At 43.1% G+C, this 467352-nt stretch overlaps 4 protein-coding genes across 9 annotated transcripts; 3 read left to right on the forward strand and 1 right to left on the reverse strand.

Moving 5' to 3' along the window:
• Positions 1-82742: 82742 nt before the first annotated feature.
• On the forward strand, positions 82743-119407 carry gtpbp4 (GTP binding protein 4). 2 transcript variants are annotated; one of them, XM_078537349.1, is made up of 17 exons: positions 82743-83308; positions 88253-88423; positions 89525-89628; positions 90761-90897; positions 91013-91113; positions 92487-92579; positions 101249-101440; positions 102584-102649; positions 104647-104736; positions 106162-106272; positions 107889-107963; positions 108043-108094; positions 108757-108857; positions 110670-110870; positions 111489-111554; positions 113644-113787; positions 118225-119407. In XM_078537349.1, exons 1-17 carry the CDS (start codon positions 83261-83263, stop codon positions 118375-118377), a joined length of 1905 nt encoding a protein of 634 aa, XP_078393475.1. In that variant the 5' UTR covers positions 82743-83260; the 3' UTR covers positions 118378-119407. The 2 variants fall into 2 exon arrangements, with proteins under 2 accessions (XP_078393475.1, XP_078393476.1); XM_078537350.1 differs by lacking the exon at positions 82743-83308 and adding an exon at positions 86374-86498.
• A 4622-nt stretch (positions 119408-124029) lies between these two features.
• Positions 124030-133427, reverse strand: idi1 (isopentenyl-diphosphate delta isomerase 1). The gene is made up of 5 exons (XM_078537356.1): positions 132887-133427; positions 131648-131817; positions 129213-129305; positions 127149-127279; positions 124030-124645 (listed from the first exon to the last, which is right to left on the reverse strand). The coding sequence occupies exons 1-5, from the start codon at positions 132997-132999 to the stop codon at positions 124328-124330; spliced, it is 825 nt and encodes a 274-aa protein (XP_078393482.1). The 5' UTR covers positions 133000-133427; the 3' UTR covers positions 124030-124327.
• Positions 133428-156177: 22750 nt separating this feature from the next.
• On the forward strand, positions 156178-302055 carry LOC144672718 (uncharacterized). Of its 2 annotated transcripts, XM_078534664.1 has the most exons (10): positions 156396-156864; positions 181070-181141; positions 199721-199792; positions 230846-230917; positions 231005-231085; positions 258325-258396; positions 274487-274558; positions 278493-278567; positions 294892-295016; positions 300327-302055. In XM_078534664.1, the coding sequence occupies exons 1-10, from the start codon at positions 156464-156466 to the stop codon at positions 300854-300856; spliced, it is 1572 nt and encodes a 523-aa protein (XP_078390790.1). In that variant the 5' UTR covers positions 156396-156463; the 3' UTR covers positions 300857-302055. The 2 variants fall into 2 exon arrangements, with proteins under 2 accessions (XP_078390799.1, XP_078390790.1); XM_078534673.1 differs by lacking the exon at positions 199721-199792 and having other exon boundaries at positions 156178-156864.
• A 9275-nt stretch (positions 302056-311330) lies between these two features.
• wdr37 (WD repeat domain 37) lies at positions 311331-434892 on the forward strand. 4 transcript variants are annotated; one of them, XM_078537368.1, is made up of 16 exons: positions 311359-311415; positions 320401-320568; positions 322406-322456; positions 326719-326742; positions 344764-344860; positions 344966-345061; positions 348424-348488; positions 367196-367331; positions 377183-377254; positions 378104-378148; positions 381005-381081; positions 385010-385247; positions 388964-389105; positions 414344-414478; positions 430292-430406; positions 432848-434892. In XM_078537368.1, the coding sequence occupies exons 4-16, from the start codon at positions 326737-326739 to the stop codon at positions 432977-432979; spliced, it is 1356 nt and encodes a 451-aa protein (XP_078393494.1). In that variant the 5' UTR covers positions 311359-311415; positions 320401-320568; positions 322406-322456; positions 326719-326736; the 3' UTR covers positions 432980-434892. The 4 variants fall into 4 exon arrangements, with proteins under 4 accessions (XP_078393488.1, XP_078393489.1, XP_078393494.1 ...); XM_078537362.1 differs by lacking the exon at positions 326719-326742 and having other exon boundaries at positions 311331-311415; XM_078537375.1 differs by lacking the exon at positions 322406-322456 and having other exon boundaries at positions 311370-311415.
• Positions 434893-467352: the final 32460 nt, after the last annotated feature.

A 467352-nucleotide genomic window follows, 5' to 3' on the forward strand; every position in this document is an offset into this window, starting at 1 on the left:
TCACAACCCCTTGAGTGAAGTAATTTCTACTCATCTCAGTCCTAAATGATCAGCTCGTTAGCCTGAAACTGTATCCCCATGTTTTAGATTCCCCGGTCAACAGATACAATCTCTCAGAGTCTACACTATCAAGCCCCTTCAGAATCTTGTACATTTCAACTAGATATCCTCTCATTCTTCTAAACTCCAGAGAAAATTGACCCAATTTGCTCAGCCTCTCATCATAGGACAGCCCTTCATCCCAGGGACCAATTTAGTGAACCTTTGCTGTACAGCCTCCAATGCAAGTATATCTTTCTTTAAATATGGAAACCAAAACTGCACACAGTATCCAGATGTGGTCACCAAAACCTTGTCCAATGGAGGAAGATTTCTTTATTCTTCTCCTCCAATCCTCATGCAATAATGGCCATTATGCTACCTGCCTTCCTAATTCCTTGCTGTACTTATGTGTTAACTTTTTGTGTTCCTTGTACAAGCATACCCAAGTCTCTTTGAACATCAACATTTACAGGTTTCTCACCTTTTTAAAAAGATCAGTTTTTCTATTCTTTCAGCCAAAAGCCATAATTTTGCCTGTTCACTTAACCTATCTATATCTCTTTGCAGCCTCTTTGTCCTGTCCACAGCTTACCTTTCCACCTAGCTTTGCATCATCAGCAAACTTAGATGCATTACAAAAACAAAAATACCTTGAAAAACTCAGCAGGTCTGACAGCATCTGCGGAGAGGGACACAGTTAACGTTTTGAGTCCGTATGACTCTTCGGATTTCCAGCATCTGCAGTTTTTTGCTTTTATCTTACATGCATTACTCTCTGTCTCTGCATCCAAGTCATTAACATAGGTTGTAAATAGCTGAGGTCCTAGCACTAACCCTTGTTGTACTCCACTACCTGCCAACTTGAAAAAGTCCCATTTATGTCCACTTTCTGCTTCCTATCTATTAGCCAATGCTCTATCCATGCTAATATATTACCTCCAACTCCACGTGCACTTACTTTGTCTATTATCCTTTGTGTGGCACCATATCAAATGTGTTTTAGAGCATTATATATTTGGTGGTTCCCCTTTAGCTTACTAGTTACATGCCCAAAACCTCCAGTAAAATTGTCAAACAGGATTTCCCTTTTGTAAAACCATGTTGACTTGTTCTCATCATGCTAGAGTTTTCTAAATGTATTGTTAAGACTTCCTTTTTCATACATTCAGTATTTTTCCAACAGCTGATATTAGGCTATCTGGCCTGTCATTCACTGTTTTCCCTCTTCCTCCTTTCTTGAAAAATGGAGTATTATTTGCCAACTTCCAATCTGATGGACCGTTCTGGAATTCAATGAATTCTGGAAAATCACAGCCAGTGCATCCACTATCTCTGCAGCTATATCCTTTAGAACCAGGCCCCAGGGGTTTGTCATATTATAGTCCCTTAAGTTTTGCCAATACTTTTTCACTGTTGATATTAATTTCCTCACTTTTTAGCCCCTGCTCTATATGAAGATTAAAGTCACCTCCAATTATTACGTTTTCTTTTTACAAGCTGCAATGAACTTATAAACTAGTCCCATCAGTGCTATTTTTAATTTCTAGCCACACTGATTAAATTTCATGATCTTCTGAAGCCAGATCCTTTCTCACTAATGTCCTTATGTCATCCTTTACTATAAGGGCTACCCCTCCTCCTCTGCCATTTCATCTGTCTTTCCAAAATATCGTGTCCCCTGGAATATTTATTTCCCAACCTGGATCATCTTGTAACCATGTTTCTGTAATGGCAATTAGATCTAAATAATTTACCTCCATTTGTGCCTTTAGTTCATCTATCTTAATGCAGATGCTTCATGCATTCAGATAAAGAACTTCTAATTTCATTTTTTACTGCTATTCCCTGCAATGACCTTATTCATTGATGTACAATTTTTGTTAAACACTCTGACCCTTCCTGTCCCATTCTTCTTGTCCTTACCCACATTGTTACACTGTTCCGATGCCTTGACCTTTCTCTTTGGATTTCTAAATCTCCCTTCACCTGAACCCTTCCTCACCCCTTTTAGTTTAAAGCCTGCTCAACATCCCTAGTTAAATGATTGGCCAGGATGATTGTAAGGGGCCTGCAAGGTGATTACACTTGAGTGAGATGGAGGCCGAGTGAATAGTGAATTAGGCTCACATAGGAATTCAGTGCACAGGGAAAGAGGTGTACCGTACATAGGAATTATTCTAAATTACTTAAGAAGGTCATTAAATTAAGTTAACTAAATAACGTAAGTAACAATGGCAGGACAGGTGTAATGTTGCAGCTGTGGAATGTGGGTGCTGTTGGACCCCAAGGTGATCCATGACAAACACATTTTCGGGAAGTGTAAGCAGCTAGAGGAATTCCGGATCAGGATTATTCATCTGGAGGCTGAACTGCAGGCAATAACGTAGCGGGGAGAAACACCCGGATACTTTGTTCCAAAAGATGGTCTCACCCCTTAAAATAGGGTCATCTGTTTTGGTCAGCGGTGAGGGACAGGAGGATGTGACCATGAGTGAAATAGATAAAGGGGCTGAACAGACAGTAATGGAGGAGCCTCAGATGTGGCAACTGTCAAACAGGTTTGAAGTGCTCACAAACTGTGTTGACCAAAGCGAGGTCTTCAAGGTGGATGAGCAGGCTGGCCATAGCACCATGGAACACGAAGCTGTTCAACTGGGGCGGGGGGGGCCGGGGGGGAGGTGGCAAACAGAAATGTAGTGTAGTAGGTGACAGTATAATGAAGGGAATTGACACTGTTCTCGGCAGCAAAGAACGAGAGTCCAGAAAGCTTTGTTGCCTGCCCAGTGCCAGGGTTTGGGACATTTGCTCAAGGTTGGAGAGGAAATTGCAGTGGGAGGGGGAGGATCCAGTTGTTGTGGTCCATGTAGGTACCAATGACATGAGCAGGACAAGGAAAGAGGTTCTGCAGAATCAGTATGAGGAGCTAGGTGCCAAATTAAGAAGCAGAACCTCAAATCTCTGGAATATTATCTGAGCTGCATGCAAATTGGCATAGGGAAAATAAGATTAGAGAGATGAATGCGTGGCTGAAAGACTGGTGTGGGAGAATTGGGTTCCAGTTCGTGGGGTACTGGCATCAGTACTGGGGAAGTGGGGGCTGTACGATTGGAACAGTCTATACCTGAACTGTGCTGGGACCAGTGTTCTAGCGAGCCACATAACTGGGGAAGTAGAGAGGACTTTAAACTAAACAAGTGGGGGTGAGGGTTCAAGTTTGGGTAGCTGTAGTAAATCAAGATATAGACTCAAGGCAGGAGAGCAAAATAGTAATGAGGGTCAGAGTTTGGCAGGAAAGGACAAAGAGAAAAACGTAAGAATGCAGCAAAAGTCAAGACTAGATTTTGCAAAGTTAACAAAAATACAAAACTAAAGGCTCTGCACCTGAATGCGTGTAGCATTCATAATAAAATTATTATAAATAAATACGTAAATAAATTAATTGAAAGTGCACATTGAAGTAAATAAATATGGTCTGACAGCCATTATGGAGACATGGCTGCAGGACGACAAGGATTGGATCCTGGATATTGAGAGGTATATGACGTTTAAGAAGAATAGGAAGCTAGGTAAAGGTGGAGCGGTAGCGCTGTTGATCAACAATGGCATTGGTGCAATAGCTGGAGATGACCTTGATTCAGGACTTCAGGATGTAGAATCGGTCTGGGTGGAATAGTAGGGGAAAGAAATCACTAGTGTGAGTGGTCTATAGGTCCCCTAACAGTAACCACAATGCAGGGCAAAGTATACAAGACAAAATATTGGGTACTTGTGATAAAGGGACGGCAATAATCATGGGTGATATTAATCTACGTATAAACTGGAAAAACCAGATTGGCTGTAGTAGCCTAGATGAGGAGTTCATAGGATGCTTTTGAGATAGCTTCTTAGAGCAGCACATACTGGAACCAACCAGAGAGCAGGTTATATTATACTAGGTATTCTGTAACGTGACAAGATTAATTAATGACCTCAGAGTAAAGGCACCCCTCGGGAGCAGCAACCGCAATATGATTGAATTTTATATCCAGCTTGAAAGGGAGAAGAGTGGCTCTAAGACCAATACTTTAAACTTAAATAAGGTCAACTATGTGGGCATGAAAGCTGAGCTAGCTGAAGTGAACTGCGATACTAGGTTAGAGCAGAGATAAATAGAGAAGTAGTAGCAGAAATTTAAAGGGGTATTTTAAAATACTCTGAATAAGTATAATCCTACTATAAAGAAAAATTCTAAGGGGAGGACCCACCATCCATGGTTAACTAAAGAAGTGAAGGAAAGCGTCAAACTTAAGGAAAAAGCATATAACCGCATAAATGAGTGGCAGGTCAGATGATTTGTCAGAATATGAAGAACGGCAGAGAATTACTAAAAGGTTAATCGGGAGAAAGCAATTAGAGTGTGAGGGGAAGCTAGCTAGAAATGTAAAAATTAATGGCAAGAGTTTCTACAGGTATTTAAAAGGGAAGAGAGTAAGTAAAGTGAGTGTCGGTCCTCTAGAGAGTGACAGTGGTGAGTTAATAGTAGATAATAAGGAAATGGCAGGTGAAATTAACAAATATTTTGCTTCTGTCTTCACATAGGGGATACAAAAATATTCCGTAATAGCTGTATATCAGGAGTGGAAGGGAGGGAGGAACTTGGTGAAATTACAATCACTAGGGAAGCAGCACTGAGAAAACTAATGGAGCTGTGGGCTGACAAGTCTCCGGGTCCTGATGGACTTCATCCTAGGATCTTAAAAGAGGTTGCTAATGAGGTGGTAGATGTGTGGTATTAATTTTCCAAAATTCCCTAGATTTTAGAAAGGTTCCATCAGACTGGAAAGTAGCAAATATAATCCCTGTATTCAAGAAGGGAGGGAGGCAGAAAATAGGAAACTAGGCCAGTTAGCTTGACATCTGTCACCGGGAAGGTGTTAGAATCGATCATTAAGGAGATTATAACTGGGCAATTAGGAAAACTCAAGATAACCGGGAAGAGTCAACATGGTTTTGTGAAAGGGAAATAATGACTTGAAATTATGTTTAATTTATTGGAGTTCTTTGAATAAGTAACATGCACTGTGGATGAAGAGAGCCTGTGGACTAACTGTACTTGGATTTCCTGAAGGCATTTGATAAGGTGCCAAATAAATGGTTATTGTGGAAATACAAGCTCATGGTGTAGGGGGTAACATATTAGCCTGGATAGAAGATTGTTAGGCTGACAGAAAACAGAGAGGATGCATAAATGGGTCTTTTTCTGATTGGCAGGATGTGGCGAGTGGAGTCCCACAGGATTCTGTGCTGGGGCCTCAACTTTTTACAATTTATATCAATGCCTTAAATGAGGGGAGTGAAGGCATGATAGCTAAATTTGCAGATGACGCAAAAATAGGTAGGAAAGTATGTTGTGAAGAGAACATAAGGGGGTATGCAGACAGATATAGTTAGATTGAGTGAGTGGGCAAAAATCTGGCAGATGGAGTATAATGTGGGAAAATGTGAAGTTGTTCACTTTGGCAGGAAGAATAAAAAGCAGAGTATTACTTAAATGGAGAATGGCTGCATAATTTCGAGATTTAGGTTTTCTAGTGCATGAGTCGCAAAAGTTAGTATGCAGGTACAGCAACTAATTAAGAAGGCTAATTGAAGGATATCCTTTATTACGAAAGGAATTGAACATAAAAGTAAGGATGTTATGCTTCAGTTATACAAGGCGTTGGTGAGACCGCATCTCGAATAATGTGTGCAGTTTTGGTCTCCTTATTTAAGGAAGGATGTAAATGCCTTGGAGGCAGTTCAGAGGAGGTTTACTAGATTGATGCCTGGAAAGAGCGGGTTGTCTTGAGGAAAAGTTGGACAGACTAGTCTTGTTTCCACTGGAGTTAGAAGAGTGAGAGGTGACTTGATTAAGTATACAAGCTCCTGAACGGTTTCGACAAGATAGACGTAGAAAGGATGTTTCCTCTTGTGGATGAGTTCAGAACTCGACGGTTTTAAAATTAAAATTTAAAATTAGGGGTCGCCCTTTTAGGACAGAGACGAGGAGAATTTTTTTTTCTCAGAAGGAACTTTGAAACTTTCTACCTCAGGAGCCAATGAGGGCGAGGTCACCGAATATTTTTGAAGTGGAGGTAGATGTAGATTCTTGTTAGTCAAGAGAATCAAAGGTTATCGGGGGTGGATGGAAATGTGGAATTCAAAACACAAACACATATGCCATGATCTTATTGAATGGTGGAGAAGGGGCTGAATGGCCTGCTTCTGCTCCTATTTTGTATATTCATATGACACTGGGCCCAACCCGGTTTAAGTGTAGCCCAGCCCAACGGAATAACTAATTCTTCCTTGAGTACTGATGCCAGTGCCCCATGAATTGAAACCCCTTCTTCCCACACCACTCCTTGAGCCAAGCATTTATTTCTCTAATCTGCTTGACCCTATGCCAATTGGCACTTGGCTCAGGTAACAATCTAGAGATCATTACCTTTAATGTTCTGGAGCTGATGGTGTCGTGGTGTTTTCAGTGGACTAGTACTCCAGATACCCAGGCTAAAGCACTGGGGACTTGGGTTCCAATCCCACCACAGCAGGTGGTGAAATTTGAATTCAGTAAAAAAAATCTGGAACTAAAAATCTAACGGTGATCATGAAACCATTGCCGGTTGTCGTAAAAACCCATCTGGTTCACGAATGTCCTTTAGGGGAGGAAATCTGCTGTCCTTACCTGGTCTGGTCAACATGTGACTCCATACCCACAGCAATGTGGTTGACTCTTAAATGCCCTCTGAAATAGCCCAGCAAGCCACTCAGTTCAATGGGCAATTAGGATTGTGCAATAAATGCTGCCCCAGCCAGCAACACCCACATCCCATGAACGAATAATAAAAAAAATTGGACTTAACTTCTCAAATTCTCTTAGCAGAACATCATTCCAGGTTCTACCTATGTTGTTGGTTCCCACATGGACCACGACAACTGGATCCTCTCCCTTCTGCTCCAAGTTCTTATCCAGCAGCGAGGCGATGTCCTTAACCCTGGCACTGGGGTTAACCCTGGCACTGGGTTGTAAGGCTAGAGGTGAATACAGAAAAAGGGAGGGGCCAGGCTATGGAGAGATTTGAAAACAAAGATGGGAATTGTAAAACAAGGTGTTCTTAAGTGAGAACCAATGTTGATAATCAAAGCATAGAAGTGATGGATGAACCAGGATGTGGTGTGAATTGGAACACGGGCAGCAGATTTTGGTTGACCTCCAGCTTAGATAAGGAGGCATGGATGAAGATCTCAGCAGCAAATGAGCTGGGGAGGGAGGTGCAGAGTTGGTCGGTGGTACAGAGGTGGAAATAGGCAGTTGTAAAATGGCGTGGACATGTGGTAGGAAGCTCAGCTCGGTCAAATGCAGCACCAAGGTTGTGTAGTGTCTGGTTCAGTCTCAGACAGTTGCCAGTGTGAGGGATGGAGTGAGTGTAAGCAGGATGCCTGCCGGGCCAGATCATAAGTATGCCTGGCATGTGTGGATGGTTCTGTTGAAGGGTCATGAGGACTCGAAACATCAACTCTTTTCTTCTCCGCCGATGCTGCCAGACCTGCTGAGTTTTTCCAGGTAATTCTGTTTTTGTGAGGGATGGAGTTGTTGGCTGGGGGAACGGAGTTTGTCGTGGGGACCAAAGACAACGGCGTTGGTCTGCCCAATACTTAACTGAAGGAAATTCCTGCTTATCCAAAACTGAGCAGACCCTTGGTTCAATTGAGAAATGCATCTTTGTCCAGAAAACTAAGAGCAACTCACTTCTAAAAATAAATTTGTGTCTACTGTAATTTTTCACTAATCAGGGACCACTTCACCTGACAAAACTGTCTCAAAGTCCATCTGCATCATTTGTGTGAAAAATGATGGTGTTTAAGACATAGGGCTTCATTTCACAGCGTGCAGGTGAGCACACAATACTCTCGATATGCCATAAAAAAGAGCATGATGACATTGGGAGGGGATCCCAACATCTTCGCGCCACATCGCAATATTTCAGAAGCCAGGTGGGCCCAAAAGCAGCCCATGTCCAAATGCAGCAAGACCTGGACAATATTCAGGCTTGCACTGACAAGTGGCAAGTAACATTCACGCCACACAGGTGCGCCAGGCAATGACCATCTCCAACTAGAGAGAATCTAACCATCGCCCCTTGACAGTCAATGGCATTACCATCACTGAACCTCCCACTATCAACATCTTTGGGGGTTACAATTGACCAGAAACTAACCTGGACTAGCCATATAAACACTGGGGCAAGAGCAGGTTAGGAATCCTGCGACGGGTAACTCACCTCCTGACTCCCCAAATCCTGTCCACCATCTACAAAGCACAAGTCATGAATACTCTCCACTTGACCGGATGGGCGCAGATCCAACAACACTCAAGAAGCTTGACACCATCCAGGACAAAACAGCCCACTTGATTGGCATCACATCCATAAACATTCACTCTCTCCACTACCAATACACAGTGGCAGCAGTGTGTACTATCTATAAGATGCACTTCAGAAACTCACCAAGGCTCCTTAGACAGGATCTTCCAGACCCACGACCACTATCATCTAGAAAAACAAGGGCAGCAGGTACACGGGAATACCACCACCTGGAAGTTCCCCTCCAAGCCACTCATTATCCTGAATTGGAAATATATTGACGTTCCTTCACTGTCGCTGGGTCAAAATCATGGAACTCCCTCCCTAACAGCACTCTGGGTGTACCTACACTATATGGACTACAGCGGTTTAAGAAGGCAGCTCACCACCACCTTCTCAAGGGCCATTAGGGATGAGCAATAAATGCTGGCCTAGCCAGTGATGCCCACATCCCATAAATGAATTAAAAAAAGTTGACAGCCCGCCCAACGTCAATTAAAGGCACAATTAAACTAATTAAAGAGGCAATGCACTGCAATTTTAAGCCACCCATGCGGTTTAATGGTTGGCGCATGGGCTGCACTGGCAGGTGGGTCTTCACAACGAGCACTTCCTCCAACCACGGCAGGATGTAAGGCTGCAGAAGGAACAAAGTGTTTGAAGGTAGGAGTTTATATTCATTACCAAAGTTTTGACTTCTTGGAGTTTTGTCTCATTATTTTCAGGCCCATTTTGTTAAAATTCACACACAGGCCGTAACATCAGTCAGTCTACACCTCAGCAATCCAATTGCTTAAATATGAGGATTGTTCTGTCAGGTGGAGGCTCTTCCTCAGATGGAGAAGAAAGGAGAAGAGGTGAGAGGAAGCCAGCTGGCCGGGGACAGCATCAAAGCATCTGCCTGCAAGAGCAAGCAACCCTTGAAGAGGCTGAAGGCCAGTGAGGCTTGTGAAAGAGAAGGCAGAGTTAAAGGAGTAAGATCCAACTACCTGGACATGACAGAGGTGCAGTGCAGGAGAAGGATCTGCCTTTCAAGAGAGATAGAAACTTCCATCTGCAAAATGATAAGATGAGATAGCATCAAACTGTGCTGGGGGAAGCACCTCTGCCTTTTGTGACTATTACCCTAAATTTTCACGCATCAGATTAATTCCAGGGTCCTGTTTAGGTTCTCTGCAGTGTGTCACAGTCCACAGCATACCACTGCATAAAGCTTGTCGCAAACACACTCTTTAGGAAAGTGAACACCTGTATGAAGTTCACAACAGATGAAGAGAGCCTGGCAGAGTGTGCAAGCGGATTTGGGACAATTGCTGGCTTCCCAAAGATTCAAGGTGCCAATGACTGCACCCATGAGGCGATCAAAGCACCTGCAGGAGAGCCAGGGGCTTTGTGAATTGTAAAGAACTCCACTCAACATCCAGTAACATAGGACATAGGAGCAGGAGAAGGCCATTAGGCCCCTTGAGCCTGCTACACCATTCAATTAGATCATGAATAATCTTTTACCTCAACATTTTTCTGCACTATCCCATCTCCCTTGATGCCTTTACTATCCAGAAATCTGTCAGTCTCTGTCTTGAACATACTCAGTGACTGAGCCCCCTCAGCCCTCTGGGGTAGAGAATTCCAAAGATTCACCACCCTCTGAGTGAAGAAATTCCTCCTCATCTCAGTCCTAAATGGCCTCCCTCTTATTCTGGGACCGTTTTCTAGACCCCCTCAGCCAAGGGAAGCATCCTTCTTGCATCTACATTGTCAAACCCTGTAAGAATTTTGTATCTTTCAATGAGATTGCCTCTCATTCTTCTGAATCTAAACTCTAATGAATACGGGCCCTGTCTCCTCGATCTCTCCTTATAGGATAATCCCATCCTCCCAGAATCAGTCTGGTGAATCTTTGTTGCACTTCCTCCATGGCAAGTATATTCTTAGGTAAGGAGACCAGAACTGTGTGCAATACACTAGGTGCAGCCTCACCAAGACTCAATACAATTGCAGCAAGACATCTTTAGTCCTGTATCCAAACCCTCTTGTAATAAAGGCCAACATACCAGTTGCCTTCCTAATTTCTTGCTGCACCTGCATGTTAGCTTTCAGTGACTCATGAACCAGGATACCCTGGTCCCTTTGGACATCAACGCACCCCAATCTCTCACCATTTAAGAAATGCTCTGCATTTCTGTTTTTCCTACCAAAGTGGTAACTTCACATTTTTTCACATTATATTCCATTTGCCATGATCTTGCCCACTCTAAATCCCCCTGAAGTATCTTTGCATCCTCCTCACAATTCACATTCCTACCTAGTTTTGTGCCATTAGCAAACTTGGAAATATTACATTTGGTCCCCACATACAAATATAGATATAGATTATGAACAGCTGGGGCCCAAGCACTGATCCTTGCTGTACCGCACTAATCACAGCCTGCTAACCTGAGAATGACCCATTTAATCCAATCCCTGCTTTGTCTGTTCACCAATTCTCGATCCTTGCCAGTATTTCCCCCCTATCCCTTGTGCTGTAATTTTGCTTACTAACCTGTGTGGGACCTTATTGAAGACCTTCTGAAAACCCAAATACGTCACATCCACTGGTTCTCCCTTATCTATTCTGCTAGTAATATCCTCAAAAAACTCCAACAGATTTGTCAAACATGATTTCCCTTTCATAAATCCATGTTGACTCTGCCCAGTCCTACCATTATTTTTTAAATGTTCAGTTAGCGCATCCTTTTTAATAGAAATATTTAATAGAAAACAGGATCAGGAGTAGGCCATTCGGCCATTCAAGCCTGCTGCACCATTCATTATGATCATGGCTGATCATCCAACTCAATAGCCTGCTCCCACTATCTCCCCATATCCTTTGATCCCTTTCGCCCCAAGAGCTATATCTAACTCCTTCTTGAAAACATACAATGTTTTGGCCTCAACTACTTTCTGTGGTGGCGAATTTCACAGGCTCACCACTCTCTGGGTGAAAAAATTTCTCCTCATCTCAGTCCTAAACGGTCTACCCCATATCCTCAGACTGAACTCCCCCACCATTGGGAACATCCTTCCTACCCTGTCTCGTCCTGTTAGAATTTTATAGATTTCTATGAGATTCCCCCCATATTCTTCTGAACTCCAGCAAATATAATCCTAATCCTCAATCTCTCCTCATATGTCAGTCCTGCCATCCCAGGAATCAATCTGGTAAACCTTTGCTGCACTCCCTCTATAGCAAGAACATACTTCCTCAGATAAGGAGACCAAAACTGCACACAATATTCCAGGTGTGGTCTCATCAAGGTTCTAGCATTTTGCCTATGACTGATGTCAGGTTAACATTGCTGTAGTTCCCTGTTTTCTCCCCACCCCTTAAATAGTGGGGTTACATTTGCAACCTTCCAGTCTGCAGGAGCCATTCCAAAATCTGTAGAATTTTGGAACATGACCACCAAGGCATTCACTATCTCTACAGCCACTTCTTTTAACACTCTGAGATCAGGATCATCTGGTCCAGGGGATTTATCAACTTTCAGTCCCATAATTACTCTAGTACTACTTTTTTACTAATATTAATTTCTTTCAATTCTTCATTCTCATTAGTCCCTTGGTTCTCTATTTCTGGGAGGATTTTTTGTCTATCTCCCCTGTGAAGACCCAGATTTTCACTAAGTGCGATAGTGGGCATGAAAAACAACATTTTACGCACCAGTTGCAATGGTGGGTTTTCGCGTTGGATCATCTGCTTCCCATCTCATTATTATGCAGCCACAGGAAACACACCGTCTTGCTGGCGGGCGGCCTCTGAATCACCCATCACTCCATTGCCTCACCATTTCCTCACTCCGGGTGCCATATCTAAACTGCAGCCATGCATACAGTTCTCAATGCTTACAGCCCAGGACTGTTCTATTGAAAGCCAAGAAGAGTTCAGTGACCAGCCACTGGAATGCCTTTTGGAGGATCACTGTTGTGTCCCCCATCCCCGCTCTGGCCGCAGGACGTCCAGCAATCTCACCACTCTGGATTGGGAGGCGGTGGCAATGGTGGTCAGTGCCAATGCTGCACTGAAGAGGTTGGCCATCCAGTGGAGAAAGAGGGTGAAAATGAACCTCGAAGTCCCGAGTGATGTGCAGCTCGCCAGATGCGTCGCTTAAGTACAGTTGTGAAACACGTCAGCGTGGTACCCAGATGCTCCAGCGTGGTGGGATGATTCCGGCGAGCAGGGCTTATAATGAGATTCTAAAGTATTGAAACTAGGCTCCCGACGTGTGGCAGCAGGAAGCACAATCCGCCATTGACGAGTGGAGCGGACAATCGCAAACTGGTTTCACAACGGCGTGAAACCGATTTTTGGCCTTCTCGCTATATTGTCCATTCACACCTGCTATGACGCCCGCCGCCAACAGGACCGGACAATTCCACCCAAAGTATTTGTTTAGTTTCTCTGCCATTTCCTTATTCCCCATTATAAAATTTCCTGTCTCTATCTGTAATGGGCCAACATCTGTCTTGCCTTTGTTCACGCTCAGTTACTTGCTGCAGGTTGCAGGCATCCAATCTTCATAGCACAAGAACAACATGTAATGTTCAAGATCAGTTTAATAAGGTAATGTGGAACAACAAAACACAAGTTAAACAACTAAATATATCACCCGTGATTGCTCTCTGTGTTTGTAGTGATTTTTTAAAACCATTTACGAGTGCTTCGTCTTGGTGCTCCCCCATCACTGGCAGCCGCATTGGAGGCAGGCCGCTTACTTGGAGGCCTCGTTCGCCTGGAAGACTGGTGGTTGTCCTCTGGTTGCTGGATGCTGGGAGGGCCCTGACTGGGCGGGAGATTCCTGCACAGTAGCAGGACACTCCTCAATCATTGTGGAATCCTGAAGCGATACTGTCACTGGCAGAGGGGCGGAGGAGCCGCTATCACCGTCAGGGGCCCCCAGATGCAGACAGCTGCTGCTCATCCGCCAACATGAGACTTGCTTGTACTTCCCTGCTTATTATAGATGGACAAGAACCTAGCAGAGACACCAGATGCCTCACCCATCTCTCACACTGGTAATGCCCTGCTGAGGTCACTACCAGTGTGTGGGCTTGCAGGTCTGACCGCAACCCAGAAGCCCTTGATTAAGCAGTGGAGCTGGCTCTCCATGAGAATTGCCAATCTCTCATTGGAGGATGTTGTGCATTCAGAGGAGTGGATGACCGCAGTGCTCATGGCCCTCATGGACTCCTCCATTGTATGAACCAGGGTAAGCATGCCCTCTGGAAGATCTGCCAGACCTCCATGAAACTCCCGCTGGACATCCAGCATTTGCTGCTTGATGGATGAATCCAGAGGCTCGTCATCTGCCTGGGACTCAGCATCTTCCCAGTCTCCAACCCTTGTCCAACTGTCAGCATCCAGGGAAATGGTAGTGTCTGACAGCTGTTCAGGCGATTGTGATGTGCTGCATCCAGTCTGGACCGATGCGCCCAACCCCATCAAGGTGCCATTATCTGAGGTGACGTGAGGATGTGGCCGTGCAGCATCAATGGATGCTCCTCCTCCAATGTCAATGGTAGACCATCTGGATTATCATTCTCTCTGGACAATGAGCCACTTGATGGTGGAAAGTAGCAGTGGGTATACATGAGCATTAAAGAGGCAGATGAACTAGTTGCTATAGCATCGTACTTATGGGCATGGCACACTTCGCAAATATAATGATGCAGGATATCAAAAGACCAGTCACCATAATCTTGTATTCACTGCCCCTGAGCCCTTCATATCTCATGCCCACCCCCCTGTCGAAATTGTATTCCCTTCACTCTCACCGTCCTCAGAAGCCCCTGCCTCTCCTCGACCAGGACACCTTGCCCCCCCCCCGCTCGCATGCCAACTCTAGATTGTCCTCTGCCCTTGGCGTCAGTGCTGCCAGATTTGGGACTCCATCACCTGTATGGTTGTGTTCTTGCACATTGTGCTTCCCCTTCTCCTGTGAAGACAACAGCACATTCATGAGTCCCTATTCTAAATGGCTGAGATGTACATGCTCCTCCCCAACGTCGCAGGTCCATGTGCCCAATACATTGCAGTACCTTTCCTCTTTTTGGTGTGCTTGCCATCCTACCTAAACAGCCTTGCTGGCCACAAATTTCCTTTGCCACCAAGAGCTATCTGTGTACTGCCTTCCAGCCCCACCAAGTGCATACCCATCCATATACATTCATTCCAAATGCCAATTGGCTTCCTTAATCACCCTTGTAGAGTGGAGAAGGTCATTGACCCTTTTCCGACACTGCACGACCCCACAGCTGCTGACTGTCTCTGCCACCTCTGTCCAGGCTTTCTTGGTTGGATAGGGAGGCTTCCTTTTCCCACCGCTTGGCTCCCATCAATCACTGACTGCCTGCAGGTAGGAATGCAAACAGTCATCAGAGAACTGAGGAGCCGTGCCCATACGTCATTTGCATTCCCACTAGCTGGGCTTTGTCCTCTGGTCGCTACACCTCAGCTCCCTCACTGAGGTGGTCCTGCCTGTGCTGCTGGATAGAGTGAATGGCTGTCACTGCAGAGGGCCCTGCAATTACAGACAGTTCCACAATCGTTGTTTCCCCTCCCCCAGCATCATTGTACACTACTGGCGGCCCTTTTAAATGCCCCACCAGCAGCAAGCTCAATGGAAGAGCCCGCCCTGCTCCCCAGCACAGCTCTCAACAAACGCCTTTCCTGCTGGCCGGCTGTTAATTGGCCAGCCAGGACGTCACAAGACGTAAAGAGCGAGACTTCAGTGAGCAGAGCAGGGCCTAAATTTAAGGAAATGACCTTTCATTAAAAACAAACAAAAAGTATGGCAAGAGAGTTCAGTCCTGTGTGTGTATGTCCTGCAGCACGTGGGAATTCTCAGACACTTCTTGCAGTCTGGAAGACCACGTGCAGGAAATGCCACCGGGTTGACCAGCTTGAGCAACGAGTTTCGGAGCTTGAGTGTCAGCTGGAAACACAGCGGTGCATCCGCGAGGCTGAGGGTTACGTGGATAGCATGTTTTTAGGTGTGGTCACTCTGCAGCTTAAGGAAGTGCAGTCAGAGAGGGAATGGGTCTCCACCCGTCAGAATAAGGGAGGCAGACAGGTAGTCAGGAAAGCCCCAGAGTGCATCTCACTCAAGAACCATTTTTCTGTGTTGGAAAACGGTGAGGGTGAAGGTTCCTCTGGAGAGTGCAGACAGAGCCAAGTTCATGGCACTGCAGGTGGAAGAGCAATAGTGGTAGGAGACTCAATAGTGAGGGGTGCAGATAGGCGCTTCTGAGGCTGTAGACGTGACTCCAGGATGGTGTGTTGCCTCCCTGGTGCCAGGGTTAAGGATGTCACAGAACGGCTGGAGGACATTCTGAAGGGGGAGGGCAAACAGTCAGAGGTTCTGGTTCACATTGGGACCAACGATATAGGATGAAAGAGGGATGAGGTCCTGCAACAAGAATTTAGGGAGCTAGGTAGCAGATTAAAAAGCAGGACCTCAAAGGTTGTAATCTCTGAATTACTCCCTGTGCCATGTGCTAGAAAGTATAGGAATAGGAGGATAGAGAGAATGAATGCATGGCTGAAGAGATGCCGTAGGAGAGAGGGCTTTAGTTTCCTGGATCACTGGGTCTGTTTCTGGCGAAGGTGGGGTCTGTACAAATGTAACTGGTTGCACCTGAACTGGAACGGGACCAATATCCTTGCGGGGATGTTTGCTAGTGCTGTTGGGTGGGGTTTAAACTAATTTGGCAGAGGGATGGGATACAGAGTGGAAGTACAGTAGGGGGTGATGCACAGCCAAATATAGAAGAGAAACTAAGTCAGTCTGGAAGGCAGAGCAAATATAGACCTGTTAAGGCACAAGGGAATAACGCAAGGCTGGATTGCATCTATTTTAACACAAGGAATCTTACAAGTAAGACAGATGAATGGAGGGCGTTGATTAACACGTGGGAACACGTGGATATTGTTGCTATCACAGAGACATGGTTGAGGGAAGGGCAGGAATGGCAGCTCAATATTCCAGGGTATTAGAATCTTCAGGCGTGATTGGGGGTGGGGGTGGGGGGGGGTGGGGGTGGTGAAAAAGGAGGTGGCATTGCACTATTGATCAAGGAGCTAATTACTGCAGTAAGGAGGGATGGTATCTTAAAAGGTTCCTCAAATGAGGCCATATGGGTGGAACTTAAAAAACAAAAAGGGGGCAATCACTTTGCTGGGAGTGTATATAGGTCTCCAAACAGTCAGGAGGAGATGGAGGAGCAGATATGTAGGCCAATTTCAGAGAAATGTAAAAATAGTAGGGTAGTAATAGTAGGGGATTTCAATTTCCCCATATTAACGGGGATAGTCTTAGTGTGAAAGGCTTAGTGGGGGCGGAATTCTTAAAGTGCATCCAGGAGAGCTTTTTGAGCCAGCACTTAGAAAGTCCAATAAGAGAAGGGGCGGTACTGGACCTGATCTTAGGGAGTGAAGCCAGGCAAGTGGTAGAAGTGTCAGTGGGGGAGCATTTCGGGGATAGTGACCATAACTGTATAAAATTTAAGATAGTTATGGAAAAGGACAAAGATGGACCAGAAGTAAAGATTTTGAATTGGGGGAAGGCCGATTTCAATAAGATAAGACCAAAGTGGACTGGGAGCAGCTACTTTAAGGAAAGTCTACATCAGACCAGTGGGAGTCGTTCAAAAAGGAAATAGTGAGAGTTCAGGGCCAACATGTTCCCGTAAAGGTGAAGGATAGGACCAACAAGTCCAGGGAACCCTGGATGTCAAGGGATATAGAGGATTGGATAAGGAAAAATAAGGAGGTTTATGGCAGATGCAGAGGGCTGAAAACAGCGGAAGCCCTAGAGGAGTATAGAAAGTGTAGGGGGGGTGCTTAAAAAAGTAAGGAGAGCGAAGAGAGGGCATGACAATACACTGGCGGGCAAGATAAAGGAAAATCCCAAGGCATTTTATATATATATATATTAGGGGCAAGAGGATAACCAGGGAAAGAGTAGGGCCCATTAGAGACCAAAGTGGCAATCTGTTTGTGGAGCTGGAGGACATAGGTGAGGTTTTGAATGATTACTTTTCATCTGTGCTCACTGTGGAGAAGGACGATGTAGGTGTGGAAATCAGGGAGGGTGACTGCGATATACTTGAACAAATTAGCATTTTAAGGGAGGAGGTTTAAATGGTTTTAGTGGGCTTAAAAGTGAATAAATCCCCAGGCCCAGATGAGATGTATCCCAGGCTGCTCTGTGAGGCAAGGGAGGAGATTGCAGGGGCCCTGAGTCTAATTTTCATATCCTCTCTGGCCACAGGAAAGGTGCCAGAGGACTGGAGGACAGCGAATGCGGTACCAATATTCAAGAAAGGTAGTAGGGATAAACCAGGCAATTACAGGCCAGTGAGTCTAACATCAGTGGTAGGGAAACTATTGAAAAAAAATTCTGAGGGACAGGATTAATCTCCACTTGGAGAGGTAGGGATTAATCAGAGATAATCAGCATGGCTTTGTCAGGGAGAGATCATGTCCAACAAATTTGATTTAATTTTTCGAGGAGGTGACTAGTTGTGTAGATGAGGGTAGTGCAGTTGATGTGGTCTACATGGACTTCAGTAAGGCTTTTGACAAGGTCTTGCATGGGAGGTTGGCCAAGAAGGTAAGAGCCCATGGGATCCAGGGCAATTTGGCAAATTGGATCCAAAATTGGCCTAGTGTAAGGAGGCAGAGGATGATTGTCGAAGGTTATTTTTTGCAATTGGAAGCCTGTGACAAGTGGTGTACCACAGGGATCGGTGTTAGGACCCTTGCTGTTTGTAGTGTACATTAAGAACTCTGAAGAAGAGTCATACGGACTCGAAATGTTAAATCTGTTTTTCTCCCCACAGATGCTGTTAGACCTGCTGAGTTTCTCCAACATTTTCTGTTTTTGTTTAAGAAAGGATGCACTGTTGGACCTGGTTCTTGGAAATGAGGTGGGCCAAGTAGATCAAGTGTCAGTGGGGAAACCTTTAGGAGACAGTGATCATTGTATCATAAGGTTTAGGATAACGGTAGAAAAGGACAATGTGCAATCCAGAGTAAGAATAATTAACTGGGAGAGACCCAACTTCAATGGGACAAGAATGGAGCTGGGCCAGAACCAAAAGTTGGAGAGAAAAACTGTAGCCGAACAATGGGCTACCTACAAAGAAGAAATAGTTCGGGCACAGTTAAGGTATATTCCCTCAAAAGGGAAAGGTAGGGGATAGAAATTAAGGTAAAGAAGAAAAAGTGTGCTTATGGCAGGTGTCAGGTAGAAAATATAATTGAGAACCAAGCGGAATACAGAAGGTTCAGAGGGGAGGTGAAAAAGCAAAGAAGAGAAACAAAGAGGGATTATAGTAAAGGCTGGCAGCCAACATAAAGGGGAATCCCAGAGTCTTCTATCGACACAGAAATAGTAAGAAGGCAGTAAAAGGAGTAGGGCCGATTAGGGACCAGAAAGGGGATTTACACATGGAGGCAGGGGGGGCATTGCTGAGGTGTTAAATGAGTACTTTGCATCTGTCTTTACCAAGGAAACTGATGCTACGGAGGATACAGTGACAGAGGAGGAAACTCTGGGCAGAATATTTCGCACCTGCTGGCATCGGGCGTGCTCAGCGGTGTAAACGGACAATATGGCAAGAAGGCCAGAAATCGGTTTTACAACCTCATGAAGCCAGTTTCCAATAGTCTGCTCAGCCCACCGATGGTGGGCAGCGTTTCCCGCCTTCGGATGTTGGGAACCTCATTGTAATATGTCTGCATATCATTATAGGGGCAGCCCGCTGGACTCATTCCCCCACGCTGGATGGTCCGCCCACGTCGGCGTGTTTCACAACAGCATATATAAGGCGTGCACTTGGCGGGCTGCCGTTTGAGGGGAATTCAGAGGTGGGTGCACAGTAATGTTGTGCAGCAGTCACCCGGGTCGCCTGTTGGACTTCAAGGTCTAAGTGTTGCCGGGGGGGTGGGTAAGCAAGGGCTGCCCTGCGGTTGTGACTTGGGAGTGGGGGCAAAGGCTGCCATGTGGTTGAGGCAACCTGGGGGTTTGGGCAAAAGCTGTCCTGTGGTTGAGGCGACTTGGAGGTGGGGGAAAGGGCTGCCCTGCAGTTGAGGCGATTTAGGGTGGGGGTAAGGGCTTCCCTGTGGTTGAAGGTAGTGCACAAGCACATGCATGGTGGGGACGAGGGAAGCAGCTATGCATTACGGACACCTTGTATAAAGTGACTATTCCTTTGCAGCTGAGGCTGTTCAGACGCAGCCACGTTGACATGCTTGGAGTCGAGGGTCTAGCTTATCTGCCCACTCAAGCGACGCAGAGGCATGAAAGTGCCACCAAGTGCTCCAGGACACAGACTGCACACTAATGAGCGTTTTAGTGAACTGCAGAACAGTTGGATGATCGGGCGCATTTTGGAGCAGCTAGCTGTGGAGCAGTCACTTGTGTAGGCGCTCAAAGCCCCTTACAATGTCATCACCCCAGTTTGGACCAGTTTCCCCCATGGTTCAAGCTAACAGTGCAGCCTTGCAGTGCAGGCTAGGAGAATGCCTGTGCCAGAGCTGAGAGCACAGCATGCAGTCCAGTGGACAAAGCTGCCGCCAATCGGTCAGGTGGAGTGGGGCAGAGGTGGTTGGGGTCTCGGGCAGCCATGCCGCGCACTAAACTCTGGCCATCCAAGTGGTGACCAGTACTCTCTGGGATGCGTTAAGACTTAACTAAGAGATGTTCTTAGCATACCCAAGCTAACCCACACGTCTCTCTTTTCATCCTGCAGTGGGAGTATATCAGGAGTATGGAGCCTGGTGAACTAGCTGTACACCTCATGGCGTAAAGAGAGTGGAGACGATGGAGAAGAGAGCGACGGAGGTGCCTGGCTGTGCAGAGGGAGGAGCAGCAACCTCAGGAAGAAGGACCATCTGGAGCTCCCATACATGCTGCTGAAGAGCCACAGCAAGCTGTTGTTAGTTGCCGGCTAGTTAGACCCAGGGTCTATAGATGCCACCTTTCATTCCTGCAGATGACCAAGAACCAGTGTCGCCAATGACTGTGCATGTCTAGGGAACTGGCCAGTCACATCTGCCAGCTACTGCAGGATTTGGCCCCACAGGGACATGAAGGGCATCCACTGCCAGTGGCCGTGAAAGTGACTGCGGCGCTCAATTTTTATGCCAGTGGCTCCTTACAGGGCTCCACAGGTGACCTCTGAGTAAGCCTCCACCCACAAATGCATCCATGAGGTCACGGATGCCATCTTCGCAAGGGCACACACCTTTGTGCATTTCACCCGGGACCAAGAAAGCCAGGATGCAAGAGCGATTGGATTCACCCAGATCTCGGGTTTCCCACAAGTACAGGGTGTGATTGACTGCACTCATGTGGTGCTCAGATCTCCGTTGCAACAAAGGGTCAACTATATCAACCGTAAGGGCTTCCATTCACTCAATGTGCAGCAGGTGTGCGACCACCACAAATGTATCCTGCAGGTCTACGCACGGTTTCCAGGGAAAGTCCATGACTCCTACATTCTCAGTCAGTCACTGATCCCTGACATCTTCAAGGTCCACAGAGGCTGCAGGGTTGGTTCCTATGGGACAAGAGTTAGCTGCAGAGGACGTGGCTGATGACACCCGTGCAGCGGCCTCAGACTGCAGCAGAGCGAAGCTATAACAAGGCTTATGCTGCAACTCGCACCTTGGTGGAGCAAACGATTGGTATGCTGAAAATGAGGTTCCAGTGCCTGGACCGGTCTGGTGGAGCCCTGCAATACAGTCCACAGAGGGTGTCATGCATCGCTGTCACTTGCCGCATCTTTTACAACCTGGCGCTGCAACGGGGCAGGGAGCTGGCTGAGGAGGAGATGCAGGAGCTGAAGGTTCCTCCAATGAGGAGGACTTGAGGAGGATGATGAGGGTGAGGAGGTCCTCGAAGGCGAGACTGATGGCGATGAGGTCCTCGCACTGGCCAGACAAGGGAAGTGCCTTCGATGGACATCATAGCTGCTAAATTTGTGGAGGGTGATGAAGACATGCAGTGAGGACATTTCATAGATATTCACATAGACTCTGTGAATGTCTGACTCCTGTCTGGCCGAGGGCAGCTCGCTCATGCTCTGTGATCAGTATCATATCGTGAAGATGCAGCCATGAAACCTTTAAAAGCATCTGATCCTTTGTCCGCCCTCAGCACCTGACCCATCCAGGAGCACAGCGTCACGGGTCACAGATGCTGAAGAAATGGGGGCCAGACCCACCTTAAAGGTGCTGAGAGCACACAGAGAGAATGACGGACCTCTGTGATGCTGCCCATGGCATTCTGGCAGCAATGACAAGCACCGTTGAGGTGCAGGCATCACTAATATGTCCAATGAGTGTGAGGCCAGACCATCACTTTGGCCTGATGGTTACACAAAGCACAGGGAAGAGGCCCTGGACTGAGACACCTGCCTTTTATCTTCTGCAGAAAGATTTCACATCTGAATGACATGAACACTGCTCAATAGAACAAGGATCCATAAACAGGGAGACATTCTTGGGAGTTTATTTACAATAGTGAACATTATGTTCAAGTGATTAACACCCATGCCCAGGATGTACAACTACATCTTCTTAACCTTCCTAACCCTGCCACTACACCTAGGTGCTCCCTGGACTACCACGGCGGAGGTGGAGGCAGCCTGCTGACCATTACACCCTGTCTGTGATGACCTTGCTCAGGTTCTTTGCAGGGCTGATACCTGGAGGGCTCCAGCCTGCTTTCGGGGTCCTGCTGTGTGGCAATGGCACCCTCCTAGGCCTGTGGAACTGGAGCTGCTGAGGTCACAGGAAGAGGGGATTCAGATGGACCAGACACACCAAGAGTCACCTGGATGGATGGACCCAATGTGTGCATCTGCTGATCTTCCCCCCTATTGGTGCCCGGGGGCCCCAGGCTGACTCCTTGAGGAGAAGGGGAGGCTGCAGTGAGATCAAGCTGCCTCACACCCCTTTTATTTACACACTGCTGGAGGCCAACTATGGCGTCGGTGATGGAGTTGAGCCCACACAGCAGTGCAGGAGTGACGTCCTGGACCAAGGTCGCCATCCTACCAGTGTTGACCTCGGTGTGTTGGCATTCCGGCGCTATCACCTCAGACAGAAGGCTGACGTCTCCTCCATTGTGCCTTGCAATCTGAGGAGGGCAGCGGACATCCCTTCCTGATGTTCCCGAGCTTGCCTTTGCAGTTCCAGCAGCTGTGACATGACCGAGTCCAGAGGGTCAACATCTGACTAGGACTCAGCAACGTTCTGGCCTCCAGCAGCCCTCCGAGTGCCGGACACCAGGGAAGTCCCTGCTGCCACCTGCTGTGGATCAGACAGTGTGATGTGCTCACCAGATTGTGATCCTGAGGCTACTCTAATGCTAGGTCCCACCTATGCGTGTGTCTCTGCACTGGTGGAGGGTGTGGGTGAGCGCTGTGACGGGACGTCAAGGAAGGTGCCTTCAGATTTCTCTTCAGAGGTTTCTTCGGGGCTTGATTGGAGGCCCTGGGTCATGGACTCCATCGGCTGTTTGACAGATGTACCTGCAAAAGCAAGAAGAGATAATTAGTACATGGCAGTGGCCTGTGAAACAGGCCACATCACTCATAGCATGATAGTCTGATGGATGTTGCACTGCTGGACCCTCACTTGGTAGAGCACCGCCGAATCACCGTCAGCACAGGACCGGTCCAGATCCTCGCTGGCCAGCTGGATGGCTCTGTTTCCAAAGTCCGTGAGGACCTTGATTTCAGGCATTCCTCCACCAGCATGCGACCTCTCCCTCTTGTTGTGTGCCAGTTTGTCCTGCATGAATAGAGGCGGAGAGAGGACGCCTGCCAGGCCAGATAATAAGTATGTCTGTCCTGTGTGGGTGTTGAGTGGTCCCATGGACGGGATGAGGACAATGAAGGTTTGTGTGGGAGAGTGAATGGTGATGTCCCTTGAACCGGCAGTGAGTGAGGGCCCTGTGGATGTGCGATGGGATTGTGAGTGTAAGTTGAGAGTGATTAGAAGAGTGTCTTACCCTGGCAGAATGAAGGAGATCATTCACCCTCTTGCGGCACTGGGTGGCTGTCCTGTTTTGCAGGGCATTGGCACTGACTACAGCTGCCACCACCTCCCAAGCCGAATTAATGATGTTGTTGCCCATCGTTGCGGCCAAAGCGGGGGTAGAGGACATCATGGTGGGCCTCCATTGCATCCAAAAGGCACTCAAGGGACGCATCATTGAACCTGGGGTCTGCAGTCTTTTTGCCTTTCTTCTATGCAGCAGTCCTGGGCTGGAAGCACTGAGAGGTGTGCACGCGGCTACACTTTAAACATGATGCCCGGCGTGATGAAGTGGCGAGGTGATGGCGTGGCAGGCGAGTGAGACACTTCCCACCATGGAAATGGCGTGTTTTCCCGGGAATGCGTGATGACTGTGGTGAGTTTTGAACGATACAGCATGAGAAGCCGCCATTGCGGCCGGCAGGTAAAACATCGTTTTACCTACGCACTATCGCACTTAGTGCAAATCTGGGACATTCCACCCTCTGTCACTAGAAGGGTTCAAAATTGATAGGAAGTGTTGGATAAACTGTCAGTACTTATGGTTGACAAGGCACTAGGACTGGATGAGATGCACCCAAGGATGTTGAAGGAAGTAAGAGTGGAAATTGCAGTGGCACTGGCCATAATCTTTTAGTCTTCCCTAAACTCAGGGGAGGTGCCAGAGGACTGGAGAATTGCAAACATTTACACCCTTGTTCAAAAAAGGTTGGAAGGATAAGCCCAGCAATTACAGACCAGTCAGCTAAACTTCAGTAGTGGGGAAGCTACTAGAAACAATTATTCGGGATAGAATTAGTAGTCACATGGAACAATGTGGGTTATTAGGAAGAGCCAGCATGCGGCATGGATTTCTAAAGGGGAAATCATGTTTAACTAACTTGTTGGAGTTTTTTGAAGAGGTTAGATAGAGGGTTGATGAGGGTAATACTGTTGATGTGGTGTACATAGACTTTCAAAAGGTACTCAAAGCAGTACCACACAACTGACTTGTGAGAAAAATTATAGCTCATGGAATAAAAGGAACAGTGGCAACATGGATTCAAAATTGGCTGAAAAATAGGAAACAGAGGGTAATGGCCAATGGATGTTTTTTGGGCTGGAGGAAGGTTTCCCCAGGGATCAGTATTGGGACCCCTGCTTTTCCTGACATATATTAATGATTTATATCTTGGCGTGCAGGGTACAATTTCAAATTTTGCGGATAATACAAAACTGGGAAGCATTGTAAACTGTGAGGAGGCAGTACAGAACTTCAGAAGCACATAGACAAGTTGGTGGAGTGGGCAGGTAAGTGGCAGATGGAGTTCAATGCGGAGAAGTGTGAGGTGATGCATTTTGTGGGAAGAACATGGAAAGACAATATAAAATAAGCAGTACAATTCTTAAGGGGGTGCAGTAGCAGAGGGACCTGGGTGTTTATGTACATAGATCATTGAAGGTGGCAGGACAGGTGGAGAGAGCTGTTAATAAAACATACAGTATCCTGGGCTTTATTAATAGGGGCATAGAATACAAGAACAGGGAGGTTATGCTGAGCTTATATAAGGCACCAGTTAGACCTCAGCTGGAGTATTGTGTACAGTTCTGAGTGCAGAAGAGGTTTACAAGAATGGTTCCAGGGATGAAAAACTTCAGTTATGAAGATAGATCGGAGAGGTTGGAACTGTTCTGCTTGGAGAGGAGAAGGATAAGAGGAGATTTGATAGAGGTGTACAAAGTCATGAGAGGGCTGGACAGAATAGATAGGGAGAAATTGTTCCCGCTCGATTGAGAACTAGAGAGCACAAATTTAAGTAATTTGCAAAAGAAGCAAACACAATGTGAGGAAAAAGCTAAAAGCAAAATACTGTGGATGCTGGAAATCTAGAACAAAAACAAAAATACCTGGAAAAACTCAGCAGGTCTGACAGCATCTGTGGTGAGGGATACAGTTGACGTTTCGAGTCCGTATGACCCTTCATCAGAACTAAGACATAAAGAAATGAGATGAAATATAAGCTGGTAGAGGGGGGGTGGGTGGGACAGGCAGAGCTCGATAGAGGGCCAGTGATGGGTGGAGGCCAAGAAGAGACTGCCAAAGATGTCATAGACAAAAGGACAAAGGGGTGTTGACGGTGGTGATATTATCTAAAGGATGTGCTAATGGGGACATTAAGGGTAGAAAGCAGGACGAGCAAGTGGCAGATGGTCCTAGTGGGGGTGGGGCGGGGGGAAGGGATCGAAATGGGCTAAAAGGTGGAGATGAAACAATAGATCGAAATAAATTTAAAAATAGGAGGGAAAAGAAAAATATATTTGTTAAAAAATTATAAATTATTGGAAAAGGGAGGGACCGGAAAGGGGGTGGGGATGGAGGAGAGAGTTCTTGATCTGAAATTGTTGAACTCCATGTTAAGTCCGGAAGGCTGTAAAGTGTCTAATCAGAAGATGAGGTGCTGTTCCTCCAGTTTGCATTGAGCTTCACTGGAACAATGCAGGAGGCCAAGGACAGACATGTGGGCATGAGAGCAGGGTGGTGTGTTGAAATGGCAAGCGACAGGGAGGTCTGGGTCATGCTTGCAGACAGACCGAAGGTGTTCCGCAAAGCAGTCACTCAGTCTGCGTTTGGTCTCTCCAATGTAGAGGAGACCGCATTGGGAGCAGCGAATGCAGTAGACTAAATTGAGGGAAGTGCAACTGAAGTGCTGCTTCTCTTGAAAGGAGTGTTTGGACCCTTGGACGGTGAGGGGGGGTGAAGTAAAGGGGCAGGTGTTGCACCTTCTGCGGTTGCATGGGAAGGTGCCGTGGGAGGGGGTTGAGGTGTAGGGGGTGATGGAGCAGTGGACCAGGGTGTCCCGGAGGGAACGATCCCTGCGGAAAGCCGCCGGGGTGGGGGTGAAGGGAAGATGTGTTTGGTGGTGGCATCATGCTGGAGTAGGTGGAAATGGCAGAGGATGATCCTTTGAACGCGGAGGCTGGTGGGATGATGAGTGAGGACAAGGGGACCCTATCATGGTTCTGGGAGGGAGAGGAAGGTGTGAGGGCGGATGCGTGGGAGATGAGCCGGACACAGTTGAGGGACCTGTCGACCACTGTGGGTGGAAAACCTCGGTTAAGGAAGAAGAAAGACATGTCAGAGGAACTGTTTTGGAAAGTGGCATCATCAGAACAGATGTGACGGAGGCGAAGGAACTGAGAGAATGGGATGGAGTCCTTACAGGAAGCGGGGGTGAGGAGCTGTAGTCGAGGTAACTGTGGGAGTCGGTAGGCTTGGAATGAATATTGGTGGACAGTCTAACTGTTTCACACAGCGAATGGTTCGGGTCTGGGATACACGGCCTGGAAGTGTGGTGGAGGCAGGTTCAATCGAGGCATTCAAGAGCACATTAGATGATTATTTGAATAGAAACAATGTGCAAGGGTATGGGGAAAAGGCAGGAGAATGGTACTAAGTCATAATGCTCATTCAGAGAGCTGGTGCAGTCACGATGGGCCGAATGGCCTCCTTCTGCCCCGTAACAATTCTGTGATTCTGTTTTGTTTTGGGAGTTAGAACTACATTTCATTTAAAAGCACTCGGTGAGCCCTGGAACGTTACGTCATCATGGAGATGAATGGAGCTTAAGAAGGTTCTAGGGTTTCAATTTATCTGGGTGTTTGCTGGAGGAGTGAGTGTTCTGCAGCAGGGAAAAGGCCATATTGAAAAGGTGCTGTTGTTAGCAGGCTCCAGGCAGCAAAAGTGTTGCTGTTAGCTGGTTCTGTATAGTTGGGGCTCAGGAGAACTCCCAGCTCATATTACCCCTGAACGTTAGCACAACAGATAGATATTGTAAATTGTTTTATCTTTTCACCTTGTAAAGTTCATTTTTGTTTGTTCAAAACCTGTGAAATCTTATGGCATTATTCTCTTAGCAAGTGTCTTAAATCTTAAACTTTGTCTACTTTAAACAAAAAGTTTGAAAAACTCAGCAAGTTTTTGTTTCAAATTTCCAGCATCCGTAGTATTTTGCTTTTATATTATGCACAAAAAACTTCGTGGTCTGGTCTAGGATCACAATAGTCTTCCTGTGACTGAACAGGCCAATTCTCAACCTGCAGATCTCTGGGCACATGTGGCAAGATGTCCCCCGAGTTAGTGGGATTCGCTTTGTTTTCTTCCCTTCTCTGCCGCCACTCTGCCTCATCATTAAGGTGTTTGGACTCAAAGCAAAATGGAGCTTGATGGACAAATTGTTGCCAATTTGAATGGTTGATAGCAAGCTTCCCAAAGTCATTCATGTCAATGCTGCCATGCTTCAAGGAAAGCTCCAGAGAGTATTTGAAGTGTTTTCTTCATCCTCCCCGTACCACTGTCCATTCGAGAATTGAGAAAACATGACCTGGCTGGGGAGATGCTTTTCGGCCATTCAGACACAGTGGTCAGCCCATCATAGTTGATTTTGCAGGAGTTTTGCTGAATACTTGTGGAAGTGGCTTCAAGAAGGACACCAGTGTTCACTTGACGGTCCTCCCATTGAATCCGGAGGTTGCGACAGAAGCATTGCTGATGGAATTTCTCGAGTGCTCTTACATGTTGTTGATACACAGTCCAGGTCTCACTGCAGCACAGGAGTGTGGTGACAACAACTGCTCTATGCATGAGGACTTTTGTTGACTTGTGGAGGCCTTTGTTGTGAAATACCCGCTGCTGTAGTTTGTAGAAAGCTGATACACTGTTGAATCTCCTCACCAATGGTGAGCTCTTGAGAGGTGTGGCTGCCAAGGTATAGGAAGTGCTCAACACATTCCAGGATCTATCCTTCAACTTATATGGGAGGTGGGATATTTGACTTTCCAAGTGTGGGTTGACGACATCCAAGCAGAAGCCAAGTCTCTTGTATGTAGAATTTTAGAATTTGAGTGTGGTTTGAAAACCTGGGGGAAAGTGAGCAACAGCACTGCAGACATCTGCGAACTGTAGATCATGTGGTCAGTTTAGCTTTGGCACAGAGGCGATTAAGATAAAAGAGTTTTCCATCCAGGCGGCATATAACGCTCACACCAGAGGGCAGTTGATCTTTGATAAGATGAACAGCCATTGTGAGGTGGATTTTTTTGTTTTTTTTATTTATTCACGGGATGTGGACTTCGTTGGCTGGGCCAACATTTGTTGCCTATCCTTAGTTGCCCCTGAGAAGGTGGTTGTGAGCTGCCTTCTTAAACCGCTGCAGTCCATGTGATGTAGGCACACCCACAGTGCTGTTAGGGAGGGAGTTCCAGGATTTTGACCCAGCGACAGTGAAGGAACGACGATATATTTCCAAATCAGGATGGTGAGTGACTTGGAGGGGAACTTACAGGCGGTGGCGTTCCCATTTATCTGCTGCCCTTGTCCTTCTAGGTGGCAGTGGTTGTACGTTTGGAAGGTGCTGTCCAAGGAGCCTGGTGAATTCCTGCAGTGCATCTTGTAGATGGTACACACTGCTGCTACTGTGCATCAGTGGTGGAGGGAGTGAATGTTTGTGGACATGGTGCCAGTCAAGCGGACTGCTTTGTCCTGAACGGTGTCCAGCTTCTTCAGTGTTGTAGGAGTTGCACTCATCCAGGCAAGTGAAGAGTATTCCATCACATTCCTGACTTGTGCCTTGTAGATGGTGGACAGGCTTTGAGGAGTCAGGAGCTGAGTTACTCGTCGCATGATTCCTAGCCTCTGACCTGCTCTTGTAGCCACAGGATTTATATGGCTAGTCTAATTCAGTTTCTGGTCAATGGTAACCCCCAGGATGTTGATAGTGGGGGATTCAGTGATGGTAATGCCATTGAACATCAAGGGTCGATGGTTGGATTCTCTCCTGTTGGAGATGGTCATTGCCTGGCACTTGTGTGATGCGAATGTTACTTACCACCTGTCAGCCCAAGCCTGGCTATTGTCCAGGTCCTGCTGCATTTGGACATGGACTTCTTCAGTATCTGAGGAGTTCTGAATGATGCTGAACATTGTGCAATCATCAGTGAACATCCCCACTTCTGATCTTATGATGGAAAGAAGGTCATTGATGAAGCAGCTGAAGATGGTTGGGCCTAGGACACTACCCTGAGGAATTCCTGCAGTGATATCCTAGAGCTGAGATAACTGACCTCCAACAACCACAACCATCTTCCTTTGTGCTAGGTATGACTTCAACAAGTGGAGAGTTTGCCCCCTGATTCCCATTGACTCCAGTTTTGCTAGGGCTCCTTGATGTCATACTTGGTCAAATGCTGCCTTGATGTCAAGGGCAGTCACTCTCACCTCACCTCGGGAGTTCAGCTCTTTTCTCCATATTTGAACCAAGGCTGTCATGAGTTCAGGAGCTGAGTGGCCCTGGCAGAACCCAAACTGGGCATCAGTGAGCGGGTTATTGCTAAGCAAGTGCCGCTTGATAGCATTGTTGATGACCCTTTCCATTACTTTATTGATGATCGAGAATAGACTGGGGCAGTAATTGGTTGGGTTGGATTTGTCCTGCTTTTTGTGTGCAGGACATACCTGGGCAATTTTCTACATAGCCAGGTAGATGCCAGTATTGTAGCTTTACTGGAACAGCTTGGCTAGGAGCACGGCAAGTTCTGGAGCACGTCTTCAGTACTATTGCCGGAATATTGTCAGTGCCCATCATCTTTGCAGTATCCAGTGCCTTCAGCGATTTCTTGATATCACGTGGAGTGAATCAAATTGGCTGAAGATTGGCATCTGTGTTGCTGGGGACCTCCAGAGGAGGCCGAGATGGATCATCCACTCAGCACTTCTGGCTGAAGATTGTTACAAATGCTTCAGCCTTATCTTTTGCACTGCTGTGCTGGGCTCCTCCATCATTGAGGATGGGGATATTTGTCGAGCCTCCTACTCCAGTGAATTGTTTAATTGTCCACCACCATTGTAAATAGTATGGAGGCTATCACACAGCCTTGCTTGATCCTGGCTTGGATTTTGAAGGCATCTGTTTCAGATCTCCCACTCAAGACAGTTGGAACCACATCATCAAGATTCACAATTCACAGAGCCTCCTGATTTACAGAGTCAAATGCTTTGATCATGTCACTGAAAGCAATGAAGAGTCTTGTTCTTGACATTTTTCTTGGATTTGTCTGGCAACAAAGACCATGTCAGAGGCTCTTCTGGAAGGTCTAAAGTCACACTGAATCTCTGGAAGGATTTCCTCAGCCACATGAAGTAGGTGATTCAGGATATGTCAGGATTTTCCTGCTATGGGCAAGAGGGAAATACCTTGATAGTTTCCACAGTGTGATTGGCTTCCCTTCTTGAAGATAGTTACAATTGTCGCATTCCTAAAGCCAGGACATGGTGGGGGGTGGGGACGGTGGTGGGGGAGTTCTTTATCCTCCCAAATCCGTAGGATGAGTGCCGGAGTCTTGATGTGAGCAGAAGCCCAGCAGCTTTGAATACCTCAGCTGGAATGCCATCCGGGCCGCAGGCTTTGTTGTTTTTTTCATCGACGGTGGTTCACCCATGGATTCTACAAGGTACTGGGGGATAGCCTGGAGAGTATCAGCTGCTACTGTGAATTCATGCTTGAGGTGTTGTTGAAAATGTTCTTTCCAGCTTTGATGGGAGGGCACTGTCATCCTTAAGAAGAGAGACAGCATCCTGTGAGGAAAGAAGATTTTGTCCATTGACCTTGATCTATAGATAAAAGCAAAAAACTGCGGATGCTGGGAAATCCAAAACAAAAACAAAAATACCTGAAAAAACTCAGCAGGTCTGGCAGCATCTGCGGAGAGGAGCACAGTTAATGTTTCGAGTCCGAATGACCCTTCAACAGAATTAAGTAAAATTAGAAAAGAGGTGAAATATAAGCTGGTTTAAGAGTGGGGGGCTGTAGAGCTGGATAGAGGGCCAGTGATAGGTGGAAATAACCAAAAGATGTCACAGACAAAAGGTCAAAGAGCTGTTGAAGGTGGTGATATTATCTGAGGAATGTGCTAATTAAGGGTAGAAAGCAGGACAAGCAAGGTACAGATAGCCCTAGTGGGGGTGGGGTGGGGTGAAGGAATCGAAAAAGGCTAAAAGGTGGAGATAAAACAATGGATGGATATACATTTAAAAATAATGGAAATAGGTGGGAAAAGAAAAATCTATATAAATTATTGGACAAAAAAGGGGGGGGAAATCGGAAAGGGGGTGGGTATGGAGGAGAGAGTTCATAATCTAAAATTGTTGAACTCAATATTCAGTCTGGAAGGCTGTAAAGTGCCTAGTCGGAAGATGAGGTCCTGTTCCTCCAGCTTGCGTTGAGCTTCACCGGAACAATGCAGCAAGCCAAGGACGGACATGTGGGCATGAGAGCATGATAGAGTGTTGAAATGGCAAGCGACAGGGAGGTCTGGGTAATGCTTGCGGACAGACTGAAGGTGTTCTGCAAAGCAGTCACCCAGCCTCCGTTTGGTCTCTCCAATGTAGAAGAAACCGCATTGGGAGCAATGCATGCAGTAGACTAAATTGAGGGAAGTGCAAGTGAAATGCTGCTTCACTTGAAAGGAGTGTTTGGGCCCTTGGACGGTGAGGAGAGGGGAAGTAAAGGGGCAGGTGTTGCACCTTCTGCGGTTGCATGGGAAGGTGCCGTGGGAGGGGGTTGAGGTGTAAAGGGTGATGGAGGAGTGGACCAGGGTGCCCCGGAGGGAACGATCTCTGCGGAATGCCGACAGGGTGGGTGAAGGGAAGATGTGTTTGGTGGTGGCATCATGCTGGAGTTGGCGGAAATGGCAGAGGATGATCCTTTGAATGCGGAGGCTGGTGGGGTGATAAGTGAGGACAAGGGGGACCCTATCATCTTTCTGGGAGAGAGAAGAAGGTGTGAGGGCGGATGCGCAGGAGATGGGCCGGACACGGTTGAGGGCCCTGTCAACCACCGTGGGTGGAAAACCTCGGTTAAGGAAGAAGGAGGACATGTCAGAAAATACCTGGAAAAATTTATTAATTTTGCTTCCAATTTCCACCCCTCCATCATTTTCACATGGTCCATCTCTGACACTTCCCTTCCCTTCCTTGACCTCTCTGTCTCAATTTCTGGTGATAGACTGTCCACCAATATCCATTACAAGCCTACCGACTCCCACAGCTACCTCGACTACAGCTCCTCACACCCCGCTTCCTGTAAGGACTCCATCCCATTCTCTCAATTCCTTCGCCTCCGATGCATCTGTTCTGATGATGCCACTTTCAAAAACAGTTCCTCTGACATGTCCTCCTTCTTCCTTAATGAGGTTTTCCACCCACGGTGGTTGACAGGGCCCTTAACCGTGTCCGGCCCATCTCCTGCGCATCCGCCCTCACACCTTCTTCTCCCTCCCAGAAAGATGATAGGGTCCCCCCCGCCTTATCACCCCACCAGCCTCTGCATTCAAAGGATCATTCTCCGCCATTTCCGCCAACTCCAGCATGATGCCACCACCAAACACATCTTCCTTTCACCCCCACCGGCGGCATTCCGCAGGGATCGTTTCCTCCGGGACACCCTGGTCCACTCCTCCATCAGCCTCTACACCTCAACCCCCTCCCTCGGCACCTTCCTATGCAACCGCAGAAGGTGCAACACCTGCTCCTTTACTTCCCCTCTCCTCACCATCCAAGGGCCCAAACACTCCTTTCAAGTGAAGCAGCATTTCACTTGCACTTTCCTCAATTTAGTCTACTGCATTCGTTGCTCCCAATGTGGTTTCCTCTACATTGGAGAGACCAAACACAGACTGGGTGACCGCTTTGCAGAACACCTTCGGTCTGTCCGCAAGCATTACCCAGACCTCCCTGTCGCTTGCCATTTCAACACTCCACCCTGCTCTCATGCCCACATGTCCATCCTTGGCTTGCTGCATTGTTCCAGTGAAGCTCAACGCAAACTGGAGGAACAGGACCTCATCTTCCGACTAGACACTTTACAGCCTTCCAGACTGAATATTGAGTTCAACAATTTTAGATTATGAACTCTTTTCTCCATCCCCACCCCCTTTCTGATTTCCCCCCCACTTTTTTTTCCAATAATTTATAGATTTTTCTTTTCCCACCTATTTCCATTATTTTTAAATGTATTTCCATCCATTGTTTTATCTCTACCTTTTAGCCTTTTTCGATTCCTTCACCCCACCCCACCCCCACTAGGGCTATCTGTACCTTGCTTGTCCTGCTTTCTACCCTTAATTAGCACATTCCTCAGATAATACCACCACCTTCAACAGCTCTTTGACCTTTTGTCTGTGACATCTTATGGTTATCTCCACCTATCACTGGCCCTCTATCCAGCTCTACCCCGCCCCACCCTTAAACCAGCTTATATTTCACCTCTTTTCCATTTTTACTTAGTTCTGTTGAAGGGTCATTCGGACTTGAAACATTAACTGTGCTCCTCTCCGCAGATGTTGCCAGACCTGCTGAATTTTTCCAGGTATTTTTGTTTTTGACCTTGATCAAAAAAGTTTGATGTCATGATGGCCTGCACATTGTTGGATTTCTTGGGCTTCATCTTCCCACCACTTGACCTTTATCTTCTGCCTTTGCCTTTGGGTGTTAGACTAAGCTGTTGGAATGCTGTTTTCTTGACTTGTGACCTTGGGTTGTTCAGGCAATGAAGCCTGCTCGTTTTTGTTTCAGGAGGTCACATATTTCTGCATCATTTTCATTGAACCGGTCTCCATGACAACAGTGCTGAAACACAATGGTTTGGACACAAGAGTCATAAGAACATAAGAAATAGGAGCAGGAGTAGGCCATTCACCACCTCAAGCTTGCCCCGCCATTCAATAGGATCATGGCTGATCTGCCCCAAGCCTCAAATCCTCTTTCGTACCAACTCCTCATAGCCCTCAACTCCCCAATATTTCAAAAATCTATCGACCTCCTATAAGGCCATACCACATAGGAGCATAAATTAGGCCATTCAGCCTATCGAGTCTGCTCTGCCTTTCAATCATGGCTGATAAGTTTCTCAACCCCATTCTCCCGCCTTCTCCCCGTAACCTTTGATCCCCTTACCAATCAAGAACCTATCTATGTCCTCTTTAAATACTTTCAGTGTTCTAGCCTCCACAACTCTCTGGGGCAGAGAATTCCAGACATTCACTACCCTCTGAGAGAAGAAATTCCTTTGCATCTCAGTTTTATATGAGTGTCCCCTTATTCTGTACCTATGTCCCCTAGCTTGAGATTCCCCCACTAATGGGAACATCTTCTCAACAGCTACCCTGTCAAGCCCCTTCAGAATCTTGTACATTTCAATAAGATCACCCCTCATTCTTCTAAACTCTAGGGAATAAAGGCCTAACCTGTTTAGCCGTTCTTGATAAGTCAACCCCTTCATCCCATGAATCAGCCTAGTGAATCTTTTTTGAACTCCAATGCCAGTATATCCTTTCTTAAATACGGGGACCAAAACTGTGCACAGTACTCCAGGTGCGGCCTCACCAACACCCTGTACATTTGTAACAAGACTTCCCTAACTCGAACCCCATGGGCCAACATTCCATTTGCCTTCTTAATTACTTGCTGCACCTGCATGCTAACTTTTTGTGTTTCATGCACAAGAACACCCAGATCCCTCTGTGCTGGAGTGTTGGAGTGCTGTGTTGGAGTCTCTCTCCATTTCAATAATAGTCTGCTTTTTGATTCTTCCTACCAAAGTGCATGACTTCACACTTTCCTACATTAAACTCCATCTGCCAAGTTTTTGCCCACTCACTCAACCTATCCATATCCCCTTGCACATTCCTTATGTCTTCATCACAAAATGCCCTCCCATCTATTTTTGTCACATCAGCAAATTTCGATACATCACACTCTGCCTGCAGCATGTGATTAATATAGATAGTAAATAATTGAGGACCTAGGACTGATCCTTGTGGCACTCCACTAGTTACATCTTTCCAACCTGAAAATGACCCATTAATCCTGACTCTCTGAATTCCGTGTGTTAACCAATCATCAATCCATGGTAATACGTTACTCCCAATACTGTGAGCTCCTATCTTGTGCAATAACCTTTTATGTGGCACCTTATCGAATGCCTTCTGGAAATCTAAATACACTACATCTTTGTCAACTCTGTTTGTTATATCCTCAAAGAACTCTAGTAAATTTGTCAAACATGATTTCCCTTTCACAAAACCATGTTGACTCTTTGATTGTGTTAAGCTTTTCTAAATGTCGTGCTATTTCTTCCTTAAGAATAGACCCTAGCATTTTCCCAACAACAGATATTAGGCTGACTGGCCTATAGTTTCCTGTTTTTTGTCTTCGTCCCTTCTTGAACAGGGGCGTCACATTAGCAGTTTTCCAATCTGCTGGGACCCTCCCAGAATCCAATGAGTTCTGGAATATTTAATTCCTCTCTCGCCACAGGGGAGGTACCAGAGGACTGGAGAACAGCTAATGTGGTTCCACTATTTAAGAAGGGTTGTAGAGATAAGCCAGTGAACTACAGGCCAGTGAGTCTCATATCAGTGGTAGGGAAACTATTGGAGAAAATTCTGAAGGAGAGAATCTATCTCCACTTGGAGAGGCAAGGTTTGATCAGGGATAGTCAGAATGGCTTTGTCAGAGGGAGGTCATGCCCAACAAATTTGAACGAGTTTTTTGAGGAGGTGACCAGGTGTGTAAATGAGGGTAGTGCAGTTGATGTAGTTTATATGGATTTCAGCAAAGCCTTTGACAATGTCCCACATGGGAGACTTATAAAGAAGGTAAATGCACATGGGATACAGGGTAATTTGATAAGGTGGATTCAAAATTGGCTTAGTTGTAGGAAGCAGAGGGTGATGACAGAAGGATGCTTTAGTGACTGGAAGCCAGTGTCCAGTTGCGTACCACAGGGATCTGTGCTGGGTCCCCTATTATTCGTCATTTATATAAACGACATAGATGACTATGTGGGGGGTAGGATTAGTAAGTTTGCGGATGACACAAAGATTGGCCGGGTGGTTAAGAGTGAGGTTGAGTGTCTTGGGCTACAGGAAGATATAGACGGGATGGTCAAATGGGCAGATAAGTGGCAGATGGAATTTAACCCTGAAAAGTGTGAGGTGATACATTTTGGAAGGAGTAATTTGACAAGGAAGTATTCAATGTACGGCTTGACACTAGGAAGTTCTGAGGAACAAAGGGACCTTGGCGTGTGTGTCCATAGATCTCTGAAGGCGGAGGGGCACGTTAGTGGGGTGGTGAAAAAGGCATATGGGACACTTGCCTTTATCAATCGAGGCATAGATTACAAAAGTAGGAAGGTCGTGTTAGAGTTGTTTGGAACCTTGGTGAGGCCACAGCTGGACTATTGTGTGCAGTTCTGGTTGCCACATTATAGGAAGGATGTGATTGCCCTGGAGGGGGTGCAAAGGAGATTCACCAGGATGTTGTCTGGGATGAAACATTTAAGTTATGAAGAGAGGTTGGATAGACTTGGTTTGTTTTTGTTGGAGCAGAGAAGACTGAGGGGTGACCTGATCGAGGTGTACAAGATTATGAGGGGCATAGACAGGATGGATAGGGAGCCGCTGTTCCCCTTAGTTGAAGGGTCAGTCACAAGGGGACATAAGTTCAAGGTAATGGGGGGGAGGTTTAGGGGGGATGTGAGGAAAAACATTTTTACCCAGAGGGTGGTGACGGTCTGGAATGCACTGCCTGGGAGGGTGGTGGAGGCGGATTGCCGCACATCCTTTAAAAAGTACCTGGATGAGCACTTGGCACGTCATAACATTCAAGGCTATGGGCCAAGTGCTGGTAAATGGGATTAGGTAGGTCAGGTGTTTCTCACCCTGTGTTGGTGCAGACTGGATGGGCCGAAGGGCCTCTTCTGCACTGTGTGATTCTATGATTCTGTGATATTTCAACCAATGCCTCCCGCTATCTCTGCAGCCACTTCCTTTAAAACCCTTGGATGCAGGCCAACAGGTCCTGGCGACTTGTCTGCCTTTAGTCCCATTAGTTTGTCAAATACTTTGTCCCCGGTGATAGACACTGTTACAAGATCTTTCTTCTCATTAGCTGCTTGCTTATCTGATATCTTTGGGATGTTTATAGTGTCCTCCACCGTGAAGACCGATGCAAAATATTGATTTAAATTATCTGCCATTTCCCTGTTCCCCATTATCAATTCTCCAGTCGCATCCTCCAAGGGTCCCACGCTCACTTCAGTCATTCTCTTTTTATATACCCATAGAAGTTCTTGCTGTTTGTTTTTATATTTCTTGCCAATTTACTCTCATAATCAGTTTTCTCCCTCTTTATTGGCTTTTTATTCATCTGCTGCTGGTCCATAAAAAATTCCCAATCCTCTGGCCTACCACTAGTTTTTGCCACTTTGCATGCTTTAGTTTTTGATTGGATACTCTCCTTGACCACCTTTGTTACCACGGGTGGTTCATCCTTCTCATCGAGTCCTTCTTTTTGACTGGGATAAATTTTTACTGAGCGTGATGAAATATCTGCTTAAATGTCTGCCACTGCTCATCCACTGACCCTCCCCTTAGTCTATTTTCCCAGCCTGCTTTAGACAACTCTTTCTTCATACCTCTGCAATTGTCCTTATTTAAGCTGAGGACACTGGTTTGAGACCCGAGTTGCTCACCCTCATACTGAATTTGAAATTCTACCATGTTGTGTCTGCTACCCCCTAGAGAATCCTTAACTACAATATTGCTTATTAATCCCACCTCATTACACATTACTAGATCTAAAATAGCCTGTCCCTGGGTAGGTTCTGCCTTGTATTGCTCTAAGAAACAATCCCTCTACAAATTCGTCTTCCATATTACCCCTGCCAATCTGATTCACCCAGTCAATATGCAGATCAAAATCACCCATGACAATTATAGCGCCCTTCTTACATGCCTCCATTATCTTCTGATTTATACTTCGTCCTACGGTCAGGCAACTCTTTGGGGGCCTATAGACAACTCCCACCCATGACTTCTTCCCCTTGTTATTCCTCATTTCCACACAAACTGATTCCACGTCACAATCTATTGCACCTATATCACTACTCACCACTACACTGATACCTTCCTTTATTAACAAAGCTACCCGACCTCCTTTTCCTTTTTGCTTATTTTTCCGGAACGTTGAATACTGAGTTCCTAGTCTTGTTCACCCTGCAACCACGTCTCTGTACTAGCTATCAAGTCATATTCATTTATTTCTATTTGTGCCATCAACTCATATATCTTGTTACAAATGCTGTGTGCATTCAGATAAAGAGCCTTAAACTTTGACTTTTTACCATTATTACTCATTCTGGTTCTGATTCCTGCTGCACCCCTCATGCCTATATTTTCTGCTCCTTCCTGTCACACCTTGATTATTATTCGCCTCTTCACTACCCTGCGCTTCTGCTCTCTCGTTTCTTCTTGATTTTTTAAATCTCCCTTCAATTGAACCCTCCGCCCCACTAATTAGTTTAAAATCCTATCTGCAACCCTAGTTATACAATTCACCAGGACGCTGGTCCCAGCATGGTTCAAATGAAGCCCGTCCCAACACAGCAGCTCTCTCCTTCCCCAGTACTGGTGCCAGTGCCCCATGAATCGGAACCCATTTCTCCCACACCAATCTTTGAGCCACGCATTTACCTCTCTAATCTTATTTACCCAACGCCAATTTGCACATGGCTCAGGTAGTAATATGGAGATTATTACCTTTGTGGTTCTGCTTTTTAATTTAGCCCCGAGCTGCTCGTAGTCCCTTAGCAGAACTTCTTTCCTAGTCTAACCTATATCATTGGCACCTACGTGGACCACGACAACTGGATCCTTCCCCTCCCACCCCAAGTTCCTCTCCAGCCCAGAAGAGATGTCCTTAACCTTGGCACCAGGTAGGCAACACAGCCTTTAGGACTCTGACTTTGCTGCAGAGAACAGTAGCTATTTCCTAACTATGCTATCCCCTATTACTATTACATTTCTCTTTTCTGAATGGCGCCCTGTACCATGGTGCTGTGGTCAGTTCGCTCATCCACACCAGGAGCAAGAACCTCATACCTATTGGACAAGGGCACTGGCTGAGTGTCCTCCAAAGCTAAATTTTGAATCCCCATACCTGCCTCACTCACAGTCACATCCTCCTGTCCCTGACCACAGCTCAAATTTGATGTAATTGATCTAAGGGGTGTGACTGTATCCTGAAACAGTTCCAGGTAACTCTCCCCCTCCCTGATGTGTCAGTGTGTCCGCAGCTTGGACTCAAGCTCATCAACTCTGAGCCAAAGTTCCTTGAGCAGCCAACACTTGCTGCAGACATGGTCACCGTGGATCACACTGGTGTCCACCAGCACCCACATACCACAGCTGCAACACATCGCCTGCCCAGCCATTTCTATCCTATTTAATTAATTCATTTGGATGATAAATATTTTAAAAGTGAATTTCTTAAATGTACTCTTCAGCTGTACTAATGTCTCCTGATTTAACCACTTGACCAATCAAAAGAAACACGGAAGAGATATCCACCAATCACCTACCTGTTTACCTCTGATGTCACACTTCGGCTCTGACAGTTAGAAACAGATCCTCCTTTTTCACTCTCCTCTAGTGCTGCTGACCACCTGTCCCAGGGTCCTCCTCTCACACTTTCCCCTCGGTGATGCTGACTGCCTGGCTTGGGGTCCTCCTCTCACGCTCTCCTTTACATGCTGCTTACTGCCTGTCCCAGGATCCTCCTCTCGCACTCTCCTCTAGTACTGCTGACTTTATTTGATCCCATTGTTCTGGAATTGAGTCGGATGTGTGAAGATTTTCCAGATTGGTTGTGAGCTGCACTTGGAATTCCTCTCTTTGGTTGGGCTGCTTTATAGCTGCCTTTTCTCTCTCTTGGACTTTTGGGTTTTGGATGTCTTGGTGCTAGGTGGATGTTCATCACTGATTGAACAAGTCAATTATCTGTCCAGCACGCATCAGTCCCCAACATGGATCAAGTGATACAGATATTACTTAGATATTTAACTCCAACAATGACATAATCCAGAAGGTGTCAATGCTTTGATCTAGGATGTGGTTTTGTATTTGTACTTCTGGTGGAAATGGATATTTGTTATAATGAGGCCATACTAAGCACACTTTGTCAGCAGGAGAACATCATTTGCATTGGCTTTTCCCACTCTGTTTTCCCCAATGGTTCCTCATGTAGCAGAGCTAAGACCCCACACTATATTTTTATGAAATATAAATATGAACATGGCTACTTCCTAAAATTTTTAAAACAGGACAAAGATTTTAAAAAGGGTAAATCTATGTCTACCTGTAACCCTGAGCAAAAGGAACTTTCTGGCTATTACCTTCGAACAATAGGAGCTAAGCTAACAGCGTTGAAGAATTTTGTTACCTCTGAAAAGATGTTAACGACCCTGTGACTGCAGAGACCAAATTCAAAGGGAATTATACAAAGGCCATCTACATTTCATAAGCCAAGCCTGACCAACGGAGGCTACTAGTCAGCTAGGACAAAGGGCCCTGCATCTCTCCTTTCAAATTCTTAATGGTTGAGCATTAACAATCTCAAGAATCCAGACAAAGGAAGGTACATCCTTTCTCAATGCCAAAGTGTGCAGGTAGGAGTCATGTGAAATGACCCCTTAGCTGGAAGAATCAGTTACACTATCTTACTGTACTGCCAATCTGCCTGCCATTTCACATCTAACAAGTAGCAGCTCAGATAAAGGGCTCTGTCCAGGTGAATACCTGGCCCTATTGGAACTTCTGACCTTCTTTACCAGCGCCTACAAAACTAATTTATCTCTATGTGCCTGTCCAATCATGGAAGTCACCTCTACTGGAAAAGTGAATTATCCAGCATCAGTCTTCAACCTGCCGACCTCTGTGAAGGAATACACCACTGGACTTTCATTCTGGACCCTGGACTTACGTGAAACAATAATTCTTTATTCAGTGGTCTTTGTCCTGTAAATTTTCCTTTCTCTATACCTTTTCTTTTATTGTATAAGTGACAAAAGAGGCTACATTGCACCCCTCCTCTCATGTTTGAGTATGTGCGAATAAACTACTTCTTTGAGTTTACCATATCTCGTGTTGGCTCTGGGGTTATTCATAGAAATTGAATCACACCAAAACTGAGGAGTTTGGAAATATACCATTACTTCTAAAGGGGGAAATCAAAATCAAAACACCTTTCTGTTTACGGACGGGTGGTGAGAGGAGAAATCAGAGCTGTTTAAATTAAATCTCCTCCTGTCCATAACATTCTCCAGACATCAGAGGCCAACCCTGGCATTAAAGTCCCCCAGAAGCATGATCTTTTGGGATGGCAGTGAGGACCCCATCAAGGTCAGAATAGAACCTTTCCTTAACATCTTCATTGGAGTCAAGGGTCAGGGCATAAGTGCTGATGGTGGTGGCATATTGATTACGGTTGAGCTGTAGGTGAAGTGTCATGAGTCTTTCATTAATACAACTGGGGAGTTCTGGCAGTCATCCAAGATCCTATTCCAGTTGGCAAAACCAACTCCATGGACATGAGGGTCACTGTCAGCCTTTCCTTTCCAGCAGAAGGTGCATGCCCTGCTTGTTGCTTCAGCTGCTCCTTTCATAGATGTCAGTGGGCATCACTGAGGGCAGCAGTGTCAATTTGGAGTCTGACAGCTCACATGACACAATTGCAGTTCCTCTTTCCAGATTGTCTTGAGATTACCCATGAGTGTTGTAATATCAATATTTAAAGTTTTCTTTCTTTGACTGCAAAGGTGCTGATTATCCAGGAAGTTGATGTAACTGGTTTCTCCACCTAGGTGGTCATTCCACATGACTCCCACCTATCCACTTTGACTTTGACAAAGGATGAATCTTCCTTTGTCTGGTTCTTCAGATTGTTAATGTTCCCCAGCCAGGTGAAAATGGGACAGCCTATTTTTGGGGCAGCTTTTCTAACCCCTGTCGCATTTGGGGTGAGCAGAAGGTTTCCTAAAGAGCACTGCTCAGTCACAGATGCTGCTGCCCAAAAACATCACTGTCCCAGCACAGGTGTCCAACAACCTTCATGCATCTGTTGCCGCTGTGCAGATTCTTGACTAGGGGCTCTCAGGCTCATAGACCTGTCCCTGTTGCCAATTCTCCATCGCCACAGGCCTTGCAAACGGACCCTGAGTTGCACATGACTTTGTTTAACGTGGGGACCTTGGGACGCCATCATTGTCCACAGGATCTTAACCAGTTGGTAGTTGGATTTTGGTGACGTATCAAATGACCAGGATAAACCTCCTTCTGCCTTCGCTGCCAATGAGACACACAGTCTTTCTTCATCTGATGTGTCTTTGAGGACTTTTTGGACCGCACCTCCCCCCAACCTTGCCGCCGTGGGTGGTCCTACCAGAAGCAAGGACCTCCCAACTGCATCGCTCGAGGGAACATTGGAGCGCACATGCCTCTTCACCAGGTCAAGGTAGGGATCTACAGAGGGGCTTTCTTTACTAATACTTTATTGTTCTGCTTTTTATCTTTCTTTCTTTTAATCTACACAAGTCACAGCATCATCCAAAAACTAATCAAATATCTTCCCAAGCAATTGGTCACAGTACAAACTTATTGAAACCGTGAGAATTGGATATCTTTCCAAATGCAGGTAGAAGTTACTCTGTTAACATAACAAGGGCAAAGCATTAGTCATTTATACGTAATCTATTGTGTTGTTCAGAAAATGATTCAAATGGATCAGATGTAAAGCTGTTGTTTATGCCTCAGCATTAAAGTAACCAGCTGCAGAGGGGAACAATAATGAGAATAAGGGCAGAATTGTCCCAGATTTGCAATAAGTGCTCTAGCGGGCAGGAAAAAAGATGTTTTACTCATAGGCCGCAATGGCGGCTTTTCACGCAGTATTGTCCCAACCCCGTCTCATTAATCATGTATTTCCGGGAAACATGCCATTTTGCTGGCAGACAGCCTCCGATTCGCCTTCACCTTGCTGCTTCCTCATGCTGGGAACCATATTTAAAGTGCAGCCACGTACACACCTATCAGTGCTTCCAGCCCACGACTGCTGCACAGAAAACATGGCCCCAAAAGGCAAGAAGACTGCAGCCTCCCGATTCAGTGACACGTCCCTGGATCACCTTTGGATGCCACGGACTTCCGCCTTGATGTCCCCTACCTCCGCACTGGCCACAGGAGGGGCAGCAACATCAGCAATCCGGCTTGAGAGGTGGCAGCAGTGGTCAGTACCAATGCCCTGCAAAAGAGGACAGCTGCCCAGTGCCGAAAAAGCATGAATGATCTCTTTCGTTCCGCCAGGGTAAATCACTCTTCTCATCACTCTCAGCTCACACACTCACAAACCCATCGCACATCTGCAGGGCCCTCACTCACTGCTAGTTCAAGAGACATCACCATTCACTCGCTCACACTTACCATCTGGCTTGGCAGGCTTCCTGCTTACACTTTCTCCATCTGTATCCACGTAGTTCAAACTGGCACTCAGCAAAAGGGAATGGTTGCAGACTGGTGGAGGAATGCCGGAAATCAAGGTCCTCACGACTTTGAAAGTAGAGTGATCCAGCTGGCCAGCGAGGATCTGGACCAGTCCTGTGCTGACGGTGAGATCAGTGGTGCTCAACCAAGTGAGGATCCAGCAGTGCAACATTCATCAGTCAACCATCCTGTGAGTGATGTGACCTATTTCATAGGCCACTGCCGCGCACTAATTATGTCTCCTTGTTTCTGCAGGAAAAAGCCGAGGGAGTCCACAACCCAGGTCCTCAACTCAAGGCTCGAGGACACCTCTGAAGACGAATCTGCTGAAACCCTCATTGAAGACCCGTCACAGTGCTTACCCACACCCTCCACCAGCGCAGAGACACACACACCTCAGTGGAACCAAGCTTTAGAGTAGCCTCGGGATCACAATCTGGTGAGCAAATTGGGCTGTCTGACCCACAGCAGGTGGTGGCAGGGACTTCCCAGGTTTCCGGCACTCGGAGGACTGCTGGAGACCAGAAATCTACTGAGTCCGAGTCAGGGGATGAGCCTCTGGACTCAATCATACCTCAATTGCTGGAGCTGCAAAGGGCAGCTTGGGAACATCAGAAAGGGATGTTCGCTGCACTCCTCAGATTGCAAGGCATGATGGAGGAATACGTCCACCTTCAGTCTGAGGTGATAGCCAGCATACCAACGCACCAAGGTCAACACTGATGGGATGGTAGCTGCCATGGTATCTGCGCAGGCTGAACACCATCGATGACACCATAGTTGGCTTCCAACAGTGTCAACACGAGGAGGGTGCAGGGTAGCTCGATCTTTCCTTGATCCTTCCCTCTGCGCAGCCAGGCATCTCCTTCTCCTTCATCTCTGCTCTCTGTATGCCATGAGGAATACAGCTAGGTCATCAGGCTCCTGCTCCTGATGTACTCCTCCTGCAGAATGAAAGGGAGAGAGGTGTGGGTTAGCATGGGTGTACTAAGAACCCGACTTCATTAAGTCTGAAGGACCCTCAATGCATCCCAGAGAGTGCTGGCCACCACCTGGATGGCCAGAGTTTAGTGTGCTACATTGCCCCCGAAATCACACTCCGCCCCACTCCACCTGACCATATGGCAGCAGCTTCACCCACTGGACTGGATGCTGTGCTCTCAGCTCAGGCACAGGCATTCTCCTAACCCAGACTGCAAGGCTGCACTGTTAGCTTGAACCATGGGGGAGACTGGTCCAAACCTGAAAGATGATGTTGGAAGGGGCTGTGAGCGCCTCCACCAGTGGCTGCTCCATGGTCAGCTTTCGCAAGGAGAATGTACAACTTGCCCAGTCATCCAACTGTTCTGCATTCCACTAAAATGCTCATTGGTTTGCAGTCTGTGCCTGAGGGGTGAAAATCTCTGGAGCATTTGGTGGCACTTTCAGACCTCTGCGTTGCTTGAATGGGCAGATAAGCTAGAGGCCCGACTCCAATCATGTCACTATGGCTGAGCCTGAATGTCTCAGCTGCGGAGGAATGGTCACTTTATACAAGGTTTCCCCAACATGTGGCCACTTCCCTTTGCACACCCCCTGCATGTGCTTGTGCACTACCATCAACTGCTCTTGCCCCCCTCCCTTGCCAACTCGCCTCAACAGCAGTGCAGCCTTTGCCCCTCCCCCAACTCACTTCAGCTGCTGTGCAGCCCTTGCACCGGCACCGCACTGTCAGCCAGCTGGGAATGTGCGACTTGCCTGTGCCCCCACCTGAACGCGCAGCGCCTCAACATTAAGGCCCAACAGGCGACCCTCTCAAGCACTGCGCAACGTTACTGTGCACTCACCCTCCGAGTTCCCCTCAAAGTGCAGTTCGCCAGGTGCATACCTTACAAATACTGTTGTGAAACACGTCGGCGTGATCCAGCCTGGGGGGGATGATTCCGCCGAGCTGGGCTTATAATGATGTGCGGGTGTATTACAATGAAGTTGCCGATATGCGGCAATGGGATATGCGACCCGCCATTGATGAGTGGAGCGGAAGATTGCAAACTCGCCTTCACGATGTTGTGCAACTGATTTTTGACCTTCCCGCCGTTTTGTCTGCTCATGCCCACCATGATCCCTGATGCCAGCAGGCACGGAAAATTATGCCCTAAGTTTTAATGTGTGTAGGGAGTATGGGGCGGGAAAGCACCAATTTTAAGAGGCCAAGACTCACATTTGAACAGCATTGGAACAATGGGCAGCACTGTCCCAGATTTGCACTAAGTGTGGTAGAGGGCCGGATAAAGGACGTTTTACCCGTCGGCCACAATGGCAGCTTTTCACGCCGAATTGTCCACTTCCTGCCTCAATAATTATGCAGCCACAGGAAACATGCCAACTCCCTGGCGGGCGGTCTCTGAATCGCCCGCCATGCCATTACCTCACCGTTTCCTCACTCCGGGTGCCATATTTAAACTGCAGCCGTGTGCACAGTTCTCAATGCTTGCAGCCCAGGACAACCCCAGTGAAGCAATGGCCCTGAAAGCCAAGAAGAATTCAGTGAACCGTCACTGGAATGCCCTTTGGAGGCCCGCCATGATATCCTCCACCCCGCTCTGTCCACAGGAGATCCAGCAATCTCTGTACTCCGGCTTGGGAGGCGGTGGCAGTGGTGGTCAGTGCCAATGCTGTACAGAAGAGGTTGGCCATCCAGTGCAGAAAGGGGATGAATGATCTCATCTGTGCCACCAGGGTAAGGCAACCATCTCATCACCCTAAACACACACACTCACAAGCCCATTACACATTTACTGGCATCTCACTCACTGCCAGCTCAAGGGACATCACCACTCACTCTCTCTCACACACCTTCACATCTCCATTTGGCCTCATCTCCTTTGGAGACTGCCTCGTCAGCCCTCACCATCTTGAGGCCACTTGCACAGATCAACATGTGCCCCCACACACACCCTGGGATACCCCCCTTCCCCAGAACAACCCAAGCCCTGCAGCCTCTTCACCTGCCTGAGGCCTCTTCTCCCCTTCCCCAAGCAAGCCCTAGTCCTGCAGCCATTGAAAAGCCATCCCCGCTTTACGCCTGGTCTGGTAGAGACCTGCCCATGAGCCCCCCTAAAAGTGATATGGTTCTGCCTGTGAAGCCTGATGCTGATGATCACGAATGCTATCCGAAGCAAGGTAGGCAAACAAACCTCAAAGTCACAAGTGAAGTGCAGCTCACCAGGTGCACATTGCTTATGTACAGTTGCGAAACACGTCGGCATGATTCTGGATAATCCAGTGTGAGGGGATGATTCTTGTGGGCAGGGGTTATAATTATATGCAGGTGTATTGCAAAGATGTTCCCTACATCCGGCGGTAGGAAATGCAGCCCGCCATGGATGGGTGGAGCGGACGATCGCAAACTGGTTTCACGACATTGTGAAACTGATTTTTGGCCTTCTTGCTATATTGTCCGCTCACGCCTGCCATGATGCTCGGCGCCAACGGGGATGGAATATTCCGGCCTATGTCTGGCATGTTGCGTTTCCAGTGTTTCAACACTCTGACAGCCAACTTAAACAGGCGTTGAAACCTTTGCACATGTTAGTGAGAGGCCTAACGCCTGATTCGTGACTCATCTCTAAAATGCAAAAACACTGACATGCGGGTTCGTCTGCAGACTAACTAGCAAGCCATAAAATCACCAGCACAAAAGTAGGGCTGGAGCATATTGCAGATGTAGGGAAGACTGAGGCTGTGGAAAGCTTTGTAGTGAAGTACAGGATTGCATAAGGCATGGGGTGTCAGTCGTGTTTGGCAAGGGCAGAGGTAATAACAATCTTTTCACTTGGAAAAGTAGTTCATTGTGTGAAGAGCTTAGGACGTTTCAATGTGACACTTAAAATGCAAGGACAATTTATTTATTATAGATAAGAATCCAAAATGGTCTTAAGTATTATAAAAAGGTGAATGTAAATAGGAATAGAGCCAACTGCTTTGCAATTAGTTACAGATGATCTGATACCATTCACATGTTGCATATGCAACCCAGTGGAAAAAATGGTCAGTCCACAAATGTGATATGCTTTCAGCCTCTCTATTTAGTTTTCATACAGTCACACTGGAAGTTGCCTAGGCAAACTATTTACTAGTTCATCTTCCATGGTGTTGCTCATGTACAAAAATTAAAATGTGAGCGGAAGTCCCTTCCGACTTGTTTTCACTTTAATTCCATCTGGCTATTTCTTTTGTTTGCCTTTCATCCTTTTCTACCTTCATTATTTACCTTTCTGCCTCTAGAGCACTTTCTCTATCGTCTCTATGTGAACTAATTTACCTCCCTAGTTTCAGTGACCTGTTGAGGGGAAGGTTCAGAGAGGAATTTCACAGATTTTCCACCCCCACACCACCCCTCCAAATTTGCCCTGGGTTGTTCATCTGTGTTTTTTTTGCCTTTCCCTGGAAATTACATGATTATGGGTGGTTTAGAGAATGTATTTATCAAACTATGGGTCATGACCCCCAGTGGGGTGGCAGAGATATTATTTGGGGTCACAAGCTCCCACTCTTCCGAGGTAGCAATGGTAACTGTGGAAAGAAGAGTACCCGGTCCAGATGTTCTGGCTGGATAGCTCTGGACCACTGGATCAATGCCACCAAGGAGCAAGGGGCAGATGGTGAGCCCAAAAGTGCTCTTTAACTTTAGAAAACCCGTTTGGCAGTGAGTGCCAAATGGGCCCAGGATGTTTGTGCGCTGACTTGGCACAGCCAGAGGTAGGTAAGTGTAACTCAGTCACTGACTGACTGAGGTGTCCAGAGTGCGGTAAAAACTGGGAAGTCATGTGGCTAAGCCAGAAAGGTGAGTGGCAGCTTCAAACATTGCTGTGTTTCTGCTCCTGTCTGCCCATTGTACAAACTCCTTACCCCGACGACTTTGTTTCGCAGGCACTGGCAACCAGACCAAAAAGTGGGGAGAAGAGCTGATTACAGTGTGTGTGGGGGGGATGGGGGAGAGGGGATGATCTCAGTGAGTGGGGGGGTGGGGGAGAAAGGGGGCTTTCAAGAGGAGGTAAAGAGTCTACAAAGGGCTATAGATAGGCTAATTGAGTGGGCAAAAATTTGGCAGATGGAGTATAATGTGGGAAAATGTGAACTTGTCCACTTTGACAGGAAGAATACAAAAGCAGTAATTTTATTTAGATGGAGAGAGGTTGCAGAACCCTGTGTTTCAGGGGGATCTGGGTGTCCTGGTGCATGAATCACAAAATTTGGTATGCAGGTACACTAAGTAATTAGGAGGGCAACTGGCATGATGGCATTTATTGCAATGGAAATGGAATATAAAAGTCGGGAAGTTTTACTGCAGCTGTATAGGGCCTTGATGAGACCACATCTCACGGAATAGTGTGTGCAGTTTTGGTCTCTTTATTTGAAAAAGGATATAATTGCATTAGAAGCAATTCAGAGAGGTTCACTTGACTCATTCCTGGGATGAAGAGCTTATCTTATGAAGAAAGGTTGAACAGGTTGGGCCTATACCCATTGGAATTTAGAAGGCATTCGATAAGGTGCCACATAAAAGGTTAATGCACAAGATAGGAGCTCACCATATTGGGGGTAATGTATTAGCATGGACTGAGGATTGGTTAACACACAGAGACAGAGAGTTGGGATTAATGGGTCTTTTTCAGGTTGGAAAGATGTAACTAGCAGAATGCCACAAGGATCAGTCCTAGAGCCTCAATTATTTATTATCTATATTAATGACTTGGAGGAGGGGACAGAGTATAATGTATCCAAATTTGCTGCTGATAGAAAAATAAGTGGGAGAGTATGTTGTGATGAGGACATAAGGAATTTCAAGGGGATATAGATAGGTTGAGTGAGTGGGCAAAAACTTGGCAGATGGAGTTTAATGTAGGAAAGTGTGAGGTCATGCAATTTGGTAGGAAAAATCAAAAGGCAGACTATTATTTAAATGGAGAGAGACTCCAAAAAAAGTGCAGCACAGAGGGATCTGGGTGTTCTTGTGCATGAAACACAAAAAGTTAGCATGCAGGTGCAGCTAGTAACTAAGAAGGCAAATGGAATGTTGGCCTCTATTACTCGGGGGTTGGAGTTTAAAAATAGGGAAGCCTTGTTAAAGCTGTACAGGGTGTTGGTGAGGCCGCACCTGGAGTACTGTGTACCGTTTTGGTCCCCGTATTTAGGATAGGATAGACTGGCATTGGAGGCAGTTCAAAAGAGATTCACTAAGCTGATTCCTGGGATGAAGGGGTTGATTTATCAAGAATGGCTAAATAAGTTAGGCCTTTATTCATTAGAGTTTAGAAGAATGAGGGATGATCTTATTGAAACATACAAGGTTCTGAGGGGGCTTGACAGGGTAGATGTTGAGAAGATGTTTCCACTAGTAGGGGAATCTCGAACTATGGGACATAGTTACAGAATAAGGGGATACTCATTTACAACTGAGATGCAAAGGAATTTCTTCTCTCAGAGGGTAGTAAATGCCTGGAATTCTCTACCCCAGAGAGTTGTGGAGGCTAGACCACTGAAAGTATTTAAAGAGGAGGTAGATAGATTTTTAAAATATCAGGCTCCTGTTTCTTATGTTGTTATGAATGAGAAGTGGTCTTGCTGAAACATATAAGATCCTGAAGGGACTTGTTAGGGGGGATATCTGAGGGATGATTCATCTTCAGAGGAGACTAGATCTAGGGGACAGAGTTTAAGAATAAGTGGTCTCCCTTTTAAGGCAGAGACGAGGAAAACATTTTTCTCTCAGATGGTCATTAGTCTGTGGAATTCTCTTTCCCAAAAAGCAGTGGAGACTAGGTCATTGAATTTATTCAAGGCTGAGTTAGATAAACTTTTAATAGACAAAGGGAGCCAAGGGTTATGGGAGGCAAACAGGAAGCTGAAGTTGAAACCACAACCAGATCAGCTGTGACTGGGAATCATGCATGCATGAACCCCAGCCCGACTCCAGTCCCACCCCCATGGAGAACGGAAATACCGGCTTTGGGGCAGGTCTTAGAATTTTCGACCTGCTGGTGGAGCAGGTTTGAAGGGCCGAATTGCCTTCTCATGCTCCTAAGTCTAATGTTCCTATGAATACTGTGTGTGTGTGACGGGGGGGGGGGGGGGGGGGGGAGAAGGGATGATTACTGTGTGTGTGTTTTTGTGTTTGTTTGTGTGTGTGTTTGTGTTTGTGTGTGTGTGTGTGTGTTTGTGTTTGTGGAGAGCGGCTGATTACAATGTTGCGGGGGATAGAGGGAGTTTTCTGAGTCTTCTGTCATTGGGAAATATGAAATTTTAATCCTCAGTAGAAAATTAAAAGTTTATTTAATTTATCTCAGATTAAAATCAATGATGTCAAGATAGCCTCGGGAAACTTGGTGTAATGTTGCTAAAGATCAGTAATGCTGAAGGCAAATCTGATCATCAATAGAATGTTGTTTCTTAGCCAAGGTCTCAGGTGAAGTAATGCACTGGTGAGTCCATAAAATAATAACATCTTTACAAAGTGATTTAAAAACACATTGACATATTGATATGATGTTGAAGATGCAAACTGCAATAATTATGTTCTGAATGTTACTATGTTGCTTTATTGCTGTTTTATTTTGGTTGGTTATCTGGGGTCAGATTAATTTTCAGTTATCAAAATGTGATCACATTGAAAAATAGTTGGGGAAGCACTGGTATTTATTATGATCACAATTATGTGGACAGGCTGGATGGAGCAGAAGTTTGTACATATTATTTTTCTTGGTCTTTGAGCCTGAAATTGGATTTTGGGCAATAGCACTTAATAGGCTATAGCAAATTTGCTTCCTGTTTTACTCCTGTCTGAATTTTATTTTCCATTGACAACGGGCAACAGGGAGTCAATGCAAAGATGAATGTTTCTCCGTCATGCTGAAAATCCCGGAAATGGCCAGAAATTCTAAGACCTGCCCCCAAAGCCGGCATTTCCTATCTCCATGGGGTTGGGACTGGGTTCTGGCTGGGGTTCTTGCATGCATGGTTCACTGAGGCAGCTGGCCATTTAAATCACCAACTGCCTCCACTGAAGTGGGATTTTGGAAAAATAGGAGTGTGGAATCAGCAGTGTGCTGATTAGAATGGGTAAGAGGAGGTCTGAATTTGATGGATTCATTTGGATACCCCTTTGGAGAAGTAGGTACCCATTTTGGATAGGGCCCCAGGCCACGTTTGGGAGGTAAGGCACCCTTTGGGATTGTTAAAATTGAACATGATTATGCACTTTTTATGCAAAAACTCAAAGGGAACTGTCAAGGAACTATAAAAGAGCTGTCAAAGAACTGTAGAAGAGTTGTCCAGCTGTCACAGAACTATCAAGCTGTCAAAGAGCTGCCCAGCTGTCAAGGAACCTTAAAAGAGCTGTCCAGCTGTTACAGCTGTCAAACCTATCTAGGAAGTGTCAAAACTGTCCAGGAATTGTCAAAGATTTCAAGGAATTGTTCAAGGATACTAGGTGAGTTGACATGGAGGGGGAAAGGGCAAAGGGTGGAAGGTGGAAGGCATGGGTTGGCATAAGTTGGCACTAAGTTGGCATAGGGGATATGGAGGCAATGGGTGGGTAGAGGGGCATTAAGTTGGCATAGGGGTATGGGGGAAATGGGAGTGGATAGAGAGACACCAAATTGGCATGGGAACAATGGGAAGTGGGTAGAGGGTTGGCATAGGTTAGCATGGATGGGGCACACATAGTATGCGTGGGATTCCGGTGGAGGGGTATGGGCTAGAGGTATGTTTTTTGTTTTATTATTATATTTTATTTATTTAAACACAATGCTGGAGTACAGAGGGAGGCCTTGTGCCCAGCCTGCCTCTGCACCTGCAGCCTCCGTATTTGTTCCAGGTCACCCACCCCGACTTTTCTTTAGTCCACATCCCTCAACCAAAATTCTGATCGCTGGAAGGACATTTTTAAAGGCTGGGATTGCCGAGCCAAGAAATCTCCTGAATTGGCAGACCTGACCCAGGGATAAAAGATCTGGGAATAAGAAAGACGACAGTGAGACACCTCTACTGGGGAGAAGGTATTGTAAATGTGGATTGGAACAAAAACAATTTGTCTTTGGTTATATTTGGTCCAAGATGTTTTGCATTAAAAGCGGCATCAGCCTGCTGTTTTTCGAGGACGTGTTTAGGGCAGTGGTGTGGTGGTATTGTCACTGGACCGATAATCCAGAGACCCAGGGTAATGCCCTGGGGACCTGGGTTCGAATTCCACCATGGCAGATGGTGGAATTTGAACTCAATAAAATTCTGGAAGTAAAATGATATCCATGAAACATTTGGCGATTGTCATAAAAACCCATCTGGTTCACTGATGTCCTTTAGGGAATGAAATCTGCCCTCCTCACCTGATCTGGCCTACATGTGACTCCAGGTCCACAGTAATGTGGTTGACTCTCAACTGCCCTCTGAAATGGCCTAGCAAGCCACTCAGTTGTATCAAACCATTAAAAAGTCAATAAAAAGGAATGAAATCGGATGGACCACGCATTGACCTAGCCACCGGAAATGACAAGTGGAAAAACAGCGCTGTCAATTCTGCAAAGTCATCCTTACTATCAGGGGGCTTGTGCCAAAATTGGTAGAGCTGTCTCACAGACTGGTCAAGCAACAGTGGAATCATACCTTACAGATCATGTCCCAGACACAACCATCATCATCCCCGGGTATGTCCTATCCCACCGACAGGATAGACGCAGCAGAGGTGGTGACACAGTGGTATACAGTTGTGAGGGAGCTGCCCTGGGAGTCCTCAACATCGACTCCAGCCCCTATGAAGTCTCATGGCATCAGGTCAAACATGGGCAAGGAAACCTCCTGCTGATTACCACATACCGCACCCTCACCACCCAACTCAATTGATGAATCTGTGCTCCTCCATGTTGAATGCCACTTGGAGGAAGCACTGAGGATGGCAAGGGCACAGAATGTATTCTGAGTGGGGGAGTTCAATGTCCAGCACCAACAGTGGCTCGGAAGCACCACCACAGACCGAGCTGCCCGAGTCCTAAAGGACGTAGTTGCCAGACTGGGTCTGTGGCAAATAGTGAGGGAACAAACAAGAAGGAAAAATAAACTTGACTTCATCGTCACCTCCCTCCATCATGTTGTGTGGCACTCCCGCTGTGCTAAATGGGATAGATTTCGAACAGATCTAGCAACTCAAGACTGGGCATCCATGAGGCGCTGTGGGCCATCAACAGCAGCAGAATTGTACTAGAACACAATCTGCAACCTCATGGCCCAGCATATCCCCCCACTCTATCATTACCACCAAGCCAGAGGTTCAACCGTGGTTCAATGAAGAGTGCAGGAGGGCATGCCCGGAGCAGCACCAGACATACCGAAAAATGAGGTGTCAACCTGGTGAAGCTACAACACTGGACTACTTGCATGCCAGACAGCATAAGCAACAAGTGATAGACAGAGCTAAGCAATTCTACAACCAATGGATCAGATGCCACCATTTGACCATTAATGATCAACCATTACCAGTTGTGAATGATATGAACAATTAAGCAACTCAGTGGAGTAGGTGGCTGCACAAATATCAATGATGCAGGAGTCCAGCACAGCAGTGCAAAAGATAAGGCTGATGCATTCGCAACAATCTTCAGCCAGAAGTGCCAAGTGGATGATCCATCTCAGTGTCCTCCAGAGGTCCCCAGCATCACAGATGCCAGTCTTCAGCCAATTTGATTCACTCCACATGATATCAAGAAACAGCTGAAAGCACTGGATACTGCAAAGGCTATAGACTCTGACAATATTCCAGCAATAGTACTGAAGACTTGTACTCCAGAACTTGCTGCACCCCAAGCCAAGCTGCTCCAGTACAGCTACAACACTGGCATCTACCCAGCAATGTGGAAAATTGCCCAGGTATGTCCTGTACACAAAAGCAGGACAAATCCAAACTGTGCCAATTATCGCCCAATCAGTTTATTCTCAATCATCAGTAAAGTGATGGGGTCAACAACAGTAAAGTGAAGGGGTCAACAACAGCGCTATCAAGCAGCACTTGCTTAGCAATAGCCTGCTCACTGATGCTCAGTTTGGGTTCCACCTGGGTGATTCAGCTTCTGACCTCATTACAGCCTTGGTTCAAACATGGACAAAAGAATTGAACTCCAGAGGTGAGGTTTGAGTGACTGCCCTTGACATCAAGGCAGCATTTGACTGAGTGTGGCATCAAGGAGGCCTAGCTAAACTAGAGTCAATGGGAATCAGGGGGGAAACCCTACACTGGTTGGAGTCATACTTAGCACACAAGAAGGTGGTTGTGGTTGTTGGAGGTCAATCATCTCAGTTCCAGGACATCACTGCAGGAGTTCCTCAGGGGTAGTGTCCTAGGACCAACTATCTTCAGCTGTTTCACCAATGACCTTCCTTCCATCATAAGGTCAGAAGTGAGGATATTCGCTGATGATTGCACAATATTCAGCACCATTCATGACTCCTCAGATACTGAATCAGTCCATGTCCAAATGCAGCAAGACCTGGACAATATTGAGGCTTGGGCTGACAAGTGGCAATTAACATTCGCGTCACACAAGTGTCAGACAATGACCATCTCCAACAAGAGAGAATCTAACCATCGTCCCTTGACATTAAAAGGCATTACCATCACTGAATACACCACTATCAACATCCTGGGGGTTACCATTAACCAGGAACTGAACTGGACTAGTCATATAAATACTGTGATTATAAGAGCAGGTCAGAAGCTAGGAATCCAGCGGCGAGTAGCTCACCTCCTGATGCCCCAAAGCCTGTCCACCATCTACAAGGCACAACTCAGGAGAGTGATTGAATACTCTCCACTTGCTTGGATGAGTGCAGCTCCAACAACACTCAAGAAGCTTGATACCATCCAGGACTGAGCAGCCCACTTGATTGGTCCCCCTTCCACAAACATTCACCCCCTCCACCACCGACGCACAGCAGCAGCAGTGTGTACCACCTACAAGACGCACTGCAGAAGCTCACCAAGGCTCCTTATTCAGCACTTTCCAAACCCATGACTGATACCACCTGGAAGGAGAAGGGCAGCAGATACATGGAAACACCACCATCTGGAAGTTCCCCTCCAAGCCATTCACCATCCTGACTTAGAACTATATCGCCATCCCTTCACTGTCACTGGGTCAAAACCCTGGAATTCTCTCCCGAAGAACACTGTGGGTGTACCTACACCACAGGGACTGCAACGGTTTCAAGAAGGCAGCTCACCACCACCTTCTCAAGGGCAATTCGGGATGGGCAATAAATGCTGGCCTAGCCAGCGAGGCACACATCCTGTAAATGAATGAAAAAAAACCATTTATCTCGTTTCGTGGCAGGGTTACTTTTGGCCTATCCACGTAGCAAGCTGCAATACAAATAGTACTTATCACGCTCAGGTTAATTGAGAATACTTAGTGTCAAAAGTCCAACTGAATCACCTGATAGTTGAATGAATTAAGCTCTGATCTTGTCAATTTACAATGTATCTTTCTGGTGTTTCGCATTCTTGACTAGTTCCCTAAAATATAGGCCATAGCTTGTTACAATGGCAGCTTCTATAAGGCCATTATATGTGAACAGCAATGTAAAAACATAAGGTCAATCTTCACTCGATCTGCCCTGAGAAAACCGGACACGTGTCATGTTGAAGTTGCCGGCTCTTCCTTCAGGTTCTGATTACAACCTGCTCATTTGAGCAGCCGGAAAAAGTTCCAGGCACAATTGTTTTGATTCAAACTAGCCAGTGACGCACATCTCCCATAAATGAATAAAAAAAAAACAGGTCTTGTTCATCCATCACCCTTGTGGGCCCACCTTCGGACTGCTCGTTAACTGATCGGCAACAACAAGAACATTGACAAAGTGGCACTGGTGGGAGCGCGAGTGCTGTATTTTTGAGAGAGGTCAGCAGAGTTGTACACTGTGAAGCCACTGGCACTTCCCCAGGATGGCATCTCAGGAATCCAAGCAATTCATTGGATTGCTGGACTGCAGTAAGAACCTGCACTTCCCTATGAGCCCTGTATCTGGCAGCAGTCTGAGTCATGCATGGCTTGCATGACCTCAGTCTGAGCTTTCACTACAGTACAGAGGCACTGCATCACAGATATGCCTCCACGTACTCGCATGGAATTGGCCAACACTCCCACATTGGAAATGATGAGCTCCAATCTCTGCATGAAAACCCTGTGTCAAGTTGGAGACCGACTGCTCCATGCTCCTTGACAATGACAAGAGGCTCTGCAGCAGGTCTGCCAATGCAACAAGAAACTCTGCGCACAGCCATCAGCATTCTCTTTTATATACCATCTCACCAGAAATAGAGTGTAGCCTAGGGGCTAATAAGAGTAAGGAAATTAAGGTACTAAATATCAGCAGAGAAGAAGTACTGGAGAAACTCAAAGGGCTAAAATGCAACAAATTCCCTGGATCTGATGGCCTACATCCTACGGTTCTAAAAGAGATAGCTGCAGAAATAGTGAGGTGTGCTGGCCATGATTTTCCAAAATGGCCCCAGCGTCTAGGAAGTCAGCATACACAACACCGCTATTCAATAAAGGAGGGAGAGGGAAAGCAAGAAAGTTAGCCTGACATCAGTCATCAGGAAAACACTGGAATCTATTAAGAAAGACTTAACAATGCACTTAGAAATGCATAGTGTGACTAGAACAAGTCGAAATGTTTTTACAAAAGTGAAATCGGTATCTGACAAATTAGAGATTTTTGAGGATGTAACTAGTCGGGTAAATAAAGGGGAACCAGTAGATGTAGTATACCTAGATCTCCAAAAAGCGTTCGATAAGGTGCATACAACAGGTCAATAGGCAAGATAAGGGCTCATGGAGTTGAGGATGATATATTAGCATGGATAGGGGTCTGGCTAATGGACAGGAAGCAGAGAATAAGGATAAGTGGAGCATTTTCAAATTGGCAGGCTGTGACTCATGAGTGCCGCAAAGATCAGTGCAGTGGCTTCAGCTATTTACAATCTATATTAATTGCTTAAATGAAGAGACAGAATAATGTAACTAAGTTTTCTGATGATACAAAGCTAGGTGGGAATGCAAACTGTGAGGTGGACACAAAAATACTGAAGAGATATAGACACATTAAGTGAATAGGTAACAAGGTGTGGAGTATAATGTGGGCAAGTGTGAGGCCTTTGGTTGTAAGAGCAGAAAAGCAGAATATTTTTTATACAGAGTGATATTGATGTTCAGAGAGATTTGGCTGTTTTTTTAATTCTTTTTTTTATGGGATATGGGTGTTGCTGGCAAAGTCAGCATTTGTAGCCCTTCCATATTGCCCTTGAGCTGAGTGGCTTACTAGACCATTTTAGAGGGCAGTTAAGAGTCAGTCACGTTGCTGTGGGTCTGGAGTCACATGACAGCCAGACCAGATAAGGACAACAGATTTCCTTTCCTAGAGGGCAGGAAAACACTCCTGATGAGTTTTTTTGACAATTAACTTTATGGTCACTGTAACTGATACTAGTTTTCAATTCCAGATTTATTAATTAATTGAATCTAAATTCACTAGCTACCATGATGGGATTTGAACCCATGTCCCCAGAGCATTAGCCTGGGTTAAATGAATTACTAGCTTAGCAACGTTTCCACTACTCCACCATCTTCCCGAAAAGGTGTACGGGCCTTTATTGCAAGGGGATTGGTGTACAAGAATAAAGCAGTCTTTCTACAATTGTACAGGTCTCTAGTGAGACCACACCTGGAATACTGTGTGCAATTTTGGGCTCCATATTTAAAGAAGGATATACTCGCATTGGGGGCAGTACAGCGAAGGTCCACTAGATTGTTCTCTGTGATGAGAACGTTGTTCCTATGATGAGAGGATGAAATGTGGTCTATATTCTCTGGAGTTTAGAAGAATTAGGTGATCTCCCTGAAACATTCAGGTTCTGAAGGGGTTTGACAGGGTAGATACTGAAACATTGTTTCCCCTGGCTGAAGAACCTAGAACAAGGGGGCACAATTTCAGGATAAGGGGTTAATCATTTAGGACTGAGATGAGGAAATATCTTTTCACTCAAAGTGTTGTGTATTCTCTACCCTAGAGGATTGTGGATGTGGCATCATTGAATATATTTAAGGCTCAGATAGACATATTTTTGGCCTCTCAGGGAATCAAGGGACATGGGGAGTGGGCAGGAAAGTGAAGTTAAAGCCCAAGATCAGCCATGATCATATTAAATGGTGGAGCAGGCTTGATGGGCTATATGGTCTTCTCCCGCTCCTATTTCTTATGTTCTTATGTTTATGTGTGCCCTTTTGTCCTGCTAGATGAAGGGAAGAATGTCAGTGTGTTACAATGTATTAGCGTCATGTGCCTGCCTTAGATAACTAGCTGGAGGTATATGGAAGCAGTGAGAGATGGGTGTGAAGCTGGTAGCATTGATAAGTATGTGAGGGTAAGATGGAGTTCTTTGAATGTTCGACATGAGTCCTGACTGCTGCTAGGTGAATGATGGGTGTGTGGCACATTGAGCAGCATGAGAGATTGATTGTGCAATGGGTAGGAGAGGTCCTTTGAAGACGTATTCACTGACCCTAATCACTCATATGGCAATGCAGACAGGTCCTCAGAGCCAGATTTTGAAATTGACCTCCCTTGCCACATGCACCCATTCCTTATACAGGGTGAACTTTCAAGGACTCCTGGCCACTTGTGGAGACTTGGCCTCTCTCCTCCTATCAACCTTAATCACCAAGGCCTACGAGGCTGCATCTGGAAACCCGAGAGCCCTCCCCCTGGTTTTTTACTCTATTTGCTGTTCCCATCCTTCTTGCAACGTCTTCCAGGCTCAATTGCATTTGTTCTTGTAGCATGAGTGCAGCTTCGCTTTAAAAGGGGAAGGCAGCCTTTAAGAGGTGCTGGTTAGCTGTGTGTCATGTTAACCACACATGTACCTTGGCCCCTTGCTGAATGCTCAGCCAGTCAGCAGTGTGTTTTGGGTTGGGCTGCCTGGTGCAATCATGTTGATGAACAGGCATCACAACGTGCTTCAATGGGAGTGGGCCTAGGATAATCATGCAATGTTCCCACATCTGATATCAGTCCTAATCCAATTTTTTATCCCTTACCTTTTATTCTATGATTTACATTTAGGATTTTGATTAATGTGCAGAATAAAATGTCAAATGTCCGTGAGATTTAATTGCAGAACCGTCTCACTGGTGTGAGCCATTTTCCCTACGAACCATCAAGTGAACTTGTTCTTAAGCTAAGTATTTATTGGAACGTTAAATATGGTTAGGGAAAACCAGCTCCTATTATATGTCATTCAACAATGTCAGTCTGAAATGATTGTTCCAGTTAATCAATAATATTTCAATTGGTAAGGAATCTGACAGATTTAATTCCTGGGAAATATTTTGCACAGTGTCAAAGCCACTGATCTGCCAATGTTGTATGAACTCCATAAAATGTTCAGAATCACCAATATTAATCTAAATGTGCCCATTGATTGGCAAACCCTCTGCAGTGCATGAGAAGACAGTGCTAATGATCTTGTTTGAAAATAAGAGTACTTTTGCATGAAAGGATATTTTCATCAATTAAGGTAACTTGAAAAATTTATGTACCCGGATTATTGCTGCTAAATCTCTTGCCTGCTTGCCAGACTTCATCACTGTCACTGGAAATACATTAATGAGTTAAAGTGGAACAGAATTAAATTGTGATTCATGAGATAGATCAGGAACGACACAGCTGTTCCTGCATAACAAAATGTGACCAGCACTATGGGCTTCATTTATTCAGACAGCTAAAGAAAAAAAATAATTGTGTTTCAAAGGTTACTCCATTGCCTCATGTGTTGCTATGCTGAATCAAGGTCATTTATAACCATAGAATTGTAGAAATTACAGTACACAGGAGGCCATTCAGTCCATTGCACCAATGTCAGTGGTAGCTCTTCAACTGGACTTTCTTACTCGAATTACGTTTCTTTGCTGTTTCATATTTGTTATGATCCTCGTAGAGACTGATAACTTTTAAAAAGAAATTCAAACTTGCAGTAAATGGCTGAAAGGATCACACGACAAGATTTCAGCTTTAAAATCTTTACTGTCACACACAAACTAAAAGCAAAATTGACTAAACACGACATCAGTAGGCAACTCATACACTACACTACAAAAAAAGATCCCTCCATTTAACTTAAAATGATTGAAAATCTCCCCCTATGGTTATTCTTTATTCTGTCCCTTAAGTTGATACTTCATTTTCCAGGAACCAGCCCAAAGTGATTCTTAGCTCATTTTCTTTTCCCAGCCAGATAATTTCTAATTCCTGAACTGACTTTTACGGTGTGAGTTAACCCTGAAATTCCTTCCTCCAGCCAAAATTATGTGACTAACAGTCTATCCACTGTCAGCACAGCCACTCTGGTCATTGTCTAAAAGTGTGAATATCTTGACCCCTTTCAACCTCTAACAAGCAAACTGTTGTAAGATTGTTTGGTGTCTCACTAAGAGTCCTGGAGGCTTGTGTGGTTGAACATAAAGGTGCTATCTTCATGCTGAATTCTCTCAGACTCTCTCTGCACACAGTCTGCCATTATGTGACTCTCCACATTGTAATGTGTGTGGTACTGTTTTCCCAGTCCTACATTCACCTTTACTAACCTGAACATCCTTATCTGCACCTCCCCCCAAGTCCTTACCCAAATATATTTACAGTATAATATTTCCATGCTACCCCTTCTCCTCCCAAGTCTGTGACTTTAGAAATTCAGATGGTCTGGAGGCTTTATGATTTTTCCAGATCTCGTTCTCCTCCCATTCGGAGGACTGATAGTCTCAGTTGCTTCGGGCTGACGTTGGGCGGAATTTTCCATGCCCGTTGGGGGTAGGCATGATGGGTGCGATGGGCGGGCAATATCGCGCGATCAGTTTCACAACGGCGGGAAGACAGGCTGCTCAGCCCATCGACGGCGGGCTGCGTTTCCCGCCATCAGTCGGGAACCTCATTGTAATACATCAGCATATCGTTATCAGGCCATCCCGCCAGGCACTTGCACCCCTGTTGGATCATCTGTCCATGTCGGCGGGAAAGCACGCCGACGTGTTTCCCAACGTGCCATTGGCGGCCTGCACTGTGGGTGAACTGGAGGTGAGTGCACAGCAATGTTCTGCAGAGCTTGCCAGGGTCACCTGTTGCTTTGCAGGCTTCAGGGACGCCTGGGGTTGGGGGGCAGGGTGTCAAGGTTAACTGCCTCCCTGTCTCAAAGGCGACTTTTGAGGGTGAGGGGGAGCGGGGGGCAAGTGCCATCCTGCCATTGAGGCGACTTGTGAGGGGGTGCGAGTGCAGCCTTTGCTGTTGAGGCGATGGTGGTGGGGGGTGGCAAGGGCAGCCCTGCTGAGGAGGTAGGGTGGGTGGGTGAGGTAAGTGGCCATGCATTTGCGAAACCTGTAGAAAGTGACAATTCCTCTGCAACTGAAACAGTTCATTGATATGATTGGGGTCGGGCTCCTAGTTTATCTGCCCACTCAAGCAACGCAGAGGCATCAAAGTGCCACCATGCTCTCCGGAGCTCCCACGCGCACCCCTCCACATGCTGCCCCCCTCCCCGGCACAGACTGCAAATTTGTGTGCACTTTAGTGGACTGCAGAGCAGTTGGACTGCACACGTAGTACAATCTCCTCACTAAAGCTGACCGTGTAGCAGTCACTGGTGGAGGCACTCACAGTCCCTTGTAATATTAGCATCCCGATTTGGACCAATCTCCCCCACGGTTCAAGCTAATAGGGCAGCCATGCAGCACACTAATCTCTGGCCATCCAAATGGTGCCCAGCAGTCTCCAGGGAGTGTTAAGGGGCTTTCACACTTTCATCCATCAGGAGGAGTACATCAGGGTCATGGAGCCTGGTGTATGCCTGATGGCCTACAGAGTGCGAAAAAGACAGAGACGAGAGCAACTGAGGCTCCTGGCTATGCAGAGCAGCAACCTCAGGAAGAAGGAGCGGCTGGGGCTTCCGCACAAGCCGTCAAGAGCCACAGCGAGCTGTTGCAGGCTGGCGCCTAGCGACACCGCCTTTCATTCCTACAGATGACCGAGAATCAGTGTGTCACCGAAGACTGCGAATGTCTAGGGAAATAGTCGCTTACATCTATCAGTTACTGCAGGATTTGGTGGCACAGGGACATAAAGGGCATCCACTGCCAGTGGTTGTGAAAGTGACCATGGCACTCAATTTCTACGCCAGTGGCTACTTTCAGGGCTCCACAGGTGACCTCTGTGGGATCTCACAAGCCTCCACCCACAAATGCATCCATGAGATCACAGATGCCACCTTTGCGAGGGCACACAGCTTTGTGCATTTTATCCGGGACCAGGACAAACAGGATGTATGAGCGATTGGATTCGCCCAGATCTTGGGTTTCCCACAGGTGCAGGGTGCGATAGACTGCACTCATGTGGTGCTAAGATCTCCGTGGCAACACATGATGGACTACGTGAACCGCAAGGGCTTCCATTCGCTGAATGTGCAGCTGGTGCCAGACAGGAATCAGACATTCTCAGAGGCTGTGTGAAGTTCTATGGAGTGTCCTCAATGTATGCAATCGAGTGACTATTAGGGCCTCCACTGCCTTGCCTTGACAAGATCATTCTCACGGAGGGTATTCATGCTGCCACAAACCAGACTGGAGTCAAACGTTCACAAATACAATGTGAGGATCTACGGGGACACCAGAAACGCATCCTGCAGGTATGTGCAAGGTTCCCAGGGAGTGTGCACGACGCCTACATTCTCAGTCGGTCACAGATCCCTGGAGTCTTCCAGGGTCCACAGAAGTTGCAGGGATGGCTCCTTGGCTACCCACAAAGGCTATGGCTGATGACACTAGTGCGGTGGCCTCAGACAGCAGAATGACGGTACAGTGAGGCTCAGGCTGCAGCTCGCACCTTGGTGGAGCAGACCATCAGGATGCTGAAGATGAGGTTCCAGTGCCTGGACTGGTCAGATGGGACCCAGCAATCTGGTCCACAGAGGGTGCACACTTTACAATCAGGCACTCCAACGGGGAGACGAGCTGGCTGAGGAGGAGTTGGAGGAGGTGCACGTCTCCTCCGATGAGGTGGACGCCGAAGGGGATGAGGCTGAGGAGGTCCTTGGAGGCGATGATGACGAGGATGAAACCCTCGCACTGGCTAGACGAGGCAGGCGCACTCGGGAGGCCCTCATAGCTGCTAGATTTGTGGAGGATGATGATGACATGCAGTGAGGTGTCCCCATAGATCCTCACATTGTATTTGTGAACGTTTGACTCCAGTCTGGCTTGTGGCAGCATGAATACCCTCTGTGAGAATGATCTTGTCAAGGCAAGGCAGTGGAGGCCCTAAAAGTCGCTCGATTGCATACATTGAGGACACTCCATAGAACTTCACACAGCCTCTGAGAATGTCTGACTCCTGTCTGGCCGTGGGCAGCTCGCTTGCACTCTGTGATCAGGGTCATATCATAGAGATGTAGCCATGAAACTTTAGAAGCATCTGGTGCTTTGTCCGCCTTCAGCACCTCAGCCCTTCTGGAGCTGCTGCACAACGTCACTGGTCAGATGCTTATGAGATGGGGGCCAGCCCCTCCTTAAAGGTGCTGAGAGCACACAGAGAGAATGAGAGAACGCTGTGGCGTCTGCCCACTACATTCTGGCAGCAATGACAAGCACTGTTGAGGTGCAGGCATTAGTAATGTTTCCAGGGAGTGTGAGGCTGGACCATCACTGTGGTCTGAAGGCCACACAGAGCACAGGGAAGAGGCCCTGGACTGAGACACCTGCCTTTATCTTGTGCAGAAAGGTTTCACATCTGAGTGACAAGAACACTGCTCATCAGAACAAGGAGCCATAGGCAGGGAGACATTCTTAGAAGTTTATTGACAATAGTGAACAGTATATACAGGTGATTAAAACCCGTGCCCAGGCTGTGCAACTAGTTCTCCTTAACTGTCCTAATCCTGCCGCTATGTCTTGGTGCTCCCTGGACATTCACAGCGGAGGTGGAGGCAGCCTGCTAACTGCGATGCCCTGTCTGTGATGACTTTGGCGTGCGTCCTCTGGAGGGCCAAAACTTGGAGGGCCCCAGCCTGCTTTTGGGGTCATGCTGTGTGGCAGTGGCACCCTCCTCGGCCAGTAGAGCTGGAGCTGCGGAGGTCACAGGAAGTCAGATTGGCCGGACACTCTCAGAGTCACCTGGATGGATGGGCCCGGAGTGTGCACCTGCGGATCCTCCTCCCTATGGGCGCCCGAAGGCCCCAGGCTGACTTCTTGAGGAGCAGGGGTAGCTGGAGTGAGATTGAGCTGCCCGGCATCCCTCTTGCACACATACTGTTGGAGGCCAACTATGGCATCAGTGATGGAGTTCAGCCCACGCAGCAGTGCAGGAGCAAAGTTCTGGACCAAGGTCTCCATGGCCGCTGCCATCCTATCAGTGTTGGCCTCGGTGCGTTGCAATGCCAGCGCTATCACCTCAGCCTGAATGCGGACGGACTCCTCCATCGTGCTTTGCAATCTGAGGAGTGCAGCGGACATCCCTTCCTGATGTTCCTGAGCTTGCCTTTGCAGCTCCAGCAACTGTGGCATGACAAAGTCCAGAGGCTCATCATCTGACTCGGACTCAGCAAATTTCTAGCTTCCAGCAGTCCTCCTCGTGCTGAAAATCTGGGAGGTCCCTGCTGCCGCCTGCTGTGGATCAGACAGTGCGATGTGCTCACCAGATTGTGATCCTGGGGCTACTCTAAAGCTAGGTCCCACCGAGGTGTGTGCCTCTGCGCTGGTGGAGGTTGTGGGTGCGCGCTGTGACGGGACTGCAGGGAGGGTACCTCTTCAGAGGTTTCTTCGGGGCTTGACTGGACACCCTGGGTCACGGACTCTGTTGGTTGTTTGGCAGATGTGCCTGTGAAAGCAAGGGGAGATAATTAGTGTATGGCAGTGGCCTGTGAAACAGGACACATCACTCATGGCATTGTAGTCTGATGGATGTTGCACTGCTGGATCCTCACTTGGCAAAGCACCGCCGGCCTCACCATCAGCATAGGGACAGTCCAGATCCTCGCCGGCCAGCTAGATGGCTCTCTTTTCAAATTTCTTGATTTCGGGCATTCTGCCATTGGCCTGCGACCTCTCTCTCTTGTGTGCCAGCTTGTCCTGCATAGATAGAGATGGAGAAAGTGTAAGCAGAATGCCTGCTGGGCCAGATGGTAAATATGCCTGGCCTGTGTGGGTGGTGAGTGGTCACATGGACGGGATGAGGACAATGATAGTGAGTGTGAGGGAGTGAATGGTGATGCCCTTTGAACTGGCAGTGAGTGAGGGCACTGTGGATGTGTACTGGGTTTGTGAGTGTGTGTGTGTGTTGAGAGTGAGGAAAAAAGTGACTTACCCTGGAGGAGATCATTCATCCTCTTGAGGTACAGGGTGGCTGTCCTCCTCTGAAGGGCATTGGTGCTGACCACCGCTGCCACCGCCTCCCACGCCGGATTGGTCATATTGCTGCCCATCCTGCAGCCAGAGCAGGGGTACAGGACCTCCACGGTATCCAGCAGTCACTCGAGACCCGTCATTAAACCGGGGCGCTACAGTCTTCTTGCCTTTGAGGGCCATGTCTCTCAGGCAGCATTGGTGAGCTGGAGGCAATGAGCGCTGTGCTTAATGCTGGTCTTTAAACATGGTGCCCAGCGTGATGCAATGACAGGGTGATGGCAGGCGGGCAAGTGAGGAGCCCGCCTGTCATGGAAACACTGTGTTCCTCGGGAGTGCATAAGTAATGAGGCGGGCTCAGGATGATACGACATGAAACTCCGCCATCGCCGTCGGCGGGCAGCATGCCGTTCAACCCGCCCGCCAATGCACTTAGTGCAAATTTGGGAAAATTCTGCCCTTTGTTGGTTCAGAACTATGCTACTTGCTGTTTCAAATACTCGGATTTCAACATCTGGTTAATTTCTTGCGCGCATTAGTGTTATGTTTTTCTTTGTTGGCAATCCGTCCTTTTTGATTGAATGCCATTGGCTTATCCCATTCCTTCTGAAGGGAAGGTTCACTCTGTTCATTCATAGAGTGGACTCGGGCTTTCTTTTTCCATTGGGTCTGCCATTTTCTTCCTGGAAGTTGATGTTTCAAAAATGGAACCTTCATTCCTACGTGTTTCACAATTTCACCCAAACTTTTGTTTACCCTCTTATTTCCCAGTTCTTTTTCAAGCTGATTAATCTTTTCATTCAGCTCAGCAACTACTCTGGTGAGTTTAGTTGTCTTTGCTTCAGAGTTATCTGTGGAACCCTTCGACAAACTTAACATTTCACCTGGGCATTCAGTTCCTTTCGGAGTCTTTCTTCCATGGTCACTGACTGCTCCTTAGACTCTTTCAATTCACTCGTTAGATCCTCAATCTGTTGCTTAGAATTTTCCTTATCTGCTTTTAAAGTCTTGATTTGCTCCTCCATACTGCACATCTCATTTTTCATGTTCTTCAGATTGGACCAAGGTTCAAGAATTTCATTGCTCTTTTCATGATGAAGTTCCAACACTCCCTCAGTTTTGTTTGTTAATTCTGTATTCAACCAACTGTTCAGATTCATCAGCAATTCCTTTTCCTGTTCCAGGCATTTTTTTATGATACTTGAAGTTCATCAAGTTCTAATTTTCCATTAGCAAACTCATCTTCCGTATGTGCAAGTTGGTTCTCTACACTGAACAGATTTCCCTTAGCAGAGCTGAATTCTTCTGTGCTATTCTTCAAGCTCACATTTTAAAATTTTACTTCTGTTATTTGGTTCTGAGACTCTTCGTGCTCCTTTGTGAGAACTTCTACTTTCTCTTACAATTGTTCAACTTTTTCTTGACATTCTAGGTTCTTGATTTTCATTTCAGCCATGTCATTTTTAAGCAACTCAATGGTTCTCAGTAAGTTTGAGGCATCCAATACTTTTCCTTCTAGTTCCTTAATCTACAGCATTGCATTTACATTTTTGGATCTTATTTCTGTCTTTTCTTTCTCTGCCTGCAGCACAGCTTTGTCCTTGTCCTTCATTTTGGTTTCACTGTTGGCCAGGTCTGTCTCTGGTGTAGTCTTAACTTATTTCAGTTCTGTCATTGTGCTACTCATGGCTTCAGTATCCGCTCACAGCTTGTAAAGCTCTACAGCTTTTCCTTTCAATGCCACCTATTTTCTATGCAGCTGGTTCTTCAGCCTAACAATATCCATGTTCATCTTCTCTTTCATTTGGATATGCTGCAAATAGAGAACTCTTTTTCTGACTGTAAAATTGGGGCTGCAAGTTTTCTACATTTTGTTGCTCCTGTAAATAAGAATTCTTCATCTTTTCCTGTGCCCCCTGCAGTCTTTCACTTTGCATTAACAAACCTGTTTTCCATTTCTTCATATGTATCTTTGGAAATGTAATGATTTTCCAAGTTTTCTTACAAATGTCCAACTGTTTTCTTCAGCTCTGTCATCTCTTTCTTATCAACCCCTTGGCTTCCTCCTGGAATATTGAACGTCGTTGAGTTTTATCTGCCAACTGGTTCTTCAGTTCGTTCAGAGTGACATTAAACTCAGTCTATGTAATTTTACAGAGGAACAAACTGCAACCTGAGGGATCCTTGAAGCATGTGAAGGTCCTTCAACAGGTTTTCCTTATCTTTGTGAAGCTCAATTGCTTCATTTTGAGTTTTCTTGTAATTCAACAGAGTCTTCTCGATTTTTTCCTGCAGCTCCTCCATTCCGCTGTTCAAGGCAGTCTTCATTTCTTCATGCTGCTGAAGGATTGTGTACTCCTTTTGCATTTGATCTTGCTATGGCATGACTGATGGTAAATGGCAAGCTTCCCAAATCCTAGAGGGAAACTTGAACCAGCTACCAAAATAGTTTTTGCAATTTGTATGGTATGAGATGAGGTTCTGAAACCAGGAAATTATGTCCCCAACTACTTATTATGATTTTATAGTAAAGCAAACATTTACTAAAATAATAAAGGAAAAAAAAACACTTAAGCACAGAATGGCTTTACACAGTAAACAGTAAGTTAAAACAGTTCCACAAGATCTTAATTTAACTATCTCCAGAGCTGTGTTTACAGTCTTTGGTGAATACAGTGACAAAAGTGGATTCATATCCTATACCATGGTTGGAAGATTACATTGAGAAAGTGGGACAATCAAAATTTAACACAAGGATTGACTTGCTAAGAGGACATTGGCAAGTACCGTTATCAGAGAGAGCAAAGGAGACAGTAGCTTTTGTGATGCCAGATGGACTACATCAGTTTAAAGTCATGTCGTTGGTATGGTATGACAAATGCACCTGCAACATTTCAAAGGCTGACAAACAAAGTAATTGCAGGACTGAGAAATTGTCCTGTTTATATTGATGACTTGATAGTTTTCAGTCAAATGTGGGAGGAGCATTTACAACATCTGGAAGAATTATTTAGTTGACTACAAGGAGCTAATTTGGTGATGAACTTGGCTAAAGGTTAATTTGCAAAAGTGCAAGTTACATATCCAGGCCATGCCATTGGGCATGCTAAGCTGGCTCCGAGAGATGTGACATTCAAGCTATCATGGATTTCCCTGTGCCTACAATAAAACAAAAAGTTTTGAGATTTTTGGGCATGAGTGGGTTTTACCAGAAATTTGTACCAAATTTTAGCATTGCAGTTGCGCCATTGACTGAACTATTAAAAAAGAACAAGAAGTTTCAACGGACACTGGAGTGTCAGAAGTCATTCAATAGTTTGAAAGCTGTATTAACTATGACACCAGTTTTGGCCAAGCAATTTAAGTTGGTCGTTGACCCAAGCGATATAGGCATTGGGGCTGTACTGTTACAAGAAGATGAAACTGGAATTGAGAAACTGATAGGGTATTTTTCACGGAAGTTGAATGTACAACAGAGAAGATAGTCAATGAGCAAAAGGAGACTCTAGGTCTGGTGTTACCATTGCAGCATTTTGAGATTTACATTACAAAGAATTCGTCAGAAACAATTGTTCATACAAACCACAATCCTTTAAAGTTTCTGGACAAATTTCAAAACAGAAGTGCAAGGCTGTTCAGATGGAGTTTATTAGTGCAACCATTTAATCTAAAAGTTATACATGTGGCTGGACGAGAAAATCTAATTGCAGGTGCATTGTCAAGAGTTTCAAGCTTAAAGAGAAGATTGGACATTTAAAAACCTGGACACTGGACTGGAAAGATTTCTGCTAATACTAAGGATTTGTATATATATATTGTGTTAATGCATGCATCTGGTAATGTAATAGTGTGAGTTTATAGATAAGTATAGGAGGTAGTGTAAGATGGATTAAGACAATGAAGCAGTCTTTTTAAATTATGATGGTTCCTTTTCCTATAAGGAGGAGGGCGTCATAAAAATATAATAATTTTAATAATATTATTATGACTTATTGTAAAAGTGGGTTAATAGTGGTGTTTGGATAGTTTCTCTGTGTGTATGTATGTGCGCGATTTAATTGAATTGGAGACCGCTGGGTCTGGAGGCTTTGAGCCATTAAAAAGAAGCTAGGTTTGAAATGCTAAATACGTAAACATGGTTGAAGTTTTAGAATGTGAAGTATAATAAAAAATTGCATTTTTAAATAAATTAGGGTAGTTTGAATTTCAAAGAGATGGTAGGATGTTACACCTAGCCAGAGGAAGCTAAGTCAAACATTGTTTATTTTTCCCAAAGGTCACTGATAATATGAGCACTATAAGAAGATTTATATTATGACAATGGTAAAGTTCCAAAGACATATAGGAACAATGTAATTTGCATTAAAAAGGGAGAAACATGTATAAAGGAGATGAGGCTATGCATAAGAGAGGAAGGCATTCTAAGATCTGACATAAGTGTGAAAAGCCTCCATCCTCTGTGCATCAAGTTGCTGTCTACCTGAACCGAAGCTGAGAAAACTCACTGTGAATTCTACTGTCCAGGGTATCGTGTAACTTTGCCTAGATCTGTTTAAATCTATTTGTTTTTACTGTTGCCTTAATGGAGGTGTAACTGGGAGCTAGATTAATTTGGGGTTTTAGGAGTTATTTTGGTAGTAATTTGTAGACCTATGTATGGTGCTTGAAATCTTTTCTTTTGTTAATGAATGTTTAATTTAGTTCTCAAAAAACCCCTGAAGTTATGGTAATCTTATTACTTCTGAATTCAGGGCATGCATCGTGAAATAAAATACAAATTACAAAACAGTTGTGACTGTGGATTTGATCTACCTGGCACATATTATCACATTAGTGAACTAGAACCAGGTTTTTATGACAACTGACAATGGTTTCATGGCCATCGTTAGACTTTTAATTCCAGATTTTTATTGAATTCAAATTCCATCATCTGCCATGATGGGATTCAAACTCCGATTCTCAGAGCGTTCCCCTGGGTTTCTGGATTATTAGCCCAGTGACAGCACCACTACGCCACCACCTCCCCCAATTGTTTATTGTCTTTTTGACCTCTTGCCAACTTGTGCTGTGTTTCAGTGCATTGCTTTGTCGCTACTGATAGTTCCAATGCAGCTTTTTATGAAATAAATAGTATCTTTTTTAACTCCTCATGTTTTCCCAGGGCCAAGTATTGATTCTTCAAAGAGTCTTTCAGGGCAGTGATTGCTTTGAGTACTTTTTCTGCCTGCTGTTGTGCCTGGCTGTACCTCTGGTTCAGTTCTTCCAAATCAGGTTTTATATGAACATTTGCTTGTGGAATTGCTTCATTTTCATTTTGTTGCTTTTGGGTTACATCAATTCTATGTTTACACCTTTGAGCTGCTTCTCAGCCACTTCTTTCCTCTGCACTAAACTCTTCAGCTTATGCACTTCATTGTGTGGACACAGTCTGCGATCACTTTATGTTTTACTTGGGTATTGTCTCCCTCGACCTGGAGTCTCATTGCCCTTTTAGTGCTTTATTGTGGGTGTTCTATAATTTCTTTTAAGGTCTGCACCCTCCACAATTTAAAATGCTTGTCAAGGGCTCTCAATACCTCACCAAATGTGTTTGAGGATACATCTATACCTTGTCCTATGATTACCTTGTTGGCAAATTCACCAAATAAGTACAAGAATGTATTAACTCATACTTCCTGTACAAGATTTAAAAATCCTGTATTCCTGTGATTTAAAAAAATTATTTTCCAGAATAATCAATTTTGCATCTGGTTTGGCCCTTGCATTAGCTCAAATTAGTCTGATAATTTACTATCCAAGGTTGTCTTTCATGACAGGGGAGTACGGCTTAAAAATTTTTTTTAAGCTGGTGATGCAGTAACTTTTTTTCTCTCTCCTTCCCGTGCTTATCGGGTTTCAGCAGGCTCCCGTTGCAGTCTTGAAGCCATCTTTAAAACTTTGTGATTCTACAAGAAACCTAACAATTTTGGCCCATGATTTGCTTTCCTGGGCTTGGAAATCGATTTGAAGGTGATTTTTTTTTGTTCTGCCTTCTGTTTTAAAGATTTTCTTCTTTTGAGCTTAGCCGCCACATGGTATGGCACTGACTCCAGCCCCAGCTGCAGAGTTCTTTCAGCTGCACTAGTTAAACAATTGATCTTCTCTGCCTGATTTTTTTCCTGGGTTATTTTTAAAAAGTTAGCTCAGCCTTTTTCTGAATTTTGCTCACCCTTTTGTGATCTGGCTAGGTCCTTTAACTGTGCATTCGATCAGGTTTGGCAATGGACCTCCACGTGATCTGGTAGAGTCCTTCTAAGCTGCACAGTGGATTTTTCTTCTGCCTTTCAGCCTCCATGCCCGTGGAGCTTTTTTAAGTGATCTCCAATTGTGTCTTTGATTTAGGCACACTTCACTCAGTTCAGACTGCACTTTCTTTATTTTTTCATTCTCTAGGATTTCAGGGTCCTTCACCAGCTTGGGGATTTCTGAGTCCTTCACTTGCTGCCACCATGTTGTCAGGTTGTTTGGTGTCTCATAAGAGGTCGGGGGTCCTGTGTGGTTGAACATAAACCACTTATCGTTAACACACAACTATATACATATCTCCACAATAAAGCCCTAAATAGGTGCTAACTTCATGCTGACTTCTTTCAGACTTTCTACACTCAGACTACCATCATGTGACTCTCTACATCATAATATGGGCGGCACTGTTTCTCCAGTCCCACATTAATCCCAAACCACCCAAGTTTGTTGTCAGCAGAATTCAGAAAATGTCACATTCCCTTCATTCCTCCATTTTACCCTCAATTAAAAACACGGTCCCAAAACGTAGCTATCTTACAAAACCTCATATTTGTAACATATTATCCTTTTATCGTCTTTCTTTTCAAATATTTATTAATTCCCTTTTTTTAATTTTGACATATACAGCAATCATCATGCATGAATTGTGGGACACAACCACTTAACTTGTCATCTATTACTGCATGCAGATTAAAATCGCTGAGCCGATGTCACCCACAGGTAAAAACAACAGTCAGGGTGAGGAGAGAGTGGGGTTGACTTTTCCTACTTGCCTGTCATAAAGATATCGTTTGACCCTGTGTTTGTCCCTGTGGTAATTTGTGAGAGGCGGAGGACCCGATCTTCACAAGAGAGCTGGTCAGACTTCATGGGGGGAGGGTGGGGAGGGTGTTGGAGGGGCCAGATGATATCATGGGTCTGCAACAGCAGCAGATATAAGAGAGAATCTCTGGTGGGGTCTGTTAATGCCCCGAGAGGGATTGCACAGCCCCCTTCCAATAAATCCCGAAGGATTGCCTCCTCCCACCCATCAGCAAGTTGGAGATAACAGGTGGTCACTGCATCCAGTATTCAACTGAGGAAAACAGTAGGAAACATGTCTGACGTCCAATTTCCCTTCTTTACATTTTGCACATGGGCAGCGACGTTTTAGGCTGCCAAGCAAATGAAGCAGGAATTTTTTGCTTGCCTGTGCTGATATCCAGAGAAGGATTGGTTGCAGATGGGAAACCTAATGAGGGAGAAAGAAAGACCTGCATTTATAGAGCACCTTGCATGACCTCAGAGCACTGAAAGCACTTTATGACCAATTAAATACTTTTGAAATGTATTCAATGTTGTAATGTAGAAATCCAACAGCCAATTATGTGCGCAGCAATGTCCCACAAACAGCAATAAGGTAAGTGACTAAATAATCTGTTTTTTTAGTGATGGTGGTTGAGGGAAAAATATTGACCATGACACCAGGAAGAATTCCTCTGCTCATTTTTGTAGTAGTGCCATGGGATCATTTACATCCATCTGATGGGGCATGCGGAGACTTCATTTAACATTTCATGTAAAAGACAACACCTCCAATAGTGAGACACTCTCTCAGTATTGTATTAAACTTGTCAGTCTAGTTTAAGGGCTGATGTGGGACTTGAACCCAGAACATTCTAATCAGAAAGTAAATGTGCCACAATTGAACCACAAATAACTAGCTCATGTTGGCACCAGCAACGGCCTGAAATAGGCCAAGAGTTGGAACTTCACAGAACCTAAGCCTTAGGGTTCCAGGGTTGGGTTATAAGAAGGAATGACATGGAAAATATGGGGTGCACACTTCTTAAGAAAAGGAACATAAAATTTGCATTTGGATTTTTAACTCAGGAACTTAACATAAATAGACTCTTATCTCAGGCAAAATCAATTGTAACATCTGAACTTCTCCTGGGTACCTTCATCCAACTTGTAGAGCCAGAGAAAATTGGAAGAAAATATCTTGATATCAATATACTGGAATATCTTTAAATCTGTTTAAGGATAATAAATGAAATAACTTATCAAACATTCACTAGCTTTATGAATCCACTTAAAAGGTTAAAAAGCTTATCGAACAAGGCATATTTATTGAGGATCTGTGCCTTCCATTAACATAAATTTGAAGAAGAAGCTTCTTTTATTCTTCTGTGTTTTGGGGATTGCTTCATGCAGAATCATTCAAACAAAATTCCCCATGCACGAGTTTTAAGAACAAAAGTTCATGTTGTGTCAATAAGACCTAGATTTACAATTGCCAGCTTTGCTACTCTTAGTTTTGATTAAGGATGAGGTGTAGGAAAATCATTTAGAATCACAGATTGATACTGCACAGAAGGAAGCTATTTGCCCCATTATATCATCATAATACAGTAAAACAATCAAGTCAGAGAGAGTACAGCTGCAATAAGCTTCAAGGGAGTAAGGCAAGGCTGGATGGCCTCTACTTTAATGCCAGGAGTATTACAGGTAAAATGGATGAGTTAAGGGTGAGGATTGACACGTGGAATTGTGATATCGTAGCCATCACTGAGACGTGGTTGAGGGAAGGGCAGGATTGGCAGCTCAACATTCCGGGATATAAAATCTTCAGGTGAGATAGGGGAGGGGGTAAAAGAGGAGGAGGCGTTGCATTATTAGTTAAGGAGTCAGTTACTGCAGTAAGGAGAGATGATATCTTGGAGGGGGCATCGAATGAAGCTTTGTGGGTAGAGCTTAGGAATAAAAAAGGGGCAACCACATTATTAGCTGTTTATTATAGAACCCCAGATAGTCAGCGGGAAATTGAGGAGCAAATATGTGCACAATTTGTGGAGATGTGTAAAAACAATAACAATAGGGTAATTATATTAGGTGATTTCAACTTTCCCAACATTAATTGGGATAGACATAGTGTTAAGGGCTTGGATGGAGTGGATTTCTTGAAATGTGTACAGGAGAACTTTTTAGGTCAATATGTAGAGGGTCCAACAAGAGACGGTGCATTGCTGGACCTAATTCTGGGGAATGAAGCTGGACAGGTGGTGATGGGTGAGCATTTTAGCAATAGCGACCACAACATGGTACAGTTTAAGTTTGTTATGGACAAAGAATTCGACAAGTTGCAAAAAAAATTTTGGATTGGGGAGAGTGGATTTTAGTAAAATAAGGCAGGATCTGGCCAAGGTAGACTGGGAACAGTAACTTGTGGGGAAATCTTCAGAGGAGCAGTGGGGGGCGTTCAAAAAGGAAATGGGGAGGGTACAGGCTCAACATGTTCCCTCTAGGGTGATAGGAAGGAGTAACAAGCCCAAAGAACCATGGATGATCAGAGATATTCAGGTTACAATGAGAAGGGAAAGAGAGGCTTTTAGCAGGTACAAGGGAAGCAAATCAACAGTGGCATGAGTGGAGTACAGGCAGAGCAGGGTGGAGCTTAAGAAAGCAATTAGGAGAGCAAAGAGGGGATATGAGAAAGCTCTGGCTGGTAAAAGTAGGGAAAAGCCCAAGATATTCTATAAGTATATCAATGGGAAGAGGATAACCAGGGAAAGAGTAGGGCCCATAAGGGACCAAGGGGGTAATCTATGGGTGGAGCCAGAGGACATCGCTAGAGTGTTGAATGAATACTTCACGTCCGTCTTCACCCAAGAGAATGAAGATGAAGGTATAGAACTCGGGGAGCGAGACTGCGAGGTTCTTAAGCAAATTGATATAGGGAGTGACAAGGTATTGGAGGTGTTGGCAGGCTTAAAAGTGGACAAATTTCCAGGTCCAGATGATTTGTGTCCCAGACTGCTGAGGGAGGCAAGGGAGGAGATTGCAGGGGCTCTGACCCGAATTTTTAATTCCGCTCTGGCCACGGGGTAGGTGCCAGAGGACTGGAGAACAGCTAATGTGGTTCCGCTATTTAAGACGGGTTGTAGAGATAAGCCAGGGAACTACAGGCCAGTGAGTCTCATGTCAGTGGTAGGGAAACTATTGGAGAAAGTTCTGAAGGAGAGTATCTATCTCCACTTGGAGAGGCAAGGTTTGATCAGGGATAGTCAGCATGGCTTTGTCAGAGGGAGGTCATGCCTAACAAATTTGATTGAATTTTTTGAGGAGGTGACCAAGTGTGTAGATGAGGGTAGTGCAGTTGATGTAGTTTATATGGATTTCAGCAAAGCCTTTGACAAGGTCCCACATGAGTGACTTATAAAGAAGGCAAATGCACGTGGGATACAGTGTAATTTGATAAGGTGGATTCAAAATTGGCTTAGTTGTAGGAGGCAGAGGGTGATGACAGAAGGATGCTTTAGTGACTGGAAGCCAGTGTCCAGTGGCGTACCACAGGGATCTGTTGCTCGGTCCCCTATTATTTGTCATTTATATAAACAACATTTATATGTGGGGGGTAGGATTAAGTTTGCAAATGACACAAAGATTGGTCGGGTGGTTAACAGTGAGGTTGAGTGTCTTGGGCTACAGGAAGATATAGACGGGATGGTCAAATGGGCAGATAAGTGCCGTATGGAATTTAACCCTGAAAAGTATGAGGTGATACACTTTGGAAGGAATAATTTGACAAGGAAGTATTCAATGAATGGCATGGCCCTAGGAGGTTCTGAGGGTCAAAGGGACCTTGGCGTGTATGTCCATGGATCTCTGAAAGCAGAGGGGCACGTTAGTGGGGTGGTGAAAAAGGCATATGGGACACTTGCCTTTATCAATCAAGGCATAGATTACAAAAGTAGGGAGGTCATGTTGGAGTTGTATAGAACCTTGGTGAGGCCACAGCTGGAGTATTGTGTGCAGTTCTGGTTGCCACATTATAGGAAGGATGTGATTGCACTGGAGGGGCTGCAGAGGAGATTCACCAGGATGTTGCCTGGGATGAAACATTTAGGTTATGAAGAGAGGTTGGATAGACTTGGGTTGTTTTTGTTGGAGCAGAGAAGTCTGAGGGGCAACCTGATTGAGGTGTACAAGATTATGAGGGCGATGGACAGGGTGGATAGGGAGCAGCTGTTCCCCTTAGTTGAAAGGTCAGTCACAAGGGGGCATAAGTTCAAGTTGAGGGGCAGGAGGTTTAGGGAGGGATGTGAGGAAAAACTTTTTTACCCAGAGGGTGGTGACGGTCTGGAATGCACTGCCTGGGAGGGTGGTGGAGGCGGGTTGCCTCACATCCTTTAAAAAGTACCTGGATGAGCGCTTGGCACGTCATAACATTCAAGGCTATGGGCCAAGTGCTGGTAAATGGGTTTAGGTAGGTAGGTCAGGTGTTTCTCCCGTGTCGATGCAGACTCGATGGGCTGAAGGGCCTCTTCTGCACCGTGATACTGTGATTCTGTGATATCTGTGCTGGCTGTTTGAACGATCGAGTCAATTAGTCCCAGTCCCTTATGCTTTTCCAATAGCTCTGTATTTTTCCACTTCAAGTATTTATGCAATTCTCTTTTGAAAGTTACTATTGAATTGGTTTCCATCAATTGGAGGGCAATACATTCCAGATTAAAATGCATAGCGTAATTTTTCCCCTGACTTTGGGCTGGGTTTTCACTTCCAAAGCTCCTTTCAACTCCAGAAGGGGATGCGTGCGGGATGGAGTTAGGCCCGCTGCCCCTGGACGCAGATCAGAGGCGGCCACAGTGGCTACTGAGTAACAATGTGGACTGTTTAAAAGGTCCTCCTAGAGTCTCTGGGACTTCGTCCCCCTGTTTTGTTAAATATTAGGCCCTCTAGCCATCACCCTCACACCCCATCATCTCGCTACCCATTCCCCATGCCCCATCCATGACAACCTTTGCCCCCACAACCACCTCTATGGCCCTTTATAGCCCCTATGCCAACTTAACACCAACTCATGCTGACCCCAGTCCCCCCACTCACTACCCTTTGCATTTACACCCTCCATGTCTGCTCATCCAGTATCGACCATGGGCAGACTTCAGCAGCCATGTTGAAATGAAATAAAATAAAAATCTGAATATCTATTACAACTGTTGCTGTAATAAAGAAACACTTCCATTCATGAAAGTCCATTCAAAACTTTAAAAGCACCTCAAGTACTTAATCCCTTATCAAAACCAATAGACTTGCATTCATAACCCCACATCAAAGACAGCTAATGTGTCCTCCATAAATTCATGACTGCGGGATAAGCCAAGGCTGGGAGAGGAGGGTGCACATGGTGCAAAAAACAAGGCCCGCGCTCTAAGGGGGTCCACCCTGGACTCCCTTCTTCAAAGGGACACAATGAAGGCAACACTCATGTGCCTGATAACAAGGCAGCATTGCAACATGCTGCCGCCTGGCTGTGCACAGGCACGAACGATGTCGTTTCTGGCTGGGCAGTACAAGTCTGAGACATTTGTTAACTGGTTGGCTCAAAGCATTTGCCCATCTGTGAGTATTTTCATCCATTTCTCTGCCACTCCATCTAGCTCCAGCAGCTGCACTGCGCATGCTCCAGTCAGAGCCTGGCACTGCTCTAGAGCAAGGAACTCCTGCAAAGACACTGAGGCACATTCTGTCGATATTGTAAGGTCGATATTGTTGAAAGGAATGCTATGTTTTGTGATTGGATTACGATTTAAGCTGTAGTGTCAAGAGGAGACGGTGAGTGAAGGGGTGGGGATTATGGGATGGCAAAGACCATAGAAAAGCCACTAGAGTCTGTCAGTATGTTGTTGGGGAAAGGCTGAAAAGAAAACTGGGAAAATTATCCCTCAGCTCAGTCCAAAGGGATTCCATCTGGAATCCTTTTGTATTTAAATTACGTGCTTTAATGCTGCCATACTAGGGTTGACATCTATCCTAGTGACTTGTTCTGCTGATTTTACAACAGATAGGTATATATTGCTGGAAGCTGCCAGCACCCCTAGCACTCAGTGTCTATCTTGGGTGCTCATCACATCAAGGAAGGCAGAAGGAGCAGTTAGCAACTCTTTCCACTTATGGGGCTACCAGCAATAAATGTATTTTTTTATTGGCAGCCCTTAACTGGATTGCGTTCTTGTTGGGTTGAAGAATGGCAGTGAGGGATCCAGGCTAAGATACTTTGGAAAGCTGGGAGTTTGACTTACCTCCGTGCATTCAGCACACTAAGTGTCTACCAGATCCCAGGTCCAGGACGAGGAAACGCCCAGCCTCTGAGTCCCCTTCTCTCTGGCTATGCAAGTCTGCATAGCACAGATTTCCATGGGCTTGTTGTAATAAATGGATTCAAGGTATTTGGACATCCATAAGACCATAAGACATAGGAGCAGAAATTAGGCTATTCGGCCCATCAAGTGTGCTCCGCCATTCAATCATGGCTGATAAGTTTCTCAACCCCATTCTCCCGCCTTCTCCCCGTAACCTTTGATCCCCTTACCAATCAAGAACCTATCTATCTCGGTCTTAAATACACTCAATGACCTGGCCTCCACAGCCCTCTGTGGCAATGAATTCCATAGATTCACCACTCTCTGGCTAAAGAAGTTTCTCCTCATCTCTGTTCTAAAAGGTCTTCCCTTTACTCTGAGGCTGTGCCCTCGGGTCCTAGTCTCTCCTACTAATGGAAACATCTTCCCCACGTCCACCCTTTCCAGGCCTTTCGGTATACTGTAAGTTTCAATCAGATCCCCCCTCATCCTTCTAAACTCCATCAAGTATAGACCCAGATTCCTCAAACGTTCCTCATATGTTAAGCCTTTCATTCCTGGGATTGTTCTCGTGAACCTCCTCTGGATCCTCCCCAGGGCCAGCACATCCTTCCTGAGATACGGGGCCCAAAATTGCTCACAATATTCTAAATGTGGTCTGACCAGAGCCTTATAAAGCCTCAGCAGCACATCCCTGCTTTTATGTTCTAGTCCTCTCGAAATAAATGCCAACATTGCATTTGCCTTCCTAACTACCGACTCAACCTGCAAGTTAACCTTAAGAGAATCCTGGACTAGGACTCCCAAGTCCCTTTGCACTTCAGATTTCTGAATTCTCTCCCCATTTAGAAAATAGTCTATGCCTCTATTCTTCCTACCAAAGTGCATGACCTCACACTTCTCCATGTTGTATTCCATCTGCCACTTCTTTGCCCATTCTCCTAACCTGTCCAAATCCTTCTGCAGCCTCCCCACCTCCTCAATACTACCTATCCCTCCACCTATCTTTGTATAATCTGCAAACTTAGCCAGGATGCCCTCAGTTCCTTCATCTAGATCATTAATGTATAAAGTGAAAAGTTGTGGTCCCAACATTGACCCCTGCGGAACTCCACTAGTCACCAGCTGCCATCCTGAGAAGGACCCCCTTATCCCCACTCTCTGCCTCCTGCCAGACAGCCAATCTTCTATCCATGCTAGTACCTTGCCTCTAACACCATGGGCTCTTATCTTACTAAGCAGCCTCCTGTGCGGCACCTTATCAAAGGCCTTCTGGAAGTCCAAGTAGATAACATCCATTGGCTCTCCTTTGTCTAACCTACTCGTTACCTCAGTACTGCCCTCAGGGAGTGTAGCTCCCTCAGTAGTGCCCTCAGGGAGTGTCGTGCTCCCTCAGTACTCCCCTCAGGGAGTGTCGTGCTCCCTCATTACTGCCCTCAGGGAGTGTCGAGCTCCTTCAGTACTGCCCTCAGGGAGTGTCGTGCTCCCTCAGTACTGCCCTCAGGGAGTGTAGCGCTCCCTCAGTACTGCCCTCAGGGAGTGTATTGCTCCCTCATTACTGACCTTCAAACAACATAGCACTCCCTCAGTACCACCCTCAGGGAGTGTAGTGCTCCCTCAGTACTGCTCTCAGGAAGTGTAGCCCTCCCTCAGTACTGCCCTCAGGGAGTGTTGCGCTCCCTCAGTACTGCCCTGAGGGAGTGTAGCGTTACCTCAGTACTGCCCTCAGGGAGTGTAGCTCCCTCAGTAGTGCCCTCAGGGAGTGTCGTGCTCCCTCAGTACTCCCCTCAGGGAGTGTCGTGCTCCCTCATTACTGCCCTCAGGGAGTGTCGAGCTCCTTCAGTACTGCCCTCAGGGAGTGTCGTGCTCCCTCGGGACTGCCTTCAGGGAGTGTGGCACTCCCTCAGTACTGCCCTCAGGCAGTGTATTGCTCCCTCATTACTGACCTTCAAACAACATAGCACTCCCTCAGTACCACCCTCAGGGAGTGTAGTGCTCCCTCAGTACTGCTCTCAGGAAGTGTAGCCCTCCCTCAGTACTGCCCTCAGGGAGTGTTGCGCTCCCTCAGTACTGCCCTGAGGGAGTGTAGCGTTCCCTCAGTACTGCCCTCAGGGTCCAAACAGCTGGAAGCAGTATCAAGCTATTTCAGTGCTGAAATCTAGTTCAGGTCCTTCTATTCATTCAGCTACCATTATGGTTTTATTTTAACGTGACGTGGTATTTCCCTTGAGCCCTTAACCTTGAAGGCAACCAAAACAATGTCACAACATTTGTACTAAGTTAGGCCAAGGACCTGGTTTTCAATTAGCTAGTTTTTAAAACTATTATTATAACTGAATTAAAGGATAACCACCAAAGTGAAACTAGACAGAATAGTTAATATTTGCTACCGTTCCCCTTGTATGTTAACTCTTCCATCAGAACATCTAAGTGTACTTTGAAAAACCTTAATTTCAACCCCCCCGACTTAACCTGTTTGGACTCTCCACTCTTAAAGAAGTGCGATCTGTGTTTTCTTTCAATTTGCTTTTAGTTAATTATTTTATGTCCTCTAATTCTTGTTTCTTCGCATGCATCGCAATAACAATCTGTCCACACCTTATCTATAGTAATGAATATTTTATATACTTCAAGGAGGCATTATTCCCTTTAATCTTTTCTCTCCAGACTGTAAAGCATAAGCCTCTTTAATCTTTCCTCATAGCTTATGCGCTCAGATTTGGTCCATCAATGGGTGAGCACAGCCTTTGTGGACCAGTTATGATGAGTACAGTGGGCTTGCTTAAGAATTCTCACTCTGATGTCAGCTTTTCCCTTGTCAGCAATTTACTCCATGCAAAGATTGTTAAGAGTTAGTGTATGGTAAATAATTAAATATAAATATAATTTTACAAAGAAAGCGAGGTGATGGGTGGGAGCAGGTTGGGGAGGGTGTGCGGGTTTCCTCCTCAGGCTGCTGCAGTCACCATCACTGATAAACACTCCTCTGGCCATTGATGGATCCTAACCCACCCCACCCCCCAGGCCTCTGCGCCTGGGGAGGTTGGAGATTGAGAGAGGGTGTGACTGAATTTATCCCTGTGCGATCCACCAACCTTAATTAATGTGTTGGAAGCATCTGGAGCAAATGCACAGAGGCTTTCCCCTTTAAAAGTGACTTGTACGTTCGGGAAGGAGTAAGTGTTCGGCCCTGTTCCTCCTCACCGCTGGGAGGAGTGCGGCGCTGTTCCTCCTCGCCGCTGGGAGGAGTGCGGCGCTGTTCCTCCTCGCCGCTGGGAGGAGTGCGGCGCTGTTCCTCCTCGCCGCTGGGAGGAGTGCGGCGCTGTACCTCCTCGCCGCTGGGAGGACGGATTGAGCTGGGCCATCTTGCCGCCGCTGGGCCGTGGTGGCTCCTCCTCCCATCCCCCCCCCTCCTCCTCTCCCCGGGTGGATGGTGTGGAACTCCGAGCGGCCATGGCGCTTTACAACTTCAAGAAGATCACGGTGGTGCCGACCGCCAAGGTGGGTCTTTGCGGCTCAGGGCTGGGCGGTTGTTTGACACACTCGGCTGTGCGTTAGACACATTGAAGGGTCGGCTTGGCGGCTGGTCCGCGGGGAGTAACTGGGCTGAGGGCCGCGGACACGTGTCTCCCCCCTCAATACCCGAGCCGAGTGCGGCCCCAGGCTCCGGGGATCGGGGATTTTTGGGGGGTGGGGAGAGAGAGACCCGGAGAGGGGGGTGGGGCAATCATTGATCAGGTTATGGTTATTATTAATGCGTTCGAGTTTGAAACTCCCTTCCCCCAGGAAACAGTCTTTATAAACTGTTGATAGTTGTCATTGGGCGAACTGCGGGTTTTCATTTGGGATATTTGTTTAAAGTTTATACGTTTTTCATTTCCCGGTACTGTTGGTAGTGGAGACATTTTTCATGCTCAGAATAACTGCACTCTTTCCCCCCCCCCCCCCAGTTAATTTCCCTTCAGCTCCGTCCTCCGGTTAAAGGGACGCCCTCCAGTTGTTGGAAAAGCCATGAGGGCTGTCACAAGGCTCCTCCTCCTCCTCCTCCTCAGGCTGTTGAGGCAATCTTCAGCTCGCTGCCTTATGTTGGTTTTCACTGCCCAGCTGAATGACATTTTTTTTAAGTAGCTGCCAGTCCGTCATTTGCCAAAATGATATATTCCAGAAAGCAGATTTAATTTTGTTCTGCCTTTTCTTTTTCATTTTTCAAAAGAATACATTGGGGCTTGACACCGAGCAGCTGGGGAAGCTAGAGCACAGGGTCACAGTTTCAGGATAAGGGGACGATCCTTTAGGACTGAGATAAGAAACTACTTCACTCCAAGGATTGGAATGCTCTACCCCAGAGGGTTGTGGATGTCCCATCGCTGAATGTACTGAAGGCTGAGATAGATTTTTGCTATCTCAGAGAATTAAGCGATACGGGATGTAGGCGAGAAAGTGGAGTTGAAGCCGAAGATCAGCCATGATCGTATTGAATGGCGGAGAAGGCTCGATAGGCCATTAGGTCTACTGCTGCTCCCATTTGTTATGATCTTACATTTTCATTGTAGAAGTTGGATGAAAGAATATTGTGTATTTGGACTTAAAACATTTACTGCCCCAGGAGTAATGATTTTGATGACATCAAAGAGATGTCTAACTATTCCACTTTTGTAAAATGCAAAACGAACCTAGTGATCATAAGGCTAAGAAAATTATTGCAACCACAACTACCTTGTGGCTAACTAATTTTCAGGTGTATTTTTATATTTAAATGGAAAATGATTATAGTTATGTCATGGATGTCTGTACAGTTCTAGTGTAACAGATCAGCATTAGTTATGTTATGATGTTGATGAAATGTGAATTTTGAATCAGTAAAAACTTCCATGATCAGGCACAGCAGGTAGTTTGTAACTTAGCTTAAGGTTGTATCAGTGCTGTGTTTCAGGGATGCAAACCTGACTGGAGAGTCAAACATGGATTTTCAGGAACAGATGTGGGAAGTTAGGTCGTTGGCAGCTGGTAGGAATAGGGTCAAGGGACAGGAGGTGTAGGTCTTAGGACACGTTTAGATAGACTATGAGGGGCATCATGAGAAACTGGAGAAATACTCTCATTCTACACCCTCTGTAAACTTCAGCTCATCCAAAATTTTGATGACTGCCCTGTATGGTACCAAGGTTTGCACACTCATCACCTCAGTTTTTGCTGACCTATTAAGGCACTGTTCATAGCAGCTTAACTTTAAAATTCTCATCCTCATGTTTAAAACCACCTATCTCTGTAACCTCCAAAAAGGCTGTATTTATTGTACTGCAACACCAGGAGCACACTTCCTGTGCATGTGCAGATGCAGTGTCAGCATCAGGCCTTTTAAAGTGAGAGATGCTTTAAGTGCTTTCTGTCACTGAACTATACATTTTTGCAAGCTGGTGTCTTATAACTGTCACCTTTGCAACCATATCAGTTAATACTTAAGAGGGCAACCATTTTCACAGTTAGATTCTTAAAATGGCAGAAATTGATATTTTCTTTCCCCAGCAACCAATTAGTTTGGATGAGAACCAGCCTTGGAAATTAAAACTATCTTCTTTTAACTGTGGCGTATTACCATTGGTAAATTACCATTTGGGGGAGGCGGTGGCATAGTGGTATTGTCACTGGACTTTTATTCCAGAGACCCAGGTTTGAACCCTACCATGGCAGATGGTGAAATTTGAATTCAGTAAAAATCTGGAATTAAAAGTCTGATGATGACCACAAAACCATTGCCGATTGTTGTAAAAAACCCATCTGGTTCACTAATGTCCTTTAGGGAAGGAAATCTGCCGTCCTTACCTGGTTTGGCCTACATGTGACTCCAGGCCCACAGCCATATGGTTGAGTCTTAAATGCCCTCTGAACAAGGGCAATTGGGGATGGGCAATAAATGTTGGCCTAGCCAGCGATGCCCACATCCCATGAACGAATTTTTAAAAATCAATTAAAAAAAAAGTATTTTGAACAAAATACTTGAGAAAATTATTAGTCAATGTGGAGCTCAAAACCATAACCCTGGGATTAAGAGTCCCATTATCTATCAAGTGAGCTAACTGTGCTGTGTAGGAACTCCCTGCACAAAACCTTTCCAACTTGTTCCAATAAATCAGAAGGAAAAAAAATGTTTATTGGTTCAAGTTGTCATATTAAACTGGCCTGGGAATGAAATGGCACGCACCCGCAATCTTGCTGGGAGAATATGCGCATGAGTTGACAGCCGCAGTGTGGGTTGAGTTCACTTGTGCAACTGTTCCTTATACCTTTACAGTCAGTGACAGGAGTTACGGTGCTCTTAAAATCCACCCCCAAACGCTCCTTCCTCTGGCTTTGGCCTCTTTTTTGCTTTTGCACTCCCCCGAGCCTCCTCCAAAGTCCCACCATTAATAGCTGCGGTTTCAGCTCCCTAATTACCACTCATGGCAATGAATTCCCTAAATTCTGCTGCCTCTCCCCCTTAATATGTATCTTTAATTATGGTATTGATCGCCAACGTCTATTTTTTCCTCCTTTGATGTTCATTTTCTTTCTGATTTCACTTCTGAAAGACTTGGGGATGATTTGCTATATTAAATGCATTGAAAACAATATAAAGCTAGAACCATAGAACCAAACAAAAGTTACGGTACTGAAAGAGATCACTCAGCCTAGCCCAGCTGTGCAAAAGTTGGTAAGTGTGAGCATCCCTCTAATTTGTCGTATCACAGCCCTGGTTTCCCATGCTGTATTTCCAATTCCAGCTGAACTTGTTTCGGGTGATTTTCAACTCGCCCTAGAAAAGATTCCTAATACAAAATATACAGCATTGGCTGATACAAAATGCTGAAGGCACATTACTGCGCCTTACGCAGGCATCTACCCGGCAATATGGAAAATTGCCCAGGTATGTCCTTCCCACAAAAAGCAGGACAAATCCAACCCGGACAATTACCGTCCCATCAGTCTACTTTTGGCCATCAATAAAGTGATGGAAGGGGTCATCAACAGTGCTATCAAGCAGCACTTGCTTAGCAATAACCTGTTCACTGACGCTTCGTCTGGGTTCCGCAAGGATCACTCAGCTCCTGACCCCATTACAGCCTTGGTTCAAACATGGACAAAAGAGCTGAACTCGTGAGGTGAGAGTGACTGCCCTTGACATCAAGGCAGCGTTTGACCAAGTGTGGCATTAAGGAGAGCCCTAGCAAAACTGGAGTCAATGGGAATTGGGGAACACTCTCCAGATGTTGAAGTCATACCGGGCACAAAGGAAGGTAGTTGTGGCTGTTGGAGGTCAGTCATCTCCGCTCCAGGGCATCACTGCAGGAGTTCCTCAGGGTAGTGTCCTAGGCCCAACCTTCAGCTGCTTCATCAATGACCTTCCTTCCACCATAAGGTCAGAAGTGAGGATGTTTGCTGATGATTGCACAATGTTCAGCACCATTCGCGACTTGTCAGATACTGAAGCAGATGCAGCAAGACCTGGACAATGTCAAGGCTGGGGCTGACAAGTAGCAAGTAACATTTGCGCCACACAAGTGCCAGACAATGACCATCTCCAACAAGAGAGAATCTAACCATCATCCCTTGACTTCAATGGCATTACCATTGGTGAATCCCCCACTGCCAACATCCTGGGGGTTAACATTGACCTGAAACTGAACTGGACTAGCCATATAAACATGGTGACTACAAGATCAGGTCAGAGGCTAGGAATCCTGCGGCAAATAACTCACCTCCTGGCTCCCCAAAGCTTGTCCACTATCTACAAGGCACAAGTCAGGATTGTGATGGAATACTCTCCACTTCCCTGGCTGAGTGCAGCTCCAACAACACTCAAGAAGCTCAACACCATCCAGGACAAAGCAGCCTGTTTGATTGGCAAGGTGCATTGCAGGAACTTACCAAGCTTCCTTCAACAGCACCTTCCAAAGCCACAACCTCTATCACCTAGAAAGGCAAGGGCAGCAGGTGCATGGGAACACCACCACCTGGAAGCTCCCCTCCAAGCCACTCACTCTCCTGACTTGGAAATATATCGCCATTCCTTCACTGTCGCCTAGTCAAAATCATGGAACTCCCTCCCTAACAGCACTATGGGTATACCTGCACCACAGGACTGCAGCGGTTCAAGAAGGCAGCTCACCACCACCTTCTCAAAGGCAATTAGGGATGGTCAACAAATGCTGGCCTAACCAGCGACTCCCAGATCTCATGAATGAATTTTCAAAAACCTCATTTTAAAGGCTCAAGGCACCCTCTTCAGGTTGTTTTCATCTTGTTTAAGAAGTGAAGTTTGCATTGCAGTTAGAAATTGTATGTTGGCAGATTTCAAGATGCACTATGTCAGTAATTCCAAAAAATACTGAAATACTGTTAATGTGATAATTTTAAGGAATAACATACACATTGGACTGGTCAAAATATTCTGCCTTTTTCATTCAGGATTTCATTGACTTGACGTTGTCAAAAACCCAACGGAAGACACCAACTGTGATTCACAAAAACTATCAAATCAATCGAATTCGTCACTTCTATATGCGAAAGATTAAGTTTACTCAACAAAACTATCATGATCGCCTCAGCTTGATTCTGACTGATTTTCCAAAACTTGATGTAAGTTGTTGTTGTGTGGCAGCTTCAAAATAATGCTGAATGACACCTTATTTTACTTTAGATATAAATAATTTAAGTTACTTTTCTTTCAACATATCCAGCTAATACTTATGGAATTGATGTGTTGGCCATTCATAGCTTTTCATTCAGTGAAGGGAAGCTAAACTTCTGTATGTTAAATATTTGAGAACTCACTGATGGGTGTTCATGTTGATTTTTGATGTAAAATGGCTTATTTTTGGGAATCCTGGGTGTGAAATACTACTGCCAATATTTAATATTCTTCTGTTCCATATAGCCACAATACTTGGTGAAAGTACTTCAGATGTGATTGTGGTCATGGTTAACCTAGTGCCTGCACAGGTGTGATTGGCCAAAAGACATTCTGCTGTGCTGTAGCTTTCTATGAGTCTAATAAACAGTTTATTTTAATTCCATTGAATACACAGCTATTTCCTGCTTAAATTTTGTCCACTGTATTTACATATACATGCTTGATGATTTCCACCAGAACGCCACAGATTCCTGTGTATTATTTTATTTTAAACAAAGTAAATAAAGTTGCCTTGTCAGTTGCTGCACAGTCCAGACAGTATTGGCCTGACAATCCAGTCCACATGCAAAGCTGATCTCAAGCATATGTGTCGAAATTGGGTGCAGTCATGCACGTGTTAAATGCACAATGTCAATGTGCAGTGTGTTTGGGTGCAATACACGTGCATCTGTTGACAAGATTTTTAGCATGAAAGATTTTTGATTCTCATTAAAAATCATGAATGTGTAAGGTAAGTTTTTCATAATGCTTATTAAGTCTATAACCAGTGGGTGATATGACAGATGATGTCAGTGAATGGGATGGCATTCAATCCTGTAGTAATGCATTTTGCTTAGTTGTGATGATAAAATTGGAGAACTTCAACTTAAAAATCTCCAGTAAATTGGCTCAAACCTTACTCTGTACTGAAAATCTCCATTATTTCAAAACATAACTTGTCAGATAATACTAATTGAAATTTGATTTAAAATGATCTGTTTGAAAACATTGAAGTGTTGAAAATGAATTGCACTTTGAAGAATGGTCAAACCTTGTTTTTTTTGCAGGACATCCACCCTTTTTATGCTGATTTGATGAATGTTCTGTATGACAAAGATCACTACAAGCTGGCATTAGGGCAGATTAACATTGCAAAGAACCTCATTGACAAGTAAGATTTATATTCATTTCTGTTTGTTTAATGCTTGTTATCTAAAATGGTTGGATTGCTGTAATGACTACCAGAGACCTGGATGTGAAGGGTGCTGGGCTTCAATCTTGAGCATGCAGGTTTAATTCCTTGAGTCAAGTGATGCTTGAAATCTCTGTTCCAGAAAAATCCTTTGTTAAACTTTGCAGCTGTGTTCCATCTCAACAAAGAAAAAATAATCACCTCACATGACTGTTCAGGCGATGAAGCACAGCTTCAGTTTGCTTGCTGATGGTTGTGACAGTTTGTAATTCAGATAATCCGCAATTTATTATTTTAAAAGGAGAGCTAGAAGTAATAAGGAAGCAAAATCAAAGTAATTTTAAAACCTTAATACTTCCAGTACTTTAGATCAGATGTCCCATTCCATGTTTGTATGAAAACATGTCCAAAGTTTATTTGGTTGTATCTGTGATGCGGTTGTGCCCCGTTTTGTTTTACTCTGTCACTTGGCTTGCAACAGCCTTCCAAGTAAGCCAACTGAACCTGCCTTTTTGAAATTTGCACCTACCTCCACAGTGGACTATAGGAACCAGCAGGAAGAAGAAATAAGAATAGGCACTAGATGTTGAAGTTGGGCTATCTTGGGTTACGTAGAAAAAAAACCCATAAAAATAACACAGTAAATATGGGGGATGCCTCAGCAAGCAGAATTGACAAAATTGTTAAATAGTTATTTTAGCAGCTTATGTTGATAATTACTCAACTTTTGGATGAGTAGCTTTATGTCGCAGTACTGGGTTTTTGTGTTACTGTTGCAAAATCTGAAAAAAAATCCAGTGGGATGTTCATTTATCTAACCCAGGCTTGAGATTCTGTACATTTAACAAATTAAGTGCCTTAGGAAGTCCTATTACATTAAAGGTGTTATATGATACAAGTTGTTGCAAGCGATGGAGTAATGCAAATGTTTTTAAATGTGTCAATTTGTTGCCCCATGACTAAATGAATTGTATTTAGCGATGAACAGCTTAGATTAGATCTGTCAAAGATTGTTTTTGATCTATTCCTGATATTTTTCTTAAGAATTCCTTTCAGAATATTATATTCCTATGTTTGGTTGAAACTAACTGAAAATCTAATTTTTAACTAGTGTTGCTAAGGACTATGTGCGTCTGATGAAGTATGGCGATTCTCTGTACCGATGCAAACAGCTGAAGCGTGCGGCACTAGGGCGCATGTGTACTATTCTCAAACGACAGAAACAAAGTTTGGAGTATTTGGAACAAGGTAAGTGACAGACTTTCACGTACTCATTAATTAGGGGTCAAGAGAATTTTGTTTAGAGATTTTTGAGATGACTTTCAAAACCCATAGAATATGCATCTGAACACTTCTCTTTCAGTGCGGCAACATCTTTCTCGTCTGCCATCTATTGATCCCAACACGAGGACTTTGTTGCTATGTGGGTACCCTAATGTTGGAAAATCCAGCTTTATTAACAAGGTGAGTTTTTTTTAACTAAAATGGTGCATATAACTAACTTCCAATTTATTAAATAAGTAGCTTGTAGTAGTCATTCAGAAGCTGCTCTGGTTCTTTTGAGAAGTTTGTTCAGTGCAATAACAGTGTTATCTTAGGGATGGTTTAATGTCTATGGAGCTTGACATCAAGTTTGTAGCCATACTACATTTATGATCCAAAACTGGTAGCTGTAAAATAGTGTCATCAGGCTATAGTGCAAACGTACATTTGCTTGCCAGGCAGATTTACTTTAAGCTTTTTTTAAATTCATTCATGGGATGTGGACGTCACTGGCTAGGCCAGCATTTGTTATTTGCTGCCCATCTCTAATTGCCCTTGAGAAGGTGGTGGTGTGCTGCCCCCTTGAACCGCTGCAGTCCATGTGGTGTAGGTATACCTGCAGTGCTGCTCGGGAGGGAGTTCCAACATTTTGACCCAGCAACCGTGAAGGGACAGCGATATATTTCCAAGTCAGGGTGGTGAGTGGCTTGGAGGGGAACTTCCTTGTGGTGGTGTTTCACCTGTCTGCTGCCCTTGTCCTTCTAGATGGTAGTGGTTGTGGGTTTGGAAGATGCTGTCGAAGGAAGCTTGGTGAGTTCCTGCAGCGCATTTTGTAGATGGTACACATTGCTGCCAAGGTGCATCGATTGTGAAGGGAGTAAATTTTTGTGGATGGAGTGCCAATCAAGCGGGCTGCTTGATTGGCACCTCATCCACATGTTAAGTATCATTGAGTGGGAGCTTTCTTTTTCCTGTGTTATTATTGACTCCCATTGGTCTCATTCAGCCCTATCTCTGCATTCATCTCCAGGCCTATGACCCAGCATGCAAGCTTTTCCAATTTTGGTCTGTCAGTCATAAGTTTGGTTCAGTTAGTGGCATTTCAATCCAAGTCAAAAGGTTGCATGTTCATATTCCACTCCTGGACTTGAGCAGATTAATTTAGGTTGATAAGTCTTTAGTGCAGCATTGAGGGAGTATGAAATCATGAAGGTGTGTTGTTTTATGGATGGGTTGTTAAACCAAACTTCCACCGCCTCTTCAGGCGGACTTAAAAGGTCCCATGATGAAGAGCAGGGAGTTCTACCAAGTTGCTCCAGTGAACAAACCACCAGAAAAACAAACTGGACATTCACCTCATTTGCTGTTTGTGGGACAATAGCTGTCTAACTAAAAACTAATTACACTTCAAAAGTATTTAATCCTTATCAAGATCTCAGGGTGCCTCTAAGGCACTAAGCCAAATATGAGTTTTTTATTACCCCCACACCTTCATTTTGATATTTCAGATTCTTGTATTAAAATCTTGTATTTAAAAGGATGGATATATTAACTAATTCGATGTTTGCTTACAGATTACTCGGGCAGATGTTGAAGTACAACCCTATGCTTTTACCACAAAGTCATTGTTTGTGGGACATATGGATTACAAGTATCTGCGCTGGCAGGTTAGTATTTGCGAACTTATAAAATACGTAAAATATTTTACGCTATAAACAATCACATCTAGCATAAAATCCTAATATGTATATTGTACTTTAAAAGTGTACTGTGAAAGTTCATACATAAATGTGTGGTTGAATTCGTTAACTTTTCCTATAAATGTAAAGCATTAAGGTTACCAGTTTCCTGCTGTTTTTCTGACCTCAAGGAGGAGTCGGATGTAGAAAGCTGCCAATCTATAGAGAAACAATGATCCTCTAATTGACTTTAGGCTGTCGCTCTTTACAGCAAATAGAGGGACCTTGAAGGGACAGACATCTGTTTTAATTTCAGCATAAGTTAGTGGTCTAAACTTGGAAAATAACATCACAATAATACAAGAAAATTGCTAACAACATAAATATTTTAAGGTTGTAACATTTCCCAGGTTCATAAATGTATTGGAACAGTTACATCAAAGGACGGAGAACAATCAAATCTGAATATATTTAACTGGAGGAGGTCTAATTTCATGAATTGAAAGGGTATGTGGCCCAGGTGGTTTGGAATCAAAGAATGGCAGATAAAACAGTTAATATGCAATGGGGGGGACTGCAAGGGGAAGATATCTCAGGTATAGACAAATTCCCAAAAGGGGGAAAGGATTGACATCCAAAACTAGAACTCTCCGGACCACTAAAGCAATGGAGATTAAAATGAAACAGAAATAGGAGGCTTATGAGAAGCGAAACACAATACAGTAGGGAGCCAATGCTAAATACATAAAGTACAGAAGAGAATTGGAAAAGGAAATAAGTGGGAGACCGAGTGTGTATAAGAATAGTTTACTGGATAACATAAAAGGAAACCCAAAAATAATTTTTTAATAAATATATAAATAGTAAAAAGGTAGCCAAGGGAAGATGGGCTGATTAGGGACTAAAGAGATCATCTTGTGGGGACAGGAGGCATGGCTGAGTGCTAATGAAGAGGCTGCTTTTAAAAAAAATTCTTTCATGGGATGTGGGTGTTGCTGGTAAGGCCAACATTTGTTGTGCATCCCTAATTGCTCTTGAGTGTAGTTAAGAGTCAACCACATTGCTGTGGGTCTGTAGTCACATGTAGGCTAGACTAGGTAAGGACAGCCAAGGCCCTTAAGGGATGGGCTTTTGTGATAATAGTTCCATGGTCATCATTACTGAGACTAGCTCTCAATTACAGATTTTTTTAAAATTAATTAATTGAATTTAAATTCCACCAGCTACCAGTGGCGGAACATAAACCCTTGTCCCCAGAACATTAGCCTGGGCCTCTGGATTACTAGCCCAGTGACATTGCCACTATGCCACTGTCTTCCCAATCTCACTATATAAAGGTGGAGGTGGAAGATAAATTCAACAGGATAAAATTGGATATAGTTGAGGTACTTTAAAGGTTGAGAGCGCACTCAGTAGAAAGGTCACCTGGATACAGTTTGGAACACATCCTTGATTGCAGAGGGAAGTAAGGGTGAAGTAAGCAAATGCTCAGCCATAATGTTCCAATACCCTTCAATATGGGAGCAGTGCCAGAGGACTGGAAGATTGCAAATTTCATATCCCTGTTCAGAAAAGAGGGGAGATGGACATGAAGGCAGCTACAGGACAATCAGTCTAATGTTGGTGGTGAGGAAATTAGGGACAAAATCTGATACAAAGATTAATTATCACTTGGAAAAATGTGTTAAAAGTGACAGCCAGCACAGATTTGCTAAAGGTAAATCACATTTGTTTATTTAACTTGAGTTCTTTTGAAGTAGCGGAGAGAATTGATTTGTGCAGTTGATTGTGTGGGCTTTCAAAAGGCACTCGATAAAGTGCCACTTAATAGACATAGTCATTTGGTGTACAGAGCTTGAGTATTGCTGAAAGAAGACATGTTATTGAAGCTTTTCATCTTGCACATTCACAAAAATATCAAATATAAAGGGAACAAGAATTTATACTTCAAATTTATTAGAATTCTTTGAGGAGCTAACAAGCAGGATAGATAAAGGGGAACCAGCAGATGTGATGTATTTAGATTTCTGAAGGGCATTTGATAAGGCACCACACAAGGCTACTTAAGTTAAGAGCCCATGGATTTGGGGGTAGTAAATTAGCATGGATAGAGGATTGGCTAACTAATAGAAGACAGAGAGTTGGGATAAGGGAGGCATTTGCAGTATGGCATCCTGTAACTAGTGGCGTGCCACAGGAATCAGTGCTGGGGCCACAATTATTTACAATACATATTAATGACTTAGATGAGGGAAGTGAATGTACTGTCGCCAAGTTTGCGCATGACACAAAAAATAGGTGGGAAGGCAAGTGGTGAGGATGACATGAAGCATCTACAGAGTGATATAGACAGGTTAAGTGAGTGGGCAAAAATTTGACAGGTGGAATATCATTAGAGAAATGTGAGGTTATGCATTTTGTCAGGGAGAATAGAGGAGCTGAATATTACATGGAGAAAGACTGCAGAAAGCTACAGCACAGAGGGATTTGGGAGTCCTTGTGCATGAATCCCAAAAAGCTAACATACAAGTTCAGCAGGTAATGGGGATGGCAAATAGAATGTTGGCCTTTATTTCAAAGGGAATGGAGTATAAAAATAGGGAAGTCTTGCTAAAACTATACAAGACCACACCTAGAATACTGTGAACAGTTTTGGTCCCCTTATCTAAGGAAAGATATACTAGTATTGGAGGCAGTCCAGAGAAGATTCACTAGGTTGATCCCGGGTATGGGAGGATATTCTTATGAGGAGAGGTTGGGTAGGTTGGGCCTGTAATCATTGGAGTTTAGAAGAATGAGGGGCGATCTTATTGAAACATATAAGATTCTTAGAGGGCTTGTCAGGGTAGGTGCTGAGAGGTTGTTTCCCCTTGTGGGAGAGCCTAGGACCAGAGGGCATAATCTCAGAGTAAGGGGTCGCCCATTTAAGACAGAGATGAAGAGGAATTCCTCCTCTGAGGGTAGTGAATCTGTGGAATTCTTTACTGTAGAGGCTGGGTCGTTAAGTATATCCAAGGCTAAGATAGACATTTTTAATCAGTAAGGGAATCCAGGGTTATGAGGAAAAGGCAGGAAAGTGGAGTTGAAGGGTATCAGATCAGCCATGATCTCATTGAATGGCGGAGCAGACTCAATGGGCCGAATGGCCTACTTCTCATATGTTTTATGGCCTTATGAGAAGAGAGTGCTAGATTGGTTGGCATGTGGACTGTGGTAGAGGTGTTGCCATGGAGAATGAACAATAGATTTATTAGCAAAATTGAAGTCCATGGGATGGTTAAAAGGACAGTGGATATGATCATAAGATTGTGTGAAACCGACTAAGCAGAAAGTAGTGTAGAAGCAGAGAGTCGTGGAGAAAGGTTGTTTTCCAGGCTGACAGGAAGCGGGTAGAGATCACGTGAGCGGAGATATGATAAATTAAAGAGAAAAGACAAGATAATAGAGCAGGGTAGTGATAGGGGTAATGATAACCAGAGTGGCAGGAAGGGACAGGGAAGGGATCAAATGTATGGTAGCTAAATTTGCTGATGACACAAAGGTAGGTAGGAAAGTAAGTTGTCAAGAGGGCATAAACAGTTTACAAATGGATTTCGATAGGTTAACTGAGTGGGGAAAACGTTGGCAGGTGGAGTATAATTGGGAAAGTATGAACTTGTCCACTTTGGCAGGAAGAATGGAAAACCGTTTATTATTTAAATGGAGAGAGATTGCAGGTATAGAGTGAACTGGGTATTCTGGTACATGAATCGCAACATATTAGTATGCAGGTATAGCAAGTGAATAGGAAGACAAATGATTATTGCAATGGGAGTCGCATATAAAAGCAGAGAAGTGTTGCTACAGCTGTACAGGGCCTTAGTGAGATGGCATCTAGAGTACTGTGTACAGTTTTGGTCTCCTTATTTAAGAAAGGATGTAATTGCATTAGAGGCAGTTCAGAGAAGGGTGACTGATTCCTGGGATGAAGGGGTTATCTTATAGGGAAAGGTTCAGCAGGTTGGGGCTGTACCCATTGGAATTTAGGAGAATGAGAGGTGATCTTATTGAAACAGAAGATCCTGAGGGGATTTGACAGGGTGGATGCTAAAAGGTTGTTTCCCCTTTTTTGGGGAGTCCAGAACTAGGGGGGACGGTTTAAAAGTAAGGGTTCTCCTACTTAAGACAGTGAAGAAATTTTTTCTGAGGGTTGTTAATCTGTGGAATTCTCTTCCATAGAGAGCTGTGGGTCATTGAATATATTAAGGGTGAGTTGGACAGATTTTTGATCAAGGGAGTTGAGAGTTATGGGGGATAGACAGGAGGAGTAGAGTTCAGGCCACAATCATGGCAAAGCAGGTTCGAGGGGCCAAGTGGCCGCCTCTTCCTAATTCTTGTGATCTTGTATGCAGGATCGATATTGGGATCACTGCTTTTTTGGTATATATTAATATCCTGGATTTGGGTAAATATAGCATAATGTCAATGTTTCCTGATGTCACAAAACTTGGACATTGAGGAGGATAGTAATAGACTTCAGGAGGACATAGACTAGTGAATGAAGCAGACACATTGCAGATAAAACTAAATGTAGAGAAATGTGAAGTGGTGCATTCCTTGAGCCCTCTGGATGTCCAGGAGCATATAAGGTAAGATAGAACAAAAAAGGCAAGCTCATGTGAGATACTGAGAGCTGAACGCTACCGTAAGCTTAGAGGAATATAGAAAATATAGGGGTGAAATCAAAAAGCACTTAGGAAAGCCAAGAGAGGGCATGAAAAAATAGTGGCAAGTAAAATCCAGGAAAACCCAAAGATGTTTTAAACGTCTATGAGGAGCAAAAGGGTAACAAAGGAAAGAATACGGCTGATTATAGGCCAAAAGGGTAACCTGTGAGTGGAGGCAGAAAACGTATGAATATTTTGCCTCTGTCTTCACAAAAGGGGGACAAAGCGCACATTGTAGTTGAGGAGGTGTGTGAAATATGGGATGGGATAAACATAGTGGAAAAAGAAATATTAAGGGGATTAGCATATTTGAAAGAAGGTAATTTGTCAGGCAACGGTGAAGTGTATTCTGTTAAGAAAAGCGAGTGGAAATAACTGGAGGCTCTGACCATCATTTACCAATCTTCTGGGTACAGATGTGGCACTGGAGGACTGCCAACTTTTTACTGTTGTTTATGAAGGGAGAAAGGGGTAGACTTAAGTAATTACAGGCTGGTCAGTCTAACCTCCGGTGGGCAAATTATTGGAAAAAATGTGGAGGTACAATGTTAATTGACATTTGGAAAGGTACAGATTAATTAAGGACAGTCAACACAATTGTAAGGGAAGGTTGTGTCTGACTTTTGAATTTTTTGAGGAGATAATAAACAGAGTTGCTGATGATTGCATGTTTACTAGAATTTTAGCAAAGCTTTTGACAGATCGGTCAGAAAAGTAAAAGCCAATCAGGCCCAAAGACAAGTGGCAAGTTGGTTACAAAATTGGCTCAGTGGCAGGAAACAAGGGGTAAAGGTCAATGGCGTTTTTGTAATTGGAAGGCTGTCTCCAGTGGATTTCCGCAGGGCTCAGTACTAGTTCTTATTGCCATGCTTTTCATTCTGTATATCAATGATTTAGCCTTAATGTAAGGGGCAAAGTTCAGATGTTTGCAGATAGTACAAAAATTGACTATGTGGCTGATACTGAAGAAGAAAACTGCAAGCTGCAGAAAAAAACTGGAGACTGCAGAAAGTTATCAAGATCTGATCAGGTGGGCAGAAGAATGGTAAATGGATTTCAGTCTGGAGAAGTGTGATTAATGCATTTGGGGAGGGCAAACAAGCCATTGGAGGGATCTTGAATTGCATGTCCACAGATCCTGTAAGATAACAAGACAGGTAGATAAGGCAAATGGGATGCTTTCCTTTATGGGTTGAGGTACAGACTGAAGGCAGGAACTGTATAAAACAATAGGTGACAGCTAGAGCACTGTGTACAGTTCTGTTCACTACTGTGGGAATGGTGAAATTTAGCTATGAGGAAAGATTGAATAGGCTGGGGTTTTGTTCCTTGGAATAGGGATGATTTTGGCTCAGGGGGATTTAATTGAGTCTATATAGAATGGATAAGAAGGACTTATTTCCCTTAACAAAGAAGTCAATAACCAGGGGACATAGATTTAAAGCAACTAGTAAAAGAATTGGAGGGATGTTGAGAAATTTTTTCACCCAGTGTGGTGAGGTCTGGAACTCATCGCATGAAAGAAAGGTCCAGACAGAAGCCCTTATTGCATTTTAAAAATACTTGGATATGCACTTTAAGTAGTGCTGTGACCTACAAGGCTGTGGACCAAAGCAGGAAAGTGGCATTAGGCTAGATAGCTCTCTTTTTGGTTGTGTGCATATAATGGACAAATGGCCTCTTGTGCCAATTATTTCTAAGATTCTATGATTTTGGTAGGAAAATGAGAGGGGGCAATGTAAACTAAATGGTGCAATTTTAAAGAGGGTGCAAGAACAGGAAGGCCTGTGGGTGTATGTACACAAGTGTTTGAAGGTGACAGGACAAATTGAGGTGGCTATTAAAAAAAGCATACAGGTTCCTTGGTTTTATATCTAGGTAGAATACAAAAGCAAAAAGTTATACTAACCTTTAAACGACACTGATTAGGCCTCAGCTGGAGTATTGTGATAATTCTGGGCACCACATGTTAGGATGGATGTCATGGCCTTAGAGTGCAGGGGAGATTTACTAGAATAGTACTAGGAGCAAGGGACTTCAATTACATGGCAAACCAATAGAAGGTGGAATTCTCATCCTTAAAGCAGCAAATATTAAGAGAAGATTTAATAGTGGTGCTCAAAATCATGAAGGGCTTTGATATATCAAGTAAGGGGAAACTGTTTCCAGTGCAGAAGGATTCGTAACCAGAGGATGCAGATTTAAGGTAATGAGCAAAATAACCAGTGGCGAGGTAAGAACATTTTCACAATGTACGCAATTTACAGATTAAATTTAAATTTGAAATTGCAATTGTTATGACCTTAAATAGACACCTGAAAGAGCGCTGGAAGCAGATTCAATATAACTTTCAAAAGGGAGTTGGATAAAGACTTGGTTGGGGGGGTGGAATTTTGAAGGCTGTCAGTAAAATGCAAGGGAGTGGGACTGATTTTCTAGTCTATTCTCGGGCATGGTGGGCCAAATTTCTGCGCTGAAAGATTCTAATGATAGCTATTGCAGGTATGTTTTAAAATTAATTTTAGTTTCAGCAGGACTGTGTATGTGTTAAACATTAATTATGCCATGCTGCCCTGATGACTTAGTAGTGAAATCTACCTCTCAGCCATACAAACCAAGAAGACCCCAACATGGTTCACGGCCTGTGCTGAGTTAACAGATCCCCGTGGAATTGATGCAGAAGTGATGCAACTGATCAACTGATTTTGTTTGATTAAAGGGACACAGGTTCGAATAGCAAAAGGTAACTTTGGGTCTTATATTCAGAGAGTGAGCAACATTTGGAATGGATTCCTGGGCAGAATGGTGGAAGAAAAAGGTTTGGAATCAGTTAAGCAATAATTATATGCAGCATTGGGGACGAGGTGGGGAAATGTCAGGTTCTTTTCTATGGATGAATTAAGATGGGCAGCATGTCCTGCCTCGTCTGCTGGGATCTTGTGGATATTGTGTTCAGTTCTGGGCAGTTCACCTCATGAAGAGTGATACTATGAATGGATTTAACTATGTTGAGAGACTGAGTAAACAGGTTATAAGACTTGGAGCTAAGGAAATTGAAGTATTTAAAATAATGAAAGGAATTGATTGATTAACTGAGGAACAGCCCATTCATCCTGAGCAGGAAAATGCATTTTTCTCACATGAAGGATGGTGAGAAAGTGGAATGTACTGCTGAGAAATTGCAGAGGCCGAATAAATCAGGCTTTCAAAAGGAGATTGAAAGCAAGAGCAATAAGAAACAGAGAATTGGAGATAAAAAGTCAGAGCTTGCATGGCTGGCAAAATGGCAGTGAGCTCAGTAGGACAATGCAGGCCTCTCAAAATCATGTAAGCTGAATGGCCTACTCCTATTCCTAATTTTGGATTTGCAATCGTTCTAACACTGTCTTTTCATTAATCAAAATGTTCCATCCAGTGGGGATTAGACTCCTATTGCATTTGCTTGGAGTGAGATTTTGATGCGGTAATGAGGGGTTGTTACTGGGAAACTGTCCTGCATAACTGGAAATAATTTCTGGCTTCGGAGACCGTGTTACAAATTGATTAATATTTTTAACATAGCAGTTACTTAGCGACAATCTGTTTTTCCCCTCAGGATTTTTTCCTGTGTTTGGTTGCTCTAAGAAATTCTGCTTGTGCTGGTTCACAATGAGACATATTCATGCTTTGTATTAATCAGAGTGCTCTGTACAAATCGGTGTGAAGAGAATTTTTCATGGCGTCCTCTTTTATAAAATCCCAGAATCTCATTTTCTACTAAGCACAGTTTTTATACGTGTTTATTGAAATGGTTATAACTAGAGTACTATCAATGTGCTTTTATTTAGTGTCTAATATGATTGTTGTTTAATGGTAATGTGTTGACATGTTCAATGCTGTAGTCAATTTTCAAATGAAAAATAAAACATTGAGGAAAGGCTTGTACTAAAAATGATAGTTCTCCTGGATTAGGTAGTTGATACACCTGGTGTTTTGGATCATCCATTGGAGGAGCGGAATACCATTGAGATGCAGGCGATCACTGCACTGGCTCACCTCCGTGCTGCTGTGCTATATGTGATGGACGTGTCAGAACAGTGTGGTCACAGTGTGGAGGCACAGCTGGAGCTCTTCAAAAATATTCGGCCTCTCTTTGCCAATAAGGTAAAGTCCTCGTTTGAACATTTAATATTTAGTTTAAACTTTAAATTATTTCATTGACCATTTCATTGCTGTTTGGGGGAGCTTGCTGTATGCAAATTGGTTGCCATGTTTCCTACATTACAACAATGACCACACTTACAAAGTAATTCATTGGCTGTAAAGTGATCGAGACATTATGATGTGAAGGCACTATATAGTACAAGTTTGCCTTTCTTTTTAATCTAGTTGCTCTCACTTGACTTTTCACTTCATCTCATTACCTATGATGCAGATACATTTGGGTCAATTTTTGTTAGAGCAGAAATGCTTTGGTAGAGTTTAAAATTTTGCTGGTAAACAGTTCAGTGGTTGAAGGCACGTAATTATGATTAAATGAAAAGGATTTAGGACAGATAACCCATAGAGTTGAGGTTGTGGAATGCACTACCATAATTGGTGATTGTGTTAACTTTAGAATGGATTCTTTAGTGGTTGAAGGAAAGGGAATAAAGATATTTGCAGGAAAGTGGGGTTAAGACTACCACTCTAGAGGAGGATAAATATGGCCCCCACCACTTAAATCACCTTTAGGGTTGCAGTTGCATAGCGATTATGTTACTGAATTAGTGATCCAGAGCCAGAAGATCAAATTCCACCAAGGAGCTAGGTAACTTAAATTCAGTTAATATTTTAAATCTGGATTTAGAAAGGTAATAAAAGTAATGATGATTGTGAAAATACTGGACTGTTATAAAAACCCACCTAATTCACTAATATCTTTTAAGAGGAAGGAAGCCTGCCGTCCTTACCCAGCCTGGGCTATGTGTGACTCCCAAGCATCGGCAATATGGTTGACTCTTAACTGCTCTTTGAAGTGCCCTAGTGAGCCACTCAGTTCTACCAAGCCATTGTGACAAAGAATGCTAAGTACCACACCGCCTATAGTGGTTCAAGAAGGTGGCTTACCACCAGCTGCTGAAGGGCTGTTATGGATGGGTGATAAATGCCAGGGACACCCAGATCCTGTGGATGAATTTAAAAAAATATAAATAACTCATTCTGGGTTGTAAATCATTATAATTCTATATCTGACCTTTCAATCGATGTATCTGTTTGGAAGAAAGTTGGCTTGCTTCATTTTACTGATTTACTTTATTGTTTCAGCCCCTTATTATTGTTGCAAATAAATCTGATGTGAAGAAGATAGATGAACTTACCGAAGAACAGAAGGTCAGTACTGTTTTTGGGTGATGGTGCGGTGTTAAAACCAACATTTACTGCATATTTGCACCCCCTCTGGATAGTAACTGTTATACACCTAAGCTAAGTTCATTTTAATGAAGCATACCCGTAGGGTAATGGCCTTATCCTATCCTTAGCATATTACTGTAGGCCCATATTGTTTTTGAATTCATTCATGGGATATGGGCTTTGCTGGCTGGGCCTGCATTTATTGCCCATCCCTAGTTGCCCTTGAGAAGGTGGTGGCGAGCTGCCTTCTTGATTTGCTGCAGTCCATGTGGTGTAGGTACACCCACTGCTGTTAGGGAGGGAGTTCCAGGATTTTGACCCAGCAACAGTGAAATGGCGATATATTTCCAAGTCAGACTGGAGACTGACTTGGGGGGGGACGTCTCGGTGGTGGTGTTCCCATCTATCTGCTGCCCTTGTCCTTCTAGATGAGAGTGGTCGTGGGTTTGGAAGGTGCTATCGAAGGAGCCTTGTTGAATTCCTGCAGTGCATCTTGTAGATGGTATACACTGTTGCTACCAAGGGTTGGTGCTGGTGTGTGTGGATGTGGTGCCAATCAAGTGAGCTGCTTTGTTCTGGACGGTGTCAAGCTTCTTGAGTGTTGTGGGAGCTGCACTTATCCAGGCAAGTGGGGAGCATTCCATCACACTCCTGACTTGTGCCTTGTAAATGGTTGACAGGTTTTGGGGAGTCAGGAGGTGAGTTACTTGTTGCAGGATTCCTAGCGTCTGACCTGCTCTTGTAGCCACAGTATTTATATGGCAAGTCCAGTTCAGTTTCTGGTCAATGGTAACCCCCAAGATGTTGATATTGAGAGATTCAGTGATGGTAATGCCGTTGAACATCAAGGGGTGATGGTTGGATTCTCTCTAGTTGGAGATTGTCATTGCCTGACACTTGTGTAGCACAAATGTCACTTGCCACTTGTCAGCCCAAGCCTGGAAAATGTTCAGGTCCTGCTGCATTTGGACATGGACTGCTTCAGTGTCTGAAGAGTTGCAAATGGTGCTGAACATTGTGCAATCATCAGCGAACATCCCCACTTCTGACCTCATGATGGAAGGAAGGTCATTAATGAAGCAGCTGAAGATGGTTTGGCCGAGGACACTACCCTGAGGAACTCCTGCAGTGATGTCCTGGGGCTGAGATGACTGATCTCCAACAACCACAACCATCTTCCCTTGTGCTAGGTATGACTCCAACCAGCGGAGAGTTTTCCTCGTGATTCCCATTGACTCCAATTTTGCTAAGGCTCCTTGATGTCAAGGGTAGTCACTCTCACCTCACGTCAGGAGTTCAGCTCTTTCGTCCATGTTTGAACCATGGACAAAAGAGCTTTTATATTATTTCACCGTCTAATTTAAAAACAAAAGCATACAAACTTTTTATTTGGCATCTTGATTGAAAATATTTTCCTGCTAATTAAAGCGTTTTGTGCATACTTGCATGTCTGGTTTGGTCGTGTAGTGGTTATGTTATAGGGCTAATAATCCAAAGTGCTGGGCTCATAATCTAGAGAATGTGAGTTCAAGTCACACCATAGCAGTTTGAAAATTTAAATTCAGTTTTTTTAAAGCTGGAAATAAGTAGCTAGTATCAGTATAACTGACAATGAATTGTCATAAGAAACAACCTAGTTCATTAATGTTATTTAGGGAAGAAAACTTATCCTTATCCCTGTCTGGCCTATATGTGATGTCAGACCGCAACCAGTTTCTCCTCTGAGACAGTTTCTAAAAAGCCCTTGAAAATGTCTGGGGAGGTTTACTTGTCTGACTTTTTTTGTAGTGGCCTTTGGGATGTGCTCTCAGCATTTAAGAAGCTGTCATCCACATTTGTATCCAATTTCATCTTTAATCAAATGCTGCTTAAAGTTAACCATCTCTTGAAGGCTGTGTATTGATGAGTCATGGTGTATGATCTCATTGAACTACCATGGCTATTTAATTACAATTTTGCTTTTTCTGTTCTTGCAGAAAATCTTTGCAGATTTTGTGGCGGAAGGAATCACTGTAACAGAAACAAGTACTTTGACAGAAGAGGGGATCATTAAAGTTAAAACTGAGGTGTGTTTTTCCCTCTGAATTTCTCATTTTGGGTTATAACATTTACACAGTAACTAGCAGGGTCCCAATAGCAGAAAGAATAGCTTTACTGTTGAGTTTTTTTTGCTACAAGAATGATACAATAACAAAGTTGGGTGTAGTATTATTTGGAAAACTAACTTTTTATTGAAAGCAGAATGCTCTGAGTCATACGGACTCGAAACATTAACTCTGTTTCTCTCTCCACAAATGCTGCCAGACCTGAGTTTTTCCAGCATTTTTTGTTTTATAACTTTTTAACTGTACTGTGATGTTGGTGTGCTTATTGAAGCTCAGAGGATGCTTCAACTCAATTATAATTGAATACTCTTAGGTAACTTATCCATGGTGTAAAAGGCACCCCCTCCAATCCAGCAACTACCGCATAGGCCAGTTGAAGAGGAGAAGTTACAATCCCCGATCATACGGCGACCACAGAGACTCAGGCTTCCTTTAACTGTTTTTATTCAAGCATATGCAAGGGAGCCGCAATCATTCCTAAGAATGGAGACCCAGCTCCCAGATTGATTATATTTCATTACTTTTGTACTTTTTCTTATCATAATACATTTGAGTACATTTGAATACATCCAATCGGTAACCGACACACCGGTCTCATGTTAACTATCCTATTGAGTACATAAACATGTGATTTTGCTAACCAATTATTCTAAAGGAGGTATACATAATTATATTATCCAATCAAACTTTAAATGCATGAGCAAAGACCTTGGTTCTCACAGCTCAAGACTGTTTGTGTTTCATCAAAGCCCCCTCTTTGTCTCTTGTATGTCTTCCCATATCTAAGCTAAAGCCATCTGCCCCTTCCCTATGTGAGAGTGGAGTGCACTTAATCTGATTTATGTCCTGCTTGTGTCTCTGGCCTGACTCTCAAGGCTGTGCAATGTTCATCTGGTAATCTTCAACTCTTAATATGTTTAGCAGGCATGTCTGCCTGGAGATTTTAAGGGTTTTTCAGTAAATTCTTACTGTATTTTCTTTTAGCATTTTTAATTTCCCCCTAACCATGGGTATTACAATCCGAAGAAAGTGCTTGAGCTGGAGACTTGCTACCTCACTAGCTTTGCTGTGAGGAGGGTGAAGCGACCTGACCTGAGAGGGGAAGGGAGATAGAGCTGTTAAACTTATAAGCTGAGTGGCAGCAGGATTCCAAGTAGAATTGTAAGAGCAATTCAAGAGTTGCTGTTGTTATTTCCAGTTGACTTCTGGAAAATTGGAGTAAGCTGTGTCCAACTATCTGATCTACCAGGTTAATTTAAATTAGTAGTCTAAAGTCTTGCACCCTGCAGGATGGAGTTGTGTTTTTATTGTTCAAGGATTTGTTGTTTAAAGAAATGCAATCTTCAATTTGTTAAAACTGATCCACAATTTACATAATGTTATTAGGCATGTGATAGGCTACTTACTCATCGCGTTGATAGCAAAATGAAAGGCAAGAAGGTGAATGATTTACTGAACAGACTCCATCTAGCTGTTCCATCAAAGAGAGATCAGAAGGTGAGTTAAAAGTATTGCTCTTTTCTGTTATATCACATGCAGTAAAGATTTCTTAATCATGTGTTGTGCAACAGCCTTGCAATATCAATTTTTAAACGGGTGGCTTAATTTTATGGAGAAGTGAACTGCGATTGCAGTCATGATTCCTGCCCCTGTTTTCTTCCCACCACCAGTATTTGAGTTTGATATGTTTTACTTTTGGATAATGTAGCTTTTCCATTTAGTTTCCAAAAGTATGATTTTTGATTTTCATAATATAAGATACGCTGATGATGCCGTTCTTATTGCCAACTCTGAGGAGAAACTGCAAAAGGTTTTGGATAGAGTAGTGAGTGAAAGTGGGAAGAAAGGGTTGAGCATAACTTGTAAGGAAAGAAAATGTCTAGTTGTGTCAAAAAGAAAACCGTACGAGAATGCAAGATCACAGTGGAGAACGAAAAGATCAAACAGATAGACAAATTTTGCTACCCAGGAAATATGTTAATATCAGACAGAGCGAGCAAGAAATAAGATGAAGGATTGGAATGGCTAAAAATGCACTTTCAATAAATGATAAAGATTATGATCAACACAAAGTTAGCCATGAAAACAAAACTGAGGATCCTGGAGTGCTATATCACACCAATTTTGACATATGAAAGCAAGTGTTGGAGGATCAGCGAAGCAATGCAGGAAAGAATTGAGGCTGCAGAGTTGTGGTTTTTGAGGTGAATAATGAAGGTATCTTGGATGAGTCACACTGCCAATAAAAAGGTGCTAGTAAAATCTGAGACCAAAAGTACTCTGCTGACCAAGACCTGGAAGAGACAATTGGAATTTATTGAGCACGTAATAAGAACTTAGGATTTAGAAAGTCTGGTACTAATGGGAAAGATTGATGGTAAACGAGATTGGGTAGACAAAGGACGGCCTTTTTAAAGAGCCTCATGATCTTAATGAATGTATCACCAACGAAGATGATCCACGCCTCTAGAGTAAGGTTAACATGAAAGTCCATGGATGCCAATGCCCTCTTAGGGCATAGTACCTGGAGAGAGAGAGATTTTTGACACTATGTACATGTTCGAGAATGGTTTTACCATAGGATTCTCAGGTAATTCGTCCAAATGGCATTTCTTCCTATCTGGGCCTAGATATTTAATGGGCTGTCTTCGTGACAAAGTCATCATTTTGTCTCCATTTGGTGTTCACACTTAAGTATTTCCAAGCGGGATCACTGCAGAGCAAGCTGTAGGAGATATCTTTCTTTTCTTATGTTTTCATTATTTTTCTTTTTTTCTTGCTTGAAACTGGGTCCCCTAGGTCTCTGGATTATTAGTCTAGCAACAATACCACTACACCATTGCCTCCCCTTGGGAGGGGGCAATACCACTGCGCCATCGCTTCCCCCTGGCTGAAGTGCTACAAATGAGGATTGACCCAGGAGCTATCTTGTGCTAGGTGGCTTATACTGTACAATTGAGTACAATGATGCGCTATTGTTCCTGATTTTTCTTTTTTAATGCACAGTGACACTTTCCCAGATTATAGTGCATAACTTTGTGTTTTCAGACATCTCTGGTTAAACCTGTGTCAAAGAATATTATGTTCTGTTTTGTCTTGTCCATTTTTTTTAGGAGAGACCGCCCTGGATACCTGAAGGAGCTTCCAAACGCAGAAAAATGGAGGTTGATGTGCCAAAACGTAAATCGGTTAGTGAAGATTTAGGCTGTAAGCAATTGATCCAAATTTCTGTCATTGCTTTGTTACCTAAGATCCTATCTTTGACAGGAACGGGACTTGGAATTGGAGATGGGTGATGATTATGTCCTGGACCTCCAGAGTAAGTAATTTTCTGAAATATTCTGTTACCTAACTGGCACGTTCCAACAAATAAGATAATAGCTGTTAAAATTAAAATTGATGTTTTGCGCCTTTAAGCAACTTTATTCTCATTAAAATTTATGCATTGTGCTCTATTAAAGGATGGCCTCCAATAGGTGGATATAAGGTGACCAAAGCTTTAATGAGGGGCATATGCAAAAGATAATTTTCAACGTTGATTTTAGGAAGACATGTATGGTAATTTGTTAATAGGGGAATCACGAAGAAGAGTGTAAAGAAAGGCAACTTTTGTATGTTCTATGCAGATCTATAATTAATCACTTATGACTTGCAAGTACAACAAGACTGTAACTCCTGCTGCTGACCAGAAAGGTGTCAGGAAGAGCTGCGCATGTGCACTCGGCCCACACTGCGGCCACTGGCCCACTGCAATTCTTCCTGATGCCTTTCCGGTCAGCAGCCGGAGTTCAGAATATGGGGTTCCAGTGAGTTTGTTCTCCAATCCATTGGTAAAACTACTTCGCAGCAGAACACAAGAGTACCCAGGTGACTGGAGTTTGAATTCTGACCTGTCTCCTTGCTGATAGTACTGCTGCGGTCATACTGCTGCTGAGTTATCAAATCTTTACATTCAGTAAATAATATCTGTTCACTCTTTAGAATACTGGGATTTGGTGAATGAATCTGAGAAGCAAGATCTGGTCCCTGAAATATGGGAAGGTCATAACGTAGCTGATTACATTGATCCTGAAATTATGAAGGTGAGTTAGAATTGAATTCTACATTTTTATTTTAATTGGTTTGGTGTTTTGACAAGTAACTAGAACTTTACTGAGTGAGTAATTTCATGGACCATTTGAAAACATGAACACTGCAGTACTGTAAGTCCTCGCTTATCATTGCCTCATTTAACATTGTTTCACTTTAACATTGTGAATAAAGCACTGTCAGCATATCTGTTTAACATTGCCAGTTTTACTTAACCGTCGTTTGCCACAGACTTCCTCTTCTGTGGCCTGCCTGCTCACAAAACCTTACGCCCAGTGCTTCCATGTGCCCCTTTCCCACCCCCAGCCCCTACTCCTGGGCCTCACCTCCTGCCCCTGCTCCCGGTCCTCGAGTCTGTTCTTCTACTCGTGGTTGCTCATTCTGTTGCTTCCTCCACTCCTGGCTTCACCTCTGGCAGAAGCTGGTTAGTGCAAATAGTTCTGGGACTTCAGATGATAACTGCACCAGCCAGCTTCTGCCACCAGTCAGAGCCTGGTCAATCTAAAATTACTGTACAGCACAGGAAGCTGTATAGTGTGTGTATTTTTTTGGATATTGTATTGTGTTTATTTTATATTTAATGTATTTTATTTTGCAAATTTGTTCAGCTAGGAATGCACAGTGCTGCACATGTATGGTACAGTATTTCAACTTATACATCATTTTTCTGAGCAAGAAATGTCCAAAGGAACCTAGCTCTGGTTTTAACATTGATTCCTATGGGAAGCTATGACTCACTTAAAGTTGCAATTTTCAGGAATGCAACGACAACTTTCAAGTCAGATCTTAGTTTTTATTTTGCTATATATTGTGGCTTGGAGCTTTTTCCAGTCATCCGTACATGCTTTAAATTTTGTTAGTATTTTACACTCTGAATACATTCACAGTGATTTAATTTGGATTACTCTGAATTTTAATTAATGGGATTCAATCACAGTTGCACTGATCCCCTTTAGGTGAATATCCTGAAGATCTGATTGCGGAAGAAGAATTAAGTTCATAGCTCAATATTTATGTTTTACAGCAATGTCGTCACAACTAGAACTGGGCTTTGCCGCATGATGAAAGGAGAATGTGTAACTACTAATGACACCATTAATGATCTTTTGCCATTTAAAATTAAAATGAGCTCATGCATTTTGAGCAGTTTAAACACTTCTTAAAAATCAGTTTCTCTATAGTTCTCAACCTTGACACTTGTTTCCGTGGCATTAAGATTGTGGAGATAGACAATACATTTCAAACTTTCAACTCTCCCATGGCATCTCACTCAGAATAGGAAAAAACATAGAATAATAGAATCTTACAGTGACAAAGGAGGTCATTTGGCTCAGGAGGTGTCAGGAAGAGCTTTATAATCAGTCCTACTTTTTACTCTTTCCCTGTGGCCCTGCAAATGTTTCCCCTCTGAAGCATCTAATTTTGTTTTGAAAGTATGTATTGAATTTACGTCTACCATTTGTAGAAGTAGAGCAATTCAGATCATCATATCTTACTGTGTTTTTTAAAAAAAAAAGCCTTGATTTTCATTTGTTGAGCCTTCATGCTGCAGAGGGCTCTCTGTGCCTGATGAAACAAACCAACTGTTACTGTTTATTGAATTGTCCTTATATTGCTGGTGAATTAACCTAATGATTTTTGTGGTGCAAAATACACGGTTACAAATGCCTAGTGATGTCTAATGCTATACCTTTATTATCAAAAGTGCATTTTGGTGTAATTTTTTAATGCACGTCGGTTCTCGGTGTTAACCTATTTAGGAGTTGGGTGTCCAACTTTTTAAAAATGTAAATACCCCTTTTCAGAAACTCAAACAGCTGGAAAAAGAAGAAGAACTAAAACAAATAGCAGGTGAATACGATTCAGACTCTGAGAGCGAGGATGAAGAAATGAGGGACATCAGACAGTTGGCAGTTCAGATAAGAGAGAAGAAAAAGATGCGAATCTTGATGTCCAGAGAGAAGCAAACCAAAAAAGGTCCCAAAATGCCAAGAACTGCTAAAAAGGTAAGTACTTGTGTGTGTGTGTGTGTGTGTGTGTGCGTGTGTGTCTTGTTTTTTAAGTATGGGTTCTTGCATAACATGCGTCTTAAATTGAATTGTTCAAGTTCCTGTGTATGCCAGCATATCAGTGATCACTTTCAGTTTCCCCACCTTAAAATAATTCCTGTGATCATCTGAGTTTACAAGACAAATGGAATTGTCATTCCAAATTTCTAGCTTGGATTTGGATCCAGTACCATGTCCAGATGTGACCAAGAGTATTACCTCTACTGTTGTATTTGCAGTCTTTCTGAGTCAACTTGCCTATATGTAATAAATTCTACATGATTTTGAGCTGTAAATGTATACCTCTTGATAACAAATTGAGATAACCAATATAATGAATGGCCATTAAATGTGTTAGAGAGGAGACAGCCCAATTATTTTATTATGGATGGTTATTGAGTAATGAATTGGTTTGCAAAGGTCAGTGTCATGGCCTGCTGCACTACATGGTTCTTTGACCATTGTAACATTAACTTTCTAAAACGAAGGAAAATGCTGATGGACAAGTTGGGTGACAAGAAAGAGCATCCTTATGTAAAGTTGAAAATAAATCTCTAACTTTTTCTATTTTTACAGATCGAACGAAAAACTTTGGAAAAGGAGATGGGATCACTTGGTTTGGATATGGACAACAAAGATGAAGTAAACTTATTTTTTTAATAAATATTATTTATAATTGAATAGTTCATTTCAAAAAGAGAAAAACTATGACCGCTACAGTGAAGACCAAGACCAGTGTATATCTGTGTTTACATTGTGTTGTGGTTCTTGTAGAGATGCCCTGTGGAAAATGTGGTGCTTCCTTCCAAGAAGGCAGGAGAAATATGAAGAATCCTTTTCTTTCCCCTCCTTCCCCACTCCAGTTTAATCTCCAAAGACTTCTGAGCAGCTGGGCAAGTGATTGATGATTCACGTAGTTGCTTTGTCCCAGATATGAAGGAGGCATCACCCTTGGTTGGAGAATAGCTTGTGGCACCTGTCTGAAAGTTGCAACTAAAACTTACCTAAATTATGTCATAAATATGAAAAGCAGTGCAATATGACTGTTTGCTTTGAATTGACAAAATATAGTTAATATGGTTCTGTATACTAATGTCTTGTTCACAGGCATATTAGTTTCTAATTGCATTATCTCATTACTAGTGGAGCCGGGATATTTTGATGCAGATAGTGTCAGAGTAATTAATAATGCAGATCTGATAATGACTGGCAATTATGTGCGGGGCAGCAGGAATTGCAGATTTTGTCATTATGGCTGTCATTCTAAAGATTATCCCCTGAACAACAGAATTTGCCTCAGGACTTATTGATAAATATACTGCAAGCATTGAAAGAAAATTGTCAAGATGAGGCAATTTTATCTCATTTTGAAATGCAATAGTGAAGTTTGACGGTCACAGACTGTGCCCTTCATTGAAAGTAGTGGCGGTTTGGAAGTTGTCTTAACATGAGATTCCTTTGATTATATTACAATAATGTGCCATGTCGTTATCCTAGGCCAGACCCCCAAGTTCTTGATATGATCCGGTTAGGGACTAATAACTTTTTGTTTAAAGTAAACAAAGTTTGAGGTCCTAGACACTTGCTTAAAGAATAAAGCCACAAGCCACTGTTTTTGAACAAACCAAATAAACTTTACTGTACAAGGTCCGACATAAAACAATTTACAATACCTGTCTTATACTCTACATTCAAGATTAATTTGAGGTAAATGTGAATTACAGACAATTGTGGTCTAACACCCACACCACACATTAAATAGCGAATGCAACCAAGACAGATCCCATGGATTTCTCAGCAACCCACCCAGACATCAGTAAGCGCTGTGGGTTAGCCAATCTTGTTGAACCTTTTGTCTCTCTCATGAGGGATTCCAGTCTTCACCTTCGAAGATCTAACTATGGAATTCTTTGCAAAAGTCACTCTGACTTGGACTGTATCAATGAATACACACACTACAGGGTTTCAGTCTCGTCTCCCAAGAGCCCGTTCCCCTGGATTCTCGAGTCTGCGCTCCAACACCAACTCACAAGCACAACTTCAGGCCTTCGGCCGAGCCAAGCAAACATTACTGCTCCAAAGGGGTACTTTTGCCCCAACGGCCCACAGCATGGAATCACCAACCTTCTGCTGCCTCCTTTGATTTTCACGGCTTCTCCTGAACCCTCATTACTTAAAGTCTGCCAACTGCAGCCCTTTTACTACTGGAAGCCTTTTTCTTTGCTCCTCTCTTTCTTTCTGGGAGCTCTTCCTGGCCCCATTCCCTGTCTCCTGTCTGGGACTCCCTTTGGGACTTCTCGTTGACCAATCTGGGACTCTTCTCCGATGTGGTGCCCTACTGCTGGGTCACATGATCGGGGTTTTTGAACCGTTTTGTTTTTATGCAGACGCACTGGGCCCATCCTCGACCCTAAGAACTAGTGCAGCCTGCTCTTGTCCTGCGCATGCGTGGGAACCCTTGGGACCTGTCGGGACTCGTAGTTCCAGGCACCGCTCCCCACCCCCCTCTCCCCCTCCCCACACCCCAACCCTCACTCAACAAGAAGGTAAGCTGGATCTAGTAACACTGTAGAAAGTCCTTTAAAGTTACATATTTAAATTAGGTATCGCAAATATAATGAAAGTGATAACTTTAGTTTTTTAAATACATTCAATTATAATATTTTATAGGCTGTTTTAGTGCTCAAAAGCTGCTTAACTGTGAATTGTACTCTTCTCCCACACTGTTTAGACACACTATGCACAGCAAGCTCGACGATCTAGAAGTGTCACTAGAAAACGTAAACGTGAAGAATCTCAACCGCCAACATCTCAAGTTCGCAGCCGCAGCACTTCACGCACTCCGCGTGATCTTTCTGGTGTACGTGATGAAAAGGTTTGTTTCCAATTTGCAACTAAATTGCTGTCTTGAATAATAAATTGTAAAGAATCAAAATGCTACGGTTCATCTCAATTCCGCAGGAACAATAGCATTGAGTCACTTTGAGACAGTCACCAGTAATTTTGTGTACGTTTCTGCAAGAAAAGTTTGCTGAAAAGTGATCATACTTACAAAGCACTGGAAGACTGTGAGCCAATAGTGATTAGTTTCTTGGATGGAATTTGATCATTTTGTAATTGGGACTTTGTCTCTTTAATATTCCTTAACAGAACTTGAGGTGATTTAATTGTTTGCAGAAGACTGGCATTTTTATGTCTTGTATTTTCTTTGCAAGGAAAATGAAGGTTTAAAAAGCCTATCTGTATTGGCCAGAGTCAAGTCCATGGCACCACAGTTGGCTCAGCTGTACAAGGGGACACATAGAAGACTGGAAGAGCAATAGTGATGGAAATTCGATAGTTAGGGGGACAGACAGGTGTTTCTGTGGCCGCAGACGTGATTCCAGGATGGTGCGTTGCACCCCTGGTGCCGGGGTAAATGATGTCACTGAATGGCTGCAGAGCACCCCGAGGGAGGGTGAACAGCCAGCAGCCATGGTCCACATTAGTACCAACAAAAGATCCACTAGGAAACAGTGACCATAACATGATTGAATTTAGCATTCATTTTGAGAGTGAGAAACTTCAGATAGAAATAACTGTGCTAAACTTAAATAAGGGTAATTACAAAGGAATGAGGGTAGAGTTGGCTGGAGTGGACTGGGAAAGGAGTTTAGCAGAAAAGATAGTTGATGAACAATGGCAGACATTTAAGGAAATAGTTCAAGACTCACAACAAAGATATATCCCAGTAAGGAAGAAGGATTCTAGGAAGTCGATAAACCAACCATGGTTAACCAAGGAAGTTAAGGATAGTATCAGATTGAAAGAAAAAACACACAATGTGGCAAAGATTAGTGGTAAGCCAGAGGAGCCAACAAAAGATGACCAAAAAAAAAAATAAAGAGGGAGGAAATAAACTTTGAGGGTAAACTAGCAAGTAATATAAAAATGGACAGTAAGAGCTTCTTTAAATATATAAAAAGGAAGAGAGAGGCCACAGTGAACATAGGCTCCTTAGAGAACAAGGCTAGAGAAATAATAATGGGGAACCAGGAAATGGCAGAGGAGTTGAATAAATACTTTGCATCAGTCTGCGCGGTAGAAGACACTAATAGCATTCCAAAGATACTAAATATTCAAGGGGCAAAAAGTTGGGGCGGGTGGGGGAGGAAATAAATACAATAACTATCACTAGAGAAAAAGTACTAGGGAGATTAATGAGGCTAAAGGCCGATAAGTCCGCTGGACCTGATGGGTTGCATGCTAGGATATTAAAGGAAGTAGTTACACAGATAGTGGATCCACTGGTAGTTACCTTCCAAGAATCCTTAGATTCTGGAAAAATCCAAGATGATTGGAAAACTGCCACTGTAACGCCCTTATTCAAAAAGGGAGGGAGACAAAAACAGGGTAACTATAGGCCAGTTAGTTTAACACCCACCATTGGGAAAATGTTAGAGTCTATTATAAAGGATATGAACATAAGAAATAGGAACACGAGTAGACCACTCGACCCCTCAAGCCTGCTCCACCATTCAATAAGATCATGGCTGATGTTGTGTTTTGATTTCCACATTCCCATCCATCCCCGATAACCTTTGATTCTCATGCCTTAACAAGAATCTACCTACCTCTGCCTTAAAAATATTCAATGACCCACCACCTTCTGAGGCAGAGAATTCTGAAGTCATACAACCCTCTGAAAGAAAAAAATTTCTCCTCATCTCTGTCCTAAAAAGGCGACCCCTCATTTTAAAACAGTGCCCTGTTCTGGACTTACCCATGAGAGGAAACGTCCTTTCAACGTTCACCTTGTCAAGGTCGTTCAGGATCTTGTATACTTCAATCAAATCACCCCTGATTCTTCTAAACTCAAGTGAAAACAAGCCCAGTCTGTCTAACCTTTCCTCATAAGATGACCCACTCATTCCAGGTATCGATCTAGTAAACCTCATTTGAACCACCTACAATGTATTTACATCCTTCCTTAAATAAGGAGACCAAGACTGCACACAGTATTTGAGACGTGGTCTCACCAATGCCCTGTATAACTGAAGCATAACAACCTTACTTTCATGTTCAATTCCTCTCATAATAAAGGATGGCATTCCGTTAGCCTTATGTAATAGCAGAGCATTTAGAAATGCATAATATAATCAAGCAGAGTCAGCATGGCTTCATGAAGAGGAAATCATGCCCGACAAACTTATTAGAATTCTTTGAAGAGGTATAACAAGCAGGATAGATAAAGGGGAGCCAGTAGATGTAATATATTTGGATTTCCAAAAGGCGTTTGATAAGTTACCGCACATAAGGCTACTTAATAAGATAAGAGCCCATGGCATGGGTAGAGGATTGGCTAACTAATAGAAGACAGCAAGTTGGGATAAGGGGGGCATTTTCAGGATGGCAACCTGTAATTAGTGGAGTGCCACAGGAATCAGTGCTGGGGCCACAATTATTTACAATATATATTAATGACTTAGGTGAGGGAAGTGAATGTAGTATCGCCAAGTTTGCGGGCGACACAAAAATAGATGGGAAGACACGTGGTGAGGATGACAGTCTGCAGAGGGATATTGACAGGTTAAGTGAGTGGGCAAAAACTTGGCAGATGGAATATAATGTGGGAAAATGTGAGGTTATGCACTTTAGCAGGAAGAATAGAGGAGCTGAATATTATTTAAATGGAGAAAGCTGCAGCACAGAAGGATTCGGGAGTCCTCGTGCATGAATCCCAAAAAGCTAACATACAAGTTCAGTAGGTAATAGGGAAGGCAAAAGGAATGTTGGCCTGTATTTCAAAGGTAATGGAGTTTAAAAATAGGGAAGTCTTGCTAAAACTATACAAGCCACTAGTTAGACCACACCTAGAATACTGTAAACAGTTTTGGACCCCTGACCCAAGGAAAGATACACTGGCATTGGAGGCAGTCCAGAGAAGTTCACCAGATTGATCCTGGGTATGGAGGAATTTTACTATGAGGAGACGTTGAATAGGTTGGGCCTGTACTCATTGGAGTTTAGAAGAATGAGAAGCGACTTTATTGAAACATATAAGAGTCCTAGGGGACTTGACAGGGAAGACGCTGAGAGGTTGTTTCCCCTTGTGGGAGAGCCTAGGACCAGAGGGTATAATCTGAGTAAGGGGTTGCCCATTTAAGACAGACATAAGGAGGAATTTCTTCTCTGTGAGTAGTGAATCAGTGAATTCTTTACCTCAGAGGCTGGGTGATTAAGTATGTTCAAGGCTGAGATAGACAAATTTTTAATCAGTAAGGGAACCAAGGATTCTGGGGGAAAAAGCAGGAAAGTGGAGTTGAGGATTACCAGATCAGCCATGATCTCATTGAACAGTGGAGCAGACTCGAAGGGCCGAATCCAGCATTACGCCATCTGTGCTCATGTCTTTATTTTGGCCGCACTCACAAAGTATATTGACTAATTTTGGCATTGCCATTCATAGTGCACTAGAAATGGCACTGACTGCCTGAGCCACCTCTCTCCAATCCAGTCCATGGAGTTCCCATCTTCAATGTGAAGAGCCTATCTCCCCTTACCCAACATTACCTATATGGATGATTCTGAGATTTTGGGGGCTTTAGATTTGATTATTCTAGGTAACAGATACTTATAGAAATTAAAATCCTGGTCATTTTTTAATATATCCTGATAGCTTATACCTCTATTACTTGGCCATTTATATGACCAGTGCCAGGAACTTTTGACTATTCCAACACACTCCTGGCTAGCCCCTATGTTTTACCTTCGCTACATTTGAAATCATCCAAAACTCTGCTGCCGGGTCTTTACTGGCACCAAGTCTCATTCATCCATTTCCCCTGTGCTTGCTAACCAACATTGGCTCCCAATCAATCAACACCTTGATTTTTAAAATATTCATTCTTGTTTTCAAGTTCCTCCATGGCCTCACCCCTCCCTTTCTTTATAATCTCCACCAGACCCACTACCCACTGAGATATGTGATCATCCAATTTCGGTCTTTTGAACATCATTGATTTTAATTGCTCCACCATTGGTGGCTGTGCCTTCAGCTCCCTAGCCTAGCCCCTCAGCTCTGGAATTCCCTCCCTAAATTTTGCTGACTCTCATCCTCTCTTTCCTGCTTTGAGACACTTCTGAAAATCTCTTTGACCAAGCTGTTGTTGCCTTAATTTCTCTGGCTCTGTGTCTTAATTTTGCTTTAGTCTTCCTGTGAAACGCCTTGGGATATTTTATTATGTTGAAGATGCTAGAGAAATATAAGTTGCTAACAGGGTCTTCCTTTTTTTTTGTATTTTTTTGATTTAAACATTTTTGTTCTGCTTAGATGCTGAAGAAGGTTAAGAAGATGATGAAGAACTCCCAGCAGGACATGAATCGCATGGGCAGGAAAGGAGAAGCTGACCGACATGTCTTTGACCTTAAACCAAAGCATCTTTTTGCTGGCAAGCGAAAAATGGGTAGTACGGACCGTAGATAAACTAGACTCTAGGCTGCAGGACTGTTGTGTTCAATTGTAAACCGTCAGAAAAGGAGTTGATGCATCTTGAGTAACTTGTAATAAAAGGACAGAGTAATATCTCATTGAGACGAGATCTTGAACATACAAGATGCTTGTCAAGAATGTAATTGTGGCTTTTGTGATTTGAAAAGAAAATGAATTCAGATGTTAAATTCAAGAGTTTGATTGCTTATTAATGAACATGTGTTTTGTGACCTCCACTAAAAAAAATATGTATAAGAAACGTGTTTCAAAGCAAAATTACAATGTAATTTAGGAAGGTGTAATAGAATACTACTTTAAAAAGTCTCAAATGCTATCAAGTGTTCTCATTTGATGGCAGTTTGATATTCTGAATCGAATTCTAGTAACGTGAATTGTAAACAGAATCATCAGTCCTTGCATTGGTAACTATAAGATTTCTTTTTGTGTTCATTGAATGGACTTGACTTGGGTTTATTATTTGGTTTATAATTGCACGATACCATAGTCCAGACTGCCATCAGTATATAAGAGTCCAGAAAGACCAGGTATGCTTGGGCGTTCGTCGGTTTAAAATGTCTTTACCTTGCTGCCCTGTTTATTTATTTCAGGTCAGTTTTTGTATTGTTTGGATCATTTTTAGAGATCTTTGTCTTCTACAATACAGTATTTTGAGTTTTTTTAAATTGTAAGCACACCTAGCCTTATACCTTTTGGTGGAGGATAATTTTCCCACATTTTAAGAAAACTGTTTTCTTTGGTACTTGTGTCATTAAGTGATTGTTCCCTCAAGTATTTTTCCTTTTGTGATCTCTGCAACATGAAATGAGATTGCACCAAGCTGCTGAAGCCTTTCCTTTTTTAAAGGAGATGAAAAATAAATTATTTGATTTTTACTTGGTGCATTTTCAAAGGTCGAACTGGTTAATAAGTTAAGTATACATCCAATACATATTAAGATGTTTTAATCCTTAAAATACATTTCAGGTGTTGTTTCAGAAGGAACACTATTAAATCCTGTAAACGTCATGAATGGTATTGCTGTTATTCATTCAGAGCTTGCATTTATGTATTCTTTCAGTAGTGTTACAAGAAACCAGAATATTATTGCTCTGAGTTGACCTTTCCAACTCACTTTTGGCTCCGGTAGTGATATTCAACAAGTGCAGTCATTCCATCTCTTGTAGCTGAAGATGATGGTTTGGGTATTGTGTGGCCATAGTGGGTTTTTCTTTCCCTTCCCCTTTTTCAATCTTTCATGCACCATTCTGTTGCTCTCAAAAAGAAGTATTGCTCAAGTTTCAAATTTGCTGTTATATTGAGTTTCCCCCCACATTTTAATGCTTAAAATATATTTTGAGTTTCTGCTGTGGGATGTAGTGACCTTTTGTATAATATCTTGATACTTCATCCTGTGGAAAAACTGACCAGTGTAACTGACGAATGGAACAGAAAATAGAGGCTGTTTTAATGCTTAATTGGTTTCACATCTGCAACAGAAGTCTTAATGCCCAAAGCATTATATATATTAGCCATGAGGACATTAGATGATTATTTGAATAGAAACGATGTGCAGGGGTACATGAAAAAGGCAGGGCAGTGGCGTTAGGTCATAATGCTCATTTGGAGAGCTGGTGCAGACACATTGGGCCGAATGACCTCCTTCTGTGCTGTTAAAATTCTGTGACTCTCACCTGAGTTGGAAGGTTGTATTTTCGTGTCCCACAGCAGAAGCACAAAATCTATGCTGACAGAGAGAGGCGATAGCGTAGTGGTACTGTCACTGGACTAGGGTAATGCTCTGGGGACCAGGGTTTGAATCCTGCCACGGCAGCTGGTGGAATTTGAATTCAATAAAAATCTGGATTCAAAAGTTGAAACCATTGTCAATTGTTGTAAAAACCCATCTAATGTCCTTTAGGAAGGAAACCTGTTGTCCTTACCTGGTCTGGCCTATATCTGACTCCAGAGCCACAGCATTGTTGTTGATTCTTAATTGCCCTTGGAAATGGTCTAGCAAGCCACTCAGCTGTATCAAACCGCTACAAAGTCACAAAAGAATGAAACTGGATGGACCACCCAGCTTCGACCTAGGCACAGGAAATGACAACAACAATCTCAGCCCTGTCGACCCTGGGGGCTAATGCCAAAATTGGGAAAGCTGCCTCACAGATCAGTCAAGCAACAGCCAGATATAGGCATCCTCACGGTCATATCTTACTGATCATGTTCCAGACATCACCATCCTGGGACAGACCCAGCAGAGGCGGCAGCACACTATAGAGGCGGTAGGGAGTTGCCATGGGAATCATCAACATCGACTCCTGGACCTTATGGCATCAGGTCAAACATGGGTAAGGAAACCTGCTGATTACTATGTAACAGCCTCCCTCAGCTGTTGAATCCCTCCCTAACAGCACTGTGGGTGTACCTACACCACAGGACTGCAGCGGTTCAAGAAGGCAGCTCACCACCACCACCTCAAGGGCAACTAGGGATGGGCAGTAAATGTTGGCCCAGCCAGCAAAGCCCACATCAAAAAAAAGGTAAAGTTCCAAAGACATATGGGAACAATGGGATTTACATTAAAAGGGAGAAACATGTATAATGGAGAGGAGGCTGTGTGTCAGGCAAAGCATTAAGATTTACCAGAGGTGTGAAAAGCCTCCAGTATTTGCACAATAAGCTACTGTCCACAGATACGGTGGGAAAAGCCACTCAGAATTCTACCATCCAGGGTATTGTGTTGGCTTGCCTGGATCTGTTTAAATCTATTTTTACTGCTGCCTTAATGGGGGTGTAACTGGAAGCCAGGTTAATTAGGGGTTTTAGGAGTTATTATAGTAGAAACTTGTGGACCTATGTGTTTGAAATCTTTTCTTTTGTTAATAAATGTTTAATTTAGTTTTCTAAAAAAATACCTGTAGTCTTGTTAGACTTAATACTTCTGAATTCAAGGACAACACATCTTGAAATAAAATACAAATTTCAAAACCGTTGTGACCGCATGATCACGTTTCCCTCGTGGATTTGATCCGCCTGGAACACAGCATCTGCCACATCATAACAGTGCTCACATCCCAAGCTCCAATGATTTGATTGCTGCATAATTAATTTGTTTCAAGGGGTTTGAATTTCTCTGCCTTTCAGGGTAGTAATCTAGGCCAATGACTGGCTAGTGCAGGCCTCCTCTCAACAAAATGGTGTCTGAGATTTACCACTCTGATGACAACTGAAATGTGGCCTCTGGCTAGAAATAGAGAAATACCAAGTCATCTTAAGGTTTCTTGTTTAGCATTTTTTCCTCCCTTCTCTACCCTACCCCTCCCTGCCCATTAGCTTCCAGGGTTTTAAAGCAGTCCAGCAATACAAATCTATCCACAGTCAATAATTCCAATCAACAGGAATACTTGTGAGCAGCACTTCAGTCTTATGGCACAAACACATGTCTGACACTGAAAACAAATTGCTTCAACATAAACCTAAATTACTCTCAGCCAGCAACCATGCCAACAAATCTGCATATCGAGACAAGTACACAGAATCACAGTGCAGAAGAGGTCCTTTGACCCATCCAGTCTGCACTGACACGTGAAAAACACCTGACCTATCTACCTAATCCCATTTACCAGCACTTGGCCCATAGCCTTGAATGTTATGACATGCCAAATGCTCATCCAGGTACTTTTTAAAGGATGTGAGGCAACCCGCCTCCACCACCCTCCCAGGCAGTGCATTCCGGACCGTCATCACCCTCTGGTTAAAAAAGTTTTTCCTCACATCCCCCTAAACCTCCTGCCCCTCACCTTGAAATTAAGTCCCCTCGTGACTGACCCTTCAACTAAGGGGAACAGCTGCTCCCTATCCACCCTGTCCATGTCCCTCATAATCTTGTACACCTCAATCTTTTCTACTCCAAGGAAAACAACCCAAGTCTATCCAAACTCTCTTCATAACTTAAATGTTTCATCCCAGGCAACATCCTGGTGAATCTCCTCTGCACCCCTACAGTGCAATCACATCCTTCCAATAATGTGGCAACCAGAACTGCACACACACTACTCCAGCTGTGGCCTCACCATACAACTCCAACATGACCTCCCTACTTTTGTAATCTATGCCTCGATTGATAAAGATGTGTCCCATATGCCTTTTTCACCACCTCACTAACATGCCCCTCCACCTTCAGAGATCTATGGACACACACCAAGGTCCCTTTGTTCTTCAGAACTTCCTAGTGTCATGCCGTTCATTGAATACTTCCTTGTCAAATTACTCCTTCCAAAGTGTATCACCCTACACTTTTCAAGGTTAAATTCCATCTGCTACTTATCTGCCCATTTGACCATCCCGTTTATATCTTCCTGTAGCCCAAGACACTCAACCTCACTGTTAACCACCCGGCCAATCTTTGTGTCATCCGCAAACTTACTAATCCTACCCCCCACATAGTCATCTATGTCATTTATATAAATGACGAATAATAGGGGACCCAGCACAGATCCCTGTGGTATGCCATTGGACCCTGGCTTCCGGTCACTAAAGCATCCTTCTGTCATCACCCTCTGTCTCCTACAACTAAGCTAATTTTGAATCCACTTGATCAAATTACCCTGTATCCCATGTGCATTTGCCTTCTTTATAAGTCTCCCATGTGGGACCTCGTCAAAGACTTTGCTGAAATCCATATAAACTACATCAACTGCACTACCCTCATCTACACAACTGGTCACCTCCCCAAAAAATTCAATCAAATTTGTTAGGTAACAAAAATATACAATGGATTTACACAAATATGCTCAATTCTGCAGGAATTAAATATAGTTAGCTCATTAAAGGAAGTAACTTGGCACAATTCCATATCCTCCGAAAATGACATGGATTAGAGGCAAAGGATGAAAACCAACTCAGCTGGCTGCAAGGGTCCTGCATGAAATGCACTGGTCTCAACCCACTCTGGGTGAACTGGATGTGCAGTAAAAACTATCCTTAATTTTGTATTCTTAACGAGCACAATAATGGTGGCATGTGGAAGTATTTACTGGTGCAAGTAAAGGAAGTTGTATTGAACTTTACTTGGTAGTTGACTATACCATGCCTCACCTGGCAATGTTTACTTCTGGCATTAGGTGTTTGAACCAAAAAAATATTTTTTGCCCCATTTCCGTGGTTGCTTTGATATGCACAGTGGTAATTCATTAGTGCATCGACTTCATTGTACTCAGGTTTGATAACTGTTTCCATTCTATTATTAGGTACAATTTCATAGTTTATTTTAAACAGTATGAAAGTGTTTTTCTCAAGTGACAAGTGAGAAAATAATTCAAATGGTGATTCTTGATGTTCCATTACAGTTAATTGATAAATGTATATATTAAAACAAAATGAACTTCATGTAGAGATAATACCTAGCAAAAAAAATTGGACATCAAAATACAACCTTAGCGCAAGATTTGTCTATTTCTCCTGGTTGAAAAATAAATATTGGTCTGGAAGTAGAGAAAAAAAAAGGTCAGTTCTAAGTTGACTGCGCAGAATTACAAAGACTTAAATATATCAGCCTCCAGTCTCCAAACATGGCCTGTGAAATCACCCAATGGATAATGTTGTCATTGAGGGGAGGAACAGCAGAGTTAGTAAACTTCAAAATAATGTTTGCCTAAATGGCACTAGTTTAATGTTATTTACATTCAGATGGTTTCTAAACAGAAGTTTGAGAGAAAAAAAAATCAGTAATCACTATTTCACATGTAACATTGTACAAATAATAAAACAACCCCATTTTGAGAAGCATTTCCCCTTCTTCAGTTGGGCTGCTTACTGGAAATTTTTAACTCGAACATCCATTTTCTTGACATTACTTTGCAAATTGATTATAGTGAAAGCTTTAACTTATGCAAGGTTAGTTCTTTGTAAGACAGTTGCTCCACTCAAAATCAAAAGCATTCTACATTCGGTGAATTTTCTCATGATTTATGAACTGCTTCAGGTTATGTAGACTGTCCCACCACGTGAATAGAAACTTCTCAGCAATAAGTTTGAACCATGGTGTGATTTTCACTTCGTTGTTCTCTGCCTTTTCCAACAGGTTCTTGAGTTCGTCTTTAGTCACATAGCAGTGACTTTGTATCTCATTGGGGTCAGGTTTCAAAGTTACATCCTTCTGTATGAAAATTATGTAATCAATTTCATGTTCTCCCCAGATCCCATCAGACTGAGCCTTGTAGTGAATACGGGTCAGGTAGTTCATCTCTTCCAGAGGAACCTGGCATCAAAAAGAGTTAAATCAGCAGCAAATTCCCAAAACAGAAAATTAGATGGCTCACCATATATGGCTGCAAACTCCAGGCTCACTTCCAATTGGCCAATATATACTTAAGGTTCATTTTCATGCCCGACCACACCACAAGCCCACAGTGGTGATAGGTAGTTTGATCAGCCACTGGTGCCTTCCCCAGCTCTGTAAACACCTGCTACAGATAAGTAGCACTAAGCTGTATAAAGAACACAAGGTGAACCCTCAGTCAAACTAACAGTCAATGACACTGGTTAATTTTCAGCTTGTTACCCCATGAAATGAACAACTCCACTGACCTATTGCACAGCTTACCAGCAGGCAGAAGTGCACCCATTGCATGCCATGAGAAGAAACTGCTGCCAATTGTCATTAAAGATCGAGGGGTGGAGAGAGGTTGTAGTGGCTCCTCTCCAACATAAGCAGAGGTATAAAAAAGTGCACAATTTAATGAACTGTACACCTGGGTTTTTAATCGCATAATGAAATTGAAAAATTTCATGCTTCAAAGATGCTGATTTGGAAAACCCCTTGAAACTTCGGACATTTTAGGAGGGCCACAGACTCACAGCTGAGAATCCCTGGTATACTTCAAGGCAGTATATCTGTTTATTCCCTTTTCATGTGCTTGTCCTTTGAAAGCATCCAAACTTCGTCTGAACCACATTCTAACTTCTGAGTAACTTCTAACTTCACCCCATTTTCCTGTTGGATATCTGAACAATTCTTCTTTACGGCTCCTAGTTTTGGCTTCTCCCATAAGTGGAAACATTACCTCCATGTCTAGCCTGTACAGCCTATTGATAATTTAAAAGATCTGAAGAAATTTCCAAGTCTTCCCTTTTATAAAGGCACACAGACACAAACGCCACTTCAAAGATTAAGCAGTTTTTGAAGGCATCCTTATCATAGTATGACTGGTGAACTTACCTGCAGGATGTATACACTATACGTAGAGCTTATTACATTCAGTTTCCTGTAGGCTTATGTGATGTGATTGTGATTAGCTTGTGATTGTGGTGCGTCTTTTACCAACAGTTGGTGTCACACAGAGCAAGGTTGTAATGCCAAAACCAGATCAAATAAAAAAATTACACTCGGTGCTTATAATATAGAAAATCGTCCCAAGATGCTTTGATGACAGGTCATTTCACTATTACCCACTGATTTCAGTGAGTGAAGGGGCAGGTGAGATGACAGTCCTATCAACTGACAGGAGTCAATTCTGTGTAGTTTATGGGACAAGCAGTACAGATCTAACTGCTATGTGTGTCAAGTATTTAAAGCTATTAAATCAGTCAGTCAGGTAACTTACACTGAAACACCAATTAGTTTCAGAAACACTGCCATATTTAACAGTAAGCATTTACAAATCAGTTGTATTTAGTTTCCAATAGCAGAATCCATTTTATACAAGAAAAAAAATTACAATCTGCATAGGGGCTACAGGGTTAGCAGTCTTGCTTATTAGAACAGTGTCGCAAATGTTTAATTGCAGTATTATAGATTTTTAAGAACAACTTTTAAAAAGGTACATTTCAAACCTTTAAATGGAGGTTAAAGCCCTTTCCAAAATGGAAGTATGGACAGACATCCTGGCACCTTTGTGTTTGTTCAAACCTCATCATACTTTTATCTACAGAGCTGGTTGAGTAATTAAAATGCAAAGATTCCTTCAGGCATAGCCACCGAATCCTCTAAAATGTGTGAAAACCCCTTGGCTTCTGAGAAAACAGGAGGCAAGAAGGGACTTCAATGAATTAACACCTTTGTCTGGAGGAACAATGATTCATCCAAATTAACTTCACAGCCATTTTGTTTTGACTGTGAAAGCCATTTTGTGCAGAACTCACAGGAATAACTCAAGAGACAATACGAGAGGGTTCATGTCCAAGGGAGAACAAACAGAAATGTATCCAGAAATAAACTCTGGCTCTGCTGAAAAGAATCTAAACAATCTTCATGTGCTGTAACCACAGAACTAGTGAGGAACAAGAAACTTCTCTCCCCCAAAACTGAGTCCACCTGAAGAGACAAATACTGACTAATGCACTACAAAAGCCATCACAGCTGCTGAACAAAACGCTTCACTCCAGACAACCAACCCTTCAACTGCAAGCTACAGGCCTGCAACAATATCTTAAAAGGACTGTGCTGAATTTCATCTTTAAGAGTATCTTTTAACCTTCGTTGCATTTAAGCTTTGCATGTATTCAATTAATAAATTATTTTTACTTAAGTATCTGATGGTAATTTTGTAATAAACAAACCTTTATTTTGTCTAAGACTAAAGCTTTACTGCTGGTTAATTTTAAACTGAATCACTTGGAAATTAAAAGGGGGCTACATACAAATTCCTAGCTCATGGACCACTTTGAGGAAGTATCTTTTACGTGGCCATGACCATAGTCTTTAACATTTGAGACTTGACCCAATTAGTTCTGATGCTTACTTAATAACGAAGATTTCTCACCTGTTGAACAGGTATTCCAAACTCCTCTTTTAACCTGCGCTGGGCAGCTTGTCTGACACCAATAGCATCTTTCTCCTCTATTTCTGTTGCAGTGCTGAGAGGGTGACTACAGCAAGTGTTTGTAAAACAACCTAAAAAACACATCCTTTTAAAATAATGATACATTTGAATATATTGTTATGCCAAGATTGACATAAACACAAGTTTCTACTTCCATGGTGACTGGCTGACAGCCAGCCCCTCGACCTTCAATTACTCCAATTTAGCACAAACCACGTCCCCTATCCCCCCGACCCCATTTGCCTGTCAAGCGGAAGGGAGGGGGAAGAGACTTGCAGCTTTCATCCACTGTGGCTGAATAGAATGGGTCAATGGTCTGGAGAGAAACGCAGACCCTTCCAGAAGTGGCATCGTGCACTATTTACCAGTAAAAAAAGGGAGGGACACACTCAACAATCTTCACATAAAACGTTACATTAAATCTTTTGTACTGGTATTTATATCTGGAAAAAGAAATGAATGATTGCACAAAACCAAAAAAACGTTATAAATAAAATTTACATCAGCCTTGGTCAGTGGTAGCATTCATCCCTCATCAAGCCTCACTCAATCCAGGCAGAGATAGTGTACTGCTGAGGGAGGTCTAGTTTATCAGCACTGTGATACAGTTACATCAGCAAAAGATGTTAGCGTTCACACTGGTACACATCCGGATCCAGCAGGCATGTTAGGGAGGGATGGAAAGTGGAGAATGATTGATTCTGTCTTCCAGATTTACTGCACAGAATTGAAAGAGAGAATCAATCATCCTTAACCCTATTGCCAGTCAGAGTCCAGGCTGATTTCTCTATATTTCACCATCCAGACATGATACTTGGACAATCTCCAGAAAATAGAGAGAGGGGGACAGTCAGAATGGTGCAGCACAGGAAGAGGCTATCATGCCTATGCTGAGTCACATTCACCATAGGCCTACAAAATTTTCCCTTTCAATTATTTATCCAATTCACTTTTGAAAGTTATTACTGAATCGGCTTCCACTGCCTTTTCAGGTGGTGCTTTCCAGATCAATTTGCAGCGTAAAAAGTCACTTCATCTCATGCTTGTTCTTTTCTCAATTACCTTTTACCCCGAAACGCTTTGCAAGTTCCCCTCTTGTGTTCCACTCTCACCCAGTATTTTTAGTGTCTTTGTTTGCTGACAGAACACACCGTTTGCCAGTATAATGGGTGAAGGCTGCAGCATTGCTCCACTGCACCATCCCCAGGGATGATGGGAAGTTGAGGTAAATAGGCTATGATCTAGTTGAATAGCTTACTCCCATTCCTAACTTCCCATGCTTCATATTTCCCCACTTTCTTCATTCAATCACATCCAAGCATAGAACAGGTTTGAGGGGCTGAAAGGCCTATTCCTGTACATTTAAACATACAGACTTGCATCATTATGGTGCCTTTCGTAACCTCACAACTTGCCAAAGTGTTTTAAAGCTAAGATAAAAACTTTTGAAGTGTAGTCACTGTTGTAATGCAGGGACAGCTAATTTGCACACAGCAAGCTCCCACAACAAACATAATGACTAGATAATCTGTTTTTGTGATGTTGATTGATGGATAAATATTGATCAGGACACTAGGGATAACTCCCCAGTTCTCCTTTCAAAATTCTGCCTTAGGATCTTTTACATCCACCCGATAGGGTAGATGGGATGTTGGTTTAAAAACTCAAGCGAAAGACGGTATCTCTGGGCAGTACAGCACTTCATCAGTACTGCACCAGAGTGTCAGTTCTTCATTTTTTTTTGCTCATGTCCTAGAGTGGGACTTGAAACCAGAGCCTTCTGAATCGCGGCCGGGGAGGGGGGGGGCGACGATGCGGGGGAGAGCAAGAGTGCGACCAACTGAGCTATGGCTGACATTTGGATTAGAATAAACCAAAGCCCTAGAAATCCTTGTGATCGAAAGTAAAATAAACAAGGGTCAGGGATTTTCTTTGCCAATGAGCAGGGATCTTAGAGACAATAATTTTGTCTTGGTAAACACAGCAAAAGTAAATACTTTGTACCTGGGAACGTGATCTTTGCATCAGATCTCTGTTGCAGCAGAAGTTTCCCCTCATTATTGAAGATGAAGACACTGAAAGCTCTGTGCAGTAAGCCTGGAAAACCAAAGATTTGTTATCCTTAACCTTTTCACTTTAGTAGCTAGTTCCACCACAGCCGAAAGCATCACCATAACTTGTATTGACTTTTCCAGCAACTGCAGTTACAATCATTTAATATTACAAGGGAGTAGGTTTAAAGAAAATAGGAGTTTAAATAATTAATCCCAACAGTTAACTGTCTATCTTTAAATATTTGGGAAAAAGTGGGTGTACAAGATTTAATGCTTGGAGATAAATGTGCAGACTTAATATCCTATTATAAACTATTCTTCTGCTAATGAGCTGGGATCTTAAAGACAAAATAATTTTGTCCCACAATAATCCTTTTTGTTAATTACGATGGTCTGTGCAATTGTAAATTTTCTTCTCTTGTTCCTGTCAAGTTTCAAACACCCACACCATTGAAATCACGATTCATGATAGTCTCCCCTCCCCCTCATTGTTGCCAGGTCATCAGACTTCTTGGCACCAGCCAATCAACGTCTTCCTGAATGAGCTCATTTGTTCACTTGTTAACTTTAAGGAAACACGGTTCGATGCTCAGAAGGGTTATGAAGCTCTTTTCACCCAGTCATCAACAAAAGTTAGAGGGGAAAGATGGAGATGGATCCCAAAACTGTGTGTGTGGTGTGTGTGTGGTGAGAGAGGGGCCGCCGGAAACCTATCTAACAGACATAAGCACGTTCCAATCCTTTTCTGATCTTGAGTAAGCTGCAGCATGTGGGATCTGCTGGACACCAAGGTGATCCACAGTGAACACATCTGTCATAAGTGTTTGCACCTTGAGGAACTTCGGATCAGAGTTAAGGAGCTGGAGTCCGAGCTGCAGGGAGGGGGAAAGAGTTACTTAGGCACTTTGGTCCAGAAGGTGATCACACCCCTCAGATTAGGTAATTCTTTGGTTTGTGATCAGGGAGGAGGGTGTGACTGCTGGTGAGGCAGGTATGCGGACCCAGGGTGTATTGTTCGAGGAGCCTCAGCTCCTGCAATTGTACAATAGAGTGTCCAGAGTTAACAGGCTGTGCGGACGAGAGCAGGGACTGCAGGGAGGATGAGCGAAGTGACCACGACACCCGTGTTACAGGGAGCCATTCAAGTGGGGGGAGGAAATAGGAACATGGTAGTGGTAGGGTGCAGTATAATTAGGGGGACTGATATGTTCTCTACAGCCGTGAGCATGAGTCCTGAAGGCTGTGTTGTCTGCCTGGTGCCAGGGTTAAGGACATCTCCTCAGGCTGGAGGGGAACTCGCGAGTCGTTGGGGAGGGATCCAGTTGTCAACATCCACATTGGTACCAATGACATTGAGGAGGACTAGAAGGGAGGTTCTACTGAAAGAATTTGAACAGTTAGGAGCCAAATTAAAAAGCAGAACCTCCAAGGTAGCAATCTCAGGATTACTACCTGAGCCACGGGAAAATTGGCAAAAGGTAAATAAAGTCAAGGAGTTAAATGTGTGACTCAAGGACTGGTGTGGGAGGAATGGGTTTCAGTTCATGGGGCACTGGCACCAGTACTGGGGTAGAAGAGAGCTGCTCTGGTGGGACGGGCTTCACCTGAACCGTGCTGGGGCTAGTGTCCTGGCGAATCAAATATCTAGGGCTGTAGAGAGGGCTTTAAACTAAATAGATAGGTGTGTGGGGGAGGAGGGGGGTTGGTTCTGGAGAGGGATACGTAGGCAGAATTGCAGGGCAGCTATTTAGGCAATGAGACCCAGAGTGTGACAGGAAGGGACAGCGTATCCAAACAAAAAAAAAAGCAGTAAACAGGGTCGGTGGGGGAGTGGAGTGGGGGGGGGGGGGGGGGGGGGGGGTGGGGGGGGGGGGGGGGGGGGACTACTTGGAGCTCCATGGTGGATGTGCACCTACTGTAGAATTACGCTGAAAGATTATCAAACCTTCAAAATGATAACCGTTGTCAGCCAGATGTAAAAACACAGAATGGAATGATAAAAAAAAGACCATCAAAGCCAGCAAGTCTGTGTCAGTGCTTTTCCTCCACACAGTTTCCATCTAGTCTCCCATTCTCCAGAGAAGTCAATAAGAGATCCATTTTCTCTTATGGAAAAATAGCCTACTACTAAAATAGTGACTTAACAGTTATGATTATAAGAGCAAGATACCCAACACAATCTTCATGATAGAGAGGGCCTGGGTGGCAGGCATTTCATGAGCAAAATAGCTTCCAGGCTGCGCTAGCTGTTGCCCTTCCCTGGAGGTCCAGGAAATGGTAAGACATGGAGAGATTAACCATCATTTAGTAACCTTATTAAAATTTATGTTAAAACTGAAACCTGAGACCTGAAATACAAAATGGAACTAGAAATACTTCATTTACCTTTATTGATGTTCTGGTTAAGGTGGCAATTTTTCTTAGTGTCTGCCCCAATTCTTTTATCATTTTCATCAATCAGGATGCACATTTCAGCCAATAGCTGGACCTGCTTTTCATCCAGATTGTCCATGTTGATTTCTGGCATTGTTGCTATATTCCTACTTCCAATACACCTGATAATAGGGGAATAAATAAAGCTATGGAAGAAGTGTACTTCAAGTGTTACGTGACTCTAACAATTTCAACATGCATATATAAAACAATTGTTTCAAAATTTCACTGGAGGAATTAAGAATTTTCATGGTTTATATTAACATTAGATGAATTGAGATAATCAAAAATTAAGTTTAGTTTCTTCTGTAGCAAATTCACTTCATGACAATACTAGAGACTGCACAAACCACTCAGAGAGAGAGAGAAAGATTATAAAACGCTAAATGACTACTTAAAAAGTCACACTTATCCTCCTGGTAAGAGAACAACTTCTGGCTGGCCTAAAAGAGCAGCATACTCTGCCAGAAACTGCAGCCCACTGGTACACATTTATATTAGACATCAGGAGACTGATGCTCATGAGCTAGCTCCCTTTTCCTGGCAGTATAAATCACAGACCTCATTTTTCTACTGGGAAGAAACACATTTCCAATCTAATCAGACTTCAAAAGATACTAACTGCACAGTCACAAGCAGCAAATAATGGCAAGTGGAGGCCAATGCAGCTGGTTTGAAAGTCATAACTCCAGAATGCAAGGAAGTTAAAGCAGAAAATAGTCACCAATAAATCCAATAGGGAAGCCAGGAGAATCTTCCTTACAGAGAGAGTGTGGGGAGAAGATAGCACTCACTACCACAAGAATATTTAAATATTTCATGCATTTGAGATAAACAGCACAGATATACATAAGGAGAAAGCAAAATGAGGAATAAAGGAAGTGGTTGCTGATGAGGTTAGAGGAAGGATGAGTAGATGCCTATCTGATCTAGTTGGGCAGATTGGTCTGTATCTGTATAGTAAATATTTTGTATGAAACTACATACCAGGTATTCATTCAAATTACAGTCCATGCAAGTTAGTGAGTTTTGCCAATCCAGCCCACAAAAACAAGTAAAACCCCATAATTTACTCCTTTACTAGAAGTGAAGCAGCGGGGGGGGGAAATCAGAGGCTTAAAATAAACTTGAGTCTGATGATTATGCGTTACTGCCGAAGTGGTCAACATGGAAAGATATCATGACACTTACCCGGAATGCAAGTGCAATAACAGACGGCCGCTCTCACAGGCTGGTAACGCCGCTGATCGCCTTGACCACAGGCTCCCACCTTGCCGCGCATGCGCCAGCGCCGCCCGCAGCATCGTCCCAACCGACCTCAACCAACCGGCTTGTCGCCTTCAGCAATCTTTCGATGGGCCGGCCAATCAGCGGGAGGTGGTTCGAGAGTCTCCCGGGCGGCGCGCAGGCGCAGGCGCGAGACGGGAAGGGTTTTGCGTCGGTTTTCCCCCTCCCCGCCAGCTGGCGGACTTGCGCACTGAGGCACTGGCACGCGCGCTGGAATGTTCCCCGGTGAATCGAACCCGAGGACAGCTCCGTATCAAATCAACAAGGGGCGTGTTCTCAGCCTGTATCCAATTCGGCTCACGGCCCGAAACCACATCCTCCGCCGATCCTTTCCTTCGTCTACCTTCCGTGGGGCAGCGCAAACAGCTCTTACACCCTGTTCCTCTCTATCGCATTCCTTTAAGCCACCCTTCGCCTACGTACTGACGTTCCCCCGTTTTACTGTGTCCCACCCACTGTGGGAACGTGATCTTTACGCCTTGCTCTCATTTCTACCAGTTCCGTATTCCGCTTGCAATTATTTGAAGCAGCCCAAGAGTGCGGATGTTTAGCACTTTGCTTGGTGTGTTCCTACAGCTAACGTTCAGCCCAATGGCAATGCGTTTAGACAGTTATGTTTTCGAACAACAATTAAGCAAAAAGCAGGAACATTTGGAAATAGAAAAGACAAAGTTTCAGGACAACGAGCAGAATTGGCTTGTATGACCCCCCCCTCCCTCCCTCCCTCGAGCCTGTGCTGCCACCCCATAAGATCATGGCTGATCTGATCTTGGTCTCGGTTCCATTTTTTCCGCCTGTTCCCCATATCCCTACAGTTCGATAATCTGTCCACTCCAGCCTTGAATGCAACGCTGCAGCCTTCACTGCTCCCTCGAGTAGAGAACTCCAGCGATTAATGACTTTAAAGAGGAAAAATTACTCTGCCAGTAGGCTGTTTACTTTCAGATTGGCACATATGCAGGATCACAAATACCAATATCGTTGAGGTAAAAGCATCGAACTCTAATGCAGTCACCAAAATGATAGTACAATACAATGAGACGAGATGGCCCAGAGGCTCCCAGCCACCAGAGGGCGATAGGCGTGACCTCTAAATCTATGTTCCCTGCTTAAGGGCCCCTCAACCAAATGGAATAGGGCCTTCCTATCCCCTCAATTTTATACACCAATTGTGTCTCCCCCTCAGCATTCTCAGTTCCGAATAAAATAACTTTCACGTATAAGGACAGAAGTCTTCAACAGTGTTGACTGTCCTCTTTAGCTCTGAAGAAGAGTCATGTGGATTCGAACCATGAACTCTTTTTCTCTCTCCACAGATGTTGCCAGACCTGCTGAGTTTTACAAGCATTTTCGGTTTTTATTTCAGATTTCTAGCATATGCAGTATTTTGCCTTTAGTCTTCATCAGTGTGTCAGTGAGAGTCTTGATTGAATTGGTTAGAAATGGTAGCCTACAGTGCTTGCTCCATGGCAGTCACATGACTATGGCCAGCCATGTAGTTTACTGGTAGTATACTTCGTAAGATTGCAATTGCAAAATGTAAATATCCCCCATTTCATAGTCAACAAAAGATACAAACGTTTCCCTACTGGTGACATAGTAGTATTTTCACTGGACTGCTAACTCAGAGACCCAGGGTAATGCTCTGGGGATCCAGGTTTGAATCCCACCATGGTAGATGGTGGAATTTGAATTCAATAAAAATCTGGAATTAAAAGTCTAATGATGACCAAGAAATGATTGTCGTAAAAACCCATCTGGTTCACTAATGTCCATTAGGAAGGAAATCTGCTGTCCTCGTCTGGTCTGGCTTCCATGTGACTCCAGATCCACAGCAATGTGGTTGACTCTAAAATGTCCTCTGAAATGGCCTAGCAAGCCACTCAGTCGCATCAATCCGCTAAAAAGTCAATAACAGGGAACAAAACTGGACAGACCACCTGACATCGACCGAGTCACTGGAAACGACAATGGCAAACCCAGCCCTGCAAAGCCCTCCGGGAGCTTGTGCCAAAATTGGGAGAGCTGTATCACAGGCTAGTCAAGTAACAGCCTGACATAGTCAGACTCATGGAATCACACCTTACAGATCATGTCCCAGACACCACACAAATGACAGACAGAGCTAAGCGATTCCACAACATATGGATCAGACCTAAGCTCTGCAGTCCTACCACATCCAGCAGTGAATGGTGGTAGACAATTAAACAACTCACTGGAGAAGGAGGCTCCTCAAATATCCCCATCCTCAATGATGGGAGAGCCCAGCACGTCAGTGCAAGAGATAAGGCTGAAGCATTTGCTACAATCTTCAGCCAGAAATGTCAAGTGGATGAACCATCTCGGCCTCCTCCGGAGGTCCCTTGCATCACAGATGCCAAACTTCAGTCAATTCGATTCACTCCATGTGATATCAAGAAACGGCTAAAGGCACTAGATACTGCAAAGTATATGGGCCCCGACAATATTCCGGCAATAGTGCTGAAGACCTGTGCCCCAGAACTTGCTGCGCCCCTGAACTTGCCGCGCCCCTAGCCAAGCTGTTCCAGTACAGCTATAACACTGGCATCTACCCAGCAATGTGGAAAATTATCCAGGTATACCCTGGACACCAAAAGCATTACAGCCCCATCAGTCTACTCAGCTCCTGATCTCATTACAGCCTTGGTTCAATGAGCTGAACGCCAGAGGTGAGGTGAGAGTGACTGCCCTTTACATCAAAGCTGCATTTGACCCACTGTGGCATCAACCAGCCCTAGCAAAACTGGAGTCAATGGGGATAAAGGGGAAAACTCTCCACTGGTTGGAGTCATACCTAGCAATAAGGAAGATGGTTGTAATTGTTGGAGGCCAGTCATCTCAGGTCCAGGACATCACTGCAAGAATTCCTCAGGTTAGTGTCCTCGGCCCAACCATCTTCAGCTGCTTCGTTAATGACCTTCCTTCCATTATAAGGTCAGAAATGGGGATGTTCACTGATGATTGCATAATGTTCAGCACCATTCGCAACTCCTCAGATAATGAAGCAGTCCATGCCCAAATGCAGCAAGACCTGGACAACATCCAGGTTTCTGTCCATCTAGCTGATTCTGAGCATCCTCCAAATGGCAAGTAACCTCCTCGTCTTGCCCCATAGTGATATTATGGCTTGCGCTATGATTAGCAACCCTCAGTCAACAAGGATGCTACATGGAGAGAGAGGAAGAGAATCCGCATCATTGTTGTCATTATCACCATAGCCTTAGTGGGCCGTTGGCATTGTCTTGCTCCTTTTCTGGCTTCCTTCAAGCCTTCCTCAGTCCACGTCTCAATATTATCCATTCATCTAATTTTTCTTCTTCCTCTTCTTTTTACCCTCAATTTGTCCTTCAATTGTTGCCAGGGCAAGGCTATTGGGTTTTCATCCCCAGTGTCCACATTTGGCTATCAAACATACGAATTAGGGGCAGGAATAGGCCACTCAGCCCTTTGAGTCTGCTCCACCATTCAATTAGATCATGGCTGATCTGACTGTAACCTCAACTCCACATTCCTGCCTACCCTCATAACCTTTCATCCCTTTGCTTATCAAGAACCTATCTAGCTCTGCCTTAAAAATATTCAAAGTCTCTGCTACCACTGCCTTTTGAAGAAGAGTTCCAAAGACTCACAACTGTCTTAGAGAAAAAAAAATTCTTCTCATCTCTAAGTGGGCGACACATTATAAACAGTGGGCCCTACTTCCACAAGATTCTTCCACAAGAATCAACACCCTCTTCACATCGACCCTGTCAAGACCCCTCAGGATCTTTCTCTCTCTAACTGTACTTAGCAACACTTTTGATTCCCGAACTTCTACTTTTGATCTAACACACTCATCTGTCTTTCTGTCCATCTAGCTGATTCTGAACATCCTCCATCAAATCCACGTTTCAAAAGCTGTTATCCTCCTCGCACCCTTTCTTCAGACTCTACTCTCACATTCAGAGACTGCAACACTCCCCATTAGTGACTGTATTAGCAATTTTCTCAGCTTCATGTTGATGCTTTTGGACTTCCAGATGCTACTTAAATCATTGGTCATGCCCCTTGCTGTGGCTAATCTAATCTGGATTTCATTCTTGGATGTAATTTAGGTGTTTATCATCAAGCCAAGGTACTTGAATTTGTATCTACCTTGGTGCTTCTAATCTTGACGTTTCCATTGCTATTTAAAGCCATAGTGGCCTTTGCCTCATTTATGTTAAGTCCCAAAGACTCACTGTGTCTTTTGACTGCTGAAGTCTCGAGATCTTCCTTTGTTCCGGCAATGAATGCGGTATCGTCTGCATTCCACATAGACTACATCAAATGCACTACCCTCATTGACCCCTCCTTGTTACCTCCTCAAAAAAAAACAATCATGTTATAAGTGTGAATTGATTCAGTTTGGTAGATAGAATGGGAAAAGGGAATATAAAATAAAATGTGCAATTCTAAAATGGGTGACGAGCAGACGGACCTGGGGATTTGTGTACAAATCATTGAAGGCGACAGGGGTGGTTGAGAGTGGTTAACAAAGCATATGGGATCTTGGGCTTTATAATTAGAGGCATGGTACCTCAGAGGGGCATTATAAAACAAAATGTGATACTGAGCCACATATGGAGATGTTAGGTGAGATGACCAAAAGCTTGGTCAAAGAGGTAGGTTTTATTGCGTACCTTAAAGGAGGAAAGTGAGATAGATGGGAGAGTGCCGCAGGGAGGAAATTCCAGAATTTAGGGCCTAGGCAACTGAAGGTATGACCACCGATGATGGACTGATTAAAATTGATCATTCTCAAGAGATCTGAATTAGATGATCATAGATATCTTAAAGGAATGTGGATCTGGAGGAGATTACAGAGATAGGGAGCGGTGAAGCCATGAAACAATTTGAAAACAAGGGGATGAGAATTTTAAAATCAAGATGTTGCATGACTGGGATCCAATGTGGGTCAGTGAGCACAGGGTGATAAGGGGAATGGGATTTAGTGCAAGCTAAGACATGGGCATAATTTTGTATGGCCTCAAGTTTATGGATGGTAGAATGTGGGAGACCAGCCAGGAGTGTGTTGGAAAAGTCAAGTCAAAAGGTAACAAAAGCACAAATGGAGGTTTCAGCAGTAGATGAGTTGAGACAGGGGTGAAGTTGGGCAATATTGCGGAAGTAGAAATAGGCAGTCTTAGTGATGGTGCGAATATGTGGTCAGTAGCTCATCTTGGGGTCGAATATAATACCAAGGCTGCGAACAGACTGGTTTAATATCAGAGTGTTGCAGGGAGAGGGATGGAGTTGGTAGCTAGGGAAAGGGGTTTGGAGCAGGGGCTGAATTTTTTTTTCTGGGGTCTTGGGGGTTATTGTTCACAATAACACTTGCCATGCGATAATTAACTATCAGTGACAATATTCATGAGAAACAGTTAATAAGAATAACAAGCTCTTCTTTACAAGGTTAAAGAGAGAGTGGATTTGAAAAGAAACAGCAAAGCTTATTTTTTTACCCAGTGAAGATTAATGGGGCAATGCTATCCATTTCTCTGTATGTCTAATACACAAATATATCGGGCAGAATTTTGCCCTCTTTGGGTGGGCTCAGCGGGGGCAGGTGTCGAATCTGACTGCCGCCTGTGGTCGGGGCCCGACTGCGATTTCACGCTGGTGGGCCAATTAAGGTCTGCCCAGTATGAAATACAGCTCGTCACTGGCTGGGAAGGGCCAAGTCGGGGCAGGGGCCTGTTGGCCGCTGGGTCCAATGGCAACCCTGCAGCCTGTTTGAAAAAGACCCAGGCAGCCCCAGAAAGGCTACCAGGGAAGGACGTTGCAAGGGTGGAGTTGAGTGCAAACGCCAGGCAGGAGAGCAGGTTGGGTGAGCACTTGGCCCCCCCGTTTGTCTGACGAATGCCTCGCTGCCCTTCTGGAGGAGGTGGCTGCCAGAAGGGGCACCCTTGTCCCCAGAGATGGGAGAAGGAGGCCACCGCACCTCACCAAGAGGGCATAGGAGGAGGTGGCAGCCCAGGTGAGCAGCCACGACGTGGTGCGATGCATCTGGGTGCAGTGCCGGAAGCGCTTCAATGACCTGCTGCACTCAGGAAGGGTGAGTACTGTGTTGGCGTGGGTCAGTGAGTTGAATTGTTTTGGGCTGGCCATCCCTCCGTGCAGCTCAGCGGTGTTGGAGTCTGAGTGCCAGCTGTCAATGACACCGGCGCCGGCCAAGGGGCTGAGCCCTGGCTGCTTTGACTGAGTGCCTTGCAGCTCAAGGTCCACGACCTGGATGTGCCCTGCAAGGTGTTCCTCAGGTGGGGTTGGCCAGGCTGCAATGGTGCTGCAGGTAGAGAATGGACTAATCAATGCTCCTCTGTCCTTTCAGGAGAAGACATCCCATAACAATATTGAGAGGTCATCGGCTGGCGGAGGACCCCCACGCCTCCTCATCCTCTCCCAGTACAAGCAGGAAGCCTTGGAGCTTGAGAGGCGCCATGCACCTCGGTCAACCGGCCGCGGTGAGGCTGGGGCGTCAGACGAAGCTAAGAATGCAGTGCACTGAGGTGAGAATTACGGCTTGTGCAACCATTCTAGTGCAGTCTCTCCATTGATGGGAGCCTTGAACCTGGATTCCCCATTGATCATTGGAAGACGATGGCACCATGATCCAGATCTCCGTTGTCTCACCAGGGTGCCTGGCATGCACACTGTCAGTGTAATGACTTTAACTAATGACATGTCCTTCTTCTCCCTTTTAGGTTCGCCAGCATGCACTCGCTCTCTGGGTGGGAAGGGCCAAGTCGGGGCAGGGGCCTGTTGGCCACTGGGTCCAATGGCAACCCTGCAGCCTGTTTAAAAAAGACCCAGGCAGCCCCAGAAAGGCTGCCAGGGAAGGACGTCTGTCTGCCGTTGCAGGGGTGGAGTTGAGTGCAAACGCCAGGCCACCCCTGACACTGGGGAATCACCATGCTCCCCAAGCACCTGCGCCACACCCACTCTCTGAACCAAGCACCAGCACAGATACCAGTGCCTTGGCGGGCATTAGTTTGGCAGCTAGTATCTCGGTGCACATTGGTGAGGGCACTTCACATTCGCTTGAGGTGCAGGCAGAGGCAGAGGGTGCCCAGGCCGCTGGCAGTTGGAGGACTGCTGAAGACTAGGACGATGCTCAGTCGAAGGCTGATGATCAGCCTCTGGAGTCATCCATTAGGCAGCAGATACTGGATGTCCAGTGGGTGTAACATAGAAACATAGAGTGGGCCATTCAGCCCTTTGAGCCTGCTCTGCCATTCAATATGATCATGGCTGATCCTCTATCTCAACGCCATATACCAGCTTTCTCTCCATACCCCTTGCTGCCCCTAATATCCAAAAAATTATCAATTTCTTTCTTGGATATACTCAGTGAACTGGCCTCCATAGCCTTCTGTGGTAGAGAATTCCTCAGGTTGACCACCCTCTGAGTGAAGAAATTTTTCCTCATCTCAGTCCTAAATGGCCTACCCCGTATCCTGAGACTGTGGCCCTGGTTCTAGACTCCTCAACCAGGGGAAACATCCTCCCTGCATCTAGTCTGTCTAGCCCCGTTAGAATTTTATATGTTTCAATCAAATCCCTTCTCATTCTTCTAAACTCTAGTGAATACAGGCCCAGTCAAACCAATCTCTCCTCATATGACAGTCCTGCCATCCCTGATATCAGCCTAGTGAACATTCGCTGCATTCTATCTATGGCAAATATATCCTTTCTTAGGTAGGGAGATCAAAATTGCACGCAATATTCCATGTGCGGTCTCACCGAGGCCTTGTATAACTGCAGTAAGACATCCCTATTTCTGAAGTCAAATCCTCTTGCAATGAAGGCCAACATACCATTTGCCTTCCTAATTGCTTGCTGCACCTGCCTGTTTACTTTCATTGACTGGTGTACAAGGACACCCAGATCCCTTTGTACATCCACATTTCCCAATATATCACTATTTAAATAATACTCTGCCTTTCTCTTTTTCACACCGAAGCATAAAACTTAACATTTATCCACATTATACTGCAATTGCCATGTGTTTGTCCACATACACAACTTGTCTAAATCGCCCTGAAGCCTCCTTGCATCATCCTCACAACTCACAACCCTGCCCAGTTTTGTGTCGTCAGCAAACTTGGAAATACGGTATTTGGTTTCCTCATCCAAGTCATTTACATACATCGTGAATAGCTGGGGCTCAAGCACTGATCCCTGCAGTACACCACTAGTCACTGCCTGCCACCCGGAAAAGGACCCACTTATTCTCACTCTCTGTGTCCGATCTGTCAACCAATTCTCAATCCATGCCAGTAAATTACCCCTGATCCCATGTGCATTAAATTTTGCCCATTAGCCTCTTATGTGGGACCTTATCAAAAACCTTCTTGAAATCCAAATACACCACATCCACTGGTTCTCCCTTGTCTATTCTACTAGTGACAAGTTACATTCTGCTAGTTACATTCTACTAGTTACACTGTGTGGGAGGATCTGGTGGAGATCCAAGAGGGTATGCATGTTGTGGTCTCCGTTGTGGAGGAGTCGCTGCAGAGTGTGAGCACTGCATTGACCGTCATGTCCAAGCGCAATGCCTCCTCCATGGAGAGGTTGGCGACTCTCATGGAGAGGCTGCTCCAGGAACAGAACCAGGGGTTCCTGGGGCTGCACTCAGACCTGCAAGCCCTCACACAGGCAATGACCTCAACTGGTCAGTGCCCATGTGTGAGATGGATAGGGCACTTAGTACCCTAGCTAGGTGCTTGTCCATCAATGGCGAGCAGGGAGGTCCACAGTGACCTCACGTTGGCACATGAGTTGCCTATCATCTCTGTGGGCTCCTCTCAGGGTGCTCTGGATGACGGCAGCAGCTCCTGTGCTGCTCTGTCAGTGACTATGGCATCTGATGAGACTGACAACTGGTGACATGCCAGCCGTGGCACTGGCCGCTCCCTCCCAGGTGGGGCCAGCACGGGCTCCACTGGCTAGAGGACAACCGCCAAAGCCATCAAGGCCAACAAGACAGCGGAGTCAGCAGGCTGCCTCCAATGCCGGTGCCAATGAAGGAGGAGCACCTAGATGTAGCACCTGAAAATATAATTTTAAAGCACCTTAAGCACAAGAGAATCTGGTCACGGGTGATCTTTTGTTCCCCCATTTTGTTTCTCTTTTTTTAATGGTGTGACGATCAACACCAGTGTTTTTTCATTCAAGACTATGTGACTTCCAACATAAAATTATATTTGCATTTGTGTTATTGGCCTCAGTATGCTTCATTTATTTTGTAGGCTAGGGTATGCCAGTATGTAATGTTGGACGTGGGTGGCTTGAAACTTTATTGCACAAGCACTGAGTGTATCTTGGGGGCCAAGGAAAGGGTCATTTCTGTGATCCAAGATGGAGGCAGCAGTCCTGGCATGAAGTGGTAGTTCTTATTTGGCAGCCTAGCTGAAGGAGCGTTGGATCAAGGCGCCCCTGGTGTCCCTACCTCCCTGGAGGTTACTGAGGTTTGGCTCCATGCCCTCAGCGTTCTCCTCACCATACTCCTCTTCCGACTCACTACTGGATTCATCCTCTGTGGCCTGTGCAGGGCATCAAGATCCTCTTCCTTCAGTGGGTCCCCCTTTGCCAGTGTCAGATTGTGGACAGAGCAGCATGCAAGCACGATCAGTGACATCCGTTCTGGGCGGTATTTCCCCTGAACGGTCCAGGCATCAGTAGCTCATCTCGAGAAGATCTATGGTTCTTTCTACCACTGCCCATGTGGTGCCGTGGCTCCTGCTGCACCACTCCTCCACCTCTGTTCTTGGGTGGCAGAGAGGCATCATGAGCCACCTTGTCAAGGGATAGCCCTTGTCACCCAGAAGCCATCCATCCAGTCGGCTGGAGCACTGAAGAGCCTCCGCACCTGGGAGTATCTGAGTATGTAAGCATCATGGGAGGTGCCAGGGTACCTTGCACAGACTTGCAGAATTTGCATCCTGTGGTCACACACCATCTGCACGTTCATGGAGTGGAAGCCCTTCCTGTTGATGAAGGCATCTGGCTGACCCGCTGGCACCTTAATGGTCACGTGTGTGCAGGCGATGGCACCCTGAACGTGGGGGAACCCAGCAATCGTTGCAAAGCCTCTGGCTCGCTCAATTTGGCTGGCCTTGTCCATATGGAAATGAAGGAAAGTCAATACCCGCCTGAACAGAGCTTCCGTCACCAGCTTGACACAACTGTGGACAGCTGATTGGGAGACTCCACACAGATCCCCCACTGACCCCTGGAAGGAGCCTGAGGCATAGAAGTTGAGGGCCACTGTGACCTTCAGAGCCACTGGCATGGGGTGTCCACCCACACAGTCGGAGCTGATCTCAGGCCCGATCATCTGACAAATGGAGATCATGGTTTCCCTTGAGAGGCAAAGCCTCCTTCGGCATAGCACCTCGGACATGTTGAGGTAGCTGCATTTCCATTTGTAAACTCTGGCATTAGTGGCGTCTTCTGTGGCCCTATCCGCCTTGGACCTCCTGTTGGCCCTGCGCCCCTTGTGTCTGCACCTGTCCTCCCACAGGTCCCTCCCCTGCAAGCTGCATAGGGACACGTGGCCTCCTCTCCCTTCTGCCCCTCTGTTCCTTCTCACAGGAGGTGCCTCCAGTGGAGACCACAATCCCCATCGCCAGGGTGAGGGAAGGCTGTCTGATACCTGGAAGTGTCCACACAGTCCGAATCCTCAGGGGGCCTGGAAGACACCAATGAGTCCAGAAATGAAGCCTGGAAATGCTAAGAATAAGGCCCTGATCAGAGATTAAGCTGATAAGTAAGCTGATGAGCCACCAGCAGCACCTCCAAAACTCCTCACTGCTCACATTGACAACGCTGCTGACCCTCCTTATCCCGCCCGTGGGTGAGGTTTTGCAAATTGTGGCCTGCCCGCCCGCCCGTTTTGCCCGTGTGATGAGCGAAAAATTGCACAGGTAACGTTAAATCGCCATTAATTGGGTTGTCAAGGGCTTTAACTGGCCTGTTAATTAATGGCTGGCGAGGTTCTGACTCCTGCATGTGCCCGCCGTGTGAAATGTCGCATGAGTGCGTGATGACGTTGGGACACTCGCCTGACATCATCGCGCGTCATTTTACACTCGCGTGTCCTCCTGCTCAGCGAAAAATTCTGCCCATTGTGTTTATTTGGACTTAATTGATTCAATGAACAGAGAAACTGACAAACTTATATTTCGGTACGGGAATCAAACTACTTACAGCACAGACATCAGATGTTTTGTGCATTAATAGGTATAAAAATTGATAGGGAGAGAGGGGAGGAAGGGATGGGAGGGATCTTTTAAAGAGATCAATGGTAGGTTGGCTCTCATTTTCCTTGGACCACCTCCCTCACAAAGAAAGAAACAACTTGCCTTCATACAGCGCCTTTCATCATCTCAGTAAGTTCTAAAACAATTCACAGCCAATTGAATACTTTTAAAGTGTATTCACTATTGTTTATTACACAAATGCAACAGAAAATGGGCACGTGAGCAAAATCGTCAAACCAGAAATGAGATAAATGATCGATGCTCTGAACTAGTGGTATTGCTTGGGGGATAATTGTGGCTTGTTCTTCTTCAAATAGCGCCATTAGAATCTTTTATGTCCACCTTGATAGTTTGCTCAGTCAGCGGGGTGAGAGGCTGGGGGCCGAAAACTTGTTTAGTGGGTTAGAAGTCAGTCTGTGACAAAATCCGTCTCTGTTGGAGGAAGGTGAGGGACAAAAAAATTGTGATGGTCAGAATATTTTGGGTCTGGAGGTTTGGGGGTGAGGGAGGTGTTGGTATTGGGAGAGGAAGATTTTGAGAGGGATGATGCCACAAATCTTGTTCAGTGGCAGAGGGTAGGATTGTGGGTCAAAATCTTGTTCAAAGTGTTGGGGTGAATGATTTGTGGGTGCAGAGGCTGCTCAGTGGGTAGGGGGGGCAATAAGGTTGAAACCTATCAATGGGAAGGTTGACACCCAGAAACCAGCTCAGGAAGGGGAGGGAGCAGAGTTGGGAGTCATTTCTTCATTGGTGGTGAGGCAACTGAGCACAAAATGGAGAATGGTTTCAAAGTCAAAAACTTGATTGTTGACTGGGTGGAGTGGTGAGGGGCTAGGTGGTGCATGAGGTATTGTGATTGCAGCCTGTACACTTGAATATAGAGTTGGGAATTTGAGGGCTTATATTTGTTTGGGCAGGGTGTTGGGGCGATTGAGCTTGTAATGTTGTTTGGAAGGAGTTGAGGTGAAAGTCTTGCAGGATTTTTGGGGGAGTGCATGTAATCGATTGAGGACTGAAATCTTATTTATTAGTGGTGGTGGGTGGGTCAGAAAATGCTGTCCATAAAATTGGTGCATGGTGGACAGAGCAGGGCAGGGTGGGGCAGTGTAAAGAACGTTTTTTTTCTTGGACTATGACTTTAAGATTGGACTATGGCTTTAACAACTACCATGGCTGCAGTTTAAAAGAGATGTTCACTGGAGCAGGAAGAAGAAAATCTACAATGCTGCTATCTCCTGGAATAGTATGTGCCAGGTTTGGACAGAATGGTGCTGGAAAGGAGACCTGGTTTAAGAGGGAACTGCCTAGCGATGGCATTTTGATTGACTCCTGACCAAGTGGCCAGGTTTTGTGTGAAGATAGTGCTATAGATCAGCTCCCAGCCTGAAAAGAGGAAAGACATAAGAACATAAGAACTAAGAGCAGGAGTAAGCAATTCAGCCCCTCGATCATGGCTGATCTCATTCCGGCCTCAACTCCAATTTCCCGCCCTCTCCCCATAACCTTTCAACCCGTTACTAATTTAAAAAATCTGTCTATCTCCTCCTTAAATTTATTCAGCGTCTCGGCATCCACTGCGCTTTGAGGCAGTGAGTTCCACAGATTCAGGACCCTTTGAGAAAAGTAATTCCTCCTCATCTCTGATTTAAATCTACCACCCTTTAGCCTAAAACTATGGCCTCTCATTCTAGAATGCCCCATAAGGGGAAACATCCGCTCCACGTCTACTTTGTCTATCCCCTTTAGCATCTTATATACCTCAATTAGATCTCCTCTCATCCATCTAAACTCTAGTGAGTGTAGGCCTAAACTGCTCAATCTCTCCTCATAAGACAAGCCCCACATCTCTGGAATCAATCTAGTGAACCTCCTCTGAACTGCCTCCAATGCAATTACATCCTTCCTCAAGTAAGGGGACCAAAACTGTACACCGTACTCTAGGTGTGGTCTCACCAATGCCTTGTACAGTTGCAACAACACTTCCCTATTTTTATACTCTATTCCTTTAGCAATAAATGCCAAAATTCCATTTGCCTTCCTTATTACCTGCTGTACTTGAACACTAGCTTTCATGCAGGAGGACACCCAGATCTTTCTGCACTGAAGCATTCTGAAGTTTCTCTCCATTTAAATATTAAGTCACCTTTTTATTCTTCCGCCCAAAATGGATAACCTCACACTTATCCACATTAAATTCCATCTGCCAAATTTTGGCCCATTCAGCTAACCTGTCCATATCCATTTGTAAATTTCTTATTTCTTCATTGCAACTTACTTTCCCACCTATTTTGGTGTCATCTGCAAATTTAGATATAGTACCTTCTATCCCTGAATCCAAGTCATTAGTATAGATTATAGATAGTTGGGGCCCAAGGACCGAACCCTGTGGCACCCCACTAGTTACAGCTTGCCATCCAGAAAAAGACACATTTTTTCTGACTCTCTGCTTTCTGTTGGTTAGCCAATCCTCTATCCAAGCTAATACATTACCCCTAACTCCATGTGATCTTATCTTGCGTATTAATCTCTTGTGCGGCACCTTATCAAAGGCCTTCTGGAAGTCCAGATATACTACATCTACAGGATCCTTATTATCCACTTTGCTTGTCACATCTTCAAAGAACTCTAGCAAATTAGTCAAACACAGTTTACTCTTCATAAAACCATGCTGACTCTGATGGATTGCATTTTGACTTTCCAAATGCCCCAATACTACTTCCTTAATAATGGATTCCAACAATTTCCCAATGACAGATGTTAAACTAACTGGTCTATAGTTTCCTACTTTCTGCCTCCCCCACTTTTTGAATAAGGGCATTATATTAGCATTTTTCCAATCCACTGGAACCTTTCCAGAATCCAGGGAATTTTGGAATATTATAGCCAATGCATCCACTATCTCCGCTGCCACTTCCTTTAAGACCCTGGGATGTAGGCCATCAAGTCCTGGGGACTTGTCACCCTTTAACCCCAATAGTTTGCTCAGTACTTTTCTCTAGTGATGGTGATTGTTCTAAGTTCCTCCTTCTCTATACCCTCTGCACTACCTGTTACCATTGGGGTGGTACTAGTGTCCTCCACCGTGAAAACTGAGGCAAAATATTGATTAAGTGTCTCTGCCATTTCTGCGTTCCCCACTATTAACTCCCCAGTCTCATCCTCCAAGGGACCAACATTCACTTCAGCTACTCTCTTTCCTTTTATATACTTGTAGAAGCTTTTGCTATCAGTTTTTACATTTTGCGCTAGTTTTCTTTCATAATTTACCTTTGCTCTTTTCATTATTTTTTTAGTAACCCTTTGTTGATCTTTAAAAGTTCCCCAATCTTCCAGCCTGCCACTGACCTTTGCAATTTGGTATGCCTTAGTTTTTGCCTGTATGTTAACTTTAACTTCCTTGCTTAGCCATGGATGCTTTTTCCCCCTCTTACCATCTTTCTTCCTCTTTGGGATATATTTTACTTGGGAGGAATTTAATTTCTCCTTAAATGTCTGCCACTGTTCATTAACTGTCCTATCTTGTAGTCTTCCTGCCCAGTCCGCTAGGGCCAAATCTGCCCTAATGCCTATGTAGTTACTTTTGTTTAACTCCAGAACACTAGTTCTCACTCTCAAATTGAACTTGAAATTCTAGCATGCTATGATCACTCTTCCCTAGAGGATCTTTTACTATGAGATCATTAATTAATCCCATCTCATTACACAAAACCAAATCCAGAATAACGTGCTCCCTGGTTGGTTCCACAACATATTGCTCCAAGAAACAATCTCTAATACACTCTATGAACTCTCCCTCAAGGCTACCCTTGCCAATTTGATTAGTCCGATCTATATGCATATTAAAATCACCCATGATTATTGCCGTGCCTTTTTTACATGCTCCCAGTATTTCCTGGTTTATACTGTGCCCTATTGCTGAACTATAGATTACTCCCACCAGGGACTTCTTTCCCTCGCTATTTCTTATTTCTACCCAGACTGACTCTACATCTTGCTCTCCAGTGCCTATATCATTCCTCACTATGGAACTAATCTCTTCCTTTACTAACAAAGCTACACCATCTCCTTTTCCTTCCTGCCTATCCTTCCGAAACACTGAGTACCCCTGGATATTCAACTCCCAAACCTGTTCTCTCTGTAACCACGTCTCAGTAATCGCCACCAAATCATACCTATTTATCTCTATTTGCGCTGTTAACTCATTAGTTTTATTCCGAATGCTACACGCATTCAGATACAAAGCCTTTACGTTTGCCCTATTGTCAATTTTCCCTATTATATGATTCTTTGGTGCAATATGGCGTTCACGCAGTCTGTCCGTTCCTTTCACTTTTTGGTAACAATCAGCCTCGTCACTAACCTGCACTCTTACCCTCTCCTTAAACTTTGATTTTTTATATTTCCATGCAACTGAACCCTCCCCCCCAACTATTTAGTTTAAAGCCCTATCTACAACCCTCTTCCCAGACTGCTTTACAGCGAAGGTGACTGCAGAGGACACACTTCCCAGACCTGAAACCTCTCTCTCTCCTGTTTTTTTGCAAGACTCCAGTATTCTGACCATAGTAACTAACTGGCTATTTCTCACATCGCTGTATCCTATTTTCTTTGAGAAACCCCTGTCAGGAGGAAAAGGGAAAAAATCACCCGTAGAGACATTAAAAGCAAGTTTCAACCAGAGAACCACAGACTGTAAGTGCTGAGAAACCACCTCATGTCAGCCACAACAACCTGTAAGGAATTTGGAAGAAATCAATCAAAGATAACCCATCTAATCCTGAACTCGGGATTGGTGCTATTGAGCTGTTTAATCTCACCCTTAAAATCCATGTTTTGTGTGTCTTATGTGTCCGTGTGTTTGTGTATAGGAGTTTAAGAAGGGTTAGAGTTTGAGTTATAGAGTTAAAAGTTAGCAGTTCATATTTCTTTTGCCACTGGTTACAGACAATTTGTTTTATAAACAATTATTTACTTGTTAGTCTTACAGACCTGGTGCTCGTATTCTTTTAGCCTAAATTAAACAGAGGTAGAATTGGGGCAATCTGGTGGACTGATTAAACTTCTCACATTTGTCTCGGCTCTGGGAAGCAGTGAGGCTTGACACTATGGCGCACTATCCCCAAGGAGTCATCACAGGCAGGCTTTGAAAACTTGTTCAGTGGGTGGGGGTTTGGAAACTTTTCAGTTAGGAGCTGACTTGTACCACAAGATGTGACCCTTTTGTAATTCATCAGTCACATAACTTTGTCTAGAATCACCACCTACAGATAGAAACCCTTTGGAGCCTTGAGACCACTGAATATTTCCAATAATTAATAGATGGCAAGATGAGTAAACATTATTCATGTAATTTTTAATATAGGCTATAACTTTTACTGGTTACTGATAATTAAAGCTAGTCTCTAAATTAAATAATAATAAAATGGAAAAATAATTATCATATTAATAATTGGGAATAGCATATGAGGTACACTTTGTAGTATAAGGGTATCTGGCATATCAAGGGTTAATGTGAGACTGGGAAACAGTACTGCCCACAGTGTGATGTAAAGAGACAAATGACCTGAGACCAGGGGTCAGTTGTGGACTGGACAGAGACCTCTGTAAAAGCAAGTATGGGGTTAGCTCATGTGTATGTACATAGTTATGTGTTATCACTTAATGTTCAACCATACAAGATTAAGAACCTCTTTGTGAGACCTACTGAACATACAACATACAACACATTTGGCATCATGACATGAAGAACTGTTATAAGCGGTGTAAATGCTATTGAATAATGTTAAATTTTCAAGTGCTTGCCTTTCAATCACATTGGATGATTCTAAGGTGAGTGGAGAAAAATGATGTGGAGAAGAACCTGAGTTGTATAACAGAAATTAAGAAAGAAAGAACTTGCATTCATATAGCACTTTTCACAACCTCAGGAGATCCCAAAGTGCTTTACAGCTGTTGTGGTCACTTTGACAAACAGACCACAGGAGGCTCAGGTACAGGTCACGATCGTTTATTCGAGCAATTGCAAGGAGAGAACCATCTCAATGCAGCTTGAGACAGTACTCTGCTAAATTACAAGTGTTCAACATATTTATACATTATTGGTCACGTACAAGAACAGTTTCCAGATTCTGATCTCGTCAACATGTAGGTTTACATTAAACAGACATCTCTGGTAACAGGTACATGCATCGTATGTCCCTATTTTCACCCAGGCAGAGACCTTCCCTCCCATCTAAGCTGGGACCATCTATCCTTCCCCTATCTGTTGAAGAGCACACTTAATCTTGGTTGTTTTCCAACCTAAGTCTCCAGTCTAACTCCCAGGACCTTGCTAGTGATTGCAAACCCTGAGGGTGTACAAAGTTTGAGAGTGTATAAGGTTCATCTGGCTTAACTGTTTAATTGTTGATTTACTGGTCTGCGCTGGCCTGCCTATAGATTCTAATTTAAGTAATTCATTCCCTTATAATGAATTCTCCCTTACCATAAATTCTCATTTACTTTCTTCCCCCTAACACAGCCAATTAAACATGAATTAATTGAACTGTAGTCACTGCTGTAACCTAGGAAACAGAACAGCTAATTTTCACACAGCAAGACACCATAAACAGCAATGAGATGTTAACTAGGTAACCAATTTTAGTTACAGTGGTTGAGGGATAAATATTGGCCAGGATCCTGGGTTCCTTTCAAATCCTTCTGTGGGATCTTTGATGTTGATCTGAAAGAACAAACTGGGCTTTTATTTAACATCTCATCCAATAGCGCCTCTGAAAGAATGGCACTCTCACAGTACTGCACTGAAGGGTCAACCTAGATTATATGCTCAAATCCCTAGAATGGGATTCAAATCCACAGCTTTCTGACTCAGATAAAAATGCTACCACTGAGCCAAGATTGTCTTCTCAGCTTCAAAGGCTTGTGTACATACAATCCCAGTTCTTTATTCCTTCATTTTCTTTAAAATTGTACACTTTGGTTTATGTTGTCCCTTCTCATTCTTCCTCCTAAAATGAAGCACTTGCCACTATTCTGCATTAAATTTCATCTGTCAAGTTTCCGACAATTTCACCAGTCTTTGTATTTGCTTTTGAAGCTTGCTTCTATCCTCCTCATTGCTTACTACATTCCTTGCCCCTATAGCCAAGTCCTGGTCATTAGTGACCCGGATTTTGTGGTAGTAGTAAAGCTGTCAGCATTCACCGCCATTACTCATCTGAAATTGACAGCAACGCTGTAGTCCACACATGTGCAGTTAAAACATGGAAATCCAGAAGTTGCTTATACAGTTCTGCAGAGAGTGTGCTATTGATGATTCCCCCAAGACTGCAATCAATTGGAAATCGATGAACCGATAAGTTCTTCCACTCTTACACTCTTAGTATCGTTGTAAAAATCCTTGAGAAAGTTACACCTTGTTGAATGAGGAGCAGCTGAGTTTTTAACTGCATACTAAGTTCATAATTACTGCTTAACAACCTCACTGACCCTGAAAGGAGTAATTTTATATTTGCTGAATGTCAAATTCTATATGTTAAAGTTTAAAAAAAATTATGATAGCTTATGCTCTACCTTAATCCCATGTGTACATCTTAATAATTTATTTTGCTATCTGTAAAAATTTAAGATTAAAATGGAAGAGATTCAGGGTTTTTTAATTTCCTGATTTGCCGCCTGGGAGAGTACATCAATGTGATTGGCTGCTTACCCTGCTTGATGAAATCACTGCTGCTGGATGCATGGTGACTCCCTTCACTTGGTGCCAGAAACAAACTCATCAGGAAAGGGGAAGTCCATGCCACAGGGGTCGCTAGGTCTTTGTGGGTTGCTCTCTTTGAGGTCAGTGGTGAGCACCTTTGCTCTGTTTCTGACCACAAAATTCAATATGCATCAGAAAGAGTTGTGGTTCTAATATCCACCCCTGGGGACACTGCTGTACAGATTTCTCATGTCTGAACAGCCACGGTTCTCTTGTTTGTGTCCCTTAGCAAATTTTGTAATTAAAATGTTAAATCACTGTTCTGACCACTTAGCAGGCAATGAATGCACTTCCATTTTCAATTTCATAAGAAATTGATCTGCTTAAAATATATTTTCCATGAATTTTAATTATAATTGCCTGATCCAACACCCCTGACTTAATTTGAAGTAATATTCCCGAGTTTACCTGACCCGTAACATTAAATATTTCATACACCTTGATGTGTTTCCTTCTCTTGTCTTCTTTATAGACAACAGAATTTCAGTTACTCTATGTAGGGTGCCAGTTTACCAAATAAATGATTAATATTCAATGCTAACTTGGAACCATATCGCTGTTCCTTCACTGTTGCTGGGTCAAAATTCTGGAACTCCCTTCCTAGCAGCACCTTGGGTGTCCCTACACCACATGGACTGCAGGTTCAGGGAGGTGGCTCACCATCACCTTCTCACAGGCTATTACGGATGGGTAACATATGCTGGCCTAACCAGCTACACCCACATCCCTTGAAAAACAAATGATGCAAGGAGAGCATAGCATTCGATTTGGAGCACCATAAATATCTAACAATGTGCACAGAAACAGGAATGGATGCATTCATCCTGACATGTGGCACAGCTTTTTTTAAGATTTTAAAACTTCATTTTTGATTCTTTAAAATGTCAGATACCAGATGTATTTGTGAGCATTTCCTTTCATTTTCAGGTCAGACTTACCTACTTGTGCACCTGAATCCTTCAATAAAATTAAAGCCGAATTGTTACCCTCAACCTTCTGTTTTAATAAGTTTCTTGAAATGCTCAATCATTACAATATTGAGTTTCTCATTTTTAAATATTTTGCTCCTGAATTAAAATGAATATGTAACTGTGTTCCATTCCAACTATCATTCCGTTTACTTAAGTGTGATGCGTGCCTACCCATACGGCTTTCATTTATGGTGCAATATTGCAAATGAAACAGGAACCAGTTGTATGGGAGGAAAATGAGTATTGATATCAATGCGAGCCATCTTTCGCTTTATCTGGAGGTCGAGAATGGATCGTGTCTGCAGGGACGCAATGTACAAGCCTCTAGATAGGGGTGGAAAAATGTGCCCAAGATCACCCTTATCCTGATGGCCACCTTTGTGTGCGGTTGCATCAAGCTGTGCGTAGACCCTCGGTATGCAAACACCAAGTGCAGAATTTTGCCCTTGATGGGTGGGTGGCCCCCACTGGCTCGGCGGTGGGCAGTCAGCTGATCGCTGCCGCTGAAATGGGCCCCGCCACCATTTTGAGTGGGTGGACCAATTAAGGCCCGCCCAGTGGGCCACCCGACGGGAAGTGCTATGCGCTTCCTGTGCAGGGGGTGAGGGATTCCCCAACTGTCAAAGTGCGCTCTTTCGCACATGCGCGCGAAAGAGTGCACATCGCCCTGAGACTAAGTGCTATCTCAGGGAGAGCACTGAAAGTGTTATAAACTTAAAAAATAGAAAAATAAAAAAATTATTAACATGTCTCCCTCATATGACAATGTTATATGAGATAGGGCATGTTAATAAATATCACATAAAGTTTATTAAAGTTTTTTAAAACATACATGTGGATGAGGTTTCATGTTTTTTCAGAAGCCCGCTGGGGCTCCTGGCCTGCCCGTCAACCTTAAGATTGGATGGGCAGGGCCTTTAATTGGCTTAATTATCCTGTCAATGGCCTCAATTGGCCATTGACAGGTTGGCGGGCGGACAGCTGATTTCGCTGTCCGCCCGCCTTCCTGAATATTTAAATGGTGCGGGATGACATCGGGGGTTCCTCCCGACATCATCCCGTGTCATTTTCGTGTTGGCGAGCGGGCCCCGCCCCCAACTCGCTGACGGAAAAATTCTGGCCCAAGTATCAATACGTGCTGAGGTTCTACCTGTCCCCGGTGTTGCGAAGGATGGGTCTGGCCATGCTGCCGCGGAATGCTCCAAGCAGTTGGACCGTGCCGTACCACCTGTCTCTCGTGGAAAAATTTATGCAGAGCAACACCTTTGACCACAAGTCCATCAGGCAGTGGTCAGCACGTAACGTCTTAGAGGCCCTGTGGGAAAAGGGGAGGGTGGATCCTGTGGGATGGTTCCCTGAGCAGACTGTCAAAGTCATTTGGCAGAATGCCTCATCGCCAGAACTTTCCAACAAGCACCAAGATGTAGCTTGGCTAGTGGTGAGAAAGGCCCTCCCCGTCAGATCCTTCCAACATGCCAGGAATCTCACCCCCTCTGCACATTGCCCTCGAGGTAGCTGTGGTGGGGAAGAGACCGTTGTTCACCTCCTTGTGGATTGTGCCTTTGCAAAGAAGGTCTGGAGAGAGGTACAGTGGTTTCTGTCAAGGTTTATCCCGAGCAGCTCTGTGACACAGGACTCTGTGCTCTACGAGCTGTTCCCAAGGATACACACCAAGACAAACATCAACTGCAGCTGGAGGATCATCAACTTGGTGAAAGATGCTCTTTGGTCTGCCTGAAACTTGTTGGTCTTCCAGTGCAAAGAGTTGTTCACGACCGAGTGTTGCAGACTGGCACATTCCAAGGTCCAGGACTACGTGCTGAGGGATGCAGTAAAGCTTGGGGCAGCCGCCGCAAAGGCACAATGGGGAAAGGTCACTGTCTAAAACCTTTCTGCCATAGTGCACCAAGGGGCTGGGAAAGGTATAGACCCCTCGGGCTGTACAGCTCACAATAAATGTATGCATTGAATACTAATTCTATTGAAGCACCTCAGAGTGCAACATGATGTATGTTGATAACTCCAATACCACTGCACTGCCTGATTGTCTGTAATGACCATATTGAAATTATTGTAATATTCATTGATTGTATTGAAGCACCTCGTGATCCATGTGTAAAAGTTGAATCTGATTGCACTTTTTGTGATGACGATTTTGAAATGTTTTGTAATGTTCTTCCAGATATTTTATGAATAAAGTATATTTAAAACAAGAGTATTGATATTTAAGGGGCTATTCTATAGGCCGGCAACATCCAAGTTCATTCTCTATCCTCTGCTGAGGTAGCTATAATCCCAAATCAGAACAGTGGGTACTGTCAGAATTAGAATGTATGGGTCAGTGATTGGAATAAAAATCATCCAGATTCCCGACTAATATTCTCTATCCCATTGATTCCTACTGGAAGCGTATCTACTGTGGGGAGATGGGATCAATGGCATCTGTGATATCCCTAAGCGTTGAATAGGTCCCTGGCACTGACTGCCTTGGCTTGTACACATTTAAAACTGAGTCTGGCTGCAATTATGGTAGGGGGTTGGGCTGGAGTTTAACTGACACCTCTAACCGGGCGGGGGGGTGGGTGGGAGGGGGATGGATGCATAAAGTTGAGCATTTTAAATCAATTAAATGATATTGCGTTGCATGCAATCAGGGGAAAGACAAATTATCGATATAGATTTAAAATTAAGTCGGTAAATGGACAGAGATTAAGGTATCAGTTAAACTCCAGCCCAACCCCCTGACCCATACATTCTGATTCTGACAACGACCCCCTGTCCTGAATTGAGACATATCTGGAATATAGATTTGAGGTGATTAGTAAGAGAGCTAAAGGCGACATGAAGAAAATATTTCTTTTTGAATGCACTGTGTGGTGGAGGCGAATTCACCGGCGGCTTTGAAAAAGGAATTGAATAATTAGCTGAATGGAAAATAAAATGCAGGGTCTCTGGGGGAGGGGTATGGGCGAGAGAGGAAAAAGGCATGGTTGAGTTTTTTTGGAGTGAGCTAGCAGGGAGAGGAGGGGGCGAGTAGCCAGCTTCTCGTGCCGCTGGGACGCCATTCTCATTGGTTTGGAGGTGGGCGGGGCCAATCTCATTGTTGTGATGACGTAGAGCTCGTATCCAAGCGACGGGCCGCCCCAACAAAGGAGGCGCGCAGGCGCAGGAGGTGGAAGGAGCGAGCGACTCTCATTCACCATGGCAACGGCTGGTTTCCAGGCCAGAATCACTTTACTATGAAATATATCTCAATATAAAATCTACCCTTTTGCGGTCTGCTGGTGGCGGTGGTGGGTGGGGGGGAGGTGGAGGAACGTAAGGATATTATTAATAATAAAAAGAGAGAGAGGCAGCAGCTTGCCCCTCCCCCCCTCCCCCCTCACATAGGGGCTGGGCCCGTCACCCGGCAACCGGGAGCAAAGCGATGAGAAGAGACTGAAGGATGATACCGAGCAGCTCTGGCGTTTTGACCCTGGCTTCGTGCCTGTTGCTTTGGCGCTGCTCGGCAGCCAGGAAGACGATGGTGGTGCTGCACCACAACGGCTCGAGCGACATGCAGCCGACGCTCGAGGGGCCGCACGCCACATGCCCGGAGCGGTGCCGCTGCTACATCAACATCCTGTCCTGCCACCCGCCCATGCCGGTGGGCTCGCACAACCACGACTCGGCCACCGACCTGGGGGAGCCGGGCACGACCGAAGCCAGCAGCAGCAGCAGCAGCAAATCGCCGCACTCCAAAGACCTCAACACCACGGCGGGGGAGAGCATGGACCTCCTCACTGAAGTACCCCATGGGATCAGAGGCACCATGTCTGGCAATGTCCTGACACCATTCACTGTATTGTAGGTTTTAATATCCACTTACTTTTCGTAAACGTGTTGCTCATGAGCCATTAAAAGTTAGCATGCAGGTGAAACATCAATAAAAAAAGGCAAATGGTATCGCAAGGAGATTTGAGTACAGAAGTAAAGATACCTTGCTGCAATTGTACCGAACCTTGGTGAGATGGCACCAAGTATTGTATACAGTTTTCACCCCTTTATCTAAGGAATGATATACTTGCCATGGAGGCAGTGCAATCGAGGTTCACCAGACTAATCCCTGGGATAGCGGGATTGTCTTGAGAGATTGAGGGAATTGGGCCTGTATTCTCTAGAGTTTCCAAGAATGAGAGGTGATCTCATTGAAACTTACAAAATTCTTACAGTGTGTTACAGGGTAGGATGACAGGGTAGGAAGGATGCTTCCCCTGGCTGGTGAGAACCAGGGGGACATAGGTTCAGAATAAGAGGTAGGCCATTTAAGACAGATTTGAGAAGGATTTCTTCACTCAAAGGGTGGTGAATCTTTGGAATTTTCTACCCCAGAGGGCTGTGGAAGCCCAATCATTGAGCATGTTCAAGACAGAAATGGATAGATTTCTGGTAACTAATGACATCAAGGGATATGGAGATAGCGTGGGAAAGTGGCATTGAGGTAGATGATCATGGTAGATGACCATGATCTAATTGAATGATGTGGTAGGCTCGATGGGCTGAATGGCCTACTCCTGTCCCTATGTTCCTAAACTAGGGTTGACAAGTTGTTTCTTTTAGCATGATTTAAAAAAAATCTGGCTGTTTAGATGTGTTCTAACAGCTACTTCTATAATGCACATTTTGTGTGCATTGTAGGAAAAGATCATGCAACCCATCCAGTTTACTTCATTCTCATTGACTCTGTTTCATCCTATGATGTAACATAATTTCTGTGCCCAAATATGGTGAATTGGAAAACAACCTTAAATCATATTATCATTTATGTAGCCAGTTTTATGTTGATTAGAAGTAGTTTTGTGTAGTCCACAAAAGTAGCCATTTAACTCTGGAAATTATGGAGTGTTCTAAAGCCCTGAGGTGTGAATCCAGCATGAATACTTCCATTAAGTTAACTTTTATGGAACTGTGGTGCCTTATCACCTGGATATAGAGTTTTCAGGCGGGATAGATCGGGGAGTAAAAAAAATTGGGGGTGTAGCATTATTGGTGAAAGAATCAATTACAGCTGTGAGAAGGAATTGATATACTAAATGAACAGTGTGAAGGGCACAGAGGACACAAAATTCTTGAGCTGCTTTCGAGAGAACTTTTTTAGTCAGTACATAACTAGCCCAATGAGAGGGGCACAAGTGGATGAAGTAGCAGTGGGGTGTCATTTAGGAGATAGTGACCATAATAGATTTAGCTACATTTAGCATCATAATGGCAAAGCACAAAGATAGAACAGGAGTAAAAGTTCTAAATTGGGGAAAGATAAATTTTACAAAGCTGAGAGGTGAACTGGCAGTGTGGCTGCCTCTTTTTTAATTCTGAGCTCAACTCATAAGGCCTCATTTGGCGAAAGTGGGCTGGATACAGCTACTAGAAGGGAAAATAGTGTCAAATTAGTGGGAGACATTCAAAAGCGAGATTCTACAGGCACAGTGTAGACACGTTCCCACAAAGAAAAAGGATGGTGCTGCCAAATCTAGAGCCCCCTGATTTCCAGAAGAATACAGGGTAAGATGAAGCAGAAAAAGAAAGCTTATGACAGTCACAAAAAGCTTAATACTGTAGAAAGTCTAGAGGAATAAAGGGTTAAGTAAAAAAGGAAATTAGGAAAGCAAAGAGAAGATATGAAAAAATGTTGGCAGGTAAAATCAAAGAAAACCCAAAGATATTTTACTAGCATATTAACAGCAAGAGAATAACTAAGGAAAGGGTAGGGCCTATCAGAGAAGTATGTGGTAACTTATGCGTTGATGTTGAAAATGTGGACAGGGCCCTTGATGATTACTCTGTGTCTTCCTTCACTAAGGAGAATGATGATGCAGACATTCTTGTTAAAGAAGAGCAGTGTGAAATATTATATACAATAAGCATAATGAGAGAGGAAGTACTGGAGGGACTGACATCCTTGAAGATGGATAAATAACCAGGGCCAGATGGATTGTATTGCAGGCTGTTAAAAGAAGCCAGGGAGGAAATAGTGGATGCTCTGAAGATCATTTTCCAATCCTCACTGGATACAGGCGAGGTACCAAAGGTGTGGATGTCTGCGAATGTGTGCCATTATTTATAAAGGGTGCGAGGGATAGGCCAGAAAATTATAGGCCGGTCAGTCTGACTTTGGTGGTGGGCAAATTATTGGAAACAATTCTGAGAGATAGGGCAAACTGTCACGTAGGCACGGATTGATCAGAGATAATCAACAAGGTTTTGTTAGGGGAAGATCGTGTCTTACTTCCTCAAAAAATTCGATTAAGTTAGTAACAAGGAGGATTGATTAGGGTAGTGTAGTGGATGTTGTCTACATGGATTTTAGTAAGGCATTTGACAAAATCCCACGTGGCAGGCTGGCCAGAAAAGCGAGATCCTATGGGATACAGGGGAAGGTAGTGAGATGGACCCAAATTGGGCTCAGCGACAGGAAACAAAGGTTAATGGTTGATGGATGTTTTTGCGAATGGAAAACGATTTCCGGTGGCATTCCACAGCGCTCAGTGTTGGGGCCCTTACTGTCTGTTGTATATATTAATAATTTGGAGTTAAATGTGGGAGGCATGATCGGGAAATTTGCAGATGACACTAAAACCAGCCTTGTAGTTGATAGTGAAGAAGACATTGAGTTTAGTTCATATTTTATATAGTTTACTGTTGTTCGGTCCCTTATTTTCAAACAATCCCCTTACTCATTTCCATAGCTTGTTCAAACATCTTTCTCCCTGTACATACATTGTGCATCAAGATGCAAGGATGCCTTGTTGCCAGTTTCAAACCACTTGCTTCCAGATGAGATGAATCCACCAGACAAATCTCAGGCCAACTAATCATTCATTCTGCTACAAGCATCAGTTTGGACCAAATTGCTTAAGTATACGTTCTGAGATTGTATTTTAAGAAGTTAAACTGGGCAAGCTAAAAGATGATCCTGAACAATCGTTTTGATTCTATCTGCCAACTTATAATTTAGATCTATGTCACACGCTTATTACTTGGCTATGGCCATTGTTCATTGTTAGACCTGGGCAGTTGTGAATCTTTGGAATTCTCTACCCCAAAGATTTGTAGATGCTCCATAGTTCAATATATTTAAGGCTGGGACAGACAGATTTTTGGTGTCTTAGGGAATTGCAGGATATGGGGAGCGAGCAGGAAAATAGAGTTGAAGCCCAAGATCAACCATAATCGTATTGAATGGCGGGCTGATCAGGCTCCATGGACCATGTGATCTACTCCTGGTCCTATTTCTTATGTTCTTATGGGCAGAAAGGCAGGGAGTAAAAGACACAAGATAAATTTCATAACAGATCTGCTTAAGTAAAACTGTCAAGCATTTTACAAGAGAAAGGAGTTATAAAAGTAACCTTTTTCTGAATGTATAGTTAATGACTGGTAGAGAATTTTTCAGCTTCTCATGTCGCTGTTGCTTCCTTTGCTAATCACCTTGACCCAAATCTTCCAGTATTGGATTGTTGGAGATTTGATGCAAGCTGAGAGATGGGTGTCAGGACCCTACAGAAATCCTGACGATGCACGGAAATTGCCTGGGAAGTTTAAACATCAGATGGGCTGATTTCTGTTGCCTGATACCCTCCGCTAAAGTCTCCAACACTGAGTTCAGTGTCAGAGAGTTGGGCCTGTGTGTGGGACTTGTCTGCATACCTGGAAATGTTACGCTGGTTAAAAGCTGGTTTAACTCTGTGATTAGCCAGCGAAATTGAACTGAGCACCACACCTACCGGCCCCCCCACCCCCCACCAATCCGACCCGGCTACCACTTGACCACCCACTTACTCACTGAAAGCCCTTAAAGTACATACCTGAATATGGCTGCTACTGTTGTGAAAATGTTGTCTTCATTCGTCTTTTCTTGCACTTGATGGTCTTCCCTGTGGATGTCTGTGCTGACCCTTTGACGCTTCAGCTGGGATCGGAAGCCCAAGGTGAAAAATCATAAAAGGGTTTGGTGGCAGAAATCTTTGCGGGCATTGTCAGTGTGTGCAGTGTTGATGCTGGGCCTATAAAACAATGCCTTTTGGCTCTCTCTCGATCGTTCTGCCCAGAGGAACAGTTTCTTGCTATTGTCCGTCCAGACCCCTCATAATTTTGAAAACCCCTATCAAATCTCCCCTTAATTTTCTCTTTTCCAAGGGGAACAGCCCCAGCTTCTCCAATTAGTCCATGTGTCTGAAACTCCTCATCCCTGAAACTATTCTTGTGCGCCTTTTCTGCACCCCAGTAATGCCTTCACATTCTTCCTAAAGTATGGTGCTCAGAATTGGACACAATACTCCAGTTGAGGCCAAACCAGGGCTTTATACGTGTTTGAATTGATTTTTTTCTTCTTTACTACAATCTCAGAAGTATTTGAGATTTCCAGTTTTCTCAAATGAAGAGGAGTAGTTTGAAGAAAAGTCTTCCCATCTTTTCCTTACCAGAGTGCATAATCTCAGAGTAAGCGGGCGCCAATTTAAAACAGAAATGAGGAGGAATTTCTTCTCTCAGAGGGTAGTCAATCTGTGGAATTCTTTATCAGAGGGCTGTCGAGGCTGGGCCGTTAAGTACGTTCAAGGCTGAGATAGACAGATTTTTAATCAGTAAGGGAATCAAGGGCTATGGGGAAAAGGCAAGAAAGTGGAGTTGAGAGTTATCAGATCAGCCGTGATCTCATTGAATGGTGGAGCAGTCTCGATGGGCCGAATTGCCTACTTCTGCTCCTACTTCTTATGGTCTTATTCTCTTTTATTTATCACGTCTATTATTTCATAGCTGCACAAAACGCACACCCATTGGTCAAATACTGGTTTCCTTTTGGAGCTGAATTCTGATCAAGGATAATAAGGATAAGTTTGTTTCTTTTGCATCATTTGTATCATGAAAATGTATTATAAAAACTCTGAAACATCAATCTTAAATTCTTACTGACGGTTTTACTGTTTTCAGTCACAGCAAAGCTGTCACCTGATGTGGGGATTTTCCTGGAATAATATTGAACCCTAACTTTGCTTTATATTTAATGATTCAGTACTTTGTGAATCTTTATTGGTGTAGGTGAGATATTGATCATCCCAATATGGGAAGAAAAACAATAACTCACTCATGATAATTCACAGTTTATTTTTCAACATTACTTTCCTCGACTTTAGATCCCTTTCAGAATGCATATTGCTTGCAATAAGAGTGCAAAGATGACCTACTCCTGGGCTTTTATATGCAGTAGATATTTAGATCCCAAAGCATGAATTGAAGAATAATAGGGAATTCACCATGTATCCTAGTAAACAATCCTCCCTCAAACAACCGTATCAAAAATAGATGAATTACTTATACAAAACCAAAAATCTGCAGATGCTGGAAATCTGAATTAAAGCTAAAAATGCTGTAAATACAAAGCAGATCAGGCAGCATCTGTGGAGAGAAACGGAGGTAATATTTCAGGCTGATGATCTTTCATCAGAGCATCCTGTTCTGATAAAAAGTAATTGACCTGAAACGTTAACTCTATTTCTCACCTGACCTATAGATGAATTACTTACTTCATTTATGGTGTGTGGGACTTAAATGTGCACAATTTGCTTATAAATGTTTACTTTTTCTTGCTCCACTACAGAGGTCTAGATTGACTTGACTGTGGTATTAGGGTCTGGCACATATAGGGTTAATGTGGGACTGAGTACAGTACTGCCTGTATAGTGATGTAAACGAACACATGACCTGCACCTAGGAGTCAATCAAGTGTTGGACAGAACCGTGTGCACAAGCAAGCATGGAGACAGTTTCTAGTTTGAACCCTTTACTGGAGATGTGTACATAATTCTTGTAGTTAATAAATACATACAGTTAACCTATTTAAGACTTCATTAAGACCCACTGAATGGTATCCAACACCCTACAACCTAGTGGCAGTGAATGGGAAAACCCAAAACCTCTCAAAAAATGCAGAGAGAAACTAAAATCCTGAAAGATGAAAGCATTCCGACCCAAAACCTCTCAAAAAATGCAGAGCGAAACTAAAATCCTGAAAGATGAAAGCATTCCGACTTGAAGAAAAGTTCGAGAAGCAGATGTGCAGAGGAAAAATGCCAGGGAAAAGCTCTAAAGAAAGGCTTGAAAGCTGAAGGTAGAAGTTTGCGGTTCCTCACTGCAGCAAAAGACTCTGTGGGATTTCTAGGGGCTCCAACTTCAGTTCCCAGAGTGCAGGGTCGGCAGACCTAGCAAGGGTGAGCTAAAACTTTCAAATTCCAAAAAAGCAAGCCCTGAGAAACTTTAAATAGTTCAATGGTCAGAAATTGCTGTTTATAAACTCCACCAGAAACCCCAAATTCTCAAGCTGGCGCTTGAACACCCAAACTCACTCGTAAAGGGAAATTAATTAATTGATTGACTAATTAATTAATTTGGAAGAATCACGACTAAAGAATCAGCTTTAAAGGCCACCAAAGGCCAAGATTTGATGGTTTTGCAACCCTAAAACATAGCGCTGAAACTGAAAAGCCTGTAGCTAGTCAATCCAAACAGCTATTGTTTAAATTTTTTTCAGGGCTGAGTGTGAGCACCATTACAGCAGGATCCCAGCAGGGCTGGCAGGTCTGGGTGAACCCTTTGTCTTCAAATGAACAGCGGTGTCACCTTGAATATCAGCAACTTCTTAAGGCTGAATTAACCATGGATTAAAAATCCAATTTACCAGATCAGCTTGGACTTATCCAAGGCCCAGATCAATCACATAATTGAGGATTTTGAGAAAAAGATTCCTTAGATACATGGTTGTTTTAGGCCTCGATAAAAAGACAGCAGCTAAGCAAGTTAACACACTCTCTTTACTCAGTAGGTCTGATAGCGGATGACATTATTGCTAGACAAAGAATCAACAAATTATCTGCTAAATTGCAAGAGGTACTAAAATCATTCTTTGTTTAATTTAACCCAGAAGTAACAAAATCCTTGAAAGGTCTAAAATTAATAAACTTGTCCAGCATCTAGGAGAACCTGTTGACTCATTCATTAATGATCTGTGTAGGATGGCTGAAGGCTGCGAATACGAGACCTAAAATCTGAATTTATCAGGGATGGAGTAGTTGTAGGAGCAGCAGAAGACACACACTCAGACATGCAAGCAAAGGCGAATCTAACCCTCGAGAAAGTTATCCAAGTTGTTAAGCAGTCTGTACTCCATGTGCAGCACAGGTCCATTGTAAGAGCAGAAAGTAAACCGTGGTACAGTCCAGTTAGTTAAACAGCACAGAAACAGGGACATTCTAGGTCAAGGGAAGCAACACCCTAGCCGACTAGTAAAGCGACCATGCCAGCGCTGTGGAGCAAAGTGCCCCCAACAGGCGAGATTAATGTCCTGCAATTCCAGGCCAGTGCTTTCAATGTAAAAGAATTGGACACTTTGGCAAACTGTGCAACGCCAAAACATCTAAATGCGTGGAAGACCCAAAGATGATTCAAGAAGTTGAGACTGCACACCAAGAAGACACACAGCCATGCTCCTTGAGTGAGGCCAAAAGTTCTGGATTTTCATATTGGAGTTCGAAAAGTTCGGCTAATGGCCATCCCGCAAACTTGAAATTGAACACGGGAGCCAGTGTTACGGGCCTATTAGACAGAGAATCATGGCTAGTGACCCAAGGGCTGATGCCACCCATGACACAAAGGTACAAAGCTTCAGTGAAAGGCACCCTGCAGGTGACATTGAGGTACAAGGACAAAAGAATCTGAAACTATTCACGGTCCACAACCGGGATTGTTTGCTACCAAGCCACAAAGCCTGTGTCGAACTTAACCGTCAACGTAAAAATTGACGAGGTCAACCAACAAAGGCCTGGCTCCAAGTATAAAAGTGAATTCCTGAAGTTCTTTACAGGGCTGGGGCGATTGAAAAATACATACAAGATCAAACTAAGGAGGATGCTAAACCCGTGTGCCTGTTCACGCCATGAAAGATTCCCCACCCACTCATGAAACAAGCTGGGTGAGATGACAAACATGGGATTCGCTTTCCCAGTCACACGATGACCTGCCTGGTGTTCCGGGATGGTTCCAGTCCCAAAACCTAACTGGTCTATCCGTATTTGTGTCGACCTGGCACAGCCCAATAAAGCCATAGCCAGAGAAATGCATCCATGTCCTCAGTGGACGAAAGCCTGACTAAACTCTCGAAGAGCATGGTATTTTCAAATCTGGGAGCTAACAGAGGTTTTTGGCAACTTCTCCTTGATGAAGAGTCCAGACTGCTGACCACATTCGTTACCCAATGTGGCAGATTCTGCTTTAACCGTCTGCCATTTGGAATCAGTAGTGTGCCAGAAATATTTCGACATACGGTTTTGGCCATTTTGCAGGACATAAAAGGGCTCATTTACCACTTGGGCGATGCATTGGTTCATGGTACAATGGTGCAGGAACATGAGAAGAGACTTGCAGCAGTCTTAGAGTGCCTGCAGGAAGCCGGACTGATGCTGACTGAGAAATATGAGATCTCCAAACCATCATTTCGGTTCCTGGGCCATATCGTCAACAGTAAAGGTATCATGGTGGACCCACAGACTACTAAAGCTATTAGTGAGTTCCCAACCCATCCTTGATTTCAGACCTCCAGCGATTTCTTGGGTATGTTGAACCAGCTGGAAAAACTTTTACCAAATTTGGCACGTCACAGAACCTTTGAGGCATCTGCTTAGGAAACACCAGGCATAGTTTTGGGATTCGCATCAAGAGCATGAGCAAGAACTCACTTGCATCAAGGCGATGCTGTTCTACACTGACATTCTACGACCATCCCTGCCAACTACCATAGCAGTGGATGCTTCGTCACGTGCATGCGAGAAGTTTTCAGAGCATATCATTGGCCTCAAGGTCTCGATCAAAATAGACCAGAATGTCTAGTCTCATTATTGGATGAAAAGGAACAAGCAAAGATGCCTTCCAGAATCCAGAGATTCCACCTACATCTCATGAGGTTCGCCTACAAAACGGTATACATCCAAGCTAAAAACCAAGCATCAGCAGACACAATTTCCAGGGCCACATAGGCCTTCTGACAAAACAGGATGTCAATATCAGCGAAGAGCTGGAATCGCACTCCTAATTGACAAGGAGACATGTGCCAACAACCACAAGTAAACTCCAATAGACTCGCCAGGAACACATGCGTGATGAGGAGTGTGCCTGCATCTGTCGCTGCTGCCAACAAGGGTGGCCACAACAGAGACCAAGTGGTAGTGCCATGATAGCTTGGCTTGAATAAGAAGAACACTTTACAGCCATAGATGACCTCCTGGTCTACAATGAGCGGCTGGTAATCCCAGTTTCCCTTCGGCTGGAGACCCTTCAAAAAATCCACCAGGGCAACCTGGGTATCACCAAGTGCAGGGCAAGGGCCCAATCTACTGTCTGGTGGCCAGGCTTTTCCAGGGCGATTGAGAACATCATAGAAAGCTGTTAAGTGTGTGCACTGCACAGGCAGGACCAAAGAGAGTCCCTCATCCCCACACAGTTTCCTACCAGACCATGGGAGAGGCTGGGCATTGACCAATTTGTCTTCAACAGTAAATTATTCCTAATAGTGGCGGATTACTTTTCCAGATGGGTTGAGGCGAAGCAACTATATACGACTACCACAGAGGCAGTAATTAAGGCACTGAAAGAGATGTTCACAAGCCATGGCATCCCGGACGAGATCATTTCTCGAAGGGAACCTGGGATTACCAGGTCAGAGGCTAGGAATCGTGCGACGAGTAACTCACCTCCTGACTCCCCAAAGCCTGTCCACCATCTACAAGGCACAAGTCAGGAGTGTGATGGAATACTCCCCACTTGCCTGGATGAGTGCAGCTTCCACAACGTTCAAGAGGCTTGACACCGTCCAGGACAAAGCAGCCCGCTTGATTGGCACCACATCCACAAACCTTCACTCCCTCCACCACCGACGCGCAGTAGCAGCAGTGTATACCATCTACAAGATGTACGGTAGGAATTCACCAAGGCTCCTTTGATAGCACCTTCCAAACCCACGACCACTACCATCTAGAAAGACAAGGGCAGCAGATAGATGGGAACACCATCACCCGGAAGTTCCCCTCCAAGCCACTCACCATCCTGACTTGGAAATGTATCGCCGTTCCTTCAATGTCGCTGTATCAAAATCCTGGAACTTCCTTCCTAACAGCACCGTGGGTGTACCTACACCACATGGATTGCAGCTGTTCAAGAAGGCAGCTCACCACCACCTTCTCAAGGGCAACTAGGGCTGGCCCAGTCAGCAAAGCCCACATCCCGTGGATGAATAAAAAAGAAAATTTTGATAACGGCCCATAATTTTCAAATGAGTACTTTGCGCAGTTTGCCACCACATCCAGCATCCACCACCGTACCAGCTCCCCGAGATACCCTCAGTCAAACGAGAAGGCTGAAAGAGAGGTCTGCACTATAAAAGCCCTCCTAAAAGAAGAATGAGGACTTTTCCACAGCACTGCTAACCTACAGGTCCAGCCTGTTACAATGTAGCATGGCCCCATCTGAACTCCTGATGGGTAGGGTTTTTAACTAAGGCTACCAGGGTTGGTAACCAAGGATTACCAGGACATCCAAGCAAGAGAGCAGTCCTACAGGCAGAAGCAGGTGACTGCCTACAACAAAAGGTATCGCACCAGGCACTTAAAAGGATGACCAGATCTGGATTAAAGACCTCGAGAGAGAGAGAGTGTACAGGAGGAGCCTCCTCCTCATCCCTAGAATGTTCATTCCCACAGTATAGTGGAGAGACATCGAGGAAGATACCCAAATGCCAGGACATCCTCCAAATCAACAGAGTTTACCTGTAATGACAGAGCCTATCACCCCTCCCACAGAAATGTGAATGTGATATGGAAGGGTTATAAGTCCTCCAGACCTCCTGAACATATGAACTCAGAGGCTTGAAGGGGGAGATGTAAATACATGGGGTAAGCTAGAATAACTTGAAATACATTGAATAAAGACTTGCTGGAGGTGTAGTATCAGGGTCTGGCACATATAGGGTTAACATGGGACTGAGGACAGTACTGCCCACACAGTGGTGTAAGAGAACACATGACCCACACCTAGGGACCAGTCTGGTGTTGGACAGAGCTGTGTGCACAAGCAAGCATGGAGACAGCTCCTAGCTTGAACTCTTTACTGTATATACGTACATAGTTCTTGTAATTAATAAATATAAACAGTTAACCAACTTAAGACTGCAAAGGCTTCATTAAGACCTACTGAACGGTATCCAACACCTTACAACATTGACCTCCAACTTTTCTTCTCTCCCATGAGGGCCATGTTGTTAGTTTATGCCTTAACCAAGATGGCACAACAATATATGGGGAATTGCAGGCATTCACCTTTGTCCTTGCATACCACTGCCCCATCTCCAATCTGTCCATCTTAAGTCCTTAATCGTATGAACATATAAATAAGGAGCAGGAGTGGGCTATTCGACCCCTCGAGCCTGCTTCACCATTTAATAAGATCATGGCTGATCTCATAGTAACCTCAAACCTGCATCCCGCCTACCCCCAATAACCTATCAACCCTTACCAAGAATCTATTCACCTCTGCCTTAAAAATATTGAAAGACTTTGCTTCCACTGCCTTTTCAGGTGGAGAGTTCCAAAGACAAAACAGTGGTCCTAATGTCGACCCCAGAGGGGTTTTTACAACAATTCCTGAGACTAGCTTTATAATTCCAGACTTATTAACCAAATTTAAATTCCGCCATCTACCATAGTGGAATTTGAACCCGTGTCCCCATAGTATAAGCCTGGGCCTCTGGATTACTAGTCCTGTACATTATCATTATGCCACCACGCCCCCTCATGTTGTTACCTCCCACATCTGAGCCCTTCTTTCCCACAACTCCGTTTGAGTCTCTTCAATTAGATTTATGTCCCTCCCAGAGGTCATAAACAGCTCTAACCAGAATCAGAAAGGACATCCTCTAAGAATGTGACCAAGGTAAGTTATCCTACGTACAAACAGAAAATGTAGGAAATACCCCGTTCAGGTAGCATCTGTGAAGAGAGTTAATGTTTCAGGCCTTTGACCTTTTATTAAAACTGGCAAAAATTGGGGTGTCACTTTTTATGTTTGATCAGGTGAATGTTATTCCATAGATGCTGATTAATCTGCAGTTTTTCACTAGTGGGGACTATGTAGAGGAACTAATTTGCAAGGAAATTACAGAGAAGTGCAAGACTTATAGACTAGTTATAATGGTGGACATTACTACCATCCCCGTCTATATTCAAATAATGGCTGTAAAGGGCAGAGAGAGACAAGAGTTCCCAGAGTATGTTCAGGAGAATTTTCTACTGCATTAAGTTTCCAGTTCAATAAGAAAGATGGCATTGCTGGACCTGGTTCTCGGGAATGAGTTGGGCCAAGTTAATCGAGTGCCAGTAGGGGAACATTAAGGGGGCAGTGATTATAAAGTTTAGATTGGTTATGGAGAAGGATAAGACCCAATCCAGAGTATGAATAATTAATTAGGGGAGAGTCAACTTCAATGGGGTGAGAAAGAATCTGGTCCAGATAAATTGGAATCAAAGGTTGGCAGGCAAAACTGTAACGAAACAAGTCTGTGTTTATTGGTGCTGTAATACTGCAGGACCATATTTTGTCTGCCTCAAAGGTACACATCACAGATAAGACCTCCTGATATATCTGTTCTTGAATGCCTTTGCAATAGTCTGTTCACATAGGAAGTTGTGGTTGTTTACTCCAAAGCTACTTTAGTTGTATCATGCCTTGGCCAGACCGTGCAGGGGGTGGCTGAAGTGACTAGTATAATTGCATTTAAGAGGAAACTAGACCAGCATATGGGAGAGAAGGGAAATAGATGGTTACAATGATAGATTTAGATGAGAAAAGATGGAGGGAGGCTCAAGTGCACCAGAAGTACCAGCATGGACTTTTAAAAAATTCTTTCACAGGATGTGGGCTTTGCTGGCTAGGCAGCATTTATTGCCCATCCCTAGTTGCCTTTGAGAAGTTAGTGGTGAGCCACCTTCTTGAACTGCTGTAGTACATGTTGTGTAGGTACATCCACAGTGCTGTTATGAAGGGAGTTCCAGGATTTTGACCCAGTGACAGTGAAGGAACGGCGATATAGTTCCAAGTCAGGATCGTGTGTGGCTCAGAGGGGAAGTTGCAGGTGGCGGTGTTCTCATGCATCTGCTGCCCCTGTCTTTTTAGGTGGTAGAGGTCACAGGTTTTGAAGGTGCTGTTGAAGGAGCCTTGGTGAGCTCCTACAGAGCACCTTGTAGTTGGTACAGTGCTGCTACTGTGTGTTTGTGGTGGAGGGAGTGAATGTTTAAGGTGGGGGATGGGGTGCCAATCAAGAGGGCTGCTTAGTCCTAGATGATGTTGAGCTTTTTGAGTGTTGTTGGAGCTGCACTCATCGACAAGTGGGGAGTATTTCATCACACTCCTGGCTTGTGCCGTGTAAATTGTGGACAGGCTTTGGAGAGTCAGGAAGTGAGTTTCTTGCCGCAGGTATCCTAGCCTCTGACCTGCTATTGTAGGCACAGTTTTTATATGGCTGCTTCAAGTTGAGTTTCTGGTCAACGATAACCCCCAGGATATTGATAATGGGTGATCTTTCGAAGTGAAACAGAGTTAACGTTTCAGGACAAAGACCCAAGGGGTCATTGAGCTGAAAAGTTAATTCTGTTTTTCTCTTCACAGATGCTGCCAGACCTGCTGTTTATTTTCAGCATTTTATCTTTTCATTTTAGATTTCCAGCGTCCACAGTATTTTGCTTTTGTTTTATGCCAGTCCCTTCAAGCCATAGAACTATAAAATACAGTCATGTATCCTTCTCTGTTTCAAATATTTATTCGCTTTGCCTTGAAATGAAAGTAGTATGAATGTTCCCTGAATACTTAGAGGATATGCACTAAGTTACTGTGTAACATGCTCTGGGCAATTTACTCATAGAGCTATATAATGAGAAAAAGAAAGAACTTGTATTTATAAAGTGCTTTATTTTATAAGGATGTCCTAAAGTGCTTTACACGTGATGAACAATTTTTTAAGTGCAGAGACTATTATTGCTAGCAAACAATATAAGATATTAAGTGGTTTAGAAAACATTAATCCTGAATAATATTTCATGTTAAACAACTGCTAGACAAAGCAATATAGGTAGATTGGGAAAAGGAAGCCAGGAGACTGGAAGCACTTATTGACATAAAGAGTGACTGAAAGTGAAATGGTCTTTCAGATAGGTTAGTGGATGCAAAACAAATAATTTAAGTTGCAGTGGGTACTGTAGTGTGCTATGGAAAGATGGCATGGATGGGAAGTATTTATACAAAGGCATGTACAAGTGATGGACCCCAGTTATTGACCTTCAACAAGAATTATGCTCCTTACTCTCTGAAATATACTCACAGAAATGTTTACTTTTTATGCATAGGAAATACGAGTTCTATGTCTTTATAATGGATATAAAGTGGCTCAATTTTGTGATGTATCTATGGGAGGGAAGATAAGTCCTTAACCAGTGAGATGTGCAAAATCAAGGTTATGACATGCAAACATGCCTCAGCACTCCAAAAGGTTGGTCACTTCTGCCACCATGAACAGAATTCTTTTCAGTTTTCAAACAAATTTGGTGCCCTGGTAGCCTGGTAGATTAGTGAGTCAAATAGTGTGATAGTAAGTCATGCAAACCAAGAATAACCCAGATTTGAGCCTTGGTGTTTGCTAAAGTGGTGGTGGAGGGAACCACAACAACTTGTAATTACATGGCACCTTTATCATAAAAAATGCCCGAGGGCACTTCACAGAGGCATTATAAAACAAATATGACACCAAGCCCATTAGATATTAAAGCAGATAATCTAAAGCTTGTTTAAAGGTTTTAAAAAGGTTTCTCAATGGTGGAAAGCGAGGTAAAGAGGGTGAGAGATGTGGGAAGGGAATTCCAGAGCTTAGGGCCGAGGCAGCTGCAGGCATGGTCACCAATGGTGGAGAAGTTAAAGTTGGGGAGAGTCGAGAGGCTGGAATTCGAGGAGCACAGATATCTTGGAGGGTTGTAGTGCTGGAGAACATTACAGAGATGGCCAGGGACCAGGCCAGGAATAGAGTTGAAAACAAGGATGAGAATTTTAAAATTGAGGTGTTATTTAACCAGGAACCAGTGTGGGTCAGTGAGCATAGCGGTGATGGATGAACAGCACCTGGTGTGAGTTAGGATACGGGCAGTAGAGTTTTGGATGATTTCAAGTTTATGGAGGATAGAATGTGGGAGGCTGGTCAGAAGTGTTTTGGAAGGCTGGAGGTAACAAGTGCATGAACTTTCAGTAGCAGAAGAACTGAGATGGGCAGAGAGGGTGATGTTACTGAGGTGGAAATAGGCGGTCATGGTGATGGCATAGATATGTGGTTGTGAACTCCTCTTGCGGTCAAGTATGATACTGAAGTTGCAAACAGTCTCGCTCAGCATCAGTCAGGGAGAGGGATATGATTTTTGGCAAGAGAGGGCACTTTGGAGCAGGGGCCGAAAACGGCCGGAATTTTCCGAGCCCGCTGGCAGTGGACGTGATAGGTGGTGTGCGTGGAAAATATGGCGGGACCCACTTCACGATGGCGTGAAGGCAGGTTTTGATATTCCGCTCAGCCTGCCGATGGTGGGCGCGTTTCCTGTCATTGGTTGGCGGGAACCTAACTGTAATACATTAGCATATGATTAAAAGGCCATCCTACCAGGCTCTTGGAACCCCGCCGTATCGTCTGTCCACATCAGCGGGAAAGCACGCCGACGTGTTTCACAACAGCACACAGTGCACTTGGCGGCCTTCACTTTGGGGGAACTGAGGTGAGTGAGCAGCAGAGTTCCCCACAGCTCGCCCATTGCTTACAGGCCTCGGGTGCCGTGGAGTGGAGGAAACTGATGCCTGGCCCTGCAGGCGGCTGCTGAGGGGTGGAGAGTGTCTGGGGGCAAGTGCTGGCTGGCTTTGGGAGCGACTGCTGAGGGGGGGGGTGGGTCAAGTGCTGCCCTGGCTCTACATACCGTGCACAGGAAATCAAGATGGGGGTGCAGGGTAAGTGAGGGAAGTGGCCACGCATTAGGGACACCTGTATAAACTGACCATGCCTCTGCAACTAAGACAGATCAGGCGCAGCAACAGTGATATGATTGGGGTCAGGCTCCTAGTCTGCCCGTCCATGCAAGCAATGCAGAGGCACCAAGGGACCTCCAAGCGCTCCATACTTTAACCCACCCGCCCCCCAGCACAGACTTCGAGTCCGCCACCACTTTATTAGACCCCAGAGTAGTTGGACTGCACACGTTGTACAATCTCCTTGCTAACGCTGGCCATGTAGCAGTCACTGCTGCAGGTGCTCACAGCCCCTTACAATCTTAGCATCCTGGTTTGGATCAGTGTCCCCAGTGTCGCAGGTTGACAGGGCAGCCATGAAGCACAGTCATCTCTGGCCATCCAAGGGTGACCAGCACTCTCCGGGAAGCATTAAGAGACTGCCACACAGGGCCAGGAAAGGTGCTAAGTACTGCCATGATAGCCACGTCTCTCTCTCTCTTTCATGCTGTAGGAGGACCACATCAGGATCCTGGATCCTGGTGACCTAACTATATGCCTGCTGGCCTACAGATACCGTAGAAGATGGAGGAGAGAGCAACTGAGGCACCTGGCCGTGCAAAGGCAGGAGTAGCAACTCATGAAGAAGGGGCAGCAGGGGCTCCAGCACACGCTGCCTAGGAGCTACAGCGAGTTGTGGCTGGTCAGCGCCTAGCGACTCCCAGGGTCTATAGATGCTGCCTAACATTCCTGCAGATGACTGAGAACCAATGTTGTCAATGACTGCGCAGTCTAGAAAACTGGTGGCTCACATCTACCACTTACTGTAGGACTTGGCGCCAAGGGGACATGGACACTGCCAGTGGCTGTGAAAGTGACTGCGGCACTCAATTTCTATGCCCGTGGCTTCTTTCAGGGTTCCACAGGCGACCTCTGTGGGATTTCACAATCTGCCACCCACAAATGCATCCATGAGGTCATGGATGCCATCTTCTCCATGGCTCGCAACTTTGTGCAATTCGCCCAGGACCGGGACAGTCAGGTTGCAAGGACAATTGGATTCGCCCTGATCTCGGGATTCCCACAGGTGCAGGGTGCGATTGACTGCACTCATCTGGCGGTCAGGCCTCCGTCGCTACACTCAGTGGACTACATCAACCGCAAGGGCTTTCACTCGCCGCATGTGCAGATGGTATGCGACCTCCAGAAATGCATCCTGCAGGCATGCACATGGTTTCCAGGGAGTGTGCACGACGCCTACATCCTGAGTCGCTCGCAGATCCCTGCAGTCTTCCAGGGTCCACAGAGGCTGCAGTGTTGGCTCTCTGAGGACAAAGGCTACCCACAGAGGCCATGGCTGATGACACCCGTGCGGCGGCTTCAGTCTGCAGCAGAGCGACACTATAATGAAGCTCATGCAGCAGCTCGCAACTTGGTGGAGCAGACCGTTGGGATGCTGAAGATGCGGTTCCGGTGCCTGGACCAGTCTGGTGGGAGCCCAGCAATCCAGTCCACAGAGGGTGTCACGCATCATTGTCGTCTGCTGCCTGGTGCTGCAAAGGGGTGAGGAGCTGGCTGAGGAGGAGGTGGAGGAGCTGCAAGTCTCCTCCGATGAGGAGGATGCTGACAGGGATGAGGGTGAGGGCGTCCTCGGTGGCGATGACGATGGGGCTGAGGCTTTTGAACTAGCTAGATGAGGAAGGACACTTGGGAGGTCCTCATAGCTGCCAGATTTGTGGAGGATGTTGACAACACAGTGAGGTGTCCCTGTAGATCGTCACATCGCAGTTGTGAACGTTTGACTCCAGTCTGGCTTATCGCAGCGCCAATACCCTATCTGAGAATGCTCCTCTAATGGAGATGCAGTGGAGGCCCTAATAGTCACTCGATCGCAGGAGGATGATGACAATATGCAGTGAGGACACTCCATAGATCTTCACATAGCCTCTGAGAATGTCTGACTCCTGACTGGCCGAGGGCAACTCGCTCACGCTCCATGATCAGGGCCATCTCAGAGACGCAGCCATGAAACTTTTAGACGCATCTGATGCTGTGTCCACCTTCAACACCTCAACCCTTCAGGAGCTGGTGCATGACATCATTGGCTGCAGATGCTGGTGTGATGGGGTCCAGCCTCACCTTAAAGGTGCTGAGAGCACACAGAGTATGAGAGAGCTCTATGGTGCCTGCCCACTACATTTTGGCAGCAATGACCAGCACTGCCAAGTTGCAGGCATCAGTAATGTTTCCAGGGAGTGTGAGGCTGAACCATCACTGTGGTCTGAAGGCAGACAGAACACAGGGAAGAGGCCCTGGACTGAGACCACCTGCCTTTTATCTCGTGCAGAAATGTTTCACGTCTCAGTGACAAGAACACTGTTCATCAGAGCAAGGAGCCGTAGGCAGGGAGTTTAATGACAATAGTGAACATTATATACAAGTGATTAACACCCGTGCCCAGGCTGTGCAACTAATTCTCCTTAACTGTCCTAAACCTGCTGTTACATCTTGGCGCTCCCAGGACATCCACAGTGGAGGTGGAGGCAGCCTGCTGACTGTGACGCCCTGTCTGTGATGACTTTGGCGGTCATCCTCTGGAGGGCTGAGACTTGGAGGGCCCCGACCTGCTTTCGGTGTCCTGTTATGTGGCAGTGGCACCCTCCTTGGTCTGTGAAGCTGGATCTGTGGAGGTCACAGGGAGAGGAGAGACAGATGGGCTGGTCACTCCCAGAGTAACCTGGGCGGACGGCCCCAGAGTGTGCACCTGCTGATCCTCCTCCCTATAGGTGCCCGAGGGCCCCTGGCTGACTCCGTGAGTGGAAGGGGCAGCTGGAGTGAGATCGAGCTGCCCAGCACCCCTCTCGCGTACACACTGTTGGAGGCCAATCACCGATGGAATTAAGCCCGTGCAGCAGCGCAGGAGTGACACCCTGACCAAAGTCTCTATGGCGTTTGCCATCCTGCCAGTGCATCGTGCATTGCAATGCCGGCGCTGTCACCTCAACCTGAAGACGGATGGACTCCTCCATCGTGCCTTGCAATCTGAGGAGGGCAGCTGACGTCCCTTCCAGTTGTTCCCTAGCAGTTCCCTTTGCAGCTCCAGCAACTGTGACGTGACTGAGTCCAGAGGCTCGTCATCTGACTCGGACTCAGCAACGTTCTGGCCTCCAGCAGTTCTCCGAGTGCTGGGGACCAGAGAAGCCCCTGCCTCCGCCTGCTGTAGACCAGAAAATGCGATGTGCTTACCAGATTGTGATTCTGAGGCTACTCTATAGCTAGGTCCCACCGAGGTGTGTGTCTCTGCGCTGGTGGAGGGTATGGGTGAGCGCTGCAATGGGACTTCAGGGAGGGTGCCTTCAGATTCCTCTTCAGAGGTTTCTTCGGAGCTTGCTTGGAGGCTCTGGGTTGTGGACTCTGTCGGCTGCTTCCCAGATGTGCTTGCGAAAGCAAGGGGAGATAATTAGTGCATGGCAGTGGCCTGTGAATGAGGACACATCACACATGGCATGGTTGTCTGATGGATGCTGCACTGCTGGATCCTCACTTGGTAGACCAGCGCCAACCTCACCATCAGCACAGGACTGGTCCCGGTCATTGCCAGCCAGCTGGATGGCCCTGTTTTCGAATTCTGTCAGAACTTTGAATTTCGGCAACCCTCCATCTTTCTGCGACCTTTCCCTCCTGTTGTAAACCAGCTTGTCCTGCATGGATAGAGATGGGGAGAATGTATCAGGATGCCTGCCAGGCCAGATGATAAGTATGCCTGGCCTGTGTGGGTGGTGCGTGGTCCCATGGACGGGATGAGGACAAGAGTGAAAGAGTGAATGGTGATGTTCCTTGCACTGGCAGCGAGCGAGGGCCCTGTGGATGTGTGATGGGTTTGGGAGTGATGAAAAGAGTGACTTACCCTGGCAGAACAGAGGCAATCATTCATCCTTTTGCGGCACTGGGTGGCTGACTTCCTCTGCAGGGCGTTTGCGCTGACCACCGCTGCCACCGCCTCCCAAGCCGGGTTGGTGGCATTGCTACCCAGCCTGCAGCAAGAGCGGGGGTAGAGCTCATCCTGGCGGGCCTCCACAGCATCCAGCAGTCGCTTGAGGGACTCATCGTTGAAGCGGGGGGCTGCAGTCTTATTGCCTTTGCTGGCCATGTCTCCCAGGCCGTGGTGGTGAGCTGGTGACGATGAGTGCTTTGCTGGCGGCTGCCTTTTAAAGATGGCGGCCAGTGTGATGCTACAGAGGGGTGATGGTGAGTGGGCGAATGAGAGCCCACCCGCCATGGAAACGGTGTGTTTTGTGGGAGTGAATATATAATGAGGTGGGCTAGGGAAGATACGGCGTGAAAACCCGCCATTTTCATCGGTGGGTAGGACTCCATTTTACCTGCCCGCTACTGCACTTAGTACAATTCTGGGAAAATTCTGCCCAATGGCGTCCCAATATTTAATTGGAGGAAACCTCTGCTTACCCTCTATTGGATGTCGGATAAGCTATATAATATTTTAACAACGATGGAGGAGTCAAGAGAGGTAGTGGTGAGGTAGAGATGGGAGTCGTTGACCTACATGTGGGAACTGATGTCATTGTTTCGGATTCTGTCGCTGAGAAGAAGCATGTAGTTGAGGGACGTGGATAAGAAGCTTAGAAAAAAGGAAATTGACTTGGGTACTTGATCCTGATGACTATGCAATCACCCTTGCCGGAAAATGTACATATGTGAATGTTGGATGAATTGAGGATTAAGTTTGACAGTGATGCCTAATAATGAAATAGCTTGTGAATATTCAATTGGGGGAATTTTAACCTCAAAAACCAAGTGGGTTTGGATTGGTGGGGGTCTAGTTAAAAGTCTGAATCTTGACCTCCAACCCATCCACTAATGGTTTTAAACAGGGGTCAGTGTGCAACTACTGCGCTCCAAGGAGATGGGGTAATGCTTCAGATATTATATGAATATAAGAAATAGGAGCAGGAGTAGGCCATTTGGCCCTGCCATTCAATAAGATCGTGGCTGATCTGCCCCAGGCCTCAACTCCTCTTTCGTGCCAGCTCCTCTAGCCCTCCACTCCCCTACATTTCAAAAATCTATCTACCTCCTCTTTAAATACTTTCAGTGATCTAGCCTCCACAGCTCTGAGCTAGAGAATTCCAGACATTCACTACCCTCTGAGAGAATAAATTCCTTCACATCTCAGTTTTAAATGAGTGTCCCCTTGTTCTGTAACTATGCCCCATAGTTTGAGATTCCCCCACTAGTGGGAACATCTTCTCAATATCTACCCCGTCAGGCCGCTCAGAACCTTGTCTGTTTCAATAAGATCATTCTTCTAAACTCTAATAAATAAAAGCCTAACCTGTTTAGCCGTTCTTGATAAGTGTTAACCCCTTCATCCCATGAATCAGCCTAGTAAATCTCTTTTGAACTGCCTCCAATGCCAGAATATCCTTCCTTAAATACAGGGACCAAAACTGTACACAGTACTCCAGGTGTGGCCTCACCAACAATTGTAACATGACTTCCCTATTTTTAAACTCCAACCCTCTAGCAATACAGGCCAACATTCCATTTGCCTTCTTAGTTACCAGCTGCACCTGCATGCTAACTTTTTGTGTTTCATGCACAAGAACACCCAGATCTCTCTGTGCTGCACTTTTTTTTGGAGTCTCTCTCCATTTAAATAATAGTCTGCCTTTTGATTTTTCCTACCAAAGTGCATGACCTCACACTTTCCTACATTAAACTCCACCTGCCAAGTTTTTGCCCACTCACTCAACCTGTCTATATCCCCTTGCAGATTCCTTATGTCCTCATCACAACATGCTCTCCCACCTGTTTTTGTATTGTCAGCAAATTTGGTTACATTACACTCTGCCCCCTCCTCCAAGTCATTAATATAGATAGTAAATAATTGAGGCCCTAGGACTGATCCTTGTGGCACCCCACTAGTTACGTCTTTCCAACCTGGAAAAGACCCATTAATCCCAACTCTCTGTCTTCTGTGTGTTAACCAATCCTCAATCCATGGTAATACGTTACCCCCAATACCGTGAGTTCTTGTGCAATAACCTTTTATGTGGCACCTTATCGAATGCCTTCTGGAAATTCAAATACACTACATCTACCGGTTTGCCTTTATCAACCCTGCTTGTTATGTCCTCAAATAATTCTAGCAAATTTGTCAAACATGATTTCCCTTTCACAAAACCATGTTGACTCTGTTTGATTGCATTAAGCTTTTCTAAGTGGCCTGCTACTTCTTCCTTAAGAATGGTCTCTAGCATTTTCCCAACGACAGATGTTAGGCTGACTGGCCTATAGCTTCTTCTTTTTTGTCTCCCTCCCTTTTTGAACAGGGACGTCACATTAGTAGTTTTCCAATCTTCTGCCCAGAATCCAGTGAGTACTGGAATATTTCGACCAATGCCTCCACTGCAGCCACTTCCTTTAAACCCTTGGATGCAGGCCATCAGGCCCTGGTGACTTGTCTGCTTTTAGTCCCATTAGTTTGTCAAATACTTTGTCCCTCGTGATTGAGACTGTTACAAGATCTTTCCTCCCATTAGCTCCTTGCTTATCTGGTATCTTTGGAATGTTTATAATGTCCTCCACCGTGAAGACCAATGCAAAATATTGGTTTAAATTATCTGCCATTTCCCTGTTCCCCGTTATCAATTCTCCAGACCCATCCTCCAAGGGTCCCACACTCACTTTAGCTACTCTCTTTTTATATACCCATAGAAGCTCTTGCTTTTTGTTTTTATATTTCTTGCCAATTTATTTTCATAATCAATTTTCTCCCTCTTTATTAGCTTTTTAGTCATCCACTGCTGGTTCCTAAAAAAAGAATTCCCAATCCTCTTGCCTACCATCAATTTTCACCGCTTTGTATGCCTTAGTTTTTGACTGGATACTCTCCTTGACCACCTTTGTTAACCATGGGTGGTTCATCCTTCTCATCAAGTCCTTCTTTTTGACTGGGATAAATTTTTGCTGAGGGCTATGAAATATCTGCTTAAATGCCTGTCACTGCTCATCCACTGACTTTCCACTTAGTCTATTTTCCCAGCCTGCTTTAGACAATTCTTTCTTCATCCTCTGTAATTGCCCTTATTTAAGTTGAGGACACTGGTTTGAGATCCGAATTGCTCGCCCTCAAACTGAATTTGAAATTCTACTCATTATAATGAGACTGCATGCCCCATTTTAATTTTAATTCTGGCTAGCTGGATTTCCTGGGCCTCTGGAAACCCATCTGTTAAACTGAAACAAGCGATTGTTGGATCAGTAGGTAAGTGCCTTTCCCCTTACCTGCTGACCCAGCGTGCCTGCCTGACCAATCTTCCCTGTGACTAAACAGCCCTCTCCCACCACTGACCAACATTCGGCCTAAGATGTGCATGGATGCGCAGTAACCTGGCAGCAACAGGCTGTTTTTGTATTGTCACCTTTCAAGATATTGCATGTGTGGGATTTAAAGGTATTGTGCTTTGAAATAAACAGGCCACGCACAACGAAAAAAATTAGGAGGGGCAATGCTGCTGACTCTTCCAATCTTCCCCAAGATCCCTCCAATATTCCAGCCCCACCCCCACAACACAACCCTGTGCACTAAGACCTTGGACCCCTGAGGCTTGGCTGCTTGTGGGGATGTGCCTCAGGGCTTCCCTAGCAGACTGGAAGCCAAGCTTGTCAGTCAGAGCTGCTTCTCGGTGGAGAACCTAGCAGTGATGTCATGCACATACTGTGGAATTGCTCAAACCCGTGGAGTGCAGGGCAACCCAGTAAGGCATGTTTTATAAGGAATAAAATACCTTTTGTGATAAGATAATTTTGAGATTTGTGGCATTTGAGAAATGTAATAAATTAAGCTAGTAAACTCTTCAACTGCTTTTATTCAGTACTGATGTTTGGTCTGGGCTGTAATGTTTTATTGTATTTATTTTCACTTTAGGGATTTTCGAGATAACAACGTTTCATTTATATGGAAAGACAACTGGTCATTTTATCCGAGTGCAGAATATCTGTGAGTATACTTGTGAGTTGCATTAATAATAAAATTATTTAGCAGGTTATTTAGCACTATCCATAGATAACTAATGAAGTTAAAGATAGTATCAAATTAAAAGGAAGAACTTATAATTCTGCAAAGATGAGTAGCAGGTCAGAAGATTGGACAGAATCTGAAGAACAGCAAAGAATGGCTATAAGATTAATAAGGAGGGAGAAATTAGAGTACGAGAGAAAGCTAGCTAGAAATATCAAAACAGATAGTAAGAGTTTCTACAGGTATTTGAAAAGGAAACAATTAAGTAAAGTGAGCGTTGGCCCTCTAAACAGTGAGAATGGGGAACTAATAATGGAAATAAGGAAATGGTGAATGAATTGAACAGATATTTGTGCTTGTCTTCACTGCAGAGGATAAAAATAACATCCCAGAAGTAATTGGGAATTAGGAGGTGAAATCAAGGAAGGAACTTAAAACAATTATAATCACCAGGGAAAGGGTACTGAAAAAAATAATAGAATGACAGGCCCCCAGGCCCCGCTGGACTTCATCCTAGCATCTTTAAAGAAGTGACCGCTTTGATAGTGGATGCAATGGTTTTAATTTTCCAAAATTCCCTAGATTCTGGAAAGGTTCCATCAGATTGGAAAATAGCGAATGTGACTGCTCTGTTCAAGAAAGTGGCGGGGGATGGGAGTGGGGGAAGACTGAAAGCAGAAAACTACAGGGAAATTGCTGGAATCTATTATTAAGGAGGTTATAGTGGAGCAGTTAGAAAATCTCAATGTAGTCAAGTAGAGTTAACATGGTTTTGTCATAGGGAAATCATGTTTGACTAATTTATTGGAGTTCTTTGAGAAAGTAACAAGCAACATGGATAAAGGGGAACCTGTGGATGTGCTGTACTTAGATTTCTAGAAGGCATTTGACAAGATGCCACATCAAAGCTTACTATTCAAAATAAGAGCTCATGGTGAAGGGGGTAACATATTAGCTTGGATGGAGATTAGTTAGCTAACAAGAAACAGAGAGTAGGCATCAATGCATCATTTTCGGGTTGGCAGGATGTGATGAGTGGAATGCCACGGGGATCAGTGCTGGGGCCTCAACTATATACAATTTATATCAGCGATTTGAATGAAAGAACCAAATGTATGGTTGCTAAGTTTGCTGATGACACAAAGATAAATAGTGAAATAAGTTAAATAGTAAAATAAGTTGTGAAGAGGACATAAGTACTCTGCAAAGGGACACATAGCTTAGCGAGTGGGCAAAAATTAGCAAATGGAGGATAATGTGAGAAAATGTGAACTTGTCCACTTTGGCAGGAAGAATAGGAAAACAGCATATTATTTAAATGGAGAGAGATTGCAGAACACTGAGGTATAGAGGGATCTGGATACCCTGGTACATGAGTCACAAAAAGTTACTATGCAGGTACAGCAAGTGATTAGGAAGACTAATGGAATCTTATTGTTTATTGCAAGAGGAATGGAATATAAAAGTAGAGATGTTTTGCTACAGTTGTACAGGGTGTTGGTGAGACCACATTTGGAGTACAGTGTACAATTTTGGTCTCCTTATTTAAGAAAGGATATAGGACATATAAATGCATTAGAAACAGTACAGACAACGGTCACTCGGATGAAACCTGGGATGGGGGTTGGAGGGGTTATCTTATGAGAAAAGGTTAGACAGGCTGGACCTGTATCCATTGGAGTTTAGAAGAATGAGAGGTGATCTTATTGAAGCATATAAGATCCTGAAGGGACCTGACAGGATGGATGCTGAAAGGATGTTTTCTCCTTGTGGGAGAGACTAGAACTAGGGGACGCAATTTAAAAATTGGGGGTTTCCCATTTAAGATGGAAATGAGAAGAATATTTTTCTCTGAGGATCGCGAGTCTTTAGAACTCTCTTTTCCAGAGACCGGTGGAAGCAGGGTCATTGAACATTTTGAAGGCAGGGGTAGATATATTCTTGAACAGCAAGGGAGTCAAAGGTTATTTGGAGTAGGCAGAATGTGGAGTTGAGGCCACAGTCAGATCAGCCATGATCTCATTGAATGGCAGAGCAGGCTTGAGGGGCCGAATGGTCTACCTCTCCTAATTTGAATGTTTGTATGTAAGTTAACTTCTATTCTTTGTTCCCTAACTTTGCCCGATTGTCAGCTTAATAAATCAACACTATCTGTACGAGAGTTGGTGGTTAATAAAAAATCAAGATTAATATTTTTCAACACAGGGTTATTTGCATTGACTTTATTTTGTATCAATTGATTTAATTTCACCTGACACTGAGAAGCAGCTGCGGATATTGGATACAGAAAAAGTTTTGGGCTGTGACAACATTCTCGTCGTAGAGCTGAAGACCTAACCAGAATTATCACCTCCCCCAACCCCTCTCCCAAGCCCTAAGCTGAGCTGTCCTGGAACAGTTGCGATATTTCACATCCAACAAGGTAGAAAAACTTTCCAAGTATATCCTGGAAGTAACAAAGCCATTTCAAGGCTTCTAAGACGGGCAGACTGAGTTGGGTATGGAGGCAGGCAGTGTTACAAGGGTAGCAATACAGGGTCTTCGTGATGGAGAGAATGTGGAGTTGGAAGCTTAGCTCAGATTTGAATAGAATGCCGAGGCTTGAAACCATCTGATTTCATTTGAGAGTAAAACGCAGATTGGGATGAAGTTATAGAGTTTGTTGTGGAGTGGGTGGGGTGGTGGGGTGTGGGTGGGGCTTCAGTTTTCCCAAAAGTTTAAACTTAATTAGTATTAGAGGCAAGTGGGCAGAACACTATAGATGCTTCGGAGCACCATGCAGGAAGCCCTGAGTTCTCCAAACTTCATGATATGCAGTCACTGAAAATATGTCTCCCCCTTGCATCACTATGGAACAGTTTATCTGTATTATTTAGTGCAGTTTAACCATGAAATATTTGAACTTGCCTCATTTAACCTCTTTTTCATTCTTTGTCATTTTTTTTCTTTTTTTTGTTTTCACAGTCACTTGGTTGCTAACTCTACTATTATGTACCTTTTCTTAATGGCGAATTTTATTTATTTCTGTATCAAGAAACATTTTAGAGTTCTTAGTTCAGTGATCTGGTTGCTCTATTTGGCTTTCCAACAAAAGGCCACCATTTGGGTTCAAATAGTAATAGAAACCCATTTTAATTAAAAAAAGAACATTGCAAAGTGCTTTAATTGAGGGAAAAAGAAGAAAGTAAGTAGACAGAAGGAGTAAAAGAGTGGATGCTAAATCATAGTACGAGAATTTGTAGAGGCCACCAAAAATTTGTTTGACAAGGTGGACTTTGCGAGATTTTAAAGGAGGCCAAAGGGTAGGGAATAGGGTGGTGTGAGGATCTGGAAACTTTTTCAGATGAGCATTTTAACCTTAATGCAATGGGAGTCAAGGAGCTAGGAAAGCTCAGTGTGGGAAGGAAGGGTGGGTAGGAAAGCCAAACAGAGCAACCAGATCATTGAACTAAGAACTCTAAAATGTTTCTTGATACAGAAATAAATAAAATTCGCCATTTTTTAAAAAAGTACATAATAGTTGAAATGAACCATTTTAAAGTAGTTGAATTTTGGATAAGTTGAAATTTATAAAGGATGGGAGGTCAGCATGGAGACTATTGGTGAAATTGAATGTAGAGGTGACAAATACACATCGGCCTGAATTTGATTCTCAGGGTGCACCCGAAGTCGTCGCAGCTGGAAGCGGATGTAAAACCCGCTCCCGGCCAAGGTTGCACTGTGAACACGATCTTGTGCTGAGTGGCCAATTAAGGCCAGCTCAGCGTAAAACGCGACTGCCGGATGAATTTTCCGTGCATGGCGGCGGAAACGCATCCAGTACCGGGTCAGGGTATTCAGAAACGGAAGAGGAAGCTCCCTGAAGGCTGCCAGGAGTTGTGGGGGAGACTGAGGGAGCTGTCTGAAAGCTGTTCAAGAAGTGCAGTCATGGTCTCAGCACCTGGAGGTCATGGAAGGCGGGAGGGGAAGTTGGGCGGGCGCTCTGCCCCCTGTTTCTCAGATGAGTGACTGGGAGTGCTGTTCGAAGTGATCAGTGCCAGGCATCTTAATGCCCAGGGATGGCAAGAGGACGCCACCCCACCTGACCAGGAAGGCCTGGACAGATGTTGCCGCCCAGGTCAGTGGGCACGACATGGTACACCGCACGTGGATTCAGTGTTGCAAAAGACTCAATGATCTGCTGTGGTCAGCAAGGGTACGTGCAGAAATGGCATGAACCTGTGTGGAGAACTTTAGTCAGGTGTCTGTTTCTTGGAACGTTCATGGGTCTAAGGGTGTGTATGCCAACTGGCACTTAAACCTGCCCTGCCAAGGCTGGGATGTCAGCACAACTGGCCTCAGTGCATTGCAGAGTGAGATGTGCCATGGCCTGCCTAATGCCCAGGTGGGAGGGCGAGTGGGAACCAGGAAAGGACCTTTGGGGAGATGCAGCAATAATGAGGCTATTTTCCCTGTCAGGAGAAGCGGAGTCATAATGCCACAGAGCGACGCAGAACCGGTGGAGGAGTGCCAAATCCGTGCTTCTGCACTAAGTGTGGGAGCGATGCACTGGAGCTTGAATGCCACTGGCCAGCTCGCTCCTCCGGTCACAGTGAGGCGAGGGTCTCGGATGAAGGTAAGAGTGCAGGGGACAGATGCGCGTGCGGTTGGTACTGGAAGCATAACGGGCCCCTCTCATCAGAAACTGAACTGTTGTAGCCAGAGAGCCTATTGAAGCTCCAGTGCAGATGGCACCATGCAGCAGGTCTCCACTGTCTCCTCAGCCTTCCTAGCACGCATAGTGACTATGGTGATTGAATGTACTGATCTTTTGCCTTCCTCCTGCAGATGCGGCATCCGCGGGAGCCACCGATGACCCTGAGGACCCCCCATTGAGCTCTGAAGAAAACAGCATACCTGCACCAGCGTCACACACTCTCTCTGAACCAAGCACCAGTGCAGATACTCACACATCGGTGGGCATTAGGTATTCGGCTCCGCGGGTAATGCACAGCGGTGAGGGCACATCACACTCACATAAGGAGCTAGCAGAGGTGGAGAGGTCCCAGGGAGCTGACATTGGGAGCACAGCTGGAGACTCAGCCCATGCTGTGTCCGAGGCAGATGATGAGCCTCTGGAGTCGCCCATCAGGTGGCTTGCTGGGTGTCCAGCGGGATGCGTGGGGAGAACTGGAGGAGATCGATGAGGGTCTGCGTGCCATGGTCTCCGTCATGGAGGAGCCCATGCGGAGCATGAGTTCTGCATTGGCCCTTAACACCGGCCACACAGCCTCCTCCATTGAGAGACTCCCATGGAGAGGCAGTTTCAGGAGCAGACTCAGGGGTTCCTAGGATTGCATTCGGACCTGCAAGCCCTCACACAGGTAGTGACCTCGATGTCACTGCCATTGTGAGAGGTGGATGAGGCACCTAGCCTCCCTGCTAGGTCCCTGTCCATCAATGGTGAGCAGCGAGGTGCAAATGTACCTCACGCTGGCAGTGAGCTGCTTGTCGTCTCTATGGGCTTCTCTCAGGCTGCATTGGACAAGGGCACCAGCTCCACCCCTCTGCCAGTAGCCGCTCTATCTGATGATGCCGTGATGACTGAAGATGCCCAGCTATGGGGCTGGATGCACTCTCTCAGGCGGAACCTATTCAGGCTCCGGCCGTCAGAGGACAACCGCCAAGGTCATCAGGGCCACCAGGGTACCAGAGTCAGCAGGCTGCCTCTGACGCCACTGTCAGAGAGTCGGGGACACCAAGGCACAGCACCCGCAGACGCAAGTTGAAGGCACCTTGAGCGCAGCAGGGGCGTGTCACAGGGTGACATTTTTTGTGTTAATTATTTTGACTCTTGTGTTAGGGATGGAGACTTTGTTTATTCTTTGTTGTTTATGTTAAGTACCATAAACATTTATTTGACTTAAATAGGCTGTTAGCTATATGAACAGGTGCCAGATGCAGCACAGGCTTGTAAAAGCATGGTGTTGTGTGGTGCTAGCATACTGGGGTGGGTTCTCATTTATTGATTGTTAGCAAAGAAAACAGCATCATTGGCTTGACGAGGCGTCAATGCCTTGGATGCCTAGCAGAAGGTTCGCTGCATTAAAGTATCCCTGGTGTCCCTGCCTCCATGAGGGTTCCTGTCCTCACCCTGTGCCTCCTCAGGCTGTTCCTCTGAGCCATCACTTGAGTCATCCTCCATGGCCTGTGGAGCTGCCTCGCTATCCTCAGCTGCCAGTGGGTCCCCCCTTGCCAGAGTCAGGTTGTGCAGGGCGCAGCATGCGATGACAATGAGGGAGACACGCCCTGGAGGATACTGCAATGCTCCCCCTGACTGGTTCCAGTATCTGAAGCGCATCTTCAGCAGCCCGATGGTCCTCTTCACCACCGCCCTTGTGGAGGTATGAATCCTGTTGTATCTCTCCTCGGCCTCAGTTCTTGGGTGACGGAGTGGGGTCATCAGCCATTTCTTCAAGGGGTTGCCCTTTTCACCCAGGAGCCATCCGTCCACTCGTGCAGGAGCCATGAACAGCCTTGGTAACTGTGAGTGCCGTAAGATGTAAGCATCATGTGAGCTTCCAGGGTAATGGGCACAAACTTGGAGAATCTATGTCTTGTGGTCACAGACGATTTGAACATTCATTGACTGGGGACCCTTTCTGTTGACAAAAGCTCCAGGCTCACCTGCTGGTGCTTTGATGGCCTTGTGAGTGCAATCTATAACACCATGGATGCGGGGGAACCCAGCCATCATAGTGAAGCCTTGTGCTCTCTCCGCCTGATCCACCTCATCTGCCTGGAAGTGGATGAACGTGTGGACGTCTAAAGATAGCATCAGAGATAACATCAGTCATGAGCCTGACACAACTGTGTGCAACTGATTGGGAAACGCTGCACAGATCCCCCCACTGAGCCCTGAAAAGAACCGGAGGCATAGAAGTTGAGGGTCACTGTGATCTTCAAAGCCACCGGCATGACGTGTCCACTCACGAAGTTGGAGGCGATTGCCAGAGCTATCATGTGACATATGGCTTTCACTGTGTCCCTTGAAAGGCAGAGTCTCTTGTGACATTAGACCTCGGACATCTGGAGATAGTTGGAGCATTGCCTGAATACTCTAGACACTGCATAGTGGCGCCTTCGGCATGCCCTCCTGCCTTGACCTCCCTGCTGGCCCTGTGCCAACTGAGCCCTTGCCTCTCCTCTTAAAGGCCTGATTCTGGGATGCTGCCCACGCCCACCTGGACTCCATTCCCTCCTGCCTCCCTCTTCCTCTTCAGAGGAGGTTCCATTGGTGGAATACACTATTCCCATTAGATGGGATGCAGAGGAGCAGTGCCTTGAAAATGAAGGCTCACTGTGCTGCAATACTCAGGGGAACCTTCCAGGGAAGATGACCTGAGATGCTGAAAGGCAAGCTTGACTATCAAACGAGATGCCAAGAAACTCTGGGGCAACTCTGTACTCACACAGCAAAGGACTGGCAATAACCGAGAAAGTGCTGCAGCTCTGGGAGCCTTTTATCCCACGCGTGGATGAGGAAATGATAAAAATGTGAAATCTGCACACCCGTTTTGCCCGTGCGAAGAGCTAAAAATCACATGGGCAACGTAAAATCACAGTCAGTAGACCCTTTAATTGTCAGTGGGCACTGCCCTGACTCCCGTGCATGCCTGCCGAACTCCATATTGCACACATGCGTGATGATGTCTTTTCACGCGATCTTACGTGTGTTCACGGAACACAAAATTCATGCCATAAGGGTTTCAGCAGTAATATGGATGCGGAAAGGGCTGTGGTGGAAATTATTATGATGGAAGTAAGCCGTATCAGTGATGGACATTTATTTATTTATTCATTTACGAGTTGTGGGTGTCGCTGGTGAGGCCAGCAATTATTGCCCATCCCTAATTGCGCTTGAGAAGATAGTGGTGAACTGCCTTCTTGAACTGCTGCAATCCATGTGGTTTAGGTGCACCCACAGTGCTGTTAGGGAGGGAGTTTCAGGATTTTTACTCACTGATAGTGAAGGAACAGTGATATATTTCCAAGTCAGGATGGTGAGTGGCTTGGAGGGGAACTTGCAGGTGGTGGTGTTCCCATGTACCTGCTGCCCTTGTCCTTCTAGATGGTAGCAGTTGTGGGTTTGGAAGGTGCTGCCTAAGGAGCCTTGGTGAGTTTCTGCAGTGCATCTTGTAGATGGTACACACTGCTGCCACTGTTTGGTGGTGTAGTGAGTGGATATTTGGGGAAGGGTGCCAATCAAGCGAGCTGCATGATGGAGGGGTTAAGGGTCAGCTCAAGGTTGACTGATTTTGCATCTTCGTGTTCAGCCTGAGAATGTGAGCAGGGACAAAATTGGAGTCAGATTTCAACTTTCCCAATGTTCAGTTGAAGGAAATTTTGACTCACCAATATTTGACGTCGGACCAGCAGCCTAACAACACAAAGATTGTTTTAGAGTGAGGGAAGTGTTAATCAGCTAGAGCTGGTATCATCAGGACAAAATGTGAAAGCTGAGTTTGAAGTATTATAACTAACTTGTTCACTTTTAATTGTAAAGCTTTCTGCTTGTTGGATGTTAGGAGCAGCTTTATGGTCAATACTCAAGTGTTTTGTTCGGTGGCCTTCATTCCCACTTGTATACAAGTCCATTCATAATCTCCTCCAGTCAATTGCCCTGCCAAGTGGATTGTTAATTTAGTTCCTTTCCTTAGTCTTATTTTGTTAATTTCGTGACTTAAAATAGCAGACCTTCATATGTTCTGGAAATGTTATTGTTAAATTGCATTAGGTCTTTTTATAACTATTTGGGATATAGTCTAATTGTATGCCTGTAGGAATTTTTAAAATGGGCTTGTATTTTTGACAAGTATAAAAATGTATCATAATCAATTGAGCCTTTGTTTTCATTCTGGCTTTGTTTATTTTAGAAATTTGGTTGCTTTTATTGGCCTCCATAAACGTACACACATCTCCAAGCTTTTGCCAAAGGACTTTTTCATTTATTTTTGAATTCAAGATTTTCTGAAAGCATCATATTTGGAACTGATTGTTGCTAGCAGTGTTTTAGTCTATTATATGAACTAGAACAAGAAAGAAATTTGACTAGACGCACTAACAATCCTCCTAGGAGTCACTGTAGCCAGTCTATTACAGAAAATACTTTGTCCATAACTATAAAGCTTCTGGATGAACAAAAATATTTATCAGGATCTACTGTGTATACTTACTGTAAACAATACAATATAAACAATACAATTAGGAAAAAAGCTTGAAAAATTGGGCCTTTTTTATTAGTACACAAATTATACAATAATATGATGGAAGTGTTTAAGTTACAAAAAGATGGATGATTCAGGGTAGGAAGAAGCAGATTGTTTCCAGTGGTTGATAGGCTAGGAGTTAGGAGCCATAAATACAAGATCGAGTGTAAGGAAATGAAAATAGTCGTTTGGAAGTACAGAACTTGAGTGTTGCTGAAAAAAGAGACATGTTGAAGCTTTTGGCTTTGCACTCACTAGCACACTTTGCAAGAATGCCAATCTAAGGGGAAAACAACAATTTATACTGTATGTGAAGAGAGTACTGATTGGTTGGCAAGTGGACTCTGGTAGAGGCGTTGCCAGGGAGAATACACCAGTGATGGTAACTGACAGTTAACTGCCAAGCATTATTTGAAATTTAACCCAGGCGGCTTGACTCTGATTGGTCAAGGCATTGCCTTGAGGAATGAGTCAGTGAATGGCTGTCAATTATTTTGTTTAGGCGCATTGTGTGTACGTGTTCTTTCTGTCTGCAAAGAATAGGGGCCTGTGTATTAATATGTATAGCTTCCAGTACACGCAAATGCAGCACACTGCCAGCCCAACTGACAATCTTAATTTGGTTGTCAGCATAATTCTTAGCACTCTGAGGATTATTTAGCAAATGTTGCCCAATTGCGGAATCCCATCTAATGTTGGATACTGTGTTTTGAGTTTTATAGGCACGGGCTGGTTGAGTACGGTCTGTACCTTGCCCATTGCGAACAGCGGCTGGCACATGCTATTTGATATGATCCGCCATTCCTTGGGACATATGGCCTACATACCTAGCACACTGGCACTGAAACTCATACACCACATTACTCATTTGTGTGATAGACAGAACGTCTTTTTGGCTTGACGGCAGCATTCTGTTAGCGGCGAATACCACTCGTGTTGCTACTGCATAGTAGCAGTGTGAAACAACTAGCTTCACCTGATGCTCAAATTTTTGAGATACCATGCCCTTCTAGCGTAATCTAAGCTAGATTGGACACTTTTCAGGGTCGAAAGTGATGGTCTTTGGCCCGTTCATGAGTTTGCATGATATACAGCGCGAAATGATCTGATCAGCGTAGCCAATACCCTGCAGGGTGCCTTTATTGTCCTGTGTTTCGGCATTAAGCTTGCATGTGATTCCAGACCCACAGCAATATGGTTGACTCTTAAATGCCCTCTGAACTAGGGCAACTAGGGATGAGTAATAAATGCTGGCCTGGCCAGTGACACCCACATCCCATGAACGAATAAACAAAAAATGGTGAGCAAATGGCTCAGGCCCTAATCACAAGGTTTCTGATAAAACCAATCCTATAGAGTGCATAACTAAAAGAATCCCAATGTGTATATTGGCCAGTGAAGGTAGCAAACGTATTATCCACATATTGGAAATATGTGAGGGATAGGAGATTAGGTGTCATTCCATCGAAGACACGTTTCTCATGGAACCCAACTAGGATGTTTGCAAGAGCTGGGCCTAGAAGGGATCCCATGGCAACTTTTGGTTTGGGCATATATGGTATCACGAAAACTGAACTAAACTGCGCAAGTTGCCAAGTTCATAAGTTCAATGAATACTGATTCATGCAGTGGTGGCGGGTCTAGATTGCCATGATGTAGTCTGCAACATAAATATCTATGGCTTCCTTAAGTGGAACATTGGTGAATAGGCAGCAATGTCAAATGAGCACCTGGACACCACCACCTGAAAGTTCGCTCCAAGTCACTCACCATGCTGACTTGGAAATATATCGCCATTCCCTCACTGTCGCTGGGTCAAAACCCTGGAATTTCCTTCCTAACAGCAATGTGAGTCTACCTACGCCATGTAGACTGCAGCGGTTCAAGAAGGCAGCTCACCATCACCTTCTGAAGGGCAAGTAGGGATGGGCAATAAATGCTGGCCCAGCCAATGAAGCCCACATCCTGTGAATGAATGAATAAGAAAAAGCACAGCATTGCTATCAATATGCAAGTCCTGTACGACCTTTGCAAATGTGAAGGAGTCCTTCACCATGTATGTGGAAAACTTGGTCAAAACTGGTTGTAACAATTTGCCCAGCATTTGGCTAATTCATGTTGTGCAGAATTGGTCAGAGATAAGATAGTGCATAAAGGAACATCACTTTGGTGTGTTCTGGGCAGCCCGTACATACGCAGACATAGTGAACTGTGAGGATGAACCCTGTCGTATATCAATGCGTAGCTCATTGCTTTTACACAAGTCCAGCAAGTGTTTTTATTTTAGCTTACTTTTGTGCAAGACTGTCTGGTCATGTTGAGCAGCAGGTCCAATGGATACGAATTTGGATCTGCCATTAAGAATGGTGCGCATTTTGTTGATAGAGTCACGTTTGTTAAGGCTGACTATTCCTGTCCCTTTTGTCAGGTTTACTGGTCTGTATGTCCGGATTGGTCTTAAGGCCTCACAACACTGTAAGACATTCGTGTTGAATGTGAAAGTCAGATAGGTCGTTCGGAATCCCACATTATGCATGCGCTAGATCTGCTAGGCGCGCTTTCAAGGATTCAGTATCTTCAGTGGATGCTAGTTTGTGGTGGGATAGTTGGGAGTACAGGAGTTCGAACTCAACAAATGCCTCTCCCCGTTTGATTTGGGATGAAGGCACACCAAAATTGAAATCATGCGCAAGAACAACTCTGCTTTCTGAGAATATATGGTCAGAGAGATTTGTTATACGTTCAGTGGCATCATTAATTCCGCTTCCGCTTAAGACCAAGTGCATTGTAGGGCACAGTGTAAATTAGTAACTCTGTTACCAATCTATTCAGCCTCATCTCTAATTGATCATGGCACTGTGTCTCACTTTAGCATTATTGATTCGTTTGGAAATATTGTGGGATTCCGAACGATTGTCTAACTTTTCACATGCAACATGAACATTTTAGTGTGCGAGGCCTCAAGAACAACCTGGACATACACATCAGTAAACCTGACAAAGGGACGGTAATAGTCACCCTCAACAAGCATGACTATATCAACAAAATGCATGCCATTCCTAATGACATGACCAGTCAGGGTTAAACTGCCTGATTTAAATTTCAAACAGTGCTTGGCAGTTGACTGTCAGTCTCCATCACTGGTGCATCCTCCATGGCAACACCTCTGCCAGAGTCCACTTGCCAACCAATCAGCACTCTCTTCACACACAGTATAAATTGTTGTTTTCCCCTTATATTGATATTCTTACAAAGTATCCTGATGAGTGCAAGACGAAAAGCTTCGACATGTCTCTTTTTTTCAGCAGTACTGAAAATGAAAAGCAGGAGATCCTTGTTATAGAAAGAGTTGAGGCTGTGATATTCACTTCCAGTTAGTGCATGAAGCAGAAATTATGTTAAGATTCAAGATTGGATGGATGGATGGATGAAGGAAATGGGGTTGAAAGGATACTGGAACATGTTGGGTAAATGTGATTAGGACTATTAAATGGAGAGTAAACCAACATGGACTGCTTGGGCTGAATGGCTTGTTTGTACGTGTTGTAATTTCTATGTACTTCAAAACCAAATAAATCCTTTAATTTTTTTTAAATACAGAAAACGATGGCATACATCAAAAAGCAGTAAAGCATACTATTTTAATTGTTACAAGAGTTATCCAATGAGCTTAGTTGAAGTTGTTAATCTTGTGCTCCTATTGTTTGTTTGAGTATGCCTGTTTGATCCATCTGCTAGGATCCTACGTAAATTCTTTGTTTAAGCCATGCATGTGTTCTTGAAATTGTACATACATCTATAATAGTGATGTAAAAGCAAAAAGGAAGGAGGGAAGAACTGACCTTGCAGTAGGATAGTGTGCAATTTTGGGACTTGGATCAAATCTAGCCTGATTAATTGGTTGAAGATGTTGGGGTGGGATTTACCTCCTTATCCCCAGTGTAAACAGAATATGTCAGATCTAAAATCGACATGATTGATTAACATACTGCCTGTTCTGTCATTGTTTGTATTACAAAGCATTAATGGCACAGAAGCAGACCATTTGGGCAATAGGCCTATGCCAGTGTTTATGCTCCGCATGATCCTCTTCCCACCCCTCTTAACCCCATTACCATTAACACATCCTTGTTCTTTTCTCCCTCATGTGCTTATCTGGCTTCTGAAATGCATCTGTCCTGTTTGCCTCAACTACTACTTGTGGTAAATTGTTCCATATTCTAAACACTTTCTGGTTAAAGAAGTTTCTCATATTTAGGGGTAACTATCTTATATTTATGGCCCCTGGCTCTGGTCTCGCACAAAAGTGGAAACATCTTCTCTGACTATCAAACTGTTTCATAATCTTAAAAACCTTTTATCAGGTCACCCTTCAGTCTTCTCTGTTGTAGAGAAAACTGGTTGAGGAGCTTGTTCAACCTTTCCTGATAAGTATGACTTCCTTGGTTTGCTCTATTTGTTTTGAAGCTTTCTGCTAGGTGGCCCAGACTCCAGCGTAAATCAGGCCAGACCCTTGAGTCAATACAGTTTGGAGGTCTTCTGTATGTGGAATCTAGATGCAATTTTACTAGCTTACTGAGTTCCACAGTGTGTGCTGTAGAAATTCTGCTCATTTAAAAACCTGGTTGAAGGAGTAAGTGGACAAAAAGTCAAAGGTTAGAGTTATTTTTTAGGTCCAGGAGTGTTCCTGGAGCTGGACAGAATGTGGGCTACCACCCCCCACCGCCCCACAGCATTCCCATGAACACACCAATCCATGGACCTACTTTTGTGGTTTAATCAAAGCTTAATGCATGTTGCACATTACTTTTCAATTCTATCCTTCTAGAAATAAAACTCAGTGCTTGGTTTGCTTTTTTATGGCCTTTTTAACCTGTGGCGCAGCATTTAGTGATTGGTGTATTTGTACTCCAAGATCCCTATACCCAACCTAGACTTCCTTCCAAAATGTAGTACCTCACATTTATCTATGTTGAACTTCTTTTGCCAATTATTTGCCCATTCTGAAAGTTTATTAATGTCCTCCTGTAATTTGTTGCAGTCCTCCTCATTATTGACTATCCCATTAATGAAGCAGCTGAAGGAAGTTGGGCTTGGGACAATGCCCTGTGGAACTCCTGCAACAATGTCCTGGGGCTGAGATGATTGGTCTCTAGCAACCACAACCATCTTTTTTTGTGCCAGGTATGACTCCATTCTTGGAGAATTTTTCCCCAATCCCAGTTGACTTCAGTTTTAGCAGGGTGTCCCAGTTCTTCAAATGCTGCCTTGATGTCAAGGGTGGTGATTATTGCCTCACTTCTGGAATTTCCCTCTTATGTCCATGTTTAGACAAAGGCTGTAATAAGTTCTAGAGCTGATTGTCCATGGCGAATGCAAATTTAGGAGTGATGGGCAGCCTATTGTAAGTGTTGTTGTATAGCATTATTAATGGTTGCTTCCATCATTTTGCTAATAATTGGGAGTAGATTTATTGGGCAATAAATTAGCAAGTTTGAATTTATCCTGCATTGTGTGATAAGACATGCCTAGGTGATTTTTCACCTGGTTGGGCAGGTGTTCGTGTTGCAGCTATACTTGAACAGATTGGTTAGGGCCTAGAGCACAGATCTTCAGCACAGCCAGGATGTGTCAAGGTCAGTTGCTTTTGGTCCACCTCACTTGGCCTTTCTTGGAGCAAGCAAAATTAATCAAATTGGCTGAAAACTGGTGTTTGTGATGCAGACTTAGGCAGTGACAGAGACAGATTGGACACTGCACTTCTGGCGAAGGATGGTTGCAAATTCTTAAGCTTTATGTTTTACCCTTAAGTGCTAGGCAATACCATTGTTGATGATGGTGTTATTAATGGAGCAGCCTCCTCTTGTTGGTTGCTTGATAGACGGGCAGTCACATGTGGGCTTGATTTCTTGGTTGTGAGATTTTTTAGCTCTGTCTATGGCATGTTGATTTTGCTGTTTAGCTTACACATAGTTCTGTCTTGCAGCTTCACCAAGTTGGTACCTTCTTTTCTGGTATGGCTGCTGCTGTACCTGGCATACTCTTCCGCACTCTTCATTAAACCATGATTGGTTATCCGACTTGTTGGTGATGGAGGAGTGAGGGTTATACCATCCCAGGAGAGTTTACAGATTATGTGGTATTCAGTTCTGTTGCTGCTGATGGCCCAAGCACTTCATGGATGTCCAACTTTATGCTGTTTGATCTCAGACCATAAGACCATAAGACATAGGAGCAGAAATTAGGCCATTTGGCCCATCGAGTCTGCTCCGCCATTCAATCACGGCAGATAAGTTTCTCAACCCCATTCTTCCGCCTTCTCCCTGTAACCTTTGATCCCCTTACCAATCAAGAACCTATCTATCTCGGTCTTAAATACACTCAATGACCTGGCCTCCACAGCCTTCTGTGGCAATGAATTTCATAGATTCACCACTCTCTGGCTAAAGAAGTTTCTCCTCATCTCTGTTCTAAAAGGTCTTCTCTTTACTCTGAGGCTGTGCCCTCAGGTCCTAGTCTCTCCTACTAATGGAAACATCTTCCCCACGTCCACTCTATCCAGGCCTTTCAGTATTCTGTAAGTTTCAATCAGATCCCCCCTCATCCTTCTAAACTCCATCGAGTATAGACCCAGATTCCTCAAACGTTCCTCATATGTTAAGCCTGTCATTCCTGGGATCATTCTCGTGAACCTCCTCTGGACCCTCTCCAGGGCCAGCACATCCTTCCTGAGATCTGGGGCCCAAAATTGCTCACAATATTCTAAATGTGGTCTGACCAGAGCCTTATAAAGCCTCAGCAGCACATTCCTGCTTTTATATTCTAGTCCTCTCGAAATAAATGCCAACATTGCATTTACCTTCCTAACTACCACATCAACCTGCAAGTTAACCTTAAGAGAATCCTGGACTAGGACTCCCAAGTCCCTTTGCACTCCAGATTTCTGAATTCTCTCCCCATTTAGAAAATAGTCTATGCCTCTATTCTTCCTACCAAAGTGCATGACCTCACACTTCCCCACGTTGTATTCCATCTGCCACTTCTTTGCCCATTCTCCTAACTTGTCAAAATCGTTCTGCAGCCTCCCCGCCTCCTCAATACTACCTGTCCCTCCACCTATCTTTGTATAATCTGCAAACTTAGCCAGAATGCCGTCAGTTCCTTCATCTAGATCATTAATGTATAAAATGAAAAGTTGTGGCCCCAACACTGACCCCTGCAGAACTCCACTAGTCACCGGCCGCCATCCTGAGAAGGACCCCCTTATCCCCACTCTCTGCCTCCTGCCAGACAGCCAATCTTCTATCCATGCTAGTACCTTGCCTCTAACACCATGGGCTCTTATCTTACTGAGCAGCCTCCTGTGTGGCACCTTGTCAAAGGCCTTCTGGAAGTCCAAGTAGATAACATCCATTGGCTCTCCTTTGTCTAACCTACTCGTTACCTCCTCAAAGAATTCTAACAGATTTGTCAGGCATGACCTCCCCTTGATGAAACCATGCTGACTTTGCCCGATCTTACCATGCACTTCCAAGTATTCTGAAATCTCATCCTTAATAATGGACTCTAAAATCTTACCAACGACCGAGGTCAGGCTAATCGGCCTGTAATTTCCTGTCTTTTGCCTCACTCCCTTCTTAAACAGGGGGGTTTCATTAGCGTTTTCCCAGTCCTCTGGGACCCTCCCTGACTCCAGTGATTCCTGAAAGTTCACCACTAACGCCTCCAGTATCTCTTCAGCTATCTCCTTCAGAACTCTGGGGTGTAATCCATCTGGTCCAGGTGATTTATCCACCTTCAGACCTTTCAGTTTTCCTAGCACCTTCTCCTTGGTAATGGCCACCATACTCACCTCTGCCCCCCAACTCTCTTGAACTTTGGGGATGTTACTCATGTCTTCCACCGTGAAGACTGACGCAAAGTACCTATTCAGTTCCTCCGCCATTTCTTTGTTCCCCACTACTACTTCTCCAGCGTCATTTTCCAGTGGCCCAATGTCCACTTTTGCCTCTCTCTTACCCTTTATATATCTAAAAAAAACTCTTGCAATCTTCTTTTATATTACTGGCTAGTTTACCCTCATATTTAATCTTCTCCCTCCTTATTTCTTTTTTAGTTGTCCTCTGTTGGTCTTTGTAGGCTTCTCAATCCCCTGGTTTCCCACTGCTCTTCGCCGCATGTGAAACTGATAGCAAGTTCTATTGTCTGCTTATGTGCAGTTAACTGTGGAAATGCAGAAATTGCTGTTAGTGAGTCCCTGCTCTGTCACAGGGTACACCATTGAAGTCCCTGAAATCTGAGAAATCACTTGAATTCATGTGAACCTTTGAAAAAGTTATGCTTTGTTGAATGAGAATGTAACAGGTTTTTAATGGCATACTAAATTCATAATTATTGTTGAACAATCTCTCTGGTCCTGAAAAAACTTTTATATTTATCAAATTTCCATTATGATGAATTTTTAATTTTTAAAAATGTTTGCATATTTTACCTTTTACCTTAATTCCAGGTGTATGTCCAAAACTTTATTTCACACTCTGTAAAATGATTATAAAGAATCACCAGTGGTTTTTAACTCCTGGTCTGCCCCTCTGAGAATTTCTCAATGTGACTGGCTGCTTAGTCTGTTTGATGACTTCATTGTTGCTGGATACTAGAGATCATCTTGAGCTGATGCTGGACTAAAATTAACAACTGGAAAGGTGTAATGCACACCATCAAGACCCTTAGACTTTGTGAACAGCTTTCTTTGAGGTGAGCGGCAAGCACCATCGCTTTTCTGCTGAATGCAAAGTCTGAGCCATACTCTCGATAACTGCAGGAGTTTTATCTCTAAAGTATGAGGCAATTGACTATGTAAGGTATCTTGATTGCAGGCGTAATGTGTTTAAACTCTGTAATGATTCCAGTGCAAAGATCTGCGCAGAATTTCCTTGGTGCTCTCCCAATCAGCTAATTTAACTTTGGCAGAAGGTTGGCAGAACCCTATTTTCATGTGTATCTGGGGTAATGTGTATCTTTTGCTCAAGGAGTTCTCTTGAGTAAATTTCCAGTGTTGGTTTTTTCAGCTCCAGGAGTAAATGCCAGGATTTTAAAAAAAAATAGTAGTTGAAAAGCATTTTATAGTATTTGAATATTTCTCTCTATCACTCACCCTTTCAAGCTGCAAGCTTTGGCGATCAACTAGTTTTATAGAGCTAAAAGTTAATACAGTAACTCTGAATGCCACAGGTGAGTTTTGATACTTTTTAGCATGATTAAAAACCACCCTGTTAGCATGAAGCTCATTCTAAAATGTATTAACTTTCAGAAATTTAAAAGGGAATCGTATAACGGATCTGATTCCGGAAACTTTTGAAGGTCTCTCACATTTGAAATACTTGTAAGTTTCAAACTTTACTTACTGCTTTTGATGATTCATGAGCTTTAGTGATTTTTGGCTTTTGCTTCCCAACAAGATGAGGCTAGCTGTGTATCTTGCTTAAATCTGCTTGCTACGAGTAAGATTTTTTGCCCAAATAGCTAATTGTCACAGATTGTTGCATCTCTCAGGGAAAAGAATACTACATGTGCCATGTGAGTCTTGCTATTCTACAACTCCTGCCAGTTAATTATCAATTAGCATGAATAGTAATTGAGCAGTCATTGTCTGAGGTTGCCTTATTTCCTAGTTGAAAGAGATAACATAGAACTAAAATATTAAGTGAGTAATGAAAATGAAAATAAATTATAATACCTCTCTACAGAAGAATCTATGAACAATGGTGGTTTGATCGTGCAGAGTTTTCACCTCTGGGACCTGGTACAAATCCAGCACAGGCTTGTGGGTGACTAGAAAACTAATTGGTATTAAACTGAGTCTCACTCGAGCTCACAATGCTAGCTGAGGTGAGAAATAGAAAATTCATATTGCAGCAATAGGTATAAGATGCTGTGATTAAGGTACATCGTTGATGCAGTGTGTGGAAAATATTTGGCCATTCTTGATGCAAACAACGGCAGTTATACATTACAGAAGCCGTTCCTATCGCCATTACCTGAAATTCTTGTCATTGTACATGCAAAAATTTAAAAAATAAAATAATAAGAATGTATGAATAAAAAAGGCCAATTCTGTACATATCATTTTACTCATGTATATTCTTTCAACATTTTAAGAATAAAGGTAAATGTTTTGTAGCAGTATACTCAGATCTATGTAGTGAAATATAGCGTACTATAATATTACATAGATTACATAGAATGTACAGCACAGAAACAGGCCATTCTACCCAATTAGTTGGTGCTAGTGTTTGAGCTCCACGTGAGCCGCCTTCCCCCTCTTCAGCAAAACCTATCAGCATAACCTTCTATTTCTTTCTCCCTCATGTTTATCTAGCCTTCCCCTTAAGTGCATCCAATGCTCTTTGTCAGAACTGATCCTTGTGCGAAGGATAATATAGGAATCATTTTCATATGGACTGGGCAAACCAAATTTACAGTAATAGTGTGGAGGATGAGATCATAGCGTGGATTCAAGGTGGTTTTCTAGATCATTATGTCAAGGAATCAATTAGTAAAAAGGTTACTTTGGATTTAGTATTTTGCAATGAACCAGAGTTAATTAATAACCTTATAGTCAAGAAGCCTCTGGGGAAAAATGATCATAATAGGTTAGAATTTTAAATAGGGTTTGAGAGTGATTTAATTAAGTTCGAAACTGGGGTCTTAAACTGAACAAAGCAAATGATCTAGATATGAGGAGCGAGTTTGCTAAAGTAGATCGGGAAACTAGATTAAACTTGGATGTTAGATAAGCAATGGCAAATGTTTAAAGAATTAATTCATAATTCACAGCAATTATACATTCTCTTAAGGTAAAGCAGTCCAACTGTGGCTAACAAGAGAATTTCAAGCTAGTATTGGATGGAAGGACATAAGGATTATATGTAAAGGCTGGAGTACTAAATGTAAAGGATTATAATGTTGCCAAAAAGAGTAGCGACCAAGAGGATTAGAAGGATTTTAGAATTCAGCGAAGGATGACCAAGATATTGTCAACGAGGGAGAAAATAGCATTTGAGAGTAAACTAGGTAGAGACATAAAATTAGGTTGTAAAAGCTTCTATAGGTATGTATAAAGGAGTAGATCGGTGAGAGTAAACATAGGTTCCTTAGAGGCAGAGACAGGTGAAATGATAATGGATAATAAGAAAATGGCAGAGATACTAAACAAATACTCTTTGTCTATCTTCACAGTAGAAGACACAAAAGAAATTCCAGAAATAATAGGGAACCAATGGTCTAGTGAAAATGAGGTGCTTAAGGATATTATTGTTAGTAAAGGTTGGTACTGGCGAATTAATGGACTAAAAGCTGTCACATACCCTGGGCTTGAATCAACACTCATAGGTTTTAAAAGAAGTGGCTACAGAGATGTACAGGAATACATTGGTTTTGGTCTTCCAGAATTCCCTAGATTGTAGACCCTAGAGACCCTATGGATTAGAAGGTGACAAATGTAGGTCCCTTTTTGAGAATGGAGTGAGAAAGAAAATGGAGAATTACAGGCCAGTTAGCCTAACATCAGTGACCAAAATACTAGAATCTATTATTAGGAACGTGGTAACAGGGCACTTAGAAAATCATTAGATGAGGCAGAGTCGATTTGGATTTATGAATGAAAAATCATATTTGACAAATCACTAATAGGGTGAATAAGAGGGAAGCAGTGGATGTAGTGCATTTGAATTTTCAGAAGGCATTCAATAAGGTGTTGCACAAGAGCATAACAGACAAAATTAGGGTACATGGGAATGGGGGAAATGTATTAACATGGATTGAGGATTGGTTAATAGATAGAAAGCAGAGTAGGAATAAAGGGATCATTTTGGGTTGACAGGCAGTAACTAAAGGGCTACCGCAAGGATCAGTGCTTTTTTATTATTCTTTCATGGGATGTGAGTGTCACTGACAAGGTCAGCATTTATTGACCATCCCTATTTGAAGATGATTGGACCTAGAATACTCCTTGAAGAACTCCTACAACAATGTTTTGGGACTGAGATGATTGCCTCCAAAGACCACAACCTTTGTGCTAGGTATTTTGACTCCAACCAATGGAGAGTTTTCCCTGATTCCCATTGACTTCAATTTTGCTAGGGCTCCTTGATGCCACACTTGGTCAAATGCTGTCTTGATGTCAAATCACTCTCACCTCGCTTCTGGAATTCAGCTCTTCTATCCATGTTTGAGCCAAGGTTATAATGAGACCTGGAGTTCAGTGACCCCGGCAGGACTGAAACTGAGCATCAGTGAGCAATTTATTGTTGAGTAAGTGCTGCTCTTTAGCATTGTCAATGAGACCTTCCATCACTTTGTTGATGGTTGAGAGTAGATTGTTGGGGTGGTAATTGACCAAATTCGACATATCCTGCTTTTTCTAGGCAGGACATAGCTGGACAATTTTCCACATTCTAGGGTAGTTGCCAGCATTGTAACTGTACTGTAACAGCTTGGCAAGGGGCATAGCTGGTTTTGGAGCACAGATCTTTAATACTACAGCCAGTTTCCATTGCTTTCAGCCGTTTCTTGATATCACATGAAGTCAGTCAAATTGGCTGAGGAGTGGCATTGATGCTGGGAACGTCAGGAGGAGGCCAAGCTGGATCATCCACTCGGCACTCCGGGCTGAAAATGATTGCAATTGCATCAGCCTTGTCTTTCGCACTAACGTGCTTGACTCCACCATCATTGAGGATGATGACATTTGTGGAGTCTTAATCTTCTGCTATTTGTTTAATTATCCATGTTCATTCACAACTGGATATGGCAGGACTGCAGAGCTTTGACCTGATTCATTGGTTGTGGGATCTCTGAGCTCTGCCTATTGCATGCTTCTTCTGCTGTCGAGCACGCTTGTAATCTGGTGTAAATTCACCAGGTTGGCATTTCATTTTTAGATATGTCTGCTGTGGCTCCTGCATGCTTTCCTCCGCTCCTCATTGAACCAGGGTTGGTGCCCTGTCTTGATGGTAATGGTATAGTGAGAGATATGCCAGGCATGAGTTTTACAGATTATGATTGAATACAATTCTACTGCTGCAGATAGCCCACAGCGTCTCCTGGATGCCCAGTTGAACTGCTGTGTGGTGACCAATCCAACCAACGCTGTCATGGGCAGATGCGTCTACAACAGATAAATTGGTGAGGATGAGGTCATGTAGCTATTTCCCTATTTTGTTGGTTCTCTCACCACCTGCCACAAGCCCAGTTTGGTAGTTATGCCCTTCAGGGCTCAGTCAGCTTCCATTCTCTTGGGCCTAGCTATTTACATAAGAATATAACAATCAATCTGTATCAATGATTTGAGATGAGGAGACTAAGTGTAATGTCTCCAAGCATGCTGATAACACAAAGCTAGTTGGGGAGGAAGCCAAGAGGCTGTAAAACAATTTAGACAGGTTTAATGAGTAGGCAAGAATGAAGCAGATAGAATCTAATGTGGAGAAATGTGAGGTTGCTACTTTGGTAGGAAAAGTAGAGAAGCAGAGCATTTTTTTAAATGTTGAAGGACTGGGTGTCCTTTTGTACACAACTCACAGAAAGTTAATACAAAAGTATAGCAAGCATTCAGGACCACAAGTGGTATGTCAGCCTTGATTACAAAGGGTTTGGCATACAAGACTAAAGAAGTCTTGCTACAATTATACGGGGCTTTGGTAAATCTTCACCTGGAGTTTTGGTTTCCTTCCTAAAGACTGATATATTTGCTTTGGAAGGGAGTGCAGTGGAGGTTCGCCAGACTGATTCCTGGGATGAGGGAATTGTTCTGTGAGGAGAGATGGAGTAGACTTGGTCTTTATCCCTTAGAGTTTGGAAGAATTAGAAGTGATCTAATTGAAACATAAAATTCTGAAGGGGCTTTACAGGTCAAATGCTAGGAGGATGTTTTCCCCTGGCTGAGAAATCTAGAATTAGCAGTCAATGTCTCAGGATAAGTGGCCAGCTGTTTAGGTCTGAGATGAGGAGAACATTTTTCATTCAAATGGTTGTGAATATTTGGATTTCTGTCCCCAGAGAGCTGTGAATGCTCAGTTGTTAAGTATATTCAAGTCAGAAATCGCTAGATTTTTGGAAACCAAGGGGATAAGGGGAAAGTGCAGAAAGGTGTACTTTAGGAAGAAAATGAGTTTTGATCTTATTGAATGGTGGAGCAGATTCAAATGGCCTACCTCTACTCCGACATCCATGACTCTTCCAATGCCATCTGTCACTTCGACAGTTTCCAGTTTTCTGGCTCTAACTATCTCCTCTTCACTATGGATGTGCAATTTCATTACACCTGTATCCCCCACCAGGATTGTCTGAAAACTCTCCATTTCTTCCTTGAACATAGCCCAGCCAGTTTCCATCCACCACTACCCTCCTCCTCTTCCTGGCTGAAGTTGTTTTCGCAGTGTGCAACTTCTCCTTTAACTCCACTTGCTTCCTCCAAAGAAAAGGTATTGATTTTGGCACCCGCATGGGATCCAGCCACACCTGCCTTTTTGTGGGATATGTGGAACATTCCCTGTTCTAGTTCTACCTGGAGACCCTCCTGCATCACTTTATCCTGTACATTGATGACTCGTTTCCCTCTCTTGCGCTCTGCTTCCTATTTCCACCCTTCTGTCACCTTCACCTGGTCCATCTCTTCTTCCCTTCCTTGATTTTCTGTCCTCATTTCTGGGGATGGGCTATCAGCCAAAATTCACTATAAGTCCACTGACTCCCACAGCAACTTGACTACACTTCTTCACACCCTGATTCCTGTAAGGACTTCATTTGATTCTCCCAGTTTCTCTTTCTCTATTGCATCTGTTCTGATTATGCATCCTTGCATACCAGCACTTCCAATATATCTTCCTTTTTCCTCAACCGAGGATTCCACCCACCATGATTGGCAAAGCCTTTAATTATGTCTGTTCCACTTCTTGCACTTCTCTCACCCCTTCTTCTCCCTCCCAGAACAATGATAGGATTCTCCTTGTCCTCAGCTTATACCTCACCAGTCTCTGTATTAAATGGAACACCTCCATCATTTTTGCTGCCTCCAACATGAAGCCACCATGAAAACATCTTCCCTTCCCAGCCCTTTCAGTATTCTGAAGAGACTGTTCTCTCCATGAAACCCTGGTCCACTCATCAATCACCCCAACAACTCCTCTCCTTCCCATGACAACTTTTCATGCAAGCGCAGGAGTTGCAACATCTGTCCTTTTACCTCCTGTCTCCTCATCATCATCATCATCATCCAAGACTCCAAACACTTCTTCCAGGTGAAACAGAAATTTACATATATTGTTGAAAAAAAGAGACATGTCTAAGCTTTTCATCTTGCACTCGTGAAGACACTCGCAAGAATACCAATATAAGGGGGAAAACAACAATTTATTTTGTATATGAAGAGAGTGCTGATTGGCTGTCGAGTGACATTGCCATGGAGAATATACCACTGATGGTGACTGACAATTAACTGCCAAGTATTGTTTGAAATTTAAATCGGGCAGTTTGACCCTGATTGGTCAAGGCATTGCCCTGAGGAATGAATCAGCGAATGGTTGTCACTTATTTTGTTTAGCTAAAACAGGCGCAATATATGTACATGTTCTTTTGTCTGCAAAGAACAGGACCCTGTGTATTAAAATTTGTAGCTTCCAGTACATGCAAATGTGCCACATTGTGAGTCCGATCGACAATCTTAAATTAGTTGTCAGTGTAATTCTTAGCACATTGAGGATTATTTAGCAAATGTTGTCAATCACGGAATCACATCTAATGTTGGACACTGTGTTTTGAGTTTTGCAAGCATGGGCTGGTTGGGTATGGTTTGTACCCTGCCTGTTTTGAACAGCAGCTGGGACATGCTGTTTGATGCGATCTGCCAGTTTTTGGGACATATGGCCTACATACCTAGCATCACACTGGCACTGAAATTCAGATACCACATTACTCATTTGTGTGATACACAGAATGTCTTTTTGGCTTGACAGCAGCATCCTGTTAGTGGCGAATACCACTCGTGTTGCTACTGTATAGTAGCAGTGTGAAACAGCAAGCTTCACCTGTTGCTCAAATTTTTGAGATACCTTGTAATCTGAGGTAGACTGGGCACTTTTCACGGCTGAAAGTGATGGCCTTTGGCCCGTTCATGAGTTTGCATTATATACAGCGCGAAATGATCTGTTCATTATCCTGCAGGATGCCTTTGATGCATCCTATTTCAGCTCCAAGCTTGCATGGTGAGCAAATGGCTTGGGACCTATTTACAAGGTTGCCGATGTGACCAATCTTATAGCATGTGGAACTGTAAGAACCCCAACACGTATATTGACGTGAAGGTAGGCTTGCGATAGACCGTGGTAGAGAGCCCCCTGGCAGATTTCTGAGCTAGTACGTCAAGGAAGAGAGTTCAGTTGACTGCTCCATTTCATAGGTGAATTTGAGTGCAGGATGGAGCCCATTAAGACATGTAAGGAAATTGTTGGATGCAGCTGCGGATTTAAATATGGCACATCATCCACATATCGTAAATATGCAAGGGATAGGAGGTTAGGTGTCATTCCATCGAACACAGATTTCGCATGGAACTCAACAAAGATGTTTGTGAGAGTTGGGCCTAGAGGGGATCCATGGCAACACCATCTATTTGGGCATACATGGTGTCATTAAAACTGAACTCCACTGTGAAAGTTGTGGAGTTCATAAGTTCAGTGAATGCTGATTCACGCAATGTTGGTGGGTCTAGATCGCCATGATATAGTGCTGCAATGCAAATGTCTATGGCTTCCTTAAGTGGAACATTGGTGAATAGCCTAGCAATGTCAGTCACGCAACTGGACAGTGTTGCTATCAATATGCAAGTCCCATATGGCCTTCGCAAATGCGAAGGAGTCCTTCACCATGTATGTGCTCAAAACTGGTTGTAACAACTCACCCAACCATTTGACAAAGTCATGTTGTGCAGAACCAGTCATAGATAAGATGGAGCGTAGGAGGACATCACTTTTGTGTGTCTTGGGCAGCTCTTACCTATGCGGATGTAGCGAACCGTGAGGGCGAACCCTGTGATATATGTCACGTGGTAGCTCTTCGCTCTTACACAAGCCCAGCAAGCGATTTTTTAGCTTACTTCCCAGCAAGGCTGTCTGGTCGTGTTGAGCGGCAGGCCCAATGGATACAAATTTGGACCTGTCATTAAGAATGGAGTGCATTTTGTTGATATAGTTTAACTCCAAATATGGGTAAGTTCAAAATGTGAAAAGGGATGCATGGGTATTTTTGATTTTTTTTCTAAATTTGGGGGTGGAAGCTGCTATTTTTGAAGGAAGAGTAATGGGAGAGATGTTGTTAAAGGGAGGGTGGTTGGGAGAGACATGTTGCTGATGACAGCCTGCATTTCCATACTGCTTCTTGTATGTATGAAGACATCTTTGCATAGAGCAGAAAATCTGCACATTATCTCTGCATTCACAGCATTTTGAGAGAGAGAGAATTCCAGATTTTTGCTACCCTTTGTGTTGGGAAAATTGCTTCCTGATTTTTGTTTTGTCCCTGATTGGCCCAAGTCTCATTTTTAACTAATGTTCTCTTGTTCTTGGTTTTCTCCACCTGCAGAAATAGTCTTTCCAGATTTATCCTATCAAGTTCTTTCATCATTTTTTAAACTCTTCCATTCAATCATCCCTTAATCTTTTACACTCAAGGAAATATAAACCTTTAATTTAATTTGTTTAATCTCTTTCAAGATGGATGAAATATACGCCCAAGCACCTGGGGATATTATCTGATAAACTAACAATTTAGCCTAAAGCAAACTGCGTCCTTTATTAGTTGAGTAGAATAATATATAGCATGATGCTTATGATCTATTAAATTTATCAGTTTATGGAGGAAAAGTATGAATGTTGATGGCAAAATTCCATTTTCCTTTGCTTAGTTTGAATGTTTAATATCCAATTGTGTTGAAGCTGCTATGACAACAAAACTCTGCTATGCTTTGGTGATGATAAAGCTGTCAGTAATAATTACATAGGAATGGAAGTAGGCCATTCGGCCCCCAAGTCTGCTTCGGGTTAGATTTTGGCCTGTCTGAACCATAATTCCATCTACCTGCCTTGGTTCCATAATCCTTAATACCCTTGCCTAACAAAAATATGTCAATTTAATTTTAAAATTTTCAATTGGACCAGCTGAAACAGCTTTTTAGGGGAGGGAATTTTAGATTTCCACTGCCTTTTGTGTAAAGAAGTGCTCTCTGACATCATCCCTGAAGTTGTTTTAATTCTAATTTTAAGCCTCTGAAGAAGGGCCATACAGACTTGAAACGTTAAACATCTGTTTCCCTCTCCACAGATGCTGTCAGACCTGCTGAGTTTTTCCAGCATTTTCTGTTTTTATTTAAGGTTCTGCCCCTTCTTCTGACCACCCCCCTCTAACCCCCCCGGCTAGAGCAAATATATTTTCTGTACTTACCTTATCAGTTCCTTTGGCCATCTTAAGAACCTCAATTAGTTAAACACAATCATTTGAGATTCAAGCCTAATCTATGCAATCTGTCTCCAGAATTTAACCTTTTTAACTTCAGCTTCATTCTGGTAAATCTGCACCGCATCCCCTCCAAGGCCAATAAATCCTCTTGTAATTTTAACTTATTTCAGGTTAGCACTATCTTTTCCTTACTGTTTCATATGTATCTATATGTTGTTCCAATTCCATATTAGACTAAAACACTTCAGTTCCTCTTTTTAGGATTTACTTTTATCTCTATGAAGAAACTGCAAATTTAATCATTTGAGTTAAATTTAGCTCAATGCTTGAATTTTTTACATGCAACAAAGGTTCCCTTAGATATTTTGCTTGGGTTCAAGGCTAACTACTTACAAACATAAAGGCACATCAAGTCCATGGCAGCTCTCTGTAGAACAATCAAATCTGTCCCATTCCTCTACTTTATGTCTGTAGCCCTAGAAGTTTATTTCCTTCAAGTTACTGTGTAATTTGCTTTTGAAATCATTGATCATCTCTGTTTCTCCCACCCTCTTGGGCAAAGAGTTCCAGGTCATTATAACTTGCTGCACAAAGAAGTTCTTCCTCCCATCCCTGCATCTCAAATCTGTGTTCCCTAATCATAGTACCATCAGCTAATAGGGACATGTCTACTTTATCTAAACTGTCAAAATCTTGTACACCTTTATCTGATCTCCTATCAACCTCCTTTACTCCAAGGAGGACAATTCCAGCCCCTCCAACCTAGCTTTGTAGATAAATTCCCTCATCTCTGGAACCATTCCAGTAAATCTCCTCTGCACCTTCTTAAGATCTTTGCATTTTTCCTAGTGTGGTGACCAGGACTGGCCACAATGCTCTAGTTATGGCCTAGCCAGAGCTTTATAAAATTTAGCATAACTTCCCTGCTTTTGTACTCAATAGGTCTATTTATGAAGCCTAAGATCCCATATGTTTTGCAATACTACCTTTTCACTCTACAGCTCCTATTCATTTAGACAGGATGGAGCAAGAAGCATTTGTGAGTAAAGCAAGTCCTTATTGGACATTTTACGAATATTTATTTCTCAGTATAAAAACAAATGGAATGAAAGAAGATCTCTTTTTTTGGATGATCTGCAAAAGACCCCATTAAGTTGTGGAATGCTGTTTCCTGAAGTAATATTGTTGCTTTTATTATGTCTATTTCTGTACAGTATAGACACAATGACCACTGAGCTGCTTGCTTTAATAAATGGCCAATAAACTATTTCTAATGCAACTCAATTTAAAGCAGAGAGCTTTAATTAGTTAAGTTCTACAGAGGGAACTACAGTTTTTTTAGAAGTGGGCTATTGGTATAGAAAATTGTAAGACAACAAGTTGGGGTGTTTTCTATGGGAGAAAAAGGGATTAACTAAAACTGAAGTAATCACAAGTTGGGGAGTTTTCTATGGGAGTAAAAAGGATTAACTAAAACTGAAGTAATCACATAGAATAGGCAGAAAATCTCACTTTGTTCAGAAATTCTTGAAGTCTAGATAATGAATCTTGGCCAAGAAATCCGTGATCTGGAAAGTTAGGGAGCACAAGCCTATGGCTGACAGGACAAGACTGTCAAATCAATGTTGAATGATAACTATGTTAGGTAACAGTGAAACATGAACATTGTTATTATTAGTAAAAAGGGATTAAAAAGTGGGTATTCAAACAGATACTTTGGAATTCAATTATAGTTTGACCAACCTTGATGGTTATTACATTGCTTATTCAGCCAAACTCAAAGCAAGACCAGCTATTTAAGTAATTCAACATTTGTTGATGTTCAATTAGAGCACACAACAATCAATGGAACATATATGCTCCAAGAGGAAGCATATTGACTATTCTTCCATGGAATAGCAGCTCACTGTATTCCCCAGAAAAACCTATTACTGAATAGATTGTTGTGATCCTAGACTAGACCGCCATGTTTTTGATAAGATCTGGCTAAGCACCAATAATGTTATGTTTAATGTAGGCAAAGTTTAAGATTCAAGATATTTGCTAAGAGAATAAAGCCACTAGATTCTACTGGTTTTGAACAAACAAAAGTAAACTTTACTATACAAGTTCAAAAAGAAAACAATTTACAATATCTATCTTATACTCTAACATTCAGGGTTAATATGAGGTGAATTAACAGGCAAACTGTAGTTGCGCACATCACGCTACAATAAGTAGCAAATGTGACCTAGATAAAAGCCTGGATTTCTCAGCAACCCACTCAGATGTCAGTCAACCAAACTCATTGAAACTCTGTCTCCCTCACGAGGGACTCTAAACTTTTCACTTTTGAAGATCAAACCTCTGCATTCCTTCAAAACTGCTCCAACTCAGACTGCCTCAATGACTGCACCATCTCCCAGGGTTTCAGTCTCATCTCCCAAGACTCTAGCCTGGATTTCCAAGTCTGCACTCTAGCCTGTACTTATTGGCACAATTTTGGCTCTTGAATAGCCGGCGAGCTTCACTGAGCTGGCACTGCCCCTGGATTTCACCAAGCTCCAATCTCCCCAGCTACAACTATAAATGGCTCCCAGGGCTTCTTCTGATGCCTATCCCTTTCTAGCACAGAGCCAGTGACCTTCTGCCACCTTCTCAGCTCCCCAGGACCTCTTGTGAGCCCTAACTGCAGAGAGCTATTAAATGACTCCTGGGATTTCTCCTGAACCCCAACTACACAGAGCCAGCTAACAGAAACATTTTTGCTGCCTGGAGCTTGCTAACAACAGCTCCTTTTTGTTATGGCCTTTTCCCTGCTGCAGAACACTCATTCTCCCAGCAAACACGCAGATAAATTGAAAACCTTCTTAAGCTCCACTCGTCTCCATGATGATGTAGCCTTCCAGGGCTCCCTGAATACTTGTAAACTAATTGTCCTTTTAACTCCCAAAATAAATCTCTGGGCTGCATTTCTTTGCAAGCAGTGTAGACACCTTGTCTCCAATTATCCAGTCAAGTAAGCCCACCTGCTGTTTTATGATCTTGCCTTTCTCACTGTTAACCCCTTAAGTCAAGTCAATAGTTTTCAAGCTGCTTTAGTTCATTTATCCCGTTTTCTGCAGTTGAAACTTAATCATCTTAGAACTAAAAATTACCTCTAAAATATTACTATGAACCATGATCTACGTATTTATAACAGGATTATCTGTAATAAGTACAGCTCTGTTTATAATCCAAGGCTATGGGGTACACAGAGGTTTAAGCACTTTACATTGGATGTATTTTGCAGACAGGAACATTTCTTTTACATTTGAGGATGTGTGATAACAAAGTTTACTTTCAGAGAGCAGCAAATGTGCCAGGATCTAAACTTGATCCAATATCCATGTTAGGAAATAGAGACAATTTAAGTAAATTACATTGGTATTTGTAGGTGTTAGGAATGAGTTTTAGCTTTAAAGTTTAATTTTGATTTGTATCTCTGTATCTGTGTTGTAAGAAAGGTCAAATTGAGTTTTAGTTTCAGTTTAAAAGGGTGCTTGCATTTGTAATGAGTTTTATGACTCCAAAGGAGAAGTTAAACAAATATAACAGTAGAAAACTGGCTGTTGCCTCGCAACAGTGGGCCAGAGAGGCAAGTCCCTCCCACAGACACACACACCTGAAAAGGATAGATAGCCAGTCCCAAGCTAAAGAAAAACCCCAAAGTCCAGGGGAGTGGAAGAGGGGAAAGTCCAAAGCAGACCTCCTGGTCAAAGGAAGGACAGGGACCTGAGAAAAGTCCTGTTAATAAAGTTAACAGTGAGGGGCAGAGAGGCTCCAAGCTTCAAATTTAAAGAAGCAAAAGATGCAGAAAGCACATTTAAAGCGAGAACAGCTTACAAGAGGCAAGACGGTCCAAAGAGACAACTGAAGGTCTGTAACTCTTTGCTATGGGTTTGTGAAGCAGTGATACTGTTGACGGCTGAGTCGATGAGAGAGACTACATGGAAAACAGCTTGAAGGCATTTGGTGACCCAGGGAAGAGGAACATCAGAAAGAGAGTTCAAAACCCTGGCGGTGAACCCTTGTGGAAGGCGCCTGAGAGAAAGCATTGGTTTGGGAGAAGATTCCAAGGCAAGGTCCTTGGAGAGTGGAGATTGGAAACCCTGGTGTGAAAGATGGAGTGCAGTGAGACCAGTTGGCTCATGCTGTGACAAGTGTCTGGAGGGAGTTGAGGAGAGATCCATAGTATCTGGTTGCGGTGGCATCTATCACTTGGTATCAGAGTGTGGTGTGTCTGACCACAGGGTGCCATAGAGTTACATGGACTGTGTACTTACTGTGTGCATTAGAGTATAAAGTAGCTTTTATAACTTGTGTTATCCTTACAAATCTGTATATAACTGTAACAGTATAGTTGTGGGTGAAGGAGTACTATAATATAGTTAATCTTTTCCTGTTTAATAAATGTTTATTCTTTTGTTAAAAGTTCATCAACTGACTCCTGTGACTCTGTTCACTCTGCTACTCTTCATGTATTTAAACAAACAAATAAAAGTTAGGATCTACCAAGCTTCCACCCTGGGATCAGGCTTGTCCAGGGGTAATCTCAGCTGGGGATCATAAGAATTCAATAAAATTAACTAAACACTGAAAATAATTTTAAAGTTGATCAAGTATTTCTATGTTATGAACACAAAACACACTGGTCTAAAACTAGCACTTTCATGTAAACACTCTTCTTTCACAACAAGGAAAATTTAACAGAGCTGGCTAAATATGATGAGTCTACTTAAAACCACATACCCTGGTACAGACTGTGTTTTGTTACTCAGTAGTCTAATTTTCATCATTTATTCAACTGTAAAGACTAAATTATTTTTCATTCCTTAATCAATTCAATTCCCAGTGCTAGCTTCAAAAATACCATTTGTCACCGTGAAAACTTCTATCTCAATGATACACTAGGTCTCTGAAAGTTATAACAGCTTTTCACATGGTGACATTACTATGATGTACCAGGAACACTGATGCGTTTGTGCTGTTTTCCCCTTTCTCATTCATTTGAAAAATGCATTAGAACTTTAGAACTCCATAGGTGCAGGTAGCGAAGACCTCTCGATGGCACAGTAAAAAAAGGTTTCTTTTGTTTGGGGCAGAAATGAAACATAGAAATTTAGCCTCAGTCCATGGAAAAATGAACACAAAGCTTCACCCTCTAATGAAGTGAAAATCAGCATTTCCATAGCTTGTTCCCTCTGAGCCACGGTGTGCTTTTATAGACTCAATATATGGTAATGTAGAAAGCTTAAGTGTTGAACTAAAATCGTTACAACTATTTAGAATACAGGATATGTTATGCCCCATCCTCATAACCTAGTCTGGGTCAAACAAAACTATATCTGTGGTTTGGGCCATAAATTACTGATCAAATTTGTTAAAATCCTAATTAATATGCAAAAAAAACAGATTAAAGTACTTTACAGAACATATCAATTCCAAAATTAATATCAATGTAACCCATTTACAGTATTATAGGAGAGGAGGTAGCATCCTTTTGCAAAATCACTATATGAGATTGTTCACCTCTTTTGTACATTTTCAGCTTGCCTTTTTCTCGATGGCTTCAGAAGTGGCTACCTAGGAACACATTGTCTCATTTTTATCTTTCTTGGCCTTTTTAAATTTGATTAGGAACAAAGGAAATCAAAAATGTGCACCTCAATAAAAACTAGCATTTGGATATTTCAAGATACACAGGATATCTGCAGTTACGGGAACTACCCTGGGAGTGTCAGCACTGTTCATCTAATAGGGGTCAGACACAAGCCCGTTTGTCAGCTGATTGTAAATAATTTAGTCATAACAGATCATCTGCAGAATAAGGACAACTGGTGACAACTGAAATCACTTTGGAAATGACATTTATTGACATATTAGAAATCAATAGATATCATCCTCTTTTGCCTTTAAGATTGAATACAGTGGTGTAATAAGACATGAAGCTTCCAGATATTTCTCTCTTTTAATTTAACACAAAAGAAAAGTACTGTGGATGCTGGAGGTCTGAAATAAAAACAGGAAATACTCAGCAGGCATGGCAACATCTGTGGAGAGAGAACAATGGAGTTAACACTTCACATCAATGACCTTTCAACAGGGATGAGTCATTGACCTGAAGAACTTGGCAGGATTTTTGGATGGCGGGGCACTGAGAAAGTCGACAGGGAATGCATCCCCGACAATGCTGGCAGGCCTGCTGCTATTTAATGCTCCATGGAGATGGGATTTCCACCCTCATGGAGGAAAACCTGCTTTGGAGAGTTGCTGGCTAATTGGGTTGGTTGGCAGCTGTGTATCCCAGCAGCACTGGCGGGAGCAGTGGCCATTGCTGGGGCTACATCTGGTCCCTATGAGTCTAAGTGCTGGGACCCCCAGGTCACAGATAAATGCGGGTCTTGTGGCGAGGAACATAGAAGCATAAGAACAGATGGGCAAAGATAGCCTAGATGAGGAGCACATTGAATGTTTTCGGGATAGTTTCATAGAACAGCATGTTAGGAGCCAACCAGAGAGCAGGCTATACTAGACCTGGTGTTGTGTAACGAGATTGGATTAATCAATCTCATAGTGAAGGCACCACAATATGATTGAATTTTACATTCAGCTTGAGGGAGAGAGGAGTGTGTCTGAGGCTAAGTTTTTAAACTTAAATAAGGACAATTATAAGGGCATGGAAGCTGAGCTGGCTAAAGTGAATTGGCAAATTAGGTTAAGGGATAAGTCATTAGAGATGCAGTGGCTAATGTTTAAAGGTATATTTCAGAATGCACAGAATAGATACATCCCAATGAGTAAGTAAAAGTCCAAGGGATGGACACACCATCCGTGGTTAACTAAAAAGGTTAAAGATAGTATCAAACTTAAAGAAAAAGCATATAATTATGCAAAGACAGGTGGCAGGTCAGAAGATTGGACAGAATATAAAGAACAGCAAAGAATGGCTAAAAGATTAATAAGGAGGAAAAAATTTAAGTATGAGAGAAAGCTAGCCAGAAATATAAAAACAGATAGTAAGAGTTTTATAAATATTTTAAAAAGAAACAAGTTAACAAAGTGAGCGTTGCCCCTATAGAAAGTGAACCTGGAGAATTGATAATGGAAAACAAGGAGACGGCAGTTGAATTGAACAGGTATTTTGCTTAAGTCTTCACTATAGAGGATACAAGTAACATCCCAGAAGCAGCTATAAACCAGGAAATGGAAGGGAGGGAGGAACTCAGGAAAATCACAATCACTAGAGAAAGTAAGTGGTACTGAGTAAATTGTTGGAGCTGTGGGCTGATAAGAGCCCCGGGTCCTGATGGACTTCATCCTAGAGTCGTAAAAGAAGTGTCTGGTGAGATAGTTGATGCATTGGTTTTAATTTTCCAAAACTCCCTAGATTCGGGGATTGTCCCATTAGATTAGAAGATAGCAAATGTAACTCCATTATTCAGACATAAGGAGGCTACAAAAAGATTTAGACAGGTTAAGTGAGTGGGGCAAAGATCTGGCAAATGGCGTGTAATGTGGGAAAATGTGAAATTGTCCATTTTGGCAGGAAGAATAAAAGAGAAGCATATTATCTAAATATTGAGAGATTGCAGAGCTCTGAGGTGCAGAGGGATCTGGATATCCTAGTGCATAAATCACAAAAGGCTAGTATGCAGGTACAGCAAGTAAATAGGAAAGCTAATAGAATGTTATCATTTATTGCGAGGGGAACTGAATACAAAAGTAGGGAGGTTATGCTTCAGTTGTACAGGGCACTAATGAGACCACATTTGGAGTACTGTGTACAGTATTGGTCACATTTAAGGAAGGATGTAAATGCATTGGAAGCAGTTCAGAGAAGGTTTACTTGGAATGGGTGGGTTGTCTTATGAGGAAAGGTTGGACAGACTACCCACTGAAGTTTAGAAGAGTAAGAGGTTGACTTGATTGAAACATATAAGATTCTTAAGGGTCTTGACAGGGTGGCTGTGGAGAGAATGTTTCCTCTTGTGGGAGAATCCAGAACTAGGGGTCACTGTTTAAAAATAAGGAGTCACCTATTTAAAACAAAGATGAGGTGAAATTTTTTCACTCGGAGGGTTGTGAGTCTTTGGAACTCTCTTCCTGAAAATGTGGTGGAAACAGAGCCTTTGAATATTTTTAAGGCAGAGGTGTATAAATTCTTGGAAAGCAAGAATAAGTGGTGATAGGTTATCGGGGGTAGGTGGAATGTAGATTTCAGGTTACTGTCAGATCAACCATGATCTTAGTAATGGCGGAGAAGGCTTGAGAGGCTGAATGGCCTACTTGTTGTTCATATGTATGTTCGTATGTTCATATGTAATATGGGAAATAAGAGCAGGAGTAGGCCATTTCTCCTCGAGCTTGCTCCACCTTCATGTGGATCATGGCTGATCATCTACCTCAAGCTGCACTATCCCCATATCCCTTGATATCTTTTAATATCTAGAAATCTATCGATCCCTGTCTTGAATGTACTCAATAGCTGAGCCTCCACAATCCTCTGGAGCAGAGAATTCCAAAGATTCACCACCCTCTGAGTGAAGAAATTCCTCCTCATCTCAGTCCTAAATAGCCTCTTATTCTGAAACTGTGTTCCCTGGTACTAGACCTCTACAGCCAGGGGAAATATCCTGCACCTAGCCCTTTGAGCCCTGTAAAAATCTTGAATGCTTCAATGAGATCACCTCTCATTCTTCTAAACTTGAGAGAATATAGGTCCAGTGTCCTCATAGGACAGCACCGCCATCCTAGTGATCAATCTGGTGAACTATTGCTGCACTCTGTCTATGGTAAGTATATCCTTCCTTTGGTAAGGAGACCAAAACTCTGCATAGTTCTTCAAGTGCAGTCTCACCAAGGCTGTATGCAATTGCAGCAAGACACCTTTACTCCTGTATTCAAATCCTCTTGCAATGAAAGCCTTTCTATTGCTTGCTGGGTCTGCATGTCAGCTTCCAGTGACTTATTAACAAGGAAACCCAGGTAGGTCCCTTTGGACGTTAACACTTTCACCATTTAAGAAATACCCTGCATTTCTGTTTTTCCTACCAAAGTGCATAAATTCACTTTTTTCTCACATTATATTCCATCTCCATGTTCTTGCCCACTCACTTAGCCTGTCTAAATCCCCTTGAAGTCTCCTTGCATTGTCCTCACAACTCACAATGTGTCATCACAATGAATCTAACCATTGCCCCCTGACATTCAATGACATTACCATCGCTGAATCTCCCACTATCAACATCTGAAGGGTTAGCATTGACCAGAAACTGAACTGGACTAGCCATATAAATGCTGTGGCTACAAGAGCAGGTCAGAGGCTAGGAATCCAGCCACACGTAACTCACCTCCTGACTCCCCAAAGCCTGTCCATCATCTGAAAATCACAAGTCAGGAGTGTGATGGAATACTCTCCACTTGCCTGGATGAATGCAGCTCCAACAACACAAGAAGCTTGAACACAGGACAGCCTGCTTGATTGGCACTCCATCCACCACTAACACACAGGAGCAGCAGTGTGTGCCATCTACAATATGCACTGCAGGACCTCACGAAGGCTGGTTAGACAGCACCTTCCAAACCCACGACTGTCACCATCTAGAAGGACAAGGGCAGCAGACCTAGGGGAACACCACCACCTGGAAGTTCCCCTCCAAGCCACTCACCTGACTTGGAAATAGATCACCTTCCTTCACTGTCACTGGGTCAAAGTCCTGAAACTCCCTCCCTAACAGCACTGTGGGTATCCCTACACTCGATGGACTGCAGTGGTTTAAGAAGGCAGCTCCCACCACCTTCTCAGGGGCAATTAGGGGTTGGAAATAAATGCTGGCCTAGCCAGTGATGTCCACATCCCATGAATGAACAAAAAAAATTGGCAAACTTGGAAATATTACATTTGGTCCCCGCATCCAAATCATTAAAAAGACAGCTGGGGGCCAAGCATTGATCTTTGCAGTACTCAACTGGTCACAGCATGCCAACCTGAGAATTACCTATTTTTTCCTACTCTCTGTTTTCTGTCTGTTAACCAATTCTCAATCCATGCTAGTATATTACCTCTAATCCCATGTGCTCTAATTTTGCTTACTAACCTCCTGCGTGGGACCTTAGTGAAAGCCTCATGAAGATACAAATACATCACATTCACTGGATCCCCCTTATCTGTTCTGCTCATTACATACTCAAAAGACTTGTCAAACATGATTTCCTTTTCATAAATCCATGTTGATTAGAAGCATAGAAACATAGAAAATAGGAGCAGGCGTAGGCCATTCGGTCCTTCGAGCCTGCTCTGCCATTCATCATGATCATGGCTGATCATCCAACTCAATAGCCTGCTTCTGCTTTCTCCCCATATCCTTTGAGCTCTTTCGACCCAAGAGCTATATCTAACTCCTTCTTGACAACATACAATGTTTTGGCCTCAATTACTTTCTGTGGTAGCGAATTCCACAGGTTCACCATTCTCTGGGTGAAGAAATTTCCCCTCATCTCAGTCCTAAAGGTCTACCCCATATCCTCAGACTGTGACCCCTGGTTCTGGACTCTCCCACTATCAGGAACATCCTTCCTGCATCTACCCTGTCTAGTCCTGTTAGAATTTTATAGGTTTCTATGAGATCCCCCCTCATTCGTCTGAACTCCAGAGAATATAATCCTCACCAGCTCAATCTCTCCTCATACGTCAGTCCCGCCATTCCAGGAATCAGTCTGGTAAATCACAGAATCACACAGTGCAGAAGGATCCCTTCGGCCCATCGAGTCTGCACGGACACGTGAGAAACACCTGACCTACCTACCTAATCCCATTTACCAGCACTTGGCCCATAGCCTTGAATGTTATGACGTGCCAAGTGCTCATCCAGGTACTTCTTGAAGGATGTGAGGCAACCCGCCTCCACCACGCTCCCAGGCAGCGCATTCCAGACCGTCACCACCCTCTGGGTAAAAAGGTTTTTCCTCACACCCCGCCTAAACCTCCTGCCCCTCACCTTGAACTTGTGTCCCCTTGTGACTGACCCTTCAACTAAGGGGAACAGCTGCTCCCTATCCACCCTGCCCATGCCCCTCATAATCTTGTATACCTCGATCAGGTCACCCCTCAGTCTTCTCTGCTCCAACAAAAACAACCCAAGTCTATCCAACCTCTCTTCATAACTTAAATATTTCATCCCAGGCAACATCCTGGTGAATCTCCTCTGCACCCCCTCCAGTGCAATCACATCCTTCCTACAATGTGGCGACTAGAATTGCACACAGTACTCCAGCTGTGGCCTCACCAAGGTTCTATACAACTCCAGCATGACCTCCCTACTTTTGTAATCTATGCCTCGATTGATAAAGGCAAGTGTCCCATATGCCTTTTTCACCATCCCACTAACATGCCCCTCTGCCTTCAGAGATCTATGGACACACACACTAAGGTCTCTTTGTTCCTCAGAACTTCCTAGTGTCATTCTCTCTCCCTCTTTTCTTAAATAGTGGGGTTTCATCCAATCTGCAGGAACCACTCCAGAATCTATAGAATTTTGGAAGATGACCACAAACGCATTCACTATCTCTACAGCCACCTCTTTTAACACTATAGAATGTAGATCATTAGGTCTGGGAATTTATCAATTTCCAGTCCCATTAATTTCTCTAGTACTATTGTTTTATTAATACTAATTTCTTTCAGTTCCTCATTCTCACTAGTCCCTTAGCATTTCTGGGAGGTTTTACATATCTTCCTCTGTGAAGACAGACACAAAGTATTTGTTTCATTTCTGTGCCATTTCCTTATTCCCTATTATAAATTCCCCTGTAGGAACTCTGGTTTTGTGTCCAGCACTTCACTTGTAGTGAATTTTAAAACTTGGTCAGTTTTGTCTTGTTTATCAGCAGTTAACCCTGCATGAGTTTCACTGCTATTCCCCTTGCGATCTCTACAAGTATTGCCTGTTTTGGGTAGGTTCTCCTCTCTTCCTTTGGGAATGGGCATTCCCATAACTTGTTCCATGTTCCCTGGAACACGTCTTCCCACAAGTGGATGTTCAGCTCCTGTTGTACTCCCTTGTGGCTCTTCAACTGATTGGGCATTATTCTCACTCTTTCTTGGTCCATTTCGGAACTTCCCTGGTCTCCATTTAAATCTGCCATGAAGGTGCCTGCTAAACAGACCACTGGCTCCCTTCCTTCATCCTTTTTAATCTTTACAGACCCTTCATGGACCCCTTTTACCCCTGCTGAGCCTGGCTTTGGCCCTTTTAACTTCCCCAGTTTTTATTTTTACTCTTTTTATTGCTGCGGGCCTGGTTTGAACCCTTTTAAATTCAGATGGCTGTTCCTTAGCTACTGCAACTCCCACGGATTCTATCCTGACCTGTTTTACTTCTGCTGGTCTAGCCTTTTGAAGTTCTAATAGCGCTTCCTCTAACTCTCATGGGTTCCGCTGCCCCCTGTAGGATGTCCAAACCTGTACCTTACAGATGCCTAAAGGCTTTCTTCAGCCTTTTCAACCTCTCTAGACTGTCTCTGACCTTTTGGGAGCACAATTCTCCAGCCTGCCTTGTCTGCCTCTCTCTCCCTACACAGTTCATGTAGTCTTATTTCCCTTTCTTGCTGTCTTCTTTGGAATTCTCTCTCCTCCTTCAGTTCCTGCCTTTCTCTTTTTACCTTTTCTCAAATTCCAGTTCCAATTTTCACTGCTCCAATCGTAATTTCTCTACCGTTAATTTATCTGTTTCAATGTCCTCAACTTCCACCTCTACATGTTTCGCCACCCGTTCTAAATTTCGGTTTTTCTGGCTTTTGGTTAAATGCCCTTAACTTCTCGGCAGTTATCTCATCCTGTTCTATGAAAGCATTGACATTTTAGCACTTAGTATTACAGATCCAAGAAAACCTTTTGCAGTTTTTAAATCATTTTTGAAGGGACAATTTACTTTAATCGTCAGTCTGTGGAAACAAATTCCAATACAAGCTCTGGTTTTGTTATGACCAGGTGAAAGCCACCATAGTCCGAGAGGACCATAGGCTGCTCTCTCATTAGAGAGAGAGACGACTGGTGGTGAGTTTAACCTGAGGGTCACCATACCTGAGAATGAGAAGGCGTGGTCTTCTTGGATGACCTCAGCCCGTACAGGAATTGAACCCACACTGTTGGCATCACTCTGCATCACAAACCAGCTGTCCAGCCAACTGAGCTATGACTGGTGAGAAGGAGTGAACTGGCTCCCTTCCATTCTGCCTCCTCGGTTGGTCACAACAAAGGTTTAGTTTTCTTTTTCATGAGGATATGTCTTTTTCAAATCAGAATGTATTTAACTAGTTATGCAGTGAGCAATAAGGAGCCAATCAAAGAAAGTTTTCTTGAGTTAAAGAAAGAGAATCACTAAACCCAAGGGGAAAAAAGTAATAAAAACATGACGTCACATGCACATGGTATCAGAAATAAGGGAAGTTAGACTCCAGTAAAAAAAGTTAAAAGAATATATGTTTTTTATATTCATTCATGGGATGTGGGCTTTGCTGACTGGGCCAGCATTTATTGCCCATCTCTAGTTGCCCTTGAGAAGGTGGTGGTGAGCTGCCTGATTGAACCACTGCAGTCCATGTGGTGCACCCATAGTTCTGTTAGGAAGAGAGTTCCAGGATTTTGACCCAGCAATAGCGAAGGAACGGTGATATATTTCCAAGTCAGGATGGTGAGTGACTTGGAGGGGAACTTCTAGGTGGTGGTTTTCTCATCCAGCTGCTGCCCTTGTTCTGGTAGTGGTCGTGGGTTTGGAAGGTGCTGTCGAAGGAGCCTTGGTGAATTCCTGCAGTGCATCTTCTAGATGGTACACACTGCTGCTACTGTGTGTTGGTGCTGGAGGGAGTGAATGTTTGTGGATGTGCCAATCAAGTTGGATGGTGTCAAGATTCTTGAGTGTTGTGGGAGCTGCACTCATCCAGGCAAGTGGAGAATATTCCACCACACTCCTGACTTGTACCTTGTAGACGGTGGACAGGCTTTGGGGAGTCAGGTGGTGGGTTACTCGTCACGCTATTCCTAGCCTCTGACCTGCTCTTGTAGCCACAGTATTTATATGACTAGTTCAGTTCAGTTTCTGGTCAATGGTAAGCCCCCAGAATGTTGATAGTGGGGAATTCAATGATGGTAATGCCATTGAACATCAAGGGGCGATGGTTGGATTCTCTCTTGTTGGAGATGGTTAAGTGCCCTTTGATTTTCCTTGAGGTGTAGACTTTAAACGTTGCAGCTGATTTAGGTTAGCTGGTTTCTTTGATGCAGTCTGATGTAGGAGATGTTGAAATTATTGAGATCTCGGTTCGCTGGTAGGTTTCTGATTATTGGCTTCTTGAATCAGGTGACGTACTTTTTCCAAAAGAGAGAGAGAGAACAGCTTTTCAGCCTGTTCCTCGGCTGAAAACTTTCTTGACACTCCCTGTGTCACTTGCAATCTGTTTGCAGTAGCTGCAGCCTAATCTGTTATACTTTACCCATTGTCTATTTCCAGGGGGTTTTGGATGGGTCTGCCTGTGGCAGCCATTGTTTCAATATCCAGCACTTTGCATTTTAATGTCTTTTCCTTAGACCATGACATGGATCATCGATGGATCTTTGAATTATTGGAAATGACCCTCTCTTTACACTTCCCTGAGGATGTCTTTATACTTTTTCACTTTCACCTTGGAAGGTGGCCTTCCATTTTTAAGTAATTTGTTCTGTCTCGTTTCAAATTCCAAAATTTCCAGTCAGTTGAAAGTTGAAAAGTCATATTTTCAAAAATAAAGGACCTTGTGACACTTCGCGTTTTCCTTTGTTTAGATAATATAAAATTCCATCATAGTATGGTCACTCTTCCTTAGAGGCTCCTGCACAATGAGATTATTAATTAGCCCTTTCTCATTGCACAATACTAGATCTAAAATAATCTGTTCTGCAGTTGGCTCCTCAACATATTGTTCTAGAAAACCATCTCGTATACATTCCAGGGATTCATTCTCCTCAGCATTTGTGCTAATTAGGTTTACCCTGTCTATAACATAGGGAATAGGATGGGAGGTCCCAGGGTGCGAGGAAGGTCGGGTTGTCAGTTTGGAAAGGCCTGGGGATGGGGGAGCAGCTGATGGGTAGCAAGCCTTGGGGGGAGGTGGGGGAGAGGAGGAGAGGGGAGTGGGGGCCAATTTGGAAAGTAGGCCCATGAGGGAGGGCTTCCTCTTTCCTGGCTAAGGCCCAATCAGGCTTCCTGGCTTTCCCCGTCCCTGACCACCTCCCACTGACCTCGAAATTGCAATAGGGTAGAAAGCGACCTTTAAGTGACCACTAATTGGCTACTTTAAGGTCTAAATTGGGGCAGGGATAGGTGGGCTGCCCTAGGCCTCACCCATGCACCATAAAATTGCAGATGAGTTTGGGGCAGGTGGTTAGGTGACAGGAAGGTCACCCAGGGAATTTTTCAGGTCCCGCGCCTGCAAACCTGCCAGTGGGAAGGCCATCCAGTGAATTTTGCGGGTCCCCCCACCCCGCCTCCAAATCTGCCAGCGGGGTCAATAAAATTCTGCCAATTAACTCTGTTTTTCTCTCTCTCTCTCTCTCTCTTTTGGCTGCTGAGAGATGATTTCTGCCAGTGGGGAGTCTAAAACCCAGGGGCACAGGCTTAGGATAAGGGGCCAATTATTTAAGACTGAGATGTGGAGAAATTACTTATCTCAAAGGATTGTGAATCTTTGGAATTCTCTGCCCCAAAGGGTTTGGATTCTCCATAGTTGAATATATTTAAGGCTGGGATAGGCAGATTTTTGGGGTCTCAGGGAATTAAGGCATATGGGGAGTGGGCAGGAAAATGATCATACTGAGTGGCGGAGCAGGCTCGACGAGCCATATCGTCTACTCCTGCTCATATTTCTTGTGTCCCCTCCACAGATGCTGTCAAACCTGCTGAATTTTTCCAGTGTTTTTTGTTACTAGTTTTTTAAGCTAACTTAGCTAACTCTGAAAGAATAAAAATACACCATGGTCAAAATGTTCCAAAAGAGTTTTACGGAAGGCTGTGTGAGATCTGCTACTATATACATAACATCTTTTTTGTGTCTGATGTGTCTGTCACTTGAAAGTATTGCATATGCGAAGTCTGTCACACATACTCTTGATTGCTTTGTAAATATATTTACATTTATCTCACCAACAAATCATTAAAAAAATTAGCCCATAATTTCTTGATAGGTTATGTGACTTTGCTAATTTAGCCTCTCCAAGGGGGTTCACAGCAGCTAGATCCAGAGAAATTTTCCATAGCAACCTCGTTTTCTAATTGACCTGAAGGTGCACCCATCTGGAAGAATTTGTTTTCTTAAAGCAATAAGCTACACTATGGTATTATGGGAATTATTTTTGCCACATTGTTTTTTTTTTGCCAGAGCCTGCTGTGTGCAATGTGATAACGACCAGATAATCTGTTTTTAGTGATTTTTTAAAAACATTCTTCTATGGGATGTGGGCGTTGCTGGCAAGGCCAGCATTCGTTTCCCATCCCTAATTGCTCTTGAACAGAGTAGTTTGCTGGGTGATTTTAGAGGACAGTTAAGAGTCAACTGCATTGCTGTGGATCTGGAGTCACATATAGGTCAGACCAGATTTTCTTCCCTAAAAACATTAGTGAACCAGATGGGTTTTTAAACAACCAATGATAGCTGTCATGGTCATCATTTACTGAGACCAACTAGAGATTGGAAGACAGCTGTGGCTCAGTTAGTAACACCGTTGCCTCTGAGTCAGAAGGTTTTGGATTCCAGTCCTACTCCAGAGACTTAAGCATAAAAATTTAGGTTGACAATCCATGGAGTGCTGAAGAAGTGTTGCACTATCAGAGGTTTCCTGATTTGCTGACTGAAATCCTACCATGGCAGATTTGAACCCAAATCTCTAGAGCATGAACCTCGGTCTCTACCAGCCCAGTGACATTACCACTACGCCTCTGTCTTCCTCTGATTTGAGGGATAAATATTAGCCAGAAAATGAGATAACACCTCTGTCTTCAAAATAATGTCACAAGATCTTTTGCACCCACCTGAGAGCAGATAGGGGCTGCGGTTTCATATCTCATCTGAAAGATGACACCTCTGACAGTGCAACACTTCTTCAGCACTCCATGGAGTGTCAGCCTAAATTTTTATGCTGAAGTCTCTGGAGTAGGACTGGAATCCAAAACCTTCTGACTCAGAGGTAAAGGTGCTACTAACTGAGCCACAACTGTCTTCCAGTCTCTAGCAAATTTGAAAAATAATCTCTCACTGAACTTGCAGATACCACCATATTTGATTATATGCAGTGTCATTTTGTTGACCTCCTTTGGTATGTAAAGATGAGGGAATTCAGAAGATAGATGGATAAAATTATAGATTAGTTCTCCTCAGTAAGGGGTGCACGTTCAGGAGATTACACCTGAGTGAGATGGCGACCGAGTGAATAGCAAATTAGGCTCACGTGGGAATTCAGTGCATGGGGAAAGAGGTGCTTTAAGTAAGGTTTATTGCAACTTGTAAAGTGTGATAGGCAGTAGTCGGATTTACCAGTACCAGTAAAGATTATCAGTAGTTGTAAGGTTTATTAAGTTAAGGCCAAGTAAAATTAATATAGGTAAACCAAAGCAAAATAAAGTTAACATAAGTGAATTAAAGTTAAGAGATGGGAGGGCAGCTCAGTCGGATGGAATGCCTGTCCTGTAGTATGTGTGAAGTCGTGGATACTACTGGTGACCTAGATGACCACATGTGCAGGAAGTGTCACCAGCTGCAGAAACTTGAGCTCCAGGGCCTCAAATTTTCCCGTGTTGGGCAGGCTCGGTGGGAGTGGATGGGGGCAGTCGTGGAGCCGACCGCCATTTGCGATCGGCTCTGCACCGCCATTTTAAGTGGGCAGGCCAATTAAGGCCCGCCCAATGTAATACGCGAGCAGTAGCACTGTGTGCTACCTGTGCGAGCTGGGGGAGGAGGGAGAATCGGGGCCAGTGCTCTTTCATGCTTTAATCTCCCTGAGGCACAGAGCTGCCTCAGGGAGATTGAAGCGCTTTTGAAAAAAATAAATGAATGTCATAAAAATTTAATGAAACATGTCCACTCATGTGACTGTGTCACATGAGATGGGGCATGTTTTTATTTTTCAGAAAAACTTTTTATTTAATTCGTAAAAGCTATAGGAAACCTCATCCCGCTCTTGGATGAGGTTACCGAAAAAATGTAAAGGCCGCCTGGCCTTTTCGCCTGCCCGCCAACTGTAAGGTTGGATGGGCAGCGTAAACTTGAAATTAAATACTTTGTTAATGGCCTTAATAGGCCTATCAATTATCGGCGGGTGCGCAACCGACTCCGACACGCGCCCGCCGAACGAAACATCACGAGACAGTGTGATGACGCTGGGACACACGCCCATTTTATGCGCTGGTGTGTTGGGCCTGCCCCCGCACGCCGACCGAAAAATCCTGGCCCAGGTTTCAGAGCTCAAGTGGTGGCTGGAATCACTGTGGTGCATCTGCGAGGCTGAGAGCTACGTGGATAACACGTTCAGAGAGGTGGTCACACTGCAGGTTAGGAGCATGGTGGCAGAAAGGGAATGGTTGACCGCCAGGCAGTCCAAGAGATGGTGGTGGTGAGCTGCCTTCTTGAATCACTACAGCTCATGTGGTGCAGGTACACCCATAGTGCTGTTAGGGAGGGGTTTCCAGGATTTTGACCCAGCGACAGTGAAGGAACAGTGATATATTTCCAAGTCAGGACAGTGAGTGGCTTGGAGGGGATCTCCCAGGTGTTGTTGCTGTTGTTGGGAGGGTTTAAACTAGATTGGCAGGGGGATGGGAACTTGAGAGGGAGCTCAGATTTGAGGAAACAAAACTGGTAAAAGGAAGTAGAAAAGTAGAAAGCGAAAATGAAGAGAGACAGAGCATTGTCAAGCATCAAATAGGATCAGAATAGAGAATAATGTTAAAAAAGCAGTATTAAAGGCACTCTACCTGAATGCATGTAGTGTTCGCAAAAAAGTTGATGATTTGAATGCTGAAATTGAGATAAATGCTATGATTTAATTGCCATTACGGAGACATGGCTGCAGGGTGACCATGTAGGAAATGAATATCCAAGGATATTCGGCATTTTGGAGGGATAGGCAAAAATGAAAAGGAGGTAGGGCCGCACTCTTAATAAGGGATGTGATCAGTACATTCATAAGAGAGGATCTTAGATCGAAAGAGCTAAGAAACCGCCAGAAGCAGCAAACATTGTGGGAGTTGTTTAATAGGCAACCAAACTGTAGTGCTAATGTTGGACACGGTACAAATCAGGAAATTAGAGATGCATGTAACGTGGGTAATACAGTGATAATGGCGTGACTTCAATTTACACATAGACTGGGTTAACCAAATCAGCACTAATGTTCTGGAGGAGGAATTCCTGGAGTGTGTATGAGATGGGTTTCTGGAGCAGTACGTTGAGGAGCCTACTAGGGATTGGCTATTTTTGATTTAATATTGTGTAATGAGAATGGGCTAATTAATAACTTTGCTGTAAAGGAGCCTTTGGCAAATAGTGACCATAATATGATAGGATTTTGCATTAGGTTTGAATGCAATATAGTTGATTCTGACACTAGGGTATTAAATCTGAAGAAAGGAAATTATGAAGGTATGAGGGGAAAGTTGGCTATGGTGGATTGGGAAAATACACTAGAAGATTTGACGGTAGACAGGCACTGGCTACTTTTAAAGAAATACGTATGGTCTACAACAGACATACATTCCTCAAAGGCGTAAACACCCAAAGGGAAAGGTAAATCAACCGTGGTTAATGAAATAAGTTAAAGATTGTATTAGATCAAAGGAAGTGGCTTATAAGGATGCCAGAAAAAGTAAGGATTGGGAGCAATTTAGAACCCAGCAAAGGAGGACCAAGAAACTGACTAAGAAAGGGAAACGAGAATATCAGTGCAAACTGGGAAGGGACATATAGGCAGACTATAAAATCTTCTTTAAGTACGTGAAAAGGAAAAGATTATCTCGGACAAATGTGGGCCCATGGCGGAGAAACTAAGCAGTTATTTTGCAATTGTCTTTATGGAAGAAGATACAGATAATCTCCCAGAAATACTAGGTGCTCGAGGAACTTGTGAAACTGAGGAACTGATAAATTCCCTGGACCAGATGAGCTCCATCCCAGAGCGTTGAAGGAGGTGGCTAGAGAGATAGTGGATGCATCGGTGGTTATCTTTCAAAATTCTAAAGATTCTGGAAAGGTAGTAGGGAAAATGTTAGAATGATTATAAAGGATGTGATAACTGGACATTTAGAAAAGAATGGTAAACTTGGGCAGAGCCAAAATGGATTTATGAAAGGGAAATCATGTTTGACAAACTTGTTGGGGCTTTTTTGAGGATGTTACTTGTAGCAGAGATAAAGTATAACCAATGGATGTGGTATATTTGGATTTTCAGAAGGTTTTTGACGAGGTCCCACACAGGAGGTTAGTAAATAAAATTAGTGCACATGGGATTGGGAGAAACGTACTAGTATGGATTGAGAATTGGTTAACAGACAGAAAGCAGAGAGTAGGTATAAATGGATCATTCTCAGGAGGCAGGCTATTGCTAGTGGGATACCAGAAGGATCAGTGCTAGGTCCACAGCTATTTACAATCTTTTTAAATGATTTGGATGTGGGACCAATTGTAATATTTCCAGATTTTCTGATGACACCAAACTGGGCAGGAACGTAAATTGCGAGGAGAATGCAAGGAGGCTTCAAGAGGACTTGGACAGGCTATGTGAATGGGCTTGAACATTGCAGATGGAATATAATGTGAATAAGTGTGAAGTTATTCACTTTGATAGAAAAAAACAGAAAGACAGAATATTTCTTAAATGGTGAAAGGTTGGAAAGTGCGGATGTCTAAAGGCATCTGGGTATCCTTGTTCATGAGTGACTAAAAGTTAGCATGCAGGTGCAGCAAGCAATTAGGAAGACAAATGGTTCATCGCAAGGGGATTTGAGTACAGGAGTAAAGATGTCTTGCTGCAGTTGTTTAGAGTCTTGGTGAGATCTTACCTGGAGTATTGTGTACAGTTTTTGTCCCCTTATCTAAGGAGGGATATACTTTCCATAGAGGGAGTGCAACGGAGGTTCACCAGATTAATCCCTGGGATGGCCAGATTGTTTTATGAGGAGAGATTGGGGAGACTGGGTCTGTATTCTCTAGAGTTTTGAAGAATGAGGGATGACCTCACTGAAACTTACAAAATTCTTAGAGGGCATGACAGGTTGATGTAGATAACATATTTCCCCTGGCTGGTGAGTCTAAAACCAGGGGACATAATCTCAGGGCAAGGGGTAGGCCATTTAAGACTGAGGTGAGGAGGAATTTCTTCACTCAGAGGATGGTGAATCCTTGGAATTTTCTACTCTAGAGGACTGTGAAAGCTCAATCACTGAGCATGTTCAAAACAGAAATTGATAGATTTCTGGAGACTAATGACCTCAAGGGATATGGAGATAGTGCGGGAAAGTGATGTTGTGGTAGATGATCAGCCATGACCTAATTGAATGGCAGAGTAGGCTCAATGGGCTGAATGGCCTACTCCTGTCCAATGTTCTATGAAATCCCTTCTACGATTTCTGCTCCTCCTCCATATACAGCCCATACTAGCTGTAATATTTATATCTGAGCTCAGTATACACCTATGAATGTGTGTGTTGCATCTACTGGAAAAGAAATAGATATTGACCATTCATATTCTTCAAACTCCTGTGTGCGTTTGAAGTATTTAATTGCTAATCATGTTTTTGCTCTTGGTATTTGTGCAGTGGGCTAATGAGCCACCTGTTTTATGGAACTGTATATTCCTTCATGTTCTTCTTTTTTTATGCCACAGGTTTTTATCTTATAATCAGATTAGGTTTATTGCAGATTATATGTTCCAGCCTACTCCAGAAATTGAACTTATGTAAGTTTAATTAAAGAATAAAAAACAAATTAAACCATGCTTTGATACAAAAGACTACATATTAAAATGCATCCTTTCTTTCAAAAGTGATATCAGCAACAACCATTTGTATGCAGTACAAAGGAATCTCTTTAGGACAAAGCATGGATTACCTTTCCTGAAGGTCTTGTAAGTAATTTGTCTTTTTTCCAGTTTTTTTTTTCCCAAAAATATACTTAATTCATAAAATTTGTAAAAATACATTACAAAACATTTCAGCTTAAAAATTACAGAAAGTGCAATAAAATTCAGTTTGTCTTCCTACAGCATGCTCTACTCTTTGATGCCTCAATACAATTGTAATACTCTTGACATTTATAATGTACATTCCATGTCAGGCATACAGCCCGGGGCAGAACAATTCAATTGGAAAATTACAGAGAGTGCAATAGAATTCAACTTTCTGTATAAAGCATGTTTCATTCTGGTGTGCCTCAATACAATTTCAGTACTGTTAATATTCAGAATGTAGATTCACAGGCATATAGCCCGAGGGGTTTTATACAGATTCTAGTCCTTCAGTGTACTATGGCTGAAAGGCTTTAGACAGCGACCTTTTCCCATTGTGTCTCTGCGGCAGCTGCGCAAGCTTTAGTGCGTCCTTCAGCACGTAATCCTATGAAACTGAGTTAACCCTGCATGACAAGCTCAAGACAGGCTGGTCTCCAGTGCCTAGAGTATTGTTGATGACTGGCCAATAGAACCTGGAAAAATAACTACTCTACTCCTGCACGTAGGGTGGTCCTGGTTGGACAAGTAATGCAAACTTCTAGCTATTTTCCTGGTATGCTAAATGATTTTAACTAATTGAACTCCTGAACATATTTATGCACACAGCAGATTCCTAATTCATTGCTCTTGCTGGATGAGCAGAAATTTCCTCCAGATAAACATTGGGAACAATGAAATGTTATTTATGGTTCCTGCTACAAACGCTGTATCCTAGCTACCAATTCCATTCCTCTTCCTGGCAACTGTCTGAAGCTGAACCAGACTGTTTGTAACCTTGGTCCTGTATTTGACCCCAAGATGAGCTTCTGAACACAGATCCATGCTATCATCAAGACCACCTATCTCCATCTCCATAACATCATCCAACTCCACCCTGGCTATCACTCATCTGCTGCAGAAACCCTCGTCCATGCCTTTGTTACCTCTTGACTTACCAATTTCAACGCTCTCCTGGCCAGCTTTGCATGTTCCATTCTCCATAAAGTTAAATTCATCCAAAACTCTGCTGCTCGTATCCTAACTCGCCCCAAGTTCTGTTCACCCATCATCCCTGTGTTCACTGATTTACCTTGGCTTCTGGTTTGGGAACACTTCAATTTTAAAGTTCTCATTCATGTTTTCAAAGTCACACCATAGTGTCATGCTCCCTCACTTCCTCCAGCCCTACAATCCTCCGATATTACTGCACTCCTATAATTCCTATGCTTGAGCATCCCTTATTTTAATTGCTCCACTATTGGCAACCATGCTTTCAGTCGCCTTGGCCCTAATCTCATAATTCCCTCCTCAATCCTCTCTGCTTCTTTCTCCCTTTATGATGTCCCTTAAAACCTACCACTTTGACCAAGCTGAATATCTCCTTATGTGGTACAGTATCAAATTTTGTCCCTGTGAAGCACTTTGGGACATTTTACCATGTTATAAGCTCTATATAAATGCAAGTTCTTGTTGCCAATCTCTAGGTTTACTTTTCTTAAGAGGAAAATCTTGGCACTCAGAAACTTTGTCTGAGTGGATTTTTCAGCCACTTCTGGCTGAATTTTACTCTAGATTTCAGGACGTCAAGGTGAAAAGTGGGTTTCAAGCCCGTACTTGCTGGCAGCGGGACCTGCTGGGCACTTTACCATGGCAGCCATTGGCCACCTGTGGGCCTGCTGTTCAGGTAAGGTGGCGGACAGGTTCCTGATGCTGCTCAACCTGATGAGGCTACAACACAGGATGACTTGCATGCCAAACAGCAGAAACAGCATGCGATAGACAGAGCTAAGAAATCCAGCCACCAAACCTAAACTCTGCAGCTCTGCCACATTCAGTCGTGAATGGTGATGGACAATTAAACAACTAGTGGGAGGAGGAGGTTCCAAAAATATTCTCACCCTTAATGATGGAGCCCAACACATCAGTGCAAAAGAGAAGGCTGAAGCATTTGCAGCTATCTTCAGCCACAAGTGACAAGTGGATGATTCATCTCAGCCTCCTGCTGAGGTCCAAAGCATCACAGGTGCCAGTTTCAGACTGTTCAATTCACTGCATGTGATATCAGGAAACAGCTGAAAGCACAGGATACTGCAAAGACTATGAGCCCTGACAACATCCCGGTAACTGTACTGAAAACTTGTGCTGCAGAACTACCTGTGTCTTTAGCCAAGCTATTCTATATACCCACAACACTGGCATCAACCTGACAATGTGGAAAATTGCCTAGATGTGTCATGTCCACAAAAAACAGGACAATCCAATCCAGCCAAGTACCACCCCATCAACATACTCTTGATCATCGGCAAAGTGATGGAAGGTGTCATCAACAGTGCTAAAATGGCATTGGCACAGCAATAACCTGCTCACCAATACCCAGTTTGGGCTCCACCAGGGCCACTCAGCTCCTGACCTCATTACAGCCTTACTCCAAACATGAGCAAAAGAGCTTAACTCAAGAGGTGAAAGTGACTCCCCTTGACATGAAGGCAGCATTTGACCAGGTGTGGCATCAAGGAGCCCTAGCAGGATTGAAAATGATTTTTGGAGGCCAACCATCTCAGTTCCAAGACATCACTGCGGATGTTCCTCAGGGTAGTGTCCTTGGCCCAACCATCTTTAACTGTGTCATTAATGACCTTCCCTCCATCATAAGATCAGAAGTGGATAGTTTGCTGATGATCGCATATTGTTCGGTACCATTTGCAACTCCTCAGATACTGAAGCAATCTGCATCCATATGCAGCAAGACCAGGAAAACATTTAGGCTTGGGCTGATAAGCGGTAAGTTACATTCGTGCCACACAAGTGCCAGGTGTTGACCATCTCCAACAAGAGAGAATCTAACCAACTCCCTTGAAATTCAGTGGCGTTACCATTACTGAATCCCCATTATCAACATTCTTGGGGTTACCATTGACCAGTAACTGAACTAGAACAGCCATGTAAACACTGTGGTTACAAGAGCAGGTTAGAGGCTGGCAATTCTGTGGTGAGTACCTTGCTTTCTGACTCCCCATAGCCCGTCCATCATCTACAATGTACAATTCAGGAGTGTGATGAAATACACTCTCCACTTGCCTGGATGAGTGTGGCTCTAACAACGCTGAAGATGTTCAACACCATCCAGGACAAAGCAACCCACTTGATCAGCACCCCATCAACCACCTTAAACATTCTCTGCCTCCACCACTGATGCACAGTGGCAGCAGTGTGTGCCATTGGCGAGATGCATTGCAGCAACGATCACCCAGGCTCCTGCAACAGCACCTTCCAAATCCGTGACCCCTACCACATAGAAGGACAAGGGCAGCAGGCACATGGAAATACAGTTTCCTTCCAAGCCACACACGATCCTGACTTGGAACTATATCGTTGTTCCTTCACTGTTGGTGGATGAAAATCCTGGAACTCCTTTCCTAACAGCTTTGTGAGTGTACTTACACCAGATGGACTGCAGTGGTTCAAAAGGCAGCTCACCACCAACTTCTCGAGGACAATTAAGGATGAGCAACAAATGCTGGCCTTGACACTGATGCCCATATCCCATGAAAGGATTAAAAAAACATTGTGGTGGATTTTTTTTTTCAGATATCTAGCTGACCAAAAAAAAGTCTGCAGAGAGCCACTCTGAACAGCACCATTATGTCACATGAGTTCTCTCTTGCCACAAGAGAGAACTCATGTGACATAATGGTGCTGTTCAGAGTGCCCAATGCATTTGTAATTATCATTTAAAATGATCATTTAAATTATCATTTAAAATGAAATAATTAAATATGATTTTATTTCTGTTATCTTCCTTGTACCAGTGCATTCACTGAAATGGGCTTGTTCTAAAAATGGAAAAAACATTGTATCTTTAAAAATATCTTGTTACATTAGGACATTGCATCTATTATGTTTCAACATCAAACCTAAGTGTAAAGACATATATACATAGCGCACAACTTTTTTTTCTAGAAACATGACTTTAGGAACATTATGGGCCAGATTTTTACGATCGATGCTGGTGGTTTGTCAGGAAATGTCCTGATTTGCCGGACCCGCTTTGGTAAAAGTGCCCCGATATGCACAATTTTTGTTCTGGGAGCAGGGAGGAGGGGGGCGTGGATTGGAGTTGGGCCTGCTGACTTTGGAAGCAAAGCGTAGGCAGTCATGGGGCGGGGGGTGGGGGAGTACTGAGGCAAGCTGGTTAGGCCTCTTGTCCTCATCCTGCACACCCCCTCACCCACTATCTACCCCTTCAATGCCCCCTCATAGCCCCCATGCCAACTCAATGTGAGCTCATGCTTCTCACCCCCATAGCCCCCAAGCCGCCTCCATAGCCATCATCCAATATCCACCATGGGTAGACCTCAGAAGCCTTGTGGAGATGGAAAAGAAAATAAATTTCTAACAATCTAATACAGCCCTTATTCATGCACCATTGATCGTGGAAAATAATCTCCCATTATGAAATGCATTTAAAGCTTTTAAATCTCCTCAAGTGGTTAATCTCTTAAAAACAAACTTCTATTTATATCCCACATCAAAGGCAACTAATCATTTAATAGCCTCTTTAACTGTGAATCAAACTTTGAATTCAGACACCCCCCATCGCTGCTGAGATAATTAAAACTCAGCCAGGCATTCAGAATGACATAATAGCTCTTGGGAAAATGTCAATAAAAGTTCAATTGACCAGGTTCTATTTTTTTTCTAACTACACCAAATGGCATGTCAATCAAAGCAGTCCAGCAGAAGGTTTTTAAAATTCTCACTGAAGAGTGGGACATTTAAAAAAAAACTTCAGATCTTGACAATGAAACAGACCTTATCCACCCTTCAGGACTTTATATGTTTACTTCATCAATTTGCAACTCCCACACCATATTTTAAATGTGCTTATAACAGCCAAAATGGGGCTAAAACTCATCACTAAGTTCAAATGGCCCCAAAGCGTTTTCCTCCTGTGTGATTCCCATCCTTCTCCCTTACTCCTACTGGCAAAAATTAGATCTTCACATTCACTCCCTCTACCACTAATGCACAGTAGCAAGATGCAGCAACTCACCAAGGCTCCTTCAACAGCACCTTTCAAACCCGCAACCTCTACCATCAACAGATGCATGGGAACATCACCATCTGCAAATTCCGTACAAGCCACACATTATCCTGACTTGGAACTATACCGCTGTTCCTTCACTGTAGCTGGGTCAAAAATCCTGGAACTCCCTTGCTAACAGCATTGTGGGTGTACCTACACCACATGGCCTGCAGCGATTCAAGAAGGCAGCTCACCATCACCTTCTTAAGGGCAATTAGGAATGGGCAATAAATGCTGGTCTAGCCAGTGATGCCTACATGCCATGAATGAATAAATAAAAAAAACTTTATGCAATACCAAAAAAACTTGATTTGGTTTATAGTAAATCATCTTGAGCTAAATCCCTGTAAACGATTATCTATTGAATGATTTCAAATAAATTTATTGATGCTATGTTAATTATCATGTTTTAAAATAAACAGGATAACTATCTAAATAAGAAAGTTACAAATGTAGAGAAAAGCAAATGCTATGTCGATCTTGATGGTTCCCAAGAAAAAGTAACCATGAAACCATCAGACAAAAGAAAGTTCAATTATGTAGCATTTCCAGGGTATCATAATGTGCTTCACAACCAATGAATTACTTTTTGAAGCATGGTCACTGTTTTATAGACAAATGCAGCAAATTTGCATACAGCAAGGCCCCCCAAGCAGCAATGAAACAAATGACCAGTTAGTTTGTATCTTATGGTGTTAGGTGAGAAAGGAATGTGGGTCAGGATATTAAAAGAACTTCTTGCTCCTTTCAAAGTGCCATGGTATCATTTGCATCCACTGAAGAGGTAGGCAAGACCTCAGTTTAAAGTCTCACCCAAAAGACAAAACCTCTGAGAATGTAGCATTTCTTAGTCCTGCACTGAGGTGCCAACCTAGATTACGTGATGATGTTCTGGACTGGACCTTGAAGGCGGTGGTGTAGTGGTATTGTTGCTGGACCGGTAATCCAGAGACCCAGGGTAATTCTCCAGGGACCGGGGTTCAAATCCCACCACAGCAGATGGTGGAATTAAAAGTTGTCTTAATGCCCTTTAGGGAAGGAAACCTGCTGTCCTTAGAATTACCTGGAAAAACTCAGCAAGTCTGGCAGCATCGGCGGAGAAGAAATCAGTCAACGTTTCGAGCCTCCATGGCCCTTCGGCAGATGCTGCCAGACTTGCTGAGTTTTTCCAGGTAATTCTATTTTTGTTTTGTTTTGGATTTCCAGCATCCGCAGTAGCTTTTAGCTTTTTGTTTTTAACTTGCTGTCCTTACCTGGTCTGGCCTATATGTGACTCCAGACCCACAGCAATGTGGTTGACTCTTAAAATGCCTACTAAATTGACCTAGTGAGTTATTCAGCTCAAGGGCAATAAATGCTGGCCAAGCCCACATCCCACAAACAAATTTTTAAAAAGCGATACAGCACCACTTATCAACTTGTTCCTGCACCTGTTGGCTGTTGCCATTTCCCAATGGCGGATTGGCCAGATTACCTGTCTATTTCAGGTGAGACCACTTTAATCAAGTTCCTATGCCACTTGGAGAACCCTGATGCAATTTTGAGGTATCAGTGTGTGGAGCATGGACATTGCATTCTGTTCCCATTAATACTATGCTTTCAGTGTTTTAAAAGGGTTGCTGTAAACTGCTCACAAAACAGTCATAGATATTTTTAAAAATACTTTGATGTGGCAATGAAATACCCTTTCCTCCTACCTGACTAGCAGGTTGCTTAAGAACATAAGAAATTGGTGCAGGAATGGGTTATACAGCCCCTCAAGCCTGCTCAGCTATTCTGTAAGATCTTGGCTGAACTTCTACATGAACTGAACCAAGCTAACAGTTATTAATTCAAAGATAACTATTGGTTTAGGATTTATCATGTTGGATGTAATGTTTTATAGGTATTTTGGCATTTTGCTTTATGAACCTTAGAGTTGTAAGGAGGAGTTAGCTTTAATTTTACAGAGAAGAAGGGATGGGAGGGTTGTTTTTTCACTCCATAACTTTGGAAGAAAAGTTGCAGCAATTTTGGAAGACTTTTGGTAGAAATCCCATGGTGTGGGATATATAGGTTTCATTTGATGTGAACACTGCGACAGGGAGGAACTGCAGAGTTGGGATGGGCTTCATCTGAACCGGTCTGACAGCCAGCAGAAAGGATAAATAGGGCTGTCACAAGGTCTTTAAACTAGTAAATGGCAGGAGGTGGAAAAGGTAATATAAGTACTAATTCTAAATCAATTGAGAAGGAAGAGTGTAGAGTAGTAATTATAAATTGTGTATTAGACACTACTGACAAAAGAAAAATTAAATTATGTAAAACCATTAAACTACGAGAGGGAAGTAAGAAATGTGAGTAAAACATTAGAGCAGAAGAAAAACAGAATTACCTGGAAAAACTCAGCAGGTCTGGCAGCATCGGCGGAGAGGAAAAGAGTTGACGTTTCGAGTCCTCATGACCCTTCAACAGAGCAGAAGGACAGGTTAAGGTGTGTGGCCCAGAAAAACATTCTTTATGTAACTGCATGGAGAATAAGGACCAAATTGAACGAATTGCAGACGGAAATTCAAATTAGAGGGTATGACATGGTGACCATTAAGACAGTCCGGAAGACAGTCAGGACTGAGAACTGAATTTTCCAGGTTATAAGGTCTACAGGAATGGTAGGGGAAATGGTAGAGGGGAGAGAATAGCCTTAATGATTAAGGATAAAATAATTTCAATGGTAGATGATCTAATGAAAGGTAAGCAGCTAGTGGAGACTTTATGGTTAGACTTAAGGAGTAGAAAAGGATTTAAGATTGCATTGGGTGTTGGTTACAGACCCCCCACTCCCCCCCGCACCCAACCCCTACCATACCCCAAGTAACATTGGTGAAGTGGAAGAATTTATAAATGCCAATGTTAGACAAGCGTATAGTGGGAAAAAAGCAAATTATTGTAGATGCTGGAAATCTGAAATAAAAACAGAAAATGCTGGAAATACTCAGCAGGCCTGGCAGCATCTGTGGAGAGAGAAGCTGAGGTTAATGGCCAGGATTTTCCCCTTGGTGATTTGGGGGCGGGCCCCAGTCCCCGAGGGGAAAATGACACGGGATAACGTCGGGAGGAATCCCCAATGTCATCCCGGTCCCTTTAAATTTTAAGGAAGGCGGGCGGACAGCGAAATCAGCTGTCTGCCCGCCGACCTGTCAATGACCAATTGAGGCGATTGACAGGCTAATTAAAGTAATTAAAGACCTGCACCCCCAACCTTAAGGCTGGCGGGCAGGCCAGGAACCCCAGCGGGCTCCAGATTATTCATGAAACTTCATCCACTGGCGGGATGAAGTTTCATGTCCGTTTCGTAAAAAAGTAAGTAAGTTTATGTGTTTTTTATTAACATGTCCCATCTTGTGTGACATTGTCACATGAGGGGGACATGTTAATAATTTTTTAATGTTTCTATTTTTACACTTAACTTACCTGTCACGAATCTCCCTAAGGCAGCACTTTGCCTCAGGGAGAAGTGCGCTAGCGCACTTTGACAGATGGGGAACCCTCCCCCCCACCAGAACAGGAAGCTCGGGGATGCCGCTGGGCGGGCCTTAATTGGCCCGCCTACTTAAAATGGCGGCAGGCCACGTTTCAGTGGTGGGGGTAGGCTGGCTGCCCACCGCCAAGCCGGTTGGGCCCGCACGCCATCCGAGGGTAAAATTCTGCCCAATGTTTCAGACTAATGATCTTACATCAGAACTGGAGAAAGTTAGAGATATAACAACCTAATACATAATCAAGGTTAAGAGTTGATGAGAAGAAAAAGTGACTCAGCATTGCACTACTTACCAACTTGTTCCTGTTCCTGACAGGGCTGTTCCCAATTCCCAATGGCGGATTGGCCAGATTACCTGTCTGCTTCAGGTGAACGATCACTTTAACCAAGTGCTGGTTGTAGAACCCTGATGCAATTTTGAGGTATCAATGCATGGAGCATGAATATTGCATTCTGTTCCCATTAATACTATGCATTCAGTGTATTTAAAAGGGATACATACGAACATATGAATTACGAGCAGGAGTAGGGCATTTGACCCCTCGAGCCTGCTCCACAATTCAATAGGATCATGGCTGATCTGGTTGTGGCCTCGATTCCACATTGTAACTATCCCGATAGCCTTTCACTCCCTTGCTAGTCAAGAATCTATCTCCCTCTGCCTTAAAAATATTAATTGACTCTGCCTCTACAACCCTCTGGGGAAGAGAGTTCCAAAGACTCACGACCCTCTGAGAGAATTTTTTTTCTCATCTTTGTCTTAAATGGGAGACCTCTTATTTTTAAACTGTGTCCCCTAGTTCTAGTCTCTCCATCAAGGGGAAACATCCTTTCAGCATCCACGATCTCAAGTCTCCTCAGGATCTTATATGTTTCAATAAGATCACCTCTCATTCTTCTAAACTCCAATGGATACAGGCCCAGCCTGTCCAACGTTTCCTCATAAGATAACCCCTTCATCCCAGTTATCAGTTGAGTGAACCTTCTCTGAACCATTTCTATCACGTTTATATCCTCTCTTAAATAAGGAGACCAAAACTGTACACAGTACTCCAAATTTGGTCTCACCAACACCCTGTACAGCTGTAGCAAAACACCCCTACTTTTATAAAAGCAAAATACTGCGGATGCTGGAAATCTGAAACAAAAATAAAAATAGCTGGAAAAACTCAGCAGGTCTGACAGCATCTGCGGAGAGGAACACAGTTGACGTTTTGAGTCCGTAAGACTCTTCATCAGAACCTCTTCTGATGAAGAGTTATACGGACTCAAAACGTCAACTGTGTCCCTCTCCGCAGATGCTGTCAGACCTGCTGATTTTTTCCAGCTATTTTTATCTCTACTTTTATATTCTATTCGCCTTGCAATAAATGACAACATTCCATTTTCTTTCCTAATGGGGAGGTGGTGGCATCGTAGTATTGTCACTGGACTAATATTCCAGAGACCCAGGGTAGTGCTCTGGGGAGCAGGATTCGAATCCCACCACGGCAGATAGTGAAATCTGAATTCAATAAAAATCTGGAATTAAATGTCTAACTATGACCACAAAACCATTGCTGATTGTTGTAAAAATTCATCTGGTTCACTGATACCCTTTAGGGAAGGATGATGCCCTTTAGGGAAGGAAACCTGCTGTCCTTATCTGGTCTGATCTACATGTGACTCCAGACCCACCGTGATATGGTTGACCCTTAAACGCTCTCTGAACAAGGGCAATTAGGGGTGGGCAATAAATGCTGGTCTAGCCAGCGATGCTCACCTCCCATGAATGAATTTTTTAAAAAGTCATTTTCTGTGCCTGCATACTAACATTTTTGTGATTCATGTACCAGGACATCCAATGTTCTGCAACAAAAATAAAAATACCTGGAAAAACTCAGCAGATCTGGCTGCATCTGCGGAGAGGAACACAGTTAACATTTTGAGTCCGTATGCCTCTTCAACAGAACTAAGTAAAAATAGAAAAGAGGTGAAATAAGCTGGTTTAAAGTGGGGTGGGACAGGTAGAGCTGGATAGAGGGCCAGTGATAGGTGGAGATAGCCAAAAGATGTCATAGACAAAAGGACAAAGAGGTGTTGAAGTTGGTGATATTATCTAAGGAATGTGCTAATTTAGGGTAGAAAGCAGGACAAGCAAGGTACAGATAGCCCTAGTGGGGGTGGGGTGGGTGAAGGGAAGGGATCGAAATAGGCTAAAAGTTAGAGATAAAACAATGGATGGAAATACATTTAAAAATAATGGAAATAGGTGGGAGAAGAAAAATCTATATAAATTATTGGGGAAAAAAGGGGGGATTGGAAAGGGGGTGGGGATGGAGGAGAGAGTTCATGATCTAAAATTGTTGAACTCAATATTCAGTCCGGAAGGCTGTAAAGTGCCTAGTCGGAAGATGAGGTGCTGTTCCTCCAGTTTGCGTTGAGCTTCACTGGAACAATGCAGCAGGTCAAGGACGGACATGTGGGCATGAGAGCAGGGTGGAGTGTTGAAATGGCAAGCGACAGGGAGGTCTGGGTCATGCTTGCGGACAGACTGAAGGTGTTCTGCAAAGCGGTCACCCAATCTGCGTTTTCTCTCTCCAATGTAGAGGAAACTGCATTGGGAGCAATAAATGCAGTAGACTAAATTGAGGGAAGTGCAAGTAAAATGCTGCTTCACTTGAAAGGAGTGTTTGGGCCCTTGGAGGGAAGTAAAGTGGCAGGTGTTGCACCTTCTGTGGTTGCGTGGGAAGGTGCCGTGGGAGGGGATTGAGGTGTAGGGAGTGATGGAGGAGTGGACCAGAGTGTCCCGGAGGGAACAATCCCTGTGGAATGCCGCCGGGGGGGTGAAGGGAAGATGTGTTTGGTGGTGGCATCATGCTGGAGTTGGCGGAAATGGCGGAGGATGATCCTTTGAATGCGGAGACTGGTGGGGTGATAAGTGAGGACAAGGGGGTCCCTATCATGGTTCTGGGAGGGAGAGGAAGGTGTGAGGGCGGATGCGCGGGAGATGGGCCGGACACAGTTGAGGGCCCTGTCGACCACCAATGTTAAGGAAGAAGGAAGACATGTCAGAGGAACTGTTTTTGAAAGTGGCATCATCAGAACAGATGCGACGGAAGCGAAGGAATTGAGAAAATAGGATGGAGTCCTTACAGGAAGCGGGGTGTGAGGAGCTGTAGTCGAGGTAGCTGTGGGAGTCGGTAGGCTTGTAATGAACATTGGTGGACAGTCTATCACCAGAAATTGAGACAGAGAAGTCAAGGAAGGGAAGGGAAATGTCAGAGATGGACCATGTGAAAATGATGGAGGGGTGGAAATTGAAAGCAAAATTAATACATTTTTCCACGTCCAGATGAGAGCATGAAGCAGCACCGAAGCAATCATCGATGTACCGGAGGAAGAGTTGTGGGAGGGGGCCGGAATAGGACTGGAACAAGGAATGTTCCGCATACCCCATAAAGAGACAGGCATAACTGGGGCCCAAGCGGGTACCCATAGTCACACCTTTTATTTGGAGGAAGTGAGAGGAGTTTAAGGAGAAATTGTTCAGTGTGAGAACAAGTTCAGACAGATGGAGGAGAGTAGTGGTGGATGGGGATTTTTCGGGCCTCTGTTCGAGGAAGAAGCGGAGAGACATCAGACCATCCCGGTGGGGGATGTAGAGGAATTGGACGTCCATGGTGAAGAGGAGGCGGTTGGGCCAGGGAACTGGAAATTGTTGATATGATGTAGGGTATCAGAGGAATCACGGATGTAGGTGGGAAGGGACTGGACAAGGGGAGAGAGAATGGAATCAAGATAGCAAGAAATGAGTTCCGTGGGGCAGGAACAGGCTGACAAAATCGGTCTGCCGGGACAGTCCCGTTTGTGGATTTTGGGTAGGAGGTAGAAGCGGGCCGTCCGAGGTTGGGAGACTATGAGGTTGGAAGCTGTGGAAGGAAGATCTCCAGAGGAGATGAGGTCAGTAACAGTCCTGGAAACAATGGCTTGATGTTCAGTGGTGGGGTCATGGTCCAGGGGGAGGAAGAGGAAGTGTCTGCGAGTTGATGCTCAGCCTCTGCGAGGTAGAGGTCAGTGCGCCAGACCTCTATTTAAATAATAGGCTGCTCTTATATTCTTCCTGCCAAAGTGGACAAGTTCACATTTTCCCACATTACATTCCATCAGCCAATTTTTGCCCACTCACTTAACCTATCTGAGTCCCTTTGCAGACTCCTTATGTCCTCTTCACAACTTACTTTCCTATCTACCTTTGTGTCATCAGCAAACTTAGCAACCATACATTCAGTCCCTTCATCCAAGCCATTGATATAAATTGTAAATAGTTCAAGCCCCAGCAGTGATCCCTGTGGCATTCTACTCGTCACATCTTGCCAACCTGAAAATGACCCATTTATGCTTACTCTCTGTTTCTCGTTAGCTAACCAATCCTCTATCCTTGCTAGTATGCTACCCCCTACACAATGCTGTAAGCTTCTCACAAAACAGTGATAGATTTTTTAAAGTATTTTGGTGTGGCACTGAAATACCCTCAGCACATTGTTTAAGAACATAAGAAATAGGTGCAGGAGTAGACCATTCAGCCCCTCAAGCCTGCTCAGCCATTCTTGGCTGAGCTTTTATATCAACACCATTTTACTGCTCTATCCCCATATCCCTTGAGTCCTTTAGCCTGGGGTCACTGTGAGTTCTGGTCTGGTGCTTGACAGCATTAAGCAGCCGAGAACTTGTAGTTGCTTTGGCTTTCTTTTCCCACCCTCTTTTACCTAAAGGATGTCGATATTATTTGTCCTAAAGACACAAAGCAAAAAACCCATTGACCTCTGCATTAACTAAACTTAATGGCCTGAATCTTCTGGTCGGCGTGTGGGGTCCGGCCCCGCTCACTGACGCATGAAATAACACGCGGTGACAACGGGCATGTGTCCCGATGTCACCACGTGTCACTCCGATCTTCAGTTCGGTGGGCGCGTACCGGAGTCAGCTGCGCGCCCGCTGAACTGTCAAAGGCCTATTAAGGCCATTTAAAAACCAATCGAAATAATTAACAGGGCTGCCTGAGCCAGCTTTTGAAAACTTTGTTTATAGGTTCAGCCCCCTAAACATGTGGCTGTATATGTATGCATATTTGACAACTGTCCCCTACAATACGTGCAGATCTTCCAATAGCTCAAGCATTAATGGAGACTAGCAGGAATAGAAACAGGGGACCATGGGCAAGGATCTGAGAATTCAAAACCAGGGTGGGAAAAATCAAGCTCAACAAAGTAATTGTAAGAACAAAACAAAACAAAATTTGTCAATGGCAATCCAGGGGAAAAATGTCCATTTGCAGGAGTTATACCTAGAACGAAGAAAATTATTGTGGCTTTTGGAGGCCAATCACCTCAGCCCCAGGACAGCACTGCAGGAGCTCCTAAGTTCAGTGTCCTCGGCCTAACCATCTTCAGGCGCTTCAGCAATAATCTTGCCTCCATCATAAAGTCTAGAAATGGGGATGTTTACTGTTGATCGCACAGTGTTCAGTCCATTAGCAAATCCTCACATAATGAAGCAGTCCTTGCCTGCATAAGCAAGAACTGAAAAACATTTAGGTTTGGACTAATGAATGGCAAGTAACTTTCACACCCCACATTGCCAGGCAATGACCATCTCCAACCAGAGAGAATCTAACCACCTTCCCTTGAAATTCAATGACGTTACCATTGCAGAAACCCCCCCACAACATCCAGGAGGTTAGCATTGACCAGAAACATAACTGGATCAGCCAAATAAATACGGTGACTACAAAAGCTGGTCAGAGGCTTGGTATTCTGTGGCAAGGAGCTCACCTCCTGACTCCCAAGAGCCCTTAGTGCAGCACCAACAACATTCAAGAAACTCAACACCATGCTGGACAAAGCAGCCTGCTTCATTGGTATTCCCTCCATGACCGCCTTAAACATTCATTCCTTCCACCACTGGTGCACTGTGGCAGCAGTGTGGACCATCTAAAAAACACAGTACGACAACATACCACGAGTTCTTCGACAGCTCCTTCCAAACATTACCACCTAGAAGGACAAGGGCAGCAGGTGCATGGGCACATTGTCATCTGCAAGTTCTCCTGCAAGTAATGCACCATCTTGACTTGGAAATACATTGCTGCTCCTTCACTGTTATTCGGTCAAAAACCTGGAACTCCCTCCCTAACAGCACTCTGGATAGAACTACACCATATGGATTGCACCATTTCAAGATAGCAGTTCATTGCTACCTTCTGAAAGGCAATTTGTGATGAGCAATAAATGCGGGCCTTGTCAGTGATATTATCCCTATACCATGAATGAAAAAAATGTGGAACAATAATAGTTTTATCACTTTATGATATCTTAATGAGATTGTTTAGTTAAAATGTAATTTAGATCCACACATAGGTTTACGAAGTACTGGCTGCTGAACTTCTGAAAGATCCAACACTGGGAGGACATCCCAAAGAAATGGAGGGAGGGGAATGAGGTTTTCTGAGGTTATGTCACTTTGACTGGAGTAGAATGGGATGCTGGTCCCAGAATCTGCACAAAATTTCTCTGAACAACGATACACCAGAGAAGTATGGAGGAGTCTTGCGGGCTGTGAGCCAGTGTGATAAGCAGCTTGATTAGAGTACCAACCTGCCAAGTCAGTTTTGCCAAGGATGGCTGCATAATTAGTGTAACGTACTGTGATCATGTCTGTTCTTCCTGAATATTACCAGCTGCCTACTGGCATGAACATTGTTAATGATGAAGTGTACCCTCCATGTTGGGTTCAGGTGGCCAAAAGCCAATTTTTGTTCAAATGACTGATGTGCTGCTGGTGCATTGTCAGAAATCCACCTATGTATATGGTGTATTCTAGTGGAGATCCTATGTAAAGATTTTTTTCAGTATTCAGTAGTGCAGCATTTGCTTGTTTCCATGTGTCGTATGTGTTTAGCTGCTGATGTTAATTCCTTCTTATCCAAGGATTCAACATCCTCCTATCCCTCATTCATACCTTATTCCAAGGCAGGTTGGCTCAAGATGCACCAGATGAAGATGACTTACCTGTTGAAAAATAAACTAGAGGTTTCTATTAATGATTTAGACTGAACTAGAAACTCAAAAGGAGTGTGGCAGATGCTGCAGAGAGACAATGTAATTGTAATTCAAGTGTGGCTGAGGAATGCAGACATGGGACTTTATTTATTCAAATGAATAACTTTACAAACTGACATTAGCAAACAAATATAGATAGTGCTTTAAAGCTACCAGAATAGTGTTGGGGAATTGTTCTTTTTTAAATATGTATTTCACACTTTTCAGAAACGCAACATACTACCAATCTTGTAGTTATGGTTGTTTGGAGATTGTCATTCAGGTCATCTCGATGCTCTTTTCTATGTGGACTTGGAAGGCTTTTTTTGCCTTACGGATGTTTCGTTCATTGTATTCTATTTTCCTGCTTATCACCCAATTGAAATGTTTTATTTGCTTACATGAATCTTATACAGTTTGAGAAAATGTTAATACTTTATTGACTGCATGACTTCTACGCTTGATTTTGTTCTAAAGGAACAGGTGTTTTTATAAAATTCATCAAAATAAACAGTTGGATCTCTGTAGGAGATCATTAGTATCCCTCTTCATTCTGCTTGTTCATTACCACTAACAGTACATGATCCCACAAAATTTAGTAGCATTTGGCTAATGTCTCATTATTTGCCTTAAGGAACATTGGAAACTGGAGTAAGCCATTTAGTTCCTAGAGACTACAGCACCTTTCAGTTATATCATGGCAGATCTGTACCTCAACTCCATTTACCTGCCATTGCTCCATGTCCCTTGGTACCCTGACAAATAAAAATTGAGTAATTTCAATCTTGAAAGCTCTAATTGTCCCAGCATCCACAGCTTTTTGGGTAAAGAATTCCTGATCTCTTCTAAGATTTGTATGAAAAAGTGCTTCCTGATTATTTTTTATTTATTTGTTCATCGTATGTACGCGTTGCTGTCTGGGCCAGCGTTTATTGCCCATGCTAACTGCCCTTTAGAAGGTGATGGTGAGCTGCCTTTTTGAACCACTATAGTGCATGCGTTGTAAATACACCCACAATGCTGTTAGGAAGGGAGTTCCAGGATTTTGATCCAACAACAGTGGAATAACGGCAATATAGTTCCAAATCAGGATGGTGTGTGACTTCGAGGGGAAGTTGCAGGTGGTGGTGTTCCCATGCATCTGCTGCCCATTTTATGTACTTGCAACAGGTAGTAGACATCTGGTAGGGTTTGGTAGGTGCTGTGGAAGGAGACTTCGTGAGTTGCTGCAGTGTATTTTGCAGCTGGTACACAATGCTGCTACTGTGCTTCGATGGTGGAGGGAGTGATTGTTTAAGGTGGTGGATGGGGTGCCAAACAAATGGGCTGCTTGTCCTGTTTTCCCATCTAAATGACCTAGCTCTAATTTTTAGGTAATATCCTCTTGTTCTTAATTCCCCACTGAAATAAATGGTTTCTTTAGATCTACTCCATCAAATTCTTTTAACATTTTAAACAGCTCGATCAGATAAACTTCAATCTTCTGTGCTCAAGGGAATACAAGTTAAATTTATGCAATTTATCTTCATAATTTTACGCTGTAAATCCCTGCATCATTCTGTTGACTCTGTTCTGCACCACTTTCTGAGGAATGGTGCCCAAAGGAAATACAGTACTCCAAGCAGAGTCAGATCAAGGTTCTATACAATGGAAATAAATTTTTGACCCTTCTAGCCCCACTGAGGTAAAGGTCTACATTTCCATTAGCCTATTGATTTCTTTTTGAATCTGTTTGCTTTAAATGATTTGTGCACTTGCACTCCCAAATCTCATTGCTGCTCTGCAGGCCCTAATTTCTCACCATTTAGCAATACTCAGATTCATCTTTCTTAGATCAAAAGTGGATGACTACATACTTATCAACATTAAAGTCCATCTGCCATTGTTCTGCCAAATCTCTTAATCTGTCTGTGGCCTTCCCTTCTCCCATCGCCACTTCCTCCTAATTTTTAAAAATTATTTTATGGGATATGGGCATCACTGGCTAGGCCAGCGTTTTATTGCCCATGCCTAAATGTTCTTGAGAATGTGGTGGTGAGCTGCCTTCTTGAACCGCTGCAGTCCATGTGGTGTAGGTATACCCACAGTGTTGTTAGGGAGGGATTTCCAGGATTTTGGCCCAGCAATAGTGAAGGAACGGCGATATAGTTCCAAGTCAGGATGGTGTGTGGCTTGGAGGGGAACATGCAGGGGCGGTGGTGTTCTCATGCATCTGCTGGCCTTGTCCTTTTAGGTGGTAGTAATCTTTTCAAGCCAGTATGTAGAAGGTCCTACAAGAGAGGGACCGGTCCTGGACTTAATTTTAGGGAATGAGGCCAGGCAAGTAGTAGAGGTATCAGTGGGGGAGCATTTTGCAGATAGTGATCGTAACTCCATTAGATTCAAGGTTGTTATGCAAAAGAACAAGGATGGTCCAGAAACCAGAGTTCTAAATTGGGGGAGGTTGATTTTAATATGATTAGATTTGATTTAGCCAGAGTGGACTGGGAGCAGCTACTTTTAGGTAAATCTGCGTCAGAGCAGTGGGACTCATTCAAGAAGGAAATAGGGAGAGTACAGGGCCAACATATTCCAGTAAAGATAAAGGGTGGGACCAACAAATCCAGGGAACCAGGATTGGATAGAGAAAAAGAGAGGCTTATGGCAGGTACCGAGGGCTCAAAACAGCGGAGGCCCTAGAGGAGTATAGAATATGTAGGGGGGAACTTAAAAAGAAATTAGGAGAGCAAAAAGGGGGCATGAAAAAACATTGGCAGGTAAAATAAAGGAAAATCCAAAATTATTTTACAAGTACATTAAGAGTAAGAGGATAACTAGGGAAAAAATAGGGCCCATTAAGGACCTTAGTGGTAATTTGTGTGTGGAGCTGGAAGACGTCGGTAGGGTTCTAAATGAATACTTTGTGTCGGTGTTCATAGGTGAGTGGGACGACATGGGTATGGAAATCAGGCAGAAGGAGTGTGATATAATTAAAGAAATTAGCATAAAAAGGAAGGAGGTTCTAAGTGGTCTGGCTTAAAAGTAGATATATCTCCAGGCCTGGATGAAATGTATCCCAGGCTGTTGAGTGAGGCAAGGGAGGAGATAGCAGGGGCTCTGGCAATAATTTTCAATACCTCTCTGGCCAAAGGGGAGATGCCAGAGGACTGGAGGACAGCTAATGTGATACCATTATTCAAGAAGGGAGGAAGGGATAAACCAGGGCACTACAGGCCAGTCGGTCTAACCTCAGTGGTGGGGAAACTATTGGAAGCAATTCTGAGAGACAGAGTTAATCTACACTTGGAGAGGCAGAGATGAATCAAGGACAGTCAGCATGGTTTTGTTAAGGGGAGGTCATGTCTGACCAATTTGATTGAATTTTTTGAAGAGGTGACCAGGTGTGTAGATGAGGGCAATGCATTTGACGTAGTCTACTTGGACTTCAGCAAGGCTTTTGATAAGGTCCCACATGGGAGACTGATAATGAAGGTAAAAGCCCATGGGATCCAGAGCAATTTGGCAAATTGGATCCAGAATTGGCTTGAGTGGCAGGAAGCAGAGAGTGATGGTTGAGGAGTGTTTTTGTGACTGGATGCCTGTGTCCAGTGGGGTTCCACAGAGATCGGTCTTGGGTCCATTGCTGTTTGTGGTATATATAAACGATTTAGACTTGAATGTAGGAGGGTTGATCAGTAAGTTCGTGGATGACATGAAAATTGATGGGGTGGTAAATAGTGAGGATAGCCTTGGATTGCAGGAGGATATAGACGGGCTGGTCAGATGGGCTGATCAGTGGCAAATGGAATTTAATCCGGATAAGTGTGAGGTGATGCACTTGGGCAGGACAAACAAGGCACGGGAATACATGATGAATGGTGGGACCCTGGGAAGTACCGAGGATCAGAGGGGCCTTGGTGTGCATGTCCACCGGTCCCTTAAGCTAGTGGGACAGGTAGATAAGGTGGTTAAGAAGGCATATAGGATACTTGCCTTTATTAGCCGAGGCATAGAATATAAGAGCAGGGAGGTTATGCTGGAACTGTATAAAACACTGGTTAGGCCACAGCTAGAGTATTGCGTGCAGTTCTGGAATGCGCACTATAGGAAGGATGTGATTGCACTAGAGAAAGTGCAGAGGAGGTTTACCAGGATGTTGCCTGGGCTGGAGAGATTTAATTGTGAGGAGAGATCGGATAGACTGGGGTTATTTTCCCTGGAGCAGAGGAGATTGAGGGGGGACATGATTGAGGTGTATAAAATTCTGAGGGGCATAGATAGGGTAGACAGGAAGGAACTTTTCCCCTTGGTGGAGGGATCAATAACCAAGGGGCATAGATTTAAGGTAAGGGGCAAGGGGTTTAGAGGGGTGTGAGGAAGAATTTTTTCACCCAGAGGGTGGTGAGAATGTGGAACTCACTGCCTGAAAGGATGGTAGAGGCAGAAACCCTCATAACATTAAAGAAGTATTTGGATGTGCATTGCGATGCCATGGCATACAAAGCCATGGGCCTAGTGCTGGAAAATGGGATTAGAATAGTTAGGCACTTGTTTGACCGGCGCAGACTCGATGGGCTGAAGAGCCTTTTTCTGTGCTGTAGAGCTCCATGATTCTATGACTCATGGGTTTGGAAGGTGCTGTCAAAAGAGCCTTGGTGAGTTCCATCTTGTAGATGGTACACACTGCTGCCACTGTGCGTGGAGGGAGTGGATGATGAAAGTGGTCGATAGGGTGCCAGCCATTTGGGCTGCTTTGCCTTGGATGGTGTCAAGTTTCTTGAGTATTATTGGAGCTGCACTCATCCAGACAAGTGGAGAGTATTCCATCACACTCCTGACTTCTGCCTTGTAGATGGTGGAGAGGCTTTGGGGAGTCAGGAGGTGAGTTACTCTCTGCAGAATTCCAAGCCTCTGACCTGCTCTTGTAGCCACAGCATTTATATGGCTGGTCCAGTTCAGTTTCTAGTCAATGGTAACCCCCAGGATGTTGATAGTGGGAAATTCAGTGATGGTAATGTCATGGGGAGATGGTCATCGCCTAGCACTTGTGTGGCGCAAATGTTACTTGTCACTTAGCAGCCCAAGCCTGAATATTGTTCAGGTCTTACTGCATGTGGGCATGACACAGGTGCAGCAAGCAATTAGGAAGGCAAATGGAATGTTGGCCTTCATTGCAAGAGGATTTGAGTTCAGAAGTAGGGATGTCTTACTGCAGTTATACAGGGCCTTGGTGAGACCACACCTGGGGTATTGCGTGCAGTTTTGGTCTCCCTAACTAAGAAAGAATATACTTTCCATAGAGGGAGTTTAGCAAAGGTTCACTAGGCTGATACTGGGGATGGCAGGACTGTCGTATGAGGAGAAATTAGTTCGACTGGACCTGTATTCACTAGAGTTTAGAAGAATGAGAGGGGATCTAATTGAAATGTATAAAATTCTAACAGGACTGGACAGACTGGATGCAGGGAGGATGTTTCCCCTGGTTGGGGAGTCTAGACCAGGGGCCACAGTCTCAGGATACGGGGCAGGCCATTTAGGACTGAGATGAGGAAAAACTTCTTCGCTCAGAAGGTGGTCAACCTGTGGAATTCTCTACCACAGAAGGCTGTGGAGGCCGGGTCACTGAGTATATTCAAGAAATAAATTGATGAACCTTTGGATATTAGGGGCTTCAAGGGATATGGAGAGAAAGTAGGAATATGGCGTTGAGATAGAGGATCAGCCATGATCATATTGAATGGCGGAGCAGGCTTGATGGACCAAATGGCCTACTCCTGCTCCTAGTTTTTATGTTTCTATGACTGCTTCAGTATCTGACGAGTCGCGAATGGTGCTGAACATTGTGCAATCATCAGCGAACATCCCTGCTTCTGACCTTATGATGGAAGGAAGGTCATTGATGAAGCAGCTGAAGATGGCTGGGCCTAGGACACTACCCTGAGGAACTCCTGCAGTGATGTCCTGGAGCTGAGATGATTGACCTCAGTAACCACAACCATCTTCCTTTGTGCTAGGTATGACTCCAACCAGTGGAGAGTTTTCCCCCTTATTCCCATTGACTGTAGTTTTGCTAGGGCTCCTTGATGCCACACTCAGTTAAATGCTGCCTTGATGTCAAGGACAGTCACTCTCACCTCACGTCCTGAGTTTAAGGCTGTAATGACGTCAGGAGCTGAGTGGCCCTGGCGGAACCCAAACTGAGTGTCAGTGAGCAGGTTATTGCTGAGTAAATGCTGCTTGATAGCACTGCTGGAGAATTGGTTGGAGAACTTATTTTCCAGTCCCATACTTGGAAAGGGCAAACTCTCATTGGGTTATTTTTATCATGGACAGATTGGATGAGTGATCCGCCTGTGGCATTCTGCAATCCCTGGATGAACATATGCTCATTTCTCTATCCAGGCCTGTTTTCAATCCATGGGTGACATTCTATAAGAAATGATATTATAGCTATGCTGTATAGAAATATGTAGACATACACACACACACATGCATATATAATACACATATATGTCTTATATATAGTATATATTAAAATTACATATTCTTGGTTGGTATTCTGTGTTATGGTACAATGGATGGTAAATGCTGAGCTGCTCAAATCCCAGAGGGAAACTTGAACCAGCTGCCACAACTGTTTCACAATTTGTATTTTTATTTCGAGATGCGTGCCTTGAATTCAGTAGTAATAAGACCACCGAATCTTAGCTGTTTTCCTTACAAAGCTAAATTAAACATTTATTAATAAAATAAATGATTTTAAGCACATACATAGGTTTACAGATTACTACAATGATAACTCCTAGCTCCCCTAATTAATCTAGCTCCCAGTTACACCTCCATTAAGGCAACAGTAAAACAACATTGATTTCAATAGACCCAGGCGAAGCACACAGTATCCTGGACAGTGATATTTAAAATGAATTCTCTTAGCTTCAGTTCCTGGAGACAGCAGCTTGGTACATAGAGGCTAGAAGCTTTTCACACTTGTTAGATCTTACAATTCCTTTTTCTTATTCATAACCCAGCTTCTTTATACGGTCTCTCCCTTTTTATTGTAAATCCTATTGTTCCGATATGTCTTTACAACTTTATTTTTTCCATAATATAAATCTTCTATTGTATTCATATTATCAGTAATCTTTGGGAAAAATAAACACACTGGTTAGTTTAGCCTCTTATGGCTAGGTGTAACACCTTACCATCTCTTTGAAATTCACTACTCTAGCAAATGTTCTTCACACCTCAAATTGTAAAATTTAAGCCATTTTTATGTATATAGCATTTCAAACCTAGCTTCTCTTTTGATATCTCAACAGTCCCAGACTAGCTATCTGCAATTCAATTAGATCCCCCCCATACACATCCACACAGAGAAACTAATCCAAACCCCACTATTAAGCTACCTTTACAATAAATGACAATAATATTATGAAAATTATTATATTTTCATGACATCTGCTACATCTGCTATCCTTGCCTTTCTAGGTGGTAGAGGTCATGAGGCCGGGAAGTGCGGTTGAAGAAACCTTGGCAAGTTGCTGTAGTGCGTCTTGTAAATAGTACATTCTGCAGCCACAATGGCTCTGGTGGAGGGGATAAATGTTCAAAGTGGTGGATGAGGTGCCAATCAAGATTATTGCTTTGCCCTGGATGATAAAAGCAAAATACTATGGATGCTAGAAATCTGAAATAAAAACAGAAAGTTATGGAAAAGCTCAGTAGATCTGCCAGCATCTGTGGAGAGAGAAACAGAATTAATGTTTCAAGTCCAATGTGACTTCTTCGGAACTGAAGAGAGTTAGAAACACGATGGGTTTTATGTTGTTGAAAAAGGGGGGAGGGGGAGGTGGAGCAAATAGCAGCTCAGGGATAGGTTAGAGGGCAGGAATGATTAATGAGAGTGGTAATGATGGTACTAAAGACTAAAGCTTTGGTTCAGAGTAGGTGTTAATAGCAGACTAAAGGTCAGCACTTTCTGAAAGCAAAATAGCAGAATGTGTTAATAGCAGAAAAAGGGTCAGCACTGTCTGAAAGCAACAACATGAGAACAAAATACAGACAGGCACTTAGAGGGGAAAAAATTCAAACTGCAGGACAGAGTTCAAGGTCTGAGGTTGTTGAACTGAATGTTGAATCCAGAGCCTGTAAAGTGCCTAATCAGAAGATCGGGTGCTGTTCCTCCAGTTTGTGTTGGGTTCACTGGAACATTGCAGCAGGCCAAGGACGGACATGTGGGCATGAGAACAAGGTGGTGAATTGAAACGGCAAGCAACAGGAAGGTCGGGGTCAAGCTTGCAGACTGAGCCAAAGCTGTTCGGAAAGCAGTCACACAGTCTGCGTTTGGTTTCCCCAATGTAGGGGAGGCCACATTGTAAGCAGCAAATACAGTGGACTAAATTGAAAGACATACAAGTAAATTGGTGTTTCACCGGAAGGAGTGTTTGGGGCCTTGAGCAGGGAGGAGGTAAAGAGGCAGTTGTTACACCTCCTGCGATTGCATGGGAAGGTGCCGTGGGATGCGGTTGAGGTATTGGAGGTGATAGAAGAATGGACCAGGGTGTCATGGGGGGAATAGTCCATTCAGAGTACTGACAGGGGAGGTGAGGAGAGGATGTGTTTGGTGGTGGCATCATGCTAGAGTTGGCGGAAATGGTGGCGAATGATCCGTTGAATTTGGAGGCTGGCGGGGTGGAAAGTAAGGGCAAGGGGAACCCTATCTTGGTTCTGGGACAGAGGAAAATAGGAACATATGAACATAGGAGTTGGTCATTTGGCCCCTTGAGCCTGCTCCGCCATTTAACTCGATCATGGCTGATTTTCTACCTCAATGCCATCTTCCTGCACTATCTCTGTATCTCTTGATGTCATTGGTATCTAGAAACCTATTGACCTCTGCTTTGAATATACTCAGTGACTGAGCATCCACAGCCCTCAAATGAGGGGAAGGGGTGATGGCATAAGTGTGGGAAATGGATCGGATGTGATTGAGGGCCCTGTTAATCATAATGGGAGGAAATCCTTGGCTAAGGAAAAAGGAAGACATGTCAGAAGCGCCGTTGTGGAAGGTAGCATCATCAGAACAGATGGGACGGAGATGGAGAAATTGGGAGAACGGAATGGAGTCCTTACAGGAAGCAGGGTGTGAGGAGGTGTACTCGAGTTAGCTGTGGAAATCGGTGGCCTTGTAATCAATATTAGTAGACAGTCTATCACCAGAAATGGAGACAGAGAAGCCAAGGAAGGGAAGAGAAGTGTCGGAGATGGACCACGTGAAGGCGAGAGAGGGGTGGAAATTGGAAGATAAATTGATGAATTTTTCCAGATCCAGATGAGAGCACAAAGTGACACCAATACAGTCATTGATGTACTGGTAAAAGCGTTGTGGGAGCGGGCCTGAGTAGGACTTGAGTGATGTTGAGTTTCTTCAGTGTTTTTGGAGCTGCACTCATCCAGGTAAGTGAAGAGTATTCCATCACACTCTTGACTTGTGTCTTGTAGGTGGTCAAAAGGCTCTGTGGAGTTAGGAAGTGAGTCACCCGCTGCTGAGCACCCAGCCTCTGACTTGTTCTTGTAGCAACAGTATTTATGTAGCCAATGGTGACTTCCAGGATATTAATGGTAACTTTTTTTAATTCATTTATGGGATGTTGGGATCACTGGCTAGGCCAGCATTTATTACCCATTGAATGTCAAGGGTTGGATTTTGGGGGTGCGCAATTGTCTTTCTGGTTGGGGGTAATTGTTGCTTCATAAGTATGTTTCTGTGAGTATGACTATGTTGAGCTGATCCTTGACTAGTCTGTTGGTTGGAGAACTTATTTTCCACTTTGGCACGAGTCCCTTGATGTTAGTGAGGATGACTTTGCAGGGCCAACTGGGCAGGGTGTGCCTTTTGTCTTCTCTGAATCCAATGCCTAGGCTGAAGTTGGGTGGTCAATCGATTTTAGTTTTATTATACTTCTTTGTAGCGGTTTGATACAACTGATTGGCCTGTTAGGCCGCTGCAGAGGGCAACTTAGGGTCAAACACATTGTCACGGGTCCGGAGTCAAGTTTAGGCCAGACCAGGAAGGCAGATTTCGTTCCCTAAAGGACATTAAGTGAACCAGTTGGGTTTTTATGGCAAGTCGATAGCTTCATGGTCACCATTACTCATACAAAATGCCACGGTGGGATTTGAACTAATTTCTCTGAATTGTTCACCCAGACCTCCAGGTTCCTAATGCAATAACATAAATATTATACTACAGTACCCATGTTGTATTTATTTTATGATTTTATAATTATTTTACGTTCTGTAATTTGTTTGGTGACAGGACAAAATTGGTGGCTATAAGCTATTTCATTAAATATTTTCATGCAAATGTACATGCACCCCATGGGAAAGTGTTCCATAAATCTACAAAGTGCAAAAACAGGTCTTCATTAAAAAATAATGTGGTGCAGACGCATAGACTAAACACTTATTAGTCTGCTCATCTTGCTGATCTATGCCAGGGTATAGTAGAGGTTCTACAATTGGTCACAGCAGCCTCAGTTACTCGGGGGAAAATCAGTCAGGCTCCATGCTTTCGACTGCTAACCAGCAATACATGCTGAAAAATGGGCACGCATAGATGTTGGATAAGGACAAAATCGGCTTGACTCTGATTGCTCTGCTGTCAGATAGCTTCATATCACTCACCACTACGTTCGTGCAGAGAATGACCACATAGCTGAAATATGAAATCAGATTCTCATAGGAGCTGATGCCTTTTAGGAGTTGAAGAGAGAAAAATGACAAAGATAATACCAGCCAAAGTAAAAGAGAGTGCAGAATGTGTTGAGGCACTTCTTATTTTTGGTTTGTGCTACTGCAGAGAAAATAGCAGGTCTTAAATCTGCTGTCAATGATAACTTCTGCTTCTTGAGTGTATGTAAATATTATAGTCCTACATCCTGCATCATTGGCCTGTGGCACCTGTATGGGCCTTAGCTCTGTACATGTATTTGTTCCCTGTCTGAGCCATTGTTTACCATAGGTCTAAAATTATTATCTGGAAAGGCTGCACTGATCCAGGCTTTCATTTTAAATGTCTAACCTCAGGAATTACATGTTCCCACGCATGAACTACCCACATTTTCTTAGCACTAGGTGATGCTTCACATCTGAAATCCCTGTTTAGAAAGAACATACAGGATCTTAAATTGAAGAATGGGGACAACTAGCCTAAAGCTATATTTTTGTTATCCAACATATGTTGATGGGATGTATCAAAACACGAAGAAACAATAGAAATAAGGAAAGCATAAAATAATTGAAAACATATATTTATAAAAAGAGCATACAAAGGATAACTATTAATATTTAATATGTTACCAAGTTAATTTTTCACAAGTATTTGTTTGTCACTTATTACAGTCATTGGCTTTTTCTTCCATTATACATCTGAGAATGGGTTTGTGTGCATATTGTATGTACTGATTTCATATATTCTGTTTATGTTTCGCACCAGGGATCTGAGCAATAATAATATATTGGTTTTGGGTCCTGGCGCCTTTTCACAACTATCAAGCTTACACTTTTTGTAAGTATTTTCCTAATGGTTTTGTGCTGAAATTGTTAAAACATAATGATATAGACAAATCAAATGTAGCCACCATGCTTTGAAAATGTTGATAGCCATTGAGTGCCTTTTGAAATACTCAGTCCTCATATGTAAATTTATTAGCAAAATTATGTGCCTATACCTTTTTTTCCATTTCATTGAATTACATGATTTAAATAAATAATACAGGAGTATTATATACAAACATACGAATTAGGAGCAGGAGTAGGCCACTCGGCCCCTCGAACCTCCTCTGCCATTCAATAAGATCATGACTGATCTAAATGTAACCTTAAACCCGCATTCCTGCATGCCCCCGATAACCTTTCACCCCCTTATTAATCAAGAATCTATCTAGCTCTGCCTTAAAAATATTCAAAGACTCTGCTTCCACCGCCTTTTGAGGAAGAGAGTTCCAAAGACTCATGATCCTCTGAGAGAAAAAAATTCTCCTCATCTCTGTCTTAAATGAGTGACCTCTTATTTTTAAATAGTGACCCCGAGTTCTAGATTTTCCCACGAGAGGAAATATCCTCTCCACATCCACCCTGTTAAGATCCCTCAGGATCTCATGTGTTTCGATCAAGTTGTCTCTTACTCTTCTGAACTCCAGTAGACACAAACCTAACCTGTCCAACCTTTCCTCATAAGACAACCTGCCCATTCCTGGTATTAGTCTAGTAAACCTTCTCTGAACTGCTTCTAACACATTTACATCTTTCCTTAAAAAGGGAGACCAGTGTTGTACACAGTACTCCAGATGTGGTCTCACCAGTGCCCTGTACAACTGAAGCATAACTTTTGTAATCAATTCCCCTCACAATAAATGATAACATTCTATTAGCTTTCTTAATTACCTGCTGTACCTGCATTCTAGCCTTTTGTGATTCAGGCACTAGGACACCCAGATCCCTCTGAATCTCAGAGCTCTGCAATCTCTCACGATTTAGATAATAGACTTCTTTTTTATTCTTCCTGCCAAAATGGATGATGCTCAGTTAATAAGAATATCATTGGAAGAGTGCACGATAGTAGTTAGAAAGTTAGTTTTGATAACTGGCATAATAGCTTGAACTGTGTATTTAATTTGAGTTTCTGAAAGGTATGTACAACTCATTGTAACTTATTTCAACAGATGAAGAAACTCGCAATACTGTCTTTAACCTTATCTGTTTAAATAACTTACAAAATTTATTGGAAAGCATGATGAAAGATTAAGAACTTATTAATCTGAAAGAGTAGTATGTTATTGGTAATTAGGGTAAAATCAAATATTTAAAAATGGAAAACATAGGTATTTCATAGTCATGATGACACAGAAGGAGGCTATTCAACCTATCAACTCGATGTCAGCTCTCTATGCAGCAAGCCAGTCAGTTCAATTTCCCTGCTCTATCCCTGTAACCCTGCAAGTTTATTTTCCTCATGTGCCTATCCAACTCTTTTTGAGATTATTGGTTGTCTCAGCTTCCACCGCTCTCATAGACAGCAAGTTCCAGGTCATTACCCCCACTGCGTAAAAAAGTTCTTCCTCGCATTTTGTCTCACATATTGCCTAAAACCTTAAATCTGTGTACCCAGTCCTTATTACATCAGCTAATATTTTCTTTGTCTGCTTTATCTAATTTGTCATAATCTTGTACACTTCCATCAGCTCTCCCTTCAACCTCCTTTGCTCCATGGAGAACAACTCCAACTTCTCTAACCTCACCATGTAGCTAAATACTGCCAACCCTGGAACCATTTTGGTAAATCTACACTACACCCTCTCAAGGATCTTCACATCCTTTCTAAATTGTGGGGATCAGAACTGCGTTCAATACTCCAGTTGTGACTTAGAGCTTTATAAAGGTTCAGCATAGCTTCTCTGCTTCAATATCCCTATTTATGAAGCCCAAGATTCCCTATGCTTTGCTAACTACTCTCTCAATATGTCCTACCACCTTCAAAGATCGATGCACATGAGTTCCAGGTCCCTCTGCTTCTACACATTCTTTAGAACTGTTAAATCTATATTGCTACATTCAGCCTATATTACTTTTTCGTTTCGCTTCTGTCAAAATGCATCTTCTCACACATCTCTGTATTAAATTCTATTTGCCTGTCTGTCCATTCTGCTGCTATCTATCTCATGTTGCAGTCATTCTCACTGTCAGCCATACCTTTAAGTTTGGTATCATTGGCAAATTTCAAAATTTTACTCTCTATTTGTAACATCCAAGCTATTTATATACCTAAAAAAAAGCTCTGCACCTAGCATCGGGGGAGCACCATTTTCCTGCCTGAAAAACAACCATTTACATCACAACTCACTGTTTTCTGCCCTGAAGCCATTTTTGTAAATCCAAGCTGACATTAACTCTCCTATACCATGAGCCTCAATTTTGTTAACCAACCTTTTATGTGGTGTTTTGTTAAACACTTTCTTTAAATCCATTTAGACAATATCCATTGCTTTCCCTTCATCAACCATCACCATTACTTCATCCAAAAATTCAATTCGACCATAAGACCATAAAACGTAGGAGCAGAAGTAGGCCATTCGGCCCATCGAGTCTGCTCCACCATTCAATGAGATCATGACTGATCTGATAATCCTCAACTCCACTTTCCTGCGTTTTCCCCATAACCCTTGATTCCCTTACTGATTAAAAGTCTGTCTATCTCAGCCTTGAGTATACTTAACGACCCTGCCTCTACAGCCCTCTGTGGTAAAGAATTCCACAGATTCATTACCCTCTGAGAGAAGAAATTCCTCAACGATCTCTTAAATGGGCGACCCCTTACTCTGATCCTAGACTTTCCTATAATGGGAAACAACGGGTGGAATTTTCCATGCCCGCTGGTGGTGGGCATAATAGGTGGTGTGAGCAGACAATATGGCGCGATCGGTTTCACGATGGAGGGAAGGCATGTCACGATTGTCCGGTCAGCCAGCCGACGGTGGGCTGCATTTCCTGCCATCGGTCGTCAGGAACCTCATTGTAATACATCAGCATATCATTATTAGGCCATCCCGCCAGGCTCCTGCACCACCACTAGATCGTCTGTCCATGTCAGCAGGAAAGCACGCCGACGTGTTTCACAACAGCACAGAGGCGACGTGCACTTAGCGGCCTGCGCTTTGGGTGAACTGGAGGTGAATGCACAGTAGCAGAGCTCACCAGGTCGCCTGTTGCTTTGCAGGCTTCAGGGACGCCGGAGGGGTCGGGGTAAAGTGACTTTTGAGGGTGATGGGGAATGGGGGTCAAGTGCCGCCCTGCCTCGGAGGCGACTTTTGAGGGTGAGGGAATGAGGGGGGGTACGTGCAGCCTTGCTGTTGAGGTGACTTATCTGGGGGGGGCGGTGCAACTACAGCCTTGCTGTTGAGGCAACTGGTTGTGGGGGGGGGAAATGGTGGGTAAGGGCAGCCCTGCTCCTGAGGTGACAGGTGGCAGAGGGGGTGAGGGGCAAGAGCAGCCCTGTCGTTTAATATAATGCACAAGGATTCAGGGTGGGGGGGTGGGGGGGTGTGGGGGGTAGAGTGGGCGAGGAAAGTGGTCACGCATTTGGAAAACCTGTAGAAAGCGACCATTCCTCTGCAACTGAGACAGTTCAGACACAGCCACATTGATATGATTGGGGTTAGGCTGCTAGCTTATCTGCCCACTCAAGCAGAGGCATCAAAGTGCCACCAAGTTCTCCAGAGCTCCCCCCACCCCCAGCACAGACTGCAACTTCATGAGCACTTTAGTGACCAGTTGGACTGCACACGTTGTACAATCTCCTCGCTAAAGCCGACCAAGCAGCAGTCACTGCTGGAGGCACTCACAGCCCCTTGCAATGTCAGCATCCCGGTTTGGACCAGTCTCTCCCATGTTTCAAGCTAACGGGGCAGCCATGCAGTGCACTAATCTCTGGCCATTCAAGTGGTGGCCAGTACTCTCCGGGAAGTGTTATGGGGCTGTCACACTTAACCAGGATAGGTTCTTAGTACACCCATGCTAACTATGTGTCTCTCTCTTTCATCCTACAGGAGGAGGACATCAGGATCATGGAGCCTGGTGAACTAGCTGTATGCCTGATTGCCTACAGAGCGTGAAGAAGATGGAGGAGAGAGCGACTGAAGCTCCTGGCTGTGCAGGGGCAGGAGCAGCAACCTCAGGATGAAGGGGCGGCTGGAGCTTCTGCACACGCCGCCCAAGAGCCACAGCGAACCGTCACGGGCTGGCACCTAACAACACCCAGGGTCTATAGACACTGCCTTTCCTGCAGATGATCGAGAACCAGTGTCACTGAAGACTGTGCATGCCTAGGGAACTGGTCGCTCACATCTGCCAGTTGCTGCAGAATTTGGCACCAAGGGGACATGGAGGGCATCCACTGCCCGTGGCTGTGAAAGTGACTGCGGCGCTCAATTTCTACGCCAGTGGCTCCTTTCAGGGCACCATAGGTGACCTCTTTGGGATCTCTCAAGTCTCCACCCACAAATGCATCCATGAGGTCACAGATGCCACCTTTGCGAGGGCACACAACTTTGTTCATTTCACCTGGGACCAGGACAGCCAGGATGCAAGAGTGATTGGATTCGCCCAGATCTCAGGTTTTCCACAAGTGCAGAGCGCGATTGACTGCACTCATGTGGTGCTCAGATCTCTGTTGCAACACATGGTGGATTACATCAACCATAAGGGCTTCCATTCGCTGAATGTGCAGCTGGTGTGCGACCACCAGAAACGCATCCTGCAGGTGTGCGCATGGCTTCCAGGGAGTGTGCATAATGCCTACATTCTCAGTCGGTCACAGATCCCTGCAGTCTTTCAGGGTCCACAGAAGCTGCAGGGATAGCTCCTCGGGGACAAGGGCAACTCGCAGAAGCCATGGCTGATGACATCTGCGCAGTGGCCTCAGAGCAGCAGTGAGACTGTATAATGAGGCTCATGCTGCAGCTCGCACCTTGGTGGAGGAGACCATGAAGATAAGGTTCTGTTGCCTGGACGAACCTGGTGGACCCCTGCAGTACAGTCCACAGAGGGTGGCACGCATCATCGTCATTTGTTGCGCCCTTTACAACCTGGCACTCTAACTGGGAGACGAGCTGGCTGAGGAGGAGGTGGAGGAGCTGCACGTCTCCTCTGATAAAGAGGATGCCGACGGGGATGAGACTGAGTCCTCAGAGTTGACGATGATGAGGGTGAGGTCCTCGCACTGTCTAGACAAGGCAGGCTCGCTTGGGAGGCCTTCATAGCTGCTAGATTTGTGGAGAATGATGAACATGTAGTGAGATGACCCCATAGTTCCTCACATCGCATTTGTGAACGTTTGACTCCAGTCTGGCTTACGGCAGCATGAATATCCTCTGTAAGAATGCTCCTGTCATAGAGAGGCGGTGGAGGCCCTAATAGTCACTCGATTGCAGGAGGACGATGGCGACTTACATTGAGGACACTCCATAAAACTTCACACAGCCTCTGAGAATGTCTGACTTCTGTCTGGCTGAGGACAGCTCGTTTGTGCTCCGTGATCAGGGTCATACCGTAGAGACACAGCCATGAAACTTGGGAAACATCGATGCTTTGTCTGCCTACAGCACCTGAGCCCTTGAGGAGCTGGAGCACATTAGTGGTCACAGATGCTGAAGAGATGGGAGTCAGCCCCTCCTTAAAGGTGCTGAGAGCACACCAAGAGAAAGAGAGAACTCTGTGGCGCCTGCCCACTACATTCTGGCAGCATTGACAAGCACCGCTGAGGTGCAGGCATCAGTAATGTCTCCAGGGAGTGTGAGGCCAGACCATCACTTTGGTCTGAAGGCTGCACAGAGCACAGGGAAGAGGCCCTGGACTGAGACAGCTGCTTTTATTTTGTGCAGAAGGGTTTCACATCTGAGTGACAAGAACACTGCTCATCAGAACAAGGAGCCATAGGCAGGGTGACATTCTTGGGAGTTTATTGACAATAGTGGACAGTACGTACAAGTGATTAACACCCTTGCCCAGGCTGTGCAACTAATTCTTCTTAAATTTCCTAACCCTGCCGCTACGCCTTGGTGCTCCCCAGACATCCACAGCGGAGGTGGAGGCAGCCTGCTGACTGCGACGGCCTATCTGTGATGACTTTGGCAGGTGTCCTCTGGAGGGCTGAGACTTGGAGGGCCCTGGCCTGCTTTCAGGGTCCTGCTGTGTGGCAGTGGCACCCTCCTTGGCCTGTGGAGCTAGACCTGCTGAGGTCACAGGAAGAAGGGAGCTGGATGGACCGGACACTCTTGGAGTCACCTGGATGGATGGGTCCCCGGAGTGAGCACCTGTGGATCCTCCTCCCTATGAGTCCCCGGGGGCCCCAAGCTGACTCTGTGAGGAGCAGGGGTAGCTGGAGTGAGATCGAGCTGCCCGGCACCCCTCTCGTGTTCAGACTGTTGGAAGCATCAGCGATGGAGTTGAGCCCGTGCAGCAGTGCAGGAGCCAAGTCCTGGACCAAGGTCTCCATGGCGGCCACCATCCTACCAGTGTTGACCTTGGTGTGTTGACATGCCGGCGCTATCACCTCAGACTGAATGCGGATGGACTCCTCCATCGTGCCTTGCAATCTGAGGAGTGTAGTGGACATCCCTTCCTGTTGTTCCCGAGCTTGCCTTTGCAGCTCCAGCAACTGTGACATGACTGAGTCCAGAGGCTGGTCATCTAACTTGGTCTCAGCAAATTTATGGCCTCCAGAAGTCCTTCGAGTGCCAGACACCTGGGAAGTCCCTGCCGTTGCCTGCAGTGGATCAGACAGTGCGATGTGCTCACCAGATTGTGATCCTGGGGCTACTCTAAAGCTAGGTCCCACCATGGTGTGTGTCTCTGTGCTGGTGGAGGGTGTGGGTGAGCGCTGTGGCGGGACTTCAGAGAGCGTGCCTCCAGATTCCTCTTCAGAGGTTCCTTCGGGACTAGATTGGAGGCCCTGGGCCATGGACTCTGTTGGTTGTTTGGCAGATGTGCCTATGAAAGCAAGGAGAGATAATTAGTGCATGGAAGTGGCCTGTGAAAGGGGACACATCACTCAGAGCATCGTTGTCTGATGGATGTTGCACTGCTGGATCCTCACATGGTGGAGCAGCGCCAACCTCACCGTCAGCACAGGGCCGGTCCAGATCCTCGCCAGCCAGCTGGATGGCTCTGTTTTCAAAGTCTGTGAGGACCTTGATTTCGGGCATACTGCCACTGGTCTGCGACCTCTCTCTCTCTCGTTGTGTGCCAGCTTGTCCTGCATGGATAGAGATGGAGAAAATGTAAGCAGGATGCCTGCCGGGCCAGTTGATAAGTGTGTCTGGCCTGTGCGGGTGGTGAGTGGTCCCATGGACTGGATGAGGACAATGACGGTGAGTGTGAGAGAGTGAATGGTGATGTCCCTTGAACTGGCAGTGAGTGAGGGCCCTGTGGATGTGTACTGGGTTTGTGAGTGTGTGCGTTGAGAGTGATGAAAAGAGTGACTTACTCTGGTGGAACAGAGGAGATCATTCATCCTCGGTGTCTGTCCTCTTCTGAAGGGCGGTGGAGCTGCCACTACCTCCCAAACTAAATTGGTCATGTTGCTATCCATCCTCTGGCCAGAGATGGGGTACAGGACATCCGGGCGGTCCTCCATGGCATCCAGCAGTCGCTCAAGGGACCCGTCATTAAACCGGGGAGCTGCAGTCTCCTTGCCTTTGAGGGCCATAGCTCCCGGGCAGCAGTGGTGAGCTGGAAACAATGAGCGCTGTGCTGGCGGCTGACCTTTAAACATGATGCCCGGCGTGATGCAACTGCATGTTTCCCGTGAGTGCATAAATAATAGGCGGGCTCGGGACAATACGGTGTGAAAATCCACCATTGCCGTCGGTGGGCAGCATGCTGTTTTACCAGCCCGCTACCGCACTTAGTGAAAATTTGGGAAAATTCCACTCAGCCTCTCAGCATCTACCCTGTCAAGCCCCCTAAGAATCTTATATGTTTCAATAAGGTTGCCCCTCATTCTTCTGAATTCCAATGAGTACAGGCCCAACCTACTCAAACTCTCCTCATAAGAAAATACCTCCATACCCGGCATCAACCTAGTGAACTTCCTCTGGACTGCGTCCAATTCCAGTATATCTCTCCTTAGATAAGGGGACCAAAACTGTTCACAGTATTCTAGGTGTGGTCTAATTATAGTTTTAGCAAGACCTCCCCATTTTTATACTCCATTCCCTTTGAAATAAAGGTCAACATTCCAATTGCCTTCCCTGTTACCTGCTGAACTTGTATGCTAGCTTTTTGGGATTCATGCACGAGGACCCCCAAATCCCTCTGTGTTGCAGCTTTCTGCAGTCTTTCTCCATTTAAATAATATTCAGCTCGTCTATTCTTCCTGCCAAAGTGCATAACCTCACATTTTCCCACATTATATTCCATCTGCCAAGATTTTGCCCACTCGACCTGTCTATATCCCTCTGTAGACTCTTTGTGTCATCCAGACCACTTGCCTTCCCACCTATTTTTGTGTCATCCACAAACTTGGCATTCATTTCCCTCATCCTAGTCATTAATATATATTGTATATAATTGTGGCCCCAGCACTGATCCCTGTGGCACTCTACTAGTTACAGGTTGCCATCCTGAAAATGCTCCCCTTATCCCAATTCTCTGTCTCTTATTAGTTAGCCAATCCTCTATTCATGCTAATATACCACCCCCAAAACCGTGGTCTCTAATCTTATTAAGTAGCCTTATGTGTGGTACCTTATCAAACACCTTTTGGAAATCTAAATATATTACATCTACTGGTTCCCCTTTGTCTATCCTGCTTGTTACCTCCTCAAAGAATTGTAACAAATTTGTCAGGCATGATTTCCCCTTCATTAAGCCATACTGACTCTGTTTGACTATAATGCATTTCTAAATGCTTTGCTATTAAATCCTTTATAATAGACTCTTAACATTTTCACAATAATGGATGTTAAGCTAACAGGCCTATAGTTACCTGTTTTTTGTCTCCCTCCCTTTTTGAAAATGGGTGTTACATTAGCAGTTTTCCAATCCTCTGGAACTTTTTCAGAATCTAAGGATTCTTGGAAGATTACTACCAGTACATCTACTATCTCTGTAGCTACTTCCTTTAATATCCTAGAATGCAACCCATCAGGTCCAGGGGATGTATTGGCCTTTAGTCCCATTAGTTTCTCTAGTGATAGTTATTGTACTTATTTCCTCCCCCGTCTTACCCCTTGATTATTTATTTTTGCAATGCTATTAGTGTCTTCTACCGCGAAGATTGATGCAAAGTATTTATTTAACTCCTCTGCCATTTCCTGGTTCCCCAGTATTATTTCCCCAGCCTCATTCTCTAAGGGGCCTATGTTAACTTTGGCCTCTTTCTTCCTATTTATATATTTTAAAAAGCTCTTACTGTCCATTTTTATATTACTTTCTAGTTTACCCTCAAAGATTATTTTCTCCCTCTTTATTACTTTCTTGGTCATCTTTTGTTGGTTTTTAAAACTTTCCCAATCCTCTGGCTTACCACTAATCTTTGCCACATTGTATGTTTTTTCTTTCAATTTTATGCACTCCCTAACTTTCTTAGTTAACCATGGTTGGTTTCTTCCTAGAATACTTCTTCCTCACTGGGATATATCTTTGTTGTGAGTCACGAACTATTAAACGTCTGTCATTGTTCATCAACCGTCTTTTCTGCTAAGCTCCTTTCCCAGTCCACTCCAGCCAACTCTGCCCTCATTCCTTTGTAATTACCCTTATTTAAGTTTAGCATAGTTGTTTCTGACCCAAGTTTCTCACTCTCAAACTGAATGCTAAATTCAACCATGTTATGGTCACTGTTTCCTATGGGATCTTTTACTCTGAGATCATTTATTAAACCTACCTCATTACGCATTACCAGATCCATAAATGGCCTGATCCCTGGTTAGATCCACAACATATTATTCTAGGAAACTGTCCCAAATACACTCTATGAATTCTTGCTCGTGGCTGCCTCTGCCGATTAGATTTTCCCAATCTACATGAATATTAAAGTCACCCATGATTGATGTACTGCCTTTTTTACATGTCCTCATTATCTCCTGATTTATTCTCTGTCCTACGGTATTAGGATAATCAAACACAATCTGCTGTTTACAAATCCATGCTAGCTAACCCTAATTAACTCAACCTCTCTGTGTCTATTAATTTTTGTCCCTGGGCAACATTCCATTACCAGATCTTGTGCAGGTGAAGTCATAATTCTGGTTTTCGAGAGGCGAGGGCTTGCTCAGGTTGTTCTTTGACTCAGATCACAAGAGAAGTATCCAACGCTGAAAATTGAAAGATTCAGTAAGGGGTTTTCATCCTATTTGTGTCCCAACATTTCAGTCTTGGAAATCCATGAATCCCATAGTTGCGATGGGGATTACTAATTACCATTACAGGAAAACTGTTTTCAGAATCTCTCTTATTTCTCATATGCTCCTCATTTAATGTTTACAAGCTATTTGTCTCATTGTCAGACAGAAATGTGATGGAGCCAGTGCAATCTGTCAAATATTTAAATCAGCTGACCCAGTAACCTGATTTTTTTTTAAAACTGCAAATACTGAAATCTGAAACTGAAGCAGAAAAATGTGCAAAAACATAACAGGTCAGTCAACATCTGTGAAGGGAAAAAAGAGGTTAATGCTTTGAGGGTAGTCTTTAGCCAGAGTGTGAAACTGAAAGAAAGCTTAGAAAAAATAAAGAGGAGCAGGGGTGTTGAGAAATCATGGGAGGGGGAATATGACCTGCAAACTGCACTGCATTAATACACATCTGGCAAAACCAGCAGGAAATTTTATGCATGTTTAAACTACATCATATCCATTTCAACATTCTACTGTAATTAAGCTCCCAACAATTCCATCAAATTTATGTGCATCAAGCCCTCCACCAGAAATGCTGTGGAGTGCTTTATGATTATGAACAAATTAAATCTGCATATCATGAGCAATGTAACAAAATCTACAATTATATTTTGGCTGATGCCAGTGACATGAGACTCATAAGGACCATGTGGGGTAAGATTCCTTCCATTATCGACCCTGACTACACATGTCTGGATTGTAAAGGATATTCATATATTTACTGATGGAAATGGGCAATTTGAAGTCCAAGCATAAGAAACTTGAATGACTGTAACAAGCATGATGATTTGGATTTGGGGACCAATTGTAATATTTCCAAATTTGCTGATGACAACAAACTAGGTGGGAAAATAAGTTGTGAGGAGGATGCAAGGAGGCTTCAAGAGGACTTGGACAGGCTAAGTGAATGGGCTAGAATATGGCAGATGGAATATAACGTGAATAAGTGTGAAGTTATTCACTTTGGCAGAAGAATCAAGAAGGCAGAGTATTTCTTAAATGATGGGTGGTTGGGAAGTGCAGGTGTCTGAAGGGACCTGGGTGTCCTTTTAGAATTATAAGAACATGAAAACATAGGAGCTGGAGTATGCCATTTGGCCCTTCAAGCCCACTCTACCATTAAATAAGATTATGGCTGATCTGGCTGTGGTCTCAGCTCTACTTTTCTGGCTGCTCCCCATAACCTTTGACTCCCTTGCCTAACAAAAATCTGTCTAACCCAGCTAGCCTCCACTACTTTCTGGGGAAGAGAATTCCACACACCAACGTCCCTTTGGGAGAAAAAAATTCTCTTCATCTCTGTCTTAAAAGGGAGATATCTCATTTTTAAATTACGTCCCCTAGTTTTAGTCTCCCGGCAAGAGGAAACATCCTCCTGGTATCCAGCCTGTCAAATCTCAGGATCTTATGTCTCAACAAGATCACCTCTCATTCTTCTAAACTCCAATGGGTTTAGGCCTAACCTGTTCAACCCTTCTTCATAAGACAACCCTTCATCCCAGGAATGAGTATAGTGAACCTTCTCTGAACTGCTTCTAACATAATTATATCTCTTTTTAAATAAGGAGACCAAAACTGCACACAGTACTGCCAGGTGTGGTCTCACCAAGGCCCTGTACAGCTGTAGTAAAAATTTCCCTAACTTTATATTCCATTCCTTTTGCAATAAACACAACATTCCATTTGCCTTCTTAATCACTTGCTGTACCTGCATATTAACTTTATGGGGAGAATTTTCCTGTCAGCTTGTGGGGCGGGCCCCATACACCGAAGTGTAAAATGACGCGTGGTGATGTCGGGTGTGTGTCCCAACGTCATCATGCATCATTCTGACCTTTTGTTCGGCGGACGCGTGCCGGAGGTGGCTGCACACCCGCCAAATTGTCAAAGGCCCGTTAAGGCCATTAATCAACCAATTTAGGTACTTGACAGGGCTGCCCGTCCAACCTTAAGGTTGGCAGGTAGGCAAAGAGCCCAATCGGCCTTCGTGTTTTTCATGAAACCTCATCCACAGGTAGGATGAGGTTTCATGAAAGTTTTATTAAATTAATAAATATTTTTTAAACATTTCATAAACATGTCCCATGTTCATAAAAATGACACTGTCACATGGGGGAACAGGTGTAAATGAATTTTAACTTTCTTTATTTTAAACTTGAAAACTGAACTCAATCTCCCGAAGGCAGCTCCGTGCCTCAGGGAGATTTCTGCGCTCTTTCACGCACATGCGCAGGCCCCGACTCTCCTTCCTCCCCCCACCTGCACAGGTAGTGCTGAGTGCTTCCGGGAGCGGCCCGCCCGACAGGCAGAAGATTCTGCCCTATGTGATTCATGTACCAGGACACCTAGATACCTCTGTACCACTGAATTCTGCAATCTTCCTCCATTTAAATAGTATACTACTTATCTATTCTTCCTGCCAAAGTGAACAAGTTCATATTTAGCCAGGTTATACTCCATCTGCCAATTTTTTGCCCACTCACTTAACCCTGTCTATATCCCTTTGCAGACTCTCTACCTCCTCTTGACAACTTACTTTCCTACCTATCTTGATGTCATTGGGAAATTTAGCTACTATACATTCAATCCCTTCATCCAAATCACTGATATAGATTGAAAAGAGTTGAGGACCCAGCACTGATCCTTGTGGCACTCTACTAGTTACAGCTTGGCAATCTGAAAAAGACCCATTTATCCCTACTCTCTGCTTTCTGTTAGCCGACCAATCCTTTATGCATGCTAACATGTTACCCCCTACACCATGTGCTCTTACCTTGTGTAGTAACCTTTGATGTGTACCTTATCGAGGTATCTTACAGTACTCTGCACTCACATCGGACTTTTTCGATACAAGAGACTCAACTTTGGAGTAAATTTGGCAGCTGAGGTATTTCAGCACATGCTTCAGCCTGTACTCCAAATACTTGAATGCATATTGAACATCATTGATGATATTCTAATTTATGGTCGCACTGAAGGTGAACTTGAGACACATCTGCATGCACGCGTACAACATCTTAGAGAACGTAACCTCAACTTGAACAAAGGCAAGTGCTTGGTCAATGAAAGCAGAATCAAATTCTTCAGTCATGTGCTCAGTAATGAAGGAGTATCACCTGATCCATGGAAAGTTGAAGCAATTGCAAATGCTGAGGATCCCAGAAACGTGCAAGAAGTATGGAGTCTGCTAGGACTCATTATGTACTGTAGTTGCTTCATTCCTGACTTCACTACATTATCTGTTCCCCTATGCAATCTAACAAAAGAGACCAAGTGGGAGTGGACTACAGTTAAGTCCTCACTTAAAGTCGTTGTTATGTTCCTGAGAATCATGACTTTAAGTGAAACAACTTTAAGTGAAACATTGGTTCCCATAGAAATCAATGTTAAAAATGTAGTAAGCTTCTGTAGGACCTTCCTTATCAGAAAAAAAAATTAAAACATTTATACCCACTAAATTGCAATATCTTACATTGCTAATGTCCTAGATTGGTGAATGAAAAACCTTTTAAAATAAATTTAAAAATATCAAAAAGTAACTTTCTACTTAGAGTACCTCCTGCTCGCCATGTATCCTGCTTCCCGAACCTCTCGGTCCCTGATCATTCTGGCCGTTGCAGATCCTCCCCATCCCTGACCTATGAGTTAAGGCCTCTCCCCACCCCCAACCCACAGAATTAAGGCCTCTCCCCCTTTTCAACCCACAGAATTAAGGCCTCTCCCAATCCCCAACCTACAGAATTAAGGCCTCTTCCCCCCTCCTAACCCTCATAGTTGTGGCCTCCCCAATCCATACTACCGAACCTTCCATTCCCTGACTCCCTCCTCGCCATTTCCCTCAAGCTAGCATGTAGATGCAGGAAGCAATTAGGAAGTCAAATGGCATGTTGTCCTTCATTGCGAAGGAATTTGAGTACAAGAATAAGAATGTCTTGCTGCTGTTATATAGAGCCTTGGTAAGACCTCACCTGGAGTATTGGGCACAGTTTTTATCCCCTTATCTAAGGAGGCATATACTTGCCATAGAGGGAGTGCAACGGAGATTCACCATATTAATCCCTGGGATGTCGGGATTGTCTTATGAGGAGAGATTGAGGAGACTGGGTCTGCATTGCCCAGAGTTTTGAAGAATGAGGGGTGACCTCATGGAAACTTACAAAATTCTTATAGGGCGTGACAGGGTAGATGTAGATAAGATGCTTCCCCTGGCTGGTGAGTCTGAAACCAGGGGACATAATCTCAGGATAAGGGGTAGGCTATTTAAGATTGAGATGAGGAGGAATTTCTTCACTGAGAGGGTGGTGAATCTTCAGAATTCTCTACCCCAGAGGGGCATAGAAGCCCAATCATTGAGCATGTTCAAGACAGAACTCGATAGATTTCTGGAGATCAATGTCATCAATGGATGTGGACATAGTGTGGGAAAGTGGCATTGAGGTAGATGATCAGCCATGATCAATTTGAATGGCGGAGCAGGCTCAGCGAGCTGAATGGAGAGGCAAAAAGGTCTGGGGACAGAATTCCAGAGCTTAGGGCCTAAAAAGCTGAAGGCATGACTGCTAGGATTGCCAACTCTGATTCCTGGAGGTTTCATCACATGACTTTCCCCCATTCCAGCCATTAGTCAGTCAATACATCCATCCTAATGATGCATTGCCTTCCTATGCCAATTGGAAAGCAAAAAGACTCATTACCCAATTGGACAAACAGCCTTTTTTCTCATTTTCAATATTTCTATACATGGTAAAGAGAAATGTTTAAAAATGTTTGTAAAAACTATCTTTTTTAATGTTCCTATGACTTTTCTCCAGGGTTGCAGACACCAGTGTCCTGGAGATTGATTTTCAATCCCGGGAGACTCCAGGCAAATCCTGGAGGATTGTCATCTGTAATGACCACCAGTAGTGTAGTGATAGAAGTGGGGAATGCACAAGAGGACAGCTTTGGAGGAAGGGTTGTAGGAGGTTACAGAATAAGGGTGGGCTGAGGCCATAGATGAATTAGAACAGGAAGATGAGAATTTTAAAATTGCGACATTGGTGGACTGGGAGCCAATGTAGATCGGCAAGCAAGGGGTGATGGGTGAAAGGGACATCCCACTGTGTGCCCCCCACCCCCCCTTCCAGCCAGCTCACATTATCTTTCTTTCCTTCCCATCCTGTTAATGCTGACATCTTCTCCTTCTTTTCCTTTTGAACACTGGAATTATCTCCATTCCCATTCGTATTCTGGCTGTCTTCTTCCTTAAGTTTCTCAGTTCACACCAACACTCATACAATTTCCCCCCCGCCAGAATTCATGGAGGTACTCCTTGAGTTCCCCTCACCCTGAGTTTACACTGTTTTTGTTCTTCCCTGATGTTTTTCCTTCAGTCTTACCTAGAACACATTTGCAGTTTGCAAATTTGCAAAATTTAACTGTCAGAGCAGGATTCCAAATTTGTAAGTGACATATGCCAGAGACCAAGATGGTGTAGAATTCAATGCAAAACTACAAAATTGAAATGCATATAGGTGGTATGAACTGAGTAGTCATTTTAACCCATTTAAAAAAACTTCATTTATATTAAATCCATACCTTTAATAGATTATTTTTAAGTAAATATATTTTTAAAGAAAGTGCTATATAACTCTTGAATGGGGAGAATGTATTACACGAAGATAGAATCTTTTGAAATATTTTGCAATTTATGTTCTTTTTTAGGAATATAAGTGACAATTATTTAAGCCTAATAGGTAGAGGAGCTTTTGATCGTCTGTCTTCAATAATCTACTTGTAAGTATTTTTCTGATGTTATTACTAAAATTAAAATCAGATGTTAACTTTAAAAATATCTGCATTTCTACATATGTATTTGAATTACTTTTTAAAAGCTTTTATACTTTTTTAATTCACTACTACCCTGTTAACTGATAATTTCAGGTATTAAATTATTGTCTTGAATATTTAAATGTAAAGTTCTTCTGTGGTTCAGGAGATAAATGCATTGGTACTCAATGCTGTGGTACTGAAACATATAGGCTGGGATTTTCCGGTGGGTGGGCGGGCTTGGCGGCGGGGCCCGAGAGCGGTCGGGAAGTCCGACTGCTGCCCGCGATCGGGCTGTGACCACTGCAGCGCTCAGTGCTGCCATGGGGGGCAGGAGGAGCGCGAGCACTGAAGTTCGTGCATGCTTGCGTGCACGCAGTAAAAGCTCCCTGAGGCACAGAGCTGCCTTAGGGCGCTGAAGATTTTTAAAATTAAAAATTAAAAACTTAAGCAATGTTACTCTATCACATGAGCAGGGGCATGTTATGAATGAAATTTAAAAATTTTTACTTTGCTGCTGGAGACCCCATCCCACCCGTGGATGAGGTTTCCTAAAAGATCCAAAGGCCGCTTGGCCTTAAGGTTGATTGGCCCGCCCGCCAACCGTAAGGTTGGATGGGCAGCGAAAAATTTCGTTTAATTATTACTTTAATGGCCTTAATAGGCCTGTTAATTGTCGGCCGATGTGCTGGCGTCTCCTGCGCGTGACTGCCGACCGAAATATCGTGCAACGTCATTTTACACTCGTTCGGGTTGGGCACGCGCCAGCCTGGCGAGCAGAATATTCTGCCCATAGAGCAGAAATTTCCCATGTTTGATCATTGGCCTAGGCTGAGTTAGCTGATCATGTTTGAGACAGAAGTAGAAGAGGATACAGCTAGCCTCAACCTTCCTGGACTTGAAATACAAAATCAACCAAAATCTCTGCTATTCGTTATCAAGATTTTACCACTGGTAAAAAATATGGGAGTCTGGTGAGGGCTGAATAGATTTCAAGCATGATATTTCCCAAGGTTGGAATTGTCTGCTGATACTCACTATAAATGCTCACATAGGAATAATGGCTAATAACTCTAGCACTCAATAACCACACACCAGCGTGACTTAGGATAAGTAGGGACATTTTTGACTCCTAAAAAATATTCTTTAAGCTAGTTGGACATATCTATTTAGCCCCAACTATGTGTATAAGTAAGTAAGTATAAATCTGTAAAAATGCCTCCATACGTGAGCTCTCCATGTTTGGAGATGTGACCTACCCCACAGTGTTGTCCTCCATTATCAGTTATTTTATTTCTCTACCTCAAAGTGTTATTGAGATCCTTTCTAATTGATTATTGAGATTTTTTCAATTTACTTGAGTGACATTTTGCCATTTTTGCTTTTATTATTGAAATGTAAATTATTTTGAGTTAGTTGAAGAGCAACTCTCTGAGAAGAAAGTAGGAGGATAATTTTTACTTTTCCCATTTTACTCCATCACCAATGTCGATTCAGCTGCCCATTAACATCTCACTATTGAAGTCAGTGGAAGTAAAAATGGGGAGAGATATAACAGATGGCTTAATTATTATTGTCCATTTTATATTATCACTGAACTCAAAATTATGCTCACGTGTTTTAAAAACTTTGCCAATTCTGCAATGGAACCAGTGATGAATGGTGTGGTCAGGTTGATCTACCATTTAATCTTTCCTATCTCAACTTACACAAAATCCTACCCATTAGCATTTTATGTTGGAATAGGAAAACTGCCAAACAACAATCAATGCTTGAAAAGAACTTAATTATCTCCATAGTGAATTGCAAAAAGAGGAATGAGGTAGATTTACAATGCTATTCTTTAGTGTCTGGCACTAGTAAACTTTTTTTCAGGAGGGGATGGAAACAGGTTTCTGCATTTAGTAGTATGTGCATGTGCCACTTCACTTTAAAATTAAAATGACCCATTGTGATGGAAAGATCAATGCCAGATTCACACATTCACTAATTTTAGTCATGTTGCGTTGACAGACATCATACCAAAGGCAAAACAAAAACAGAATTACCTGGAAAAACTCAGCAGGTCTGGCAGCATCAGCAGAGAAGAAAAAAGTTGACGTTTCGAGTCCTCATGACCCTTCAACAGAACTGAGTAATATTAGGAGAGGGGTGAAATATAAGCTGGTTTAAGGTGGGGTGGGGTGGGTGGGGGGGTGGGGGGGGGGTGGAGAGAGAGAAGGGTGGGTGGTGTGGTTGTAGGGACAAGCAAGCAGTGATAGGAGCAGATAATCAAAAGATGTCACAGACAAAAGAACAAAGAGGTGTTGAAGGTGGTGATATTATCTAAACGAATGTGCCAATTAAGAATGGATGGCAGGACACACAAGGTACAGCTCTAGTGGGGGTGGAGTGGAAAGACTAACAGGGCATAAAAGGTATAGATTTAAAAATAATGGAAATAGGTGGGAAAAGAAAAATCTATATAAATTATTGGAAAAAACAAAAGGAAGGGAGAAGAAACGGAAAGGGGGTGGGGATGGAGGAGGGAGTTCAAGATCTAAAGTTGTTGAATTCAATATTCAGCCCGGAAGGCTGTAAAGTGCCTAGTCGGAAGATGAGGTGCTGTTCCTCCAGTTTGCGTTGGGCTTCACTGGAACAATGCAGCAAGCCAAGGACAGACATGTGGGCAAGAGAGCAGGGTGGAGTGTTAAAATGGCAAGCGACAGGGAGGTTTGGGTCTTTCTTGTGGACAGATCACAGGTGTTCTGCAAAGCGGTCACTCAATTTGCGTTTGGTCTCTCCAATGTAGAGGAGACCGGGAAAGACCCATAGGAGACCTGTAGAAAGACCCAAACCTCCCTGTCGCTTGCCATTTTAATACTCCACCCTGCTCTCTTGCCCACATGTCTGTCCTTGGCTTGCTGCATTGTTCCAGTGAAGCCCAACGCAAACTGGAGGAACAGCACCTCATCTTCTGACTAGGCACTTTACAGCCTTTTGGACTGAATATTGAATTCAACAACTTTAGATCTTGAACTCCCTCCTCCATCCCCACCCCCTTTCCGTTTCTTCTCCCTTCCTTTTGTTTTTTCCAATAATTTATATAGATTTTTCTTTTCCCACCTATTTCCAGTATTTTTAAATCTATACCTTTTATGCCCTGTTAGTCTTTCCACACCAACCCCACTAGAGCTGTACCTTGTGTGTCCTGCCATCCATTCTTAATTAGCACATTCGTTTAGATAATATCACCACCTTCAACACCGCTTTGTTCTTTTGTCTGTGACATCTTTTGATTATCTGCTCCTATCACTGCTTGCTTGTCCCCACAACCACACCCCCCCCTCTCTCTCTCTCTCTTCCCCCCCTCCCACCACCACCTTAAACCAGCTTATATTTCACCCCTCTCCTAATATTACTCAGTTCTGTTGAAGGGTCACGAGGACTCGAAACGTCAACTTTTTTCTTCTCCGCCGATGCTGCCAGACCTGCTGAGTTTTTCCAGGTAATTCTGTTTTTGTTTTGGATTTCCAGCATCCGCAGTTTTTTTTACTAAAGGCAAACACTTTCTTACAATGAGGGAAAGAAAAAATGTCAAGTGTAAGATGAGGGCAAATGAATCACCTCCTGGCACCCACTCAAAGTTTAGTTTGTGGAGGTCTTTGAGTAGGTTGCCAACCATCCTTCTTGGCTGTAGGTGCTACATTGTTTGAGAGACCTGAATAAGTGGAGAGAAATATAACGATTAGAACAAAGAGGGAATATGGAAGTATGTAACACATATACACATTCGCACATACATGCACACCTGCATTCAAAATTAAAATGAACAAATATAATAGATGTTTCTCAAACTACTTATATTCTATACAAAATTAGTCATATATTTGAAAGTATAATACCATTTATTCATTTTTAGGGACCTTCGTGCAACTTCCATTTCCCTTGATATTCTCAAAGGTATTTTAGAGAATACAATAAATATCGTCAACCTGTAAGTATACCTGTTATCAGTAATTATTACCAGTAATTATTTTTACTGTGTTCTGCTTTAATGTCAGATATTTACTTTATAGACATCTAAGTGTTTTTAACTTATCAATGTTTCATCATTAGTCTGTTGGGAGCTTTTGAGGCACTAAATATCTACTCATTTAAGATTAGTCCGCAGGCCAAGTGGTTTCATAAAAATGCAAAAAAATGTGTACTAGCAAAGATAAGTTGTAATTATCTTTATTATACTATATTTTCAGAATCAAGTTTTAACTTTATAATTTCTGAAAGTTAGAATCAATTCAAAATTTGAGACATACTTGTGTTCCCTGGTTGTTGGCACATACTAGTGAAAAATGTTGCTCATGAGGTCCTGAATTATAATTGGCCTGTTTACACCATGCAGTATAATTGCCGCTATCTGTATTTTTAGTACAGTTACTTTCTTCATCCCCCATTCTCTGTTCCTGATTTATTTCCTGCAGTAGCTAATTGAACATTCCATTGCCCTAGTTATATGGTTTACAATTTATATCCTATCATCCAGTGCCAGAAGACTGGAGAATTGCAAATGTTACACACTTGTTCAAAAAAAGCGTATAAAGTTAAGCCCACTAACCACAGGCCAGTCAGTTTGACATCAGTGGTGGGAAGCTTCTAAAAACAATGGGCTGAATTTTACGGGCCACGCACAGATTGACCGCCCCAACCCCTGCCCCCCGCCCCCCGACCGCCAACTCCTCCACAGAAGAAAAGTCGGCTGGAAACTGACTGACTTTAAAAAAGGCTACTCCCCAGCAATAATACACAGCGGGTGGCCTTAACAAGCTAAAGGTCAGACTTCCACGCCTCACTGGAAAGAATTCCTGCCATCAAGAGTTTCCCATTAATCTGATTGGTTGGCAGCTCATCCCAGCAGTGCCAGAAGAGAGTAGTGGGTGCTCCTGGGACCGCAAGGAGACCCCAGGAAGAAATGTCATGGATGACGGAGGCAGATAAGTCAGGCATTTTAGGGCGGGGAGGAAGTAGAACCTGAGGAAGGGGGGCAATGGGGGCAAGGGGCAGATTTCAGAGGCCAGGCTGGGATGCACATGATCATGCACACAAACTTGTACTCCACCTTCTGGCCTTTTCACCAACATGGGTGAAAAAATGGCCTTCCCACTCTCACCTGCCTTCCACTGGCCAGTATATAATGGCAGTGGTGAGGGATTGAGGGCCTTAAGTGGCCATTAATTAGCCACTTAAGGGCCTCAATATACATATGGGCGGGTGGGCTAGTGGGCGTCTTACCCATCCCCGTATTATGGAGACTGTGTCGGGAGCAGTTGGGAAGGCGGTGGGCTACCCACTGGGCATATTTTACATGTCCCCCCACCCCCAAAAACATGCTTGGCAAGGGGTCCATAAAATCCAACCTAATAATTCAAGACAAAATTAGTATCACTTGGGCAAATGCAATTTAATTAATGAAAGTCAGCATGGATTTGTTAAAGGCAAATCGTGTTTAACTAACTTCCTGGAGAGATAATGGAGAGGGTTAATGCTGTTGATTTGAAGTAAACGGACTTCCAAAGGCATTTGATAGAGTGATACACAACAGACTTGTGAGCAAAGCTATAGCTCATGGAATGAAAGGAACAGTAGCAACATGGATACGAAATTGGCTGAGTGACAGGAAACAAAGACTAGTGGTTAATAGCTGTTTTTGGACTGGAGGAAGGTTTGTAGTGGTGTTCCCAGGGGTCCGTATTTGGACCCTTGCTCTTCCTGATATTTATTAATGATCTAGACCTTGTGTACAAGGCACAAAATTTCAAAATTTGCAGATGATATGAAACTTGGAAACATTATGAACTGTGAGGAGGATTGTGTAGAACTTCAAAAGGATATAGACAAGTTGCTGGAATGGGCAGACAAGCAGCAGATGAAATTCAATGCAGAAAAGTAAAGAACATGGAGAGATAATAAAAAAAAGGGTACAGTTCTAAAGGAGATGCAGGAGCAGAGGGACCTGTGCATAAGTCATTGAAGGTGGCAGGATAGGTTGAGAGAGTGGTTAATAAAGCATACAGCATACTAGGCTTTATTAATAGGGGCACAGTGTACAAGAACAAGGAGTTTATATTAAACTTGTATAAAATACTGATTTGGCCTCAACTAGAGTTTGCATCCAATTCTGGGTGGCACACTTCAGGAAAGATGTGAAGGCATTGGAGAGAGTGCAGAAAAGATTCACAAGAATGGTCTCAGGGATGAGGAACTTCAGTTATATAGATAGATAGGAGAAGTTGGTTTGTTTTCCTTGGAGAAAAGAAGATTGAGAGGAGATTTGATAGAGGTATTCAAAATCATGAGAGGTCTGGACAGAGTAGATGGAGAAAAACTATTCTCACTGGTGGAAGGATTGAGAATGAGAGGGCACATAGTTACTGGCAAAAGAAGCAATGGAGACATGAGGAGAAAATATTTCACCTAGCAAGTGGTTAAGGTCTGGAATGCACTGCCTGTGAGTGCAGTGAAAGCACTCGAGGCATTTAAGAGGGAATTGGATTATTATCTGAAAAAGAAGAATGTGCAGGTATACGAGAAGGCAGAGAATGGCACTAGGTTAATTGCTCATTTGAGGAGCTGGTGCAGACACGACAGGCTGAATGGCATCCTTTTATGCTGTAACAATTCTGTGATGTAACTAATTCTTCTTTAGAATAGAAGACTGTGCTATATAAGGTCACTGACTTACATAAATGCCTTGTGAGCTTCTGGATTCAGCTGGATCAATTTCAGTAGTCTGTACTAATATAAAATTATATAATTATATAAAATCTCTAACAATTTCTCTGTACACTTGGGGGAGCAATTCAGTTTTGTTTTGCTCATTGTTTGGATGTAACATGAAAGATGAAGAACAACTTTTGGTTGTATGTTCGCACCCTATCTGCTCCTCATGTGACCTGGTTGCAATAGTGGAAGTAGGCACAAGCTTGAAATTAGTATTAGGCATTTTGCGTATGCATTAGGTTTGGAATGCTGATTGGAAAACCTCAATGTTACTGGCAGGCTCTGCCTAGCTGTACCAGGTTTTAAGCGTCCAATCAGTAATGCTGAATGGAACTGTTGGAGGCTGTTCAAGACATGAGCACAAGTTTACATTTATGTGCAGCTAGGAAGCATAGGAGTGATCTTCCTGGCTCCAAAAATTATGGCGTGGCACTGATGGACCAGGTTAGACTCTTTCCGTTTTGTCTCCTCCTCCAGGACCTAACTACAGGTTGGCTCAGCATCGGAGTCAATCAGAATTCATCAGGACCTGACCAGCATGCTGGACCTGGATGCCCGAATGCCATCCTCAGATCATCTGTTTCATTCAAATAAGATCCAATGCTGAATTTGGCTTGGGTTGACAGGGAGCAGTATAAGAAGCTGACTTGCCATTCATTTGGGTGCAAGTCTAATTTTACCGCCTACCTTCATTTTGGAGGATGCACTCCTAGCCTGTTTGCAGAGTAATTTGTTTTGCTGAAATTGTACCAAACCATCATGATCTGTTGATGCATCATCTTTCGCATAGTTTTAAAACAGCAATTTCATCACTTACCAACACGTTATTTTGGTTCTGGAGAATTATTGATTATGGAGAGTCCTTAACAAATTCCCTTTGTCAAAATTTCATAAAACATTAGGTGGTATATTTTCTGAGCCTTAATCATCACCTACATGTGTCAAAGTTACGGTTTATTGATATAGATTTTCCAATAACTGCCAGCAGTTACCTTGCCACTGGTGATGACTTGGAAAATCCACCCTTGAGAGTAAAACCATAGTGCGGAAGCCTCCACATTTGTTGCGTTAGGGCAATCCATTGGAAAATGGGAAAGTTGCAGGATATTATTTACATATATTCTTCAAATATAATTCCAGCTATACTCTCAGTCACACCTTGGCCAGATTTAATGTGGAGGTCATGGCTCCGTTCACTGGCTAGAAAATTGGGCGTGAGCCCACCTTTACTGGCCCTGGAAGCCACAAAGCTATTTTGAGTGGCTCAGGCAATTAGTTGCCCGAGCTCAATGCCTCTACCTCTGAGGCAGGACATCTGCCTCCAAGAGCTACCAGCCAATCAGAGGGTCAGCACTCATCAGTTCCAGAAGCACTATTGGGAGCAGTGGACTCTGCTGGAACTGCACATGGTCCTGATCTCAGCCAGAGTTCAGGTAAGTGGGGTGGGCTATCTCTCTCTCTCTCTCTTTGTCTCTATCTTTCTCTCTTTGTCTCTATCTCTCTCTCTTGTCTCTCTCTTTCTGTCTCTCTCTTTCTATCTCTCTGTCCTTGTCTCTGTCCCTCTCTCTCTTTCTCTCTTTTGGATGAGCATGTGCTGGAGGATCACTTATTGGCCTTCTGGCCTCAGAAGCCTATGATAGGATGGCAAGCCCCCTCTGGCCATTAATTGGCCAATCTTGTAAAAAATTGTAGTTGGGTGACTATTCCAGATACAGTATGCAGGGTTGGGACCCGCATTTGATCCCAACATCGGGGTTCCAACTCCAAATGGAAAGTCCAGTCCTATGTCTCTGTAAATTGAAACGATTCATCTCTATTCGTGCTGCTAGTTCATCTATCTTATAACAAATCCTTCACGTATTTGGATATAGAGCTTTTAATTTTTTCCTTTGCATGGACCTTATTCATTGATCCGGTCCCAATCTGCTTGTCTTTACCCAAATTGCTACAGTGCTGTATTGCCTTGACTTTTGTCTTAAAGTCTCCCTTCACCTGACCTTCCTCCTGTTTTAGTTTAAAGCCTTATCCATAGCCATAGTTATACGATATGTCGGGGCACTGATCCCAGCCAGGTTTAAGTGAAATATATCTTAGAATCACAGAATTGTTACAGTGCAGAAGGAGGCCATTTGGCCCAAAGTGTCTGCAGTGCCTTCTCCCGCCTTCTCCCCATAACCTTGCACATTCTTCCTTTTCAGATAACCATCTAATTCCCTTTTGAATGCTTCGATTGAACCTGTCTCCACCACACTCTCCGACAGTGTATTCCAGACCTTAACCACTTGCTGTGTGAAAAAGTTTTTTCACATATCGCTTTTACTTCTTTTGCTAATTACCTTAAATCTGTGGCCCTCTTGTTTTCAATTCTTCCACCAGTGAGAACAGTTTTTTCCCTATCTACTCTGTCCAGACCTTGCAAGATTTTGAATACCTCTATCAAATCTCTTCTCAACTTTCTCTCCTCCAAGGAAAACGGTCTCAACTTTTCCATTCTGTCTACATAATTGAAGTTCCTAATCCCTGAGACCATTCTCGTGAATCTTTTCTGCTCTTTCTCTAATGTCTTCACATCTTCCCTAATGTCTTATACCCAAAACTGGACACAGTTGAGGCTGAATCAGTGTTAGGTTGAATATAACTTCCTTGCTCTATACCCCTATTAATAAAGCCAAGGATACACTATGCTTTATTAACCCCTCTCTCAACTTGTGCTGCCACCTTCAATGACTAATGCATGTATACACCCAGGTCCCTCTGCTCCTCACACCCATTAGAATTGTACTCTTTATTTTTATTGTCAATTTTCTTCATACCAAAATGAATCACTTCACACTTCACTGCATTGAATTTTATCTGCTCCTTGTCCGCATTCCAACAACTTGTCTGTGTCTTTTTGAAGTTCTACACTGTGTTTATCTGCCATACAGTTCACAGTGCTTCCAAGTTTCATATAATCTGCAAATTTTGAAATTGTGTCCTGTACACCAAGGTCTAGGTCATTAATATATATCAGGAACGGCAAGGGTTCAAACACCAACCCCTGGGAACTCCAGTACAAACCTTCTGATAGTCTGAAAAACATCCATTAACCATTACTCTCTGATTTCTGTCACACAACCAATGTCGTATTCATGTTGCTACAGTCCCTTTTACTTCATGAGTTATAACTCTGCTCACAAGTCTGTTGTGTGGCACTGTATAAGATGCCTTTTGGAAGTCCATATACACCACATCAAAAGCATTGCCCTCATCAACCCTCTCTGTTACCTCATCAACAAACTCCAGCAAATTAGTTTGACACGAATTTCCCTTAAGAAATCCAAGCTGGCTTTCCTTAATTAACCCACTTGTCCATGTGACTGTTAATTTTGTCCTTGATTATTGTTTCTAGAGGTATGGGGGAGAGCGGGGTATGGCATTGAGATAGAGGATCAGTCATGATCATATTGAATGATGGAGCAGGCTTGAAGGGCCAAATGACCTACTCCTGCTCCTATTTTCTATGTTTCTATGTAAGTTTCCACACCACCGAAGTTAAAATGATTGGCCTGTAGTTGCTGGGTTTATCTTTACACCCTTCTTTGAATAAAGGTGTAACGTTTGCAATTCTCCAGTCCTCCGGCACCACCCCTCCTGAGCCTAAGGAAGACTTAAAAACTATGGCCAGTGCCTCTGCAATTTCCATTCTCACTTCTCTTAGTATCCTTGGATGCATCTGACACGAATTGGGAGCAGGAGTAGGCCACTCAGCCCCTCAAAATCTGCTCTGCCATTCAATAAGATCATGGCTGATCTAATTTTAACCTCAACTTCACATACCTGCCTACCTCCGATAACCTTTCACCCCCTTGCTTATCAAGAATCTGTCTACTTCTGCCTTAAAGATATTCAAAAACTCTGCCTCAACTACCTTTTGAGGGAGACTATAAGACCATAAGATGTAGGAGCAGAAGTAGGCCATTCGGCCCATTGAATCTGCTCTGCCATTCAATGAGATCATGGCTGATCTGACAATCCTCAACTACACTTTCCTGCCTTCTCCCCAAAACCCTTGATTCCCTTACTGATTAAATATACTTAAAGCCTCTACAACCCTCTGCAGTAAATAATTCCACAGATTCACTACCCTCTGAGAGAGGAAATTCCTCCTCATCTCTGTCTTAAAAGGGCGAACCCTCACTCTGGGAATATGCCCACTGGTCCTAGACTCTCCCACAAGGGGAAACAATCTATCAGCGTCTACCCTGTCAAGTGCCCTAAGAATCTTATATGTTTCAATAAGTTCGCCTCTCATTCTTCTGAACTCCAATGAGTACAGGCCCAACCTACTCAATCTTCTCTGGACTGCCTCCAATGCCAATATATCTTTCCTTAGATAAGGGGACCAAAACGGTTCACAGTATTCTAGGTGTGGTCTAACTAGTGCCCGTATAGTTTTAGCAAGACTTCCCTATTTTTATACTCCATTCTCTTTGAAATAAAGGCCAACATTCCATTTGCCTTCCCTATTACCTGCTGAACCTAGCTTTTTGGGATTTATGCACAAGGAATCCCAAATCCCCCGGTGCTGTAGCTTTCTGTAGTCTTTCTCCATGTAAATAATATTCAGTTCCTCTATTCTTCCTGCCAAAATGCATAACCTCACATTTTCCTACACTACATTCCATCCGCCAAGTTTTTGCACTCACTTAACCTGTCTATATCACTCTGTAGACTCTTTGTGTCATTCTCACCACTTGCCTTCCCACCTATTTTTGTGTCATCCGCAAACTTGGCAATAGTACATTCACTTCCCTCATCTAAGTCATTAATATATATTGTAAATAATTGTGGCCCCAGCACTGATCCCTGTGGCACTCCATTAGTTACAGGTTGCCATTCTGAAAATGCCCCCCTTATTCCAACTCTGTCTTCTATTAGTTAGCCAATCCTCTATCCATGCTAATATACAACCCCCAGCACCATGGGCTCTTATCAAGTAGCCTTATGTGTGGTACCTTATAGAATGCCTTTTGGAAATCCAAATATATTACAACTACTGGTTTCCCTTTATCTATCCTGCTTGTAACCTCCTCAAAGAATTCTAATAAATTTGTCAGGCATGATTTCTCCTTCATGAAGCCATGCTGACTCTGCTTGATTATGCTATGCATTTCTAAATGCTCTGCTATTACACCCTTTATAATAGACTCTAACATTAATTCCAATGTCTCACAACTCTCTGAGAGAAATTTTTTTAACTGTATAAAATGCTAGTTAGGCCACAGCTGGAGTACTGTGTGCAGTTCTAGTCGCCACACTATAGGAAGAATGTGATTCACTGGAGAGGGTGCAGAGGAGATTCACCAGGATGTTGCCTGGGCTGGAGCGTTTCAGCTATGGAGAGAGACAGGGTAGGCTAGGGTTGTTTTCCTTGGAGCAGAGAAGGCTGAGGGGGGACCTGATAGAGATATACAAAATTATGAGGGTACAGGTAGGGTAGGTAGGAAGAAATATTTCCCCTTACCGTTGGTGTCAATAACCAGGGGGCATATATTTAAGGTAAGGGGCAGGAGGTTTAGAGGTGATTTGAGGAAAATGTTTTCATTCAGAGAGTGGTTGGAATCTGGAACACGCTGTAGAGGCAGAAACCCTCACAACATTTAAGAAGTATTTAGATGGGCACTTGAAAGGCCATAGCATACAGGGCTACAGGCCAAGTACTGGAAAATGGGATTAGAATAGACAAGTACTTGATGGCCAGCATGGACACGATGGTCCGCAGGGCCTGTTTCTGTGCTGTATAACTCTATGACTCTTATAAGCTCTATTCTTCTTGTCTTGGCTTTGGACAGACACAGCATGTGGCAGACTCTATTTTTCTTTGCCTGATTCCAAGCTGAACTATCAAGGTTACTGTAGATTTTTTCCTCTAACTCCAAACTAGGTAAATCTTCCAGCCTCTTTTCCCTCATGAACTCTGTCTCCAAACTGAACTTGAGGTCCCACCCACATTCTGCATGATAAATGATAAAGTTAGTATTTTCTCTGCTTCAGATGCAGGCCTCAGTAATTTTTATCTCTTTTGTTCCCTCGACTCAGAGAGCTGCAACTGTCCCTGTCTGTTTCTAAACTGAACTGCTGACTGCTTGCTTCTGTAAGCAAGCACACACAAAGATACATTAAACCAAAGGTGCCTCCCTAACCCCTAAAGCCCATATCCATGGCAGTGTGGCGTACTTGGGATGTTCCAAACAGAAATGTAAATTAACTATCTCTGACCTTCAAAACAACTCCTTTGATTTGGTGACCCACATGACAAATTTATATCTCTAATGGATATAATTACCCTCTCTCCAGACTCCCTCGTCCCCCATATTTAGAAACAGTTGCTAGCCTCTTTTCATCTGGGAACTACATAAATAATCTAAGTCTTTTATTGAGATAAGGATAAACATGCTTCCTTTATCAAGTCTATAGCTTGGCCATTCATTGTTTACGTTTTCTCACTTTCAACTGTGACCTTGTAAGATAAACACAGGATAACTTTTAACCATAATTAACCGAGGCTTGTTTGATTTTCATTTACTTTAGGGTTTATCGAGTTCGCAATCAGGTTTTTCCATTTAACTTGCAGTTAACAGTTTACTCTCCAACCTAAAAGCTACATTCCAAAAACTGAAAGTTATACCTCTAAAAAACACATGAATTATAGAATCAGATATTCGCAACATACAAGTCTAATAACATGACCACTATGCCACCAGCTTCCATAGCTATTGTAGAAGTGCTATGTAAATGAGCCGCTTTGACCTTGCTTTGCATTGCCTCTGTTTTCCACACCTTAACTTGGCTAGTCAAGTTTTTGTTTCTGTACTCAACTGAGTCCTGTCACAGTGTGTGTTTTCTCCGCCTCCTGAGACATATTGCAGGGCTATTATTACAGGAAAAAGATTCTGTCAGATTTTTGGAGATGGTAAAGACCTGATCTGCAAAGAATAGTATCTGCCATAATCATTGTTTCTTTTCTGATCCAGGAAACACTACATTTGATTATCTACATTTTTGTTTTTAACATAAATTCTTTTGCATCCGAATAACACAAAACCGCCAACACCCTTTTTAAAGCACATTATCATATTTTTACAAATTGACATGGTACGAGGGTAATCACGAAGGATGTACAAGGCAGGTTTATAAAACATGATTCCTCATATAGTGAATTGCTAATCTCTGCTGAGTCATTGTGCGCACGTAATCCAGGTGCTGTGGGGACCATGTTCATAGCTGGTTTATGTACAAAGCAACATTAACAAAGGGCAGAAAGTTACACATCTGAGTTCTAAAATTGGGTGAATCACAGAAATTACTGTATCAAAGGTAAACAATCAGCTTAACATCCAACTTCCCTATGAACTATAAACCCATTCCTTCTACCCCATATGATTGTAACAATGGGAGAGTAAGAACGAGGAGACAAATATAAAATAAAAAAATAATGGAATTTAGATGATCTAAAATATCTTAATAGCTGCCACGTTACTCTGTGGTCCAAAAAGTGTTGAATGTAAATAAAAATCAGCCTACGAAATCTGAAATATTTGATACTAACTGATATGAAATTGGAATTGCCTGTTTTGCCAACCCAGTGTCTTTATCATTGTTTGGTTAATTCTCTGCTTCAGTTTAACACCTCTTTTGTTGGCGAATAAGAGAAAGCAAGAGGTGGGTTTATCAAAAACATGTTCAAGTCAAATGGCACTATTGACATTAGAATTTGGGGAAACATAATAACAATTACAGCATCTTCAGGGAAGCAGGATAAGGAGAAAAATAAATACAACTATGGAATAATTTCTCACTGCTGGTGAGGATGTCAGAAAATCATGTGTGGCTGCCTGTGATTTCCTTATATATGGTAGTGTTGTGTACTTGGAAAGTTGCTGTTATTGAATTATCAAATGTTCACTTTAATTTTGCAGCGGTGCAATCACAAACTGCATTTTCACTTACTCTTAGCATTGACCAGTGAGAGAAGGCATGGGTCCATATATGACAATCAGGCTGCTCATTAACCACTCATTACCAGCATGATTTTTATTAAGTAGAAATTGCTCATGTTAGTCAGTGATTTTATCATTGAAATGTGAATGACAATAAAGCAGTCCATTAAAATTACTTTAAAAGTCTACCTTAATTGACAGAGGTTTCCACCAACAAATTTAGTGTTACAGTCAGGGCCTACAATTTCTGCTGTAAGAGTGGCAATGATTTGTGATAGCTATTTAACTGAAAGCATTGCTTCTCAGCAGCCACATCAGTGGTGAAGGTATAGTGAACTCAGCTGAAGTAAGGGTATTTATCTCTGATCATTTATCAGGATCATTTTAAGCCCATTCAACTACTTACAGGATCACAGTCAAGCCAATTCTTTCATCTCCCAATGTCTGCACAGAGCACCTCCAGCAATAGCCCTGGATAGAAGTGAGAATGCTGATTGATTTTCCCTTCCCTAACTCATGGACACCATGTCCCTACCTCAACCCAGCCATGATAACTAACTCAGTGCAGACCAAGGATTTAGCTTGGATTTTTTTTAACTCCCGGTCATGCGTGCTGCTCATAAGGCATAAGAAATAGGAACAGCAGTAGATCATACAGCCCATCGAGCCTGCTCCTCCAATATATCACGGCTGATCTTCTGCCTCAACTCCACTTTCTCACCTACACCCCAATTCCCTTGATTTCCTGAGTGACCAAAAATCTGTCTATCTTAGCTAGAAATATATTTAGTAATGGAGAATCCACAACCCTCTGCTTACTAGAAAAACTTACTGAGCCAATGGACTTTGCCTAAATTTTTGGCAAAAAAATTAGCGAATCATGATTGAAATCTCACTTTAGGCATTGGCCACAATTCTAAAGAACATTAAAAAAAAACTAAGAATAATTTTTTAAATGACACTTCTGATTGCTGGGCCAAAATCTGAGCAATAAATAGAATATATATTTATGCCTAATTATATCTGAGAAGACAACGGTCCTGAAATTCTCAGGTACGTGCAGTGTCTCTGGAAGTGCAGTGAAGCAAGACTCCCAGCCAGCAACAGTGAATGCCATAGGCTCTGTTCCAAATTATGAGGAATTCGTTATTTCAGTAGTTGGAATGGGTGGTATACTCCTCTATGGGTCTTAACAGTTGCTGCTTCAATGTGGAGCCAGAGGCTGTTAAGAGACTGAAAAAGTTTGCAAAAGGTTTTCTTGCATTTTTCAAAGAAAAAGTCCAATCACTTAAAAGTAATGAATCCCATCTGAGATTGATACTTTTGGGATCTTTGGCAGGCCCAGACTGGGACCTATGTTGCAAGTCAGTTGACATTGGTTTGTTGAACCCATGGAAATTTGATGGGCAGACTTCTTGGGGTAGCGTGGAATGTTGCCCAGACATGCCCTCAATGTTGCCAATGGACTTGAAGAGGGTGGGTGAAAGACGTGGCTAGCCTTCCCCAACTGGAATTTGAGCTGCACGATGCAGAAGATAGAATCCCAGCATATCTGGATTCCACCCTAAATTATGCTCTCCCACCACATTGGAGTTTTTGGGACCAATAGAACCACACCTGATTGACCAATTTATAGCATGTTGGTTCTTTTTGAGCAGAGTTTTTGTCTGTTATAGCATATATGTACATAGCCACAATCTGAAAGAAACTGGATTATTCCAAGTTTTAAAAAGGGTTGAGGATTTCTGCAATCAATGCAGTGAAGAAACTTGTAAGTTTCAATGAGTGAAAGTTCCCTGTTTCTGGTGATTGTGAAAGTTTAAATACATGAACAGCATGCCCATTACTAAAGTCGAGTACACAATTTAAGACTGGTAAATGCTAGGGGTATGAGTGCCTGGCTTGGAATCATAGATTGGAGGCACTAGTCAAGAATAAATGTGTCACGGGACAATGGAGATCATTCAGAAACATAATGGTGGCAATTGTGCCTGTTTCTCATCTGAAGAGTTAGTTGTTGCCATTTTAAAATATTCTGGGAGGAGAGCACCTGAATTGTCCCAGTGACACCAAGGCCCACTGGATGCAATTTGCCTATAATGGGCGAGCAACAAACCGCTTGGTTTGCCTGGAAGACAGTTTACGTTTACAAGTTGGAGTCCTACACTGGCTGGAGATTTACAAGTAGCCGCCATTCTACAGAAACTAACCTCAGCCTAAGGTCTAAATTTCAACTTTTGTTGTACCTCTACTGACTACTTCTCAGTAATATCCTTGTAGTATACTTGGATTTCCAAAATGCATTTGATAAGGAGCCCCATAACAGGTTGATATGCAAGGGCCCGTGGAATTCTGAGGTAATAACATGGATAGAAGATTGGTTAACAAACAGGGAGCGAAGTGTAGGAATAAATGGGGCATTTTCAAGTTGGCAGGCTGTGACTAGTGCCACAAGGATCAGTGCTGGAGCAGAGAGACAAAGGGCAGAATTCTCTGGTCAGCGAGTGGGGATGGGGCCCGCTTGTCGGCGCGTAAAATGATGCACATTGGCGTCAGGCAGGCGCCCCAACGTCACTGCTTGTCATTTAGATTTTCAGTTCGGTGGCGCGCAGCTGATTCGGCTGCGCGCCTGCCAAACTGTCAAAGGCTTATTAAGGCCATTTAAATAGTAATTAATTCAATTAGCAGAGCTGCCCGTCCAACCTTAAGGTTGGCGGGCAGGCGAAGAGTCCAGGCGGCCTTTGAATTTTTTGTGAAACTTCGTCCACGGGCGGGATGAGGTTTCATGAAGTGTTTTAAAAGTCAATAAAAATTTTTAAAATAATTCTTTCACATGTCCCAGCTCATGTGACAGTGTCACAAGACGCGACATGTTTTAGAAGTTTTTATTTCCCTTTATTTAAATTTACACATGTCAAACCGATCTCCCTGAGGCACCTCTGTGCCTCAGGGAGATCTCTGTGCTCTTTTGTGTGCATGCGTGAACGAGTGCAGGGAACAACTCAAGGAATCCCGCCCCCCCCCGCCCATACAGGGAGCGCTCAGCGCTTCTGGGCGAGTGTCACGCTGGGCAGGCCTTAATTGGCCCGTTCACGTAAAATGGCAGCGCGTCCCCAAGCGGGGGCACTGATCAGGTTCGTGCCCGCCCCCACACAACCTCCCCGACATGGGGAAAATTCAGCCCAAAGAGTAATGTATCTAAGTTTGTTGACAATACAATGCAAGCTCTGAGGAAGGGGTTGCAAAGAAAATCAACAAGTTAAGTGAATGGGCAACAAGGTGATAGATGGAATATAATGTGGGGAAGTGTGAGATTTAGTAGTAAGAATAGAAAAGCATATTTTTTAAAAGGCATGTAACTTGTAAATGTTGATGTCTGGAGAGACATGGTTGTACTCATAAAAGGAATACAAAGTTAGCATGCAGGAACAGCAAGCAATTAGGAAGGCAAATGACATGTTGGCCTTTATTGCAAGAGGATTGGAGTACAAGAATAAGGAAGGCTTGCTATGATTGTACAAGGATTTGGCAAGATCACATGTGGAATATTGTGTGCAGTTTTGGTCTCCAAAGTTAAGGAAGGATATCCTTGCACTGGAGGCGGTGCAGCGAAGGTTCACTAGATTGATTCCTGGACTGAGAGGGTTCTGAGACTATGCCACTGTGTTCTAGATTCCCCAGCCAGGGTAAAAAACCTCTCAGTGTATACCCTGTCAAGCTCCTTCAAATTTTGTATGTTTCAATGAGTTCACCTCCCATTCTTCTAAATTCCAGAGAATATAGCCCAATTTACTCAGTCTATCATCAGAGGACAGCCCTCTCATCCTAGGAACCAATTGAGTGAATCTCCTCTGTATCACCTCTAATGCAAGTATATCCTTTCCTGTATATGGAGACCAAAACTGTGCACAGAACTCCAGGAATGGTCTCACCAAAGCCCTGTACAATTGTAGCAAGACTTCATTATTCTTGTACCCCAATATGTTTGGCAAAAAAGCCAACATGTCACCTTCCTAATTACTTACTGTGTCTGCATGCTAACTTTTTGTGTTCCTTCTATGAGTACACCTAAGTTCCTCTTAACATCAACATTTACAACTTTCACACCTCTAAAAAATATTCTGCTTTTCTATTCTTACTGCCGAAGTGAACAGCCTCACACTTCCCCACATTATTTTTCATCTGCCATCTTGTTGCCCACCTAACTCCTTGCAGGTTCTTTGTGTTCTCCACATAGCTTACATTCCAACATAGCTTTGTATTGTCAGAAAACTGATACACTACTCTCAGTCTCTTCATCTCTGCCATTAATTAAATAGCTGAGACCCAACACTGATCCTTGCAGCACTCCACTAGTTATACCCTACCAACTTGAAATACCTAATTTCTAACTAATCTTTGCTTCCTGTCTGTTAACTAATCCTCTATCCATGCTAATATACAACCTGCAACTCCATGAGCCTTTATCTTGTGTATTAACCTTTAGTGTGGCACCTTATTGAATGCTTTTGAAAAGTTAATCATTGGGTATATTCAACAATGAGATTGATAGATTTTTGGACACTAAGGCCTGGATTTTCACTGAGTCAATCACCCAGACCCTTTACAGTTTCAGTAGCTGTAACTGCAGGCACTTAAAACCTCTTAATTGTGTGTAAATATACATTGTGAAATTGACAGAAGAGATCAGAGAATCAGAGCTGTTAATCCAGCAATGTTTTCTCTAGGGCTCAGATGTTTCAGTGCTCTAATAGATGTCTGAGATCTCAGCCAAGAATACATGACACTTTTATTGGGCTGTAGTAGAAAGTTTTTTTTAAGAAAGTAGAAAGTTATCAATGAATTATTTTTTTAAAGCTTTTTTTTACACATCCTACCATCACCGTGGGGTTCATTGGTGGATAAAGTGTAAAATGGGTAAATGGGCATGGAAGTGCAATTGCTTGACATGGGGGCATGAAGGGCCATAGAGGCTTGGTGGGGGACATGAGGTGGCTAGGATGGGGCATGGGGAGTGTATTGAGCGTGAGGGCTGGAGGGCCTTTCTGTTTTTATTTTAACTGGGAACAAGTTCCACAACACTGAGGCGGATCATCTAAACAGCTCACCTTGACACCTGGCAGCCCCTGCGGCTGCCTCCAAAACTTTTGCCCGGGTTGGCTGGCCCGACTCCGGCCTGCACCCGTGCCACAATGAAAATCCCGCCTTTGCAGGCACTTTCTCCCGAGCAGGCCAGGCTGTGAATTTTCCGGACACCTGCTACCCGCCTCAAGGATGAAAATTCAGGCCTAAGTGTCCAAATCAAGGGATAATGGAATAAGACAGGGAAGTAGGGTTGAGGTTGAAGATCAACCATGATCTCATTGAATAATGGAACAGGCTCCGGGTACTCTGTGGCCTTCTCCTCTATTACTTCTTAGGTTTTCTTATATAAATTTTCTAGAAAATTATTGAAAAAAAGTTTTCTTCTGTTAGGAAGGACAAGATAGATTTAGCTACCGTTTCAAGAATTGTTTATTTTTATCATTATCACTAAGTTCTTAATTATGATTCATTCTTCAGGTATATATCTCATACATTGAAATGCTGCTTATGCAAGTATCCACATCTGGACAAGCTTATTCTGACAAGAAATGTGGAGATTAACTGCAAGAATATATTTTGCACCATATCACTGATGCAATGTTGTAAGTTGCTTATAACTGCTGTTAGTAATTATTTTAAACACTAGAATGAAAACAGAAAATGCTGGATATCATCAGGAAGTCAGACAGCGTCTGTGGGGAGGGAACCAGAGTTATTGTTTCAGGTCAATGACCTTTTGTCAGGTCAATGACCTTTTGTCAGAGCTAAGTAAATTTATGATGTAACAGGTTTTAAGTAAGTACAGAGGCAGGGGAAGAAAGGTGAGGAAAAACAAAAGGGAAAGTCTGTAATAGATTGGAGGGCAGGAGTGATTAAATGACAAAAGGGATGATGGTGCCAGGCAAAAGGAGACAAATAAAAAAAAAACACAAGATGTGTCCTGTGGAGGTGTAAACTAGAATAGTAAAACCATTACGAATAGCTGCAATCCAAAAAAAAAATGAGAGCAGAGGTTATGATTTGAAATTATTAATCTCCATATTAAATCCCATAAACTGTCAAGTGTGAAATTGAAAGATGAGATGCTATTCCTCCAGCTTGCATTGAACTTCTTTTGAACATTGTAGAGGTCGGAGTGGGAATGATGCGGAGAATTTGAATGAAAGTGTAGAGGTGACCGCATCGTGAGCAGCGAATACAGTATACAAAATTGGAAGAATAACAAGTGAATCACTGTTTCACCTGGAAGGAGTCTTTTGGGTCCTGGGTGGTGGGGAGGAAGAAAGTAAGAGGGCAGGTGTTACATCTTCTACGCTTGCACATGAAAGTGAAGGGGTCTTAGGGTGATTGAGCCATGGACCATGGGAGGAATCGTCCCTTCAGAATGCTGAAAAGGGAGGGGAAAGGAGAATGTAATTGATGGTGGCAGCATACTGGAGGTGATGGAAATGGTACCAGATAATTCCTTGAATGAGGAAGCTTGTTGTGTGGGTGATGAGGATAAGAGGAGCCCCATTGTATACAGTACTAGAATGCCCATGTCATGCAATTTAAACACTGATGTATCTATCAACTGCTTTATTAATTATTATTGCAAACATGAATGTATCTTTTGTATTCAACATTACCAGTCAATCTCCTGTGGTATTGCATGCAAGTGGAATGGAGTAGGATTTTTGGACCAGGGCACAGAGATGTAGTTCAGTGCCCAATTTAAAGTTGTACAGTTTTGTATAATACTTGAAGTAGATAGTATTTATTATTAAACAGCAAAATTATGACAAAAGGAGAGAGATAGAGTTGGTTGGACGATGGGAGTTTCTCTGCAGTCCAGGCCAAAAAGCTTGCAGATGCAAAACTAGAACACCACCACTGGTATAGGAGGGTATAATTACAGCATGACCAATTTACATAGGCAGTTCCCAATATAAGACATAAGAATCTTTAAGGGGAAAGAAAATTTAGGTTTCCCCATCCGCTAATTATGAGGCACATTCCGTGGCTTATCTCAAGGGATCATTCATTTGGTCCACACCAGCAGCCTCCTGCCATCTTATTCTGCTGTCATTGGCCAGCCAGCTGCCTCTCCCTGCCAGCATCGGCAGGAAACTAACAAGTAAATGCAAATTAGATCCGGGATATAACATTGGAAAGGCCTCACCCAGTTGGGATCAGGATAGTTAGCCACCTGCCTTAGCTCCTGCTTGCTCGATTCCTGCTCCGGATTAAAATCAGGATTGTAATATTTGTTAGTAGGAGTCTGACATTACTAAATGGTTCAGATAGTGAGATCATCATAAGGCCATCTACAGGCATTGTACCATTCAAAAGTAATTTTAACTTCAAGTGGACACTGAGGTGTGTGGCATGCACCTGTTATTGCTGTGACACTTGAGCCATTTTGAAGTCTGGACCTCATTTACATTACACTGTGGGCACAGCTCACGAGATGGGGAGGGCAGGAAATCAGCCAGCTCCCATTGCTGAGCTGGCTGTCTGTTAAAGCCTTGTGGAAGGCAAAATGATCCTGTGGTAGCCTTGCAAAGGCTGAAAGTTTTGGGGGGCCCGGGAGATGCACTCTGGTCCCAGAAGAATAAAAGATAAAACTTGGCTCATTTGTACTGAGCGGCAAAGGCATTCCTGGTTAGGCCACTCAATTGGTACAAATGACAAACGGCACACGCTCTGCCAATTTTTAAAAAATTATTTCTTGGGATATGAGCATCACTGGTAAGGCCAGCCTTTGTTGCTCATCCCTAAATGCCCTTGAGAAGGTGGTGGTGGTGATCTGCCTTCTTGAACCACTGCAGTCCATGTGTGTACACCCACAGTGCTGTTAGGGAGGGAGTTCCAGAATTTTGACCCAGTGATAGGAAGGAACAGCGATGTACTTCCAAGTCAGAATGGTCTGTGGCTTGGAGAGGAACTTGCAGGTGGTGGTGTTCCGATGCGTCTGCTGCCCTTGCCATTCTAAATGGTAGAGGTTGCAGGTCTGGAAGGTGCTGGCAAAGGAGGCTTGGGTGAGTTTCTGTAATGCATTTTGTGTATAGCTGCCACTGTGCATCGGTGGTGGAGAGAGTGAATGTTTGAGGTGGTAGATAGGTGCCGATCATGCAGGCTGCTTTGTTTGGATGGCGTCAAACTTCTTGAGTATTGTTGGAGCTGCACTCATTTCCATCACACTCCTGACTTGCACTTTGTATATGTTGGACAGGCGTTGGGGAGTCAGGAGACGAGTTACTTGCCACAGAATTCCCGGCCTCTGATCATGCTCTTGTAGCTATATTATTTATATAGCTATCCCAGTTCAGTTTTTGGTTAATAGTAATCCCCAGTACGTTGATGGTGGGGAAATTCAATGGTGGTAATGTCATCAAATGTCAAGGAAGATGGCTAGATTCTCCCTTGCTGGGGATGGTCACTTGCCTGGCACATGTATGGCATGAATGTTACTTGTCACTTATCAGCCCAAGCCTGAATAGTGTCCAGGTCTTGTTGCAAATGGACAAAAACTGCTTCAGTATCTGAGGAGTGGTGAATGGTACTGAGCACTGTGCAATCAGCAGCGAGCATCCCTGCTTCTGACCTTATGACAAGAGACGTTCAGTGATGAAGCAGCTAAAGATGGTTGGGCCTGGGATACTCTCTCAAAAACTCCAGCAGCTATGTCCTGGTGGCATGTGTTAGAGTCTGAAGAGTTTGGGCGATTTTACCTCCATCCTCCTCGTTCCCGCCGCTTGGTCACCAGCTGAAGATGGACATGCGCACGCCCATCCTGAAGGGCTTATTTCAACGACATTGCAGTAGGTACAATGTGCTATAGAGTGGATCTTTCGCAAAACCAAAAGTGATTGTAGATCATGACACTGGGATGCCTGGCACCATACTACAGGCTAGGAATAGGAACTAAAATGCTGAATCATGTGTTAAACATCTGTGAGAAGGATTGAACTTTTGACAATATTTATCTTGGTCTTCAAAAGCCACAATTTTCTTCCTTTGCGCTAAGTATGCTCCAGTTTTCCTCTTGATTCCCATTGACTTCAATTCTACTCAGCCTCTTTGATGCCATTCTAGGTCAAATGCTGCTTTTATGTCAAAGCCAGTCACTGCCACTTCATTTCTTGAGTTCAGCTCTTTTGTCTATCTTTGGACCAGAGCTGTAAGGCGGTCAAGAGCCGACTGGTTGTGCTGGAACCTAAACTGAGCATCAGTGAGGAGGCTATTGCTGTGTAAGTGCCACTTTATAGTACTATCAATGACATCTTCCATCACTTTGCTGATGATCAAGAGTAGCTTGGTGAGACAGTAATTGGCCAGATCGGATTTGTTCTGATTTTTGTATTATCAGAGCCCATAAACTTTGTGCCTGCAGCCATTTCTTGATGTTATGTAAAGTGAATTGAACTGGCTGAAGACTAACATCTGTTACTGCAGGGACCTCAGGAGGAGGCCAAGATGGATCTCCATCCACTCTGCACTTCTGACTGAAGATGATTGCAAATGGGATATTTGTGGAACCTCCTCTTCCAGTTTGTCGTTTAGTTGTCCAGCACCATTCATGATTGGATGCGGCAGGACTGCAGAGCTTTGATGTGATCCATTGGTTGTGATATTGCTTAGCTCTATCGCATGCTTCTTCCGCTTTTTAGCATGCATTTAGTCCTGTGTTGTAGCTTGACCAGGATGCCACCTCATTTTTAGATATGCCAAGTGCTGCTCCTGACATGCTCTCCTGCACTCCTCTTTGAACCTGGATTGATCCCCTGGCTTGATTGTAATAGTAGAGTAAGGGATATGCCAGGCCATATAGATTATGGTTAAATACAATTCTGCTGCTGCTAATGGCTCACAGTGCCTCATGGATGCCCAATTTTGAGCTGCTTGCCCTGAATCTGTTCCATTTAACGTGGTGGTAATACCACTCAACATGATGGACGGTAGCCTCAGTGTGAAGATGGGAATTCCTCAGTGTAAAGACCGGTTCCAAAGAAGAGTCATATTGGACTCAAAACATTAACTTTGTTTCTCTCTCCACAGATGCTGCCAGACCTGCTGAGCTTTTCCAGCATTTCTGTTTTTATTTCAGATTTCCAGCACCTGCAGTATTTTGCTTTTATCCTCTGAATTACTAGTCCAGTAACAGTACATTGTGCCACTGTGATCTGGAAATTGAAAATGGGCCCTATGTGCATAGCAGGACCCCATTTTGAATATTACAAGAAGCATCATGCTTGAAATAGGCAGGTGCTCTGCCTGTCCTTCTCAGGACTCTACTCATGATGGCAGTGACCGGAATGTAGTGTAACCTCTTCCGAAGTGACCTTATGCTATTTTTAGGCTGTAACCTCAATGTTTGCACCAGATAGAGGCACTTAAAATTGGCTCCACTATTTTCAATATAATACAACTTTATTATAGCTCTTGCATGAAATATTAATGATTATTTTAAATACTAGTTAACCTATTGCATGCAATAATCAATTATTTTATGATTTTGAACACTCGTACTTATTGTGTTCATTATTATTTCAGATATTATTGTTCATATTTCATGCAATATTAGTATTTATTTTAAACACTAATGCCTACTGCATTAATATATTTACCGGATGCATTAGTCATTATAACTACTAATGTACTTATTGAATGGAATTAATTATTTTAAAAGCAAATGCACCCAGTACATGCAAAATTAGTTATTCTAAACTTTAATACTATTGCATGTAACATTGGTTCCTAAATTTAAAAGAAATGTACCTAATACACATAATGTTAGTTATCATTTTAACCATGAATGTATCTATTAAATGCAATAATTATTTAGTTCTGCTTTTAAAATGTTTGCAGAATCTTTATTTTGGGGAATTTGACCTAGCTTATAGATATTAATGAATATTACCAACTTACAGATACAAAGGAAGTCAAAAAACAGAATATATTAAAAGATAAAGAAAGAATTATTCAAGAAATGGAGGCAGTCAAAGCTAGCGCCATAACATCATTATCAGGAGGGAGACATGATGGGACCCAAAAAGATTCAATCAAGTTGGAACGTTCTCGACACCCTGAACCTCGTATTTTGAATTCCGCTCATGCACAACCAGAATTAGGTCTCGAAATTCTGAATAAGGATTTACAATTAGGTGACAAACAGACAGAACTAAAAGAAGAGATGTTGAACAAAAACTTGGAAATAAGGAACAAAATAAAGAATGAGCAATCAACCAGGGGTGCAGAAAGAGAGAAACTGAAGCAATACAGTATAGCTAAATTATCTTCAGGTTCAGAACGACCAGAGCTGCCTGCTTTAGGAAGTGAAGAAAACACTTTGGGCAGACTGCATAAATTGAAGGAAGCTTTAAAGTCACTCTATCACTATGCTTCTCACCGAATTGCAAACAAAGATGATGATCAACTTACAGTTAAACTTGAGTCCTAAAGCAATTGAGTATTGCAATTTGAATAGGACAGAACAGGAACAGCAAACATTAAATTGTGATATAGTAATTATCACAATATGAATTAATTCATTTTTTGTGATTAAGAAGTAATCCAAAAATAAATTGGGGCCAACATTTAAGTAAAGGTAAATTGATTTTTTTATGCTTTATGGCTGCCAGCCCATACGTAACACATTTATCCACACTGCAACATTATTAAAGATTTTTCTCTATGACAAAAATATTGCTGTTTTATATTTAAATGAATTGTAGCATTTTTCTTTACCAAATGTATCAAAACATTTAGAAACTTGCAGACAGCTTCCAGTTTAGGCAACAAATTCATCAGTGCAATAAAGTAAAATGCTTGAAAATGTCTCACTGTTGTCATAGAAAATTTCTCAAGTTGATCCTGTTTCCATCAAGGAAATAAAGTTCAATTGGCAAAACCGAATGTGTACTCAAAAATATCAAAACAAAGAGACAAGGGAGAAACACAAAAACTGCCCAATGCAACAAGTAAGTGAGAGATGGTAACTGTGAAATCAAAGCAACATGAAGGAATGAAAAATTATGGAAAATGAGAGAAATAAATGAAAAAGACCTTTAGAATGCTACTTACATTCTTTATAATACAGAAGAGAATTACATTTGTCCATATAGATCAAGTGTGAATATAAGTACATTTTGTGCATACTAGATTTATTTAATTTAAAGTAAAAAGCAATAGAATATGCCATTTTATTTAGGGCTTAGGCATCTGAAATAATAAAAGGTGAAGAATACATTTCAAATAGATTTATCTCAAATCCGAAATATCTATATTTAAAAACTAAAGTTACAGATTTCCTAAAAGTAAATTTAGTCACCAACTAATGATCAAATTATATACTATCTGTTTGGGACATTTAATTGCTGAATTTGTATTAAGTGACAACTTCCATGTTAAAGTAAAATTATAGAAGGATTATGATAATCATCTCAAATTACACAGTTTAAAGATTTGTTTTTGTCCTCTGATGCGAATTGACATCAGATTTAGAGCTTCTCATGAAGCTGAGCATCATACCTAATCCTTGAAAAATATTGTTCACGGTTTATGCTTGATTGTACATGTATAGACTTTTTAGTCATACATTGTACACATCATTGTAAGTGGTGTTTGTGCTTTCAAACAGATTAATAAAGTTTAACAAACGGCAGCAAGTACATTGTGTTTTCAGTGATTAAGCATCTATTGATTAGAAGTTATTTTTCTATAACAATTTTTGAACAGCAACTCACATTTATAAAGCCCCTTTAATGTAATAAAGGTGCTTCACAGGAGCATTACAAAGCAAGATATAACACCAAGCTACGTAAGGAAATGATCAAAAGCTTGGTCAAGGCGGTGGGTTTTAAGGAGCATCTTAAAGGAGAAAAGAGTACCTGAGAGGCAGAGAGGTTTAGGGAGGGAATTCCAGAACTTACGACCCTAATAGATGAAGCTATGGCCACCAATGGTGAAGCAATTAAAATCTGGAATGCTTAAGAGATCGGAATTAGAGCACAGATACCTCAAGGGTTGTGGGCTGGAGGAGGTTACAGAGATAGGGAGAAAATTAAAATCGAGGATAAGAATTTTAAAATTGAGTCATTGTTTAACTGGGAGGCCACGTAGGTCAAAAAGAAGAGGGGTGGTGGGTGAACGGCACTCGGTGCAAGTAACAATACCCAGGGTAAGGCAGAGTTTTGGATAACCACAAGTCTTTGGAGGATAGAAGATGGGAGGCTGGCCAAGAATACTTCGGATTAGTCAAGTCTAGAGGTAACTAATGCATAGATTATGGTTTCAACAGCAGCCGAGCTGAGGCAGGGTGGACTTGGGGATGATGTTACCGAGGTGGAAATAGGTTGTGTTAGTAGTGGCGCAGATATGTGGTCAGAAGCTCATTTGGGGGTCAGGTATGACACCATGTTGCAAATAGTCTTTTCAGCCTCAGGAAGTTGCCAGGGAGCGGGATGGTGTTGGTGGCTAGGGAAAGGAGTTTCTGTTGAGGACTGAAGACAGTGGATTCAGTCTTCCCAATATTTAATTATAGGAAATTTCTGTTCATCCAGTTCTGGATATTGGACAAGCAGTCTGATAATTTAGAGATAATGGATAATTCGAGAGAAGATATGGTGAAGTAGATCTGGGTGTTGTCAGCAGACATGAAAATATTGATGCTTTTTTCTCAGATGATGTTGCAGAGAAGTATATATAGATTAAAAATAGGAAAGGGCCAAGGATAGATCCTTGGTTCACACCAGAGGTATTCATGCAGGAGCAGGAAGAGCAACCATTGAATGTGATTCACTGGCTAGGGTTAGATAGATAAGAATGGAACCAGATGAATGCAATCATGCAACTGGATGACATTGGAATATAATTGGAGGGGAATGGCATGGCCAACTACATCCAACGCTGCAGATACTCAAGAAGGATGAAGAGGAATTGTTTATCTTTGTCACAGTTACAAAGATGCCATTTGTGATTTTGATAAGGTCCGTTTCAGTAGTGTAGCAGGGATCAGAACATGATTGGAGGGAAGGGCACAGATTTCGGAGGCAACAACATGTTCAAGGGCTTTGGAGAGGAAAGGGAGGTTGGAGATGGGGTGGTAGTTTGCAAAGATGGTGGAGTCAAGGAATTATTTTTGAGAAGGTACTGATGATGGCAGATTTGAAGTAGAGGGACAGTATCTGAAGAGAGAGAACTGTTAATAATACCTGCTAACATGGGAACCAGGAAGGAAAGTTGTGTAAAAACAAAAAACTACTGCGGATGCTGGAAATCCAAAACAAAAACAGAATTACCTGGAAAAACTCAGCAGGTCTGGCAGCATCGGCGGAGAAGAAAAGAGTTGACGGTTCGAGTCCTCATGACCCTTCAGCAGAACTGAGTATAGTTAGGAGAGGGGTGGAATGTAAGCTGGTTTAAGGGAGGGTTGGGGGGGTTGGAGGGTGGGGGGAGAGAAGTTGGGGGTGGGGGGGGTGGTTGTAGGGACAAGCAAGCAGTGATAGGAGCAAATAATCAAAAGATGTCACAAAAGGAACAAAGAGGTGTTGAAGGTGGTGATATTATCCAAGAAAATGTGCTAATTAAGAATGGATGGCAGTACACTCAAGGTACAGCTCTAGTGGGGATGGGGTGGAAAGACTGACAAGGTATTACAGTTGTAGATTTAAAAATAATGGAAATAGGTGGGAAAAGAAAAATCTATATAAATTATTGAGAAAAACAAAAGGGAGGGGGAAGAAACGGGGTGGGGATGGTGGGAGGGAGTTTAAGATCTAAAGTTGTTGAATTCAATATTCAGCCCGGAAGGCTGTAAAGTGCCTAGTCGGAAGATGAGGTGCTGTTCCTCCAATTTGCGTTGGGCTTCACTGGAACAATGCAGCAAGCCAAGGACAGACATGTGGGCAAGAGAGCAGGGTGGAGTGTTAAAATGGCAAGCGACAGGGAGGTTTGGGTCTTTCTTGCGGACAGACCGCAGGTGTTCTGCAAAGCGGTCGCCCAGTTTGCGTTTGATCTCTCCAATGTAGAGGAGACCGCATTGGGAGCAACGAATGCAGTAGACTAAGTTACGGGAAATGCAAGTGAAATGCTGCTTCACTTGAAAGGAGTGTTTGGGCCCTTGGACGGTGAGGAGAGAGGAAGTGAAGGGGCAGGTGTTGCATCTTCTGCGTGGGCATGGGGAGGTGCCATAAGTGGGGGTTGAGGAGTAGGGGGTGATGGAGGAGTGGACCAGGGTGTCCCGGAGGGAACGATCCCTACGGAATACCGCAAGGGGGGGTGAAGGGAAGATGTGTTTGGTGGTGGCATCATGCTGGAGTTGGCAGAAATGGCGGAGGATGATCCTTTGAATGCGGAGGCTTGTGGGGTGATAAGTGAGGACAAGGGGGACCCTATCATGTTTCTGGGAGGGAGGAGAAGGCGTGAGGGCGGATGCGCGGGAGATGGGCCGGACACGGTTGAGGGCCCGTCAATGACCGTGGGTGGAAAACCTCGGTTAAGGAAGAAGGAGGACATGTCAGAGGAACTGTTTTTGAAGGTAGCGTCATCAGAACAGATGCGACGGAGGCGAAGGAACTGAGAGAATGGGATGGAGTCCTTACAGGAAGCGGGGTGTGAGGAGCTGTAGTCGAGGTAGCTGTGGGAGTCGGTAGGCTTGTAATGGATATTGGTGGACAGTCTATCATCAGAAATTGAGACAGAGAGGTCAAGGAAGGGAAGGGAAGTGTCAGAGATGGACCATGTGAAAATGATGGAGGGGTAGAGATTGGAAGCAAAATTAATAAATTTTTCCAGGTCCAGACGAGAGCATGAAGCCGCACCGAAGTAATCATCGATGTACCGGAGAAAGAGTTGTGGGAGGGGGCCGGAGTAGGACTGGAACAAGGAATGTTCCACATACCCCATAAAGAGACAGGCATAGCTGGGGCCCATGCGGCTACCCATAGCCACACCTTTTATTTGGAGGAAGTGAGAGGAGTTAAAGGAGAAATTGTTCAGTGTGAGAACAAGTTCAGCCAGACGGAGGAGAGTAGTGGTGGATGGGGATTGTTCGGGCCTCTGTTCAAGGAAGAAGCTAAGGGCCCTCAGACCATCCTGGTGGGGGATGGAGGTGTAGAAGGATTGGACGTCCATGGTGAAGAGGAAGCGGTTGGGGCCAGGGAACTGGAAATTGTTGGTGACGTAAGGTGTCAGAGGAATCACGGATGTAGATGGGAAGGGACTGGACAAGGGGAGAGAGAAGGGAGTCAAGATAACGAGAAATGAGTTCCGTAGGGCAGGAACAGGCTGACACGATCGGTCTGCTGGGACAGTTCTGTTTGTGGATTTTGGGTAGGAGGTAGAAGCGGGCTGTCCGAGGTTGGGCCACTATCAGGTTGGAAGCTGTGGGAGGAAGATCTCCAGAGGAGATGAGGTCAGTGACAGTCCTGGAAACAATGGCTTGATGTTCAGTGGTGGGGTCATGGTCCAGGGAGAGGTAGGAGGAAGTGTCTGCGAGTTGACGCTCAGCCTCCGTGAGGTAGAGGTCAGTGTGCCAGACAACAACAGCACCACCCTTGTCAGCGGTTTTGATGACAATGTTGGGGTTGGACCTGAGAGAACGGAGTGCAGTAAGTTCAGAGAGAGACAGATTAGAATGGGTGAGAGGAGCAGAGAAATTGAGACGGCTAATGTCACGCCGACAGTTCTCAATGAAAAGATCAAGAGAAGGTAAGAATCCAGAGGGAGGGGTCCAGGTGGAGGGAGAATATTGGAGGTGGGTAAAAAGATCCGTTGAACGGGGAGAGGACTCCTGCCCAAAGAAGCGAGCACGGAGACGAAGACGGCCACCCCGCCCCCAACTTCTCTCCCCCCACGCCCCACTCCCCTCCCCCCCACCTTAAACCAGCTTATATTTCACCCCTCTCCTAACTATACTCAGTTCTGCTGAAAGGTCATGAGGACTCAAAATGTCAACTCTTTTCTTCTCCGCCGATGCTGCCAGACCTGCTGAGTTTTTCCAAGGAAAGTTGTGTGGTCATCAGTTTAGTGAGAGAAGGAGGTGGGTCTCATGAACAAGATAAGCTCAGAGAGAGCATGAAGGAAGATAGGAGAGCAACTAAAGAATGATTCAAGTTTGAGAATTGGGCAGGGGAAAGCCTGAGAGGAAGTTTAGCCCACTGGCTAGTGGAAAGAAGGGAAATAGTAAAGGCAGCTGATCAAATGGTCTCAATCTTAGACATGTTCTACTACAGCTACAACACTGGCATCTACCTGACAATGTGGTAAATTGCCCAAGTATGTGCTGTCCACAAAGAGCAGAACAAATCTGATCTGGCCAATTACCGCCCCATCAATATTCCCTCAATTATCAGCAAAATGATGGAAGATGTCATCGACAGTTCTGTCAAGTGACACTTACTCACCAATAACCTGCTCACCGTTGCTCAGTTTGGGTTCTGCCTAGGCCACTCGGCTCCAGACTGCATTACAGCCTTGGTTCAAACATGGAGAAAAGAGCTGAATTCCAGAGCCAAGGTGAGAGTGGCTGCCCTTGACATCAAAGCAGCATTTGACTGCGTATGGCATCAAGGAGCCCTAGCAAAATTGAAGTCAATGGGAATCAGGGAGAAAACTCTCCACTGGTTGGAGTCAAAATACCTAGCACAAAGAAAGATGGTCAGTTCCCATCTGGAATATTAAATTTTGGGCACCACACCTCTGGAAGGATATATTGACCTTGAAAGGAGTGCAGTGTGGAATCACCATGATACAGTGGATTTGAGGTTCAGTAGGATACTAAGGTTGCAGACAGTCTGGTTCAACCTGAGATAGAGGCTGGGGAGGGGAATGGAAGCAATTCCTAGGGTCTGGAGTTGAAGGAAGGGGCTAAAATCAGTAGTTTCAATCTTTCCAATGATTAACTAGAGGAACATGTGACTCGCCCAAGACTCGATCGATGTTGGAAAAGCAGTTTGAAAACAGAGGCACGATAGGAGTCAAGACAAGTGGTAGGAGGTGGAGCTATGTGTTGTCCGCCTTTGCATGGAAAGTGACTCCGTATCTTCAGATGATGTCAGCAAAGAGCAGCATGTAGACAAGGAAGAGGAGCAAGTCAAGGATAAATCCTTCAAGTACTGTGATGGGTACAGTGTGGCTACAGCCAGAGAAGCCATTGCTGCAAATGTTCCAGCTGCAATTGGACAGGTAAGGGTGCAGATTGTAAGAATCCTGAAATGTGTGCCTTGCAGGCCACTCACAGTACTATCCCTATGGTGCAGGTGTGCTTTGGAAGAACTGGCAGAGATTTGTCCTTGACTTCATGCTGGCCTAGAGCTTGTAGAACCAATTCCTAATGGGTATTCGCAGGTGAGTTAAGTATGGTGCACTAGGTATGATTTCAGTGCACAGCATGGGAGAGGCGATGGTGTAGCGGTATTGTTGCTGGACTAGTAATCCAGAGACCCAGGGACTCTGCGGACCTGGGTTTGAATCCCGCCACAGCAGATGGTGGAATTTCAATTCAATAAAAATCTAGAACCCATGAAACCATTGTCGATTGTCGTAAAAACCAGGGCATACCGAGGGATGGTGATGGTGGTGGGACATTATCTGTAAGGTATGATTCCGTGAAGATGACTATGTCAGGCTGTTGCTTGACTAGTCTGTGAGACAGCTGGCCCAATTTTGGCACGAGCCCCCAGATGTTAGTAATGGTTCACCAATGTCCTTGAGGGAAGGAAAGCTGCCATCCTTATTTGGTCTGGCCTACATGTGACTCCAGACCCACAGCAATGTGGTTGACTCTTAAATGCCCTCTGAACTAGCCTAGCAAACGGTAACAGCAAACTCAGCCCTGTCGACCCTGCAAAGTCTTCCTTACTAACATCTGGGGACATGTGCCAAAGTTGGGAGAGTTGTTTCACAAACTAGTCAAGCAACAGCCTGAAATAGTCATCATCACGGAATCATACCTTACAGATAATGTCCCAGACACCACCATCACCATCCCTGGGTATGTCCTGTCCCTCTGGCATGACAGACCCAGCAGAGATGGCGGCACAGTGGTATACAGTATACAGTTGGGAGGGAGTTGCCCTGGGATTTCTCAACATTGACTCCAGACCCATGAGGTCTCATGGCATCAGGTCAAACAATGACAAGGAAAGCTCCTGCTGATTACCACTTACCGGCCTCAGCTGATGAATCAGTACTCCTCCATGTTGAACGCTACTTGGAGGAAGCATTGAGGGTGGCAAGGGTGCAGAATGTACTCTGGGTGTGGGACTTCAATGTCCATCACCAAGAGTTGCTTGGTAGCACCACTACTGACGGAACTGGCCGGGTCCTAAATGACTTACTGCTGGGCCGGGTCTGCGGCAGGTGGTGAGGGAACCAACAAGAGGGAAAAACATACTTGACCTCGCCTGCCACAGATGCATCTGTCTATGACAGTATCGGTAGGAGTGACGCCTTCACATTGAGGATACCTTCCATCGTGTTGTGTGGCACTACCACCATGCCAAATGGGATAGATTTCAAACAGATCTAGCAGCTAAAAACTGGGCATTCATGAGGTGTTGTGGGCCGTCAGCATAAGCAGAATTGTACTCCAGCACAATCTGTAACCTCATAGCCTGGCATATCCCCCACTCGACAATTACCATCAAGCCAGGGGATCAACCCTGGTTGAATGAAGAGTGTAGAGGGGCAAGCCAGGTGCAGCACCAGGCACACCTAAAAATGAGGTGTCAACCTGGTGAAGCTATAACATTGACTACTTGTGTGCCAAACAGCATAAGCAGGAAGTGATAGACAGAGTTATTTGAGCCCACAACCAACAGATCAGATCTAAGCACTACGGTCTTGCTACGTACAGTCATGAATGGTTGTGGACAATTAAACAACTCACTGGAAGAGGAGGCTCCACAAATATCCCCAGCCGAAATGATGGGGGAGCCCAGCATATCACCGCAAAAGACTGAAGTATTTGCTACAATCTTCAGCCAGAAGTGCCAAATGGATGATCCATCTTGGCCTCCTCCAGAGGTCCCCAGCATCACAGATGCCAGTTTTCAGCTAATTCAATTCACTCTACATGATACCAAGAAATTGCTGAAGGCACTAGATAAATCAAAGGCCTATGGGCTCTGATAATATTCCGACAACAGTACTGAAGACGTGCTCCAGTACTTGCCGAGCCCCTAGCCAAGCTGTTCCAGTACAGTACAACACTGGCATCTACCTGGCTAAGTGGAAAATTGCCCAGGTATGTTCTGTACACAAAAAGCAGGACAAATTCAACCTGGCCAATTGCCACCTCATCAGTCTACTCTTGATCATCAGTAAAGTAATGGGAAGAGTCATCAACAGTGCTATCAAGCGGCACTTGCTTAGCAATAACCCGCTTACTGATGCCCTGTTTGGGTTCTGCCAGGGCCACTCAGCTCCTGACCTAATTATAGCCTTGGTTCAAACATGGACAAAAAAGCTGAACTACCAAGGTGAGGTGATTGTAACTGCCCTTGACATCAAGACCGCATTTGATTGAGTGTGGCATCAAGGAGCCCTAGCAAAACTGGAGTCAGTGGGAATCAGGGAGAAAACTCTCCACTGGTTGGAGTCATAACGAGCACAAAGGAAGATAGTTGTGGTTGTTGGAGGTCAGTCATCTCAGCTCCAGCACATCACTGCAGGAGTTCCTCAGGGTAGTATCCTTGGCCCAGCCATCTTCAACTGCTTCATCAATGACCTTCCTTCCACCATAAAGTCAGAGGTGGGGATGTTCGCTGATGATTGCACAATGTTCAGCACCATTCGTCGCCCCTCAGATACAGAAGCAGTCCATGTCCAAATGCAGCAAGACCTGGACAATATCCAGGCTTGGGCTGACAAATGGCAAGTAACATTCGCACCACACAAATGCCAGGCTATGACCATCTCCAATAAGAGAAAATGTAACCATCGCTCCTTGACGTTCAATGGCATTACCATCACTGAATCTCCGATTATCAACATCCTGGGGGTTACCATTGACCAGAAACTGAACTGGACTAGCCATATAAATATTGTGGCTACAAAAGCAGGTCCGAGGCTAGGGATCCTGTGATGAGTAACTCACCTCCTGACTCCTCAAAGCCTGTCCACCATCTACAAGGCACATTCCCCACTTGCCTGGATGAGTGCAGCTCCCACAATGCTCAAGAAGCTTGACACCGTCCAGGAAAAAGCAACCGGCTTGATTGGCACCACATCCACAAACATTCACTCCCTCCACCACCGACACACAGTAGCAGCAGTGTGTGATATCTGCAAGATGCACTGCAGGAATTCACATAGGCTCCCTAGACCTTCCGAATCAACAACCACTACCATCTAGAAGGACAAAGGCAGCAGATACATGGGAACACCACCACCTTGAATTTCCCCTCCAAGCCACTCACCATCCTGATTTGGAAATATATCGCCATTCCTTCACTGTCGCTGAGTCAAAATTCTGGAACTCCCTCCCTAACAGTACTGTGGGTGTACCTACACCACATGGACTGCAGCGGTTCAAGAAGGCAGCTCACCACCACCTTCTCAAGGGCAACTAGGGATGGGCAATAAATGCTGGCCCAGCCAGCGAAGCCCGCATCCCGTGAATGCACAAAAAAAACTATTGCCATATGGTGTAACATTCAAGAAAAACCTTCTCAAGCACTCAAGTACCACCTTCTTAACAGCAACTACAGGTGAGCAATAAAAGCTAAGGGCACATCCCAATAATGCTCACAAAAAATAGCATGCAAACATTAAATGAAAAAAACACCAATGGTTGTGTACTGTAAGTGTGTATATAGACAGTGCATCATCATGTAGAAAGAGTCGGACTCTGCTGAGGGCACTGGAAAGGAGCATGCGCAGATATGCGGCTGCTTGGCCACTTTGGATTCCAGATCATGCGCATGCGCAGACCGGACCGGGATTCTTGGCTGACCTTTCACCTTTTCGCAGTGACAAGAGCCCGGATGAGTTTGCAGGATGTCCTTTTGAAAGGAGGTGAGTATTTTGAGAAAAATAATTGTAGAAGCGCCGGTGAATGGAAAGGGAGGGGGCTCTGGTGCATATTAAATGAGCCGCCAGTGAACGGAAGGGGCTCTGGGTCCCCGTAAAGCGGCCGGTTAACAGCTTCAATCAGCCTTAAAGAGCCCCCCTTGGGCGGCTGGTCCGAATGGAGAGGTTCAACAGCTCCATGAATTCCTGATCATCATCTGGGCTGTTGCTGGGTGCAGCTGGTACCTTGACAATTGTTGTTTGCATTTTGGGCACTCGATAGTTTGAGTGATTTTACATTTTCAAGTCTGATGCTTTTCAGACAGTTTGGACACCATTAATGTTTTTGGCTGTGAGGGAGGTTCATGCACCTGGAGCATCAGATTTGCCTATTCCTTTTTGGACCTTACTGTGTAGTTTCACTGTATCCTGCACTGATGATTCTGCCGAACGTGAGAGCCGAGCTCTCCCGCACATTAGACAAGTTGCTATTTTCTATTCAGCTCTTACCGCTTCAGATCAGCACCCTGATTCTCAGGAATGACATTGCTGTTGGCCAGCTCCTGCAATCAGCTGTGAGATGTTCCTGGCTGGTGATGGTAGCAGGATAGTGTAAAGATCATTTGATTCGCCCTCGTATCTCTTTTCCTGTTCATCCTGCCTTGCTTGCCATTCCAATTTGCGACACAGAAATGCTGGGTTGGCAATGTTGAATCATCCATGTAAATGACATGTCCTGAGCAGCATAGCTGTGCTCTTAACATGACTGCAATGTTTTGTGCATTTAAGGTTGCTAATTTGGCCTGCTAATAAATACACATACGAGAAAGCAAGATTAGCGAAGTGTATCCAGACAACACAATAGTTGCTTTTCACTTTTCTTCTAAAATTTCATTCCAGCTTCCAAGGGTAAATGCAACATTTTACCAACTATGACCCCAACTACAGTGATCTGCATTCCACAAACCAGTTATCTGTATTACCAACAGCAAATTATTTGTTGTTTCACATATATTTGATCATCTTTATCTTTATTCTTATTGTTGACAATCTCTGTCCATGCAGATTATCAAAAAGGTTATCTGGCAGAGCATCAAATATGAGGGAAGGTTGTTGTTAATTTTGTAATCATCTTCTGTGATTAGTTTTTTGATACTGTAATGTTTATATTATCAATGCCTTTCATGATTTTTTTAAAGATCTAAATTATGTCACCTCTCAACCTTTCTGCAATAAATTAGAAATTTCAATTTTTTGTATCAATGGTGCGCCACTGGTTGCAATTGTTCAGAAAGGAGATAAAAGAGAAAAACTGCACATCTTTGACAACTATCAGAACCCGATCCTTTCCCTGGTGCCAAGAAAGGATGTTGGAAGTGCAGGAAATGTGGGCTGCTTCCTGTTGTCCCCAGGAAGGACTGGTGTCAACTGTGGCAAGCTCTTCTGGTCTTTCTTGATCATATCTGTTAGGCTGTTTGTCAAGAATTGGAGATCTTATGGTGACCAGCTGTGTGGTTGTGTGAATAGGTTCATGAGATGTACAGAGCTGTACATAATATTAGGCAGGAAATTTTTTCTCATCAGTTTGTTAGTTTTACATTGCAGTCCCAGCTGAACCATCTGCCTGTTGGTACTGGTATCTTGCTCTGCTGTCCCTTTGATCTGCAGTGATATTGTGGGGACAGTCCAACCACCATCATTTTTTTTAGGCTTTTGATTAAGGGCTGTAATTAACAGTTGAGCAACATGAGTAATGGAACATAGCAATGTAGGAACAAGACTAGGGTATTCGGCCCCTTGAAGCGGTTTCACCTTCGATTAGATCATGGCTGATCTGCATTTCAACTCCCATCAACCCGCTTTGATTCTGTAGCCCTTATTATCCTTAACAAAAATCTGTCAGTCTCAGTTTTGAAATTTACGAATCACCTAACCTCAAATGTTTTTTGGGGAGGAAGAGAGTGCCAGATTTCTTCTACTTTTGTGTGAAGAAGGGCATCCTGACAGCAACCCTGAACTAGATTCTCTCTATCCTTCCTATTGAATCCTTTAATAATCTTAAGCACCTCAACTAGATTGCCCCTTTGCTTTCTTTTGTTTGTTGGTGGGAGTGATACTGAGACCAGTAACATAGCAGCTGAATGGAATAGACGACTGAGGCTTAGTGGGAGCAACTTTAAAAGTTTCATTTAATGAAGGCCTACGCATCCATGAAGGAGGATTTAAAACTCTCATAAGGTTCGAGGAAGAATCCCAACCTGACGCCAATTTGCATTTAATGTAGTAAAATGTCCCAAGGTACTCTACAGGAGCTTTATCAAACAAAATTCAACACCAAGCCACGTAAAGCGATAGTAGGACAGGTGACCAAAATCTTGGCCAAAGTAATAGGTTTTAAGACAAATCTTAAAGGCGGAGTGAGAGGGGGAGAGGTTTAGGGAGGGAATTCCAGAGCTTTAAGTCTGGTCAGTGGACGGCATGGCTGGCAGTGGTGGGCCGATGAAAACTGGGGATGCACAAGAAGCACAGAGATATCAGAGGGTTGGATGTCACAAATCTCATTTGATGGGAAGGTACTTTCTTCTGCGTTATAACTTCTGCAAAATCAAGCGCATACCTTGAAAAGCTTTACATTTCTTTGGATATCTCATGAGAGAAAAGCCTAGATTTGGGCTAATTCATTTAATACTCTGAATGAAACACTTTTGAACAGTGAATGCGTCACAAACTGCTTACTTAAGCTACAGTGTTCTTGACTGAAGCAAATTGCTAAAGGTAATCCCCTTAACAGAATTTGGGGCATGAGCTGCAAGTTATTGAAATATCTATTTGGAATTCAAGAGAATAATGAATGGTATTCATTTTCAATTTTGGCTTGGGTGGATTAGTGTGTTTTTGTGTCTGTCATTCATGTTGTGACTTGCTGTGAATTGACAAGCAAAGATTGAGGATAAGTTTATAACAGTGTGGTATTTGTACAGGGCATACTTTGCAAGAGCAAAGGGAGTATGTTGTTCCTGGCCATTAATAGCACCATATAATACATTTTGTTATTTCATGATCGGCCTTTCTCCAGAATCTTCAAACTCTATTTTTAAGGGATCTAAGTAACAAAATAAGGAACTAGAAATTACCCTCACTAAACATAAAGCCATCCAAAACTTTGCTGCCCGTGTCCTAGGTCGCACCGAGTCCTGCTCACTAAATTGGCCCTCAGTTAAGCAATGCCTCAGTTTTAAAAATTCTCATCATTTTCAATTCTCTCCATGGCCTTGCCCCTCCCTATCTGTGTAATCTCCTCCAATCCTAAACCCTCCAGGATATTAATGCTTCTCTAATCCTGGCCTCATGAGTTCACTGATTTTCATCACTCCACCACTGGTGATGGTATCTTCATTGTCATGGCTATTGGCTCTGGAATCCCTTCTCTAAACCTCTCCATTTCTCTATCTCTCTCTTTCCTCCTTTAAGACACTCCTTAAAATCTACTTTTTGGATCAACCTTTTGGTCATCTGTCCTAATATCCTCTCACGTGGTTCAATATCTCATAACACTCCTAGGAAGCACCTTTGTCCCTGAGCTACTTAATGCTTAGTTCTGTTAAAAGTAAAAGTATTTTTTATTTTACTAAAAGGTAGATTATACCTTGCACGTGAATGACCATATTTACAAGAGCAGATGTGTTAAAAATGTGGTGCTGGTTGATTCAATTGAAGCATCTGGAAAATTCTGCCACAGAATGAAATATACATGGTATGAATTACTTCTCTATTTTGTCTATAACTGAGCTTTAATTTTAATTTGTTAGGTATGTCTTTGATGTTCATGTGTCCCTAATATTGCACTACAAGTTAATTAACACACACAGCTTTGAAGATTCAGTTCAAAACAGGGGATATCGAAATCAGCATACCTTAATGTAACACTATCATTAAATCAGTAAGATTCAGGTCCGAACGCATCATGTGAAGCTCTCTCATTGCTCTGGTCATGCTTTATCATGCATATTGTGTTCAGTTCTAGTCTCCAAAACAGAAAGGGAACAACCAAGCCTTAGAAATGGTGCAAAGCAAAACTAAGGTAGATCCTCAATATTAAAAGCCTGAGTTCTGAGGAAAGGCTAGAAAGACATTGGCTCCTCAGCCTTTATAGGAGCCGAATAAGAGTGGACTTTATGAAAGGATTGGAAAGGTCGATCTGAGCACTGTTTCAGTTTAAATCACCACAGCAAGAGAATGAAGTATAGGTACAAACTGATAAAAGACAGCTTTAGGGTCTGAATTCAGGAAACACTATTTTTTGCCCAAAGAGTGATAATACGGGTAATGATCTCCCAGTTCCAGGTAAGATGATTCAAAGCAAAAACTCTGGGTCAATCAAGATGCAGTTAGATGTTAGCATGTAAGTAGCATAGACTTCAATGGGATAATAAGCTGGAAAGACTGAACGGTGTCCCTCATCTACACTTAACCTTGTCATTGGGAGACTAGACAATAGGGGTTTCTTTTGCTTCCAGAAAATAGTTTGCATGTTTCATATTTCTTAAGATTTTTAATATTGTGCCAAATACCTCTACGTGAAAATCTTGTTAATAAGCTAAGGTAGATAAGTTCAGGTGCATGGAGGGCCATAGTGGTAGTTATGATAGGAATTTGAGAATGTATATGAATGTTCAGTCATGAGAATGAATATTGGTGAATTAGCTAGGGCATTTCATATGATTCTGCTTGGTTAAAGCATATTTCTGGTTCACTGCTTTATTTGTGGTTTCTTGTTGATCTCAAGCAATTAAAAATGCCATTACATCTGTGTCAAATACAAGTTATAAATATTCTGCTTTGAAAGTGTGGGCTCTTTAAGATGTGGTGTTTGAATTCACCTGCTATGTGGTGTGCATTTACAGGGATACTAAAAATCTGAGGATTTTTTTTTGTATCTACAGGATTATTAGCAATCTAGGGATTTTGGTGATGCATATTGTGCCAAGCGTCTTATCAGCTTAAATGCTTATAATAGTTTATAACTCCCTGTTGGCATAGTTGGAACATATGTACCCTCTGTGTACATTCCAGCAATCAGCACCCAGACAGACTATGCTTGCTGACTGAGTCTGCTCTTACCATCTCTTGGTCAGGTTCTCCTCCTTTTTGTTCTCGCTTGAAGTTTCCTTTCAGCTGTATTTTGGTGCGCCCCTTGCCTTTTGAGGGTTTACCCCCGTATAGCTGATTGTTTTTGTCTTACTCTTTTGTCCTGTCTCATTTTTCTGTTCTGTCTGCCTGACAGGGATAGCCAAAATACTTCCTTCATTGTTGGGGTATCACCATTCAATACAATCATGGCTGATCATCAGCCTTAACTCCTCTTTCTTGCCCGGTTCCCAGATCCCTTGATTCCCTGAGATACCGAAAATCTAAGTCTGCCTTAAATATACTCAACAATGGAGAATCCACAATCCTCTAGGGCAGAGAATTCCAAAGATTCACAATCTTTTGAGTGAAGCTTTGAGTAGAGATAAGCCAGAGAATGACAGGCCAGTGAGTATCATGTCAGTGGGAGGGAAACTATTGGAGAAAATTCTGAAGGAGAGAATCTATCTCCACTTGGTGATGCAAGGTTTGATCGGGGATAGTCAGTATGGCTTTGTCAGAGGGAGGTCATTCCTAACAAATTTGATTGAATTTTTTGAGGAGGTGACCAGGTGTGTAGATGAGGGCAGTGTAGTTGATGTAGTTTATATGGATTTCAGCACAGCCTTTTGACAAGGCTCCATATGGGAGATTTATAAAGAAGGCAAATGCACATGGGATACAGGGTAATTTGATAAGGTGGATTCAAAATTGGCTTAGTTGTAGGAGACAGAGGGTGTTGACAGAAGGATGCTTAAGTGACTGGAAGCCAGTGTCCAGTGGCGTACCACAGGGATCTGTGCTGGGTCCCCTATTATTCGTCATTTATATAAACGACATACATCAGATGACAAAAATAAAAATACCTGGAAAAACTCAGCAGGTCTGACAGCATCTGCGGAGAGGAACACAGTTAACGTTTCGAGTCCGTATGACTCTTCAACAGAACTCATGCTCTATCCCAGCCAGGTGAAACAATATCTCAGTGTCTACCCTGTCAAGACCCTTCAGGATCCTGTATGTTTGAATGAGATCATCTCTCATTCTTCTAAACTCCAGAGGATATAGACCCAATGTACTCAGTCTCTCATCATGAGTCAAACCTCTTACCCCAGGTGAAAGCGAAATACTGTGGGTACTGGAGATCTGAAATAAAAACAAAGTGCTGGAAAAGCTCAATAGGTCTGGCAGCATCTGTGGACAGAGAAACAGAGTTAGCCCAGTTCTGAAGAAGAGTCATATTGACCTTGAAACGTTAACCCTGTTTCCCTCTCCACGGATGCTGCCAGACCTGCAGTGTTTTGATCTCATTCCATGTACTGGTTTAGTGAACCTTTGCTGCACCACATAATGCATGTCACTTGATTTATTTTTTGAAAAATTAATACTTTTTTGATGTATCCTCTGTATAGTGCTGCGAAGTTTGTGTGCAGAATGTTGCAGAAGCTCTTGAATGTTGAAGTCATTTTCAGTGAAGAAAATGCATCTTTTTAAAAAAAACCCTCAAATTTGGTCAAAGTGATGGTAAAAAGAAACGCTAGATCCTTTTATTCCCATTGCTGTTTTCTTGAGAATCTCAGATATAAATATGCTAATACTCTTTTAGTTTTTTTGCACTAAACATCAGATGTTGAAGTAAGTTAAAATAAAACCCGAGTGCAAAAATATTTTAAATCGTATTCTACCAGAGTAATGTTCTTTTGGAACAGAGAAAAGCTCCTTCCATATGACTATCTTATTCAAGTAACAAAAATGATATTGTATTGATAGGCTTTGCATAGAAATAAGTCATCAATTTTGTACTTTTGATGATGGAAAAAGATATATACATGGAGTATTTTTAACTTGAGTCGGGGGTGGAGGGGTGGGGGCGTTAGGGGAGGTGGGGGGGGTGAAATCAGCTGCTTTTGACTGCTAATCAATGACTCTTTAGATGTTGGGTGGTCAGAACCATTCTCAGCTGTAGTGTCCCTTCTCCTCCAAGAGCTGAAAATCCTGTCAAAGTTCACTGGGTTGGTTGGCATCCTTCCGTCTGCAAGAGATGTTGGGAATGCAACCTCTCAAGGTCAGATTAGATCACCTGCTGCACTTCTTTTGATGGCTGAACAAGCTGAATCTGAAAAGGCAAAGCCTGCCACAAGTGCCACACATGAAGTTGTTCCTTGACGGTGGTGCAGGATGATCTGTTGATGTCTTGTTTGCAGGGCTGGTGTCTGCTTTGGATTTTCTGAAACTACATGTCATCATGGTGCCAAAGTCCTGCCTGCAACTGGTGTTGCCATTAGCATTGACTGTCAGCTAGAGTTTCCCACTTGTCATGATTGATGCGAAGGGCTTTCATGTCTCTTTTGATACCATTTTTGAATTGGAGCTTAGGGCACCCTGCTGGTCTCTTGACACAGGCTACTTCCCTGTATAGCAGATCCTTTGGGATGTGGCTGTCATCCGTCCTGTGCACGTGCTTAAGTCGGTGAAGCCTTCTTCGCTTGATTAACGGTAGTATGCTTGCCATGTTTGCCCTAGAAAGGGCTGCTTCGTTGGTGACTTTGTCTTGCCATGTGATGCCAAGGATGCGTTATAGACACTGAAGGTGGAAGTTATTGAGCCTTTGTAGGTGTAAGTTGTCCATGCTTCACTGCCATACAGCAATGTGTTGAGGATACAGTCCTTGTAGATAACCATCTTAGTCCTGTGATTCAGTTTGTTATTTTTCCATGCCCGTTTTGTTAGTTGACCAAAGTTGGCCTTTCCAATACATGTGCTGAGCTCGTCGTCAAGAAACAGGTTCTCTGTTACCATTGATGCAAAGCAGCAGAATTTGCTGACTGCTTCTAGTGGTGTATTGTTGAGCCTGATCACACCACTGGAAGCAGCAAATTCAATGGGCTGATGGATTAAAAAATGGCTACTTTGTGATGTGCCAGAGGGGGTTGGTACCAATGGAACTCAGTAAGAATCAATTGTTTTGGGGGTTGGGAAATAAGAAAATGGCCATCATTTGAGGTAAGAAGAATAATATGTTAGTGTTAATTTAACTTTTAAAGCTTAGTGTAAATTGACTAAATTTGGCCCAACAAACTTGTTTTTTGAATTGCATACAGTAACATAGAGTTGAATGTGTTGCAAACTATTTTGGTGTGTATTAGTAAGTTCAACCTATATTTAGAACCTAGGTGTTAAATTGTGAGAAATTCTTGGATAAATGCAAACTCGTTCTGTTATTATGCAATTAATTCTTTTTTATTTCCTGTTCCTCAGCTTGTATGTTTTGTTAGTTAATTTTGTGTATATTTTATCACAGCAGATTCCCTCTATTCTTGAGTTTACCAGTTCCGAGTGCAAGGCTTGAATCCAGCCTTGCCTTGAGCAAGTAATCTAGATTGACATTTCAGTGCAGTTCTGATGACATGCTACAATGTTGGAGTTGCCATCTGTTGGAGAGACATTATACTAAGTCCCTGTTTGCCTTTTCGGGTGAACGTCAAAGATCCTATTTCAATTTTTTCTGAAGAGCAAGAATTTCCCAGTGTTCTGGCCAATATTCATCCCTTAGTGACCACCACTAAAACACATTAACACATTCATCTTCTTGCTGTTTGTGGTAGCTTTTTGTTTGCAACTTGACTATTTGCACACATTGCACTAATGACACTGCATAAAGTAATTCAGTGGCTGTGCAGCGCTTTGAGATATTGTGTTAAATATTGTGATTGAGTGATGGATGTTTAGAGTGAATTATGAAGTCTGGCTCAGGCACAATGGGCCGAATGGCTTTCATTGGTGTTGTCTCATTTTATAATTTGATGTGTGTGGTTAGTTTTGTCAAATTATGTCTATTTTAGTATACTTCATAAATCTTTGTAGGTGACCAGGTGAAGAGATCACCAGGAAGTGATGCCTATTGAAAGTGGAAGCAGTGCAGCTGCACGGCAGGTGAAACCGAAACGTAAACCTCACGCCATCTCTATTAGAAGGACAAACAGTTCTGAGCAGGAACGTGTCTCATCACAGCGTGACATGTTGGAAGGACAGGTATTGTAAACTAATATGGATTTTTGGTAACTTAGAGATTGTGATGCAATCAGTAGTACTGACTGTCTGATTTTAAACTCAGTTGCTCGTGTATTGATTCTGTTATTAGAAATACACTTATTAAAAAAAAACTAAAATTAATTTAGCTCCAAAGGAAGAATTAGTTCCTGGCTAAATTTGACTTTTGCCTGCACAGTCTGGTAATACACAGCAGATTTGTAACCATCTGAAGAAAGAGATTAAGATTTTGGTTTGCGATCCTTCACCCTAACCTAGAACATGACTAGTTTTTTTTTCTTTTTTCCTATCTTGAAACTGCTGTGTATTCCCGGGATTTTCTATTTTCATTCCTGACATAATTTTTGTTTGTGATGGATTTTAAATAAAGCATGTGCCGAAACTTTATGGAGTGACCTTGCACCAGATTTTTAATGTAATGCCTCCATTGGTATTTAAAGTCAGAAAGGTAAAAGCCATGATCTTGCTGTGATATGTGTTTGCTGTTAAGTGTTGAATAGGTTAAGTGCATTCTTCTCAAACTGCTGATGTATGAAAGGAAAAGCTGAGGTTGTATGAAATGAACATCAACCTAATGATGATATCAAACAAATTTGCAATAAATGAATGGAAATGCATATCCTATATCTCTAAAATGCAAATAATTTACTGTTTCTACACAGACAAAATATAATTATACAACAAACAATTACAATTTCCATCAAGTTATATATAAATTAAATGCACTGTATCAAAACTTAATCAATTTAACACAACATGTTAAACACAGCAATGTGAGAGTTTGCATAAAAATATACCTTTAATGTTAGATATTTGGGAGTGTCTTAATTAAGTCTCTTATTTTAACTAAGCTTTATAATATTTCATAATGTTTTAGAAATGGCGTATAATCCACTTAATCAGTTTATACGTTTCATGTATTTGTGTAAAATCCTGTTAAGTGTAGATTTAATGCGGGTGTTTTCAGCCAAAGCAACTTCTTGGTAAGGAAACTTGTAGTTGCATAAATTAAGAACAAGAATCCTACACAAATGATTGATCCCAATTGACAAATATAGAATTTAGGTTATTGTTTGATTGTTGAACATGGTTGTGCCAAGTCATTATGGCGGTTGGCCCTGTAGCTTACTCTGGGAGAGTGCACGCCCTTGCTCCAAGACCAGTCCCAATCTCCTCTCAATTCCAGACTTCCAATAACACTGACTTCTCTCCTATTCCCAGTCTTCTGCTCTCATTTCTCTTGCTTCTTACCATCTGCATAATAGTGGCAGCACGCATATCAGTCAGTGTGCATGAATGTCAAACTTCCTGCTTTTTAGTGGTTGATGAGTTTTCTTTCGCATAGATCATAACTTTATTTTTTAAAGGAGTGCCTATATGTGGGTCACCTTGTGTGTTGTGTCTAGGTGGCAGAATTATCATCGTTAATGATGAAAATGGAGGTAGAGATTGTGGAACTGAACACTTAAATTTACCTTTATATTGTGATAAAAGGTAGAGATCGTAATTTTAACTGAGAAAATACCAGACAATTAATCAGAGTAAATCATATCAGTGAGAATTTATAAGAAATATCCCATATTAAATAGTAATTTTCCATTCTCGTAACACAGCTTACTAAGTACATTTATGCTATTTGGAAAGTGACAAAGACCTGGATTTGAGTTGAGCCTAATTGAGGAATTTTGATATATTTAAACCAGTTTTATAAATCATCGCCCACTAATGGAATTTTAGTCTTTTCATTCCCTCCCAAACTTTTATATACATTTTTTAATAAATATAAAACTGTTGCCATCCATTTTCTTGCTATTTGTAGGGAGCGATGATGTCGGCTGTCTGTGAGGAAGTCTGTGTGCAGTCAGTGGAGGTTGGTGTGAACATACGGAATATGGCTAGGGAGCTGTGTTGGTGTGCACATTTTAATTTCCTTTTAATTCCAGAAAATTAATGGCAGATGCTTGTGAAGATCACAATATACAGATTTTCTTCCTGATGCCTAGCAACCTGGTTTTTGATGAGCATATGTATTTTTAGTTGCTTATTCTGGGAATGGGAAGAAGTCAAGAAGACAGATGGTGGGGGTGAAGTATTAAATTTGATTGATTTACAGTAATGTACAACAGTTTTGGATTGTTATTTTTGAAGTTGCTTTTGATCTGATCTGTTCATTGGGTAATATAGTAGATTTATTTCACAATTATGCAAATATAGATCATTTTGCTTGTTGTTTCAATACAATACAAAAAGGCTAGGTTACCACTGATCAAAATCTTGACCTGCATTTGTTACTAAGCAATAATCCTGTCAGGGAACATTAAGCAGTTAAGCTGCACAGCAGTAATAAACTCATTTGCACTAGAAATGTTCAGTGATAGCTTGCATGAAATTGATAACACTTTTCTTGCTCCACAAAATGGGATATCCTGCTCTTGTTTCTCAATCAGCAGCATCTCAGGTTGTTACAGTCACACCATATGTCCGTTAGATCTTTCATATAAAACTCCTTAAGTTTCCCTAAAATAGTTTATTTTCTCAGCTCAAAATAGTACACTGATTAGTCACCTGACTTGGCCTCTCCTCAGTTCATCTGCTGCTGAAATCCTCATTTATGCCTTTGTTATCTCTAGACTTGACTATTCTAATGCATTCCTGACTGCCCTTGTTTTGTTCTCCATAAACTTGCTCCCAAAATTCTGCTGCCTGTGTCCTAACTTGCACCAAGTCCTGTTCACCAAAACCCATTCTCGCTGAAATACATTGTCTCTCGATCGAGCAACGACTCGATTTTAAAATCCTCATTTTTGTTTTCAAATTTCTCCATGGCCTTCACCCTCCTTATTTCTGTAATTTCCTCCAGCCCCTATGAAATATCCTGTCTCCTGAGCAATCTCTCCACCATTGGTGGCTGTACCTTCATCTGCCTTTGTCCTAAGCTCTGGAATTGTGTCCCTAAATTCCTCCATGTCTCTATACCTCTTTTTCCTTTTTAAATTGCTTCTTAAAACTATCGCTTTGACCAAACTTTATCACCTTTTGTGGCTCAGTTGCAAATTGTACTTATATGATCCTGTGAAGTGCCTCAGGATGATTTATTACATTTGATGTGCTATATGAATGCAAGTTGTTGTTAAATTTGGTATCACCCTTGCCTCTGAGTCAGAAACCTGTGAACTCAAGCTGCACTCTAGGACCTACCAAACCCACAAGGACAAGGGCAGCAGACATATGGAAACACCGCTGGAGGTTCCCCTCCGAGCCACTCACCATCCTGACTTGGAAATGTATCGCCGTTCCTTCACTGTCGCTGGGTGAAAATCCTGGAACTCCCTCCCTAACAGCACTGTGGGTGTACTTGCACCACATGGACTGCAGCGGTTCAAGAAGTAGCTCACCACCACCTGCTCAAGGGCAATTAGGAACGGCCAGCAGCGTCCACATCCTGTGAATTAATTTAAGAAAAATGTAGTGTAGCCTTTAGGGAGTTTTACGTTATTAGACGTGCTGTCTTTTGTATAGGGCATTAAACCAAGGCCCTGCTTTCTTGTTTGTGGACTTTTCTTGAAGAGAGTTCTCTTGGTGTCCTGGCCAATATTCTACCTTGAACCAGCACCATCCAAAACTTATCAACTAATTGTTTGTCTCATTTGCTGGTCACATGAAAACTGAGTGCCATGTTTATTTGTGTAATAATAGTGATTTAATTTCAAAAATCAATTCATTGAGCGTGAAGTGCTTTGGGACGTCCTAAAGAATTGATAAGGTGGCATATAAATGTAGGTTCTTTTCTTTTAAAGTCTGTAATCAGATAATCTTATTACAGTGACTGAGCTGTTGTGTGCTCAAAGTGACTTGGAGAAGCTAAACGAATGAGCAAAATTTGTCGGATGGAATACAATGAGGAGAAATGTGAGGTTATCCACTTTGGTAGGAAAAACAGAGCTTCTTAAATGGTGAGAGGCTGGGAAGTATTGAACATCAAAGTAACATGGGTGTCCTTGTTCATACATCACTGAAAGCTGACATGGAGGTACAGCAAGCAGTTAAGAAGGAAAATGGTATGTTGGCCTTTATTGCAAGAGGATTTAAGCATAGGAGTAAAAGTGTCTTACTGCAATTATGTAGAGCCTTGGTGAGAGCACACTTGGAATACTGTGTGCAGTTTTGACCTCTTTACCGAAGGAAAGACATACTTGCCATAGAAGGAGTGCAACAAAGGTTCACTAAATTAATACCTGGGATGGAGAGATTGTCCTTGAGGAACGATTAAATAGACTGGGCCTTTATTCTCGAGTTCAGGAGAATGAGAGGTGACCTCATTCAAACATACAAAATTCTTAGAGGGCTCAATAGGGTAGGTACAGGAAGGATGTTTCCCCTGGCTGGGGGGTCTAGAACTAGGGAACAGTCTCGAGAATAAGGGGCAGGTCATTTAGGACTGAGATGAGAAGGAATATCTTCACTCAGAGGGTGTTGAATTTTTGGAATTCGCTGCCCCAGAGGGCTGTGGAGGCTTAGCCGTTGGCTATGTTCAAGACTGAGATTGATAGATTTCTACATATTAAAAACATCAAGGGATACAGGGATAGTGCAGGAAAATATTGTTGAAGTAGAAGATCAACCATGATTTCACTGAATGGTGGAATGGGCTAAAAGGGCTGAATGGCCTACTCCTGCTCATATTTCTTATGTTCTCTCTTCCATTTCAGTATGCATTCTTGTACCAAATTCCTCTCATCATTTTCTGTATGACCAAATTCGCCCAAGACTTGAATACTGCTCTGGAGAGGCCATTCAAGCACCTTTGTGGTGCTGTAACACATGACATAAGAAAATGCTAGTCTTGTACGTGATCCATCTCCCATCTCTCTCCATTGGCACTTGCCTTTATATTGACACCATTGTGCTCATTGATGCTCTGAACTTCCCTCTGTTATTCCTCCTGTTCCTACACAAGTCTTTCTGATTTTCTTTATCTTCGCTGTGCTAAAATTGAGACTCAGTTCACAGACTGTTACTCCTAACTCATTCTTTGTAAAAGAAACCTGAAAACTGAAAAAAACCCTTATTTCCTGCCAACGTCACTTCCTCTACAACCTTCAGTATATATGGCAACCTAGAAAACTAGAAAAAAGACTGATTAACAACTTTAAAAATGCTGGCTCATCCTTATGACCTCGCTCTCCCTTTCTCTGTAACTTCATCTAATGCTACAACCTTCTGATAACTGTTTCTCAAGCTCGTGCCTTTTGTATTTCTCAATCCCATTGCCAGCTGTGTCTTCAGGCATCTAGGCCCTTAGCTCTTTGGCTCCCCAATTCCCTTTCTTCCAATAAGATCAACGTTAAAAAACACCTGTGTGACCAAGCATTTAGTTACCCCGCCTAATATCTCCTTTATTTCACTCGGTGTCCATTTTGTCTTATTATAGCCCCGTGAAGTGACTTGGGATATTTTCTATATTAAAGGTGCTTTATAAATGCAAGTTTTTTTAAAATGAATTACTGGTATTTGTGAGATTTGATCTTGATTTACAAACCTACTTTATATTTAAATGGGTGAAATATTGTGACGATTTATATCTGTTTAAATGTGTACATAACCTTTTAAAAAGTCTTTCAAATATCATTTAAAAAGGTGCTTTTCTATCTTAATAGCACCAATTTAATTGGGAGGTTTTAGTTAATCTTAAATAAATAAATTCTCTTGTCTGCTACGGCAGTTTTGGTGTAAAATACCAACCTGTGCAAAGCCAGTGAGTGGTGTGCTCCTATTTCTATGCTGCTGAATGCTATCATTATTACTGGTTACTAAGGCGACTTTTACCTTCAACCACATGATTCAGCAGCTTAGAAAGAGAGCGTAGTGTTTGCTAATTGCTGTTTCCAATATGTGTTTACATATGGCGTTGACAGGATAGAGAATAGCTAGGTTTGACGTAGACACTTGTCCATTGACGGCTATCGTGTTGTCTGTAATGTTTGCTAAAGCTCACTGGGGAAAATTCTTTACTGTAAATTGAAACTTAGAGTTTTAATGCAAAGTTAGCAAATTGTTGGGGGTTTCCTTGTTAAATAATTTGAAGGAATATACCTGCTCATATATTTGTCTTGTCTGGTTAAATTCCTTTAGCTGTGACGTGGGATAAATATGGAGGTAAGAGAGAAATCTGTTTTTTTTTTGAAGGGGGGAATTAATGTTGTGTATGTTGGTGCCTTTCCTTTGTTTTAAATTTAAATTGGTTTTGATCTGAAATATTTACACATTTTCAAATAGGTACAGTTTTGAACTGACAAGTCTGGAAAAATGCTGAGTTTTGTAGCTAACCGAAAGAGTGATGCTTTCAGCTAGTAACTAAGACATGATGTGCTAGCATATTGCTGAACTTCATAAATTTAAGCTTGAGAACAGGAGAAGCTTTTTTTAACTGGTGGATTTTTGATATGGATGTTTGCTTATGGTACAAATATGTACTTATGTGAATTTGTAAAGATGTTAAATATTTGTTTTATTAAATAATCTTTTTAATGCATGACCTTAAGATGTACTTGTGCACAGCAGTAAAGCAGTCAAAATAGCTCCAACTAACAATGTCTAACTGAAATGTTTAACCTCCCCCCACACCATCCCATCCTAATTCTTCTGCGCTTGTGATGGGGGAGGTGGTGCTGTGCTAGATGATATTCTGCTTCTCTATACGCAAATACAGATTTCTCATCTCTAACACAACTGCTTGTGTATTTTTTGATTTATTGCTTTTCAGGTTGGTTTACCATGTCATTAGAAATTAAATATAATAATTCCATTCCTTGATACAGTATTTACTTATATCCTCCAATTTGAGAACTGGGAGTTTGAATGTTCCTGACATATTACCACCATGGTTCTTCTCAGACATATTTGGCTGGACCTATGAAAACAATGTCACTTCTCATTATACATGGCCAAATCCTCCTCCTCCTGCAGTATTATTTCAGTGGGTGAACACAATCCCAAACCCCTTTTAATGAAAAACTATTCATGCTCCAAAGAATCTCTTACCTGCATTTCTATCTGTGATTTAAAAACCCACTCTCCCACTGCTCCTGCCCTTGCTAACCTCCATTGGCTCCCCATTTCCAATGCATTGAATTCAAAATCTTGGCTTTGTTTGCAGATCCCTCAAAAACCTCACCATTAATTCCTTAAGCTGAATCTAACAACTCTCTCCGCCCCAAACTTTTAACAAGGTGATATGCTGATCTTCACTGGGAACAGTTCACAAGTAGTTAATTTATCTGCCCTCATTGTAAATGTATAATATGTCACACATGGAGCATATCAGCATACCAGAGGGAATATAAACAGTAGCTTTGAAATTCATTCAGTTTAAGATAAAAAGTTCCATCTATATTAAGAGCTGTAATTTTTTCACTTTTGCCATCTTTGTAATGGTATTAACGTTTTATAATGGCTATTGTTTGTGAACAAATATTTGAACCATTCATCACCTGATTTGGCTATACCAGTCAAAGCATTATTAGGCATTGCCTTCAATCAACAAAACTGCCCATTTTTCAAGATCATTCAGGAAGGCAAAGACCCAGCTTCTCCACCACTAACCATCTTCTTAAACCACCCTTTCCTGCCTCCCGCACCCCTTTGTCCAATAAGATGTGTGATGAGCTCGTGGATTTTTTTGTTACAAAGATCAGTAGCATGTGTTTAGCTGTCTTTGCTGCTTCCCTTCCTTCCCAGAGCCCACTAGGCTTAACTTCCTCTAAGGTTCCCCCTTGCTCTAACCCTGAATTCTCTTTTTCTAGTTTTTCTCTTATCTCCCCTCATACACTCTCCGAGTTCAGTTTGCCCATGAGACTCACCTATTACTCACTAGAATCTATTCCTACAAAACTTAACTTTCCTTCTTGGCTCCCATGTCAGCTGACGTCATTAATGATTCTCTGTCCTCAGGATGTGTCCTTTTTACTTCAAATCTGCCACTACCACCCCTCGTCTCAAAAATCCAAGTCTTACCCTCCTCCATCTTTGTGAACTAATGCCTCATCTCAAACCTCCCTTTCCTCTCCAAAGTTCTTAAACGTGTTGTCACCCCTAAATCCATACTCGTCCTTCTCAGAACTGTTTGAACCTCCCTCAACTTCGTATTGAAATGTTTCTTAATAAAGCCACAAATAACATCCGAATTGACTATGATAAAGGTAAACTAGCTTAACTCAGTCTTTCATCGTAGGACAACCCTCTCATCCCAGGAACTAATCTAGTGAATCTTTGTTGTACTACCTCCAATGCAAATATATCTTTCCTTAAATGCGTAGAACAAAACTGCGCACAGTACTCCTGGTGCGGTCTCGCAAAAAGCCCTGTAAAATTGTAGCAAGACTTCCTTATTCTTGTACTCCATCCTCCTGCAATAAAGGCCAACATGCCATTTGCTTTCCTAATTGCTTGTTGTACCTTCATGCTGACTTTACGTTCCTTGTATGAGCACACCTAACTTTCTTTGAACATCAACATTTACAAGTTGCACATCTTTGAAAAATATTATGCTTTTCTATTCTTACTCCCAAAGTGAATAATCTCACACTTCCCCACATTATACTCCATCTGCCACCTTGTTGCCCTCTCACTTAACGTGCCTATATCTTTTAGTAACCTTTTTACGTCCTTCTCACTCAGCTTCTATTCTCACTTAGCTTCATATCATCAGCAAACTTAGATGATATGTTAGTTTTGGTATCTTCATCAAAGAAATTAATATAGATTGTAAATAGCTGAGGCTCCTGAATTGATCCTTGTGCCACTCCACAGGTGACAGCCTGCCAACTTGAAAATTTCCTATTTATCCCCACTGTCTGCTTCCTGTCTGTTAATCACTTCTCTATCCATGCTAATACATTAACCTCAACTCCATGAGCCCTTATCTGGCCTATTGATTTTTTGTACAGGGTTTTGGTGAAACCACATCTGGAATACCATGTGCTGGTCTCCACATTTAAGGAAGGATGTACTTTCATTGGTGGCAGTACAGTGAGGTTTCGCTAAATTGGTCCCTGGGATGAAGAGGTTGTCCTATGATGAGAGGCTGAATAGATTGTGCTTATATTCTCTGGAGTTTAGAAGAATGAGAGACGATATAATTGAAACCGGAAAATTCTGAAGGGGCTTGATAAGGTGGATGCTGAGAGATTGTTTCCAATGGTTGAGGAACCTAAAACATGGGGGCACAGTCTCGGGGTAAGGGGCTGATCATTTAGGACTGATATGAGGAGAAATTTAGGGAATTAAGGGGTATGGGGAGCGGGCAGTAAAATGGAGTTGAAGCCCAAGATCAGCCGTAATCATATTGAATGGTGGAGCAGACTTGATGGGCCATGTCGTCCACTCCTGCTCCTATTTCTTATGTTCTTATGTTTTGAGTGGCACCTAATCAAATGCCTTTTGGAAATCCAAGTATATTACTTCTCTGTATATTACAGAATGTTAGCAGAATAGGGACACATCATAATACAGTAAAGCAATCAAGTCAGAGGGAGTGCAGCTGCATTAAGTTTCAAGGGAGTAAGGCAAGGCTGGATGGCCTCTACTTTAATGCCAGGAGTATTACAGGTAAAACGGATGAGTTAAGGGTGAGGATTGACACGTGGAATTGTGATATAGTAGCCATCACAGAGACGTGGTTGAGGGAGGGGCAGGATTGACAGCTGAACATTCCGGGTTATAGAATTTTCAGGCGAGACAGGGGAGGGGGTAAAAGAGGAGGAGGCATTGCATTATTAATTAAAGAGTCAGTTACTGCAGTAAGGAGAGATGATATCTTGGAGGGGGCATCAAATGAAGCTTTGTGGGTAGAGCTTAGGAATAAAAAATGGGGGGGGGCACATAGCTAGTGTTTATTATAGATCCCCAGATAGTTAGTGGGAAATTGAGGAGCAAATATGTGCACAATTTGTGGAGGTGTGTAAAAACAATAACAATAGGGTAATTATATTAGGTGATTTCAACTTTCCCAACATTAATTGGGATAGACATAGTGTTAAGGGCTTGGATGGAGTGGAATTATTGAAATGTGTACAGCAGAACTTTTTAGGTCAATATGTAGAGGGTCCAACAAGGGACGACGCAGTGCTGGACCTAATTCTGGGAAATGAAGCTGGACAGGTGGCTGAGGTGGTGGTGGGGGAGCATTTTAGTGATAGAGACCACAACATGGTACATTTTAAGCTTGTTATGGACAAAGAAATAGACAAGTTGCAAAAAAAGGTTTTGGATTGGGGAGAGTGGATTTTAATAAAATAAAGCAGGATCTGGCCGAGGTAGAACAGCTACTTGTGGGGAAATCTACAGAAGAACAATGGGGGGGGGAGCGTTCAAAAAGGAAATGGGGAGGGTACAGGCTCAACATGTTCCCTCTAGCGTGATAGGAAGGAGTAACAAGCCCAAAGGACCATGGATGACCAAAGATATTCAGGATATGATGAGGCTTTTAGCAGGTACAAATCAGCGGAGGCATTAGTGGAGTACAGAAAGTACAGGGTGGAGCTTAAGAAAGCAATTAGGAGAACAAAGAGGGGATGTGAGAAAGGTCTGGCTGGTAAAAGTAGGGAAAATCCCAAGATATTCTATAAGTATATCAATGAGAAGAGGATAACCAGGAAAAGAGTAGGGCCTGCTAGGGACCAAGGGGGCAATCTATGCGTGGAGCCAGAGGACATCGCTAGAGTGTTGAACGAATACTTCACATCCATCTTCACCCAAGAGAATGAGGATGAAGGTATGGAACTCGGGGAGACAGACTGCAAGGTTCTTGAGCAAATAGGGAGTGACAAGGTATTGGAGGTGTTGGCAGGCTCAAAGGTGGACAAATCTCCAGGTCCGGATGATTTGTGTCCCAGACTGCTGAGGGAGGCAAAGGAGGAGATCACAGGGGCTCTGACCCAAATTATTAATTCCTCTCTGGCCACAGGGAGATGCCAGAGGACTGGAGAACCGCTAATGTGGTTCCACTATTTAAGAAGGGTTGTAGAGATAAGCCAGGGAACTACAGACCAGTGAGTCTCACGTCAGTGGTAGGGAAAGCATTGGAGAAAATTCTGAAGGAGAGAATCTATCTCCACTTGGAGAGGCAAGGTTTGATCAGGGATAGTCAGCATGGCTTTTTCAGAGGGAGGTCATGCCTAACAAATTTGATTGAATTTTTTGAGGAGGTGACCAGGTGTGTAGATGAGGGTAATGCAGTTGATGTAGTTTATATGGATTTCAGCAAAGCCTTTGACAAGGTCCCACATGGGAGACTTATAAAGAAGGCAAATGCACATGGGATACAGGGTAATATGATGAGGTGGATTCAAAATTGGCTTAGTTGTAGGAGACAGAAGGTGATGACAGAAGGGTGCCTTAGTGGAAGCAGTGTCCAGTGGCGTACCACAGGGATCTGTGCTGGGTCCCCTATTGTTCGTCATTTATATAAATGACATAAATGACTACATGGGGGATAGGATTAGTAAGTTTGCAAATGACACAAAGATTGGTCGGGTGGTGAACAGTGAGGTCTTGGGTTACAGGAAGATATAGACGGGATGTCAAATGGGCAGATAAGTGGCAGATGGAATTTAACCCTGAAAAGTTGTATGTAATACACTTTGGAAGGAGTAATTTGACAAGGAAGTATTCAATGAACGGCATGACACTAGGAAGTTCTGGGGAATGAAGGAACCTTGGCATGTGTGTCCATAGATCTCTGAAGGCGGAGGGGCATGTTAGTGGGGTTGTGAAAAAGGCATATGGGACACTTGCCTTTATCAATCGAGGCATAGATTACAAAAGTAGGGAGGTCATGTTGGAGTTGTATAGAACCTTGGTGAGGCCACAGCTGGAGTACTGTGTGCAGTTCTGGTCACCATATTATAGGAAGGATGTGATTGCACTGGAGGGGGTGCAGAGGAGATTCACCAGGATGTTGCCTGGGATGAAATATTTAAGTTATGAAGAGAGGTTGGATAGACTTGGGTTGTTTTTGTTGGAGCAGAGAAGATTGAGGGGCGACCTGATCGAGGTGTACAAGATTATGAGGGGCATGGACAGGGTGGATAGGGAGCAGCTGTTCCCCTTAGTTGAAGGGTCAGCCACGAGGGGACATAAGATCAAGGTGAGGGGCAGGAGGTTTAGGGGGGATGTGAGGAAAAACACTTTTACCCAGAGGGTGGTGACAGTCTGGAATGTGCTGCCTGGGAAGGTGGTGGAGGCGGGTTGCCTCATACCCTTTGAAAAGTACCTGGATGAGCACTTGGCACGTCATAACATTCAAGGCTATGGGCCAAGTGCTGGTAAATGGGATTAGGTAGGTAGGTCAGGTGTTTCTCGTGTCGGTGCAGACTGGATGGGCCGAAGGGCCTCTTCTGCACTGTGAGATTCTGTGATTCTGTGATCTCTAGTTGGTTCCACAATGTATTGTTTCAGGAAACTTTCATGGAAACATTCTATAAATCTTCTTCCACACCACCTTTTGCCAATTTCATTTGTCTTGCCTATCCTTTTCTTAGGCAGCCCCTTGGGGTCGAGGATGATTTGCTTCCACACTAAAAATGAGCTCTTGGGTGACTGAAATGTCCAATGTGCGGCCTACAGTCTTGTCACAGGTGGGGCAGACAGTGATAGAGGAAACGGGTGGGTGGGGTGCCCAGGTTGCCACGCACTCCTGTTGACGCTTGGCTTCAGCTAGCTGTTAGCGATGAGACTCGAGGTGTTCAACTCCTTCCCGGATGCTTTCCCTGCACTTCTGGTGGTCTTGTCCAGGGATTCTCAGATGTCAGTGGGGATGTTGCACTTTGTCAAGGAGGCTTTGTGGGTGTCCTTGAAGCCTTTCCGCTGCCCTCCTGGGGCTCGTTTGCCGTGCTGAAGCTCTGAGTAGAACGCTTGTTTCAGGAGTCTTGTGTCAGGCATGCAGACTATGTGGCCCGCCCAGTGGGGCTGACCGAGCATAGTCAGTGCTTCAATGCTGGGGATGTTGGCCTGAGTGAGAACACTGACGTTGGTGTGCCTGTCCTGCCAATGGATTTGCAGAATCTTGTGGAGGCAGCGCTGGTGGTACTTCTCCAGAGTTTTGAGGTGTCTGCTGTACATAGCCCACATCTCTGAGCCATATAGGAGGGCGGGCATCACTACTGCTCTGTAGACCATGAGCTAGCCTATATGAAGATTAAAGCCCCCCACTATTATTACATTGCCTGTATTACAAGCTCCAATTATTTCTTGCTTAATGCCCTGTTCAACTATATAACTGCTGAGGGGCCTATAAACTACTGCCACCAGTGTTTTCTGATTCTCGCTATTCCTAATTTCCATCCTACACTGATTCAACTTTCTTACCTTCTGAGCCAAGATCCTTTCTTGCTATCATGGCTACTCCCCCTTTTCCATTTTGCCTATCTTTTCGAAATATTGTAAATTCAGGAATATTTATTTTTCAATCTTGAAATCATGTCTTTGTAATGGTGATTAGATCTAAACCATTTATCTTTCTTTGTGTCACTAGTTCATCTTTCTTATTGCGGATGCTTTGCACATTCCGATAAAGAGCTTTCATTTTTTTTATACCATCATTATTTGTGTGAACCTTATTCACTCATGCACTATTACTTTTAAACTATTCCTTCCTGTCCCCCTCTGCTTGTCTTTACAGGTTAGGCTAGGGCTAATTTTCTTTGGAAAAGGGGAGACCTAATTCAACTGTATAAAATTATGCAAGATCGAAGATAGGAAGACCCTATTCCCCTTGGTTTACGGTTCCATAACCAGGGGCATAGATTTAGGGTAAGTTGTAGGAGGTTTAGAGAGATTCGAGTGGAGATTTTTTTCATCCCAAGGGTGGTGGGCATCTAGAACTCACTGCCTGAAAAGGTAATAGAGACAGAAACCGACATAACATATACTTGGGTAAGCACCTGAAGTGTCATAACCTATAAGACTATAGACCAAGAGCTGAAAAATGGGATTAGGCTGGATGGCTACTTGCCAGCAATGGACCAAGTGGCCGCCTCCTGCGCTGTAAATTTCTGTGATTTCAATGAAAGCAGAGCATAATGTGAAAAAAGTCTGAGCTTGCATTAACTTTGAACATGTGACAAAATATTTTTTCAGCCTTCAGTGTTTGCAAAGTGCATGGTCGTTGGTCACAATGAAATTGAACAGTTAACCTTGGTGTTTTGATTATTTGTTCTGTTGATTGATTTGCTGATTTATTGCTCATGTTTTTTTGGGTTTTGTGCGGTCAGAAAAAGAACTTTACACAATATTTGAAGCAGATTTCTTACAACCTATTTTACTGAGTTCTGAGATACAGTTCATGACTTTTTCTAGTTCTTTATCTGTTCGCTGCTAAATTTTCTTCGTGCCAAACTTAAATTGCTTGGAATTTTGCTTGAGGACTTGAGAAAAGAGAATGTGACTACAATCTATAAATAAGGGTAAAGTGATAATGCAGGATACTACAGGCTGATCAGTTTGACATTTCTTGTATGGTCAAACTCAGTGGATATTAGTTAGCTTTCTGTAGTGCTTTTGATAAAGTGTTACCTAGGGGATTGGCCCACAAGGGTGGAAGACTGACGTAGGTGGAGTGCTTCTGAAGTATATCAAAGCTGGCAAAAATAGAGGAAAGAAAGGAATTCTGCTCTTGTAGAGGAAGGAAAAGGTTGTTGTAATTTAAGCTGCATCGACTCCGAAGGAGGTAACCACAATTCCTCAGAGACCCGTGCTAGAACTGTTGCTGGTTATGATGTTACAGAGATGATTTTTAAAAATCTGATTGAAACCAATCTCTCCCACGTTTCTGATCTGCCAAACGGGGAGGACTACAAAAATCAAGAAATGGGCTGATCAAGTATAGAAGGACTGGATATATCAGGGACGAAACTGCAAATGTTGGGAATACCCTGCTTATTTCTCCATAATCCCCGATATATCCAGTCCTTCTATACTCGATCAGACCATTTTCTTGTTTTTGTAGTCCTCCCAGTTTGGCAGATTTCGGGTCTATCACCTTTCATCAGAATAAAATAAATTCAGGTTAGTGCATGGCTATTTTCACTATACCAGTCACCACAGAACTGCAGCAAAATTATATTTCGGTCTGACATTAATTGTTTATATGAATTCCATTATTTTGTATGGATTCTGAACTGAATGACTGGGACCAATTCAGAGTCCTATCCCTTGAATGCGCAAAACGCAGGACCTGGGACTTACCGTAAATTAATTAATCAAGTGCAAAGACAAGCAAACTCCATTTTGAAGGAATATAAACAAAGTCATCTGTTTATGTTCCCCTTTGGAAGAGTGTTGTTCCATAGGTCGTTATGTTGGTTAGTACACAATCTGTTGATTCTGTTGTTAGAGTGAGACCAAGGAGGGAATTTTCCGAGCCCGCTGGTGGCGAGTGTGATAGGTGGCGTGTGCGGAAAATATGGCGGGACCCACCTCACGACGGCGTGAAGGCAGGCCACGATCTTCTGCTCAGCCCACCGACGACGGGCCGCGTTTCCCGCCATCGGTTGGCGGGGAGCTAATCGTAATACATTAGCATATAATTAAAAGGCCATCCCACCAGGCTCTTGGAACCCCTGTATCATCTGTCCATGTCAGCGGGAAAGCACGCCGACATATTTCACAACAGCATGCAGGCAATGTGCACTTGGCGACCTTCACTTTGGGGGAACTGAGGTGACTGAGCAGCAGCATTCTCCACGGCTTGCCTGTTGTTCATAGGCCTCAGGGGCACCAGGGACAGGGGCAATTGATGCCTGGCCCCACAGGTGACTGCTGAGGGGTGGGGGATGTCTGGGGCAAGTGCTGGCCAGCTTCGGAGGTGACTGCTGAAGGCTGGGTGGGGGGGGCGGGGGGCGGTCAAGTGATGCCCTGGTGCTGCACCCTGCACACAGGTTGGGGGGTAGGGTAAGCAAGGGAACTGGCCACGCTTGAGGAACACTTGTATAAACTGATCATACCTCCGCAACTGAGACAGATCAGGCACAGTCACAGTGACATGATTGGGGCCAGGCTCCTAGCCTGCCCACCCATGCAAGCAATGTGGAGACACCAAAGGGCCATCAAGCGCTCCATACCTCACCCCACCCCTTGGCAAAGACTTCAAGTTCGCTACCATTTTATTTGACCGTGGAGCAGTTGGTCTGCACACATTGTACAATCTCCTCACCAACGCTGGCCATGTAGCATTCGCTGCTGGATGAGTTCACAGCCCCTTGCAATCTCAGCATCCCGGTTTGGACAAGTGTCCCCAATGTCGCAGGTTGACAGGGCAGCCATGCAGCACATTCATCTCTGGCCATCCGAGAGGTGACCAACACTCTTCAGGAAGCATTAAGGGGCGGTCACATAGGGCCAGGAAAGGTGCTAAGTACAGCCATGATAACCACGGATAATCTCTCCGTGAGATAATATCTCTCTCTCTCTCTCTCTCTCTCTCTCTCTTTCATGCTGCAGGAGGACCAGGTCAGGATCATGGATCCTGGTGACCTAGCTGTATGCCTGATGGCCTACAGAGACCATAGAAGATGGAAGAGAGAGTGACTGAGGCACCTGGCCGCACAAAGTCAGGAGCAGCAACCTCATGAAGAAGGGGCTGCTGGGGCTCCCACACACGCTGCCCAGGAGTGACAGCGAGCCGTAGCTGGTCAGCGCCAAGCGACACCAGGATCTAGAGACACCGCCTGCCATTCCTCCAGATGACCGAGAACCAGTGTCGCCGACAGCTGCGCATGTCTAGGGACCTGGTGGCTCACATCTGCCACTTACTGCGGGACTTGGCGCCAAGGGGACTTGGAGGGCATCCACTGCCAGTGGCTGTGAAAGTGACCATGGCGCTCAATTTCTGTGCCAGTGGCTCCTTTCAGGGCTCCACAGGTGACCTCTGTGGGATTTCGCCACCCTCAAATGTATTCATGAGATCATGGATACCATCTTCTCCATGGCACACAACTTTGTGCACTTCGCCCGGGACTGGGACAGCCAGGATACAAGGGCCATTGGATTCGCCCTGATTTCGGGATTCCCACAGGTGCAGTTTGACTGCACTTATGTGGCGCTCAGGTCTCCATCGCTACACTCAATGGACTTCATCAACTGCAAGGGCTTCCACTCGCCGAACGTGCAGCTGGTATGCAACCACCAGAAATGCATCCTGCAGGTATGTGCACGGTTTCCAGGGAGTGTGCACGACGCCTACATCCTGAGTCACTCGCAGGTCCCTGCAGTCTTCCAGGGTTCACAGAGGCTGGTGCACAGCATCACTGGCCACAGATGCTGGTGTGATGGGGGCCAGCCCCCCATCTTAAAGGTGCTGAGAGCACACAGATAGTATGAGAGAACTCTGTGGCGCTTGACCACTACATTCTGGCAGTAGTGCCCAGCACTGCTGAGGTGCAGGCGTCAGTAATGTTTCCAGGGAGTCTGAGGCTGGACCATCACTGTGGCCTGAAGGCCGCGCAGAGCACAGGGAAGAGGCCCTGGACTGAGTTGCTTGTCTTTTATCTTGTGCAGAAAGGTTTTACATCGGAGTGACAAGAACGCTGCTCATCAGATCAAGGAGCTATGGGCAGGGAGACATTCTTGGGAGTTTATTGACAATAGTGAACATTATATACAAGTGATTAACACCTGTGCCCAGGCTGTGCAACTAATTCTCCTTAACTGTCCTAACCCTGCTGTTGCATCTTGGCAATGGAGACCCTGGTCCAGGACACCCACAGTGGAGGTGGAGGCAGCCTGCTGACTGCGATGCCCTATCTGTGATGACTTTGGTGGGCGTCCTCTGGAGGGCCTGAGACTCGGAGGGCCCTGTCCTTCTTTCAGGGTCCTGCTGTGTGGCAGTGGCACCCTCCTTGGCCTGTGAAGCTGGATCTGCGGATTTTACAGGAAGAGGGTATTTGGGTGGGCCGGTCACTCCCAGGGTCACCTGGGTGGATGGCCCCGGAGTGTGCACCTGCTGATCTTCCTCCCTATGGGTGCCCGAGCGACCCTGCCCGACTCCGGAAGGGGTAGCTGGAGTGAGATCAAACTGCCCAGCACCCCTCTCATGTACACACTGTTGGAGGCCAATTATGGCATCAGCGATGGAGTTTAGCCCACGCAGCAATATAGGAGTGACGTCCTGGACCAGGGTCTCCATGGCAGCCGCCATTCTGTCAGTGTTGACCTCGGTGCATTGTAATGCCAGCGCTATCACCTCAGCCTGAAGATGGACGGACTCCTCCATTGTGCCTTGTAATCTGAGGAGTGCAGCAGACATCCCTTCCTGTTGTCCCCTAGCTTGCCTTTGCAGCTGCAGCAACTGTGACATGACGGAGTCCAGAAGCTTGTCATCTGACTTGGACTCAGCAACGTTCTGGCCTCCAGCAGTCCTCTGAGTGCCAGGGACCTGGGAAGCCCCTGCCTCCATCTGCTGCGGATCGGAAAATGCGATGTGTTCACCAGATTGTGATCCCAAGGCCACTTTAAAGCTAGGTCCCACTGAGGTGTGTGTCTCTGCGCTGGTGGAGGGTGTGGGTGAGCGCTGTGACGGGACTTCAGGGAGGGTGCCTTCAGCTTCCTCTTCAGAGGTTTCTTCGGAGCTTGCTTGGAGGCTCTGGGTTGTGGACTCTGTTGGCTGCTTCCCAGATGTGCTTGGGAAAGCAAGGGGAGATAATTAGTGCATGGCAGTGGCCTGTGAAAGAGGACACATCACTCACGGCATGGTTGTCTGATGGATGTTGCACTGCTGGATCCTCACTTGGTAGGGCAGCACCGACCTCACATCAGCACAGTAGCAGTCCCTGTCATCGGTGGCTAGCTGGATGGCTCTGTTTTCAAATTCTGAAACAGCTTTGAATTCTGGCATCCCTCCATCTGTCTGCGACCTTTCCCTCCTGTTGTGAACCAATTTGTCCTGCATGGATAGAGGTGGGGAGAATGTATCAGGACGCTTGCCGGGCCAGCTGATAAGTATGCCTGGCCTGTGTGGGTGCTGCGTAGTCCTATGGATGGGCTGAGGACAATGACGGGTGGGTGTGAAAGAGTGAATGGTGATGTCCCTTGCACTGGAAGTGAGTGAGGGCCCTGTGGATGTGTGATGGATTTGAGAGTGAGTTGGGAGTGATAAAAAGAGTGACTTACCCTGGCGGAATGGAGGAGATCATTCATCCTTTTGTGGCACTGGATGGCTGTCCTCCTCTGCAAGGTGACACTGACCACTGCTGCTACCGCCTGGGTGGTGACATTGCTACCCATCCTGTGGCCAGAACAGAGGTAGAGCACATCCCGGCGGGCCTCCACGGCATCCAGCAGTCGCTCGAGGGACCCGTTGTTGAAGCGGCGGACTGTAGCCTTTTTTTCCTTTGCTGGCCATGTCTCCCGGGCAGAGGTGGTGAGCAGGTGACGATGAGTGCTTTGCTGGCGGCTGCCTTTTAAAGATGGCAGCCAGCGTGATGCAACAGTGAGGTAATGGCGAGCGGGCGAATGAGAGCCCGTGGTGTGTTTTGCGGGAGTGAATATATAATGAGGCGGACTTGGGAAGATATGGCATGAAAACCTGCCATTTTCATTAGTGGGTAGGACTCCATTTTACCCGCCTGCTACCGCACTTAGTGCAATTCTGGGAAAATTCAGCCCCAAGTTCCTTTAAGGTCACAAAAGTCTAATTGCTGTTGGTAAACACAGGGTGCAGTCAGTTTTGTTCATTGGTGAGTAAAGTTTGCAGCATCAAAGCTCCTTGCAAATTTTAGGCTGCAGTGAATAACTCGAGATGTTATGCCTAGATTTCTTTCTTTTTGGGTGTGATTGCTAAGTTGTGTTAGAGTCTACATACATTCTGATTCCTACGTCCGTAATGCTGCTGTTGCTCCTGAGTGTTTCCTTGTACATTGCAAATGATTGGCCTTCTGTATCTTTTAAAAACGTTTTTGAACACTGACACGGTAATGTATGAAAACAGTCTACTCTTCATAATTGAAAACTAGTTTTGTTTAAACAGCTATGAGCTAGCAGTGCAAATAAACCAAGTTTAATGAAACTGCACATCATACACTACATGAAGACTTATAAAAACTCATAAAGCATTAAAATAATTATTAAAATACTTGTGATCAAAACTCAAGCACCATACAACCTGTGCGCTGCAGCATACTTCAGCAAAATTAATAGTGAATGCAAAACACATCTCTGCTGGTAATCACAACAGAGAACTCCTGCAACATGGGTCAGCCCTCTGTGTAGAATCCTTAACTGTGTCAGATATAGATGCTGGCTTTGCTGGTAGTGTCAATTTGCAATGCAGTTAACAATCGATTCCGCTTTCAGCTCCTCTCAGAATGAATTATGTGCGATGCCTGCACACCTTCCAACTAAATTGCCACACCAGCGTCATGAGTGGTTATAAATTTGCGCCAAACGTTTCTTGCAGTGGTGTTTCAATGCATAAATCAAAAAAACATTCATTAGTTGCATTACAGACGTTGGGTTTCGCAGTAAAAGTATTAGCTCTGTTGTATTTAGATGCAGGCGCTTTAAATGAGTCCCACAATTGCCAATAATTGTAGGGCAATCCTTTGATCAAAGTAGTGCAGTCAATTCTCAAAAGGAGCACCAATTGATCATTCATGCCATTTTGTTACTCTTGTAGATTACTGATTATAGATTAAAAACGCAATGAAAACAGTGAAGGTTTCTGGAATTACCAATCGCCAACAGCTTTCTTTTTCTCACAGTAATGCCAGCACAAACTATGATGGTAATGCACTTTTTCATCATTAAACTCTAATATCCAACGTGTTTGGTACAGCCCGTTTTTAAAAAAAAGTCACAAAATCAACAACTTGTATTTATGTAGCGCCTTTAATCTAGTAAACTGTTCTAAGGTGCTTCACAGGCATATTACCAAACAAGATTTGACATCAAGCCACATGAGATATTAGCACAGATGATTAAAAGTTTAGTCAAAGTGGTAGGTTTTAAGAAGGGCCTCAAAGGATGAAGGAGAGGAAGAGAGGCAGAGAAGTTTAGGAAGGGAATTCCTGAGCTTAAGACTTCACAGCATTACTGCCAATGGTGGAACAATTAAAATTGGGGATATTCCAAAAACTTGAATTGGAGGACAGCAAATAACTTGGAGGGCTGCAGGACTGGAGGAGATTACGGAAATAGAAAGGGATGAGGTGATGGAGGGATTTGAAAGCAAGGATGAGGCATCGCTTAACCGGGAGCCAACAACAATTTGCATTTATATAGCGCTTTAAGGTAGAACAGTGCGTAAAGAAGGATGCTTTAGAAGGGAGTGGAAGATGCATAGGTGAAGGAATTTGTTGGGGGATAAATTGTATGGTAATGACAAGACTTAAACACAGGGATGAGAATTTTAAATTGGCTCCACGTCTTCCAACGTCTCCAATGGAGTATGGTAAGAATTGGGGCGATGGGTGAGCGTGACTTGATATGAGATAAAATACAGGCAACAAAATTTTGAATGAGCTGACATTTACAGAGGGTGAAGGATAGAACGCTGCCAAAAGAGCATTGGGATAGTTGAGTCTGGAGATGAAAAAGGCATGAGTGAGACTTTGAACAGACAAGTGATGTCCTAGAAGTGGCTAGGTAATCTTTGTGTTGGAGAGATTATGTGATTGGAAACTCGGCATGAAATGAAATAAAATATCCGAGAATGCAAACAGTATGGGTCTATGTGAAACAATTGCGATGGATTCAGTAGCAAGGAATTTGTGGCAGATGCTGAAGAGGCTGGAATCAGTTTTTTCAATGTCTAACTGGAAGAAATGGTTGCACATTCAATATTTTTGGACTTAATTTCATTGTTCCCGTAGATGTAGTTGTAAATTTCATGTGCCGCCATTACATTTTACTCTGATTCTGAGGGGGGTTGAAAGTAGCAGTGCAACAAACTTTTTCTCCAAATCCAACACGGCAGAATTACCAAGTCAGCAGAGAATAAGCAAGAAACTACACCAATTTCATGAGAGAGTCCCATTCAAAGCTTTAAAGATTTTTTTATAATGGAAATTTAGCTACTTGCATGACATCTTCACAGTGATACTGTTCGTGGTTGCTGACTCCATTCAGTAGCTTGTTGTGTGAGTTTCATTAAACTTCCGAGTTTCTGTTCTGATATCCTTCCCTCAGTGAAAACTCAGGCATTTTTTTACCCTGCTTTGGTAACCCTGCTCCTGTTTAACCAAGTTTTGAAGGAGGGTTAGTATCAGAACCTTATTCAGTATAAAGTCTGAATATTAGACAAATGTTTTGGCAACACTGAAGCAGTGGAAGAGTTGAGAGTGGTGCTAGAGAAATAGAGTTGAGTGTCAGCAGCAGATGTGGAAAATTATCTCATTTCTCAGGGTTGTTGTTCATCAGCACTAAGTATATCTTTGGGTTTATATTGAGATAAAACTTCATCTAGTTATTGATACTTTATTTGAGTGTGAAACTTGTCTGCCTGTATGTGGACCTAGGTTTGAAATGGTTGACTCATGATTCAGAAACAAAGTTGGTTCCAGATTCTTTGGCCAATTTCACTTGCCTTTTCTAATATACCTGAAGAACATTAGATGCTCTGCCTTGCTTTAACTAGCTCTCCAATCCTGATTCGATATTGGGACAGCTGAGGTGCACATCCTCTTGCTTTTGCTGCAAAAACGCTTTGGATAATTTGCAGTGATACTTTTCTAGCTATTTTGGTGAGAGAACAAGATTAATGGAAGGATTGTTAATTTTCTGTGTCATTCTTCGTTTCTCCAGCATGCTACATTCCAGAAAGCCAGTTGTTGAAAGATAGAACTGGAATCAACCTTTACACAGTTTGATATACATTTGTTTACAGAGTTACACATTTCGAGTATACACCTCCTAGCCCAACTACAGCTTGTGTCTGTGTCTGTTTATACTCTTTCGAGTTATCAACAGTCACAGATTGCAACTCTTTGAGTACAATCACAGTTCTTGGTTTTCCGGGAGTGGGACATGAACCCACAACCCTCTGATTCAAAGGCGAGGGTGCTATGAACTGAGCCACAGCTGACACCTCTGTGTATAGGCACAAGTGAATCCTGACTTAATACTCACCACCTGTTTATAATTAAACATAATTAAATTACAATTAACTCATTCTATATTAAATCATTTAATTTTGTTCATTAGTAAACGTCTTGTATTCCAGGCATGTTCTCAAACTGCTCTGTTTCCACCCTATGGCATATTGTTGGGAGAGGGCACCTAATGACGAGCATGCTTTGAATTCAAACAAAGTGCGATTTTCATTGGTTGAGCCCCAATTTTGGCAGCAATTCATACTAGAATTAGCTGTGCTTTTGAATTGTCAGAATGAATTCCAACAGTGAGTTTTCAATGCATTTTCATGGGAAGCATTTTTTGGCATAATTATGTTTTGAATTAGAAGGCATCTTTATTAAAGTGGCTTTGAATAAAGCAGAGCAGACAATTGAGAGGCATGATGAAACAAAAACCTTTTAGACTCATTGTAATATTTATGAGTGCCCAATTTCACAATTTGTGACCACTTTCAACAATTGGTTCAAGCATACAAATATTTTTATCAATTAAACTGACGAAGGAAAAATAGATGTTCTGTGTTCACTTTTTGGCGTTATCTATACCACAGAAAATATGTTAATGACCTCGTACATATTGCAGTGCTTTTATAAAAAAGATTGTTTAGTATAAAAGCCTCTCTACTAATGATCACATTGTATTAACATTTCCTTTGCGTTGTAATGCTTGGTTGGCTGACTTCTCTTGCACTTTTTACTTTTGAATATTTGCTGAATATTTCAGAACTAACCTAATAGTTAGTTGGTTGTAAGCCTCAATCATTCGTCTTTTCACTGTAAATGGCAACTTTAGAACATACAGTGCCTAAGAATTAATACATCAAAATATGGAACTTCCTTTTCACTGCACACATTTTCCTACTTGTAGGGGAAATACAATATTTTTCATCAGTATAGATATGCATACAGAACAAAAGATCATTGGCATTCTGAATAAAGTAGCGATGCTCCAGGAGCAACTAACGCCACTGATCTATAGTTGCATTGACTTTTTAAAAGTATTGCTCTAATTAATAACAAACAAGTGACTCTTTAAAATGTATTTTTTCCCTAGGATTCCAAATTGCCACCATCAATTCGGCAAACTTTGCTGGAACTATTTGGACAGATTGAGCGAGAATTTGAAAATTTGTACATTGAAAATTTGGAATGTGAGTATCATCTGTGTTCAGGCACTTGAATGACAATAGTCAAACCAATTTAGCCATTTGTTGTATGGGAAATAAGGAATCACTAAGTGTCTGCTTACCTTGCAGTGCGAAGAGAAATTGAAACTTTGAATGATCGACTGACAGCAGAAGGCCAAACAGTGGATGGGGGCGATTTAAGCAAAGGACAGTTGAAGGCAAAAGGTTAAGAAAATGAAGTTTTTAATTCTGTTCATATTCAGCATAAATATATTGACAATTTAAATATATAAAGCGGTGGAACTTACATCTACATACATTTACTATATTTGCAAGTTAATTTTTCGAGACCACAGCATGGTGGGCTGTGGTTTGAATGTTGCATGTAGTTTGGACAAGTCAATCTAGGAGCATGAAAAAGTCCAGTGTATAATAACTGGAATGATACCAGCGGTGGGAGAATATAATTATGATGAAAGAACAGTTTTAATTTTTGCAGTTTTTATTTTAAGGAATTTAAAAGGTGGTTCTAATATGTGTTTGAATTTCTGAGAGTATGAAAGGGTAACTTATTAAAAGGGGATATAAATTTAGGACTGATAGTGTAAGATCATAAGAAATAGGAGCAGGAATAGGCCATTTGGCCCATTGAACCTGCTCTGCCATTCAGTAAGATCATGGCTGATCTGATTGTGGCCTTAACTCCACTTTCCTGCCTGACCCCATAACCCTTGTAGATCAAAAATCTGTCTAATTCAGCCTTGAATGTATTCAATGACCCAGTCTCCGCTGCTCTCTGTGGAAGAGTATAAGTGCAAAGGGGAAGATTAAATAATGATTTTTTCACAAAGGATTATTAAACTATGGGATAAATTACAATATATAGCTATTGCAGTTGAGTCAATCATTAAGAGGAAAAACTAAGATATTGAGGATAAAGGTAACAAACTGGGGAATGAAATAGTGTCAGTATGAAACAGATGCTAGTGTAGCATGATGGACCAAAATGATAGCTTCTTGTGCTGAAATCGTGATACTATACTATTTGTTAGGCTGAATTTTATCTACTAAGTTGTGCACAAACATAAGTTGTTTGCCTTTGAGCGCTTACTCTCACATATAAGTATCATTCATAAATGGAACATATATCAAACATAATAAGTCGTTTGGCAGTACAGAACTTGAGTATTACCAAAAAAGAGACATGCTGTCTGAGCTTCTCATCTTGCACTCATCAGGATAGATTGCAAGATTACCAACAGTAAAGGGAACAACAAGTTATTCTGCAAAGAACAAGACCCTGCCTGTAAATATACGTAGCTTCTAGCATGCGTGAATGAGCCACGCTACGAACCTGATTGATAATCTTAAATTGGTTTTTACTGTACAATCAGGATTGTTTAGCAAGTGCTGTCCAATCACAGAATCACATCTAATGTTTGACACTTTGTTTTGAGTTTTGCAAGCATGGGCTGGCTGGGTATGGTCAGTACTTTGCCTGTTGCGAACAGGTAATACGTGCTATTTGATACAATCCCCCAGTCCACCTCAGTCTACCTCAGATTACCCTGGAAGGGTAAGATGTCTCAAAAATTTGAGGTGCAGGCGAAGCTAGCCATTTCATGCTGTTAGTATGCATTAGCAACATGAGTGGTATTCTCCACGAGCAGAATGCTGCCATCAAGCAAAAAAGACATTCTGCGCATGACACAAATGAGTAATGTGGTATATGAATATCATTTTCTATTTTTATCTCAGATTTCCAGCATCCACAGTGTTTTGCTTTTATTATATGAATTTCAGTGCCAGCTTGATGCTAGGTATGTAGGCTGTACTTCCCAGTGACTGACGGGTGGTATCAAATGGCACGCCCTTTGACAGTTGGCAACAGGCAAAGTACTGAGCGTGCTTACAAAACTCAAATCTAGTGTCCAATATTAGATGTGTAACCGCGATTGGACACCATTTGCTAAACAATCCTGAGGGTGCTAAGAATTACACTGAAAACCATTTTAAAACTATCAGTCTGGCTTGCAGCGTGGCTCACTTACGCCTGCTAGAAGCCACAGATATTCTAGCCAAAGATAGTCACACGGGGCCCTGTCCTTTGCAGACAGGAGGAGCATGTCCATGCATTGCGCCTTTTTCAACTAAACTAAAGCTTGGGGGACAGCCATTCCTTGGCTCACACCCCATGGCAATGTCTTGATCAGAGTCAACCTGCCTGATTTGAATTTCAACAAAAGCTTGGCAGTTGACTGTTCCCTGCTGCATTCTACATGGCAATGCCTCTACCAATCAGAGTCAATTGCCAACCAATCAGCACTCTCTTCATTCAGTATAAATTGTTGTTCCCTTTACTGTTGGTAATCTTGTAATCTGTCCTGATGAGTGCAAGATGAAAAGGTTAGATAGCATGTCTCTTTTTTTAAGCTATACTCAAACATAATTATAAAGTTCTCAAAGTTAATGTTTGAAAAGTAGGAGTTAAACCTGAAAACCTAGTGTTGATTCTCTTCTACTTACCTAAAGTTTACCTATTTATCCAATTGTTGGCATTTAATTTGACCTGTATTTTATATAACAAAGAGGGGAGATGGTGGGGTAGTGGTAATGTCACTGGACTAGTAACCCAGAGGCTCAGGCTAATGCTCTGGTGACATGAGTTCAAATCCCACCACAGCAGCTGGTGGAATTTAAATTCAGTTAATAAATCTGGAAGATAAAGTTAGTCGCATTGATGGTGACCATGACAACTATCATCGATTGTTTTAAAATCCCGCCTGGTTCACTAATGTCCTTTAAGAAAGGAAATCTGCCATCCTTACTCAGTCTGACCTTCATGTGTCTCTGGACACATGGCAGCTAAGAGTCATCTGTGGTTTGAGATAGTTGTTAAAGGCTGGGAGAGCGATGGAGAGGTTTAGGCTGAGTTCCAGAGAGTAGAGCCAAGATAGCTGAAAGTTTTTTGTTGTCAGTAATGGGATGAGACAATCAACAGAAAGCTACTGTTGAAAGAATGAAGAGCTTGGGACAGACAAGGCTGGAGGAGGCCACAGTGGTGGAATGAGGTGGGAATTAAATACTCTTTTTTTTACTGGTAGCTTGCATTTCATATCATGGATTAATAATGGGAAATGATACTGTTCTTCAGTCCCAGTTGCAAGTGGATTTTGTTAGATAAGTGAGTTTATTGTGACATTAAATTTCTACCTATTGTTCTCTGTTATGTGATATATTTCAACAAATAAATATTGCACATTTTCCACACTAGGTGCACTTGTGATCACCCCCAACTTTGTGATTTATCCCATGCCATGATCACTTTTTCTTTTAAGATTTATTCATCACAGTCCAAACAGTTGGCTAGTATATTTTAAAAAAATCATTGGTGATTGCTGGCAACATCATTTGCACCAAGTTTTGTCTCTGTGAATAGTTGCTTAAAGGAAAATAAGGTACTTAACTTTTTGTTTCTTTCCCTGAAACTTTTGATATGCATCTTAAGTCTGGTTAAGAATTGGTTCAATGTCTGTCTTGCACACAGCATTCATTGGTTGATAAAAATGTTGATTGTATTTGTGCAGCCAGCCACAGTACTAGCCAGTTATCTCAAAAACTGAAAACAACTTACAAGGCCTCTACTAGCAAGGTATGTGGTTGATATGTATTCAAAGCATGCCATCATAACTTATTGAAAAAAGATTGCAGCTGAATGCACTAATTTTAAGTGATTCACTTTATTACTCTGTTGACTTTTCAGTGGAAAAGAATCTTACAATTAAAAATGTATACATTAACAAATGGTTGGACTAAAATGTGATTTGTGATTTTTAAAAATATATATACTTTAAGTGTTAGCTGTGGCTTAGCTGGCAGCACTCTCACTTTTTAGTCACAAGGTTCCAGATTCAAGTCCCATTCCAGGGCTTAAATAGAAAAATCAAGGCTGACGCTCCAATGCATTACTGAGGGAGTGCTGCACAATTGAAACGTTATACTGAGACCCATTTGCCCTCTCGGGTAGGGTAGAAGATCCCACAGTACTATTCAAAGAAGAGCAGTGGAGGCATCACCAGTGTCCTAGCCCATGTTTGTCCCTCAATCGACATCAAAAAAACAGATAATCTGGCCATTGCCACATTGTTTGTGGGAGCTTGATGTGCGCAATTGGCTGCTGCATTTCCTGCATTGCAAAAGTGACTATACTTCAAAAGTACTTAATTGGCTGTGAAATGCTTTAAGAGACCTGGTATGAAGGGATTTACACTATCTTAAAACCCAGAGTAAGAAAATTCTTGTTGAGGAATAACATCTTGGCAAAAAGGATAATCACTAATTTAGAATGCAAACTAATGAGGTTTATTGGCCAATAAAGATTGCTACTTAACATTACACTAGTTGAGGCATGGCACAAGTTCATCCTGTGTTGGTGAGTCTTTCCCATGGATCTCGGGACTTCCGGGGGGGAGTCTTGGTTCCTTGAACCTGATCCCTTGACTCATGACCTCCTTTGAGATTTTAGCTTAGCCATCTTAACTCTAACATACATAGAAATCCCTTTGCAGCTTTAAGACTTCAACTCTAGTAGATCATTTTTCAACCCACAACTTCCCAGTCTAATTTAACTGCTGAAGCTCCCAATCCACCTTAACTGCTGAAGCTACACACTTCACAGCTAAGTGACTAAGATTGCACTTTACTACTGATTCTCCCAAGCTAGACTTTAGTTGACAGCTAAGTGGTTATATGTTTTCTATTCACCCAATCTTAAGGCAATTATTTTAGCCCTGGCAAACCTGTCTATACTGGATCCGCTGATCTCTCACTGGATTCTGATGGCAATCCTCAACCCTGTGACAATTTCTTTAGTCAATAGCTAAGCCTAATACTGGGTTCTTATGGTAACCGCTTGGCTTGTGACAAATACCCATTGACTGGCAATGTCCTACGCAAATGCTAACTTCCTAGTAAGTGCCTACTCCTAACTCCCAACAGATGCTCACAAGCAAGTGTCCTGTGACAAATGCTAACCCTTGGTAAGTGCAAAATCCTCAGTGGCGCACCCCCATTTTATACCCTTTTTGCAGGTAGCTTTGCAACATTTATCCCAAATAATGCGCACCTGAATCAACACAACTAACAACACCTAACCCGATATTTGCAACTCTTGACCAATGGGAAGAGCGCTCCTGGCTTCCCCACAACAACCTAACTTTAATTTGTACCTCTTACTGGGGGGGCTCTGGAACATTTAGTCCACAGACCATTCTTATAGCCAATCAACATTTTAGCTTTGCCTTCCATTTACTGGTAAGTTGGACTCACTAGAGCCCAAAGGTGCAAATGTGTCCTAGCCATAACTCCAGTTCACTCCACATATTATTTCTTAAAGCTGCATCACAGTATTTGCCAACTTTAAGATTTTCTTAACAACATATGCCAAAATTCACAAAGCATCCTAATAATACATCCAAATTAAGACTTTATCATTAAGCTTATGTACAATACAATTTGATAATGTAAACCTTATTAATTACACAAATGTGGCAGTGAGGTGAAGTCTAACCGATGGTTGTGAATGCAGGTAAATGCAAGTCTTTCTTTTCTTTCTGTCTTTAAACTAAAAACATTTGTTTGATGAATGTGCTGCAAACTGATCTGGAAATGGTATATTCTTGCACTGTGTTCTCAGTGAGCAACAAATCTCAGTCTTTTCTTCTGCTTATGATATAGCGGTCAAACTCTTTCCCAGGCAAAGCAGTTGGAGCACGCAACTTCTACATGGGAAGTTGGGAGTTGTGGGGTGGAGACTCATGGGTAATTTCTCTTCCAGTAAATCCATTTGCATGTTGCATCCAATTGGTAACAGTGATGAAATTGGTGCAGCCTAGCGGACTTCCAAATGTTTTTTGGAAAATATAACAATAAAATTGCTTTTGATGGAACGTAATACATTTTGAAACATCAGTAACATTGCGTATGTATGATATGTGATTAACAGCAGAGAATGTACATATATTTGTGTTTGAAATTAATTATGTCCTTTTATAACTTGAATGTAAAAACGGTAATAAAATATAAACTTACTAACAAGAAGTTGGGCATCAACTTTCATAAAGTGTTATTTTCTACGTTTTGGGATCAACAGGAGATTAAATGTGGTCTCCAATAACCTTTATAGCTGCAAGGGTTCTAGAGGAAGAAAGTTTTCTATAGGTGACTTCTGGCCCCATGCTAGAAATACTGAATATGCCAGTAAGTTTCCTGTGGCATTTCACATTCCAGATAAAAATAAAAGGAGAAAAGTTGGAAACAAATGTAGGTAGGATATTAAAATTCAGCAATGTTCAAAGGAGAATCTGCGGCAGGGAACGGAGGAGGTTCATAGCTTCCTATACTAACACCTAAGTTGTTGGGAGGCGGGTAGAGAAGTTGCTTCAGTGTCACATACTTCGGAGATCTAAATCATGATATATTATTGACAGTGGTATTGAAGGAATTCTCATTTTAAATGGCCACTTAACCACCATTATTCTAATAAAAAGTGCTCCAGTTTTTCCAATCTTCTCATAACTAAAATCTCTCATTTTTGGTATCAGCATAGTGTAGAATATCTCTACACCCATTCCATGGCCTTGATTTTCTTGCTAATGGACAAAATATTCCACGTGGCATGCCCAATGATTTAAATAGGCTTAGAAGTGCCTCTTTGCTGGGATTTCGTTTGTTTCTGTAACAGCTTTGACAGCTTGTCATCTCCCTTTCACAGATTTGTGTATTTGAATCCAAAAATGTCTCTTCCCACCATTCCTTTTAAAGTTTTACCATTTAGTGTATATATCCTGCCAAAGTGCATCACCCCACATTTCATCTGATGCCTATCTGCCCAATTTACTAGCTTGAGTATGACCTCGGGTGGCTTATAGCACCATTCACAGTTAACCAAGCTTCTTATTTTTGTGTCATTCTGTTGTTTAGGATGAGAAAAGCCTATTCGGTCCAAGCGCAGTCACCAGTTTGCTTTGCCCAAATGTTTTAATGGGGAATTGGTGATGTGTTTCATTACATCAACCAGTTGTAGATATGAACAACAAGAAGGCAAGTTTACATGTTGGTGGAAGCTTTCTCTGATTGGGAGTAGGACAAGTAGGCAGCGAGCAAGATTTAGAGGGACCATGCCACATGAAACTTCCCAGATATTCATCAGGAAAGGATGCAGGATGGAATATGAGCACAGTATACAACCTGCTTTTTCTATCAAAGGGCACTCAACTATAATGCTCAGTTGAAATTTATGACCTCTGTAATATGGTATGTTCAACGTAGAGGTTTGAAGTGGTCCTTATTATTTTGTTGCAGTTAAGGGTCACAGTTAGCCTTCTTACTTATTCTCGGTGTCCTTCGCCAGTCTTCCTTTGTTCATGGGTAGCACTGTTCTAGCTCCCAATAGTTAGACAGCATTGAGTAGAAGGTGATGAGGAGTCATTTACTTTGTGCTTAAGGTGAAAGATGGGGCTCTGGAACTGGTATTTGATCTATGGGTGGTTCAAGTGGTCCTGTTGTTGATGTGAAACTTGCAGGCAAGCTGCTGGAAGGACATAATATAGCCTTTGTGGAGTAGCTTCCGTATTTTGATAATGCTTTTTTCCTACCTTACACCTAACTTTCGGTGAATGCCTGTGGGAGATTATTATTGCAATATGACATTAACAGGACTGAGAGGCCGGCAAACATTTTCCATTAATGGAAGCTGCTTCCCAGGCCACTAGTGTTTTTTTGGATTCCTGCAAGTGTATTCTGGGCTTCGTGTTAGTTGGGGAGTGGGGTGCAAGGTGGCACTTATCTTCATGCTTGGCCAGAGATTCTGTGGGGAGAATGGATCCCAAGCAATGATTCCCTGGAACTATGGCTTCTTATTAGTAATGCTTGTAGTTCAGGAAACCTATCCTCCAAGTGCAGTGAGTTAAAGCTGACATGTTTGTACTGAGATTCACTATTTATGCTGAGGCTTTCAGTGACGATGTCTTAATCAGCTCGCCTTGAACTGCCATCAGAAGGTAATTTAAATAATTAATCAAACCACGTGTGTTCACACAGGACCACTGTACAGCTAAATGAAGGCCAGCTCTAACTTTTCCTTAGCAAAGGCATCAAAGAACCTTTCTCCCTAGTGCAAAAAGTCTGATATAAAGGTGAATTAGCTAAAACAATTTTATTTAACTTTGTATTCATACGATTCAGACTACTGCAAGTTTCAGTATAACTAGACTGATGCTTGTCATCTGTCAGCAGTATCTAAATCATCATAATTACAGGAAAAATATATGTGCATCATAGTATACTAGCTATAGCTGGGTTTTGCTTAGTAACAGTACGACAGTGCTGCATTCAATGCCCTTGATGTAGCATGAACTTGGCAAAGCTTTTTTATAGTTTATATTCAATGCAATATTGAATAGACTTCCATTGTTCTGTCCAACATTCCATCCAAACTCTCTTTTCATGTAGCAGGCTGCTGCGGCATCAGTCTATTATCTGGGATGTTCTGGCTTAATCTCTTGAATTGTCTACTTTACATCCTAGCTTTAGCTGATATTTCACATATAGACAAAAGGAGAACAAGAGAGAAAAATGGTCCATCAAACCTGTCCCAATCTAAAATGATGTAATTTAGATGCATCATCACTCCTAAATTTTCTTCTCTCCCATAGTCATACAATTTCTTGGGAGAGAAAGAAAAAAAAATAAAAAGCTTCAGGGCAATTTAGAAAAACAACAAATGATACTTCTCCAATTTCAAAAGATAATCAAGTGTCAGGAGACAGCAGGACTGTACCTTCCCTGCTGGTAGTTATACTGTGCCTTCTCTCTGTGCATAGTCCAGGGATTTGCCAGCTTAATGGACCACATTTTAATATTATGCCGACACTGAGGTCCAAATCATCTTTCATTAACTCTATTTGTGTGAGAATAAAAATGGAGTGTGCTCTGATTCCTGGGGTTTTGCCACTTCCTATCATTCTCTAGTTCAGACAGCTCTCGTTTATCTTTATCCTTTGTTTGCTGCCCATCAGCCAGCTTTATACTGATGCTGCTATAATTTTGTTGAAATCATATGCCTCCATTTTTATAATGAGCTTTCTATGAGGCATTTTCTGAAAAGCTGTCTACACTGCATATGCTGCATTCTGTTTATCCAATTGGTCATTACCTCAAAGAACTATGAAATTTGTCAAGCACAAATTACCTTTAACACAATCGTCTTTTCTGTACTTGATTATTTCATGCATTTCAAAGTGCATCACTTTATTAATTTTAGTCCATTTGCTGCATGAATGTCTTACCTTACTATTGGCGACTGTTTTAATTGTTTTTGGATGTCTTGCTGTATTAAGAAACACTGAGGCAGGAAGATACCTGTGAAATAAATAGGAAAAACCAAAAAGGGGAGAGACAAATGGAAGGGCAAAATGTGTTTGATTTATATTTAACTCCTGTTGATCCAATTTTGTTTCATTTTTATAGCTGCTATGTTTTCACTAAAAAAATCTGCCATCTACTTGACTCCTTTCTGCACTACCTATTGTTACCACACAGTGGTAGTGTTCTATTTGTGTTTTCCTGGCTTCATTCACGTTAACTCCTATTTATTGATGAAAGAAATTCTTAACAACTACCCTGTTTAATGTCGTGTATGGACCTCCAAAACTAGTATTTCATGATATTTGCAATAGTAAACAAAAATGACATTGTCGTCTAGGTGTTCAAGATCTTCCAGCTTTTGAGTGGTACAGTTTTTTTTGTTTTCTTTATTTTACAAACTTTTTCTGCAATTGGGTGGCTTTAGTAAATGATAAAGTAGACACACTTAAAACATGAATATTAGCAAATTAAAGCACTGAACAGATATTACTTTGCTTAGGCAATTCAAATGTGGAACTCTGCTAGATGGAGTAGTTGAGGCAAATAGTACAAATACATTTAAGGGGAAGCTCGACAAGTAAATGAGAGAGAAAGGAGTGGAAGGCTATCTTGATAGGATTATATGAAATAAGGTGGAAGGAGGCTCCTGTGGAACATTCATACTGGCATAGACCAGTTGGGCTGAATGGCCTGTTTCAATGCTGCAAGTTCTATGTAGATTGCTCTTGTAAAGTTGACACCACTAACGTGGCTGTGACTACCCAGAAGTTATCTCCTGCCATCTGTGTTACTGCATTTATTTTATAAATGTGAAAACGACCACATGCGTTTGAGGATAGTCCAATATACTTGTGAAGTAATCTCAGCTAAGTACAGTATTCAAAGTATACTTGTTTCATATATATTCAGAAATTCAATCAGTAGATTAGTTTTCAGCGCAGTAGTTTGCTCCTTGTGTTAATTTATTTTCATATTCACTACATACAGCCTTCTGTACTACAGAACATACTTACAATCAAACACTGTACTATTGAAATGTATATGTGATCGTGCCAAAATCACACACTGATAATTTTTTGACTAATTTGTAGCTTTTGGAGTATTACAGAGTGACTTTTGCATCCATTAAAAAAAGAAACAAATGCCCTGTCTTGCAGGAACTCAGTTCTGAAGAAGAGTCACATTTGACTCGAATGTTAACTCTGGTCCTCTCTCCACAGATGCTGCCAGACCTTCTGAGTTTATCCAGCACTTTCTGTTTTTATTTCAGATTTCCAGCATCTGCAGTGCTTTGCTTTTATTTTATAGAATTTAAAAAGCTGACCTTTCAGCTCCAGAACTTAAATTTTAATGTAACCTGGATGGAGGTCTTTTCCATTTGTGGTCTTGCTTTAGATACCAAAGAAACAGCTGGAGGAAATGAAAATATCACATTGATGCAGTAGCGGGTGTTCTTTTGAGGTGTTGCTGAGATAACAACAGCGTAAAGGGTATTCAATGCCACGCTAAAAGTTTTTGTCCCTCTCCTGGGGGTGTTTGACACTGACAAGCATAGAAATGGACTTCCAAAGTGCCACATAATAGACTTGCCAGCAAAGTTGAAGCCCATGGAATAAAAGGAATAGTGGCAGCATCAATATGGAGTTGGCTGAGTAACAGAAAACAGAGTAGTGGTGAACAGTTGTATTTCAGACCAGAGGAAGGTATGCAGAGGTCGGTACTAAGACCATTGTTTTTCTTGATGTTTATTAATGACTTAGACTTGAGTGTACAGGGCACAATTTCAAATTTAAAGATGACACAAAACTTAAATGTATAGTGATTTGTGAGGAGGTTACTGATGGACTTCAAGAGGATATAGACTGGTGGAAAGGGTCAACATGTGACAGGTGAGTTTTAATGCAGAAGTGTGAAGTGATACATTTTGGTAGGAACAAAGGGGTGAGAGAGAACTAAAGGGTACAGTTTTAAGGGGTCTGTAGAAATAGAGAGACCTGGGCTATATATGTGCACAAATTGTGGAAGGTGGCAAGGCAGGTTGAGAAAATAGTTAAAAAGACATACCGGATCCTGGGCATTGAGTACAAAAGCAGGGAACTTGAGGTCAAACTTTCCAAAAACTCTGGGTCAGCCTCAGTTGGAGTATTCTGTCCACTTCTGGGTGCCGCATTTTAGGATAAATGTGAAAACTTTGGAGAAGGTTCGGAAAAGATTTACAAGAGTGGCTCCAGGAATCAGGGACTTAAGTTACTTGGCTAGATTGCAGAATCTGGTATTCTCTTTGGAGATGAGAGATTGAGAAATTTGATAGAGGTTACAAAATCAAAAGGGATCCAGCAGATAGAGAGAAATTTTTCCCATTGGCAGAAGGATTGAAAACCAGAGGGTACACATTGGCAAAAAAAAAGGCAACATGTGAGAAAAGTTATTGCTCATGGAATAAAAGGGACAGTAGCAACATGTATCCAAAATTGGCTGAAAATTAGGAAGCAGAGAGTAATGGTCAATGGATATTTTTTGGGCTGGAGGAAGGTTTGTAGTGGAGTTTACCAGGGCTCAGTTTGGGACCCTTGCTTTTCCTGATATATATTAATGATCTAGATCTTGAGATGCAAGGGACAATTTCAAAGCTTGAGGATGATATGAAGCTTGGAAGTGTTGTGAGCTGCGAGGGGGCCGGTGTGGAACTTCAAGAAGACATAGACAAGTTGGTGGAGTGGGCAGATAGGTGGCAAATGAAGTTCAATGTGGAGAAGCATGAGGTGATGCATTTTGGTAGGAAGAACATGGACAAACAATGTAATATAAGGGGTGAAATTTTGAAGGCGGTGCAGGAGCAGAAAGACTTGGGTGTATATTTCCCTAGATCATTGAAGGTGGCAGGGCAGATGGAGAGAGCAGTTAATAAAGCATATAGTACCCTGGGTTTTATTAATAGGGGCATAGAGTGCAAGAGCAGGGAGTTTATGCTGAATTTGTATAAGACACTCATTAGACCTCAGTTGGGATATTGGGTACCCTTCTGGGCACCATATAATAGGAACGATGTGAACACATTGGAGAGAGTGCAGAAGAGGTTTACAAGAATGGTTCCAGGGATGAGAGGCTTCAGCTTTGAGGATAGATTGGAGAGGTTGGGACTGTGCTCCTTGGAGAGAAGAAGGCTGAGAGGAGATTTGATAGAGATGTTCAAAATCATGAGGGGGCTGGACGGAGTAGATAGGGAGAAGCTGTTCCCACTTGTAAATCAAGAATGAGAGGCCACAGATTTAAAGTGACTTGCAAAAGAAGCAAGTGTGACGTGAGAAAATCTTTTTCACACAAAGCATGGTTCAGGTCTGGAATGCAGTGCCTGGAAGTATGCAGGAGACAGGTTCAATCGAGGCATTCAAGAGGACATTAGATGATTATTTGAATAGAAACAATGTGCAGTGGTACGGGGAAAAGGCAGGGCAATGGCACTAGGTCAAATGCTCATTTGGAGAGCTGGTGCAGACATGATGGGTCAAACGGCCTCCTTCTGTGTTGTTAAGATTCTGTGAAAAACCTTTTTAGACAACGAGTGATTTGGATCTAGAATGCACCACCTGCGAGTGTGGTGGAGGCAGATTCAATAGTGGTTTGCAAAAGGGAATTGGATAAGCACCTGAAGAGAAAAAACAGTACAGGGCGAAGGGGAAAGGGTGGGAGAGTGGGATAAGATTGCCATTCCATGGTTCTGTTCTATGACATAGAACCGAAAATTTGTAAACATTCCATTTCCTGGCATTGACATCATCGTCTAAATTTTTTTCACTTTTTAAGAACAATTCCTTGAAAAGTGGGTGACACTGGGAAGTCAATATTTAATCACTGATCCCTTGTCCTGAGACCATTAAGGATCGATACATAGCATGAGCCAGGAGTTACTTGTAGGTCACATCAGGTAGGAGATAATAGGGTGTTAATGGACTAGTTGAGGTTCTTGACTATTTATCAGCTTTCATTGTCACTTTCTGATAACAGCAAATTACCAGGTTTATTGAATTTAGTTCCGTAATTTGGTATGCTGGGATTGAAACGCATGACCTTTAGATTAAGGTTGAATGTAGGAACCATGAGGCACCAAATTTATACTTCCTGTCTCCCAAAAGCCTTGTACAATTTAACTGCAGATCATGTTACTTGCTAACTTTATTGTCAGAGTTATTGGAGCATCTTTTTCCTAAATGTCAACCTTGGCTCAGTGGTAGTACTCGGGTGCTGCCTTGCTGGACCAAGCCTCCAACTGTTCTCTCAGCTGGATGTAAAAGATGTCATCATGCTATTTGAAGAGTAGTGGAGTTTTTAAAAATTCATTTACGGGATGTGGGCTTCGCTGGCTAGGCCAGTATTTATTGTCCATTCCTAATTGCCCTTGAGAAGGTGTTGGTGAACCACCTTGAACTGCTGCAGTCTCTGTGGTTTGGTTCACCCACAGTGCTGTTTGGAAGGGAGTTCCAGGATTTTGACCCAGCGACAGTTAAGGAACAGCGGCATATTTCCAAGTCAGGATGGTAAGTGGCTTGGAGGAGAACTTGCAGGTGGTGGTCTTCCCATATGTCTGCTGCCCTTGCCCTTCTAGATGGTAGATGGGTTTGGAAGATGCTGCCTAAGGAGCCTTGCTGAGTTTCTGCAGTGAATCTTGTAGATGGTACACATTGCTGCCAGTTTGTCGGTGGTGGAGGGAGTCAATATTTGTGGAAGGGGTGCCAATCAAACAGGCTGCTTTGTCCTGGCTTGTGTCAAGCTGCTTGAATGTTGAGGGAGCTGCACTTATCCAGGCAAGTGGAGAGTATTCCATTACACTCCTTACTTGTGCCTTGTAGTTGGTGGACAGGCTTTGGGGAGTTGGGAGGTGAATTACTCATCGCAGGATCCTTGTCTCTGACCTCTGTAGCCACAGTATTTATTTGGCTAGTCCAGTTCAGCTTCTGGCCAATGGTAACCTCCAGGATGTTGATAGGGGGATTCAGCGATGGTAATGCCATTGAATGTCAAGGGATGATAAATTATCTATTGTTGGAGATGGTAATTGCCCGGCACTTGTGTGGCGTGTATGTTACTTGCCACTTATCAGCCCAAGCCTGGATATTGCCCAGGTAATGCTGCATTTGGACATTTACTGTTTCAGTGTTTGAGGAGTCGCGAATGTTGCTGAACATTGTGCAATTATCAGCGAACCTCCCCACTTCTGACCTTATGATGGAAGGAAGGTCATTGATGAAGCAACTGAAGACGGTTGGACCTAGGACAGTACCCAGAGAAACTCCTGCAGTGATGTCCTGGAACTGAAATGGTTGACTTCCAACAACTGCAATCTTCTTCCTTTGTGCTGGGTATAACTCCAAACAGTAGAGAGTTTTCCCCCTGATCCCCATTGACTCCTGTTTTATGAGAACCCCTTGATGACACACTTGGTCAAATGCTGCCTTGATGTCAAGAGCAGTCACTTTCAGCTTACCTCTGGAGTTCAGCCCTTTTTTCTGTGTTTGAACCTAGGCTGTATTGAGGTCAGGAGCTGAGTGGTCCCAACTGGGCATCAGCGAGCAGGTTACTGCTAAGCAAGTGCTGCTTGAATGCATTGTTGATGACCCATTCCATCACTTTACTGATGATGGACAGTAGACTGATGGGGTGGTAATTGGCTGGGTTGGATTTATCCTGCTTTTTGTGTGTTCTGGCCAATATTTAATCATCATAATTTTTCCAAAAAATAACCAAAAATATTACCCTGGGACCCCACTTTAAAGCAGTCCATTGAAACAGTATATCAAGATCGTTTAATAGTTGAGACCGTGTTACAATGGGGCCCCAGGGTTTTTGGTGGAAAACACATCTGGCTGGATCTAAAGGTATGGGTATGCTCATATTTTTGTTTTCCTAAATCAAGCAGCCTTTCCTCCCAGGCTAGGAAGCACTCGTGGCTTTGTCTTTTGCTGGTGCCTAGCACTCAGGCCTATACAGCAGGAATTATTGGACAACCAGCAGCAGCACTAGCAGATTTACCTCTTTCCTAACATGGGTGGTGAGGTCAACTGAAATGCATTTACAGCTGCCTCAGCAGAGCTCATTTACTAAGTTGGAGGTTTTGCCGGACTTGTGTGGTTTAATATCACAATGGACAATCCTATTAAAATGAAAGTGTTGAAGTCCAAGACGGATCCACATACCAAGTTCCGAGTTATATTGGAGCCCCAGCGTAGTTGGTAATTTATTTCATTGCTGCTTTTGTGACCTTGCTTTCATACGGACATACGAATTAGGAGCCGGAGTAGGCCATTCGGTCCTTTGCGCCTACTCAGTTATTCGTTAAGATCATGGCTGATCTCATTGTGGCCTCAACTCCACTTTCCTTCCTACCCCCTCTCCCCTTTGACTCCCATGTCAATCAAGAATTTATCGTAACTCAGCCTTAAAGATATTCAATGACCCTGCCTCCACCACTCTCTGGGGAGAGAATTCCACAGACTCATGACCCTCCAAGAGAAACATTCTCCTCACCTCTATCTTAAATGGGAGACCCCTTATTTGTAAACCGTGTTCCCTAGTCCTCGTCTCTTCCACAAGGAGAAACATCCTTTCAGCATCTACCCTGTCAAGTCCCCTCAGGATCTTGTATGTTTTAATAAGATCGCCTGTCATTCTTTTAAGTTCCAGTGGATACAGGCCGAGCCTGTCCAAGGAGCTTGGCCGAGCCTGTCCAACCTTTCCTCATACGATAACCCACTCATCCCAGAAACCTGTCGAGTGAATCTTCTCTGAACTGCTTCTCATGCAGTTATGTCCTTTCTTAAATAAGGAGACCAAAACTGTACTTGGTACTCGATGTGGTCTCAATACCTTATACAACTATAACAAAACATCCCTACTTTATATTCCATTCCCCTTGCAATAAGCAACCTTCCATTTGCTATCCTAATCACTTGCTATACCCGGATACTAACTTTTTGTGATTCATGTACCAGGGCACCTAGATCCCTCTGTACCTCAGAGTTTTGCAATCTCTCCTCATTTCAATAATATGCTGCTTTTTTATTCTTACTGCCAAAGTGGACAAGTTCACATTCCCCACATTAAACCCCATCTGCCAATTTTTTGTCCACTCACTTAACCTGTCTATATCCCTTTGCAGACTCTTTCAGCCTTCTTCACAACTTACTTTTCTACCTATCCTTGTGTCATAAGCAAATTTAGCAACCATACATTCAGTCCCGTCATCTGAGTTATTAATGTAGATTGTAAATAGCTGAGGGCCCAACACTGATCCGTGTGGCACTCCGCTCGTTACGTCTTGCCAACCTGAAATTGACTCATTTATGCGTCCTCTCTATTTCCTGTTAACTAACCAGTCCTCTTTCCATGCTAGTATGTTACCCCTCACACTATGAGTTATTTCCTTACCTTTGATGTTGTACCTTATCAAATGCCTTCTGGAAATTTAAGTACAGCGCATCCTCAGGTTCCCCTTTACCCATGTTGCATTTTACTTCCTCAATTAACTCTAATAAATTAGTCAAACATGATTTCCCTTTCACAAAACCATGCTGACTCTGCATGTTTGCATTGAGATTTTCTAAGTGCCCCACTCTATGACCTCCTTAATAATAGATTCCAGCATTCTCCTTAAGACAGATGTTAAGCTAACTGGCCTGCAGTTTCCTGCTTTCTGTCTCCCCCTGTTGAACAGAGGAGTTACATTCGCTATTTTCCAAACTGCTGGGCATCTAGGGAATTTTGGAAAATTAAAACCAAGTTCTTCCCTTCCTTTCACCTCTTGATGCACACTTATTTCTGGGATGTTATTTGTATCCTTTACAGTGAGGGCAGTTACAAAATATATATTCAATTTATCCGCCATTTTGTTATTTTTTAATGTTAATTCCCGAGATTCATTCTGTTGAGGATCAACGTTCACTTTACTTACGTTTTTCCTTTTTAAATACTCTTACCATCTGTTTTTCTATTTAAAGCTAGCTTTCTGTTGTATTCTCGTTTCTCCCTTCTTAATTTTTTTTGGCCATTCTTTGCTTTCTTTTATATTTTGTCCAATCTTCTAAACTGCCAATCACCTTTGTGGAATTGTACGCTTTTTCCCTTAGTTAGCCATGGATGGTACATCCTTTCCCTAGAGTATTTCCTTCTCACTGGAATGTATCTTTGTTGAATGTTACAGATGTCTGACACTGCATCCCTACCGACTTATCCCGTAACCTAATTAACCAGTTCACTTTAGCCAGCTCTGTCTTCATATCCTCATAATTGCCTTTATTTAAGTTCAAAACACTAGTCTTGGACCCACCCTTCTCTCCCTCAAACTGAATATGAAATTCAGCCATGTTTTGATTACTGCTACCTGGGGTGCCTTTACTATGAGATCACTAATTAATCCTGTCTCGTTGCACATTACCAGATTTTGTGTAGCCTGCTCTCTGGTTGGCTCTAGCACATGCTGCTGTAAGAAATTGTTCCAAAAACACTCTATGAACTCACCCCCCTGGCTACCTTTGCCAATCTGATTTGCCCAGTCCATATATAGATTAAAATCACCCATGATTGTTGCTGTACCTTTCTCCCAAGTCCCATTATTTTTTCCTTTATACTCCACCCTTCAATATCGTTACTGTGTTAGGAGGCCTATAAACCACTCCCACAAGTGACTTCCTACCTTTACTATTTCTTATCTCTACCCAAACTGATTCTACATCTTAATCTTTAGAACTAAGGTAATCTCTCTCTCTATTGTTCTAAAGTCACCCTTAATTAACAGAGCTCCCCCTCCACCTTTTCCAAGCTTCCTGTCCCTCCGAAATGTCATGTACCCATGAATATTCAGCTCCCAGCCTTTGTCACCTTGCTGCCCTGTCTGTGTAATGGCCAGCAGATCATACGTTTTTATTCCTATTGGAGCTGTTGATTCGTCTGTTTTATTACAAATGTAGGGTGCATTCAGATACAAAGCCATTAATTCTATTTTCCATTTTTGAAATCTCTGGCCTTATCTGCTGGCACACTCTTAAGTTTGTACACTCTGTCCCTTCCTGCCACGCTCTGATGATCACTTCTGTTATTGCTACCTTGTTCTCTTGCCTTGTTTTCTCTCTTTAATTGACCACATCTTCCCACACTTGATCCTTTGCCCCCACTATTTACTGTCCTAGATGTACGACTCACCAAAACACTGATCCCAACATGGTTCAGGTGAAGACCGTTCCAGTGGTACAGCTTCCCTCAGTACTGATGCCAGTGTCTCATGAACAGAAACCCATTTCTCCCACACCAATCTCTGAGCCACACATTCAACTCCCTAATATTATTTACCCTACACCAATTTGCTTGTGGCTCAGATAATCCAGAGATTTTCTTTGAGGTTCTGCTTTTTAATTTAGCCCATAGCTGCTCATACTCCCTAAGCAGAACTGCTTCCCCAGTCCTACCTATGTTTTTGGTACTTGCATGGACCATGACCATTGGATCCTCCCCCTCCCTCTGCAAGTTTCTCATCAGCCCTAAGCAAATGTCCTGAACCCTGGCATTAGGCAGGCAGCACAGCCTTCTGGACTCTCAGCTGCAGAGAACTGTGTCTATCCCCCTCTCTATGCTGTCCCCAACTACTACCACATTGCTCTTTACTCCCCCTGCTTTATTGGCCTCCTGTACCATGGTGCCATGGGCAGTTCATTCATTCGCTCTCTAGGCCCCACTTCCATCCATACAGGTTGGGAGCTCCACAAACCTGTTGAATAGTTACAAAAGGCTGAGGCTCCTCCACTTCTGGGTCCAAATACTTGCCTCACTCACAGTCACACCCTCCTGTTCCTGACCATTGACCAAATCAGAAGACCCTGTCCTAAGGGGTGTGACTGCCTCCTGGAACAAAGTATTCCAGTAACTTTCCCCCTCCCTGATGTGTCACAATGACTTCAGCTTGGCCTCCAGCTCAATGACTCCGTGCCGAAGCTCCTCAAGCCACAGACACTTCTGCAGACCTGGGTCACACCGTTGTTCAGGAGATCCCACATTCTGCAGTCACAACACATCACTTGCCCTACCATCTTTATGCATTAATTAATTTATTTTTCTTAATTTATAATTAATAAATACTGCTATTCCCAATAACCTTTACTACTGCTACTGAACTGTATTACAACTAATAAAACCTTACGATTACTGATAAATTATGCGGGCTTTGAAGATAAACGAGCAGAATATTCGCCAACCAATCACTTATCTGTTTTCCTGTAATGTCACACTTTGATTTCTCTTTCACATTGGCGGCTGTATTTCCCTACATTACAATAATGACTCCAATTGAAAAGTACTTTTTGGCAGTGTAGTTTTTGGGATATGCTGAAGTTACATAATAATAAATGTTTCTTGTTTTGTATGTACACACAGGGTCCATAATACTTTTACAGAACTCAAAGTCCATTTTAATTAATTAATTCAGAGTAACCATCACCTTCAAGAGCTCGACCTAAGGTTTAGTATGTGTGCCAACAAAATTCAGTGTCGGAACACTATTTTTGATATTATCGGATGCTCTCATATCGAGCCACTGAGCATGCTACCCAAAAATGATACGCAGCATTAAACAGCATCTGAGTACTGATTATGGTTTGTGTGTTTTTCAGCTAGTTGTAATTAATTTATATCGTTAGGAGCAATGTATAACTTTAACTTTAATTCATATTTGTATTTGTCTGTTAAAAAAGGTGAAACATGGTTCTAGTTTCACTTAGAATTTTTATGTAGGCTGGGTGCTGGGAAGTCTGGGGTCCCTGTTTGTATATATGCATCCTTAATGAGATTTTACAAATCTTGAAGTGAAGAGAAAGGTTACAAAGGGGTTAGTAGTTTAGTGAATTTAGAAAACGAAACAAAGTAGAAAAAAACTGTGCTATTGTCTAGCAACAGGGTCCAGGGAGAGACAGAGATACAGGGAAAGACAAGGACAGTGCAGTCAATGTATGTCTACAAAGCGTGAAGGCAGAACTTCTAAGCTTTCTAGTAAGAAACCCTGTAAGACTGCTGGGGAGCTGAATTTAGAGAACTCATGTTTGCTCTGAAGTTAAAGTAATAGGAAGTTTAGATTGCAGTTTTTTTTGGGGGTGTCTTGGAGAGAGGTACCAATTGTGGGAAAAGCATCTAGTGAATGCTCAGAAATCCACTGAAAGAAAAATTTGCAACTGTGCAGGCCAAGCAAGAAGCTGTGGTGTTGAGATGGTCGTAAATCTTCACTGGGATTTTTTTGTCTGTAAAGGTATTGTAGGAATAAAAGGCATAGTTTGAGTTTGAATCACTTTCTGGTATTTGTATTGAAATCTTTGCAATCTTCTTGTCTAGTGCAGTATAATTAATTTTTCATGTTTAATAAACATTTCGTTCTTTGTGTTAAAAGTATACTGGCAGACTCTTGTGAATGTGTTCAGTAACTGACCTCCACGGTTCCTAAAAAGAAACAAAGTTAGGAGCTATCAAGCCAGGCTTCACTCTATGATCTGACTTGTCCAGTATTAACATTCGCTGGGATCCTAACAATATACAAACCTTTGAGATGGTTTATTGATTTCATTCTTTGTAATAATTGAACCATTCCATTTACTGGCTTTAATTATCAATCCTTTACTAACACTAAACCCAGAAACTACTGCATTTGTAAAATACTTTGTTGAATTCTGATAATGTGGAAATGCTTGGAGTTCTGCTTAAGCTTTTTGAAGATTTGGTCAAAGTTTTCATTGAATGCAATAATTACATGGCTCTTAGAGCATTTACCTTGTATTCTGCATAACAGCATAATTAAAGAACAGAGAGGAGCACTGAATGGATGCTTTTTCTGTTGCTATCTTATAAAATACCAGTATCTATAAAATGAGCTTGCATATCAGTAATATTTTCATACCCTTTCCAACAGTTTTCACATCCAAATGTTTTGAAATACTCATAGTTAAAATGCTGAAAAAAGTTGATAAACACCACAAGCAATAAAATAAAATAACCGAAAAGCAAATAATTTGTTAAGTAAAACTAGTGTAACAAAAGCAAATATCAAAAAACAGGATAAATGTTACATTGTACATAGTAATAAGCATATTGCAACAATAACTAACTTGTAACAACCTTGACCTGAATGGAGAGCAAGATCAAGCAATGTGTAAAACAGGCTGTGAATCCAAAAATTTCAACTAAATAAAAAGCATTGGAGGAAATCAGGACATTAACTGATTAAAAAAACAGAGAAATCATTCATATTTTAAGATGGAATATGAGGCATTAACATGTATTACCATCTTGTCTACACCTCATTTTCAGTTCAATAGCTCCATGTTGATCAGCTGCTGAAAAATTGACTGCTTTTGTAATTCTTTGGCTGAATGTAAATATTGTACAGCATATAGTTCAGAACTTGAAAAACTGCAGTGCCGGGATATCCTCATATGGTTGCTATATATGCAAGGTGAAGATTTATTCTTAATAACCACACCAAACACTTCTGAAAGGCCACACACATCCTTTGGCATTTCTCCCTGATGGCCTTTTTATAGCTGTGGCTGTTGAATTGATTAATTTCAAGTGCAGCTGCAGGGTGAGAGTATGTCTTGAACTTGTCAGAAGTTGTTAGAAAATTTTACTCCCCCAAAGTAACTCTTTGTCACATTTCAGACTCTGACTAAGTGTATTTTGCAGAACAGAATGTATGATAGGATAAATCTGTCTGAAACCATTTATTGAGTGGTGTGTAAATTAGCTGCAAGAAACTGAGGAGCGACTGACCTAGCAAGCGGTGCTTTTTGAACAGCATTTGATTTTAACATGAGATGGGGTTCAGTTTTGTGGCTCTTTCTATATTAAAAACATTTGCAAATATTTGTGCCATATATTAATGTCTGATCTTGCCTTTTTGTTATAAAGATTGTGTCAAGTTTCAAGACGACAACTTCTAGAGCAGTCTGTCAGCTGGTGAAAGAATACATAGGACATCGAGATGGGATTTGGGATGTCAGTGTTACACGCTTACAGCCTGTGGTGCTGGGCACAGCATCAGCTGGTAAAATTTCACTTTATTTCAAACTCTGTTTTTCAATTTTTTTTGTGACTATTTCTACTACAGATAAGTTTTTATTAACTGTGTTGTACCATCATGCAACAATACAGTTTCATCTGTTTCACCATTTGCATGTCTTCTTGAACGTTTTACTAAGTTATTTTATTAAGCTTGTTGTATGAACAAATGCTCAGTGGGACGCTACGGAATGCAGATTTTATTTCAGTTATTTACCTGTAAATTCCTTAATCATGGAATCATCTTTGTGTTCTTAGATCCTCTTTAAATGTAAGTGTTCATACTGTCAGCAAGTAAGCTGGTTATGAAGATCATTGAAATGAGGAAAAAATTATTTTGAGGATGTATAGTATACATTCATGAATAGATATTTTGTGGTGCACCTAGTATTGCATAGTGGAAGGTTCCCTCAGATGTTTCCTAGGCTCCTTATTCAGTTGCGTGGAAACTTGGCAAGTAAATTATTCAGTTCTTAGTTTAGCAACTCTGAATCTGTTGGACTTTTTTTTTGTACATAAGAGAATTTGTAAGCTTTGAATCATACATCTATGCAGTAGATGCAAACCAAAAAGTTGTTCTTATAAATACATTACGAGCAATAGAATAACTAAGGAAAGAATAGGGCTGATTAAACCAAAACATGTAGCTTGTATGTGGAGGCGGTATGCACGGGCATGGTTCATAATGAATACTTTGTGTTTGTCTTCACAAAGTAGTGTAATGATGCAGATATTGTGTTAAGGAGGAGGGGTGTGAAACATTGGATTGGATAAAAATAATGAGAGAAGAAATATTCGGGGGTTTAGCATCTTTGAAAGTGGATAACTCACCAGGCTCAATTGAAATGTATCCCAGACTGCTAAGAGAAGTGGGGGCTCTGACCATCATTTTGCAATCCTCTGTGGCTACAGATGTGGTGCTAGAGGACTACTAATATTGCACAGTTATTTTAAAAGGGAGGAAGGAATGTGTTATAATCCACAAAGACAGGTAATGAAGGATAGAACGGGAGCCAATCTTTACACATTGTTATAAGCATTTATTTACAGAGATGCTATTAGAAACATGTGGCTGTCCCTCAGTTCGAGAATGATGTTTACTCGAGGTCGTGAGCTTCTGTCATGGGTCTTCATGTGACTATTACGGCAGATTCTTGATCCACAGATCCACATGGGCAGGATGTCCCGCAAGTAGTGGGATTCAGAGTACATTATTTGTTTCCTTCTAAGCTGCGGAGGTCTCATCATTAAGGTGCCGGGACTGAAAGTGTGACGCAGCTTGGTGGGCAAGATGTTGCCATTTTGAATGATCGGTAGCAAGCTCCTCCCAGTCATCAATGTTACAGCTGCCACACTTCAAGGAGAGCTTCAGAGTGTCTTTAAAGCATTTTTTTATCCTCTCCTGGAATGTTGGCCATTTGAGAGTTGATGAAACAGGACTGGGAGGGGGGAAGTGGCAGGAATACTTTCTTTGGCCATCTGGGCATAGTGGCCAGTCCATTGAAATTGATTTTGCAAGAGTTTTCCTGAGTGCATATGGAGCTGATTTCAAGAAGGATACTAACGTTTGTTCATTGGCCCTCCCATTGAATCTGGAGGATGTGGCAGAGGCATTGCTGATGGAATTTCTCTAGTATTCTAATGTATCACTGATACACAGTCCAAGTACAGGCATGTGGTGATGACAGCTTCTCTGTCATCACTAGGATTTTTGGGGTCTTTGTTGTCAAATACTTGCTGCCTAGTTCATAAAAGGCCGAGCTGGCATGGCTGATTTGGTATTGGATCTCTTCATCATTCACCATTTTGAAATAGATGGCTGCCAAGGTATGGAAAATGCTCAACATATTCCAGACTTTCTCCTTCAACATATATGTGGAGTGGAATATTTGACTGACCAGGTGTGAGTTGATATGAGTTTTGTTTTGGCAACATTAGAGGACAGACTGAGTTTCTTGTATGCAGAATTGAAGAGATTGAGAGCAGCTTGCAACCTTGGTGCAGAGTAGGCAATGACGCTGCAATCACCTGCAACTGTAGATCATGTGTTATTATGGCGGTCAGTTTAGTTTTAGCACAGAGGTGACTGAGGTTAAAGAGTTTTCCATTATGTGGTATTTAATACTGAAACTAGAGGGTTGTTGAACTTTGATGAAGTGATTAGCCACTGTCAGGCAGATTGTGAATAGTATGGTGGCTATCACACTGCCTTGCTTGGCACTCGGTTCAAATTTTGAAGGTGGCTGTTTCAGATCTCCCATTCAAGACAGTTGCAGCCATATCATCATGAGGCAATTGTAGGATTGTGATGAAGTTTCTTGGATATCCAAATCTTTGGAGCACAATCCACAAAGCCTTGCAATTTACAAATCCTTTGATCAGGTCAGTGAGTGCAATGAAGAGTTCCTGGTGGTGTTCTCAATAATTTTCTCGGATTTGGCAAATTATTGCCCACTTAAGGCCCTCAATCCACCTCCACTACCATAATTTGCTGGGTAGAAGAAGGCAAAGACCATTTTTTTAAACAACTTTGGTGAAAAAAATGGGAAGGAAGGGGAGATCATCTTTCAGGGGGTGCCCTGTGTGCATTGGACACACCACACTCCCAGGATGTTCCCCCACACCCAATTTGTGCCTCTGCCTGACCTGCAAAACCTGCTACCACTGCCCCCCCCCCACCTCCTTGGGGTGCCTCATCCCTCCCCACCCAAAAAGACTGGGACTTACACGGGTTTGGTATCCATCTTCAATCTATGTGGACCTCCTTGCTGTCCCAGCAGCTCCCACTACTGAGTTCTGGCACTGCTGGAACTGTAAGACCTGTCAGCCAATCCGATTGTTGGCAGCTCTACAGTGCAGGACTTCCTTTCCAATGAGGGGCAGAAGTCCGACCCTCAGCTTGGACCCTCAGTTTGTTTAGGCCCCCCCAGAGCATGATATTACCTGAGCAGTCTTTTTTAAAGTCGGGCAGTTTTCTTCCTGGAAGACGGGGCGGGGAGGGGTGGTGAGGGCAACCAGTACACCCCCTGTAAAATTCAGAGGTTCCTCTGGAAGGTTTAAAGACGTACTGTGTCTCTGGGAGGATTTCCCCAGTCACAGGAATTTTCCCTGCTACGGACATGAGCAAAATGCCTCGATAGTTTCCACAGCATGATTTATCTCCCTTCTTGAAGGTAGTTACAATTGTCATATTGCTGAATGGGGGTAGTGGGCAGTGGGGGATGTGCAGGGCAGAGTTCTTTTTCCTTTCAATCCATAGGATGAGTGGGAGGAGCCTGGGCGTGAGCAAAAGCTCACCAGCTTTGAAGACTTCAACTGGAATATCATTGGGGAGCAGGTTTTGTTGTTTTTCATCTGTTTAATTGTATCTACAGCCCTCCCATCGTTCACCCATGGATTCTACCACAGGGTACTGGGGGGATAGCCTGGAGAGTATCAGCTACCACTGTGGATTCACGGTTAAGGAGTTGTTGAAAATGTTCTTTCCAGTGTTGACAGTTGGGTTGTTCTGCCAGGCAGTAAAGGCTGCTCGCTTTCATTCTATGAGTCGCATGTGTCAGCATCGTAGTATTTGAACCAGTCACGGTGACAACGATGCTCGAAACCAATAGTCTGGCCACAGGAGTCTAGTACTCAGGAATCTAGTATTCCACTCTTCTGGAATTGAGTTGGATGTGTGAAAATTTTCCAGATTGGTTGTGAGCTGCACTTGGAATTCCTCTCTTTGGTTGGGCTGCTTTAGGGCTGAGATGTTGATCTTCTCTGACTTGGACTTTGGGCCTTGCAATGCTTTGGTGCTAGGTGAATGCTCATCGCTGATCAAACAAGTCTATAATCTGTAGAGTATGCATCAGACCCTTGAGTGGATCGAATGATATACAAATTACTTATATCTTTGACCCAAACAATGACATAATCCAGGAGGTACCAATGCTTTGATCTGGGTGCCTCCATGTGGTTTTGTGTTTGAGGGCGTTGTTATAATGAGGCCATGCTGAACACACTTTGTCATCAGGAGGACACCATTTGCATTAGCTTTTCCCATGCCATTCTTGCCATGGTTCCTCACCAGACATGAAGGTTACAGCCAACCCTGTCATTAAAGACTCCAGAAGAATGATCTTTCTTCTTTGGGATGGCAGTAATGACTTCATCAAGGTCAGAATAAAACTTTTCCTTAAAATCTTCATCGGAGTCAAGGGTTGGGGCATAATTGCTGATGGCGCTGGCATGTTGGTTACGGCTGAGCTGTAGGTGGTGTCATGAGTCTTTTGTTATACATTTTGGGAGTTCTGGCAGCACATCCAAGATCCTATTCCAGATACAAAAACCAATACCATGAACACAAGGGTCACTATCAGCCTTTCCTTTCCACTAGAAGGTGTATCTTCCTGCTTGTTCCTTCAGTTGCCCCTCTCAGGAAGGCGGGTTCACTGAGGGCAGTGATGTCAACTTGGAGCCTTAGTAGCTCATGAGATATGATTGCAGTTTTTCTTTCTGGACAGTCGCTCTTGAGATTATCCAGGAGCATTCTAATACCCCACTTGCAAAATTTAAATTTTTCTTTCTTTGACCACAAAGATGGTGATCCTGCATGGTGTGGTTCCCCAGCCATGAGAAAGTGGGACCGCCTATTTTTAGGGCATTATTTCTAGCTGTCTCCCCATTTGGAGTCAACAGATGGTATCCTGAAGAGCATTGCTCAGTCATGGATGCTGCTGCCTAAAGACATCACTGTACCAACATAGGTGACCAAAGACCTTCATGCATCTGTCACCTGTGTCCTTTATGAGGGTCTCCTGGGTTCACAGCTCTGACCCTGTCACCAATTCTTCATCGCCACAGGACTTGGCAAATAGACCCTGGGGGAAGCCCGCACGTGACATTTTTTAACTTGGGGACTTCGGGGTGGCGTCATTGTCCGCACGATCCTGATGGGTTGGTAGTCAGATTTCAGTGATATGCAGCATTCTTCTGCCTTTGCAACCGTGAGACACACAGTCTCCCTTTGCCTGTTTTGCCATTGAGGAATTTTTGGACTGCACTTTGTCTGCTACCGCCCTTAACCTTGCCACCATGGATGGCCTTACCAGGAGCAGGGAGCTCCCGACAGCATTCTCAAGATACCGTCAGAGGGCACAAGCCACTCCGCCTAAGGTGGCAATCCACTTTTATAAGTATTTATTTGCAGAGATACTGTTGGAAACATGAACCTCCTCACCGAGAAACTGCAGTTTCCATCTGTTCCTTTTTATAGGGCCATCAGTTAATAGCACCACCTACCTACAATTAAATACAATTCATAAACAATTAACAGGATAGACTGCGTAATCAAAGGCCAGTCAACCTAATCTTGGTTGTGGGATAATTGTTGGAAAAAATTCTGAGGGACACTATATATCATCATTTAGAAATACATGGATTAATCAGGGTCAGTCAGTATGGATTATTAAGGGAAGGTCATGTCTGACTAACTTGATTGAATATTTTAAGGATGTAACAAGGAGGGTTGCTGTATTTGTTGCAGTCTACACGGATTTTTACAAAACTTTTCACAAGATCCCATATGGCAGACTGGTCAGAAAAATCAGAGCCCATGGGATCCAAGGTTAAATGTCAATTTGGATCAAAAATTGGCTCAGTGGAGAGAAGTGAAGTGTAATGGCCGACAGGTGTTTTTGCGACTGGCTGCTTAAGAAATTTGCAGATGATACAGCAATTGGCTGTGTGGTTGTTGGTGAGGAAGAAAGTTGTAGACTGCAGGAATATATCAATGAACTAGACAGGCGGGGAGAAAAGTGGCAAATGGAAATTAATCTGGAGAATTGTGAGGTAATGCATTTGAGGAGGGCAAACAAGGCAAGGGGATACGAAATAAATGGTAGGATACAGGTAAGTGTGAAGGAACAAAGGCACCTTAGAGTGCATGTCCACAAATCCACAAAGGTAGTAGGTTGGGTAGATAAGGTTTTTAAGAAGGCATATGGGATACTTTCCTTTATTAGCCGAGGTATCGGACCTAAGAGCTGGCTGATTATGCTGGGACATAAAACACTAGCTAGGCAACAGCTAGGGTGCTGCATGGAATTCTGGTTACTGCATTATTGGAAGAATGTGATCCTACCAGATTGGGTGCAGAGGGCGATGTTGCTATAAGAAAAATTGGGTAGGCTGGGGTTGCTTTCTTTGGAATAGAGGAGGCGGACGAGAAGTTTAATTGAGGTGTATAAAATTGAGGAGCCTAGACAGAGTTGATAGGAAGGACCTATTTCTCTTAGAAGAGCAGTCAACGACCAGGGATCATAGATTTAAAGTAATTGGCAGAAGGATTAGTGAGAAGTTGAGGACAGTGTTTTATTTGCCCAGAGGGTAGTAGGTGTCTGGAATTAACTACCTGAAAGGGTGGTCGAGGCAAAAACCCTCATCGAATTAAAAAAAAACTTCACAGGGCTTCTGATAAAGAGGTGGAAGGTGAGATTTATAAACATTTTTTTTTGGCTAGTGCAGACACTATGGACCAAATAGCCACCTGTGCTGTAAATTTTCTATTATTCTAAGTTCCTTGGTTACTGGCTCATTTGTATCTATTGAATTTCATTGGACTATCTCGAACAATATTCCCACTTAGCTGCATAGGCAGAGACAGCCTGGAAAGTACCACACAGGCCTTGCTCTGGGATAGATTCGTCATGTGTATGTCCACACAAAAAATTTAAAAGGACCGCACGCTGAGAAATTTGTCGTGCACAGCAGCTAAATATTGAAGAGAACACTGACCTCAGGCCTTGAGTTTCAGAGCTGGTGAAAATCCCTTTAGATAGTCTTAGCTCACTTTTTGAGGTTTGCCAGCTGTGTGGCAATCAGCATGGGATGTATGCCACAGCAATCAAGCTTTTCGTCCTGCACTCGTCAGGATACTTTGCAAGAAAACCAATATAAGGGGAAAACAACAATTTATACTGTATGTGAAGAGAGTGCTGATTGGTTGGCAAGTGGTGTTGCCATGGAGAATGCACCAGTGATGGTGACTGACAGTTAATTGCCAAGCATTGTTCGAAATTTAAACCGGACAGCTTGACCCTGATTGGTAAGGGCATTGACCTGAGAAACGAGTCAGCGAATGGCTGTCGCTTATTTTGTTTAGCTGAAACAGGCACAATGTGTGTACATGTTCTTTTCTGCCTGCAAAGAACAAGGCCCTGTGTATTAATATATGTGCCTTCCAGTACACGCAAATGTGCCACACTACAAGCCCGACTGACAATCTTAAATTGGTTTGTCAGCATAATTCTTAGCATACTGAGGATTATTTAGCAAATGTTGTCCAATCGCAGAATCACATCTAATGTTGGACACTGTGTTTTGAGTTTTGCAAGTACGGCTGGTTGGGTACGGTTTGTAGCCTGCCCGTTACGAACAGCGGCTGGGACATGCTACTTGATATGATCTGCTAGTCTTTGAGACATATGGCTTAGATATGTAGCATCACATTGGCACTGAAATACATAGAAACACAGAAAATAGAAGCAGGAGTAAGTCATTTGGCCCTTTGAGCCTGCTTTGCCATTCAGTATGATCATGGTTGATCCTCTACCTTAACGCCATATTCCTGCTCTCTCCCTAAACCCCTTGACACATTTAGAGTCTAGAAACTTATTTCCTTCTTAAATATACTTAATGACTTGGTTTCCACAGCCCTCTGTGGTAGAGAATTCCACAGGTTCACCACCCTCTCCTCATCTCAGTCCTAAATGTCCTACCCTGTATCCTGAGATTGTGATCCCTTGTTCTAGGCCCCCCAGCCAGAGGAAACATCATCCCTGCATCCAGTCTGCCCAGCCCTGTCAGAATTTTATATGTTTCGGTGAGATCCCATCTCATTCTTCTAAACTCTAGTGAATACAGGCCTAGTTGGCCCAATCTCTCCTCATACGATCCTGCCGTCCCAGGAATCAGTCTGGTGAATCTTCGCTACACTCCCTCTATGGCATGTATATCTTAGGTAAGGAGACCAAAACTGCACACAATACTCCAGGTGTGGCCTCACCAAGGCCCTGTATAGCTGCAGTATGGCATCCTTGCTCCTGTACCCAAACCCTCTTGCAATGAAGGCCAACATAACATTTGCCTTCTTAACTGCTTTCTGCACCTGCTTGCTTGCTTTCAGTGATTGGTGTACAAGGTCCCTTTGTACATCAACATTTCCCAATCTATCACCATTTAAATAATACACTGCCATTCTGTTTTTGCTACCAAAGTGGATAACTTCACACTTATCCATGTAATACTGCATCTACCATGTAGTTGCCCACTCACTCAACTTGGCTAAATTGCTTTGAAGCTTCTTAACATTCTCCTCACCACTTATGTTCCCACCTGGTTTTGTGTTGTTGGCAAACTTGGAAATATTACATTTGGTTCCCTCATCCAAATCATTGATATATATTCTGAATAGCTGGGGCCCAAGCACTGACCCCTGTGGTACCCCACTAGTCACCGCCTGCCACTCTGAAAAAGACCCATTTATTCCTACTCTCTGTTTCCATATAGCACAGTACTCATTTGTGTGATAGGCAGAACAACTTTTTGGCTTGACGGCAGCATCCTGTTAGTGGTGAATACCACTCGTATTGTTACTACGTTGTAGTAGCATGAAACAGCTAGTTTCATCTGTTGCTCACTTTTTTGAGATACCTTGCCCTTCCAAGGTAATCTGAGGCAGACTGGGCACTTTTCAGGGCTGAATGTGACGGCCTTAGGCCCATTCATGAGTTTGTGTGATATGCAGCACAAAATGGTCTGATCAGGGTGGACATTATCCTGCAGGATGCCTTTGATGGACCCTATTTCAGCATCAAACTTGCATGGTGAGCAAATGACTTGGGCCCTATTGAGAAAGTCACCGATAAGGCCAATATTATAGCGTGTGAAACTGTAAGAATCCCAAAGTGTATATGGACCAATGAAGATAGGCTTGCGGTAGACTGTGGTAGAGAACCCTCTGGCAGATTTCTGAACTAGTACTTCAAGGAAGGGGAGTTCATTTGGCTGCTCCATTTCAAAGGTGAATTTGAGTGCAGGATGGAGCCCATTAAGACATATAAGGAAATTGTTACATGCAGCTGCGGATTTAAATATAGCAAACGTATCATCCACAAATCGGAAATATGAGAGGGGTAGGCATGTCTCTCATGGAACCCAGCAGAAGTGTTTGCCAGAGCTGGGCCTAGTGGGGACCCCATGGGAACATCATCTATTTGGGCATACATGGTGTCATTAAAACTGAACTCAACTGTGCTAGTTGCCGAGTTCATGAGTAGTTATAATTCTGGTATGAATAAAAGAGAATAGTCTCATTTTGAAAAAAGTAAATCCTTTTGAAATTATACGTGATTGTGTATTCATAAACACCTCTGTTCTGATTTGTTATTGCATAGGTACCTTTGTGTTTTATTCGTTCACAGGATGTGGGCAATGCTGGCTAGGCCATGATTTATTGCCCACTCCTAATTGCCCTTGAAAAGGTGGCAGTGAGCCATCATTGGGTGTTTCCAAACACATTTTATTTTTAATCTATCACTTGTTGATTACTTCAGGCATTGTATGTTTGATCTGCCTTTGATTGAAACCCTTAATTTTTTTGCATATTTCAGTCAATAAATGTAACCGCTGCCTTTGATCACATTGATGCTCCCACTGTAATCTTTTTTAGCTTGTGTTTAAGAACAAAGGAATTATTTAGATGTACCTATAATCAATAAATGGCTGTCATCCAAAAGGAAACCTTGCTAATGTTCCCAATTAACTCTTGTCTAAGTCTGCTGCTTTTCTTTAAAGATCACAGTGCTATGTTGTGGAGCATTGAGACAGGAAAGTGCCTCTTGAAATACGTGGGTCATGCAGGGTCAGGTGAGGTTATCTTGATATTAAATTTAGTAAAACCATTTGCAATAGTATAGTTTTATAATGTATATGTGTGGATATGGAAGTTTACTATGCGAGCTTAAAAACAAGTATGTATTAATTTTAAAATGCTTTTGAGCTTAAAACTTAAGTGAATGGGTTGAAATTGGTCTTGGACATGGGCACAAAGTGGGCGATGGTGAATTGGCAGCCCATTTTTCTCCCTGCTTGACTTTAATTTTCTATCAACTTCAACAGAAAAAAAGAAATCAGATGCAGTATAAAGTAGGATGCTGATTCATTATTGCCCAGTTAGTGCTACGGCTCAATCTAATTTCATGACCAGTATCTATGTAAATGATTTATGATGGAAGTGGTGGCATTTCAACAACACTAAAACTAGGTTAGATTCAGAGTTTTCATGCAATTAAATGCTAAATGTCAAGGTTAAAAATTGGATGCATGGTTCATAAAACCAAGATTTGGACAGCAGAATGTGCTGTCAAGCCAGCATGCTTTGCTGTGGCATACTAGGTCTGGCTTTTATGCCTATGACATTGAGCTCCTGTACTTAGCTGTTAGAAGGCACGTCCCCACAGAGAAAATAAGGTCAAAAGGACAGTATTTTCTGAGCTGCTTTCAATATTTCTAAGTAAACAGGTTTAAACAATGGTAGAAGACTGAAAAATAGGTTGCCTACAGTTACATATTGTGCATGCTATGAGGAGACCAATCAGAAATGGGAGAAAACTTTCCCAGAAAGGCAGAGTGATCCCCTTATATAAAATGTTAACTACTGTATATTAGGAGCTTCAGATACGTTCATTGTCTTTTATTTCCTTTTTCTTCCTTTAGTGAATTCAGTCAAGTTCCATCCGTCAGAACAGGTAGCTCTCACAGGTACAGTATGCATAATTGTGTTTATAATGTTGTACAATATTAAATTTTACACATTTTGTAACGCTAAAAATAACTTATTGCACTATGAACCAGCAGATTACATTATTAGACATATCAGTATAACAATCTTAACTCTCGACTAAGTTGTCTGTATCAGATGAGATGAACTTTGGCTTCAGATAGTTGGCCTACATTGGTACATTACAGCTATGATGCCTACTTTCCTGGCTTGTGTGTGTAAATTGAAGGTATGAAACTTTCCCATCTTGCATAATTGGTGGTTCATTGGTAAAGAACTGTCTTACAAAAGCAACTCATGTAGCAAAAGCTGTGAATAACTTTTCAAGACCTATGCCCTGGTGCACTGCACTAATCATGTTTTAATAATAGCGCAGCTGAGATTAGAAGAGGTATGGAGTGAAGGTTGAGCATTGTTGGGATGCTGCCTGACAAACTAGATAAACATTTGCCTTTTATCGCAAATCCAGATAATATTGATGGGGTGTAAGTTTCTTTCTGCTGGATATTAGAATCTTGCGTGGCAGTTTGGGCGGTCAGTCAAGTTCCTGGTAGGTTTGGACTCGCACCATGAAATTGATGCACAATTGATAATCTCAGAAGGATGACTGGTATGGGAAATAGAAAGTGTCACACGCAAAGGGGTTTAATTCTGAGCAGTAAGGACTTTTAGAGGCAGCTCTATTTTTCATCCAACTGTGTAGATAATGCCAAAAGAAGGAGACATAACATAAAGAAGGAGAACCAGATTCAGAATGATTTAGATTTTTTTTGGCAGCTGTAATTCACTGTAGATAAGGATTATTACTAGAGGGAGGAACCAAGAGAGGGAGCTGTTGATCTTTGTGTAGAAATTTTTATTTTCAATTGGGGCTTTTTGTAAAACATGATGCAACAAAATGAAGTGCATTTTACTGATATTCCAACCACTTGTCAATTATTTCAAGTCGAACCTATATGGTGTAGTGGACTGGTTGTTATGGGGCACCGTGTCCCCTGTCCCCTTCTGACTAAAAAGTTGGTCAGGAGCCTGCTCATGGAAAAGTGGCTGCCCTGCAACCTTTTTATGCTTGGGGTGTTAATTGACTCAGGAACAGACTTGCACTCCTATCTGAGGAGGAGGACCCCCGTAAGAGAGCTGGCGGCCAATTGGGTTGGCTGGCAGCTCTGTAGTCCCAGCATTGTCATGTTAGAGCAGTGGCCACTGCAGGAACTACAGCCAGAACCCAAAGAAGAGGAGGTTATGGAGACAGCTTGAAGGTAAGACAGGAATATTGGTGGGGTCTGACTGGGTGACCCCACTGAAGGTGGGCTTGTGGGAGTTGTAGAGGGCCAGTTTTAAGAGGCCAGGGGAGGAGGGTAAAAGGGAGATATGACCTTGCAGTGGGAGTTGGGGTGGTGCTTCCGATAGGCACTGGGGACCCCCAAAGGAGGGCACTGGGCCCCCCAAAGGAGGGCCCAACACCAGCCCACACAGTAAAAGCTGCCGGGCTACCCACTTGGCATGAGCCTCCTTCACAGCAGGGGTGGGATGAGGCACTTCAGTTGCCACTTAAGGACCTCAGTAGGCCCAAGGGTGGGGGCGCCACTCAACGCATCCACTGTCCCCACTAAAATGAAGACAGGTCTGGAGCAGGTGAGAATTTGGAGGGAAGGCCATGTGCTGCATTTTACAAGCCCAGTCCGCCTTCAAACTGCTGGTGGGGGAGCGTAAATTTAGCTCATTATGTGCTGCAACAGTGCAGAGTCTGAAGAAATTGTCATTGGGACCATACGAGCTGATGAGTCTCAGCATGGGATGGATTGGGACCTGAACATTGAAGGGTATGTGACTTTTAGGAAGGATAGGAAGTTAGGAAAAGGTGGAGGAGTGGCTCTGTTAATTAAAGACAACATCAACACAATAGAGAGGGATGACCTGAGTTCAGGAAACCAGGATACAGAAGCGGCTGGTAGAGATGAGGAATGATAAAGGCAAGAAGTCACTTGTGGGAGTGATGTACAGGCCCCCTAACAGTAATCACAGGTTAGGACGGGGTATCAAGGAAGAAATAGTGGGAGCTTGTCAAAAAGGTACTGTGATTGTCATCGGGGATTTTAAACTACATATAGACCGGAACAGCCAGTTGGGCAAAGGTAGCATAGATGACAAATTCATATGTTTTCAGGATAATTTCTTAGCTCAGCATGTCCTAGAGCCAACTAGGGAGCAGGCTATACTAGACCTGGTATTGTGCAACGAGATAGGATTAATTAATGACCTCAAAATGAAAGCGCCCGAGATAGCGGTGATCATAATATGATTGAATTTTACATTCAGTTTGAGGAAGAGAGGACTGGGTCCTGTTCCTAATTCATATGTTGGTATGTAATTTCCAACATAGACTTTGGAAACAAATGGCACTCTTTGATGACTGACAGGTCAGTTGTGTGCAGTGCTAAATTTAGGTATTACTTCTGAAAGCCAGCTATTATTGGAGCATTATTTTGCCAGTAATTGTAACTTATTTTGAAAATAATGAGCATTTCACTCATTCTAAAAATTTGCTTCTTTAAAACTTTGAAGAATTTGCTTGCTGATTTTGAATTCCTTTTGATTTGCTGTTGAACCACTTTTATCTAACAAAATACTTTGAATTTGAAGGAACTGGAGATGCTGCATTGTACCCAAATCACTCCCGAGAAGTTGAAAGATTTATAAAGCCTAGTAATATGAAGGCTTTATATCTTTTTGTTATGTGAAATTACTATTTTACATTTTTTTTGTGGCTAGTTTAATATGACCAAAATTGTGCCATGTAGATGGATTTCTTAGATTATTTCTATTTGTACTTGAAGCATCTGGAGATCAGACAGCTCATATCTGGCGGTACATCGTTCAACTGCCCATCCCACAGCCTGTAATTGATTCAAACGTGAGTAACTGTTTAGCTTTTGAAGCTAAAACAAGTCTAATGTAAAACAAAAACAGAAAATGCTGGAAAAAACTCAGGTCATTCAGCATCTGTGGAGAGAGAAACTGAGTTAACGTTTCGAGTCCATATGACCCTTCTTCAGAGCTGTTTCTCTCTCTACAGATGCTGTTAGAGCTGCTGAGTTTTTCCAGCATTTTCTGTTTTTGTTTCAGACTTCTAACGTCTGCAGTATTTTGCTTTTATACTAGTCTAATGTATATATCTTTATAAGTTAGCACGCTCCTTTTATAATTCTGTCTTTCCCATTTATTGGTGATCCTAACAATTGAATGTAATGAACACTGCAACTTCACATCTTCTCAGGTAATCCCTGGGGACATTTATTAAAAGCCTTTATTAAAAAATATTGTCATGTAATAAATCCAGTCACCTTGTTTGGAATATAGTGAGCAAAATGTGTATAGTATGCAGAGAACACCTTGAAATATATTAATTGTTTTGTTTCACAGCGGTAGGTTCCAATGATTTAACTTAAACAACTTTTCAAAAAAATTCTTGACTTTGTAATACAGTAAATCCCTGTTTTAAGTTTCCCTTTTTAAAATTGTTCGGCTTTAACGTCATGGATATAATAGGGCTAGTTGTCCGGATTTCAGTTTTAGCATTGTTTTGTGCTTGGCCGATGTAGAATTGTGTGACCTGATCAATGCCATTTTGGAGTGGTGAATCCCGCTCCCTAACCTTCTACTCCCCCCACTCTTCCCGCTAGCCGCCCATCCTGCTCGACGAACTTCCCACTTTCCTCTCCTCCAGCTCCCCGACCTTCATGCTCTGCACCTCTCTCCTACTCCTTTCCCTCCTGCTTTCCATTTGCCTCGCTAATCATTCCACTTACAACTGCTCTTGCTCCCTCACTCTCTTCCTCCCTCTCACTGCCCCACTCCCAAAACCTCACCCACTGTGTGTGGGTTCGGGAGAGTCAAGTGGCAAATGAGAGGGAACAGGAGAGGGAAGCGGCTAGCGGGAAGATCGGGGAGTGGGAGGGTTAGGAGCAGGTGAGGCAGTAAGTGGTAGAGGCGGAGAGCAGGAACTAAGTGGCCTAAGTAGTTTGCCTATTTCTTTAATATTTTTGAATTTATTTCATTTTAAAAGTTTTTTCATTTACAAATATTGGAACTTAGGAATGTTTTTTTACTTAATTTTTTACTTAAGATGGGAAGGGTGCAGAGGAAGCCTTTGTGATATTGGGTTACAGATTTTCTTAAAATATCACTATCAGAGACAAGTTAATCTGCCATGGTCTGGGAGAGAGAGAATAGCTGAAGACCGAAAGACTCTGTGGTTCACCACATCGGAATGTGGATGGAAGCTTGTGCTCAGATTGAAGACCAAATTTGCGGAGAGTTAAAATGTGGATAGAAGACTTTCTTAATTGATTTGTTTGCAGGATGTGGCCGTCGCTGGCAAGGTCACAGTTTATTGCCTTAATTGCCCTTGAGAAGGTGGTGGTGAGCCACCTTCTTGAACCACTGCAGTCTCTGTGGTGTGGGTACATCCACAGTACTGTTAGGGAGGGAGCTCCAGGATTTTGACATAGCAACAATGAAGGAATGGTGATATAGTTCCAAGTCAGGATAGTGTGTGGCTTGGAGGGGAAATTGCAGGTGGTGGTGTTCGCTTGCATCTGCTGCCCTTGTCCTTCTAGATGGTAGAGGTCACAAATGTGGAAGGTGCTGTTGAAGGAGCCTTGATGAGTTGCTGCAGTGCAACTTGTACATGGCACACACGGCTGCCACTGTGCATCGGCTTTGGAAGGAGTGAATGTTGAAGGTGCTGGATGGGTGCTTTGTCTTGGACGGTGTCAAGCTTCTTGAGTGTTGTTGGAGCTGCACTCATCTGGGCAAGTGGAGCATATTCCATCACACTCCTAACTTGCACCTTGTAGGTGGTGGACAGGCTTTGGGGAGTCAGGAGGTAAGTTACTCGCCACAGGATTCCTAGCCTCTGACCTGCACTTGTAGCCACAGTATTTATATGGCTAGTCTGGTTCAGTTTCTGGTCAATGTTAACCCCCAGGATGTTGATAGTGGGAGATTCAATGATGGTAATGCTATTGAACATCAAGGGGTGATGGTTGGATTCTCTCTTGTTGGAGATGGTCATTGCCTGACATTTATGTGGCGTGAATGTTACTTGTAAGCAATTAGTCAAGTGAGACAACTGTGGGGAGAAAAAAAAACAAAGGATTAATTTTCCTGCTACATAGTACGGGACAAGAAACAAGATAACTTTTCTGAACTTCTGTTGACAGATTCTTGATCATAAGTGAACCAGATTGGTTTTTACAACAATTTACAATGGCTTCATGGCCACCATTACTAATACGAGCTTTTAATTCCAAATATATTAACTGAATTTAAATTTAAATTGCATCAGCTGCCATGGTGAGATTTGAACCTGTGTCCCCGAAGCATTAGCCTGGGCCTCTCGATGTCAGTCTAGTGTCATTATCACTATGCCACTGCCTCCCCAAGGTGAAAATGACTGCCCTTGACATCGAGCAGCATTTGACCAAGTGTGGCATCAAGGAGCCCTTGCAAAACTGGAGTTAATGGGAATCGGGGAAAACTCTGCTGGTTGGGTCATACCTAACACAAAGGAAAATTGTTGTGGTGTTTGGAGGTCAATCATCTCAGTCTCAGGACAGCAATGCAGGAGTTCCTCAGGGTAGTGTCCTATGCCCAGTCAGCTTCAGCTGCTTCATCGATGACTTTCCTTCCATCATTAGGTCAGAAGGAGGGATGTTCGTTGACGATTGCGCAATGTTCAGCACCATTCACAACTTCTCATATACTGAAGCAGTGCCCATATGCAGCAAGACCTGCACAGATTCAGGCTTGGACTCATAAGTGGCAAGTGACATTCGCACCACACAAGTGCCAGGCAATGACTTCTCCAACAAGAGAGGACCTAACCATCTTCACTTGATATTCAATGGCATTACCGTCACTAAATACCCCATTATCAACATCCTGGGAGTCAACATTGAGTGCAGGCCAGAGGCTGGGAATTCTGCAGAGTGTAATTGTTGGTGCCCTTGGTTTGTAGGGTTAAAAGATCTGGGTTGCACGCTTGTTTCAGGGCGACTGAATTGGTACAGAGACAGAGAACATCTGGAGATCGTTGTTAGAATAAACACATGCAGTTTATTTACAAACTAAACTCTACAGCCATACTTGTGCGCTCACTACATAAAATTCTGTCTTCATTCATCAGTGACTAATTCTGCACATAGAGATAGCCCGTACTACTCTGCTATTGGATATCAAGATCATGTGACCTTACATTACCATGATTGCCTTAAAGATATATTACATATCAGATTGCTACAGTAATTCACCTCCTGACTCCCCAAAGCCTGCCCACCATATTCAAGCAGCCTGCTTGATTGGCACCCTGCCCAAAAACATTCACTTCCTCCACCACCGACGCAGTGGCAGCAGTGTGCACCATCTACAAGGTGCACTGCAGGAACTCACCAAGCCTCCTTATAAGCACCTTCCAAACCCATGACCACTACCATCTAGAAGGACAAGGGCAGCAGACACGTGGGAACGCCACCACCTGGAAGTTCCCCTCCAAGCCACTGACCATCCTGAGTTGGAAATATATCGCTTTTCCTTCACTGTCGCTGGGTCAAAGTCCTGGAACTCTCTTCCCTAACAGCACTGTGGGTGTACCTACACCACACAGACTGCAGCTGTTCAAGAAGGCAGCACGTCACCACCTTCTCAAGGGCAATAAATGTTGGCCTAGCCAGCGATACCCACAGCCCATGAATGAGTTAGCAAAAACCTTCAGTGCTACTGATAATATGGTCTAGCATTCTATCTGCAGGTTGTATTTAATTCTCTTTATTTTGTCATAGCAAATGTCTGGGGAGGAAGAAGTTGATTTCTCAGACAAAGATGAAGCAGATGGAGATGTGGAATGCCCCAGTGAAAGTCCAACAATCCGAGTTCCATCAACTACACTCAAGAGTCATCAGGGTGTGGTCATAGCTGCTGACTGGTTAGTTGGAGGCAAACAGGTGGTCACAGCATCCTGGGATAGAACCGCAAACCTCTATGATGTGGAAACATCAGAGCTGGTTCACTCTCTGACAGGTATGGTTGAGATATAGGCAACTGTGATCTATTGTGTTACACTTCTAGTTGGAAATGCATTTTTGTGCTGAAAATGCAGAACTAAGCTTTGAGATGTTAAAGAAAAAAAGCTGCCTGGCAGAGTGATGTCTTTTTTGCCGTCAGTCAGAACTTGTAATGTGTGAAGGTTGTATGGTAGAACATTTATGAAATGCGCTGGAGTGTAACATAAAAAGGTTTCTGCACAAATTGTTCACATTACTGAAAAAGTGCATTTAGTTCAAAACTTTGTATGCAAGCTGCAATGTTTAATTTATGAGTCTGGCCTTGCACATTAGATTTAAAATGTTTCAGTACCATCTAGGCGTAGTGGTATTAGGTACCTGTGGCACAGTAACATCATAGGGAAGGGGAAAATGGACCATTGTGTTGATCACTTGTTTTTCTGTGCCTAAATGTTCCTCTCCCTGTGTATCTTTCTCTGTTGTTTTTCCTTCACCTTTGAAACTCACAAACCATATATTTTGTGCAGGAGAAAGCAGAACTAGCTGCTTTACAGGGCTTGTTCCCCTCTATTTCTGGATCTTATGCTATTGGTTAAGAACCAAACACCGTTTCTGAGCATTCCAACTCCCTTAACCATATTTATCAATATCTGATGTTCACTGCTAGATAACACTACCTCCCCCGCCCCCAAAATCCCTCCCACTGCAGCAGAACCCCCGCCAACTGTTCCATTTTGTTGTGCTTTGTGTTTTGAAACTGCTGGTCAGAGGTAGGTTGAGAGCTGACATTTTAAGAAGAATCTCCTGCACCATGTGACCCCATAAGCAAGGAGCACTATCCACAGTTCCCATTCATTAGATCAGAATAGAACTCCATGCCATATCTTGAAGGGGACATTCTTTACAAAGTGTCTGCTTTCAGGCAGTCTGTGGGTAGCAGTTGTAAAACATGAACCACAGTAGCAAGAAGCTGACTGCAAGAAACTGATCGGCATATCGATATTGCTTTTGTAACATTTAAAAATGTGAGACAATTTTGTCAAGTACACTTTGTGTCAAGTATTTTACATGATTTAACTTTTTTGAAAAAGTTGCAATTTATCTCCCTTGAAATCTATGTTGAGCTGAGGAATTCTTTAAGAACATAAGAAATAGGAACAGGAATAGACCAATCAGTCCCTCAAGTCTGCTCCACCATTCAATAAGATCATGGCTGATCTTCTTGTTTCGATTTCCACATTCCTATCTAACCCTGATAACCTTTGATTCCCTTGCCTAACAATAATCTATATACCTCTGCCTTAAGAATATTCAATGACCCCGCCTCTACCACCTTCTAAAGCAGAGAATTCCAAAGTCGCACAACCCTCTGAGAGAAAAAAATTCTCCTCATCTCTGTCCTAAAAGGGTGACCCCTAATTTTAAAACAGTACCCCGTAGTTCTGGTCTCACCCACAAGAGGAAACATCCTTTCGATGCCCACCTTGTCAAGGCCGTTCAGGATCTTATATACTTCAATCAAATCACCCCTCACTCTTCTAAACTCGAGTGGAAACAAGCCCAGTCTGTTCAACCTTTCCTCAGAGGACAACCCACTCGTTTCAGGTATCAGTCTATTAAACCTCCTTTGAACCGCCTCCAATGCATTTACATCGTTCCTTAAATAAGGAGACCAAAACTGCATACAGCATTCGAGATGCGGTCTCACCAATGCGCTATGTAACTGAAGCATAACATCCGTACTTTTATGTTCAGTCCGTCTTGTAATAAAGGATAGCATTTCATTAGCCTTCTTAATTACTTGCTGTACCTGCATACTAACTTTTTGTGACTCATGTACTAGAATACCTAGATCCCTCTGCACCTCAGAATTATGCAGCCATTCACCATTTAAGTAATACTCTGCTTTTTTTGTTGTTCCTGCCAAAGTGAACAACTTCACATTTTCCCACATTAAACTCCATTTGCCAGATCTTTGCCCACTCACTCAATCCATCTGTAACCTCTTCATGTCCTCTTCACAACATACTCTCCTATCTACCTTTGTGTCATCAGCAAATTTAGCTACCATGTCTTCACTCCCCTCATCTAAGTCACTGATGTAAATTGTAAAAAGCTGAGGCCCCAGCACAGACCCTTGTGGTACTCCACTCGTCATATCCTGCCAATCAGAAAAAGACCCATTTATACATACTCTCTGCCTTCTGCCAGCCAGCCAATCTTCTATCCATGCTAATATGTTACCCACTACACCATGTGCTTTTACTTTCCCTAATAACCTTTGATGTGACACCTTATCAGATGCCTTCTGGAAATCCAAGTACAGTACGTCTACAGGCTCCCCTTTATCCACTGTGCATGTTACTCCAATAAATTGGTTAAACATGGTTTTCCTTTCATAAAACCATGCTGACTCTTCCCAATTACCTTGAGCTCTTCTAAGTGCCCAGCTATAATCTCCTTAATGATCGATTCTAATAACCTCCCCACGACAAATGTCAAGCTAACTGTCCTATAATTTCCTGTTTTCTGCCTCCCTTCCTGAATAGAGGGGTTATATTTGCTACTTTCCAAGCTGATCGAACATTTCCAGAATCTAGCGAACTTTGGAACATTAACACCAGCGCATTGACTAGCAACTTCTTTTAAGACCCTAAGATGCAGTCCATCAGGACCCAGAGACTTGTCAGCCTGCAACTCCGTCAAATTGCTCAGTACCATTTCCCTAGTGATTTCAATTTCACCCCGTTCACCTGATTTACAACTATTACTGGAATGTTTTTGGTATCCTCTATAGTGAACACAGAAGCAAAATATTCATTTCTTCTGCCATTTCCTTATTATCTACTATTAACTCCCCACTGTCACCCTCTAGAAGACCAACACTCACTTTACTTACTCTTTGCCTTTTTAAATACCTGTCGAAACTCTTGCTGTCTGTTTTTACATTTCTAGTTAGCTTCCTCTCATATCCTGATTTCTTTCTTCCAATTAACCTTTTAGTCATTCTCTGCCGTTTTTCATATTCTGACCAATCACCTGACCTGCCACTCATCTTTGCAGAGTTGTATGCTTTTTCCTTAAGTTTGCTTTCCTTAACATCTTTAGTTAACCACAGATGTTGGGTCCTCCCCTTAGAATTTTTCTTAGAATGTACTTATTCTGAATACTCTGAAATATCTCCTTAAATGTCTGCCACTGCTTCTCTATTGATCTACCCTCTAGCCTAGTTTCCCAGTTCACTTCAGGTAGCTCAGTTTTCATCCCCACATAGTTGCCCTTTTTTAAGTTTAAGATACTAGTCTTAGACCCACTCTTCTCCCTTTCAAATTGGATGTAAAATTCAATCATATTGTGGTCACTGCTTCCAAGGGGTGCCTTTACTCTAAGGTTATTAATTTCAAAATATTTCTACAATGGTTATTGTTTCAGATTTTTTTCTGAATCCTATGTTCCTATCTGCTAAATGGTACTTCTCTTATGTAAATTATTTGATATTGCTGCTTGTGACTTCAGCCAGTAAGCAAGGATAATGTCAATTTGATAAGTTTGTTTCTGTATCTAAACCGACAGTCAAGAACACCCATTGGTGATTTCTGAAAGAAAATGGTATGAGAAGTAAACTTGGCTGTGGCTTGCTTGGAATTTTAAAAGAAAAACAAATGCAACTTTAATTTCATATTGTGAAAATAAATTGACCGCACAATTATTCTGCTTCTCCTTCTTTGTCAGGACATGACCAAGAGTTAACCCATTGTTGTACTCACTCTACTCAACGCCTTGTGGTAACATCATCACGTGACACCACCTTTCGTCTCTGGGATTTTCGAGACCCTTCAATACACTCAGTGAATGTCTTTCAGGGTCACACAGAGTGAGTGTCTTGAAATTTTTATTTTTTCTTGAACATGGGTGTTACATTTGCTACTTTGCAATCCTCCAAGCCTGGACATAGTGTGAGATATTTGTATTTGCTTTGGTTGAAGACTACATGGCAAAAATGCATCTTGAGACAACTTGAATACATCTTTTTGGGTTGCGTAAATTACATTAATTAAAGCCTTTTTTTGCAAGTTCTAAACCTTTTACCGTGTAGTCATAGAAGATGTTGATAAGTAACCTGCTTAATGTGAGAATATTACAATGTTTTGTTTATTCCATGACCTTGTCAACATCCACTTTGTAAAGTAATTCAGAATTCAAAATAATCTTGACCTTTTAAGTTGGGTCAGTGCTTTTGTTTTTCTGGTATGTCTTTTTCAAAGCTTGGGGGAGTCATTAATCAACACAAGCACTTATGTTGCTAAATAATGATCAAAGTTCATGCATCTTTTGGGAGATAACTTTCTATTAGGACGTGGCCTTGACTGAGAGATTTGTTTAGTTTGCTTCATTTTGGTGATAAGTAATTGTGTCCATTCATATAGTTGGTGGCATTTGTTTTCTTTTGGGGCTGCATGAGTTTTAGAAATGACCTGAACCACAGCCATTGATTTATAACACTAGCATTCCATAGGGACAGAAATTGGGAGGAAATTGTCAAGGTTAACACTGTTATTCACTGGTTAGAGCTGCAAAGTGGCTCAGTAACATGGAAAAACTGGTTCTATTTGGGTTATTATTGTGTCTGCAGAATAAATTCTACGTACATGCAGCATATATGCTGCCTGCGCTGTCTTGGACTACATATTGTATACACTTATCAATTAATATTCATAACTATTTTTATACTTCTGTCTTGTTGCCTTATTATGTATCCTTATAGAAATTGTACCAAAAGCAACCTATTTCTCATGCCACCACATTCATTCAAACAACAAAGTTTTAGTTTGAATGGCACTTCAGAGATTCAAAAAAGGCCTACATTTTCCTGGCTATTCTTTTGACTAACACTTCTCTTAAAAGTGACTCATCTGTAAAAAGCAACAGCTAAGATGAGTAGTATGGTTGGTAGGATTAAATTAATATCATTTTCACTGAGTTGCTTTTGGGAGTTTAGAAGAAATATTGTTTTATCATCTTGAACAGTGGCTGGTCGTGTCTCTCTCAGAACTGATTGGAACCAGAGTAGAAGATTATGGAACTGAAGTCCTGGACCTCATTCAACATTTTAAAATAAAAGTTGCTCTAATCCACCTTGTTTGAGGCAATGGGCATGAGCAGGACAGAAAGGAACCCCACTGTATAATAATCGCTACATCTGGTTTGTCTAATGTCCGGCCCACAAAACACCCCAATGTGGCTCCCGAAGATAATTTTCAAAATGCCGTTAAGTGCAGTGGAAGATTCTTAAAGAAACTGTTCATCCAATCACAGGCTGTTCCTCTCCCACGTTTCCTTTTGAATAATACTTCTCTCAAAAGCAACTCAAGTGTAAAAAGCAACAGCTCAGATGAGTAGTATGGTGAGCCTATCAGCAGCAAATGTGGGAGAGAAGCAGTCTGTGATTGGAGGAACAGCAACACTGGCGGAAGCGAGTGGGCTCGGAAACAGGTACTGGGGAGAGAGCAAGAGCAAGAGAGCAACTGCTGGGCTCGGGGGAGAGAGACTGCTGGGTGGGGGAAGGAGAGACTCGCTCTGGCCTGGGCCGAGTGGGGGAAGAAGAGACTTGCTGTATACAGGACTGGGCCAGGTGGAGAAAGGAGAGACTTGTTCCATGCTGAGCTAGACCGGGTGGTGGAAGAGAGACTTGTTTTGTGCTGGGCCAGGTGGGGGAAGGAGAGACTTGCTCTGGGCTGGGCCTGGTGAGGGAAGGAGAGACTCGCTTGGCTGGGCTGGGCTGCGCTGGGTGGGGGAAGGAGAGGCTCGCTTCATGTTGGGTCAGGCCAGGTGGAGGAGGGAGGGACTCGCAGCAGGCCGAAAGAGGCTGCATGTGATGGTGTGAGTGAGGTTGGGGTGATGGGTGCGTGTTGAGGATGAAACGACTCGCTGTCCATGGGTGTGGGGTGTGGGGTGGGGAGGAGAGAGAGAGAGAGAGATTGAGTGTGTGGGGGAGGGAGTGAGGGAGTATTGGTGAGGGAGTATGAGAAATGTGTGTGTTCATCTGACTCACTCGCAGTCTCAGGATTCCCACTCACCCTCACCTCCACACACCAACACACAATCACACCCACTCGCTCGTTGGCTGAGGGTAGGTGAGCACTGAGAGAGTGAGCCAGACAAACAGACTGTGTCCCTCTCACACTCTAATGGTGATCTTTATTAATTACTCTTTAAGTATCAATTTATTTCTTTTGACATTGCTTTATTTTTTGCTCAGCAAATTGCTTCTTTTCTTCACACCTCAACTTTATTTTGAAATTCACGTTTGATGTTGTGCAAAACCTTATCTCTCTGAAATTTGCTCATTGGCCTCTTGAGTGAGAAAAAAATGGAAATGTGCCCCCCCCCACCCCCCGCCAAGTTAAAAGGTTGGATAAGCCTGCACCACATAATTAAGATCAGCATTGAAAGTGATATGAGCAAAAACCAAACTAATAGATTGGAAAAGAGTGTATTATGAGGAAATGAGGTGGAACAAGATAAAGTAAACTGGGAGAAAATCTTTAAAAATAGAAAGACAGAAAAACAGTGAGAAATTTTTAAAGGGCAAACTAATACTGTTCAGGAGATAATGTATTCCACTTAAAGCCAATAGCAAGCAGTCTAATTATGATGAATTAGACCATGATGAATGAACTGAAGGGAAAATTGAATCTAAAAAAAAAGATATATAAGAAGTAATTGGACACAGAAGGAGATGAGGACAAAAAGGGGTTTGAGAAATTTAGGAGAGAAGTTTAAAGAAGTTTAAAACCATCAGGCAGGCAAAAGAAATTTGTCAAGGAATATAAGGTGTAGTGGTATTGTTGCTGACTAGTAATCCAGAGACCCAGAGTAATGCTCTGGGGACCTGGGTTTGAATCCCACCACGGTAGATGGTGGAATTTGAATTCAATGAAAATCTGGAATTAAAATTCTAACGAGTGTCAATTGTTGTAAAAACCCATCTGATTCACTAATGTTCTTTAGGGAAGGAAATCTGTCGTCCTTACCTGGTCTGGCCTACATGTGATAGCAAGCCACTCAATTGTAACAAACCGCTACAAAGTCACAAAAAAGGAATGAAAGCGGATGGGCCACCCGGCATCGACCTAGGCACCGGAAATGAGAACAGCAATGTCAGCCCTGTCGACCCTGCAAAGTTTTGGCTAGTGCCAAAATTGGGAGAACTGTCTCACAGACTAGTCATAGTCATCCTCACGGAATCATACCTTACAGATAATGCCCCAGACACCACCATCACCATTCCTGGGGTTCTGTCCCACTGGCAGGACAGGCCCAGCAGAGGTGGCGGCACAGTGGTATACAGTCAGGAGGGAGTTTCCCTGGGAGTCCTCAACATTGACTCTGGACCCCATGAAGTTGCATTGCATCAGGTCAAACATGGGCAAGGATACCTCCTGCTGATTACCACCTATCAACCTCCCTCAGCTGATGAATCAGTGCTGCTCCATGTTGAACACCACTTGGAAGAAGCACTGAGGGTAACAAGGGCACAGAATGTACTCTGGGTGGGGGACTTCAATGTCCATTACCAAGAGTGGCTCGGTAGCACCACTACCGACCGAGCTGGCCGAGTCCTAAATGACATAGCTGCAGGCGGTGAGGGAACCAACAAGAGGGAAAAACATACTTGACCTCATCCTCATCAACCTGCCGGCTGCAGATGCACCTGTCTGTGATAGCATCGGAAGGAGTGACCACTGCACAATCATTGTGGAGACGAAGTCCCGCCTCTTACATACCCTCCATCGTGTTGTGTGGCACTACCACCATGCTCAATGGGTTAGATTTCGAACAGATCTAGCAGCTCAAGACTGGGCATCCATCACATGAGGCACTATGGGCCATCAGCAGCAGCAGAATTGTACTCGGAACACAATCTGTAACCTCATGGCCCGGCATATCTACCATTACCATCAAGCCAGGGGATCAACCCTGGTTCAATGAAGAGTACAGGCGGGCAAACCAGGAGCAGCACCAGGCATACCTAAAAATGAGGTGTCAAACTGGTAAAGCTATAACACAGGGCTATTTGCGTGCCAAACAGCATAAGCAGCAAGTGATAGACAGGGTTAAGCGATCCCACAACCAACGGATCAGATCTAAGCTCTGCAGTCCTGCCACATCCAGTTGTGAATGGTGGTGGACAATTAACCAACTTGATGGAGGAGGAGGCTCCACAGATATCCCTATCCTCAATGATGGAGAGCCTAGCACATCAGTGTAAAAGATAAGGCTGCAGCATTTGCTACAATCTTCAGCCAGAAGTGCTGAGTGTTTGATCCATCTTGTCCTCCTCCGGAGTTCCCCAGCATCATAGATGCTAGTCTTCAGCCAATTAGATTCACTCCATGTGATATCAAGAAATGGCTGAAGGCATTGGATACTGCAAAGGCTATGGGCCCTGACAAAATTCCGATAATTGTACTGAAGACTTGTGCTCCAGAACTTGCCGCGCCCCTAGCCGAGCTGTTTCAGTACAGCTGCATCACTGGCGCCTACCCAGCTATATGGAAAATTGCCGAGGTATGTCCTGCACACAAAAAGCAGGATAAATCCAACCGGGCATTTACCGCTCCATTAGTCTACTCTCCATCAGTATAGTAATGGAAGGGGTCATCAACAGTGCTATCAAGCGGCACTTGCTTAGCAATAACCTGCTCACTGATGTCCATTTTGGGTTCCGCCAGGGCCACTCAGCTCCTGACCTCATTACAACCTTGGTTCAAACATGGACAAAAGAGCTGAACTTACGAGGTGAGGTGAGAGTGACTGCCCTTGACATCAAGGCCACGTTTGACAGAGTGTAGCATAAAGGAGCCCTAGCAAAACTGGAGTCAATGGGAGTCAGGGGGAAAACTCTCCACTGGTTGGAGTCAAACCTAGCACAAAAGAAGATGGTTGTTGGAGATCAGTGATCTCAGTTCCAGGACATCACTGCAGGAGTTCCTCAGTGTAGTGACCTTGGCCGAAACATCTACAGCTGCTTCATCAATGACCTTCTTTCCATCATAAGGTCAGAAGTGGGGATGTTTGCTGATGATTGCACGATGGTTAGCACCATTCGCGACTCCTCAGATACTGAGGCAGTCCATGTCCAAATGCAGCAAGACCTGGACAATATCCAGGCTTGGGCTGACAAGTGGCAAGTAACATTCGCGCCACACAAGTGTCAGGCAATGACCATCTCCAACAAGCAAGAATCCAACCATCGTCCCTTGATGTTCAACGGCATTACCATTACTGAATCCCCCACTATCAACATCCTGGGGGTTACCATTGACCAGAAACTGAACTGGACTGGCCATATAAATACTATGGATACAAGAGCAGTTCAGAGGCTAGGAATCCTGCGACGAGTAACTCACCTCCTGACTCCCCAAAGCCTGTCCACCATCTACAAGGCACAAGTCCGGAGTGTGATGGAATACTCCCCATTTGCCTGGATGAGTGCAGCTGCAACAACATTCAAGAAACTTGGCACTGTCTAGGACAAAGCAGCCCGCTTGATTGGCATCACATCCACAAACATTCACTCCCTCCACCACCGACACAACGTAGCAGCAGTGTGTGCCATCTACAAGATGCACTGCAGGAATTCACTTAGGCTCCCTAGACCTTCCCAACTGACCGCTACCATCTAGAAGGACAAGGGCAGCGGATAGATGGGAACACAACCACCTGGAAGTACCCCTCCAAATCACTCACCGTTCTGACTTGGAAATATATCACTGCTCCTTCACAGTCGCTGGGTCAAAATTCTGGAACTCCCTCGCTAACAGCACTGTGGATGTACCTACGCCACATGGACTGCAGCAGTTCAAGAAGGAAGCTCACCACCACCTTCTCAAGGGCAACTAGGGATGGACAATAAATACTGGCCCAGCCAGCGAAGCCCACGTCCTATGAATGAATAAAAAAAAAGAAATAAGATATTGTTTTATTGATGCAAAGTAACAAAAGGAAAACTAAAGGAAGGATGGGGCCACTAAAGAATGAGCAAGATAAACTCAGGGAGAGAAATGGCAGAAACATTGAATAAGTACTTCACCTTAGCTTTTGATAACAGTATAGATACTTCACTGGTGAAGGAGCTGAAGAAAGATCTTAATATAGTTGAGATAGAAGGCGAGAAAAATAATTGACTAATTAACAAAACTGAAAGAGGATAGAACGGCCAGGTGATGGTATACCCCCATGCATACTCAAGGAAATTAGGGAGGAGATAGCAGAGACACTAGTTTATGCATCAAGTTCCATAGAAGAGGGGAAAGTCCCAGAGGACTGGTGAACAACCAGTGTTCTTCCTATTTACGAAAGGGTAAGTAGAAAAAAACCTGAGAATTATAGACCAGTCAGTTTAGAAAGTCAGTTGGAAAGACTCTAGAAACTGTATTAAAAGAAGTAATAGACCATCTAGAGAAGGGTTGTTCAACCTATTCGTGAGAGTGGCCACATTCCAATTTTTTTCTCAGCCAAGGGGCCAATGAGCAAATTTCAGAAAGATAAAGTTTGGCACAACATTAAACACGAATTTCAAAATAAAATTGAGTTAGAAGAAAAGAAACAACTTGCTGAGCAAAAATACCTATCAAAGTAATAAATGAATGACTTATTGAGTATTTAATAAAAGATAACCATTAGGGAGAGTGTGCGTGTGTCCGGCTCACTCGCAGTCTCAGGGTACTCACTCACTGTCTGAGTGAGTGTTGGTGCGTGGGGGAGCTCACCCGCACTTTCTCTCTCTCTCTCTCTCTCCCTGATACACGCAAACAGATAAAAACACATACACACACACACATGCTCTACAACTCACTCACTCACTCACACTCGCTCTCTTACACTCATTCTCTCTTGCACTCTTACACTCACTCACTCATTCTCGCAATCTCTCTCACACTCTCCCTCTGACACTATCACACTCACTTTCTCACACACGCACTCGCTCACTTACTCTTTCACACACTCACTCTCACACATGCACTTATTCACTCACTTTCACTTACTTATTCACATTCACAGTCTTTCTCACATACACTCACTATCTCTCACCCTGGGTCATGGGGGGGAGATCCAGTTAGAGACAAATAATATTTTGTTTAAAGTAAATAAAGTTTAATGCTTACTAAGTGAATAAAGCCACATGATTCCACAAGTTTTGAACAAACAAAAAGAAAATTTACTACACAGGTTCAAAGATAAAGCAATTTACAATGATAAAAACAAAAAGCTAAAAGCTACTGCGGATGCTGGAAATACAAAACAAAAACAGAATTACCTGGAAAAACTCAGCAAGTCTGGCAGCATCGGCGGAGAAGAAATCAGTTAACGTTTCGAGCCTTCATGGCCCTTCGGCAGAACTGGAGCATAGTTAGAAGAAAGGAGAAATATAAATTGGTTTAAGGTGGGTGGGGGGGGGGAAGAGACACATTGAGGGTGTGGTGTGATGATTGTGGAGATGAGCAGATAATCAAAAGGTGTCACAGACAAAAGGGTCAAAGAGGTGTTGAAGATGGTGGTCTTTGTCTGAGAAAAGTGCTAATTAAGAATGGAAGACAGGATATTCAAAGTACAGCTCTAGTGGGGGTGGGGTGGAAAGACTAGAGGTTTTAGTTTTAGATTTAAAAATAATGGAAATAGGTGGGGAAAGAAGAATCTATATAAATTATTGAAAAAAAAAAGCGGGGGGGGGGGGGGCGAAAGAAACGGGGTGGGGATGGGGGGAGGGGGATTTTAAGATCTAAAGTTGTTGAATTCAATATTCAGCCCAGAGGGCTGTAAAGTGCCTAGTCGGAAGATGAGGTGCTGTTCCTCCAGTTTGCGTTGGGCTTCACTGGAACAATGCAGCAAGCCAAGGACAGACATGTTGGCCAGAGAACAGGGTGGAGTGTTAAAATGGCAAGCGACAGGGAGGTTTGGGTCTTTCTTGCGGACACCTGCGGTCTGTCCGCAAGAAAGACCCAAACCTCCCTGTCGCTTGCCATTTTAACACTCCACCCTGTTCTCTTGCCAACATGTCTGTCCTTGGCTTGCTGCATTGTTCCAGTGAAGCCCAACGCAAACTGGAGGAACAGCACCTCATCTTCCGACTAGGCACTTTACAGCCCTCTGGGCTGAATATTGAATTCAACAACTTTAGATCTTAAACTCCCCCTCCCCCCATCCCCACCCCGTTTCTTTACCCCCCCCCCCCACTTTTTTTTTTCAATAATTTATATAGATTCTTCTTTCCCCACCTATTTCCATTATTTTTAAATCTAAAACTAAAACCTCTAGTCTTTCCACCCCACCCCCACTAGAGCTGTACTTTGAATATCCTGTCTTCCATTCTTAATTAGCACTTTTCTCAGACAAAGACCACCACCTTCAACACCTCTTTGACCCTTTTGTCTGTGACATCTTTTGATTATCTGCTCATCTCCAAAATCATCACACCACACCCTCAATGTGTCTCTTCCCCCCCCCCCACCCACCTTAAACCAATTTATATTTCTCCTTTCTTCTAACTATGCTCCAGTTCTGCCGAAGGGCCATGAAGGCTCGAAACGTTAACTGATTTCTTCTCCGCCGATGCTGCCAGACTTGCTGAGTTTTTCCAGGTAATTCTGTTTTTGTTAAGCAATTTACAATGTCTATCTTACACTTACTCTGAATGTTAGAGTATGAAGTATATGTAAATTAACATCCGAACTGTGGTCAGACGCACCATACTACACAGTAAATGACATATGTGACCAAGACAGATTTCATTGATTTCTCAACAGCCACCCAGATGTTTGTCACATTGTAAGCCAACCAGTCTCACTGAAGCTTCGTCTTTCTCACAAGGGTTTCCAATTTCCACATTTGAAGATCTCGCCTTGGAATTCTCTCCAAACGCCGCTCCCACTCGGACGGCTTCAACAACAATCCACCTTGCAGAGTTTCAATCTTGCCTTCTAAGATTCCTTTCTCCCGGATGTCCAAATACATACAAGCTACACCTTCCAAGCACCATTTCAGATCTTTGGCCATGCCAAGTAGAACACCACTATCCCAAAGTAGTACCTTTGTCCAGTCACCAACCTTCGGCTGCCTTCGCGGATCTTTAGGGCTTCTGTCATGCCCACTTCGCTCAAAGTCTGCTCCTTGCTGCTCTTTCATTAGTTTGAAGCCTATTTCTCTGGTCCTTTCTTTTAACTTAGCTTAACCTGTCCCCTGTCTTTCATTCTTTACCTGGGGCTTCCTTTTGGGACCTCTCCCTGTCCCCCTCCTTTGTCCCTAGGACACTTACTTGACAATGGCGCTCTGTACGAGGTCCTCTGACTTCGGTTTTTGCACCGTTCTTTCTTTCTTTCTTCTGCACAGATGTGTAGGGCTGGTCCTTGGCCTGAAGAATGTGAAAAAGGTAATAGTGCGCATGTGCAGCCAGTTAGGGGCAGCGCATGTGCGAGAGTTCAGAGAATCATCAGGAATCAGAGTTCCTGCCTCTGAACTCAACAAGTCAAGTATAGGTTTCATCACTGACCCTCTTTCTCTCTCTCACATGCACACACTCACTATCACTGTCTCACACACTCGCACACTCCCTCATATCACTCTCACACACATTCATATATTCACTCATTCACACAATCATGCACTCATTCATTTGTACTTTTTCTTACACACACACGCACTCACTCACCCCTACTCTCACTCTCTCACACACGCACTCTCTCTTTCACATACACACGCACTCACTCTTTCACACCCACTCACTCACACACATTCACTCACTAATTCTCACACACTCACATACATTCCCTCTGTTTCTCACAAGCACACACTCTCACTATCACTCTCACACATTCATGCACTGTCTCACACTCAAACACACTCTCACATACACACGCGCGCTCACTCTTTCACACGTACACACACTCACTCACTCTCTCATACTCACTCACGTCTGCTGGGCCCAGGAGGTTTGAAGATTAATATCGCTGTGAAAGTACCAAGACTCTTTCTTCCCGCTCTGTCTGACACTCATGCTGTCACGGGTCCCATTGAAGCTGCAACCGTCGGTCTGTCAACTTGACCCCTGTAGGGGGGAGGGCCTTGTCTTTCCCCCCTTCCCCAGCAGACAGTTTATTTTCCCTTCTCCCTGAAGGCACATCTTTCTCCCCAGCAGACTCATTGTCGTCGTCAGCGTTCAGGCCTTAGGCCGAATGAAACCACTCACTTTCAAGCTGTTCGCTGCTGCTCCAGTCAGACAGTTTCTCTCCCGCATTTTCTGTCGATAGACTCACTGGTGATTGACAGAAGTAGAAAGGTGTATTCCACGAGGATCAGTGCTGGGACCACTGTTGTTCATAATTGACATTAATGACTTAGACTGGGGACAAGTGACTTTATCAAAATTTGCAGATGATACCAAACTGGAGTGGGCAGTGGGTTTCGGGTGGGGGTGGGGGGGCGTTGGTGGTATCCTAGTTAGCTAACAATCATGAAAAATATAACACAAGAAACATCCAAAACCTGCAGACCGGACAGTTCATCAACAAATGAACTTTAACTTAGATGAATGTGAGATAATACACTTTGGTAGGAAAACTAGAAACATCACCTACACCTAAGAAAGTAAGAAATTGAATGAGGTAGAAGAGAAGGGATATAATTGGTCAACAAAGCAATTAAAAGGCAAACAAAGCACTGAGATTTATACCTAGGAGTATAGATTTAAGAAGTTGTGAACTATGTTAAACTTGTCAACTGTGATCATGCCATACTTAAGTACTGTGCAAAGTTTCGGGAGTTGATTTCGAGGTGACTTCATCGAGGTCTTCAAAGTGGTGAATGGGTTGACAGGGTAGATGTGGAGCGAATAGCCTAAATGTTATCTCCCCAAAAACAGGATCATGACAGTTAAAAATGCAGAAAATCTGCAGTGGGAACCCAGTGTGCCTCAAACCTGCTCCCATCTAGTTTTAAATACAGATTAAAGAGTAGGTGACGAATCCAATCGTGGTACGTGTTTAGGCAATTTGAATATTATAATGAGAATTCTTTATTTTAGCAGCCATTCTATTTTTAACTCATATAGACCAAGTTTCCCAGTTCGCAGGAAACCTGGCTAGTGAAAAACAGGAAGGGCTTATGTACCAGGAGGAGCAGGTTTGTTTCCTCCAGACTCAACAAGCTACCCAGTACAACTCACTCCTCCCAGCCTATGATCTGTCCCCTGGCCACCATTGGACTGGACACTCCTTATGACTGACCATCATTTGATTCCTCTACCCCCACAATTATGCCTCTCACTTCTCCAATATACCCATCTGCTCCAGTAGGCTTTGGCCTTGTGAAGCAGGCCTCCAGCCTGTCAATCAGGCTCCCTGTGTGCAGGATCAAAATATGTGCTTAAAGGCTGAGACCAGGCAGATGGAACGGGAGCCGACTCGTGTGGGGTAGAAACCTCAGCACAGACCAGGGTGGATTGGACTGTTTCTGAGCTGTATGTTGCTTGCAATTCCATGTAAGCTATACACAAGGAAAATACTCAGTTTGAATTCTGCTGTCTGCCTTTAGCCTATCTCACCAAGGAAATGGTTCACCTAAAAGTCACACTGTAGGCATTTGTGTGGACTGTATTAATGCTATCTGAGGAGCAGTGCTGCCTTCCATTGCCTTTAGGAGAAGAGGGGTAAAGGGGAAAAAGATCCGTGGGAAAACTGAAAGATTAATTTATTATGAATAATTTACAACCTAGTTTATTAATCATGACTTTTTTAATATCCTGATTTATGAATTTGATTTTCTTTTCTGTTCTCAAAGGCATTGATGGGCACTTTCTTAGTGCTTTAGATAAGCGTTGCAATAACTTGTTCAGCTGAAAGAATTCCTTAGTTTGCACCATGTGAGTGGCATGCAGCCCCTTTAAAGTGTCTTCTCAGGTTGAATTCTGTTGTATAGTTCGAAGTCTTTTTCATGGCAAATTGGAGATGGTATAAATACTGATGCACATTTTGATACTATGTTTCAGAAACTGCTGTATATGTGTTTGTCTGCATAAATAGGCTATGAAGCATTGACGTTTGTGGAATGTATTTATATTCATACGTTCTGAGTAGCTCCTCGTTCTCTGTCATACTGCACCATTCCAGACTATTTCAAACTTGAAAGAAGATTATTACAGCAGTCTGTAATTTTTAGTAAAACAAGTAGGACCTTTTCATATTTTAAACTTTTTTAAATGAGTGAAGGCAATTTTAAGTAGGTAGCCAACTGTAAAAAATAAAATACCTATAATGGTTCAAATTTTGAATCTGAAATCCCTGATTAAGCAGTGTTGGAGAAGGACTAAAAGCATATCCAAGAGAAAAGAAAGTATGTTATTAAAACTTTCATATAGTATTTGTATTTATACTGACCCAACGCATAGAAAAAATGTTAAGTTGGTTATTCACTCAACCTGGAATAATCTAAATTTCAAACCAAGATGCAGTGTTGGCAAAGGTGGATGGGGGTTTAAATGAATTGGAAGGAGGAGGCAGTCAGTCTTCCTCACATGTAACTATCATGTTGATGCCAGCTCTTTAAGGAAGTAGGCAATTCTTTTGGCATTCTATAAGGTAATAATCTTAATTTACCTATGAAATTATGCTCTATAATTGCCTCTGGGGTTCTTTTCCAAATATCTGGTTGCATAGATTCTATCCAGTAGATGGAGCCAATATGCTAGTTATTTGTCTCTCACAAAAAATGCTTAAGGTCAAATTTGCAAATGGCTTTTACCATTCTGCAGTTATCAGTACATCTGTCAGCTTAAGTTTTTAAAAATGAATTGGGGAAATTATGATTTAGCTTATTCCAGCTTTCAAAATTTACATTATAAACATATTGAAAGAAATAGCCCCTTGTGGAATCATACAGCACAGAAGGAGGCCATTTAGCCCATCGTGCCTGTGTTGGTTCTTTTGAAAGAGAAAATTGGTCCCAATCACCTGCTCTTTCCCCAGAGCTTTTTCTCCATTTCAGCTATATATATATACAGTTCCCTTTTGAAAGTTACTGTTTAATCTGCTTCCACCAACCTTTCAAATCGTATACTCTAGATTGTCACAATTAACTGTGTAAAAAGCCCCCTCATTTCTCTCCTGGCTTTTATATAGAGCCTATTACACCCTCAGTTTTCCCCAAAGCACTTTACAGCCAATGAAGTACTTTTTGAAGTGAAGTCACTGTTCTGTTTAATGTCTCATCCAGAAGGTGGCACTTCCAACATTGCAGCAATTCCTCATTACTCTATTGAACTGTCATCTCCAATTATCTACTTCTGGAGTTGGACTTTGACCTTCTGCTATCAATGAACCAAAACTGATTGAATTGGTCAAACTAACCCATTCGATTGTTCCATGACAAGAATCCTCTGCACAAAATCATAACTTTAACATAGGCCAAGATACCTCATATAATCCAATGAAACTGGACCTCTTGAGTACTCAGTTTGGATTCATGCAACAAAATATCCACCAGCTATTCTGACGACAAGCGTATTAGCAGCTAGCAGTGCAGGTTTCAAAAATATTACCAACTAAATGTGCTGAAGTAACTTTAAAAAGAAGATAATTCAATTCCAGAGAAACAACTGGGCTAACTTCAGAGTTAGGTGCTTGACATGCCACTGTGAAAAATTGTTATTTCACACTACTCTTTTATGCAAGAGAAAGAAAAATAGAAGTGATGCTGACATTTTTTTTAGGATTACTTTGACAACCCATAATTCTATAATCAGTAGACCTGCTCTGTATTAATTTTCAATAGTCTGAATGACGGGGGACCCATAACAGACCCTTGTGTAATTTGACCAAGCATCATTACCAATCAAAAACTGAGTTAATTTTCATTTGTGACTGAGGTCTGATAATTCACAAGCCACAATACTTGGCATACTGTGACATCGACTGTCATTGCTTTGAGTTGGTTTTACTTAAGCACATTGTTTTTGTAAAATATAAATTTTGCTTACTAAATCAGTACAAGATAATAAGCCAATAATTCAGCATTGGGTAGCAGCTTAGCTTAGATTTGTTCCAATCCCCAGAGAGCTGTACTGAAAAATGGATATGGGATTAAAAATAGGGTAAACTGACCTGTCTTTGTCTGGTAATGATGTTTAGTGAAGTTCCACAAGGATCTGTTGTAGGTTGCTCATCATTCAGACTATTAATAAATAATCCAGAGCAGGTACTACTGATTAAAGAATTATGGAATTACAGTAGAAAAGGCTATTTGATGCATTATAACAATGCTGATATTAGCTCTTCAACTGGAGCTGTCGACTGTAGTTCTATTCCCCTGCCCTTTCCTTGTAGATCTGAATTGTTTTTGAACATTTTAATTCTGTTACAGCCTCTGCCTCAAAGCATTCTGTTGCAAAGTATTCCAGGTTGTAATAATGCTTTGTAAAGGAAAAAAATTGTAACCAATGCTGAAAACCAATCACATCACACAAAAAATGAGCAACCAAATTCAAATCCCTTCACTACTATTTTATTCTCTGTGACTGAAATGTCCAAAATAAAGCCCTTGACATAACACATTAAAATGTTACTATTTCACATTAGCAGAATTAAAGATGTTGTACGGCCCTTTTATAATCCAGACTGGAGGGCTTTATCGATGAGCGTAAGCATTTTCAGCTGAATGTCTTGAGGGCTGAATGCCATTGTTGGTCAGAAAGATAGGAGATGGGTGGGACTGAGTGTGGGAAAGAGAATTTTACAAGTTGGAATTTATGCAAGAAGAGTATTATACTCTTAAGTGTGGAAGTGACAAAAACATGCATAAAGTTTTCAATGTAGGGGAGACTATGTTTTAAGAGTTTTATTCTACCAGGGCTCAGTGTCATGCACCAACCAACCCTGTATTTAAACCTCTCATTCGCTCATAATCTGAAATATTCTCTAACCTGACATAAAAACAAAAGGTGCTGGAAATACTCAGGTCTGGCAGCATCGGTTGAGAGAAAAACAGAGTTAATGTTTCGAGTCCAATATGAATTCTTCAGTTCTGAAGAAGTCATATTGGACTTTAAACGTTAACTGTGTTTCTCTTTCCACAGATGCTGCCAAATCTGATAAGTATTCCAGCACTTTTTGTTTTCATTACAGATTTCCAGCATCCACAATACTTTGCTTTTACTTTTATGCTTTAACTTGCTCGATACCTAGGAAAACAACACTGAGACCCACGAGTTAGTACAGTGGCAAGTATTTCCTGTTCATGAGCTTGTTAGGAAGTACCATTTGCTTCCTGTAAATCTCTTTTTGGTAGGCAGATTTGAATATGCACTTAAATAGTCTGAGATGCAAGCTAGTAACCAACATGTAGCTTAGTTAATGAAGAACTGGTAAGTGAACAGTACTGAGTGAAATGCAGCATATTTACCAAGTTAGCTCTTCTTCACAATAAATCAAAACTAAAATTAACTTTCAACACACCTAGATCCCAGAAAACAGTTGTTCAATTCCTGTGTGGTAAATGCCCTCACGAAGTCCAACAAGTGGAGATCACATGTAAAGCATGCTATATTTTTTTACATTGAAGGCACCATATAAATACAAGTTGTTGCTTTTGTGATGAGGTATATTGTTCAGGGTCTCTGGAAGGAGTAGATTTGATGGAACAATTAAGCTCTTTTCATTCCATACTCTATTTGCTGTGCTATAACTGAAGGAGACCAGACTTGATTGACATTTTGGCATTCTGTCATTCAATAGATTGTATACTTGGGAAATTGAGGTTTTGGGTAGGGCACTAAGCTTTTTTTGTGTATAACTTAGAGCTTTGTACTCCCATTGACAGATGCACTTAATGAACTGACTGAACCAGATGAAGTGAAAATCTGGTCTATACTTGTGCAAAAAGTAAGTGTATCCTTATGGGCATTTTAGAGAACTGTTGGTGCATTCCCTCTTAAAGTAAAATGGATATGGTTGAAAAGAAACCAGTTTAAATTTTACTTTAAATACGTTATTTTTATTTGTGTTTCAAACAGCATAATATGTGGTGCTCTGTTAGCGCACAGTAAGAAAAATAATTTCTTCCAGAGCTTGTCAGTTCATTGGTGCTAACTTTATGAAAACCTGTACATGAGGATAAGCTGCTTTACAGTCAATGGCTTTATAAAAATTAAAATTCATCCATTTTACTCAGGTAAATTAATTTTAGTAGCGAATCTATTTTTCAATTGATTTTGAAATAAAATATTGATACAACTTATGACAATATTGTAATTGTTCAAGGTAATTATCAAACCAGAGTTAGTGTTTGAATCAGTAACCAGAACTGTTAGTGATTTTTACCTTTTAAAGAAGTAATCTTTTTCTAATTTTCTCCACTTCCTTCGTGAAGCCTTTGGCCTCAAGGGCCTCCCTTGGTTCAGCTGATTTAATTGCATCACCAATTGCCATCAAAGGTAGAAAAGTGACTTTTTAAAAAAAAAACTTCCCATGTGAAGGAAAGGAAGCAGCATGCCATCATAGACGTATTTATATGTGATTGTGATTGCAAAAATACTTCTGATTTTGCAAAACTTATAAGTTCATTCTACTCCAAAATAAATAAAATTCCACTTGTATTTTTATTGTTTTTTTAAAACATTTTTTCTTACTTTAGGTATGTCCTGTGACTGATTAGAAGAGCTAAACCTCAACTTGTTTCCCTAATATTTTTAAAAACTGATCAAATTTGTACAAAAGTCCAATACCAAAATGCAGTGGGCATAGCATTTCAATGAGGAGTTATTTCTGGATGTTTTGAAAATCTTAAATTACATTGTAACCATTTTATTGTATAAAGTTTTAACAGATTGATATGCAAACCAGTTTCTGGCCTTTTTAACTGTTGAGACAGCTGTTAGTTCTAATGAGGAGTGCTAGCATTACAGTATTTTCAGTGATTGAGACCCGCTCAGGGAGCAGAATGTTCCAGAACAGTCAGTGGTGTGTGAGGAGAAATTGCCGCACTGTCAGCTGGAAGTGTATGCTCCGTTGCTCTCTAGGACAAGATAAATGAGTTTTGCTGTGCTTTGGCAGAGACATCAGCTTTGCCTGGGAATAGCAGTATCATACTGCACCCCACTGGGATTCTGCTTTTAAATTTATGGGCTATGATTGATAAAGCAAATGAGGGATCTTATTGCTCTTCAGGTGTGACAAGAGGGATAGACCTCACAACATTACAGATTTACCTCTTCACTGAATTTAAATTATAAACCAACTGTTTCATGGAATTTCACAGTTTCACTTTTACAGTAAGAGAGCTGGCATATGACCTCTTGTTTTTTATCTTTATGGTTAATGGTTATTCTTGATGGAGTTTTGCAAAACTATCATTTTCAGTTAGCTGCTTTGGCAAATCGTGGCTACCATTAAATTTGAACTAATGGCTGTTTTTTTAAATCTGGATCTGTCTTTATCCTCAGACTCCACAATGCACCTGCTTTTATTCTTGAAGATTCTAGCCTGTATAGTGCTTTCCTACTGCTTTTGAAAATGTTCTTTAACTAGATTTGGCCTTGTGAACAAATATTCAATTTTCCTCTCATTCTCATTGAGGGGAACTTTTAGTTGTATGCGATGCTTAAGTGAAGACAGTTTTAGGGAATCACAGTGAGAATGGAGGTGGCTTAAAACGTATCTGTGAATAGATGATTGTTATCTTGGTGAGGAAAGTACAATTTGCTATTTGTCAGGCACTGTAGATTACTGTGATGTGGCTGCGGTAAATTGAATTAAAGAAGAGTCACACGGACTCGAAACGCTAACTCTGCTTTTCTCTCCACAGAAGCTGCCAGACCTGCTGAGTTTTTCCAGCATTTTCTGTTTTTATTTAAAATTTCCAGCATCTGCAGCATTTTGCTTTCATTTAAGATTTTTTCCCTCCCATATCAAATTTAAAGTCAAAATAAAGCATTGAAAATAAAATTCAATATTGGTATTGTGGTCATTTTTATTTAATAAGTATTTGACTTTATTAGCTAACTTTCCCACCACCACCCCCCCCTGCCACTTATGTTTGATTTGATTAAATAGGGCTTCTACCTGGGCTACGTAACCTGTTAACATGAAAACAGCCACCGATCTAGAAACTAATGATTTAAGCAGTATAAATAATAAAACTTTGACTGGTATTAAGCAGCTGCATGTCCATTCAAAAAAGACCGAAGTAGTGGTTGCTTTTATGGTCATAACCCTACAATGAACAGAAACTTGCTTTTTAAGTGCAAGTTTAGCTCCATTCCAATGAAGAATTGTTTGCACCATCTCACCCAGCAATTTACAGTGTTGTTGATTTGTTGCCCTTTATAACATAATTATCTTCAACAGCAAATTGCACTATATTCAAAACCCATTTCCACAAATGTTTTCCACTTCTGCTTTCTCTCTGTGTAGCTAATGGGGGAATCGCAGTGAGAATGGAGGTGGCTGAAAACGTATCTGTGAATAGATGATTGTCATCTAGGTGAGGAAAGTACAATTTGCCAGACACTGTAGATTACTGTGACGTGGCTGTGGTAAATTGAGTTGACATATGTATTTTGGTACAAGGTATGCTCAAAATCTCTTGACACAAAGTGGAGATGGATTGTACTTGAAGGTTATTTTTGTGAAATAATACTGTAGTTCCTGGAATATACCATGAGCTTCAATATCACTTTATTTTGCTTGAAGCCTACAATTCTGACCATAAACCTATTCACGTGATTGATTTTCTGGGTGTGCCCATAAAAATTGCAGGTGCAATTTGTATTGTACTAGTGCAATCAATACAACTATTTTCACAGTGAAATCAATTTTTTTTCAAAGCTTCTTGTTTATTATCCAGAACACAAATCATTACACCAAACTTTAATCTTTAATTCTGTAAAGCAAAAACATTGATGCCCATGTCTGGCTGCTTGACAAATTTGCGTGATCTCAGTGAGTGTGTGAACATTTACTGACGAATTAAAAATCAGCACAGATCAGACACATTGCCTCTCCTTTTTATTCCACCTACCTGCATCCCAACTCTGTTTTCCTACATGGGTCTTCTTCCACCCCTGTGTTCTGAACCCCTGTGGGTTCATCTTCCCATCAATGTCCTGCTCCTACAGAAGTTCCCTCCGCCCACATCCTGTGAAAGAATTTAAAAAAACCTTGTCTGAAAGGGTATTGGAAGCAGATTCAGTGGTAATTTACAAAAGGACATTCAGCAAATACTTGAAGAGCAAAAACATTGCAGGGCTATGGGGTAAAGGAGGGAAGTGAAACTAATTTTAAAGAGCTGAATGAGGCACAATGGGCTGAATAGCTTTCTTCTGTGCTGTCTCATTCTATACTTCTATGATCCTGTTAGAAATGGCACACAAGTATGCAGATCTTGTGCATTGCATTTCTCTGTAATGAACAGTCATGATTGCTTGAAATCATAAATAAATTATGATTTTGCAACTATCCAGATATAAATGTAATTATGAAGATATACAAAAATATACATAAATAGAAACTCGGTGAATCAAATCACTCAATATATTCTTTCAAAAAATATTTTCATCCAAATGTTTGCTTCTTTAGCCTGCTAATGAATCAAGTGGTTCTAGTGAAACCTAAACTCAGTATTGGTGAGCAGTTCATTGGTGAGCAAGTGCTGCCTGGTAACAACTCCTTCCATTACTTTGATGATTGTGAGTAGGTTGATGGAGTGATCATTGGTTGGGTTGGATTTGTTCTGCTTTTTGTGAACAGGCTGGCTTATTTTCTCCATGTTCAGGTAGATGTAGCTGTACAAGAACAGCTTAGCTAAGGGCACAGGTATTCAACAGCATATACCTTAAACACTACAGCCTAAATATTGCCAAGACCCATTGCTTAGCTGTGTTCCTAGTCTCTCGCCGTGTAGAAAATACTCTGGTTTGTCATTCTTGGATCCAAAGTGGGTGACCTCATGTTGCACATTTACTGCGGGCTCATCTTAAGTCCTCCCAATCTCACAGCCCTCATTGCCGACCATGCCGATAAAAAGGATGCACATTACAGCTAGATTCGAAGCGTTGGCCCAGTTAAATCTTCCAAGGACATTGTACGTAAAAGACTAACAATTAAAATAATTCATCGTGTAGCTTTAAAAGTAAAAATAATAAATTAATACAATTAGCTAGACAATTAAAAATAAATTTCACAGTGTCTAACAAATTGAAAATATACATTGAGTTCAGTAAAATTGATTCAGTACCTATTATTTTGAGGCTTAAAGCTGCTTCCTTTTTAGGAATGTTTCTCATCAGAAAGATAAAAAGGCCTACTCCCTGATTTATGTACTTAATTAGTCTGACTCAGAATAAATGGGAATTAATTATATATGGATAAAGATCAGGACATAATACTAGCAGGGAGTAGCAGAAGTGAGAACTCACTGATTTGCAGGCCACTGCTCGCCCAGAGAAATAGGTCTATTTCTCACAGAAACATGTACTGAAAGACTTTCCCTGAAGATCTTGGCTGCCAAGCTGGAAAGTTGGTTGTCACTTTAATTGTGGCTTGCAGGAATAATGAGACAGCAGGAATTAGGTCCTGCTGAATGCTGGAATGATTATCTTAGCCTTCACGATTTGGGTTGTCTTTGGAATTTGCAAGATCATTTATAAGGGAACATGTCAGCGTTAGTGTATCATGTACCAAGTCTGTAAAGTATCTCTCCGCCTCTAGATGATTTGTTCGCTTTTACTCTTTATTTTCCGCAGCACAACTGTTCAAGGATTTTGGCATATAACAAACTCTTGAGCAATCTGGACAAAACAAAGCAACTCCTTTGTCGGGATTGTGTCGTCAAGGCCAAATTATTGTTTTGTTTTTGGTTGACTTTTCAGAACTTTCGCATGTAGATATGAATTCAATTGTAGGCTGATTTGTTGAACCCCTTGTGAATGAAATGGCCAATGACTTAAACTGATAAAACCATGGGTTGAGGGTTGGAAATATCTTTTCAGAGTCAATTATTTAGGAAACAAATAGTCTTTTGGTAGTACAGAACTTGAGTATTGCTGAAAAAAGAGACATGTCGAAGCTTTTCATCTTGCACTCATCAGGACACTTCACAAGAGTACCAATGGAAGGGGAAAACAACATTAGACTATATGAGAGGAGAGTGCTGATTGGTTGGCAAATAGACTCTGATTCATAGAGGTGTTGCCATGGAGAATGCACCAGGGATGGTGACTGACAGTTAACTGCCAAGTATTGTTTGAAATTTAAACCAGACAGCTTTACCCTCATTGGTCAAGGCATTGTCCTGAGGAATGAGTCAGTGAATGGCTGTCACTTACTTTGTTTAGCTGAAACAGACTCAATGGCCTGAATTTTCAGCTCGGCGGGCGCGATCGGTGGGCCCGGGATCGGCCAGGAAACGGGCCCCTGACCGCAACTTCATGCTGGATGGCCAAGTAACAGCCAGCCAATGTGAAATGCACGCTGAAAAGCTCAGCACTGCTGGGTTGGGGGCGGGAAGAGAACTGGCGATGAAGTCAGTGTGGGCGTGGGCCAGCGCTGACAGAGAGCTCCCTGAAGGCAGTGAGCTGCCTCAGGGAGCTAAAGACCTGAAAAAGCAAAAATAAAGGTTTCGAAAACTGAAAACAATTGTCCATGCATCATAATCAATCACCTGAAAATTTAGCTAATGAAAATGCTGTCCACAGAAATTCATTCATATTCTTTTTTCATCACATAAATCTCATCCCACCCGTGGATGAGGTTTGATGAAAAATGCAAAGGCTGCCTGGCTGATTTGCCTGTCTGCCAACAATAAGGTTGGATGGGCAACGAAAAATCTGAGCCAATCATTACATTCCTTTAGTAAATATCTGGGTTTTTGGATTCATTAAAAAAAACGAAAAATGTTACTGGTCTCTATTGAGATCATAACACAATTTATTGTGTTAGTGTAGAGATTTTATTTTCTGTATGAATCATTATACAAGTTTGCAAACTTAGCTGTTTTGTGTGGAGATCTATGTCCCTTACAATCTGGCATCCAATTGCTCAAACTCCATTTATGTAGATTCCTATAGCAAAGAGTGCATTCAGTCTAATAGTTTGAACCAAATGCAAATCTAGGTCTAAGAGATCAAACATAGACTTGTCTAACTTATGTATTCTAAAATAAAAACTGAAAATACTGGTAATACAGAACAGGGTGTCAAAATATTTTTACTTTTTACTTACTATTGTTCTTTATTTTCATCAGTTAACTATGGGCACACTCTATTATCCAGGTTTGGCGATGGTTTTCTACCTAAACAGTTCACCCATCATCTCTTTTTCAAGAGGCTAATTGACCTGCTGTGACTTCCAACATTTTCCATCTTTAATTATGTCACTGGCATTTTCAGTTTTAAAAAATAATTGTAAATGTGTATATTATGTTTATAAATGCAGAGAACTGTGAGGTTAATGTGCCTCGTCTTATCCATCAGTTTCTGTTTTAAAAAATCTTGTACATCTTTAACGCTGAGGGTGCCACCCCATGCTAAAGTAGAATGCCTTAGCTTTAGGGTGGTATTAAATTAAAGAACTTTGCTCCATTTACACACAGTAGTTTAATCCTTATTAAGCCTTAATTTAATGTCAATTTGAATTAAGTGTGCCTGCATAAAAGGGCCTCTGGTGGCCTGGATGCTGTTAAATTCAATCAGCATCTAGATGTGAAGTCTGCATTCCTTGAGTAACACACAGACAGGAACAACTGCCATTGCAAGTGACAAAATATTAAATTTCATTAAATGTTCATACGTGATCTTGTTCTTTTTTTTAGGTCCATCAGTCCTAGTTGGAAGTTGGAGACCAGAAACACATTTAGAATTAATTTAAAGTAGCAGTGAGCACTGAGAAAAATATATGCATTACATTTAAAACAGAAATACTTAGAAAGAAAAAAAGGCTTCCATTTACATAACACCTTTCATGCCCACAGGATACCTCAAAGCGAGTTAGTCACTGTAATGTAGGAAACATGGCAGCCAAGTTGCATACAGCAAGGTCCCACAAACAGCAATGAGATAGTGATCAGATAATCTATCTGTTTGTAACGTTGCTTGTGTGATAAATATTCACCAGGACACTGGGGAGTACTCCCATGCCCTTCTTTGAATTAGCACCATGGAAACTCTTACATCATCTGAGAGAGTTTGATGGCTTATCCAAGAGATTTTTTGTATTGCTGAAAAAAGAGACATGTCGAAGCTTTTTGACTTGCACTCATCAGGACATTTCGCAAGAATACCAATATAAGGGGAAAACAACAATTTACACTGTAGGAGAAGAAAGTGCAGATTGGTTGGCAAGTGGACTCTGATTGGTAGAGACATTACCATGGAGAATGCACCAGTGATGGTGACTTACAGTTAACTGCCAAGCAGTTAATTTAAACCAGGCAGCTTGACCCTGATTGGTCAAGACATTGCCCTAAGGAATGAGTCAGCGCAAGGCTGTCACTTATTTTGTTTAGCTGAAACAGGCACAATGTGCAAGAACGTGTAAACACATTGCGCCTGTTTCAGCTAAACAAAATAAGTCACAGCCATTCACTGACCCATTCCTCAGAACAATGCCTTGACCAATCAGGGTCAAGCTGCCTGGTTTAAATTTCAACAAGGCTTGATAGATAAGAAGGAGGGGTTGCGGTAAATTATTCTTCTCCAGTTTTGGCACCATGCCCAATCTGTTATATATCTGAAGATACTGGACAAGTAGGCCTAAATTTTCCGGTCCTGCCCGCCGTGGAAATCATCGCGGGTGAGACAGAAAATTTAATAGACCAGCAAAAGGTCCATTAACTTTGGGAGCGGGACTGGAAAATCCCACCCATACATCATTAACTTGAAATTTGTACGAAATAGTTTGTCAAAGTTTAACAGCTTTTCATCTGTCTGATTCTTTGGACTGCCTGGGAAATCTAGTAGTAACCATGGCTTGTGGATTTTGATTTAGGCCCAATGATGCATCTAAAAATTACTGTTAATATTGAAAAGCAAACTTTTAATGTAGTAGTACAACACTGTGATCTTCTGTTTTTACATGGAGGCTTGAACCCAGCCTAGGAGGGTGGTGGAGGCGGGTTGCCTCACATCCTTTAAAAAGTACCTGGATGAGCACTTGGCACGTCATAACATTCAGGGCTATGGGCCAAGTGCTGGTAAATGGGATTAGGTAGGTAGGTCAGGTGTTTCTCACGTGTCGGTGCAGACTGGATGGGCTGAAGGGCCTCTTTTGCACTGTGTGATTCTGAGATTCTGTGAAAATAAACAGATACAAAACAGAGCCATCTCATATGATCGTATTAAACATTCATCAGCTGACTTCAACACCAGTAATTTCTAGGCTATATATCTTGAATGTTAGACTCTATCAGTAATACACTTGGTTATCTTGTTGTTTCAATAAACTTATTTGCACATACGTTAAACTTAACAATTTATGGAGACCCTTCGGATTTTTGAATATTCTTAATTCAACTGTATTTTTGATAGATTTGAAACAAGCTACACAGACATTTGTTACATGAGGTTTTGAGCTCAATCTTAACACCAGTGAGATTTCAGCTAGTGGTTCAGAAAATGTTGAGCATTATAAACCAGAATTGAATGTAAAAAAACATTAATTTGCAAATCAAAAAATTGCATCTGAACTGGGTAAAATGGAGACTTGTCATGTTTAAGTGCATGGTTAATATAAATTCCTGTTTCTCTATATATCTCTGTCTCTCTATAAACCACATTTGGGAACTGTTACCCAGAAAGGCCACATAGATGTGGGACATGCTAGTATAGTGAAAGCTGAGGCGAGGTTTAGTACATATTGGCAATAGAGGGAGTTTTACTCTGCTTATGACCCAAGATCTTAATACTCATGCTTGACAGTTCATCAGTGTACAAAAATTTCCAAGATGTATGGCGTATGTAAAAATAATAGGGAACCCAGGTAGCAACTAAATATATCAGCTAGAGACAACTCTCCAACGTGTTGGTAATAAATTATTTAATGGTTATCCACATGTTTTTATCTCTTTCAGTACTGTAACATCTGCTGTCTTTACTGTGGGAGATAATGTTGTATCTGGCAGTGATGACAGAACTGTAAAAGTCTGGGATCTAAAGAACATGCGATCTCCTATAGCAACAATTCGTACTGACTCAGCAGTCAACAGGTAAGTGATTTTAAATATATTTTTATGTGATAAACCTTAATTGGCCACTAAAGGAATAATTTATTCTCCCTTTCCGCAGTTTCTCATTCTTCATTCATTCCCTCATGCTCTTGTTTCAAAAAACAAACTACCTCAATCTTGTGCTTCTGGCACATTACAGAAAGGGAGCTTAATTGAAGAAAAAATGTGCTATTAATATTTTAATAGTAACTATTTCTTCTAGAAAGATTTTGTTATTTGATTTATGATCTGATAATTTTCAGAACTTTATTATAGAAGTGTTAAATCTCTTCTGGCCCCTCCCTATCTCTGTGACTGCCCTTCAGCCTGACAACCAACCAAGATATGTGCTCCTCCAATCCTGGCACCTTGTGCACCCCCAACGTTTAATCGCTCCGCCGTTGGCAATCATGCCTTCAGCTGCCTTTGCCTCATTCTCTGAAAATCCGTTCATAAACCTTTCCACCTCTCTACATCTCTCTCCTCCTTAAGACCCTCCTTAAAACCTACTGCTTTCACAAAGCTTTTGATCACCTGTCCTAATACCTCCTTATGTGGCCTGGTGTCAAACTTTGATAACGTTCCCATGAAGGGTCTTGCGATGTTTTACTACATTCAAGGTGCTATATGAATGTAAGTTGTTAATGAAATTTGGTTGTTGTCACGACCCCACCCATGCTGTCTAAATATTAAGGGTTCTAGCTGAAGTGCTGTGGTAAATCTTAGTGCTGGAGAAAGGTTGTATCCAATAATGATTGGAAATGGGTTTCCCTGTATGATTTTCTCATATGGTAAGTTTAAAATCTATTAACCCTATATTGAGGCTTTTTCTTCATCAAGAAAATGTAGCAGATAGAGTATAACTAGAGGGAAAAGAATAACTGCCTTCACATATTTAAATTTCATTAAGAGAGTATAGAATGCAGTTAATCTACTGACCCAGTAAATGTGGGAATGGTACATGGTGATAGGGTGAAAGCATAAAATGGAGGGTGGTAGATACAACACAAGAGAGGTTAGACATTTTGAGGATATTGTTGACATTATTAATATTCAGCTTTAAAGCTGTTGCGTTCAACCAATCTGGTCTGTGCACACCATGTTGTGGCTCAGTCTACTACTGTGATTAGTTTGTTGGAAGCATGTGACAATTAGCTTCTTGCAGTGTTTCTAAAAATGTGCTTTGCTTTATGTTAATCTAGTTATCCAGAGAACCAAGTGTCCCATATGTGTATGATAAAACATGTTAAAAGTGGCACCATATAAATCATATGATGATAAGCTAACTCAACTTTTTGCTAAATAACCTTTTATGACCAATGTTTGGTTTTCTGTAAAAATATGAGTGCGTATGATAGATTCAATGTAATTCTTATTAAATTGGGGGTTTCAGTTGTTAACATATATTTACTATATTTCCTTTCATTTGTTTTGAATTTAGTGCTTATCAAAAGATATTAGGATACACTCTGTCCATTTTAGGACATATTGAGTGGGGTTTTCTGGCCCTGCCCAAGCTGGGATCATCCCACCTTAAGACATGGACTTTTGGTTAGGCCGTCGAGTCTCCTGCGACGGGTCCTGCAATGATGGGGCTGGAAAATCCCAGCCATTGACAGCATCAGCCAATCGCTGATCAGGTATAGCACAATTTGGTACAGAGCAATGTGCCATAACACCAAGAAGTACCAACTCCCTCAGTATCACATTTTTCCATTCTCACACAAGATATCCTTTGACCCCAATCTGAATGGGATTTCCACTCAGTGCTGAATTAGGAGTTTTTTTTTTGGCTGTAGACTTGTATTCAATAGGATACTGGATTCAAACTTCCCAAATTAATTTCCTGTAGGGCCCATGCAACCAGCAGACAGGTAGATCAACCTGGATTGGATTTAAACCTGGGTCTCTGAGGTGGCAATGAGTGCATTGCACCACTTAATCTTCCTTATTTCATAAATATGCAAATGGAAAATGCTGGAAACACTCAGCAAGTCGTATAGCATCTTTTGAGAGAGGAAGGTATAGTTAATGTTTCATTTCCATGACCATTCATCAGAACTGGAAGATATTTTAGACAAACAGCTGCATTTCATATTTTTAGGAAGAATCATTGAGTAGAGGTTCTAATTAGGAAAGAAATCGAAAAGCACTGTAATGCTTGTGAGTTTCTCTGCTGTAGTTAATTTATTTAAATTCTAGTTTTCGCATTTCCAATTTTTTTATTTAATACTAAACCTGACTTAATAAAGAAACTTATCTATAGAGCACACCCATAAAATTGGGTGAAGATCAGCAGTGCCACTCGAGCAATTCTGCTTCTGTCATTTTGGCATGACCAGATAGACGGTGCCACTACTATATCCTTGTTTTGATAGTGAGGGAAGATAATTATTGTGAAAATGGAATTAAATTCTGATCATTCATGCCTACATCATTTAAGAAGATTTTAAGGTCACATGCTAATGTACATTCGCAGCAATATTTATTGGGTTTCTGTTCAGTTTTGTAATGTGAAAAATTATTTAACTGTTTCCTATGTCTTGAGGGAGGACAAATAGCATCAATACTTCAAATTTTCATTAGCTGGTAAACCAGAAATTTAATTTTTCATAAAATAAAATCTCAACTTTGAATTTACTTATAGATTGCTCCATTCATGAGCCTATTTATATGAGCCCCTCTTCTGGTTTTATGTATTTGAAAGAAAGGTTTCTTATCAGAGTCTATGATGGGTTGCCATCCTGAATTAGATATGAGCCATTTGTGGTTGGTTTGTGTAATTTCGAATTATATCTTAGATGCAAAATTACAGGTGTTGGCTTTGAAATTTAAGAATTTTTTCAAGTTTTGTTACTTAAGGACTCTCATTGTTTTAGGAGGTTTGTTCTTGTTTGCTTCATTTGTGGGTTCATTCTTGTAATCACTTCTGTAATTCACTGACTTACTCATATGCTAACAGACTGATGTTAAACCAAGGGTAGAATTTGTGATTATTTCATTTGCTCTACCTCTGGCACTACAAGCAGAAACTTTGATTAACACTGACTTCCATTGATATTTCTCCCTCAAAACAAATGCTTGAACATAGAGGAATTTGCTTTCATGCAGCATTTATCACATTCTCATGATGTCCTGAAGCACTTAGGCTGCACAGCACTGCTTGCTAGTGGAAGCTGAATGATCTAATAGATTAGAAAAATTCACCTTGTTAGGTGAGGCTCTGTGGCTCGAGAGGGAATGGTGCTACCTCATTTATTCCATGGGGTTGCCATTCAATTTGATCCGTGATCTGTATTGAGTTAAATGATCTCCATTCGGTGTAGTTGGCTATACTTATCCGCAATAATTCTGGGCAAGTGAGAGGACAATCACTCAGGGGGGGGTTTCTATTCTGATCTCCATTTTGTAATTCCTGCTGAAAAGTGCAGGTAAATACATAATCCGGCTCAGCTTTTATTGTCTTTCCTCATCTCTATACCTGAATAGCATACCAAGCAATGTAGCAGAGGGTCACATAAGAAAAATGTTCATGTGCATGGGGGTGGCTCTTGGATGCAGAACTGTATCCGATATGAGTCAGTATTTTCAGGAGCAGAAGGGACCATTTTGGAGGGGTGTGGGAGGAAGATGGGGGAGGCCACTACTGCCATTTCTGAGCATTATTAGGGTGATAGATACTAGGTAATTCCTCTGAAATATGTTAAGACCCCAGACCAGACCCCCAAATTTTATTACGGTTCCGGATGAGACTCTAAAATTTGTTCAGATCTGGTTTAGGGGCCAGTAATCCTTTTTTGTTAAAGTAGGCAAAATTTGAACTCCCAGTTATTCACAAGGAGAATAAACCTACAAGATCGCACTTTTTTAAACAAACAGAAGAAACTTAACATGACTTAGCAAAGAAAGATTCCCAAATTTTCTCAGCAACTCATCCAGATATCAGTCATCACTGTGAGTCACAAAAATTATTTAAAGCTATCTTCGTCGCAAGGAATTTTAGCTTTTCTCCTTCAAAGAGCTACCATGATCCCCAGCTGATAGCAGCTCTACTCTACCCGAGTTCCATGAGTACAATCCTCACCCAAAAGGTACACTATTCTAGACTTCTCACAAATTTGCTCCCAGGTCCAGGCTTCTTGCTCTTCTTTTCCAGTTGAGCTGACCTACTACCTAGAATGCTTCCCCCATTATTGGCCAGGTTACTCCAGCATCTAAATGCAGGCATGTTCCCAGCTCCTGAACCACATGCTGCCAACAATTGCTCTTCACACAGCAGCCAACTGCATCGAGCCAACACTGCCCTCAGGATTTTCTGTACCCTAACTGAGGTGCTACCAACAACTGCTCCATGGCTTTTCCTGAACTCAATTTCCTTAGCAACACTGAGCAATCTCTGCTCCAGGGCTCCCTTGAGCCCCAACTTCTCAGCAGCATGAAGCTTCTCTGAGCTCCAGCCCCTTCAGCAGCATGGAGTTAACGATAGCGCTTCAGCTGCATGGAGCCAACTCTCCTCTCCACCTCCTTCCCACGGGCTGCTGTTTACTCGGTCCCTTCAGCTGATCTGTGATCTTTTTAAATCTCCCAACAGGGTTCCGTCCTTGCTCCTATTCTGCACCTTAAATGTTACAATCTCCAGTCAACTAAAGGCCACTCCCATAGATGCTAACTTACAAAAATACAGACAAAATCCAAAAAAAAATGATTCCCTCACAAATGGAACTTTTGAAAATAGCTAGCCCAGTGGCACAAAGTTGAAAGGAAATTCCAGCACTGTAAAGGTTACTGATTAAAAGTGGAAAAGCAAAGCTTTAAGTAAATTTTGAACTGATGGTTTCCAGCTTATAATGACATTTAGACATCTGTGTGTACTTTCTTCTTATTAGATTTGGATTACTGTTAGAACCCAAAATGCCTTTGTCGACACACTCTTTTTGTGAACTTTGCTCATTTTTGTAGCTCGTTTTTTAAAAAATTGTAATTATCCTGTAAATACCCAATGAGCTCACCAGAGACAGATGGGAGGCATTTGCACAGCTTCCCTTGTCACCCATCCTGTTTCAGATGGAAAACTTGTTTTGCTTTTTCCTGATAGGTTTTTTTGTATAATTTTATACAGTGCTTACACTGGTACGTCAAGCCTTTAACTCCTGAGACTGAGCAAATTTAATCAGTTAACAACTGAGTGATAAAGACCAGGGCCTAGATCTTACGGTCAGCGACAATGCTGGGTGCATTGCCACTGCCCACGAAGGTTTTATCAACCTGACGATGCTGCCTGTTTCTTCCTGGATCTTCTGACCTGGCTGAAGTAGAAATGGGCATCACAGTGGCTCCAGGGTAAGTCCAGCGAGCGTAGTAGAGTCAGGGAAAGGAGAGGTCCCTTTTTATGACAATATTCAGGTAAATTTATAAAGGTCCAAGTCTATTAATGGGCATGTGGATGAATGGGTAGATGGGTGAGGTGGGTAGGTGGTGCAGTGGATGAATGGGTAGTTGGTGGTCGGGGTGGGGGGAGGTGGTTGGCTTGGGGATAGTTGGGTCCAATCGGGGTGGTAGTTGGGTCGGGCAGGGGTGGTTGGGGGGTGTGGGAGGTAGTCGGGTTAGGTGGCGGGGGAGTAGTCGGTGATCAGGTTGGGGGGTGGTGATTGGGGAAGTCTGTTGTGGAGTTACCCAGCTGTTAGACCAGGTGTTATATTGTCTAATATTTCCTGGGTAAGTATCCAGTTAAGTCCTGCGTTTCTGGTTCAAGTCTCTGCCCTGAGCTCAGGGTTGGAGATATTTGCAGAGGGCCCTGGGAAGCAGGGAATCAGCCAATTGGAAGTTTAAACTCCCCAGGCAATTCCTATGTAATTCTGCGCATCTGGACTTCCGCAGGGTCCTGACGCGCATCTCCCGAAGATGCCTTATCTCTGACTACCCAGAGACTGTAAGATTTGGGCCCAGGTGTTGAGTTCAAACCTTGGTCCCTGTTGAGTTGGCTGATTTCAGCAGAGTGATGGTAGGAGTGCGATTGTTGGCTTCCTCTAGTGAGTTAAGCTTCTCACTTGATCATTACCTTGATTGTTATTGGAAGTGCACATCCATGAATGTGGAATGAGTGAAAAATTGTGATGCTCCCCACGTTTGAACACTCACTGAGGCTTGTGCATGAGTAAAGGCCAAGTAAAGGTACAAAAGTGAAAATTAGGCTAGGAACCCTAATTGAATCATAGAATGATACAGTGACAAGAGGAGGCTATCTGGCCTGTCATGTCTGTACTATTTGAAAGAACTGTCCAGTTAGTTCCACTCTTCTGCTCCGTCCCCATATCCCTGCAAATCTTTCCCTTTTTAATCTTTCCCTTTCCAATTCCCTTTTGAATCTACCTCTACCACCTTGAAGGAATGCATCCCAGATCGCAACAACCCATGCTCAAAAAAAATTAAATTTAATACCTTAAATTTTCTGGTTTCTGGCCCTTGTACAATTGGAAACAGTTTTACTTACTGTTTCAAAACCCTTTATAACTTTGAATGCTTTCAACCAATCTCTTGTTAACCTTCTAGTATAGCGAGGGGGATTGACACTGTTCGCTGCAGCAAAGATCGAGAGTCCAGAAGGCTATGTTGCCTGCCCGGTGCCAAGGTTTGGGACATCTGCTCAGGGCTGGAGAGGAACTTGCAGTGGGATGAGGAGGATCCAGTTGTCATAGTTCATATAGGTACCAACGACGTAGGCAGGGCAAGAAAAGAGGTTCTGCAAAGTCAGTATGAGGAGCTAGGTACCAAATTAAGAAACAGAGCCCCAAAGGTAATAAGCTCTAGATTATTACCTGCGCCACATGCAAATTGGCATAGGACAAATAGAGAAATGAATGCGTGGGGCATTGGCACCAGTACTGGGGAAAGTGGGGCTGAACCAAGCTGGGACCAGTGTTCTAGCGAGCCACATAACTAGGGAAGTAGAGAGGGCTTTAAACTAAACAAGGGGGGTGTGAGGGATCAAGCTTGGATAGATGTAGTAAATCAAGGGGTAGAGTCAAGGCAGGAGAGCAAAATAGTAATGTGGGAAATGAGGGTCAGAGATTGGCAGGAAGGGACAGAGAGAAAAAACCTAAGAATACACCAACAGTCAAGACGAGATGTTACAAAAGTCATAAAAAGACAAAACTGAAGGCTCTGTACCTGGATGTGTGTAGCATTCATAACGAAGTAAATGAATTGATAGTGCACATCGAAGTAAATAAATATGATCTGATAGCAGTTGTGGAGACGTGACTGCAGGATGACGAGGATTGGGTTGTGAATATTGAGGGATACATGACATTCAGAAGAATAGGAAGCTAGGAAAAGATGGAGGGGTAGTACTGTTAATCAAAGATGGCATTGGTGCAATAGTTAGAGATGACCTTGGTTCAGGAGATCAGGATGTAGAATCGGTTTGGGTGGAGATGAGGAACAGTTGGGGGAAAAGTCACTAGTGGGAGTGGTCTACAGACCCCCTAACAGTAACCACAATATAGGACAAAGTATTCGAAAAGAAATATTGGGTGCTTGTGATAAAGGGATGGCAATAATCATGGGTGATTTTAGTCTACATATAAATTGGAAAAATTAGATTGGCAGTAGTAGCCTGGATGAGGAGTTCATCAAATGCTTTTGAGAGAGTTTCTTAGAGCAGCATGTTCTGGAACAAACCAAAGAGCAGGTTATGTTAGACTTGGCATTGTGTAATGTGACAGGATTAACTAATGACATCAGAGTAAAGGCATCCCTAGGTAGCAGTGACAATATGATTGAATTTTACAACCAGTTTGAAAGGGAGAAGAGTGGGCCTAATTCTAGTATTTTAAACTTAAATAAGGGCAACTATGTGGGCATGAAAACTGAGCTAGCTAAGTGAACTGGGATACTAGACTAGGAAATAATTAATAGAGAAGCAGTGGCAGACATTTAAGGGGATATTTCAGAATATTCAGAATAAGTATATTCTTACTATAAAGAAAAATTCTAAAGGGTGGACTCACCATCTGTGGTTAACTAAAGAAGTTAAGGAAAGTATAACGTAAGGAAAAAACATATAACTATGCAAAGGTGAATGGCAGGGTCAGATGATTGGTCAGAACATAAATAATGGCAAAGAATGACTAAAAGGTTAATCAGGAGAAAGAAATTAGAGTATGAGAGGAAGCTAGCTAGAAATGTAAAAATGGATAGCAGGAGTTTCTACAGGTATTTAAACAGGAGAAGAGTAGGTAAAGTGAGTTAAAAGCAAAAAACTGCGGATGCTGAAAATCCAAAACAGAAACAGAAATACCTGGAAAAACTCAGCAGGTCTGGCAGCATCGGCGGAGAAGAGCACAGTTGACGTTTCGAGTCCTCATGACCCTTCAACAGAACAGGGTCATTCAGAACAGGTGTTCTGTTGAAGGGTCATGAGGACTCGAAATGTCAACTGTGCTCTTCTCCGCCGATGCTGCCAGACCTGCTGAGTTTTTCCAGGTATTTCTGTTTCTCTTCTTGTTTAGGTAAAGTGAGTGTTGGTCCTATCAAGCGTAAGAATGTGGTATTAAGAGTAGATAATGGTTAACCAAGGAAATTAAGGATAGTATCAAATTAATAGAAAAGACATACAATATGGCAAAGATTAGTGGTAAACCAGAGGATTGGGAAAGTTTTAACAACCAACAAAAGATGACCAAAAAAAATATGGACAGAGAAAATAAACTTTGAGGGTAAACTAGCAAGTAATATAAAAACAGACAGTAAGAGCTTCTTTAAATATAAAAAGGAAGAGAGAGACCAAAGTGAGCATAGACCCCTTACAGAATGAGGCTGGGGAAATAATAATCGGGTGCCAGGAAATGGCAGAGGAGTTGAATAAATACTTTGCTTCAGTCTTCACGATAGAAGACACTAATAGCATTCCAATACTAAATAATCAATTGGAAAAAAAGGGGGAGGAAATAAATACAATAACTATCACTAGACAAAAAGTACTAGAGAAACTAATGGGGCTAAAGCCAGATAAGTTCCCAGAATCCTTAGCTTTTGGAAAAATCCCAGAAGATTGGAAAACTGCCAATGTAACACCTTTATTCAAAAAGGGAGGGAGACAAAAAACAGGGAACTATAGGCCAGTTAGCTTAATATCTGCCATTGGGAAAATGTCTATTATAAAGCATATAATAGCAAAGCATTTAAAATTACATAATCTAATCAAGCAGAGTCAGCATGGCTTCATGAAGGGGAAATCATGCCTGACAAATTTATTAGAATTCTTTGAAGAGGTAACTAGCAGGATAGATAAAGGGGAACCAGCAGATGTAATATATTTTGATTTCCAAAAGGTGCTCGATAAGGTACGGCACATAAGGCTACTTAGTAAGATAAGAGTCCATAGTGTTGGAGGTAGCATATTAGCATGGATAGAGGATTGGCTAACTAATAGAAGACAGAGAGTTGGGATAAGGGGGGCATTTTCAGTATTGCAACCTGTAACTAGTGGAGTGCCACAGGGCTTGGTGCTGGGGCCTCAGTTATTTACAATATATATTAATGACTTGGATGAGGGAAGTGAATGTACTGTCGCCAATTTGTGGTTGATACAAAAATAGGTGGGAAGGCAAGTGGTGAGGATGACACAAGGAGTCTACAGGAGGATATAGACAGGGTAAATGAGTGGGCAAAAATGTGGCAGATAGAATATAATGCAGGAAAATGTCTACAGCACAGAAGGGGGCCATTCAGCCCATCGTGTCTGATTATTGACCCCTCAACTAATGGAAAAAGTGCCTTCCTATCCACCCTATCTATGCCCCTCATAACCTTATACACCTCTATCAGGCCTCCTCTCAACCTTTGTTGCTCCAAGGAAAACAGCCCCAGCCTATCCAATCTTTCCTCATAGCTCAGACCCTTCAGCCCAGGCAGCAGCCTGGTAAATCTCCTCTGCACCCTCGCCAGTGCAATCACATCCTTCCTATAATGTAATGACCAGAACTGCACACAGTACTCCAGTTGTGGCCCAGCCAACGTTTTATACAGTTCCAGCATAACCTCCCTGCTCTTGTATTCTATGCCTCAGCTAATAAAGGCGAATATCCCATATGCCTTCTTAACCATCTTATCTACCTGCCCTGCTGCCTTCAGGGATCTATGGATATGCACAGCTAGGTCCCTCTGACCTTCAGTGCTTTCCAGTATCCTACCATTCATAGTGTTAGCCCTCCACAAGTGCATTACCTCACACTTTTCCGGGTTGAATTCTATTTGCCACTGCTCTGCCCACCTGATCAGTCCATTGATATCCTCCTGCAGTTTACGGCTATCCTCTTCACTATTTACCAGCCGTGTCATCCGCGAACCTCTTGATCATACCCCCTATATTTAAGTCCAAATCATTTAGGTACACCACAAACAGCAAGGGCCCCAGCACCCCGCCCTGCGGAACCCCATTAGAAACAGACTTCCAGTCAGAGAAACAACCCTCTACCATCACCGTCTGCTTCCTGCCTTTCAGCCAATTTTGGATCCAACGTGCCACTTTGCCTTGGATCCCATGGGCTCTTACTTTCTTGGCCAGTCTGCCTTGAGGGACCTTATCAAAAGCCTTCCAAAATCCAAGTAGACCACATCAAATGCATTACCCTTTTCAACACTCCTGGTTACCTCCTCAAAAAATTCGATCAAATTTGTCAAACACGACCTTCCCTTAACAAATCCATGCTGACTATAGGGATTAATCCGTGTCTCTCCAACTGCAGATATATTCTGTCCCTCAGGATTCTTTCTAGTAACTTCCCCAGCACTGAGATTGAGACTGACTGGCCTGTAATTTCCTGGTCTATCCTTTCCTATTTTTAATGATGGGACAATGTTAGCAGGTCCTCTGGCACCTCACCTGCAGCCAGAGAGGATTTGAAAATTACTACCAGGGCACCTGACACCTCTTCCCTTGCCTCCTTCAACAGCCTGGGATATATCTCATCCGGGCCTGTGGTTTATCCACTTTTAAGGCCGTTAAACCCAAAGGTACTTCCTGAGTGTAGTGAGACACAATTAATTAAAGACCCCATAGTAAAGGATATTATCGGCATGAATGATCATAACATGATAGAATACCGATATACTAATAAAACAATTCAAATAGCATTACAGACTTTAATATTGTAACCTGAAACTACAGAAATTTAAATTTTTACAAACCTGTCTACACTGTCCCGTTGCTCTCACCTTTCCTGCATTTTTTTCCATTGATTATAGCGTGCCTCAATGATGACAGTCTTACTCAGAGTTGGAAGATTGTGGATTCAAACCCTACTTTAGGACTTGACCGCATAAAGCAGGCTGGCACTTCAGTGGCGTTCTGAGAGAGTGCTGCATTACTGTCTTTCATATGAAATCCTAACCATCCACACTGTTGAGGTGGATGTAAAAAAAATCCTGTGGCACTTAAGCAGTGAGGTTTTCCAGGTGCCCTGTCCAAGATTAAATGCTGTATACAATCTGTTTAGGTAAATGTAAAGCATTACATTGCACTGTTCAGAGGAAGGCAGGAGTATTCTCATAGTGTCCTGACAAAACAGATAAACTGATCATTCATCTTGCATTTTGGTGTTTGTGGGATCTTGCTGTGCACAACTTGTCTGCTGTTTTGCCTGCAAAACAGTAAGTATTTTTCAGAAAAAATTAATTGGCTGTGAAGTGCTTTGGGACATCTTCATGTTGTGAAATGCTGTTTCTAACTGGTCTAGCCTTTTTTTAAAAAAAAACATACCTGCCTTTTTCCCTCTGATTTCTGGGTTCTCCCATTTTCAAGGAGGGATCAGCATTGGAAGAATTGCCAAAGAACAACTGTTTTGGTGACATTGGCATGTACTGCACATTATTGAAAAAGAAAGCACACTAAGCAGGAGAGTAGAATAATTTGACAAACCACATTTAAGTTTAAAATAATGTGCATCAGTTTGGGAATGAACATACGAATTAGGAGCAGGAGTAGGCCACTCGGCCCTTCGAGCCTGCTCTGCCACTTAATTTAGGTCATGGCTGATCTGAATGTAACCTCAACCCCACCTTCCTGCCTACCCCAATAACTTTTCAACCCCTTGTTAATCAAGAATCTATCTAGCTCTGCCTTAAAAATATTCAAAGACTCTGTTTCCACCACCTTTTGAGGAAGAGAGTTCCAAAGACTCGCGATCCTTGGAGAAAAAATTTCTTCTCATCTCTGTCTTAAATGAGCGACCCCTTATTTTTAAACAGTGACCCCTAGTTCTAGATTCTCCCACAAGAGGAAACATCCTCTCCACACCCACCTGTCAAGACCCCTCATGATCTTAAAGGTTTCAATTAAGTCACCTCTTACTCTTCTAAATTCCAGTGGATACAAGCTTAATCTGTCCAACATTTCCTGATAGGACAACCCACCCATTCCTGGTATTAGTCTAGTAAACCTTCTCCGAACTGCTTCTAATGCATTTACATCTTTCTTCAAATAAGGAGACCAGTATTGTACACAATACTCCAGATGTGGTCTCACCAATGCCCTGCACAACTGAAGCATAACCTCCCTACTTTTGTCATCAATTCCTCTCACAATAAACAATAACATTCTATTAACTTTCCTAATTACCTGCTGTACCTCCAAACAAATCTTTTGTGATTCATGCACTAGGCCGCCCAGATCCCTCTGAATCTCAACAGCATATTTTTACATCATCCTATGTTCCTGGAACAGAAATAACACAGTCTAATGATTATTATAAAAAATAAATTAATATAATTGCTTTCCCCTCTGACTTGGAAATTTTACCTGCAAGATGGAACATGTCCAGGGAACAATAGACCAGTTAGCTTAATACATTTTAAAAAATCAAGAAACCAAAAACATATTGATGATTTCAAAAGCTTTGCTTCATTAACCTCATTGAATATTTTGAAGAGGCAGTTGAGAGAGTAGATAAGGACAATGTAGTAGATATAATATATTTAGATTTCCAAAAGATCTTTCATAAGCTACTACATAATAAGCTAATGAATAAGATCACAACATGTGAAGTCTGAATAATTAGCAGAATGAATAGCCAGCTGGCTGTAAGGCAACTATTTAGAGTGCCAGAAGGCAGGAAATGGACTCGTACAAGGACGATGCTGTGACCCCTGTTCACAAATTATATAACAATTCAGACTTTGGATTCAAAAGCACAATTTCTAAATTTGCAGAGGGTACCTAATTGAGAGGGATTGTCACTGAGTAGGACTGCAACAAATTACAAGAAGATATTAATTTGCAGAATAGGCATATAATTGACAAATTAATTCCAACTTAAGTATGAGGTATTATTTTGGTAAGGTAAATTAAGGAGGTCATTTATTACTTGGAAAATAAAAATCTGTGGGGTAGAGGAGCAAAGGGAGTCATAGAACGTAGGAGCAAGAATAGGCCTTTCGAGCATGCTTTGTCATTCAGTAAGATCATGGCTGATCTGGTTGTGGTCTCAACTCTGCTTTCCTGTCTGCCCTCATAACCCTTGACTCGCATGTCTATCAAAAATCTGTCTAACTCTGCCTTGAATAAATTCAATGACCCAGCCTCCACTGCTTTCTGAGGAAGAGAATTCTGAGAGAAAACATTTCTCCTCATCTCAGTCTTAAAAGGGAGTCCTCTAATTCTTAAACTGTGTCCCCTAGTTCTAGTCTCCTGCACAAGTGGAAACATCCTCTCAGTTTCCACCATATCAGGGTCCTCTCAGGATCTTATATGTTTCAATAAGATCACCTCCCATTTTTCTAAATTCCAATGGGTATAGGCCCAACCTGTTCAAACTTTCTTCATAGGATAAGCCCTTCATCCCCAGAATGAGTCGAATGAATCTTTTCTGTACTGCTTCGAACACAATTATACTTTTTTTCTAAAAAGGAGAGCAAATGCTGTACACAGTATTCAAGCTGTGATCTCACTAAGGCCCTGTACAGCTGCAGTAAAACTTCCCTACTTTACATTCTATTCCCCTTGCAACAAATGCCAACATTCCATTTACCTTCCTAATCACTTGCTGTACCTGCATACTAAATTTTTGTGCTTCATGATTCACCTGAGTCCAAATGCACAAACCTCCAAAAGTCCTGATGGAGGCCAATAAGGCCATAATAAAAACAAACCAAGCACTTGAATTTATTTCTAGAGGAATTGCATTGAGAAGTAGAGACGTTATGCTAAACTTGTATCAAACCTTGGCCAGACTACAACTGAAATAGTGTGTGTAATTCTGGTTGCCATATTATAAAATGGATGGGCAGAATTTTCTGCCTACCGGGCAATCGGGCCCGACCCAATCCCTAGCGGGCGGGGAGCCAATCCCCGCTGGAGAAGCGGGCCCCGCTGCCATTTTAATTGGCCTGCCCAGCGTGACGCCCGGTGGGAAGTGCAATGCCCTTCCTGTGCGGGCAGGGGGGGATTCCCTAAAGGCGAGAGTGCGCTCTTTCGCGCATGCGCACGAAAGAGCGCACATCTCCCTGAGGCTAAGTGCTGCTTCAGGGAGATTGCTTACAGTTGTATAAACATTAAAAATAGAAAAAAAATCCTTAACATGTCCCCCTCGTGTGACAATGTCACACGAGATGGGACAAGTTAATAAATTTAACTAAAACTTTATTAAAATTTTAAAATCCCTACATGAAACCTCATCCCGCTGGTGGCTGAGGTTTCATGTTTTTTATATTCCCCGCCGGGGCTCCTGGCCTGCCCGCCAACCTTAAGGTTGGACGGGCAGGTCCTTTAATTGTTTCAATGATTCTGTCAATGGCCTCAATTGGCCATTGACAGGTCGGCAGGCGCACAGCTGATTTTGACGCGGGCCCGCCTTTCTGAAGATTTAAATGGGGCGGGGGTTCCTCCCAACGTCACCCCGCGTCATTTTGTGTGTTGGCGAGCGGGCCCCGTCCCCTGCTCACCGACGGCAAAATTCAGCCCGATATCGAGGAACTGGAGAGGTTGCAAAGAGGTTTTGTACGGATGAGGTTATTCTTATCAGGAATGGATGAACAAGCTGGGTTTCTTTTCTCTTGAAGGGAAGGCTGAGAGTTGACCTAATAAAAGGTCATGAAAATGATGTAAGGTTTTGATAGAATAGACAGAGAAAGCATTTCCATTTGTCAGGAAGAGCAAAACTAGAGGCTATTAATATACGATAGTCGCCAAGAAATTGGAAGTTCAAAAGAAAGTTCTTTAACCAGAGAATGATGAGAATGTAGAACTTACTACTGCAGGGAGTGATTGAAGCAAATGGTACAGATGAATTCAAGGGGAAGTAGAACAGTATGTGAGGGAGAAGGGAATGAAGGGCTGTGCTGATAAGAATTAGATGGGTAAGGAAAGGAGGAGGATTGAGTGGAGCATAAACAGCAGCATGGACTAGTTGGACTGAATGATTTGTTACAATGCTGTATATTCTAGTCTAATAATGCAGTAGCATATGAACCTTTTCCAGTCTGGAATAAATTATTTTTCCCCTGCTCTTTATGCCTCAGTGGCTGTTACTCCATTGATTTATCATTAACCCATTGTATAGAACAGTTACAAAGGCAGAAGACTCCGAATACCAATATTTCTTTAACCGTTTGTGCTAAAAATTGAAATAATATGTCATAATAACTGAACCGTATATTAGCCATGTCATATGCAACCGAATACGTACCCAGATAAATGACGTGTATGTCTAAAGTTAGAAGATACTGAGTATGTCCAGATTTCTGGCACTATCCAAAGTATTGAAATGTGCACTTAATTTGATGTATTCATGAAATTACTCTTTGTCCTCATTGCAGGATAAGTGTTTCTGCTAATCAGAGGATTATAGCACTTCCTCACGACAATCGTCAAGTTCGATTATTTGATATGTCAGGAGTACGTTTAGCACGTCTGCCCCGCAGTAATCGTCAGGTAATTCAATTTTTATTTGTGCTTAATTTTTATTCCCCTAATAAGCGATAATTATCATTTAAATGGTGATTTTTTTTCCATATGATTATAACTATGAGAATTAGGATTCTCGAAAAAGTTTGTAAAAATGAACAAGGTGCATTTTAATGACATGGCAGTGGTGCCTGTGTCTTATCACTGTATTTAAACAGCAGAATCATCAATGTTAGCTTTACATATACTTGGGAATTGGATCAAAATTTTCAATGCAATGCCACATAATGAAATTCAAAGTGCTTCACATGGCAACAAAAATCCAGGAAGGCACTCTTGCTTAAATAGGAAGAAAATAATGTGCTTGGAATATGCAAGTGATTTGGGGATCCTGATTAACAATGCATTGAAGCTGTCAGCAGCAATACTTAATAGCAGTGCAAAAAGCAAATCAGATTTTGAGATATACTATTGACGCAAAATTCCTCATTTTATAAAATCATTGGTGCGACCACACTTAGAGTACTGTGTACAGTTTTAGTTACCGCGGTACAAAGGTTATAGCAACTAAAAAAGGTACAGAAGAGAGCAAGCAGAATGATTGAAGGTTTGGAGGGGATTGTATTATGAGAAATGATTATGTTAATTAGACATACTCTCACTGGAAAGGACAAGGTTGAGAAGTGACAAGATTACTGCTTTTAAGATTCTAATGGGACTAGATAATGCAGACCACAGCAAACTCTTCCATTTTGTCTAGAACAGTAGAACCAGAGGGCTGGCTTGCACTTAAAGGGAATAAATTCAAGACAAATCTGCAGAAACATTATTTGTGGGAACAAGATCGTAGGGAGACAGTGGAAGCCGAAAGTATTGATTCATTCAAATGCTCATTACATGGATTTTCTTTCAAAATATAATTTATTGTGATACAGCATGATATATGGTAAGTGTAGCATGCTTAGGAGAAACAGGTGACTTTGGACAGCTTTCCACCACTGGGGAATTTTCTTGCCTTATATCTGGGTCTGTTGTAGACTGTTATGATATGGCAGGTGGTATTTGCCAGGCTGACTAAATCCACAAGGGAAACTTGGCATGCTATCACAACCATTTTGCAATTTTTATTTATTACAAGAAGGTTTGTGCACTAAAGTCAGAAGTAATGAGCCAACTACCACCTCTAGAGATTTTAAAGATTAAATTAAAACATTTATTAACAAAAGAAGAAAAAACTTAAACACACACACAAGATTTCAGTTACACAGTTATAACAGTTCCCAAAATTTCTACTTAACCAGACACTCAACTACACACCCCTTTTAAGGCAACAGTCCAAATAGATTCCAAATTTACAAAGTCATCCAGCAATTTTACCACAAGACAATAGACTTCCAAAACTTTGGTCACTGGAATAGCAAATTTCTTCAGGGTGGCTGTTTCACACGGTGCATCCGTTCCATCCTTCTTTAAATATATTTTATCCCTGTTGGTTTGCAAATCCCATTGTTTCCGCTTGTCTTTAGAAGTTACTTTTCCCAGAATATAACAATCTTTCATGTTATCATTATGGCCAGCACTTTTGGGAAAAATCAGTGTAATAATCTTGCCTTATTTATCTTGCCAGTTGTAAACATTTTCCCTGTCCCTTTGGAAATCAAACACTTCTCCACTTATCTAAAAATGCAAATCTCATTCACACTGTATGTGCTGACCTCACCCTAGCTCTACTCATCTCCATTTCAAACGTCTGTTCTACGCCTCACTTCTTTGATAATTTAAACCCTGCAGTCTAATCACCTCTAGTTTAATTAAATTAACCCCACACATAGAACCATATACCCACAAAAGATCCCACAAAAATTTTAGGAAAAATATGATAGTTTCTTGACATAGACTAATTGATAGTCAATTACCATGTGAATAACTCGATTATTGTTTCACCTGACTACAGGTTGGTAGAAGGTAAACTAGATGGAACGTTGGTCATTTAAAAAAAATCTAACATTTACAATGTTCCTATAGACTGGAATAACTGCAGAATAAGCAAGTTATTATAAAGTTAGGGCCGTTGAATACTAAACTGGAAATGATCACATTGATTAGCTAACTGCAGGATTCAGTAATTCACCTCAACCTTATTTGCAAAAAATCTTGACAATAAGACTGTGGCTGTAAGTCTCTTGCACTTAATTTTAAAAGGTTGCCATGAATTTAGAAATACAATTGAGAGTAGCAGTTTTTATTTGCAAGAAAACTTTCCCCTTCTATGTGATGTGGTCAGTTATTTTACTGTCAAAGCTAGTCTTATCAAGAGAAACTAAACTGCTTAGCAGAACTCTAGTATAATGCTAGTCAACCACAGAAGCTGGAGGAATTAATTCAAACAGAGAAGGCTCAGAACATGCAAGGGGAACTAATTTATTCTGGAGCGACTGGCTTCTGACTCCTTTTATCTTCTATTACAGGGCCATCGGCGTATGGTGTGCTGCACAGCTTGGAGTGAGGACAATCCTACATGCAATCTCTTTTCTTGCGGTTTTGATCGTCAAGCTATTGGTTGGAATATCAATATCCCAGCACTCTTGCAAGAAAAATAAAATACCATCAAGTGTTTCAGAAATGACTTTAAATAACTCCAATCTTTATACGCTTAACTATGTTTCTATTGCTGTTACTGCTGTGAGTCTTCCAGCTAAGAAGAGAGCATTGTGCGATTGGCATTGAATGGCTTGACATGCATAATCTGCATGTAATGCCTATGAAACTGTGCTTGGTTAATAAACCAGTCTTGAAAGCAACCATGCATATATTATAAATATTTCTTTTGTTTGTAATTTATGTGTTCTTCGCTGGTCGTTAGAATTGGTTGACCTTCTCACATACAATGTATAAATGAATTGCACAGAAGTTATAGCTGAATTCTGTAGCAGTGTGAGCAAGGCATTTTTGAATGACTGAAAAAATGTGAAGTTCTGCCAAGTGTAAATTGTGTGAAGCGTATAGTTGTGTTTGTTGTTACCTGAAAATTCTACATATCTTCCTTGTTGCCTTGTATAAATGCAGGGTTAGAATATAGCAATTTTGATGTGATCTCACACAGTGCGTTTTCTTTTAGCAGTCTCTTTACCTACAATCTGACTGTACCAATAGATTGCAGTGAATTTGTCAGATATGTATTTAGACCTTTTCCTAATTTCAGTAATGTTTGGAGTTCAAATGTTCATGTTTGAGTGCATTACAAGTAGGCAGTTATATTCAATCTGCAGAATTGTAACCTAATATGATGTAGTTAGTCATCGAATAATCAATCTTATGGCCCAACTCCAATATGTATTTTATCACAATCTATACTGGAGAAGGAATGTGATTTTTTTTCTTTGTAAACAGTTTATTCTGAACTTTTGTGATTTATAAACCAATATTAAACGCACTGATCCCAAGTCCAGCCTTATTATATGCTATGTGAAAGAGGAGATACGATTAGTGTTGTGACGGCTGGGGTCAGAACAGTCTCTCTAAAGACTCTGAAGATCAGTAAAAGGCACATTATTTGTATTAGTTGACCCCATACAAACCATTAAAACTAACTTTGTCAGTCATATGAGACTTGGAGTGCTGATCATAATGGCTAGGATATTTAAATATTCACTAGTGGTTTAAATTTCAAATGTAAACTATTTAGAACCAAATATGTTTCAGACTTAATGTATATTTGCATAGTTTTACATACATAAGCACAATTGTGCTCAATTTTAAGTGGTTTGGCCTCTAACCGTATCAATAGACAAAGCATTGAGGTGCTATCCTTTGCCCAGCATGCTGTCAGTGCAGGAACCCAATTTCATGAACCATTTTGTTTCCTTCATTGGTACCAAGAGTAGCTTGGAATAATCAGGTTTTTACTGCCAGGTATGGATCTAACTATAATTAATTTTCTTTCATTAATTCCAAAGATTAGGGTTCAAAACTGCAGTCTGCATTTAGCTGCCTAAATCTGCTAAAAGATGTAATTGCACATTGTGTTTCAGCTGATGTTGGCTTTAGTGCACTTAATGGTTTTTCAGTGTCACAGCTAGAGCAAATAGTGCATTTATAATTAATGCAGGAAATAGTTTTGTTTTTGCAAAGATTGGACAATCTTATTTGAGTTATTTGGATTTATTATCAGCAAATGAATGGTTGATTTTGAAGTCAGCAGCCCATAGCTGCCTTCGAACTTCCTATTGGATAAAGGAATATTGCAGTACGCTGAGTATGATTATGATACTGTTACAACATGTGGCACTTTACAAGTAGAGCACTGGGTATTGTTTAAGCAGCAGATTGTTCTGACGTAAACTATAGAGTATCCTATGTAAGAAGCTTTACTGGACAAATTGTTCAAACTTCTTAAATCAGTTTTGTTTGTTTGTGTGTGATTTGTAACGGACCCCTGTGTATTCCATGGCAACTCAGTAAAAATGTAGTTGTTTCTTTTCATTAAAGCATTAAATATGTGTAATATAAATTACATTTCCAGTGCTCCGGGACTACTGTTTCAAATGTAGCATAGAGGTGTGATAGCAACTTATAGGGCAGGATTTTTCCCCCCGTCGGGGGCGAAGTTGAAGGGTGGGCACACACAGGTGCGCTTCCGATCAGCGCCCCCGATTGGGGGTGCGGCGCCATTTTACGTGGGCAGGCCAATTAAGGCCCGCCTAGCGTGACGTCCACACGGAAGCGCTATGCGGGTGGGGGGGAATCCCAAAATTGAGAGTGCGCTCTTTCATGCATGCGCACGAAAGAGCGCACTCATCTCCCTGAGGCTAAGTGCAGCCTCGGGGAGATCGGCTGTAAATGTAAAAAACCTAAAAATAGAAAAATAAAATTTTCCTAACATGTCCCCTCATGTGACACTGTCACATGAGTTGGGACATGTCCATAATTTTTACAAAAACTTTATTTAAATTTTAAAAAATCTACATGAAACCTCATCCCACTGGTGGATGAGGTTTTATGCTCTTTTTAATTCGCGCCGGGGCACCTGGCCTGCCCGCCAACCTTAAGGTTGGACAGGCAGGTCCTTTAATTACTTAATTGACTCTGTCAATGGCCTCAGTTGACCATTGACAGGTCGGCGGGCGCACAGCTGATTTCATTGCCCGCCTACCTGAAAATTTAAATGGGGCGCGGTGACATTGGGAGTTCCGCCCGACGTCATCATGTATCATTTTACATGTTGGTGAGCGGGCCCACCTCCCACTTGCCGACACATAAAATCCTGCCCATAAGCATGTAGAATGTTTCCAGGGATGATCATAACATTATTCATAAGCAGTCATAAAAGCTGCCAAGAGCATTTCTACAGAGAACACATTTGTTGCAGCAGATTGCTGATTCAGACAATAAATAAGGTTTCTGATCCAAGGTGATGCATGTATCTAACTGTCATGCTCATTTTTGTAAGGTTTATTCAGAATGCAACCATATTATGAAACAGGTGTGGAAGGATGTCATATTTCTGTACTACAAAGAACACTTGTAGGCATTACATCTGTTTCCCTAGAAGAAGCCCCACTTGTACCATTTCACCAACCAACAGTATTTCAGCATGTCAATGTTTTAAATTGATTTTTTTTTTTGGAAGCTTGAAACAAAGGTGTGAAATTAAAGGTGAAACAAAAAGAATCTTGTTTTAGCTGAATTGTGATTATTTCTATTGCAGGCAGTGCAATATGATACTGCATTGCCCTTTTCCATGCCTTTGTAACCTCCAGACTTGACTATTCCCAATGCATTCCTGGCCTGTGTCCAAGGCTATGTCTTCCGCAAACCTGGTGTCATCCAAAACTGAGCTGCTTGCTTCCTAACTTCAAGCCCCATCCACCCAGTACCCATTGCTCACAGACCTACACTGGTTCTTCATTAAGCAATGACTCAATTTTAAAACACTCATTCTTGTTTACAGATCCCTCCATGGCTTTGACCTTCTCCTCCCAAGTTACCTGGGCTCCTCTAATTCTGGCCACTTGGGCATCACTGATTTTAATTGGTTTCACTGGTGGCTGTGCCTTCAGTTGCCTAGGCTGTAAATTCTGGAATTATCTTCCTAAACCCTTCCATGTCTCTACCTCTCATTCCTCCTTTAAGACGCTCCTTGAAACCTACCTGTTTCACCAAGCTTTTGGTCATCTGCCCTAATATCTTAGTGGCTCAGGGTCGTATTTTCTTTTATCATGGTCCTGTTAAGCGCCTTACAACATTAAAGGCGCTATATAAATACAAGTTGCTGTGATTGATTTCTCACCTAATGGCTACATTTTTCTGACCAGAAGCCATGATGGATATAACCACAATATCTGCACAGGTTTATTGATGAAAGTACAATAGTTTTTTGTTGATGCAGCCAATTTGTGCTCCTGCACATATTGCATTTTCTGCTGTGCCATTTCACTGTGAAAAATGTTGCATAATTCAGAAGCTACTTGCATCTTTGCATTTAGATTTTCTAGGCTTATTTCACAATAAAGAGAAGACAGCAGTCAATGGCGAATCCCAATGGAAGAGGATCTATTCCTCCAAGCGTGTTGACAGTGTTGTTTTATTTTACAGTTTTTGTTGTAGTGTATATACTTTATAGAGTAACTTGCTTTAGGTTGGAGTCATGAGATTGAGTATTGAGTATTTTCAATCAAACAAAGGCAGTCTTTTTAAAAAAAAAATGAATTGTACCTTTTTGTTTTGCAAAATTGCTGCCACTTTCTCATGCAACAAAATAAAATTGTAACTTTTTGGAATGCATTGTGCCCAAATGTTCCCTTTACAACGTACATCTTCAAGTGGTATTTTGTAAATGTAGAAAGTATTTCTTAATATTTTAGGACCATGGGTTCTGTAGAATCCTATGTATAAATTGAGTTTTCTAATATGCTGTTGTAACATGTAACATTTAAATATGCAGGATTTGTACTGAAATGTGAACTATATAATCAGGGCCCAACCTATTGACCAGAGTACAAGTAATACTGTCAAAAGCTCTGCTTTAAAGATTTTGTTCAACTTTCATTTGCCGGGTCCAATTTATATTTTCAAACTTGACTTTACAAATTATTTATGTGACTTACAAAATTGCAAAATACAATGAAAACATTAGATAATTATCTGAAACGACAAAAAGTTGCAGGGCTATGGGGAAAAGGCAGGGTAGTTGAGACTCGTAAATTGCTGTTCCAGAGAGCTGGGATGGACATGAAGGGCCAAATGACCTCCTGTGCAATAACTGTTCCGTGGGGAACATATGCGCCCCCATTGGCGGGGTGGGGGGGGGGGGGGGGGGAGGGGAGTGCGGGAGCGGGCACCAGTGACCGGCCTTCCGATTGGCGCCCCTGGTCGGTGGGGGGGGGGCGGCGCCATTTTACGTGGCCGAGCAAATTAAGGCCCATCCAGTGTGACGTCCGCCAGGAAACGCTATGCGCTCCCTGTGCGGGGGGGTGGGGGCATGATTCAGCCGGGAGTGCGCTCTTTCGCGCCAGAGCGCACAGATCTCCCTGAGGCAAAGTGCTGCCTCGGAGATCTGCTCCGAATGAAAAGTTGACAGGCAATAAAAAAATTTCCCTGACATGTCCCCTCATGTGACACTGTCACATGAGTTGGGACATGTCCTTAACTTTCATTTAAACATTTGATAAACATTTAAAAGCCTTCATGAAACCTCATCCCACCCGTGGATGAGGTTTCATGCTTTTTCCGAGGCCCGTCTGGGCTCCCGGGCTGCCCGCCAACCCTAAGGCTGGACGGGCAGGTCCATCAGTCAAATTAATTCGTTTTTTAATGATCTTAATAGGCCATTGACAGTTTGGCGGGCCCGCAGAACTGAAAATCTAAATGACGCAGGGTGAAGTCGGGACACACGCCCGATGTATCCCCGCGTCAGCGAGCGGGCCCCGCCCATGCTCGCCAACCAGAAAAATCTGCCTTGTGAGATTAAAAGTGAACTATTTTCTTCACAAAACTATATTCTGTATGGTGACATATGTAATTGGAGAAATCATTTTAAGTAAAGTGTTTAACAGTACTACTTCCTACTGAAGTAAGATTTGAGAAGTTTAATCAGTTTGCCAAAATTTTTGCCTGTCTGACTCTATGATCATTTCTGTACATATTGCTTTAATATTGTATAACTTTGGTGCTTATCTGCCACTCTCCAAATTGCTGAAACCTTGGAACACTGCCACATATCTCTGGCATCACTCACATTGGGGTCTGGTGCATAGTTGGGGTCTTTATTTACTATGGTTGAATGTTGGGTCTGTCTCTTTCAGGCTGTTGCTCAAGTATTCTCAATGGGGAAGCAAATCAAGGTAATCTTTTTGGCTTATGAATTCTTTGGAAACTTCAGACTCCAGGCCAAAAGAACCCAGCATTAAAATAGTGGCTAACTTATTGTTTAAAAAAAATGTTTTGAATCTATACTGAAGTGTGACACTTTGAAGTATGATGGACACAAAGATTTTCAGCTTATCACCTGATATTCATTCCCATTCATTTCAAGTCGGGGGTTTTTTCTATGGAGTGGCTGATCTACAATGCCAGCAGACGTGTGACATTTATATTTTAAATGGTGCATATTGTGTTCCTATATTCAAAACAGGTTAACAAAACCATACTTGAAAAGTACTTAAGTGGTTGTAATGCACTTTTGGGATATCCTGAGGGCAGGAAGGGTACTATATTAAGCCTAGAGGTTCATGCTGAAACTCTTGCTGCCCCTTCCGTACATTAATCTGAGTGATCATTGTCCATACCAAGTAAATTAGTAGTTGACAGAAGGCTTGTACAGAAATGGACTGGATTTTGAAGAAAGCTCCACAGGATTTGTACTTCAGCTGATCAATAGCAAATGAAATTCAATATAGACAAATGCATAATATCAAAAAAGAAAAGTGGGAATTTATATTCCATGGATGAGCTTAGACATTGCCAAGGGGGTAGTTGAAAGAAACCCAAGGGTGTTGGTTGTCTTGTTGCTCATGATGTCTAAACAGTGTGAGGTGGCAGTAAAACAAATTGGATGCTGTTATGTTATTAAATAGGTTCAAATTCCCAGGGATTGTGTTGAAGCTGTTCAGTGCCTGCTAAGCTTGAACCTGCATCATTACGTATTTCTATTTACCCCAACATCCCACAAGCAGTGAAGAGGAAAGCAACTAAGCTGATCATTGACGTGAAGGATGACCCATGATGGACAGCTTAATCAATTAGTGGTCTTCAACTGCACAGAAAAGGCATTCTTGGAGGATATGTCAGGACTGGCTCCGGACACTTAAGCATATAGTCTAGGCTAACAATTCATTGTAATACAGAGGGAGGGTAGCATTGTCAGAGGTACTGTCTTTAATGAAATACTGAACTGAGACCCGCCCTCACCTCACCCTCAATCTGCTCTCTTAAGTGGATGCAAAATATTTTATGGCACTATTCAAAGAGAAGCAGGGGAATTCTCCCAATGGTGCTGCCCAATATTTATCCCACAACCAGCATCAGTTTAACAGATAACTGATTATCAGCCTCATTGATTTGTGTGAAACCATGCTGTGTGCATATTGGCTGGTTTGGTATCTAACTTATACTTAAAAAGTACTCTGTGGCTGTGATGTGCATGGAGAAGCCTTGAGGTTGCGAAAGGTGAGATTTAAATGCAGTTCTTTACTTACATGAATAGAGAAAATAAATGCAAATCGATGTTCATAGAGCCATTACGGTACAGAAGGAAACCATTTGACCCATTGAGTCCAACTTTCCGTAGAGCAGTCAGTTCCCTTCCTCCATTCTATCCCTGTAGCCCGGCAAGTTTATTTCCCTCAAGTGTCTACCCAATTTCCTTTTGAATTCATTGATTTTCTCTGCTTCCTCAGTCCATTCAAAGAGTTCCAAGTCATTGTACTTCACTGTGTAAAAAGTTCTTCCTCACAATCCCCTGCATCTCTTGCCCAAAACCTTAAACCCCAGTCTTTGTACCATGCACTGATGGGAACAGCTTTTCTTTATCTGACTTATCTCTAACTGTCATAATCTTGTACACCCCTATAAGATCTCTCCTCAATCTCCTTTACTCCAAGGAGAACAGGCCTAGCTTCTCCAACCTAACCATTGAGCTAAATTCCCTCAACCCTGGAGCCATTCTGGTAAATATCTCAGAATAGCAAAGAAGGTGTTAACGCTGAGCCTGCATGGAGGGCACAGGTGAAAGAGGCTTGTATGAGCTATTCGTCTTCATCGTTGTTATGATCCCAGCTGGGGTTACCCCTGGACAAGCCTGATCCCAGAGTGGACCCCAGCCTGATAGATCCTAACTTTTATTTGTTTGTGTAGATATGTGGAGAGGGGCTACTGAACAAAGGCATGGGGTCAGCTGATGAACTTTTAACAGAAGAATAAAACATTTATTCAACAAGAAAAGATGAGCTATATTACAATACTCCTTCACCCACAACTATACCTTTACAGGTGTATACAGATTTGCAAGGATAACACAAGTTACAAAAGCTATCTTATACACTAATGCACACAATAAATACAGTCCATGTAAATCTATGGCACCCTGTGGTCAGACACACCACACTGACCTCAAGTGAAAGATGCCGCCTCAACCAGATGCTATGGATCTCGCCTCAACCTCCCCTTAGACGCTTGTCACACCATGAGCTAACCAGCCTCACTGAACTTCACCTTTCACACGTGGGTTTCCAACCTCCACTCTCCAAGACCTTGGAATCTTCTCCCAAACTGACACTTTCTCTCAGATGCCTTCCACAAGGGTTCACCTCCAGGGTTTCAAACTCTCCTTCTGACGTTCCTCTTCCCCAGGTCACCACATGCATTCAAGCTTTCCTCCACACACTCTCTCTCACTGTCTCAGCTGTCAACAGTACACCACTGCTTCACATGCCCATAGCAAAGAGTTACAGGCCTTCAGCTATCTCTTTGGACCTTCTTGCCTCTTGCAAACTGTTCTTGCTTTAAATCTGCTCTCTGCAGCTTTTGTCTTTAAATCTGAAGCTTGGAGCCTTTCTCTCTGCTCTTCACTCTTAACTTCACTTAACAGGACCTTTTCCAGGTTCCTGTCCTTCCTTTGTCTAGAAGGTCTTCTTTGGACTTTCTTTCCTTCCACTCCCCTGGGCTTGTCGGGTTTTCTTTAGCTTGGCACTTGCTATCTGTCCCCTTTTAGGCTGCTTCTGCTTCACAGCTGTCTTCAAACCAACTGAACTTAAACAGCTTCCAAAACAAACTGCTGTTTTCCATCTTGTGTGTGTGTGTCTGTGGGAGGAACCTGCCTCTCTGGACCCCTGTTGCTAGGCAACAGTCTTATCCTTCTACCTTGTATGTTTATTTTCTCTTTAGGGGTCATAAAACTCCTCATTAGAAATGCAAGAACCTTTCTAAAGTGAAACTAAAACTCCATTTGACCTTTCTTAACACACAGATACAGAAATACAAATCAAACTTTAACTTTAAAGCTAAAACTCATTCCTAACACCCACGAACACTAAAATAACTTACTTAAACTATCCCTATTTCCTAACAATCATCCTGAAACTTTGTGGCTATAAGGATCTCACGGGCACGTCTGCCAAGTCTGGACTGTGCTGTGGCCTCTTTTTCTGGGGCCTCAACACCCTCACCCTCATCAAGCTCATTCCACTCGATGTCCTGCTTTGAAATATTGGGGAGTTGAGGGGCTATGAGGAGCTGGCACGAAAGAGGCGATGAGGCCTGGGACAGATCAGCCATGATCTTATTGAATGGCGGGGCAGACTTGAGGGGCTGAATGGCCTGCTCCTGCTCCTGCTTCTTATGCTCGGAGGAGACGTGCAGTCCCTCGATCTCTCCTTCTGGCAACTCATTCCCACTTTGGAGCTGGTTGTGTAAAATGCAGCAAACCACAATGATGCGGGACACCCTCTGGGGAGAGCACTAGAGAGTGCCACCTGACCAATCCAGACACCTGAAATGCATCTTCAGCATGCCAATGGTTTGCTTCATCAAAGGGCGTGTTGCAAAAGGAGCTGCATTGTACCTCTCCTCTGAAGCACTTTGTGGCTGCTGAACAGGCATCATTAGCCATATCTTTTGGGGGTAGCCCGTGTCACCGACGAGGCAACCCTGAATGCGCTGAGGGCCCTCGAAGATCTGTAGCACCTGCGACTGACTCAAGACATAAGTCGTGTGAGCTGCCAGGGTATCTCGCACAGACCTGCATAATCGGCTTTTGGTGGTTACAGATCAGCTGCACGTTGAGAGAGTGGAAGCCTTTGTGTTGATGAATCATAGGGGCTGCTGCCAGGGAGCTCTTAAACCCACATGGTGGCAGTCGATGGCACCCTGCACCTGTGGGAAGCCAGAGAACGCTGCAAGTCCCACTGCTCTGGCAGCTTGGCTGGCTTCACCCAGGGAGAGCTGGTTGTAATTGTGTGCCTTACTGAATAGGGCGTCAGTGACCTCCCGGCTGCATTTATGAGTGGAGGAGTGTGATACCCTCCCATCAGTCTCCTTCGCCCCCCCTATAATCCTGGAGCCCGTCGTAATTCTTGTAGATATCCCTGAACCATTTTCTGTTGATGTCTCGATGCCCCGTGCCCCATCTTGAGGCCCTATGCGTTGTGACCTACCGAGATCCCTCCCCCGCACCCCCCCCCCCCACCCCATGGGACCATTGAGTGCCCCCCTCTTAGTTACAGGCTGCAGGGGCCTCCCCTGACTGTGACTGAGCCATCTGCGACCCAATACCAAGCCAATCCCTAGGAACGAAATGTGTGAGGGGTCGACCACACCATGCTTCACACGACTGACACAGGGCGGACAGGCCCTCCCCCTCATTGGACTGGGACCAGGACATGCATGCCAGGCACAGCTTTGTAGCACGGTGCATACTGTCCCAGGACAGCCTTTGCTTTCTGACCTCAACTACATGGTGTGCACTGCCCCCAGGACTACCTCTGACTTATGTCCCCTTTTTCTTTCACCCCACCACCTCCCCCTCCACCCCTCCCGCAGCCATGTGTCTCAGTATACCCTTCTCCCCCGGGCTCCAGTAACCAACCCCACCCCCCCCGCCCTATCATGTGCCTCTGTCTACCCCTTCCTTCCTGTGCTGCAGTCACCCCTCCCCAAGTTGTGTGTGCCTTCTAGCCCCTTCCTTTGCCTCTGTCTAGCCTCACCAACCATCAGCAGTCAAGCATATGCCTTACACATCCCCTCCCCCATTCCTTCCCCCTGCTTTTGCCTGAGCAGCTCTGGTACGGAGTGGGAGCAGCTGCAGTGAAAGGTAAGCAACTGCTGCGTGCACAAACCTCGGAGTCAAGAGTGAAGCGCAGTTCGCCAGGTGCACGTCTGATATATCCGGTCATGATTCATGCCGGTCTAATTAGCCGCCGGTGGGGCCATTTGATTTGGAGGGGGGGGCAGTGTGATTCTGGCGAGCTGGGTTTTTACTGAGCAATCGTGGCATGCGAGGGCATGTAAATACGGTTCCTGCCATGGAAGGGCGGGCAACCTGACCCGGAGGAAAGCTGTGAGCGGGAAATTGCAATCCATTTTCACACTGAAGGGAAATTAACTTTCGGCCACACTCCAAATTTTCTGCTCCTGCCTGTGGGTGTTGGGGGGGTGTTGTTGGGGGACTGGAAAATTCCACTTTTTTTTTCTATCTGTCAAATTTTTTGCCCACTCACTTTACCTATCTATTTTCCTTTGTAAACTCTTTACCTCCTCTTGGCAACTTACTTTCCTTCCTTTCTCTGCGTCATCGGCAAATTGAGCGACCATACACCCAAATCATTAATATAGATTTATAAAGTGTGAAAGAAAGATTTGCATTTATATCAAACCTTCCACGATATCTCAAAGCGCTTTACAGCCAGTTAAGTATTTTTTGAAGTGTATTCACTGTTGTAATGTAGGAAGGGTGGCAGCCATTATGCCACAGCAAGTCCCCACTAATAACACTGTTATGGTGACCAGGTAATGGGTAAATATGAGCTATGAACTGGGCGGAACTCGCCTACTGTTTGAAATAGTGGCATTGGGTCATTCACATCTACTTGAGAGAGTAGTCAGGGCCTCAGTTTAGTATCTCGTCAGATAGTGCAATGCACCCTCAACACTGTACTGGGGCGCAAGCCTAGATTTCTGTGCTCAAGTCTCTGGAGCGGGCTCGCACTGATGACTTTCTGACTCAGGCATGAGTCCTACCAGCTGAGCAACAGCTGATGCAAATGCCAGAGAAGTTGCCCAAGTCCAAGGTGGTGAAGGACAAATTTAGGATAGGTGTTGGAAGTATTTCTTTACGCAGAGGCAGACCAATAGCAGGACAATGGGCTTATTGAAGAAACACTAGATTCCTTAATAAGAATACTATAAGGCTATTCTCAATAAATGAAATCAAGTGGGCTGAAGGACCTTGTTCATCTGAACTTAGAATCTAGTAATTAGTTTCTTTGAAATGGTTTTGCTGCAGGATCAAGTCAACATTTCCTATATCCTTGGAAGTGACTGGCTTCAATTAAAAATATGGAACATTTGATCTGGCAACCAATTAATCCGCTATTAAAATAAGAACAGGCAGCTTTCACCCTTTAACTAAACCAGCTTCTACGGCAGAATTTTGATGAGCGTGTTGGATTTGATCTGTGTACAGTGTTGGATTTGATCTGTGTTCAGTAGTAGGACATTACACTTTGGATTTCTTCCTTATTTGCCTCCTCCAAGTATAACAGGACAAACCCAGATCAGTCATAGAATCAGCACAGCCCGTTTATGATGTTTATAAAGAGACGGCTGTGCTGGCGGTTTCAAGCACACTCCGCAGGCGCTTCTTTTCATGGCCAGTGCAAAGGACAGTTATCACAGGCAAGCTTCCTACTCACTGAAACATAACCTGTGGGTAAATTATACTGCTGATAAATATAATGGAAATCGGAATTAAATGCCTGGTCTCTCTGACTGATGGACAAATAATGTTCTGGACTCTACATTTCAAGCCCTAAACTATGACCCAGATATAGTAAGAAGAATTAAACAGAAACCAGATGAAAACAGTTTTTCTCAGATTATGATGATTCATGCTACCTCCAAGTGCCTATTACAAAACAATAAAATCAAGAATACATCAGTAGTTCTCTGCAGTACTCTAAACAGCTTCTGTTCTTGATGATTCACTTTACATGAGAGATAATCTTATGGAGTTCTCTGTTTATGCCAGTAGGGGTGCAATGAAAAATGAAACCAGTGTAGTTGGGGAAAGAGTTGCTATGCTTATACCCAGGGCTGTCAATCAAAAATGCCTTCAAAGAAAACCCCAATGCTGCTTTGCTGTCCTTCCTTCTTTCCTGGGATCAAGACAAGCTTTTTTGCTGATAATGAAGGCTCCCGCTTGAGACAGCAATCACAGCCAGTGACCTTTTGAAGGCATGGAACACTAGTAAGTGAAATAGACAGCAAATTAAGACAGATTAGTATCCCCATGCTCTACATTAATTACTTCCACCCGCTGGGCGAACTTGGGTTTTTATCTCACTCAACAAGAAGGAATTAAACAATTGGATTTATATAGAGCCTTTCATGACCTCAAGTCATCACAAAGCACTTCACATCCACTCAATTGCACAGTCGAAGGAAAATGCAGCAACCCAATTTATGCACAGTGAAGTCCCACAAGTAGCAGTGAAGTAAATGACCAGATGAACAGTTTGTGGTAATCTGATTTTTAGCATACCTTTAAGAAGAATGTTATAATAGAAGATCACATGATTTTATTATCCAATGACAGAGTAGTGCGGGCTACCTTAGTAGTCTATAGTCTGTAGTTAGTAGTGAGTAGTCTAGAGTAAGAGTGTGTAATGTAGAGACAGAGCTTTAGTTGTAAGTACAACAAGTGTAGCTGCTGAGTTCCTTTGTAAATAAATTGAAAGCGTTCTATATAAGAGCTGATCTGCTCTGTCTATGGTACCAACTCGGTCATCCCGAAACAAGCGTGCAATCCGGATCCATTAGTCCAACTAAACTAGTGACCAACGATCCAACTCAGTTTCAGCAATGTTTCTCAAGGGGTGAATGTTGACTGGGAAACTGCAGAGGAAATTCGAAGCCCGCATGTCTAATTTTCCCCTTTTGTTATCCTGTTAAATCCTCTCTCTGTGCAGAGGAAATTCGAAGCCCGCATGTCTAATTTTTCCCTTTTGTTATCCTTTTAAATCCTCTCTCTGTGCTTTATACACCTTACATGAGGTGGAGAAGCTGACGTAGTGGTAATGTTGTCCAGACGCCCAGGCTGTTTTTCTGGGTATGTCCCACCATAGCTGGTGGGATTTAAATTAATTAATGAATTTGGAATTGAAAGCTAGTCTCAGTAATGGTGACCACAAAGCTATCATTGATTGTTAGTAAAAACCCATCTAGTTCACTAATGTCCTTAAGGGAAGGAAATCTGCTGTCCTACCCATGCTGGCCTACAGGTGGCTCCAGACCCACAGAAATGTGGTTGACTCTTAACTGCCCTCTGAAATGGCCAAGCAAACCACTTAGTTAAAGGGCAATTAAGGATGGGCAACAAATGCTGGCCTTGCCAGCAATGCCCACACCCCATGAAAGAAAAAAAAAACTCAAATGGAACACCTGAAAAGAAGTCCAGGAATGCCATAAAAAGATGAGGCGATCCCATTTTTTTTATTATTATGGGAGTTGATTGCTTATTAGTGAGAACAAAATGCTGCCAAAGTGTGGACTGCCTCACAATCTCCACTGTTGTCACAATTGATCATAACTGTTGGCGCTAAGAATTAAAATTCTACCTGTCTCAGTGAGGCTGCGCTGTAAGAGACTGAGGAGATAATGGCCTGCAGTCAATGGAGATCTCTGTAGCATTGTTGTCCCCTTTCCTGACAGCAGTTTGAATCTGTCGCCAAGCCAAGAGGGTGTCTTGGCGTATAGCAGACGTGATGTCAACAGCCGGTAGACAACCAATCACGTTGAAGTATTCACACACAGCAAACCAGAAAGCAAAAAGCCCTTAATTTAAAATTGGCAGATAGCTAAATAAATGATTGTGATTGAATAAAAACAGAAATTTTTAAAGTAATATTTTTTTTAAAATGTGGAATTTTTATTATTATGGTGAAATTTGACAATCCACAAATACAATATTAACTTCTCAGGGTGAGTGAAAGTGGTAATTATGAAGTTAGTATGTTGTTAAAATCCGGTTCCTCTTATTTCAACAAGGTGTAGCCTTTTCAAGGGTTTTCATAGCGAGGCCAACAGCTTAAGTGTAGAAATTCTCGTTAATTCTTAAGGTTTCGTTGGAGTCTGGGGGTGGGAGGGGAATGCCTCAACAGTGCAACCTTCGGAGAAGGAGTGAATCACTGACAGCAACCTTTTTGTTTCCACGTTACTCTGTGCATGTGCGGACTCATGAAGTTACTGTGAGTTTCTGTGCTGTCAGTGGAGTAATGATGACAAACATTGGCAGCTTCGCCATCACTTCCATCACAAAATCTGGGCCAACGTGATATAAGTGGCACCATTTTCTTAAAAGGGGTAGTGACTTTATCATTTCCTTCCCCACCTATGGGGTGGTGAGAATCCCAGATTGTTTCAGGAAGTTAGCTGTCAAAAGGTGAAAGAGGATGATTATATTGATATGTTATGTAAATTACTGTTACTTTAATTGTTTTCCTCCCAATGCAACAAAAAGTTGCATTTATATAGTGCTATTAGTATAGTAAATCATCCCAAGGTACGCCACAGGAGCATTCTCAAAAGTCAATCTGTATCCAATCATAGAAGGACATTTAGGATAGATAGCCAAAAGCTTGCTCAAAGAGGGAGATTTTAAGAAACACTTTAAAGGTGGATAGAGAGGCAGGAAGGTTTAGGGGGGGAATTTCGAACTTAGGGCAGCTGAGGGCATGGCTAACAATGGTGGAGTGGTTAAAATCAAGAAGGAAGAATTGGGAGGTGTGGAGCTCTTGGAGGGTTGTGGGGTTAGAGGTTACGCAGATAAGCAGGAACAAGACCCTGGGCATTTTGAAAACAAGCATGAGAATTTTAAAAGTGAGGCATTGGGAGCCAGTGTAGGTCAGCATGCACAGGGATGCTGGGCAGGTGAAAGCGACTTGGTGCGAGTTAGGATATGGGCAGCAGGGTTTTGGATGAATTCAAGTTTATGGAGGGTGGAAGATGGGAAGTGGGTCGCAGCTGAACAAAAATAATAATGAATGTCCACAGTCAACTTTGTTGTGGTGCCTTCAAAGTGGATCAAGTATTTTTTCCCCAAATACTGCCATGAGGAGAAGTTGAAACAAGCTTACAACATAAGCAGTGGAGTCTTTGTAATATAAGGCTGGACGACTTATGGGATAGAATAACAACTTTCCAGTGTGGCTATGTTTCGCCAAATAAAGATTAAAAAGGCTGAATAGATTGCCTGGCAATCTCCAATAGGGATGAGCAAGGTAGAAACTATAATATTAGTAATGTTCCCAAGGGATACCCCTTCATGTAGTGTCATGTTCCAGTATTCTATGAACTTTCAGACAATACTTCAGCCAGCTGGGAAATGCACACATCTCTTTAAGAATGGACAGTCAACAACAGCATTTTAGCCCAGTCATCTTTCTGTTTCACCATGGACCAAAGAAACATCAGAGCTTAACATGAGTTAGATGAATGTGCAAGGGATCTCATTGACCCTCCATTTAATTATAATGGTTTCTCATCCAAACTAGACAGGATGAAGTTCAAAGCGTCAAACAAATGACACACAATGTGCAATCAACATCCACCTTGCTTTGGACAATGGATTTTTGAACTTACACAGGTCGTATTGAGCACAGACATGTTCTCTGTCTGCTTTTAGAACAGCGAGAGCTGCTAGCACAGCCAGAATTCCATCAAAGTCCATCAGAGAAACCATTGAACTGGCTGTGTCAACTATGCAGTAAAGATAATAAACAACAATGCCTTGAAAATGGGAGAAGGACTCTCCCAACTTGTTCCAATTTATGTTCACCTGAGAACAAATGTGACTTGGTGCGAGTTAGGATATGGGCAGCAGAGTTTTGGATGAATTCAAGTTCATGGAGGGTGGAAGATGGGAAGTGGGTCGCAGCTGAACATAAATAATAATGAGTGTCCACAGTCAACTTTGTTGTGGGGCCTTCAAAGTGGATCAAGTACTTTTTTTCCAAACACTGCCATGAGGAGAAGTTAAAACAAGCTTACAACTTCCTGGAAATTCAACTACAAGAAGCCTCACAGCTTACTGAGAACCCTCTGCTTGCAAGACCTTCATTTCAACTAAAAGTATTAACTCATCGAATAAACTACAGACCTGCCACAACCGAAAGACTGAGATAATTTTACTTTGTCATCATATTTATTTCTTCGTCTGTATCTAATCTATGTGTGACTGATAGTATGAGTGAGGTGAGGTGAGTGAGATGTCACTTTTTTTAAACCTCTGGGGCAAATGTGGGATAATAAATAACCTTCTTTATCTTAAAACTTACAAAAAGGCTTGCTGCTGGAATTATTTAAATTGGGGCAATCACTCAGGGTAAGAAAATACACACACCTTACACAAAACACAATGATAAGACCATAAGACATAGGAGCAGAAATTAGGCCAATCGGCCCATCGAGTCTGCTCCGCCATTCAGTCAATGCTGATAAGTTTCTCAACCCCATTCTCCCGCCTTCTCCCCACAACCTTTGATCCCCTTACCAATCAAGAACCTATCTATCTCCGTCTTAAATACAGTCAATGACCTGGCCTCCACAGCCTTCTGTGGCAATGAATTCCATAGATTCACCACTCCCTGGCTAAAGAAATTTCTCCTCATCTCTGTTCTAAAAGGTCTTCCCTTTACTCTGAGGCTGTGCCCTCGGGTCCTAGTCTCTCCTACTAATGGAAACATCTTCCCCACGTCCACTCTATCCAGGCCTTTCAGTATTCTGTAAGTTTCAATCAGATCCCCCCTCATCCTTCTAAACTCCATCGAGTATAGACCCAGAGTCCTCAAACGTTCCTCATATGTTAAGCCTTTCATTCCTGGGATCATTCTCGTGAACCTCCTCTGGACCCTCTCCAGGGCCAGCACATCCTTCCTGAGATACGGGGCCCAAAATTGCTCACAATATTCTAAATGTGGTCTGACCAGAGCCTTATAAAGCCTCTGCAGCACATCCCTGCTTTTATATTCTAGTCCTCTCGAAATAAATGCCAACATTGCATTTGCCTTCCTAACTACCGACTCAACCTGCAAGTTAACCTTAAGAGAATCCTGGACTAGGACTCCCAAGTCCCTTTGCACTCCAGATTTCTGAATTCTCTCCCCATTTAGAAAATAGTCTATGCCTCTATTCTTCCTACCAAAGTGCATGACCTCACACTTCCCCACGTTGTATTCCATCTGCCACTTCTTTGCCCATTCTCCTAACCTGTCCAAATCCTTCTGCAGCCTCCCTGCCTCCTCAATACTACCTGTCCCTCCACCTATCTTTGTATCATCTGCAAACTTAGCCAGGATGCCCTCAGTTCCTTCATCTAGATCATGATCAGGGACTGTAAGTAAGCACACAAATTCCATCCGTGACATCAGTATAAGTACTTCTTGGTCAGGATTGCTCCAGTTTGAGGAAGCTGATGAGTGCACTATGGAGGCATTGTGTTTTTGAGCAGGGCTGTTGGGATTGCCATTATCTTCACCTTAAAGGAGCACCAACAAGAACTCCCATTTTGCTTTTAAGAACTCCCATTTTTTTGTCCTGTCACAGCCAATGAGTCTTTCAAACTCCCACAGATATGGAAGAAAAAAGCAAAACACTGCGGATGCTGGAAATCCAAAACAAAAATAAAACTATCTGGAAAAGCTCAGCAGGTCTGGCAGCATCTGCGGAGAGGAACACAGTTAACATTTCGAGTCCGTATGACCCTTCAACAGAACAGTCAACAGATGCTGCCAGACCTGCTGAGTTTTTCCAGGTATTTTTATTTTTGTTTCCCACAGATATGGTCTGGCTTCCATGTCCCTGGATTCCTTAAGTAAATAATTATGAGGGTGTGGTCCAGTTGGTAACACTCTTGCCTTGCAGTCAGAAGATTGTGAGTTCAATTCCCACTCCAGGACATGACACTCCAGTTCAGTGACTGAGGAAAAGCTGCACTGTTCAATGAGATGTTAAAACTGAAGTCCCTTCTGCCCCATTGCACTATTCTTTGTAGAAGAACAGGGGAGTTCTACCCAGAGTATTAGTCACTCAATAAGCTTCACAAAAAAGAGATTATCTGGTCATTGTCATGCTGCTGTTTGTGGGAATGTGCAAATTAACTTCCTACATTGTAACAGTAACTACACTTCAAAAAAGTACTTCATTGGCTGTAAAAAACACTTTGAGGCATTCATTTGCCATATAAATGCAAGCCTTTCTTTTAAAAGTCATCAGGCTAGATAATCTTAAGTATTCTACATGTGTCTAGGGAAGAGATGAGATAACATAGCAAGAGCGACCTGTTCTGCCTACCTGTTGCTGCTGGAGCTGATTAAATGAACTGCTCTGGGGTTGGACACTGCTGAATGACTGCTCTTCAAAGATAATGGAAAACAGGGGAGAGCTACTCTGGACACTGCAGAGTAAAAGGTTGGCTTGGTGTAATAGGTGGGGCCAAGCTCATTCTGCAAGCCTAGGCAGAAAAGTTACATTGGTTCCATCATTTTTAATCCTTAAGAGTTGCGAAGCATCCTGTGGTCTTGATAGTTGCCTAGCTGGAGATCATCATTGATAATAAATAGATAATGTAGCAGTTGTGAACAATAGTATTTTTTAATAGTCAAACACAGAGAAGCAGCTGATTCTCTCTTCCTTTACCTCCCTCGGCTCCTCTGCTGAAAGCAAGTAATATTTCTGTAAAAGCAAAAAAACTGCGGATGCTGGAAATCCAAAACAAAAACAAAAATACCTGGAAAAACTCTGCAGGTCTTACAGCATCTGTGGAGAGGAATACAGTTAACGTTTCGAGTCCGTATGACTCTTACGATGCTGTAAGACCTGCTGAGTTTTTCCAGGTATTTTTGTTTTTGTTTAATATTTCTGTAAACCTGACAATGGTTTTCCCCAGCGCTAGTGCAGGTAACACTTGAATGAATTGTTTATGATTTTAGGGTTCCACTGTAACTATGTAATTGTCTCAGCAATTAGCACTAGATGTATGCCAGTTAGCTGTAGAAGACTAGATGATTGTCAAGTGGCAAGCTTGTGTGTTCTATTTGATTGTTTTTAAAAAAAATTTTCCTCAGGTTTTATTTTACATCAACAATTATTGTATTTAGTGTTTCCCACCAACACATGGAGCCTGAGACTTCATTGGCTTAGCAGACTTCTGTTTGGGTGCTGCTTTCTGAGTAGCCTTAGCTGTAGCTGCACTGACTTTCTTTGCTGCAGCTTTGGTTGGCTTACTGTTGGAGGCTCATCAATAGCTAAAGCATGCGCTGTGCCTTAAGGAATCCAATACCCTGTAGCTTTGAACGGTCACGAACATTGTAGCAGCAGATGTTTTAATGTCAGTTTTATCTGACTGTACCAATTAAATGTTATGCTACTGTTCAGATATCCAAATGTCTGAATAGACTAGATTATTATTACTCATTTTCAGCGTATAAATAAAAACACAAGTTCCCATTTCCAGTCTAATATGTAAAAAAAAACCCTTAACAGCGATTACATGGAAATAACCAGTAGGGGGCACACAAAGCAAATGAGTTCTGCACAATTACCATCTTTCAGGTGCACAGTACATAAAGCATTAGGAAATTGTGGAATCTCTTCCTGCAGAGAAACAACATCAAACATGAAATTCCCAGATGAACCATTTTGTAATAACATAGCTACAAAGAGCTTGAAGCTTTCGCTTCTATAAATTATGGAAAGCAACTAATGTAAGACAACTTTATGGACATAACTCAGTGGAATTATTCAAGTAATTTCTTTGGAGATCAACTAATTGTAATAAAAGTCACTTATATGCAAACACACTGATTTTTAAAAATCTGGCAAGTACAAGTCAACAGGTGAACAAGTTAATTTTGCCATGTGGAGGAAGTTGTAAAAAGATATAATTATTTATTTGTGCACATGTTAATTAACAAGTAGAAAATGAACGAAGTTCATTTAGTTAAATAAACAGCAGATAAAAATTCTTCCCCTGTTCTCCCACAGGCTGCCCACAGTAAGAATAATTGTTGAGATTTACCTGTACAGTTGGGCAGCAAAGACCAATAGACTTCGTGAGGTATAAAATATCTTAACTTATTTTAAACAAAAACTTGACATCCTTATGCTGGGTTCATAAGAGGATATTTCCAAATACCATGGTTGTAAGGGGCTGAAATTGTGCCCATCTTCAGGACATGTGTTCCTTAAGGGGGGGAAAAAAATGACTCCAAAATGTCTTGTATCAGAAGCATCATGTAATTAAAGAAATAAATAGCTTCATTTATCACTGTTTTTACATGAGATAGATAATTAAAATATATATATATATATTTGATGCTAGTTTGTAAAAATCTAACGAGTCATTCTTGCCCATCTTACATGTGACTGATTTTTTTGTGCATCATCCTGTATCATAATAAATGTCCAATATTGGAGATTTCTAAGAGCACATTAAACTTAATAACTAGTGCCTGTCAGAAATGAAAAATTTGGTAATGAATTTGGCAACTAGATTCCATGTTTTGTCAACATTACATAGGCTCAATCAACACTAATTTGATTTAGATATCGCCATTAACATGTAAAAATGACCCAAGGCAGTCATCAAGCATTCATCAAGCATTTGATTGTAAATCTTTGCTGTACCCTCTCTAAAGCCCTCACATATTTCGTAAAGTGCAGCATCTATAATGGAACACAAAACTCCAGGTCAACCCGAAGCAATATTATATGCAGGTTCACCATAACCTCCTTGCTTTTGTATTCTATGTCTATAAAGTCCAGGATCCAATAAGTCTTTTTAATTACTTTCTCAACCTGCCCTGCCACCTTCAGTGATCTGTGCACCCCATTTAGAATTGTTCTTTTATTTCATTACTTCTCATTTTTCCTGCCAAAATATATCACTTTGTACTTCTGTGCATTAAATTTCATCTGCCACTTGTTTGCCCATTCCACCAGCCTGTCTATGTTCTCTTGAAGTATATCACTACCTCCTCATAGTTCACAATACTTCCAAATTTTGTGTCATCTGCAAAATTTAAAATTGTACACTGTGTACCCAAGTTTAGGTCATTACTATAGATCAAGAAAAGCAGTGGTCCTTCTAATGACCCCTGAGGAACCTCACCAAACCCCTTCCTTTGGTAGTACAGAACTTGAGAGTATTGCTGAAAAAAGAGACATGCTGTCAAAGTTTTTCATCTTTCATTCATCAGGACAGTCCACAAGAATACCAGTAGTAAAGGGAACAACAATTTATACTGCATGAGAAGGGAGTGCTGATTGGTTGGCAAGTGGACTCTAATTGGCAGTGGTATTGCTATGAAGAATGCATCAGGGAACAGTTAACTGCCAAGCTTTTGTTCAAATTCAAACCAGGCAGGTCCAACTTTGATTGGAGAACTTTACCCATGAGGTAAGATTGGATAGGCTGGGGTTGTTTTCTTTGCATCAGAGGAGGCTGAGGGGAGATTTGATTGAGGTGTATGAAGTTAAAACACCTAGCTGAGGGGACAGGAAAGACCTACTTTCGTTAGCAGAGAAGCCAATAACTGGGCCAGCGGTGGGGGTGGGGAGGGGGTGGGGGGGGTGGGGGTGGGTGGGCAGTAATGTGGGGGGGGGGGGGTGGTGGCAGTAATGGGGGGGGGAGGGCATAGGATTTAAAGTAATTGGTAGAAAGATTAGTGGGGGTTCAGGAATAATTCAATTCACCCAGAAAGTTAAGGTGATCTGGAACTCACTGCCTGAAAAGGTGGTAATGGCAGAAACCTTCATCGCATTTAATAAACACTTGGATATACACTGAAGGTGCTGTAACCTGCAGGGCTAAGGGCTAGAGCGGGAAGATGCGGTTAAGCCGGATAATTCTTTCTTGGCTGGCACTTACCTAATGGGCCGAATGGCTTTCCTTCTGTGGCATAAACCTTTTTATGTTTCTATGTTTCTAAAAAAAAAACTGGAAAAGGTTGAAAGCATTAAAACTGTATCAAATAGATCGTGGTTCCCCTGTTTGAAACAAACACTGCCTCAGATCTACTTTTACAAGGCGGCACCTCTTGCAGTGAGAATCCATTGACTGTGCACAGCACTGCAAACGTTCAGAATGGAAGAAGAAGGAATGAGTGACCATTTTATGATGTTATGATCCGATAACTTACGCAGTGTATTTGGTGTTATGAGGAGTAGCATTGAGTTGATTCAGTCTAGCTTCCAGAGTGGGATGCTTGAGAAAGCTTTATTGGAAGCCTTCAATTTTGATATAAAGAACATGGAAGCTATAATGTGTGGTCAGCGTGGGTTTTGAAGCATGAATGGATCATGCCTCACTAATTGACTGTAATTCTTGAAAGGGGTAACTAAACAAGTGGATAAGAGCACAGCCTGAACACTGCATGCTTCAAAGGGGAGAGAGTGCAGTGAGAATGTCACTAGGCTAATAATCCAGAGAGCCAGGCTAACTTCACTACTTATCACCTGGAGACAGATCTCATAGTGTCTACCAGCTTTGGAACTCAAAACAAACAGTTGAATTAAGACGTAAATTGACAAGATTTAAGAATAATACAATGTCATTTTCTCACTTGCACAATGAACACATTCGAATGACATTTAGCCTTCAAATCTCGATAACGACAAGACCCTAATCAAACGATCAGTACATTATTCTCCTCTGTCCTTTCCATTATTTTTTGGATTTTTGGTTTTTTTTTACTTGGAATGAGTATTGAGCGGGATAACCCGGACCCGCCCACCGCTGGGATCGCCTGGGCCTGCCAGAAAGTCAAGAGGCTTTGGCTGGGCCTCGGGAACCTCCCGCAGAGGGTCCTGCCGCAAGGGGGCTGGAAAATCCCGGCCGATTGGTTGTAAAAGTTACCTTGGCTGCGATGGAAATTGATTTTGAAACAAACAGCTTCGCTCAGGGCTGGGTGACTGACAGAAAAGAATGGGGCTTGCCTCAGGGGTGAGGCTCTGTACTGGTCGGTTCCAAACTGGGTCAGCACTTCCTTTCTTCGGGCTAAAAGGAAGGAATGGAAGAAAACCTCTGAAGCGTTGATGGAACGGAGCACAATAGTTCTGCAGTTCATCCAGGTTTGAAACACTGGAAGCTGGTGTACAATCTATTAAGCACGATTAATGCACTTTGATTTTTGGAAAATTAACTGATGACCAATAGGTTCACACTTCACCTCTTGCTCTCAGAATCTAGAAAACTTTGGCCTGAATTTCATGCTTGGCGTGCGGATGCATAATCCGCTCTCGGACGAGATTACGTTTTCAACGTGATATCACGCTGGGTAGACAATTCAAGGCTGCCCAGCGTGAAAATACATCTTTTCACTGGCCGGGAGGGCCAGGCGGGGGGTGGGAGCCTGTCGGGCGCTGGGTCCAATGGCGACCCGGTGGGGGATTCAAAAGCAGTGGAGGCAGCTCCCTAAAGGCTGCCGGGGGGACACAGAGTCAGCTGTCGAGTTTGAGGAAGAAAAATTTGTGTGGAATATTAATGGCATCTGCACCTACTGGGCAAGTACGCTGGGCACCTGTCCCCCCGGATCTCGGAGGAGTGCCTGGGAATCCTTGTGGAGGAGGTCAGCGCCAGGCAGGACATCTTGATACTCAGGGTTGACAAGAGGAGGCCACCGCACCTCACCAAGAAGGCATGGGCAGAGGTGGCAACCCAGGTCAGCGGCCATGATGTTGTGCGGTGCACATGGATGCAGTGCCGCAAAAGATTCAACGATCTGCTGTGCTTGGCAAGGGCGAGTGTCGAGTTGGCATGGATCAGTGTGGAGGAGTGTTAATGGCTGGCCGTCCCCCCATGATGCTCAGGGATGTAAGAGTCTGAGTGCCAACTGTCACTGACATCGGCACCGGCCAAGGCAGTGAACTCTGGCTGCTCGGCCTGATTGCTTTGTGTGTTGAGGGCCATGACTCCAATGTGCCCTGCGAGGTGTTCCTCAGGTGGGGTTGGCCAGGCTGCAATGGCACTGCAGGCAGACAGTGGACTAATCAACGCTCCCCTGTCCTTTCAGGAGAAGAGAAGTCATAACACCATCGAGAGGTCAAGGACAGGCGGAGGCCTCCCAAACCTGATGATTCTGACAAGGCACGAGATGGATGCACTGGAGATGGAGTGCCAGTGTCCAGCTCGGTCCACCGGTCATGGAGAGGCAGGGGTCTCTGATGAAGGTAAGAGTGCAATGCACAGAACTGAGAGTGTCGGAGTGTGCAAACATTGTTGTGCTGTCTCATCTGTAATGGAAACCTCAAAACTGGAGTCCCCATTGTTCATTGAAAGACAAAGGCACCATGATGCAGATCTCCATTGTCTCACCAGCCCGCCTAGCATGCACAGTGACAGTGTGATGACTAATACTAATGACATGTTGTTTTTCTCCCCCAGAATCGCCATCCAGCAAATGATTGCAGACACCAAGGAGCCACCCTTGACACCAGAGGACCAGTGCTCGTCAGATGTACCTACGTCACACCCCCTCTCTGCACCAGGCACCGGCATAGATACAAGCACCTTGGTGGGCATTAGATCATTGGCTACAATGTCAGTGCACAGCGGGGAGGGCACGGCACACTCACATGAGGACCTGGTGGAGGCATAGACTGCCCAGGGCGTCTGCAGTCGGAGGACTGCTGGAGACCAGGACAATTCCAAGGCAGATGACGAGCCTCTGGAGTCATCTATTAGGCGGCAGATGCTGGATGTCCAGTGGGATGTTCAGGAGGATCTGGCAGAGATTCCTGAGGGTTTGTGTGCCAAGGCCTCTGTCGTGCAGGAGTCCATGCGGAGCACCGAGCACACTGCCTCCTCCATTGAGACAGTGGTGACTCTCATGGAGAGGCAGCTCCAGGAACCGAGTCAGGGGTCTCTGGGGATGCATTCGGACCTGCAAGCCCTCACACAGGCAATGACCCCAGGAGGTCACTGCCAGTGTGAGAGATGGATGAGGTATCTAATACCTCTGCTGGGTGCTTGTTCACAATGGTGAGCAGGGAGGTCCAGACCGACCTCGCGTTGGCAGACCAGCTTCGTGCCATCTCTGCGGGCTCCATCCTGATTTGGATGGCGGCAGCAGCTCCTCTGCCCCTCTGCCACTGACTGTGCCTCTGGTGAGGCCACAACAACTGAGGAGTACCCAGCCATGGCACTGGACGCACCCTGACAGGTGGTAACTGTGCAGGCTCTGCCAGTCACAGAGCAGCTGCCATGGTCATTAGGGCTGACATGACAACCGAATCAGCAGGTCACCCCCAAGGCCACTGCCAGCAAGGGAGAGGGGGCCATCAAGACGCAGCACTCGCAAACATTTGTTTCAATCACCGTGAGCACAAGAGGGGCTTTTCATGGGCGATCCTCCTTTGGGCCGTTATTTGTTAAGTTGTTCAGTGGTGTGACTGTTAACACCTTATGATGTTATATTCATTGTCTGTAAGTGCCAAGAGCATATAAATATTGCTTTTGTGTTAATGACCTGAGTATGCTTCACTTGTTTTGTAGGTACAGGGCATTCCAGTATGTCATGCTGGACGTGAGGGTCTCTAAACTTTATGGCACAGGTACTGAGTGGAATTTGGGTTCAATGGAACGGGTCTTTGCAAACATCTGGTAAGGAGGCAGCACTCCTGGCTTGAGGTGAAATCAGTGCCTTGGCAGTTTAGCTGAAGGAGCATTGGATCGAGGCCTCCCTGGTGTCCCTGAAGGATCCAGAGGTCTGCCTCCACATCCTCACCGGACTCCTCTTCTGATCCACCACTGGAGTCATCACCTGTGGCCTGTGGAGCTGCCTCGGAACCCTCTTTCCCCAGTGGGTCCCACCTTGCCAGAGCCAGACTGTGGAGAGTGCAGCATGCAACCACTATCAGTGACACCCACTCTGGGGGGTATTGCAGTGCGCCTCCTGAATCCTCCAGGCATCAGAAGCGCATCTTCAGAAGACCAAGGGTCCTCTCTACCACCGCCCTTGTGGAGGCATGTCTCGTATTATACCTCTGCTCTGCCTCTTTTCTTGGGTGCCAGAGAGGCGACATGAGCCACCTTTTCAATGGATAGTCCTTGTCACCCAGCAGCCATCCATCCAGCCGGGCTGGAGCGCTGAAGAGCCTCAGCACCTGGGAGTGTTGGAGGATATAAGCATCATGGGAGCTGCCAGAATACTTGGCACAGACTTGCAGAATCTACGTCTTGGGTATCTATCTGGGTGTTCACTGAGTGGAATCTCTTCCTGTTGACGAAGGCACCGGCTGACCTGCTGGCGCTTTGGTGGCCACATGTGTGCAGTTGAGGCACCCTGGATGCGGGGGAACCCAGCTTTTGCAGTGAAGCCTCTGGCTCGCTCAGCCTGGCTGGCCTCGTCTGTACGGAAATGAATAAATGTCATGACCTGCCTGAACAGAGCTTCTGTCACCAGCTTGACGCAACTGTGGACAGCTGATTGGGAGACTCCACAAAGATCCCCCACTGACCCCTGGAAAGAGCCAGAGGCATAGAAGTTGAGGGCCACTGTGACTTTCAGAGCCACTGGCATGGGGTGTCCACCCACACAGTCGGTGGTGATCTCAGGCCAATCATCTGACAAATGGAGGTCACAGTCTCCCTGGAGAGGCATAGCCTCTTTCAGCACTGCATGTCTGACATGTTGAGGTAGCTGCATCGCTGTCTGTAAACCCTGGCATCAGGATAGTGGCATCTTCTGCAGCCCCTTCAGCTCTGGGCTTCCTTCTGGCCTTGCACCCGCTGTGTCTGCGCCTCTCTTCCCACGGGTCGCTCCCTTGGACACCTGGCCTCCTATCCCTGCTGCCCCTCTCTTCCTCCTCAGAGGAGGTGCCTCCACCAGAGCAGACAATCCCCACTACCAGAGAAACAGAAAGCTGTCTGGTGACCGGAAGGGTCCACACACTATGAATCCTCCAGGGGCATTGGAGACACCAATGAGTCCTGAAATGAAGGCTAGCAACACAAAGACTGAAGCTCAAAACAGAGATAAAGCTATCAAGTTTCACTAAGCAACCAGCAGCAAACCATCTCCTAAACTCCTCACTGCTCACAATGGCAATGCTCTGGACCCATTTTATCCCACCCTTGGATGCCAATTTGATAAAAACGCGCTGCCCACCTGCCTGTTTTGCCTGTGTGATGAGCACGCAATCGCACGGGTAATGTAAATTCTCAATCAAAATGGATTTTTAATGGCCTTAATTGGCCCTCTAATGGTCGGCGGACGTGGCTCTGACTCCCACACGCGGCTGCCAAACTCAATATTGCACGTGTGCGTGATGATGTCGGGATGCGTGCTCTACATCATTTCGCACAATTTCACGGTGCGTTAGGCTCAGGCGTGCGCCCAACCTCGGAACGTAAAACTCAGGCCTTTGTTTCCAAACAGGGTCTTTTTCGGCACAATTTATTGAATACCCGATTACTACATCCACAATTCCCAAATTGTAAAGAGGAGTCACTGAGGGATGATGAATGCAATTAGTTTGTATTTCAGACCCCTTCCTGGGTGCATGATTTCTACCTGAAATTTGGGTGAGTTGACATTATAATTGATCGCTCAGTGCCTTACCCAGGTTTCCCGTGACATAGTTTTGTGTATGATCCATGAGTGCGTCTAAATCACGACTGTTCTTCTAACTGCTAAATGGTGAACATCCTTTAACAATAAAACTAGATCAACACTGTGTTTCCCTGTAATGGTAATTTTACATTGTCACCATCATGCTCATTGCTCTGTTTTTATCCTGTCAGGGGACACAACCCATTGCTTCAGTAAAAGAATTCAATATTAGATGAGATGGAGAAATATGAGTAGGTCTTATTAAAACCTAAACAGAAAAATCCTCTCCACAAAAGCAAACAAATAATGATGGATGAATAAGTGACTTGCAGGAACATCAAGTAAAGCGTGAAAATGATTGTACACCATTTACAGCTTACTGGCGAGTTGAAGATCCACTTGATTCCATTTCCATCGAAAAAATACCTAAATGGTATAATCTTACATTGTGTTTCCTATATTACAACTCTAACACTACATCTGCCTTAGCTCATCTACTGCTGAAACTCTCACCCATCCCTTTGCTCCTCTAGACGTGACTATTCCTGACTATTGCTTTCCTGACTGGCTGTTTACCTTCCATCCTCCAGAAACCTGAACTCATTCAGAACTCTTCCGCCTTTATCTTAGCTCACACCAAGTCCCCGTTCAAGCATCAGCCCTGTGTTCTCTGAACTACATTGGCTCCTGGAACGACAATGCCTCAAATTAAAAAATTCGCAGCTTTCCTCACACTCCCTCCATCGCCTCTCCTCCCCCTATCTCAGTAATCTCCTCCATCCTAGCAAGCCTTCGACATCTCTGCGCTACTCCAGTTCCGGCCTCTTGCTCAACTCCTGATTTTAATCATTTCCCAATTGGTGGCCATGTCTTCAGCTGCCTAGGCTGCGAGATTTGAAATTCCCTTCCTAAACCTCTCTACCTCTCTACATCTTTCTCTCTCTCCTTCTTTAAAATTCTCCTTAAAACCTAACTCTTTGCATAAGCTTTTGATTAACTGTCCTAATATCTCCTTCCATGGCTCGGCGTCAAATTTTGTTTTATATTGAAGCGTATTAAGGAAGTTTCACTTTGTTAAAGTCAATACATAATGACATTTGCTGTTATTTGGCACATTGACTGGAACACAATACGTCAAGGGAAATCTACATTTGTTGTGAATAATCTTTGCAATGTTGTTGTTTGTTAAATCCTGTTGTTGTGCAATCCAACATTTTTACAACAGGAGAAGCTTCCAGACACAAACTGTACTAACTATGCATTTGGGTGTAACATCATGGTTACATAATGTAATGTTCAGAATTCACCAAAAACACTAGTAGGTATGAAGCAATCAAACAGACCAATTCAGGCAATTCCATCAGTGCACAGATTTTATACAATAGATCAGGAATATGCAGAAAGGGCCAATACTTTTTTGTAGCCGAGAACAATGTTGATTTTTGATGATGTGTAGTACAAAATTCTTCCTTCTAGTTTGTGCATAGAAGACTCACCGTGACAAATTTGGATTTTGTGCTTAGTTGGTAGTGATCGTACCTCTGAGTCACAAGGTTCAAGATCCCTCCAGGGCTTAAATCAAGGCTGGCACTCTAGTGCAGGACAGTAAAGTCCTGCCATTCGCGGAAGTTACATTCCCGCAAAACCTCACAAATGGCGAAATCGCGAACGATGAACATGCTTTTCAATTGGACTCAATTAAATAGATTCCAGCCATGCGAGGGCAACATTGGTTTGGGCAGTTACTCTACAGCAAACTGTAGTGCAGTATCCATATATGACTGATGAGGGAGCCTTTGAGCAATACATCGGTGAAGATTTCAAAATTAAACAGAGCCGTTGTTGCAGCTCTGGACCAAGAGATTTGGACATTTCCAAGTTAACCCCTTCTTTCGGACTGCACTTCAGCCGCAACCTTTTCAGTCTCTGCTCCATCATGGCTGCCATCTCCTTGGGGAAAGAGGAGAGAGGGAGAAGAAAATGTAGATAAATAAGCATTGCTCAGACGATGGGCGATGCAGTGTACAAAGTACAAAGCACGGGTAACTGAAAATGTGAACAAGGAAGCCACAAAGGGCGGGATTTTACTGTACTGAGTACTGTGGCATTGTCTTTTGGATGCAATGTTAAACCAAGGCCTTATCTACCCTCTTGGGTGGATGCAAAAGATGTCCAAGCTGACACTACTTTAAAGAAGAGAGAGTTATCCTGGGTGTCCTGGCCAATAGTTATCTCTCAATTAATATCGCAAGAGCAGTTCTGGTTTTGCACGAAATGGCTGCTGCATTTTCTACGTTACAATTGTGACTACACTTCATTGACTGTAAAGTGCTTTGTGACACCTGGAGGTTGTGAAAAGTGCAAGTCTTTCTTTTTATTTCATATCTTTAAAATTAACTTACACCCAGCAGTGAAATATTGTTGCTCAACCTTAGTAACAGGTTCTGTTTATGGGTCTCTAAAATGTTAATTGACCTTTTCTCTCTTTTGTTACTTAAGGATCTGCTGTGTTTTTTCAGCTTTTCCTGCCTTCATACTTTTGCTTCATGTTACCACTATGCCCTGATACGAAACAGGCAGCTCAGTGTCATTCTCAGCCATTCAAATCGTCCTCAGTCCCTATGACATGTATGGTTAGCTAAATGTACAAGAGACCTTAAGGCCCAAATTTTCACCATGGTAGAGAGCCACTCCATCATGGCACAAATAGCACAACTGCCTGAAAATCGCTAGGCCCACCCCTGAACACAGCACTTCCCATTTTCACAAAAACGGGAATGGGGGTGGGGCACATTTCACACGTGCGTGTTTTACAGAGCCAGCCGGGCAATTAAATCACTCTAGTGGGGTTTTGGTAGCATTGGAGTTTGAAACCCAAATTGTGCAAATTTGACCTGGTATGAACAGATCTGAACTTTGGATTCATTTGGATCTCCCTTTTGGAGAGTTAAGGTACCCCTTTGGATCTGGCCCCAGGACACCTTTGGGGTAAGACAGGTGCCCTTTGGGGTAGGTCAGGGGCCCTTTGGAATTGTTAAAAGTAGGTATAAATGTGTGTAAAAAGTGCATAAACTCATGACTGTCAAGCTCATTGGAACTATCAACAGACCTGTCAAAATCAACTGGCAAAACTGTCACAAGCACCTGTCAAAAGTACATGTCAATGGGAGCTGTCAAGCCATCAAGGCTTCCTTTAAATCTTTGAAAAAATTGTCTGGGGTGTCAAAAAAATGATTGTTTGCTATTTCACTCTGCCTGTTGACATAAAACTAAGGGCTTCCATTACTGGACTTGTGCTGCATGACTGATTTCACAACCATTCATTATCACACTAGGGTGCCTGCCAATTCACAGTTTGATTGACAGCCACAAGTAGTTATAGACTTTTTGATATGGAATTATGGGTCCCAATACTTGTTGTTATAAGGGATTGTGCACTTGAATGAATGTTTGTTGTTAGAAGGTTTTATTTACTTGAAAGGAATATAAATATAACAAATAGGCTTTTATGAGTGTGTCTTTTTTCAATATAGTGAAGACTGCAATAGACACTTAGAACTTTATTTCATAGAACTTAATTTTATCTCATCTTTGCATTGGTCCCATGTCTGCCCATGTTGGATACTAGGTGAGTTAGACCATAAGACCATAAGACATAGGAGCAGAAATTAGGCCATTCAGCCCATCGAGTCTGCTCCGCCATTCAATCATAGCTGATAAGTTTCTCAACCCCATTCTCCCGCCTTCTCCCCGTAACCTTTGATCCCCTTACCAATCAAGAACCTATCTATCTCGGTCTTAAATACACTCAATCACCTGGCTTCCACAGCCTTTTGTGGCAATGAATTCCATAGATTCACCACTCTCTGGTTAAAGAAGTTTCTCCTCATCTCTGTTCTAAAAGGTCTTCCCTTTACTCTGAGGCTGTGCCCTCGGGTCCTAGTCTCTCCTACTAATGGAAACATCTTCCCCACGTCCACTCTATCCAGGCCTTTCAGTATTCTGTAAGTTTCAATCAGATCCCCCCTCATCCTTCTAAACTCCATCGAGTATAGACCCAGAGTCCTCAAACGTTCCTCATATGTTAAGCCTTTCATTCCTGGGATCGTTCTCGTGAACCTCCTCTGGACCCTCTCCAGGGCCAGAACATCCTTCTTGAGATACGGGGCCCAAAATTGCTCACAATATTCTAAATGTGGTCTGACCAGAGCCTAATAAAGCCTCAGCAGCACATCCCTGCTTTTATATTCTAGTCCTCTCGAAATAAATGCCAACATTGCATTTGCCTTCCTAACTACCGACTCAACCTGGATTAGGACTCCCAAGTCCCTTTGCACTCCAGATTTCTGAATTCTCTCCCCATTTAGAAAATAGTCCATGCCTCTATTCTTCCTACCAAAGTGCATGACCTCACACTTCCCCACGTTGTATTCCATCTGCCACTTCTTTGCCCATTCTCCTAACCTGTCCAAATCCTTCTGCAGCCTCCCCGCCTCCTCAATACTACCTGTCGCTCCACCTATCTTTGTATCATCTGCAAACTTAGCCAGAATGCCCTCAGTTCCTTCATCTAGATCATTAATGTATAAAGTGAAAAGTTGTGGTCCCAACACTGACCCCTGCAGAACTCCACTAGTCACCGGCTGCCATCTTGAGAAGGACCCCCTTATCCCCACTCTCTGCCTCCTGCCAGACAGCCAAACTTCTATCCACGCTAGTACCTTGCCTCTAACACCATGGGCTCTTATCTTACTGAGCAGCCTACTGTGCGGCACCTTGCCAAAGGCGTTCTGGAAGTCCAAATAGATAACATCCATTGGCTCTCCTTTGTCTAACCTACTCGTTACCTCCTCAAAGAATTCTAACAGATTTGTCAGGCATGACCTCCCCTTGATGAAACCATGCTGACTTTGCCCGATTTTACCATGCACTTCCAAGTATTCTGAAATCTCATCCTTAATAATGGACTCTAAAATCTTACTAACGACCGAGTTCAGGTTAATCGGCCTGTAATTTCCCGTCTTTTGCCTCACTCCCTTCGTAAACAGGGGGGTTGCATTAGCGATTTTCCAGTCCTCTGGGACCCTCCCTGACTCCAGTGATTCCTGAAAGATCACCACTAATGCCTCCACTATCTCTTCAGCTATCTCCTTCAGAACTCTGGGGTGTAATCCATCTGGTCCAGGTGATTTATCCACCTTCAGACCTTTCAGTTTTCCTAGCACCTTCTCCTTGGTAATGGCCACCATACTTACCTCTCCCCCGACTTTCTTGAACTTTGGGGATGTTACTCGTGTCTTCCACTGTGAAGACTGACGCAAAGTACCTATTCAGTTCCTCCGCCATTTCTTTGTTCCCCACTACTACTTCTCCAGCATCATTTTCCAGTGGCCCAATGTCCACTTTTGCCTCTCTCTTACCCTTTATATATCTAAAAAAACTCTTGCAATCTTCTTTTATATTTCTGGCTAGTTTACCCTCATATTTAATCTTCTCCCTCCTTATTTCTTTTTTAGTTGTCCTCTGTTGGTCTTTGTAGGCTTCCCAATCCCCTGGCTTCCCACTGCTCTTCACCGCATTGTATGCTTTCTCTTTAGCTTTTATGCTGTCCCTGAGTTCCCTTGTCAGCCATGGTTGCCTCGTCCTCCCTTTAGTATGCTTCTTCTTCCTAGGGATGAATTTTTGCTGTGTCTCCCAAATTACTCCCAGAAACTCCTGCCATTGCTGTTCCACTGTCTTTCCTGCTAGGCTCATCTCCCAGTCAATTCTGGCCAGCTCCTCCCTCATGCCTCTGTAGTCGCCTTTATTCAACTGTAATACCGTTACATCTGATTCCAGCTTTTTCCTCTCAAATTGCAGGGTAAATTCTATCATATTTTGGTCATTTCCTCCTAAGGCTTCCTTCACCTTAAGCTCCCTTATCAAATCTGCCTCATTACACATCACTAAACCTAGACTAAAATAACAACAAAAAACTACTGCGGATGCTGGAAATCCAAAACAAAAACAGAATTACCTGGAAAAACTCAGCAGGTCTGGCAGCATCGGCAGAGAAGAAAAGAGTTGACGTTTCGAGTCCTCATGACCCTTCAGCAGAATTGAACCTAGACTTGCCTGTTCCCTAGTGGGCTCCACCACAAGCTGCTCCAAAA

Source organism: Cetorhinus maximus, chromosome 3 (assembly GCF_964194155.1).
Source record: "Cetorhinus maximus chromosome 3, sCetMax3.hap1.1, whole genome shotgun sequence".
Classification (NCBI taxonomy): Eukaryota; Metazoa; Chordata; class Chondrichthyes; order Lamniformes; family Cetorhinidae; genus Cetorhinus; species Cetorhinus maximus.

Coding starts and splice junctions, on each gene's coding strand:
- idi1 (XM_078537356.1), bottom strand. CDS start 132,999: ATGCTGCGGGCGGCGCTGGCGCATGCGCGGCAAGGTGGGAGCCTGTGG. Junction 131,818..132,886: donor TTATTGCACTTGCATTCCGG/GTAAGTGTCATG, acceptor CCCTATTATCAG/GTGTATTGGAAGTAGGAATA. Junction 129,306..131,647: donor TAACCAGAACATCAATAAAG/GTAAATGAAGTA, acceptor TTGGTTTTCCAG/GCTTACTGCACAGAGCTTTC.
- LOC144672718 (XM_078534664.1), top strand. CDS start 156,464: ATGATACCGAGCAGCTCTGGCGTTTTGACCCTGGCTTCGTGCCTGTTG. Junction 230,918..231,004: donor ACTCCAGAAATTGAACTTAT/GTAAGTTTAATT, acceptor TTCTTTCAAAAG/TGATATCAGCAACAACCATT. Junction 258,397..274,486: donor CTATCAAGCTTACACTTTTT/GTAAGTATTTTC, acceptor GTTCTTTTTTAG/GAATATAAGTGACAATTATT.
- gtpbp4 (XM_078537349.1), top strand. CDS start 83,261: ATGGCGCTTTACAACTTCAAGAAGATCACGGTGGTGCCGACCGCCAAG. Junction 106,273..107,888: donor CATCAAAGAGAGATCAGAAG/GTGAGTTAAAAG, acceptor CATTTTTTTTAG/GAGAGACCGCCCTGGATACC. Junction 107,964..108,042: donor ATGTGCCAAAACGTAAATCG/GTTAGTGAAGAT, acceptor TATCTTTGACAG/GAACGGGACTTGGAATTGGA.
- wdr37 (XM_078537362.1), top strand. CDS start 320,431: ATGCCTATTGAAAGTGGAAGCAGTGCAGCTGCACGGCAGGTGAAACCG. Junction 348,489..367,195: donor ACAAGGCCTCTACTAGCAAG/GTATGTGGTTGA, acceptor TTTGTTATAAAG/ATTGTGTCAAGTTTCAAGAC. Junction 378,149..381,004: donor AGAACAGGTAGCTCTCACAG/GTACAGTATGCA, acceptor TTGTACTTGAAG/CATCTGGAGATCAGACAGCT.